The sequence below is a fragment of the Vidua macroura genome, chromosome 7, assembly GCF_024509145.1.
Source record: "Vidua macroura isolate BioBank_ID:100142 chromosome 7, ASM2450914v1, whole genome shotgun sequence".
Classification (NCBI taxonomy): domain Eukaryota; kingdom Metazoa; phylum Chordata; class Aves; order Passeriformes; family Viduidae; genus Vidua; species Vidua macroura.
In genome coordinates this window covers 8,604,056-9,170,345 of record NC_071577.1, presented here as the reverse complement: position 1 = coordinate 9,170,345, position 566,290 = coordinate 8,604,056, and the positions used below count along the sequence as shown (strand labels likewise).

The 566,290-nt window shown below is 38.5% G+C and overlaps 3 protein-coding genes and 2 long non-coding RNA genes across 5 annotated transcripts; 1 reads left to right on the top strand and 4 right to left on the bottom strand.

The window, feature by feature from the left end:
- Window positions 1-133,817: 133,817 nt before the first annotated feature.
- On the bottom strand, window positions 133,818-171,613 carry FAM171B (family with sequence similarity 171 member B). The gene is made up of 8 exons (XM_053981846.1): window positions 171,397-171,613; window positions 149,663-149,896; window positions 148,852-148,944; window positions 148,406-148,561; window positions 146,487-146,654; window positions 142,808-142,924; window positions 142,168-142,291; window positions 133,818-141,902 (listed from the first exon to the last, which is right to left on the bottom strand). Exons 1-8 carry the CDS (start codon window positions 171,572-171,574, stop codon window positions 140,567-140,569), a joined length of 2,406 nt encoding a protein of 801 aa, XP_053837821.1. The 5' UTR covers window positions 171,575-171,613; the 3' UTR covers window positions 133,818-140,566.
- Window positions 171,614-177,194: 5,581 nt separating this feature from the next.
- Window positions 177,195-222,419, bottom strand: ITGAV (integrin subunit alpha V). The gene is made up of 30 exons (XM_053982287.1): window positions 222,231-222,419; window positions 218,181-218,308; window positions 205,992-206,083; window positions 205,370-205,484; window positions 204,063-204,124; window positions 202,481-202,526; window positions 200,876-201,001; window positions 200,120-200,164; window positions 199,914-199,957; window positions 199,768-199,824; window positions 199,323-199,375; window positions 198,719-198,921; window positions 195,969-196,160; window positions 195,811-195,856; window positions 195,154-195,255; window positions 194,394-194,452; window positions 193,245-193,399; window positions 191,714-191,851; window positions 191,156-191,223; window positions 189,866-190,013; window positions 189,425-189,517; window positions 188,319-188,398; window positions 186,510-186,590; window positions 185,494-185,599; window positions 184,713-184,871; window positions 183,607-183,720; window positions 183,135-183,248; window positions 182,934-183,041; window positions 181,775-181,897; window positions 177,195-181,396 (listed from the first exon to the last, which is right to left on the bottom strand). The coding sequence occupies exons 1-30, from the start codon at window positions 222,383-222,385 to the stop codon at window positions 181,301-181,303; spliced, it is 3,108 nt and encodes a 1,035-aa protein (XP_053838262.1). The 5' UTR covers window positions 222,386-222,419; the 3' UTR covers window positions 177,195-181,300.
- A 10,441-nt stretch (window positions 222,420-232,860) lies between these two features.
- Window positions 232,861-245,339, bottom strand: ZC3H15 (zinc finger CCCH-type containing 15). The gene is made up of 10 exons (XM_053982873.1): window positions 245,187-245,339; window positions 243,141-243,242; window positions 240,372-240,483; window positions 238,752-238,904; window positions 237,721-237,812; window positions 236,470-236,652; window positions 235,625-235,771; window positions 235,325-235,429; window positions 234,968-235,094; window positions 232,861-234,745 (listed from the first exon to the last, which is right to left on the bottom strand). The coding sequence occupies exons 1-10, from the start codon at window positions 245,262-245,264 to the stop codon at window positions 234,552-234,554; spliced, it is 1,293 nt and encodes a 430-aa protein (XP_053838848.1). The 5' UTR covers window positions 245,265-245,339; the 3' UTR covers window positions 232,861-234,551.
- Window positions 245,340-248,185: 2,846 nt separating this feature from the next.
- On the bottom strand, window positions 248,186-249,111 carry LOC128810268 (uncharacterized). The gene is made up of 2 exons (XR_008437991.1): window positions 249,035-249,111; window positions 248,186-248,398 (listed from the first exon to the last, which is right to left on the bottom strand). It is a non-coding gene; the product is annotated as an uncharacterized LOC128810268 (long non-coding RNA).
- Window positions 249,112-249,120: 9 nt separating this feature from the next.
- LOC128810267 (uncharacterized) lies at window positions 249,121-367,852 on the top strand. Its single transcript, XR_008437990.1, has 3 exons — window positions 249,121-249,955; window positions 367,508-367,573; window positions 367,664-367,852. It is a non-coding gene; the product is annotated as an uncharacterized LOC128810267 (long non-coding RNA).
- The last annotated feature ends 198,438 nt before the right edge of the window (window positions 367,853-566,290 follow it).

Sequence of the window (566,290 nt, the reverse complement as noted above, 5' to 3'; positions counted from 1 at the left end):
TTATTGTAACTCACGTCCAGCAGAAGAAAAGGAGCACAAATGATAGCTACAGTAGCATTTTCCAATGCAGTATAGGTACCTAAAAAGCAATTAAACAGCAAAATGAAACCCAGCATCCTACCCCCCTCAGATTAAACCATGATCCTTATACTTTCTATATCATTTTAAAAGAGGAAATGTTCTTACAGCACAAGATATTGAAACAAACTTACCAATATCCCATCAATACTGGCACAGAATCCTCTTCCACTCTCTGCAAGATACAAAGATTACTGCCTTTGAAAATATTCCAGTGGTGTATCTTGCACATTCTTGTCGTGACAGTCACCATTGAAACCAGAGTTCTAAACCAAAGTTTTAGCTTTTGAAAATGATCTGACTCTGAACATCTATGTGCCAAAAATACAAAATTCATTTTGAACTAGATGAAATCCATTCCAAAGTGAGTCTGACTGCAAGTGCAGCAGTGACAGACCCCTGTTTATAATTACAATTATCTATCAATCACCCTACAGCTGCAGCTCTTTAACATCTTTTAAACCATACTCCCTAAATGAATAATTCCAATTTATCCACATGGAGTTCAAGCTTCATTTGAGGCAAATGACATACAAGATTCTTTTTAAAATAAACTCAGTTTTATCACTGCCCCCTAAATTTTAAATATATTTTCAGCCAGTACTTCTAATGACTACTTCAAAGTTTTCTTCCCCTCAACAAGATTCACCACTCTAAATAAAAACTCTTACAAAGATAAAAGATCCTATGATTATTGCTAATTCATTTGAAGCTTAATACATTGTCTTATATGAATTTAACAAAATACAAATACAAAAAAAATCAAAGCCTGTCTTCTGAAAAGTGCTTACACACTATTGTTAATTCCTGACTTAAGATAAACAAGCTTTCCTGGAAATTCAGATTTCACAATCGGTATCAAAATGAAAAATGGCCACAAAGGAAAAAGTGCCCAGAGGTGCTGGTGGTGTCTGGTGAATCCAAGTTTTATTGGTGGATGCAGGCAATCTAAACTGAGTTCTTCCCTGTGGAGGAGCCAGGAGCAAACCCTTCTATGCAGAGAACTGGTTTGGAGCCAGTGGGCTCTTGGCCAGTGCTTGGGGCAGAGTCCAGCAAGGAATCCCAAAGCTCTACAGCATATGCATAATCATAAGCCATGCACAGATTATCAAAGGAGAAAACAGGCTTGAACACAAGTCTTCATGTATTTGCTTAGTTCCTTACCTTGCTATTTGCCAATGAAAGGTGACAAACCTTTGCCTGTAGCAGAGAAACTCCCTCCTCCATGCATTGCACAGGGATCACTGTAAAGTGGTGTAGTCTGACACAGTGAAGTCCACAGACAGCTGTTCCATATTGTGACACTCCACTGTATCTCCAGTAGCTTTGCATATAAATATTTAAGAAAATAAAACACTGAATTAGTAGGGAACAACAATATTTAGATGCTACAAAAAGTAGATTGCACTAAACAGAAATAGCTGTCAGAGACTTAACACAATAAACATGATGATACAAAAACTTTGCTAGGTATGAGAGAAGTAGAGCAAAGGGGACAAAACGTAGAATAAAGTGTTGTGTGCCTATATTTTTTTAATTGTGCTATAAAAAGTTTTCAAAGCAGAGCATTGCTATCTTTTAAACCACATATTTATAGACTTAGAGAAATTATAATGACTTTGTCCCTTATGCTCCCCTGAATGTAGACCTGAAGCATCAGAGAAGAGCTAGGAACACAAATACTTAATCACATTTTCCTCAGCTAACCTTGAACAGGAGCCAAATACATGCAAATTTAGCAGAGCTCTCCAAAGTGCATTTGGCAGGGTTTCCTGGAGGGATCTGCAGCCACGGAGCAGGGCCCATACCCAACCTGTTCCTGTTACTCACAAGGAGCTCCCATCCTGGGATGCCAACTGGACTCCAGCAGCTGTCCTCAAGCACTGGTTCCTTCTGGCATAGTTTGGGCAGATGACTGCAGGAAGGGTTTCCTTACTCCAGAGTTTGCTTCCAGAGCCTGTAGGCATTCAGCCATCAGGGATACCTCAGGATCTGCAACAAGAAAATTTACAGCAAGAGCTCTCGGTCTGAGATGACTTGAAGATTCTTCAAGTTTATGATTTTTTTTATTTATACTATTTTTGTATTTTATTTTTACTATTTATTTTTACTAGTTTATTAGTTTATTATACTATTTTACTAGTTTATTATACTATTCCATGGGTTATAGCACAGTGCAGTGACAATGCTTTGTTTTTCATATTCCCAACCCTCTTACAAAAAGCATCTCCGTTTCACATAACTGGGATACTCTTTATCCAGATGAAGCAATGGACTTGCTACAAAAATTTAGAAAGTTAGAATATTGATGCCTTCAAAATCTTCGTAGCAAATACCTGTGGTAAAACTAGTTCAATTTCAGATAAATTCAAGGTATGGACTTTGAGCCAAACAGTCCTTTCCAGTCCAAGTCTGCATTTGCTATGAGGTATAGAATTGTTTCCCTTTCCTTTTGTCAGTGGAAAATGACAGCAGCTATTTTTCATGTAAAGCTAATTACCTCTTATTTTTTCCCCACATGGACTCATTTCTAACAGCCAGGAATGTTCTAAATAGTCTTCTCTAGTTGTAATTAAAAAGCTTATTAGAATGATCTGTAATTCATGTGTAAAAAATTCTTAGAGGAGGTGGTTCAATCAGGAAGCTTTCACAGAAATAATGAAAATGTTGAAAGCAAAAATAGAAACATGCTAGTAGCAAAACTCTCTAAATGTATTTTTGTTGCAGACAACAACAGCACTACTTATAATTATGTTTTCATTATATAATTATGTTTTAATTATATAATATAAAAATATTTTTATCTTTTAAGCCATGTAAAGTGAGGGTTTTTTTTAGAAGTATAAGCATTTAAAGTGGTAAAATATATTTTCTATTTAAATGTCAGCAAAGTATTTTGAGTTTTGCATCTTACTGTCTGTCCCATCACCTCAGGTCTCAGTATTTCTCCAGCACTGGCATGATTTTTATTATTTCCAATGAAACCTTCCTCTCATTTCTTAATATTCACCAAAGGCCAGGCCCCAGCAGTTATCTATGCTCTGCAAGATGCTTTCCTTTCCACCAGCCATCTCCAAAGGTCTTGGAAACTGGAGGTAATACTGCTCCAGCCTAGCATCCTTTCCCAGCTGTGCCAGGAGCAGCACAGGAGGGCAGTCACCAGCACCCCCTGAGTTTCATGGCACAGGGATGAAGGATGTGCAGCCTCAGAGAGCCTTTACCTCACTCATTTCCTAGGCAAAGGTGTTCTGGCACTGGGGAATAACTGGCATTGCTCCTTCCTGGAAGGAAGAATGCACAGGGCTGGTTTCTGGCTGGACTCTCCCTGCTGAGCTGTGGAATCTCTGACATTCTCCTCAATCACTCCTTGTTTATGCCTTTTGGTGCTGTTGAAACAACTGATGGGAGCAGGAATCCCCACCAGTTCCTACATACAGTGGTGGCTGCAAACTGAAAGCCAAAAAATCTAATTTATCCTATTCCCAATCCAGCAAAAGCATAAAATAAAAGCATAGAATTACTGAACATACAGAGCACACTGCGAGCAAACAACACCAAGGTCATGGGTTCAATCCCTGGACAGACCATTCCCTTTGGAGTTGGGCCTTGTGGGTCCATTCCAGCTCAGAACATTCTGTGATTGTGACCAGAGACAACATTAGCATGCAAAGCTTATAGAGCAGTGTTATAAAAACAAAAAACAAACAAACCAACCAAAAAAAAAAAAAAAAGAAAGAAAAAAGCACAAACCAAAGAGAAAGTTAATAAAAAAGATGCTTGTACAGATAGGGACTGTCTCTGATTTAAGAATTCCAAAACCAGTCCCTCTTCTGTCCTTGCAAAAGAATTGTACTTTAGAATAAAGGAAAATTGCACATCCATCTATTTGCAGACATTCCCCACTGGTTTTCCAGACACAGACACGCTGGTGAGAAGAAAAATTAAGAGGGGGCTTGGGGCTTCCTCCATTAGCATCAGTGGGTACAGCCCACTTAGCAGAAAGGATGGGGCAGCAACTCCACACATCTCTTTTGCCTTTTCTTTCCTTAATTTCCCTTCTTTTATGCACAACATGATATCATCTGGCCTTATCTACAGTGATTCTACAGGATGAATTCCTTAGCCATCCAGCCCAGTTCCCAACAATGAGAGCCAAGACAAAGAAATCATTCTTATTTCTGTTAAAGCAAGACTTACTGTCAGAAGTATTTACTGTAGAATTAAATACTATCTCCTTTGTCTAGGCTAGATAGGAAAGTTGCCATAGACTTAAGTGAAGCAGTTTGGATAAGACATCCAGACCATGCTAACAGTCTTGAACTGAGCGTGACCTTTTTACAGGTTGAAAATTCTTTCTTAATAATGTCTCCCTTGGTTGCATCTCAAAGCCACAATCTATAGAACAATTAGCCTAGTAAGGGTTCCTTCTGAACTGGAACTAAATTGTATAGGACTAGTGTGAGTTTGGGTTAAATACAGGTGGGTGTGCACCATTAAATAAATAAAATTTAAGGAGCAAGTTTTCCCTGCTTTCTTCTACCTACTCCTAGAACTAGCACTGTTATCATATTCACAAACCAGCAGCATCCATGCAGTCTGCCCATGGAACAACTTTTTGGCATGCTCCATTCACCAGCTTCTTAACAACCACTGCGAGACCACAGATTCCAACTCATTTTGCATTTGACTAGCCGACTCTGTGTTCATTCCAACTCTCCTTTATGGGCTCTGTGCTACCTTTGGTGAAGTCCTATACATTTATTTTACAGCACTTATTTTAAGCAGCCTCTGAAAGTGCATTATCACCTACAGGCAGGAAAAACATCAGGTTTTAAAAGTCTTGATAGGGGTGTGTCCTCTAATCAAGGGCAAGGTAGCTGTGCACTCTGATGGACACGCTGTGTGTTTAGCAAGCAACACTCAGAGAATCAAAATTCTCTTCAAGTCTCAAATAATCGACATGTACAGGAGAATGTGAGTTACAACAAAGGGAGAAAATATGCTCTGAAAGACATTAAAATACATAATGAAAAAATCAAGTTAATGGTGCCTTCAGAAAACTGACACTGAAATTATCATCTTTTCCTGGCCTTTTGTGTTATGTTCTCAGGCCCACAGTGAACTGAAGGATGTGATGTACTGAAATCACTACACGTACATCTGACTGCAGGGCACAATAGGAAAGGACAGAGGGGTACCTGGCAAAAATGAGTTCCCTTGTTGCTAAGATCAGAGGGCTTTTATCACTGCTGCCTCATTGCCCTCATCATCAGGGTACAGCAGTGAATCTCCTTTTCTAGACCCATTGTGATTTTGACTAGTGCAGAAAATGCACTGATGTGATAATTACAGGTCCAAAATTACACTTCCTTGCATAAGAGCAATGTTTAAATTTAAAGGAGGATGCTGGCAGGTATTTCTGCATCACCATTTTCATACTCCATTTTTCAAACAAGGCATCTCAAAGGACATACTAAAGATAAATTAAATATCATCTGGTATTTTCTTTTGAATGTAGAGACAGGTCAAACAGACTTTTCCTCATGTGAAGTGTAAATAACTGTTTAAAAATTGAGAACAGGAGAACCTCTCACTAACAAATGGTGAGAACAACATGTTCTTATTTTAGTGATGACAAAAAATTCAGCAAAAAAGAATTTTGCTTCTCCCCATTTGCTTTGAACTTGTCACTATATTTTTGCAAGCTCCCTTCTTTATCTGTAAATATTCAGCATGGTCATGTGATAGGAAATGACAATATTTTAGCCTCTCCAACTATGTCAGTAAAATCACTGCACTCTGCTTTGAGGCTCAGAGTTAATTCACCTGCAGATGAGTGTGAGTGCCCCTGAAGGCTGCACTCCCAAGGAGCTGTGATCCCCAGACCCACCCAGCCCTGCAGAGCAGCATCTGCCAGAGCTCAGAGAGCTGTGGGCAGGAGCTGAACTCTCAGACATAAACAGTCATGACAAGAGCCATTTTTACCTGTCACTTCAGTGCAGGTCTCTGACCACCCAGCCATCCTGGAAGGAAACTTGTTCAGGGGTCCTTTTTTAGCTGACACTGGATTATTCTCTTTTTTCCTGTAAGCCATATAGGAACATCTGCAAGAGAAAAGCTCCTTGAGACCTTCACCTCTCCTGTGAATTTGAACATATTCTGATCTTTTATTGTTTAAATATTTAGTTTATTTAGCTATCTTGCCTCCTTTGAGTCTATCTTGGCTGTGTTCTAAGAGCCAAGGTGTCCTTTTCAACAGCTAATGTAATTTTTAATGTTTTGGTTTGTTTTTTAAATCTGTTGCAGTACCCATCAGCAAGTGCCCCCTTCATACACTGGCAGTTTAGCACAATAGCTATTCCAGACTAGCTATTCCAGAACTCCCATTGTGAACACTATTCCTCCAGAACAAAAACAGGTTTGTGGAGTTTTTTTACTTAAATTGCTTTATTTATGTTGGGAGAAAATATCTTAAACCATGAAGTATTTTTTTTCTGGAATATCTACTCTGGAAGGTGTCCAAGCACAGTTGTCCCATCAGTAGCAAATGTGAAAATAAAACAAAGCTCTCCAGCAGTCCATGGCATATTTTGAATCTGTAAATCAGCATCTTCAAGTATTAGGTCCTTGTTTAATAATTTTATGGTAAAAATTACTGTTCTTGTCCACTTGTCACATGCCTCCATATCTGGCATGGCCCACCATTCAGCAAAGAGTCACAAACGTAATTTTTCTAGGCAAAGAAAGTAAAGCTATCTGCGTTGCTTGAAAGAATGAAAAAAAGAAAAAGGTGCTACAGCAAGCTTATAAGCCTTCAAGAACTGTGTCACTCGAAATCTGTGTATGTGGGTGAATGTGTATTTGACAAATGCACAAAAGCACAGATATTGGCAATAAAACAAATGCTACAGACTAAACTCCATTTCTACCATGAAATACATGGTAACTATCCCCTCTAAGAAAATCAATCAACTACCTTTTTTTAAAGTTCTTTACAGACTTATAGTTTACAAATATTAAGGAAATAGTGAAGGAAATAATAGTTTACTTTTACAGCAAGTTGGAATTATTCATTAAGAAATTATTTTGTAAGGAAAAAGTTCATTATTTTTAAAAGGCTATGATAAAATACAGAACAGAAAATCATAATATTTTATACATCCAAACTATAGAATATGAAAAGCAAAACTCTGAAATGCTAAAATTTATCATACTCTTTTCTCTCTGGTCTTTTGTCATTTATACCAATACACCTTGGGTTTATTCATCCCTAACATTTTCCTTTTGTCAACACATAGCATCGTTTCAAGCCCAGTGGATTAAATCTACTCTCATCACCAAATCCTGGTGCAAGATCCCAGTTTTCAGATCCCTGCCTTGCAGTGGAGCTCTCCCTGATAAACAACCCAGTCCTGTCTAGAGCTCAGACCTGCTCTGACACAAACTCCAGCTGCCTCCTTCAGCTCCAGAGGCTCTGCCTGGGGCTCTTTCCTGACCTCCCTTCCAGCAGCCTGTTGGAGCTTTAGGGGCAGCCTGGAGGAGCTGTGCCTCAGTGCCTCCTGTACTGCCCATGGGCATGGGGCAGCCACAGCTTCTCTGGGCAACTTGTTCTGTGCCTCACTGCCCCCACAGTGCAGGATTTCTTCCTAAAATCTAATCTAAACTTGCCCTCTCTCAGCTTAAATACCCTTCAAGAGATAACAGCACACTGAGTTAATATCTTTAATGTTATTTTCTATCTTCTTACCTTGAACAATAATCATAGATTTTTAAAAAAATCATTAATATGGTATTCATATTTGGGGCAAAATAGGAAAGCTGTAGAGTTTTTTTCATGTTTTCTAATGTCACTCAAAGAGATGCTTTGGGCTTTGTCCTTTTAGTCAGTACACTGAAATCCTTAAAAAATTCCAGGTTTATATTCAATTTGTGAGTCATGCTTTATATCTAAAACACTCATCTGTCTACTCTTGGAAATGAGAAGAATTTGCCAAGAAAATTTGTGTAAAATAATTTTTATCTTTTCAGACAATTTCAAACAACTGGCCTGTCCATGACTCCAGACTTTCTTTCTCCCAGCCCAACCTAATTAGATTACAATATTTTTCTCCATCTGATCGCACCAGCACTAGGATTAGTTCGTGTCTGTGATGCACAAGCTGCACGAGTCCAGTTCTGCTCACAGCTGGACTGTGCCAGTATTCTCCTTGGAAAGGTCTGCACACAGCTGAAGTTTACCTCTGTTGTCCCAGTAACAAAACCACTCAGCCTGCTCACCAGGAGCTCGGCCCAGCTCTCATCCCTCGCAAGCAGCAGTGGCAGATTGCTGATTCATGAGCTCCCTTGGGCACAGACCTCCACCAGGGCTCCCTTCCAAGGGAATGGCTGCGCCGGCAGCTGGGGCAGCGACACGCGCTGGGACCTGCTCACAAACCTGCATGCTCAGAAACCTGCATGCTGAGAAACCTGCATGCTCAGAAACCTGCAAATCTGCACACTCAGAAACCTGCATGCTGAGAAACCTGCATGCTCAGAAACCTGCAAATCTGCACACTCAGAAACCTGCATGCTCAGAAACCTGCACCCTCAGAAACCTGCAGACATCTGCAAATCTGCACACTCACAAACCTGCATGCCGAGAAACCTGCATGCTCAGACATCTGTAAATCTGCACGCTCAGAAACCTGCACACTCACCTCTTTCCCCAGATCCTGATATTCAGTAGCACCAATTACATTATCCTTTAGCTACATGTTCTGGATGCTGAGAATTTTAAACTTTCTGTGCTGAAAGGCACAGACTCACAATAGAACACTGTATTTGACCTGGGGCTGTGGAGAAGACTTCCAAAATTGATTAATAGCACTGGGATTACAGGTGTGTAGTTGGTTAGAAGTGTGTAATATCACAGGGTGGAAAAATTAGAGTTTGAGGTTTTAGAATATAGTAATAAATATGAAGCAGAATGGAGGTTTTAAGGCAGAGACAGGTTGTTCTTCTTTACCTTCTTCTTCCTGGTTTTGGGTGATGTTTTGTAATTGGACAGAAAAGTCTGCATTGCGGGCTTTGAGGGATCAGTTATTGGGTTAAAAGGGAAAATAATCTAGGTGTCATTTCTTAATTGAATAGTTAAGTTTTAAAAGACTTTGTAACAAGAGATAGTTGGCCATGTTGTGCCTTGCTAATGAAAGGCTGCAGAACTCATGGCTGTGAGGCTGTGACACTGATAAGAAACAATAAACGCCTGAGTCTGAATGCGAACTATTGTCTCAAGTGCCTTCAATCCTGACCCCAACAGAGGTAGAAAAAGCAAGCAGAGAACCCACACTACGGGCTGACATTCCTGTTTCTTTCCAATGTTACTCTGAGCCTCTATTTGTTTCCTCGTTTAGGTTCCTATATAAATCCCCACACTCTCATGGTGCTGAACACAGGGCAAATGTATCCGAAGTGGAGAAGTTGGAAAATCAAAACCTGCTGCAAGAGAGTCCAAAAGGCCACAAGTTGGTATTATGCCTGCTTTTTAAAATTAGTATAGAAAATCACCAACTGTTGTAAAGATATCTGACACAGCATCCTATTTTTAAAGGGAAAATATTATCTTTCTTATTTATTTAATTATTTTACATCTGCTCATACAACACAGCCCTTTGGATGAATTTGTTCTCTCCTACAGCTAAGTGCCCGTCCTTGTTTCTCTGTATTTCTCCCCAGAATGATCAATGTGCAGCTGTGGACACAGGACTTCTAGGCTCAGCTTACAGCTTCCTTCATGTTACCTGCAGCATGGCTACTTCACACCTTGCTGGCCCGTTGCTGAGCATGAAAAGCACATCAGAGAGCTTATGTACTCTTAGCCATAAAAACCACTGGAGGGTCCCTCTGCTATCAGTTGATATCAAAAAAATAAGAAGGTCTTTCCAACTTCTGCAATACAAATGGTGATCTTCCATCAGGTAGTTGCATGTTGAAGCCATGCACAACACTCAAAGCAGAGTGAAGATGTCTTGTCTTCCTGAATAAAAATACAGCTGAATTTGACACAGGTCTTTTCCAACCCAATGTATGGATAGTTCTTTTTTTGTGTATTTATATGTGTGAAATAAAGACAGTAAAAAACCATCCACAAATTACTCATAGACATCTGAAGTTTTCTCCATAGCTAGATTTCTCTTAGGCATGATACTTCTGTTGCCTGTCACGCAATGTTGTGAATTTAGTCCTATATTACTCTTTTCCTTCTCACTGAGAGCAAGAGAATGTGAACTTTGACCAGTGATATGTTCTGAACACTCTCCAATCCTTATTATTTCAGTTTTTTAAAATGTAATAACAATAATATTCAGAGGACACGTTACAATCCAAATTGAGTTTTTCACAAGGAGCAGGAGCTGCCTGCTGATGGTTCCCAAACTGGAGATTTTCTAATTGCATGTCTCAAGGTGATCAGGAACAAAGGGTACAAGGCCCAGGGGCTGGAGGAATTTCCTTCAAACAGATAACTGAGCTATTTCTCCTGGAAATGGTATCACTGCCTACGAGGCAATGATATATTTTAGGTGGTGTTAGAATTTTTCATTCTCCTCCTCCCACCCTCCATGAGAGATAAGCATTCTGGGGTGAATCATGCTGTATGTAACATAATGAGTTATCACAGACAAGAAGCTGCAAATAAATGTTTTTCTTACATTGAGTTCATATGCATTTTCTTGGAAGGGTAAGAAAGGGAGTGCTTGATAACTGAATTACTGTGCTTCCTTACTGAAGTCACTTCCTGATAAGCAGCCAAACTAATTGGCTAAAATGAATGAGAGAGCTTGAATAACCCAGTCATGGCCAGTCACAACTGGTGCAGTATCATACTAAGCCAACATATGTTATTTACTTCTAAACAATAATATATACCAGTCCAATAAAACCATTATTAATTTCTCGTAGAATTCATATTTCTACATTCAAAAAGGTAAAGCCATTTACAAGAAACCACTGTCAAAGATCTTAACATTATCTTTAACCTCAACCTTTGTTTTTATTTTCTTTCCCAGAATCACATGAGCAGCTCTTACACTGTATTTTCATTAAAAAAATTTTAAACCACATGTATATATATGAAAACCCCAAGAAACACAAACCTTCATCTGAAACTCACAATGAAATAAGCATAAGAATAGTCCCATGGAAATTAAAAAGACTTCTGTTATGCCATCTATAGAGTATAAGGCTAAGTAGTACTGAATATATTTGCAGAACTTTTTAATATACCTTAAATCAAGAGAACGTGCAAATTCCAAATATCCTAAAAAGCTTTTTTGAGAGTTCTATTAAAGTCATTCCAGCTGTGTTATTGAAAGTAGCTCCAATCCTCAGTGCAGTTCTTTCATGTCCTGCCACCACATCAACAACCCTTTGTAATCAGTGCTTTGTCTTCTGTAAGAAACCAAGCCACAGAAAGCAGCTTTCTTTTTTCCACTTTTCTAGTCACTACTTTTTCAATGTTATGACCTTAATTCAGAACATTTGGTTGCATTTGAAAAATGCTCATTTAATTTAGAGCAACAAGCTTGAAAACTTTCTCAAAAGTTCTGCTGACTAGAAATTGTTCTGTTTCTGCCTATTAGAGTTCCTAGCTACACAATTAGGACTGATAATTAATCGAATGCTTAAAAGTTACCAATCCTTTATTGGGAGCACCCTTAAATTAACAACTTCTGTGCTACTGGAATTTATGAATTCTAGAGTGGAAGTAATAAGATTTACAAAGGTTCTTTACCAAACCTCCCACCCTCTTGGCCCTTTCCTGCTGAAAATTGACATAATGGCCTTTTTGCACTTACCTGAGTCACTTTGGCACAAAGTCTGAGCCTGGTAACACTAATTAAACTTCTTTAAACTTACCTGTGTTGAAAAAGTGACCAGACTTTGCCATGATGTTCTTGAAGAGGGTATCCACATGAGCAGAATGCTCCATGGAGGGGCTGTAACAGCAACAAGTGTGTGTTTGAGACAGTACGGTAACAACATATTTCATTCTCATTGCAATCTGCAATGCTGGAAATCTTCACAGTGTAAATGTGGGGCTTTGTTAATGAAAATACAAACATGAGAGGGGCCTCTCCATGGCATCAGGCACAGTGACCAGGCTGCAGTGAAAACAGCATTGGTCACCAAAGCCCCTAAATGATTATGACTCAACAGTTTTTATACAAATTATTCCCTACTAAACAAGTGCTTTCCTGAACTAAAAAACTGATACTCCATGAAGGAGCTGGTTTCACTAACATAAAAAAAATTTAGGCATAATGCTCTTGGAAAACCTAAAATATTCATGCTATTTGGTATAGTGGATCTGATATCAAACTGTGCATAGATAGAAACACAGGCACCGAGTTTGGTACTGGAAACTGAACTATGAGTGAGGCAGCAGCACCCAAAGTCAAGTTAGTTAAGCCTTTTCCTAAAACAGCACTTTTGGTGATTACTTTGAAGGATGGAAAGGCTGCTCCCAGCTTCTTCATGGGCTGTACCCTGGGCCTGACCAGCTTGGTACTGGAAGCAGGAGGCTTTGAATGTAGAAGTATCTCTGCCTTGAGCACTAATTTCAGGTCATCCCCAGCGACTCGGACTGGCCCCAGGCGTTATGGTGAAAGCCTGTGGGCAGCTTGCAATGGCTGGGGGAATGGTGTCAATGGAGTTTTAGAGAGAGGATGACCCTGTTAGGATGCTGCAAAGTAATAAAGCATATTTCAGAAAACATAAGGGAATGAACAAACTCACCAATAGATTTCATATACAGACCTCTGTAGAAAGTATTTCCTTCCTAACCACATGTAGAGGTCTTAATGTATGAAACAATGAGATATTTCCAGTTATGAAACAGGATATAAAAAACCCTATAAATGAAGACCAACATCCTGCATTAATGGCAGCCAAGATGCACAGGGAATTCTAAACCATCAAAAGTTAAAATATTCTGCAACCAAGTTCATTCTTTAAAGTAGATGAACACTTAACATCACCACACAAAAAAAAAAATTATTACCCTTAAATACATTACTTTCTCATCTAAATTTTAGACCACTCTAAGACACCTACACAAACCCTATGAATTTAATTTATTAAGACTTCAATATAGAAATATAGAAATATAGAAAGTGCAGACTCTTTATGGCAAATTTTAAATGATTTTTCCATTCAGTTTTAAGTACAGGGTGTCAATTTCTGTTTATAGAATGCAATTTGATCTATGACATCATTAATAGTCTAGTGACCACTCTGTCACACTGTGTACTGTGACTAAGAAAAAGGAACCAACCCAAAAATGATACAAACATCCAGTGGCAATTTTCAAAATTACACCTACATGTGATAGCTGAATTACTCTGGGACTATTTTGATGAATATTATATACATAGGCCTGAGCAAAACAATAATTTCAAGGTAGTACTATGCAATAAGTAATAATTACTAAGCATTTCTTGTACTTTCTCCTCTTTCCTTTACCCTCGTTCTTCCTAGGGCAAAAGTTCACAAACACAGGACTGTCCCATCTGTTTGCAAGATGACTGTTACCACTTACACTCTCAGCAACTTCAGTTTACAAATATTTGGCTGCAGTAAGAGATGATGTGCTTCTCATTGTTCCATCTTTTTTCATCCAGACTGAACTCTCACACAAAACTCCACCTTAAGAGTGATAATCGGTGCTTAAATAAGTAGATTATTTAATAGAATGATTTCTTTTTTTTTTCTTCAATATTCAAAAGTCCGTAAAGGATCAGGACTGACTGCTGGAGCAATCTGGAGAGGCACTGCTGCTGCTACACTGAAGGGTTTACACTTTTAACTTCCCCCAAACACCACCCTCTCTGAAAAAAAAAAAAAAAAAAAAAAAGCCCAAACAAGTGGAAAAATACTAAATCTGAAAAATTCTACCTGATAACAATATAACTGGTTCTGTTACCCTAGTCAAGCTAATAGTAGTTAGCTGATATCTTGCCCTTGGGAAAAGCCTGTAGGTATGTAGCCAAATACACTGAAAAGCAGGGTAATTTGAGAGGTTAGAAGGAAAGGAGGACTCTGTCTGCCTGATGGGCACAGTAAATGTTGTTAGCAGCAGCACTGTGCCCCCCTGAGCTGGGGTGGGCAGGGCAGGCAGAGCAATCTGCTGGGATTGTGCAGCCAGCACAGAGCCTTGGAGCCCCACAGCAGCACAAAGCAGCAGCACTGGGTGCTGGGGAAAGGGAAAAGACTGTTCTCAGTCAGGATGCTCAAACAAACCTCAGCAATTGGATTTCATGGTGGAGCATTCTGAATGAGGATGTATAACAGCATAAATTGCATATTTCTTTCACAGTTACTGGAAACATCATTTGTGGCAGAAATGATCACAGTGAGTATAAACACCAGGATATGAAACACACCAAAATACCTTATCCAGTGTAGAATGCCAGTGCAAAACTAGTTTGCTTTGGAATGCTCAGGGAAGTGTCTTTAAAAGGTTTGGATCAAAGGTACTGATCAGTGGATCTTACCAACTGACATGTGGAAGGCCAGAGTTGGTGCTTTTACATTAATCCTGTTATATTTACATGGGGATTCCAAAGGATTTAATTCTAAATATATGTACTGCTCAATATGTCATGAGAACCAAAATGAGCATGAACTGTTTCTGCCAAAGAATGACCAAGAATGTACACATAGCTCTGAGCAATGTTTGAAAACTCTCTCCCTTGCTGTAATCTTGGGGATGAACCTGCTGAGTTCATGGGCTCTTAGTGACTGTGGGAAACTCACCAAGTTATCCCACAGGAAGAAAGGGCTTTGTGTGCCATATAAAGCTCTCAGCCCATTTTTTGACAAAAGGCAGTAGGTAGGGTTTGCTAGATGGACCTTCTAGCAACTGAATCACAGATTTTTAAAGACCAAGTACTTTAGATGAATTTCCTTAGCAATAGGTCTAACTGAACAAAAGTCAAGGTGAATTTTCATTTGCTATCCTACTTTAAAAAGGAAAATGTAATTTTATGTGATCAAGACTGATCATCCATCATCTGACAATTCCCAAGTCTTTCTTCAAAACTCATTTAGAAATATGCTTGATGTGAAATACTAAGCCAACTGGAAGCTAGCTGTAAAGTAAAAGGGATGCCAGGAATGCTGTGAAAAAAAACATGGTTTCTAAACTCCAATTTCACCACTTGCTTTCCCAGCAGAAATATTATTTATTTTATTGCAAATATTGCAATTTAACTTTGGGACTCATTTCTCTTTGTCAAAAGTGTTTTTATTTTGTGCAAACTTTGTTTGTTTGCTGAAGAAGAAATTTTCGAGGCTTCAAGATTTTTTCCAGGAACCAGATGATACTTTGGTTTTTGGAAATTCAAAACTGTCCAACATGGAATTCTCAGGAAAAAAAAAAATGTTTTCACTGATTCTCCTGAGTATTTATTCAGCAACAAATTCCACAGATCAATTTGTTTTTCCTGATAACAATCAAAGAAGAATTTATAATCTTAGTTGATCCAATTAATAAAAAGTAAGGAAAAGAAGAATTAAGGTACAACAAAGGCATTACAGCATCTCATGCACATGTCACCAAGGCAGGTAATCCATTAATATATGTGGTAATTTACTGTTTAAATAGTTGCTACAGATGTAGGGAGAATAAGACTCAGATAAGGAACTTGAGTGTTGGAGTAGCTGATGGAAGTGGCATCAAATGCTGTAAGGAAAGAGAAGAAAGCTCCTGTGGGGCTCCCAAGGCTCTTGTTTAAAAAAAAAACCCAGTGGAAAACAGGAGATTTTGGACAACTGGTCAAGCGTTGTGCTCTCAAATACACCCAAAACCATACAGTGGATTATTTCTTGTTTTGCTGTTTATGTTGCCCATTGTCAGACATTTTGACACACCAGAATGAGAAAATTGCTAATAATATTATCTCCAAAAAAATCTGAGAATTAATCATTGTGGTTTTGAATTATAAGCACAATGATTTCCTTTGAATCATTCATCAAAAAGACTGGGAATTCTATGGCTGTTGTGATTTCTCCAGTCCTTTAACTTTTACAGCAGCAGCTCAATGTCCCTCTGCAAGAGCTGTGTATATGCAGGAGACTTTTCAAATAATCTCCAAGAAAAATCAAAATTATAACATTTATAGGCATTTATATGCTGCTGAAATCAAGAGTGTTGCTTAAAAATAAAAAAAAAAAGAAGAAGGAAAGAAAAAATTCACAGGTGACTCCTGCTCATGTTAGGTTGATATATATATAAGAGATTAATCTAACTTGGAACTGTAGACTTAACTTTGAGGCTTTATTTTTATCATTTTTACCATTTTCAAATCATATAAATCAACATAAGTTTTAGTGAATAAGAATGAAAACATCTATTCTTAAATAACAGAGAACATATCTTTGAGAAGGAGCTGATGGAACAGGGGAGAAATTGAACATAAGAAACTTCATCAAAATCCAACTACTGCAAATAGATTCCTACTGTGGTCTAATTTCTACATGGTGGGCAGGCAGGAGGGAGAGCTCCAAACTGGCAGTGCCCTGGCTAAAACCACAGAGTGTGGCTTGCAAAATAGTCTTTACATCTGTTTTTCAAAGAGGTGTCCCACATCTTCCCTCTTCAAACCAGCCAGCACATCAAGGACTCAGCTTTAACACCCTGGTTGTCTTCTCCCTCCTGTTACCTGTTGAGAGCCTTGTTCCACATCTCCTTTTCTCACTGGCTCCACAGCAAGCCTCCAGCTAAGCACTGAGTGGAACTCCTGCTGCCACAGGATGACTTCTCCTCTCTCAGTGCCAGCCAGCACCATGAGGGATGGCCAGAAGGATGTTAGAAGTAGATTGGATTGTTTCATGGCAGTAACATTAAAGAGCACAGAAAAAAATCTCTCTCCTATTCCTTACCCTCACATTGTAAGGAAACCTTTAGAGCTGTATTTAAATGGTCAGGGCTGTACCCACCTGCACATGCACACACAGTGCTTGCCTGACTGATGAAGCAGTCTCTTCAAGAAAAAACCAGAACATTCTGAAACAGAATTAGGCACAAAACTTCCTTACACATCCTAGTACGTTAAAATATCAATTTATTATCCATAGGCTTGTTACACTTGGATATTAAACTAATGACATTAAGCCTGACTTTTTCAATGTTATTTTTTTTTTAATTTGGGATATTTTTTTCTTAGACATAAAGAACTATGCAATTAAGAATGTAGTTCCAGTACAATATTAAATTTTGCATTATTTGTATTAGACAAATATGGTCATACAAAGCCAGGCTAGAAGCCAGATTTGCTGAAATTCAGTTATTTTGCATCACACAATATTTAAATTGAACTCTTTTTCCTGGTTTATTACAATAACAAACTACAAAGAATGGGGCTTTTTCTTGTTTTAAAACAAAAGAAAATCCAGAGTCGTTCTAATTTGAAGCATTTTTAAAGAGGTCACTACACTGTTGATTTTGATACACAGAGGTAGAAATTCATTCTACACATTCACATCACTTATTATAAAGGCCTCCTTCTGCTAAAATATTTCAAAATGAGAAATTCAGTAATTTCTCTACAAGATTGTCATAAAATGCCACAAAAGCAAAGGCAGCTAAATTCAGCTTCCATAGAGGTAGAAGTTCTAATCTTCAGTTCATAATGCTTTGGAGCAATCTCCAGTAAGGAAGCAGGTTTTATGGTTTCATATTAAAGCCTCTGAACTTCCCTACATCTAAAAGTTTTTACAAAAAAATATTTCAGCATGAGCTGCTTTAAAATCCTGGGTCACTCTCACATGTCTGCTAAAATGAAAATTAGAGGTAACTGAGAGTAAAGTGAGGATTGAATTCAGGGAAAACTATTCAAATGAATGAGAAGAGAGATAACCCTCTGCACAAAGCCAAATTTTGGATGGCAGGTGTCCTAGCAACAAATATGAAAAGCTCCTGAATTCACCAGCAGAAGAAAGAAGGAATTTTTCTCCTTTTCCATAATGTCCTTGAAATGATGTATTACCTGCATTCACGTTGTAGTCTCCCCAGTGTTCTTCCTAGTGAATTACTGTGGTCCCTCAATTTATTGCTCCAGAACTTTGTTACCCTTAGTGCTGTGCAAGGACAAAACAAAAGGAGAGCTCCTGCCCCAAAAGCTTTAATTACCATAAAGTCTCTGCTGGAAGACAGTAGGCCTTAGGAAAATAAATTTATAGTCCTTCAAACCCATGGTCACTTTCCTCCTTTAAAGAGCAGTGAGCATTTATCTTTTCTTCCCCTACCCCCACTCCCCAGTGCTGTTAAATTCATCTCTAAAAATTCATCTCTCTGCCCTGAATTGAACAATTTATAGCTCTGCTACTTCATGTGGAATAACCAGAGAGCCTGCTTCTAAATTAAGAACTTCTTCAATTACCTTATTGCTAGCTGCATGTTAGCAGCATTTAAATTAATGAGAAAAGCATTCATTAAAGATAGCTCAGGGACATGTCTGGGAATACATAATGTGCAAGCTCCAGCTTTTGTCACAGTAAATGTACTAAGTAAAGAAAGTTCCACTTTAACTCCCATTTCAACAGATTGTACTGTTCACCCTCCTATACACCTTCTATGGAGTTAAACAACATATTTTATTTTGTGAGTCCTAGTTTGCTCTAAACATTGATTGGTTTAATTTTAGGTAATTTCCTTTTACCAAGTTGTGTATCTCTCAGGCAAAGTCTACCCAATACAGCCTCCAGCAGGGCTGGGATTCTAATTTACAACTGAAAAATGTATTTTATAGAGGGGGAACTGTAAGAACATTTCTTTAGGACATGTACTGCTATATCACCATGGCTGGTTTTAAAGGAGTTTTCTGCAGTACACAATAGATAATGCCAAGTCAAAAAATATAGACTTTTGCATATATATTTAAAACCATTTTTGAGGCAACAGATTTATTTTTGCTCCTTCAGACTTAGACCATATGTTTTGGGGTTAAATGTTAACAAGGGCTGCTTAGAAAGAACAGAAATCCTGTGCAGCATTTTCTGGTGCTTATTGCCTGAAAGATAAACACCAGTGTCTTCTGACATGATACAGTCACTTTGATTAGAAAGAAATATCATTACAGTAGTGACACACTGAACCTATAAATAATTTATAATCAGTGAGTTTCACTATAGACTCTTTTAGAAAATACCATCATTGTGATAAAAGATAATTCACTAAATCAAATATACAGTGTATATTTCATCAAATCCAGGCTGTTAAACAGGTAGCCCTCACTTATTTCTCAAGGAGGAGAGAAAGGCAATCTGTTTAATGCTCTGCCTGGGGAGTCAGGCAGTCTGGATTCTGTTCCCAGCTCCGACCTACACCATTAGTCAAGTCACATCATTGCTCTGTTCTTCATCCCACATTCTTAAATGAGATAATAACATTTCTCTTATTATTTGGTCCCTTCCAAGTATATGTTCACCATGACAGAAGCCCATTCCTACTATATATGTCTAATTCCCCTGCACCTTGGATTTTGTTTGGGTTTTCTAAATGATTCCTTGTTTTACTAATGACAATGGAATTCATTGCAGTATTCATTTTTAAGGCTAAAACTTACAATAAAGTCCCTAAAGCTGCCTAAATAAGAAAGAAATAAAACCCATAAAATAAACCCATAAAAAAAAAAGTAGGTAAAAGAAAAAAGGAGATAATTAAAACTTCAAAGAAAATTACCTTCTCATCAGCAAAATTACTCACTTTCTGTTACAAGTCAGCTGATAAAAGCATCAAAAAGAAGGACAAACAAATCAGTGTAATTATGCTCTGGTTCTTCAGAACAATGAGGAAACAGATTTACTTTCAAAATTTAAAATGTTTAAATAAACTTTTTTTTTCTGCACCTGCTTACCCTTTGTTTCTTAGTTTGTTTTGGTTCTTTAGTTGTTTTTTCCTATTCTTGCAGTGGGTTTTGCTTTTGCTAACAATAGCTCTCATTCAGGCTTTTTTTTTTTTTTTTTGGTCCCTTCATAGTTACGCATATTACAAACAAACACAAAGTCGCATTCACTCAAGAATACATTCTCAGAATTGTCCTCATCATCTGGTTTTCTTCAGAGCATGCCTACTTTTGCTTCATGTGAATCCTAGTAAGGCCTTCCTGCCTACACTGAGAACCTGTAAAGAATTGAAGACTCCTCAGGATATACATGGGAATCCTAATTCTGCTTGCAGTTAATGTATCTCCATTATGGATCCTGTCAGTAGCCTTAAGAAACATCAGACAGAGCACACAGAAAATACTGGTGTCTTCATGGGCTAACACTCCCAATGGGAAATCTCATTAAAATTAGTGGAAGCTCCAGTTAACATATTTCATTAGACCCTTGTTCAGGGGATTAGTAGAGGTGTATACATCAGCTCTTTTTACAGCTGACACACTGTTTATAACCAAAGCCAGTGGAGCAGCACCTAATCTGTATTCTGAGCCAGACACTCCCATTAAGGATTAGCCCTGCAAGGCTTCAGCACAAAGCCACTCACACAGATTGTGGCTTTCAGGCAGGAAAAAGGGCTCATGTTGGTCCCTCTGTGTTGTGAGAATATTCACTCAGTTTCTCAGACTGCACAAGCATGTAGGCAAGAGTTTTATTTTTGATGAAGAAAATGGGGTCAGTCCACCTTCACAGCTGGGATTCTCAGGTTGGACTGACTTTAGTTTGCATGTTACTGCTTGCTCTGCTGTCCTACTGAGCCAGCAGCTTTCTTACCTGCCCCTCTGTGACTGAGCAGGGCTCCTGCCTCACAGGGCACAAACTTCCTGTCTGTAGAGTCTACAGCTTGGAGCAGGGAAGATTTGACTTTTGTCCTCTCATGCCAATTTAAGCACTGCCAAGACGACTTCACTGCCGCGCATAAAATATTAAATAGGAATTGAGATGAGATCAGCACATAAAATGACAAGATACAGCCCAGTGCAGGAACAAGTGAACTGGCCTGCTAGAAACTGGTTTTAAATATAAGCGCAACAAATTTTCTTTGTCCAATATCAATCTAGGCGAAGCAGGTTTTTGTGTAAGAAACACTGTTTCCTAACAGGATACTGTGTTTATCCCTTATTACCCCTGCCTTTCCCTGGGATTTGCAGTTATAGCTTACTGTATAGTGTAAGTAAGCCATAAAAATGGTTGGAGTTTGTTTTCTGTAGCAATAAAATCATTAGCTGCTCTTCCAAAACTTAGAATACAAACCAAAAACCACAAAAACAGAGTGCAATAAATACTACAGAAGAAAAATCTAATTCTGGGGAGAAAGAATTTGTTCTACCTAATACAATGAAGAATTTGAGAGCAGCACATTTTCTAATAAACAGCTGTACCTCAGGATAACTTGGTGAACTCTAGAAGGGATTCCAAATTTAATGTAATTTTTAGGCTGGTCTGGTCTAGTAAGTCTCCAGAGTGAGGAAACAGAGCATGAAAAGGTGGAACTGGTTCTTCCACGGATTAAATTCTGTGTCTACAACTAGAAGGAAGATTTACCTCTCCCCAGCTTCTGCATTGCCTTTCACCTCCCCTACAATTAGATTTAAAAAAAAATAGGAAAAAATGTCATAATATTTAAAAAATTAAAGAAACAAAATACATTCATAAAACTTGGTCTGTTCTACTTAGGAAGTTTCAGGCAAAATGTACAGATTGGTTTAATGGGCAACATCACTCACTTCTGAATATTAACTTCTCGCTGCAATTCCAGTTTAAAATGTTAAGTTTGTATCCATCATAAGAAAGTTGACAATATTATTTGAATTTAAACCTAGATTATAAATTCTAAATTAATTGCTCAGCCTTCCTAATGAAGAGGAAGGTGTCATTTTCTTTATAAATAATATTTTAATGGAAAAGTACACTATATTAATCATGCTATGTTATTTTTAAGGTAGAAAATGTAAAATATTTACTTCACTGACAGTAAACTGCTGTAATAAGTTCTGAATGAAAAAGATTTCGCTTTATTTTGGTCACAAGTCAGACCAAGTCGGTGTCCTCTGAAAGTTGTATTTACTTTGAATAAATTCATTAATTTCAGGAAATTTTTACTCAAATAGCAGGATTTTCACAATAGCAAAAATAAAGACAAATGTTGCTATATTTTCACATATTTGGTTGGACCAAATATGCTTTTTTTCCTAATCTTTAATGTGAAAAATGCCTTTAACATTGAAATGATGCAAATAGTCAAATGAACTTCTAGTAAACCTAGAAAAAATACAATGTTAATACACAACTTAGAACAGTGGAAAGAAAGATTTTCTGAAACAAAAGTTCAAAATAATTCTCTTGGAGAATTTCATGGAGGAAATATTTCTTCCCTTGTTTTTAGCACAAGATCTATACATACTTTGGGCAATCTCAAAAACTACCCTGTGACAATAATTTATGCTGAAAGTACAAGTGGCATAGGAAACTCTCCTCTTTGTCTGTATGAAGTACAGAAATTATAAAAAGCAGTTTAAGAAGGGCAAATCCTATATGGGTGTGTGTTGGTGGAGAAAGACAGAGAGCCTGGAGCAGGATGCAGAAAAACTTTGCTGGAGAAATAATTTGAAAAATAAGTTTTTATTAGATTGATTCCCTTGGTATACTTAAAACTTAGTATACTTAAAACTCATGCTTGTCCTGAAGCAATTGCAGCTGAGGTTAACATGAATTTAAGTCCAGATGTAATGAAAAATGCTCGAAACACAGGAATACAAAATCCCAGAAAGTCACTGAAAAATCTTAATTGTGTGCAACCCAATAAGGGCAGGGGATTGTTAATACCACTGCTAGAGGGCTGAACAGCTGAAATTGCAGGAAAGGAACTGGCACAAGAGGAAAATAAATCAAAGGTTAAACAAAACCTTTACATAGAAGAAAAAAAAAAAAAAAGAAATCAATCTAGAAGCTGTCAAGGAGCATGGAGAATGTAATGTACTGAATGAGGCAATGCCACAAGGAAACAAATGTGGAAAGAGATAAGAAAAGTGATGGGGATGCAATAGGAAAAGCGTCAAAGAGTGACATAACTGATGAAGTAAAACAAGAAAACATGGGCAATAAGATGGGACATATGTCAGTTGTGAGATCATCAGTGAATGCTGCAGATCCTTTTCACATCAAGAAGGAACCTGCCCCAAAAGCCAAAATTTCCACTGCTTCTCATCTAAGTTCAGTCACATACATTGTATGTATTTGTCAAAATACCTGAGAAGTGGTGCTCTCCAATTACATGAGAATTGTCACACCTTAACGGAAGTCTCTGCATTCTGAATAAGTGATTAGTTATTTAGAAACAGAAATATCATCAAGGAGGAAAAGTGTAGGATCCGGTTGGGGATGAAGAGCTGACACTCATGTCTTATAAAAACAGAACAAACTAAATAACATCAAGAACATGACAATTTCTATGCTATTTAAAAACAGCTCTGTGAAACCTGTGAAGAGCTGTATGGAGTCAAGTCATTCAAATTTCAAGCTGAGGTAGGAAATACTCACTTTTGTTGCTGGAACCAGAGGGGTTTGTACATTGACACAAGTGACAGGTTTCTGTATCCAGCTCCAGAACATCCACAGCTCAGAGCAGCTTCCTCTTCACTTCCAAAGAAGTGTTCACCTAACGAAAATTAGGAATCAGAAATTAAATGTTTGTTCTCTAACCTCTGACATTTGGCTTTCATTCTGTCACTTCTTCAAGATGGTTTTATTTTGTGGTAAAGTTGTCCTTATGGCTAGAGTCTACTTTGAGAACTTCTCAGGCAGAACTAAGAGCCATGATCACTTTAGCCCTTACAAATGTAAGCTAGTACTAAAAGCAAGCCTCAATCTTTTTATCTTCTCAGAAATATCACTGTAAATTCTTTACTTTGAGCTAGAAGGCTAATTTAGAGATGTGAAGACTTATTTCTGCTTGTTTTATTTCCAGTGAGATTAACTTTGACATGCATGTGCATCCCCATAATCCTGTGTAATAGAGCTCCAGATTAGTCCTGAAGTTTTGTTAATACATATGATTCATCATACAATAAATACAATGGTGTTTTGGAAGGAGAAAGGCTACTGCTTGGCTTTGTTTAAAAGTCAGAAGTAATACCAGACAATTGCAATTGTCTTTAAAGCAAGCAGAGTTCCTTCAGACAAGAGGTAAGAATAGTAGATGAAAAAGATAGTGGAATTGAAAGTCAGCAAAAAAGGCAGAGTAATGAAAAACATATTTAATTTGCAGAACAGCAAATTATTTCAAGCCACAGAAACCTTTTTTCTAATTACTAGTATTTTATACATTAAAATGTATAAAAGTAGTACCATTCATTAAAAATGGTTGGTTAAATTGAATTTATTAAAGTATTATATTATTTTCTTTCAGTACATGGAACTATGCCTTGACATTGTCTTGACAACATGTGCAAATGGTATGTTTGTTCAGGTTGTCTGGTTTACTGATGAAAACAACACCATCCATCACTTCCAACTCTGCAAGCACCCCAAGATCTGAAACTCCAGCTTTGTGCAGTCTCACATCTTTCAGCACTAGTAAAGGTGCTGAAGATAAAAATGTTTTTCATAGAAATATACCCAGATATCCCCAGTGTGTCCTGACTGGCCTGTCACCTGTTAACACTGTAAATTCCAATTAAAATTGCAAAATCTGAAGAACAACTGTCAGCTGAAATTTGGCACTAGAGTGAGATACACTTGAACAAACTTCACATTTGCTCCACTCTATATACATGACACACACTGCTCTGTGTAACATATATATATATATATATATATTATTTTATATATACATATATAACAGCACAGGCCTACAGTGGAGAAGAGATAATGGGAAATTTGAAGGCCTGAGATGGGAAGTCAATTATTTTAAAAGTATAATTATTCTTGTTCTCTGGTCTTTGATAGGTGTAGGAGCTCCCAGTATTACATTAAAGGATTGGCATAAAATTAAGTTTCATAAAAATGCTTTTATTTGAAAGATACACTCTGTGTCCTTTACCAGCTATTTAAAGAAAAAAAAAAAACAAGTATTTTACTGCATTTATCATCATTTATGTGAGAGAATAAATACTTATACAAAAGCACATGATACTGGTAAAGAGAAAGTTAAAGCTGAAAAATCTTAATAAAGATTCTTAGCAAAGGTATGTTTAAAGTAAAAAAGGGCTTAAAAACTTCATATCCACAGACTCATTTAAGTGCCAGGGCAATTTGCACCAAATGTACAGTTGAATGTACAAAATCAATATGATGGGAAAGGTACTGAATAAGAGTAGATTAAAAAAAATGAAATAATATTCTCATCTTCCTCCCACACACTTATATGGGAAGCTGAACTGAAACTTCCCATAAACCCCCCACATTATATTTGCAAACTGAATCATAAAGACTTAATTGCATTACAATGAGTATAATAAATAAAATCTACATATTATCTAATTTCCTAGTAAGCTTCAGTGTGCAATAATGAAATAAAATGCTAAGACAAGCAAGGGAATCTGTAAGAACTCCAATTCCAAAATTCTCATTAGCAATTTGAGGGCCTTTTGCAGTTTATTGACTCAGCAAGAACTCTTCCTGCTCTAACAGTAGCTCTACTGGGTAAGTTACAAAGCATGTCTTTCTATGTGCCTTTTCCATCCTCAGAGTCTCACGTGTTCAAAATAGTTTAAGTCACAGTCAAATCATTATTTGCAAACTTAAGGACAACAAGACATTTTTTTTAAGTCACAGTCAAATCATTTTTTGCCAACTTAAGGACATGGTCACTGTATATTAAGGACTGCATCATTTCTTTACACAGCATAGATCCCAGAATCACACAAGAATCATCAAAGTTTGGAAGAAGCCTTCAATATCACCCAGTCCCAACCATCCCACAACAGCCACCCCCAAACCACATCCCCAAGTGCTCCATCCAGAGAGCTCCTGAACTGTTCCAGAGACACTGACTCCATCACCACCCCCAGCAACCTACCCCAAATCCTGACCATTCTTCCAGTGAAAATGCTTTCCTAATAGCTAATCAGGACCTCTGCTGGCAAACCTTAAGGCCATTTTTGCTGGAACCAAGAAATCAGGGCATAAAACACTATAGTGACTAGAGCCAAAGCAACTTTGAAAAAGGAATTATTAAAAGAAGCTACCTACAAGAAACTTGGGGGACTGATTTTTCTGTAATTCATAACATAATACATTGCCTTAAGTTGAATAATTCATTATTTTTGATTTCCAGTAGCATTCAAACCATTTTCTAGGAAACAAATTAATTTCAAATATTTGGTCAGTTTTCCTCATGAAGAATATAGTGCAATTACTCTCCAGATGAACTTCTAAAGGTAGTTTCCATCAAAAAAATCAAGTTTCCTAATAATTGCATTATGTCAACCACTTTGGTGATTCTAAGATTAGGACAAGACTATCAGCAGCTCTGAGTTTTAGGCCATATGATATTAGCTTTTACAGCAGAAATATAGTTTAGTTGTCTAGCAGGAAAGAAATATGCCTGTGTCTTCTGAATGGGATCTGGTTGCAGACAAAATCTGCAATTTCATCTTCACTTTTAAAAAATAAGTACACTATAATATTTCCTAGGTGTGTCCCACAGGGAAAGCAGAGCAATAAAATACATTCTTTTCTTGTCCTTAAGTTTACATCTGAAGAAAACAGAAATATTCTTGTATTCATTGTCCCATTGTATCTCTGCTAGATCAGATAAAGTGGGTATGTTCTTTCTCCCTTTGAAGCTCCACCACTCATCTCAGTGATGGAGGGATTTGAGTTGTTTATTTAGACAGCATCTAAACAAAGAGCTTGAAAGGCATTGTATGTAGTTTATGCAGTAATATCCACCCTTCATTTATAAGTACAAGATATCTTGTTCTGTTATGAAAGTACATGAATTATTAGAATGATCACTGAAACGCTCACAATCACAAGATCTTTACCATTAGACTACATTGTTTCTTATCAGTAGTTTTTTTTCCTGTCCCATGGGAACACTATTTAAATTTAAACAACTAGCCATTGAATAACCAGGGCAGGGGGGTTTTAAGATACATTACAATTCCTATTCTTCCTAAAGGCATTAAAATTTTGCTGAGACACAGCATCCTGGGGAAAAAAAAAAAAATCTGATTTATTTTATTAAAGAAAAGGCAAAGTGGCCCAATAAGTTATCTAAGCCTGGTATCAGCCGATCCTCAAGGATACTTAAAAATGCAACACAAGTCTGGCCAAAATTAATGTGTGGGAACTCACTCATTTAACAAATATAAGGAAATGAACTACTTTGCTGTACACTTCCTAGAGTTCCCCCTTTCTTTCTCAGTCCCATTTGAGTCTCCACCTTCTGCACCACCGCCTAAAGGGATTTTCCTATCTCTGCACACACATTCTCCTGAAAATCCAATGATGGAAAAATTGCAGGGCTCACCCACCAGGTGCTGATGCTGTCAGGATGTGGAAAAAAAATTATTGCACAGCCTGGTGAAGAAAAGTGGTGGAAATGTTCCTTGGGTAAAGCAAGTTCAAATGTTCTGTCAAATCTACTTCAGAACAGTATGAAGAGTTTGTGTATGCAAACTGAGCTCACAAAGCCCTCACCAAACTCCAATTTTATGGAATAAAAATTTAGGTGGAAACCCTGAGTATTTAGAATGTTCCTGCTGTCTACATTACACTCCAGGATTTGTTGTATTTAAGATGAGTTTGTACAGATTAAAGGGAAGTTTAAAAATTGGAAAGAAATTTATCAGTATAAATGTATATATGCTCACTACTGATATGAAATAGGTTAGGGATTATGTTTCTTCTCTTTAATAACCTTTATTACTCTAACTTAAAATAGGTTTGGGTTCACAAAGCACCTGAAAGACTGAACTTTGATTACATGCATGTGAGTACCTTCCAAATATAACTCTCAATTGCTGTTGAAGGAGGGAAGAAGGGAGAGGAAATCTCCTCTGACAGTTATAACATTAACCAATAAAAAAAAATTTAAAAATAGTAAATTGTAACCACTTCAAAATGCTCAGGTAGTCAACAAACCATTCACAAAAGAAAAGAAAAATCTCTACAGTGTTTGAGATAACACAAAATAGCACCAGTTCCAAATTTTATTTACCTGTGTTTATTGGCACCAGGAGGATGGCTACGGTCATTAGAAGGAAACTAAAGCTGCCTCTCTGGGCTTGGTCCTCTTCTCACTTGGACTTGTGTGAGCAGAAATAAATGTATTCCAGAATCATGAAGTCTCTAAATCACATGTTCACCACACCTCAGACTAAAGACTCTATTTCAATCAAAAACAAGACTTCTCTTGGTTAATAATTACATAGACATCTCAGCAAAGGGAGTGTTGGGGGGAGGTGGGAGGAAATCAGGTTTTTCTCCCTTTTCCTTTGATATATTGAAAAATAATGGTATAATCAGAGTGAAATATACATTATTTGTTATCAAGGACTACCTATTCTTTTGTCTCTATTAGAAAAGCAATTTACAGTAATAAATGAGCAACTGGAGACTGTAACATAAAAAAAGAAAACTCAGAGACACACTTTAGCAACCTGATATCCTGCAACATGTTTTGTAACCTAATTTTATCCTGTGTGAATGAGTGTTAGGGGAGAAGCCACTGCCTAAACATTCTTAGAGCATTCAAGAGGCCTTTGCTTTGAGGCATTAACAAGCCAAACTGTTCTCAAATAAGAGCCTAAAAGCACTGCCCTGCTGCAAACACCAATCCTGGTTACAGCAGTGCACACTAAACCCAAAGGCACCGTGAAGTTCTGGTTTTGTGTCTCTGAGCTGCACTGGTTTGTAGGACAGATGTGGCGGCCCGTTTGTGGCACTGCACAGCCCCAGTGACTGGGCACAGCTGGGGCTCTGTACTGGCTTTGCACAATACACTGCCTATGCTATTTTGATTTCTTTTCACCTTTCACAGTTTTACGTGGAATACAAGCCTAATGACCCCCTCCACCCGAGCCAGGTATTTCCTGGTAATTAATTAATGGCAGTTAAGGGATTTTAGATTTTCTGTTGGCACTCAACTTAATGAATTATCCACCATCAGGAAATACCCTCCCTACTTGTCCTATCTGCCAAATCACTAATTAAGCATCTAATGCTGAAAAGCAAACAACACTTTTATGTTGTTAGTTTGATGCATTTCAATTAAATTAATCAATTAAATCTTGTAGTGCCTAAAATGTGAACAATAGACAATTTGCATTGTGTAGCAGAGACCACTTTTATTGGTGGAAACAGACTGTAAAATAACATAAATAAATATATAAATGAAGTAATAAAAGAGATGGGCAACTCTGCCTACAATGCCTGTCTTTATTAAATTAAATATTCGCTGCGGAAATGTATAATATCCTCATAAATATTACTTATATCCAGCTTCTCACAATTTTACAGCTGAGTAAAAATGCTAAAAGGCCAAAAATTTAACTGAAAATATTCATGTGTTTGATTTTTATTTGCTGAATATAGAGAAAGATGTAAAGAAAATGAGAGAGAAGAAAGAAAGGAGGGAAGAAAGGAGAGAAGGAGTGTGGGGAAAGTGTTGAAATGTGTCTGATTCTGAGGAACTAAATTCCAAAACTAGTTCAAAAAATGAAAGCAAAGTGTTGATGTTCACCTTGCACATTATAACTCAAAGATCAAATGGCACGGCCAGGATATTTGGGACCTCAGGTCAGTGCCTGGTGGCACATGAGTCAGAACAAATACTTCAATTAAATAACCCTCTTGGGCTCTTGGTCTCCTAGAGAAGACTCTTCTACTCTGCAGTACGCACTAAAAGAAGCAATCCCTCCTGCAGAAATTATTCTATTTTTGATAAAATGAAAATGCATCCACTACACCAAAGAATGAGAGCATGAGCATCAATGCAGACACCAAATCTCAGGTACCCCAACCATCCCATCAACCAACTGTGCACCACGTAGAAGACAGAAGGAAGTCTCCCTGACTGCTGGGTTTTGAGCAGTCTTTTCATTTCTAGTGCAGCTGGCTGAACTGGGCATTAAAAAAAGATAGAAACTTGAACAAAACATTAACCTTTGATAGGAAATGAACTTGCTTTTTTATTAGATATTAAAATAAATTGCTTTCATTAAAACAAATTCAGTCTATGTAGGAGTAAGTCTTATTTTTTACAGCCAGCTCACTTAAAGAAAATTACCACCAGGTCTCACTGTTGTAAATGTCCAGCCCATTTTACTTAGGCTCTGTACTTATGTCTCCTGCAGAGATCAAATCTAGTCTTAATTCTGATTGCCCAAGAGATGTGCTCAGCCATGCTGGGAACTGGGTGAGAAAACCCTCAAAACTTCTTTGGATTTTCTTATGACCTTTCAGTCTCTTTCACAAATGAGGGACTCTTGAAAATGTTCAGCATGAAGAGCCTTAGTGCCAATGATCACCTTACATCAGCAGCAGCACCAGAGCAAGAACAATGGGAGCAGTTTCCGGGAATGATGAGGAAGCCTTTGTTTGGATTATCCCTTGGTGCAGTGGCTGCCGCGGCACAGCATCTTAAGCAGTTGGTAATTGCTCATTTTTAGCCTCTGTCTCAACAATGTCATTACAAGAAATTAAGCTTTCATAGCCTTAAAACCAACATCATCTCTTACTTCAACATAAACTTGGCTTACACCAAATCAAGTGTTATAAGAGAAGTTAAAAAAAGCACTATATTTTTCACATTCTTTTTGAAAAGAATGGATAAGAATTAGATTTACCAAACACTACTCATTTCTCTTAGTTATTCAACATTTCAAAAAGTGAGATCTCCTGCCAGAAAAATCACACTTTTTTATTAGATTGCCTTAATTATTTGTAAAAAATACTTTCTAAGCATAAATCACGTGTCCTTTACATGCTTAATTAGTAGGAGCCTACAACAGTGCCTAGGCAGTCAGTGAAAGACCTTGAACTGAAGGCACTTAATGAGCCAAAGCTTTTGTTGTTTTTCATCAAGTTTAATAGGTTTTTGAAGTTGCAAAGGAAAAAATGAGGGGTTGACAGAACATGCAATTCCATTTCTTTTAAATAATTTTTTTTCATCTTTCCAGAGAGATTTTCAAAAGCTGTTGACAAGACACTTTTCACATTTCAGCTGAAATAGAAGACAAACTTCCTTTTAGCTTCAGTAGCAGTGTATTTTTATTAACCCTAAATTCTCTTCAATATTCTGCCTGTAATTTTATATTTGTGCCTTAGCTACAGGCCAAGCAATGTTTTGCAGCTGCAGTAACAAAACCTCTGAGTCAGTGGAATTGAATCTTTTGGGGCCAGCAGGTACTTAACACATGTACTGTAATAAGAGCCAATATTATATTAAGAGACAAAGTTGATACATAGGATATACTAATATTTAACAACTTTGCACTATAAAGAATAATAGGCATAAATGTTAGGTTGGACTGCAGTTACTTTTCCAGTTAAAATGAATTCCTGTGTTTCATTCTAGAGTAACTGAACCACAGAAAATGCCTCTCTCAGAACTTCTTTTCATGTCAAATCAAGTCTGCATCCATCTACTTTTTTTTTTTTTTTTAAGAAGAACCATGTCCTTCTAGACAACAAGTTTCACCTTTAAAACCACCACAGGAAAGTACAGCGACGATTAACAGAAGCCAAGTTTTAAATTATACTAGAACTCTACATGCTTCTAAATGAAAGCTCTTCCTTTCAAATGTATTGAAATTCATTTTTGGGAAGTTTTTTTTTTTATGCACACTGAGTAGCAAGGTTTTATTCAAAGCATTTTTACTATTAGGTACTCTACTACTCGTTATGATGATTCATGTTATCATTATGATATTATGATTATCATGTTATTATGATTCAAAGTATTGCCATTGTGACTAGAAAGTCATAGACAGAATAAAACAAATATCTCTATCCCTATTTCACATGACCACTGTCCTCCTGCTTCAATCCCAAGACTACTCTGATTTACAGCAGCAGTCAATGGCTCCAAAGAGCTGAAACTGCAGGAAAAACAGGATAAAACTTCCTGGCCATTTTCCTTCTGAAGATTAGCAAGGTAATCGAGAGAATATAAGGAAAAGAGACACCATAGGTAAGGTATAAACAAGTGCAACTTGTCTCTGAGGCACAAATACCAAAAAAAGAAAACATTTAGCTCCAGAATTCCTCCCATTTACATCAAGGTTGCATCTGCCTCTGCATTTACTACAGGATTTTATAATAAAATACATCAACGCCAGAACTGACAGATTTAAATTCATATGTTAAACCAACTTTTGTCCAAGTGTAGGCATGCGGATGAATCCAGACTTTGTTTTTCCTTTCCCAGCTTTAGAGAGAGCTGTCAGGAGCCAGTGCATGCAAGCAGCACATACCTAAAGGCATCCCACACTGGGTGCCAGCATTAAATACAGCGACCTGCAGACAATGCTTGGATGAGGCTCGCACTGCCTGTGCGCTGCGTGCTCCAAGCTCAGCCTCAAGCCCTTGCAGGGAGAACCAAGTGCATGTTGCCAGGACTGTGTAGGGATGATTGTGCTCCACTCCACGCAGCCCATGGGCTCTGACAGGGCTCCCATGGGAAGCAGCATTCCCTGGATGCTGAGGGGCTCATGCCACACAAGTGAGGTTACAAAACTCCTGGCCAGAAGTGTCTGGCGTCGGCCCGCTGAGCACACTGGGAGGGCAGATTATAACAGTTTGTTCTTGTACTCTCACAGGTAGACTATTTCAGGTTTTCTCAAAGCACTCATATAACTTCCATATCTCTTCAGGCTCTGAACCTGATAGGAAGTTGACTTTAGGCAGGGAGGAAGTAGTTTTAATGAGCAATAATCCACTTAGTCGTCAATAAGGGATCACAACACTTGTTCAACTACTTGAGTATCCACTGAATGTTTGCATAGGAAACCAGTGAATCAAACATTAAACAAACCCAACAATCAAAATAAAATATCTATTCAAAGGCATCTAGATGTGGTAAAGCACATCAAAATGCATATATGTAAATTTTCAGTTCAGTTAATTGCCCATAGTATAAGTTCAACAGATGATCTATTGTGGCTGCAATAAACAGGTGTGAGTTCTAAGCCACTATAATTGCATGATTTGCAGATGGGCAGAAACACACAAAGTCAATGTAGAAATAAGCAGCAAAGCATTGGGACTGAAAACCTGTGAAATAAAGACAGATATTCCCACAATATTTGATGATTATCCACTTGTTTTTATAAACATTTACCAAGTATAAGATGCTTGTAAACCAAAATCATTCAACACCAGAATTCATAAAGGTGCTAGTGGGCTGCAAAACCAGTCTACAGCACTGAGCCAAATATTACATTATAAAACAGTAAAAAAATACACAAGTAAAAGTGTACACATGCACACAAACTTCTTTGCTGAAAAATGTTTTCATGTTTCCAGCCTTTCCAGAAAGTAACTTAAAAACATGATCTTTTAGATCGGCCTGTAGGACTTCAAGGTCAGAGAAACAAGCTGCAATTGGAAAGGGTATAATGAGGTAAGGTCATGAAAAATGAATAGGAACATGACCCAGCAGCACAGAGCAGTGAGGTACAAAAACAAACGGGATGGGAAGGCGCCAGCCAGCAGGCTTTCCTATCTAATCAGCTGTGCCTCTGATAAAGGAGGAAGTAAGTTAGGGGAGGGAGTCTTCAGCACTTAAAACAATCCCCAAGATTCCATTTCTGCACTGGTAATGTAGTGTCTTTAGGATGCAGGCCAAAAGCATAACTAAAAGGAAGCTTAGCAATCACAAATTGTCAGCTACATATTTGTTCATGGATAATAATGACCTATTTGAACCAGGACAGCAGATACGGCTTTTCCCAAGTTGCTCAGCACTGCCAACACAGCGCTGCAGTCTCTGAAGCCTCACAAAACAACCTGATACCCCATCTCTACCTTGGCAGAGCTTTGCAGGTGCATTAGAGCACCCACTCCTGTGCTGATTTTCACACTTTAGTGCCCCTTAAACATCCAATGACATTTCAAGCGCGCTGTTCTCATTCGTCACTTTTGGTAACGTTCACACGGTCACTCTGCTCTCAGAGAAGTCTGGCTGAATCTGAGTTGTGAAGAAGTAATGTTTCTTCAGATTTCTCCAAATGCTGTGAAGAGACCTCAGATTTAATTAAATTAAGAGGTGATGAAGCCAGCTTATGGCAGCTATGCAGGTTAACTAAGACCTGCTATCCACCCTGCATGAGGCTGCACAGGCAACAGAGCCTACAAGAACCAGATATACATTTGCTATTCACTGTGGGCTAGCATTTAGGGCAAACTGATCAGTAACACCTTTCCATGGCTGACTACCTGTAGTTTTACTTTTGTAACAAGTAAAAGTGAGTTCCAACAGAAAAACATCCTAGCAAGTCTTGAACTGTAGAGACAAGCAAATAGAGAAATCATTACTTATATCATAAGCTATTTAATTGTTCCTTGCTGTTCCTAATTTGCATTTAATTTTGCTATTAATTTTTCCCTTGTTAGCTACCAGATGTCGTGTTTTGCTACACTTATCTCTTATTTTAGTGTCTTTACACTCCTGTGTTCCAGATACTCCCTGATGTTATTACTTGCATACTGAAACCCAGGATAGTCACTGTTGGCTTCACTGGGCCTTCAGCAGTAAGCATATATGATATTCAAATGATGGCAAAGGTCTTCAAGATCATTTCTTATTCCAATTATGTCATAAAAAGCACAGTCTACATAAGCCTGCCTATGTGCAACTGAAAATAAGTGTTTCTAGACTGCTACTATAAAAAAAGGAGTAATGAATGACAGAAAAGTTTGGGTATGTCAAAGACTACCCAAAGACCTTCCTTGTGAACATTCTTGCTTTTTCTATATATGACTTAAGACTCATTATCTCTTTCAATAAATCTGAAAGTGTATGAGTTAATTGCACATGCTGTTGTTGGGTGTCAGTTTCTGAACTAGCTGTGTGCTTTGGGAGAGGCTGATTTGATGTCAGGGAGCAAGTTGTTTTCTTTCTTGTATGGAGAGGCAGAGTTTTCTATCACTGTACAAATTAAACAGAGAAGTGAAAAAAAGAATGATCCACCTGTGTCCTCAGCCTTCTCTTCCCATCATTTTAAAGGTATCCCTTTGCTAGGATCCTGTGCCTATTACCTGGCTGGTTTTGAAGAGGAACAACAGCCAATTTCTTTCCATCCCTCACGGGATGGAAAATCGTCTTCATTCAGCATCTGAGGTGATTTTACCCAAACTGTTGCAGTTTGCTCTGCATCTCATCCAAAGAGACAGAATTATTACTTGGAGCAGGCAGCAGGAAGCTTTCTTGCTGCACAGCCCTCCAGGATCTCTGCCCCAAGAAACCAGCAAAGGAAGAAGGGAACTTGCAAACAAACCCAAAACTCCTGTCCAAATGTCCTGACGCCTATAAGGATTCTCCAGGCAGCCTCCAAAATCTTTTGAGAATTCATTGGTAAGTATATTTCAATGCTCTGCTGCATTGATTCTGAGCAGCACACCAGAGCAGAACTGCAACATGTTTGAAACAATTGCCTTGGCTTTGATTCAATAATTACTTTAATGAGAAAAGTGAGTTGTTTATATTAAGATATCTTGCTTACATAAGACAAGCTGCTTCACCACAGCCAGAATTCATTAATCATTATTAAAGCTGGTATACAGAAAATTACAGGCTCCAGCTTCCCAGGATTACGTATTTTTTAAAGGCTTTAAAACAAAGTAGCTCATTCATTTACATGCAGAGCAAACAACATGTTCATGAGCATTGATTTGAAAACAAATAATGAGTTTGCCTCTTCACCTCTAAAAGCAAGTGATTGAAAAAAGCTATTTGAACATTTCAAAGTTAATAGTTCTACTGAATATTCCACTAAATTCTAGATTATGTTCACATCCCAATAACTATCTTCTGTTGTAGCCTGGATAAAAACATTCTGAGATTAGTTCTGTGGTTTGCTCAGCTCCATGAGATCCATTATTATCATTTTATACTCAAGTGTAAAGTATCTTTCTAAAAACAACCAACTATTGTTGAACAACAAACAGTATTCCACACTTCAAAATTGCTTAAAACATGATAGAGTAACAACAAAACTAAAATCCAAAGAAAGAAAGAAAAAAGTTTCAAAAGTTTATATGCTAAAGAAAAATGTCAGGAAAAGAGCTAAATGAATTATTTTATTTCTTAATTATTTCTTAGTCTCAGTATGAATTTTAAGAAGACTTGTTGTAAGTATTTACTTGAAGTGTAAAGGCAATATTCATAAACTATTAGGCTGCATGGGAGGCTGCTCAGCCTAGCATTTCTCTTTCAGCAAACGAGCCTCTCCTTTCACAGAGAGGATTATGAGCTGGGAATTATCTTGGGAAAGGCTTGCTCATGTGTTTTTATTTGTTGCTACAATCATTTTATTTATTTTTCTTTGCCTTCCCAGCCAAGTAAATGACTGCCTTGATGTTCTCTGGATTGCTTCACAACTAGAATGTCTCAAAATATTTCGACAGCAGCGCTATTTTTTTCTTTCTTCTTATTATAGGGAAAGGAGGAGCCCTAATATTCCTTAGGAACAAAAGAGAAATTTCATACACTGAAAGAGGAAATTTCAGATTGTCATGACATGCCTGTACAAAGGATGCTTTGAACCAGACAAAAGTCTCTATTGTTCATATTCTGATGTCTTTATTATTTCAAACGAGGATGGAAAACACACAAGAAATAATAGTTTCTTTCTCTGAAATGAGATTCCTGGAGAGTAAAAATCAGGCAGTGAAGAATGACAGCTATAATTTCCAAACTTCAAGCACATGGCATAAATCAGCCAACGTGCTGGAAAGCCAAGCTCTCCACTCTGGGCAAGGAGAGAGCCAGGCAGCAGAATAAAAATCAGTCCCAAACCAGGAAACAGACTTGCTTTCTGCCTCTGGCTGGATCACAGGATGGGGTTAATTGTGCCAGAAAATGTGGGACTGTGAGGCACTTCCTCACAGTGTAAGAAAGGGAATCAGTTGACCAAAGAGGGAAGCAAAAGAGTTAAGCTGCTTTCATAGCTGCTGGCTTCCAGCACATGTGATAGTGAACCCAGCCCAAAAGAACAAAGCAGGCTGGATTACTGAGGCACTGATGCTGGAGAAGTCTTTTCACTCTGTCTCCTATTCACTAGAGCACCTCTTCCACAGCTCCTGCTTCCCCAGAAACTGCAGGGAGGCACTTATTGTAAAACCTTCTTGCAACAATCACTACAAGCTTGTTATTTTTGACCATATTAATTCATATTTACCAATCAACTATTCCTTAAATAATGGCTTGGCCCAGACAAACTGGTGTGATTCTACAGTCTGCTTCTGAATACTTTCCCTTATGAACTCCTCCTGGTTTAAAACCTTTCACCACGACAGGAACTGATGTATTTATCCCAAATGGCAGAAATAATGGCAGCTCTTGGGATCATAATCTTCAAAAACTGTGCTCAGTAACTGAGGTTTTAATGCCTGCAACCAATGCATAACTATGCCAGCATTTCCAATGATATGCAATTTATGTCATTTTTGGAAAAGAAACAAAAACTACTGTTACTTGATTTACTGCTTCCTTTGATAACCCCTTGTCTATGCAATTAATCATCAGTCATAAAATACAACCACAAGCTACAAATAATGTGGTGCAGACACTTCTCCAAGAGTCTAATTCACTTTTCTAGCAGTAAGTTCTTGGTTGGTATGAGGTTTTTGGGCTTTTCTGAATTAAGATAAAGAAAAAATAGGCACTTGACCTGCCAGCCAAGAGGCCTTGAAACCCTTGATTAAACAAGCAAAGATGCAGCTGGTGAATTTGCTCTTCATATATTTCAAAACAAATTCGTCAAAGAATTTATTAAATAACAATTGTTTTGTGAGTCTTTTCTACATTATTTTTTCCACTTGTGCCTTAGTTGTGGTTCCAAAAGGAGGTTTTTTTCTCAGCAAGAGCACATGTGCTCCAGGGGCCTATTTCTCAACCAAAATAAGAGCCCACGATAAGCAGTATTAAAATTAATTACTATGTAAATGATTCTGTTTTGACAAATATGATTTAATGAGGGGAATAAGTAGTCCTCTAGAACTAATTGCTTCTTTGTAAACAGACACAACTTTCATTCAACCAAACATAAAAAGAAGGATTAAATCTGAATACCTAATTTTGATTTCACATCTAACATTTGTGCTTGCTATTTAGCTATTCTCCATCCCACTTACACCCTCCAGGAATAAGAGTTAGGCACAGAGAAGCCCTCCCAAATTAAAATGATGTGTAAATGGATTTTCAAAGTTTTTTTTTTTGAAAGCTCCAACATTTTTTTTACACATTTGGATCACTAAATATTGAAAGTGTGCGTCAGAAATTACTAGCACACCAGAATGGGCATATTTTAGAAATTCAGAGGTTTGCTTACCTAATAAATTAAACTGAAATGTTAGTAGCATGAAGATATTAAATCCACCCCCTCATCACTATAAGCTGGGGTTTTTTAAAATTTGGATAATAATAGGAGAATGAATAAGGAGACCTTTACATTTTCCTTCTATTTTCATCTATAGAATTCCCACAAATTTAATCAGAATTGGATTCTGAAAAGGCATATTCCATTTAAAGTAAAATCAAAATATGCATCAAACGCTCTCCTAAATACACAGAGACCCAAAAATGAAGTTTCAGGTCAGAACAGCAAACATCTCTTTCCAAATATTTAGGATTTTACATTATTGTTCAATCTGAAGACAGTCAGTTATTCTTCTGGGACCCTTCTTAGAGCATTGCACACAGTGTGATGATCTGTGACTCTAAAACTGCCATGCTAAGGGTGATCAAATCCTGACCAAATATTCTTGAGCCATCATTACAGAGAGGCCACCGAGGGGCTCAATTGTCCCTTCCTCTGCTCACTAGTCCTTTAAATACACCCTTTTGTCCTTCTCCTATGTAATTATATACTGCAGGCTGACATCATTCACAACCATGTCATGAGCCCTGTTGGCTATTACCATTAAGGGATTTTCCTCAGGGAGAGAAGAGACTGATTATTCATATATGAGATTTCTGAAATTTCTCCTCTACCAGGATGGCACAATCTGATGGAAAATCCTAGCTTGACATTACAACCTTAGCAACACCTTTGTAACCACAAAAGACAACAGGTATTTTTCATTGTTTCACATAACACCCACAAAACCAACAGTCAGCACGTCTATCACCTGCAGCACTTGAATTTCATCTCCCAGTTTGTTGTGACTAATTTATTTTGCATGTGCCTTTTTCAAAATCATTTACCTTGAAAAAAACCAAACGAAGCCAACAACAAACCTTCTCAGTCACTGGTTTGTATATTTGCAAATGTGGGGCTTTGCAAACCTGATCTCATAGTGGCATAATTATAATATTGGTTTCATGACTCATTCAGTGATTACATGCTAAATGCTAACTGGCCACTCCTTGTCACTCACTATTTGCCAACACAATGTTTATCTAAACCAGAGTGTGCTGACCAAAAAGCACATGCTGTTAAAAATGCACTTAAATTAAATCATGAAGTTGCTCTTTCTATTTTTTTTAATATCCCTGTGTAATTTTTTCATGCATAACACAAACAGTGAAGTTGTGTATCCCTTACACTGTAAAATCAAGACGGGATTTGGTTTCGTTTCAATTTTCTATTGCATTTACAGCCAGACTGAAGAACAACCATAAGAAAGACTCAGTGCCTTCAGATCTGCGCTGACTTTGGAGCAATAATATCTTCCTAAGCCCATCCCTGAAGTGTGCTACTGCAACTCTGACAACAAAGGGTGAGTTGCTCCCTAGAAATGACACAAAGCCCCACACACTTCCCATTTTTCTGCTGAAGAAGGGGGGAATGAGAGGGGAGAGGAGGAGATTGCTGGGCCTTTATCAAATCACTGCCACGATGTGCCTGCCGTGTGCCAGTCCCATAGGATGGGCAAGTGGCTTTTCTTCACTGCTCCCAGCTTTCCCTCACGTTGTGCCAGGTGAGCTCAAGTGCACAGCAGTGCTGTGCTTTCCCCAGCACAGAGATTGCTCAAGCTCTTGAACAGAGCCACACAAAGCTGTCCCAGGCCAAGGCCCACCCCTGGGACGTTCCAGCCTTCCTCCTGCACGAGGCCACACAAGCGAGCCCCGCAGCAGTCGCACATGACGGACTTCTCGTGTCCTGTCGTATCAGGCCAAAAGTATCAAAGCTTAACAAAACCAGTTCTCATGTTTATAGCACAACTATGGAATCTCAAGATACTTGGAAAGTTCAGATAATGACAAAGTATAAATATAAATAAACAGCAAAACTGGGTGCTTTTGGGAAATTGAATTCAACTCCTTGTAGCTAATAAAGCATGGCCAAGCTGGAGCAGGAAGAAAAATTAAAAGAAACAGAAACATTGTTCAAACAATACTTAAATACTGAACTTACCACTGATGCAAGTGGTACAAATGGTTGCTTGTAAAACCATTTAACTTAAGCCAATCTACTAGCTGCATAGAATTGCCATACACAGTTTGATCTACACCGTACTGTTCGACTGCAAAACTAACAGAATGAAACTAAACAGAACTAACTAAAATGAAGCAAGCATTCTTCTCAGTAGTGAGGTTTTCCCATGGTGAAGAAGCAAGCATAAGTATGGCTTAAGAATATTTATTATTCAAGAAAAATAAACCAAAAGAAACATTTCCATGTGATTCAGTATGCAGAGCAAAATGAGTTGTCTGTAGATAGTGGTAAAATTCTGATGCTGTTCAAATATTTTTAATTTCACCACAATTTGATAGCTGAGCTGAAGAATAAGACATAAGTTCCTTACTGTTCAGTTCAGCTGCAGGAGTTTCTCAGTTTTTATGTAAATAACCAATTCAAGGTCAGGACTTAAAAAAAATATATAGAAATTCCCTGATTCTTCTCCACTGTGAATATCACTCATGTATGACTTAGTCACTTATAAGTCATTAACTTTTGATCTGATTTAAACCATTTTCTGTATAAGTCCATGGAAAGCTCTATTGCCCATTCCTGTTCACCAATAAGCAAAGGTCATTGTACCCAAGGACAGTTAATCATCCAAAAGTCAAAAGCAGTGCCAAGTAGTTACAGCAGAAAGAAGTATTCAGTGATTCTCTTAAAATATTTTTAATCTCAAGTGTCTCAAGTAGAAGAGGCTCATGGATCAGCAATTCACAACTCAGTTTAGTAGCTGATAGTCTACTTTTATTTATATAACCATAACATCTCTGACCTACTAATAGCAAACAATCTACAGCTTTCTACCTCTGGCTTGGTGGGTTCAGCTTTAAATATCTGAAGGATTCAAGTTTGGTTCTTCAAAAGTGGCTGATTTTGGTTCTTAGTAAGAGTGGCTGATTTTTGCAAACTAAGAGGGAACTGTTTAAGTAATTTAAAGTAATAAAAGCAGAAAACCAATACATACAAGTATGCATAAATTATCACCACTCTGTACTACAAAGCATTTTTCGAAGTTACTTTTTCAGATATTCTTATTGCCCAGTAAACCATTTTGTACTATCTATTTTGTACTATCTTGTACTATCTAGCACAACCCAAAGCATAGACCACTGATCTTATGGTCTATTACAAAGCAAATGAGATAGGTAATAAAATATTCTATTCATGGAGGATTTCTCTATGCAGGAGACTTATTCATCTACATTAAGATCAAAACACTTCTGATACTATCAAAAACAGGATGCTGGGGGGATGGGATGCAATATTTTGGACATGTGTCTAGGGATATTCACTTTCATTTGAATAATTTACATGGAGGCAGAAAACAGAAAGGTGGAGATTGTTTATAAAACACCTGTGTCTGAGGCTCAAGGTTTGACACAGGTTGGAAGAGTCATGCCACAGCATCAACAAATCAGTCATGCCTCACCTAACTCAGGCTGCTTAAAACTCACACCTGCTCCCTTATCAGGCACCAGAGTGAAGGCAATCCATCCCACCATGAGCAGTCACCATCAGGAATGTTAATAGGAATCAGAGAGCTCAGCCCCATGAGTCACATCAGTGACTAGAGCAGCACCTGCACCTGAGGATTTTACTGCAGTTCAAGATCAGAAGTTATTTAAAGATCCCTTCTGGAATTAAGCATGAGAGGTTTTAGCACCAGCATAAGTAACAATGACTCCATACACAACAAATAAATAATAAAATATGATTAACAAAATGTACAGCTTAAACCATTCAGTTATACCTGGATAATATCTGGATACTAGATTATGTTAGGCCTGCATAATTAAAAGATGTAGAGAAATGTGATCAAAAGAACTGTTTCCTCTCTCCCACACACCCCATCTTGGTCCAACTGACTGTTTTCAACTGCTAGTTTCCCTTTGAAATTTAGATGGTTTATATTCCTCAAAGTGTATTTCCACTCTTTATCTCTGTTCTACAGACACTGGATGTAGTGAACAATTCATTCCTTCCTCGATTGCCCACGTTCTCTAACATACTAGAAAAAGGGAAAGCACTGAGTGCATTTGAGAACTGACTTATCAAGAAACCAGCAAAAATTCTTGCTATCTTAAGCAACACAAGGATAGCAAAGTGAAGCCTCAAGCTGTCACTCTTCTTTGCAGTTATGGGATGGAAAGGAACCAACTGTCTGTTAATTATCATTTCACACTTTTTTGTCAGGTTTCAAAGTTGGTATCAAACCTAGAGGAGCCCACCCCAGCTGGCTATATATTTATTTTCCTGTAACTCCTTCCCTCCAAGTATCCTCATTTGCCTCGTTATATTCATTTTGGGTAAGGATACCAAGAAGATGCACTCAGAGCCCCAGGCTCTGGTGGGAGCGTGTGATCTCTAAGATGTTATTGTTAGAGCTTTTGCAGGAGTAACTTGCCTTTTCCCCACTCTCTTTAACTTTTGCCTCCTACCACTCTGCTGTTGCTGGCATCAGCCAATATTTCCCTGAGCAAAGCCTCAGGCACTCTCTGGCCAAACTTCTTGGGCAAAGGTCTGAGCTTAATCTGTTGCAACAGGCTGAAAATTCTGTAGTAACTTTATTTAAATATATCTCCACATTTCCCAGTTAATAAGTCATCCTAACAGAAATATACCAGATATTTCAGAAACCACTGAAAAAGAGAAGAAAGGCACCTCTTCCTAACTTCTATATTTCAACTCCTTAGACTTTTGTCATTCCAATTAGAAGAGACATTTATAAGCCCTATTCCACACCAGCCAGTCCACAGTTGTAGAAATTTAAGCTTAGCTCAGAAACATGATCTTTATCTAAGAATCAGTGCAAACCCTCACTTTGCTTTATCTGTGCAAAATTCTCATGCAAAGCCCAACCAGGAAACCCACACAAGATCCAGAAGTAAGATGGTAATATTGAGCATTAATCCTGAAAGTCCAGGCCTCAAAAATAAATTCAAAATACTTCTGAATAGTCTATTTGTCTTACCTCATGAGTTCTGGCATTGCTCCCCTTTTGCCCACAGTCTTATATTGAAAATAGGAGTTTGGAATGGGGGACTTTTAGAAAAATAAAATAAAAAAAAAAAAAAAAAACAAAACACCATGAAATATGTTTCTTATTTCAGTGACACTTCTAGAAGTGGAATGATGAAAATTAATATTCAGCTGAAACTAAAGACAAGCAATTATTGTTTAAAAAATAACTATTCCAATTAAAAAAAAAAATACTGGGTTTCAAAATACTGGCATTCAATATAAGAAACTGTTTAAAATTGTAACTTTTTCAAATTCTTGAAAGAAAAAAACCACTGTCAGAACTAGCATCCTCTTTACCTAAATTTACCAGATACAGTGCAACTCTTACTTTTAATGGCCATTTAATTGATGCAATGCTAAACTTCAACTAAAGAGACCATTTAAAATACATGCAAAAAGAAGAGTGAAGGATATCCCAAGATGAAAATTACACGAGTGGCCCAAAAGACAGATTGTGAAGGAATATTAAAATGATTGTCATTACTGACTAGCGAGAATCTGTCATTTCCCTCTTTTAATAACTTTTATGCAGGTCAGAGTTCCACTGAGAAATCCAACTCACAAGGTAACTTGTCAAACTTGTAATAACAGAATTCTTGGAAAAAAAGAAAAAAGACTAACATCAAGATCTCACATTAAAACATTATATTCAGACAACTTAAATGCTTAGGTTCTATTTCATAAATTTCATGCATCAACCATTTGTGTTCTATTCCTCCTGGATTTAGTATTAAATAATGAACAAAATTACATCAATTATGACAATTAGCAAATAGCACCTCTATTAGCACACTTTTGCTTTCCAAAGCATTAATGAAAGACATGCCCATTATTGCAATTTCCAAGGTAATTTCTACAGGGTCTCCTAAGTGTGGCTTTTTTGTACAAAGATAAGTCACTAATTATGCTTTTAGGGCAGAATTTCAGGTTCAAGGCACATTAAAATAGGCTGCATGAAAACAAGTGTTGTGGCCTTCATACAAGTATATCTGTGTTCAGGCCCCTCTGATAGGATAAAATCACCTTAAATATCTTGGACATTGAAACCCTGTGAAGGTAAAGAAGTTGGATGGTAAAATGTAACCATGTTTTACTAACATTATTACTTTTTACTTCTCCATCTTCATCACATTTCTTTTATGCATAACACCAGATACACAGTGCAAGGATCACGTGTAATTTCACATATTCCTGTGCAGGGAAAAATAATAATTAAATTATACAGGAAAAAAAAAAATAAATCACAGATACACAGAATGGTTGAGGTTGGAAGTGACTTCTCAAGATCATTCAGTTTAATTGTCCTGTAAAAGCAGCATCCACAAAGTATGTTGTCCAGGGCCTTGTCTGGCTGGGTTTTGCCCATCTCCAAGGCTGCATAATCCACAGAGTCAAGATTTTGCTTTGCTCATCTATACCCACCTGCACTTGGCACAAATTTATATTTAAGATGCCTATAATTCAGCATTTTGCTCCTCTAAATTCAAAGTTTTGACAATTGCACAGCCTCACAACCGTGTTCTGAAGAGTAAGTACTGAAAGGAAATTTCTCTTACTCTGGCTACTAAATCCATCAGTTAAAGCAAGAATTATGTGAGTTTAGAGGTACAACTGTTTTTACTGTGAGGGCTCAGTCTGAGACAAGAGCATTTGCACAGGTTATCAAATAAGTTAACATCTTCAAGTTGCTTTGGGGTTATCAAGCAATGAAATTCTCTTAAATGATTTTAAAACAGTCATAAATAATTCTTTGTTATTTGGGTAGTGTGTGAGGAGTTGTTAGTTTTTTTGTTTTCTGAAAATGAAACATTACATATGGGATTAAGATCTGCTCATAGCAACAGTTCCCACAAATACAGAAAGTAGTTGTGTCATCTCCAGTGTTCTGTCCCTACACATTGGGTGGAAAATTTGGAATAGAAATCTCTTGAACCTGAATAATCAGTGCATTGGGTGGAGCACTCACTTTGCAGCACTGAATATTCACCTCTGGAACTGAGTTCAAATCCAAGTCAAACTGATGTAAACAGAAAATTCTCCAAACAGAGCATTAATAACAAAACATCTTGTCAGAAATCAGCTTCAGAAAGATAATGTCTACAGCAATTTTTTTTTTAAATTTAATTTTTATTAGCTGTTGAACGTTATGGTCAGGGTATTATAGAGCTGTGGTCTGAAAGATAATTCCTTAATACTTTGTTGTGCCTTTCAAGACTGCAACTGCTAAATTAGATACTAAGCTTGTTGAAACTTTAGGTCTTTGTTTAGATCTCTGAAGGATTTATCAACTGCAAATTCAACTTCACAAGGAAAAATACCAAGCCAAGAGGCCTAAGAATAAATATTCAAACCAAATTCCTGTAAGATCAGGTTTTGGGGCACAGAAAAAATACACTGGTATCTTGTCCTCTTCTGATTGTAATCATTTTCCCTATCTGGAGAAACCAGCTCTGAGTGAGACCAAGGAATTCCAAAAGTCAGGAAGATACAGAAGTGCTGCAGAGTGTTACTTTATCATATTTTCCACATTTGCTGGATCCAAAGAGCATCAGCAGTGCAATGTCTTGAGAGAGGTTTGATTTTGGCAGAAAAAAAAAAAACTTCTAGAAATCCTGCTGAAATCCCAACCAGAACTGCACAACCACAGGTTCTCAACAGGTAGCTGTACTCTTGAATGTTAAATATGCCTTTAAATATGTGGTTAAATATGCCTTTTATATTCATTCAACTTCATAGCAGTAAAATGTTTGGCTTACTTTTGCTAATAAGAATAATGCAAAAGTCACCATGACTGCTTCAGAGTATATCCAAGTGCAGATGTATTCTGAACAACAGGGCAGCCACAGGTGACCTCCCTGAGTACTGAATGTCTCCAAGTCTCATCACCACAGAAACACACATTAAGACAGATAACAGACAAGTATGCAACATTCAGTCTCTAACTACAGCCTTGAATAAAGCTTTAGGTCAGCACATTGGCACCTGTGAGACAATGACTTCAGTGGAACAGGTGACACAGAGAAGTATTTCCAAACCCCCAGGCACAATGGCTATGAAACAAGATGCCTTAACCTCCCAAATTAGCATGTTAGAGGAGTTTCATCAAAACTACACTGTCCCCTCAGTGATCTTTGGTGCCCCTCTTCTGAAATTTAAAGATAAAAAAGCTCTGCTGTAGAACAGTAGTACTATCCAAAAAGACTTGAGGCAGCACTGTTCATATTTGGCCTATAGGATGAAGAAATTAAGTATTAATTTGCACCATATATTGGGCAATGCTCTAGGAAAAAGGCAGAGGAAAGAACCCAGTTTCTCCCTACTGTCAACTATAAGGATTTCCATTAAAATAATCAAGAAGTAGTTAAAAAAAAAATTTCCCCTTTCACCCACCTCATGAAGTTTTTTGTTTTTTTTTCTCATTTGAAGCAGGAAAGAAAAATAGGAAGTGAGTATTTTTTGACAAACCTTTGTGATAAAATGAAGCATAAGGCAAAGTACTGCTGCAGGCCTGGCACAAAATGAGCCCAGGTGACCCAGCTGAGTTGACAGAACCATGCTTTCCTTCTGATTAATATTAAATGTGGCTCTAAGGAACAGCACTTACCTGACCAATTGATTTTCTATGAGAGGGAACAGTGCAAACTTGGGAAGGAAATGCTTCAATTTCAGGAAAAATATTTTTGAATACGTATTTTAGAAATATATGTATTTTCTTAGGAACAGAAACTTTCAGCTCAGAGCCTGAATGAAAAGGCAGAGTTCATCAATAAGCCTCAGGCTTATCCTGCCAGCAAAGCTTTACATTTCCCATTCCTCACTCTGACATTTTCTTACCAGCTGCCTTCTGAGATAATAAAGCAGCAGGTCACAGTCCAATGATTTCAATTCCGTGGAGGATTTGGATCAGATGTTTCTTCTTAGATGCACCATTTCATATTTATATTAGTGTGAGAGGCATTAGAGTTCACAGCAGAATCACAAAAGGCCTTTTTTTTAAGGTACCGATTTTCCAACGAATGTGAAGCAATGCTAATTAATTAAATAATTAATTGTAAGGCTCATTTCAATAACCTCTGTTCTGGAAAAGTCTTCTATATTCTTTCACTATACATTCCATTCCTGCCTAGGAGGACAAAGAGGAATTACAGAATTCTCAGAAGCTGCAGAAACAGGCTTTTAATATTTATTACTATCCACATTTTTTTCCAAAATTGTTACTGGTAAGTTACACCAGCAGTGGGGTTATTCTGTTAGTGTCTAAGCTTTGATGCTTGACAAAAAGAGATGCAGAATGTGTAAACATGTGAAATTATACCTGACATTTTCAAGTTATGGAGGATCCCTAGGTTATCATTTCATTTTTCTTAGTCTTATTTGAAACATGTATTTTGAAAAGAGTGCCTGTCAAGACACTGGAAGGTTCACAGTGTTCTCAGAAAGTGCTATTTTGCCCTGTGAAGAGACCCTTCTTAATAAATACTGTGCAGTGATTTAAACTGCTTAGTACAGCACAGAGAGCAGGCAGTCTGACAGCTCCTGAAATCACCATCAGGAACAGAGTTCAACTCTTTGAAGCTCTGGGAATCATATTCTAATGGCCTGAACCTATCTGCCTCTTTCTTTTTGTCAATACCTCCTCTCAATGAATCTACAAATACATCATGAAATGCTTCCATGTGTGAAGTCACAGATTAAAACACATTCCTCTCTATAGAAAACAACTTGTCTTCCTAGCCTACAATAATATCCCTACCAGCACTGTGGAAACAGACTGGGAGAAACTTGAGATCAACAGGAATTGCTGTTATCTCAATGAAAACAGGATAAAGTCCTAAGGAATATTTGCTTGCTCTGATCAGTAGTATATCCAAAGAGTATGACAAACCAAGATATTATAAAGGGCATTTTTTATGTCCATCAAATTTATTCTGAAGTAAGAGTGTTCCAAGATCTTCCATCTTTCTGATTCAATCATTCTGGATGCTATTGCTTCCTCATTTGCACTGGTTCAGCACTTTTGCATCCACTAATTAATGAATTACAATTAATTAAATACATTATATTTGTTAAATATGTGCTGGGAAATGCAAACATACAACTGAGAAGAGAATTTGTCACAGTAAAAAACATATCAGTGAAGATTCCCATGTCAATCACATCTATTAATAACTGAAAAACTTTAAAACACTTCAGAGCACTACTTTTATTATTCAAATTTCACTAAAATAGCAATGAGGACTTTGTAGGATTCAGGCTTATTTCAAAAGAAATACAGCAGGAAAAATAGCTGGACTTACAGGAACTTTGATCAAAAAATATGATCAGCTGTGATTTGTTATATGTTTCTGATTTCTACAACCCCCTCTCAACATAGTCAAATACTAAATGAACAAATACCAAACTTCATTTGTACAATGACAATACCTGCCAAGAAACCTTCTTATCTAAGGTTTAATCGTGCTGGGCAAATTTAAAAAGTCACCTAACAAAGAAATGAAAGTTTTAAACTCAAAATTACATCTGCATAACTTTGTAATTAAAAGCTATTTCACAGCAAAACAATCTACATTTCAAAATAGACAGAAGCAGTGGTAAGAGTTTAAAAAAATATAATCAGAGTATTTTATTACAAAATTAACCAACACTAGGCTGCTCCAAGCTCACTATTGAAACATCAATAATTACAAAACTCAAATATCACGCAAACTGGATGGAGAGGAAGAAACTAAATATGTTTTGTGACTTCAAGAGAAACTAAAAATCTCAGATCTCACTGTACTTTCATAAGCAACAGATTTTAGTGCAGTCACTGATTTACAAAAGAACTTCCCAAGTAAGGCAAAACGTCTAGCTAGTGATTTATGACAATGGTAGGAAGTGCACTTGGAGCTGGGGCTGCTCCCAGAATTTTTGCAAGTATAGCACAAAACAGTCTCTTCAATACAATTGACTCATAGGGGTGAGTATATAATAAACACAGTGTTCTGAGGCTCCATAAATTGAGAACAAAGAGCTGACTTAAATAATTTTAAAACTTTTGGAAAGGTTCATTAATACCTTAAAATATGCAAAATTGCTTACAAGAGTAGTTGCTTTTTCTACCAGAAACTAAGCTATTTCTCATGGCCATCAGGTTCTGCCAGGGATTCATCTCTTTGAGTATAATTTACTTTCTGGTTTTCATTTTTCACGCTTTCCATGGTAAATGTAATTAGCTTAGCTCTATGACTGAAGCGTATTTTCCTCTTTCTATTATTTGGAATTTATATTCCTTATAATCATACCCAGCTTGTCTTTGTTTTTGGAAACCATGAGAAAAAACATTCTTATGCATAAGGCTGGAAGCTTTGATGGATAACATTCAGCTGATATGTAGATCTTCCTCATTTCTCTTACAGTTGTTCCCAAGATCACTATATCCAACATTTCTTAGGATCAGAGCCCTAGTGACTGCACAGTGACTAAAATCCACTTTCTTATATTAAAAACAAACATTAAAATCCATTTGCTAATATTAAAAACAAACATTCAAGTAGGAAACAGCAATTGAATAGAAAGAATACCCTAAATAATGCCTATTCAGTTTCCTAGTAGTTGAAATCTGCACATGAGGCAGTACAGATAAGGTCTCGTAAGAATTCTCTGGGAATTCTCATCCTTTTATTCTGTCATTACAGTGACTTATCAAAGTGAATATGTAGCACCCACTCACCAACACTGAGGTTGAACCAACAAAGCAAAATATGAAGTAACAGCAAAAAAAGTTTAAACTGAGTATTTTTGAAAGGTTCCTTAGGATAACTAGTTACAAAGGATCCTGCAGCAAGGACAGGATTTGTAAGGTATTTGAAAATATCCCCTTTTAACTCTGGTATTAAACAGAACATTTGTTTAGCTTGTGGTTGATCATAAGGATTTCCCCCTTGAGATTCAGAGTGATTTCATCACTTATCAGCCAAAAGATGCATCAGAACTGTTTTAATGAAATTAACTTTCTCCAAGGCAGAAGTTTAAAACTGAAACAGGCAGTTCACAACTCACTTTCAGGAAAGAAGAAACAGTAATAGCATTCAACTAATTTAATTTTGATATCAAGTTGTATAAGAGTTTTTATATTGAAATAATGCAGAAGAAATCTACTCTTGGAACCAAGATCTATTACTTGACAGATTATACAGGATTTATAGAGGCATCACAGAAATATGACATTATTCTTTTTAATTAATATCCCAACCAAATTAGGTAATTAAGTGCAGAAAGCACAAGACAACGAGAAAGTCCTGTATAAATTCTGTTAATGATGTTGATGTCTTCAAGAAATCCGCCAGCATATTTATTGTTCCAAACCCAAAGTGACATTTCAAAGCAACTACAGTAGTGGATTCTTTATTTTCCTGTCACACATTAATTCAAAGCAGCATGCTAAAAGTCAGTCAGCAGCATCGTGATGTCTTCATGCTATTGTCAGTGGCCAAAAGGTAACGTGTGGCAGCCACCAGAAACAGTTAAATCACTAACTCTTTAGCAGCAGTGGAGAAGAAAACTTTCAAGTCTTTTGTCTCACAAAGGATATTTCAGCAGAACACAGATTTCCCCATGGGACCTGGGTGCACAGATAGCAAAAGAAGCACAGAGAAGCTGTTGTTTGTCAAGTATGGTGCAGCAGGCTCTGGATAAAAGCACCCTAAGGTGCCAACTCAGAACAGGGGGCACAGAAACAGAGTTCTCCCCAAGCACTGGGCAGTGCACAGGGGGCACAGAAACAGAGTTCTCCCCAAGCACTGGGCAGTGCACAGGGGGCACAGAAACAGAGTTCTCCCCAAGCTCTGGGCAGTGCACAGGGGGCACAGAAACAGAGTTCTCCCCAAGCTCTGGGCAGTGCACAGGGGGCACAGAAACAGAGTTCTCCCCAAGCTCTGGGCAGTGCACAGGGGGCACAGCTCTCCCCAAGCTCTGGGCAGTGCACAGGGGGCACAGCTCTCCCCAAGCTCTGGGCAGTGCACAGGGGGCACAGCTCTCCCCAAGCTCTGGGCAGTGCACAGGGGGCACAGCTCTCCCCAAGCTCTGGGCAGTGCACAGGGGGCACAGCTCTCCCCAAGCTCTGGGCAGTGCACAGGGGGCACAGCTCTCCCCAAGCTCTGGGCAGTGCCCTGCCCCTGGGTCTGCCCACAGGACTGGAGTGCACCAACACAGCTGTACAGCCCCCTCGCCTGTCCCCAGATCCAAAGTTCAGAACAAGCTATTAGGCAACGAAGTATAGCAGACTTCATGTCCCCATGAAACACTCACTAAAAGACATATCCAAGCTTTTATTTACATATCTAACTGTCCACACTCTGGGTTTTGGAAGGCCATGTGAGATAGAGCAAAGGTAAGGAAGCGCTGCCCAACACTTGGTTTCTCTGATATATTATTTGACAACTGAGTCACAAAGATGCCTTATGCCTTCAGAGCTGCTGTAAATTCAAATGTTTTCCAATTATTTTTGAATCATTCTGTAATTATTTGTTTCCTTCTGAGCCGAAACACTTAGGTCAGAAAAGGATTTTTTTGGAGGTGTTAAGGGTCAGATGCAAACAGGACCTCTTTAGCACAGAATATCCTCAACAAGGGACTGGTGCCATGCTATGTGTGTTGATCAACACACAGAAACAATTCAGACTGGGGTCATATAGTCTTCTTTGACCCATATTCATAGTTATATGGGCAAAGGAGAAATAGTACTACTACTAGGAGTAAGTACTGATAAAAGTGTTTGATATTTTCTTAATAAAAATCTATCTACAAAAATTGTTTCCCTGAAAATAAACAACAGCAGATATTTGTTACTCAATGTTCACACCAGTTTTTCAGCCTTTGAATTACCTGAAAAGCTGCCAGCTTTTCCACGAAAACAGAGCATAGAGGCTCTGTGCTATTTTCTTTGAATAGGCTCTTGGTTTGTCCAGTAAAAAAAACATGTACTTCTCCAGAAAAATATTCTGAGCCATTTGCTGCAACTTTGGCCGTAGCTTTGGCAGACTTCCAGGGCTATCCACTCAGCACATTTCAAAGCAACCCAGAATCAGCAAGCTAGATGAAAAGTTCTCAGCCCCTCCTTGGGTTCACATACTGGCCTCAAAATGGTTCTACAAATGTAAACACAATAGTAATTTTTTCCAGTGTGCTTCTGGAGCACATTTTCCATTTTAATTGTTTTTTTTGTTGTTGTTAGGCATTGGTTGTTCTGCAATATGAGCCGTTGCACAGTAAGAGTGAACAAGGGAGATTCACTTCAAAACCACATTCTTGATCTAAAGCAAAGACTTGGTGAAGATGCACTCTCTTTTTATGTTATTGCAGAGACTTGAATACTTGTACCAAGTTTTCCTGTTAGAGCTGAGATTATATCTGGTTATTTCCTTGAACATTTAGCAAAAGTGAAAATCACCCAAGATATGGGCTGCAGTTCATCCTCAGACCTGCCAGCCAGACAGCTTGAACCCTTTTCTGGTGATAGCACTTCAAAGAAATCTGCAAGACTGTCACTGCTGAAGTCAGGGACACCCTTGCTGCAGAAAGGGAGTAACTAGTCAAAAAAAGACATTATTTAAAGGTAGGGATATAGGCAGAGATAGGACTTTGCCTGTCTTTCCACAATAAACTTTTCCCTTGTTTTATTTGAAGCACAACATTTTCTCCTCTTTCCTGAGCGCAGTTTTTTATATTTAGGGAGTTACAAAAGCCCAATCAACTGATCAAAACACCAAGATTCTATTTTTACAATTAACAATGGAATAAATGATAACCTATTTTTACAATAGGGATCAAACCAAGAAGCTGAATAGCAGAAAATTATGCCTCTTCTAATATTTCTAAGACCTGGTGATATTTACTACAGTAAGTACCAGTTTTATGGCTGTTCTGTCTGACTAATTAGCAATGAAACTGCATAGATGCACTTTATATTTAGCAAGACTTATGTAGATTTTATATCATAAAATCAAAGATTACACAGTTTATCCTCTAGTCTTCTAAATGGGGATAAATCAGTAAGAAATCTTACTCCATAAAAACATAACTTTAATAGATATTTAAGCCATTTACAACACTGCTTATATTAAGATTTAACAAGAATTTAGATTCTTGTTAAATATACTCAATTTGTGATTTACTCTCATTACATTTACTATGGTCAGGATAAAAATCCTTTTTCAGTGGGAAGAAAACAATCTGACACCTAAGGAAATATGCATTCATGTTAAAGTTAAGAACTCCCAAACACAAACAAACATTCAAATTCTATCATCACCTCCAACTGTACTGTGTTTTCATGTCCTGGGAAAGCTTCCTCTACTTCTGTCAGCATATACCAACATTTGTTTTTCTGCAATGCAGCCTCTTTGTATTGTTTATCTTCTGCAAAATGAAGTTATTTTTTTTTTCTTGGACAAGGAGATTCTATGCAATCTTGAGGAATAGATAATTAAATCTATTTAAAAATCAAGTATATTCATTTCTGTTTCTAACAACTGAGTTTTAGCTAATTTCATAGTGAATGTAATAAATTAAAACTTGGTAAGCAAAAGGTTGTGTCCTGACTGAAAAGACTTCTTGGATTACTTTGACTGTGCTCATACTTTTCTCAAAGGCTTTTCATCATGTGTCTCACATGCTGAAGATTTTTTAATCTTACTGGTTCAATTTGTTCCAAAAATCTCAATTCACAAAAGACTGTAGCCAGTGTTGCAAGACTGAGCAATACAGATGAGGTTTCTAGAATGGAGCAGGTCATATGAAGCAGAACTCCTGGTTTTGTACTTGCCTCCAGGCACAAGAGCACATATTTAATGAACAGATGCCGAATTGCCCAACCACCCTTTGTCTGCAAGAACAAACACAGATTCATATTCTTTTTTGCAAGTGCAGTACTATGAGTTTTAGCCAAATGAAAATTCAGTTTTTATAATCTTCAACACAAAGTAAGGTTCTTCTTATACTGCCTATCATAAACTTAAAAATCAAAGTAACTGACTATCAGCCATAAAATTAATGTTTCTTGAAGCTCTTCATAAAACCAAATGTTACATCAGTGTGTGTCACTTTTAAGTACTCTACAATGAATATTTCTGGTGGCTTGGAAAATTCTGTATTTCAAAACTTCAGATTTTATTCTAAAAATTAACCTGACAAAATTTTATTGCTTTCTGTTCTAAAGGTATCGATTTTCTATAAAAAGATAACCTGTAGTGCATTTTAACCTCTAAACAAAAGGTAAGCACTGTCATGCAAATATTCTGGATGCAAAAGCTAACCAGAATAATCCAGTTTTAATCCAGAGGTTTAAATCCCACCCATTTTAAAATCTGGGGTTTAGGCTGTTAAAAGCTTTCTATTTAGTGCAGAAATTGTCTATTCTTTTCAAATGGCATAAACCATTTTTTTTTCATAATTATAACTTACAATGGCAGTTTGTGGAACTCAAGAGGCACTCAAATCTGCTATCCAAGCTTTTGCCATTTTGCTCTGAGGTTTATTTCACTCTAAACTACAGCAAATAAAAGAGAAATACTTAGAGAACACATGCATAGGAACACGCACACACATGCTGGCTTTCATCTGAACTTCTTAGGGGAACTCGTAATGAAACAGTTAAGAACAGTAACAAAGGGGATAATGACAATATATAATATAGATTTCCTTTTTTTCCCTTAAAACAGAGATAATGTCTTGGATGCCTTGGCCCTGCTACAAGTGCCACTCCCCATCTCAGCTGATGCAATAAGTGAAGGTTATGAAAGCTTCGCCCATGTCAGGCTGTGAGACTGAGGTCATACAGTTACACTGAATCCACAGATTCCCCTTTTAAACCTCCTGCAAGCAAGGAGAACACACCGACCATCAACCACTTACTCCCTGCACACAGCACAGCTAATATATGAAGGTGAATGCTTTGTGACCTTTAACAGTTTTTTTCTAAAACAGAAATTTCTGTGAATCACAGTCACATGAAGATTATTTTAGGGAAAGCACCATTTCTGGCATAGGCAGCCTCCCAAACAACAATAGTTTAGTTTGGGCTTTTTTATGAGTCTCTCAGAACAGTGCTGTATTAAACAGCGCAAGTGAAAAGAGTGACACTAAACTGTAGAAAAAAGTGTTTCATATCTGGGGCTGTGATGATACCCAAAATTTGTCTGGATTCAATAGCCAAAATGTTGACAAAAGGGCTTAAAATTCTCCTAGCTTTTGAGGCAGAAAAAAACTCTAACAGCTAAACAGAGCTCCACAACTTCTCACATAATTTCCCTCTTTTTAGTTGCTAATTGCTGATTTTTTTTTTCTGAGTGAAAAGATCTTTTTCTCTTTTCTATCTGTCCCAAATGAATTACAGTAACCAAGTAAAATCTTAAACCATCTTGCTCACCACACACATCCATCAAAGAAAGATCTGAATGTGAATTAATCCCATTCCAGATTAGGAGAAAAACAACCACAGATGTCCTTAGGACACATGATACAGTGAGAAATATGCCTGAATACCTGTCTAGTATCAAATATATTTGGAAATATTCTAGAACAAAAGTGAACACAGTACTGAACTCATGAGGCTTCACCAAGGAAGCAGAATTAATTCACAGCAACCTGGGATATTTCTCTTAAAGAATCCAAGTGCCCCCATGGAGTGTTTATCAAGATGCACAACATTTCCTAGACTTTCTTTGCCTTTAATAGCAATTTATCCTGGAATTGTTCAAACTGCTGCAGCTACAGATTTGAACCATACAAAAAAACAGAGCCTCAAATAAACAATTTAATCTAGATAACTAAATTTTTATAGCTCGTGTCTCTAAAACCATAGTCTATATGTATTCCTTTTTAACTTCAACTTTTCTAAAGAACAAATTTCATAATAAAAATTATCCTATTGGTGTAATAATTTGAGATCTAACTGGAAATACAATTATCACGGTTAAGGAAGGTGGGGGTGGGAGGAGAGCTCTCCAGAAGTAGGAAATTCTTGACTATGGAGTAGAAGTAGCAAATTGCAAAACATGATCAATTTTACAAATCATTTTGTCTTTTCCATCCATTGTGCAATTGAAAATTCCTATTTGTGATGTTACAAGGCTATAAATCAAACAAAATAGGAAGTGTCTCCTCAAGCCCTCAAAAAACAGAGAACCAGCTGCAATAATAGTATTGTGGAATTAAAGCTTTGCTATATTCAAATAAAAAAAAGCTTGAAACATTAACAGCCATTATTCTAATTGTGTTTTATTGTGCAATAATAAAGTACTGTTCTACTTGGCAGCTCCCAAGTTTAAGTAGATAAATTCGATATATTTTAGAATTGTTTACATTTAATTTTAGATTAGCCAAGATTGGTTGTGTGACCCTAGTCCCAGGTCAAATAACAGACCTTCTACCATATTATGTGATTTAAAGCAAAGTCCCATCTGAGCTAAAATAAGGAAGCTGCAAAGGAAAAAGGAAGCAAGTTCAGGCACCCTCCAACACGACTGATTGTAATAAATCAGCTGAACAGAAAAGTGAAAAAATATTCTTCCTAAGATACAGGCAGGATGTTTGTTCAGCTTCATAAAACCATGCTCAGTTACTGCATTAGCAGTTTTAGCCTTGTGCATGTTAATTCTTACTTTTAATGGGTTTTTTCTTATTCTTTTCCATCTGGTCTTGAAACTAAAGATCAAAAAGCAAGTGACATGTTTCTGTCATTTGAAACTTATCCCAGTAATCATCAGTGCTCAGCTGCCACACAAAGAGAACAAAGTTCCATCCCAAAGCCAAGCTAAGATTTCCTCATGAATTAATTGGGAAGAGAATGAACAGTTACTTCCACAGAGATTTCACCTGGAATGGGGAATAAATAAACTAGAAACATTTGAGAGAGAGAGAGAGAGAGAAGAGAGAAGAAAGAGACAGATGGCAGTTATACTATAACTCTCATGGCCAAGTCTTTAATAACCTTATTAAAAATAAAGCCTCTGGGCATGTTACTTGGAAGCCATTTTCCTTTTTCTTTTTTAACTTTAAAGTTTGTTTGTAATTTGGCATTGAAAACTTCTCTATTCAAGAGAAGCTTATGAAGACCAAGTCCAAAAACCTAAAATCTAGGCACAGAGTTCAAGTCCTCTAACCCAAATTCTTTTGTTTTCCCCCCTCAAAATTACCCAAATAACATTGATACAAACTGATTTTCAACAACAGGCTGTCACAATATCATGCTATTTTCATAAGATTTCTGAAATATCCTTTAGGAGCAATACAAAATAATACAACTTTTCAATATGACATACAATTCAAGACTGAACAAGTCGGTCCATTCTCTGCTGAAACTGCTTACTAAGAGCTGAGATACCAAATATGTTGTGCCATGAAGCATGCAAATGAATTAATGTCTTCTTTCTCTGGCACTTTAATGACTGTTCTTGTCTACATCACTCAGAAATGATTGAATCAAAAAAAAATAAGTGTGTGAATAAAATATCCTGACAGACACACATTGCTTCAAAGTACAGTTTAGGCTTTTACTACAGGTCTCTAGAGAATTCCAAATGTTCTGAGAAGCATCAATCTTATGTAAGTTATTGTCTAGGAAACAGCTGCCAAATGGGTGGTAAATATGCCTTTGTACAGTCATATTTCACATGTCACAGCCACCTTTGATTTAGAAATGCTGTAAACCTGTACAAAGTAGGTGCATTTTTTTTTATGCTCAGAAGATTGCCACCCCCAGCTAGATATCCAAAGTAAATGCACATAGTGTTCAATATCTGTATAAATGATTGGAATGATGGAATTGAAAGTACCCACTGCAAATCTGGGTGTGACACTGAGCTAGAAGGAGAGGTAGATACAGCAAAGAGCTTCCTTAGGAAGAGACAGCAGAGAGGCTGGAGGACTGGCTTAACAAGAAAAGCACAAGCTTTAGCCAAAATAAGTGTAAAGCTTAAAGTGCTCACAGATCAAGGGATGTCATGAGTTCACTCTGCCACACCCAGAACACTGGGGCTCCTTGGAATTACTCCCCTCTGAGAGGCAGTGGCAACCTGCAGAGGGCCACGGAGGGCCACCAAGCCAAAGAGATGGTTTGGGAACTGGAGGCTTGAGGAGATGCTGAAGGACAGGGGTTTGCTCAGCCAAAAGAAATGAAGGTTTGGAGGCTCTGATCAAACTTGTTTTAAACTTGGTCAAAGATTTTATGGAGAAGGTAGAGATGCTCTCTTCACAAAGATAAATGGTGGCGGGACAAGAGGAAGCAGACAAAAGTACCTTCAGGAAGAAATCCATACAGGCATAAGAAAAGAATTCCTCATCATGAGAAGAATTCAACATGGCAACATATTGCACAGAAAAGTGGGAGAATCCCTTCAATTCAAGCTGCACCCTATAGGAAACCTTTATCTTGTTACAATACCCACTCCTGGAAAAACTCTAAATGGTTTTAAAAAATAAAACCACCATGATTTCTAAATATTAGTTTAAACTTTACATATTAGTTTAAACTTTTTTGGCTACCTAGACTTTTGGTGAGTCTGGTGGACTGTTAGTTAATTCTGGTGGACAGCTAGATAATTCTCTGTTTATGTGTTTAAAGTATTACCTTCTTCCGTCACATGAACTACTATAACGTTTGTTTCCATTAATTCTATGGAGATCTAAACTACAACTGAAATGCAACATCCAAGAAATACAAAAAAAGAAACTTTCCCAAGAGGTTTCTAGATGAAACAGTCATGTGAAAGTCACTCAACAGAGTTCAAACTTCAAACTGATATTATTTTTTCTCCCAACACACACTCCAAGGCTTTTCAGATGTTTCCAAGCTATAGGGCTTTTTGTTAATGAAAACTTATTTATGTGCTGACAAACCTGAGGTATTTAAGCAGCCAGGCTCCAAAATTGAACATGTCATGAAGTCCATCTCTTTTTATCAGCATCCATTAAAATAACATTTATTTAAATCATATAGCAGTGGCTTAACAAGCTGAAATAAATTAATGTCAAATCAAAGCCAAACTCTATTGGAAGCATTCCAAACACACTGTTTGGCCATACATAAAAAGAGTCCCATTTGTACTGTGTGCTGGGGGAATCCACTGGCCTGACCTACAGCTTAGTTACATTTGTTGAAATTTTTTAAATGACCTGTTGGGCTTTGGATTAGCCCCATGTGTATTTGTTTACATTAATAAAACACTCCAGTTTCTCCCATGTTAAAAAGGAAATTATACTCAATGTAAAGAAATATCTGCACCATTTTCAAATGTTATCAAATCTAAGTAAGACTCTGCCTTTTTCTGTAAACCACCCCTCTAGCATGAGCTTTTACAGTATTATGAGCAACTTCAAGGTTCAGGAAATATGACTAGATATTCACCTAGTGAATACTTCAGTGTTCTAATTAGTATTATACTAGTTAATGGTTTAATGCTGGGTTTTATATGTCCCTTTGAGAATTATCACACTGTATTCCTGATTTTGTCTCTAATTTCCATAACACCTTCACTACTGGAGGCTGAGATTCTTCAAATTTCATTTAGCAGGCTTTGAATTTGCAGTCATACCAAGCAACAGTTTTCCAATTCTTTAATTAGGTTTTCCAGAAACTACTTTTGAACTCTCAGAGTCATGCCACATCCAGATTTAGTTTCTATCCAATACAAACACGAAAAAGACAACAACAGAGATACAAACTGAAAACAAAGCTGAAAAAAGATCCTTTCCAGTGACTGACCATGCCAACACACCGTTGATTTAAATTGATATAATCTATCCATCTGCAATCATGAATCTAATATTATTGATAAGCAGTCTGAAAGATCCAAGTTAGAGCTCTGCATTTAGCAAGATAGGGCAGGGAGTAAAAAGAGATTCATCAAGCCACCAAGCCTTGTCTCATGTAAACAATCCTGAATATATCCCTGTTCACAAACTATTCCTAATGCATCTTAAGAACTAAGCTGGGAGATTCTCCTTCCACTAATTAGATGATGGTTAGAAACCAGCTAATTTAGAGCTGAAATTTGTTAATGGATACTACATTTATCTGACCATCATCAACATGTGGTTCGGTTTAGATAATACTACTCTTAACAGCTACATGAAGGGAGAGAGAGATTTAGAGGAACAGGAAAAGAGAAACCCCTGCATGTATTTTTCCAGCTTTTTTTTAAGCTTTGGTGGTCTCTCTTTGTAGGCTAAAAATAGCAGACACCATAAAACTGAACCCTTAAATAAAATTTTCAAACCCATTTCAGTCATGGTATCGCATGGTTTGAAGATACAAGATATATGACCTAAAATCCTGACTACAAGCTAAAGGACAGGAAATCCAAAAACTGTGGGAGCAAAAGGCAGCTCATGGAAGAAGGGCTTTTTCCAGTAAATGAAGAGGACTGATTTCTCTGATGACAGAGGCAGTCCCACTTCACTCAAGGAGCTCCTTGTGCCTATACATAACTGCAGAGGGTCAGTGGGCCTCCCATTTAGGCACAAGCACCTCTGCCAGCTAAAACAAGTCCTGCATGCTCCTTTCCTTTTGAAACAAAGCTCACTGCACTTCTTTTCTGTTTTCACTTGTACCTAAACAAAATTTAAAGGAACACACTGATGTTTTGTATCAGCTGGGATATCAAATTATTCTCTTTAGGAAAAACTGATTGTGTACTAGGTGTCTCTGTCACTACAGTTGTGAATAGGCTACCTGAAAGAGCAATAGTCCAGGCTTTTTTCTGAAAGCAGTTCGGGGTAAATTGAATTTACGCTGACTGTACAGACACCAGGCTGGGAGGGCAAAGACCGTTTCTGCTTCTGAGTCAAAGATATGTTTTAAAAAATTTATTACAATATTAGCTCAGGATTTTCCCTTGCATGAGCAAATAACACAATTAGTCTAGGTAGAGAAATCTTCTGATTTTGTAAGACAAGTACTTATCACATTTTTTCATTACTTAAATTGGGACTATCACTTATAACTTTATTTATACCATTTTAAATTAGAATCTGTTATGCTTCATCTGATTTTTATAGCTCATAACGCACCACAAACACTTTTTTAATTCTAAAATTACTTATGCATTTTAATTTTTGTTTTTCAGTTTAAGGAACTATTATTATATTCTAGAAACCCAGACAACTGTTGAAGTGATACAAATAAGCTTAATTTCCATTACATTTGGAAATCCTGTCTTTTGTTAAATTTAAATGCAATTTCAGACAGCATAATGAGGAGTGAATAAATCTTTCAGAAAATGGCAACCGCTTTTTTATTTTAAAAACCTCCTTCTTTTGGGTGGACATCTGGCACTAACTTCTGTTTAAATTGTCTTTCAAAGCAATAATAACAATAATGCATCTGTGTTTGCTAATAGGAATCTTATAATTCCTTCCTGCTATTGTAAGATGTTTCTCTTAATTTTTCTCTACAAGAGCTCTACTGACATTTCAAAGGTCTCGGCATAGTCTGTGAGCAAAAATCAGGCCTAAGATATGCCAGGAACTTATCAGGGCCCATTTTCATTTCACTATGAAACAAATCTATCCTATTTATCCAGAGAATCAAGAAAAGACAAAACTGGGGCATGCTTTTAAAGCAGTAGAATGGAGTGATTCCAGAATTATGTGGTCTGACTGTATATTCACAAACATCAACGTTTCAGGCTACCAAGTAATAAGCCCAATATTTATTTGGCTTTGTTGTTCATACTGGAAATGTGAACCCTTCTCACTCTGCTGATCCCTTCCCAATGCCCTTCATTTATTCCTCCACTGTTTCACTTCACAATAATATCCCTCTGAGGTTACAGAGACTCGCTTCTGCTCTGGCAAGTGAAAACCATACCCATTTGCCCTACACTTACTCACTTGTCCAAGTCCTCTACAATTTTCCATGTCAACAGCTCTGTAAGCTCACCCATCATCACCATGATTTATTTGCAAGCTGGTGCTTCTGCCATATCTCACCTTGGTAAGAACCTTTTAATGTAGTTAACTGCCTCCACACATACTCTGATATTTTCATTATCCAAATTGCTATCATCAAGAAAGCTCTAGTTTTCCAATTAATATACTAGATATCCATTTTTACCAACTGGGAAGCAGCACTGAGGTGAGTTTAATCTGTAATTAAATCTCTGGAGCTAAATGTGGAACTACCATTTAAGTTAGCATAGGGTCCATGCAATGCAATTACCAAGAGTGGTGTCAAATTAGGAAGGTATCCTTTAGGACAAGTGGCAAAGGTCAGCTATTTGGTACCAAGAAAACTAGCAGTCAAAAAGTTAAAATACCAAATTGCAAACAGGAAACATCATCATACTTAAGCATTTCAAGATTTAATTCTACTGACAATCTGTGGAAGAGAGACTGCATCCTTGCAAATCAGAGGATAAAGCTTTGGCTTTTACTGGAATGAAAACACAAAATACCAAGTTTGGACATTATTCACATGAAAAGTTTGCTCTATATTTTGACATCTGCAGAGGGATTAATATGAAAAGGGTGCTGCCTTTATTAACCTATATTTCTAAGGATTACTTAGTTTTGAAACAGTAGAAGAAACAGTATTTAAGTAGCAAGGTCATGATCTAACCAGCACTATCAAATCCAAAATAGAGGCTCTGTTTTGTTGTTACAGGGCAGAGTCAACAATCAAAAGACAGGAAGGTAATTAAAGATTTGGCTTTAGACCAGGCCTACAGCAGTTTTAGGAGCCTGGAGGTATTTTTTTCTAGGACACTATTAAATAAATGTAAGGCTACATGCACACAACCAAGAAGCTCCAAATTCAGGGAAATAATTTCCCAGTCCTGCTCTACTGTCTTGACATCATGGTCCTTCTGCTTCTGTGGAAGAGACATCCAACAGATCTCTTAGGAAAGGTATCCAAGAACAAGCTGCAGTGTCAGAGCTTTTCCCCAGCTCCCTGGGAACCAGCTGAAATTCAACTGGAAGAGTTCACCAAGGTCTCCCTTCAGTGTTTATTCTGGACTCAGGGAGGCAGTTGATTCATGTACCAACAGTTCTGCACTGCAGCTGACCAAGTGGCTGTTCAGGAGAGCATCAGATCAGGATTTCATTTGGCCTGAGCCAGTGCTAGTGCCTGCTCAGCTCCTCCCTGGCTGCTGCTTTACAGGCAGTGGAAATGCTGGTAAGGCAGGAAAAGGGAGAGGGGGGAGCACAAAAGCAAAATGAAAATAGCACTAGAAAATTCCCTTTCCTACAAGTTCTCAGAATTTGCCATCAGCATCTCTTTTCCTACTCCCCCTGACTGCCACCTTCTTGAACAAAGAAGCCAAACAAAACTCTTTTGCCTTTGGGATTGTTACCTGCAGTTTAAGAAAGGTAAAAGAATTGCCTTTGGTCCCCACTTTAACTTCTTCACAGAAAGGAATAATCAAATATGGGATTTGAAAATTGTCATTAAAATAAGAGAATAAGAGGTTTAGCATTGATTGGCAAGGAGGGGGGGGGAATGGCAGGCAAAAAAAAAAAAAAGAAAATTCACAAAGGTAAAACAGGAATAAAATAGGAGACAAGAGTGAAAATAAACAAGCAAAGAGAAGTGTAGGCCAAGACAAATAGAGGAGAGTGATAAACAAAGAAAAGAAAATGAAAGACAAATAGGAAGAAAGAGACAAAGGGGTGCAGGAATACTAAATTAAGTACCACAGGTAGAGGGAGGGAGAGGGAAATCCCTTCCATGCTCATCAGTTACAAACTAAATAAAACATGCAATCTAAAGATCTAAATTTGAACCCTCTACTTCACATCCTTCAAATCCAGCTGCTTTAATGGAGAAAAATTGTTATTTTCATGCAAAACTTGATTAAAGGTTCCTCAGTTACTGCACTTCCCCTATGTGGCTTTATTTTTCAAGCAAAAATTAAGAAATACTCTCTCACTGATATGCTACAATAGCATAGAGCTTCAAAACTGGCAGCATGAAATGGTTAAGATTACCTAGCAGTGAAAAGGTTAAGGCAGGATATACAAAATTGCTCAGAGACAAAAAGTAAGCAAACTGGGAGTGAGGAATTTTAGTTTTCTCTATTACTTTTAAAGTATTGTTATATGTTAAAGTAATAAGTTATTGCAATATAAGGCAAAGAAAATACATAATGTAAAATTTTCATTCTGTTAATACTGGTGAAGTAATGAACCTACTGAGAGAAAAAGAAGAAGAAAAAACATACTCAAGTTAAAATATGAACTTATTTTGTTTGTAAACTCTGCTTTCAAATTCATTTCTTCTCTCCACTATCCTCCTTTAACAAGGAGTAAATCCTTGTTCCTTTATTAATCCTTTAACAAGGATTAAAATAAGAAACGTGCTTCAGATCTCACAGAAATTACCAGCAGAAGCTTTGCATTTATGCTTCATTCCTGCAAGCCTCTACTCCTGCAAGTGTTTTAATCAAGGAATCCCATGAGATCACACTTCACAATTAACATCATAAAATCCTCACTTCCTACAGGTAGCTGGGTAGGACCAAACTTAACAATACAAATAATGCCACGTCAACTTCTCAAAAAAAATCGTTCTGTTTTGAATCTCCACCTGTGCCAAGATGGAATCTGCTTCTCATAATGACAATTTATTTGTGAGGATATCTGCTTCCAAGTTTTTGCAGTCCCACAAGCAGAAAGGGAGCTACAGTGCACCCAGCAAGTGCTGAGAAAATAAAACCAATGCCAAGAAAGATACTGCTCCCTACTGGCTCGTCTAGATAAGAACAGAGAGCAATTCCCTTATGTATTTCTTAAAGTAAAAAAATATTAGTCCACACATCAACCATGGTTTTGATTATAAAAAAAGTATTCCTTAAAACAGTCTCTAGACATTCATTTTAAAAGTTGATTACATGAAGCACACAGACTATTTTCCAAAGGAAAACAAAGTGAGAAGAATGCCAAAAACCTCCAAAGTAATTCTTCATTACCTCTAAGCTTTATAAAGGGAAAGTTTAAAAGAAAAATAAAATCCACACAAACAGTAAAAACCAAAAAAAAAAAACTAGCTAGGATATAACAATGATTTCTGTCCCAGAGTAAGGATCCTAAATCCTTAGCAACACTTACAGTTATTTTACTTATTTTTAGCTCTGTCTATATGTAACTTTTCACTCCTCTCCCTAACTTCGACCGAGATGTGAAAGTGGAAATCTGGAATTCTGCCACTGCAGATTAGCACTGATTCCTTGTATTTCAAAGACTTTGCATAGAAAAACACCAGCAACACCTTCAGGGACTTGACAGTTTGCAAAACCTAACGAGATCCATACCTTGATTCCCACACATCAAAACAATCTCATTTGAGGGCTTGCCTAGCCAAGCTGGAATGTCAATCTTGAGCTAAGAGCTCTCCTCTACTGCCATCCCTCAGGGTCACTCACTGAGAGGTAAACAGCTCATTCTGTGGTTTCAGCCCTTTCCAAAGGCACTGGCATTCAACCACGTTGAAATGTTTGTGCATCACTGCTAAGAAGCTTAGAAGAACTGTCAGATTTTCATTAAGAAGCTTGTGCCATTTTCGTTTACAGACTCTACACTGATTCAAATTTTGGAAAAAAAAAAAAAAAAGAATTTCTGAGCATTTACCCAAAGCAGACTTGAGATACTTTAGCTGTCTAGCTTGGATTGGCCTCTCACCTCTGGTACTCTAATAAAGGCCTGGTTTTTCCCAGTCTGCACAGACAGGAGAGGGGATTTTTTCCTATTTCTGACCTGCTTCTGACTATAGACCTATTGGAGTTTTTCTCCAAAAATTCTGATCTGTGAACTCTGGGCTAAGTTTTGCACTCCAATCTAGAAATAGTGTTTCTATTTCTGCCTTAAATTTACACAACCAAATTACTCTAAGCCCTACAAACGTGCCCACTCAATTCCAAACAGTACTTTGCACTAACAGAATAGTCACCTCAAGATACCTTCTCCAAGATGAAATAGAATTGTTCCCTGTTTGCTATTTTCAGTAGTGTTCAGCTGAAAGGATTTGAGCTGTGTTTTATTCCATGCAGTAAGATAACAGATATCCCTCTTACGCTGTGTTTTGGACGCACACAGAAGCTACCAACAGTTCAGCAGTGTTTTCAAGTTGCTAAGCAAAAGCAGGCTAAGGAATGGCTGGACACCAGACACCCATCTGATAAACTTTAATCCTACTGTGCAATTGTCAAAAATAACAGTGTGGGTTTGCAGGAGAATGGCAATACAATTCTGCTTTCTACAAAAGGAGAGATACTTAAATTCTTTCTGCTCAGTTGGCTGTCCAGTATCATGTACTGCTGTAAAATTCCATTATCAATGAAGATGTCACAGCTTATCATGTTTCCCCTCCCTCTGGCAACAAATCAGGTAACAAAGGCAATTAAGAGTTTCAGGATCTTGCCTTTTCTCAGCTATGCACATATCTTCTTCAGCTTAAGGTAGAACAATTGCAGGAAATGGTGGAATTAGAACTTCTTTTTTTTTTTTTTTTTTTTTTCCCTAGAAAGGGACTTTGAAACTTAGAAAAGAAACACCTATCAGTGCTCTACTTACACAACCATGAATTGGAGGAAATTGGTTGCATCAAGTGGATTTAAGCTGACTGACATGACAGAGAACTAGATTGTCACTTCCTAAAAGGGATGGGCAAATACCCTCCCCGGATGCACCTTCCTCTAACATTTCCTGTGCTTTTCCCTATTAACCCACTCGTGGCATTCCACAGAAACTTTGTGAGCATGAAAACAGGCACCCAAAAATCCTCCAAACACATTCAGTGGAACAGGTAAGAGCTGTTGCATGGAAATGCTATAAATACAGGAAGAGCAAACTTGGAAGGGAGATATATAAGACATCTCTTATGGAAATCAACTGAACTCCAAACAAGTTCACTGCCTGAAGATACAAAACTATTTCTGAATGCCCCAGTATGGGGTTAAATTCTTTAGAGTTAACACAAACCCTCAACTTCACAAGTTATTTATAATAGAAAGGTCATTAAGTGCTAGAAACACAGGGATCAAATGCTATATTCTATTGCAAGCCATTACTTCCTATGGAAAAGTAATTATTAACAAGATCCTAAGACACAGGTGAAGCCTTAACAAGAGAACTTTCAGCTAAGGAATAGTGACTGAAGGGCAAGGCATTGCCTGGGGATTAATGACTGTCTGGTGAGAGCTGATGGCACCTGGCTGAGCTTCATCTGATCCCAGCTGAGCTCTGAGTCCCAGGAGATATCCTGAATCTCAATCATTACTCCTGTTGTAACATGACAACTAAATATGAACACGCATGCACACACACTACAGTGTTTAACATGGGACTTGCTGTTTCCTCTGGTATTCTCCAGGACATTGCTGTAGAATTAGAGCTCTGTAAATTAGCCAGCTTGAATAATTTCTCAACATGCCATTCATCTTATAATAGATTACGTATGGTATTGCCACTTGTCAGGCTGCAGCACAGACATTTTGCATCTATTTCTACATGTCTTCCTGTTTTAAACGTCTGTCCAGAGAAATACAATCTCTGGTCAAAACTAGATTTCCTCCTTTAATCACATTCAGCCAGACATACCAGTTCTGAATTTAGCCTGGTAGTTTAGCTGAGTGTGCTTTACCTCTTAAATTATTGTTTCCAATACATGTATCTGCTCTCTTTCTAAACTTACACTGGTCTAGAATAATATCCTATGCTCCCAATATTAGTATTTCACCTTTATAAACTACAGAGGCTGACACTGCAATGCAGAAATCCTATTATGCCCACAATAAGCAACAGAGTACTTTGAAGTCACATTTAGGATATACACATCCAACACTCCCTAATTTAAGGCACAATGACCTAATCCAAATCAAGGAGGAATAAAGCTGACTAGTCTTGTCCAGTTGTCCCAGGCTCAGCACTAAGCTGACTGACTTTTTTCTACTAGCAACAACAACAGATATTCAAGATGGAATAGTAGACTTTCACCTCACCAATGAGCTTTAGGGAGTCAGCAACAGCACTTCTCCAAAGCTTTCATATAGACAGGCTGTGCTCAACACCAGAAGGACTACTAGGCATTTATATGCTGCAGGCTTTTAACAGGTGAGCACTGCTTAGTTATCAATCATTAATAAAAAAATGATAGCAAAAATAATTAGGCATTAGCATACTTGGCACATTTGTCAATAAAGTCACTTTGCATTTTAGCAGTACTTTTGCATTCCAGTCTCCAGATGAGAGAAAATCTTATTTTTATGCTCATCATAAAGAATTTGAGGCTGAAATGCAGAGGTTAAGTCTTATACAAGGCCACACATTAAGGACTGGGAATAGAGGTCAACAATTATGATTTTCAGTCCCCTTAGATTAAATACACAGCTCCTGGAGAGCAGCTCATTCCACAGGAATTCTCACAACAGCAACCAGCCAGAAACTGCCTTGAAAATGAGGTTCATAATCTACTGGTTCAATATTAATGTGTGACCAACATGGAACAGTAAAACAACCACAAAATGAAGATATTTTTGTGAGTTCATGGTTATGTTTCATGACAAGTGTTGCTCCCACGCTGTTAAAATGAAAATATACCAAAAATCCAATTACTTTTTGTTCTCCCTAATTTTCCCACGATGCCAAACACTCATGAAAGGACCCTACTGAGGGACTCCTTGTATTCATATTCCTGCGTTGGGAAGAGGCAGCAGCTCCACATACTCTTCTAAATGGGCAGCACATTGCTCTCTCAGTCTGTCAGCAGTGATAGGGCACCTATGGCATGTGGCTACAGCTACACAGCATTGCTCAGAGCTCAGGCTTTCCTTCCTCCTGTGGCTTGGGTGGAGTTTTCCCCCTCTTGGCTAGAGCTTAACAGCCAAGCATAGTGTAACTCTCCCACCAGGTGTGGCCCAGAACGCTGAAAAAACATCTGCAGACAAGATTTGTCTCCTTCTTATGCCATGAGCAATGAAGTGAAATGTTGCCTTTTTGCTCTCTGAGGAGAGCTCTGGGACTAATTCAATTGCAGATTTTTCCTTTTATTCCTGCCTAACACAGACCCTGTTCTAATCTAATGACTAATGTTTGGGCCAGAAAAGGAACAAGTTTATCCCAGCAGGAACAAAACCTCAGGATGAAATGAAGGAGCTATTTTGTTACAACACTATGCAACTAAGGAGTCAATTGAAAAAAAAAAAATCATGTTAGCATTGGTTACTTCATATACAGTAGTACTATTTTGTTTCTGTCTCACCATACTGTATGATTTTTTTTAATGTGTAAAGAGAATCTGAAGGGAAATTCCACATGAATTTTTGTTGCCAAACTTCTTATTTGCTAGTATCTCATAAACTATAAACTACAGAAATTCTAAAACATGCTGTGCTTCAAAAAAACACCAAGAAAATTATTAAATGAAATGAGAAAACAAAAAATGTGAAAACTGGAGGATAGGAGAAACAAAATCATGTGGCATTGCACCATTTGTCTCTTATTCACAGCCAAGCAATCAAATCAAACTGGGGATATTGGGTTCAGATTTGACCCCAGTGGTAAATCCAAACCAGATCCAAACTAAAAAGCAACAAAAGATGACAGAGTACTGTGGTTGCCAATGGATTTGTCCATGGTGTTACCCCACCCTCTCACTTTTGAGAGACAGAAGTGAGGCTGTTTTGCTGCCAGAAGCAGCAACTGCCAAACCAACCAGGATAATGAACTACAATTTACAGAGAAGAGGATGGCTGTTACCTGTAGTATGCTGAGATATCAGATACTACAAAACCAGGGAGAGAACGCCTGTGCAGACTAAGTGGTTTAGGATGCTCAGAGCTGTCTGGGAAAAGAGCTGGGTGTTATTAGAATACACCTGTTTTCTGCTTCAGCATTGTCTTTGCACAGTCATGACTACCTATTGAGTCTTGGAATAAAGTTTTCATATGCAGCTCCATGCTCTCTGTAAACACTAGAACTGTACATCCAAATATTCTGGCTAAAAGGAGCCACTAAACTGCTAGTAAGAGAGCAGATTATCCAGAAACTTCAGCAGATACAGACATCTATCACCTGGGTGATAAGTACAGAGCTCTATGTGTCAACCATCAGCATGAAAATCTTTGAAACAAGCGAAGGTAACTGTGTACACACAAACATCCAAGAAGTTTCTGAGTTTCCAGGATTTCTATTTAAGGATTCATTGAGTACTATATAGGCTTCCCAATTACCCAGAAGAAAACAATAAAGAACAAAGTAGGTTTCTCTCTTGTGTGCTTTTTACATTGTAACCACATCCTTTGGCATTCATGAGCAACAGTGTAATGCTCCAGTTTGTTTTCATAGAGCTCTTCCAAAGTACTGGGTATTACCTTTTTTTTTAGTCAGATAAATCTCACTTCAGAGTTCAGTGATTCCATTTAATCATACACTGAAGGAGATGGTTAATCCTTAATTTTATTGGGGGTGCAAGCAGCTGTTGAACGAAGCCTCCAATAACCACCTTTTATGAAGGGATATAAATAAACAGAGTGGCTTCTATTTATAAGCTTCTAGTTCTGAGCCAATGTTCCTTTCAATTCTGCTGCCAGGCTCAGAAAGGAGACACAATAATTGAACTGACAAGAAACAAAAGTTGACCTTCAGCAGTTGGGGAAGTTGGGTTGCAGGTCTGAATTTGAATGCCAGAGGATTTTGGGGATTGTTTTTATCTGATTCACATCTTGAGATCACGTCTCAGAATAACCAAGACCTTCAGGTAGCACCCCCTAACAGAGCTATGGATTTTTGAATATTAACAGAGAACTCTGAATATCCACCCGCATTTATGCCAAAGGATGGCAACCACATGATGATTCTGTGAATATATTTTAGGTCCTTTTCTGAAATCCAACGTTGAGACAATATTTCTCCATGCAATTGTATTGATTTCAGTGAAAACTGTGGCATTAAAGCAGAAACCATCAGAATCAGATCTACAAATGATTTCTTGATACTGCATATTTTGAAAAATATTTTTTACAAATGTTCCTTTTTCTGATCAGTCCATTTTTCATGTGAGGAACATCAAGGGGAAAAAAACAAACCCCCAAAACCATAAATGATACATCAACTACAGTCACAGACTAAGAAAATCATTATGTTCTAAAGAAACATCTATATTTACTTAAAATTTACTATGCTCCATGTGAGGTTTGTTATAAACTTCAGGTTGTGTACCTTTGCTAAAGAAACAAAGGACAGATAAAGTATACAAGTCCTGGATTGTAAAATAACTATTAAAAAGGCAGCCTGGACTAGACAGAAGGGAAAAAATGACACCCTGTCTATCATTAAAATATTTATGCAAGAACAGCAGGCTGTATGACTTTTTAAATTCTGTGAAAAACTATGAACTAAGCTCTAATGAGAAGCAGATAACCTGACTCTTTATCACAAGCCTGAATGTCTGAAGAAACAGACTCTCTTGATACTTTCCTTTATTTATTATTAACTGCAGTGTTCTGAACAGCTGATGTTTTTTGAATCCAAAAGTCAGACACGTCAGCAGATGAACTACAGTACACCCAGTTATGTCAGTATATTGCGTGGCCTTTATCACTGGGCGTGAACAGTAACTTCCAGGCGTGTGAAACTCAAAATCAGTTGCAGTTCTCAGACAATCATAGTAACAAAAATTCCTCAGGCTTAAAAAGTAACTTCTACACGGGAAATTATTGCCTTTGTTGTTGTTGTTGTTTTGGTTTTGTTTATTTTTGTTTTAATACTCTGTATAAAATCAAACATCTTTGCAAAAGAATTGTTTTGATGCTCCCTTGCTAAAACTAGAATTGTTTTACCATGTTGCTCATTGTGTGTTCAGGGAAATTTTGCATAATGAAGTTCCCTTGGTTGTTTTCCTTTGTAATTCTGAAGACATATTACAGTCCAATGAAAAAATATTTTCAAATTATACATTTCTGTGATCATGCATGCTTTTATTAGAAATAAGAATTATAAATTTTTCATAACAGATAGCCATGTTTCAAGATTATTATTCTATTTTTCAGAAAATCAGTATCCAAGTGAGCAGATCTATATGTTTAAGTAGGAATAGGCTCCATAGTATGCACACAACTCATCTAGGCTGTCCTTGTGCAACCTTAGTTATTCTCAAGGATTTGAATTACAATCTGTGTCAATGATTTCCAGATTTCTTTCCTCCTCACTCACTTCCCTTTTGTTCACACTTGTAATTCAAACTGCTTCTACAGAATCTTCTCCAGATGTCCTCCTGCCAAATGAAAATCAACGTGTCAAAACCATCTCTTCTCTCCTCCCAGCTCCTTCCCTCCTGTTTTGCTGTAACTGTCAACAATTCCACCATCCCCCTATTCCACAAGCCTTTTAATACTGGTATCATTTTCAGCTCTTCTCCACTTGCAAAGCTCCACACACCCAAGCACATGCTTAATGTTGACTCTACTGCCTGCCCTAAAATCTCTCTGCAGCAGAGTTTCAAAATAGACTTCAAATAAACATCAAGTGCCACAGAATGTCTGAATGAAATGAGGATTTACCAGCCACACAAAGTGTTACCTAAATCTCACAAATGACAAAATGCAAATCCTTAGTCCTGCAAAACAGGCTGTATTTGCTTGCTCATATCAATTATTAATCTTCTGGTTTTCTACACACAGGTATAGAAAAATGAGAATGTTACACAATGCAAAATAATCATTAGCAAGACAACAACAATGTAGGCACTTGCTAAAAAAGAAAATGCCATCTGTCTTAAGCAAGCCTGCCTCCTGTGAAAGTCTTAACACAGTATCTTACACAACTCCTATTTCAAAGTCTGAAGACAGTTATGTCTTTATAATAGAACATGTGACTAAACTAGCCCCCATCACTGGACTTGTTTAGTCACTCATCTCAGTTCTCTTTACTATTCACACAACTTTTCTTGGCACGTGGGCACAAGCCCTTTGATTACAGCCTTTAGATTTAACCTTAGAACATAAGTAAGAGGAAAGTCTTTCTTTCAGACATGATTTCAAGGTTATTTTATCTTTTGAATGAGAGGAAAAAAAAACACAACAGAAACTCAATTGTATTTTTACTCTATTTTAGAGTGCCTGGACTTCATTTCAGTGGCATCTTTTTGAAGCAAATATTTTTCTAGGCATGAATAACATGCACTTGTACATAGGGCTAAACAAAATTACATTGTATGTAGCATGAAAGAGATTTAATCATTTTTGTTTCCTTTGGTCCATCTTAATTCAACACAAGCATGGGAAAGATACTTCCCCCTGTTGAGGTAATAAAGGGATCCATTGTGATCTTTATGATTTAAGAAATTCTCCAAAGAAAGTGTAATGTATATTGTGCATTATGAAATGTTAAAGCTGAAAGAGCCTATCCTAGTTTTCACAGATGGGTAACATTTTCAAATACAAGAGACAATCTTCTATGTTTATTTTAAATTTAAAAAAAAACCCCATTGCCTCAAGCATCTTACTCAAGTTGACTGAAATAAGGTGACCAAGCCTTAACACTTAGTTAAATTTTCACTTTTTAAAGTTAGAATTTGCTCTCATCATCTAATCTGGCTACTGCAATTTTGCATGCAGTAGTGCACTTCAGAACCATAGCATGGAACAGAGAGAGGTTTTATGAAATTAACAAACAAAAAGTGTCAACAAATTCAAACCCACTCTTTAGGAAACTGATAAAGACAAAGAAAGCAAACAACCCCCCCCCCCCAACAGTGACAGCTTATTTTAGATAGCACCATCAAGCTTATACCAAATTTCTTAATTATTTTTACTATGTGTTATACACTGACTATCAAGAAAGCTGAGGTAAATTATAGATATGTAAAACTTATCTAGCATCAATGGAAAAAATCTTGCCTAATCTCAGTATTTCTCAACCATTAAGCAATATAATTCCCTCAGCACTGATTACAAAAAAAAAAAAATACATGAAAATATTTTCAACTTACAGGACGTGATCACTCCTGAGTGGTGCACTTGACTGATGATTTTTGACTGAGAAAATAGTTTCCAGAAGGAGATGATTCATGTAAACCCAAAATTTCATGGAATACAGCACAGGGGTTTTTTTTTTTGGGGGGGGGGGGGCGGGAAAGAAACACGTTCTCAAGAGATTAAGTGGTGTTTTCACTGTCTTTGAACTTATCATTTCCCTAGTTAAAGGATGTTTTCATTGTCTGCTGCTCACATCTTTATAGGCACCATCTGAGAGTGTCATTTTGCAGGCTATCTTCCCCTCCGTGACTCAGTGAGTTCTGTCTGACAGTTCAGCTCATAAATAGGGCAGACAAGAACAGAGCCATATGGGAATATAAGTACAACTGACTTGTTTTAGTTTCAGCCAAACCTGGATTTCATCCTAGTATTTTCTTCACATAAGCCATCGTGTCACATGTTACAGCAAAGTAAGGAACATTTATTTTCTAAACATTAAAAGGACCTAAAAATGACTTAGCTGTCCAATTCCCCAGTTTTCACTGCTGCTATTTAGACCCACATTCCTACCAAGGAGCCCATTTGAATCAAGCTTGATAATTTGTGGCACAAAGAGGTGGGGCAGTGCCAGTCCCAGCCCCAACCTGTACACAGGTTCCATTTTATTTTTGGAAACAGGCAATGGTTCAGAAGACACTGCACTCACTCCATGTCAGCACAGAGCTGAACACAGGTCAGAAACTGATCTCTTCTCAACTGAGAAGAGCCTTCCATCAGGCACAATTGCTCAGGCAGCAGTGCCAGCCATAGATTTTGCAGCAGAGAAGATATAAGTGACAACACACTAACTCACCCTGGCGAGATGATGTGCTGGAAAACAGCAACAGCGGCCGCCATGAGCAGAGCCCTCACTAGTACAGTTCAAAAACCCTTTGTATGTTAATCATAACATACTGTGATTATTCATAACCCTTTTAAAAAAACTCTTGTTTGTTAGTTCATCTTGAAGATTCAAAAGCTACTTTTCTATTTATTTAGGGTGGTGGAGTGGGCTTGCTGTTTCTTCCCTGTTGGTTTTGGTGCTCTTTCTGAAAACAGCTCTTTCTTTTGCTTTCCTTGCAAGTGGTTGGTACAGAAGTTAAACAAAAGCTTTTTAGAGCCTTCATATATTTAAAGAGAATTCAAAGAAAATCCAAAGACACAACTATGAAATTATGAAGGCAGTGCACTGAAAAAACCCAAAACCTCTGGGACAGCAGCAGACAAGCTAAAGAGACTAAGAGTACTAGAGAGAAAAACACAACTGGAAATTTTTATATTTGCAAAAAGACATGACAAAATGAAGAGTCACATGGAGTAATTATTCTTCTACTACTTTGTTCCACTGTGAAGAGAATGTTTATATTTAAGTGAAGCTTACTTGTGCTTGGTTTTAGTTGTTGAATTTTGGTTGCTTCTGCAGGACATTCATATGCTGACAAATTTTTAGAGCCTTACTTTTTCCTCCAATTAAAAAAATGGTTTTGTCATTCAAATGCATTTTAAATTATTGTATTTTTATACTTGATATACAAACAACCCTCACAATTCCATAATTTCATTAATTGAGGCACAGAGCATGTATTGGAGGAGTGCAATGGCTAGACAAGTTAGAAACACGTATTCGCCTAAATTTCAGACTTGTGTTCTTTTATTCAAAATCTTTTCAGTGTCAGCACAAAGAAACAGCCCATCTTTCTCAACTTCGATCATCTGGACAAGCTCATGGTTTCACTCAGCACAATAGTATCCACAGTAATAAAAAAAAACTCAAATCCCTTCAAACCAAGCACATTACAAAATCAAGGAAGAGAATAGCATTTGTGTAGAAACAAACAATTGAACACAACACTTGGCTTTTTTTCCCTTGCTAGATTTGTTGAGGAGGTAGAAGCCAAAATTATTTTCTTCTTGTTGTTGTTGATTTTGTTTTAATTTAATGCCAATATCTAGAAAAAACATCTGGTTATTCTACACAATGCTAAAACGAAAATTGCCAGAGAACAGAACATCTTTTATAAAGAGTACTGAATGTACCTCTCAACTGTCCCAGGTTTTATTTTCAAAATTATGTGGTCTGTTTGCTGGTTTCTTTAATGTCTTTCCATAGAGAGGCAATTCTTGTACAGGAATCAGTCTTGGATCTAAATCACCTACTCACAGTGACACCAAAGTCTCATTTTTTTGAGGGACACAATTACTGTTAATGTACCTAGAGTGTAGAGAATCACTTAAATGTCTAGGCTTTGAGAATCACTGAGATCTGAAAGGTGTTTTGAAGTATGTTTTTTTGATGGTATACTGCAATACATATGTCATGGCACAAGAAGAACAAAAAATGGAAAAAAAAAAAAAAAAAACCAACAAAACACCGCAAATCAACCAGAATTCTCCATCCTGGATTTTCCTACAGGATGCAGCCATCATCAGGATCAGTCTAGTTTTTAAACAGCAACTGAATTCATCTGGATCATCATGTAAGATTTTTTGTGTAACTCAATGCTTACATTATTTTATTATAAATTGTGACAAATAACTGATTACTTAATCTCAATTAGATTACAAAGTAAAGCTCAAAATTCCATATGTGTGGAAAAAAAAAAATCACATACAGGACTATATTTCCTTTTCGTTGTGTCAACATAGTTTACAGATTGCAGGTGCTAAAACACAGAAATTGCAGCACAATTTTTAGGATTAGTATCAGACCAAAAAAAAAAAAAAAAAGGAGGGCAGATATCTAGAGATCACAGTTATTTTAGCCATTTTTTCTAAAACATTCTGGGGTTTATTATGTTAAATAAATTATATTAATATTTTATTATTTCTTCCTCTTTTTTCCTTACGTTTAGCTCACCATCAGAATTAATTAGGAAAAAAAAAAAAGAACATTAGTTTTAATAATTTTCTTGTAGGTTCTTTGGAATGTCTGAGAACAAGTAGCGGAATACATGAGACCCATTCCCCAGCTGGTATGCATCATTAAAATACTACTGATTGCACTGGAGCAATGCCATTAACATCTAACAAGTCCTTGAACTAGGAAAATTCATAACAAATGAGAAAGCTACCAGATTAACAAGCAGAGTAGGTCAGTGAAATATTGAAGAAAATCTGTACAAATGGTCACGCTATATTTATTTGCAATTTGGTAAAATTCCTGACAACTTAGAAATGTCTGAAAGCTTGTGCTGAGGGACAAGTTGCTCTAACAAGTAAAACCACTATATTTTATAAGAAGTTCTGTGGTGTTACAAGGCTTTCATAACAAAAGCTTTTTGTCCTGGTAAGCTGTTGCTCCAATGCAGCATCTGCTGCAAACATGCAAATAATCAGATGAATATGGAAGAGCAGCAAGGCAGCCCATTCCACACACAAGGTATAAAACAAGAAAATTCAGTAGCTACTGTGTCCAGTAGTGTCTACACACCACATGAATCCTTCTGAAGATTAATACCTCTTGACACAACTCCTAAATAAAATAATTCTCCTATCTGTTTTGCTTGTGGCTGTGGCAAAGGACAGGTTCAATTTTATGGCAACAATCCTTTCGTCTGGCAATCCAGTACTGTGTGTCCAGATGTAAATACAAAAGCAAATGCTTTAGGAGATTCAGTCTGTTTACCAGTAGGACTTGTAGTTAAGGGGGTTTCACATTTGCCCAATATTGTTTTTTTCTAATAGCTTCACATTTTTAAGAATTAGATTCTAAAACAAGCTGATAAATCACGTGCCTACCTGGAAATGCTAGCAAATAGGAGGGAGCAGAGAATAAAGTAAACTTGGTGTGATCCAAGAACAGTACTTCACCTGAAATAGCCAGAGGACAAGGGAAAAGGCATCACTGTCCTCAGAGCAGCCTCCATGGCTTGGCTGCCAGCTCTCTGGGTGTGGCAGGGTATGATAGTGCTCTCAGCACACACTGACAATCAGGATGACTATTCCACTCAATAGCCAAACTTCTTTTAGCTGTGACAGGCTAACTTTTCATCTCTTACCATACCTGGATACCTCTGATATTGTATATAATACCCATGTGGTATGACTAATTGTAAACTACAGTTTAATGTGATTCAACAGAAGTGTCTTAATGAAAAAAGTTTTAATTAAAGGTATTTCCATTAAATGTTCTCCCCCTTTATTCATTAGTGTACATCACTGCAAAATTTTTATGTGACTGAGGCTTGTTCCAAATGTGACAGGAGATTTTATTTACTGTACAGTGCTGTCATTGCTTAATTAATTAATTAATTCTAATGGAAAGGGGGAAAAAACCTCTCTAAATATATCCTCCTTATCCCACCTTAGTCAGAAATACTTCCAGGAATGCGTACATTAAACACTTCCAAGTATTACCTCTTCAGGGATTTTGCTTCTTGATTCATGTCCATGTGCTCCCTCTTTTGACAAATATCACAAACAAATCTTAGCTGTACTGACTAAACAGCAAGCCCATAAACAATCAAATTGTGGCTCTACAAGTGGATACATGAACATATATCTGCAATTTGCACACATCTTGCTTTATGTTGTTAAGTTACTAAAGAAATGAAGGAGTCACAGACCTGGAGTTGTCTTCTATAGTCTTTCCCAAAGACATAAAACACCTAGACTAAAGGCCAGTTCTCAAGACAGAAAAGGGTCAGGAGCACACACAACTGAGCGAGCAGGAGAAGTGACCTGGAGAAGGGAGAGCTTCCCAGTCTGTGGATATCATCACACTCTTTCATGCAGTCAAATGCCATGCCCTGCCAAGCAGCTCAAGTCAGACTCTGTGAACAGGGAAAAACACGGCACAAAAACTTCCTTGTAAGTTATGAAAGACACTGCAGGGAGGGGAGAGGGAGCCATGGATGGGGTGGAGGCAGAGACAATCTAAGCCATGCCATGATGACACTGAAATTGGGACTGGCAGTTACAGCTTAAGAAAAAGGACACTGGAATCATCACTGGCTCTTCTCTGAAATCAGTGACTCACACAGTGACAGCCAAAAAGGCTAACAGATCATCAGATGTCATTCAGGAAGGGTATGAAAAACAAGTTCTTCATTTTGTGACTGTAAAAATCTTGCTATATCCACATCCTGAGTGTATGTCTGGTCATCTTGGAGAAGAAGAACTAAGAAAAGGATGTAAAGACCTTAGAAGAGGCCTAAATAGGCTGGGAAAATTTAGGGGGAAAAGGGAAGACTGGAAGGGTACAAATATAATCAAGGTTCAGAGAAACCATCAACAAATTTACGATGTGCAACCCAGAAACAGAGCTAGGACAGAGCTGTAGTCTCTAAGATGCCAAAACAACAGTTTTGAATGCTGAGGAAGGAGGGAGGACATTGTGTCACGGAAAAAACCAAACAAACAAACAAACAAACAAACAAAAAAAAAACACCTAAGGTTGGGGAATTCCAAACAATTTAACTGATTGTGACTTAACAACAGTTCCTTTTGCTTTGCTGCTCCTCAGTTCTTAAACCACTTCTTCAGTGTGAGTTCCTCCACTGGCCACTGTCACTTTTGGTGTAGCACCTTCTCCTATGCTTTCTCTGAAGTCCTGTTCAGAGGGGTTTTCATTCCTGCCCTGCTCAGTCACCCCCTCCAGACCTTGCATCTCTGTCCTGTTTCTCCTCTTATTCTCTGTTCTCATGTCTCTGCTCTCATTTCTCCTTTGCCCCTGCTCAGGAGTCCCTCCTGCCCTGGCATTCTCTCTTGCCTCTCATGTTTTTCTTGCCAAGGGGACACTGCCCTTTTTTAACAGATTTTCCAGAAGCTTAGATTTAACAGATTTTCCAAGATTCCTCCTGCCTGGGCCAGTTCTGGTACACAGGGTGTCCAATGCAGAGCCAGGAGTGCCTGGCACAGCCAGTCCCTGACCCACACACAGAGAGGTCTCCCTGCAGTGTCCCTGCTACCAAACTCCTGTCCAAGACACAGAGAGCAGGAATTATCTGTGTTCATTCTCAGTGGCCTCTCCTCTACACTGTTAGAGGCACCCATGGGCTTTGCACAGTAATTTTTTTTGGGTTTGACTATGCTGTCAGCCATGAAATGTATCAAGGCTCCTTTAAATCAAAACCATGGCCTGAGGCAAATATGAATATCTGTATTTGTTCAGAGCTTTGATGACGTCTTGATTTCACATATGAAGTTTCTCCAAAATCCATTTATCTACATTTCCTTACCTAAGTGTGCATGCTGACCCAAGAATTTTAAATGGGTGGGGAAATTAGCATTTTAAAAATCCAAAAGAAATGGTTAGCCATTACAACAGAATTGTAATATTCTTACTTTCCAAGTTTTGAACATCTTAATTACTATTCTCCAGAAGGATTTGTCAGTTCCCAGCCTTGTAATAGCATTTGAATTTTCACCAGCACATAACCTCCATTTGCACTCAAATTAAATAAAAATATATTTGTAAAGTAGCGTAGCTAAAACCATCTTATTTTTCTACCTTTTAACATAGGTTAACAAAATAACTTGCTTCAATGTCTATTTTAAAGATTTACCAAAGCACTCGTGATAGAAGTTCCCATAGCTATAAATTTCCTTAAGACACTATTTCAATAATTTTCTCATCTAAAAGAAAACTTGCAGCTGTTGTGTTTTGAAAAATTTTGGCAGGGATGTGTTTGTATGTTGTGAATGATGTCACCATCTTGTGACAAGCTACAGAATGCTTTTGGCTGGGTCAGATTTTGTCTAGGCCACAATTATCTACATTTATTTTAAACTCTTAATTGAAATATGTCTTTGAAATGAACGTGCATGCAGACATACAGCAATAAGAATTAATCCCTTTTGCTTGCTGCATTTGAGCAATTAATTCATGATACCAAACAATACCATATGTTTCTTCTCAATAGAAGCATTTAATTGACACATGGGATCAGACAGATTTACATGGAAGCTGGGTTTTCATCTTCACCTCCTGAGAAATATCTTCCCAGCACACATTGTGTCTCAAATAATTGTTTTCTGTAAGGAGAATTTTGTTCTAAACAGGGCAGATCCATTGTATCACTTTTAACCGTCAGCAAAGACATTTGCATAAGGTCTCAAATGGGAGAGAAAAAATCACCATAAAAGCAGAGGCTGTGTGAGAAGCTCAGGGGAAAAAAGACCATGCAGCTGTCAGGCATCCCTCCAAAAGGGCTGGGCATAAGAAAGGAGAAGTGGAGCACAGAGAAGGGGAGGCTGAAGATTGACCAGGCTGCCACCTCTGCAGAATTGAATTTTGCCATCTCCAGGCCTGAGGACTAAATAAGTTAATTCGATTTGTTTAATGAGCTGGAAAGCTTCTAACAAACCCTGCTTTTAGATGTCTGGTCAGGAATACAGAAATCTTTCCAAAGCATTAAATCTACTATTTGCAGAGAAGAGGAAATGTTCCCTTGGGATAACGATTAAGGGTGGCAAGGGACAGAAAAGGACACAGTCCTGTAGGAACCTTAGCAAGGCAAAGTGTTTTTCATTGGAGTACCCAGTGTTTCAGAAATGTTAATTACCTTTCCTCTCTGCAGACACACTCTGCCCTATTTGGGAGCGATCCAGGTAGGAGGCCGGAAACCAAGTTTCCACTTACAAGGGTGTTTACGGATTTTTTTCACAAAGTTTTGATTTATTTTCTTGGAGAAATAGATGAGGAGTCTGCCCTCAGACTATTTTCCCCTTGAAAGATAACCATGAAGGAAAAACATAAATCAATCTGTTGTTATTATGTACAAAGAATCTCTCGGTATTTTTCTCAAAGTTTGTTTCTGCCCCAGAAAAAAATTCTAATCATTTTTACTTCAAAAGACATTGATAATGGCTTTAAAACTCACTGAAGGTATATACTAATGTTGGACTTTGAATAGAAGCCTTGCTTCAATTCTATTCCAACTATTGTATCAATCTTGACAAATACAATTTTTGAAAGCATATAGAATTAATATTACACAGAATTGTAATAAAATGTTCTGTATATTTTTTTTCTTTCTTAAAGTGAGTGACATTTGAACAGCATATTTGACTCTCAGGAATTTCAGCAAATTACAGTTCCAAACAGAATAACTTGATTTCCACATTATCTGTTGTCTTCTAAAACAACAAAAATTCTTGAAGAATTTATTTTAAAATATATTTGACCATCCGAGTTCCAGTTTTATTTGTACTCTTTCAACTTGGGACTCTCTCAACTTGGCACAGTAATAGGGAAAAAAGCAGACTCCACTATATCATTCAAAATTAATTATCCATACAAAAGAAAAGTGATAATACAGAACATATTTCATATTCCAACAAATACTCAATGTCCTTGAAACTTTTTTCCAGTAGAGTTAAAGCTATTGGTATGGGTGTAAGCAGTGCAGACTGATTAAAATAAAGCTGAAATACCTCTTTTACCACCCCCAAAGAACCATGCCACAAAGTAAGTTCTGTGCTGTAAACCAGCAGGTACACTTCAGGCAAGCATATTCCATATTTCCAAATGCTTTGGTTTCTCCAGTGAAGAAGCCTCTCAAGTGAAAGAGCAAAGAAAGAAACCAGCTTTTTCTTCTCTTTTTATTTTATAAATATGTTATTTCTGGTAATAACGCACTTGATGAGATGGAGAAAGAAAACAAAATCCAAGTCCCACGGTTGTTAATGAAGAACCCCAAATGCAGTGTTTTCTAGGATGTCAGGATTATGGAAAAATCAGCCTAGCTAAATATTTACAGCCGAACAATAAGACAGAACATCATTTCTTCGTACATTACAAGTCAGTTCCGTGGTTCTGCAAATGTGCAAACCATTCAAAGCTGTCTGTTCTTCCTTTTCAACATTACTAAGCCTCATCTCCCAAATCACTGTAACAGAGTAGTTCTCAAGTCTTGCAAGCAGCATACAGGATTTTTTCCATAAAACAATTCTCTTTCTGTGGCATTACTTTCCTGGTAACACACTACACACAGGAGCTGGAACCCAGCAGGAGTTACAACAAGACACTGCCCAGTGCTTTTCAGCAAATAGAAACTGGGCCACCTTGGAAAAATGGTCTCCTGGTTGCTGATGCAGCCCAAACTCCAAGGGGAGTAACAAAGGGCAAAAAAAATGGTACATGAGTACACCTTGTATCAGGTATTTAACTGTGAAAATGAGTAACTGATCCTCTCTGCTGAAAGGACACGTTGAAAATGCTCTATTTTTATTAAACTCTGCCTGGTATGGTAACAGCCCTGATACAACCCACTGAAATGATAACAGCCCTTTTTTTCCTGGGCAGATGCAAGAGAAACCATTCTGCTTGCAGGCACAGAATGAGGCTGCCAACTGCTTCCTTCTGCTGGTGCTCTGATGTACCTGAATTACAACAGGATTATTAACTGCTGTGGTACGAGACAGGGAAGGAAAAAACTGCTTTAGAATTCTATCGTAAGACATTTTAGCCATGAATGCTATTACCATTAGTAAGCACTATCATTAAAATTTTCAACAGAAAAATGTATTTCTTTATTAATTACCTAAAGAATTGCAATTGATGCTGTTCATGCCATTCTACTTTAAGATTTTAGGATAAAGAAAATATAAAACCCTGCCCTACATACTAGCTTTATTTGCTACATTGCAAATTTTTCAAGCTTAATTCCACTCTATTTTTCTGTAACCTATGGACTAAAATCACTCCTCATTTTAGTAATTTCTAACTTCTGTCTCATTGTGCCTGCTACAGAACTATAAGTAATCAAAGTCCAACCCTCTTCATCACCTTCAATTCTTCCTCAAATTATCCCATGAAGGTGACTTATTTGCTCCAGCAGTGTTGCTGGGAAGTATGGAATGTGTGCAACTTTACTATTCAGTCAGCATTAGGAACCATACGTTGAAAATTGCTACATCAAGATATTCTTAAAAATAAAACCTTTTCTAGAAAACAGACCCTTAGAAAAGTAATACAAAATTCTAAAAACCCAGAATATCTAGTGTTTTGAAAGTGAAAATACCATGAAGAAAAATGATTTAAAGTTTTTGCCTTTTGCGTCTTCTTATTCTTTTGCCTTTTCATTTTGCTTGATGCCAAGTAGCACTTTGAGACTTCACAGTTAAAAACATTACCAGCTTGAAGTGCATTCCACCTTTTTTTTTCCTTTTGGAGCTATTAATTTTTCTGATGCCATAGGAAACCCAGAACTGTAGTACCAGGAATTTGTCCTTATTTCTTATTGTAATACAGAGAGAACAATGGCTAAATTTCTCAAACACTTAAACCACTTCAGAGTGTTCTGATCCCTTATTAAATGCAGCAATTAACCCCCCAGATATTATGGCATAAGCAAATATTTTTAAATTCCAGTCCCTTGTGGGACATTTGACATTGACTTGGGGGAGAAAAAGGCACAGGCGGGGCAGCTGAGCACCAGAAGTCTTTGAAGGAAATAAATTCTTTATTACATAAACACAGAAAAGCTTCTGTCTGATAGAACAGCTCAGAAACTTTAATTTTCTTCTCTCTTTCCATGGCAGAAGCAAGGCTTAGATGAAAGCCTAGGTGTGATAATGCAGCCTGCTAGAGCTGCAGTGCTGTGACAGAAAAGCACGCTGCTCCTAAGAGCATCCCTGAACTTCATTGGGCTTCAATGCAGCATTGCATTTAAAACACGGCAGAGATCTACTCTTGGCTGCAATAAAAATCATGGAATTTTCATCTGTCTGCTGTCCACCACAGACTCTTTGAAAACACAGAATAATAACTAAAATAAGACGACATTATTTTGAGGGAAGATGTTTGAAAAAGCCAACTGTATGTTGTGCAAGTTGAAAATTTAGTGACCTTAGTCACTTCATTGATGGTCATCTCTTCTGAAATGTGGGGGAAAAAAACCCAAACCTTAAAAATCATTTGTCCTGTCACATCTTTCACCTGGTTTTCTTTAAACTTGAATCCATTTCCAAATATAAAAAAATAACAATATGTCACTATCACAAATCTGTTATCAGAACAATTACTATCACATCTGTTAACATTTAGTTTTCCCCAACTCTTCATCCTGTCCCCCTAGATTATGGTTTCTTTGATATGAGACTAATTCATGATGATGGGTTTTCTCTTTGCAGGTGTTCCTAGGATGCCCAACACCTTGATCCAATTTTCTTAGAGCAGACAGCCTTTTGGTCATGAGGAAAGTTCTGCTCATGATGATTACATGTGCAATGCACTAAATTGCTCCAGACAGCTTTGCTTGGAAATGCATGAGAAATCAGGTCTCACGTGGGAGAAATGCCAAGAAAAACAATCTCAGCTTTTTCACTAAAGTGACAGACATTAAATCCACAATGAGAATCAACAAACTTCTTACAATAATGAAAACCACTAACCACTTAATCTCTCTATGTGGTTAATTTATTCCATGTTCCCTATATCTCTAAGTACACATCAGACTTTCCTTCTTTAAAAAAAAACAAACCCAAACAAACCAAAATGCCCCACAGAAGTACTCAGATTGGGAAACCAGAAAGAATTCACTTATTGCCCCTAGAATTTTAGAATTTTAGCCCAAATACACAATGATTCAGGTAAGCATTAAAGAATCACCAGCTATTTTAATATAACTATATATTTTGACACAAGTAAAAATTTTGATGGGTTTTGTCACAGATTTCAATGGGAACAAAATATCCTGAGATAGGTATCATGATTGTTAATTAGAGTCTTTGAGAGGAATAACTTGTTCCATACTCAAAAAAGAAAAAAAGGACAATTATTAGCCAAGCCTAAGCTGGAAATTTGTAAGACAAGTCCAAATATCATGTAAGAATAATTAGGTTAAGCCAAACATAAGATAGTGTTTGTGATGTCCAATGCTTCCAGTCTGAGCAAATAACATGAACTACAACTTGTAAAAGGTGCAGTGTCCATCACAGACAAATATTGTGATGAACAATTTTATTTAAAAATGGATCTTTTTTTGAAATCATAAGGCAATCCAATAAGCATTTGTATGGTGTAAATAAATGTCTCGTATAAAATTTTTATGAAACAGTCTGGTTTTGTCATCAGGTTAAAGTTCATCATAAGAAACCAAAAATATATTAATAATGACAAAAGAGAATTGGTTACAGGTCTTGTCCTACAAAATTTTTTGAGGAAATACATTTTAATAAAGCTAAGCTTAGCTCTAGTCATCTGTGCCTTTATTAAGCAAAGGCATAAAAAGCCTAATTATTACTTTTGTTTTACTGTAGCCTCGTACCTCTCTAGTTTGGGATTTTTTAAGTGAGAACTGTGATGTACTATAAGAAAGGCTCAAACTTCCAGTAATTCTAAAAGCAGGAAATACCAGTGAAAACCTGTTCCTCAGGGGACACCCAACCTAAATACTTGTATCTGAAAATTTCAGATAGTCAAAAAAGAATCTATTGCTTGGGTGTTCAGCTATACTGGGATTTTTGAGTACATTTTGTACTGTATATTTGATAGGTTATGATCAAGTTCAGAAGTGATTTAGACAATCCCTTCAAAATGTAAATTGAAATATACAATATCTACATTACACTGACGCTTTGATCTCAAGTAGGACATTATTCTATTTACCTTGAACTTTGTGAACTACTGAACTACCACCTTAAGCAGTTCGGGCTTCAGCTCCCAGGAACAACTTCTTGACTCTTATTTCTCTAATAACAATTCTCCAGCAAGAAAAAAATCATTTATTGCAGAAATGTAAAACAAAATTACTCCTCTGATATCCAAGAATGCTTTGTACTTCAGAAATGCCTTTTCCTACACGAGGCATTTTACTTTTCCACCTAACTCATCTAGTATATCTTAATTATCATACACCCATTTTCTCATTATATTCTCTTTACTGGCTGAAGGAGTCCTATGATAGAAACCTTAATTTTAGTTGAACCTAGAAGCAGACATTCAGACTCTCCTGTGCAGTAATGGAATTTCTAGATCATTATGATAGTCATAATTTCTACAATAGCTCAAAAATTTTATTCCTACTTCTGAACAGCAAATATATAAATTGACTTCTCAGTGAAACACTGGAAATGTGACCAGAATGCAAAACAGAATAGGAGATCAAAATGAGATGGTACTGATTTGATTTCTCTTTTCAGTAAAGCCACTTCAGGCTAATCATCTATCCTGGCACACCTGGAAGTCAGGCATCCTTCAGTTTTTACAATTTACTTGAATAGCAAAGGATTAACAATGAATATTATATATTTCAAACTGTAATCAGCCTCAACTCCTCACTCCAGAAATATTTCCTTTGACTATGGTGAACTGTAGAAAAATAATTCTGTGCATCAAAACCAGAAATTTGCAACACAATTATTATCAATTCCCAGCTGCTTTCATGACTGAGAACATGTTTTTCATTGGCCATTCAAGACTGGATATGCACACAGATAAGTCCTCTTCATTGTTCCCTTTCCACAAAAAAAAAAAAAAAAAAGAAAAACCAAACACCACCACAAATAAAATAAAAAAAAAAAAAGAAACAACAAAACACACAAAAACCCCCCAACCACCACATAAAAAGCTTTGATTTCTTTCACTGTGCATTGTTGGAACAAATAATGTGTGTTCCTCCACTGATTCAATGCAGCATTTGAAGTCACACTGTACTTCAGAAGCAAAGGGTGAACAATACCTTTTTGAATGCATCCAAAGGAATGACTGATACAAACATGTTCAAATTAAGAAATGCTTAAAGCAGCTATTTAAAATCTACTGAAATCAAGTGCATTTTGCTTTATACTATTCAAGTGGATTTCAGGAACTCATGTTTTAGCTTTGCACAGGAATTCTCTCCTAGATAACAAGTAACTTGCCTCTCTGTACTAAGTAATTTAGACAACATCTTTTTCATCAGACACTTCATAGGATTCACTTTATAAATCACACATATATATGTGTGATTGATATATAGCTAATATCACAGGATATAAATTGCACAGGATTCACTTTTTTGACCAATATTTAACATTTATATAATTTCATTAATTTTACCTTTGAAGCCTTACCTTTCATATCCAACATTTCTTTTAAATCAATTAGTCCCTTAGCATCAATTTCTTATTAAGCCATCATGAATAAATAATTCACATTTAATATTTCAATAATTCACTTGGATCCACATGAGCAATAAAATCCTGGTGTCTTGAATCAGAGAGGGCAGTGTGTCATGGCCTGTCTACTCCCAACAGGGGCAGCTAAAAGCTACATGGGAACATTTTTTCATTTTTTGTTTTTTCAATTTAAGATCAAATTTTGCCCATTCACAGTGGGCAGTTATGAAGCAGATGGTCAATGACAAAGCATGAATAAAGCAACAATTTGCTAATATTGAACCTACAATTTTCTGCTTTGCTTTTTGTGTGCCAAAAAAGTGCCAGAGTAGACATTACCTATTGATGCCAAACAGCTTAAGACAAACTTCTGATGCTAACAGAAAGGCACTTACTCTCAAGATCTGATTAATTACCAGTCATTACAATCATTTCCATATTTCCGTGGACCTTCTGCCATTGCCAGTCTTTTCCTCTGCATGCTGTTATTTCCCCATGGCACTGCAGCCCCTTTGTGGCATCCAAGAGAAGCTCCCACTGACATTTACAAAGTTCACCCCACTATGTCAGCTCCTCAGCCATTAGTGCAGTTTCTTGAGATTAGTCCAGTTGAGGCACTGTTTCTTCTAATTTGTTTTGTACCGCTTTTCAGAAAAACAATATTTGAAAAATAGTTCTATATTCAGGCCAAATATAAAAACTTAATCTTTAGTCACAGAGAGATAGAAAGGGAAAAATTTTCAAGGGAAGACCTGTGTAAAAGAGCTGTGGCTTAAAATATAACACTCATTCTATTAGCATTTGTCTCTAAGTAGGACTCCAGTACAACACAATTTGCTTGAATTCATCATTGCTGCTTCATATAACTTCTGCACAAAAGCACAATTAGGGGAAAAAGGAAAAAAAAAACAACCCACTTTTGACTGAGAAATAGGATTACTCTCTAGAAGAAAGACACATCAATAGCTAAGTTGCAACTTCATACTTAAAAACTTAACATTCTGCTTCAAACTATTAAAAATCTTGTGTTTCTTCGAAGTTGCTGGCCTAAAAACTCCTGCACATGTCATCCAAGTGCCAACAAAGCAGACAAGCAGAGCATAAGCAGCAAGGCAAGATCTGGGAGCCCCAAACAAATGAAGGGTGAGACGTGAGCCTTTATTAAGAGCAAAACGCAAAGCTTAGAGCTGGCCCATATCACTAGATTGTCATAGCTGGCACTGGCAGGAAGGGATTCCACTTTTTATTGGGCAACAGCTTATATTACAGAGGCTTTACTGACTACTATCTATAGGAAGCTATGGCAGATTCCATCAGCTGTAGTTGACACAGAGCCAGTCTCCAGTTTTACACTTTGCCAGAAGTCAAGAGACATCAGACACCTACTGACAAACAGCAACTCTTTGGAAGCTTTAATACACTTAAATTTGCAAATGTTTCTTAGATGGTTTATCTCTTTTGGAAGTGTAAGAGACATTTATGGCTCTTCAGGACAGTATTTTACAAATTCTAGCAATGCTACTTGCCTTTCAGTCTAGATTATTGTGTTTGTGCAAAGATTACAAGCTGGTGGTTGACAGTATTTCCTCTACGTATTTATTTCGTTCAAATTCAGAGGTTCCTTGTTTGTTCACATTTCAGAAAGTAATTAAGTATTGGACCTCAAAATAACAGTAGAAAGAATGGGATTCTTTGCTCAAAGAGGACTTCCTGTCACCAGGAAATTAAATGTTTCTTCTGGCAGACAGTAAAGTACACACAGAAATAAAAATTAATCTGTAGGCTTACACTTACATGCTTTCTCAAAGTTAATTAAGAAGGAAGGTTACCCAAGGTTCAATGAATGAGGCAATGCCAACTTAGGAAGTGATCTCAACTTACAAGAGAGCAAAAGTACAAAATTGCAATTGTTGAGCAGATGGAATAGATTCTCGTATTCTCTGATTTTTTGAAACTGTGACTCTGAACTCCTGTATGAATGCAGGTGGGGTATACACAGAGAAATACAGTCCCAAAGATGAATAACAAAGTGACCAAAGATGGGAAAATTAACATAGAACCAGGGTAGATCCTGTCTCCTTATTAGCCTGACTTGCCTAGATATCAAGAACACACAGAGGGAAAACCAGTTCCCAATTCATGCACAGGCAATTCAAGAACCGAAGTTCCACAGGTGCAAAAATTTCCAAGTTTTCATGTCAGTAAAAATAATAATTAAAAAAAAGATCAACTGCTTTATAGGTCAATAGCTTTATAGCTATCAATGCTGTAAAAAGGGGAAAAAAATAATACTATTTTTGGAGTGGCAGTAGTTTCTCAACCATCCTGTAATTAGTGACTTTGACAAGGATTAACTCGCAGACGCGTTTTACCATTTTACTTGTCATTTTCACCCCAAGGTAGAACTTAGGAGTGACAGTACAAACCTAGTAGCAGATGTTACTTGACTTAAGGGAAGGGAAGGAGGGTAAAGACTGCAGAATTTTTTTTTCTGACAGTCATTCTAACTGCCTGCACTATTAAAGCTTTGATCTTCAGATGAAATCCAAAATAACATAATTATCACCTCTCTGCAACCCCATTTTGGCAAAAGGCACATTGATACTTGGAGAAGTGAAGAACCCACTTCTCAATGATGTCTTGGACTATGAATCTTAGAAGTTGGTGATACAGAAACACCTTAGCTTCTGGGAATAAATCTAATCAGGAAATCAGGACTAATATAACCCTAGAGTCTAAAAATACCTGGGACATATGATTTAGCTCCTCTAAGAACGGTGTGACAGGAGGCCATGAGGGGGCATTCTGCTAGAATTGGTCATACAAATGTAGCCAGAATAAAAAATTCTGCACTATAACATTTGCAGTCCTGTTTCAGTTAAGGTGCTTTCTGAAACACACAATTACTCATTTTCAAATCTGTCTCTGTCACCATCCAAAATATTGGTCTAGGAAAAGTATTTGAAATACCTATATTTATTTCACTTAATTCCAGAAAGCAATGACTAGAAAAGAGGAGCACACACTTTCTGGAAAATTTACATCAAAATTATCCTTCAGTGCCATAAGTCTTTAAAATCTAGGATAAAGCAATCTAATAGATCACCAATTATATTTTAAGGCATTTTTTGAAGTTCACATGTCTTGGAGATGCTACAATTAAAGCACCATCCATGCAGAGAGACAGAGAAACAGTTCATTGCTTCCAAATATAGTTAGGGCTTCAACTAGGCACAGAAACTTCCATATGCCCTTTTCATGCTCACAGTCCTGGGATCAGGATTCAACTGTTAAGCAAACTTCTTCAAAACTTTACCAGCATCAACTCATGACAGAGCTGCACAACTCATTCCTAGATTCATTTTCCCTAATGTTTTTGTATAATGCTTGGGCTAAAAATACTCCACACAAGCTGAAGAGCATAAAAAGCTAGCTAATCTTTATGGCAGGACAAGTTATTTTTGTCATACACTAAGAAAAAGATTTATGTATGTGGTAGAAACATGAAATAGATTTGCTTTACTGTAATAGACTTTGTTGTTTTATTTTGACCTTTTAAAATGTTTAGATAAGGTCAGAGTAAAATTAACAGGCAGTAATCACCCTCTCCAAAGTAAGTCTGAGTAAATCCATACTGCTTCTCCATTAAGAATTCTGTAAGCCACTGCATACAAATTTAGGAATTCCAGTGGGTCATCAAATGCTTGCTAGCTGCAAAAATCAGTTTGGAGCCACTTTTATCAAATGCCAGGAATAAGGAGAGAAATCCTTCATGTTTACTCCATGCTGCTCTGGCAGGGAGCCAACAATAGCAAAGGAACTTGGAACTGCAGGACTAAATCCCCATTTGTCTCACCCTCGTAGTCATAAAACTGTTTATGCAGATAAAAGGACTGACAATTGTATCAAGTGCTGTGCACTGAATTACTGAAAGCTTCCAAATGACTTTTTTTAAAGAAATGCATAGCCTTAAATAATAAGCTTCTCAACAGACAGCATGAGAATTTATGCTACAAGTAAAATATAAGTAAAATACGGTAAATTTGTTATTCTGTGGAAAGGTATTACTCTTTCTTACTTTGCATGAGAAATACAATCTCAGAGAATTACCAGCCTTATATTACACAAGGAGCAATATAACCCAGAAGATTCACAGTGTTTGTATCAAGAAAAAAAGAAATTATGCATGGAATGTGGAAGGAAAAAATGACAGGTGGCAGACTCAAAATTGTTTTAACACAAGTTCTGTAGCTACAGCAACTGCTGTGGAGAAGGCTAAAACAAGCAAGGAATAGAAATATGTTTTAACTGCTGCACTATTTATTTTTGTAAGCAATGTGATAGTAGTCACATGTAAAACATCAGACTAACTAAAAGCAAAAGGATTTAGAAAGTGAAGTTAGAAAAATTTCTGATTAATTCTTCACATTTCTCCTAAGCAGTTTTTTCTCACATCAGAAATATTATTAAGAATCTATAACTGGCCTCTGATATGGTCTTCCCATGCAGAGCACACAAGAAGTGCTTCCATGGTTAATTTGGTACATTCCAGACACATGGTTTCACAAGAGGAAACAGTAGGGAAATCATCACAGGGTGCTCCTGCTCTCCATGCAGTCCTTGATCCCCTTAAGCCAGTCAATTTTGCCAGAAACGTTGGCACGCTGTGTCACAGGGGGAGCACAAGGGCAGGGCTGGTAGATGGAAAGAGCACTCTAAACTGGTACCAGCACTAAATGCTTCAGAATTAATGACCCAGGCACCCAGCAGGTAGATAGTTGATAGCCCATCAACAGCAGCCTTCCCTGGTGCTCACAGCCTTCCCACATGCACCCAACCCCATTTGCTTACTCCCACTTATTTATGCCAGAATAACTAGTATAATTAAAAGCCTAAATTGTACAGGGTTAAAAAAATGCAGATTCTTCTTTCTTTATCTGCTGCTTTCACCCTGAATTAATTCAGACATTCAATTAACAAAGTTCTACAAAACTCTTTCCCTGTCAGACCTGAAGCAAGGAGAACTGTGATCACAACATTTTTAAGACAGCTTTGCAACAAGAAAGGCATCTCATGGAACTAAACAGAACACGAGGGAGAAAACAAATTCTGCATTATGGCTTTGTTACTCTGCACAGCTGGTGACATTTCCCACAGATGTCCCTACTAAACATCAATGAAATGGAACAGTGCAGAATAAACAAAAGATAAATTACATATGTCATTTGGCATGGGTCATACCTCAGGTGACAATGCTTCAAGTATCAGTGCAACAGGAAAATAATAGCAATGAACTTGGAAGAGATAAAGCAGAGAAGGAAAGTCCAAGTCCCATACACACACATAACAATCTACAGGATTTTGTCAAGGATTTTCAGCCTCCAGTAGTCTAAAAAAAAAAAAAAAAAAAAAAAATCAAGATTCTAAATATGGATTTAGAAACCTTACCAGAGAATAGAATAAGCAAATGTATCAGCATTCAACAGCTCTTACAAGTTTAAAGACTGCAAAGCGTATGCAAGGGCCCTAAGAGGGTCTGTGCTGGAGACTTGTGTGCCTGGGCTGGGGGCCAAGCAGGGAGTGCAGCTGCAGCCTGTGCAGCCTGTCCCCCTCCCTTCCCTGCCTGCACAGCCTGGCCCAAAGCCCCTTCCCCTGGGAGCTGCTTTTCAGCTGAGCCTCTGCCATCAGCCCTCCTGCTGCAGTGCAGCCCAGCCCCTTCCTCGTCCTGGCTCCTGTTTATCCAGCCCACTGTGCCCAAGAGGCTGGCCTGGGCTCAGTGGCCCTGCCTGGCCATGCCAAGGCTCCCCTCACTGGGGTGCTGCTGCTTAATCACCCCCATGTCCTGGCTCACCCTTTCTCGGGGAGCAGCCGGCCCCCACTGCTCCATGTCTGTCTAATGTTCTTCTCCTCTCGTACTCATGAGGGAATAGAAATGACAGGACGTGATTTCTACTGGTCTGATTACAACTGAAATAACTCTTAACCAGCTAGCTTGACAAAATGAAGCTGAGAGGAAAATATTATTAATAAATAAAAACATTATTAGGTCTATCTGAGATTTGTTGCAGGCAAATATTCCTTATGAAAATTCAACTCCGTGGTCACATGGTTTCAGAATGAATATGGAATAGGTGGTGTCTGTTACCATTGACATGACAGGAAAACTTGATCTTTGACTAGAAATTTAAATAAGTGGCTGTCAATCCTTGTATATGGTTAAACTTAGCTGTGACGAAACAAGAGGATAGCAACAAAAACACTGAAGCTTAAAAAGAGCAGATTTTTAAACAAATTTTATAAATATAACTTGAAAATTGTTAAGATTTAAAACTCTAGGATGAGTAGTAGACTAATCTGTACAGCCTTCAAGGGAAAGGTGGTGTTTTGGTAGTTCTAATCATAAATTGTTTAAACTTATTCAAGTCACATAGCTCTTCCCCAGGATATTCTGTTAAGTGACAGGCCTGCACTCACTACCTCAATTTCCCATTCTTTAGAATGAGACCACTTATTTTACACTACCAGATGCAGTTCCATCTGTTAGAAATGAAAAAAAAAAAATAAATTAAAAAAAAAAAAAAAAAATCAAGATACCCCATGGAATTATATTCCAGAGAATCTTTGTTCTGCTATCAGGGTAGTTCTAACATATGGACATTTCTTAAAAGTTGCTTGCCATCAGGGGCAGAGTCCATTTCACACAGGTCTCCAAATTGCAATATCCCCTTTTCCATCAATAGTTACTTGAGCTAGAAAGAATCAACCTCCTTAACTAAGAGCTTCTCAAAGACTAGACAAAATGCAAAGCAATGTAGCAACCTAGTACTTGGCCTGACATAAACCTTCCAAAAACAGCCACTGTTGCTAGAGGCAGGGAGGAGGAAAGAAGGCTGTATTTACAACACATGAGAAATTAATTTTCCAATGAGTATCACTTCATGCATATCCCTAATCTGGGAAAAGTCTGATCTCTCTTCACCTCAGAAGGAATTACATACCCCCAAGGCCAGGCTATCTGCTGGATCTAATAATTACTGGGTAACAAGAGACATGGGATTAGAACAGAACTGTTCTAAACAGCTTCTGTTGTGCCAGTTTTCTGACAAAAGGCACTTTTCTTGTAAATTACACTGGCAACTAATGATGCTGAATCCATATACCAGCAAGAATCATAGAAAAGCAATGCCACAGCTGTAACTTCTTCCTCCATTAGAACCAACTGGGACCATGGAAAGCTGATCCTGAGCTTTTGCAGCAAGTCAGCACATGTTATCACATTAGCAGGGCTCTGATGTACATAAGCATCCACACCAAGATACAGCAGGAGAAACCAAAGCAGGGGGTTAAAAATGGTAAAGAAATGAAATGCTTCTATGGATGCTCAGTTCTGCAGTAATACAGAAAAGAGGATAAGTAACCAAATACGGATAAAAATAAAGTGAAAAATAGAAGGGTGGGAATATTAAAGTGATTAGGAAACAATGCAAAAGAAATAAACTATAAGAGAGATAAAAGAAGTTCATGGAGCAAAAAGTAATAAATGGAACAAGCTGAGTGTGCATAAACATTAATTATGGAGAATTCAGATTCCTTCAGCTCCAGATTTCTGTTAGCGATAACATTGACTGATTCAGTTACAGATATTAAAAATTAATTAAGAACTCATAAACTCAGACAAAACTAACAAATTCCTGCCTACGACTGAACTGTGTTGAGTGTATAAAGCTGGTAATCAATTTGGCCCTGAAAACTTTCATAGCTAAATACTGGCAAGAACAACTAGCTTGGCAGCTTAGGGGTGATTCACAACCAGCTTGACTACCATTCCTCATTTAAATTGATTAACACAAGTAGACATGAAAATAGCTGCAGCCTGTCAAGTGAAACATGCAGTTTTACATAAAACTTTCAAGGGAATCAGAAAACACGTGTGTGTTGGCAGTAAAGTATGTTTTCCATGTCGAACTACTATTTGCAGTTTTCAAAAGCCACAATAGAAATCATGTCAGGCTACACAGAGAAAGTTGCAGCTCAGGAGGCAATTTCTTAAACATGTAAAACATACAGTGGATCCAATTTCTGCCATAACAAACAGGATTTACCTTTGGTTCTGCTTAGGAAAACTAGCAAATGAAGTCTTTTGCAAAAGCTAAGATGGGAAAACGTTACAAAGACAAAAAAAGAGAATAAATAGGTACCTCTTAATCCAGTGGATTCAGCAGCACAAAGATTTGCAGTTAGGGGCCAGGTGCACCAGCTCTGGCAGCATCTATTTGCTACTCCTAGAGAGAAACTGCTGGTCTGACACAGGGCTTCTTAATATGTCCTTAACGAGTCAGCTTCATCACCTACATGCAGAGACCAGAGAAATGAGCACCTGCACACTTCTCACAGTTATACACTCATCTTAGCACCCCACTATGAAAAATGCAGGGTCAACAGAATGTACAGGAATAGCAGAGCTACAGGTACTGCAGGGTGTGCTCTTACCACCATTTGTTTTATCTTTACTGCTTTCTATTTTTCTGCTTTGTATTTGTAGGTTAGAAGGAAAGTTAGTCCATGCAGATTGTTGCTGTACCACAAAAAGCCTACAAAAATGCACTGCAAAAATTTCCACATGCCAGCAAATAAAAATATGAAGAAATAGAGGTAACAAGGAAGCTTCAAAGCTTAAACATATTTAATTTGGCTAGAAATGTAAACCATTGTGGCAGACAATACAAGAGATTCTGATACTGTTTAAAGAAAAACAAAAGCTAAACAAAAAAAAAAAAGGAATTATAAATTTTTAATCATCTCTCATTATACATTTTACATCTCTCAGGATCAGTGTATCTTCATACAAATAGTATGAATTTGTAGTTTCAATACTCAAGAGATTCAGCTGCCTAAAATATGAGATCCATTTACTGTTTCTGAGCTCTTCTTCATCTGTTCACCACTGTGCCTCAAGAATTTTATGACTTACTAACCACAATAGCACACTTAAGGACTCACTCATAGTAATTTAAACAGAAAAGCAAATGTAGCTTATTTATCTAAAATTTTGGGCCTGAGCATTAAGCAAGAATTTACCTTTAGACACTTCATGTTTCCTTCTTAAAAAGGAAGGCTTTCTTTCTAAAGGAATGTGGGTAAAATTACACATCTTAATATTTCCAAGGATTCACCTTAGTCATTTGTACTTCTGCAAAATTTGAAGGGGAAAGGAATATACAGGAAAGAATTTTTCAAGTTTCGATAACGTATGGAGAACTCACTGAAATCCTCCAACCTAAATTCTGACAAATAACTAAAATAATTACATCAGCTTTTCAAACATTGTTATTTTACAATAATTCTATTTATACCAGTGCACACTTATAAAACACACAAATATCTTATTTTGGTGAGATATGAATACTTGAAAAAAATAGTGTAGCATCCCATCCCATTTAGCTGAAATTTTTAATCTTCTTACCAGTAATATCTGTTATAAAATACATTCCCCTTCTTTCTTTTTCTGGTGTGCTCAACCATTCCCCAGCTCCTACTCCAACTGCAACCTCTCCCTGTGTGATTGGAAAGAATGGTGTCCTCCCAGCAGGTAATTAATTGGCTGTGAGGGGTCATCTTTAGAGAGATTGAAAACACCTGAGTGGGAGGAACAGCTGCGGGGCTGATGGCAGAACAGACATTTGTTCCCACACAGTCAGGGTTTAAATGACACAGTCCCACGAGCTCTGCACCACCTTGGACATTTAAAATGCTTATGTGAGGCAGGATTAAATGTCTCATGATGCTCTCTCACCTTGTTAGCAGGCAGCCTCTGAGCTGAGGACTGCACCTCCTCTCTGTTGAAAAAGGGAAGAGCAAAGAGGGTCTCAGCCCTGTGGCCAGCACAGCCAGGTGCCCTCTTCCACTTTTCTTCCCACTCTTTTCAGCTGTGATTTATCTATTGGGTGAAAAAATGGTATTCAACGCTGAGGGACTGAGGCAAATAATTTCAACGTGTTCAGGAGAAAACAGGAAACTCAAAACCTCAATTATAAGAACCACATTGGAGAATAAAAATTAAAAGAATTGGTCTCCATTTTGGAAAAATGCACAGTCAACCCCTCCTGACCTCAATAGTGTAACATTATGGTCAATACTTGTGCCTCTGCTTTTTCAAGTTTATTTGGGAAAGTTCACAACAAAAATCACATTCAGTTCTCTTGCATGTGGCTCAGACAAAATGTGCATTACTCCAACACAGGCACTGCAGGTAACCTGGAGAATTTAAAGAATCCCGATGATGAAGGAACTGATACTTGCTCATGATGCTGATTAAAAAAATTTGATAATCTATTTCTGCCCCCTCACAAATTAAAACTAGAAAACAATCTAAATAGAATGCAAAAAGGGTCTAAATAAATCGCTTTACTAATTGAATTACTTTTCATACATGTCTATAATTTATTTTAATGTATTAATAAATACCACATTATAGGTATTTTTCTGCATTCTTTTGTCACATCAGTACCATGCTTTATAAATTTAAATTACCTGCAAAGATGAGGATAAAAAAAGAGTTATAAAATATGACTAGAAGCCAAAACTAATTGTCAATCTAATACTAAATATAATTTTAGCATGCCAGAAACAATTTATTTTCTTGATATTGCATTTATTCTATCTGGAGTGGTTAGATTTTTCACTTTCTATGTAAACCTGCATTACTGCCCAGCTTCAGTAAAAAGAATCAAAGGAATTCCATCACATTTTATATCTATTCTATGTTAAAGTGCTATAAGTACTTTTATCTTCCTTATGAAAAAAAGGAAATCAGACATTCCAATTGGCTATTTAATTTCTTACTACTCTTTATTTCTTTTCATTAATGATTTACATATAAAATATTCTTTGATTTCTTTGCTTTTAAACTACCCAAGGTAAGGAGACTGGGAGAAACAGATCAGATTTAGCACTTGTAGATGATCAGTATATTCTCTTCCTTCTAGAAACTTGCATATGGAAAAGAAAGCACTTCACTGGCTATTTTAAAGTGAAACTGGTCATATTTAAGGACTTCCAGAGAAACAGATGGATAAAAGGTTTAATGAGGAAATATTTAATCAGAAGAAATTTGGCAAATTAATCTGTAAATGAATCCTTGCATGCGTGCTCTTTTCATTACACAGAAGCAATATCCCTGCTGCCATCCCAGCATTTTCAGTGCCAAAGTGCCCCTTACCCCACACTGCCCCAACAGACTTTACTGTTTAACAACAGCCTCCTATACTTACAGGCCAGATAATAAAACCTTTTACATTACAACAAAACCAAACCACCAAACTTCCCATTTTGACTCCCCTGAGGATTCCCAGGGGAATCTTTTCCCAGGAAAGATTCTGCTTCTGGAGGTTGTGGATTGACAAAATCCAGAGGTTACCTAATATGGGAGTTGGAGTGTGACTTTGATGTTCCAGACATGAATGATTTGGGGGTATGTGTCTAATCTTGCAATTCAGTGAAGTGAGGAAAAAAAAAAAAAAAAAAAAAAGAAATGTCAGCTTTTAACTGGCTGCAATTATTTCCAAAAAAAATCCCACCAGACTTTTATTTTCAAAGCAGTTCTATAATGGCCTAAATTCACATCATAGCAATACCTTACAAGCCTCCCCATAATGTTAGCTTTTGAGTATTTATAGCTCCACTCTTTATATCACAGGAAAAGTATGCAGGGTCTTATACTCTGGCAAGCAGAGATCACAGTGTCAGGAAACTCTATAGTCACTTTGCTATAGTGCAGGAGCTTCAACAAATAATAAAACACAAGGCTTAAAAAGGCAAAGCATCCAGCGTCTGGAACGTCTTAATCTATTTCAGAAGAATTATTTAACCAAGTGGTAATGATTTCACATTGGTGATTCTTTTTTCTCATCAGTATACTCATAATTTATATGCAATTCTGAATAGAAATCTGGGCTGAAAATGACTGCTTGAAACTCTAGACAGCTATTCTTTCCAGCCCTTCCTGAGCTTATAAAATGGAACAGGTGTTGAAGTAACTGGACTTGTTCCTTTTCCCTTGAGGTAGCTCTGTGTAACAAAGAAATCAAGAAGCCTCTTGCCTGCATTTCTCCAAGCATATTAAAGAAGGCTTTACTGTGAAGATATTTGATAGAAATAATAGCACTAATTTACTGTCATTTACCACAGCTGCCTTGCATCCACTTCACACTAAAACATAATTATGCCTGTGACACGCCTTTAGGGAAACCTCCCTAACTCACCATACCTATAGCATTAAAGTAACAACTAATTTTTGGGGAAGGTACAACACAACTATTCCAAGACAAGCAGGTGGTTCTGTGTCTAAATTGCTCCATTGTGACAACTGCATTTCATCATTTGTGTGCACTACTTTAAAAAAATATTTTTTTATATTAGAAATCCAGTTCAGAGAGATCTCTAAGGGGTTAAGTAAAAAAAATTATATATCCTTTCTCAGACTTCCAAATCTTTAGGAAGGATGCTTTTTCTGCCTCCAAAGAATGAAATGTAATTATTTAAAATCCCATTGGGATTTGTTTACACAACTATAAAATTTGGTATTTTGTATACTCCAAGCCTTCTATGACTTTAAATAAACAGCACAGTTGCTGTACTTCCCCACCTAAATATTATACCTTATCTCCGATTAAAATGTATATTCATGGTGAAGAAGAACATCTACCATCTCTGCATGTTCTTGGCACAAAAAGACCACCAGAGGCATTGCAATTTTGCTGCCAGTTTATCCTCATGCTCTTCAGAGAAAAGGGAAATGTGCAGATCCTCAGCTAGAATAATCTGAATTTTCAAAGGTATAGGAGTGACTATTATAACTATTCATATCAGCCTCTATTCCTGTCCTTTAAAATCCTTAATACAGCTTTTTTTATTATAAAGTTATCAGTACTCTTTAAAGTTCAAGTATGTTCAATGAATATCATATCATATCTGCAACCCCCAGATATAGTCCTTAAAATGAGAATACACAGAGCCAAACAGGCATTGAAATGAACAGTGCTTCATCTTTCACAAAACAGCTCAGGCTCATTTGCAGCATACACTTTCTGGAATTATGTGTTCTTAGCTCTACTAGAGAATTCTCATTAGATGAAGCTAGGAAACTTTAGAATATTGTTATTTTACTTGAAAATCCAGGAGCCTGAGCAGCTCTGGATCACAGTCCTCCATCCTACTGCCAGCTATGGGCTAATCATTCATACATTAACCTCAGTTTGACTTGTTATACTGACAGCAATGTGGAAATATGTGATTTATGAGGTAAAGCAAGTTAAATCCATTAGAAGAAAACTACTAAGTCAAGCACACCACACTGTGGATTAAGAGGTAAAAGGCTCATTCCCACTAGAGATTCATTCCTTTCTGGATCTAACCCTCTTTGTCAGCAACTGCCCACCCACATTGATTATAAAGGATTGTGTCAGCCTAAATCTTAATGTAATGTTAAGAGAGAAAATTGGATGTTTTCTGTTGGCTTCTGCATACGGGCAAATTTCACTCAGAATGTAAATAAGATTTTTTACATGCTTCATTTTGTTTCAGGCTATTACCTAATAATTTCTAATGCTGTCAGAAAGATTATGGAACACACAGATTTTGTCAGGGGGATAGCCTAAATGGTTTCTTGAGGCTTCTTCCAACCCTATTTTTCTACATTCCTGTAATTTTGGAAAGATGCTAAAATTTTCATACTGTAGCTGGAATCTGAACCAGAGTATTGCTTCACTACCCTGAATGGCAAATGTGGAGCCTGAACACCAAACCATCAAAGCTGAGCCTTAACACTCCATGACATACAACAGAGGAAATGTTCCATCCAACTCCCCTGTGTCCTTTCTGGAATTCTTGAAAATCCTGGCATTGTTTCTCTTTTCAGACAATCCTGTTAACACTAGGAAACCACAAAAGTCCAAAGAACCACACAGCAATAAGATTAGTAAGATATTTTGTACACTACACAGAGAGTAAGGAACACAGAATGCAGTAAAGGCAGTGTTCTAGTATGTGTGTCCTTGGGGCTTGGACAGAAGGGAGGGAACTAAACTCCTGAAACTCCTGGGATCAATTTTGGGCAAATTATTCAAGCTGAGTCTAGAATGCTAATGTTATTTTGGAGTGGTTCTGTGCTCTTAGTGAATTTGCTTTCCTTCTCCATGTTCCAAACCCACCCCAAAGGAGAGTCCACACCTCTATACCTTGATCTTCCATGGAGCCAGGGCCATCAGGAGTATCCTCACTGCTCATTCTTTCAGGACAGCCCTGAGCTGAGACACTCCAACTCCAAACCTGAAGCTGTTAATAGATATATTCATTTGAGAAATAGTGCTAATGAGTCCTGCAGAAGGGTTATAACAAGACAACTGTATCATTTCCAAGACCCCAGCTGGTATTTCTAATACCTTTATGCTGCATAAGACAATTTACTAGGGCTATCTGGGGATCTCGGGACTGTTCTGTACTGTGTAATGTAACCAGACCTTTAATAGTCTAGTTCTCCATCTAACACAGCACTAGTATTCCCTTCTTTATAAAAATGTAACTGCAAGGAACATTCACAAAAAATATTGTGACATCCAGGTACTAAATTATTGGGAGTGAAGAGAAATACTCTAGAATGAGGTAACTGGGATACTGTAATTTAAAGAACCCATATTTTGAGTGGGATAGATACGTGTCCACAAAACAAAGCAAAACCACCACAACTCCACAGCTCTAGATAAGAGACAGACCGGTTCTACAAAAAAGTATTATGAATGCCTTAATCAACAGAAGATCAAATTATCACAGAGGAGAGACTGCTTAAGCAATTATTGCTGGTTTCATGTACCATAAAGAATGTTCACATCTAGAGCTGTCTTTAGTATACCTCTGCTTCAGATTCTGGGAAAAAAAGTGTTCATTCCAGGCTTATGTTTTGCCTCTAGGCAACAAAACAATGCAGAAAAGTTGCAAAAGCTGAGCAAATCTAGAAAAAAAATCTAGAAAATACAACATTTTGATCAAACTAGGCTCCCTCTAACTACAGCTAAAGCCGTGTGAATTTAAAAAAAAAAACAACCTAAGAACAAAAGAGGAATGAAAGAAGGGGATGGGGCTTTATGTGAATGCATACACCTCTGAGATGAGATAGAACACCCACCTCTGATTTCTGAGACTTCATAATGCAATATTAAAACTGTAGTGTTGTGAACAGATTGATAAAGCTCTGCTGGGATTGCTTACAGGGTGTAAATACACTGAAATAAATCAGAACCTCTTTGCATTTCAAAATATGTTTCTCTGCAGTGTAGACAGTCCTAATAAGTAAAGCAGCCCATCCCAGCTGACATAGTTCAGCAATTCTAAACCACAATTATCCTTTTGTGTTACTGGTATGTGCATAAATAACTTTAAAAAAAAAAACTTGCAAAACACAAAATGCTCCTTCCCAGAAGGGAAACTGTATAGTCAGAACATCTCATTGCTCTTCGAAAGAAGACAGTTATGAATAATATGATGGGAACTTTCAGAACATACTGCATCAATCAAGTTCTGCATGAGTAATTATAATAATGTTTTGTAACATCATTAATTTTGTCGGCAGATATTTTGTCTCAGATTTCTGAAATACATGATTTGTTCCCCCAAAGGGCATTGGCCCTCAGCATAAGTTCCTGGCTAATTTCTATGATTCTGCTGAGAACATCTGAGTAGTAAAGAAACATTTGTTTTCTGGGCTAGGATTTGGGTGTTGAGGTCTCAGAAGGTATTGTCTGCAAGCTGGCTTTTTCCTTCTATGGCAATTGTTGTTTTGAAAGATTTCACAAGTGTCCAAGCTGTTAGGTGTAAGAAGGATTTTGTCAGTAAGCATTAAAATTCCTTCTTCTTCCAGCATGAAGCCAGCTCACTTCCTTATCTTTACTGCTTCTCAAATGAGAATCTATCTATTTCTTATGGCTATATCTTCAGATTTCAAGTGGGGTTTTTTTTTGTTTTTCTTTTTGATGTTAGTATCAAAAAGAAAGGAAGTAATTTCTTTTCAAAACTCAACAGGTTGAGAATAGCTTTACTGTTATAAAAAAGAACAAGATTAAGGCTTACCTTGAAAGGGCAGAAATTGGAAAAATGAGTCAAATAACTAGTTTGTTACAGATCACATAAACTTACAGTAGATTCAGAAATTATTATGAGGGTTCATATAAGCAATGACCCATCAAGCATTTTAGAAAAATAGTGAGAAAGAAAAGATAAACTTTAAAGGAAGGCCAGCAGTTGCCCAGGTAAGACATATGGAAGAGAACAGATGCAGAACCAAAATGGGGAAGAGAGGACTAGAAAGGAACTAATTATTTGAACTGACAACATTTCCATGGGAGATACCAGAAATGTGAGATGTTGTCAGTAACAATACGACCCTAAGGTAGGTTTTTAGCAAGACAGTCGTGTAACAAAGCCCTCAGTTTTCTGAAACAAATCTGCTTCTGCTTACTTTATGTGGGTCTGTCTCACCACACAAGAGGTACAGCCCAGCTTCCAGGACACTTGTGAAATTAAATTCCTTTTTAATGAGGAATCACAGTAAGTCTTTTGTAAATTACACCATTTTGAGTTAAACCAGCTCTGAATTAACAATTTCACCAGACTTAACAAGCAATACTTTACAAACTAAGAAATGTTTATTCCTATTTTTTGTAAGGAATTTGAAAGTGATCTGTTTCAAATGCAAAACAAGCCAGACAAGATGGCAAGAATGAGATTTGGCCCAACCTGTTGGCAAGGAATTCAGTTTGAATATAATATTTTCTCGTTCCAAGAAAATAAACTAATATACAGGATTATTCTGTTCCTCAATTTTGCTGTATTTCCTTACCTTCCCATCCATTCATACCTGTTCTTGTCTCTCCCCTACCATTGCACTACATCCCAAAGACATCTCATGGTACACATATTTAATTGACAGTTCATTAATATGAGAGTGAAAAGTCTTTATACCTTTTTTACTTTTTTCATTTCAACCATAAATTTTGCTGATGCCCAGCCTGGTGATTTATTAGACATTTCTTTACTAAGCATGTTTTCTATTGCTATCTTCCTAGTTGCCAGGTTTCACAATAGTCCAAATTCTTCTTGAGACATAACTAATACTTGGGGAACACAATGGATCCTTGCATTCTCTATGCCTTCAATCCTCCTATGAATCACAAAGAAATCAAGAAAATCAGACTCTTGTGCAGCTGTATAATAAATACATTCTTCATGGAACAGTATGTCCTAATAAAAAATGACAGTGACATGAAACCTGTCTCTGATGATGTGTAGGTCTTCTGTATTCCAGGTTCATAAGGAATTCAGCTGTCTGCTCTTCTTAGGTAAGTTTGAACTGTAAGATTACCAGTGCAACATTTTGAAATAATATAAAGATGACCTTCTGAATGTAGGCAGATGCCATAATTCATTATGCCCTTCAGTTGCTTTCACTTGGAAAAAATTAATCAATAAATGAGCTAATACTATAGAATTTACATGCCTTTATTTATTATTCTTCTCTTGCTCTGTATATTGTTGGTCAACTTACACCAAAATAAGTTTTTTTAATCAAATATTGAGCCATCAGTGAAAGAGGAAAAACTTATAGATGTTCAGGTTTGTTGTTCTCCATGTGACAGCTGACCACTAAATTTAGAAAAGGAGGAAAGACAGTTTTTATATCTGCAAGTCACAAGGTTTTCACATTGGCTATCTGCTACACCTGAGCAAGAATAGAGACGGGAGATGTAAACCAAGCAGGTGTGTTTGTATCACCTTACTGCCCAGGCTCTGGTCACAACCACTGCAAGCAAATCATTTGTTAATAAAATAGTTCCCTCACAATGCACAGTGGAAGGCAATACCAAGAGATTAAAGTGATAGTCAAATGTACACCTAATATTTTCTTTAAGATAAAATAAGACTCAAAAATCCTTTCATAGATAAGGCAAGACCCAATCTGATGGACAAGCTGAATAGGAGCCTTAGAATGCTTACTTAGTGTATTAGCCCCCATAAAAATTTCATTAGGATAAAAGAAATTACAACATTTCTTCAGTATTATTTTCTACAAATGTTGGCTGCAAAAGTGTTGCATTAAATTTTTAATATCAAACATTTTAAATAAAACTTCCACTTGCAGCCATTCCAGGGATAATCTATACTTCTGTTTGTAGCCACCTCTTGCAGAGGTATTTGACTGCAGCTGCCTATGAAACACCTTCTGAATGAGAAGTACTTGGCCACATTTCATGACTGTTACCAGAATAATTTAAGAAGAGATAACTGAGATTTTCACATAGTCCTGATCATTCACCCTGACAGGCTCTGAGACTTGTATGCTGTAAAGCAGATCATCAGTCTCAGCAAGGACATGAGAAACAACATAATAATAACAATAATAATGATGATGATGATGATGATAATAACAATAATAGCAATAAACAGTCACAGGTTTAGGTGGTTTCAGCTTGTAAAATACACCTCCCCAGTGCAAGGGGTATGATGCCTCTCATACAAAGTATTCAGACATCTAAACTTTGCAAGCAACCCTGGTGTATCTTAGAAAGAAGGTTCCTGTCTTCCCATTGAGACCATTGGACTTATTGAGGAGAAGAAGAAGAATAAAAGGCATCTTTTGGTGTCTTTTGGAGAAGCCTGACAAAGTTTCCATAAATCCACATAAGTAGTCCACGAAGGCTGCATGACAACAATGTGGCAGCTGTAGGGTCAGGCCTGGAATGGGTGCTGTGAGTAACATCAGTGACCTCAAAAAGCATGAATCTGCAGACAGCAAAGGCACACACACAAATGAAGGGAAAGGATGAGAAGCCTCATCTCAGACACTGAATTACTTTAGCCCATAGTGGACTTGACCATCCTCTCTGCATTGCCAATGAATAAGCTGCTCTCCTGAGCACAGAGCCATAGAAAAGCCTAGGGTGGGAGGGAGTCTGGAAACCATCTGGTTTAATCTTCTTTTGCAAATAGGGCATTAGTTTATGTTATCCAGGGCTCTATGCAGACAGGTCTTAAATATTTCCTGTGAAAGACACTCCACCAGTTCTCTGGGTAACCTGTTCCAGTGTCTAATTGTTCTCATAGGAAGAGTGACAAAAGAATCTCAGTCTTGTCTATAAATATCCTCCAGTATTGCAACACTGTGATAAGATTCTCTCCCCTGAGCATGCTTTTCTCTAGGTTCAACAAACCAATTTCCTTCAATTTTTCTTCATTTTTTGAGTCCTAGAACCCTCTAATCATCTTGGTAATTCCCTGCTGGATCCTTTCTAGCTTTATAATGCCTCTTGAAATGGGGAGAACAAAACTGGACAGTGTTCCTTCCATGTGTGGCCTAACAAGTGGTTGAGTAGAGCATAAAAATCACATCCCTTAATACCTTGGTTACACTTCTGCTGACACAGCCCAGGCCATGGATGTGTACACCAGAGACTTAACTACATGTAACTATGTTTACATATATAAAAATTCCAGAAATGGTATCTTGACATTCCCAGCCTGGCTTATTCCTTACTTGGCCTATGGCAAGCACTTACACTTCTATTTTTTGGTCTCCATGGCAATTCAGGTTGTTTTTAATCAGAAGGTCGTTACAGTATCTCCAGCCTGCATTGTGCAACAGTAAAGGAAATGAACTTTGAAAACAGAAAAACTTGTGTTGACTAGATTGAAAAAATAGTCCTTTTTATAAAAAATAATTTTCTCCCTGTCCTAAATTATAATTGCTCTGGGTCTACTGATTCTATATGAGTTTTAGCTCCTAGTTTTGTAGGCAAACCACAAAGAAAATTACATCAAGATATCTATCCACTGTGTATTGAACATCTTACCCAGGGGTTGAATAAAACATATGCACAAACTAAGAGACAAAATGTTCATCCTTTTAGAACTACTTAGTTTTGGATCAATTGCCAGCAATGCTAATCTCACAAATTACACTGGTAAGTGACCTATTTCCAAAGGAGTATTTGTGCCACCATGGTAATCCTAAATCATCATCATTCACAATTAGTAATTAGTTACTGATGCTGTACAACATGGAACAGCAGCAGCAAAGTCTAGAAGACTTAGACCAGAATTCAGTACAGGATATGGTTAGGATATTAAATCAGAAGCTGATCATAAACAGAATTTCTAGTAATCTCTGAGACTATCAGATTTACAGAAATCTACTGTAAAGCCTAGTAACACAAAGAAATCCCTTCACACAGCACAGCCAAAAGCATGTAAAGTGTGTCCTTGGCACATGCAGTCCTTTCAATTTCAGTACATCCTGAAGCAGATGGAAGCTCTCCTGATGAGACTTTTCCTTCCTCTGCATAGGAGTCCCCCATATCAAAATAGAGTTGCTTCTTTCCTGTCACTCATTGTTCTGGCCCTGCGGGGTTAGGAGATCATTTTGCAGAGCTGGGAATCTCTTTAATGAAAGATATCCTTTCAGGAGATAGCTCCACAGCATCTTCACAAGGGCTAGGCTGGGTGGGGTTGGATCAGATAGGGCTCATTTTAAAGAGCTTCTCCTTCAGAAGGACACTATGGCACGTCAAAGGAATGCATTTCAAGCTATTGCAGCTTGTGTAGGCATGTGATTACTAAACTACCCAATTGTGACAGTTTTATTGTGCTAATACTCATATAAACATCTACTGTGAGCCATAAACTTTGACAGGAGGAACTCATAGCTTACACTTAAAAATCTGTATTTCAATAAACATAAAAAGTGGAACTGTAAATCCAAGAGCTCCTCTATAGATAATAGAGATGTCTTTTTATGAGCTTGCTCAATCTTTGCCTTTAATATTTATGCTTAAATTTGCATTCCACAATTTAATAACTGTCTTTTTCCTATACATAATTAATAATACATTAATAATACATTAATTAATACATTTCCTTTTAAATAACCTTTGTTGGAAGGTAAACTCTATTAATTCACTAGTTTAGACTTTCCTGAATTTAAGTGACTAATTTGAAAGACAGCTGTCTCAGACAGAGAAATGGGTCAAACAGAAATTTAATATGCACTACAAGATGGATTTTTTTGATGACTTTACTAAAGATTCTCTGAATAGTTGGTCAAATTCAAAATACCACTATATTATTGTAATCAAAAGTTTTTTACTGCTGGAGTTTGATGCAGAATCTTCAATTATTCAAAAGACTTCTCATATTCCGAGGAATCTGCTTTTGAATTTTATGCTTTTTTAAAAAAAAAAAACAAAACAAACCACAAGCCAAACCAATGTACATTGTACAATGTACAGCCAGCTTCAGCTGTGGTCACAGGTATTTTGCAAAGCTGCATTATGTAATTAGGAAACCTAATCAGAAAGAGAATATATGGCTTAATACCTAGCTGAGCAACAAAGAGCACAGCCCATTTTTTGTGGTAAGTTTTAAGATAAAAGCGGGTTGAAAATGCTGAGGCTTTGCTAAGCAATTTAATTGTATGTCTTTAATTAACATATATGCTAATTTCACAATCGAGGTCCTCAGGACAAAGCCTGTCTTAAAAAACTTGTGTTCTTGTCTTTTATAGAAAAAGCTGATCTGCTGTGTAAGGAGTCTGCACAGGGTTTCACATTTCAAATAATTACATACAATGACATCTAATATTTTACACAATGAAATACACTGACAGCCACATTTGAAAAGCATGATGCTATTAGAGAAATTAAAATAATTGGGAAAATTGGGGAAAAAAACCTTTAAAATATTCTGATTCTCTTAACTGCTAGGCGTTATCTTCAGTGCAATAAGAATGAGAAGGCAGTGGAGAACTTACTGGTGAAAAAGCAAAATGTAGATGGGTGTCATTTAAGTCAAAGATAATTCTTCACTGATTGGCTTCCACAAGCAGTGTGAACCTATACAGGTAAACAATATTAATTGTTCTCTATGAGTGACATTTAAAATTGGCTGCTGTGAGATAAATATATAACCCTATTATCCTTGTTGGTTTTGCATGTGTATCTTTGATTTTAAAACACAAATGGGCCTCAAAAAAAAGGCTATGGAAGGATGTGGGGAAGCTACCTGGCATTCAGTGTTAACAGAACAAGCCATTTCAATGACCAACATAAATACATGGAAGTAGGTGTGACCATAGAGCAAGCAAAGAGCAGTAACTGAACAAGACAATAACCTTTTTTATCTATAACTATTGCACATGCAGCTGCAGGTAGTTTCCTTGGATCAGTTGTGGGTCAGTTCTCAGTGTACTCCTGTGTCTGCCTTCAGAAGTGCTCCTTCTATTTTTCTGTCTTTCAGGAGAGAGCAGAGGACATGCCTGTATTCTCACATCAGCCACAAGAGAAAATCCCACGCTCTCCGTGGCTGCCTTCGTCAATGCCTTGGTGAAAAGGGCAGCACAATGCCCTGCACATATCCACAGGTATCCCAGGAAGGAGCAGCCTGGATACACAGCCAAAGAGGGTGTCAGGAGAAGAGACTGACAGGGAGCTGCATTCTGTGCAGCCTTGCACACCAAATTCTTGAACTGTAAAAAATGGTATGTACCCAGAGGCCACCAAGGGATTTTGAAGCCTCAAACTCTTCAAAGAGTGGCAGTGTCCATTTGCAGCACTGCACTCTGAATGTGCCACACCTCTGAGAACTCTCTGAAGGAAGAGGCATGGAAAATCCTTTTGTTGTGGTTCTAACTTACTGTGCAAATTGCATTTTTCTGAACAGCTGGTTCAAACCATTAAGTGGAAGACCACTAGTAACATTTTCAATCTCTAATTTAGAAAAAAATTCCCAGGAAAGAGAACCTAAAGGTAGTGTGATGATCCATAGCAATGATTTAGCATTTAGTACTAACATCATAAGGTTTCTTTTCAAACTGCAGGCCAAAAACCACTACAAAGATTTCTGGTATTAATGTTAGACAATCGCTTAACTTCAAATTGTAACAAATTTTTTCAAAAACTCCAGATTTGCATATGTCTGCAGGGTAGAAAAAGGTAGAAAATAAAATCTATGCCCTTTTTTTGAACCTGAAATATTAAAAAAAAAAAAAAAAAAAAAGAAGAACCTTAAGAAAGCAGTGCATGTGTCTAGATTATTTCAAAATCTAATTAACCAAACTTGAATCTCCTGGGGGTATATTTTCAGATTCCTTACAGAAATAAGCCAAAGACTTTAGTGGATACTGTTAAAAACAACCAACAGCTCATGAGAACATTTTTATTTCATTTATAAATCTTATCAAACTTATAAATTAGAATACAGGAAGAAATTATTCCTATGTATTGGTTCTGAAAAACCATAGTTATTACTTACTGTCCACTCTACATGCTAAGAATTATCTTATCATAAATAGTGAATAGCTTTTTGGAAATGTCACAAAGTTTATACCTTCTCTCTAGTTTAAGAGAAGGTACTAAGCAGGCTGAAGAGAAAGGAGATACCATCTGAAGTGAAGGAACTGTGGCAGATATGCTTTCCTTTAAGGTATTACAGAGATGCATTTCATAGGGCACTTTAGGGAAGTAAAAGGACCCTTTTTGGTACCTAGTGATATTAATGTTTGAGAGAAATTTATTACACATAGATGATATAACTATGTGTATGGCTCATTAAGCAAAGAACTTGAAATATTAGCAGCTAAATTGTCAAGGAAACCAATCTACCAGAAGCAATGTCTTTGAGCTATATCCACCCAACATACATTGCACTGTATGTGACTCAGGAGCAGGTGGACTCTGCTGCTGATGATAAATAGAACATTTTTAACACAGGATAAACACTTTCTGCTCCTTTCTAAAGCAAAAGAATCCTCCTCAGAAGCCAGCACTTCCTCAGAGCATTACTGGCTCCTGGTGAGCAGTCCAGAGCATTTCTACTCTGAGAGACTCCCACAGACCTGCAGAAGGCATGAACAGCTGGCTCAAGACTCTGGACAGCCTTCAAAATAAACCCTGAGTACAGTTCTAAGCCAGCAGCAGTAACCACGTGTAGGGGGAAGGGGTCAGAGAGGCAGCTTGCCATGTGTACAGGTCACTGCACAAGCCCAGGCACAATAAGCACCATTCATACCAAAACTCATAATGCAACTCAACACAATCTTCTGACACCATTGTTTCCTCTGCCTTACTCATTCTTTTCATGCAAAACCAGGCTTTAATATAAGTTATGTGGTTTTGGTGGTTTTTGCTACTATTTTGTACCACCAACCAAGATAAACTACTCATTATTGTAAAGAGATAAACTTGTTTGATGCTATGTAAGATGCACATTGAAAACCCTTCTATCACCTCTTCAGCCATCTGCAACATTTCTACTTCAATATGCTGAAGACCCATAGGGAAAAAGGCACCAGCCTGGGGAGAACACAAGAGCAGGCAAGTGTGGTGTCAGCACTTCTGTTCTGTCCAGACAGGACACAGGACAGATGTGCTGACAGGCACAAGTGGCTTTCCAGCAGCATGGATACTAAACTTGCTTGTACACACTGGATGGTTCTAAAATTAGGTTCTAAAACCTAATTGTGTGTGAGATCTAATAGTCATTCTATACAACAGTCCAAAATTATGGAACTATGTTATTTATACCAAAAAAAGAAAAAAAATCTGAAATCGTTTCCCTGTCTTTTGGAATTATCTAGCCTTGAGGAAAATTCATACAGGCCAGTGGAAAAGAATTCTATCACATACATCAAAATCAATTAGCTGAACCATTGCGTGCCTGACTGTGAGGCGGCTTTTAGGCTGCTGTAGTAGCTCTTGAACAAAAATAGTGAGTGGAATTTTGCCTCTTTTTTTCCCTTATTATGGGATATTGATGCATTTTTATGCCACTTGTATTCTCTTTGTGGGCTGTTCTTTCTGCTACTGCTCTTATGAAACAAAATATTAAAATGAAGAGCTGCTAGAAATGAGAATATTACAGATTTCCAGATTTAGTATTATAATAATTGAAATGTGGCATTATGAAGGAAAGGCTTAATGAACAAAATCTGTTTAGACCAATGTTTTAGTGTTTTGAATAAAAATTACTTTAAAAAAAAAGATGCCCATATAGAATTGATGAAAAAAAATGCAGTTTAGAAATTACTGTATGTGACAACCAATAGCCTGTTCTTAAATCACCTTTAAAAGATCCTTGCACCTCTTAGAAAGTATAATGCAATAGCTTCTCAAGAAAGACACCTAAGTCCATGTGGTCCAACTGACTTCCATCCAGATTTTTGATGGAACATGAGGAACAGCTGCTTGAGCAATGAGAGCTCTTCCAAATTCAAAAGCCTTCTCTTGTGTGTGCTGTAGCTTAACACAGTTGCTGCCAGCTATAGTTGCTGGGGCAAGAAAACAGCCACTGAAAGAAGCAGGTGCTGGTGTTAGAGTGAGACATAAAGTCCTCCAGAAAAATGTGTGGAAAGAAGGAAAATGTGCCCCAGGGAGATGGAGCAGCATTTAGATTTGCCTTTCACTCTGTGAGATTCAAGCACATTCATCTAAATGGTTGCAGAGCTTGGTCATAGAAATGTTTAGTCTGAAAAGAACTTCTGAAGTGTCTCTCATGAATGCTACCCAGATGTCAGTTTTGTATCATGTACTATACCAGGCATTAAAAAAAAAGAGAATATTATGTAATACTCTTTATTCCATGTTTCCAGGAGAGACACTAAACTGAATTAATAATAATTTATTCATATGGCTCTCATCTGTTATATAATGTAAAAACATTTTATGCAAATATGTGATCAATATGTTGATCACCAAACAGGCAAGGAAGGAGTGTGAGTACATGAAGCAGGCATTCACATCACCAAAGCTGTCAGACAAGAGAAGCACAACAATCTCCTTACTACTCATGGAGGTCAACCAGAAAGCCAAATCCAAGATGAGCCCTGTGACACCCCTTTGGGAAGGGAGAGGACATTATGACAAAAACATCACACACAGTCAAGAAAAATCAGAGAAGGAAGAAATGATCACCTTGGTGTCAGATGCTAAGAACCACAAAGGATTTAATCAGTAGTTCTAACTACATGGCACCAGCCCTGCAGGATTGCGTGCTCGGGGACAGTGTGTTACAAACCAACAACTTCGTAGGATTAGTAAAGCATAAGGGTTAATCATTAAAAGAAGTGTGTTGTTGATTAATTATTTTGGTAAGGTTAATCTTCTAAATACTCATTACTGCAACCTGTAATTCCTTTTTCTTTATCCACATATATTCACCAGCAACAGCATTATAATAAAGATGCACTAGGTAAGCTATAGAATGCATTGGCTGGTCTCCAATAAATCATGTCAGTGCACAACAAGCTGTTAGCACGCCCACTCCCACTAAATTAAACACAATTAATTATTTTAACAGGTGTAGCATTAAGAAGTTTTGCTTATCATGGGAAGTTTTGATGTCAGATCTTTAATACTAACATTTTGTCTTTGAATAATCAGAAAAAAAAAAAAACAGGACTGCAGAATCACAGACATAGTAAACTCCCACCATGGACCCACCGTTCCACACTAAAACAAATTAACTCTGCCCAGTAAAGAAAGCAACTAGAGGATCTATTAATTTTATTATTCTGGATATCCCAAGTTACCATGATGTGTGAGATTATACTCTGATGTCTCTGGAGGCTCATAACTGTAGAGGATTTATTCAAAAAGACAAGATAAGAAATTAGGAACACATTCCCAAAATTTATAAGCATGCTTTCTGCACAATCCCTCGGGAATACTTTTTGATCTAATATTATCTCTCAAAATTTAACTTTTGGAACAGTGTCTTGCTCTAAGTAGGGCCAGCATCACAAGCTGATTTAAAGTCAAAGCAGGCCATGAAGAGGCAAGAGCAGAAGGTTAGGGTAGCAGCAGAGAGGAAACCACCAAGTTTGCATAGGTCACAGTCCTCCACTGAACTGGGAAGGAAAGTAAGGAGACTCCAGCTGGCTGCATATATTTCATTTCTCAGTTTTCAGACCTATTCTCCAGGTGAGCTAAACACAGGCATTCAATAATAAAGAGCTGGGGGACAGGGGCTGATGAGGCAGGAACAAAGAGAGTCACTAACTACAGCCTTAAATATTTTCAGTCTACAGTAGCTGCAAAATATCCAAATCATAACACTGTGATTTTGCCAGAGAGATGAAACAGTAGTTGTGTTCTAAGAATTTAGGGCATAGAAAATTAAAGACATTATTTTGATTTCTATTTCTTGCTGCTTTGCTTTTTTTGGAAATTCTCCCAGGACATTTCGGGTTGGTCTCTATGCACTTCCTCAACTGGTCTGTGGGGATTTCCAAAATGCAAGCTACAAATGAAGACATGTATTTTATTATCACATCTAACATTGGGCAGTATTAATAAAGGAAAATGTGATGTGTTTATATTAGTCAGAATCACAAAATTTACAGGGGCAGACACAGCAGCTCAGGAGGACTGAAAAAACCTGTATTCTATGTAGACAGAACATGACTAAAACACTGAACACTTCTCACATCTTTTCATAGCATTAGCCAGGGGTCTGACTATAATTTGAAGATTAAGCAGCAAACTCAACAAAAACTTCACTCATTCCTTCGTCTTCCATAATACTGTAGTTACACAGAGAGCCCTAAAACTGTAAGAAATCACATGGAATCATCAAGCTTACTTGTGCCTGGCCATAAGAAACTGTTCCAAAGATTGGATTTTGAATCACTGGTTTAGTGGTTTTAGTGGGTAAAGCAGTGATTCAGTGGTTTTAAGTCATTTGTTTTACTGAAATGCTGAAGTTTACCAGTTTTCTGTTTCTGGGAAAATGGAATAAAAGGCATTTGGGATTCAGGAGCAAATGTGCTTTTACAGGATATTTTTCATCTGTCATTTTGACCATTTATTTAATTCCCTATATGTCAGTGTCTCTTATTTATTTTTTTTCCTTACCTGTAGATTAATCTTATTAACACAGGACCAATCACTTGGAGTTTTTGCTCCCCTCTATGGCACAATGCATGCAGGGCCCAAGAGCCAAGTTCCTAAACCCTGCAATAACCCCATGAAATACCACTGACAGTCATTAGTTGACCTGTATTCCCTGATGAACACACTGCATCAATGTAGCTTTGAATGAATGACAGAACAAGGTCACACTGAAGAGTACAGCCCACCTTCAACGTAGCACTTTGTGCCTTCTTTTAAAAGCTGTGTTGGGTTCTAGTATTTTAATGAAGCACAGCAACTACATACAAGTTGTACTAAAAGTCCATTTACAGTCAGAATAGCTATATTGAAATTGTGTGGTTCTCCATCAAGAAAAGCATCTAGCCAGAATTACAAACATGCATCAAATATCCTACAGTTGGAGGAGGAGGGAGGAAAAAGAAAGCCCTTTCCTTTCTCTGTCTGGTATATTAAAATGTAAAGCCTTTAGAGACAGCTCAGTCTTTTCAATATGCTCTTGGACAGTGCCCAGCACAAAGAGCCCGAGTCTCCAATTAAAGTGTCTATTCTCCATCACAAGAGGAATGAATGTGTATTGAATATATTCAATAGGCATTAATTCACCAAATAGCTTAGGGTGATATTTCTGTTTCCTAAAAGGAGAGCTCAAAAGGAAGTCACTTGGGCTGTAAACAGAAGTTTATCATATTCCACGTCCTTCTCTGACGATTTTTCTTTTTATGGCTACCTGATTTATAGCACCATACACAGCTCAGCTGCCAAGTAAAAGGGAATCTGAGCAGCAGCAGAGGCTCCTCTCCCAGATTTTAACTCCATTCTCACTGTGGCCCACAGTGTCCAGGCAGCACGTGCTTGCAGCAAGCAAACCAGCCTATAGCTGGAATAAAGATAATCACAGCACTCAGGAGAAAGACACTGCTTTCCCACATTCTGAGGGCGAGCCTTCCCAAAGAAACAGGAACAAACCACAGAAGCAGCACCTCCAATCCTTTTCTCACTCCAATTCTATGGTAGGAAGGAAGATACAGTTGATGCCAGTGTATCTAACATCTGAACTTTCAACTCACACCGGCACTAAGGCACCTCTAGCCTGATCATCTGCATTTCTGTCAGATAATAAGAACAGATGGTGATATTTGATACCAACTAATCAGCTAACTTAGCAAAGAGTTGGGTACACATTTTCATAACAGGGCATCTGATGAGGCTTGATAAATAAAATTTCCCATGGGAACAGAATACTGGAAATACCACCCTTATAATAGAAAAATATAACTAATTCAATAAAGAGCAAGTGAAGGTAACCTTAATTATAGAAACCTCAGTGCTTACAATCTTTATGCTACTAGAATTACATTTGCAAAATATAATTGCCAAAAGGTGACTTTCCCACAGCTAATGTCAGCAGATAAATCAGTCATGAATGTTCTGTTCTTTTCTTAGAGAACCATTTTGTAGTATTACAAGCATTATCAAATAAAATAAATGGAATTAAAGCTGGTCAGAAATTTTTTTATTAAGTGTTCTTCTTCTGAAAGTACTATTTTTTATTATCATTAACACTGGAGATTTTGGCAGAGAAGACTTGATTGATTCCTCCCCTCCCCCCAGAAATAAATCCCCAAACCTGAAGTATCCAACTTCTATGACATTTTTCACAGAGAAGACTGACCCTCTTTTCTTTCATTACTTATGGCTGTCAGAAGAATAGTGATCTAAAAAACTTCAGGGTAACAATAGACAGATTATACTTTTTCCATTTTAGAAATAAAATATATTTCAGAGATTATTTTTACCCTTCCTTCTGAATGTATTTTTACTCAGGAAACTATTAGAGCTATTATAATGGCATCTCAGCTGTGCTGAGAATGAGAAAAGAAGTTTATTTAACAGAACAGGACACAATAAAACTTGCTTTTTTTTGTCTGATCTCTTGCATATGAGAGGATATCCATTACTGACCAAGAGCCAACAATGAGTTCAGCTATAAACTGAGTTAGCAGCTAACTCTGTAAGTCTCAAAATGCTCAGCCTTTTTCTGAGCACTCTTTGAATGTGCTTTCTCAAATACACACTCTTGACTGCTCAATTCATATTTTAAGTGCTGTTTGTATTATATGCCAGAGCAGCTTAGATTGTTCTTCCCACAGGATATCCAAGATCACAGGGTAAAATTGCTTTGGTGTCAATGCATATTCATGAGACTCTGGTAATCCAGAGCTGAACACTTAATTGTGCCACTATCACTCTAGCTGGTTCATTGCTCAGACTGTGGATGAATTTCACCTGAGAAAAGCAGGATTTCCCAATGCAAGAGCTTTCCTGTCTGCAGACCACAAAAAGGCAGCATGAAAACAGTAACTACACAACGGGAGCAACAGCTGATAGACCCATTTGGTGTTTTATCAGGTTTACCTGTCTAGGATAAATGGATTACTCATACCATGCAGTAACTGTCACCAGCATCAAATAATAAAGTCACTTAACTGGAAGGAACATTTGGTTGTTTTGTAAGCAAACCTCCTGCTCAAAGCAAGGTCGACAGAAATAATTGTGTCAGTAAAATATATATTTATCTTAAAAGATACACAAACCTAGTAAGTTTCCCTGCTTTTACCCTTGGAGGCTCTTTAAAACTTGCTATCTTTAGTATTGAATACAATAAGTGAAGTAACAGCATCAGTATAAAAGGTCTTCCAAACAAAATGCAATTCTGCTTGGTAGTGTAGTATGACACCTGTTTCTTTGGGCTCATGTACTAATTTCTCAGCAGGAAGGCAAGAAGCAGAGGTATGTTTATTTGAACAGCTGAAGAGCAGTGCAAAGGCTTTATGATGGGAAGACCATGACCCACAAAATCTCTATTGCCAGCTGTTTTTAAAACCTGTATCAATTTGAAACTCTATCACATATAACAAAGAACCAGGATTTTCTTACTTAGTGAATTGTAAGATATAGTCTCTACCTGATGCTTTGAAGAGAAATTTAAAAAAAAATTTACAAAATATTTTTTTGTGTGTCCATGGATCTTATTCTTAGCAGCAATAATCCACACAAAAATAAAAAGAGATTTTAGCCTTCTTCACATTTTTCAGCTAGGGACCAAGGCGAACACAAACAATAAGCTAGGAGAAGTTAATGGGGTGTACTCTACAATTCATGGTGGGCAGCCAGTGGCTACCCTTAGATTTTGAATTCTTGGTCACAATGAAGTACTGCTGAAAAAATCTTCATGTCTAGGCTCTAAATAAATAAACTAAAGTTTCTAAATAAAAAAACACTGTTGGGGAAAAAAAAAAATTAAAAATTCTACAGAGGAGAATTGATTGCAAATGAAAGAAAAATTATTTTGGACTTGAAAACAAGAGGAGGAAAGACTCCTCATTTCACTGACAGAAACATGACAGAATTAATGACAGTATCTCATAAAACTCCAGTTTATGAATATTACGTGTCACATTTCAAATATGAAACAACACCATGCACATAAGCGAGCACCAGATAGATTCCTTCAGTGTGGGAAAAAGAAAAGTGTGGGAAAATACAAATGAGAGGGGTAATGAAACTAGTGCTGACCTTTGTTCAAAGTTCCCAAGAGTAAATACAAAGCAAATCATAGCTTGCATTGTGGCAACCGTTTATGGTGCCCTACATTTGATTAGTGAACTCTGCTGTACTCAATAAAAACAGCAGAAGAGAGTGAGGATATAATCCCTCTTCAATTCTTCAGTAATTCTAAGACAAAACCCACTTAAGTGTGAGCTATTTTATTTACCATTGAAATGCCCACAAGACTTTTTTCTGTTATTCTTTTTTTTCTCTAATTTTTTTCCTTTATTATTTTTTTCTCTCTCTTTTTTCCCTTCTTTGGTTGTAATTCTCAACAGAATATCAAAATGAACTAAACAAAGTTGAAAAGGAAAAGTTGTGTTCTTTTTCAGGAACAAAAAATAAGCCTCCATTATGCTGTTCCTCACAAGAGATGCATACAATCTCCTGCCTATATGCTTTCACATGTGTTAACAGTGTTGAAAAATTATTCTTCATCATTTTGCATTCATTATAAGTAGTGTTTCTCAAAGTATACGTGCTGCTACCTTGAAAACCATTTCTCTCCTAAAAATACTGCATTTTTTGTATTCTATTATTTTAGTTCTAAAAAAACTCACACAAAAAATATTCTCAGACACTGAAAATATTAAGGCATAAAATGAAAAAGCCACTGCCGCCGCCCTGCAAAGCTACTCAGCTGTGTACAGAGACCTTCCAGAAGCATTGTTGGTGTTTTAAAACACTTGAATTGCTGCCAGATGTGCAAGATATGAAATCAGTTTATTGCTGCAGGGTGAGATTTTCTAGAGAAAGGTCCAACCCTCATGGTGTTTACAGGCATTTAATATAAACAATAGAAACTCAGAATGTGGCTAATGTAGATATGAATGAGAAAGGTTTTCTAAGAATTAAGGCACCTAAGCCAATATTTCAAAGAGAAATTACTACGTTCTTCCCAGAATTGTGAAGAACAAGAAGGTTTAGATCTCCTCACAGACAGAAACAGGACTTCTACATTACCTTCCTTGCATTATAATAATTCACTACTGACCAAACAAAGACTTTGCAATCATTTACCATTTCAGACAAGTTTTTTTCTCCTGTAAAGCTGGAGATCAGACCTTTCCTTTTATTCATTAGACATGAAAGACACTGCCTCCTCAGTCACATCATCCTACTCCACTGAGAAAGGTGGGGACTCAGCCATTCTCCCAGCACTGTGTGTTATGAAATATACTCCTCCTTCTGGCTCTGCATGCTAAAAGGTGAATGAATGAGGCATTTATAGAATCCTTCAAACTGTCAGATCCTTCAGAGATTATCCACCAAATAAAATTGGACCCTCTCACAGTTAGCATTCCAAAATTGGGCAGTGATTTTTGTCACTCCACTACAAAGCAAGAACAGAGCATTTAAAAAGGATACTGGCATGCTAAAAATACCAGTAAAAACAGGGACAGTGTCTCAAGTGGACAAAGCATCATTATTTCATTTACTTTAGCTTGGACAGCTCATGGCTTCGGTTTACCTCATGATGGTTCCCTAAAGAAATACAGTTTCTCACAGAGATTTTTTTTCACAGCTCCTATTCCATGAATTTCACTTCTAGATAGTATGGCCATGCCCAAGACCATCCTTTTTATGTCATTATTTTTGCAACTATGTATTTGGCATCAAGATACAAAACAAAACCCAGAATTGTTTTCTTAGCAAGTGCCTTTATTTCATTAAGCTTTTCAAGCCCTTTTGAGTCCATTCTTGACAAACAGCACAATCCAACAAAAAATCTCAGATGAGAAGGACTTCCTTTATCCTCACAAAAAATAAAATCAACCAACCAACTCAAACATGCTCAGCTAGTTAAAACAGATCAGCTTTTAGACATTGCAAAGAACTCCAGCCCCCTCTTGTGACAAATCATCAGAAGAGAAGCACAGTTTCATAGTGTGACACTGCACAGTTTGAAGCTGTTTCCATCCCAATAAAATTCCTTTTGAAAGATTGAGAGGCTGGAAGGAGATAACTTGGCTTCCTGTAGCTGCAATCCTCTCTGTCTTAACTTGGGTAGAATGGTAACATTCAGATAAAATTACACCAAGTAAGAACAAGAAGGCTTTTTTTACCAACCAGCATGGATTCCTTCCACCTCTGTCACTTATGGGCTGTTAAGCCTACTGGATATAAAAAGTACTTTTGGTATAACAGCTTGTTCCAGTGGTGCATAACGAACACAGCTTTTGGGACCACAACACTAGCAAATTCTCTCTTTTTTTTTTTTTTTTTTTTTTTTTTTAAGCATAAATTCTTCATGACCATGGTTGGCAAAAGGGCAAAGGACTAGGAAAATAAGACCACATGGCAAAATGCCCATTAATTTTTGACCTGGTCTGACTAGACACACATCTGTCTAGATATATATACATAAAACTACTCATAGACTTTGTATTACTGCTGAAATTACAGTTCAGCAGTGAAGAGAATACCAGCCTGCACTACACTCACTGACTGACTCTACAAATGGAGCAATTCAGCACTGGGAAACCAGCAGCAGCTATTTTCACTGCTGTAAAGGAAATTTGTCAGACACCTATTTAGAGTATGAAAAAGCTAATAAAGTTCAGGATTCAGGCAGGGTCCCAAACATAGGGTTGATTAGCATGGTTCAAAAAGATCGGATTGAACCTTTCTGTATAATATAATTTCTGGTCCAGGATTTTACCCACAGGTAGGTCAAATACATTGCAGATGTTCTGCAGATATAAAGATTGGGTTTGTCTCTGCTATGCAGACTTGAAGAAGCATTTGACGTCCTGAACATGACCATTGTTCAGAGCTGTGATGAGCTGACAACTCTGTACAGACATACTGGTCCAAGCTAACAAACCTTCTGGAGCATAACTGGGAAAGAGTCCACTGAATCCAAATGCACAGAAATGTTCAAAGTGCAAACACTTTCTAAAAATTTTCCAAATACAAATGCTCTGAACCACCCCCTCAAACACTGATGATATTCCAAAGTTATCAACATAACCCTTCATAACAAAGACACATCAAGACAGAAAAGGCCTCCTAGTTATTTCCAAAACGTACAGTCAGGAAAGTGCAGTCATCAGGTGTGTTTGAAAACTTTTGTAGTTCTGAGCATCTCAGTAGCTCCAGCTTGCATACCACACAGTGCAGAGTTTCACTGGAGGCTACAGAGATTAAGCTGCACAAATCTTTGAAGAGAATGGCTAAGAATCAGTCTTCTAGAATATCAGAGTTGGAATTGTTTAAAGCCATTTCTGTCAACTGCAGATAGACAAAGATCAAAAGCTTCAGATTAACTATGATGATCAGTTGTACATACAAACAGGCTACCTACTCACCTCAGACCATATCAAAACTAAAGTACCAGATCTCAGCAGTTCAACTCAAATTGATTGGCTTTGCTCAAAGACTGAGCACACAAAAAATTCAAAGATGGCAGAAGAAAAATAATATCACTCATGTTTCTTGTAAAACCACAAGCATAGTCCTCCAAGTACCTCTTCTCTGAGTGAGCCATCTGCTCTGAACAGGCAGTTTAAATGCCAATTCACTAAAAGGTTTCCTTCAGCCTCATCTCTTGTTTCTCTAGTTTCACCATCTGTTTAATTCTGGTCATTTCCTCGCTGACACCTTCTATCTTTTACTCTATCAGTGAGCACAGATTTTTTCAGCACTTGGATTGTAGCTAACACAGAGGGATGCCAAGTATGACTTACAGATTGCTGTAGCAATGGACAATTCAGTTTGAAGTCATGGAAAAAAGGTATTGGTTTAAGTCAAGTTTAAAGCAGATGTGTAATGTCATGGCAATACACCTGGCTAAAGCTGTAAGTGCCATTTAATTTTTCTTTCAATACCCTATCTTCAGTTTTGGAGCTTGCCCTTGCTCCTACCTCTGACCATGCTTGTCACTGGTACAGGCGCATATCTACTCATTATATCTACTCATTATGTCTACACAGCCTAGAGCTCTGTAATGTCATGTGGTCACACATCTCTTTTCCAGCTGGTAGAAAATATTTTATCTATTAGCAATCCACTTCCTCTCCCACTTCTTTTCCCCCAGCAAAATCCTGACAAACCTTTCTGATGTGATGTAAACCCACACATTTACACATACACCAAGGCTGCAGTACTGATATAGACCTTAATATAAAATAAGGTGAAATCATTCAAGCACTTTCACTTTCAAGTAAAACAGAAGAGATTGACAGGATTCTAGCAGGATGTGACAACAGCTAGTCTATATTCACAGCAGTAACTCTACAGTGGAACAGCAAAAGTTACTTGCCATAATGGTCTATTTCAGGATTGAAAGCTCAAGTATTATTGTTATCCTCATTCTCCACCTCAGAGCAGTGACCTAAAGTAGTGCTTAATGCCATTAGTCTTTAGGGACAACCTCTGAGCCCAGCTAGTGCCATCCCTCGTGTGAGATGAAGAGCTTTACCAGCAGTGTCTCTGAGCTTCTGTTGCTGTGAATACACCATTTCTTGCTCTTGGTGCCCCCTGCCAGAGATACAGGCAGCTTAGGAATGCACAAGGTTGTGTTTGAGTCACAACATGATCCTGGTTACTCATATATCACATCTCTTCACCAGACTTTCACAGCTGCTTGCTGTTTCCATCCACACAGCACTCCAAAGTGGCAGGACACGGGCACTGGAAGCAGGATCTATACTTCTGAATGGCAAAAGCTCAAGTGCTAGTTTCTCATTTAAAGTAATCTAGTGATCTCAATAGAGGAAGTAAACCATTTTAGAGCCCTTCTGAAAGTATATTAAGCTCTTGGCATAGCCACTGATGGTGTGAAAACAGAGATACAACAAATAGAGAGATGGCACAAATTGCAGTAAGGCACTCACTGGCACTGTCGTCAGACCAAAGACCCCATTCCTGACTCCACTGAAGGCACGGACAAGCAGTCAACATAACTCAAGTTCTTTTATACTTACTCCAGTTCTTTTATACATAACTCTACTCTAGTCCTACAGATATCTGTGTATGTTATTTATGGTGTGGCCTAGAAATTCCAGGTAGAGGCAGTACATCATAGCAGAGCTTGAAGTGGTCCTTAGAGACAGAAGCTGGAACTCAGTGTGCTGACCTGATTTGTTCTGTGCTGAGCAAAAGCCAGAGGATAGGAACTAATATAATGTATTGGGAAGACTTTCCTGAAGCAGTAAACAATGTACCGGAAGCAGAAGAGAAGCTGCAAATAGACCCAAATTTAGCACTAGTGACTGTGGTTCCAAAATATTGGATATCAGTGCTGAAATATAAAGGGTTTTTTAAGCCATCTTTCATATTCCAAAAGAACAGAGAGATGGAAAATGCACTTTTCTCAGAACTACGCTGTCATGACTCCCAGCATTTCACTAGATGAGCTGGCTAATATATCATACATCATTTTAATCTTGATACACAACACACTGTATGTTAAAATGAGGAAATCCAGAACTGATGTAGGGAACCTTACATTCTGTTTGTTAACTGACAGAGTGAGATTGTGCCTGATCAGGTGAACTTCATGTTCAATTCTCTACCACTTAATCCCACTGCAGCTTTGCTCTTTTTATTACCTAAGCAATTATTGTTCTAATGCAATGCAGCCCCACCACTGGAGATGCTCTCACCTGTAGAAGGTTTTAAATGGATACCTGCAGTTATGTTATAATAACATTAAACCAATCAGCAATAGATAACCACCCTCCCTTGAACTGAAACACCCCCAGCATACAGCATGGGATGCTGGGTTATAGTACTATTAGCTCTATACTGCCTTAGCACAGCTCCCTCAGCTTTTAACCAACCTGACGCTCTTCCTGCATTTGTACTCTGCTGAACACAAGCAGGCTCACAGCTTCCTGTGTGATGGTGATAACATATGTCTGACTTTGTTATTGTCAGCTGGAGTGAAGGGGAAGACAATGCCCTTTGAACTGTGAAAAGCAGTATAAAGCTTATCAGATCCTCTCCAGATATCACTGAAGGAAATGGGCTGGAAGAGTTGGCCCCACATAGGAAATATATATAAAAACCTGTCAGTACTAATCTTTCTGAAATGTCATTAAAAACATACTTTTGCAAATCTGAGTCCCTGCTAGACAATGTCATTTTGTACAAAGTGAACCGAAGTAAAAGTGGTGAGGAAGAACTGTACAGCACACATTAAACTTAAGTACATATCACTCAGTAGTCAGTAGTATCAAGACCACTTCATTTTACAGTGCCAAAATAAACTGTTCTTAGTGATTATTTCTCTCTGGTCATTTTCTGAAGTCGAGCTTTAAAGGTCACGTACTGTATAAATTATACACAACTTTTCCCACTGAACAGTTCATTTGAGGGTTTTGTTTATCTGCAGAGCCTTCTAGATGAACTGCAGCAAAGTAAGGTCATGGAATGACCCCCACAAAACCCCCACACATAATAAAATATATATTTTTAGGCTAGTGTTAGGGTTTATGTCCTTACTGCCCTGCCAGATACTGTAGGTAGCATTAGTATATAAAACCTTTAATATGAATCATGCAGTTTTATAATGATAAAACACCTATGTGATTTACCTTGTACAATAGAGTACAAAAAGAGCTGCACAGCACAAACACAGAAATTGTAGAAGAAAAAAAAATCACTTGGACATTTTTATATGATATTTGAAAAAAAATCCAAACAAAAGACTAACAACAAACACAAGGTTGAAAAGATTCTGAGCAGAGATCCAGGAAACTCAATTCTTCCTTTTGATGTGCTCACTTTGTGGTTATGGCAACACCAGTTGAAAAGCAATTTTTCAGTATCTTCACTGACATAACTGGGGAACATTTCTAGTTAATATAACTAGACATGAATACAAGGGCGGGGGGGAAAGAAAAAAGTATAATCTCTATTGCTCAATTTAGGTAACTGAAAAGAATAAAACAACCGAATCTGCAGATGTCAGGTGCTTCACAATCTCTTCATAGAAAAAAATTTCATTTGCTGTGGGTTTTTCTTGCCCCTATAGCAGTATTAATACACAATATATAAGAAAAACTTGTGTTTCACGCTCAGGACACTTGTTCTCTTTAGCAATGATTAAATAATTTAGGAGTCATGAAATCCCACTGGAGATCATTCTGATGGTGTCTATATAAGAATGTAAGCAAGAGTAAATATTATTCTCCATATTATTAAAAAACCTAATTTAAAATAACACCCAGGCAAGTTTATTGGCAGGACTGACCACACAACATTCCACTGCAAATCTGCCCCAATTTATCAATGCTGTATTCTGTTCCAGGTCTCTGTCACAATGCAAGCTTCATATTTCCGGCAGAGAGGAAAAGGAGAAGTCAGTTTTTCTGATATGTGGTGTTTTGGGGGCTTTTTCCTTATATTTATAGCTCTTGAAATGATGTGGAAAGAATGCAGCTGGCTGATGTCAGCCAGTGACCTGTTCTCGTGTGGCTTTGCTCAGAAACTATGCCCAGTTTCAGGAGCTCAGTGTTCTATTGCACAAATCCAAATCAAACTTAGGACCACTGCTGAGTGATTGTTAGTAAAGCAGGAAGGAGCTGATCAGAACTCCACTGTGTCACCACCAATATACACTGAGAGCCCTGAACTCCCCCTCCTTGAAAGGGGGGATCAGTCTATCAGACCAGGCAGGGAAGAGGAGCAAGGAAACACTCCTGAGAAAAAACTGAGGCACTGAACTATTTTGCTCAAGGTCCCTCAGGAAGCCTATAAAAGAACCAGGATGAGCTTCTCCTTAGTCCTGGTCTACCACAAGGTCATCTTAACTTTTAAGTCTCACAATACTTAGCTTTTTTCACCACTATCTCTGACAGGAGTTATATCTTCTGTTTTCATTATTTGCAGGAGATTTCAGAAATATTAGGATTACATATCTTGTTTTTACTTGCTTGTATTTTGTTTTATTTTGTTTACTACTGAGACCTTCTCAAAAAAAAATCCAAGTGTTCGCAGACCAATATATAAAGTAGCAAGGTAAAGTCATCTTTCTGCTCTCTGACCCAATAAATCTTGAGAAGGTGACAAAGAGTGGAGCAGAGTTTTATTACTGTATTATTTATTGTATTATTTCACGTAGCTTAAATTCTGGAAATCAGAGACTTCCCAAGTATACAGAAAATAGAGATTTGACATTCCACAGAGGCGGGAACTCTTTTTTTTTTCTACTTTCTATTTCAAAATGGAATTCAGAACTGGGACCCCACAGTATTCAAAATTGCATCCCATGAGGGCAAAATAATCCACTGTTACCTGGACACCTCACGGTAACAATTCAGAGAGATGAACACAGACAGCTGATGCCACTCAGCTGTACCTTTTAACAGCCAAAAAATCCTAGGGGTTCAGGAAGCTTTTGTGCAGCAACACTAAAGATGAAGCTGGCATTGCCTTAAAATGCAATAAAACAAATTAAAAGGCATGTGCCATCTCAAAAAACATTAGAACAAAACCTACAAGAGTTTACACTTATTTCCAGAGATCACTACAGCAAGTGGATCCTGAGACAAAGCATGAGAGTGCCCGTACTCAGAATACCTTATTCAAGCTTTGCTGGCAAAAATCAGTACAAGCTAATCTGTTCTAATGGGGAATAAACCAGAGTAATTTCAAATTCTCTAATGCTATAAGGGACTGAGAGTTAAGAACACTTGTACTCCAAGGCCAGTAAAGCCAGAAAAAACAAAAAGTGAATATATACCAGCTCTGGAGCAGGAAATAGTTCAGAGGCAAACACTTTGTAAGAGCAAATTGATGCATCTTGTGCCATGTCATGTAATTTTGTAACTGCAAAAGGAAACTGTTTATCATGTGTTATATATAACAAATAAAACAACATTCCCTGGCTTCTCACTAAAAAGGCTCCCTATACAATGACCTGGGAAAAACATGTCAAAAATATGCTAAATGCAGCTGTTAATCTGTAAAATTCACAGCTTCTTTTCTGAAGCTCTTCCTGTGGATAAATCCAAAATAATCTGTAACTTAATCCTTTAAATATATTTGTAATTCTATGCTTCAAAAGTTTTGCAAGGTACAAGTACCATTCTCAAACCTAGGATTAAGAATTGTATAAATCACAAGACCAGGGACTGATTTTAACCACTCTTAGGATTCCTCTTCCCACACAGCAGGTGCAAAACATTTCTTCATGGCTGTTAACTCTATAACATCTCATGCCCAGAAGGGAAAGAAAAATGAAAAATAACTTTTTGTTTACTAAAACATGATTCAGGAGAGATGATGCTGTGGTGAAAACAAGGAAGAGAAAATTAACAAGCTGATCCATGAGATTTTGCAAGAAGTCTGTGATACCTAGCTAAAAATGCTATCTTGAGGACTTGGCTTAAGAACTTTGCACCTAGGGATGTTGTCTATTCATCTTCTTCCTGCTCCCTTCCCTTTATCCTCATTTTGCTGGCAGGATTAATGTAAGATTACTTAAAATTAGATTAAATAATTAACTCTGAGGACTACTCGATACACAGCTTAGTCAGAAACAGCCACTTCAACTGTTCCAGTTTGATGTGCCCACTTGAGCTGGCTCAAGTGACAGCTGTGACCAGCTCACCTGAGCTGTTCCCTGTTGTGGCTGCATCAAGTCCCTGTGCAGTCCGTGCCTTTCACACGACAGCTCCCTCTCACTCAGCGCCCTCTTTCTTTCACGAGTCAAACATTCAAAAACCTTTCTGTCTAACCTTGTTCTCACCTCTACACTGATCTGGATTCTGCAGCTCAATCAGCTTTTCCTTCACCATCAGGCACAGGGTGGGTTTGGCGTGGCACAGTGACAGGTCCCAGAACCTCATCCCACCTCCTCTGGCATCCCCGAGCCCCTCTGCTGACCCTTCCTGCCTGTCCGGGAGCTCAGCTCCATCTCTGCCACGTTCCAGCTGGGCTCAGTCACTTCTGAAAGAAAAAGGCACTTCAGAGAAGCCAAGAAGAGGGCAGGAAGAATTTCTTACGCTTTTAAAAGATACATGAGACTGAAACCTCCATTACCACATTATCATAGAATGGTTTGGGTTGGAAGGAACCTTAAAGGCCACAGGCAGGGACACCTTCCACTATCCCAGGTTGGTCCAAGTCTTGTCCATCCTGGCCTTGGACACTCCCAGGGGTGGGGCAGCCACATCTTCTCTGGGCAACCTGTGCCAGGGCCTCACCACCCTCACAGGGAAGAACTTTTTCCTAATATTATAGATATAATAAATAATTCCCACAATATTAGATATTATAATATATGCTATAATACATACGATGTTATATGTTATACATATTATATTGTATGTTATATTATATAACTTTATACATATTATTATATATATTATTATAATATATACTGTCATATATTAAATTATTATATATTATATATACTGTCATATAATATAGGTTATATATACGTGTATATATATCTACACACTAGTAAAAATGACACCAAATATATATTGGTGTGGTATATATATACAATATATAGAATATATATATATACAGCATATTTCTATACTATACATACACTATATATATGTATACACGCTATTATATACTGCTGCGTACATGTGTAAAAACTACATCAATTACTCTTTATTACCAAAAGACTCGTAACCATCAACTGTTTGAAGAATTGTTACCGATATTTAAGAGAGACGGTAAATAAACGCATTTTCGCAGGCTGGCGGGAGTGCAGCAGCGCCCCCTAGCGAGCGCGGCGCAGAGCAGCAAGCCGGCTGGCGCAGGTTCCCGGGGCCGCTCAGCCTTTAAAAAGCAGGCGAAAAAGCGCGGCGTGGGTGCTTCCAGCGCCTCCCGAGCGGAGCGAGCAGCGCCGGGGGCCGAGGCGGAGCCGCCTCAGTGCCCGGGCACAGCCGAGGCCCGGCCGCGCCACGGCGGCCGCCGCTGAGGGGCCGTGTGGGGCCCGCCCCGCACCGCCGGGATCCCGCTGCTCCCACCGCGAACGGAGGCTCCGTGTGCGCGTCCGTCACTGGCTCACGGCTGCACCGGGTGCCAAACACCTCCCGAGGCCAGCGAGTCCAGCCTGTGCCAAACGCCTCCCGAGGCCAGCGAGTCCAGCCTGTACCAAACGCCTCCCGAGGCCGGCGAGTCCAGCCTGTACCAAACGCCTCCCGAGGCCGGCGAGTCCAGCCTGTGCCAAACACCTCCCGAGGCCGGCGAGTCCAGCCTGTGGCAAACGCCTCCCGAGGCCGGCGAGTCCAGCCTGTGCAACACCTCCCGAGGCCGGCGAGTCCAGCCTGTGGCAAACACCTCCCGAGGCCGGCGAGTCCAGCCTGTGCAACACCTCCCGAGGCCGGCGAGTCCAGCCTGCCGCCCGGCACCAGCGCCCCGTCCCGTCTTTCCTTCCACAGCTCCCTGAGCAGCCCCGTTCCAATGTCTAATCACACTTTCTGTGAAGAAATTCTTACCGATGTTCAAGCTAAACCTCCCCCAGCACAGCTTAAGGCTGTGTCCTCTCGTCCCGTCACTTGTTACCTGGGAGAAGAGCCCGACGTCCATGCTCCCCCTCCTTTCAGGGAGTTGTAGAGAGCGATAAAATCTCTGGATAAAATCTCTGGATAAACAACCCCAACTCAGCTGCTCCTCATCACACTTGTGCTCCTGCCCCTGCACCATCTCTGTTAAAGTAGTAAGGATGTATTACCTACGTCAAAATTCAACAGGCTGAATTAAAACCCACCACATCAACAGAAAATTGGTGGGTTTGGCTAGGTTTGTTCTTTTGGCAGTCTGGAGAGCTGGATCAGGTCACTGGAGAAATCAGTGACAGTAATATAAGCTGGGAGGGGGGACTAAGCCCTTGATTTAAATTTAGTTTTAAACACTGATTTAAATTTATTACATTGAATTTGTTACAGTAAGATTACTCAGCTTCTCTCATATAATCACACAATTAATTCTTTCTCTTTAAAACAGTTTAAGACTGTTACAAGGCAGAGAATGACAAATGCATTGATCAGGGAGAAATTGATGAAGAGGATGTTTGTCCCATATGTCAGGAGGTGTTATTAAGGAAAGTGTTTCAGTTTCCTTAGTACAGGTTAGGCATAAAATTTGTTCTCTGACTTGCTACACTTCTAATGCTAGAATAAATTCACAAGAAAAAATACCTGACAGTTGTTACAGCCCTTTTGCCATCTGGGGAAATGTGGCAATCTTAGGAGATAAAATGTGGGTGGAGAGGAAGAAAGAAAAGGAAAGGGAAGACTATTTAATATTGCTATGTGATTTTTTTTCTTAATTTTGGAGAGATAACAGAAATTGGAATTCATTTTCTGTAGATACATCTTTGGTAATGTTCACATTAAATACATAAAACTTTGGGCTGACCACTAAGATGAACTGGAGAATGGCTCCGCAGTGAAGTGCTCGCTTCACAGAGAAAAAAACATGCACTTCTTATTCTCATTCTAATAGAATTTAGAAACTAAACAACTTGTGAATGCAACAGAAAAATCAAGACTGAACCTTGGAAACCCTTGTAATAACTGCAGAGCATTTCCAGCATAGCAAAGTGCTACAATAAATGGTTTTAAACCAGTATTTTGACAGTCTGAGTATATCTTGTAGCTTGTCACTTACTCCTCTGCCTTATTGTAAGTAACTGACTTTGATGCCTAAAGACACAAAGCTAAAACAATAACTAAAGCCAAACAATATTAAACAACAAAAAGTGATTACCTTCAATGAAGGTCCTTCAGGTGCAAGTGTGGCAAAATGCACATGACACAGGACTCCAACAATTTTAAAGGTGGAACAAACTAGCATGCTTAATAGAAATCATCCAATTAGAGGAACAGTTAATTAAATAATTCCCCCTCCCCTTTTGGTTCTGCCCCTCTCTGAAGCCCCCTCCCAGCTTCTAGCCCCACATTTATTATGTCTACAATATCTGGAAAAAACCAAACCTTGTTTGATTCACTCTAGAGGAAAGACTAAGTAAGATTCCAGGAAGGTTAACTTGCTGTTCTAAAATCTAAGAGAAAAGTAGGAAAAGTACTTGAGTTAGTTAAGGAGCTATATAACTGTATAATAGTAGTTTACAGAGCTACAAATTTATGAAAAGTGTATAAAAACTAGAAATCTTATTGGCATCAACTTGATCTAGAGAGTAGACAACATATGCTTTGTAAACAAACATCCATGGCAAACAAAGCAAATGTTTTTAAACTTGCTTTTGGTGCAATGCATCTCCAAATGATTCTGTAGTATGCATTTGGATCGTCCTTTTCCAAATAAATAATTTAGCTACAACTTTATCATAAAGGATTAAAAACTTTTTAACCTAGCTTCTTATTCTGCTAATGTGCTTTTGTTTGTTTACAGGGAAATTGTCTCCAAGGTCCAGCTGAAGACTACAAGAGGTTTTTCTTCACAAGAAACAGAATAGAGAATGTGACTCTATTAGAATTGGTAACTGATGGAGGATGATATTCTTTTGTCATGGGAATTGTGGTGATGACAGAAATACATTTAATGATATTTGGGAAGAAAATGTTGAGAGAAGTCTCTAAACAAAATATGGCTTCAAAGATAAATAAAATATCAGTCATTGATAACTTTTTCAAATTTTTATTATCTTGCATAAGCTGTAACATTTTACAAACCTTAGTTACATTTTCAGCAACAGATACACTGATACTGTAGTAAATACAGAGATGAAAAGACACCTCTGACAAAATATAAAAAGGTAGAAATACTTAAAACCAGGATGCCGAATATCAAGAATGTTTTACATAAACAACATCCATACTAGAGTGTTTTTGAAAATAATTGCTGAGGTCATGAAGCATTTGTTGAATAAGAGGCTCCAGAATTCAAGGTGGTGAGCACAGTCAGTGCCATGAGTTCACCTGCCTTGCAACATCCAGAGCCAGGCTTTGTATGAGTAACATGCTCTGAGGAGCACTAAAAACTGCCTTTCTACACAGTGACATGTAAAAATAGTACTGTTCTAACGTGGACTGAAGTGCAACAAGTGCTTCAAAGGAACCAAATCAATTACCTGGGGAATAAAGTACCAGGATGCTTTGGGGAGGGGGAATATAGGAATGTTCAGTAAGTCCTAAAACTGACTGAAAAAAATTCATTTGGTAAAACAGTTTTCAGGCTGAGAGTGCTAGCACGACAAGAAATGACAGTTTTGCCCTGCCAGTCCTAAAAAAACCTGAAGCTTTTTATTTTTTCAGAACAAAATGAATACTGCTTTTAGAAGAAAACAAAGCTCAGATTCAAGTCATTTAAACCACCTTTCATAGAAATTCTTTAACACAAATGTAGCTGCCTACTGTTAGAAGTGTGGCACAAATTAGTACAAATTACTATAAAAGAATACTCATCTTTAGCTCCATAGGCATAGTACTGTGTTTTCATAAAACCACTGAATTTAAAAAAAATTAAAAAGCGATTAAAAAACAATGCAAGCTAAGCTCCAAATTGAGATAAAAATTGGTTCTAGAAAATAAGAAGTATTGTACCCATCTCCGTACAATTTCTGCTGCTATTGACAAGCAAAGTTAGCAGCTGAAAAAAGGACTTTTATCGTTATAATAGTGTTTATATATAAAGATAGGTTAATTTCATTTTTGAAGTTAATATCCCAGTCAGTTTCATACCTGTAAATCCAATGATTTCAAGACGCTTGCACTTGATGCACAAAGTTGAAGCAGATCCTGTATGAGCATTTTTAAAAGACACTACTGTTCAGATTGCTAAAGATAGATTTTTAAAATTTCTTTTCAAACATAAAATACAAAAACTAGGTTTTACAACAACTACCATCATCATCAACATGCAGAAGTCAGTATTCCAACATAAAAAGCACTAGATCTGCCTCTTAAAATATTATAAAAGCTATATAATTGTAATAATTCAGGGGGTTTTGGCTAACAGAAAATAAAAACATAATGTGCTTTTCAGATAGTCAGGTGTCCCACTGATAAAATAAGTCTGATGAAACAGAAAGGCACTTCAGCAGGCTAATTTATCTCCAGATTTTCCTAATGTAAAACACTAGACAACTGATGTAGTGCACTGCCTTTTCATTTACACAGTGTTTGAGCAGTAGTGTTGTGAAACTTTGTCACTTTTTAACTAACAAGAATTTATACTGGTGCCCGTTCATTTCATCCTCTTTGGTACAAATTACTGCATAAAAACAAAGGAGACAACTGAACATTCCTACATCCTGCATTATTTTTGGTGCATCATCTCTAGCTTTATGATGGTAAATAATGCCCCTAATCAACACGTAATTTTTACTTTCAGGTTTGTAATACCAGCGCTCTATTTTCTGATTGCACTATAAGGACTTTCTTTCTCTTAATCAAATGTGATTTTGAAGTGATTCCCCCACCTTTTTTTTTTTTCACCTATAATATCTAGCATTTGGTAACAATCTAAAAATTATTGTCAATGAGCTTGCACTTAAAACTGTATGTACATAAATAAGGCTTTTCTTGCAAAAGCTGACAGCTCAAGAAGTGCCTTGTGAAGAACTGAGACATAAGTCTTGCAAGCATTTGTGTTCTTCAGAAAGAATTGATTCCACCAAAGCACAAACACGTATCAGTTTGCAAACTAGCATCAGAAAGAAGCTGTACCCTTTCCAGTTTTCCCTATTCATTCCACTCTCCTTAGAAGAGGCTCACAGACATTTCCTCCTTCTTATTCTCAAGGTAAGCAACCTCCAGATTCCAAGAAGTGAAAACCTCTGCATGTTTCCCCAGCCTTTCCAAGAGTCGTGTGCGACAAATCCTTGCTGATTTTTGTCTAGGCCTAATTCTGGCACCAGCATTTTAACAGTCCGTTAGTGTCACAAAAGGCCAACAGGAAAAAAAAAATCTTAAGAAATAAATTCAGTAATTCCTAAAAATTCATATGTTGAAATCATATAGAGATATATAGAAAAACATTAGTTTGTGACACTTCACTGTGACATTCTGTCTTCTCCACACATTACACATCACATAGAATGTTTTGTGGAATTAAAATTTTTGGAGCTCAACATAGTCAAGCTCCTTTTTTTAATGATACAAAACCAAAAAGAATTCTAATCTCTAGCAGGCAATACAGGTTTTTCCAGTGCATAAATTCCAACATACAGCTGGAATGTGAAGACTGAGATAATATATTTTGAAATATTCTGTATGAATATAAATCATAATCATAATAATTTTAGAGTTGTATTTCTAATCCTTTTTTTTGACAACCTGATACCTACTGTCAGAGAACAAGAACAACGGAGTGCCAAACTTGTTTTCTTTGAACTCTCATAAATAAAGCCATTTATAGTTGTCTGTATTTTTTGATGATACAAGTAAGTTTGAGAAATTAGGTCTTTTTAGTATATACAATGAAAAATGCATTTTAAAAATCTGAAATATTACTCTAAGTGACCAAAATTTCAAGTAAAGACATATGAACTTAATATGAATTCCTGAAAACCATTAGCTTGTCAGGGATTTTCTATTATGTTCAACAGAATGCATAATAATCTCTTTTTGAAAAGGGAGCTATCAGAACCAATGCTACTCTGCAAACAGGGCAATATTGAACCTCAAGGGCAGCTTTCCTAAGAAATGTGCATATACAAATTGATTCCTACTAATGTATACAACAAAGACAAGGATGACATGATCAATATCTGGGCCTAGAAAGTCACATTTAAATATCCATTACAACTGTACATTTAAAAAAAAAAAAAGTTTTTGTGAAAATGTATTTGGTATTGAACAAAATTCCTGTAACCTAGAAAGAGAACCAAAGGCATGCTAATATGACAAGCCATCTTCACACCTGAAATAGATGAATCATAATTAAACCTCTTTTAGGTTCTTTAGGCCAATTTAATTACAGACTTATTTGCACACTGCAGTGGTTTGGCCCTGGCCAGATGCCAGGCACCCACCAAAGCCACTCTTACCAATCCTTTGCACAAAGTGGACAGAGGAGAGAAAATCCAATGAAAGGTTCCTGAATTGAGGTAAGGAGAGATCACTCACTGAATACTGTCATGGGCAAAACAGACTCACTCACCTTGGGGATATTAACTGAATTTATTACAGAGCAGGATAATGACAAGTGAAATAAATCTTAGAAACACCTTCCCCCCCCACCCCTCCCTATTTCTGCAGTGACACAGGGAGACAGGGTCAGTTCCACCACGTGTGGTTTCTGAGACAGGAATGGGTCACTTCCACCACGTGTGGTTTCTGCTGCTGCTCAAGGACAGAAGTCCCTCCCCTGCTCCAGCACAGGGTTCCTCCCACAGGAGGCTGCTCTCCATGAACTTCTCCAGCTTGAGTCCTTTTCAAGGGCAACAGTTCTCCACAAACTGCTCCATCGTGGCTCACTCTTCCACAGGGTGCAGTCCTTCAGGCACAGCCTGCCTCCAGCATGAGTCCCCCACAGGTACTACCAGGAAACCTCCTGTCTCCACAGGTCCTGCCAGGAGTTTGCTGCAGCACAGCTTTCCCATGGGTTCAGAGCCTCCTTCAGGCATCCTCCACAGGCTGCAGGTGGATTATCTGCACTCCGTGGGTTGCAGGGGGACAGTTGCTTCACCATGTGTTTTAGGTTTGGGTGGCCAGGTTTTGATAGTGTAGGGGGGTCTACAGGGGTGAGAAGCTGCCAGAAGCTTCCCTGATGTCCAGCAGAGCCAATGCCAGCAGCTCCCAGACAGAGCTGCTGCTGACCAAGGCTGGGCCAGTCAGAAGTGATGGTGACACCCCTGTGATAATACATTTGAAAAGGAAAAGAAGTTATTGTGCAGATGTAATTGTGGCCAGAAAAGAGCAGGGTGAGAACATGTGAGAGGAACAACTCTGCAGACACTAAGGTCAGTGCTGAAGGAGGGGAAGGAGGTGATCCAGGCACAGGTGCTGATATTCCCACCTGTGATGGTGATGCCCACAGATATTGGGTGTGGCTGAGCTGGAGTTCATTCCCCATAGCAGCCTTCCCAGTGCTGTGCCTTGTACTGGGAGCTGGAAAGGTGTTGGTAACACACCAGTGTTTTGGCTACTGCTGGGCAGGGCTGGCACAGCATTAGTGCTGACTCCCAACATTCCCTGCCAACCAGCAGGCTGGGGGTGGGCAAGATCCTGGCAGGGGACACAACTAAGCCAGCTGACCCAAATTAACCAAAGGGATATTCCATACCATATGATATCAGCTCAGATATAAAAGCTAAGGAAAGGAGGAGGAAGTGGGGGCATTTGTTACTTACAAGGTTTGCCTTCTGGAGCAACCACTACAAGTGTTGAAGCCCTGCTTTCCAAGAAGCAGCCTTAACATTGCTTGCTGATGAGAAGTAGAGAACAAACCTATTTTTTTTCCCTCTTTGTGCACACGAAAACTTCTGCTTTTGCCTTAGGAAACTGCTTCATCTCAATCCAGGAGTTGTCTTCCATCTTAATTTCTCTCCCCTGTCCAGCTGGGAAAGGGGAGCAATAGAGCAGATTGATGGGCACCTGACATCCAGCCAAGGTCAACACACACACCTATCTCAAACTTAATTTGCACTTTCATACTTGTGAACTCAATAGGGGAATTTTGTTCATGAAGCAAATGCTCACTTTGGACTGATGCATTGCTGGTACCATCCTGGTTACCTTCCATATTCTTCTAGAAACAGCACCAGACAACTGACAATCCCAACACAACAGACATATTTCACAGTAATATTTCCTGAGCAAATATTCCCAGAAGCCCAGCTGCATAGGATAGTTCCCAACTCTTGAGTGTACTACAGGGCAGACAACCAAGGTCTATTCACATCACAATTCAAATACAGACATGTGTGTTTGGGTCTTGGTACAGACCCTTAACCAAGCTCTAAGGGAAATATTTATAAAGCCTTTTTAGGATGATTTATAATCAAACTGCCAAAGCCAAAATGCTGGAACTTATTTCATCAGGGAAACAGCCTCAAAGCCACAGAAATACATTCTGTTTACTATATGAAGCACATCAAGAGATGCATCCATTTTTCTGTTAGCCAAAGTTGAAATGATCATTTTGACAAGATGAACATTAAAATTAAAGAATATTCTGATGGCCTTTCCTTCCTCTATACATATCTTAGTTACAATTCATGCATTCATGACTTTTGGTAAATTTAACTCTAAGATGAGTCATAAATAGTATTTATATTGCATTATAGACCAAATTTTTGCAATCTGCTGTCTCATGCTCATAACCCTCCCCCCCAACTTTTAAAGCCTGTTTAACCCCTCTGCAAAGCTAGACAAAAGCAGCTCAGGCTGGCAAAATGTAGGCACATAAACCTCAAATGATCTCCCATTGTTTTAAACATAAAACAAAAAGGAATGGTGCTGAGCTTTCCTGCTCAAGAAACTCTTTCCAAGGCATAATTTGTCTAATCTTGCACACTTCATCATGGGCCAAACTCTCACTTAGAAACAGGCAGAGATTCAAGGCTACATTCTGGAGCACAGCTGGCCCAACAGCATACAGAAGAGAAGATGTTCACTGACAAAGAAGCCAAAACAAGACACTGAGATCAGGAGTGGCTGCAGCTCCAAATGCTACCAGAATCAGTCCTTTTCTGCTGGACATGGACCCCTCATAGCCCATGACAGTGTTCAACATCCACGGGCCATAATAAAGCAGATTTAAACAAAGCAGATGGGCAACACTTGAAGATAGTGGAGACCATGAACTGCAGTGGCCACACTTGTACACTTCCTTTTCCCCCAGTGTTGTATGGAATTGCACATGGATGGACACACAGGGAGGGCAGTAATGCTATAGAGCTCTGCTGATAAATCCAGCAGAGCTCATCTGCTGGTGTCGTGGGACCAACGGATGAAACATTTCACATTATACAAGGAAGAAGTAACAGATAGCTAGAAAAGTTCACATATAAAATACTGTACAGATGGTCACGTTGATTAGGAACAAGGCTAGGAATGGCTTTAACTAGGCTACCATTGCATTAGCAACAAGTACAAAAAAATTAAATCACGTGCCTACATTTCTCACTGTGCATTCCCAAAAGTGTGTCCAAGAATGACAGGCTAAGTAAAATGTGGGCCTTCCTCATACGGCCAGTAAAATTAGGAACTGGAAAAGTTTAATAGTAGCATTTCCCTGTTTTCAATTCACATGGAATATTAATTGCCCAGCTGAAGTTTGGTAACTCAATCTGTATGTTAAAAAATGAAACTTTTCTTGATACTAGAAAACAACATTTCCCTTGTAAACCCAACACTGCAGAATTACAGAAGCAGGCAAGAGGTCAACAACCAGCAGGGAGAGCAAGAGCACAAAGCACATTGTTTTAATTTATAGGAATAAGCGGCCTCTCCTCTCTTTTCTTCCAGATATTGGTTTTACTATCTCTTTTCATGAGAGGTGGTCTATCCCTTTTTTTAGCAGAAGGGATACCAGATTCATGACTTCCTGGTAGAGATTTTTTCCTTAGACCTTCCTCGTTATGTTGTTCTAGGACTGGCCCATTCCCTCCTTCCATAATGTGTCTCACAGCCTGGTCCTCTGGAGTGCAAACAGTGGTCCCGCTTTCACTGCCACTCAGATCCAGATCTTCCAAGTAAAGAATCTTAGAATGTGGCATACTTTTAATGAAAGTCTTCTCTCTCTCCAGTTTCCTGTTAGGATGGTGCTCATTCATATCCACACCAGAGTCCAGGCTGGTATCATTACTCTCAGTTTTTTTGCCCTTTTTCAGATCTATGAAAGAATGCCTCACTTGAGCAATTGGCTTCCCATCCAGGGACACAAACCATGCTCGAGGATGCGGAGATGGTTTTCCTTTAGAGAGCTCCAGCAATGTTTGCTCTGAAATCCCTTGAAGTTCGGATGAAAACGGAGTCATTACAACTGCTTCATTCAGTGTCCCAGGAACAGAGACAGATTCCAGTAAGCTGTTGGTGTACCGGCCCCAGTTGGATGCTTGGGAAGGCAAGCCCTCTTCACCATCCAGGGCACTGTTCTCATCTCTGCAGGCAGAAGGCTGGGGATGAGAGTGCACTGGCATTTTGGGGAGTGTTTGCATGTAACTGTCACGATTCATGGGTTCCATCATGGGGCCATACACCAGCTGCCCTTTCCTTGGCAAAGTTGCTGATTTAGCAGGATGCAGTGGCTCTGGGGAGTGGAAAAGGTCTGAGGTTTGAAGAATAGCTATAGGCTGATTGTAAATATGCATTAGATGTTCTGGGATATGGGAAAGCCCATACATCTCCTCTTTCAGTGAAAGGTACCTGTTTTGGTCTGGAATGTCCCTAGGAGCCTGGGAAATAGTACTGTTACTGTGCTTTGGCTGCTGTAAAAGCCTCACTCCAGCACTAGGCTCCACTGAATGGGCTGAATTTCCTGCCTGACCAATCTGACAGGATGACTGATAAGAAGCATCCTCTGAGTAGATTTTAAAATTGTCTTGTGATTTTCCATCTTCTGTGTCTATGGACAGCCTCCTTTGAGGGCTGTATGAAGAAATCTTCGGTGTATATAACTGTGAGTTATCCTCCAGCTTTAAAGACCCTTTGACAGCACTGATGTGATTTATGTGAGTTGTTGAGGTTGTCTGGTCTTTTTTTATGACCTCCAGCTTGGTTGAGTTTTTCTCCTTCTTCTGTGTCCGACGACATTTATCCCTATGCAAAAGAGAAGCAAGGTGACTGCAGAGCATATTAGGAAATACTGGACTGTTGACTACCAAAGCTGAAGGTTAGACTTTGGTTAAGAAGTTGTAATGACATCACATACTTAAAATGAAGTTCTGTAACAAGTGTAATTTAAAAAAAAATATTAGGCTACATATTACAGTTTAGCTAAGAAAACAAGTCTTAACCTCAAAAGATTATTTTATCAACCTCAAATTCCACTCATAATGAGCTTGCTGGAACTTCTTTTGCTTACCTGCAGTAACAAAGAAGAACAGCAAAAAATCCAATGATAATGACAACAGTTCCTCCCAGTATGGCCGTAAGGAACACAGTGTGATAGGCTGTTATGTCCTTGGAAACAGCACTAATAATGGATTCTAGATTATCAAACAAAACCAGACAAGCATTAGTTCTTAAAAGCAAATGATTCCACTTGATGTGCAGAGCTAATAAACTGAACAGTACTTTTCCAGTGATTTTGTGTTCCAATGGCATTATGTTCATCCTTCCCTTTTCACCTTGCTATTTCAGCAGGATAGATGAAAATAACAGGTCCATCTCAAATACTAAAAGCTTACCATGACAGCTACTTCATTCCAGACAAATTATATTTGTATTAATTGTCCAAACTAACTTAGAAAAAGTAGTCTACATTTTCTACTTAGCACTTTGCCAGAGAGTGCTATCTGTTTTTGCAATTAGCCCCACTGTTTCTCTGACAGATCCCTACATATAAGTTCACAAAACATACAAGAAAATCACTGTAAGGACTCGACCAAAATTTATCCAAGTGGTGAAGTTGCATGTCACTTCTCCATTCCTGCTGTTAAATGAAGCAAACTGACAGGCTTCCATGGGGCATTCAGCAATTGCTTGGCCAGCTGTTGCCATACCTCTTGCTCCAGGCAGTGGAGCTGCAATCCAGTAGCCCAAGTGCTGAGCAGTGTATGTCCATACCAACTGGCCATCCACTTCCTTCACTATTCCTAGCCCACGGTTTACCCAAGCACCTGGGAAAAAAAAAAAAAGGACAAAACATTGCACATGCCATGCAGGATTCTTCTATACCTCAAACCATCAGCAATTAGGCCACTATCAAAAATATACAAGGTCACAGGATAAACTGAAACTTCTGACCTAGCCACTGTTCATTACACAGCTTCTGCCAAACAGGCAAATTTCCTCTCCTGACAACTTCATTGCAAATATCCATCTGTAGCCATTTACTTTGAAACAAACATTACTCACCAGAAGTAAACTCAATATGATTAATTTCCTATTAATAACTGTCTTTCACAGATATGCACATAAATAATTTGAGAAAGCCTATTGTACAGCCTTCAGCATGCATGAAGGCCAAGACTAAAAAATGAGGGAGCAGGTAACTGATGCATATGAACACAAGTTTAACATCAGCTAGCAGAACTTAGTGGGAAACCATTTTAATCTTATTAAGCCACAATAGGATACACAATGTTTGTCTTGAATGCTTCTCTCCTCCTCCCTGCCCCGAGGCTGTAACAGTTCAGTTAGCCCAAGGAAGTGCTATTGTTAGGACACAGATTCCACACCATCTGCTTGGCAATGCAAAGGAAAGGTGTTATGGTGTGCCAGCTTCTACAATTAATAAAGCATCCATTAGAAGAGAGAGAATTACACTTAACTCACTTAAACACGTTTATTGTGGGTCATTTGTGAAAATCTAAGGACAGAAAACAGCCTCATGTAACCAACCTTCCATATTCAACCTGCAAATACTGAGAGGTAGAGAGAACCACCAGCTTTTTTAAAACACCAGTAATCAAAGTATGAAAACAGTATAACTCATGTAAGCTGGAACTTATATGAATTTCAATTTGATATTCTTCCAAGACCCTTCTTTCAGCAAAGGAAGAGTAAATATCTCCCAACCAAGGAGGTAAAGATGAGGATGGACACCTGCCACAGATGAAGGCACACAGAGAAAAAAATAAAGCATCGGCCTTTTCCTGGTGCTCGTGATGGCTGGCAGAGGGGAAAGGCAGCAGCAAACACCTAGAGCTGTGAAAGTCCTTTCTCAGCCACCTGAGAAATCTTGTCCAGAGTCAGGAGTAATACCAGCAAACCTTTTGCCTTTTGTAAAAAACGCAAAAATAACTTCTAGGTCTCCAGAAGTTCTATCTTGACTGAACAAATCCATAAGAAGCTATACAATGTTTGCTGTCCTTTTCAGCAAATTACATCTTCCCCTAATATACTACATAGAAAATACTTGGTATTAAGAAATAATATTAAACTGTGATTCATGAGTAAGCCCATTTTCTCTATGGTTTACTGCCATTCAAGCAAAAGGATATAATTCTCAATTTCATGTTGAAAGCAAGCTTTCTATTGTTTGTAATTCTATTAAAATCCACAAAGTACTTTTAGCACTAATGCAGCAAAATATTTCGTAAGAAGGAAGCCACACTCAATACAGATGAACAAACTCTGCATTTACAGCAGCTGAGTACAATTACCAGAGCTCATTTTCCAGGAAGTCTCAGTACTACTCCACTTGGAGTGAGCCCCAGGAGCACTGCTCAGGCAGACCTGTGAAAGCAGATTCTGTCTTTTTCCTGCTGCATATGGGTCACCCACACCACAGCACACACAAACCTGTTCCCTTGCCACTATCAATGCTGACATGGGAGCTCTGATTACCATCATAACACATTACCCAAGGACTTCAGAGTTAAAAACTGTGTCAGTGCCTTGCTGGGGACATCCCGCATGCAGCATCTTGGAGGCCAGAGCCTCATTACTGAGTACAGCAGGAGCTCTGCATTCAGCTCAGATGGGGGGCCTGCTGCTCCTTATGGATGCTCTGGAATGCCTGCTGCAGAGCTGAGGTGTTCAGCTGCCCTCAGTCACCAGAACCTTGATAAAACATGCCTTGCTGTTACTCAGTTACCTTGGGAAAAAGTCATTTTGTGTGTGTCAGGCCACAGGTAAAAAAATAAAGGGAACATACTTAAGAATAAACATCCAGAAAGCAAATACAGTTGCAAATTTTTACTGTTAGAGAGGAAGAAATGGGAGAAAAAGTGCCAGTTAATTTATGCCCCAAAAGTTGCTGTCCTTTTTCACCATCCTTCTGTCCCTCTCCTCAGCATGCAGCAGTGAACAGTACACCTCAGAGAGCATCCATTACAAACAGCTTGCCTTTATGGAATCTCTGTAAAGTACATCCCGTTGGAGAGGAAGAAACAACTGGTTTTCTTGAGGTTTGGATCAGCAGGCCATATTCCTAGCTCCTGTTTTACTCCCAAGGCCAACATGCCTATGTAGGGATGCTGAGTAGGACCCTCAACATGCACATGAGCACCTTACACTGGTTTGTATTCTAACCCGATCCTGTGCTGCTCCAGTTCTGTCAACTCCTTGTTTAACAGCAGCATTGATTTAGCTTTGTTTAGGGAGGTAAAAAAGCAGCATGAGCACAGGAGCTGGCAAAAGTGACTGTGGCAATAAGAAATTTAAACTCTGGGTGATATTTTACCACCTCAGACTAAAACCCTCTAAAATGCCATCTCTTTCTACCAATTACCCCTCTGAAGCCTTCTAGGTATAAAGACAGACTTAATCTTCTATGCCAAAAGTTATCCTGTTTATTTTTTCCCCCAAAAGACAGCCTAGCCAAATTTTATTAGCATGTCCTTAATTCAAATCCATGTTCTTCAGGTTTTTTCCATTAAGGTGATCAGTTTCTTTCTTGAACATTAAACGTTAAACAACACTTTGTTAGAGCTGGTGTCCCTCTCCTGTACTTCCAAACACTGCACAAAAGCTTTTTGCCTTCATAAGGAACAAGATATGACCTCACTCACTCGCATATTTCAAGCCTATATATTCAATATATATTCATATTTCAAGTGTGATGGTGACTGTGAGGTGCAGTGTAGGACAATGAGGACACTAATGCACCCACACCTAATACAGGTCATCTAAATGGGTTACATGGACATAGCTCATTACTCACTCCTGACTAAAATTAGATGTGAAGGGATGACAAAAGGTTTAGAATGACTAATCCCCAGCCTCCTCTTTGCATACTGGAAGAACTATGTTGTTCCCTTGGATAACTCTTATTTCCCCTTCATTTCACTTTCTGAATTGTTTTTGTTAACTGAAGCAATATCTATTCCAGTTCCAGCGTCAGAGGATCTCTAGAGCTACACTCCAGGAAACAAAGCATCCAAACCTTCAATTCTGGTTTGCTTTCTTGTAAGAAGGAATTCACAAAATTACTAGGCTTGAAATTTAACATCACCTAAAATATATGTTCTGTGAATACTCAGCCTCCCATGAAAATAAAAATCCAGTACACTAAATGAAGGCAAGAGGAATGCTGATGAATTTTAGTAAACCTTTTTGAATTAATGAAAGCAGGGAAATACCTTTGAACAATTCAAGCTAGTCCATTAAAATAAATGACCACCTATTGACCATCACCTCATAAAATAATGCCATCACTGTTCCATGACCCACAGTGCCATGTGCCCAAACCTAAAGGCATGTGTTAGAAGGCAAAATAACAAATAACCCACTTACCAATTTTCATATCAAATGTCCAGGCAGGTACAGCATCTCCTGATCTTACAGTAGTTGTGGGAAGAGGAAGTGAAACCTGAATGGGACCCTTTATATTCAGTTCTTTCCCAGCCAAAAGAACATTTACACATATGGCAGCAAGAGGAGTTAATTCCATGCTTTTGAAACCTGAAGGCAAGAAATATCTCGTAATTCTCCTTCCATTGTTTATTTTAAAAGAAAAGAATTAAGCTACTAAAGGCAAGTCCTCATCCACATTCAGCTACACAGTCAGCTGTTACCAAATAAAAATCAACATTACTTTTCTTCTGAACTTTTAACAACTTATGATTAAAACAAAACAGAGTCATTTCTATAGCAGTGCTATAAGAGAAACACATTTGCAACATCTGGGTTCTATGCTGACCATAGAACCAACCATGAGGCAAAACTTGTTTTGTGGTCAGGGAGGAAGGATTTTTCCCCTCAGATAATCAGATTACAAAACCCCTAACTGATGTGAAACACAGATCATACAAGAATTTTGGTATAATCACAATTTACATAACATTGAATGAAACTGAAAGCATATGGAACCTCTCCTGTAAGGATTAATTTCCAAATTTGGCAGCCAGAATTAAGTGAATAGTTAATCATGAGGAAATGTTGCCTTTACAGAGCAGCCTGAAAGTTTCTTTCCTTTGTTTTCCTTTCACCAGTTTGCAAATGCTCCAGAATGCCCAGTGTGACAGGATGGTGAGAGAAGCTGAAACAGAATTACTAAGTAGCAGAATAATGTTAAATCTATGCAGGCTGTCAGAAGCTGGTTGTGAGAGAACTCCTGGCACATCAGATATCAATTAGCTTCCACCTGCCCTAAAAGGAAGCTTATTCCTTTAGGGGTATATGAATAATTTAAAACATATGCCAGACAGATTGAAGGGAAAACTCAAAGAGGATAAACACTGCTTATTCTCTTATGCTTCTTTCCTTCTGCCTTCCATTTAAAGAGGTGAAGTACAGAGAAGAAAGATATTTTAAAATATCTATGTCAAAATGTAAGCATATATGCTGCCTTTAATGGAATGAAAATTAAAGAATAAAGTATGATGACTTTAAATAAGCCATGTAGTGCCCTCTTCCTGCACCACGATGAATTTAAGAGCCTCATGGCTTCAGATCTACTGGGAATGGAAAGAAAAGAACAAAAGAAAGATGGAACTGCACACAGTACAACCTACCAGAGATTACTGTACTTATGCAGATTTAAAAACTATCTGATAGAATGACAAATACTAACAAAATCCAATGGTATAAGAGCAGAGTTACGACTCATGAAACCACTTAGTGCTTCTCCAGTGAAACAGATGCACAGAAAACATCATTACAGCTGTGCTCTGTACACACAGGGACCACTTGGTCCCAAACTTGCCCAGCCTGACTGACTGTGAGCCAAGCAGGGGCTTCAATGCAATCTTTGTGCTGGCTCTAACCCCTAGAACCAATCACTCCAGTGAAAATGCAGGAACTCTACAGCTGAAGTTAATTGCTGCTGTTTCACTGATTAGCTTCACCTACTGTACAGTCTGGCTATAATTGCATTTTTAAAGTGTTTACTAAGCCAGTTCCACAGTCTCACGAAATTCTGAGCATAAATACATATTCATATATATAAATGTGAAAAGCAGATTCTGAAGTTGTATTTCAGTGCAGGAAGGTATGTTCTCATACTGCATGGACCAAAATAGAGTAACACTGATTACTCACCTGATGTGTTTATAACTCACTCCTGTGGAACAAAGCTTTCTGATCTAATACAATGAAGCAGGTTCAGGGCCTCTTAAATTAAGCATATGCTTTTCTGAAACACTGTGTACTCATATGCATTATAATATTATAATCTTTCTCCATTAGAAATCCTAAGCATCATATTCACATACCTGATTTATTTAGAATAATTCCTGTTGTATAGAGAAAGCTGTCCACTTTCAAAAATTGCTCTGGTACTGTCAGATAGGCTGTAACATTTGCAATATGATTTGTTGGAAGCTTCATTAAAGATTTTGGAAACTGAACACTCGGTTGAGATTTGGCATCTGTAAAAGAGTAGTATTTTTTCTTAGCCACAGTAAAACAGACAAACCATGTTTTTATTACCCTTCAGAAATCTATTTAGCATAACAACCTGTTTCCTCCCATTTTCTCCATGCTTGCTGTATTTCCAGTCTAGCACTTGTCACAGCCTCTTGTACAGCTACATAATTAACAGAAAATCTGGCTTTAAGTAGATAGGTATTATAGAAAATGATGCTTATTTTTTTTTTCCATGTGGGTGCAGATGGCTATCACAAAGTGTTTAGTTACAGTCTGCATGCACAGAACTTACCAGACAGTTTTCCAGTAATTAAGACAGTATCTTCAAACAGCCATATATTAGCTTGACTTTGTGGGAATAATGAGAGCGTCACGGACGAGTATACTGTGGAAAATGATAATATCTGTTATTACACTGTGCAACCAAAAGAAATCCTCCCAGGCCTCCAAATCTAAAAATCTATTGAACAAAGCAGTTAATATACCAGAGAGCATATGAAGACTAAATAAATTACTCCTGTTATCCAGAGCAGCTATTTTAGTGTTTAGGCAGAAAGACTTCTGTTGAATGTTTGCTACTGTTTTATACCTTCTATGGATAAACAAGTGACTAGAAAGTCACTAGAAAATTACTTAAAAGTCTCTTTTTTCAAAAAAATCATATGCCTTTTTAGGATCATGGAGGAGTTAAACAAGCAAACCTGTGAGGAAACACTGCTGAAGCAGAGCTATAACAGGTTATATCTGCTTAGAGAACAAAAAGCATTGGCATTCCAAGAATTACTCAGGTCAACAGGATTTTCCTCAGGACATATTAACAGCTCTTTGTTAACTCTAGGCAAAAAAAAAATCTAAGAATTCACTGTGTGTCACAACATAACCCACTTAGATTTTAAAAGGGCTATTTTCTGCTTTAGAGTAATCAGAATTTTGACAAGCTTAACAGACCGTTCACCCTTAGATCTGCATTGACAGGCACCATCTCCCTTGACTGACTTCTCTGAGTTGTGTTCAGCTGACAGCAACTACCCAGACAGCTTAGGAGAGAAATTTAATTACTGCCAGATACAGTTTAATAATAGGACTGTAAGACGCTTACGTACTTGGCATTCTCGCAGTCTTCCAAGGCAAAGGTGTCAGCAGGTAGCCATCCTTGTATGAGACAATAGTTAAGCTTAATCCTAATTTGTAGGGGACTTTTACCAACACTGCTCCATTGCTCCCAGTAAGAGTAGAATTTGTCAGGGTGTAGTTAACAAACACCTCTACCACCGCTTGTGGCAGGTACTGGTGGCTGATGATGTCATTTACTTGAACTTTCAGGGTGAAAACAGATCCTGGTGACAAAAAGAAAAACAGGAGGCCATGATGATGCATCACAACGAAGGACCATAGTTTTGTAAGTCCTGGAGCTCAGGTCTTTGCTATTCATGCACTGCACAGTGAATCTCTGCCTCTGGCCAAAGGCAGGGGTAACCATACAATTATGTACCCCAGAGAAAGGGGAAACAAAGAACCTTAAGACAGGACACAAAGGTGTCAAAAAGTGTTTATCAAACTCAGCAAATATAATAGCTAACCAGTTAAAAAAAAAAAAAAAACAGGAAAAAAAAATTTGAAACCAAATTACAAAGCAATCTTCCCCTTTTTGTTTAAGCTTGAAGAAGGCCTCTGTGACAATGTGAGAGTTACTGTGCTCTGCAGTATCACACTGATAATACAGATGGGTCTTCTTATCCCTTGGCTTGGGACAAACATTTCAAGATGCACCTTGAGTTTCTAAAGGCAGAGAACCTGATGTTTACAGACAGTGGGATGACACATCTATATTTACACATGTAACATTATTAGAAATGCATCCAGACACTACTTTAAGCTACCATCTCCCACCAGACTTGCACTGGGCTACTTTCCACCTTCCTACCTTGCAACTTCTAGACAATATTTCTCTACTCTAATTAGAGGATCTGATAGCTCGTACCATACCCAGTGTCATAATTACAGTGACTAAAATGTATGGTGAAAATAATCAGTCCACTTGAACAACAGTCTCAAGGTGCTCTGAATCACAATTTCTCTCTCACCCTGATGGCAAATAAACTATTAGGGAGCCTTTTCACAGTGTGTGAAAAGGAACAGAATTCCACTTTATTTCCAGAATACAGTTAATTAGTTGCTAGAATTTATAATATCTATGGATCACTTTTAAAAATACTTTAAATAACAAATTTTCCAGTATTTTAGTTACATGTTTACTACTTTTCAATATCACTGCACTACTTGGAATCCCAATACTTTCAAATCCATTCATCATGATTATGTATTTCTATTTAGGTCAAATGTCAAGTTAAGTTATTTGAAATGTATCTACCCAAAATCATACTTCAATTTCACCATGTTATCCCCACTATAATTGAGATTGACATTGCACCAAGAGATTACTGCCACTGACCTTGATTTAAATAAATAGGTCTTGAGAAGCCCAGTGCAATCCATCAAAAAAAAATCCAGTATGTGGTGGATATGCCCTCCAAGTTGGGCCTCTCTGAAATATGTATTTATTTAGATCTATTGTATGCATGGAGTACATTGTATATTCATGCAAAAAAATGACCTGCACATAACAAAAACTGACCTCATTTATGTTTACCACATGCACAGCAAAAACTTAGCAGCTGTGCCAGCTTGATTCTCTGCCATGTTATAAAAAAAAATCTACATCTCCTTGAAAAAAGTGATACATATTTTCAGAAAAAAACAAAACAAAACAAAAACACAACCAAAAAAACCCCAGTGGCACTCAAATGTATTTGACAGAATTAATCAAAAAATGCACAATAATCCTGGAACAATGTAATCTGTTGTTTTTTTTTTTCCTTATATAAGATATTTCAAGAATAAAATTGCTGTGCTAGAGGGGTTTTAAATCATGTGATAATGGGGAAAAAAAAATTATGTCATGTCAGCAAATTACAGGCTCCAAACAGCTCCTCCAGGCATTGATCCAGTTACACAGATACCAGCATCATTCCAGTGGCTGCCAAAACTTGAAAAACAGGTCATTTGCCCCTGGCCAATGACAAGTTAAAAGGCTACAGAGGAGAGGAAACAGGCTGTGTACAATATTATTATCCAGTAATCATTTGGAAGTCAGGAGCCTACCATGAAATGGTATTTAAAAGTAAGAAATACAGTGGTACAAAATTCAAGCTCATGCCAGTAAGAAGGAACACCAGAAATGCCTGTTATAAACTGGTATTTTAACAGCTGGAGTCAAGTTAGGAGAAAAAGAGCCTAGTTTTAACAGCTGAAATCAGTCATAAAAAATTAAAACCTAGAATATACTAAGAAAGACACATTCTTTCAATCATTTCATACTTGTAATGAGTATTTTCCATTTCCTGCTGATAAAAAAAAATCCTAAGAAGAAAACACAGGAGTGAGGGCAAATGCCACAGCCCTCCTGCAGCTGTTGGTAAATTCAGAGGTTGTTCTGTGCAAAACTCTTTCTTCCTCTCATCTCCTTCAGTTACAGCCAGATTAAACCCAACTTTCTTAGAACCTTGGGGTTCCAAAAAAAAAAAAAGACTGTAAAGCTATGTTGTTTTCACTCTCTGATGGTGAGCTGAAGAATATCACTGGCTGGTTTTAGCCATGCTGAACTTTGATTAGTTCTTTCTCCTGTGGGTATAGAAATTGCCCCAGCATTTCCCCAAAGTGATGCTCTGCCTGGAGGGGCGTTGAGCAGGCGCCAGGCTGGAAATGTGTTCTGAAATCCCAGGGATTGAAATCCCAAGGGTTGATGAGACAAAGCTCTCCAGTGGCAGCTCTGGAAGAGTCCCCAGCTGTGTGACTGTCACACCTAGGCAGCAGCCACTCCAGAGAGGAGTGCTCACTTCATGCCACTGAACACCCAGACACAGACTAAAGGAGCCCCAAGCCCTGCTCTCGGTGCCTTTGGCCTTATCTTTTGTGCTAACACAAGAGTCTCCCTGACAAGAGGGAGTTGTGTCCTGCCTGCACTTGGATTTGCTAATATCTACTCTGCCAACAAGTCACTTTAAACTCCCACGCACTGGTTTTGGAGAGACTTTCTAAAATAATTATTCTTTGCTCTCCTCAAGAGTAACAGCACAGGAGACATGAGGACACCACATTATGCCTCCACCCAAATGCTTGTGAAATGATAACACGTTAAAAATCCATGTGAAGAAAAGCCAGAATCCAACAGTAACAATTTTCCACTCACACAGCCACGTTCACCATAGTTTTGCAGACCAGTGGTTGCAGGCCAGTTAAAGCAGGACATGCCCAGGGCCCAGACTTTGTGTGCACCTCTGGTCCTACAGCACTGATCACTTCTTGCCAACCTTGACATCCCCTGACCAGCTCCCTCCTCACAAGCCTCACATCCATTTAATGTGCACTTTTATCACTAATTTAATGGTACTCAGTTATTACCAATGTCACAGTAACATCCAAGACACCTAATTTGCAAAAGAAATACTGTCTTTCTTTTTCTTTTTATAAATACCTTAATTTACAAGCCTTTAAGGACCATTTTAAGCCTCAGCTCTGATGGAAACTGCAGTAGGATACTTTAATCACAATAAAATGTACTGAAAAAAACAATTCAGATAAAAAGAATGAACACTTGGTTAGCTTTTTAACAAAACCAAAACTGAAAACTTAAACAATGGATGAACCTTGTGCTTTTATTCTGGTCACTGACACGTGCCAAACACAAGTGGGTCAGCTGTATCTCAGTATTAAACAGATTTGACAGAACTCCTACAATTAGAAGAAAGAACTCAGTCCTTGCTAATTTGATTTGTGCTGCCTCAGAGGAAGGGATTCCTCTCTTGGCAGGTCCACTGGAAATGCCAGCTTCTACAGCATTAAAATGTTTCTGATAAACCTTCATACAAATGCAGCAGTTATTCAGACAAAGCAAAAAAAGGCCTTCTACCACATTTAGCTACTTCAGTCCTGGTCAGTAAAACTGATTTTACTGGATTTACACCTCATTTCTTTGAGAAGAAATATCTAATAATGCCTGGAATTTGGCTTCATATCACTGTCCTAACTCAGAAATCATATCACAGAATTAAGCCAAAGAACTGCTTGGAATTGCAAGCTGGGTACAAATGTAACAGTGCAAAAAAACTCAATTATGGTCCATGTAATTTGTTCTTAATTCTGCAGACAGGCATGTCATCTGGTTACCATTTATGTGAGATTGAATTAACATGGTCAAGGCCTGAGCCCTCACAGGCACCAATATGTTCCAAACTACACATATCATTAACTGAGATATGGTGGTGGAAACACACAGGGCACTGCCCAGGAAGAATTCCTACACATTCTGACAGCCCTAAGCCCATTTCCCTATTAATCACCAAGTTCCTATAGCCAAAGTGGTTCTGCACCTGGAAGGAGGCAGTTACTCTTCTCAAACACACAGCCAGCTACCCAGTTAAGCAATTATCTTATGGGGTGAACAGTAAATACAATCAAACTATTCCATAATTCCTTCCTTCAGAGGGGACTCCTCTCACCCTTGCCCAGAGGTGTTTAAACCCATGGCAGAAAAGGCACACACTGATATGAGCTCCCTGCAAACCAGGCAGAGAAAACCCAGGCTGTGCCATTTCCTTGGTCTTAGCTGACTGAACAACCCTTTTTCCATTTTTTACATTTATAGAACACCATATTTTTTGGCTTAGCACAATTAGGGATATGAAAGGTGCACTGATCCGTAAAGGAAAAATGTGTAATAAGAATAAGGGGCTTTACTACACATTCAATATTGCAATGGTATTGCCACGGGGGGTGGAAATCAATGAAACACAATCTGGACAGCCAACACACATCTGGCTTCAGTAAAAAAAGGTCATGCCAAAGCCATCCTCCTGCCCACAAACACCAATTCCTACTTCTTAAAATTTCCTTAAAACTACAGTAAGAGCAGTGACAAACTAGAAAAGCATAGGTGGAAAAAGCAGAAGCCACCTTCAGTTCATTACAGATCCACGTACTTGAGGGGCAGTTGTGGCAGCACCTGAGGGCTGGGGGGTGATTTAGTGCAGGGCCAAGCCCCCCTCCCCACAGGCACCATCCCTCTGTGGGTACCTTTGCTCTGGAGTCAGGTACAAAGCACTGACACAGGACTGAGCTTGCTGCCTTGCACAGTGCATTAAAATGACATAATAGGTGACCCCTAAACTCCCAGAACTATTTTATTGGGAGAGTTATTGTCAGGCACTGGGGTGAGCTCTCTGGCTGGTTTTCAATTATGCTTTTCATAGCTATCAAATAACCTGCAAATCTAATTAATGACCACTACAGCCAAATGTAGGCTTCATTTGTTAGCTATCAGTGTTCTTTTATCCTGTCATACTCCATGCAGTAATTCATAGACCCTAGTACAAATGGGAATGTACATGTACAAAGATCTTTCTAAACTCTGCCCAAATCATTCTATCTATTCCAAACTGGCATCAGAATATCTCATTTAGAAACTAATTACGTGATTCTTTATAACGATGTTTTATGTGCTACTCCTCTGATTTAAAACAGAAGCATAAAATGAATAGCAGGACGTTATTTTTCCTCCCTAAAATGGAACAGGAACACTGCTAAAATAAAAAATACACTGCAAGTGTTTTGGCCTGTGCAATTTTCACTTTATCTTCATTAATTAGTTGCAAGTACGATCTGCATATTTCATTTTCAACAACTTATGACTGAACTGAGAAGCAAAGAAGCTCACATTGTTCACAAAAGGTCTGAGAAAATTCAGCAAACACCTAACCAGCTGTAAAAATCATGAAAAGAGAACCTTAGATAATAACAACATATGCTTACAACAACAAGTACAATCATTCCACCTGGCTGCAAAAAGAAAATACTTGGAAGCTGACAACTACTGACACTCTCACTCTTGCACTTAGCAGGGGGTTAAGTTTGCATCACCCCTCTCCAGAATCACTCTGGGAGTTAAAACTTTCCAGCCAGGAGCTCAACACTAACCCCAAAGTGATGGGTGAAGAACAGGGGTGCATAAGGACAGACATAGACTGCAGCAATTGCTAAAAATTGCCTTATTTAGGTTGATCCTTAGGCAAAGTGGCAGCATTATGGCTCTAATTTTAAAGCAAGAAGAGACTGCACCTTGAAATGCCCTTTGGAGAAAAGATATTGATGTTTTACTGCTTTTAGACAATACAGATACCATAAAAGATATTTTTAAACAAACTGAAGCACAGAGGTGATCAGCATTGGCTGTATTTGTATATGAACAGCCAATCCATATTATCTATACAGAGCAGTTCTGTAGCTCCGCACTCCCTTAAAATATTTTAATGCAAAATCAAATTTTAGGATGCATATTTAAGAGAAGCTTTGGCAAACATCTTTGCAGTGACACAGAACACATTACCAATTTCCAAGGACAAAGCAGCAAAACAGGGTCTGGGAAAGTAGGACACCACAGTATTCCCACTGCCCTATTTCTGGTCAACCAATTTCCACAGAAGGCATCTACAAAATCTCAATTACTAGGGAGCAAAAGGTAAATCCTGGGGGGAACAGGCAGTCCCTTTTACATGGAGAAAGGCTGTTGCAGCCATTTTTATTGTAGGAGGCAGTTTAACCCAATCTAGTCGGATCTAGCTGCTTCTGCCAAGCTCCTGCTTCACAGTCAAAAAAAAAGTGTAACAGATTAAAAATTTTTAAAAATTTAGCACACTGTTGCCTAAGCTTTGTCACACATCAGGCTATTCAAGTGAGCTTTTGCTGAAAAAAAAACCCAATTATATTCTGAGAGTTTTTCAAAACAATTATTTTATATTTGCTTCAAATGCTTTATTTCAGATACAGAGAAACATTTCCTTATTTCACCTTATTTCTCTGATGAGAATATCACAGCATAGCTGTGGTAGACACATGCAACCCACAGTGCCAGAATTGTCAGGCATCTGTACATGGGTTAATGGATATTATTTACTAGGAGCTCATTCATGTCAATACATGCATCATTTCAGCACACACTACAGTATTCAGGTGGCCCTTCTTCCCACCTTTTTGGGAAAATTAGAAATAGAGCATAAGAACACCTTTCACACACTATTCTGACTCCTCAGTGCCACATCAAGGAGGGGCTGCATCTCTTGAAACAACTGGATGCTTTTGGTCTTAAGAGCTGAACAAAACAATGCAGGAAGAGATGTAAACCCAACAGTCTGCTGTCATCTCAAACAAAAATACACCTGCTTTCTGCTCATTCACTGTGCTCTGGAAACTCCCCTTCCACACCTCCTATTTCCCCTTGCTTTTGATCGTGTCCTCTTTCCTTTGCAGAGCTCTGCTCAGTCTCCTTCCTCCACAATTCAATCCATCCTGGAGTCATCTCTGTGATGAGGAGTCCCTGTAATATTTTAGCCAGTGAGATCACTGATTATGAAAAAAGACTCTTCTGAAGATGAGGTTTTCTGCAAGCCTCACACTAAAAAAGAGAGGTGAATTTATTATGTGAAATTAAATGCATTGAATCAAACCCATCTGGATGAGCACTTTAAAGGGAGACTTCTAATCTAGCAGACTGAAAAACTGGCAGGGATTTGCCTCTGGGAAATTAGCATGATCCAGAGAAAACTTCAAGGTTCTAAGTAAATTAGTAGGTGGAAAACTAGTTATTTATTTCATTCAAAACAGACCCCAAGTGCAGCTTCATATGATAATAAAGCTGTATCAGACAGTATGAAGAAGCTGACTGCCTGCTAACACACTGGAGCAAGTGTGATATATTTTACAGAAAAGAACAAAGCCTTTTCCCCTTCTTAAAGGGATTTTGGTAGGAAACAAAAGTAAATGAACAAAATAAAAAGCCCAACACACCAGAGAAATAGAATGTTTATCCGAGTCATACCTTGTCCATTTTTTCCCAGCCAAAGTATTCATAGACTTGGCACCATTTTTTACATAGAATTAACAGTGCATTTTCCTGATGTTTTCACAAAAAAGTTGTCAGTTGCATTTATTTACTGACAACAATTTTGTTTCACTTCAGCAGAATATATTTTTTTTCACTTTAACAGAATTATTTTCCTTTTATATTCAGGGGTTCATATTTTGTATGGAGTTATGTGCATATGTAAATACAAATCTTAAGAAAACAACAAGAGGAAAAGGAGATCTGTTTTTTTTGAAGAGAGAGGTAAAGAAAACTGCAAAACATTCTTACTAGAAAAATCTTGCCCTTGGATACTTGTTGAAAAATATTAATTAATGCCTCATTAGTACTTATGCACTGAAAGGATTTCCAAAGCAGTCAATAAGCATTAGGTCAGTGTAAACCAATAAACTGTTCTCCCTACAACTTTTCCTATCAGTTCCTCCAAATTCAGAAGCAACTGAAAGGCAAGATGAAATTTAATCAGAACTAAATATGGCCAATATTCAACTCTGGCAAACTTGAGCTGCCACATTTTGATGAGATATTTGCCCAGTATAATTATGTCTGTACTTCCCAACAGACATTAAATTCCCATCCATCTCATTCCACAACATTTATACAGGTACTGATTGCAGCACTACCTTGAGTTCACATTAAAAAAAAAAAAAAAAGGACAAAAATCCTACCACATTAAAAAAAATGCAAACTTTTAATGCTTGCAATTGTTTTAATGGATTTTGATTACTTTATAATCTGGATGGCCTCAGTATTCAAAATCTATATGATTGCATAGGCATATATAGCTTTTCCAATTTGAAGATCTGCTGTATATATGAGAGGACTGACCTTATGACTTATTTGAATAAATAAACAAAAATAACCATTTTCTACAAGCAGATGTGTTCTGCCATTAGAAGTGGTTACACTTCCATCCAAAGTCTCAGACCAGATGCATAAACAAACTACATAAGCACAATAATCATTCCACAAACATTGACAGGAACCAAATTTTGATGAAATTAATAAAATAAACCAGATGATCATAGGCAGTGTCCCTAATGATTACTGCTGCATAATCAATGAACACCTTCCTGGAAGGATCCTGCTTGTAAGAAGTGCAGCAAAATGCCAGCAGGCTAATCCATAAAGCTGCTCCCCCCTCACTCTCCTATCCAGTGGGAACACACCCCCCAAGCACTTTGAAGTGCTCCTGGTAAGATATAGAAAATAGAAGGAAAATTCCCCTTGATATATTTTTATGGGCTACCTAAGCAAGAGCCATGAAATTCACACAGGAAAGCAGCCATGAAGGTTAGATGGGATTTTTTTTCCCTCTGTATTCCTTTAACACTGCATGGCATTTATGTACTTTAAAAAAATTTGCTGGAATAATTTTAAGTGCGCAGCATGTACTGCTGCAAGGTACTCATTTGGTAAGGAGTTGCAAGATGTTTTTTCACCATTTGTGCCTTCTTCACAAATTTAATTCAGACTGTGTCATCACCCGAGACAGAACATGGGAATTCACAGGACACAATAAACCTATGAGAATTAAAATTACCATAGCAACTCTGCATTTTGATTTGCTGCTATTCTGTTGAATCAGCCAGCCTGGTTCTCAGAGCTGTGGTTACTATGGAAGACTGAAGCAGAAATTCACCTTCCTGGAGCAAGGGAGACAGGCAGCAGACAAGATGAAATGCTGCAATGTGCAGAGCTTCACTTATTTAGGAGCCATTTATTTTAAATATCGTCTTCTGTAATTTTATGTAAGTGAGCTAAATTATTAATATTACAAGAATAAAATCTTAAATAAAATTTACCTTTCAAATTAAGATAAAGTTGCAAGTGAAAGAGATTAAAATGAGCAAGTATATACTAGAAAGAGCTCCCAAAACCTACAAGATAAAACAGCTTTGCCCAGGCATTTCAGAGGCTATTATAAGGTTATTTTTTTCATTTCAGTTTACTCACTGGCTAATATTAAACCTGTAATGCTGCTCTTTCATTTTTTTTAATCACTGCCAGTATAATTTTACCCTGCATCAGAGCTGAAGGAATGAAAATATTAAAAATTCAGTTTGTTACAGAATATTGGGGGAAAACGTACAGAGGGAAATATTATAAAATCTTCATAATACTCTATTTTAAATATGGGGCTTTATATAAACCCCACAATATATTATACATCTTCAAGAAACATGGGTAAGTGCCTATTAGGGGATAAGCCAACAACATGGATTTCCCACTGATGAACTTTCCAATTAAACCTTCAGTATTTACACAGCAAAAATAAATCAGTCAGCAGCAGCATCTTGACAAAATGTGACCATTTCTTGTAGAGAATTTGGAATGATTTGTCAAACCTGCCCTCTAACAGTCAATATACTTGGACAGAAAGAATATTCCAGCAGCCTTGCAACATGAATCTTTTTTTTTTTTTTTAATCCTAATGGCTCAGGTACAGCTTTTATCTTGTGGAATTCCTAGTGGTGGCTTGTGCATGGAATTAGCAGAAAAAAAACTGTGCAATTTTAAACATACCCTCAATTTCACAGATGAAGGAAAAAAAAAATCACAGGAAAACAAAGTAGCACCTGTTCAAACATGACATTTAATGCTGTGAAGCCCTAAGACAGATATGCATCCACAGACTCTGTAGATTAATACAGCCCACAAAACAAATTCAAACATCAGTGCATGTTACTCACTAATTGCAAAGGACAACTTCTGTTACATTCAAAGATATTTTTCAATAATAACCTGATCACTACCCTTGTCTGAGAATACTTTTGTTCCCCTAAAGCCGTAAAATCTCATACTACTCCTTCAAGAAAGATATTTGTAATGCTGCTGCAATGTCTGTCTTTCACCTGCAGAAAAAGATCCTCTAATCCCTTGGAAGAAGGCCAATGTATAAAGGCATATACGGAGAAAATAGAATTTAAAATCTGCAGGACAACATTCCCTAAGGGTAGCTCTGTACACATGGAATGGGAATTCTTTATTGCAAGAGTTAGGAAATCCATATTGCAGCAACAAAGCAAGAGCACCCAACAAGCTACAGTCTCTTTCATATAGAAATTTTCATTAAAGTTGAGTTTCATAAAGTGAATGATCAAAAGTCACAAAACAACAAAGAACACAACACTGAGTATTAGAAAAAATGATTGCAGATTGCTACACATTTAAAATAAGTATTATTCCTCAGAGTTTAAAAAGGTTTAAAAAAAGAGAAAGTTCTGTCAAATCAGATCACAGGCTAAAGCAAAACAATGGAATCAGGACAAGAACACAACTCCTCTGGGCCAAGGATGCTGTCCTAGATTGCAAGGCAGGATGTATTCAATTGCCATCTGTTAGAGGTGTGGCAGTTCTCCTCTCTTAATTGTGCAGTTTTCTTTATCTCTTCCACAATCAATCCTCCCCCCAGGAGACATCTGCTGTTAATGGGCTATTGAATGTCACTGCATGACTGATGAAAGTTGCAGCACTCCATTGTGAGATGCTCCGCCCAGAGGGAGGAGCCAAGCATTCCTACCTGGATATAATCTTGAGATTCTGGAACACCAGCACAGCTTTTCCTGCACTGGATTTTCCCAGAGGAACAGCTGCCTCTTCAGAGGAAGACTGCACCCTTTTGTACAGAATCACTGCTCCAACAGAACCACACCTGCCACTCCAGGAGGGCTGCAGCCACAATTCCAATTGTACTGCTGCCAACACCCTGTCCAACAGGGTGTCAGGTTGTATTCTGACTCTGTCAGTGTTGTTTTGGTTCACTGCATTGTTTATTTTATCTTTTTATTTTCTTCCCTAATAAAGAACTGCTATTCCTGGTCCCATATTTTTGCCTGAAAGCCCCCCCCTTAATTTCAAATTTATAACAATTCAGAAGGAGAGGATCTACATTTTTTTTTTTCCATTTCAGGGGAGGCTCCTGCCTTCCTTAGCAGACACCTGTCTTTCCAAACCAAGACAGATGCCATGCAGCTAAGTATCAGTGCTGGATGCACTAATGACTCAGCCACTGCTGCTCAGAATCATTACTGCCTGCCTACAGCTCATCACCAGATCAAGTGCTCCAGGAGCCAGCTGAAGGCCCCAGCTGTGTTGTCTCCAGCACAAACACAAGTTCCCCTTCCCAGCAGGTGCCCCAAATCCTGTAGGGAATAATGGGAAAATGACTTAGCACCATGGAAACCTTTCTAGGATGATGGGAATGGTTTTGTTGACACCGAGGCTAGGAACAGGGCAGTAAACAATTTCTTCTTCACCCTAAATACTCAAGACTCATTCAGCACCTCTGAGATTGTGCCAGCTGGACTGGGGGAAAACAAATCCACTAAAGTATTTCTGGGACAATCTGTCCCATGGAACACTGAAGAATCCAGCAGACAGACTTGTCAAGGGACAGGTTTTTTCTACTGGCAGTGCTTAAGAAGAAACACCCAACAAAAATAAAAGAGGGGGAGAAGGAAGCTGACAACTAATTAAGAGGCAAACAGCCATGACAGATTATTTTGCCCACTGCTGCACCCAAACTATGCAGGGTCTCACAAATGTTTCACTGGCTCTCAGGCTGAATTTAATTAGAGGATTTTCTCAACCTCAGTGGTCCATAATCCAAAGAAACTCTCTACTCCAGCCCAGTGAGAGTAAGTTTTCTCCTTTGCTCCCAGAAACAATGGAATAAGCTTCTGTGATATTTATCACAAGCCATAATTCATGTTATTAACAGTTCTTATTGTTCTAAACACACAGTCTACCACAATCCTGCATTTACCCAACATAAAACTACTCATTTCTCCTGTTCAGTCACTTAATGAAATGCTTCAAAACAGAGGAAAAATATTTTCCACAATTACATGAAAAAACTTTTTAAAACCCCATTAGAGTCTATAATAGGTGGAGAGGGCAAGCACGTCAGTCTCTGTCCCAGCAAAATGGACAATATTTTCAAATATCTCAACATCATTGACCTTCTCTCCAGTATAGCTCAGATTAGCACACAGAAATTATCAACCAGATTTGCCACCTCACAGAAAACAACTTCCATGAGAATGTTCCAATCAGTTTCATTTGGGAGCCTTGCTCATGCAGAGTCATTAATAATAAATAGATTTGGTGTTTTGCCAAGATTCATAACCATGCTACACACCAGTATCTATTTCAGCAGACTGAGCCAACTGCATGCATCATATTTATGAAACAGCCCCAAATCTGCAGCAGAGGATGTAACTCCACTTTGTCCCAGTTTGCATGCATTAGGGGAAGGCACATGAAGGATGTGAGCCTTGTTTAACCTCGCACAGGAAAGGTTTTGGGAGCCCTAAACAACAGCACTCCCACACCCAGGGATAAAGGGCCAAGAGCTCTGCTGAGATGCATGGCAGGGCAACAGTCACCAACTGCAGGCAAGGATCTGACTGGAAAGGGATTTGCTTTTCTCTCTAAGGATAAACAACCATGGGAATAGGCTGTCCAGAGAGGTTCTCCACTCCTGAAGGCTTCCATGGCCTGACAGGAAAGCTCCCAGGTGTGAGTTCAGTGCCAACCCTGCTTTAAGAATGCCCCTGATGGTCCCTCCAGCCTAAACACCCACCCAAATCCTCAGTTACTCTCAAATCACAGAATATAAAACCAACAAGTATCATCCTCACTTATTTCAGCTGTTAATTTTAATACATTTACCAAATCTGTCTGAAAGTTTTACCTGGAGTACACCATCCTATGATAATTTGGGGCTCACCGTCTGATGCAAATTCCATGCTTCATTTTGGAAATAGGGTGAAAAGATAAAGTATATCTTGCATGGCATTACTTGTGATAATTCTTCCAGTAAGTGAAAACAGTAATACCAATGATTCTGAAAGTAAAATCAGTTTGAGTAATGAAAGGGTTGCTCAGACCTTGTAGGTTGTAATAACCTACAACACAAACCCTGAAAGTTAGATGCACACACCAGTGGGAAAGTTCAAGCATTAAACACAGGTAAAAGATTAATGAGAAATAAAGAAAAATAAAAGTATGTGAAATACAAGAAAAAAAATTCAGAAGAGGCAGATGAACTATTAAGGACCACACCAAAACAAACAAACAAAACCACCCAAACAAACAAAACCCACCTGAATTCAGCTCTTTCCTCCAAAATAAGCTGCACCATAATGGGTCAGTGCTCCAACTGATCTGCCTATAGCCACACTGTGTTTGGTAAAAGCACCAAAGCCAACACTCAGAGGCACAGGCTGGAGCCCTCATCAGTCCCACGACACTCCACAGACCTCAGGGCACTTTTGGGGTGCAGTGGTCACATCAATGATGGCTTTCAACCACAGTCTGCTGGGGACATGTTGAAGCAGCTCTGAGTTTCTCTCTATTCTTCTGTTTCATGGCCTCCTAATGCACATTGGCTCAGTGCATGCCTCACACTCGTACCTATAAGCACTGCATTGTGTTCAACACACACAAAAAAAACCCCAACATTCCCCACCACAGCTGTCATGCAGCTTGACCTGTACAGCTGCCAGTGGTTCAGGTAAGAGCCACACCAAAATCACCACATTTTTCAAAATGGGACAAGGAAAAAATCACAAGGTAGAGGGACAAAACTGGCTTTCGCTCTCTAACCCACTACAAGCCACAATTTATTTCATGTAATCTCAACAAGAGGCAACCTGTTGCCTCTTCCCTTGGTAGAAATGCAGTTTCTTATGTACCTGGCACTGTCAACAGTAAATGCAGAGTGATGGAGCAAGGGTCACGTGGAAGTCCAGCAGGAGGAACTGACCCTGTAACCCACCTCCTGCAACTGCCTCATTTCCACTTTGTGACAACTGTGCCCTGAAGCCTGACTTTTTTCAGACAGCAGAGGTTCTCTTGGAGTCCACGGGAGGAAGCATGATCAGGGAAAAGAAAGAAGGACAATAAATTGAGGGGAAAGAATAAGGGTTCATGCCTGCCCTTGGTGAGACTTAGGGGGCTTATGCACACACAGACAGGCAAGAGCATCACTGCCAGGCCTGTCCACCCCAGCAGGGCACACAGATGGCTTCCAGGAGCCACATCAGACACAGCCACACATCACCAGGGTGATGCCACACAAGTGCCATGAGCTGCAGACGTGTCACTGTGGCCTTTACAACAGCCAGAGGGCACGCAGGGGCATTTGGAAAGTTAGGGCAGCTGGTCCAGCTGAGGCTGGAGGAGACTTGATCCACATCCTCCACAAACCACTGAGAGCAGCTTGTGAAGCTCACAGCACGTGATTTTTTTTTTTTTTTTTTTACTGGACAGAACTGCTGGTGCCACACATGAGCCCTGCACTCTGGCTGAGAAGCTGTGTTAAGGTTTGGAGGACTGTTCACACTCAGGACTGGTCTAGAGCAAGAACCTGCTCACACTACAGTCCATGAGTGCTCTCCTGTATGGAAGATCTAAGAGTCATCCCTTCCTGACCTAAATCCCCCCAAATGCCAGGGCAGCAAACTGCCCAAAGGTTACCCTCTGTGACCTGGTGTAGATGTGGAAGGGAGAGGTGGAGGGCTGTACCAGCACGTGCTCCATGCTGCAGGCTCAGAGTTTGGAAGGACTGCCCTTTCCCAGGAACTCAGCTCTGCTGCAGGGATCTGGAATGCCTCTTCCAACTGAGCACATCTTGAGTGAAACCTGCCCTACTAAACACCAGGCTTAGGGAGCTCTGCAAGGTGAATTCATTCTCTTCAACTTTTCCAGCCCCTAACACAGCTTCTCCCAGCAAATACACTTCCCTACTGCTGCCTGTAAAGCTGTGCACACTCACATCCTCCCCTCAAACCTGTGCTAGCAGGAAAAGTGTTCTCAAACCTCATGTTTTCTGCTATAACCAGTGCCAGAGAAGCAATGCAGGAAATGCAACAGCTGCTTTGCAGCCTGCTGAATACACCTTCTTGCAGCCATGTGTGGAAGGTGACAGTTTAGGAGCATGCAGGAGCTGGCAAGCCAGGATTAGGCAGGAGGAACCAGACCTGGTGGTTTCAACCTACTGAACACAGAAGAGTTATCTGACAGTAAACCAACTCTGATGGTTCTAGGGAAATAGCTGATCACAGAACCTGGGTGGCCCTACAGCACCCCAGATGCAAAGTCTATGAATTAAGAATGAAACACAGTATCAGGAGTAAAGAAGAGGACACATTTGCTCTGTCACATTGTGCCTCAAGTCCCCATTCATTACAGATGGATGCAGTGATGTAAAAATATGCAACTTTCAAGACAACAAAGTAACCTGTGCTGTTTTGCTAAGTTTGACACACCAAGAATTGAGTTTTTTTTAATAAACTTTCCTCTCAGATCTTCGCCTGTGTCTTCAAAGACTTCATCTACTGAGCTAGTTCACAGAGAAAGCCTGCTACAGATCCCCAGTGACCCAGATAGCAGCTGCATTCCAAATTCTCAACCTGCCTTTTCCTCAGCCTGACAGTAATTCCATGAATGTTTTTACATAGCAATTGCCCTTTGATGGTGTACTTTCTGCCAACAGGCTGACAAGAAGCAAACTTTAGCAAAACAAATAAGAACTGCAAAAACTACCACTTTGCAATAGGTAGCTTCCTGCCATCATTAATCCCTTGTTTCCTGCCACTTCTGCCCATGTATCCATGGGTCCTGATTCTGTGACTGCTAAAAGACATTGTCTCTCTCAGTTCTTTACAATGAAAGCTACTATCAAGGCAAGTTTCTTGAAATCAAGCTTCCTGAAGTATAGAGCATGATGCTGTATAATGTATTACAGGCTTCAGTGAAAGCAAGCTTTGAACTCAGGAGAGATGTCTCACTCTTCAGAACTCCTCAGTACCCCTGTGCTTATGCAGATTCTCTTCCTTAAAAAAAAAAAAAAAAAAAAAAAAAAGTAGTACATTTTTTTTTTTCATGTGTGCTTTACCATGAAAAACCCCAAACTACTCTTTTTCTTGTATTAGCAACTGAGTGACCTATATCCTGGAGCACGTGCATCTATGAATATTTCTTTTTCCTTATTCATTCCCATTTCCAGCTGCAGATGCTTTATTCCCCCTCAGTGTCCTAATGCCCTCACTGATATTTTGTTGCATTACCAACTGTTAGAACAGCACAGAAAGCTCAGACACTTAACATCATCTCCAACAAATCAGGACATGTCTAAGTCTTGCATTCTTTCACACCTAGCTGAGAAACCATCATTGTAAATACCAGAGGCTGGGAATCCTGAGAAAAATGAACAGCAAATCAAAGGCCATTTTCTGACCTGATTTCTATAGGTGGAGTTAGCTTGCTTGCACTAAACCATTTGGCTGGGGTGTGCATGTTACACTTGTAATTTGAAAATAAACCTTTTCCCTGACATCAGTTATATTCCAGTATCTACAGGATAAGAGGGTTTTGTTGCTGCTTGTACAAAACAAATAATGCCAGCTCTGATCAGAAGTCTCTATGCAGATAGCCCTGTCTTCTTGAGCAGAAACTGTATCCTACATAACTGCTGAGCCATGAAAACAACTGAATTTCATTCCTTACTGGAATGTTAAACAATCTCACACACAGCTTTTAATTCCTCACTCATTTTCTTGTGGTATCTGACTGCAACAAAAGCTCTAAAACAAAACTGGATTTATTGCTGCCCTACTGATCACCAATCCAGTGACCTGGGGGACAGCGAACCATAAAGATTGTTCCATCAAGTGACAAAGAAGACAGTCACACTACACCATGGGGTTAAGTGCATTATTATGTGCTATTGCTCAAATTCAAACGTAACAAGATATCAGAACCAAACACTCCTCTAAATACCTAAGTATTAGTATCAGCTACACACCAATATACAAGTCATTAGGAAAAATATTCTACAGCAAGACACATGGAACACCACGATTAAAAAAACAGTAAGTTGCACATGTTTTGGATAAATATTTCTCTTTTATCTCAAATAAAAAGGAAGCATGAGAAAGTTTCCTTCTACTGGAATGATCAAGAAGAAGACAACATACAAAAGAGTTTAGAAAACTCTGAACCAGAAATGACTTGTCTACAACACAGCTTCACATTAGGCAGCCACTCATCATCACATGCAGACAGACAGTGCTGAGACATGGGCTCAGAATCGAATTCCACAGGCAGCACCCAGGCAGTGAATTTGTCTCCAGCAGGTAAAAGAGTAATCTCTACTTTTCTTCTGGGTTTGTCAACAATCACATATTTATCTCATCTGTCTCAACAAACAGGGGTTTGTGTATTAACAAATAAATGCACATAGCAATTCCAAATCCCCCCTCTCCTTTGTTCAGCACCAATGTTAGCTGCTACAGCTTTTGAATTTCACCCTACAGAACCAAGTTAATCTCCCCATTGCATGCAAAGCCATCTGCTTAAAAAAAAAAAAAAAAAACAACCCTACACCAAACCCAAATAAACTCCTTTTTCCCTGAATTCTAGAAGGAGAGGCAGATTGGGCATGGTCTCTAACAAATAACAGGGCAAAGTTTTTCTTGTTCATGCTGGGATTACAAGAGGTACAGGGACTACCTATACTTGAAAAAAACCCACCTATTTTAAAACCACATTCAAGTCTAATGTCTCAACATGGCAAAAAACCTCCAGCATGAAGATGCTGTATGTCACCCTGTGTAATGTGACAGTTGCCACTGACACAGCTGCTTTTTCTGCAGGAGCATGTTGTTCATTCTGTGCATGTCAGACCTGCCACAGAGCTGATACAGATAACTATCACTTATTCAATTAGTGGTCTCTGCTCTATTTATAGAGCAATATCTGCATTAGAAAGAGAATAACAATGCCCCACATCAGGATAGCCCAAGTCTCATGAACATTAAAGAATGTAACTCTCAGCTCCTGTAAAGAATGCACCTCAATACAGATAAAGAAAAGGGAACATGGAAAACAAAACCAGACTGGTCTGGATCAGAGCACTGAATTCTGTGCTCAAGCCTGCTGACCTCAATGATGAATATCTGAAGCTCCCAGCAGCTTCTCTTCAATTGCTCCTGCACACCAGAGCCCAGACTTCCAAATTGCCACATGGAAAATGCAAAAAATCACTATGAATAAGGAAGAACCAAGGCAGGTTCTCCACTCCAGCAATCACCATCCTAACCAGAGAGACCTGTCTCTCTTGCTCTCCAATTTTTTTATTTTCTTCTTTAATTTGGAAGAATGCCTGTATCTGTGAGATGAGTCACAATAACTCCGTGAACTGCGTCCCTCTTGTATGTGTTCTCTGCCTTGTTACAGAATTTACTTATTTCTCTTAGCAATGGCAAGTTTGCTGTTGCTTTTAGGGGAAAAGAAAGAGATGAACAAAAGGCCCTTCTCAGTCATGATGTGCCACTACCTTCTCCCTGCTGCACTTCCATGTCAGCACAGAGTGTGCACCCCAGACACTCCGCACACACAGCTGTGCTGACTTCAGCATCTCTCCTCAAACAGCACAACAGCCCCACCGGTAGGAGTCACTTAATCCGGGAGGGAATTGATCTTTAAAACGCTGTAATGAGCTTCGACAGAACAGGGCCATCGATAGGGGAACACACGTCAAACGTGAGCTCCAGCCCTGCTCTGTGCCCTCCCAGGCAGGCAGGATAAGCCTCGTGTGCTGTGGCACAGCAGCTCTGGGGTCACCATCACCCTGCACAGAGCCGGGCTGGGGCAGGCTCCTGCTCGCTGGCAGAAGGCAGAGCTGCCTGGCAGCCCCAGCGCAGGAGCTGCAGCTGCAGGAGTGGCCTCTTGCCCTGAGGGATGGCTCTGCTGCCAGGCTCCTGCAGCCATTTATCCTGCCTACCTGGCAGCTGTGAACCATCCGATGGTAATTTAACTGAAAAAGGCATTACTATCCATTATGTATACGTCTGGAGTCCCGTTCTCCTTCTAAAAAAATGTCCAAAATGACAATAAAGCAAAAATTGCTTACATGCTTTGCCACACAAAAAACCAAAGGTGCTTAGCAGCTTCTTCAGAGCAATAAAAGTTTCAGAGCAGCCATTAGCTTATCTTTTTCAGAGTCTACCATTGGCTTTTTGCAGTTTTTATAGAAGAAAAAAATGAATCAAGATCATTTAGAAATCCAGCCAACAAGTAAAACAAGCCTTTAACTATATTTAAGCCTAACATAAACAAATGCTGACAACCAACTCAAATGATAATTTTTAACATTCATAAACTGAATGAACATGCAAGCTGTGGACTAGAAGACACTTTCTGGATTCTCATACCTCAGAACCTATGATACCAAGTAAGAAAATAAAAGAAAGCAGCAAGAGCTGGGCACGTGGGCCTGCAACAACAACAGTAAACCGACAGAAAAGGCATCAAAATGTTAGATACCAACAAAGACCTTGGCCAGGGCTGAAGGAGATAAGGTAACAGAGCTTCTTGAAAAGAAATCAATACCTGAAACCAAAGAGGATCATTGAATTAGAAAAACTGTCCTTTTTTTTTTTTTTGCCACTCAATTTTTAATGAGCAAAATGTTCACTGCCCAAGTCAGAAATGCTGCCAATGCCTTTTAAGTGGTGTTTGCTGGTGATTAATGGTATATTCTATTAAGAGTATTATAAGAAGCAAACTAATGAAAAATCATCAGTTGAAAAGAGAAAAACAAGGACCAAGATGTTAATCAAATGCCCTTCTTCAAAATGCTACAGTTTTAATGTTTGTATAATAATAAAAAACACAAACCTGCACAAAAACGAGCTGAAGAGCAAATCAAGGCATTTTAAGAGTGTGTAGAGAAAAATTTAAGACTCTGTTCATTTTCTATCAAATCTAATTACTTGTCCTACATCTTAAAGAAGTTGCAAGCAAATACTGCAATTTAGTATCTTTGCTTGTATTTCCTAATTAACAAATATACTTTGGCAGCTTTGCAAATTGGCTTCAATTCAGGAAAATATTAACCATCTGCCTAAAACTAAGCACATTTTATACCTTCCTGAAGTCAACTGGAAACAGAAGCATGCCTATATGCTAAAAATGAAACATATGCCGAAATGGAGCCTTGGTGTTAAAAGGTCTTAATTCATGCTTGAAATCATCTTGAAATTCTTTGGTGAGAAGCAGTATGGCAAGAAAAATATCGGTTGATTCTCATTTGAGCCCTTAAACTTCAGACTATACATATATTTTTTAAACCAGGTGACAGTACAGACACCTCATCATTCGCTCTGGTTCTGCAAAGGGGTACCCCCAAATATTCGATTGCAAAACTAGGGCCTGAAGCTGAAATATGCACATTATTTTCGTGCTCTTGGATAAGCATCTGCAGAGGGGCTGCAAAAACTAACGAGCTCAGCAGCCCCATCACGCATTTGACAGGCTCAAGATGCTCGCACACGTATCAGCTGGTTTATTTTTAAAGTGACACAGAAATATACACAGAAATAAATACCCGTCTATGATACATACATATATATTTACAGCGCAGGGACGCTCCGCTATCTCCCTGTGGCCATTCCTGCCAGCCAGCAGGAATCCCTGGAGCCCCGCTAGCCAAGGCCAGGCTTCGGCGGCCCGAGGTGCGGGTCAGTGCACTCACCCGCAGGCTCCAAACACGGATCGCGCTCCGGCCAAGCCGCAGCCGCTCATTTTGGGGCCCGGCACCGCACGGCGCACACGCCGGGGCTCCCCGCGGGGGGAGAGCAGCCGTCCCGCAGGGGAGGAAGGTGGATGCCGGGGAGGGGTCGGTACCTGCTGCGGGGAAGGGCTCGGTACCTGATACCTGATGAAAGGGACGGTTCGGTACCCGATGCAGGGGAGGGTTCGGTACCTGATACCTGATGAAAGGGACGGTTCGGTACCCGATACCTGATGAAAGGGACGGTTCGGTACCCGCTGCCGGGGAGGGTTCGGTACCTGATGCCGCGGCGGGGGCGCCCCCGGGCAGCGCCGCTCGCTGCTGCTGCTGCGGGCGGGTGGCGGCGGCGGAGGCGGCGGGGGGCGGCCGCCCCATCATCAGCATCACCAGCATCGGCAGCAGAGCGGCCGCCAGCCCCGGGAGCAGCGCGGAGAGGCGCCCGCAGGTGCCCGGCATGGCGAGCAGCCCGGGGGCAGCGGAGGCATATTGCGGGAGGCCGGCGCAGCGCTCCGCACCCGCGGCTCTGCGGCGGCTCCGCTCGCCCGCCCGCCCACGGACGTGCCGGGGCGGGGCTGGGGCGGGGCGGAGCGGGGCCGCCTCCCCCAGGTGCCGGGGATGTCGTCGCTCCGAGGCGGCAGCGCTCGCATCGCCCCCCGCACTTGTTGCCGGCGGTGGCGGAGCGTACGGGCCGCGCTGCCCGGGGCAGCCCCAGCATCGCCCGCGGAACCGGTGAACCGCACAGAACCACAGAACCACAGAATCCACCGGGCTGGGAAAGACCTTGCAGGGCACCGAGTCCAGCCTGTGACCCAACAGCACCGTGTCAAGCAGACCACGGCGCTGAGTGCCACCTCCAGGCTTTCCTTAAACACCTGCAGGGATGGTGGCTCCGCCACCTCTCCGGGCGGCCCGTTCCAATGTCTGATCACCATTTCTTGAAGAAACTCTGCCCAATATCTAGCCTAAATTTACCTCCCCTGGCACAGCTGAAGCCTGTGTCCTCTCGGCCTGTCGCTGATTGCTTGGGAACAGAGCCCACCTGGCTGCTCTTCCTTTCGGGGAGCTGTAGAGAGCGGCAAGGTCTCCCCCGGGCCGCCTTTTCTCCAGAACAAACACGCCCGGCTCCCTCAGCTGCTCCTCACTCGCTTGTGCTCCAGACCCTTTTCCCAGCTCTGCTGCCTTTCTCTGGCCTCACAAACACGTGTAATACACGCATTCCAATTTTACTTATGTGCATCCTTAATTCTAAAAAATGCATTCAGGAGAGCTAAACATTTTTATTCTCTGTACTGCTGATCAGTGCAATGTTGAGTATCAGGAACTGCTAATAAGAATAAACATGCACATGAGGCAGAGAGATCCTGTGTGTAGGATCAAGGCTTTAGGAGATGTAATGTCATTTTAAAGGCTGTCACAGCGACTGGAGCACACGCTTGATGAGGAGGGGCTGAGGGAGCCGGGTGTATCCACACAGCCCAGGGCGGGGTAGTGGAAAAACCACTGCAGTTGTTCACAGCAGGTAAGGCTGGGAAAAAACCCAAAACCAGAGGAAAGGCACATCCAGACACACCAAACTGTCCCAGAGCAGATGTGCCTGAGGGCTGAGCACACACTGGGATCACCCCAGGGGGATCTCACACTGGTGGGGATGAGCGTGCCCGTGCCATGATCTCAGGGAGACCAACATCCCATTCTCTGTAAGCACCCTCAGAATGGGCTAATACAAAATCCTCAGTGTATGTTTGACTAGTGAATAGAAATTTCTTTGGAAAATATGAAATTACGTGAATTGCTTTTTGACAAACAAAGATCAGTCAAATAAAAGGTTTATTTTATAAACCTATACATATTTACTATAACACACTAGGCCAAATCCTGTAGTTTTCAGATCGCAGAAATGTCTTCATTGAAAGAGAAACAGGCAGGGTATAAATTTCCCCGTACTGAAAGGAAGAACTGACAGGTTACTGTGCATATTTTCAACATATGTCTTATAAAATCTGAAGAAAATACAATTTCCCTTATGCCTCCATGTCATTCCATACAGTACAATGTAATAATTTCACTGCCACTAACAATGACTTGAAATAGATTTGGGATTGACGTAGAAAATACGATTTGCTTTTGTTGCAGTTGCTGATAGTCCATTGGCACCATTTTGGCCCAGTCACTGCTCACAGGGTAATGCTGCAGTGGGAAATGCACATCCTCCTCAGCTGGTACTCCTCAATACTATTCTTTATTGTCAATCTGTCAATCTCTTTTTTCTTCATCAGCACCAAAAAAACCTTTGCCATGAAAACCTGATTTCATTTTATAGGACCTTTCTTGAAAGGAAGCAAAGGACCACAAAAACCAGGCAAAAAACCCAATCATTTATTTGATGTGAAACTCCTCCAGGAGCTCATAAAGAAAAAAAAAAATCTCTTTTTAGTTTAGCAGACATGCTCAGTGCCTATTTGCTTAATTAACATCCTCTCACCCTGCTTCCTATTTCAACCTCTTGTGTGGGCACTGCAAAGGAAAAGTGGCTGTTCCTGCACAGCCACTCTTAGAGCTCAATTAATTTTGGATTCTCTGCAACTGTGTGTGGTCCCAGGTGGAAGAAAGGGACCTACAGAAAACTTGCTGCTGCTGTGAGCTTCCTTTGTTCAGGAATTTGTCTGGTGACTGAGGGTGTGGCATTGAAAAAGGGCAGATCACAAATTCATTTCCAAATGGTTGCAGATGTGAGCTTTTAACAAGATATAAATTATTTGCAGAGGAATAGTGGAACCAGCTTGGCAGCTGAAACATTTTAAATTGATGCTGATGATATGATTATGAACAATTATTCATTTATAAAATTCTGGGGGAAAAATATCTGTTAAATGTGTGATAAAAGCTCTCTTTAAAATGGCTTCAAATGGGGAATAATATGGAAATTAATTGTCTGTACTACATTTAGAAAAATTGCTAAGAAAAATTAGGGTACACAATAACATTCATTTCAGAAAAAAATATAATCACAATCAGGATGTTCTTCTTAAACAAATTTTCCCTGAAGAAATGAAGGTTTATAGTAATTTGTTTCAACTACCTGAGTATTTTCTTGAGGAATTGTGTCCAGCAGTAACCCCTGCAGTCTTTTAAAAAGTTGCTACACACTCTTCAGACTGTAAACAAATTACAACCATTGTCATCAGCCACTGAACTTGGCACCTGCTGTTCTGCCAGGGCTGAAAATGTGTGCACAAATGACACAGAAATGTCAGTCTATGTGTGGACTCTGCAAAGCTCTCAACAGCAGTACCACATAGGCCTAATCTGCATGTAAAATCACAAACACTATTAATGGGGTGTGTTCTGTCAATATTCTTCTGCTTCTCACATTTGCAAGGTGTGTGTTGTGCTTTTGTGTCCTGTAAACTCAGTCTTAGCATGTCCTGTGTGTTTGTCAAGAGGGGTAATAATTCAGCACCAGACTTTCAGAAGGTTTATCAGGAAGATGCAGTAGAACAGATTGATTGTGAAATACCCTGTGAGAAGATGGGCAGCTGACAGCACTAACCTTAATTCTTTATGTAGGTCAGACAATATATTGAGGAGAAGTTCCAGTAAATATTTTTTTCAAAGTATTTCCAATTGTTCACAGTGTTCTTTAGAATGCCTGAACCGGCGATTTATGTACCGATATGCAATAAAATATTAATGTGTTAGCAATTCATTTACAAACTAACTAATGATCCCAGCACACAGTGAAGTGTCATTCAGGTGTGCAAAGAGTCGAATTACAGCAGCGTGGCTCCAGTGGAGTGGTGCAAATGCAAATTACCTCGAGGCATGGGCCACCATTTTGCCTGAGGTGGCTACACCATAAGATGGGAACTTGAAAAACCACTCTGTTGCCTTGTTCCTGTAACGAGACAGCTAATTAGTTGTCACTAATTTCTCAATAATAATATATTCATTTGGAACTGCTAGGCAGATGCAGTGATCACTGTGCTGCTATCCAACTGCAGGTGTCTTATTTAACAGGAGCTAGGCCTGTGCTGGCTGCAGGGGGTATTGAACAAATGTTAAAAAAACACGTTTGGACTGCTGCTGTCGTGTTTCTTGCATCAGGTGCAGCCACTGTGACATCGGTGGAAGTTGTTAATTAAACCACAAATATCAGATCTTCATCTTTTCTGTCTCCTTTATTACTATTCTCTTTAGGTTAACAAATTCTCTGCTAGCAAGCCAGGGAGCTCACTAGTTTGGAGTTTGTCTGAAGTGGTCACAAGCACTAACATTTAATTCTCACTGTTTGTTTTATCAATAAAACATACTCAAGTATGTCTTAATGACACAAAATAGTGCTGTCACCCCACTCACACAGGTGAGTATGACTGGTAATCAGAAAAAATGTAACACTGAGGTAAAATTAGACTAATAATACAACAAGAAAAGATACTCCAGTTCTCTAGGAAAATTTTCCTAACCTGAGGACAAGATGTTACCATTTTCTACAGCACCGATAAAGTAAAAAATATTTATTTCTGGTATGTAGAAATTTCTGTTGGGAATCAGTTTTATGGTGATAGAATATAGTCTGTGACTAGATCATTTTTCTTGCTTGTGATTACAAAATTTTTTGACTCAAGGTGCCACTTGAGGTGCGAACATAAAAGTTGTGTAAATGTAACAACCTTTTTGAATTTAGCACATAATTGTGGAGTACAAACATATACATTGAAATATTTTCTGGTGAATTAAATGCATTTAAAAAAATACACCTTAGAAAAAAAAACCCAAAAACAAACCTACAACAAAATTTCTGTTGATTAAGAGGTATTTTATTCCAAAATTCTAAATATCAGAACCAAATCAATAATTACATTTTTCGGTTTACCCAATCATAGGATTTTGGAATTGTATATATACATAGAAAAATACAACCTAATAAAAACACTCAAATTTGCATTAGGATGAAAAGAATGAGTTAAAAAGCAAACCATAGCTTTAATAGCTATATATTCCATATCAGTACAAAATTACTGTGCCACAATACCCTCTTCTTTGCACAATTTATAATTTAATACAAAATAAGGTGACTCCAAATGTATATTGCTCTCCTTAAATGTACCGAAGACCTTTGAAACAAGTTCATAGAAAATATTCCCATTTATGCTGCAAGTATTTACTGCATGACAAAGAAACACAAAATGCAGCACTCTCGTTAGTATGTTAATTTTCTGCTTGTGCAAATAATGCTCTACTGATTTAATGCACGAGCAAACACAAAAAAAAGGCAAAAAAAAATCCATTACGAAGAAATAAAATGTTACATTTTTCAGCATATTTCTATCATAGCAAATACAGGTTTCCTTCATGGACTAGAAAAGCAAAACCTGTACAAGGATTTTTTAAGATGCAAATGCTACATGAAATCTTCCACTACTTTGCAAAAGCCAAGGGTCAAGTTATTCACCTTTAATGCAGCATAACTGGAGAAAGTCATTGCATGAAAGGTTAGATTTTCTCTGTTATGTTAAAATTCTACACACTGGGAAAAAACAGACCTAAATACCACAATCACATGAAACAGCAGTAGTACTACAGACTCAACCCCATTTTTCTACAGTCTCTAGTCAAATTTTCCACAGTGGACTTAAAGAAGGCGGTACCAGTTGTGAAGGACTCACGAGTTAGTAGTGGATACACTTTAGAATATACATCAAGCTTCACCCAATGTGGGTGATCAAAGACTTCCAATGGCATTAATTCATCACCTCCAGTGAGCACAGAGCTGGCTCTGTAATGTGCTCACGAGCACTGTCCTCACAAAAAAGGAAACACCACGGCCCTTCTTAGGCCAGCAAAACTGGGCACAGGACTTGGCAGTGAACCAGGTCAGACCATGTCATGTTGCAGCTGGGGGGTTCGAGGCTAAAGACTCAGTACCAGGGAGTTCACATCCCACAGGAGTTCAGCAATAAACATGATCCCAGCTGTGGCATCTGGCTGTGACAGGGGCCACTGCCAACAGAGCACTAACAGCTCTGCACGCCTCAGAAACAAACCAAAATCATCTCATCTGGGCCCTGCCATTACCTTTTTTTATTTTTTTTTTTTTCTTTAATAAAATTATTTTTTTCCCTGACTCATTAACAGCCAGCAGCATTGGACATAAAGAATCACATTCAAAGGGTCACGTTAGTCTGGACCAAAGAAAAAAAGTGATTTTCACCAGTGTACTGCTGCTCTGAGACTGTCTGGGAGGGTCTAGGAAAAAATACTGCAGGGCTCTGTCAGGGTAACCAACGACAAACCCAAATGCTGTAAAAATCTAAGGGCAGCATGATTCCTTCAAATCACCAAGAGCACGCTGATTATAGCTGAAGTATTTTCAAAATACACTTTAAGACTATTTAAGCGTGGACTCAAGTTTAGAAACAACTAAATATTTCATACCTTTGCTTGGAATAAATGTTTTATAAAGAAAGAGCACACATGGTAAACTTTAGAATGTTTCCACAAGCATTATGTGAATTGGAGATCAACGTGTAAATCAAGATTTAAAACAGAAATAAACCCTGAAAACTTGGCAAACAATGTCGGCAAACTTACTCAAAGATTTCAAATTATGTTGATAAATATAGCCCACATTTGACTTTTCAGTCATGCTTAAACAAAAGCTATTTCCACAATTTCATAGTTTCTTGAAAGAAAAGTAAACCTATAAATTAGGTTCCTTGCTTTACATTTTCTAAATGTTGTCAAATATAGTAATAGATAATATCCATTCTGTAATATAAATCACTTTTCAATATTGATCATGAGATGCTGCACTAATTGCAAACTGGAGTACTTATATAATTTCATATTTCATTATAAAAGATAGCTCTTTTAAAATGTTTTTATTGTCTAAATAATTACATACCTGTTGATTTTATATTCATAAAAAATCTGCTCCTGAAACGTAGCTCTCAAAAGAATTCTCTGTTACTCTGCTTGTATTTTTTAAATGCTTCCAGTATGCACCTTATGCATATCAATTTTGACTCAAAGGCATTAATTTACTTCTAAAATACCTTTTCTAAAGTTTCTTTAAAAGCTTTAACATCATTCTACAGTACTTGCTGTAAGAATACATCAATGCCTCTAAGTCAGTATGAAATATATATTGACACATGTACATACAAAATCTGGAATCTTATTGCTAAATCTAGAAAACACTATCAAAAGTTTCCTGCACACCCATTCAGGAAAATTTCCAGTTTGGAATCTCCCTGAAAGACAAATGCTACTTTAAATTGAATTTGAGGTGTTACATCTATGCTCACTAAGTAACCTGCATACTCCATTTACATATGCTACTGTGGTCTTTTTAACCTAACTGGAAATTAACGGACATGGAAGAAGCAACTATTTGTTTTCATTCTCCAGCAGAAAAGGCAAGAAATAAAAATCACTTAAATAAGTCTTACTTTATGTAACTTCAAAAATGGAAGATACTTTCTGTAGCTACAGTAGTTGTACCAATGAAATGTACCTTCTTATCCTGAAAATCAGCAAAATGAGAGTTTCCAGTAAAATTAGGATGCAGTTAGCACTGACATTAGCAATGCTATGGAATCCCATCCATGTGAGCAGGAGGGATCTTGACCATGCTTTTTTTAAATACTCTTTTTCATCTCCTAATAAAGCCTACACATGCAAGTAGTCTAATAAATTTCAAGTCACCATGGAGTGTACATGTAATGAAAGCACACATGTAGGAATTAGAGCTATAATCTGTCTGGCAGTCTCTTAAACCTCTTACCCTACTAAGATTAAGACTGAGTAAAACCAATCTCCTTGCACACAGATAATCAGCTGACAAAGCGTGAGAACCACAGGCCCGTGTAAGTCACTGAAAATGCTGTTCTACCAAAGTCACATTTTGAGGCCAGGATCAAAGCCTGACTCCTGATTCTCTACTACATCACTAGGAACAATACTAAAAATAAAGATAAAAATAAAACATTGGCCACACCAAAGACCTTGGAAGTTCAGTGAAAGGAGATTTATACCCTATACCCTATACCCTTTCATGTATACTAATTTTATCTAAACAAACTGTCTAAACCCAACCCATGTAAATGGATAAATATGCAAGCCTATATCTGGTGAACATGCTGGTCCCCCCAGACTCAGTGCTCGCTCCCTTAAGGACTCAGATGCCATCATGGATCAGCAAGTAAGAATGGACTTAACAACAAAAGCCATTGGTGGATTTTAAATCTCTGAAAGGATGCAGAAATAAGAGTTGAAATAAACTGCTCATTTCAGAAAATTCTGGGTTTAGTGGGCACAGCTGTATTTATGGGGGAGATGCAGCTATGAACAAAACCCCCAAGGTACAAAACCAAACCAGAGTTTTTGCCCTTTTAAGAGTCCGTCTACATAGAAATTGCACTGGTGTCAGTACTGTAGAAGTCTTCCTTTGTGTACCTGGGAGTTTATAGTGTAATTTATTCTCTTTTTGGAAAAGAGAATAAACACAAGTCATGTAAGGCACTTTAGCAATGGTTTAAGTATGCCCACTGTAGGATCTATGCAACCTGTGGTTGCAAGCTGAACAATCTCCTACTCTGCAGTTCCTTGTCCACTGGAATGCATAGACAATGCTCTTGTGTCAATCAGTGTAAGAAGCTTCCTTTTACTACACCAGTGGTGAGGGAAATATACTGAGTGATTTAAATCCATGGCTTTAAACCACTGACCTTTTGGTATGTTCAGAAAACAGCAATGAATCAAAATACTTAGTGTCTTTTCTGGCAATGAAATGCATTGAACATAATGAAATGTCTTGTGCAATGAAATGTCTTGTGCAATGAAACACGCAGGGACTGAAACAATGAATGAATCAAATGAAACAAGCCAGTGAAACAATGAATGAGTGAAATGCAACAAGCCAAATCAACCTTTACTTTCCAAGTTCTTGTGGACTGCCAGCTCTTCCCTGCTTCATTTGACTCACTGTTCTCTGAGGGCAGGAGGTGACAGAGGTGTGAGTGTGGCTAAAGTGCAGGTGTAATCCAGATCCATGGATGTGGCTGGCAGAGAGCCTGGTCTAAACAGCCCCAGTGTCACTCCATCCTGCACCTGGGCACGGTCAAGCAGGGAAAGTGAGGATTAACAGCTTCCCTACAGTGCACCAGGTAACCTGTCACACAGCGTCCCTCCAGTGTTCTGCTAGAAACCAAAATACAATCCAAGTAATTTACAGCCTTCACTTCAAACCCTGCACAGGTTTGGCTGGTGGACATCAAGGGTTTTCTCAGACACGTCTGCTGGCAGCCACAGCCCAGCATCTTGTCCCTGGCAGTGCATGAATGCATCCATGGCGCCAAGAACTCTGTGGAACACCTGGATCCTGCTCTGTGGAAATACACAGCAGAAACTTGGGATCTTGCCCTGAATCTTTTCCCCAAGTCCCACAGAAAGTACCTCAGCCCCAGATTTTTATCCCTCACTTGGTGCTTGTAGGCTCAATCCCTACAGTAAGAGACCCAAGACCTGGAGAACAGTATTTGTAAGGTCTAGAGGGAAACCACAGGACAGATGACTGAGTAGGCAGGGGAACAGGTGTGCAGAACAGGTATCACTGTGAATGATTCCACTGAATATTTCCTATTTCTTGAGCAGGAGAAAAAAATCATCATCAGAGCTAATGGGTAAAGAACATTCTTCAGTACTGTAAAAGAAGCTACATTCTTTTTTTTTTTTTTTGTGCAACTGACTTTCAAGAGCTAGGCAATGAAATGTAGTGTACTCCAACAAAAACCAGCCAAAACCAAACACGGAATCCAGCAAGCACCTCTGGAGGCTGTTGGCTCCAAGAGCAAATGCAGAATCTGTGTAGCAATTCATGGAGAGTCAGTACATGAACCAGAAAGGATGATGTGTCCTGTATCCCAGCAAGCAGAATCCCAGCACTGCTCTCACTGGAGTTTGTCCCACGGGGTCAGTGCAGATGCGTTAGTGGCAGGCAGGAACAGCATTAATGCAGGAGGGAAGGTTTAAGTGTTTTGCCCTTGTTTGGCACATGCTGGTGCCTTCTGAGACCAGCAGCTCTGCAGTGGTGAGTGTTTGCTCATGAAGGGAGAAGCCAATATTTGTAACCAAGGTGTAGGCAAGTGTACACTTCAGAATGCCTTACAGATAAAACTCTGCTTAAGCTTCTGATGTTCCCTCCCCATTCTCATGCGGTTGCAGTTGTTCTCTTTCTTGTTCTTCCTGAGGTGGCCTCACACGTTTGAAAAAGCCCATCTGTGATTCAGGGAACAATTAAGGAATTGCATTGTGATTTGCAAAACATATACACACATACTTTCTCTTTCCTTCATGATCAGATCTTAACTGATTAAGCTGTCTTTTCACTCCTACTGTCTTCCCTCATTTTTGACCTCCAAAGACAGTAAATATTTTTAATATATTAAAAAATTAAACTGTGTTTAGCACCATCACAGACATGCTCTTTTATTCAGCGTCTTTCTGACAAAGCTGAAAAGCTTTTACAATTATTCCAAAAAGATTCAGATGATTAGGGGAGCAAGGCATTTCTGCCAAGTGCTAGTACAATATGAAATAATACATAACTAGTAGGGAAAAGCAAATGATGCAACAACCCCCAGACACAGTACTTACCCTGTACATGACAAAAACTAGAACAGCCAGGAGCAGTAACCCTGCTAGGACGGCCAAAATTATAACCCACACTGGCACAGGCATGGGCTGTGGTTGAATGCCCCACGTAATATTTGTAGCAACCTGAGAGAAAAACACAGTAAATCACACTTTGCACCACAGTGACATGCTGAGTTCATTCATGCAGTTTAAATCTTGTACACCTTTATCCTATCATGATTATAATCTTAATCCAGTATAAATTACTTTTTCTCTCCAGAATGAATAAAAAGCCATAGATTCTTGGTGACGTAAACACTTGACTGACCCAGATTTAATAGGATTTTGAAGTTAAATTATAGTAGGGAGTTGGGGGTTGTTTTGCCTGGGTTTGCTTTTTTGCAAACAGTGGTAACATGGCAACATGTCTTCTGTAATTCTTGATGATTTTCAGTAAAACTGTAAGAATCTGGAAATATTTTGGAATTATAGAGAAAAATAATTAAGGGCTTTTCATCTTTTGTTTTTTTTTTTTTTCCTTAAAAGGCAGTATACTTTGAAACAAAAAATCAAGTCCACAAAGCTTGAGAGACAAAAAAAAAAACCCAGTTAATAACAGGCATTAGAAATTATATTCAAAAATAAATTAATCATAATCCTTTTCTATCTTTTTCTTAAGATCTCTTAATGCTATAATGCTTACCAAAAACTTTCAATTTGCCAGCCCAAACAAGTGGCCTATATCTTCCTTTCTGTTTGCACCCTGTCTTCTTTCCCTTTGAAACCCCCTGAGGCACAGAAGGTCTTTTTCTTCCACCCTCACATATAGTGCTTCATATAATATAATGAAAGTTCATTATTTAAGCTGTAAGTGCTACTACAGTTGAAAACAAATTTGAAGTAAAATATTTCTCTAAAAACAATGGCATTAACAGGAACATGAGGACTGTTTGCCATTATTTTTTTCATTTTCAATTAAGTCTTTCAAGCCACAAATATTGTCAACTTCAGTCTGTTTTACCCTCAGATGTATGTGCACAACTGAAATAAATACATGAAACACAGAGCTGAAAAAATTAAAATGATATCAAGCCAAAAAATGTTACTCAACAATAACTGTCTTTGCACTAATTTTGAAGTGATTGTATATGGTAACTCAAGCTGGATGTAAATGACTTACAACTGTAGAATTGTGAATATCTTCAAAGGAAAGGTTCTTATAAGGGAACTCTATAACACTGAAAGAAGCAGATGATTTGAGAGAGTAGGAATGATTCTGATTTTCTTTCTGCGTAAGAAAAACAAAATTAGTATTGCATGTGGGTACAAAAATCACTTTTTATGCTTCAGAAACAGTGACAGAATATTCACAGTCACTCACATTCATGAAAGTTTGGGTCCAAAGGCGTGATTTTAAATACAATATTGCACTCTTTCCCCTTTCCAGGTGGCCAACTTGACAGACAATCTTTAAACAGTCAGCAGTTCCACAGCCCTGTGTATAAAAATAGGAAGGATGTTCCAAGTATGAAAATATTTGAAAAGTCCTAAATGGCATTACTTTACCCATATACCTCCACTGGCAAAGCACCATAAACTATTAAAATACATTAAATAACCTCCAGTTAACAATACAATAAATTAAAAAATACAATAAATAACCTCCAGTATCGGATAATTACTTATAGTTTGCAGTTACAAAGACAGTGATATGGTAATATGTTAATTTCCTATTAGAGATTTTTCCCCAGTCATGTTTAGGGAGGAAAACTCTTCCTTACATTTGTTTTTAAGGACTCATAGCAGCACAGGATTGTAGGTGTGTTGTCAGCACCTCAGTGCTGAGAGCTCACCAGAGTGTGCACGTCCCCCTCCACGGCAGCCAAGTCCCTCCGGCTGATGCGGTGGTCACGGTGGTCTTCCCTGCCAAGTGTTTCATTCCTCTCATCATCCTTGGAAGTAGAAATCTAGGATGCACCAAGGGAACCCAAACCATGACTTAGTTAATTGCAGACTTCAAGCTTAAAGCCAAGAAAATACCTAAGTGGAAGTTTCTCTCTTTGTATCCTAGCTATTCTTCAGACCCTGGCTGAAAAAAAATCACTGCAAATCATAGAGCAGAAACTCTGAAACTCTGAAACAGGAACTCTGTATTTATATATTCACTGAAGTTTCTTTTTGGCTATCAAAGATACACAAGTATTCTTTGTTGTTCTATACACTGAATATCTTCCCTCAGTCCTTTTTTCGCTCTTAAGCTAACATACTGACATCTTCTTGAACTAACACACTGACTTTTATTGCTTGCTCTAAACTATCCTAGAAATCAACTCCTTACATTCAATTAAACTTGCTGGGTTTTATCTGGTGTTTCTTTGCCTAGTCCAGCCCAGGAAAAAGGACTTCCTTCTGCTCTGTAAATCCCATGTTATGCTGGCAGTGATAGTTAACCCCTATTGTCCTTTGTGACCTTTGGATGAATAGAATAATTAATCCAAATTGATGAATTTATCCAATTGGATAAACAGATAAATGTAATATAAAAAATAATACCATTTTCTTCCAAGAAACACAACCCAGAAAATTTACATAAACAGTCCAGAAGCATCTGGTTTGTTTTAGGTTTTAGTTCATGACCACATTCATTGTAATTCTATTGCTTTGGACTCAGAAGTCATATAGAGCAGCCTTGAAGTTAAAAAAAAAAAAAGGAAGAAACCCCCACAATAAAAAGAAACAAGACAAATTGATCTTTGAGTTGACAATTTTGAGCTGCTGTTTACCTTTTATATCACCTGCTGTATACATTGACATGTACTGTGGAAAAGTGTAGACTTATTTGTCAGCCACAGATGAAAAACTATCTCAGTTTGTCATATTCTCAGGGATTTGGCTATTTTGAGTACTTACAAAACAACCAAACATACTTCATTCCACCCAAAGGGAAAGTCCTGCTTACCTTAATTTTCAGTGGGTTGATTTCCATGTCAGAAGTGCAGTTCATGGGACCATCAATTTCATACTGCACAATGTACAAGAGTGTGTTGTTTTTGTATTTGTAAGGCCACTGCAGAGTCATCATCACCTTGCTGAACGCGCTTGGACCATTGTTCCTCAGCTGATTATGAAAATAAAATTTACAGATGTAAAAAATAATGCTACTGTCTCTGTTAATGTGCATTTAGTTATTACTTTATATATGAGCTACAACTGTGATACTGCCACTACCCCAACCACTTATGGCAACAGCATCAAAACTTTACCTAAAAGTGGTAAAACTTTTAACTATTAATATTCACACAGCTCTCTCGGTAAGTTTTGCTTAATTAAACAATCTAGATTAAATCTGTGATAATTCTTTAAAGGAAATTTTAAATACTTTTTTTTTTCCCACAGCAAAAGACTTCAGAGTAGTGATTCAGAACAGATAGAGTACAATAATTTACAGCCATGAGCCATTTCCTGAGCTCACATTACTTCAAATGTTTTATCTCGATTTCAAAAGGCAAGAAAATAAAATATGTGTAGTTAGGTAATGAAGCCCTGTTACACTATTTTCAGGCATTCCAGCCCTTCTTGGATATGCCACTTATTGGCCCAGCATTAAAAAAATAAAATCCCTCCTTACATGCATGACAAAAGAAAAAAAATCATAATTTACTCCAGAGAAAAGCTACACCAAAAGATTTATTTTCATTTATCACAGAACCAGGTCACAGAAATCAGTAGTAATTCCACACCTCATAGATGTGCTGAACTAGAGGCCCAATGTCATCTTCTGTTTCAGGATTCTCCTTTGGCTGCCAGTTTGCAATAGGAAGGAATATGTGATCAGGGGACGACACACTAAACAGCAGAGCAAAGGAGTTGTCATTAGCAAGCATGAAAAAAATAAATGTGATTCTCTAGAACATCTAAAGGAAAAAAAAAATCAACACACTTAAAATGCAATCTCCACTTCTTCATCCTCTATATAAAACCTGAAAGAACAGAAGTGGTTTGAGTATTAAATGTCCAGTTCTGTTCTCTAAGTTAAAAAAAGATAAAGGACACACATGTCATCCAAACAAAACCAGTGTGGAATATTGTGATAATGAGAAATATTGGTAGGGCCTTAGCAGCACAGTCCTAAGAGTAATTCAGCCCTGAAAACAGTGAAGATACCAATCATGCTTTCCCAGTGTGCCATCCCCCACCTCTCAGATACTGAACAAATTCGTCACAATAATGAATATTGTGGAAAATTTTAAAAATTATGACTCAGAAATCCCAGTTAACTGGTTAAGCAAGGGGACTTTTAGGTGGGAAGTAGAGGTGATGAAGTAACCAAGTCATTATAATATTAACACTATGCTTAAGACTGAAGAAGGTGAGGATATCACAAACTTAAATTTCATAGAATCTTCAACTTTGGTTTCAGGGTATTCAGATGAAACCCCAGTCAGTTTGTGGAGGAGAAAAGTGACCTGCAGAAATGTAAAACTGCAAACAAGAGGGGTGATTTTTCTTTCTTCTAAAAAATATCTGTAGTAATGGAGGCACAATATTACTTTTTGGAATAAATCTTGTAATTATTTAGATTTATTTAAGATCCAAAAGTCCAAAGGCTGGCTAGAGAAAACCATATTGTCTTTATGATTCAAAATTCCCTAAACCTTCCTGAAAACTTATGCAGACCTGAAAGGAAGTTCAGTGAATATAAAGAAGCAAATGTGCAAAGCTCCTTAAAAGTGTTTATTAAAATAGTATTGCTTACCCTCTAATTTCAACAGCTGCTGAAACAGCAAGGTCAGCCTGATAATATGCTACTGGGCTCAGGTTGTCATACAGGTTGGAACTGCAGGGAAAATAAAAGGTAAATTCTTAAATGAAATAAGCAAAGTATTTCATTAAAAAACACTCCACACTTCAAAGTAATTGTGTGTAACACAGGATGACTCCTGAGCCCCTGTAGGACAGCACAATTGCTAAAAACTAAGGACCAGATTCCAGCAAGTTCTCACCTAAATGCATGGAAGCCCCACCCTCTGCACAGTGTGGGGGAGCCCCAGCAGGGCGAGGGGGATGAAGGGCACAGAGTTCATGCTGACTCTGTTGTACAGCTGTCCTGTAAGAAAATACAGGGGACACTCCCCCCTCAAAGTGGTGCTGGGAGCAGAATCTTGATCTCCTTCGACACATCTGATTATTCTGTGCCCCATACCAAACACTTTTGTGTACAAAGACCTTCTTGAATCTTCTAATTATTCTTCACTGCTGCTGTAAGCAATGAACGCATGCAGCAATGTTTTCCTCCTGACCTGTAAATACCTCACTCTTTTAGAGACTAGACCTGCTCTGCTAGGAACTGTGCCAGCATTGGAGATCTAGCTTTGTGAGTTTAAGACAAGCAGTGTGATCCTTAAAACCTGTCCCAGATAATCCCCTGGTGATGCCTGTCACTGTGAACTGTGATTACAGCGTTCCATGGCACCACTGCTCACCCTTCTTGCACCCACGAGTCACAGAAGGAATTTTCTTCCATAAAGGGCCTAAAACACTACAGGAACCTCCCTTCTCTTCCATCAGGAGACAAGCATGACTTAAGCAACCTCCCTGACTGTTTCTGAGCCAGTGACAGAGGCAGGTGACTGCTGTTAGCCTGAGGAAGGTGACAGACACCCCAGAGTAGATCACTTCCTGCAAAGAACAGTCCCGTGCCACTGGCACATCTTACCAGCTGATGGATAAGGGGAAAAACTCAACAGACAGCAATGGGAGATCAAAGAGACATTTCATGTGCTAAGGCCTTTGATTGGTATGGCAAAACACTCCATCATTAAAATACAATGGCAGCTTTAATCTTTCCTAACTCCCATAGATGACAAATGCTTATGTGGATGAGATTAATTTATTCACTGCATTAAAAAAAATAAAGCCCTTAAATTGAAAAAAAAAATGGTTTTGGTCCACCATGGGGAAGAAACAAAACAGGTGTATTCATACTGTCCATTAAAAGCACCATAAAAATGCATTGGATAAAGATACTCCTAATGATCACATCTCCAACCTCAAATATCATCTCCAGAAGTTACAAATTCAGATTTATACATCAGATTTATATGACAGGGCTGTGCTCATCTGATAACTAGCAGGAACACTCCTGTTTTGTTCCATTTAGTTTTCAGGCTCTTTTAGGCTGGCTGCTGTGATGGTTCACTGCACGCTGCTTCTGCTTGGACTACCCCACACACTGCCTGCCCTGAAAGACTCTCCTCCTCTAAATACATTAAATTCTGGCTTTACATCAGAAGGAACTCAGAGTTCAAGCATCAGTTTTAAAAGAGGGCTATAAACCCAAAGTCATTCTGTGGCACCACAAATGCCAGTAGAGCACAGCGATACACACATGCAAATGTTCTTACTTTGTCCTGTATTTTAGGAAACCTAACTCTGTGTGTTTATTTTCCAAGCCATTACGAGGCAAAGCCAAGAGAATTAGGCCAGAGTGATACTGTGTGGTTTGCAGCCTATTTACTGTGTGTGTCCTCTCCCAGGGGAGGTACATCCTCAGAGATTTCCATACCTCCGGATTTGCAAGTCAAACTTGACAGAGGTGTCCATCTCAGACTGCTGGTGCACGCTGAAACGCAGGCCAGCCAAGAGCTGGGGAAAAAAAACCACTGTGGTTCAGTTGGAAGCACAATAAAACACACAATAAAAGCTTCTCAATGCTATTAGACTACAAAGAAATTGCTTGAGACTCCTGGTGATGAGAGAACACACACACAGAACTGGCAAATTCAAGTTGTCCAGTTCATCCAGTCTGGAAATGTACTGTCCACTCTTTAGATTACAGCCAAGGCATCACTGCCATAAAATACAAAATAAGGATTGTATCTTGCTCCCCTCCCTTTCTTCAGCCATTTCTACACATAACTGACCCTCCCCAGGTGTTGAAAAAAAATACTGTAATCTAAAGAGCAGGGAACACATTAATGATTCAAAGTTAATTCCCAAGGTTTGGTCTAAGTCAATTCATGTTTGCTTTAACATATATGCACTTCAGCTTGATACACTTCAAAAGACTTTGGAAATAGTATTCACTCATCTATACAAGATGGCTCTTGGAAGAAAAGCATCATGAAATTGTTATAATTGTGACTCATTTTCACTTCATTTCCTCGGAAAATAAGACTTACTATGTCATATCACATTAAAATCTGCCAGGTCTCAGTAATAATTTTTTTAATACTTCCAATTTCAGCTACATTTGGTGGAATTGTAGCAGTTTCAACTAGACAAAACTCTGTCCTTCGTCATGAAAGTAGGCAGAAAAGAGATAAACTAAGAGAAAGAACTGTTGTGAGCTAGATCTTGATTATATCCTAAAAAATACATATCAGATAAATATAAAAAATTCATGAGGGACCAAAGGCCATTAATTCCACTATTTAATGAACGACTCATTTTGAGTTGCATCACAAAACTGATGAACAGTCCTTCCAGCCTTTAATTTAGCTGAAAAGTTCAAACCAACTATCTCTGTACTAACCAAATGTGGGTAGCTAAATGTCAGGTCTAATCTTAAATTCCTGGGAGAAAACTTCCTGCCCAAACAGTACTGTGATTCAGGAAAATGCCACCTGCCCCCTGGGTGAGCTACCAGACTCCTGCTGGACCAAACCTTACCTTAGTTCCTGCTTTCATGGGATTGCCCAGGTCACAAACGACCATGCGAGTCTGATTCTCTGTTTTAAAAGCACATGACAGCCTGGCCAAAGCCTGCAATAAACCAGGAAGAAACACTAAGGGATGTCATTCTTTACATCTGAGCACCTGGATGAAAGTCTGGAGAGAAGTCCTAGATATGCTGTATTAATTTTAATATAATTTCTCAGCCATAACACAGTCAAATAATAAAATGAAATAAAATCTGAGTATGGAAGTCTCCAAGGAGACAAATGTTTCTGATACAAGACAGACCTATTTTCAAGGTTATAAAAGAGAGGGGCTTTGAAAAAACTGATCACTTTTTCAGTGCTTTGCTCTAAGACTGAAATAATAGCAACCACTAGAGATTTCCACAGCAGCAGCTGAAATATGACTCCTCAAAAGCAGCTGGAATTTTACCTCGTTGTTGCGAACAACTCCGATGAAATCTGCTTGGGGTGGAACAACAACGAAGAGTTCTGCTTCATAGGCTCCCTCCCCCTGGTTCTGAGCACTGACAATCAGGGTCAGGGGATTGTCATCACCAATATAGATCTGCTTCTGATCACTGCAAGAAAACAGGGTGAAAATGAGTTCTGCATTCGTGTTTTAGATTGCATTGAAGTGGCTGAACTCAGAAGTAAGAGACAATCTGAAATTTCAGACAGACAGTGGAGACATCTGGAGGCAGTGCCTTTGCTTCAGGAGTGTTCTCTAAGGTATTTTTTAAAAAACTGTGTCTATAATCACAAATGGAGCAAGTATTACATGTTCTTTTGTAAGAACCTTGCCTGTAAAAGGTACCACAAAACAAAAAAATACCACAAACACCTTTTTCTCACAAGGAACAAACAATTATGAGCAGCTAAATCCCTGTGCACATTTTGAATTACAGGCCCACTTTGCAGAGGTACAAGCACATATTTATAACAAAACTCAAGGGAAGGCTCAGCTACACAGAATAGAGCCAAGACCTCTGCAATACCTTTGGTTCAGACACAAAGAGACAATCTTAGCAAACAATGTATTTTCATTTCACCAACTACAAGCACACATCAAGGTATCTGCACTGATGTCAAATGCTACCGAGGTGTTTGCATGAATTAGTGCTTGTGAAGTGTCTTATATGCACCTACAATGTGCATATGCTATAAGCATTAAAAACAGATTATGAGATAATACAGTAAGAGAGGTTTTAGGCCATACAAAGTAAAAAAAAAGCTCAGACTCATGAACAAATTACCACTGAAAAACTGTTTCTTTTTTCCAGGTTTGATGAAAGACATTGCCAATACCAACAATTTTTTTTTCCATAAATGTGACAAGGGAGCCCTACTCCTTCCCTTGCTGGATAAAATCACATCTTCATGTGTCTATCTAATAATGAACAACAGAACAGAGATACAAGGGCAGCTAGCAGTGGTTTATTCTCACTATATGTGTCCAGCTTTGCAAATAAATAAATAAATTTGGCCTACTTATAGTGGAGGCTGGGGTGGGAGTGGGAGTGGAGCATTACATGCTAAAGACACTAAGTTCCAAATCAGAAAATAGCTTTTTTTTAAAAGCATATAAACCTGAGTTTAGATTGCATACAATGAGGAATCCTATTTATTTCAACACATCCCTTAAACAAAAGTATTACCAGCTACTGAATTTTAGATTTGAGGTAGGGAAAGTCTTTTCCTTGTATTTTTGTCATGTATTTACCTTTCTACTGACACCTCCAGCTTTGGTTTGCAGATATTATCATCCCCACAATCCAGCAAGATATGGGCCTATGCAAAAATCAAACACATACTGTTGTAATAATTCCTTCATCTGTTCTAACATACATTTTCAATAATACTGTTTCACCACCACATGAAAAAAAATTGTACATTGCTGGTTATGAAATGTTTTCATGTCATTAGTCTCAGAAGAGAACAAATGAGTTTTTATATGTGGGGGACACTGTGCCTCATCCTGCCCTACTGCAATTCTAGGACTTAACCATCTTTCCATACTTTGAATAATCCTTTCACATTAAGGGATTAATGCTCTCACAAACAAGTCTAAAAATTTGCAAAAAAGGCAGAAATAGAAAAGCTATTTTATATTACCTTAATAGAACTATAGGGGAAAATATAATGTACATAGAGCAGCATAATATGAGAATGGATGAAAGTCTCTTCAATATTGACACTTGCAGTACTAGTGTAACTGATTTTCTCCCTAGGATGAAGCAATGTTCTGAGTTCTCTCACACAGGCTGTGTAAGCAGTGTACCTGTCTGCTCATGTTAGCAGGAGTGAACTGGTTGAGGATAGGGTGCAATCCTGTTGCATCTGCAGCCGTTCTGTAATCCAGACGATATTCCATGAAAATAGTAATGGGAGTCAGCTTGTCTCTGAACTCAGATTCATCCTGAGGAAACCAAAGGTTTGAATCACAATTAAAATGTAGTAGGAATGGAGAGGCCAAAACATTAAAACTTCTGAGCTCTTTTCAAAGCAGAAAATCTCTTGTCAGAAAACCTGCACAATTTTAGCAATAGCATGCCTGTTTAGCAAATGGAAAACTGGAGCATACAGAAATATTAAGTCATGGAAATCCAGTAACAAAGATACTAAAGGCTACACAACTCTGCTCTTTCCTGTCAGACCAGCCTCAGTCTGCTTCTAAGATCCCTCAGAAACACTCATCTTTGGACTTACCATTTTTCCTCCCTAAAATTATTACTTGGCACTTGGAAGTTGCTGACTTTCATATTGTTCATTTGAAATCATTCTGTTTATCAAATGTTGATCCTGCCTTTCAGAGAACTTACAAACCATCTCTTAGCTTTATATTAGCCACAGATTTGCTCAGTGTAAACTCTGCTTCCTTTCTGAGAGTAATGAAAACTACTGACTCTAGCAGGGCTCACTTCAGGATCTTATTTCAAATGATGCCTTCTATGGGCAGAAACTTATTGATTACCTATAGTTTTAAACTGGTTTTGCATCCCATTTATGATCATTTTATATAGGTCATATGTCATTACTTTATGAAAATGTCAGGTGGAAATGTGCTAAATCTTTACTAACCCTCAGATCTGAGATGTCTAATTCTGTATATAACCCACTCACAAAAGTCAGGTCAAAGAAAGTATTACCTAGCCTCCATGAATCCTTAATGAATGCTAGCATTTTTATTTGTATTTTTTTTTTAGTGGGAGGCAAGTATTGCTTATGTTTGATTTATAAGCACTCAGAGATAAATCTGAGCTGCATAGAACTTACATAGCTACACACAGTGTTTCTTCTACTGATTAAAACTTTTAAATTGTGTTAGCATCTGCTCACATCTGTGGGGATGAAAACAGAAGGACTGAGAAAAAGGAAACTTAGTAGTTCAACTTTCTCCATCTCCTCTGCTATTTGCTTATATTGGCTTGTCAGTTGCAGTATTTTTCTTCAATTTTTAACCTCTAAAGTAGAGAAGACAATCTCTGCTTATTGACTTTCATGTTCCTTGGAAATTATAACTAATTTGGTGCCTGGATGACTTATCCAAGAAGTCCAGAACAAAGTTCTGAATTTCCAGTGCATTTAGGGACCAGGACTTTAGCCACAAGAAGATTCATCATTCATGCTGTGACAGCAGCAGTAATTCAGGACAGATGTATGGTTTTAGTAATTACAGGTCCATCCACTGAAAACAGAGTTTTTCTAGCATTTTTCTTCCTGATTTTTTTTTTTCTTTAAACCTAACACAATGAACTTATAATAGACAAAGCACCAAAAATTATTTGCCTAGAACATGAATGGCTACTTACCCTCAAGAAGGCATCAAGTTCCTCACAGTTCATTTTGCCCCCCTTTGTAATTGTCATGTTCTTTGAGTGGCTGGGCTGTTTGCTGTGTAGGAACAGAGCTCTCCTGATAGCTCCTTTCTGCTTCAGTTTGTCCAACAGCAGCTCCACCTGGAAATCTGGCCAAGCCAAAGGGTTTGGGTAAGGGATATTTGTTCCATTAAACACAGTGCAGAATTCCCTCAAAGTGGAGCTGAACACTGATTTCAACTACAATGAAAACCTAGTGCTTGTCTTCTTAAAACTTGCAATTATTTCCATGTAAAATCTGTCACTACATTGGTTCTCAAGCATTGCTGCTGTCCTAAATTGGATTCTGCTTTTTCCTTAAACGCTGGAAATATGTAAGAACACAGGTACATTTATAATTTGTAATTGCTGTAGAACTGCAAGAACTAAAGTTAGATTTTTTTTCCACTAGAAAATTTAAAGCAGTGTTGCACATAACATTTGCATTTTTAAATACTATTGCTAATCTAATTACTTGAAATATTTGATATAGTTAATAAAACTTAAAATACATAGCAGATATTCATATGAGCCTTCCAAAATCACACCACCTCTGTACGTGCCACAGAAAATAAGGAAAAGATTTTGCAATGAGTAGACAAAACCTGATTGCAGCAGGCTGCTTGCCACAAAAAAATCTCTTGGAGACAACTTACACACTTGCTTGAAACAATCTTTTCCTGATCCTGATCTGATAATTTGATTTAAAAAGTCAGTGATATCAATCAGGAAGTAATGATTTCAACAGAATGTGACAAGTTCCCTGTGGCTTTGTCTGTATCTCTCAGGCCTAGCAATGCACATACTTGAATATTCTTGTCTGAAACTCCCCTCAATGAGAGTTACTGTAAATCCTGTAAAATACAAAGGACTTTCCAAGACTAGTTAACCACATAGTTTAAAGTCTCAGGTATGGGCAAATGACTTCTACATTACTGCAGCCATAACAGCCTGCTGAAGAATCCCATAGATGTACATGGCACCCAAGTGGCAGCAGTGGCTGCAAAGGGCACCCAGCTGTCTGCCATGAAAATAACAATGACCAGTGCTCATGTCTGCAAACAACACAACAAGACTTCCAATTTTAAAATGAGCAGAACTTACTGAGTGAGTTTGGGAGCTTCCCTTTGCCATCCGCCTTTAAGCAGAACTTTACTTTGAAGCTGTTTGGGAGGAAAAAAAAAAAATCACAAAATCTTTCTCTCATTTTCTTCTAAAATTCCTCACTATTTATTTTTATTAGTTCAGATGTATCCTCTTTTTGAGACTCTAGCTCATTCCCAAAAGCTATTTTCTACTGAGGGAAGAGAAACTATAATCTATTAATAAGTAGGCAGAATTGCAGGCACTGCAAAGTTCAGGAGTCTTGACTCATCTAGGGACAATCACCTGTGGACTGGAATGTTTATTTCTGTAATCAAATGGGTCTGATTTTTAAACCTATCATACTGACCCTGAAAAGAAAGATAGCAGGAAGGGAAAGCAGGTTGGGATAATAGCCTGGGAACCAGAGGCAAAATCAGTTTACAGAGCAGATCATTGCCCCAGTGTGTATGTTAGTGGGTAAAAACACTGCAAATACCATGTGATGTGCTGATGTCTTGAGAAGACCTTACTCTGCTCAACAGGGACAACTGGCAGTCTCTGCAGGTTTTGAGACTCAGTCTGGCATCTAAAGACAGTGCTGGTCCTCCAACTACTGTCAGAGAGTTCTTATTTTGTAAAATCTGTGTTTGTCCTTTTTTTTAATTAGCCGCCTGAGACCTTTTAATTAGACTTCCTGAGACTTTTCAAAATTGGAAGCTTACAAAATTAAACCAAAGAAGTCCCTCCCCTCAAAGGAAAACATAGATATGCTACTTACCAAGAAACTTTTACATCTCCCAGTGAACAGGCTTTGTTTTCTGGGTTTAGAATGGTTGGATTAACTTCCAGGGCAGCATTTACTCTAATAACTGGTCTAGCCCTGCAAAGAAAACATCCTCTTGAAGAGCACTCAACACCATGTTTGACAATGCCCTGCCCCCATCAAATTGTGCAATATACACAAACACACAGTATTTAGTGAAACCACAAGGAAAACAAATAACCATCAACTAGATGAAACTTTTCTGTGCCCTTTCATTTCCATCAGCCACAACATGGACAACTGTGTGAAGAGGAAGTCCTATCTACTTATAGCACAGACCAATATATTCTCCCAAAATGAGCAAGCTGGGATGAGAATACTGGGATTGCAGTGTAATAGCTTGCAGCTGCTGTGTCAGAATCTAGGAAACTGTCACTCAGAAAGCCTTGGAGACAGCTTATTAATGTGTTCTCCTGACTACATATTATTGAGAAAGATGAATTTTAGTCAGCAGATAGATTTAGTCGGTAAAAAAGCTCTATAGTGTTTTTTCACCTCCAGAGGTTTGGATGGTGGAGTGCCAGATTTTCAGACTTCCCTGAGCCTGTTTCTTTGGTAGCTCCAGAGCTGCACTGAGCTTTCACTCAGGTACAAGCACAGAGGAAACCTTACCTGTACAGAACAGCTGTGTCAACACCAAAGGCTCCAACAATCAAGTCTAGAAAGAGAGGAGACACATTACACATTAGAACTTGCTTTGTGAGATATGCTGTTTCTCAAGGGTGGGGCTGCTACTGAGTTATTGTAAAGTGCCATTTGGAGCAGAGGACCTGGATATCCATTTTTGTCCACATCTGTGGCTCCTTTCAGGGAGTACCCAAAGCTGGGGGGCATAGTGCGAGCGGCCCACTGCCCTTCCAGGATCTGGGATGGGATGGCATTCAAACCACTTGCTCCTCCATTGTAGATATACACAAGTCCTCTCTTGTCCTCTCCACCATATGGTGCAGCAACTGCAATATCTGAAAATCAAAAGAAGAATCGTCAACGTCTCCAGACTCAAATTAGAACATATTTGTGCTTACATCAATGTATAATTTCTGATATTACAGTTTCAATGTGTGTCAGTAGGGAGGAAGTGCAACCAGCCTTTAAAATGCTCATCAACATTTATTTGTTTATTATTCCTTTTATTTGTTCTGTTTTTTCTTTTATTATTAGATGCTGTTTTTTCTACAAAGTATAGTATATATGTTTAACAAGTACATGTCACAGCCTTTTATGGCGAGAGGAAGGGGAGAAATAGTTCTACAAAAACTTCTCCACTTTGGTGACTCTTTTTGGAGTAAAATCATATGGATTTCAGATGCTTTTGAGATTATTAAGACAAGCAGAGTTAGTCACTGTGGGCGCCAAACCACAAAACTAAGTGTGACTCTCTTCCCATTTCCTTTATATGCTCATGTTCCTCCAAAGGGTGGGACATATTGATAATTCTGGAAAATTTAAATCATCCTAAACCAATGGTAAATATTAAAATCCACTCTATCCCATAGCTTGGCAGCATGCTTTATGGAGAATTTCCAGTTAGTGCAGTTATTCTATCTCTTAAATTTTAAAGTACTCACTGTTAATGAATAATAAATGGTAGGAAACAAAATGCTAATTAGACTATCTGTAAGGACAGCTTTAGAAGTGTACATATGATCTAATTTCAACATTTCCACAGACAGTTCAAGGACCAAACATGAAACACTACTTGGAATAATTACATTTCTCCTTCCTCTTTTCTGAAATTTGGGAAAGTTTGATGAAAAGAATAAGGACTCAAAAGTTTACAGTTTTATATTTTGAACTCCTATTTACAAAATTCATGAAGACAGTAAAAATTCCTCTCTTGCACCATACTGTGATGGAAGGCATTTTAATTAACACTCCCAAAATGAGGCAGAGCAATAAAACCCAAAGCAAGTAGGCTAAATAACAGCAAAGCAATTAAAAAGAGGCAACTTTTGCTATGGTTCTCTTTCCTACAGTGTATTTCAAATGTAAGTATGGTGGAATCTAAAAATGTTTGGGATAATCTCATCAATTGGAATTTTGGCTGTCAGCTTTCCAATGTCTTCTGTAAATAGTTGCAGTGATATTGCATCTTCACACTGATTCTACATCCAGTTAGCAACTAAAAAGATCCCTTCCAATTTCAACTACACTGTGAATTTATGACTTCATCAAAAATAAATCAGAGCTACCTGGGAATCTTGAAGTAACCATCTATTGTAATTTTTGATCTTACAGAAAATACTTAGCTTGCAAGCAGAATGGAAAAACATGAAGATTTTTGGTAGAACTCAAATTCCCACTGCTCTTTAGGCAACACTGGAGTATAATGGGCACTAAAAAGTGTTCTCCCTAGGATTCCTGGAAATCTCCATCCCAACACTACGTGGGATGCTTTATTGCCTTTCATTCCTATCAGAAAGTAACAAGAAGCTTGGGCAAGGGGTTTAAGAGTTTCAGCTCCAGTTGTGTCAGACTCAAACTTCTCTTCCAATTACTCACTCAAGACACTCAGCTCTTGGTACATCTGGCTGTAGCTGCTATGCAGTATTTCCACCAAACTCTTCCATTTTGATTAACAAATTTAAAAAAAACAAACCCTACTCTTTTCTCAGGAAAATCTTCTTTATATGAACATTTTTAACCAGCAATCTGAAATCAAACCTTCTTTTCTGTCATCATTGTGTTTCTAGGGAGGAAAATGGTCTTTAAACAATGGAAAGAGGAAATTTGTATTGAAGATTTCCTAACAGGTCACCGTGGAGGGTCAGGTGTTTTATTGAAGTTTCTATTGTGGTCATGGCTTAGAAAGCAATGAAGTGGTCAGTGTAAGAGCTAGAGCAGTCCATGCTGTCGTGCCAGTGGTATAGTCTCTGCTCGATGCATCCATGGAACTCCTGTTAGCATTCCTGGGAGTAGCATACAAGCATCGAAAGGAGTCTAGACCTCAGTGTCCCACACTCGGTCACGGCTACAGCGCCGAGTGTTTGTGTGCAGAATCCACTTTCTCTGTGCTGCCTGGGCTCCCTTGGTGCCTTGTGAATGCTGACCTAGAACAGAGGCTAGACGGAGCCAAAGAATAAAGTAGGTGTTTATTAGGAGGCCTCAATGGTTACACCTTGGGCAGCACAAGGGCTACAGCCCAGGTGAACTCAAAATGATCACAAAATGGACGATTGGACACAGGGGTCTCACACTTCTATAAGTTTTGGTTTATTAGCATATTGGAGTTAATTGTCCAATTACAACTCCAGCCCATGAAGTCCCATCCTTCTTGTTTTTCTCTCTTCAGGCCACATGGTTTATGCTCTTGGGCCTGAGATTTGGATCATTTGTCCTTGGTCCCCAGCTAGAGAAGGAATTGTTTTGTCTCCCTGCTCTGTGAAGAGAGCTCACCATCCCTAATATGAAGCCCAGATCCACACACTAAAACACCACAGAATCTGAAAAATATGAAAGCTAAAACCTGAGGCATCACCCTCCACAACCAGGAGATCCTGACCAAGAATCACCATCCTACCGTTGAAGCCGTCCTGATCCAGGTCCCCCAGGGGTGCGATGGAGCTGCCGAACCGCGCAAAGATCTCAAAGCCGTTCAGCTTTTCCGTCTGAAACCCTCCTGAAGCTTGCTGAAGGCAGATGGTTACTTGGCCAACCTCCTGAAGCTTCCCATCTGAACTTCGATCCATAAAAAGAGGGGCTCCAATAAACAGATCTGTGTAACTGGACCAAAAAAGGACAAAGCTCTTCAGTAGCAGCATGAAAATTAATTCTCTTCAGCACTGTTACCTCAGCACTGAAGTCAATGCTCAGATGAAAGTTCACTGTCTTTAAATTCAACTGAAGGCAAATATTTATTGACCAACTAAGCACAAATATACAAAAATTTAATGGACCTTAAGCATGTGAATATACACATGTATTTATGTAGATAAATGCAGAAGCAAACCTACAAACGTTAAAACAAATGTGGAGTGCTAGCAAAAGAGTCATGCAGATGTGTTAAACCAGCCATGAAGACAGAAATTTAGATTTTGGGAAAGACCTTTTAATAAAAGCTATTTTTTTCTTTCCAGAAACAAGTTGGGTGGCATTGGTGAGAAGAGGGAGAAGAGGACACTTACTTGTCCCCATTGATATCTGTGGCAGCCACCGAATACCCAAAATAGGCAGCCATCTGGAAAACAAAATTCAAACCAAACCTATGAGTTGTAGAGATACAAACAAACAACTTTACACAAATCTGTACACAACATACATCAGCGAGATGATAATATATGCCACAAATTTTTTTGTTCCTTTCGTTTTTGTTTCTCTTCCATACTGTGTTAGAAAGCAAACCCATCGGTTACTTTTCCCATTTCCTCTTTCATGATCCAGTCTCTTTCCCAGCTCTCAAAACGGGCAGCATTTCCTTTATTTAATAAGATTAGAATTCCCTCAGACTTCATAAAATTTTGCTTTGGCAACCAAGCCAGTAATGTACAGACTGTTATCGAGTACCCTAAATACTGTTGCAACATAGGAAAGGCTTCCTGGTCACCCACAACACTCAGCAGAGCCACCCACCTGCTCTCCAGTGAAGTTGTACATGGAGGACATGTTTTTCCCATTGTAAATGGACACCTGCACGTGAAGAAATACACATTACAGCACACCAGCAATAGTCTCCTTTTTTTACTTTATTGTAAAGTTTAATGTTTCAAATTTTTTACCATGCCTAGAGTTCTTGCTGCCCGTGGGACTCCTGATACAAAGTCTGAAACATAAAGCAAGACACAGATAACAGTCAGGTCCCAAGGCACAGCTACTGCTGAACAGACCAGCTCATTCCTAGCACTTGATGCATTTCCCTGTGCACTGATTTGAAAGATCTGCCCAGCCTATTAACATGATGTTCTTACTGAAGCAAGGGCCTTACCTTCAATGCCATCACCATTGAAGTCTCCAACAGCCACTGAATAACCTGCAGAGACAAGATGAGGCTTTAAAAACCTTATTGAACTTTTCATCTCTCTTTACACTGTGTCTCTGTGCACAGTCCTCCTCTCTTCATCTTAAAATGCACTGGTAAAAATATTGCCTTGAAGCAGCTTAGACTATGAAGAGCTCCAGGAGTGGCTGTAACTCATCAGTATCCAGGAATTTGAGATCAGAATATGAAAATTTTAAGATTATCATCCTGAGAATTGTCCTGGTATATCCTTGCTTTTTTTCCTGAGCCTGGTTAGACATACGTGAAGCAAAATTATGATTTCCCACTCCTCATTGTTTTTCTTCCAAAACACAATTCTTTAACATTTTTATTTTGTTTTGGTAGGTTATTAGAAACAGCTGCTTTTAAATAACAAACAAACAATCAACCACCTATGTGACTAACCTCTCATATAAAAATCATACATTTACCATTCCCACATTCAGCCTGAATAACAGAGCACGGAAAATCATGAAAATGTCTCCATTTATTTTGTCATCAGGTGCTTTTTGAGTCAAGCCTATGGCAAAATAACTACAATAAATAACTACAATTCCATCATACATAAATGAGTGCATTTTCAGGAATGTCACTCCCTTGTTATCTGTTAGATGTGGAATTATTAGTTGTGTGATTTCGATGTCAGCATCAGTAGTGGCAGGGAGTGTTGCAGGTAGAGGTTTCTCCTTTCCCACCACGTACCCAAGTAGCTGTCATCAAAAGCAGCACTGGCAGGTCTGGTTGCTAGCTGGTCATCATACTTGGTGCTGTAGACTTTGGAGTCATACTTTTCCACAATCTCCGTCACTCGATCAGAAATCAGCTGGCCTAAAGAGAGAGAAAACAGCTGCAAACCACGACCAGAATTGGTGGACTCATTCACAGAATGCTGCCCTCGGAAGCAGCGGCTCTTCCACAACACTGACCAGAAAGGGGCCAACTGCAGCAGTGCCAGGAAGGACACAAGTGAAAATATGGATCCTACTCCAGCAAAAACGTGTGCACATATTGAATCAAAGGCACACACTGAGCCCTCACTGCAGAGGCTAAACTAAGGCAGAGCTTAAAAGGCAGGGCTGAGCTATCACATGCTCATGGTTGTGCAGAACTGAGCCCTTTGGGTGCTCCTTGCTCAAATACCACAACAGGAGAGCCTGTTTTGGCAGACAAGAAGCCAATAAAATGAACAAAAATGAGATCAGCACAGTGTATTGCCATGTTCTCCATTTTCACTTCATCAGCCACTAGGTGGTGACTCCTTTACATTCTTTTCTTCGAGTCTAAATTAAAGCTTGAATCACCAAAAAACCCCATTCAGAATGGCACTTACTTCACATACATATTTATATGTGTATGAAAGGAAGGGAAAACTCCTCTTCCAGCATCTCAGCGTGTGGAATAAAAGTTTAGGATGAAAAGTCTTGTTCTCAGAAGCATACTATTGTCTTCTATTCAGAGCCAAGTGGGCTTTTTTGGTACTAGTAGAAGAGGATGAGGTTGTTTTGGCAGATGAAGTGTCACTTTTGCCAAAAAGCAATAAAATGAATACAGGAACCTAAGTTATACAATATTGTAACTGCAGTTTATCTTCAATAATTCAGGTTTTTTTGTAATTTAAAACACAGGGCTGGAACAAGCCTCCTGTGCTGCTGCACCTACATGTAGACTGGCATGATACAGAAAATCTATTAATAAATGTTAGAAGTTCCATTAAAAAGCAGGCAGCAGAGTTTGGCAGCTGTGTCCTGATTACAGCAGCACTCTCCTTTGAACAGAGAGCTGCAGTTAAAGGATGAATAATCCTGAATCCCACATGAGCAAAATATACAGGTAATGCTAGGTAGAGGCAAAATGTGCCCTGCAGCACAAACCAATTAATACAAATGCAAAACATCTTTGCCATCAGAGGAAAACAATGAAGTTCTCTTTAGAGGGGATATTTCTCATTGAAAATGTACACCTTGTATGTGTGTCAAATTATAAAACATGTACATAGTAAAACAAAATATGCTAAAGGAAACTTATCCTGCTGAAGAAAACAAATCCCACATTCCAGGAAAATGCCTTTATGATCATGGAATTATTTAAAACACAAATAACATCTCTACTATTATTACTGTAACCATTATCTGTGGTTGCCTTGATTATTCAAGAGATATTCTTAAGAACAAAATAGCATTTCTGTCAGTTTTCTTACTGACAAAAACTCTGACAGCAGCTGGAAGACTGTGGATCAAAAATTACTAAGAGGATAAAGAGAAAAATCATAAAGGTCAACTTCTCTGTGACTTAAATGATATGTCTCACCTTGCCAGTAAAAACTTCCAGGTCCTCCAAGCAGCACCCTGTCTCCCTTGAAAGGGAAGAAAAAAAGGAAGACAGAAAGAAAAATTAAAACCACATGAGGCACATCTAAAGCCAGACAGCACGTCCTGTGTTTGTGAGAAGAAATCCCACGCATGTACATCACTGTAGCTCTGCTGACCACCACACATTTTCCTTTTTGAAGGAGTGATTAATTAGAAATGCATCTTGTAAAATGCTGACAAAAACATTCAGTGACTATTTCACCCATTTAGAATTCTAGGCAGAATTCAGTTTTTATTTTAATAGACCCTTCTTCCCCCATAAATGTATGGCAATAGGAATACAATTAGGAGAAAACTCAGAGAGTGTTACATCATAAGTCAGTGCACAAAATAGTGTCAATCTTCTGCCTCTGCCATTTTCTGTAACTTATCATTAGAAAAGCTTAATTCATAATAACTGTGATGTAATTCCCCCACTTCATATTTCTTGGCACAACTGCAATTCACAATACCATTTTATGAAACTTTAACCACATTAGCTATCCAAGGGTTGGGAATTTGCTCTGTAAGTATTGAATCAGGCCATAGGCTTTGCTGCATAATTAAGCCACTTATCCAGGTTTTAATCTTAAAAACTCCTATATTCATCACTCAGAAAAATCTAGGTCAGACATTTGGAGATACACCCTTGCCCACTCTAAGGTTTTGGATTAGAGCCCAAAGTTGGTTTTAACCAGGCCTGGAACCTGCACAGTGACCCTGGGGGAGTGTGCAAAATAACCCAAACGCTCAACAGTCCTCTCCTGCACTTGGCAGGTTCCTCTGGAGGAAAACCAAGAGTGGCTCTGGGCAAAGACTGATGGGATATGACCTCATCCTGAGACGTGAGAACCCAAAAAAAGAGCCACATCACAAAAAGGGCTTGCGTGGTCTAAACACCTCCTGATTCTGCTCAACCATTTCACTGTCCAATATAAAACACTGCAGTACCTTCTTAGCTCTGTGCACAGTTTTACTGTGCTTGGATTTCAAAAGTAATTGTGAATTTGAAAAAAAAAAAAAAGAACTAGAACAGGCAGGGAGAGCACAGAAGTAGAAGAAACGTGTCAGGTAAAAAACCCTGTACTTCTGCTGGCTGATGAGAAAATCAAACATGATTCACAAGCACATTGTTTACCAGTTCCCTGAGTTATTCCTCAAAAAGTAAGAATAGCTATGCACCAATCCCATGTCTCAAAAATCCTGACTAGTACACTGAATTCACTTGAGGACCAGCTGCAGCAGAGGGGTATGGCAGGAAGCTGGGAAAGCAGATTATTTGTTCAGGACATAGTTCCTACAAGAGGTGAAAGTGTGCTGCTATGAAGATGTAGGGAGAAACAGGTTTATAAAAGCTCTTTAAGTGCTTTCAAGTTATTTTTTGGTTTATTTATAAATTTTGTTTGGTTGTGGGCTCGCTTCCTACCAGGAACAGTAACACTGGTTTCATAATAACTGTGATTCTAAGTGCTCTGTATCAGGAGGGTTTGCTAACTTGCAGCTGTCTGCTGACCCACAGAAATGACAAAAAAATCACATACCTTTGTGAAGTCAATGCTAAATCCACCTTGACAAAATCCCTGTCCATCTGCATCAATAGTTGCTACCAAAGAAAAAAAGGATAGACAAGAAAGAGGAGAAAAATAAATAAATTAAGTATTATCAGTACTCCATCAGTTGCAGTACTGCAGATACTTTTCAAGGCATCTCCCTATGTAAACTTGCACTCCTAAACTTGAACCTTGGAATACTTTTCTCCTTAATCAGCATTTTCTCTTTATCAACAACTCCTCACCAAATGCTGTAACAACTTTAGGGCTGGCCTAATAGACATGCAACATTAGCACATGTTCTAGCCTAGCACAGTCAAAGCAAACAGCAAACCCCATATTCCTTTGTATTTAATCTCCTTAATGTATTTAGTCTTGGGGAAAATATATTTGCAATTTCTATTCAGGAAATAAGATATTTGGAAAAGAGGGGATAAGTTTTTCTTTTGGTATGGAAAAGAAAGCTGAATTGGCTTAAAACAAAAAGAGCACACCTGGCTGAAAAAATACCTCCATACTGAGACTCATCCCAGCAAGAATTGTTATGGCTGAATCAATTTTAGGATTATACAGCTTTAGAATAGAAATGCTGGGAGCTCCTCATCTGAAAGTGTGACTGCTTATCTGGCATGATTTAATTTAATACTTATTTAACTTCTTGTTATGCTGGACCAGGCTGGATTTTATTCCTGCTGTTCACAAATGATTTTCAGCAAATAAAAAGTCAACCCTAACTTCAACATTCAAGTTTTAGCTTATAAACTTCTAAATAATCTATCAGCCCAACAAGAGGAAATAAATGCTTTGCATTTGGAAAATAAGACTCCAAATGTTCAACAGTTGATATAATTTAAACAATGCATCACTACATGTGTATGCACACAGGGACATCAGAACCTATTTTTGCAAAACCTTGTCTTCTAAAATGAGCTTGCACCATAATGTACTTGAATAATGATAAAATACTTGAGATTCATAAGAATTCCAGAGTTGGTCTTTGAAAAAGCACTTGCTACATAATTTTGCTTGAGTGATTACTACAGAATTGTTCCCTTCAACAACAGAAGTCCTCAAGCCCAATGATACTTGGACCTAAGATTTTCCTCTGGCCTACAGTAAAGAAAACAAGGTCTGCATCACGAACCTCAACTGGAGAATTCAGATGTCTGGATCTAGTTTTTAAGTTTTGTTCTAATTTCTGTATGTGGAAGGGAGAAATAGCTGTAAAACATTCCACTCCAAAATGTGACACAAGAGGAATTCCAAAGAGAAAAGCAACGTAAGAGCTCTATACTTACTTGACCTGCAGGGAGCATATTCCACAAATTTTGACCCAGCAAGCAGGTAACAAGTTCCTACAGGCTCTCTCTCTTGTTTTGTTTCAGTTCTCCAGTGGTACAGTGGAGCACAGGCCTAGGGAAGAACACACAACAGTGAGGAAACAAACTCCTCTTCAAAATACTGGTGAGTATCAAATAATACAATGAATTTCCATTTTTCTACAGAAAAGCAATAAAAAAAACACCTAGCAGATGTATCTTGTGTTATTAGAAGAGATTTATACTATGAGCAGTGGGGCAGAATTACCATCAGTTTGTATTTTATAAATAGCTAATTTATATCAAGAATTTTAAAAATAACGTTTTCTTAAAGGAACAGCTGTGAAGTGTTCATCAAGAATTTATAGCACATTCTAACTTCATCAAACTAATTTTACTACTTTCCTTAAAAGTTGAAAGAAATGCTCCTACCTTTGTTCACAAGGAGTTAAGAAAAGTATAGCTAGGAAATTCTGAAGAAAAGACAAGTCATGCTGATTAGTGGGATTTTGTTTAAATTCTAAGTTATCTGTATCTCTTCACGTTTTGTTCCACTGCAATATCTCAGTACTGATGCATCTGAAGGGCATCAAAGACCTACCAGAATTTTATCATTTTGGGATCTCACAGAGGCTCCAAACCACTGATGAGACTTAAATTCCAGCGGATCATCAGGAGCAAAGTCTCTGTTACCTACAAAGAAAAGAAAAAAGAAGCATAATTTCGCAGGAACCTGTACAGTAAAAATGAAAAAAAAAAAAACCCACACTAAGCCATTGGTTTTGATGCATACAGAGAAAATCAGGAACAGCAACATTGGAGAATATCACGCTTTGATGGAAACAGGCTTTAAAAGTGATTTATTAGTATTTTTTTTATATCAAGGGCCCAAAGCAGCTATTTTTGCACACAGAGCATTGGTACAATGCTGATTAGTTGTAAGAGCTCAAAGTTTATAGCATGTTTGACAGCCACACAGTAAATACCTCACAGCTGAGATATTTGATTTCCAAGCAGATTACAGCACTGCTCAAGGAGCAGAGCCAAAGCCCCGTTAGGACTAATGCTTCTAAAAGAAATATTGCCTGGATTAAATCATGTGAACTTTGGCTAGAATCAGGAATGAGATCCTTCTCCTAATTCCACCAAATGGTAACATCTCTATTCTGAGTGCCACTGCGATGCACAAAGCAGGCAATTTGCAAGCTGAAAAGATATGGGGAAAGAGAGCAAGTTAAAGACTGTGTAATGGGCAGTGGTGGCTGTTCCATGATGCTGGCTGGTAGAAACAAGCAGTATTTCTGCAGGTGTGAATGCTAAAAGTCATAGAATTATTTGGTGTTTCTTGTGTACATTTGTTGGCAAAATGAGGGAAACTTTGCCAGCATAATGAGAAAATCGATGTAAAGGTATGTTGAAAAACATACCTTTGCTAAAAGTTCCCTAAATGGCTGGTTTAGAGAGCCGAAAACCTCAGGAATTGATGAGGCAGCAGCCACATCACTTGCAGAGTGCCAGGGGATGCCCAAACCCAGCCCTGCTATGAATCAGAGACTTCAGCCACTTGAACCAGAACTTCCCTGCTTCTTTTACACCTTGTAAAGAATGCTTTGTCTGCAGAGATTGCGTTACTTCCTTTAGGAAAGTCCCATGAAAAAGACAAAAGAGATTTTAATCTGCCGAGTCAGGCAAAACAAGCAAGTATCTGGACTATTTTTGCTCTCAGATTAGAACTACACAGAAACCAATGCCAAGCACATTGCAACACAGAGAACTATTGTGGGTTTTGCTAATGTCATCAAAGGAAAGTAAAATCTCCACCTCCCTCTGTCACCTCCCCTCCATCTCTTACTGGGCTGGTGCTAAAGGCTTGGAGGGTCAGCACACCTGCACAGATTTATGTACGTTGAACATAAATCATTGCTGATGGTCAGCACATCTGCATAGATTTATGTACATTCAACCTTTATACTCTCACCCTTGCACAGGCTAAAATGGAGCTTGGAGACATGTATGTCACCTTTTAATGGTACAGAAAAACAAACCCAGATCAAGATGTTTTCCAAATAGGGAACTACCTTTGGCACACACAAAAATCCCTGTTTTATCACCATTTTCTTCTGTTCCTTGTCTTTAACTATGAAAATCCACCCACAGATAGTTTTGCTCAAAGGCATGACTGGGTGAGTTTCAGATGAAGCTGCCACCCAAAGGGGCAGCAGTTCCCATTTGCTCCTGTCCCCGGGTTCATTCCTGCTGCCCGTGTCTCTCTTGGCACTACTCCCCTGGTCACATCATGAACCACCAAAGAATGAACCCTCCTAAAACATTATTCAGCAGGATGAGGTTCCAACCCAGCTGGCTGCATGGGGAGGGGAACAGTGCTAACCTGCTGGGGAGAAGATAGCAACACAAGGCTGGGAACTATATCCTTTTTGGCACCAAAGAGGGATTTAAAAGTGGTTAATTCATCTTTTAACCACACCCAGGGTTACATAGCCTGGAAAGACAGATTTGGCTTCTGCCCTCTACTTGTCCAGCTACTTTTAAATACAAAGAAATGTCTCAGCTCTACTTGCCAAACACAGCTTTAAACAATGTTAAACTTGGAGATAGTTGCAGAGTGGCATTTTATCCTTTTCTGTTGGATACTTATACAACTCTATGTATGCATGGCAAAAATGAAAGCTGGTATAGCAGTTCCATAGTGTAAAGCAGAATCCTATTGTCCTATCTACTATAAAGATGTCTAGGATGCAAACCTCCCACAAGTTTAAAACAACAGGCAGGGAGCAGAAGGAAAGGCTGTGTTGCAATAGGGAGTAAGCAGCCATTCTGCATTATCAACCTGATTTTATCTCAGCTGTTAAGGAAATTAGCTTCTTGAAGTCTGGGCTGAACAGTAAGAATAAAAAATACAATAAAAAGAAAGCCAAGTACTGGTTACCACCTGCCCATGGTCTATGCTGACTGCACAGGAGAAGGGGGGAGCCAGCAGAACAACCAGCACAGGCTGCCAGAACAGCTCCTCTCTGCCTTTTCCCTGTGCGCTCTTCAGCTGCCAAGAAGGATCAGTGTCCAGGACAGCATCTCCCTTGGTGTTTAGGGGACAAAAAAATTTCCCTACAGTATTAAAAAGCCCTGTTTCAGCTCTAAATTGAGGATAACATTAGAAATCTCTATGCTTTCAGATACAACCAGAAGCTGGCACATAAAAACCCCACATCTCCAAACCGGAAAGCAAACGAACATGACCACAAAGATAATTATGTGCCAAATGTCATTTATGTGCCAGATGTCATGACTTCAGAAGCCAGCATCGTAATTTCTGAAGGCCTGAACAACAAATGAAGAATTCTTACAAAACCCCACCACCCCACAGAAAAATGTGTTCCATTAGGCAATTTGGCAAAATGGATTTTATTTATTTATAGCGCCTCTATTGTAGAAACATGCTGCAAACATCTCAGTAAAGTTGTCCCACGTCAGTGCTGACACACATAACAAAGCAAGATGTGCTACAAGGCTAAGATGGTTTAGATTGAGTTTCTCTTGTATTAAAAGCTTCTTTAGGTTGTTTAAAGCTAAGTGAGGAGGTTTTAGGGAGAGGGCCTCGAGTTCCGCTTGAGTATGGATGCAACACTGGAAAGCACATGAGGACAGAAGATCAAGTGGAAAGTATGTACATTGGAAACACTGACAGAAGTCTCAGGTAAAAAATTGATACAGGCCAAATCTGATGCTAACTCTCTATTAGAGAAGAAAAGTAACCTTTTTTTTACCTATACTCACTCAGAATTCTCTCCAGGAAAAACTGTGCAAATAGATTATAAGCCTTTCTCTCAGATCCAAAGAGAAACTAATTTTATGAGGAAATCTGGAAAACACCCATTCAAGAAAAATCCCCTCACTTTAAACAAGAAACCATTTGAGTTTTTCTTCATGACTGGGAAAAACAAACATTAAAACACTTAAATGTGTGCCCTCACTGAAGCAGTTTTAACCACAGTTAAATGTTGAGTTATACCATAAAGTATATGTGTCATGGGAAGGTACTGGACTGACTTCAGCATTTCTGTGTTTTATTGCAAAGAGCCTGACTTGATTATAATTTTATCTTTGTATAACTTTTAGTGGTAGTTATATATATATATATATATATACATAATTAAAAAAAAGTAAAAAGAACAAGCTTTCCCCCATACCCTTTAAAAACAGTACCTACCTTAAATGAACCAAACTGTATTACAGGTAAGATTTAAACATCCAGGGATTTATAAATCCAGCCCAATGCTTTGATGTATTATAATCAGCCTTAGTCCTATAAGGGCTCTTGTAGCCTTAGTGTATTTCTTACAGCCTTTTCTTGTATTTCTGAAATTTCAGAGTATTCAAAAAATACCCTACACATGTCTTTAAGCCAATGATGTACATTTTAGTCATAGAATCACAGAGTGGTTTGGGTTTGAAGGGACCTTAAAGGTCATGTCGTTCCAATCTCTCTGCCATGAGCAGGGACACCTTCCACTAGACCAGGTTGCTCAGAGCTCCATCCAACCTTGCCTTGAAAAAGCCTTAAAAAAGGCATTCAAACAAATATATCTAGGCAGGACAAACTATATTCTGACTAGATTTATTCAAGGAAACATTCAGAGTTTTTATACAATGCCATATGTCAGACTAAAATGCAACTGCTACAGGGACTTGTACTTGATGGGTCATTAATTCCAGGATTATGTCATATGACCATGGGGTATTTTTTCCTATTTGTAAAGGCAGCTTCTGCCCTGGTTTTTCCTTTGCTCCTTCTGATTGTAGCAGGCATCACATGATGATTTTACACGACTCTTTCAATAGGGGCATGTCAAGTCAACAGTGCTGTGTCTCACAAGGTACTTTCTAGGTGGAAGGCAAAAACAGAATTAATATTAAAACAAAAACAAAAAAAGATGTGCATTGCTTGTGGACCAATGGAGCACTCTCCACATTCTCTTTACCACATTCCATAAGATTTGAATCAAAAAATGAAAATTAATGTGGAGAGATGCTGGGTAAAAATTGCAGAAAAAGAAAAAAAATCCTTCTTCCAAATATAATAAAAAGATCACTTTTTTTTTTCAGTGATGGATTTCTTTTACCTACCACCTTTGGATTGCTGGCACCTTCTTTTCCCAAGGTAAATGTTATCAGTTACAGGAACAAAGGAGTTACTAGGAAAGTCCTGCTGTTGGGTAAGTGGATCCAGTTGTAACTTGCAGCCTGCCTGTTTTTATTGTAATAAACAAACTGAACTAAGACATTTACCCCATCTTCAGACAGACTTAGCAGAGATGATCATGAGTCAAGAGGCACTGAACTGATGAAATCTGGTTCAGTGTCATCATACTAAAAACACTTAAGAAGTTGTAAAATGTAAATATCACCCAATTCACAGACCTCTTGTTAAAATAAACCTCTTTGTAACTACGCAGATTCCAGGGAAATGAAGTTGCCCTGCTAGGTAAAAGGAAACTATGCAGCTAGCCAAAAGAAAGACAAAGCTATAAAATATGGAAGAGCCCTCTTTTCATAATAGGAGAACTTTATGCAGTGTAAAGTATCTTTCATCTATCATTAGATGAGAGATTTCAACTTCAGTTGACGCAGCAGGAGCAAGCGAACACAAGCTCATCTTCACTTGAAACTCCCCATGCTGGGAGGCAGCTGATGCTCTTTAGCAACCTTGGTTTATCCACAGTGTTTTGCAATGACTCAGGGAGAGGGGAATACAGACCTTCCCACTACTCCCCTTCCCTGTCCCGAGGTACGAATGCCGCGTTTTCCCCCCGGGGCGGTGCTGGAACAAAAGCATCTTTTCCTTTGCCTAATAGAAGCACGCCTCGGTTTTTTTTCCAACCCGTCATCCCCCTGCGAGCCAGCCACATCCACACAGAGCCAACAGTGTTCATGCAGGAGTCTACCTAATCACTAAAGCATGAGCAGTTCTCTGCTGTCAGCTCTAACAGCATGGGGAGGAGTTTCCATAGGTTCTGCCGCTCTCTTCTGCATTCAGAGCAGCACCCAAGGCACGCTTCAGTCACCCAGCACAAGCAAAAGGATAACAACCAAACTTCAGGGGGACTGAGGTAATGAGAGACTTGGCCAGATAAAAATCATTCCATTTCACTCCCAATCAATGAATGGTCTTCACAAGATATATTGCTTTATTGCTGACGAAATCAATGGCCTCTGAGATTGAAATTCTCCTGTGGATTCCGTGGTGATACCAATAAAGCAATCAGCCAAAAATAAAGCAGCACTTTGTTAGAACAAGCTATTTGCAAAGAATACCGACCTATCCCACACTTCCTTATTTTGTAAGTGGAAATTATGGAGTTTTGAACAATTGACTGCTTTGCACAAGTGACCAAAATCTCCAGGAGGGAACTGTAAGCTCATGGCCCCCACTCCAGCCACAACTTCATCAGCAGATCTCACCCGGGGCAGCGCTACAGCTCAAAGCTGCCTGAGGCAGTTAAAATACCCACTTCAAGCTAAATAGGTCACAGATAGATCCAGCCATGCCAAGCTGGTGGTTTAGGCTTCCAAACAAAGCCTCCTATTGTCTAGGATCACCCACTCGGGGGATAGAAATAAAAACAAATCTGAAAATGTAAGGAGTAATCATGTAAAACCGTAATAATGTAAGGAGAGTTCTTTACAAGGGCATTTCCTTTGAAAAGTCTCCTTCTCCTCTTTTAGCACAAAACAAAATATCCAGTCTCCAAAGAATTGTATCCAAAAGCATTTAAGAACGAAAAATTTCTCTAAAATTACTTTGTTGCATCAAAACTTGGGAAGGGGGAAGAGGAGGGACAGTACAACTGTGAGTGACAAAACTTTCTCCAGGCAGAGGCCACACGGAATTCTTTTCCCAAAGCAGCAAAAACACACCACACTGAAAACATTTGAGATGCTCCTAGTTTCTAGTATTCAACACCTTCTGCAAGTCTCCTCAGTCTTGAATTTTGAGATCTGCTGCAGAGAATGAAAGCAGCAGGGAAAGCTTTCCCCAGGAGAAGGAATGACCACTCAGCCATGCATCCCTGGTTTACCACAGGTCTCAGAAAAGCAAAACAATCCATTGCCTGAACAAGCAAATCTTCCTGGGCTAAACACAAAATCTGCTCAAGAAATCTGCAATTCATTAGCATAGAAGTTCAGATTGGTTTTTATGAGCATATTTTCCTTTGTAGCAGTTCATAGAGCTGTCTGCATTTCATCAGCTGATTCTAAATGCAGCAGCTCAAGGCAGTCTCAGGACTGCACTTTTTGGTACTGACATAAAGAGCTACAGTTTCAAACATCTTGTACTGCAGCAGATACATTTCTCAATTAAAGTTTTCTTTTAAAAAGCAGCAGGTAATAAAATAATTTCATTAAAAAGCAGCAGGTAATAAAATAATTTCATTACATTTTTATGAAAAGCCATAGACACATGAGGAAATCAAACAATTTCCCACTATTCTTGACTGATGATGAGCTAGGAGGCCAATAAGAAAAAGAAAATAATATAAACAATTATGAAGATTGTTTCTCTTTGGAAAACAAGCACATAGGAAATTTTTGATTTTTATTAATTTGCCACATGTATAGCCTGATTAACTCCAACTGGTTACATGGGTCTCTGAATAATTTTTTGTTTGTTGAAATGAAAACTCAGAATGATCCCCTAAAATTCCAGGAGCAAATAATGGAGGTACTAGACATCAGACAATTAGCTAAGTGTATGAACCCTGCCATTCCATGCATGCCTAAATGTAAAACACAGAAGTAAAAACAAAGATGATGTGTTGATTTTCCTAAAAAGCACATTTGGCCACCCCTCTGCTCACTGGTTTTGTTGTGAACTTTTGATCCTCCTGTTGCACAGAAAAAAATATGTTTAATTTTATACACGGAAAATGGATGACTACACAAAATAAATTTAACTTGTGGAATACCCTTTAACTTTCCAGGAATCTTTTTCCTGAGGAAGATTATGGAAACACTATTGGCTATATCTGGTACTATCTATGAAAAAATTGCTGTGCCAGTCTGTGAAGGCTGTGGCAATGAAAAAGGAGAGGGAGACTGATGCATCTTTAAAACAAATGGATTTGGACCTTGGCCTCAGAACTGATCAGAAACAGAAAATGGCCTGCTGTATTAAGTGCATTCTCTTCACAGTTTACCCACAAGCAATATGTTTTTCCTGGAAAAAGCTGCTAAGCAGCTGGCAGAAAAAGCAAAGTGTTAAGCTTTTTAAGAGAGGAACCACATCTCTGGTCAGTCTGGTAGAAAGGGCTCAGCCAGGTGTAAAAGCAGTTTTTCCACAATTTGCTTTCCCAGATACTTTCTTCTTCACAAAATTCAGAGCATTCCCCTATTTCAATGGATTTAAACAAAAAATTAACCTAAATTTTCGGTCACAACATTATCCAGTGTGGAGAACAGAGAAGAAGGAATGAAGATAAATATTTACCTTGAGCTACAACCTGTGATTTTGGTTATTTTGAATGTGCAATGTAAAACATCTTGCAGAGGGGAAAGGATTTATTATCATTGCTTGTGTTTGCGAAAATTTTGAAGAATATGCTGTCTTAAGACTATAAATTTCCCTTCACTGCTTGTCCTGGAAAAATAGGGCCTCCTATATATTCTGAAAGTCTGAAAGTTAACAGGGACAGAGGGGAAAAATTCCAAGTATTTTACGTAGCAATTGAATTGAAATTGTGGTCATGCTTTGTCACTTGTAGAAAGAAGTCAAGATATAGAAGAAAACCAATACCAGGAATTTTAGTTTTGTGCCAGAAGCATGTTCACTGCTGAATTAACAAGGTAAACAGGAATAGGGTTTAAAAAGTGTCTAAATCAGACCTGTTTCTGTCTAGACTTGCAGGGTAACCTGTTAAAGTAACAGCAGCACTGCTTCATATTTCAGTTTTGCATAGGACCAACAGAGGTGTACAGGTTAGGAAGCTTGCTCTGGGTGCTTGGGTCCCTCTTAACCTACTACCTTGATGTGCTCCTAAGAGCAGAAGCCAGCCTGAAACACTTGCCTGATTACATTAGAAATTCTTTTTTTTAAAAAAAAGTATTCAATTTCTAGCTCAGTGACACAAGCACACACAGCACAGCCATGTGCACCCTGAACTTCAGGGCAGACTCTGCCACACACGTCTGTTATGCCACTTTCACACAGTCATAACTGTGTTAAATCAAAGCCAACTGATGTCACTGCTAAGAGGCTGAGAAGCCTCACAGCGAAGCATCTTTACATTTGGGAAGTGTTAATGTGCCATATAAACATTTTGCCTTCCAAAGCCACCATATATACCAGAATGTCAAAAGCAATTAGTGTAATGTGCAGAGAAACACACAGACAGAATATTCTCCAGTGTATTTTCAGTGAGTATAACCACTGTGCTGAGAGATCCAGGAGAAGGGGAGATTCCCTTCCACAAATTCTCCCTACCCATGGCTGGGGGTGGGAACTAGATCATCTTCAAGGCCCCTTTCAAGCCAGACCATTCTGTGATTCCATGAAATATATTGCTGTTTCAAATTAGAAAATATGCTGTGAAAGAACACTGCTTTTTTAGCCAGAGGTTTAAAAATCATAACAACTGCTTTTGTTTGATTTTGTTTTTTATGTTACAGGCTGATGGGAAGGGCATGAAAAAGAGGGAAAAACATGTAATTCCAGCATGAGAGCTACATAAATGACATTGCACAAATGGACTCCTACTGCCCAACTCCCATCCTGACAGAACTGAGTGGTCACCCACAGGAAGGAATACACAAAGTACTAAATTCTGTAGTACAGGAACTATCAGCTCAATGACTTATCTCCTTCCTCCAGGGCAGCTGGGGTGAGGGTAAGTGCAATTAAGCAAGCAATGCTGCTGAACTTCAGGGCTGGAACAGCTCTTCCAAAGGTTATCTTCCAGCAGCTGGTACCTTCCCTCCTGGGCTACAGAAGAGCTGTGGCATTTGATCACATAAATGACCATGCTGCTCTGCAAATATGATATTAAAGCCAAAAGCAAGAGCTAGAAAGTAAAACCCAGCCCTGTCCAACCAGTGAGCTCAGCGTGGCTTTTGTATGGATGGGGAAGAGAAATGGACCCATAAAGCTGCAGAAAACTTAAATAAAAAACAAGGAATGTTTAAGAAGAAATAGTCCTAAGTAGGAGTAATAGAACAACATCTAGAGGAAGAAACCCTGCTTGCTGGACCTCTGTAGAACCCTAGTCTCATATTTATTTGTGATAAAAGATGAAGGGACAAACACAACCCTACACAGTCAGAACAAGGCTTGCTCTTTCCTCCATTCCCTTGCCACACTCCCTCTGGCCTGCCCTCACTCACTGCTTGGCCTGCTCTGCCATTTCCAGCTGTGCTACCTGGCAGAAGGAAGCAAGAGCAGGAATAGGGTCATGACTCCTGTTAATTATGGGGCATCCAACTCCACATACAGAGTTTGGCATCATCAGGCAAACAGAGGAAAGCCACAAGTACAAGCATTCTCATTTTCACAGGTCAGATTTTTCACTGTCTGTAAGCAATTAGAAAATGACTCTGAAGAAACACATCTAAGTAATGATGCAGAACCTGGTTTTTCCAGTAAATCTGGGAGGGAATAAAAAATCTGCCTCATATCACAGGGCTAAGCAACACCTCTGGAGTTACAGATGGTATTGCACAAATGATAAGCAGTGATGGATGAGCCTAGATTCCTGCAGAGGCTGCATTTAGTCATCTACAAAAAGCCCCTTCGCATCAGCACCACAAGTTAGTGGTCAGATCTTCCACTTCCTGCTCCCAAAGTGGGTCAGGAGTTTTCCTTAAGCCCTGTTCCCTAAAAAGGCAGGGAGGGACAGGCAGGAGCAGGGCTTAGAGTGTTGGCAGCGACTCTGTCACCAGAACACAGGGAATCGAGCATTGTGTTATGCACAAAGAAAAAGACATTTTCTTTTTTTGTCTCAGGGCATTTATTATTTTATCAAGCTGAAATACAATGCCCCTTTTCACCAGGATAATAATTGACAAATGCATTATTCCCCCACTCATTGCCTCAAAGCTGGAGTGAGTTAAAGCCTGCCTGAAAGAAATCCTCTTAAGCCCTTATGACCTGCTATTTTTACTGTTAAATTTCAAGCAATTAACATGCCTGTTCCTTAAAGGCAAATGACAAGCAAAACACTGTCTGTTTGCCCAGAAGCCTGTCTCTCAAACACAGACATGCAGGAAAGCAGCCAGTGGTCTCTATCAACTCCACCTGGCACATGGAAAAGCCTACTGCAAATGTTCATGTTATAAACACATAAATGCACTGCAATTCCCATTATAAGATGTGTCTAGAACCTACACATGTGGCTCATCTTTCCCCACCAAAAGTTTTTGGCTATGATATTAATGATGATTATTAACTAGGGACATTGAGATTCTTTCTTAAAAGCACCCAAACTAACAAAAAGTACACTTGTATTCTAGTAAACAATAAGCCGAGAGAACAACAACAAAAAGAAGATGGTTATTATAATCTGGTTCTGCTGCCTTGACAATGATGCAGAAAAAAATGTCAGACTTTGCAGCTTAATAGAGATTTTTAGTAATCTGACAGATATGTTCCTATAGAATGATATGAGAGAATGATAAATGAGCAAAGGAACGATAATGACTTGGGGTTTGTGGGTACCATTGCATACTTTTTTTTCCTTGTGTTTTTTTGCAATGGAACTGGTGACATAGTGGTTTTCACAAAAAGATATGAAGACTTCAGAAATCTGAACAACAACAACGTTGGTGGCATACCTTGACAGTGGAATTGGAAGAAGGGCTTCTTCCACTCTACTGCACACAATTTAAAAAGGCTGCATCAATCTAGCAACTTCTAGGCTGCCAAGTCAAAATACTGGCAGAGGCAAGAATGAATTACAACCAACCAGACCTTCAAGGCGCAGGTGTTTCCTCTGCCTTACCACATGGGTCTTGCTAATCCCCTCCCATGACATGGGGAGGTTTTTCCGCTGCCCTGAAACATGCTGTGGAAAACAGGATTCAGCAGTGAGTGGCTGGAGCAGAAAAGCACATGCAGTGAATTCTCATGACCTGCCACAGGCTGTGGAAATCACTGTGTGCACCAGAGCATGAAGAATGACTGAAATATTTCATGTCCACACTGCTGCTGCTCAGCTCTCCTGTGCTTTGGCAATGGGTAAGGAATGCCTGTTACCTGAGTGCTGCTATCATAGAAGGCACAAACACTCTGGAGGTATATCTGAGGGGAAAAAAATTTAAAAATACTTTTTTTTTTCACAGTTTTTAGGACATATTCCTGGTTTCAGATGAAACTTCTGGGTATTTCTGCCTAAACCACCTTTGCTGATAGTGAAAACTATCTTTCCTCATATGACACATTCTTAATAGGAAGAAAACCCCTCAGGGTTCATTGGGAATTAGGTTACCAAATGTTTTAGGATTGCTGGAAAGTACAGAGGAGAAATATAAATAGGTTAAAACACAAGAAGAATAATGTTTGCTCACTCAGGCTTTCAGCACATAGCAGGGACAACAGAATTCTAAAAGAGAGGAGAGGAAAAGGAAAGCACAAGCAAGCCTTGACTAGTTGCCAGTCAAAACCCAACCACATTCACACTGACTATGGAAAAATCCCACGGGGACCTGAAACCTTTCTGCTTCCCCACAGCAGCATCAGAGCAGAGACATTCCATCTCCCCCACAGTGAGCCACCCACACACATTACCTGTGGCATCAAATACAATGGGCTGGCAGTTCCTGTTGGAGTTCCAGTTACATTTGAGCACCTGCCCTCCCTCTACGATGTTGTGCTGGGTAGTGTTTGCTTTCGGAGCTCCCACCAGAAGGTATGTTCTGCAGGAAAAAGAAGAAGCAAAACAAAGGTTTCAACAGCTGTTATAACTTTATGACATCTGAATAGTTAACAAAGCAGAAGTCTTGCCTACTCTAATCTAAATCCAACTCAAACTACTCTCAGTTACAGAGAAATTCATATGAGGTTTTCTTTTCTGCATGCAAAAGCATGCAAAAAAAAAACCCATTTACCAAAATAAGAGAAAAAAAAAGATATTACAAATTTAAAGTATTCAGGCCTCCTTAGGATTATATTTTAAATGAGAGAAACACCTTTCATGGTCTTCTTTTTTCCTTTCAAAAATATGTACGTGTACAGCAGAACAGGAAATTGTGTACTTCTGTACCTTACGAAAGCCATCAGGTGGCATAATTTCTGTTAATTTTGTGAGTAAGGGTAATTCAAGGAAGTCAGTCAAAAATGGAAACAATGTATAAACAAAGCAGCAGCGTGCTGGGAGCTCATACTGAACGTGATGAGTCAGCCCTGCCCGAGCAAGTGCTCTTGTAAAAACAATCTCCAAGTGCCAGCCACTCTGAGCCACACATCTGCATGTTAATGAATCGTTACCCACACTCATTGCACAGTCATCATTTTCTTATTAGCATCTGCTGTGCTTTTCTGCATCTCTGCTTCGACAGACACTTGTTCCGCGTGCCCCAAGCGGGAACTGCCTCGAGACTGTTCCTGCACAGGTGGCAAAATTCAGAAGTGTCAAAGTAAGAAACACTGCACAAGGCTCCTGGCATCTTCCAGGACCTTCCAGGAGCCCCAGCACCTCTGAGACCCACTCCACTCATCAGCACTTGACTGAGGAAGTCAATGTGAAGCATGAAGTCATGCTTGGAAGACAAAATCAAGTGCTTCCTTTCATCAGAATCAGTCTGCTCTGGCGCTTCCCTTTACACTGCTTAAGAGGGAATGCAGCTTGCAAGAGCAAGTCTTGTCAGGCACTACAGTTCTCTAGTTTGGAAACTGATTAGCTGAACAAGCTGCAGGACTGGTTGGAGAGAATGTCTACAGGCAGGCAAATCCAGGCTTATCAAACTTGCTTTGGCTTTCAGAGTCATCTCCAGGCTCCCTTTTAGTAAAGAGATAAGTATAGGTATAAACATGTAGCACCTCATCAAAGCTCAGTTTGCATGAAGACCTACCAGTTTTCAACCTGTGTGAATTTCCAGAACCTTAAAAATGTCCTGGCACGGACCCTGATAGAAAATCCAGGCTAGCTGGCAATCCATTTGTTTTTCTTAGTTGCCATTCTTAGACTGTCTGGATTTTTGAAACACTTTAATCAACTTAAAAACAGCTCTCTGGGCAGAACAGAAATGCTTAAAAATGAACATTATAATGCCAAGCAAAGAAACATATCAATTATTATAATTACAATTGATAAAACAAGTGGTAGCTTACCTCCCATTTTACTCTTGTACCACTGACTTTTGAGAAGTCCTCCAATGAAACACTTGTTTAAAAGATTTATTCATTCCCATTCTAATTATATATTTTAAATTTTTCTTAAGCTAACATTTGTGATGAAGTTTATTAAAAAGATTACAAATAAAGGAACCATTATGTGGCTCCGCAAAGGTCTTTTCCTCAAATAAAAAACAATGCATTTCCATCATCAGAGACCAAGCTAGCAGATTTTGTCACAGCTCTTATAATAATATGCAAATTACCCAAATGCTTAGAAGTCTCTAACGCACATACTTTGGCAAAGAGGGAATAGAGGGACAATTGCATTTCCATGGGAATACACCAGCTATGCTTTGATACTGCCAATTTCCTGAATCACGTTCCTGAACCACCCACCCCATCCAAACACTGGGGCAACACCAGGAGTGTTCTGGCACTTTTGGTGTGCCTACAGGAACAGCCCCTTTCCAGGGCTTTCCACGGCCAACAAAGAAACTGGGGCTTCCATGGAGGTTCATCCTGGACTAAGGGAGGGTGTGTGACAAACCTGTTCCAGCTGTTAAGGAGCTGTGCTCCTGTGAAAGCTGTGCCCACTGTCAGGCAGCACACAGCCCCTGCCACAGCACCATCACTCCCATTCCTGGATTAGGACTTTCATCCTGGACTTCTAAATACGCTTTGGTTTGGCATCCAGCAGGTCAAAATAGACAGTGAAACAGCAGCTTGAGCATTCAGGAACTAATAGCATGCCTTTGTTGTCAGACAATCCAAATAGCTTTAGCCCAACGAAACTGACTTAATCTCTGGTACTCATGTATAAAACAGGTGATGAATAAAAGCTCACCAAAGCAAAAAGAAAGGCACAGAAACCACAAGACATCCCACAAGCCTGGACACTGCATACAAGTATTTCTGGCTATTTCGGGAGACAAAATATCAGTGGCCATAGGCAGAAACTGAAAATTTAACACCACTAGGGCTTGTTCCTGTGAAAGCTGCGGAACTACTTGGTTCAATTAAGAACTTTAATGTAAAATAAAGTGTTTAGCTTAGCAGATACAAACAAACTTCTAGTGATGACAAAAAACCAAAACAAAACAAAACAAAACAAAACAAAACAAAAAAACCAAAACAACAAAAAAAAAAAAAAACCAAAAACAACGAGGTGAGAATTCCCTTTGAAATATACAGAAGCTTTTCATGCTGCCTGACAACCACACTGTTTTCTTTAATAGCAGTGCACTTTGAGGTCAATAGTTCTTATAAAAATAATGGAAAGGTTCCAAATAGTGATTTCATGGAGAGCTGTGTCACATAATTCCTTATCAGAAAGCAAGGAAGAAAGTTTATTACATGCATTTACCAGTCTCTTGATAACTCTGCGGCCACACATGGTGACTTAAAAATAAAGGGTGGGACAAAAATAGAAGCTTTTTTCTTTTAGTACCAAGACTTACAGGATTAAGATAGCAGAGAAGGATGGTGCAACATGTGCAAGTTAAGACAGGATGGCTTCTAATATATGTAGGTAACAAAAAATTGCAAACAAAGCTAGATGATGTACTACAGAAAGACTTGCTCAATAGCTGTACAATTTGCTTATAAAGTTTTACAAGCTAAAGATTAAGGGGAGAGAGAGAAAATCCCTTCAGCAGGATGAAAGCCAGCAACTTTTCCAATTTTACAGCCCTTAAGATGGGAGAGGAGTGGGAGAAAAGTGACAAAAGCTGGATGTTACTGAAGCCCGCATTTCAGAGCCAGAGCCTGATTCATTCTGGCAACACCGAGGCTGTGCAAGTTAGCGACACGAGAATTCAAAGGTCTGAAGCGCAACTGCGACTACACACTGCCTAATGTTTAACATGAAACGGGAACATATTCAGGAAGCAGACGTGGAGGGTGCTTATATGGAACTTTTCCTTCTCTAGGCTCCTCAGCAGCTTGGTGACTCGCACAGACTCGCCACAATTCAAACACAGCACTCCCGCAAAGCGCACCCAAAGAGAGAACAGCAGGTCTTCTGAAATGCCACGGGACACAACTTCAGGAAACAAAATACCATAACTACATCTTTCTACACTGTTTTTACCGCCACCATCATTTGTATGAGACCAGGCTCTGCAGAGAATCCCGCAGCGCAAGGTTCATGCCCCACCGGAGCCGCCGGCCGCTCGGCACCGGCTTTGGCTCCCCGGCCAGGGCGTCTCGGCCGCCAGAGCCGCCCCAGCGGGGCAGGGATGCGGAGCGGTCCCTGCTGGGCACCGCCGGGGACAGGCGCCGGCTCCATCCCCGCTCCGGGGCCTGAGCGAAGCCGCGTCCCCTCCGAGAGCCGCCCCGGCCCGGCCGGGACCGGCGGCAGCGGCTCGGCTGCTGAGGGACCGGGGGCAGCTCGCCATCCTCCGCCCGGCTCTCGCCCCGCGCCGGGACAACGCCGCTCTCGGCTCGGGCTCCCGGGGAGCGGCTCGGCGGGGCAGGACGGGGCGGGGCGGGACGCGCACTTACGAGAACGGGTCGGGGGCGAAGAAGTCCACGGCGAAGCCGAAGTAGCTGCCCGCCGGGCCCGAGTAGACGGCCGGGCGCTCCACGTCCAGGTTGAAGGCGCTGCCCGGGGCCAGCGCGGCGCCCAGCAGGACCAGCATCACCCCCAGGCGCGCCATGGCCCGGCCCCGCGCTGCTCCGCGGGCGCGGCTCTGCCGGGACGCGCCGGCCCCGCGCGGAGGGGGCGGAGGGGCCGCGCGTTTCCCGCGGCGGGGCGGGGAGCGGAGCGAAGTCACTTCCCCTTTCTCGCTGGGACGGGGGCGGCAGGAAGGAGAGGCGGCATCATGTGGTGCCGGGGGCGGGCCCTGGCCGCTCCGCGCCCGGGCCGCCGCTCTCTTCCGCCGAGAGCGGGCGGGGAGCGCCCGGCACGGCCCGGCACCGCCCGGGGCTGGCGCTGCGCGGCCCCGGAGCTGCCCTCGCTCCAGGCATCCCACTCTTATCTCTGCCCGAGCCGAAGGCTGGAGGAAGGTCAAGGAAATGCTTTCTTGTGACCGTGGTGAAGCCCTGGCACAGGTTGCCCAGAGCAGCTGTGGCTGCCCCATCCCTGGAAGCGTTCAGGGCCAGGTTGGACGGGGCTTGGAGCAATCTGGGATAGTAGAAAGTGTCCCTGCCCATGGCAGGGGGTGGCACGAGATGGTCCTTAAAGTCCCTTCCAACCCAAACCATTGTACCATCCTATGAAGCAGTGCTAGAAATTTGAAGAGGGGCACATGTCCGTGTTTGGTCTTACCAAGTCTGTTTGGTGAAGCCTTTCTGAGCAAGTCTTTCAGGAAAGCTGTTAAGCAAAGAGTGAAGGGAGTGCCAGTGTGGAGCCAGACACGGAGGAAAATCCCCATTTTCAAACATGTAGGCTATTAAATGAAGTAATTTTAAATGCCAGGGTCCCAGCATCTCCCCAGCCACGGGAATGCCCAGCAGCAGGTGGAAAGCAGGGAAGAGGGAACCTGCAAAGTCTCCCTTCCAGAGGTCTCTGTTACTGTTGCACCCCTGCACTCCCACCTAGGGAAGAACTACCCAGTGCAGCTCCAATCTCTTCAGTTGCAGTTTGTAGCTCTTGTATAATCTCTCACTAATAACATTTTATCACTATCATCCTGGCTCAGCCAGCTGTAGGCCGCTGTCAAACCCATCCTAGCCTTGCCCTCCTCAGCCAATATGAGAGTTCAACATCTGCTGAGTACCGCAGTGTCTCAGGTAAAAGAAAACACACTGAACGCCTACAAAGAGCAAATAATTCATATTAATTTGTACAATGTAACAGGACTGAAGTATATTACCACCAAAAGTCTAAACTTTTTGCTTTCCTCACTGTGAGCAGATAAAAAGCGACAGAACAAATAGCGATATTTTGAGCCTTAAATAAAAGTTAAAAATACCCCATACATATTTACCAAGGGACCGATTTAGTCTAATGGGAATCCCAAAAGAAAAACATTTCTACAATAAGCAGAGGAAAACCCAAAGAATTACCAGCTACTCCTCTGTTCCATTCACTTGTTCTTGCTATTAATTATCATTTCTTCAGGAAGTCACCTAAAAAATTCTATCAAGAAGGGGAGTTCCTGTACACGAACTTGATACTTGTTGCTAATTTTTCTAAGTTTGCTGCCCTCTCAACATATTAAAAAACCCCCACCCAACCAAAGACAAACTCCACATTACTTTTATTGTTATTTACTGACTTATCTCAGAGCTTTTGCACTACAGACCTGATCAAAGCAAAACTGCAGATGAGTTAATAAGTTTCCAAACATTAGTAAATAGGGCAATAAACTAAAAGAATGGTTTATGAGTACTTTGATCAGTAAGTCAGTAACTTAGGGAAAAGGAGGATTTATTTTCTCTCCTTGATTGCATAACCTCACAACGTCACACAAGCAGCAAAGGATAAATTATCTTTAAGATACTAGAATTTTTTTAACCAAATGATCAATTTTGGCTTCCTAGGGACTGTATAAGTTCACAACATCACACAAGCAGTAAAGGATAAGTTATCTTTAAGACGCTAGATTTTTTTTTTTTTTTTTTTTTTAACCAAATGATCAATTTTGGCTTCCTAGGGACTGTCTGTGTAGCACTTCTTGTTGTCAGAAATTGCAAAGCCAGTCCATAGGTGCAACTCAGAGTCAGGGGTACTCATCCCTCATCCCAAACGCTTTCCTCCCTTCAAGAGCGTTGTTCTTTCGCCGCTGCTCCGTGCCCCTTTGGGCAGCCCAAGGTGCGGTCTCCCCTCGCTGCCCTGACTCAGCACCGGGCACCCCGCTCCGCTCCCCGGGGCTGAGTCACCGGCTGCAGGCGGAAGCGGCGGCGGCGCTGCTGTCTGGCCCTAATTCACAACACAGTCGGAGTCAACGAGTCTAGACAGCCCCAGAGCCGAGCCACAGCTCCCTGTATGGCATCACAGCCCCCAGCCTCCACGTGGGAAAAGAAAAGGAAGTGTACAGGCTTGGGACGCAGTTCTAATCAAAGCCAATCTTACTGTAAATGGAAAGTGAGTGATTGATTGCATTGCTTGCATCGAGTACCCTGCCTGATCGAATCCTGGACAGAGGAGTGAAAGCCAAATCCAGACTTTGCTGCTTATGTAGAGCACCTCCTCCAGTGAGGGTGTGATTTTCTTTCCTAGTTGGTTTAGTTCTCAGCATGACTAACAAATAGATAAGGAACAGACAATGAGATCATATTACAGAAAGTAAACAAGTTAATTATGTGTTTCTATATTGTTACCAGTAGCTTTCCGTTCTCAGGCTGAGATATCCAGTGGTGAAAATACAACAACTAAGAAGTGGGCAGCACTTGAATTACTTCATAGACACCAAACTTTTTGTCTATATTCAAAACAGAATGCAATTATTTTGGAATTGAATGGAGTCTAAAGACTCCAACTCTATCCAACAGATCAAACTCGTATTTCTTTTACAAGTTACTGGTCTTGTTAGTTTTTATTCAGACAACAAGCTATTAATGCAGCTGAATAAAACTTTGCAAGATGCAAAGAACTTTTGGCAGGCAGATTTTTTTTTTTTTTTTGCTATTCCTGAGTGTCCAGCCTGTAACAGGGTATTTCAGAATGTTTCTCCTTTGAGTCTCCACCTCATGACATGAAAAGCAGCAGCAAGAAATGGACAAAGTATCACAATTCAGTAGAAACTGCAAATGTGCAAACCGCTGTGGTCCTACTTCAAAAGGTCAGCAAGGGGTCCTGTATGTAAGCAATAAACTTCAGCCTCTAAGTGGATTCAGTGCTTTACAGTAGCAGCAGAATGAATATCTGGAGCAAAGAAAGGATCACCACTCATTTATTCATCAAGACTACTATTAGTATCCCAGAAAAGCCTTCATTGATGTGAGAGTTTTAGTAAATATTTTGCTCTCGGGCCATCCAGACATTCGGACTTTTCAAGAGGCTTAGCTGCTCTGAACAGACCTTTTAAGAAGTAACTCAGTTTCTAACAAGGCAGTAGAAAACAAAGTAAAAGATGGACTTCACATATTAGTTTGCTTTGGTCAGGTTGTGCCTTATTATTTCTATTTTGTTTAATATCATCTTTGATATCCATTGGGAAAAATCGAACATTACATCTGAAAACTGTGGAAGCATTAAGTGGTGAAACACGAGGAAACCACTAGAGATGTTTGGGCTTGATTTGCTGTATTACTCCTATGAGCAGTTCCCATCAGCCAAATCTCATTTGGTTGTTAGCAAAAGCTGTCCTTAGCCCGGGGCTATGGGGCAATGTTTTCACAACAAGAGTATGGCTACATTTGTTAAACCAGCTCCTAGCACGGAGCCTGAGATCTCCCAGATCAAAAGGAAGTGAGCTGTACCAGGTTTTTTTCTGATTTGCTCAATAGTGACAGTTGTATTACTCCAGTGTTAGTCAAAGTCTTTCTGCAATAGCCTTTTTGTGCTTTATAGAGTGCTCATTACTCACTAGGCCTTTTTTAACATTAGGATTTCACAGCATCAAATTCAGGGACAGCACTTCTTGATTTACCCAAGGATTCATATTTCTTCAGCCTGACAAAGTTGGTCATTATAAATCACATGTGACTCAGTTTTTGCTTCACAAAGCACTTGAGCAGATTACCAAACAAATAGATCCAGATGTTGCTCAGTAACACCCCCAAAGACTTAGATATTTTTTAAAAATATTTTTAAAGAGTACTTTCCCCTGAAAAAAAACAACTTTGACAGGAAATAATGCAATAAGGGAGAAATCAGGAAAAAACCTAAACAACAAGCTCCGTAATATTCTCTGCACCATCTCTCTGAAAATGTTTTCATAATATGCTGCATATAGAAGATATAACAGAGACAAAAAGCTAAATACCACCCTGCTCTGTTAAGGAAGAGGGTGTGGGAACACACCAGCCCAGAAGGAAAAGCCTGGGAAGTCAGCACATCTATCCCCGGGAGGAGTGCAGTGCTCTTGGGTAGTCACAGTGCTGGAGCTCCCAGGAGAGAGCCATGGACATAGGGGGGGCTCTTGGGTCTCCTGGTGGGAAAGGTCTCAGGAAAGCTTTTTAGGAGATGGAGAGAATTTGCTAATCTAGAGAGTGTGATGGAATTGGCCTTCTGCTCCTAGAGTGGGAAAAGAGATGGAACATTGAAATCAACAGGCTGTGCATTTGTCTCATGTGAAATATGTGTGTTGTGTATGAAAGTTCTGTACTTCTGCTTCTCCCATCCCACTGAAATGTCTGACCTGGCACAGCAGCTGTGCAGCCCATGAGATGGAAAGCTCCAGCTCCCATGTGAGTTACTCCTGCAGTGATTGTTCCTTTACAGGTCAATTCCATCACACAGAACTGCACCTGGAGCTGCACTTCTTCCTAATCCACCCTTCTGCCTGTATCCAGCAAAGCTTGTAAACACACAACAGTCACAATTAATACTGGAGTGCTAACAGTACATTGATTAAACAAAGAATCATCCCTCCCATCTCTTCATCACTCTGTCCTCCACTTCTTTCTGCTGTTCCTGGAAGGAAGGTCCATTGCTTGCTGGATTCCATGAATTTTAACTCTACCTTTTTACATTCACAAAGACCCTCTAGAACATGCTGCTTTTATGCAGTTCCCCAAAGGTGAGAAAGAAGTTTATTTATTTTGCCATCATCTTATTCTTAGTTATATCCTAATCTCCTTCCTAAGAACCTTTTTCTTCTTTTTCCTGCCACTGTTTTCATACTATTTTAAGTACTGTCATTTCTGCTGAGTCCATCATTCATGGCAAGTGTGCACCCAGGTTTTATTTAGAAAGTGGAAGTGCCTATGTATGGCAGAAAATCTTGTGGAACCGTATTCTGCTGAGACAAAGAGTAACAGAGCACTTCCCCTCACACAGGCTCTATAAGCACTGGGTCACTTTCTAGTTTATGTCCATTTATGGAAAATTTCCAGATGACAAGAGGCATTTCCTAGGTTTCTTACATTCTTGTCTGCTTCTGGTTATACAGAAATACCAGAGACCACTGCTTCCTGTTGTATCCCTGGGATATTGTTATCCCTGTCTTTAGTGCAAATCATCTCCTATTTAGTACAAATGATGGCTTCAGTGACAACTTTTGAATCTTTCCCCCAAACTTTCTAGTTTTTTCTATTTTTTTCCCATTAACTTTCTGATTTTTTTCTACAATGCTTTTCATCATGCATTTTCAAAGGAATCTAACAAGGCTCAGACTCACAGAGCAGTCATGTTGGCTTTTTAATTGATCATTCCAGGCACATAATGCCACATCTGCCTTGAAGCATCTGTCCTCCAGTGCTCCTGTATTACAGTAATGCTTCCACATTCCTGTTGAAGGATTTGGAACAAAAACAAGTTTAAAACTTTCAAATTCCCTAGGGAGGGAATAATTCTTCAGGCTACTCTGTGCTTAGTAGCAAGCTCAGACTTTAAACATGTTGAAGACTTAGATAACAAAATAAGAACAGGATGCAGAGCAAGTAGGATTGAAAGGCAGTGGAAGAATAGAGTTCCTTTCTATTCAATACTCTGAATATTCTTTTACTCAAATACAAAAGCACTAAAAGATGGTAATAACATGAACTGACAGAGAGAGAGACATTTCCTTCCCCTTGTCTCTCAAGAAGCATTTCAAGTGTTTGAGCCCAGGCATTCTCCACGTTGATATGCCAGCTCAACCATCAGCTCCAGCCTCCTGCCTTCAGGAGGCACCTTACCATCTTACAGAATGCCCCAAAGTTCACACTTCCTCCCTCTTCCCTAAGCAGAAGTGCCCCTTTCTCCGCAGAGAACCCCAACTACCCCTGACCTTGAAGCCATGATACTTTGATCCACTGTGTCCAAGGAATACTGTCCTGTCTGGCATTAATATTAAACCAAAGCATGTCCTTATCTATAAAAATGGTACATTGGTGACCATGCCATTGTTGAGTAACATAACAAAACCTTCCCTCAAGGAATAAAACTAAACATAGACCAAGACATAATCAGACCTTTATCCATTCTAAAAGAGGGTTTGGCCAGGGCAGTGAGGGGTGGGGGTGTTTGGTTTGTTTTAAATTTGTGCTACTTGCTTCTAACCCATCAGCCTGCCATTGCCAGGGGTCACTCCAGTAGACTCCCAGCTGGGCACTGCTGGTGGAAAAACTATTTTTGCATCTATCAAACAGAAGTTAATGCTGACAACAGTTATCAGTGGTGGAAACTACAGACACTTCCATGCCCTGAATAAAGAGCACATTTAAGCTTTTCCCTTTTTGCCCTCTTGGGGGAAGATTCCTCATTCCACTTGTCCTGGCTGCCCATACAAAGAAAGAATGGGCAATTATTCACGTATAGCAACTGCTGTGCAGAACTGGAACTTGGTATTTCTGTGTGGAAGGCACTGTGTGGGAACTGCCATGTACAGAATACAGACTTCTATTGACAAGAAAATGACTGAAGAACTCATGGTGTAGGGCTGATAGTGCTGACAAAGTGCAGCTCTGCCACCTCCCAGGTGCTTATTCAAGGAAATAGTTCACAACAGTGAGACCCTTACAGCTGATCCTGTCAAAATGTATTGTAGAGGCCTGAGAAATATAAGTTATAAGCTGATTTCCTGCAAGAGATGTGCTACATCCATATTATGTGCTGATAGACAGTTTCATTCAAGCACAGGCCCAAGGATGCAGCCTCCATAGAAAACATTTCCCTGATGGTACATTGAAAGAACAGTGTTTTGCCTTGGGAACCTTCTATAGGAATTTGCTCATCTCTTTCCTTCAGGATTGCTTCTGCTTTTTTCCTTTTCTAAAGGAAAGCTGTGATGCTTTCTTTTCCATGGCTTCTTTCTTTATTTTAGGAGTCTGTCTCATTTCTGAAGTAAACTCAGGGAATGCCTCTAAGTTTTAAGCCAGCCTTGCTCAAATTTAGGTCCAAATGTATTACAACACTACATTTTCAACCACAAATGCAAGATAAAGAGATTACCTCCAAGGTTTCTTTCCCCAAACACAGACGAAATGCTGCTGCTGCTATTTTATGATTGAAAGAACTGATTATTTTTGGCATTCATTTCAATAACGTGCTATGAAGGAGCCTATTGTGGTCACATATTAGGCTCTAACATCATAAATGAATAAAACATCTTGGCCTTATTGCTAACACCAGCAACAGCTGCTCTCTGTAAAAAGACAGAGCATCCATTGAAAGGAAGAAGTAAGTGTGACAGGCAAAGCCAAGGTCACTTCTAAGCCTGCAATACCAGTGTGGGGGAAAAAGAAAAGGGTCACGTGCACATACCACAGTAAAAGCACTTAAGGTGATCACAGCTTCAAAAAATACACTGGTACCTAACCAGAAGCAAAGACTTCATTCAAATGCTTCATTCATGAAGCATTTGCTTCACAAAAGATTCTGCTTATTAGAAGCCCATTTATAGCAAAAAAGCAAGTATGTCAATTTAGAAAAAACCCTGTTTCTAGCACTGAAGTACATCAAGACATTGTGTTCTTCACAAGTGAAATACATCAGCTTCTCTTTTTACATCCCCTTTCTCTATTTGGCTTTAAGTCAAAGCAAAGCACATAATATGACTTCCTGGAAGAACCCAAGCTAGCAGGAGTCACATTCCAAACAAGATGTAGCAGAGGTGTGGAACTCCTGAGTTTCCAAAAGCTGGATAGAAAGTCGAGGGATTCAAGGGGGAGAGAGAGAATGTACTCTGAAGAGAAAGGCCCCACAGGCTCCATCTAGCAGAGGAAATGTTCCAGATTAGGAATTGTTGGAAGCTCCATGAGAGAAGTGCTACTGAGCAGTGCACAGGCCTGTTCTTCTCCCACCTCTTTGATCCTCAGGTGAATTGTTTTGGGAGTGTCATAAACAGTCCCTTGGTGTGATGCAGTGCAGCTGCTGTCACATGAGTTTTTGCAGCTCCTCTGTCCTTCCCACATCTCATTTTTCCAATTCTGTTCCAGTTCTTATTCAGAGGATATTTTTTCCTGAGACACTTCAGGTGAATATGTATGTGATGTTGGCACATGAGAACAATCCCTTCCTCTCAGCTTAGGGCTGTAATAATTTCACTGTGAGGACAACAAAGACCCAACCTTGAAGGATTATTAGTTTACTTGCTCAAACACCCTGCAATTTCAGTAAGTTATTACAAAGCAGCACATGGAATAGGAGTAACAAATGATGTCTATGAAACCTCCAAGTATGCTATTTGCAAAATATATAAGCTTACCAAAATTAAGCCTGCATTCAGGTAATTTTTAAAAGGCGCATTAGCATTGCAAAAGAATTAGAATTCAGCATTCAGAATGTCTTGAATTCAGCATTCAGAACACAGTTTTTGACAGCTGTTATTCCACATCCAACTAAACCATGAAAGAAAACATGAATAAAAACATACTGATTTGAATGTGTACATTCTTTCAGTAACCAACACACTAAACAAACACAATCTATTATGAAAATACTGAATTGCCAAGGTAAGTACCACTGCTTGGTCCAAAGTTTTGTCAATAATAAAACCTCCTCTTGATAAAAACAGTGGGGGAGCACTTTCTATTAAGAAATGGCAACACTTCTATTACAAACAACTCATAGATAATGTAATATTTAAGGTCAGTTTTGACAGTTAATTCTAAATTTTTTTGCAGGCCTTAATGAACAGCGATCATTACAAAAAACAGTAGGGAGCTGTGAGTAACAAAGCAGTGGCAAGCATAAAATTTAATCACACAGGCTTTTAAAAACTCCCAGAACATCAAAGAATTTAAAGCTAGCCAGTTTCAGCAGTTCATGCAGTTTGTGCGTGTGACTGAAATGGGATTTTAATACACACCAAAACTGAAAACCAACCAGTATTCTACTCCCACAATAGCAAATACCAGGAAGCAAAGGCATGGGTTTACTGCAGCACCTTTAAGTGGCTTTGTCCACACACATGTCCAGTACCAAAGGTGCTTTCAAGGCAGTGCTACACCAGTGTGCTCCCTCTAGATTTGCTCAGGCCACGGCTGCATTTCTCACCTAGTGCTCATGTGAGTTAGGAGCAACACAGGGTGATACAAACACTGGCCCAGGCTGCAAGGGATAGAAGCCAAGTTTATTGCAGAGGTGTTTCTCACCTGGCTTATGATGCTTTACAGCTTGATCTCAGCACAGCAAGTGTCTTGAACTGAGCCTGCCTGCTCTTTTACCAGTGAAATACTGTATTCTTGACCCTTACAGACTGGGTATTCACTGAAACGAAGATACCATTATTTTTGAGTTGAGATTGTATCTCATTCTTCCAGAAGTGACTCACTGACTTTTATCAGAGTAATTTCAGGAAATGTGCATCAGTAAGAACTTTGTGACGTCACATCCAAGTGAACTCCCTTCTGTCCCACTGCTCATTTCCTGAACATTAATAATTCATCTAGCCCAAGCAATGTCTTGGCATTCATTTTCAACTGAGTACTTATTGACTGAAACCCCATTAGCTACAAATCCAAGGTTCTTTAAATGAGAGGATGAAGAACTTTCAGCAGCCCCTATGAAAGCAGAAGGAACTTGTAGCAGTTTCGGGTTCCCCACCCTCAGAAGTGTGAATGCTCCCCTGGCAAAGGGCTCCTGAAGAGCAGTCACCCTGCTTTCATGGTGGGAAATCTGGGCAGAGGAAGCCCAGCCAGGAGCTGTGCCAGAGTAAGTGGAGAGGAAAAAAAAAAGTGAAAACCAAACAGGGACAGCCAGCTATTATTTCCTGCCCATGTGAAGTCATCTGTCAACAGCTACTGCCTAGGAAAATCAGGTTTTCTTCAGCTAGCTTATAGATTTTCAGTGGATTTCAGTGCTATGCAAGGTGACTGAATGTTTAAATGACACCTATAGAAAGGAGTTGTGCATTCACAACCATCCTTTTAGACCCAAAAGGGCACTCAGGCACTCTTTGCCTATCCATCAGGGCTTTATTAGCTGAAATTAATGAGTCACCCTGACATTTCTCCATTGTAAAACTCAAGTAACGTGAACAAAATGCTGGCAAAGATTTAAGCTATTTACGTCAGTGAAACAGGTAAGTATTATCAAAATATGTATTATATACAAGAAACCAATCCCTAAGACACAAAACATAGCCATTTTCTTCCTTGATAATGATTAAATTACTTTTATTCCCATTTAAAATATACAACTTTGAAAATTTATGCAACATACATTCATATGAATTGCATTCTTAAGTGTCCTGATAGCCAGGTATTCTATTGCTGGCCACTATAATACAATAATCCATCAACTCTGTTTATTTATGGCCACAGGAGAAAAATCTGCATAAATAAATCTTTATATCTGATAGTGCAGCTTTTCCTTAAACACTTACATTTAGAAGTCAATTTCAGTAGGCCTCTTTCTCCCAAGCACTGCTTCTTGTTCCTACAGGAAAAAATGAATTCCACAAAGATCCCAAAAAAGGCCAAAAATTCTAAGTCTGCTACTTTAAAAATAGCATTCAAGATACAAGAGTCAATTCAGCAGTGCCAGAAATAACCAGTAAAGCTAATATTACCATCCAAAAGCAGTTTGGGAAAGCTCTCTAACAATGCCATAACTCTTACTGGGCTGGAAGTAGAGATTTAAAAGCTTTAGAAAAAAATCGATATACAAAGGGTATCATCAGTACAGCAGGACTGTGGCAGACACCACAGGGATATGGCAAGGAGGAGCAGCCCCCTGGAAAAGCACCACTGCTGAGAAATCTTTATGGCAGACACTCAATCCACTGGAAAGGACACACTGACTCGAATCAAGTGCAGTTTGCAGGATCCAGCACCTGAGGCAACTTACCCCTGTACAACTTCCTGTTATCTAGAGGACACCAAAGGGATGACAGGCATGTTTTGGACTGTAACATCCCTGCTCTGCAGAGCCTGAGGTCTTCACTAATCTACAAAAGACAGTGGGGAGAGAATGAGACTGGAATAGCAGTAAGTGATGTGTAGCAGGTATTACATGAGTTAACGGGTAGGCAGGGGATAAGAACAGCAAGGGAGAAAAGCTGGCTGCTGAATTTTACACTGCATCAAGAGTAGACAAAAAAACTGTAATGGCAGCTAGCCCAAATTTAACTGAAGCCAACATCATCACTTCTGTATCAAGACTGCAGAGAAAAACACCTACCACTCCATCAGAAAATCCAGTTCTTAACAGTTTGGTATGATATCCTAACTTAGCAGAGAAAAATCAACACAGGTATTTTAAAGTTGATAATTTTTATTTACAGATTTATTGGCAAAAGGTGGTGGGAAAGTTTAAAACATTTTAAACAGAGGGCATTGTACTGGTATTGTATGAAATATCAGTTCACAATCTTCAGTATCCAGCTGATCAAATAAAGCTAATCACCACTTAAAGAAGCATAATCTGCATCAGCTCCATTAGAGTACCCTGCCTAAAAACCACTTCAGGCAGTTTCTAAATCAACACAATCACTAATAAAAATGCGGTTTTTGTGAAGAATGTATACTTGGATTTTTGTACTGTACCTGATGTCAAATTGCCCACTTGCATACTGGCAAAGCAGTTACACTTCCTACTCTCAGTTGGAAGTTTTAATCTCACTGTCTGCAAATTCAGCTGTCGGGTAATTCTGAACTACTCTGAACGTTTTACTGTGAGCACAGCCAAGACTGGAGTAGATGAGATTGAAGGAAAACATTCCTGCTTTATCACGTGCCCACCATATTCAGCTGCATAACCATAAACATCTTGTTTAAGAATTCTATTCAAAAAGGAGAAAAAAATTTAGTCAGTTTTCACATAGGTTTAATTCCTCACTGGAGCTTTTTTCATTCTTCTAAATCAAGAGTGTTTAGTTCTTCTTCTAGTTCATCCAAGTCCTCTCCAGTAAAGAGATTTTCATCAACTGGAACTGCATCAATGACTCCATTTTCCAACTCCCCGTCTCCATCATTATCTTCCTCTAAATCATTTTGCTCACTGTTGTTTATATCACCGCCAGAAGCTTCACTTAATTTATTATCTGAAAATAAACATAAATCTTAGGCATTTCAGTGTCACAAGTTTCTTAATCACCAAATGAATTCAGAATCCTACTAAATATGCTTTCAAATTTTGAAACTATGAAGAAGCTACTTTATTTGAAATTCACACAGACTTATATTGGCCAAAATGCATGTGCCTGGTTAATATGCAAGGCTGCATAGTCAACTATGAAAACAGGTTGGAAAAAGTAACAACTTACCATCTTTTTCTACTGAAGTGTATGTGCTGAATCGCTCTGGACTAGCCACTGTAATACCAGTCTCCTCTACTGCCTTGGGGACATACAGGTTCAAATCTACATCATTTATGCACACAGGGTCTTCCATCTGGAAAATAAACCAAGATGCTCTGCATGAATTACTTTTCCACAAAAATCCTCACTTCTGCAAGATTTCTACAACATTTGTCACCTTCCACAGGAACCTTCTTATAAAATATACTCTGTGGCAGTATTAACAACCAAGCTTACTAATTTCATTGAAAGGGCTTTCAAACTGACATTTTTCAAACTTGAATGCAATTAAAATATTCCTTGATTTAATCCAGTTTCCTTTACCTCATCATCATCTCCTGCTCCTTGAACGTAATGGGTGTCATCTGCTTCTTCATCATCTGCATCAACCAACTCTGGCCGGAACTCAAATACTTCACGTCCACTAATCTAGTCACAGCAAAAGAAGCCTTCAGTTATCACTTCACGGAATTTATACTGCTTGCAAAAAACCACAAACCAACAAACCACAAAAATGGAAATGAAAATGACACACAATAATAAGCAAAACTATTTCAGGCCACCTCTTCAAAAAACTTTATTTACTTGCTCTTCTTACATAAAGAATTGGACTGTAAAACTTACCACCAATGCTTTGCCAGCTTTAAAATCTGCTTTCCTCCTCTCCATATCTTGCTCAGCCTTATCGATTTTTTCTTGTCTTTTTCTTCTCTTCCATGCAATAAAACACTCTAGAGTAATTTTGGTAACATTTGGTCCTAAGGCAGCACGCTGTCCAGAAAAGAGACTCATTAATGCTAGAAACTCTTTCCAAAGGCTATAACAAATTGCATATTTAATTACTCTTTTCTAGAAACTAGTTGAAAACATTTCTTTCCAAGTCCCTCTTGACTCTTACACTGTTAAACATACATCACCTTCTTACCATTTGACTCAACATGGGATTTTCTAGTTAGTGAGATGAGTTGGCATGAAAATTTATAGGAAAGGTGGAGGAGGAAATAAAGACAAGAGCTCAGCTCTGCTCAAGTGACACTGCCAAGCAATGGGGACAGAAAGAAGCAGAGCAGGAACACCTTCAGAAGGCCTTGTGCTCTTGGTGCTGCTGCCTCATTAGAGAGTTAAGGAGACACTGAGCTGGGGATGAGAAAAGCCACAGAAGCAGTTGTAATGGATTAATGAGAAACAGCAGTTAAGAAATAGAAGCCTCCTAAAAAGGGAAAGCAACAGCTGCACTAAGTATGGAGCTATAATTAATTCTATTCACTAATAGTTTCTAAACAATACACTATTCTATTCACTAATAGTTTCTAAACAAAAACATGAAACAACGTTATACATCCTTTGCCCCAGCTTATACAGCTCTAAAAACATCTAAGAGTTTTTTATCATAAATCAGTAATTTTTTTACGTCTCTTCAGAGTAATACAAACAGTTACCACCAAAAGATAGCTGTCTAACAACTTTACCTCTTTTTCTATTAGATCTTCTAAGGAAATTTCATCTTGCTTTTCTTCCTTCTTTTTGTCTTTTTTAAGTACAAAGCCTGGAGGGAGGGCATGGCGATACATACAGTTGTCTCCTCCACCTGGACAGACCCAGAACCATCCATATTTGTTGTTTTCAATAGCATCAAGGAAGTATTTGCAGACCTGTATAAAAACAGTGGTTGTTAGCACTGTGTCCTCTTTCCATCCCCAGCATTTTACATCCCATGTCAGAAATTCAGTAAGTCCAACTCAGCTGTGCTCAGAACAGAAGGAACATGTGAATTACATTGCTACTAAAAACAGTAGGCAAAGTAGTGCAACTGAGTATCTAAAACTCATGTAGTCAACAGCTTTTTCTTCCTCAATATGATCCCAAATAAAAAAAGACAAGATGACAGAAGCAACTCTGCACTTCTCTAAAGCCAGCAGCACATCTCTTTCTGCTCACCAACATTAGTGCAGTTTTAAACAACACAAATTGCATCTGCCTCACATGTTGTCAAACCTTCCAGCTCTGGATCCTGAGGTAAAGATGCCATCCTAGGACCTTTAACAAGCAACTCATAGTTTATATTTAGCCACAGCAATGTTTAACTTTTGAAAATTTAGGCTATACCAATAGACTATTTAATTAATTGGTATTGAAAATGACGTGAAATAGTCCCAAAGAATGAAAAAGGGATTAACCCATCATACCATTTAGTGCAGAACTAAAAAATATTGTTGAACTTCGAGCCCAGGAATTACAAATTCCTCTCAATTCATAAATTAGGTGAAAATTCAAAAGCTTATAATGCTTGTATGCCACCCAGTACATAGGTAAGTCAAAAAGTATCACAGTCACTGCAATAACAGATTTCACTAATCACAATACTTGGATTTTCTAAGCAATTAGAATGTGTTCGATACACTGCTGAAACCTTGAGCATTTCTGTAAAGTACTGCACCTACTATCCATTTGTAACATACATTAGAAAACTTTTTATGGACTGAAAAGTACTGTTGGGTCATGGTTTTCTTTCTGGTTTTGATTTTTTAATTTTTAAAGATATTACAAGAAATACTATCAGGCCAGCCATCTACTCATAATATTATTATTATGATATTCCATTCTAAATTTTTACATAATGATAAACACATCTAATGCCAGACTGCACTGCATTTAATTCCTTCTAGTACAGCTCAATTAAAAAAAAAAAAAAAAAGTAAAAAAAAAAAGAAAAGACCTACTATTTGGGTTTTGGGTTTTTTCTTTTCCGCCTCACCATGCTTCTTGTTCACCACTTCTTCCAGCTTCTTCTCATCCCAGTTGTCCATTGTATCTAGAAAAAGACAACAGATGGTTTCACAGAAAATTCCAAATACTGAACATTGCCAGCAAGCTGGTTTTCTGCCCAGTAACAGTTTTAATATGCAATTCTTACATTTTAAGTAGCTTACACTAGGGAAAATAAATTTATGTTCTTAAAATACTGTTTTCAGACTCTCCTATGTCACTCAAAAGACAATTACCTCAAAAGCCCTAGAAATTTTAATTTTGAAATGCATTAAATGTATTTCAGTTAAACATTCACTAACGTGTCATTCCATCTGTAGAGTACTGAGTGTGGACAAGGGAACAAAAGAGGAGTGGACAACTGAACAAAAGGGAAGGTTGGAGGGTAACATCCAGAAATACACTTAATCTAACTTGAGGCTTGAAAGACATAATACCAAATTATCTGTGTTAAAGTTGAAAGAAGCTTCCACCTAAAGAAGCAAATCACCAATAACAACATTAGCAGTCAGTCTGTGGGATCCCATCACATACATTTAGGATGACAGAGGCTAAAATTCAAATAAAGACTGAGACTAAGGAAATGTGAAAAAAAAAAGTTCTATAAAATCTCTAATCCCTGCCAAATAAAAGTAAAATCCCGAGTATTTTGCCAACAAGTCATTTGGAGAGAGGAAGTCACAGAAAAAATTCCCAATTACCCCATAATGTAGAACTGTGCACATTTGGCCAAACACTAGTAGCAGCTCTGGAAGGCAACTCTGGTTGCTCACTGCACTTCCCCCTTTCCCTTCTACAGAGCTTAAGAGGGAAACAGCAACTGCAAGAAAGGTCAAACGCTGCTCAGCTTGCAACTTGTACCACAGAATACATGACACTGCCATAGTCACTGCTCTTCAGGATCATAACCACAATACAGAACACATTTCATCTTAAAATTCCAGTTTCAGAATAGCTTAGCAGTAACTTTCTACAACTATTATACCTTTTTCAAGGTCTTCATCTCTTGCATCAATGTAGACACTTCGTTTTTCACACTTCCTTTCCAATGACAAATCATGAGAAAACTTGCACTTGTCTCCTTTAGTGCATTGGCCTTGCTTGAAGAAAGCACAAACTACAGATTTTGGGTCAGCACCTGAGTGAAGGAAATTTTTATATTTTAATACTGTTTTTAAGCAAAAGTTATATATTAGAAATTCTGAGAATATCAAGGATAAGTAGACAATGAAAATACATTTTAAAAATTAAATATTTAAAATGTTCATTGTAAGTACATAACTCATGTCCTTAACTTGCCAAATTTACTGCATGGTATTTACATTAAGTATCAGAGCTGCCACTAAACTATTTAAAGAAATAAATATGGTGTGCCTGAGCAAATTATCCATTTGTGAATTAGAATAATTCAGAGAAATCATTCTGTGCAACTTCTTCCCTATACATGAAGCTATTCTTGCCTCTAGTACAGAGTAAAGCATCTTCTGGATGTCAGCCTTTTCCCAACAGATCAGCAACACAATACAATAAATTACAGTAATTTAACCCACACACACTCAAACCACTTTCCTCCTTTAAAAACAGAAAGAAAATGGCTGATTAGAGACCCCAAAATAAGCAACTGTTGTTTTAATATGAACTATACAATCACCCTAACTACAGTTTAAGTAAAAATCATCCTACTAAAGAATCATTTGACCATTAGGAGGTCATTAGCAATGGAAGAAGCAGGTCTAATTGTATTTATAAGACATGACTAAATCAAATACTTTACTTGTAGCATTAAGTTCTCATGGAAGATTTTAGGCTTGAGGTTTTCACATGATGCTTCACTTTTGGTTTGACTGAAAGTGATTTCTGTACGTACAGCGACACCTGTTTAAAATGTAATCTAAAATCTGGGTAATATAAGTTTTCTGAAATAACTCAAAGTCTAAAACTGCTTGATTTAGAGAAAACTTATAAAGAAAGCTGCAGGTCACAAACAGAAAAGTGTCCTTTCTTGCTGATCAGTGCCACAGTGAGTAAATATCAGGTTTAAGTATATGAAAATCACACCTCTTTTGTCAAAAATTATTGCACATAAGCTCCAGTAGATAGGTGAGTAAAAACATCACAAAATTTGTTCAATAACCAACCTCAAGAGAGACCAAAACCAAATGTTAGGTCAGAGACAAGTAACAGGAAAGCATTTACTGTTCTGAGTACAAGTCTTCTGTTAAGACAACAGTTATGATCTTATATTCTTTCTTTGGATGTTCACACTTCCCTGGGAGTGTGAGGGAGGGAGACAGGCTGTTTTAAAGAAATACCATCACACACACACATGCCACACATCCAGAAGCATCTGATGAATCAGAACACAGCCAAGTATCTTCAGCTGTGCTGACAGCATCAATGTAGCTTTTGATATTCTAATGATCTACTGACCCCAGAGGACTTCCCAAAACAATGTCAAGTCATGACTGACAAAATACTTGGCATATTAGATGGAGAAGGAAATAGTCACATCTATTTCATTAAAATAACTGGTGTTTTTGAAGGATTATTATACCTTAAGTAGCTATATGAATAAGAAAACATAAATGAAATCAATTAGTCAAACCTTTGCTAATTTTCTGTGCAGCAACCACAGGCTTGAAGAGCTCATTTAATTCTTGTAATTCCTTTTTCTTATCTTCTTTCTTTAATTTCTTCTCACTTTCTGATTGAGCAACCTATAAACATAGAAGTAGGATGCCAGGACTCACTTCACATGAACTGCATGTTCAAACAGCCAATCATTTAACATAAGTTTACAAGGGCAGGAATGAAACAACCTGTGATGCCTGCAAGGCTTAGAATTGCTGCTCCTGTGTGTGCAGCTGGTGCACTTTACTGGCACTGACCTGTCCCACAGGAGGGACAGCAAAGTATTTAGCAAAGTAAATCTGCCAGAGAGGAGAGGTGCTGGCAGGTACCTGTAGTGTCACAGTGACCCCTACTGCACCTTTACAGGTAGGAAAGCCAATGAGAGGCATTGAAAAATCTTTTGCAGTGCAACTACTTCTAGATCTGCACAAAAAAAAAAAAAGCCTCTTTTGAGTCCCCTACATGCTGCTTTGCTCTTTCTTCTGATCTGTACAACAGGTAGAAATTACAGCAAATCTCTCCATACAAGTTGGAAGTGCTTTTAGTACATTATTTCACCTTGGATCGACTCAACATATGAATGTTTCATTACTTAACTAAGGACCAAAGACAGGAAAACAAGCTCATCCAGGGAAGGAAAACTGCATGTATAAGGAAAAAAAAACCTGACTCTGCCTCACCCTTTTTTGGGTAAGCCAGAGCAGGTGTGTGTCTATACCAAAGTGGGATGAAAGCACATAAAAGAGGACATGGGAGAAACATTCTTAGATCAGATATGAAAGGAGGTTTTAGCAAGGTGGGGGTCCATCTCTTTTTCAAGGTAACAAGTGACAGGATAAGAGGAAATGGTCTCAAGTTACCCCAGACAATGTTTAGATGAGATTTTAGGAAACATGTCATCACTGAAAGGGTGGGTCAAGCATTAGTGGACTCACCATCCCTGTAAGTGCTCCAAATGTGTAATGGGGCACTTGGGAACATGGTTTAGTGGTGAACAGGCAGTGCTGGGTTAATGGCTGGACTCAATCACCTTAGAGGTCTTCTCTACCCTTAAGGATTCTGTGTTTATTTGACTCTGGTCCTTATGGAAGCCAGTGGGACTAACACCACAAACAAGTATGTGGGTACTATTTTCTAAAATACAATGGGATATTAAAAAAGTATCTTTGTTCTTATGGTGAATTTGGCAAAAATACACCAAATTGTTTTAGAAAGGAATTAGCAGCTTGGCTAGTTTTCCTACTAAAAGTTCACAAATGCTATTTTAAATAACACACACACTCACATATGTCAGCTACAGAAAATTGTACTTTAAGAATGCTTTTGTTTCCCTTCAGAGCTCTAAAAGCTTGAAAATTAAGCTTGTCTTAAAAAAAAACAACAAACCAACAAAAACCAAACAAAATCTCCCAAAATCAAAGAAGCAAAAAAAACCCAAAGAAACAAACAAGAAATCTAAAAAGGAGCAAAAAAAAAAAACAAACAAAAAAAACAAAACCAAAACCACCCACCACCAAAGCTAAAACTCTGACAGCATTTCCATTTTAATCTCATGACAGGAGGAAAATTGCTTTAAGAAGTTCTTTCTCAAGGACAATCCTAACTGAAAGCTATTCTATAAGGTAAGAGAGGTATAATCAGGTTTAAAAATTTGGTCCTGACATACAATACTCAGTAGCTTTCAGCATTTGAGAAAGAACGCTATTTTAGGCTGGCTATTTTACATATTGGTATTTGTATACATGCCAGAAATCAAGGGATTTCATACACAAGTTTCAGAACTGCTTGAAAAGCACCAATGTTTTTGAAGTGACATCAAGGAATCTTTTCCACAACAAAAAAAATCATTAGATTTAATGACCCAAATACCAACTTTACTTTTCCAGTTGGGCTTTCCATGTTCGCTCATCCTTGTTGTGCAATAAATGTATCACGACATCATGAATTGAGCTAATGCAAATTATTATTTTACAGGCTTATTCATAGGACAGGAAGCTGGGTAAATATGTAACAGCTAGCTTTCCTAGCACTGTAGGAATAAGAGACCTGGATCATCTCCATTAAATCCATGCTTTCTGACTGAGTATAATGTAAACATTGCATCTCATTTTATTTCATCATACAGAAGAGCCAAGTTGCACACAGCAGCTCAAAATTTCAGTTTTTTTGACCAAAGAGTTCACCAAACAGATGGAGACTTGACAGACTTGTGTCCACTTAAAATTGTAATAAATACTTCTGTAAGTAGAAGAATGAGTAGGTTTATACTTCCATCTTCTTTCAATTCCATTTTTAGTAACAACTGTTAATTTCAATTGCTCACTATTTCTAAAATATGGTGGGAATTAAAGATAAAATAGAAAAAGAAGGTGCAACTGTACTTTGCTGACAGTCAGTATCTACAATTTCATTTCAGGTACACCTTAAAGTAAATTATGTTACTATGAGAATACTGTGGAGACAAACACTCACCCTGACTAGCTGAGTTTGGATAGGACACAGATCTTTTTTCACAACAAAAGCCAACCAAACAACAAATTAAAATCCAACAGACCCCCATACTCTGTACTACCTTTACACAGGTACCTAATTTACAGCTAGACAACTGTTAGCTAGATCTGTGCCAGTCACATGAGGCAAGGAACAGCTCAACTCTCTCCTTCTTCAGTACCTGACCATCTGTACAGAGAGTGAAAGACGGTTTGACAATGCAGTGGGAAAACATTCCACAATAAATGCTTACCTGACGTGGATTCTGCTGACCAAACTTAACCTGGTGAGTCACAGCCTTGATGAACTTCTGCTGCTTTGCACCTTTTTTATTCTTTAGGCCAAATGTTTTGTCCTAAATGAAGAGATAAACACAGGCATATTAATTAAAAAAACAAACAAACAAAAAAACCCCACCAAACAAAAGAAACAAAAAAAACCCCAAACCACCAAAACAACAACCCCACTCCTCTCAGGCTTTCAGTAAAATGCAGATTATTTCCTCAAGCAACACAAGCAATATAAGAAACAGTATGGACAAAATTTAGACTCCTCTAATCCTCTTCAGAAGTGGCTTTTCACCAGGACCTCCTGAACGTGGCCCTTGTGTGAGCTCTTGTTTTTATCAGCAGAGCTCCTCGTGCCTGCTATCAGTGTGAGAGTGGACACACAGCGTGCTCAGGCCTCTCAAGGCAACAGGACAAGATGTTTCTGGAGACTACCCAGGGAACAGCTGAGGAAAACAGAACAACTGGTTAGCCACAACTACTGCTGGTTTCTCTTCCATCTACCTGAAATCACTCATTACTTCTGTCTTTAACTATTCAGATAGGCATCTACATAACACACACACACTACTTTTCTATTATCACATGTGACATACTACTTTTTATTTTCAACTATTGGAAGCTTTTTCTTTTCCCACTGTACTAATTTGAAGTAAAGTCTTTATCTACATCAGGTCTGGACAGGTGTCTCAACTTCCTAAAATCCACTGCTTGAAGTTTCTGTTTACTGCCTAAACCAATTCTTCCTCTGCATCTTCTGCTTTACTGTTAAGCAGAAGTTTCTATACCAAATCTATGAAAGAAATTTCACAAAAAAAACCAAAAAAACCCCAAAAAACCAGCTTACTTTCACATGAGTAGCTGAGGCAGAAATTATATTTTGTAACCAAAATACCTCCCTTAAAATCTTACCCATGCCTTTGATTTGATACCAACATTTTCCTCCTTGAAGGAAAAAGTGCCAGATGCTCATCCACTGAAAATAGCTCAGTGCAAATCTGATTTTGGAAATCTAACAATCCAAAAAGTATATTATAAATTAATTACAAAATAAACAGGTCCAAGTTTCCAGACTCATGCTGTTTTCACAACATGTTCCCTACAAATAGCAGTTTTTCTGTTACTTGGTGCTAACTGGAGAAGTGAAAACAATTAGTTGGGGAAGAAAATTTATCATTTACACACTTGATTTCCACTGTAAGTATTACATAGAAAATATAAACCCTGTGTATTTGATTTATATAAAAATCTATTGCTAACAATTAATGCCAGTTTTTCATCTTTTAGCTACATTTCTTTGTAATAAAAAGCGGAATTTTTTCCGAGGCAGCTACATTCAGCAAGAACCTCGGGAACTCCAATGTCAGGAGAAGACAAGACCAACTGCTCTAACCTGACCTTTCCAAAACCCACAGAAACGACAACCCACAACCTCAGATTTAAAGGAACACACTCATTACACGGGCATTTCACCTGAGCAGCATCCTTCATGCCAATAATTCAGGTAAATATTTAAATTCCTGTAACTACTCTGCTTGTACTCTCAGCATAAATTCACACACAGTAGAGAGAAACACACACACACCCCAGCGGGCTTTTTTTTTTTTTTTTCAATCTGGTCGCACGAGTCAAATTGTAACAGAACCCACCGCAAATGGGAGGGAGGAGCCAACGAATCATTAAGGTGCGAAGCGATCTCCGGAGACCACCTGGTCCTACCCCCAAAAGCACAAACCTACACCGCAGCCAGCCGCACTCTGGGCGTGCACGGACACACACGACACCGGGACGCACACGAGAAAGGGCGAGGGAAAAAAGACAGCACAGCAGCGTTGTCACATCGCGTTCAGGCCCAGCACAGCTCGGGCCTGCCCATGTCCCGGCCGGAGCCGGGCCCAAGCAGCGCACAGAAGCCAGCGCCTCGCGGGGAACAGAGAGGTTCTGGCTCCCCGATCCTGGGAAGGGCCCAGCGAGAGGCCGCGGCGGGAGAGCGCCGGCCTGGGCCTCCTCACCTCGATGATCTTCTCCTTCTTCTTCTGGTCGGCCTTCTTGCTGCCCCCCGCCGGCTGCTGCTGCTTCTTGGGGGGCATGGCGGGGCGGGGCGGGGCGGGGCGGCTCCCGCGGGGGCTCGGGCCGGGCCGGGCCGGGCCGGGACGGGCCGGGAAGCGCTCGGGCCGCGCCGCCGCCGCGGGGGAGGCGCACTGGCTCCCGCGGGGCACGATGGGAGCGCGCCGCCGGCCGGCCAATCGCCTCCCGGCAGGCAGCGCGCGCCGCGGGACGTCACGGAGGGGGCGTTGCGAGTGACGTCATGGGTGGGGCCGAGCCGCGTGAGGTCACGGGAGCGTGCGTGGTGTTCAGTGGCGGGAAGTGCGTGAGGGAGTGTGAGGGACAGTGCTCTGCTGGTCAGAGGCGGTGGTTTCCGTGTGAGGGACACTGCTCTGCTGGTCAGAGGCGGTGGTTTCCGTGTGAGGGACACTGCTCTGCTGGTCAGAGGCGGGGTTTTCCGTGTGAGGGACAGTGCTCTGCTGGTCAGAGGCGGTGGTTTCCGTGTGAGGGACAGTGCTCTGCTGGTCAGAGGCGGTGGTTTCCGTGTGAGGGACAGTGCTCTGCTGGTCAGAGGCGGTGGTTTCCGTGTGAGGGACACTGCTCTGCTGGTCAGAGGCGGTGGTTTCCTTGTGAGGGGGAAGGGACGCTGCTCTGCTGGTCAGAGGCGGGGGTTTGTGTGTGAGGGACCGTGAGGGACAGTGCTCTGCTGGTCAGAGGCGGTGGTTTCTGTGTGAGGAAGAAAGGGACACTGCTCCGCTTGTTAGAGGCGATGGTTTCCGTATGAGGGAGAGTGAGGGACAGCGCTCTGCTTGTCAGAGGCTGTGGTTTCCTTCTGACGAGAAAGGGACACTGCTCTGCTGGTCAGAGGCGGTGGTTTCCGTGTGAGGGACTGTGCTCTGCTTGTCAGAGGTTGTGCTTTCCGTGTGAGGGGAAAGGGACGCTGCTCTGCTGGTCAGAAGCGGGGGTTTCTGTGTGAGGGAGAAAGGGCTGCGAGCGCCCTCAGCGACTCGGTCTGAAAGGGCCCGTCAGGTTCTCTAAGGATGGGCGTGCGGGACATGTTTGTTGCAGACCCCAGCACAGTCTGAGCTTTTGAACTCTAGGAAAAATGTGCAGGCTTAATAGATTACGAGTATTAACTTCTTCGTCCAGGGGGACTTAGATGCGGGGAGGATCCGTATTCAGGGAGGAATATGCAGAAGGCTGTACCTTCCTAGGGCCTTGGCCTCTGGGGAAAGGACAGAAAGTGATATGCGGCTGGGAATTTGGGATTAAAGGAATATGTGTGCTCCAGAAACTCGGGAGAGACCCCAGAGGGGTATGGCGCAGTGGGCTCTCTCCCTTTATTCCAATAAAATTGATTCTTGCAGGACTCCAATCTCTCCGTCGTGGACAGTGGCTTTTTGCATCGTGATTTTCCACACACTTAGGATTGTGAGAAACGAAGTTCAGGATAAAGAATTTTTGTAAAGTTTAATATGGGATAAAAGAAGAGACAAAAATCCAGCGCTGGGGTGCTCCTGGCTGACAGCCAAAGAACACGCCAGTACATACAGACAGCGTTATCTTTATATGGTTACATCACATGCATATTCATACATTATTCAAACAGTCTTGCAAATTTTCTGACGTTTTGGGAACTCCTTTGTTTGACTTCTTCACACTCCGGCTTATCTGCATGACATCCTGTGCGTCAGGTCAATATATTTTATTCTTATGTCTCCATCCTGCTGTTTCACATCTTCTGATAAGGGTTTAGTATGTCCTCCTTAAATTTAACATGGTATTCTCTAATTGTCCTCCGGTGCCCTGGTTTGTGTCATGGTTATCACTTGGACGGGTCAGTCAGTGGATGGCCTTACACTGTTCTTAGTTACACAAAAGCCTTTTCACATCTTATGTTTTGCTAAGGTCTGCAGTACAATACATTCATCACACTATTATTTCTGTAAGTGATACACAGGTGTTACATTCATGACACTACTATTTCTACGAGCAATACAGGGCATACTTAAGCTGATTATATGATATTAACAAGCAGCTAAAAAGAGTTATAATTTGTACTATATCTAAACACTTTTAATCAATAACAATGTGCAAAAGCTAATGCATAAATGCAAATGCCAATATTACCTGGTCATTTTTAACAGGATCTACTGCATCCTGAAGGACACACAAAACAGACAATTAAATGTCAGGGGGACAAACAGCATCTCCCAGGCTCTATGAACCGTCAGGTGATAAATAAATCCCAACTCAGCTGCCCACATGGGCATCTCTCCCCAGGGAAGGGCTCACAGCTGCCAGCCTGACAGAGTTCAAGATGTCCTGTGTGAGGCTAAGAGCTGGGACGTGATGAACCATATTTATGCTATAAAGTAAAGCACTAGCAGTTTTACCTCAACAAGAGAAGGAGCTTCTCTAAATTGATGGTGGCAGAGCACTGGAACAGCTGCCCAGGGAGGGCATGGAGTCTGCCTCTCTGGACACATTCCAAAGCCTCCTGGATGTGTCCCTGTGTCACCTGCTGCAGGTGGCCCTGTCTTGGCAGGGGTGTTGGACTGGGTAATCTCCTGAGGTCGCTACCAGTCCTGACAGTTGTGTGATTCTGTCATCCTTGTAGGGCCCTCCCAACTCAGAGCATTCTGGGGCTCACAGTGCTGAGTAGCCATACCAGCCATTTGGCACACATCACTGCTTGTACGCTCAAAAAGGATGGAATGGTTTGGTTCTTCACTGTGGGATCTACATAATAATCTGCATAATACTGGAAAACAGTTCCAGATTTTGGTTTTGGGCTCAGAGTCACAAAGAAGCGCGAGACAATGGAAGGTCTAGGAGGTTCCCTGATGGACAGGCATACTGGTTTACATTGGGTCAGATTTGTAATAACTAATGATTTCCTGACCCATCAATAAAGACACAGCGGCACACAGAGGAGGGAGCCTGACACAGGAGGAGTTCAGTCTAAAATTGAGCCCATTTTGTTTGAGCTATTGGGACAACTTGCTGCCTTATGTCAGTCACACTCCTGCTAATGTCACTGTGATTCCACTGTAAGATGAGCCAGCCATAATGTTTTCTTCTCCTGTGAAATTTATTTCATTTGTGGCATAAGCCACTGTGTCTTCCAATTTAAAGGAAAATTTATTCCCATGTTGTTGCCTCCTTTCATTGTGATCTGAAAAAAATACAGAACATGAAGATTATCATAAATACAACACATAATTAAAAGATTAATCCATCTGAGCCTGAAGAACAGTATTTTATTTCTGGTTTCTAGAAATTTATGCAACTAATTTGCATCCAGCATTAGATTTAGAACTAGCTGAGGCTAGAATTATGAGCTAACACAAGTCAGTAGTCTACAATATTTCATTTAAAAAATCCTAAGTAACCACAGAAATATCAGGCTTAACATAACTCAAGCTTCTTGACTTTTTTTCCACCTGCTTTGCTACACCTCAAAAATTAAGATTGTTACTCTAGTTCTTATGAACATTGATTGCTTTATGAGTAATTGAATAAATGACAAGTGGGTAGTCCAAGAGCTCATTGAGCTTTACTAACATTGTGTTTCACTATGGTGTGCATGCATCTTCCACAATTAAAATAAGCCCAGTTTAATACACTTTCCATGTTCTTCCTCCCCAAACAAAATCCAAACCATACATTCTGCCAAGTGAGAAAGCCGAGTATGAACCTATAAAAACACAGCCAAAGAGCTGCTGCTTGCATCCAAATTGGAACCAGAAGCAGTCTCCAGATCCTTCCTTCCCTGTCACAAACTAGCTGTAGAGTTGTAACTCCTACTCACATGAGTATTTCTTTTGCATTTGAATAATACAGGCAAGGACATTCATTTCATCTTCTTTATGATGTTTTCGTATTTGTTTGCCCTTATAATGTTCAAGGTCATTACAGGAACAGCCATAAGGTGTCACAATTGCCCCATGTTCCAAGTACCTGTCCCAGAAAACAGTGTAATTTGTACACTCAAACTCTGCTGTTATTTACAGAGTGCTCACCAGGGTTCACAAGTTGTATTTCAAGGTGCTGAAAAAACATATAGTTGCCATGTACTTGACATTAAACTAAGCTTTACAAAAGATCTTTCCACATCAGGAACAAGGGACAAAAAAGAAAGTGGAAAGCTTCTGCTTATATAAGTAATGTAGAGTGTAACAAAGTAATTTTGACAACTGCAGGACTCAGGAAGAGGTTTAATGAGGAAGAGCCAAAAGGATGTAAACCTGCACTTTACTCCCTGAGGGGCTTTTTCAAGTGTCATATTCTTGCACCAGCATTTACTTGTATCTGGGACAGGACTGGTGCCTGGTGGTTGCATGTTGCCCTGATTCTTAAAAGTGTTAAGTTTTCTTTTATAAATCTTTTGAACGTTTTAAAGTTCTCATAAAACTTCTTTAGCCTTCTGATAAGGTTAACATATTTCTACTAGAGTTCTCACACGCTGTTCATGTAAATAATGATTGTTTTGCATTCTTCATTGTGGGAAGAGAGAATTAATAGACTGTTAGCTTAACCAGTGTGGTTGGAGAAGTAGCAATTTCATCCTCCAATCCACTGTCACTTTTGGAATTCTATGTATTGCGAGGTCAAAAACAAAATTATCTCTTTTTCTCTCTAAAACTCGCCAAGCTTCTGTGTACTCATTTCGTGTCCAATAGCAACAGTTGCAGGAGCAGCCATCGGGTGTCAGGATTGCCCCACGCTGCAGGTCGGTGTCCTGGAGACCAGTGTCACTGCTGGGTCACACTGTGCTGTCATAGACACAGTGACAGCAAGGGTTCACAGCTTGCTGCAAATCCTACGGTTGCCATATACATGTAGATGAATTTCTACAATGAATTTTGGCTTTAGAAAAAATATTTTCTTTGCAGGAATGACAGGCAGAAGAGAAAGTGGAGAGCTTCTGGTTAAAGAATTGATTCTTAGAAATTCAAAATTGTGTTTGATGATAATATTTTCTAAACATTAAAGTATAACTAAATGAGGAGGTATTTTTATAGGAGTTTAAACAATTAAGAATGAAATGGATGTTTTTATTTAAGGTTTACATCTTATAGAGTATTTGTCATTTGGTTCCTGAGTTGGTTTGAGTAATCAGGTTAAAGTGTTAGTGCAAGAACAAAATCAAATGGATTTCAAATGATGATAATGCAGTGTCAGTGGTGTTTGGTTTAGAAGCTCTCTGTAGTACTGCTCTCTATCAGCTGATGAATGATAGAGGCAGTAGCAGTATTTGATCTTGCTAAGAAAGCATTTTAATAATGCCATGGGAATTGGGGTAAATTCAAGGAGTTCAAGGTGATAAAACTCTTCTCTAAGTGTTCATAGGGTTTTAATAGACAGCCATGGGCAGTGGTGTGTGTGGGGAATCAGAGTGCTCTACCCAGGCCAGCAGAGCACCTTGGAGTTACGTTCAACTGTTGAACTGGAAATAATGCTAACATTTTAATGACTTGTTTTGGGGAATAGAAAAATGAATGATTTGGTAAATGGGAGAGATGACACAGGCAGAATAACTGGGCCATTTAGCGAGCTGTGCTAATACAAACTAATGTAAACTTGCTCAGTGCAGTTTTTTTTTTTTCCTGGGAACAAGAGTGCTGGTTGTGAGCAGGGGCTTTCTTGGGTTACAAGATCCTGACCGCTGCTTCAAAACCCTTTGTGACTATTTGGTGTGACTCGTTGGCTGAAAAAACTTGAGTGATGATAAACTCATAGGAAAAGTAGAATTTAGCTGTAGCAGAGGGGCATTTGGTGCTAAAACTGTTGGCATCCCACTTAAATTGTCAATTCAGTGTGAAAGGATTTTGAAATCAATAGGAGAATATCAAGTGGAGAGAAGAAACAGTCCAGAAATGGTGGAAATTTGCTCTACTGGGGAGCACATCTGCAACAGTGAAGAGGTTGGAATCTGGGTTTGGTTTATTTTGATATTGTTGTTTTTCCTAACTTTTGTGGATAAAATTCAAGGGAATGCATTATGTACTTGCTTTTACATCCTATGTATTGATATAAGATGGAAATCCAGAATATAAATGGAGCTGTACTTTGAAAAGGCTGGACATTTTATGCTAAATTGGAGCCTGTATTTGTAACTATCTTTCAGCTCTGAGAAACATAACATTTATGGTAGAGATACAGTAAATGGTTTTCCAGGTAATTGTGCATGCTAGAATGAAAGTGCAAGTTACTTATGTGTAAGATACTTGGATTCCAGATAGGAACAAACTCTAATAACTCTAATAACCTGTGGTGTAAAGGTCATGGTGATGGATTTCTATTTTCTAGCCTAAAGCTCACATCATCTCTTGAGCCTGGCAGCCAGACTCTGTGCTGTACAGGTTCTCAGGCTTCTGAAATGGTGTCCCATTTGATAAGTGCAGCCAGGAACTCTGATCCATTATCATTGTAGTTGCTCAGTGCCTTCATTACAAGAATCTGTGTCTCTGGTTCTGTTTTCAGAGTAGTTCTGATCATAGCAAGAAACTAGTCAAAAGTTGTGCCTCCTTTAGCTCTGAGCTGTCACAAATCTGAATTCCAGCCATATGGAATTGTTCAGGCAGTTGTCTCTAGTTACTATTGTCCAGCTGAAGTTACTGGCATTTGGGTTTTTTGCTGCCTTAACCCACTCCTGTGCTAGTATGCCTTGCAATTAAGTAATGATTCTTTCCTTCTTTTCCCTCTACATTCTGCCCTCTGGATAAATACTGAGTTGGAAAAAATGTGAATCATCTTTCACTGCATCCTTGCATGGTATAAGTGACTCTCTTAAAAAATTTGCTTCTCTGTAGTACAAGAATGTTTTGTACTGCATATATAAAATGAAAGTGTTCAAAATTTTCTTTTGGCCACCTTTGTGGGTGATTTCTGCCAGCAAATCGTGCAGAGAAGGATTTTATTGTGTATGCAAGTCCCAAGTTTTGTTTTCCTGAAAAAAAGGTGATTCTACCTGCATTAAAGTTCAGGCTGGCTTAAGTACTATACTGCAGTCCATGGTTTCTTACAATATTCCTTTCAGTCCTGTATTTTTACTGTATTAGAAATGAGTCTCTCTACAGTGAACTGGAAGCATTTGTTTAATTTTTTATTTTAGATTTCCTCAGCTCTTTGGTGCAATTCCTTGAAGTTTGATTTTGTTTTTTTGTAACAGCAATTCTACACCCTGGTGTAATTATCAACAAAAAAGCTGGCAGAGTTACATTTGCTTTTATTCTACTTGTTGGTAGAGGGCACTTGATTTCCTCCATCTTCCAGTATGCTTTGTACCTACCATAAAAAACAAGGTGCTGTAGGTAAGGGCGAACAGGCCTCCTGAAATGGCAGCAAACAAGCACCTTTTCTGTAAGTGGGAGGGAAGTTGCATGCTAATGCAAGATAACCCTGCAGTTACTGGGTACTTTGTGCTGTCAGTAAAGGAATTCCAGTGATAGGAGAATGTGTAAATCCAGTTTTCACGGACATATGGCTGCAGTTGAAGTGTTTCTTGAAGCACTGTGTGGAGTCTTTGTATAGGGAAATATGCACACATTCATTTCCATTCTCCTAATGTATTTTTTATTTCTTTCATTGCTAAAAGAAGGTTCTCACATACATATGAACAGTGGCATAAGGCACTAGGCTCCCATTTAAAAAGTGTTTTAGAGCATTTGTCCATATGGCTTTATTTGAGAGTGAATTAGAGAAGCCAGTTCCCCAGTAACCTCCTTCATAACCAAGCTGCAATCTGTCTCTCTAGTCACTTAGCATCATAAGAAATTCATTTTCCGGCACTAAGCTTTTTAACTGACTTTTCTTTCTTCTCAATATTAGAACAATAAAACAAGATCATCTAATATTGCGTCCTATTCAGATAGTTGTAAAGTGCAATGGGCAATCAGTGGTGGCATCAAATTTATTCCAAAGGAGAGGCTGTTTTAGATAGTGTTATATAATATGAGATTGTGGTAACAATAAAACATGAGTAGTTCTATTAAAATTTGCTTTGAAGATGCTCCAAACGTATGAGGAGCCATCCTTCTGTCCCTTAATACTCAAAAAGAAAGAAAAGTTGGTAGAGGAGCTTCCAGAGAGTAATGAAGAGATTGAGAGCAAGTTGGCAGCAGAATGAAATGGATAGGTTTTGGTTCAGTCTTCACTTTTGCTACCAGGGATTTTTTTAATTTCAAGATGAACCATGGACAATTCAGACTGACAGTTCAATAGACTGTTGCTGCAAAAGAATGGCTGAGCATTCTTGGGGAAACTCTGATCCTAAAATCCAGAATTTGCAATAATAGCTAAACCTGAAACATTTTATCTTTTTTGTTTCAGTTTATGTTAATTGCTGTCATAAATCCTAGTGTACTCAGCAGAATGTGTTATCTGGAAAATCCATCATACCTTCCTGAATAGGCCAGCTGTAGAGCAAATGTCTCCTGATTTAGGGAATATAGAAGTTCTGATCAAGGCTGAGGAAATGGCAATTTCTAGAAAATGTAACCAAAGGGGTTTTTCGTGCCAAGTCTCTTCCTTGTATGCTTCTCTTGGAGCAGAATACCACAGCCAGCATCCAAACTATGCAGAACCCCAGAAATGAGTAGTGCTTTTGTAGTATTTGGATCTTCTTAAAGCAATTCCGGAAATACTGGCAGACGTTTTCTACGTGCCAGTTCCCCCTGCCCGTGGTGCTTCCAAATGTCTGGCTTGGGGTCAGGTCTGAGCCAGAAGCTGAGGAGCTGCTGTTGATGTAGTGTTAACTTGAGTTGCTAAGCCACTGCGTTAGGGTGAGGTTACCTCTCTGTTTGTGGCTTTTTGGTAGTCTCCAGCTGTCGGGCTTTGCCCAGCCACAGAAGGCCTGTAGTCACTGCAAGTCCCACGAGTTCTTGGCAGCCCAATTAGACAGACAAGCTCCTGTCTATACTCAGAGCTGTGTCATTTGGGGATATATATTGCTGCTAAACCACATGCAGGGAGGTTGTGTACCTGCATACTGGCAAAAAGGATCTACTGATGTTATCTAAAAATTAATTTAGAGGCTGTGAAGTTCTTCAGACTTGTATTCTTTAAGCCAACATAAAACAATATTCATGTTAAGCAGCGCTTTATTTCCATGAGTTGCAGTTAATGTGTTATTATCCGAGTAATAATAATGTGTTATTATCAGAGTAATAGTAATGTGTTATTAGCAGAGTAATAATAATACAAATTAATTTTAAAAGAAACCTTGTCATTGGTGTTATGCTGCAGAGTTGAGCTGGTTATGCTAAATGTTTGTTTGCTTAGATGCAGGATAAAGTGATACTAGTCTATTATAAAAATACTTGTAAATGTTATATACAACATAAACACTTTCAGTTGCTCAGTTTCATCAAATACCTAATTTCCTACTGTAGCTGGGAACTTGTTCTGTAATTCCAGCATGTTCAAATTGTTCTTGCAGCCATTTATATGAAATTTCATGTATGGAGTACTGTTGTGAAGAGCACGTCATTAAAAAAAAAGCTGTGGTCTGACATCTCTTAATGAAAGCAATACAGACCTGGCAGGGAGCTTCTCTGTGAGGTTGTCTGGGAATTTTCTTTGGTTCCTGCTTGTCTTTCTGCTGCATGATTGCACAGTCAGGAATGCTGTCAGGGTCATTCTGTTCAGAGGTGTGTGTTTTTCATCACTCAGTAGCAGTGGAAGTCATCTCCTGTGGACTCTAGGCCAACGTTGGCCATTGTCATGTTCTCTCTGATAGCACTGCAGTCATCATGAGTTGGAGAATTCAGCTTCACGAACCTTAGGAACCTGAAATTTGGCAACCTGCTTTGTTTACTTAGATTTAATTCTGGCCATGGAATTTCCTGCCTTCTTCCATGATGTTAGTCCTCTGTTGAAGAAGAATTTCAAAGGCTGGTGGCAAAAAGCAAATATAGTTAAGGGAGTGTTTTTTCTAAAAATACATTTTTTCTTCTCCCCGTCATGTATTTTACCTAGGGAAAGAATGCCTCTCTCAGTTGGGTCATTTAGAAGTCACATTAAATATTCTTATGTAAGAGGGAGAAATTAAGTATTTTCAGTCAGTTCTGTCAGAATGTTATTCTATTCCATTACTGAAAGGAAAATGCTTCATAGTTCACTAACCTGCCTAGATGCTGCTGTGGGAAATTAACCTTGTAAATCAGCGAGCGTTCTCTGCAGCCACCTGATCCTAGATTTCCTTAGTTTTGTTACAAATTGCATGGCATGAGATCATCTGTAGAAAAATGTATTTGGGACGTGGTCCTGCAGTGTGTACGAATGAGCAGGCGCTGCAGACTCCTGCTGTGCTTGCTCAGCTCTGCCCTCCTCACCCTGCCCAGGCAGGTCACAAACCCTCTATGAATCCAAGAAATAAATGCCACTCTATCTTTCTTATATAGGACTATGGAGCCTGTGGAGATCATGCTGGTTTCTTAGAGGGGTTATAATCAGCTTTTGATGAAAAGAGAAAATTATGCCTATTTTTAGTTACTGCTTTTAGTTTTGTTTGTATTGTCTTGTGTACTAAGAATTAAATTGTCTACTTCAGAGAGTCAGTTTTAAATTTGTTATTGCTGTGCTTTTTCTGTGTATGTAAATTCTTGATGGATGTTATTTAAATTTGGATTTGAAAACTGAAATACTGAGGAAGCTTTTGAAAGATTTTTATTAACTTACACTGATGTGCAAGGGAAAGATTGCATTTGTCAGCATAAATACTTTGTGCCTAGGCATGAATGCTTTCATGCCTGCTTTGCAAGGTTTGGTATGCATGAAATAATTTGAAATGAATTAAGTTATTTTATTCCCATATAACTCTTAGGAAATTTTCTGCTCTCCTTTTGTGTAGCCATTTACAATATAAAGCTTGCTTTCCTAGGTTTGCTTAGTAAGGATAACTGAAGAATTAACAAGGACTCATTATCTTAGGAAATATATGAATATTCTTGCTGTGTTTGAGTCTTGCTAAAAAACACGAGATGGAGCTGCTTGTAAACCACAGAGTGAATATTCCAGAATAATTGTGGACTTGCAGGTCCCCCATGCTCAGTCAGTGAGGTGAGGTGTGTATGCTCCAGGCTCTAAGCATATGAATAGTACTGTTGCTTAAATTAGTAAATCATTCAAATGTTAAATGCCTTGATCACTTTGAACTGAAGTATTTATTAGGATGAACATCAGCTCAGAGGAAAAACTCCCATAATTTTCTCATGTTTGGGGGATAGGAAGTTGCTTAATTCCTTTCATAATACAGCATGCACTCCAACAGTGTACTGTAAAGCAACAGCTGTACTGTGCTTGCTTCTCTATAGTTTATAATTTAAAATTTATGAGGAAATAATTTTATTTCTATATTAACTTGCAGACATACTGAGTAACGTAACAAAATCGGTTTCATTAATCAGTCTGACCAGAAAGCATTGAGACTATCATACTGATGTACAGCATCTAATCAAAGGAAGAACACTCAGTTTCAGATTAAGATAATTAGCACTTCAATGTTTTGTATGACAATAAATCTTCAATGCATCCTAATTTCTTTGATATTCCAGTGCAACCATAATCCCCTAGTGGATTTAGTAGGATAATTTTATTATTCCTTTCTTCTCAAAGATGATTTGAAAAGCAAATTATAATTATTATAAGTGTTGGCATTACAATTAAAAAAGTTTCTGCAATATAACATCGTTTTGATGTTATAAATTGTTTTACATTAAGATCAAAAGAGAAGAAAGTCAAAACAGTATCCAAGGTCTAGGGCCTTCTTATTTTAATGAATAATTTCCAACCCCTAGGTTGCAGATACTCATATTTTTTTTGTATAAGCATGTATGAACTCTTCTGTTGTTAGATCTTTGTACTCAAAACCTTTAATTTGGCACAAAGTGTATTAGCTTTTGATGTTTCTCTTGTAAGGACACACCGCATCCTTGGTATTTAGGATTTTGCAGTTCTAATTTCAACCCTAAAGTCAGAAATTCTGTGCAATGTAGGGTAACCCAGGCCCAGTAAAAATAGAACTACTGTGCAAAGATGTAAAAACGCCGCTCTGCTCCTCCTTCAAAAACAAACATTTTCAAGAGGTTTCCCTGCTTGGCCATACTCCTTACAACTCCTGACTGAGTCAGAAATCCTATGAGGACTCTTCAGGGAAGTTACTGAGGTGAGATGCTCCTGATAGCTTATGGTTTGCTGGATTGCAAAATACATCTTAAGGTGAAACATTCACTTACAGTAACCATCTCTCATTACTTGCAGTGGTGACACCCTCAGTTCAAGTTTGCAGAGAAACTGTTTTCCTAATGAAATAATTTTGCTGTGAATCAAAAACAGAAAATTACTTCTGTTCCTGGTTTAGAGCAATTCAAGATATTTCTAAATACTTTTTCAAGTTTTTTCTCATTTTATTTCCCATGGAATTTTGAGTTCTAAGAGGAGAATGTCGCATGGTTTTCCTACAAAGCAAATTTCCAAGCCATGAATTTGATTTTAGGAAAAAATCTGAAGCTATAAATCTTGTACTAGAAACAATGTTTTATACATATCCTGTACACAACCACAATTTTAGTATCATTTTTGTAAGAGTATATGTAGCTTATTCAAGTATTACTGAACAAAAATGCTTCAAGTGTTGGCGTGTTTTGAGCTGAGTGAATGTGCAGTAGCATCTTCACAGAGAAAAGATCATTCCAAGTTGTCTTACCTTCAAACTATCCTTGTCTCTTTTCAAGTATTGTTTTAGGTCAGACAGATGTTTTATGAAATTACTCTTTGGTTGGTGAAGTCAGCATGACTCTGAAGCAGCTGAAGGGGGAAATTCTAACTTTGGCTGCCTGTGCAGAGCTGAAGGTTGTCCAGGGGGTGTTCTCAACGTGGTGCCGTTGTAGTCAGCTGCTATGAATCTACAAGTCCCTTGGCACCATACATTTAAGTATTTTTACTCATATATCAATGTACAGATGGCCAAGTCATGGGGAGGTGTTACAGAGGGAATTAAAAGAAGGCTTTTTATTAGCCCATATGTAATTTTTTTTCACATTAAAGCTATTAATGTGCTGTATCATACCACTGAAACCTTTATAGGCTGTTTATTCCCTGCTCTTTTTCCCCTGAAATCTCTTAATGAATTTTTGCTATAACAGAATCAAAATTAGCAGTAGGTGTGTCCTTTGCAGTGTCTTGGGCTACTCTTAGGTGCACAGATGTTGATGAAGCAGCTGGTAAAACAGGATGCAATCTACAGAGGTCACATTCACTTTTGGAAGTTTTGGGTTGAGCTTTTTTGTCTTATGACTCTGTCTTGTTTGCCAGAATCAAACTGAAGGTGCAATATAGATCTAAAAGGAAAGACAATGTGCCTTTGAAATGAGTTAATGGTAAAAGCATATCTTTAATTTCTCACCCCACTATGTTAATGACATTTTCTAGTAAAGGCTAGAAAGCCTTGATGATGGACTACTTTAACAGGTATGTGCAGAGCAAAATATAGTGTGCTGTGCACTCAAGAAGAGATCAGATCTTTTTCATGCATTTCAGGTTGCCGTTTTGCATCTGAAAGAACAGAGTGATTCTCATGAAGGATTAGCACAGTGTGTGCTAATGGAGCTGTGTGTTTCCATGCTCAGGTGGTCATTCTACATCACTGCAGTTCTCATTGCAAAGTTGATCTAGATGGCATCAGGTTTTTATTTTTGGTGGGGGAAGAAAAATAGCAAGGGAAGAGCAAAAGGAACAAGCTGATTTTGATGCTAAGACCAGAGATACTGTAAAGATGGGAGTGAGGAAAGCAAATATGCTTTTCTTTCTGTGCTGTTGGTTACAGAAAAAAAGCTGTCTTGATTTTTTTTTTCTTTTGTTTTTTCCTCCTGGCTTTCAGTAAATGACTTAGGTGAACCTCAGTCTTGATGTTGTGCCTTGCTAAAATACTTGGGATAACTCTGGGATAACCAGCTTTAAAACATATCTTAAGAGAACAGTGGAAGACAATAGAAAATAGATAATCTAGAAGTGGAAATGAAAAAAGTTAATTCTGTGATATAGGGGTAATGACAGCAGGCAAGTTGTAACATTAATTATAAAAGCTTTTGTATTTTAGACTTATTTCATTGAGTACTTGGAATTTGACCACTGGCTGAAAAATACACTGGTTTCTCTTATGGGTAGATGATATACAGTATAAGACCGTGTGTGATGAATAATGGCCAGAGGTGGAAGCAGCACCAGGGAAAAGGGTAATCAATGACAGGAATAAAAAAAGGACAAAACTAACAAGCACAACTATTGAAAGAGTATGATGATATAAGCTTTGATCTGAGGCACTATTTTTCTAAGTTCTATTAATATTTATTTTGTTAAGTATAAACACCATTCATAGGAACCATTCTCATTATGGTAAAGTATCTATTTTTCATTCATTAATAAGCTTAGTTCTGTTTATTCTCCTTTAATGCTGCACTTTGATTCTGGCTTTTTTGCACTTCAAACGATTTCAGTCAAAGGGCAACAAAGGATTTTTTTAACCTTTCTAAAGAGCATGATAGTGTCCAACAATTAATTTTAGTAACTAATGATAATATTTCATGTATCCAGTGGGAATGAAAAGGTTGCATCGTGATTTTGTGTAGCATGAGTTGATGTTGAAAACAGCAGTTAGAATACAGTTTTCTATAGATTTCAAAAGCAAAACTGTGACCCTAGAACTGTCAAACACTACAAAATTTATTAAATATCTTTATCCTGTATAAAGTTTAGGTGTGGTATTCAGTGAAGGTAGTAGAAATTGGAGGGCTTTGCTACTGTACGGTCTCATGCCTATTGCAATTAGATAAATAATGAGATTTTATTTAATCAAAATGTAGTTTTCATTCAGTTTGGACTTGTACTGTGGATACCTCATAAATTACTCATGTTGAAAAAAATGGATTAGAGATTGTAAGTTTTTGGAAGCTGAAGCATATTCCCTACTTTTGACTTTAAATGAGAAATATACACAAAATTAATTATTCTGAACCCCAGTTGGAGGCCTTCAGAGTAAACCTTACAGTTCTCATGGTATCAAAACTGGAAGATCCTATGCTGTCTCTTCTCTTTTAATTATTATTTAGAACTTTTATTATTATGGATTACTCAAGTAATGCACAGGAGTAAAATAAGCACGATGATAGGATAATATAGTAGTATCTTTTTTGATAATTATTTAATTATTCTCCATGACTTAAGAAAGGAAAACATTTAAATAAGTCAGTCATATTCTTGGACTAAATCTTGAAATCAATACAGAAGTTTGCACATGATTTCAAATGTATAACCTTTGACTGTATGGTTGAAATACATTAATATAAGTACATGAAAACATTCCAATGATAATAACCATGGCTGTAGCTTATGAACCATGGGCTGAATACCTAATGCTTTATAGTTAAAAAGATTTTAGTAGGCTGTCCATTGGTAGGGATGTAGAGAGACTGCTCACCCCATCTCTGTTTGTTCTGAAATCCCTTTGTCACACCACTGATCCCACATGCTGTAGGGCTTTGCACTCCATTAGCAACAGTTCCTGCCTTCTGTCATGGGACAAAGAAAAATAAATTATTGGGACACACAAGACAGATGATGGACTTTGGATCTGGTTAGCGTAAGAGATTTGACAATTAGGATGCCTTGGCAAGAACAAACAGCTTTGAAGATTGCAAGAAGATTAAATCAGATTGACTTACAGGAAAAAGAAAATTGCATCAAACTCTGCAAGTGAGAGATGTTGTAAAGTGCATAAGTTTGTTTATGTGATGATTAACCCAGTCATTGTAGTAAAACATTACTAGTCTTCCTAAAGTGGTATATAAGCATATGTAGCCCACAGCAAAATGGGATTCTTTGACCATCTCATGGAATCCCCGTCTCTCTTCATCGCCGATAACAACTGTGTTGAAAAAAATTATAGTGGGCTAAGCCTTGTCCAGATGTGGATTTCATAGCACGTCTGATCCTATTTTGTGTTCTCTATCTGCCTCTTTGGACTGCCCTTATGGTGAAATGATGCTGTTTTCATGGCTGAGACAGAGCAGCAGTTCTGCCGAAGATGTAGTACTTCATCATACTCACAGGAGTCAAGGGCAAAATCTGGGAATAGAACGAGCTGTAGAAAGCTGACCCAGCAAAGAAGCTTCCATTGATTTCCCCTAAAGGCTTACCTGAGCAGAGTCTTGATAAGCTTGATCTTTAACTCAAATATTCCTTAAAAAAAATCCCCACTTGGATGTGTTCAAAGGCATTTTCTCATGAGCGTGTTCCATACCAAAGCTTGTACTGCAGATGATAAACTCCTCATGTGCAAATACCTCAGGTCTGGTCTTGTTGGAGATGAGTTGTTAGCTGGGAAATGTATTGCTGTAATAGAAACTCCATCTAATTTTGACAGACTGAGATGTCCTTTTGTCTGGCAAACCGATGTCTTCTTTTCCCTACATCATTGAAATTGTACTGTGGTCAGAAAAATATGTAAGATGATAAAATTATTCCATGTCAAACTAAACGCAAATGAAAATTGGAAAATTTTGCAAGTAAATGAAGACAGAAAAGAAAAGCTATGGTCTCCCAAATGCTTTGAGAACAAACCTAATTTTTCTTGGAAGGGGTAGGAATTGAAATACATACCTGCAGATGAGTCTGTAACTAAAACTGCACATATATCTTTAAAAAGGGCAGTCAAAATGGTCTTTGAATAAAGAGCCACATAATCCCTTGTGTAAATAATGTCAAAAAGTGTGGAAAGTTTGCACAAAATGCAGGACAGTAGAGGGACATCACGTTATGGATTGAATATCTAGACTTTGAGGTGAGAGATCACCAGCTGCAAAACAGACCTAAGTCATAAAATCTATTTAGAGATTTGGAAGTTGGCATTCTGGAATTAGTCAGCTTTTCCCACAGTCTTCTAGGAAACCTGCACAGCCTTAAGTGTTGTTTGTGGGGGTGGTTCTTTGGTCATCTCTTTGTTAGATGCCAAGGAGGTTCTGATATGAGTATTTGTAATGAAGAACACTTTCCTTTCCTTGATTTGAATTGTATAAAGTAAACCCGTTTTGTGTTTCTTACTTTTTGTTTGCTACTAGGCTCAGTTCCATTTCTCATTTAAGCTTTGGAGAAAAACAATTCACCAGCATTCAATCATGTGAGCAGGAGAACTTCTTCTCAAGTCCTCCAAATGTACCTATTTAAGAATCAGTAGATTGTGTGCTTTGTTGTAATTGCTCAGGCCTGAGACTGGCTTAAACCCCCACTGGCATTCCTCTGGTGCCAGGAATTTAGTCAGACATTTCCTAGGACTTGCACTAGGTAAAAACTGCTTAGTTAAAAGAATAAGGCTGTAGTCCAACATAACATGAAATTAAGAATTTGAAAAAGAAATATTGATTGCAAATTATGGTTAATATTGTGTAGATTGTCATATCATAAACATTGTGATCATAGCATGGCATTACAGAATTAATAATCAGTGAGTCTGTTAATCCATTTGCATTGTAGTGTAGGACACTTTTAAGCTTATATGGGTTCATGTTTTAAAAGCACTTGACTTTCTAAATTAATTATTTAAAAGATCTATTTTTTGTGCAGTTGGTATATGTGACAGTAAGTTATTCTGAATTTCTATTGTTACATAGCAGTTGTTTTTATTTATTTTTGAAAAATGACTGTCCATTGTAGATGAATGATTGTGAGACTTTAATATCCTGTTGAGGGAAAAAGCCCTCTTATATAAGTGGCTGTGAAAAGCAGTTACAGATTCAAGATGCAAAGGTTAGATTGAATAATTCTCTTTCTGTTGAAAGAGGTATATGCATATGTGTAAATCAGCTTTAGCATTATAAAATTTGAAGTAGTGTTTCTTCTTTAATTATTGAGTTGCTCTTCAAATCTGCTAGAAGCCATGTCTGAAAGTAGCAGAAAGAATGTACTTCAGATCTGTGCATTTTGTCTTTCTAATTATACTTGGAGTAAGTTTTATGTGTCTAGATAACTTTTTTGCAAAAGTCACCTATTGGAGGATTCTACAGCTGTGGCATGTAGACCTGTCTAAAGTATAAGACTCCAAATAGATTGAAAATAGCAAGAATACTCTTGAGTAAGAATAAGCTCTTGAAGGTGAGCTATCAAACAATTTTCTCTGCATTCATTGCCTAAAATAACCCTCCTGCCTTGTATTATACAAAGGCTAAGTGTGAACTGTGTGACTGGATAACAGAATTCTGCATCATCCACCTTTCCTTGATGTTTTCCAGGACTTTTATAACACCCAAATACCATGAGTGTTTTGCTGGTATTTTAGAATTCATGATGCAGTTCTGATTTATAACCATGGCTCAGGAGATATCTTGGAAATTTTGTCAGTGACTTTAGTGAATGTTGAGTCTGGCCTGTACCTTATTACTCAAAATGTATATAAACTTCTGTGAATAGTGATTTTGGGCTAATTCTTTAAATGCTGTATAACTTAGAAAATAATTATTGGAATCATGCTTTGGATGACTTTTTACTTGGCTATTATGTGAATAGAATAATTTGATGTTTAAGATTTGATACTTGAGTGAAACACCACGGTTTTGGTGGAAATTCCACTGTAATTGTAAAGCATCTGGGGGAGAGAGGAAGCATTTAACAGCTGTTTGCAAATTTGGTGGCATCTTCATACTTTGTACATTGTGTACATTGTACATTGTGACAAGGTGGCTCGTAGCTTTGGTGATAAGGTGGTGGAAATAGGCAGATGAGGGATTTTTCTCTAATTGTCTCCAAGGTCCAGCAAGTAAATTTTGAAACACATCACTTACTAATACGTAGCCTTTTACTTTCGAAAAATTTTGTTAAGAAAATTTACCAGGCATCTTGATACTTATATAATGGGTAAGAAATATTTTTGACTTTGCTTTTCACTCAGCAATATGCAGTAGATGTTTACAGTGATGAATTTAAAAAAAAAAAATGATGACTTACATAAATAGTGGAGGTTTCTGCAATGTGATTTTATTGGAGGTATCATGGAATAGGGCTGTCAGAATAACAGGCCTTTTTTGTGGGCAATAATCCGTCTAGGCAACAAAAATCCTGGAGGCAATTTCATAGAGGTGAGCAAGTTATTTAACTGACAAGGAGCTTGTGAGGCACCACAAGCAAGAAAACACCTTTTCTACCAATCAGTCAGTTGGTGCATCAAAGCAGTAATTAACCCAAAACTGGCAGAGGAGCACATGAATGTGAGGAAAATGAGGAATACATTTACCTGTGGCTGACGTGTTTCTTCCAAATTTGCACTAATCTGGTCTGTTTCCTTAGGGTATGGTATAGGAGCTTTTCTGTATATGCAAAAAAAAGTGATTGAGAAATTAAATGTGTGAAGTGAGATTTGTTTTCCTAGTGTGCTCAATTGAAAGTATTTTTAACATACAGGAAGATATCTTAAAAGCTTCCTGGAAAAGTATGAGAAAATTCTGTAATAGTTGTTTCACATAAGGTTTTATCAACCATGTCATGTAGCTGCTGTTGCTATAAATAGATCTTAACTGCTGCATTTTTGAATGCAAAACAAGGTCAAACTCATGAAAACTGAGATTACTTGTATTGTAATGATTTTTTGATTTCATTGCAAAATTCCTGTAATTCACATTTGATGTTACCCAGAATAACAGTCCTTTTAGACTGTTGAAAATATCAAAAGAAGGCCTGCAAATTAGTTTTGTCTGGGCAGTGATAAGCATTCATGGAATAAATAAATGGGTCGTGGTTAAACACAATGGAAAGTTTTAGATAGATATATCTATCTATCTAAAAAGCTCTGGCTTTTAGGTAATTTTCTGTTTCATTTTCCTGTTTAACTGATGGCATGGAGTGTAAAGTGTTTTTCCAGAAAATTGACATTGTAAGGAGATAAGAGCCTTGTTGAACTACACTGTAATTTGCTTTTTGGACGTAAATAATTCTGTATTATAGTCTGTATTATAGACTTTGTGTGTAGATACAAAGTTGTTTGCTGTTTTATTTAGAAGCAACAGTGAGTAATTTCTAATATTTCTTGAAATGGAGGGAGAAGGGTCCGCATAATTTGGGACTGATTTCAAATGTTGTAGCACTAAGGGTATAAGGGACTAGGTGTGTAATTTGCTATAATTCCTTGTAGTTCATATGGACTATATATAAACTATGGACTAGTTTATTTGGCGTTAAATTAAGCTTGTAAATTAAGAAGCCAGGCCTGCTCTGACTTGTGTGCAAGGTCACTGGGGACAGTGAGAGGCAGTGACTCAGGACGTGGTACTTGCTTTGAGTCAGCAGTGATCCAGTGCCTCCAGCTGGAAGGCAGAGTGCTTCTGATGGAGCTGGATTTTAGGTGGGGGAAGAGCTTTGGTCTTGTCTGTTTGCAATCACTAAAAGCTCCCTGGCCTGACCTACTACAGGAGGGGTGTTTGTCCTCTTGAAACTACAATTTTGTTTCCTTGGATATCCCTGGAAATTCTGAATATGTAATATCTCCCTTGCTGCCAGCTTTATTGCTCTACCCAGAGCAAGGTACTGCTGCAGCTGATGAAACACCATGTGCACTGTTCTCTTTTTCAGTTCCTATCTTGTATTTTTTCTTGTGAAGCTGAGGAGGCTCACATAATTATGTCAAGTGAAGTGTCGCCCACCTGAACCTCTTAGATTCCCTAAGAGGTGTGTGTGCGCTGGGAGGGATTAGAGTAGGAAAAATTCTCATTAATACTAAAACTCAGTTTGTATTCTTGATGGATGACTTGTTAAAGTCACTATCCAGATTATGGAGTAGATGCAGGGCACAAAATGCCTCCTGTATATAATTCCTGCTTGTCAGTGGTGTAGAATGGGGCAGAAGAATATATGTGCTTACCAACTCAACTGTACTAGAAACAATAAAATAATTTGCACACAAAAATGTTTTTCAGATACTTAAATACATCTGGCATTTGACTGATAAACATTGATTTTGCAACTTATGTGCAAAGCATAGTATTACTATCCTTTTAGTGAGCTGAGAGCAATTTTGGTTCAGATCCAAATGGTGCAGTAAATGGAATTAAGTGTGTAGACTCAAACATGTGATGTGGAAATCCTCTACCACTTGGTTGTTTAGCCTTGCTAGTTACCAAACTGGGTGAATAAGTACACAGTGTAATTGAGCCCAAGTCTCTTTTCCTAGGTAGATCTCATTGAACCCACAGGGGTTTCTCCCTCTCTTGTGAAACACGCTAATAGACTGGCTCCAGAACATGGACTGCACTTTATTAAACACCAGGGTTTGCTATTTAAGCTGTACACAAGAGGTGGTGTGGCACTGTATGAAGTTTTAATTGAATCCTAGCTTTTCATCTGCTTGTATTCTCTCAAGCCTTCCCCCTGCCCATATGAGTGTAACTTTCAAAACTTGCTCTGCTGCTGTTGAGCTGGGATCCTTGCCCTGGTAGGAACATGACTGGAATCATGCTGGGGTGCAAAGGGGTGTTGGTCCAACAAGGAGATTGTGTGTGCGTGTGTGCATTTATACAGAATTTATACATATATACCTTAGATATTTATTCACTCTTGGAATTAAAATAGTTGGACTGGGAACTGTAGTGAGTTGTTGAAATGATAGTAGAAACCAAAAAAAAAAAAAACAAAAAAACAAACCTGTGCTCTATCTTACCTGTTATTTTTTTCATGAGAAAACAGAATGTAAATTGCTCAACAAATGAGAAATATGGGCTGTCAAGTGCCAATGTACTTAATTCCCTTTTTGTAAAAACGTATAAAAGAGTCTGGATTTGATGCACATTGGGAACAAGAGCGGTGGGTTCTTAGCAACAATCACATCTTGTCTTGCTCTCCTTTTCAGTGAAGTGCATTTTCTGAAACTCAGTCTGGTGGCATACAAATATTGTTGTGGCTTTAGGAGTTGATTTCTTTTACTGCTCTTTGTTGCCAAGTATCATTGTACTGTGATTGTGTATCTGAATGTAAGAAGAGTTTTTTACTTGTTGACTTCTTTCTGCCAAGGTTGATATTTAAAACATGAAGTTTCTGAAGCCAAACATGTGTAAGAAAAATGCAGTGCATGTACTCAATCTTCTGGCACCGTTAGGGGATAACTATTTTTCTCTCAATTTTTTTTAAACCAGGTTTAGGTATCAACTATATTTTTAATATTAGACTGTAAATTCTGCTTTTAGTAATTCACTGCTAGTTTAGCATTCAGCATGTCTGTCAAGAATTCAGTCTTGTTATGGTTTTAGAGTAGATAAATTAAGTCTAGCAAGCAGAGAAAAATTAATGAGGAAGCATTCACAGAATGCAGAAATTGTGCCTAATATGAAGTAAACAAGTATAGGCCCTATTCTTTATCTACTTTATAATTTTAAACAAGGCAAAAAGTTAAACCCAGGCATGCTAATATGGCACAAAGTTGATCTAATTAAATATTCTGAAGATAAATTATAAGATAAGTTCACTGGCATTCCAACTGGCACCAAGCAAACTAATATCAAAGCCGAAACCTCTGGGGAGAGTAGTGAAAGGCCCCAAAGTTTTGTGTACAGAGTTATAATGAGAAGTGACTTTACAAACCTAAGTCTAATATTGGCAGCTGCTCTAATTCTATAGACTCTATGCATTTCCCTAGTGCAGTGTTTTTGTGGATGCATGTTTATCATCTAAATAATTTTGGACTTCCTCCTAATTGTTCTGACTTCTTTACTGTGTGAGAAACAAATCTGGGCCAAGCATTATTTGCCTTGCTCTGGTTTTCATAGCTTTGTTCCAGTACCTTTATGTGATTTCCACTCTGCCCAGAAGACCAGGGAGAATGTTTACTTTTTGGCAGTATTTCCTGAAGTCAGTGTCTATCATGTATTGGTCAGGCATCTGGATTTTATTAGACAGAATAACCCACCTGGTTTGCCTAGTAGCTTGGAAGATAATAAAAGTGATTACCAAATCTCCAGTAACTCTAAATTGAGTTAGCTAGATATACTGAGAACAAGTCAGAGGGTTCAAGAACAGACTGTGAGAAAAGCTCCTGAATGTTGACCTCTTAGAAGTACATGTGAAATGAGGAGACACAGGGAGGAGGCAGCTCTTAGGAACAGAACTACTCCTGTTATCCTCCATGTGCCTGTCTAAGTACTGCCTTCCCTTACTTAGGGGGATAACTCAAGCTAACACCTGTTGGCTGCCATTGTATTTTCATGGATGATTTAGAGATTTGCTGCCCATTTCTAGAGATCTTGTTCAGAAATGATTTAAAACGTTCAGTTGTGTAGACAGAAAGTCAAGTTAGAGCTGCTGTGACAGCACTTCCATCATCTGTCAGCATCCTCTGAATGTTGTGAGCTAAACCTTAAATTTTATTTGAACTGCCTGATATCTGCCAAGGGGCAGGATATCATTGCTAGAGAGAAATCCTGTCTCTTCTGTGACTATATCCCCTATTAGATGTAAGAGCTGTTTGGTATCCAGAGGTGAATTGCATTGGACCTTTACAAGGCACGGGAATCATCCATCCATCTCCCCATCCTTGTAAGGAAAAGGATTCTGAGCAGAGGGCCCTTTGACTCTGCAGTGGCAACTGCTTGGAAAACCTTGCTTTAATTATAAGATTCTGACTAAAGACTTTTGCAGAGGAAGGTTATTTTATGGAAATGGTCAGATCTTCACTGCTGTGGTTGCTCTGGTATTTGGATACCAGGTTACAAAAAGAGAAAAACTATTGTATCATTATACATGAAGTGAATTAGAAAGTATATTAAAGGAAAAGTTCAGAAGTCAAAGCTGGAGAGAGGCTCAGAGTAACCCAAAATTGCCATGCAAAATTTTGGAGAAGAGGGTCATAATCTTTCTGAAATATTACTGTGCATGTACTCTCTAACTAATACATTGGGTCTGTTAGACAAAACCAGAGAAATAATTTTTAACACAGAAGGATTTTGAGGACAACTCTGACACCCAGAGGAAAGAAAAGGCTCTATGGAAATTTTATATCTTAGAACCACTGCTATAGTAGAAGTGCTGTTTTGTTAGTGAGAAATGTCAGTAAAATTTAAAATATTGTGTATTCCTGAGAAGTGTCACTACAGTAAATCCCCTCTGTGGAATAGTTGAGTCACAATTGAAATTTGGCACTTTGCAGTAGTCCTTTGTTCTAGTACTTAAATTCTTTAGGGAACAATCCCCATAAGGGGAGACAATTTGGTGGTGGCCAAGAAATGTATGATCCAGGCAGACAAAAAGGAAAGCAAGAAGTGCCATGAAATAGACACATTCTTTGTACACACCTGAAAAGAGACTTGTATGTAATATGCAGGGAGATATCAGCTTTAAATTCTATTTAGTTAATTAACATCAATATTAATGTACAGATCTTTATCTGCAGAGCTGTATTCAGGCTTCATATATTTTCCTGTCCATTTACTGCAGTTTAGTAGTGTGAGATCAAAGCCCAAGGCTTTGCAACCTTGTTTGTACCCTGGGTGTATGATCATGGTTTCATACAGAAAACAGGCAGACCTGAGAAATAGTGAGCTGATACATCCATTGCATGGGATGGAGAAAGCCATCTGTCTCCAGATGATAATTTTGATAATTTGCTTCCAAGCACCTAATTTTTCTAAGATTGTGTTGTTGTCTCTGTGTATATGTGCCTCTATGGCTATAGCTGCAAACAGTTTAGTCTGAATAGTATTTATAGTTTTTATTTGCCTTCTCTCTCTGAATTTGTGGTGCACAAGTGGACCCAAATGTCTTAATAATGAATTATTGCTGGGTAATTAATCAGCTCCCCCTGCTTTAGACAGTTGCCTCCCAGAACTTACCATAATTCACCTCCACTAGCCAATACCTATAGACATTAATTCCCTCATAATATTGTCAAGAAGATGTCAGGTAGTACTGAAAGGGTGTGATTGCACCTCTCTGATCTAAGCAAAATTTATTAGTGTTTTGCCCCTATTCTCATTCTACACATTTATCTTGCCAGTACCATGAGCTGGACTGAGGACACATCATCAGGGTGCAATCAGGGGCAAGTCTGTCCAAGTGAATAGTAATTTCAGATTTGCAGTGGGAAATGAGTAATTCGCCTGCAGGCAAGTCACAAAACCAGGTACTGACAGCTGGGGCACTGGAAATTCTCCTTTCAGTGGCCTTATTTTAAACACCAACATGAAAACATGCTTAGAAGGTGCAAATAATGTCTACTCTAATTTCAGTCAGTAAAATTTGCTCAGCTTCATCTTGGAGCACTGGAGATATTTTTGTATTTCAAAGTGTATATGACTATCTGCCCAGTATTTGGAAAACTTATTCAGATTTAGTGTAAATGTTTCTATTCAGACCTGAAGCACTTTGATATTTGTTATTTTATTAGTGTATCAAAGTTCACTGGAAAAAGTAATCCTGTTTCTTCAATTAATAATACCACAGTAATTGCCTTTTTATTAATCTTTATTTGGATGCATCCCTGTCCCTGTGGAACAATGTGTTTGAAGATGAAGTGAGGTAGAACACTTGAAGGAAAAGGCCAGGGCTATACATTCATCGAAATTAACAGGACTCTTGACTTCAAAGAAAAAAATGGTCTAATTAAGGACAATTGGGGGAAAGGAAAAAAATGAGAACCTTTGATTTGAACACACTTTGGAGCAGAGCATGGAGAGATATGAGAATGAGCTCTGTGAGATGGGAGAGAGGGAATAACAATGTTGTTAGGACAGATAGCTGGTACTGCAGTACAGGCAGATCTAGCAAGTGTAGGAGGATAAGGAAATACACTAGAAAGGATAATATTTGAACATTTTATCAAGTTTGACCCCCTGGTGGTTGAAGTAAGTTTTCTGTCAAGGTCTTGTGGGAGCTGTTTCAAGTGAAGGAAGAACATGAGTCATGAACAAAATGAAGTTCTCTGAGTAATTCTAAATAGAGTGAAGAATTAGCCCCTTCACCATCATGCCTGGATTTGTATCTTGGGGAGAATCTCCATGGAAAAAGATTGTGGAGTGTGGCTGTTCTGAAGGAATAATGTCCAAGGCACCCAAAAAGCTGCGTTGGCTGATGTTGCCTGTCCTCCCTCCTCTCAGTATTTTCAGTCAGTGAGTCAGAGCCTTTCTTGGCATGTGAGACATTCTTTGAAGCATTGAAATGGTTCCTTGGGACTCCATGTTTCTTGGCAAAAAAGTAGGAGCCATTGTAAATTCCCACGATCCACAAATCCTTGATATTCTCCAGGTCATCCCCATACATCTTTTGAGGAGAAAGGACAAATCTCATTTCCTCCACTTTCAAGGAGTGTGTATTGTGTGCTGTATATTCCCTTCAGGTGTTTGCCACCTTTACTGAGGGTGAACTTGTAGGATTTGTTTCAAACTTATTCACAAGAAATGTTATAGGCACTTATTACAGTTTTACATGAGTTAGAGATTTGGCAAAGGTGAAAGGTCAGCAGAATTTTGTAAGTTGAGAATAATTTTTGAGTGTAACAGACCAATGTCTGCATACTATACATAAAAATACTTGTAAGAACTTTTCACTTTTTCATTTATCATTACATACTGCTTCAGTTTACCATAAGAAAGACCTCACAGCATGTATTTGGAGAGGAGCCTGCTTTTCTGTAAAACAACAAGGAATATTTTACTTTTGAAAGAAAAATGTTTTTTTTTCTTTCATGGCATGTCCTTAGTTATCAGATGAACAACATTTTGTAGGGGTGCTTAAGCAAGTGTTATGTGTACAATATACAAGTAAATGTACACTTACTTTTGGCAATCCTTCAAGAACTGGAGACTAAACTTAAAGTAGGATCCCTTTCCTTCGGGTGTATCACCTTTAATTATTCCTCCAAACAAGCTGCAGCTGTCCCATATTACCCTGGGAGGGGCAGCTGTGGGCCCTGGTGCTCCCCCAGGAGTTTTTGGCAGCTGACTCTTGATGAGGTAATTTGGTAATTGTCAGGATCCTCAAAAGGTCGGTCTCCCACATACCTGGATGTTTCAAGGCTATATTTCATTTCCATATGTTCTTTTTTTCTGTCCATGATTAGTCTTTGTAAAGATAAAGAAGGGGTTTTAACACCTGTTACTGTCTTAATTAAATGGTGACCATATAGAGGTAACTATACAAAGTGATTCTGTTAGATACTTTGGAGGCTTCTATTTTGCTTGTGTGATCTTTACTATTTGAGGAAAACTTTCAGACTCCTGATGGGCCTTGAGTTCTTTTTATTTCTTGGCCAAACCATGCATGCCCTGTCTTTCTACTTGTTCTCCCTTTAATTTTAGCCCCTAGAAGTCTAAACTGTATAGTTTTATTATATAAATTATAATTTTTTGTTTTTATAAATAAGTATTTATTGTATATTTTTATATAATTTAATTTTAGCCCCTACAGAGGGGCTAAAATTTGGATAGTTAGTGTTACTCCTCAGGAAAACCTCGTGATGAAGCAAATGAGGCACAGCTGAAATCAATCAAGGTGTTTTATTAGTGAGAGGAAACACCTGCTGTTGGACCAAGTGCCTTCATAAGAGCAGAAAGTTCCAGAACTCCTTCATTATGCCACCTTCGCTCTTGGTGGTAGGAGAACCTGATGGAGTGAGTGTAAAACAATGATACCTGAGCTTTCAGAGTCTGTGGGTGAGTAAGATTTGGTTTGATTTCTGTTGTTTTATTGGACAAAATGTTGTAGCTGATCTGTCAAACATAGTAAGCTTGAAGTAACGGCCTGGAAATGATTCTGTAGGAAGAAGTGGTTCATAAAATACAGCAAAAAAAGTGTGAGCTGGCAACTGAAGATTGGTAGCAGAGTTTTTTGGTTTTTTTTTTTTTTTTTTTTTTTTTTTTGGTTTTTTTTTTTTTTTTTGTCTTGGTTGTTGCAGTAGTGATTTCATGTGGTATATTTTAATGGTTTTCAGTTTAGATTGCTATACATGTGTGAAGTTTGTCTTGCTCTCTCTTTGTTGGGCATGGCCATGATGCTCAGAAAAAGTTGAGCTTTTATATGCTGATTTATACTGTTGGTTGGGGATTATTTGTGGGGCTTTTTCCTGCTTGAGGTTTCAACCATTAGCAAACAAAATGTGCTAGACTTCTGCATTGTGCATAAATATTCAAAGTGGGAGAAAGCTTTTGGTATTACCTGTATTTCTGTTATAAAGCAGATATAAATTATACAATTCTGTTTGCTTTCTTAACAGCTCTTTTTTTTCTGTGGGTTACTGTTGGGAAGGTGCTTGGCTGAGGATTTCTGGATATGTTTTGTAAGAGTGTGGGAACTAAAACAGCAACTGGTGAAAAGAGCTCCAGGACTCATTTTCACTTGTAATGATAGTTTCTGTTTATGATATATTTGTGTTTATGCTATGTTTATTCTGTTTGTTTTTTCGTTTGAAATTATAGTTTTTGTTTACCTGAATGGGCTCATGCTTATGACCAAGGTTTTTTCCTTCTTATGGTTCAGAGCTTTTTAGCTTACATAAAATGATTTCTTGCTGTAAAACCATAAAAAGACTATCTTCTTGAAACTTAGTTTATATAGAGCTAAACAGTCTCATTGGAAAAAGCCTCCTTTCAAACTAAAGTCCTCCTATGCCTAAAAATGCCACAAGTCCTCTGAACCCCACGTTTGTAGAGGGAGTTATTTAAGAAATATGCTTAAATAAATGAAAAATTTAAAAATACATATTTGAAGATTCATATTTTAAAAAATCTAAATATTAAATAATTGCTTAAAATAATGTAATTTTTAAAACTTTGCTTACAAACTCCTGTAAGAATTTGCTGATGTGCAAAATAAAGGTAATAACTACAACCTATTGTTCATAAAGAAATAAGCAAATTAGTTATGTCACGGATGATATTCTAATGTTTGTTAGATTAAAAGCCACCATTGTTTAGAGGAGGATGGGAGGTGGATTGTGGCTTTGGAGGAGTCCAGGTGTGCTCCCCAACATACACAAATTGTGTGTCCCATGTGTCTTGCAGAGGAGCAAGCCAGAGCTGCCTGAGTGCTGGTTTGTTTGAGGGGAGGGGCTGTTTGTGTTCCCACACGTGTGATGTGGGTTTTTTCCTCCTGTCTGGCACCTATTTTAGAGCCTTGTGAGGCACAGCAGTTGTGCCTGTTGGCTTCATGTTTTAAGGTGAGGTGTACTTTTCTCCAAAAGCACAATCTAAATTCTTTAGTTTAAGCCTTTAAGAAAAACCTAGGAATACTACACCAGAATAATATACTAATGTATATTAGTATATTATACTAATATACATTAGTATATAATATATATAATGCGAGGAAGGAGCTTGCACTTTAATGTGTCACAGTGGCTTAAAAAGGTTTCTGTTGTAGGATGGAACTTGGCACTTAGGCAGAAGTGTACTTACTTAGAAACAGGGGTGCCTGGCTTGTTCTCTCCTTGCTTTCCATGCCACTTCTGAAAGCTGTCAGAGATAAGGGAGTTTTCTTATGCCTTTTCCCTTTCCTCCTAATGAGCAGAAACATGGCCATTAAATTGCTATGAGTGTGGTAACTCCTCCCACCTGTGCTAAAGAATCACAAAGGTGACTCAAAATGCAATGTTTAACTGTGGCCTGGTTTGTGGCTGTGAACATGGTGTCCTTTCAGAAGGTGGGCTGTTTGGTAAAGCAGAGAAAAGAGAACTTGGAATGCCTGTTAGCTGGATTTTTGTTTATCTGGCTGGCTAGAAAATGCCACTGTATTAAGTGTAATATAGTAGGGCTTGCATGTAAAATAGGCAGAGGAGAATGCAAAACTAAAGTGAATAAGTTGCCTCTCCTGGTGCATTTTTTTTTTTTTGGGGGTGGATAACTAATTTCTTGAGGATTTTATTTTTAAAAGTTGGATTTGACTTGGTTGATATTCCTTTCAGAATCTAGATTTTCTATTTTGGCTTGTGTTTTCCATGTTGACTTTAATTACTATAGTGTCAAAAAGTCCATATACCTTTGTAGAAGAAGTTTGCCAAGGTATTTTTTTAAAAGTGATCAAGTCCAGAGAGGTGAAATAGAAGAAAATAAGTAAATACTGTTGAAGTTTGTCTACTTAAAAGCTCTTTTAATATATTTTTTACTGCACTGATTGCTGAATTTAATCAGAGTCCAAATACATTTCAAGAAGGAAGCTTGGAGATGGCAAATTCAACATTACCTCATGTTGTTGGCACAGTCTCTTTCCAGGAAGGCTAAGTGGTACATCAGAATCCACTTTGTTTTTCCAGGAGAATCTGTACTTTATGGTATTGTGGAAAACCTCAAGTCATTACTGTGCCAACATATTTCAGTTAATTTTTTGGGGAAATGAATCCATAACAACTAAATGCTTCAACTGATTTCTTATGCAAATTCTGCAGGGGATGTTCAGGTTCATTGATTAGCTCAAACTGCTTGGAAGAGTGTAGACTGTCCCCTTTGTTGTCCTTGGGGACAGTCTTGACGGGTTATTTCTTTGGGCCTGTGAGATCACAAGGCAATGTCCTTCAGCTCTTACCCTGGCTTAGATCAGCATGAAGAACATTATGGCACAATAGTTAAAATATTTTTTTTATGTTCTTAGTGTATTTGTAGAACTGTACTGCTGCTACATAAATTCATTAGGAACCTTTATGGAATACCTAGCATGGTTGTGGAAAGTGAATTTTGCAGGTATGGGTTGGTAGAATTGCAGTTTTCCCTGCAATATGTTTTTGTCTTTTTTTGTGAGTCTTTCCCCAATACTCATACTGTAATATGTATAAGTGCCTAACTGAGCATTTATTTACCCATGGCAAGTCTGTTGTGCACAAAGTCAGGAAATTGCACACCTCCTGGCTCTATTTACCTTGATCTTATTCCATAAAATATTCATGCTGATAATCTGTGCAGCTCAGAGGCACTGAAAGATGATCTGCAAAAAGAGGGAATACTTGCTCTGAACTCTATGGAGGCCCTCAGGAGTCATTCTGATTCATGTCTAGGGATTTCACAAGGATTTGACATGCTTGATCTTTAGCTTGTAATTAATTGTCAGAGCTGCTATCAGCTTTAGAAATGGCTTTCTACTAACTGGCCAAAAATAGCAGTGTTGGTCTTTGAAACTGTTGCCTTTTATGTGTGAAATCAATTGCACCAAGAGCATGTTCTTTTCACAAGTAACAAAAAGGATCCTGTTCTGTAATGTCATCCCATTTGTTAGAAAATGTTAGTACCTCTCATTTCACAAGGCTTTTATTGTACATGGCAAGGATGCATTAAATTTAGTCACGTGCAAAAAGAAATCTGCAGCTGGATACTCCTAGTAAAGTTACTAGACATATGTAATTTCTCTGTATTTTAACACTTATTTGAATGCAATATATTAAGCTGGTCAGATGAGGAAAGAGCTCTTTGGCTATTGAAAGTCCTTTTGCAACCTCATCTCTTCTACTGTCAGTATATGCCTGATAGTTAATAAAAGCTTGAATGTGGTATAGTTTCAAGCTTTTTTTCCCCATCTCCCTCTTCATTACAATAAAAAGAATAGATTCTATTAAGTGAGCCTTTCTTCCTGCAAGTGAACTGGTGTTTGGTAGAGAGAAAATGTATGGCAATGGTGGAAACTTAGCAGAGTGTCCTGCACCTGCTGCACTGCTCTTCATCCCCTTTATCCATGGGGAAGGAGGGTTGGTGGCAGTGTCTCTCTTTAGGATATCTATGTGCTTGTACTCACAGCTTGACTCAGGGAGGGTTATCTGGTGCTCCCACCCCAGAATGGCCATGGAATAGCCCATAGGAAGCCTGGGAGGCTGCCAATTTCTTCCTTAGTCCAAGGAATCCAAGAGACTAAAACCAAAGCAATGTGTTCCGTCCCTGTTACATGAAAGATGCAAGCAATGTGTTATCACAAATGTGGGATGTGGACCTTGTTAGGCCTAGCAGGTGCTTCAGTCCTGGCTCTCATACTCTGAATGTGAGAACTAGATACATGCTGCTGGTGGAGTGCATATCCTCAGAGGAGAGAAGGTAATTTGACAGATCACTTTAATCCTCTTCAATAATGTTGATGCTTCTGTCATCTGTTTGTTGAGAATGTGGCTTCTCCTATGGAAAACTGAGTTTTTTTGTAGTAAAGATAAGGATTTATTTTCTTGGTTTTTCTTCTTTTCTGGCTTGGGTTAGAAGAGAGAAATATTTGAAACAGTATTAATGTGTTTAATTTCTAAGCTTTACTTGGAGACTTTGAAAAGGTGAAAATACATAAATGTTATTGAAGGAGGAACGTGTTATGTTTGATGTATTAAACTATTCCTTTCTTTCTGAGAATTTTAGAGATACCAGGCAGCACTTTTTCCTTTAGCAGTAACAAGTCCTGCTGCCTGTCTCAAGAGAAGCCAAAAAAGGCAAGATAAGAACTGTTCAGATAAGATAGGTGACACTTCTGTCAGTTCTCAATAGCTGGTAAACTAGATGAGGAGCTGCACAAAATTGAAAACAAACAGGCAATGTTGCCCTGTCCCTGTCCCCCAAGTCCAAAAAATCCTCTGAATGCCCTCAAGCTGCTGTCTTTGTGAGAGAATCTTTTCTCTTGAGTGGAAGTATAGAAAATGTTTTGTTGTACTGGTTATGTTAATTAAAGTGATCTTTGTTTCACAAGACGGCTGTCCTGCTCTGAATAATTGCCTGTCACAACAAAGAGACTATATTAAGATGGAAATCTGAGATTGGTGTAAAATTCTGTCTTATCTGCTCTGCAAGGTGTATCAGCAGTGTATTTCTTGGAATTTGATTATACCTAAGATTTCAGGGTTCTCCTGATGTCGTGTGAGAATGCTTCTTTATGGAAACTACTTGGTATTTTCCTATTTATATTGGTGAGCCAACACTGATATTTTTTGTTGCTTCCTGTAGCAAACCAAGTGTGAAGTGTGCATGTAACAGTACTGCCTAAGCCTCTCTGGCAGCCTCATATAGTAGCCTGCTCTTAATAGTGGTTGATAAGATGTCAGCATTTTGCTGCCAGTCTGTCAGGTATCCATGTAAGGTGGATTAGTCTGAACCCCAAGGATGGGCCCTGAGCTGGGTTATCTTTGCTTCTGCACATGGGTACTTGTTATTAAAAGAGATACAAATAATGTATTCAAGAATTTGGGACATTTTATCTTGCTCCTGCAGAAAAAGCTGGGCCGCTTCACAGCCTGTTTCTCTTAAATAGCAGTAAACCCCCAGCATGGACTGAAGATGGTTCAACCCCCATTAAAATACATCAATTCAGATATGACATAGCTATGGGGTTGTAGTTGTGTACATAAATACATAACTGCAGATGGATATTTAAGTACTCCTAGTGTAAATATAAATATGCACACACTAGGCATTACATATGCATGCCTGCAGCTGCAGAGAAAATGTATAGCAGGCAAAGGACTTTCTGATATAATGAAATGAATGGCTTTATTAACATCTTAGTTCCCCATTTAAAATGCTGAGAAATAGAAGAACTTGTATGAAAGACTTAAGCTGGGATTTCAAATAAAACTGTATGAGTAGTCAATATGAACTCAATTCTGAAACATGGAAGTCTCTGTAAAGATCTGTTCAACTGTGTTCATATATATATAATTGTTTTTTCTTGTCCCAAGTTTTTTTATTAGGGTTTGTCATTATGCAGTTTTAGGAAGGTTAATATTTAGTGCAATTTAGCAGTCTTAAGGAAAACAATTGCTTTAATAGAAGAGATTTCTTCATTGTTTTAACAGGAAAAAAAATGATCTTGTGTCAATGTTATGGACTCTTATCCTCCTGCTTCAGTATTCAGTTAATTCAGTTTTAAATTTTCAGCTTCATGTGCATATGAAATTGATCTCTTAAATTAAGTGATAGATATTTTTTGACATTTTGCTCAATTGTACTTTCAAATTTTTCATTCAGCTTCCCTTGGCTTGGCTGGGTCTGCATACACAAGTGCATAAACTGAACTGTTATTATTAATAAGTGCTTGTTCGGTTTTCCCTCTTCTACTGTTTGTGGCCTTTAAGTTTTTCTTGTCTACTGTCTTTGCAAACTGTTCTTCTGCAGGGTCCCTTTAAATCACCCAGTGTAAGGAACCTGCATACACTAATGAATGTGTCTTGCTGGTTATGGCCATCAAAATACATTTCACATGTTAGAAGCTGGATAGTATAGCTACAGTTCTCAAATCTTGCTTTTGCCAGTGTCCTTGAGTTCAGTTTTTAAAAGTCACAACAACTTTCTGACTAGTTGGCATTTTAAAAATGTGGCTCTTTATCCTCACAGACCACTGTAGGCTTTATTTTGATAAATACTTGTCCAAACTTGCCCATTATTTATTCTTCAAGACATAAAATGTGACACAGGGTGCTGTGCCTATTATCTCCCAGCTAGACTTGTTTGGGTTTTTTTCCCTTTGAGAGAAACCTCAACCATTTTATTCATTGACCTGGTAAATGCTTTATCAATGTATTAAGGTCCTTTTATTAGTGTTTTTTTTTATTAGGTTTGTTTTTTGTTTAACTTTAAAATCAGGGAAATATTCTGTATCATATGGTTTATGTGGTTGGTTCAACTCCAGAGGAAAGCTTAATTGTTGAAATACTTCTGAGTTCCTGTTTTCTGCTTTTTGAGTAGTCTGTGCTGAGTTTCGAGCAGAAACTTGCAGAGGAGCTTCAGGATTGAAGGAGAGCAGAACTGACACAAAGTAAAGCTCTCTTGGGAAATCTTGTTAAGTGCAGCAGGATTTGAGCAATGCTGCTTAGTCCATTTCTTCATGTGTGGATCCCAGGGTGCCTGAGATTGGACCTGTCATGAGAGCCAGGAATTGGGAGCCAAGATTATTTAGAGATGTGTCTGTAGGAGAAGCCAACTGCAATCTGCTGGTTTCTGGTGACTTTAAACACACCTGGTTCAGTGTTAGTCCTGTCTTGTACTAGAGCAAAGTATTGATCAGTTGGCCAAAAAACCTGTTCCTGCTTTGAAGAACTTCCCCAAACTTTAGGGAACAGTGGGATTGCCATTAAGAAAGAGATGCGATGTGCTATTCCAAGCACTTTTTCTTGGTTTTAAGTGCTAAGTTAATTTTTTTTCTTTTTTTTTTTCTTTTTTTTTTTTTTTTTTTTTTTTTTTGCTGAGAGTAGGAGAGCTTCATGCAAGTCTTGAAACTGCTGGTATTTGAAAGGCTTTTATTTATTTAATCAGGGCAGTACATGTTACAGAACTGGTAGCAAAAGGATCAGGGCTGGGAACTTTTTTTACTAAAGATCAGCATGCTGCTGTACTTTTGGGAGAAAGTGGAGATTGCTTTGCCAGCACCATCTGGGAACTTCTGCTTGGCTCTATGGCAGACAGACCTTTTGTGAATCAGAGGAGAATTGCCTTTGGAATAAAGCCTCTTGGTGGCAGGTTTTTTTAATCTGCTGCACTGACAGAATTGCTCCATCTTGTCCTCTTAATGCAACTGTGTGTGCCAAATCTGCCTGAAGGGATCTGAATCCAGGAGAGAAGGAAATGGTGATGCCTCTGAAAGGTGCTTACTTTCTTTGGTGAGATAAAATAAACTTTCAGTGGCTTTGTGGGGCTGCAGCTGGCAGTCTTAGGTTCTATATTCTTCTTATATAAATGTAATACATGCTTTGAATTTTTTTGTTAAAGAATGGAAATCTTAGCTCTAACTTGCAGAGGCAAACAGTGAATGCTGTGTATATAATTGTTGGTTTCCTTAAAAATAATATTTCAGAGTCTGTTGCTCCTAAAGATGATGACAGAGATGCCAGACCCCCCCCCCCCCCCCCCCCCAGTGCGTTTCAGGGCTGGAGAGATGAATGCAGTGTTTTCCTGTGGCCTGTGGAAAAGGTGGGGTGATGAATATACTGAGTTGCATTAAATAGTATTTACAGAACTTGCAAAGAAGAGCTTAACTTGTTCAAAACTTCCTGCCCTGAAGTGTTTGTGATTTAGTCTCTCCTCTCTGAAGAGTACTTGGGTAGTTTTTTTTCCTGTGTGGGGGAAGGTGTTGAAGAAAGAAGCAGATATGAAGAGAGAAAATTGAACAGCCAATACTGCCAATGGCAAGTAACATCTTCAAAGTTTACCTGCAGCTTGTAAATTAAAAATGCCAACTCTTCCTTGTGCTGCAGTCAAGCAGCACCAAACATAAACCTGGAGACTGCAAGGAGAGATGGCAGACATTTTAACTGGTACCTTTTTCCAGAGGTCTTGAATTAATACTTCCTTGAATGATCCAGGAATGTTTGTACACAAGTCCTGAAGGCAAGCTGCAGTTGCTTAAAGTATTTCCAGTGTTTTTCTTTACTGCAGCTCCAAGATTTGGAACCAGTAGTCTATCTGCCTTTGGAGAAAATGTAGTGGATTCTAGCATAAATTAAATTTCTCTATGGAAATATAAGTGAAGAAATTGAGGCTTGAAAGCACTCAGATGCAATTGTGATTGAAATTCAGTCACAATTTGAGCAATTAAGAACACACTGGAATGTTCACACCTGAGTAGCATCTGATCCTGTAGTGCTTGAAACGTGTCAGGTACCATGTTAGGGGAGGCTTGAGTGGAATCCAAGTATCAGATGTGTTTGGGCAGTGACATTATTCTGAGGGGGTTTTAGATTCTCTTAGCCACCAGTATTACCCTAGTACAGTTCCTGCAGGCAGTGGTCTTGTTTCAAATACAGCAGAACTTCATTTGCCCTACTGAATATAGAGCAATGTGGTATGAAGAGAAGTGGGTGTGGTTTGAAATATTATTCCTGTTTTTGTGGAAGTTAAGTATTATGCTGGGGAAGAGCCACCAAAAGAACTGTTAGACAAACACCAAAAATAAGCAATGAGATGAGGTGTGGATTTTTGGTGTAGCTACCTAAGTGTTGTCTCCCTGTTGAGGTAAAGAAATATTTCCAGATAATGTGGAAAGGGAGATGATCTTGCTGCTGAACTGCTCTGTGCCTGCAATAGCCTTCAGGGCACAGTGCTGACCCAGATCATCCGTGCCATCTTTGTAGCCTGTGATTGATAATCCAGGTTTCTTAGTTCCAAATGATTGTTGAAGAAAGTGTGCCTGAATTCCTTTTAATATTCCTGGTGACCAGTAGTTAAACAGGAGACTGTGCACCAAAAAGCAGCTGAAAAAGGTCAATTGTATGATGATGATGGGTGGGTGTTGTGGATATGCAACAATTGTGGAGTACTGTAAGTCACTGGCAAGAACAGGTTCTGTGACACATGGACCCAAACTTAGCTTTTATTTCTAATTTCTTGCTTGTGCCAGCTGTTGTTTAAGTGTCATGTGGCTTTCCCTGGAGGGTGTTTGGTGCAGCTGATAACTTCATGGAGTTTCTGCTAAGAACAAAGTTGGAAGATTGACAAGGTGAAAGATGCTGCAGTAGTCAATTGCTTCTCTTGAGGTTTATACAATTTTCAATGCTTGTATTATTAGAAAGATGTAATTCTATTCATCTGCTTTTATTTAGAATAAAGGCAGGATAAATAGAGATAAATCTGCAAGCAATTCAAAGCAAGTTACTGAGGAGCAGCATTGCTTTAAGCAGGTTCAGGTGGGGCAGAAATCATGTTCCCATTATATTTTGGAAGAAGGGCAAAGATGACACTGATAACTGAGGGAAAATCACCTGTGTTATGTACTGTGGAGCGTAGAGAAAATAAAACTGAAATGTAGCAAGTAGTTCACTATTTACAGTTCCACAAAATGACAAGAGCTGGCTGTAGGTCCATCAGTCATCTGGCTGCTATGGTGCTAATGATTTTTCAATTGCATTGCTCTACAACTTCAGTCAATGAGACAAAAACTAAGCTGGAGCAGGCAGTGAACATCCCATAAAAGCATTCTGTGCTTTACAAACATGTGCTTTAGAGAGCACCTATGGAAAATTTTGAAGCCATTTTTGTGAAGAAGCTACGTGGCCCTATCACTTTCTCAGAAATGCATTCTCAGAAGCATTTCCTATCACTTTCTCAGAAATGATACAAAGAATATATGCCTCTTTATTCTGCTCTTCCCTCCTCCTCATTTTTTTTTCCAGGCTGCTTTTATGTGTACATGCCTAAATATAAATTGTCACGTGCAGATGGATTATACAGGTGATATGGATGTCTTGGGTTCCTGACAGTAAATGGAATTATGTGTATCTTGTTCAAAATTTGTTTGCAAATGTGCACAATTCCACAGCTTATAATCTGTCCACCCTTGAAAGAAAGATCAAGTGAGTTGATGCAAGTGTAAATTACACATGAATATAGAAATGGGCTTTAAAGAGTGTTTTATGCATGATATGCTTGAGAAGTCTCTTAGGCTGAGTGAAAATTTTTCATTTGACTCCTAGTAGAGGGTTTTAACTGCTATTTTAACTAAGAATTGAATTTGGATGCCTGGAAAATTTGTGTATTGCAGGCTTAGCTCTCTCAAGGCAGTACAAACATGAGAGCAGACTGCACTGTGTGTCCATCTGAAGCAGCTCAGGTTCAATGCTAGTCCATTAAACTTGGCTTTGCTTCACAGTCACTCAAACTGGTGGCTCCAGCCTGAGTGTGTGTGGCTGAGTTCAGTGGTACTCTCAGCTGGGCTGTCAAGAGCAATTAGTAATGTCCTAGAATTTTTTTAGTCTTCTGCATTTTGGTGTGGTTTTTTTTTTTTTTTTAATTTTTTTTTTAACCTTGGGGGTAGTAAATGTGGACCATCCTTGCCAGATTCTACACATATAATACAATTACTTGTAACTCCATGTTAGCTGCAGGGTGAAAGGGGTTTAAACACTCCTGTCTTAACTTTTACTGTATTTTGCATTGACTGTTTAATTTTTAAATAAATATATATCTCTGTTCTAGGAACAAAAGCTCTGACTGTCCTTTATATGTACATACAAACTTGTACAAAAAGCAAACGCTTTTTTGAAAGTGTTTGATTCATGTGTTCCTGTATTTACTGACATGAGTGAGGATCTGAAGTGCGATTTGTGTTGGCAAAGTCTGTAGGTGTGAAGGAATTAGAGGTTTGTTTGCTCTTTTACAGTTCAAGAGAGACCCAGTCCTACCCTGTGTCATTCCTGTGAAAGAAAATAATCTAAGAATTAAACTTTCTGGAGGTGTGGTTTGGTTTCTTGTTAAACTTACTGAGTTCCACTGCTTTTAAGAGAGATTGGAAACATGCATATACGAATATGTCAATTGGAAATTGAAAATACCTTTAAATACAGATGTGGAACTTGGGACTTGAATGTGAACAGACGTGCTGTAAAAAGCACTAAATGTTGGGAGTATTTAGAAGATACAAAGGCATCGGGAGTTAGGAGCAGTGGAAAATGTCCCTGTGGCTTGCAAGATCCTCGTGAAAGGACAGGAATATTTAGGGGATGAATGAAGATTGTGAGTGATAGGAAGGTATTGTATCTTGTGTGTTTTGTTTTAATAGCCATGAGAACACTATCAGTACTAAGGAAATATTTGAGTTGCAATAGCTCTTCCAGCTGAAAGAACTACTGGAATAGTTTCAGAAATGAATAGTCAGAACAGATGATCTTTAACCTTTCAACTCCCATTTTGTTATATGGTACCTCTTTGGATGGGAATGTTTTAAAATTGCTCTTAAGTACTCAAAAGTAACAAAACCTGTCCAAACAAGCAAACACCATGTACTTAAAAAAACCCAAACTCTATAAATAGAAGTCTCCCATCAAAAGGGTGAAAATGTTAGGATGAAGAATTCCCCCATGTAGAATAGCATTTCCAGCAGCAAGAACTAATTGCTTTGAGTACCAAACAAATAATTAGTTTGTAGACAGAATCCAGAAATGCAGATCATTATGTGCTGTATCTTTGAAGCTGAGTGATATTTTCTTCTGATCATTAAAAACATATGCACAAGCTATTTATACAGCTGGTACTAATGACTTAACCTAAACTTGTAACCAATCAGAATTTTCTTAGGCAGTGTATCTAGTTTAAGGACAAATGAGTACAGGTAGTTTCAGAGTTAGAGCTGAAGAAGCAGAGTATTAATAAGTGTTCAGCTGCTCTTGACTGAGCCACAGTCAAGAACAAAAGACACCTGACTAATTACAAAAATATTGTTTCCTAATTTATAATCACAAAATTAATTCTAATTTTGACTGGTAGATAAATTGTGCTTAAATCTTTATGGTAAACAGAATTGGTTCTGCTGGCTGTGATTGGGTAGCCTTAAAATATGATCCAGAAGCTTTATAAAACTTAGGTTTTTTTGTTGTGACCTCTGTAAACCTTGCATTTATGGGTCAATTTCTGTGAGAAGTCTTCTTAAATGATTATAAGTTTGTCCAGATAATGTTAGACTTAAGAAATCCATATAAATTGCATTTGAAGTGAGTTTAATATTTTAAATATGTGTACAAAACCGCATTGAGTTTGTGTGGGATTTCTTTTTAGGTGCGGTAACAAAGGGTGCATTTATTCAGAGTGCATTTTACCTGGTGAATGAGGTTTCTGTTTTTAGTGATAGACCTAGTGCTCAATGAGCTGTTTTAGAACAAGGTTTCTTGAAGTATCTACCTTGAAGCAACATATTGTAAGACATATTGAGTTCTACATGGGTATTAAATCTTTTGGGCAGCCTATTCTCCCTTCTAATTGCTAAGGATTTGTATCTTTGTATTTCTGGACCCTGATTTTCTCTCTTTTTTGAGCATGTTGCATCTCTAGCCTAGGTCCAGGAAGAAATCAAAACATGTTAAATGTCAGAATTGAAAAGCAATGGACAAAAATGTTCCTGGGCACATCCATCCCCTGCAACAGAGGGTCATGATGTAGTTGCCCTTCTGTTCTGAATGGGACTAGAAATGGGGTGGATAGCAATTCCCTGTATTCTAAAATAACAGCTTAGTTTTGTACTGATAATGTGAATTTTGGTGTACTGAAGGGTTATGTACTGGAGTTCTTCCTGATTTTTCTGTAACTAGAAGCATGAATGGCTGGTATGTTTGCCAAATAATTTCCTGCAGCTTGCCTGGGCCTCTTAAACAACTGAAACAGAAAGCAATTCCATAATACAGCTTATAGAACTGAATGAGTGAGTCAAATTAGGGTGTTCATGTGCTGAACAGGCTCTTAACTTCAGAAGAAATAATGGAGTATCTCCGCCTTGCTGTCTTTGTGTCTGAGGAAGGGTTCATAGGTTGTAGATTTAAAGTAGAAAAATGTGCATTTTTAAAAAGTCTAGACAATGTCTGAGTGGACTGAAGCCTGGCAGAATCCACAATCTCCTTGGTGACTGACAACAAGAGACAATTAACTCCAGCTGTGTCTGTGCTTTTGTGAAATTGATACCTTCTCACTCGAGCCTGGAATGAGATCATCACCGTATTTTCTTAGGCTTTTGAACAGTAACCACCAAAGGTCAGTACTGTGCTGGATTATGTTTGAATCACTCATGATCTAATGCTTTGCATCCAATTACCAATCTCCTGAAAAACCTTTTCCATGCAGTCCTGAATTGCTCTGTTTTTATAAGTACTGCTATTAAATGCTTATGCTGCTTGCAGAGAATGCCACTGTAGGAGGATTAATTTTTCTTCTCTGTAGCCTGGTTCATGTTGTCCTATTTAGAGTCCAGGAAGACATGGCTTTTGCCTAATCAATAATCACTTCCAATTTTCTAAGTGCCTAAAAATCTGACAGCATCCACTGTGACTTGTACATGAACTCTTTGAGAGGGTTGCTATGCAGTAATAAATGCTTCTCTGGTTCCTTAGTAATTAAAGTTCAGTGGAAAACCCCACCCCAAAACCAGAAAACAGTACCAGTAGAGTGTTGCTTGATTTTATTTTTTAATGAATCAAAAATGAGGCCTCACTTGTTCTGTGGCTAAAGATCTCTGAAGAATTGGGCAGTGATGATGTAGAACACCAAGAATAATTAAATCAAAGTAAAATTCAGAAATTAAGGAAAGGAATAGTTTAAACTGACAAGAACTACTCTCTTGTGCTCCTGATTACAGGAGATATTTGAAAAGGACATTAAAATGTAATGTAATCTCTTCAACACAGTGGCAACTCAATTTCAAATAAACAGTGATGGCCATGGGGAATACTAGAAGTATTTTAGTATTAGTTTCCAAGTGATGGTAAATTGGAAGAATGGATCAGTTGCCACTAGCAGGAATTGAATTAGAGGGTGTAACAAGTTGCTTTTTGACTTGTTGAGACTTTTATTCTGTTTACCTTGTGCCTGATGTGCTGCCTCTGTTCCAGTCTTTAATGCAGCTGCTCTAAATATGCTACTGGCCAAGACCACTGCAGGATTCAAATACAGTGATTTAACAAGTGCTTTTACCTTTTAGCTGTCCCTTGTCATACTGCTTATGTTCTTGGAAGACATGACTTTGCTTTTATGAACTGTTTCATGTTCTTATTTCTCTGGTTCTTATGTGCCTGTTGCTATAACTGGATTTGGTTTGCTGTTTGAATTTGGTATGTAGAGAAGTTACGGGGGTGTTTTTAAAAATTATTAATATTTACAAATTTCTAATTCTTTAGCATGCTTTGCATACTTGCACTACTGTTACTGTTTCAGAATTTCACATTAGTTATATGTGTTGATGGAAATCTGTTCCTTTTTTACTGAACAATAAGCCATGAGCTGATGCAAAATGCTTGTTCTGCTACATTTCTAGTTTTGAAATGGTACAGTGGTGTTTTGAATGCAAATTGAATTTTATCATGGAAAAAACTAGTGGATTCACAACTATCCTTCATTAAGACTACAGTTTAAATAGCATAGTTTTTAGGGAGAGTTCTTTATCACTTTCTAAAGCTGGCCTTGTGAGATTATGCTGCTGTACTTAGACAATAACAGAAAAATTCGGGACAGCTTTTTATACTGCTTGACTATCATAAAAGTTGTGCTGAGGCCTCTGTAAGAGAGAATTTCAGAGCACAGAGAGGAAAAGCCTTTAACTTCTCAGCTTTCTGGGAGAATTTACTGTCTATCTTGATAGCATTGTAAAAAAGGAGAATGAGGTACTTATGATAAAAATAAATATTGAGGGAGTACTGATGCGTGACTTGGCATAGGCAACTTGTACCTTGATCAGGTGGGAAGCTTTCTTCTCCCCACACTTTACCTGGTCTCTAGGCCAGGTGGTTATTGAGTAGGACTCATATGCATTACAGTGGAAAGGTTGTTTTTCCCCTATTCCAACATGTTTTGAATCCTAGTGGCAGCACTTATTCCATGTACACGCCTCCATAAAAAAACCTGCTATTTTATTTGGGCATGGCTGTTCTAGGTGAGCAGCCTTTTCATAAATATTTCTCTTCTGTCACATTTTATTCTAGGATCTTTTTTCCCTGTAAACTCCATTTTAGTCAAAGAATTTCATTGCCCTCTGTCAGAAACCAGAGTGAAGCTATTGTCATTTTTTGCATTGATGCTGTTGGCAGTGTGTAACTTCAAGTAGAAAATGTATCAATTGAAACGTCTAAACTAGAAAAACAAATAGTTATTTGCAAAGAAATATACTAACACATACTAAATAGGAAATATTCCCTAGCTTTAGAGGGATTAGGATATTGCACTGATTTTTAGGGAAATGGCCTGCTCTTCAGCATGTCACTCTTGGCTGCTTTAAGTGCTCAAGTCTGAGCAGATACCTGCACGGGGTAATCTCCAGAACTTCTCTGTGATTCTGTGGCTGCCAAGTACGGAGACTGTCTGCTTATATTTCTATATGGATTTCTTGTTTGTAGTTTATCAATGCATTTCTAGAGATCCCAAACCTGCAATATGCATGTCAGGCAAAACTTCCAGTATCTGGTGAGCCTTTGTGTGGGAATAAAGCTGAGGTTTGTGCCAGTAAACTAGTCCCTAGTTCTGCTTAATGAAATCCATCTCTAGACCCCATAACTCACTGGTCTTGTAAACTAAAGTGAGTAGGAGGGGACAACCAGATATTCAAAAGGGGGTTGACCTCACCTAATGCTGTTGATGGCTTAAAATTTAAACTGCTGTAAATTCTTCAGTCCTGCTATTCCAGCAGCTGTTGCTTCTGGGTCTCTGCTAGGCACCTACAGTAGTCAGTGTCTCTGGGAATACTGGCACGCTGCTCTATTGGAAGTGGCTTTCTTCCAGCCCCAAACCAAATCGGGAGCATCCAAGAAGTCAAACTGCATCTTGCCAGAAGATGTCAGCCTTGTGTGTGTAATGGAATGAATGCAAGAGACAGTGGCAGTAGCCCTCCCACTGAGCTTTGCTGTCTCTCTGCTAACCCCACTGAGTTGCTTCTGGTGTTCTGGGACAGGCAGCACTTGCATGAAGTTTTGTCTTGAGGCACTGGCCTAGATGCTGCTCATTGTGCTGCCTCTTTGTGCTGCTTGAAACAGAAAATGCAAACTCCCTGGCAAGGTACCTTGGTAAACAGCCTTGTATGGTCCTAACAGTGAGCTAATAATCTGATACAAAATCTCTTTTGTGCGTCCTGATCTGCTGTGTGCCCCTAGTGACCTTTTAATAGTTGTAACTGAAGGGAAAACAAATGATTCCTCCTCAGCACTTCCAGCTGGTTAATAATTTCTCATAACACTAATTTCTCATAAAGCATGCAGCAAACAACTTAGTTTTTCAGCATTGAATTTTGTTGCTTCCAGTAATGTTCTTGGAGGGGAGGGTAAGATTTTGTTTGGAGTCCCTGTCAGATTGGGTGAGAAAGCAGCTGACATTTGTGTGAGGAGGGGGACCTCTAAAAAGTTAGATACTGAACTAGTAGAGTTTGATCACTCCAATAGCACTCAGAAATAGTGCTAACTCAAAATACTTTGATCACTCAAATCAAATTTTATGATACTCTGTCTGAAAAGGTTAATTTTTGATAATCCAGTGAATATAGGATTTCTTAATATAACCTTCATCTGGGGGATAAAGCAACCTTTCTTCCTCCTGAAAAATATGCCTGCCTATGCACCCTACTCTTTATGCATATAATAGAAAATTGAAGGTCATTTTACAGCAGTGTGGCTCATCTCTTTGATCTTCACATTTTCTAGTAATGGCAGATTCAGAGGGTGGCTGTCACTGCATGGCAGGATGAACAAAATGGATGTGTACCATGTGATATGGCAAAAATGTGGCTACAAAAGCATCTATTGACCTCCAAGTTGAGTAGGTTCTGTATTTTATGACCTATGCAATCATTAGCTTCAAAAATGCATTATGGTATGAAGAGGCACTTCAGAATATTAACCACTAGGACTGAGGATATCCTGTGCTCTTTATTGCTGTCTTGATGTACATGAGTGACTGTGGTGAGCATTAGTTTCTGGAGAAGGTGAAAATTGTGTGTTGAGGAAAATTGAGCATCTTAACAACTCATGGGCTGTTGGTTGCCTTTAAAAAAAAAAAAAAAAAAAGCTGCCTTGTCAAAATCACACAAAATTCAGATTTATTTTCTTTAGTTGCATATGGAACAAACTCTACACTAACTGATGTCTCAATGACTTTGTGCCCTCTGAGAGACTTTTACTCTCTTTGCCCTCTCTCTCTTTCTCCCTCAAAAGAGTCTGTGCACTAAAGAAAGACTAAGTAAAACACAGGCTAACCTCCCTATAGGAAAATGAGAGACCCTTACTTGGGATTTGTTAATATATTCATTTTAAAGCAGGGAACTGTAATAAGGAGAGAGAGAGAAGGTAGATTCCATGGCTTCTTTGCTCTGCAGTTCAAATTAGAAATTCTTGCAGTCTATTTTAAGTGCTCCAGAATTAAGATCTAGGAGTATCAAGGGCTAAGTAGAAGGGGACAAGACATAAATAATTCTGTCTCTTTTGTCTCATTTCTCTCATTTTCTGTTGGATACAAGACAATAGGCCAAAGTTGCCAGCTGTGAAATCTAGGCTTGAGCTTGAATTACAAAAGTGTTGTGCTTGTACTGTCAGAACCTTCTTAAAGCATCTCTACCACGTGATTGGAAAACAACATTTGTGCTGGGCACCCTCATGGCCAAGGTACTGAGAGAGAAATGAAACACTAACAAAAAGTGGATGTTGCTCTGGGGCACTCTTCAGGCATTTTCTTGGTGTAATTATAACATTTTCATTCAAGGCATGTCACTTGAGGATGGGGATCTCAACTAAAGTTTCTTAAGAACTTTATTTTCAACACAAACCTTCATCCAAGAGCAGAGGAGCTTTGGAGAGGTGGGAAACTGATCACTCCTGATTTTTATCCTCTTTGCTAGTAACTTTTCCTTCCCAACATGACCATATCCAATTGAGGTTGCTGTTATTTGCTGCCTCCATACAAGAGGCTTATGCTGTATCCAATTTTGGGAAAATTACCTTTTTGCTCTTTGTATCAATGATTACATTTTCCCTCAAGTTTGCTGTATTTCCTTTGTTTCTTGTTAAATGGCACAAGGACTTCCAAGTAGGTCTGTGTGACCCAAGGTCAGTCAGTGCCTTGTTACAACAGTAGTTTTAAGTAAGTGGAGCAGTGATTGTGTAGGTTCTGTTCACATTCTGCTGCTAGTTAAAATGGGATGTTATGGTGCCTCTAGATATTACTCTATTTAAATTATTCTGTATAGTATCTATCACAGTTTTAATTCAATTTCTGGAGACTTTTGGTATTTCTGCAAAACAAGTGCTTTTTCTCCAAAGCACGCCAGTTGTGCCAGGCTCATGGCTCAGTGCTGCCCATGAAGAACTGTAGGGAGGCTGTGTGGCTGAAGTCCTTGTTGCTTCGTGTGGTATCCTTGCTTTCCAGTGAAAGTGGTGTAGGAAATGAACAGTCCTTTTATTTAATCACAATCCACGTGGTGTATTTTGGTCCACTCTACTGGCTGAATTCTCTGCTGGGGTAAACCTGAATTAAGTTGGTATTAGGAAGATGTATAGGCTTGACATAATGGGTTAGACCTTTGAGCTTCTCTGTTAGATGACAGTGTCTCCAGCCATAGCTGAGACCTCACAGGCTAGTGATGTCAGACAGGTTCTTTAAAGTCTTTTGCAATCTCAATGCATGCTTTACTACCATTGGTAAGGAAAATGAAGTATGCCAGTTGTTCAGAATTGAAAACAAAGAAAAACCTCACCCTGAGAAATCCTTGTTTGAGATTTAAAAAAACCCCTTTTTATTTAGTAGTATTGGAGATTTACTTGAACAAAACTCAACTGTAGTCTATGTAGAGATGTAAAAGAAGTACTACACATTTCTGGCAACTGTGAAAAAACCTTAAATTTAGGACTGCTTGCAGATATTTTTGCTATCTCGTGATTGTATTTGGAATTTACTGAAGTCATTCATTTAGTCAATTATTCAGTTATTCTGAGTATTCTGAACTGGTAACTTTGTACTTTCTTCAGTAAACTTGTCTAATTGGCCTTAATTGCATTATCTATTGAAACATTCTGGTTTAGGTTTTTTAGAGGAACAGGACAGAATAGCGCTAATGGCAAAACATATTGATTTTTCAGGGCATTTTTCAAAATTTTTCTTAAAATTGGTTTATGTACAGGAATCAATCTGGTTGGAAAGACTCTCTAATGGCTAGACTACTCTGAATGTGTTCTTGGATTGAATGGAAATGTGTGTACAGAATGTGTACGCAGATACAGAACTATAGAACGTGTAGTTAAGTGGAAGGTGGGAGATGATGGTGAACCCTGAACACTGATAGTATTTGGTTTATCTCTGGAACATAAGCATCATTTTGGAGCAAAGTACATGAAGATTAATGAATTTTACCTTTTTGTTTCCTCATGTATTATTTGAACATATTGCACTTTCATAGGTTAAATGCAATCATTCAGTGTAAATTGGGGTTTATCCAATGAAAGCTACATGAAGAAATAACCATATTGGGCAGTTTTAAGCAGTTTGCTATATGGGTGTGTGTATACAAATCCCTAAGTGAGGGAAATGCAATTATTCCAGTTCTCATAAATTGGAACTGAAGTACCTTCCATTGGGTAGAAGTAATTACTGTGTACTCTCAACAGTCATGAGCAGGGGTAAGCAGCTATGTATTGAGGAAACCACAGAAATATTGTTGACTAATGGAACAGTATGAGGCACTTGAAAATAGAATTGTGATTTTTTGGCAAAGAAATTTGCAGAAAAGTGATTTTCATTAGAGTCTAGTGGAAAACAAAAATATGTATTCAGTTGGATTTTGAGTGACCAGTGTTAATTTTCCTTTCTGTTTGGACACCACTGTCTTCTTAGCTAATGTGCTTCATCAGTTGGCTGGACAGCAAGCCATTCCTTCAGAAATGGCATTGTGTTTGAAACATGAGGAGGGAAAAAGCCACTGGAAGTGATTCTACTTGAATAGATGCTCAACTATCCTTGTTTGCAGCAACCTTTCATCATGTTTCACTGAAAGGAGTGAAACTGAAAAGATGGGTTGCTGCCACTGAAATCAAGATGCCAGTTTCCATTCAGTCAACAGCAGCAATCCTATTTGCTTTCTTTTTACTTTGTCCTTCATAGTTCCCTTGCTGTCATCAAGAATGAAAGGCCTAGGGAAAAAATGCTCTTTTCTTTTTCTTGGAGATTTAAGTTTGATGTGTGAATAAGTTAAAGCTTGAACTTTTAAACTCACCTTTAGACTTCTGTGCTTTTTGGAGGTTGTTCTTAACAGCAAATGTTAAGCAAAAAAATCACCACGTGATGTATGAAACAAGACTTGAATAATAATAAAGAAGGCTCAGTTGGTGAAATTTGTAGTAGCTCTGCTGAACTCGGAGAGAATAAACTGGCTGTTTTCTCTAGATAACTGTAAAAAAGTAACAATGGGTTGAAGTCATTATAGAAAGACTAGATAAGTAATCACTAATGAATACATCTTATATTTCCTGTTTGACTTGTTCAAAGGATAAATTTATATTTTCTTTTTCCTTGAAGTAATTTATTATCTTCAAGTCATTGACTAAGCTTTTATGAATACCTTTGCAACATAGAGTTTACTGTGAGCAGTTGGCTGGGACTCTATTCCTTATGCATTACACAGGCTGGGTTGATTTTAAAATGTCATATGGCTGAGCTATCCTTGATTACATTTTCACCAGAAACCTGAGAATTGCTGTCTGCAGAGCTGGTAGACTGAGAAGTGAAAAGATGCTTTATTCAAGTCAACAATGTGCAGCATATCAAACGTGGCTTGTTATGATGCTAAGAAAAGTAGCCCTTATGGCATTAAGTATGTAGAATTACCTACTTAGCAGAGCTTTTCTACTGGAGGGGATTGCAATGTGCCTGATTGTCACCTTGCTGTGGAAAATAGAAATCTTCAACCAACAGAGCAGTTCTTACTGCTTTGATTCATAAATGCTGCTTCAGTGCAATGTGAGTTGGGAGGCAGCAACTCGTGGCTCCGTTGTCTCTTGTTTCTCTGGGAGATGGGGTGTGGACTCTGTGATCCATCATTGTGGGGATTTCCTGCCTGTAATGTAACAGAAAATGCTATCTCTGCTTCCTCCCCTTCCCCCATAATTATTAGAATTTGCTGTGTTTTATGTAATCTGAGAGGAGAAAAGTTACCTTGCCTAAAAGCTGGAGTTTGAGTGTAATCTCTTGTTTGGGGTGTCCTTGCTTGGATACTTTTATTTTTGTTGCCTTTTTTGCCAACCCCCTTAATTTTTGCATGGAAACAGAATAGGACATTAAAACTGGCCAACATGTCTTAATCATGTCTGGCTTTCCTCTGGATCACCAGTGTAACCACTAACTACAGCAGGCATTTCAGCTTCTCAGCAGATTTATGCCAACTTCTTTAGAAAGAAAATCCTTGTGAGGTGAAAATCTTCCCAGGATAAATTATGTCACAGCTAATGGAACCGACAGCTGAGAAAAGTCAGTGAGTCTCAAATGGCAGAGATCTAAAGCTCTGAAATAGTCTGGAGGGCCTTGAACCACCCAGACTTTGTGCAGGAGAAAGCAAGCTGTGTCAACTACTCTGACAACTTGTGTTCTGCTTTCCTTATTGCTTTTTCTCATTTCTTTAACTCTGAAATAATGCAAGATAGGAGGGCAGAGTAGTTCCTTTCAGTTATGTTAAAAGGTTGTTACACTTGACAGTTATGTACTATTTTTCTGTGTTTGAAATCTTGGCTGAATGGATTATGTGACCACTGTTATGTATCAGTCATCAGCTAGGATATTTTTAAGTTTGTTTGTTAGTCTTTGTGCTCTCAAATAAGTAACTCAGTGTAAAAACTAATGAGGAACAGTTGCTCACCTATAGTAAGCTACACTTTTTCCTTTCAATCCCTGTTTGTCTTTAATTGCAGTGGCCCTCAGTATTGTTCCCAATTCTCTTTCCAATGGAAGAGTATTGCTTCCAGTCTGAGTGCAATTCTTGCTATCATATTCCATCAGGGATAGGCCTGTTATTTTCCATGACCAACCCCGTTCTGCTCATAAGATGTACTGACAATGTGCACTTTTTTTTGTGTGTCTGGCAGAAAAAACAATCAAATATTTGTTAAGCTTTGTGCTTTATGGGAACAGGTTACTCAGTTGAACTTAACAGTTATAATGGAATGACCAAACAGATTATGGGTTAAGATACTTTTGGGTTGAGGTGGTTACACAATTAAATGAATAAAATGTGGTATTTCCTTATTTCTAATATGAAAAAAGCTTAGAGCTTTTTTTAGCAGAAATTTAATTAAATCCATAAGACACTCTTGGCTGAATTAACAAAGTCAAAATTATGCATCACCACTACTTCTGCCCATTTACGTCTTATAATAAATGTAAAAAGAAAGTGGTCACTATCATTCACAATGCTATGAATAGAAATGTGACAATAACCTGGCTGGTGTAGGCATTTACAGTTCTAAAAGAGTGGAAATAAATTTAAATCCTATTACAGGTTTGATTATGAGGCAAATATAGGATAAAGTAAAGCTTAGGAAGTTGTCATAAAGTTGAGTTTTGTTGGGTCTTTTCAGCTCCTGAATGCCTTTTAAAGAAAGCCAAATCACAGGTAGTTCTGATTTCTTGTAGCTGAAGCACTGTCAATAAGAAAAAAAAAAAAAAATTTTTTTTTTGCTTATTTTGAGCTGTGTAGGTTAAGTAATCTATTTCCAATGGAAAATGTGAATTCCTACCTTTTGCTGCCTTGCCCACATGCTCTTGCAATGTTGTGGGTATGTAGCATTTAGTGGGCGTAGAAGGTAATGGCTCTGTTCAGTTCTGTGAGCTTGGAGCTCTGAGACCACTTCCACTTGTAGCTACACACCCTCGAATCCTGCTTGTGACTCCCAAATTCAAACCTCAAATTTCTTTGGACTGGCTTAACCTGTGAATGATACAGTAAATTAGAGCATTTAGGCTCAAATACAGTCTGTTTTTCTCTAGCTCTAGGGGTAGATTAGGCAGCACTTAAAGTAATTATTTCAAATTTCAGTCCTTCCACTCTTCTAAAATTCACTGTCTGTGTAAGTTGGCCACTTTTTAAATGATTATATTGGAATTAAGGCTGTCTTATGACAGTAATAAATTATAATTCATTACTTCAAAGCATGGAATAAGTTTTCTTCTTCATCTTGGTAAGTGTTTCAGAAAACATGTTGACTGAAGTAAACTTATTGCCATCAGTGAGACAAGACATAATGGAATGCATGCAAAAGAAAACAGTGCTCAAATTTTATACCTTTTAGTAGGTGTTTTCTGCAATTCCCTTCTTCCATGTGGCCAAGGATCAGAGGAGAGTTCCTGCCCTTGTGCAGTTTTGCAATTCATAGATGTCCATCATGATTTAAGATTTTGGAATTAAAAGGCTTGAGTTTGCTAAGTTGTAATTGAGCTGTTAGATTTCATTCACTAAACATAGTCTGGTCAAACAATTGACCCATGTTTTGGTTGATTATTTGATGTTCTGAAAAATAACCTGCCTTGTGAAATGGAAAATTGAGGTCAAGCCGTTTATGTGCCTCATTCAAAGGAGCTTTTCACTCAAAATCACTTGAATTGAGCCATGTCTTAATACTGTGGGGGGTTTGTCTAGTGCTAAAGGTTATGGTTTATTGTCTTTGCAACTTATTTCAAATATATTTTTCTGTTAAGTTCTCAGTGAATATCCTAATCTGAAACTATGTGTGGTGGTGGTACTTACTGTAAAATTTCTACTTCTTGTTCAAAAGGTCTGTCTGAACATCTCTATCTGGTATTGACCAAGTTTGCTTTTTTGCCTGAAAAGATCCTTCATGGCATTTGGTTAGGTATTGTCTCTGCCCCATTCCAATACAAGCTTGCAAAAAAAAAAAAAGTCTGTTTGCCACACCACCTCTTAGGAGGTCAGAGAGCTTTTAGGGGTGTGTACTGATATTTCTTCTCCCTTGTAGTACTAAACTGAGAGCAGTTTTGCATGTTTTGCTTCCTTACAAGGAGATACTCCTTTGGGTAGGCAAGGGGTTACTTAAAATGTGTAAAACCTGCCTTCACTCCCAGGTAAAACTGTGGTAAGGAAAGAACAGTGAAAAGCAACCCTGTTCAGTTTGCTTTGGAGTATCAGCACTGACAGTGAGCCTCATACAGATACTCACTGGGCTGATGGGTTTTGGTACCAAAGCACTTGGTCTCTCATCCTTAAACTGTGTGACTGAACTGCTCCCTGCTCTGGCTGTGCAGTTTGCTTTCTTGATAAATATCCCCTGCTCAGGAAAATGGGTACTTGTGATGGAGCTGCTGCTGATTAAATAACTTAAATTGCTTATCTTTTTGAAGTAAGATTTCTTGAGAACTTCAAGAAAATAGTTGTATTTTTATCTCTTTGTAGACAGTAATGTTTAGTGGAGAGAAATAGTTCAGCCAGATGCTCAAGTGGTAGTGATAGTTCAGGGTGTAGATTCATGCATGTCCCACCAAACCATGTGCTTTGTGTTGGTAATGTTGATACCATTGCTGGTTTTTAAAAAATATTTGTATTTCTGCATAAAGAAATAGCTCCTATGGAAGTTGACTCAGCTGGTTTAGAAACATTGTTTTGCTTCTTTTTGGATTCACTGTGTGTTTTAGAAGCTCTTAGGAAGGGATATGGTACAAACTGGTCACACTTGTAAATAATTTGTCAATATACTTCAGGTATAGAAGTTGGAGAATCAGTTTTGTCTTTGCAGAGTTCATCTGATTTTCTATCAGGAGGTAAAAATATTCTGATGAGTGTGTTCCTTATATTAAAATGAAATGTGTAGCCCTGTAAAGGAAAGATTGCTGTTAAAACATCTGAAGACTGGCCTTCCAAATTTCTGGAAAGTAAGATGTAGCAATTTTACAGTGATTTATGCACCTTGAGAAAAAGTAGATATAGAAAAAGTACCATTAATACTATGTTACCTAGCAATCAGCAGCAATGAGGTAGGAAAACAATTTGTAATGCATTTTGTGGTCACAATTTTTGCAAATGATCCTTCAGTAGCAGAGCTAGATACACCATTTCTGTCAGTGTCTTGGACTTTGAAATTTGTGAAGTTTTATTTTTGGTGGTTTTTGTTACTGTTTTCTTGCTGCCTCTGGCAACTTTTATTGTGATTCTATGATACTCTAAAAGAGAGCCCAGTTATCCCTATGTTTTCAAATGAACCAACAAAGTTTTAGTTAATCTTTGAAGGGTTACAGTAAAATGAATTTAATAAAATCTTTCAGGGTTTTTATTGTATGCAGGATTCATTTAAAAAGTCTCAGTAATGAATTGCTATTTCTGATCCACAGGCTGTTTTTCTCAAGCTGGACAGTGGATCAATACCTGCTTTAAATGTTTACAAATCACTGTATTAATAACACTCAGTTGTGCACGTATTCTCACTGGAGCAGTGACTATTCCTACAGAAATGCCCAGGAGAAATACCCAGCATAGACTAAGCAAAACTAAATGTCACTAGTCAGAAAGGGGAGAAACTGCTTAAGGCATTCTCTCCTGTCCCTTAAAGTATGGGAACTGCCTTCCTTGTCCTTTCCCAAGTTCCTTGGGAAACATCCTTCAGATGTTACTGAAATCGTTCATTTGGATTTTGTGCTGAGTGATGGGTTTAAACCTCCTGCAAACTAAACCTAAATGTCAGTCTCAGGTAATGCAAAGAACAAAGCAAGTGAATTGTAGGGACAGCCTCAAATTGCTGATGTCCACCAACAGAACTAGCCAGAGGGGAAAATGTTAATTACTTAAAAAGTAAGTCATTCTAAAAGTGTGAAGGAGAAGCTGTTTTCAGAGATGATTAAAGGCAGTCTTTGAGATAGGACAATTATTAGGATGCTCAACAAAAACAGCATTTGAAATAATTGTCTAATGTAGCAATTGCACTTAGGGTAGAATGCAGTTTTCTCTCATTCTAACGGTATACTGAATGTTAAAGGAGCACTGAAATTAAATGTGGAAAATTTTTAGTTAGCTACTTTAGCAAAGACAGTTTTCTACACATACAGAGGGATTTGCAATTCTGCATGAAATCCACGAGGGACTTTGCTACCAGTATTTCCTCTTCCTAAAATGGATGTAGATACTAGGCAATATGGGCATTTAAAATACTGGCTGGGTAAATCAACACACTCTACACAGAGCAGCTCCTGTGCATCAGCTGCCTCATGGGAAGGGTCAATGAGAAGCCACTGCCCTTTGTTCCTCACGGTTCCTGTGCTGTGGAGCTGCTGATGTGCAGATATGCTTGTCTAGTTTTCTGTGAAATGCTTTGGATCTTACAAACAGGGATCTAGTGGGTTTGGATTACAAAAATAACTCCTTCCTTAAAGCCATGGCAAAATTGATTTTAACCTTGACTGCTCTCCTACATTAACATGTTTGTAAGGAAGCTGTACAGAGTACACTGAGCAGGCAGAAATGACATCCAACTACCAAATTGCCATTGTTATGCCCAATGTCCTGCATGTTCAGATGCATAAATATAGACAGTGTACAGCAGGTAACTTTTCCATCTTGCTTTCCTATGGTTTGTAAAGTATTATAATTTCTGGTTGTGACTGAGGCACTTGAAAGCATGCATGGGATTACTGGAAATGAGCAGCAGCTTTAATGATTAAGCTACTTGCATACTTGCTGGCTGGCAAACTTATTAACATTTTACAACCAGTTTGAGTCCACTCCTCTTTATGGGAGTTGGGAGGCAGAGTAAAATTCAGGTGTATATTTTTTAAAGGCAAATAACTGATTACTAGAGAAGTTCAGTCAGGAACTTGAGAGAAGTGCTTACCTATGCTATGCTTAAATTAGTCCAGTGTAGTGTGTAAAGCTTCACATGCAGTGTTTCCTTAGTAAATGCCTTCTACGAACCAGGAAGGTTTCAGCTGGAGTATGAAACAGCTCAGTCACAATTATGTGCTGGTAAATTAGCGTCACATCTTGAAAAAAAGAGCAGTTGGCTTTTGTCATTTGTTTATCAGTAATACTTGAGTGCTGTGTCATCCTGAAATCAGAAATCAATTATTAGTGGACATAGAGGTAGGACAGGCTGCATGAGTTGTAGGACATGGCTGTGATTTAACTGAAGGGGGAGCAGCTTTTAGTGTAGCTTAATGATACCTGCAGCTCCTGGGTTTGGTAAAAACACACAGGTATAAATAAGCCCCTTTCAAGTAACTGCAAATTGCACTGAATAATTCTGTATCTCTGAATCTCCTATACTATCCTACCACTTGAAATGTTGGTCTTGAAATAACAAATAGTTGTGAAATGGATTTAGAAAAGTTGCCTTATCACTGAATTTATATTTTCTCTTAAAGCCTTTGATCTTTGGCACTGATATTTAATCATAGGGGGAAGGTGTTTTCCAGTAGGCTCTGCTGGTGAGGCTTGTGCATGCAAGTGTGTGCACACAGGCTGGTGTGGACCCTTGTTTGTTTTGCAGGTTGTTTTGGTTTTTGAAAGACAGGTATCTGCTATATTTATATTTATATTTTCTCTTAAATTTATATTTTCTCTTAAAGCCTTTGATCTTCGGCACTGATATTTAATCATAGGGGGAAGGTGTTTTCCAGTAGGCTCTGCTGGTGAGGCTTGTGCATGCAAGTGTGTGCACACAGGCTGGTGTGGACCCTTGTTTGTTTTGCAGGTTGTTTTGGTTTTTGAAAGACAGGTATCTGCTAAGGAAGTCAGGAGCCTCCCCTGAAATGGAAAAAATGTAGACTCCTTCCCTCCAAATTGTTATAAATTTGAAATTAAGGGGGGCTCTCGAAATTAAGGCAAAAATATGGCAGCAGGAATAACAGTTCTTTATTAGGGAAGAAAATAGAAAGATAAAATAAACAATGCAGTGAACCAAAACAACACTGACAGAGTCAGAACACAACCTGACACCCTGTTGGACAGGGTGTTGGCAGCAGTCCAATTGGAATTGTGGCTGCAGCCCTCCTGGAGTGTCAGGTGTGGTTCTGTTGGAGCAGTGATCCTGTACAAAAGGGTGCAGTCTTCCTCTGAAGAGGCAGCTGTTCCTCTGGGAAAATCCAGTGCAGAAAAAGCTGTGCTGGTGGGCCAGAATCTCAAGATTATATCCAGGTAGGAATGCTCGGCTCCTCCCTCAGGGCGGAGCATCTCACAATGGGATGTTACAGTTCTTATCAGTCATGCAGTGACACTCAATGGCCCCTTATCAGCAGATGTCTCCCCGGAGGGAGCATTGATTGTGGAAAAGATAAGAACTGCCCACTTAACAGAAGACAACTGCCATACAGATGGCAAATAGAATACATCTTGCTTTTTTCAATCTGGGACGCAGGTGTCCTGCTAGGTCGGGCTGTTTCATTCTCCATTTGTAGGACAAAGTTTTCTCATTGGCTTGGTCCCCCCTTAAACTTTCTTTCCCCTTTGAGGTGTTGCTGTGCTTCCAAACGCTGTGCTGCAGTCTCGTGGTTACATTTAACAGTCTGTAACTAGCCCACACAAAGAAGTCAGAGTTTTCTGGGGCAGCGTGATTTCAGTGATGAAAAGGCATAATAATTCCCCCTTGGTTCATCTGCACTTAGTCTGTTTGATCCTGAGACTCGATCAGGAGTGTAGGGCATAGCTGTATTTTCCTGTTCACTTGGCTTGATTAGTGGCTGATCCGATTTCCCCCATGTTGTAATTAATTTTTGAACAGAAGCATGCTTAGGTTTATAGCTTAAAGAATAAGTGATGGTGACTAGTGTTGCTGTCCACATGTTTTAATCCTATCCCATGTCTAGATGGACTAAACAAATACATAGTTGTTGAATCTGCCCTGCTGTGATGATTACTACAATTCTTTTTGTTTTTATAAGCTGCTGTTTAATTTTGCAAGAATTTATTGAATTACTCCTCCAGAAGGCTACTAAAATAAGAGGCTTATGGCTTTTATTGTCCTTCTGTTATATGAACAGTTAATGGACAAGTAGGTACAAAGTATTGAAAATTTGGGTTCTAATGTAAAAATGACAAAATCTCCTGGGCAATTTGCTGTGTGTGAGAGCCAAATCTGTGCTGTTGATTTATACTCTGAATTTTTTGGATTAACTTGGAAAGAAAGATGGCAATGTTGTTGGAAATGTAAATAGCTGTAATTCAGTTCTCTCCAAGGAAAAACTTGTCTCTTCAGGAACTGCCCACTCAGTATTTACAGCTGATTCTAACACTTCTGAGTAAAGTTACTATCCAAATTGTTTTCATATTAAATCTTTTTTGAAGAAGTTGACTTTTTGCTGTAGTAATTCAAAATGTAATGCTGTTTTGTGTGGTCAAAGGTCTAGCACATACTTGTGCTAGAAATTGTTTCATTTCTATTTGTTACAGGAGAATTTGTGAGTGAAATTATTATTTAAAGCTACTTGTCACAAGAGGAATTAACTGGAGATTAACCTGTTGGAGCAAGACTTTTTTTTTTTCAGCTTCCATTTAGACCTCAATTTTATTATTCCTTTTTTTTTGGCATGAGTTTGTTTTCTTGTGTGCTTGCAGATAATAGTGACATCTGACTTCTCTCAAGACCCTTAACCTGCTGTGTTAGAAGGAAAGATAAAGCTCTCCTGTTTCCATAAATATTGTATGGCTGATGAAGAAGGAACAGTGGATATGCTATATTGGGGGGATGCATTTTTAATATTCTGTTTTGTTGTTTGACTAATTTCTCTGTTGCAATGTAGCTGTGAAAGAAATATATATTAATCCTTAAAAGAAATTACTTTGACTTTTAATATGCTGAAGTAAAAGTGAGTTCTTGTGCTATGTCATATCTGTTATCAGGGATAATTTGATTGGCACAAATCCTGAGCACTGATTAGACCAAGCTCCTTTGAAAGTTAAGTTCTTGTATGTGGTACCAAAATCAGTATTTACATGCTTAAAAATAATCCCTTTTTTGATTTATTTTTCTGTGTTTAGAAACTATCCTCATTTTGCCATCCTGGTCAACACAGCACAGTATTTTGTGGGTTAGGTGATTTTGCCATTAAAGATCTCGTGTTATTATTTTTAATGTGTTGTATTTAACAAGATAAAGCACCTGGCTTTCAGCAGTAATTTCAAAAACAAATAACATAGATAAAGAATATTTCTTAAAATCTCTCTCTCTGAAAGTAGATGTTCATCAATATTTTGGGGCACCTTACATCCTTTGTAACTAAGCAGTGTTCAAATTATTTCAAAACCTAAGTTTTTTTTTTTTTAAATGCTGCTGTAATTAATGGTCATTAAAGTGCCAGTGCTGCTTGGTTTTCTGTGCTTGCCTTTCCTAGTAAAGCTTTTTGTGCTAGCGTTGAAAGCGGAGGTAAATAGTTTACAGATAAAATGAAGCATCCTCCATAAAACTGCTGCACTGGGGAGATGTCAGGATAGATCCAGTTTGGAAACAGCCATTTGCCTGGTAACAAGACCAAACAAAGTGTGTGACTCACGCAATGCAGCTGGCGGTGGGGCTCAGGAATGAGGCAGCGGCTCTCGCAGCCGCGATGGCCCTGGCAGCAGGGCTGCAGCACATTTCTGGTGTTGATTTCCTGCAGGGCCGTGTTTATGTTGGAGGCGGTGCACAAGCTGCTGTGTGGACATCAAATTATTCTATTGGTTTGAGGATTAATGAGGTTAAATTAGCTCAGTCATTTAGTGCACATTTTATTGAAGTTCAAGCTGTTCAGACTGTCGCAGTTAATATAAGCAGCCCAGAATGCTGCCGGTTAAATGCGAGTTACTCGCCAGGGATCCAGAGTTCATTATTGGAAGGAATAGGACAACTTGACTTGTGATAAAGTTCAGCTTGTTGGGAATACTCTTCCCTGTGTTATTTGAGGGGCAAAACTGGAGGGAGTATCATTGATCAGCACGGCAGGATACCTCAATGATACGTTTAGGGGGATGTATTGCTCTCTTTATACCTGTTGTACAGATGGAAGTATTGGTGATAAAATAAACTCTTTTGGGCCTTTGGTTTGCATAAAAATAAAGTGTCATTCACTAATGAAAAAAAATATTTGGGGTTAGAGGGAAGTGAAGCACTAGGAATGGATATCTCTTCTTGGAAACTAAACCCACTGGGCAAGAGAGTAGCTGTGAGGACCCTTGCTTCGTCTTGGCTTGCGATTTAAGGAGAAACAGTTGCACACAGATTGGCCCATCTTACAGAGGTTTTCTCTGAAGATCTCATAAGTCTGTCACTTACAAAATAATGTTTGCAGGAACTATGTTTAAATGTACTTCAGAAATGGTGGTAGAAAAGTTTGGAAACCCCCACCGAAGTGCAAGTTTAGGAGAGGTTAGGGAAGAAAATAGTGAATAAAACTTTTGATCTGAAATAAACTTTTGGGTTTTTACTTTGGGCTACTAAAATTCCACCTAACTTTTGAGGGATTTTTGTGCCTTGTCACGCAAGGGGTAATGCTGTGGGTACCATGGTATGTGTGAAATGCCACTGAAAGCAAGAAGCAAGGTAGGCTTGGCTCATGGCTTTCATGCTCTGAAGGGAGCCTGCTCTTTACCTGCCTGGTTTTCAGTGCTTTCCAGGTTGAAGGAGAATTGCCCTGTCACTGATAGGAGCTCATGTAATGTTTGGGGTAGTTTTGAGAAATGTAAAATCTCCTCATTGAGGAAAATTTCTAGTGGGCTGTGGGTCTTGGAGTAGTACTAAAGGTGTGCCTGTTGGGGATCATGGGGAAAAATCAGGTCTGACTCTTAACTAAGAATTACAAGTAGTTACTAAATAGCATTCCAGGGTAAATTATTATTTTCTTCTAAAGTCGTCAGGTGTTTTTAAGTGATGTTTATAAATTAAAAACAAATTTTGAGAGAAATGGGAGTGCCATTTTAGACCCAGAGGCTGCATATGTGTGGTTTGTAAGAAACCAAATGCAATATATCAATGGCTTTCTTTTGGTGGGTGAAGGGGGTAACTTCTATGGTGGCACCAAAACAATGTGCAGCAGTACTGTTGAAAACTGTAGGCAGAATTGGATTTTGCTGAAACTCATCCTGGGCACAGATATGACCCTCCCTGGGTCACAGAAGCAGGGAGTTTGAGCAGTATCTGGACAACAGGATAAGACAGGTATTTCTGTGGTCATGGCTCCTAAGCAAGGTATCTCCAGGTGACCTGCTAGTGCAAAGTACTAGAAAACTTAAATCATGCTACATAATACCAAAAAAGAAAATCAAAATAAACTATTTTGAGTTGAGCTCATCTGTAAAGGTATATATAATGTATTTTTAACAGATTAGTAAGCTAGGTAAATATCTAGTAAGTAAAAACAACAAAACTGTTAAGGCTCTTGCATGCAGCCAAATCTAATGAATTTTACTTTAATTTCTCAGTCGATAATTCTAGTCCTTTCAGTAGGGCAATTAATTTCAAGTGAGGAAGATTTGGCTTATTTAGACATAAGGAAAATATGAATATGAGAAATTAATATATATTCACAATAAGTATTACCTTACAGCAACCAGGATTGTACTACAAAGTGAATTTGAAGAGCCAGACCATGTGTTGTAAGATACTTAAAGTACTTGATAGTGACTGAAAGTCTGGAGTAACTGTTAGTTGTCTTTTCTGGGCATGGGATTTCTTTTTTACCCTATTCCCATCAGTTAGGATAGCTTGAGGGATTTCTCTTTCTTTGTGTTATGCAAGCTGCAGAATACCTCACCCTCAGGTTTCATTGTTACATTTTGGCTCTAAAACATTTGCTGCATTCCTCCTGAGAGCTTGAGGATCTCTTTGCTTGTTTTTGTGCTGAAGGCAGCCAGCTGAGGTGTCTGTCACACGAGTTAGTCGCTGTTTGGAAGAACCTGGAAGAGACATTCTTTTTGTCTTCATCTTCTCCCCTTTCTTTTCAGAAATACTACTTTTAGAGCTATCCTGATAATACTTTTTAAGCAAAAGTGCATTATATAACACATGGCATAAGTGATGAGAACACAGGCTATGGAGCTGGTTAAATATTAAGGAGAGATTCTTGAATATCCCACATTGGGCCATTCTTTTCATTTCTGGATCCTTGGCTTCTGTAAAATGGCAGTGCTATAATAGAGTGCAATTAAGTTGGATATGTCAAATAGACTCTTTGATTCTGTCTTTCTCTCTAATTCAGGAAGCCAGAATACTGTATTTAAGACCTGGTAAGCTTTCCTAAGCATTATTTTGGTTGGCACTGGGTGCTTGCTATATTTTTTACAATAATTTACCATCTTTTTTGAAGTTCAAAGACTCTCCATTGGTTATTTTTTTAATTTGTTTTTTTTTACTGTATCTTATTTGCTTTCCTATTTGTGTGCACGTTAAAAAACACTCAGAAGCTCCTGGGAAGCTTAGTGGTCCATCAGGACAGTTGATGCAGTCAGTGACAACAAAGCCAGTACATTTGCAGGTCAGACAGTTAGGATTAAGTGAGTTCAGGAAGCAACCTTGAATACAAATTGTCTACTTCATGAAAATGATGTTAGTGAGGCTAACGGGGCTGAGAGGCAATGTCTGCTGAAGCCTTTTTCCCAGATATTGTCCCTTTGTCACTTCTTACTTGATGCTCCTGTGGCAGATGCTGTTAATTTTGTCTAACTCTTCACATTGGTTGGGAGGAAGGGTCATCCTTAACCAAGTCTGTGATTTCCTCTCTTACCTGTTTCACCTCATCATTCCAGAGTGCTTCTGGACCAGAAAGCAGATATCCCATAGAATGGGTGCACTAAAGGAGCTGACCAGGGGCTTTGTGATGAAACAGGATTTATCTGAGGTGGGGAAATGTGATTTCATCAAAATGGGAGCTTGTTTAATATAGTTTATTTCAGTGAAACTTCAGAGGGCAACCCTGCCACTCTCCCAATTCCAGACTGTCAAATGTAGAAGGAGGAGTGAAAGGGGAGGAGGTCAAGTCTTGCATGTCCTACTTCTAGTTAATGCTCTGGCTTATTAAACCAGACTCTTGCATATTTCCTGGGTATATATGAGAAGCAGCCTAAAAACTCCTCGCTATTTTGGGAATGGTGGCCTTTCTGTGACTCTTGTAACAGCTTCTGATCTTCATGGGTTTCTTCCCATCTGAATGAGGACAAGACAAAATCTTGGGCAAAAACTTAGGGAATGTTAGAACAGCTCTGTCAAAAGCTCAGTAATATTTGAGAGCTTTGGTTACAGGTTTCAAAAGGTGCTTAACACTGTTACATTTTAATTTATAATGACTTCAAAGGAAATATATTCTCAATAAAACTTAGCATGTTCTTAATTTCTGCAAAATCCTGTTGCACGATTCCGCCCTCTAAAATTCTTTTTTTCTGCTGCAGCTTGAGGGAGATGGCCATTAGTTTATTTGAGTGGGGCATGTGGAAAAAAATGATACAATTGTGCAAAAGGTATGCAATTTTCTTAAGTAGTTGGATATAGGGAGTAGTAAAACTACTTTGTCTTCCTGGTGTTTGAAGCCTGACCAGAAATTGTCTTCTGCATGTGCTCCAAGCCAAGCAGATGTCATTTACATGCAGTTAATTAGTGCAATATCAAGCTGAAAGTGACATCTCAGCAGAGCTTTCCAGCTCAGGGTCAGGATTGTGCTTTCCATGTTCCTGTGGCTCCTGGCTGCCTTTAGGTCTGGACGATGTTCATGTTTTACCTGTTACACTAATGTAGTCCTGTTTTTTTTGACTCAAAATTTGTGATGTCTGCAAGGCTGGAATGGTGGTTGTTGCTCTGCTAAAAAATGCAACATGTGTAAGCATTGCAGGGGTTGTTGAAACTTGAAATGTAGGAAAAATGTAGGATCTTGGAAAATTTGCATCACTCTTCAGTACAGCAAATCAAAATAACTGCTTAGTCTTGTGTTCTCCTTTTTGTTTGCCTGTTGTTATTAAGATTGAGCTTGCTTTAGAGACTCTACACCTCTAATTGTGGAGTCACCATCAATCTGTAGTGCATCAATAGCTTCAAGTAGATTTTGGAACTAATTGTAGCTTGCTGGGAAAAGGTCTGGAGTAAAGAAAAAGATATGCTAGTACTGAGACCTTACCATGTGCTGTCTATCCTCTCTCAAAGCTTATTTGTCTGTCTGCAAGCCAGAACTTAGAATTGCAGAGGGTGCCATACTTGGTTTATCAGTTGGATATCCACTTTGGATTGTAGCTTATAACAAGCACACAGAAAAAGTTGATAATTTTGGAGCATTTTGACTTTGCAAATAGCCATGACTGGTCAGAATGATCTACCTGTCACCTCTGAAATTAGGCATGTCCACTGTAACAGAATGGCTGTGTTTTTCCATCTTCAAAATTAATTTAGAAATGTATGCTAATACAATCTGAAGAAGAAACTTTTAATATTTGACTTGGAAACCTTTTGAAACCTGTTTGAAAGTGAATTGACATTTGAATTGACACTTCTAGCACCAATTACTACTTCTTGTATTTTGAAAGATTCTGCAGGGGATTTGAGGGCAGAGAAACCAGGTTCAAAACAAGTTGGAAATTCAGAGAATCACAAAATGAACTAGGTTGGAAAGGACATTTAAGGTCATCTAGTCCAACCTATGACCTAACAACTCCTCATCAACTAAACCATGGCACTGAGTGTCATGTCCAGTCTTTTTTAAACACCTCTAGGCACAGTGACTCCACCACCTCCCTGGGCAGACGATTGCAGCACACAATCACTCCTTCAGTGAAGAATTTCTTTCTAACATATAACCTAAACTTCCCTTGGTTCAGGTTAAGACTCTGTCCTCTCATTCTGTCAGTTGTTGCCCGGGAAAAGAGACCAACCCCACCTGACCACAGCCACCTTTCAGGGAGTTGTAGAGAGTGATAAGGTCACCCCTGAGTCTCCTTTTCTCCAGGCTAAACACCCCCAGCTCCCTCAGCCATTCCTCACAGGAACTGTGTTCCAAGCCCCTCACCAGCCTCGTTGCCCTCATTGTCCTTCCCAAACTGAGGGGCCAGAGCTGGGCACAGCACTCGAGGTGTGCCCTCACCAGTGCCCAGTACAGGGGCAGAATGACCTCTCTGCTCCTGCTGGCCACACCATTCCTGATCCAGGCCAGGAGCCATTGGCCTTTTGGCTACCAGGGCACACTGCTGGCTCATGTTCAGCCAGCTGTCAGCCAGTACCACCAGGTCCCTTTCTGCCTGGGCACTGCCAGCCACACCGTCCCCATCCTATAGCACTGCAGGGCGTTGTGACAAAATAAGAAAAGTGGAAAACTGCCCCATGGAGCACCTCACTTAGATGTGTCTGCAGTCTTGGAAGCTTGACTACCCTGTGTTCTCCTACAAATGGACCTCGAGCCTGTTTGGAGGTTGTGGCAGGGGAGCACAGCTGCTGTACACCCTTGACCGATGAATGGTGCCATCTCTATTGGGGACATCATCCTCTGTGACCGAGTGTGCAGCCTCAGGAGGGACACACGGGGAGCATTGGGGGAGGAAGGGGACACCCACCTAGCCAGCCAGCTCAGCTGAATCAACCCTGGAGAGCAGTGGGGTGACAGATGTCACAGCCAGATCACCCTCACATCTGACTTGTAATGGTGTCCTTTGGTTCTATAATACAGAAAAACAAGGATTTGTGGCTGTCACTGTTTCAGCACATAAAAATCATCCTGTTTGAGTCTTGTATGGCAGAAACTTTTATTCTTGGCTACCGGGAAAGGCCTTCTAAGTTTTATGTAGAAATTTATTGGGATTTTTACAGTTCATGCCCTGTGTATAATGTCACAGCAGGATGCAGAATAAGGTTTGAAATTGTCTACAGTTTTGATGCAGTTGTGCATGTACAATATGTTTCTGCTGATTGTCAGTGATGATGTGCTGTGGAAAATTTTACATTCTTGACTGTGCTTGTAGTAGAGAACTTGCTCTGTACTGAACAAAGAAGGTTGAGGCCTTTACATCTTAGACCTGTAAGGAGAGGGATGAGGTAGAAAGACCACCAAATCTATCACATGAATATTTAGAAATCACGATCTCTGATTTCGTTCACATTTTCCCATTGGAATAAGTGTGCGACACCTAATGACAAGTGGGTTTTCTGGAGATGCTGAAATGTGGTGACAGAAAGCTTCTCTGAGTTAAATCTTAGGCATAAAGGGAGAGAGAAAGCAGCAAGAGGCTGACAATGTGGTAGGAAAAGGAGTGGGCAGAACTGACACAAACCAAATAAGGGTTTAGCAGTGTAGCACCACTAAATAGGAGCAGAGAGTGAAAGATGGACAGTAATTGGGGGACCAGAAAAGCGATGGCTTCCTGCAGTGAGATGCAAGGTACTTGTTGGCATTAGAGGATGGAGCTGTGTAGAACTTGTGGGGAAGTTGTAGGTGTGGGACTAATGATGCAGGTTTCTGTAGAATGGTGTTTGCTTTCAAAGGAGAAGTCTGAATAAGTGTAGGAAAAGGAGGGCAGACAAGCCCTACTTGTACTTTAAACTAATCCAATATTTCTCTGACATCAAACATACGTCAAGATAAAAATAATTTTAGCCAGAAATGGAAATTAAAAGTTTTCAGACATCAGTACAGTGGAAGATCTACAAATAGCCCCTGTATGTAGGAGGGTGTGAACATTGTGTTTAGGTAAAAGTTCCTTTTTTGACTTAAAGATCGCTAATGTGACTGACTTGTCAAGTAGATCTTGCTCTAGTTTGAGGGAACTGTTTTTTGCCCTTTGCATTTTAATTTTTCGTTGGGCAAAAAGTGATTTGTTGCAAAGTCAGTGTACTAAAAGTTAGCCTATTCTCAATTTCTGTGTCCCAGAGAACACCTTTTTTTTAAAACACCTTTGTGCTATTTTCATACCTTGATGCATTAAACAAGAACAGACAGGTGTTAGTGCATATAGTATTCTTTGTATTAGAGATTCATTTGAAATGTTTGTCACTTGGGAAAGGATAAAGTGAAGGAAACTGACTGTAGATTTCAGGGTCACTCATGAGCTTTATCTTTATATTAAAAATAGAGAATTGCACATCTGGTAAATCAGCAGAAAAAAAACTTGGTTTTTTTGTAACACTTGAACAAAATCCTGTATCTTATGCAGGTGGCAGTTCTTCACTGGGTTGGCTTAAATACATCTTTCTTTAATGTTGTGCTTTGAGTTTTATTAGTTGACTTTTAAATTCCCTATGTCTGCTTTTCCTTTTGCATTCCATGCTGAGTTGGATTGACATAGTTCTGTGTTTACCTGCAGTTGTTTGTGAGTGTAATGTTTAGCCACTCATCTTAAACAAAACCCCTCGTGTAGTGGTGGATGGTTATGAAGGGGTTCTATGACAAACTTGTGCCTTAACACAGAAATGTCAAATTTAATTAAAATAGTTTCCACTTTGTGAAGCTACCTAGAGAGAGTTTTATTTGCCACTTCTACGGGGTGAGAATTTTCTCTTTTCTCTACCTTTGTATTGAGATCCTCTGAAGCTCAGATGTGATCCTTCAGATAGGCTGTAACAGGATACTCTGATGCCCTCTGGATTGGACACTCGTGATGTGATATTGATCACTGCAGCTTTGAATAATCACTGCAGGCATGACCTAATACATTAAGCTAAATTTGATGCTGGATGATAAGCCCTGCTTTCAGGTTAGAGCAATCTCCTTTGGTTACACCAGGAAATTAGAAAAGGCAAAGTGGCAATGAATAATGTGACTTCTTTTGCTTGGTTGGGGAAATATTGCTGTGTTCTGCTGTGTTTTCAAAAAAAACAATGCTTATTTTATTTTTCTTAGGTTGTTTTTATGCTTTTAGAAACTTGGGGATGAAGCAAGATACTATCATAGAAGTAATAAACTTTTCATACTAGAAGTAGTATTAGAACTGAAACGATTTACAGGGGAGTTCTTCTTACAGTCCTTGCAGCGTTCTCTTAATCTTGTTTATTTTCCCTGTAAATGCACAGAGGTTTGTATATAAAGTTTTTCATAATGTAGGGTCTCTATACCACTGCTTTTGGGGGGTGAGAGAGGAGGTGCTTTACTTGTATGTCTTGAGGAGTATTTCAAATCTTCCAACTGTAGGCTGTGTCTGCAAAAGCACTATTTTTCTCACCTCTGCTAAGCTGCAGCTAAAAATGGTTGAAGGCCTGTTTATTTGGGAGCAGAGGACACTGCAGCAATACTGCAGAACAGCTGAGAAAACTTGTGATCATTTTAAAGTTTTGCGAGTATGTCTTGTGACAATTTGCAGTCCCAGTATTTTCCTTAAAGAGAATGATTTGAGATTGTATGGATTGCTCTTATGTTTTCAGGGTTGTCCTAATACTCTTCAAATCATTGTGCTTACCTGTTACTTCAAAAGTCCAAACTATGGATGAATCCTTTGAAGGAGTATCTTTAAAAACATTAGATTTTCCAGGCCTGTGGGGACTTAGCTACCAGATGTAACTGTCCTGTATTTCTTAAATGCCCTTTAGGAAATAGTACTTTTTGTTACAGAATTCAACTTGTAACCAGAATTAATATCAAAGCTGTCAATAGACTCAAAATAATTTTCTGGCTCTGATTATAGAGTCTGTTTCAGAGGTTTTGTCTCATTGTTCTGCCTAGCCATGTTCTGAAGAAATGAATTGTTAATAGGAGCTGAGAAGTTGTATTTTTGAATCTTATTTCAAGAAGGCATCTCCAGGGATAAAGCTGAAGTGCATTACATTGGTTTGTTTTCATATCTGGATTATTAATTGGACAAATATGAAGACAATTGGAAACATAGAAATAGGTTTTTTTTTCTTTTTGCATTGCTACAAATTTAATTTTTTTAAGGAACCAGATTTTGCTATAAGTTTAGTTTTTCCTGACTCCTCTCTATTCTCTCTAATAAGTGTTTTTCACTTTTTTTAAAGGCAGCTGTTTCTTAACATTTAATTGTAGTGTGTCTCTTTCTTGGAAATATTTTGCTCAGGGGTGATTTGCAGACTAAAGTAGCTTGCTCATGAAAGTTAATTTTTTTTATCAGGTCTGTACAGCCATGTGCTTGTGTGTGGGGGTGAGAAGCGGGCAGAGGAAGGGAAGGAGGCAAGGATTATGTGAGTCTCCATATACATGCTGGAGGTGACCTGAACTGCAGAGAGATTAAACAAACCAAACAGGGGATCTGCCTGAAATGGGAAATTAAATAAGTTTGTGACAAATGTTAATATTTATCTCTAATTTTTGTTCACTCAAGAACTAGATTCTTAGAGACTTGTGAAATCTATTGACAAATGTCATGATTACATTTTAAGAGATAAAAAAATGTGTAAAAAGAAGGGGGGGGGGGGGCGGGAAGGGCAAGAGAATTAGTCTGGCCTGAAAAGGATGGATGGCTTTCTAGATCCTATTTTCAAAAAGTGTTGACAGATCAAATAGCAAATGGATGAGAGTTGTTTTTCCAAAGTAATTGGTGCCAGATGTAGCCTGTCCTTTAACTTGATAAAATAATAGTTTAGGTGTAGGAAATTAATTATCTACACTTAACAAACATGTCTGTGTGGAGCTCTATTGGAAATTGCACAATAAGGTGTTAAAATGGTGGTTGGTAACCTGGACAGGGAATGTCTTAAGAGGAGAGCAATAAGCTCCTACTTAGAAGGAAAGAATTGACCTGTTAATACAGATCCTCAGGGTTTGTCTTGGGACTGTTCTCCAGGAGGAATTAAATGCTGTGACACAGGACTGAGAGATTTAGGTAGGATGGAGGAGTAGATAATTATTGGAAGAGCTGGGTGGTCTCAACAGCCTGGAATGTAAGGCAGGGCACAGTTCAGTAACATGGAGTTCATGTGCTAAGGAGAATTGTAGTGAAGGAGAAGGTCTTAAAAACACCCCAAACCAACAACCAGCTGTGAAGATACTGGGTCACAAGAGGCTGGCCATAAGCAAGGAATGTGGTGAGGCTGTGGAAAAGGTTTGGTTTCAGTGGCAAGGAAAACTAAGCTGTTTGAACTTGGAGAGCTGACAACACTGCAGGCCATAAGTCACGTGTGGAATTGGCAGAAAAATGCCAGGTTTGACTTATTCTTGTTAATTTTCCACTAACTGAAATTATATTATTTACCTCAATTTTATAGCTTCTATAAGGCTCTGGAAAAGATATCCAATACTACTGTGTTTAAAAGCTTGTTAGTTTCTGTTCAAGAAAATAATATTTGTAGTAGTTGTGAAAAGTAGCTTTCTTTTATTCTGGATCATAAATTTTAGTGTCACAAACATGGCATGTACAAGAAAATGGATCAAAGTTGAGAAGCAGCATAGAGTCTTATTCTGAAGCAGGGATGTAATGATGAAGTGAGATCATCTGCAATGTGTCACTTGGAACATCATGGAGGCATAAATCACTCAGTGGAGGCATTTACCATGAATTATTTCACTTGTAGATAATTCCATTTAAATATGGTATGTGGAAGACTTTCTGAAATGAGTGTTTTCCCAGTTATGGAATCAAGTGTAGCAGTCTTTCCAAAAAAAGTGCATTATTAATGTAGGTAAGGACTCTGGCAGCCACTCAACAAAGATGCCCTGAAGGCTTCTCTGAAGTGTGTCAGAACTTAGGCTGTCTACCTGCTTTTTTTTTGTTTGCATTTGTCTGGAATTTCCATTTTGGGGTGGGGAAAACCTTGGTCTGTCACCTGGATCACTCGTTTACGTGAGTGTTACAGAAGAGACAAGAACTTTTAATTTTACTCTGGTCCTGGTAAGTATAAAATGGGCTAGGAGACTGTACTTATATAGCTGCATTCCTTTTCCTGTGCACTTTTCATTTTGAAATCTGGATAATTCAAACTCATTTTCTCTTGTTTCATTGTATTTGCTTCATTGGCATGTATTAGGGAAAATGTTAACACAAGTGATTTTTATCTAAAAGAAAAAAAAATTAGAAAAAAAGTATTGTAAAATCAAGATGATGTGTAAAGAACAATCATTCTCTTCCTCTGAGTATATTTGTCACTTCTCTGGATAGAAGACTGAAAGGATGAGAAAGGGACAGCAGTTTTAACTCCAAGATATGCTGTGTTTATCTCCATAGCAGGCAGGTTTTCTAGGGAATCCCAGTTAATCTAATATTAGATCATTGGTGAAAATCTCCAAACCAAATAATGAAATAGGTAAAAAGCTTTAAAATCCTTATCATAGTGTGTGTGCACAGTAGAGGATTGGTGTCCGTCTTATGAACAGAGTTTAGGAATCAGAAGAACATGTTGGACTCAACAATGTTTCATGTGGAAGCAGTAGTACTATGGTTTGAAGAGTGGGGATACTTTAAAGAGATCTCTTCATCTTTCATGTGAAATATAATCCTGAAGAAATTTATTTTGTTTCATGCTTTGATGTAAATTTGACTTAACTGTTTCTCTCAGATAAACATGGTTGATCTCTGAGGCAATTGGATATCAGTTCTTGGATTCTGCAGGCAGTGTCATTTTCATTCCTTGAGGGAGAGAAGGGGAAGGGACAAGGCATAAGGCTGTAAAGCAGTATAAGCTCATCCTTACACAGGCCTTCTTACAGTATTAAAAATATCCAAACCAAACCTTCTCTATTTCCAGTTGTTGTATTGTTCTCTGATTTCTATCACTTTGTGTCGTTCAGTGCCATCTGATCTTATTAGCCTAAATCCCTCTGCATGAAGCATGCAATGCTACCCTAATAACAAAAAAATGCCCAGGGGAGCTGTTCCCTTGGGGACCTTGTACTGGAGGTGAGCTCCCAGCACCTGACAGGGATCTGATGATCCAAGTGCTGCCTCACCGAGGTGCTGGGCTGTCTCAGGTTCTCCTCCCAAACTCCATGGTGATAGCTCTGTTTGCATGCTGTGCCTTTTTGTGCATCCTCACTGTGACAGGCATCAGGGGAATCACAAAGGCAGCAGATGGTCTGCGCACAGTTCCCTCAAGCATAAAACAACATTTCTGTACATGTTGTCAGGACCTTAAATTGCACACTGTTCTGTTTGATTATTTTCAAACCCTGCATTGGCCATAGGGGCTCAGATGAGAAATATTTGCATATCACAAAGTGGGAGCAAGGGCTGAATTAAAGTGGCAGGCAACTGGATTGAAACTAAATTCTAAGTGGAAGTTGTATGCGCTCATTTTTAACAAGGGTTTATTTTGTTATTTTTAATGAAAGCAATGACCTCTACTAGAATTGTACAAGACACAGGTTGTGTACAGTGAATTTATGGGGTTTTTGCTTTTTCTCCCCTCACTCACCAAATATACTGGAGTTGTTCATTTCTGCACAAAACCTAGATGGAGAAAAACCTGTAATACTGTAACATGTACACCTAAAATGTATATTCAAATGTAGGCTAAAGAATATAAATTCCAAATGAGTTTATTATCCTTAATGTTATTCAGCTGCAGTTCAAGTAAATATAATGTATTAGTTGCTTACTGAATGCGGTACCGCTTTTAAAAATTCAATTTGCTGTGCAGGATTTTTCCCAAGATACATTAGATAATGTCAAGTTTAAATCTGTATGTGAGTCTACAGAGATTGCCATGCAGATGGAGCTGTGGAAAGCCAAAGGAAAGATTTTCATAAGCACACTGGGCTTAAACAAATCTGTTTAATTTGTTTTCCTCCCAGCCCCTGTTTTCAACAACTTGAATTCCTCAGATATTCAAGGTTATTTTGGAAGTGTTTAATATAGAGAAAGCAGAAAGGCAGCCTGAAGAAAAGGATTGTTATTTTAAGGGAAGAATATTTTGCAAGTGGTGGGAACAAAGAAAGGTACAAGTTCATTATAACATGAATTTAGTCTCAGACTAAATGGTTTTCTTCCATGTTCATGCTAGGACAAAGAGATTGCTTCCCCCATTTTGTCCTTCCCTTGCTGCATGAGGAAACTGCAGTAACCAACTACAGAATCTTGTGTGTCTTCATGTGTTTTGGTACATAAAGGCAGTTTAAACACTTTGCTTTGTATAATTTTGTCAGCAGATGGGATGGGGAAAAAAATCTGATTCAGATGATTCCTGGATATTTTTATTAGGTCAGGGCTGTAATATTGGGCACTGGTGAGTGGTAATTGGTGTTAGAGGAAATTTCTTGTGTCTGATAGTTCTCCTAGATTAGTGTACTGAGGATACTGAGAAATGCTTGGGCTGAGGTTGGCCAGGGCCTCATGGTCAGTCATTAGCTAATTTCTAAGGGCTTTCTGAGCTCCTGTTGCTATCTGTGCTTTGTCCTGCTGCCACAATGCAAGGCAGTGGTTGATAACTAGTCAGGATAATAAACCGCAAAGACTAGCAATGCTTTGGTAGATACACAGCATGCATTTTAGCTGTCCAAGCACTAATGAAAAGCAGGACCTGAGTTGATACTTTGCTAGTGCAAACCAGTTCTTATGTTTGGTAAAGGTATTTTATTCAGGCACTAAAAAAAAGCTCAAATGTTTCTATTCAAAGTGCTTTAGCACAATTATGTGGTAGTAAATGCATCAACAAATGTTGGCTATGGTTATTTTTTGAAATAGCTCTTAAAAATCATCCCAAATCTTGCTAATTCATTGGAGCCTTCCTTAATTATTTGGCATTTTATTGTGTAGGCAGTAGAGTATGTGAGCAGTTGTAACCATGTTCACGCACTCAGTTTTGCAAATATATGGATAAACTTGATTATGGGAGAGTCACACCCCACTTGTGTTTACAACCTAAGACTGATACAGTGAGTAAAAACCAGCTGAAATACTTGTAGGAACAACAAAAATCAAGCAAACCTTGAGAAATACTTGGAATGAAAATTATTGTGTGTTTACAGCCAATGCAGTGCTAACAGCCAGGACATGTGGGGTGTTAATGTTTGGGTTTGTTTTTTTTAATGTCCACTTAAAATTTTTCAGTACATGTCTCTTAGGTACTGGAGGTAGTTAACTGTGTCATATTAAACACTCTTGGAGTTGAAAATGTTGCTTTATGTGAGTATAGATTCTGAACCTCAGCTGTGCATGCTTTTTGTTCGCCGTTAAAATACTGTGACCACAATTGAATTGAAATGGGTTAGTTCAAAGGAACTGATACAGTTTTATCTGTTTACTCAGCTGTAACTCACAGCAAGTCGGAGGCACGGACTCTGGACTCAGGGATGTTCCACTAATGTGTTTGAAAATTTGTGTTTGATAATTGAAGTTAGGTATTGTGGTATTCACATGTCCTCTGAACAAAGAGAGATTTACCTTTCTCAGGGTTTTTCCTAAGAGAAGCAGAGAAAAGAATGATTAAAACAATTCTTATTTCACTTATTACTACTTGTTGTTGTGCACATGTGGAATGTGCTGCAGAGATTATTTACTGAAAGTGATTGCTTGATTAGATTCTGGTGGTAGTATTTTAGATTGACTAATTAAGTCACAGTTGTGTTGGGACCCTCAGCAGAGAGAGTCATGGGTTTTTTAGTGATAGTTCTTGTTAGTATAATATAGTGCAATGTAGTTTTAGTATACTACAGTATAATAAAGTAATTAATTAACTAATTAATTAATTCTGATATCATGGAGTTCTCTATATCATTCTTCCCATGCGTTGGGGATTGCAACACAGATAATGTATCAAGAGAACCTCATAAACAGAGATTAAATTCAATTTGTGAAGTACTCATGTTTTCTTTTGTGGCCTTTCATGAACTGTTGCAAATCCAACTTCTAAATCCTTATATGTGAGCTGATTAGCATTAGGAATAAGTGGCAAAGTCCATACTGTTGTTAGGAATTTGTATGCTGTGCAAGGTAAATCCACCTTTTCGCTTTATTGGTTGGCCTCTCTTCGTACCTTTTCTGTAATCAACAAAGATTGAGGAAATTGCAGTAAATCCCCAAGAGCATTTTGTGGTTGTGATGCCACCACACTTGCCATTTTGTGTGTGTGTGTGTGCATCAATATGTATTGAATGGTACCAAATGAGCTTAGTAGAGGTTACAGCTTGTGTGCTTTTCTCTGGAGAGGCAGGAACATGAGGTGTGGCCTGGTGCTAGGATTGTGGATCACAGGAATCAGTCCACAACCTCAGTTATAAAACACCAGTCTGGTTGCATTTAGTCTGCTCTGCTCTCATCTGGAATCTCTGCGGGACAAGCAACTACAAAATCATGGTTTATAAAGTCACTTAAAATATTGTAAATCTCATACTGATGTGACTGCTCCTCCAAGGAAAGGTTTGTTAAGCAAACAAATCTTATGTGAGAAGACTGCAGAAGAGAGATGCATTTTGCCATACTTGTATGACAGAACTTTTGGGGATGATAGAAGCTTTGAATCTTTTCTTCCAGTCCCTGTGCTGGAGGGATGGTAAGGTTGGAATGCAGTTCCAACAGTTTTTTGAAGTAGTGTCTTGGAAGAGAGAGGAATGAGTGCCAGACTGAGCCTTCCTTTAGGAGAGGAACCCCAGGCCTTGAGGTGGATGCCTGCACTGAGTTTTAGTAGTGATACTAAACAGACTACGTACATTTTGAAACAAATATAACTGTGTTTCAGTGGATTCCCTGTATAATGCTTCCCAGATGTTGGTGGGATAGTTCAAAATCTGGCCCTGTGCAGCTGTAGTTACTTTTCTTGACAGTCTGAGTTCCAGTTCTGTATTACTGGCTTCTATAGCAACTGGAGAGAGCCAAGTGGCAGAGCAGTTAACTGGATGGATGCTGAAAATGTCTGAGAATAGATTACAAGTTGTGTGTTTTTTTTTGTTTTTTTTTTTTTTTTTTTGATTCTGTAGAAACTATCTCCTTTGAAAAATGCAGCTGGATGAGGGGAGTAGCTCCAGAGTGAGCTGGCCTGGGCTTTGCCTGTGGGTCACTGCTTATACCTGCTCAGAGCACAGAGGATAATTTAGGGTTCAGGCTGGCAGCACATATGTCTTGCATGGAGGGCTGGAGTAAGATTTCTGGTATTTTCTGATCTTCTGCCTGATAGCTGGTGTTGAGTTTTCAGGCCTCTCCCACTTGGAAGATGAACTTGGAGTATAAAATATTGTTAAGTATAGGGCACTCCACACCACAGCCACCACACTTGTCTGCTTCTCTGCTTTATTGCAGTGAGCAAATAGAGCTGTTATTTACAGATGGCTTTGCTCCTACCCTTCATATTGGGCCACGAGCTGTTCATTCATTGGTGTTGGTAGAGGTTTGGTTGTGGGTGAGCTTTTCTTGAGAACAATTACAGATGAAAAACAAAATAATAAATTCTCACACCATTTTTTTGTGGGTAATAAGATCATATGTGCCTCTAACATAACTATAAAATGCAGTGATTACTGCTAGTGCTGCTCACTCAGTGACTTGTGTGAAAGCTGGATGCTGGCTCATGGGCCAGAGTCTTACTCAAACTGTATTGGGAGTTAGGGAAAGTTCTAGGGGGTTAAATGTGGATTGTTTGTTTGTTTTCCAGTTATGGTGATTTTATTCTTTGTAGGATCTGGGAAGCTTAAGTTGTCAGATGCATTTAACTGTGTTACTCCTCTCTGGCTGGAACAATTAGGCTTTGAGAATCCCAAATGGTGAATGGGATTGGTTATTGTACTTCCAAAGTACTCATAACACTGCTTCACAGGAAATGCAAAGCTAAAAGTTTTCATTCTTCTCTGTCCATTGCTGATGTTTTTGCAAGATGTGACAGTGTTTTGAAGAGGCCAGAAAGGTGACCATGCATACCCTCTTCACTGTCTTTGGTTGTGTTTTGTTATAAAATTAGATATTGAAGTCAGTATTTGGACTAATATTTGTTTAGCCAGGAGCAGAACCCTTAAATATACGAATTTTATTTTTTGTATAAATGTTTTTCTAAAGATGTTTGCTGGATAAGTATTGCTTGTGTTTTATTTAGATGAAATTATGGAATCAAATTTAGAAGAAGGAAGATCATTTGCTCGAGGTAGTCTCATTTTCTTCTTACAATGGTACTTGGGCATTATTTGCAATGGTATTTTTCAAGTACTTTCTGGATAAATTGTGGTACTAAGGAAGCAGCATGGCAGTGTATCAAACTCATGAAAAATCTACACTTAAGGAAAACTGGTAAAGTGAAGAAAAAATGTAAGTTATTCTGGCTTTAAAGAAAAGGTCTTGTGGTCAGAAAGTAACGAAATAACCTTCACTTTTTCCTTTTAAAAAGTACCTTTTTCATAACTAGTGCAAGTGCTTTACCTTGAGATATGACCTTTGCGGTGAGCAGTTTTCTGAAACATCTTTCATGTGATGTGCCCAGTGGCACTGGCAATGAAAATACAGTGTATTTTTAAATACTCTTAAACTAGAAATTGCTAGACTACTTCTTTGAAAGCATCTTACCTTCAGTTCACCATAAATTACTAATTTGAACAGTCAGTTGTACTGTATTTCTGTTTCTGGTTAGTATTTTTATTTCTCACAACTGAAATTCCATTTGAAGGGATGGTATGTTGCTCAGTTAATGCTAATGTTGTTCAAACATTGTAATCTCTGTGTAGAAAGCAAGAAATGTCTGAACTGTAGGTAACTTTTCTAATACACAGTAGCAGATCAACCTCCCCAGCTCAGTACGTGCCTTTCACATTTTTGGCTTATTTTTGTTCCTATTGTGCAACCACTACATTAAGTTGTATCAGGCTGCTGTGGTTAAGCTCCTTTTTTGTTTAGGGTTCACCTGGTTACCTGACATCAAAGCAATTTTATTCTAGGATGTTGAGTGTCTTTTTTTAAGGCATATGGAATACCAAGCTCTGTATGAGCGGCAGAAGTGAGCTGCTTTGCAGCAGGGCATTGAATCCCAATCATGCACACATGCACTCAGTTTCAGCTCCTTTGGTTCAGAATCTTTGATTCTGTGGGAAGTTCTGCCCAGTATTCTGATACTTAGAGTATCTATGTGGAGAACTCTAGAGTCCTGATTTTGGAATGGGTTATTCAGTTTTCCTTTAGGCATTGCCGGAGTGCTACATGAAGAACTGGCAGTGTTAAAAATGACACTCTGTAACAGTACAAAAGTGATCCATAGCACAAGTAACCCTTTGAGACAATGTGATAAAGGAAAATACTGGATTCATGTGCTCGAGATCATTTGACTGTAGAGTTTAGTAGAGCTCTCACATCTGCAGTGCCGATTTATAGACATCATCTATGGCGAAAGGCAAAGTCATCACGGACGTTAAGTGCAGCATATGGTTCTGTATAATAAAATTCATCTTGTGCTCTACCCTTTAGTCTCTACCATATGGTTTTGACTTAATTTGTAGCCATTTGTTATGTTGGATAAGTTTAAGAAAAAGTTATTCAGTGATTTATTATTCCAAGTGCAAGAAAACCTTCATGTTTTCTACACTGTCGTTGATGAACTTTGATCAATTCTCTGAATCAGTCTACGGGACAAAGTTGTTTGGGCTTACCTACTAGCTATTGAACAGTTCTATTAAAGGTGATAATAGTGCAAATAAGCATATAGTTTAGCTAGTAAGAGAGAATATAGATATAGAAAACTTTGTATGTGATTCTTGTGACAGGATGAAAGGGTAACTTAGAATTTGTTTGGTAGTGAAAGTATTTAATATATTTTTAGGATAGCTGTATGGGGGTTGAGAGTGTGTGTGTAAATACTTATGCATGTCTACTCAGAGAATTGAATGGTCAGACCAGTCTCTCCAGGGCTTTGAACATAATTCAGGTAATAGTTTGGTTTTTTACCCCATCTTAATTTGAATGCATAGGTCAAAGTGAATCTTTCAGTTCTGTAATGTAAATGGTGACATTTGAGTATTTTTCTTACCTATCATACATGAAAATAGAATATTGAAGAAGTAAGAGTTGCCTCATCATGCAGGTTGAAATATGGGAGTCCAGTGGTCTAGCAAAATTTTTGTGCCTATGAAATATAGGAAATGTGTTTTATTTTTCTCCTATTGGCAAGAGATTCTGTTAGTGATTCCTTCATGGATCTTTAGGGGAGTGCATGTAGTTCTGACTGTTCTGCTTTCTGACAAAATAATTTGGTGTTCTTTATCTTTGGTGGAAGATTAAAGTGGAAGATATCCTAGTATATTGGATTTTCCTTGGAGACAGCTTGTGACTTAGTAATTTGGAAGAAATGCTTTCCATGTGGAATAGGCAGTAAATAGCTCCTTCTGTAACTGTGAATGATAGTGAAGGAGTGCTTGTCACCTGATGCTTTGTTGCTTTAAGTATTGTGCATTTAGGGTATTTTATGTTGTGTGTGGGTGTTTACAGAAATACTTTTAGACCAACAAGTTTGTGTTTATATGAGCCTAAAAGACAAGTCCTTATCTGGTGTAGATTTGATATCTGTTAGTGTCTCTATTAGATGACATAGCTAGCTGCAGTGCAATACAAGACAAACATGCTTTCACAGATGCTGGTTAGATTCTACTTATTTATTTTAGAGTCTTCCTGACAGACAAGACAGAATTTATTCACCATGGCTTTTTATTTAGCATTTGATTACATATTGACTGGCACTTTTCACTTAAAACAAGTGTTAAGTGGCCCCCTGTAACTGTATGAACATGACAAATGTGAAGAGTTGAATCCAGTGCTTTGAACAGATAGCCAGAGCACTGAGCATCAGAGGTTGTGCTAATGTGGGCAGTGACTTCCTGTATGTGTGAAGCCAAATTTTGTCTCTATACATTGTATTAGGATTTATAAAATGTGATTGAGCAGTGTTTTGCCAAATTTGATGCATTTGGAAAAGAATTTTTCTTCTGGTCACATCCAGGTTTGTTATTTTTGGAATTTTAAGACACCTGTCCTGGTGGTAAGGCAGTAATGAGCATAATAAGAAAAAGACCAAAACCTGTTCTTCAAATTAATTCACAAGCCCACTGGAACTCCTCGAGTTTGATGGAAAAGTGACATTAGTCAACAAAAATGACATTCCAGTCTCACAGCTCATGTATTTTTTGGCACAATGCCATGTGCATCCTGCATTCTGCACAGCAATATTGGGAACATCTGGAAATAAATTTGTGGGTAAAAGTGAGAATTAATTATGTGCCTAACTCATCTCCACATGCAGTAAATGATGATATGGAAGTATTTGTTCTGTTAAATGCTAGGCAGGTATTGGATTAGATGAAGACAAAACTCAAGGAAATTAAATGTTTAGGTACTACCAAGGAGCTCAAAGCCTTGCCAGTCCTGGGAAAGTGTAAACATCAGCAATGGGGCTGCTCCAGTGCATAAATGCATACTGGTAGTAGAAATACTGAAAACTGTACTTGGAACCTTGAAAGGGAATATCAAGCTGGTTTTAAAAATATTTTCCTGTAGATTAATATGCCTGAGTAGTCCAAAGGGTGATTAAAGTTGGATAATTGAAGGATGGGGTTGTATGGGGGGGCAGTTGGAATAATGTTCACATGCTGTGTTTATCTGTGTCTTGTGTCTAGCTATATTTGCTTCCTTCACTACCTTGACCTAACAAATATTCCCTATGGTCTAATGAGATGCTTCTGTCCTAACTTCCCTGTGTTTGCTGTTGAATAACATTTTCATTCTCATAGTTTCAACAAAGAAAGATGTGCAGGTAAAGAAAGGCCTTCAAAACGAACAGTGTGAGCTTTCCTTATATGAAGTTCATGTTGTGCAGTTCTTATTGCTCATTCTGTATGCCCCAACTGTGCTTGTAGTATTGTATCACAGTGAAGTATTGCACATGAGACTGCTGCAATGTGAGAGCACGAGATCTCCTGGGACCAAGTTAGGCTGTGGTGTTTCTGGTGGCATTTTTTTAGTATGTAGAATTTCAGAGAAGTTTTCTGTGACTTTTTTTTGAGCTCTGACTGAAGAGGGAATATCTGGCTTTACTTCCAGGACAAGCAATAAGCTCGAAATGTGTATGTGTACTTTGTTAACAATACTTATTGAAATTTCCCCAAGTGCTTTGATTGCACATCAGATGTAGCAAACCACAGAAAGAGAATGATTAATTACTTTCATTGCTTTTGACTAAAAAGGGGAGATAGCAAAGGTTATATTTTATTCATTAATCATTGAGAATTATATTGGCATGGGTTAGAACCATTTTTATTCCTTTGTCTTGGATCCTTTATTTGGCAACAGCTGCAGTCATTTGAAGTAAATTGTCCATTAAAGCACTCTTTTGGCTTTTGACAAATTGTATCAAACTGCCTCCTTCAGGGAAACACAGCCCTGAGTAGTTGTGCAAGTTTATTCTTCCTGTCAGAGGCGTAAATTGCCTGAATTTCAGGACTTGCATGTGCAGAGGGCAGCAGAAACAAGCAAAGGGAAGCTGTATTTCTGGTCAAGTACAAGTGGAGACTTAAAAAGCTTGTCTTTGTTTTGTTTGATGGCACAGAATTGCATTTTCACTCACATTTGTTTCAAACACGTGTCAATTTGTAATAATTTGAATAACTGTTAGAACTATGGAAATATTCTTGGATGAGTATCAATTCTGTGCATGTGCATCTCACCCCTGGGATAGTCCCCCTTACCCTGGAAATGAGGGGCTCAAAAAGGTGCAGGTCGGGGAGGGAAGTTGAGGTAAGATTGCTGAGAAATTTAGGGGTAGAACAGAGGCAGTCAGTTCTTCAAGCTTACAGTTATCAAAAGTCACTACTGACTTTAAAGTGTGCATCTTGGACACCTACCATAGAGTACATGAAAAATATTCACATTGTTCAAGCAATTAATTTGCTGTAAAAGGAATATATCTTATAAGCTCAGAATGTGACCTTAATTAGCACAGGAAATTTAGTCATAATGTTCTATTCTTATGAAAATTTCATTGCCTGATCTCATTAGTCTGTTTTGTCTCCTTTATATGCTCATTTAATAGATCAGAAGTCTGTGTTTTCCCTAAATATGCCTTTAAGAGAAGCAATATCAGTTCAGCTCTTGTTCTTCCTAGAGTTTATGCTTGGACAAGGACATTGACCAGGGCGTCTCAGCTTTGCAGAATGATTGAGTAGGAATTTCATGGGTGTTGGTAGGTAGTCAATGTCCAAGAGGTCATCTGTGGTTAGGGCTGTGAGGAAAAAAATGCAGAGGGGAGGAAAGACAACCTAAATTTGTGGCACAGGTAGAGTTTGAGCTGAGAACAGGCTGCCAAATGGATAAGTCAGAATGAGTAAAATTGTAGGTCTTGAAGGAGAACAGTCAGTGCAGTTGCCAGTCAGTGGGTCTTCCTTCAAGAAAAGTACCTTTCTTTGATATTTAAATTTTTTTTGTGCTCCACCTTTTTGCAGGTAGTATCTTGTGTGCAGGTGGCTTACCAAAGCAATAAGAACAAGCTGAGTAACCCTTTCAGGAGGTAGAGATGCAAATAGAGTTTGACAAAGTTGTGTGCCTCAGGCTCTCTTAGCAAGCAAAAACTCCATGAGGGGACCCTAGGGGAAAGTAACAGGAAAAAAAACCCAAACCCAACAACAACAACAAAAAAAAAAACAAAAACCAAACAACAAGAAAAAATATGGGAGTAATTCTTTCTCACAACAGATATTTACAAAGTATTTAGCTTTGAAAAATTGGTTAGACAGTGGAATGCTTTTATTTATGTTTGCTAAATTGCATGCAGAAGAGAAAAAGCCTTACTGGCCCTTAATGTACCTCCTTAAGGAATATTTGATCATGTTGTTCAATTTGAAGATCTGCTGTGTGAGACAAGATGTGACAGTCTGGTTTTTGCCAGACTTCTGTGAAAAACAAAGTCCATGGTTTTTTTTTTTTTTTAGTGGACTGTAATGAAAGAGTGTACTATTGTCCACAGTGTCTGTCCAAAGGCTAAAGGCAGCTGCATCATTGGTGGTTGTGGTTGGAAGGCACTTCTGGAGGTGGTTGGGTCCAGCTGTGCTGCCTGGAGCAAGTTAACTGGAGCAGGCTGCTCAGTGCTGTGTCCAGTTGGGTTTTGAATATATCCAAAGTTTTGGGCTTGACAATCGCCCTGATGCTGAAGGAAGTTCTTTCTCTGATCCAGTCTGTCTGACCACCTCTCCAGCCTGGAAAGGTGGCTTGAAAGGCAGCACTGCCATCTGTTCTACCAACCAATCTTTCTAGTTTGGTATCTCCAGAGTGGTGAAGGTCCATGTGGTCCCATCATCAAGTCTCTAGTGAATGACAGCAATATTTGCCCCAGTATTGGCCCCTTGGCTGCACCACTGACGGCCTTTGTGGTGCTGACAGCAACCCTTTGAAGCCAGCAGTTCAGCCAGTTTTCAGTCCAACATACCCAGCTTGAACTTCAGCAATTTGTCATCTTTTTACATTTTACCTTGGCAGTAGAGATTTTTGTTGTGTAACTTCACTGTCAGCATCAAATTATAGAGGTTGAAATGCATCCTCTGCTTTTAGCAAGTTAGGGGTAGGTGCCATTGTATAACAGGATTTCTTCCACCCCTCTGGAAAGGAATTTTAATTAATGCTTTAGGTGATATTTAAGGAGTGTGAACTTTGGCAACTTCTTGAACATTTTCAAGTGGTTTAAACACATCCATACTGACTTGTGTTTTCAAAACTCGCACTTGAAGTGTACTAAAATATAACAATCTGAGAAGCACAAGTTGAGGATCAATAGCGATGAAATAATTTTAATAGGCAGGAGTATTTATTTAGCAGCAAACCTAGAGGCTTAGCAGTTACACTAATGTGTAGTGAAAAACCTCTGTTCTTAAAATACCAGATGATGTTCAGAAGTTGACTGTCCCCAGATAGTTTCTTGGATGCAGAAGCAAAGAGCTGAATACTCTCTTCTTCATATAGAAGATATAGTCTTTAAATTTTCAGTCACAAATGATGTGTTAAAGTACTTTTCCTCATACTTTTCAGCAAATGTTATCTTAAATAAAACTGCAACTGAAGAGCAAAAGGCTTGTAGTGGGAAATTAGGAGGCTGGGAAACAGAGGAGCAACTTTTCAAGTCTTTATTTTTTTTGTTTCTTTCAGTCACTTTCTAAGCATTGGTCTATAGCTCCATAACCATTTTAGACAATGAAATGTGCAATCTTCCCATTTATTGTAGCACCAGTATTTTTTAGGCCAAGGAACAATTTAAATAAAGATGAAGTTCTCAGCTAGAGGGCTTGAGTTGGGCAGTTGAAAGCTATTGGAAAGGATGGTTGTTTGGTTGTTCGTTTTCTGGAATAGAAAATGGATTAAGGAAGGCTTGATGATGCAGTGCATTGAATTTCCATGAAAGAGCAAAGGTAGGGAAGATCTAAAACAAGGACAATTATGCTCAGGAAGGAAGGGGATAAATCAAAGTAGCTCAATTGCTATTTCAGTGTTGGTTGTTCTCTGTTAGCAGAAGCACGGGTGGATTTTCCAATTGACTTGCTTTGACTGCAAACCAGTCCCACTGTGGCTTAGTGATACTGCTGATTAAAGATGGGTCTGTAGTTCTTGAAGGAGTGTTGCACTTAAGTCAATGTTATTACTTACCTAGAACTCATTTTTACATGTTCTTGCTAGTAGTAAAGAGCAAAAATGGTGAACAGAAGGCTGGTGAAGTATTTTCAAGATATTCAAGTGCTCAGTTGGACACAGACTAGCACTGATTTGGTCTCTGTCCTTGAGCTATTGTTTTTGGGTTGTTTTACTTCTCCTCTGATCAAGTGAAAACTCCATCTCTGCTAGTAAACGCTTTTCCATGTCTCCATTAGACTTCATGTTAAGTGATTTCCAAACTGCAGTGCTGTATTTCAGTCTCCTCACTTAAAAGTTAAGATTATTACCATAGAAATATTTTATTCCTGAGGGCTTCTGGAGTTAAGGTTTTTTTTTTTTTTTGCAAAACTCTTCTCTTCAGTAAGCATTGATAATGACAGTATGCAAAACTAACCAGGTACTGTTTCATGTGGGTCTGGTAGTATTTTTGTAACCCTTAAATGTTGTGATTGGCATAAAAGCACCTTCACCCTTCTCTGGTTAGGGTTCACACACTGGATGCAAACAGCCCTGCTGTGGGAGTTGCTTTGCGTGGTAAATCTATCCATTTTGCCTAAGTGGGGAGAAACTCTTTCTTTCAAGTCTGGCAAAGATTTATTATTAGAGAGTCTGCACTGTTTAAGGGCACAAAGAAAAACTTAGGATTTTTAGAAGCAAAGCTTATCAGCAATCTAAATTTTTTTAACAAGTTGAGGTAAATATGAAGATCAGTTTTTGTAGCCTTTCAAATTATAAGGATTAGTTGGATAACTTCTTTCTTGTGTTTTTGAATATATTCTAACACTGAGTAGAATTCAAATCATATTCTTAATTAGACAAAGGCAGGCATGGCAGAGACAGTAACTGGCTGCTGGCATAGTGGAGAGAATACATACAGTAGAAGTATTGTTTAACTACAGGGCTGCTTTATTAAACTGTTTCTCAAACATCTCCTTTAATTAAAATTGTTATAGCAGAGTGTTTACTTAGATTTGGTATCTAATTGTGCTGTAATTGCTCATTTATGTGAAAATTTCCAAAATGTATGTTTAAATCTGACCAAACAAAACACTTGCAATTATTCTTATATAACCCATTAGCTAATGATGATCTTAACTTCCAAGGATGGGATCATAAGCCTAATGTGTTGCAGTTTGTTTGCTTAGATCTCTGTCTCCTTTTGTATCTAACACTAGGGTGCAGGAAAAGGTCAGATTAAAGATGTGGAAATAACACCATGAAGTTCTGCTTTGCTGAATGTAGTGATGTGCTGCTTATTCATGGAATGGAAGGTCAAGGCAGATGTGGATATCTCAAAGTGTCTGGGTTATTTGTGCAAATAAGTAGAATGGCATTTGTTGGAGTGCCACCATCAAGGTTTGGAGAAATTCTGGAAGTAAGCCATTTATTTGGTCTCTTAATACCTGGCTTTAAAAACCATTGAAATATTTAATATACAAACTTCAAGTTCCAGATGTAATAACTTGAAAACCATCTATCTATCTAGGACAAGAAACTTTAATGCTTCTTTTTCATGATCATAGTTACAAACCAAGTAGAGAATGCACAGTCATCACCCTTTTTGGTGTAAGAATGATAATCTTAGGCTTATTGATGTATTCTGTGACAGCTTCAAGAAAACTTTCTTTAGAAAGGCCACTACTACCAAGTTAATGGTGAATACTCAGGAACCAGTATGCTCCTTTATTGATACTGCTTTTAGTAGTCACTGTGGTCAAAATTTATTCACTTACTTACTTCCTCAGTCTGGGAGATCGTTCGATTGCCTGAACTTCTGGGGGGCTGAAATATGTGTTGCAATGAAAGGGACTTTCTGAAGGTTGCAAAACGTATAAGAAGCTGGATATTTTGAATATGGGGTATGAAACTGAAAACTTTGGGCATCTGCCTTCCCCTTTATTTAAAGTTGTTAAGGCTTTTGTGAAGTGTTAGTTCAGGGTAAGGAGGCTCCAGCTGACCTGGAATAGCACAAAAGGGGCAAAAAACTTCTCAATCAGCTGTAGCATCAGAGCAGTGTTGCAGCTGAGCATGTCTATTGGGTATCACAGAAATTACAAGGCATGCATGTTTCTTATTAAAGAAACAGGTTACTGTAAAGATTGTTTAGAAGACTGATAAATCGTATTTGTTTTAAAATTGAGCTTTTACAAGATTAATTTGTTAATTTATGTCCTCTGAGTATCCAGTCTCATTGAGCTGAGGTCATACAGTCAGCAGTGATGGCTCTGGTCCTCGTTAGTCCCTAGCCTGTGAGGTCAAAGCAATGAAGCTTGGTAGCAGTTTTGCAAGAGAATTTTGAGATGAAACACTTGTTTTTCAGCTTTGTGTGTGAAGAGTTGGTCCTGTGCTCTTGCATCCCCCTGATGCTCACTGTGAAAGTAAACATGGTGCAGTGGAACACAACCTTTTCCAGAGTGCTTACTACAGTTGGAAATATTTCTGAAAGATGTTTTCTAAGCTAAGAGTTGAAGCAGGGTTTTACTTATTTGAACACTCATCAGTGCTCAGTTATACCATCATGAAATACAGAGTGATGCTGCCATGCAGGCCAGAGCTCTTCCTGCCTGTGCTGTGTCTGTGCTGCAGGTGCCTGGGCTTGGGCTACTTTGAGAGCAGTAGTATTTAGCAGTAAATATGTTGTGAATTTCTGAATATAAAAATCTATTTCATGTGACTTGATTCTACTATTTGCAGGTGCAAGTACTGAATCTGGAACAAACACAATACCCAAACGAACCAAAAAAACATCAACCAAACAAAATTCCTAAAACAACCAACCCAAAACACCAACCAAAAAAAAAAAAAAATCCCCCAGACCAACCAACCAAAAAACCAACCAAAAAAAATCCCCCAAACCTTCCAGCCAAAAACCCAACCAACCAACCACAATCCTTGAAGCAACCAAACAACCTCAATCCCCAAACCAACAACAACAAAAAAAAAAATTCCCTACGTCAACCAGCCATGAAAACAAGAATCCAAAAACCCAATCAAATATAATCCCCAAACCAAGGAAGCAAAATCCCCAAAACAACCAAAAGAAAAACCAACCAAAGAAAATCCCTAACCAGGAGAACAAAATCCCAACCAACCAAAAAAAACCCCAGAACACCCTCCCCCCAAAAAAACCCAAGCAAGATGAAAAATTCAAATAAGAAATTACCTTAAGGGATGAAGATTTTTCTGTTAGCTCACCTTCCTTTATGTTATATTGCTCAAATAAATGATTTATAATGAAATATATAGGTGGTGCTTGACCCTCCCTTATTTGACTGAGTATATTTAGCATTTAGATTTTTATTTGCTAGAACTAAACCAGAAATAAGGCAAATCACTCCTTGATAAGAAATTCATGTTAAGAGTCAGCACTGGATGGCACAGTAGTGGTGAAGCTGAATGTTTCCATGTGTTTATGCTTTCAACCTAGGTATCTGGAGATGGAATTCAGTGCTTTTTCTAGTACCAAAAGCTGGTACCATGAAAAGGCTTTCAAGAAAGGAGAATTTATACTTGGAATGCCTAACCAATTATAGACTCAAAAGCCTTGTGGCAATTTACACATAGAGAGGCAGAAATTTTACTTTCATAAAAATGGTAGTTCTAATAAACAGTAACCTATAGATACAGCAAAGACCAGTCCCTTTTATACAACCAGATAAACACTGGAGCTGGGCAGTCTCAGACTCAGTTGAAAGATGAGTGGCTGTCTTATATCTTGCTGTCATGTCATTTAAAAAGGCATTTTGTAGCTTGCAGGGAAGATGGATTTGAGGCTATCATAAGGAGCTGATAGGAAATTCATGTCTATTGTTTACTGCAAATATTATCTGTATGCATGTATCACCCGTTGGACTTAATGCTGGTGCATGATGCCCTGTGGTTATTCCCTAGTGGATTCCTCTACTGAGACTAAGCTTTAAAGAGAATATTCCAGCAATTTTGTGGTCCCCTGCCAGCTTATTAGTTTAAGGAGTGAGCTTCCTGAACTCGTTGTAGGACAGGAGTTGTCTTACTCCTTCCAAAACTAACCAAATAGCCATCTGTCTATTTGTATCTTTGGCAGTTCAGTTTTTAAAATCCAAGCATTTGTTCAGCTCTCATTTAAGATGATCTTCGAGAGTGAGGTGATCATGTTTAGTTAACTTCTTCATATTGTGGATGAAGGCTTTGCAACACAGTTGTCTCAGTTTGAGAACAGATAAAAGCTTCTCAATAATGAGGAGTAATAACAAGACTCAATATGCTGCAGTGCCTCATATCAACTGCAGCTGATAAATTATTAAAGAATTTACCTTCTGTGATGTCTCTGGAGGGCCATGCTGTACTGTGACTGACAACTGGGAAGCTCTCTTGGTAAAGCATTCAAAGAATGTGCTGGATAGTGTAGGACTTTTGTCTCCTGCGAAGAGAAACCCAGTAAGAGAAATGATTTATTTATTCTTGTGGAAGTATCATCTTCCCCCTGGCCTCAGTGCATTTTGCATTGAGCAGAATGATTTTTCTGGGGGATCTGGAGCTGATTACTTTAGATGAGGTTTGGAATAAACCTTTGCCAGTACTATGTAGCTTGTTACAGCTGTATATGTCACCTTGGAAAAGCTGGGGAAGAAGGGAAAGGGGAGAGAAGTGGTTTTTGAGTATATAAAATGCATATTTTATTGTTTTTCTAAGAAAGAGCCATGAACTTGTTAGTGAGTCATTGTTAAAGTACTTGCACAGTGTGATTTCCCTGATATGCCATGTTTTCTGTAGCACAATAACAATAGTCCTAAATATACTCAATGACAGAATTACATTTTATTATCAAGAAAACACTGTAAATTACATTCTGTGGCCCTGGAGTAGAAAAAACCAAGCATGAATAAGGGTGTTATTCAAAAAGGCTGCTAAATAGAGAGATGAGAATAATTAAACAGTTAGATATTAAGCATATAGGCATTTAAATGAATACATAGCTGTTTTACTTAGAGAGGGGAAAAAACGAATGGGAGGGACTTTAAAAGGGAGGTAGAGGCAGCATGTAAGACACAAAGATCCTTCAAAATATGGAAGAGAATTTGGTAAATAGCACAAGTTATATACACTGAACAGTAAGAGGAAAATCAACAAGACATGTGTAGCCATGGCTTTTGACTTAGTTCATGTTTAAACATTGCTAATTTTATGTACTGTGTAAAAGCAGGGGTTGAATGACAGACTGCAGAATTAGCCTGGGGGAATCAGGATGGACAACCACCCCATACTGATATTGTGTGGAATGAAACACCTGGATTTTCTGTTTAGATCAGTCACAAACAATTCTGTTTCGTGTCAATGTTGATGGAGGAAGTGAAGAAGCTGATTCTGGCCCTCTGGACTGACACTAAATGAATTTTTGATTTACTTTTCCTAACTGTAAATGTAAGGCTTTTCAATATTTATGAGCTACTTATGAAGGTTTTGTTATGGAAGATGCTCTAGAAACTCTATTGTTGTTTTATCAAATAATTGAACTATTTGCAGGTGATGTTGAGGATTAACTGAATGATTAACTTATCCCTGTTTTACAGACACAGCACCTAATATTTACTTCATTTTTTTTCTTAAATTGTGAAACAAAATACAAGGGGAGGGAGGAGAAGAAAAAAAATCCCTGCTTGATCCTTTGCAGTCAATAATTATATGTTAATTTTTCAGCTCTGATTTCTTCCCCCCACCCCATTATTTGGTTCATTGTTTGTGTGTCCTTTTTCCTTGTATTTCCTCCTCAATGGAACCTGACAGGCTGAAAAAATAACTAGGCAAGTAGATTACATTGAAAAAATAGTCTCATTACAAGATCTTTGTTAACTCCTAACCCAGTTCACATCATGGAAACATCACCAATAACAGGAACCAATTCAGCCTGCCTCTAGAACAAACCATCATATAAAATGCCTGGGGCTTTTCTCAGCCCAAAAAGTAAAGCAGAAAGAAAGCAAAGACAGAAATTATTTGTCTGGAGTGTTTAGAATGATGGAAAAAGTCCAAACAGGCCAAAGAGCTATTAGGGTGAGGTTGTTTTCCAACTTACCAGTCACCTTTTCCTCACACTTACAACGTGTAATTTTGGTTCTTGTCCACTAAAGACAGTGCATGGTTTGGTGTTTTGAGTACTGGGATATGTGTATGGACTAAAACTAAGTCTTCTGAGGCTTGCCTGCCTTTGCTCTTTCTGTGGCTCACCTGGGGCATAGTTTATATTGCCCTTCTGGCCAAATTGTCTGTTTCTGCAATGTTTTATTTTACTGATGGTTTGTTAATAATACTTGGCCATAACTATTTGACCACAGTGGCACTATCAGGGCTGGCAAAAGTAGATTGGATCTAGGGCACAAATAACCTGAGTTTCATTTGGACAGTCTCAGTGTAAATATAGCTCTCTTGTCCCCAACTTCCCCTTTACATGTTGTGTTCAAAGCACTTTGTACCCCTGTGGACCAACAGGGTATTGGACCAGAACCTTCCTTATCAGTGGTGTTGTGCTTCAATTCCTGTGCAACTGTAAATACGTATTGTAATGTGCAATTACCAGGTAAATACATTTTAGTGAGGCAAGGGAAGAGGAAGTTGTAGTAAAAGCTAGTGTCCTCCTGGTATTTGTCCTTAGTTTGAGAAGGAATTTGGGAAATAGTGTATGCCAATAGAGTGTGGACATACAATATTTGGTAACTTACATGTGAAGGGTCTCAGGTGTTGCCACGCTGTTCACTTTTCCCTGCAGCTTTTTCTAAGTTTGACATAGCTGAACTCAATTCAGGATTGGGAAAAAAACACCCCCATCCCAAAAAAGACATATTTTCCCAGCTGAGAGCTAGGCTGTAAAAGTTCTTTTTAAGTGTAGCAGGATTGCATTCGTTGTTATACATGAGAGAATTTATAATCATGTCTCTTCCTGTGAGGATAAAGGAGTTTTCACCTTTCAAGGATGCACTGGTGCATGTGCAGGTGGGGAAAGGAATACCTGGAAATATTAGAAGGCATCTATGATAACTTGGACCTCTAAGCTTAGAGAATTTTAGGACTCATTTATTTGCTTGCAGATCAAAAGAAAACAAAAACCAAAGGCTTTTATTTCCAGTTCAGTGGAAACATTGAGTTTTCTTCAGTTTGGGACTCAGAAGTGCTTGGTTCACTTAATTTTTGTTACATTTGGTATTCATGTTAGCAGCTACACTTGTGATGTTAGGAATAAGACATAATTTTTATTATGCACTGGAAATGTTCTTTGAAATATAAATATCTGTAGTAAAATTGTTTCTGAAATCAAGAATGAATAAGCAACTTATTGCATCTGTCTGGAATTAATTCTTGCCTGTTGTAATTATGCAGATTAATAGATATGTTTGAGAGTATTATGAGAACATAATGAACCTAAGATCCCAGTAGTAATAAAACAGTAGTTCTGTTTAAAGAATAATTTTATAGTTTAGAGAGATAGCCTGTTAATTTGAGAGATTGCATTTAGCTGTGTTCTTTTCCCTGCTGGCTGAATCCAAACTGTGAGCATTAATTAGTCATCAATGTTTTGAAAGGGAAGAGTAATACTTAGCTTATTACTAAATGCTTTTGAATATAGAATTAAATCTTCGAGCAGAGTGCCAAATTTTCACTCTAATGTGAAGTTAGTACTTGTAAAATCATACTTTGAAGTAAGCTTGAGGAGCTTTTTTAAGTGTCACAGGCTTCACCTGAGCACCAGGTTTTCCTGACTGCACCTAACTACAGAACCAAGGATTAACTCCAGGATTTAGAGATCTTATCAATTTTTCCATGTCCATCCATATGTGTCTGTGAACCATTCTATTATTGCACTGGTTTGGAAACCTGGAGAGCATATGCAGTAGTAGGGTATTGAAGGTGAATGAAATACAATTTTAATAACTGCACTAAAAATCCTTTCCTTTGAGTAACCAGTGTGTTTGACTGGCTTTGCACAATGATAAAACATTTTCATTTTTATGCTCATAAATGTTTTTTTCATGTCCCTAAGTACCCTGCCCACAAGCATCTAGACTAATATTCAATTACTGCTGTACTTATCTACTACTAGAATATTCAGTGTTCTGTAGCCTACAGAAAAATGTCATAGAGAACTGGAAAAATACAGAATTAACTTGAAAATAACATGATGACTCATTAAATAGATTAAAGCTGTTTATATTTGCAATTCTGAAGTTTCAAAATAAAATAGGAATGGTTGAGATAAAAACTAAAGAGTGTAAAAGGGCTGAATTAAGATGAAATAACTTCTTTTATTGAATCAAAAAAAGTAGAGGTTTGTAGCTGACAACTGGAAGCAGTTTAAAAACCTGTGATTCCAGCATACTAGGCAATAGTCTACAGATACTGGAAAGATATTTCCTGAGATATGTCTCAGTCCTGCTTGTAATATTGAAGAAAACTCGTGTGGTCTCAGGAACAGTTCTTGGTCTCCCGTGTCCGCAGATGTTTTCATGCTCACGTGTTACAGCACAGTTTCAGTTGCCTTTAAAGCAGGTTAAAGCATTTTAAATGTTAGAAGAATTTAACAACCCTGCTGTGTCAGGATGCACTGAGCCCTTCCTGTTACAGGGACAGCCTGGCTTCTGCAGCTCAGAAGGAAATGTTGTGGGCTGCAGGAGACACTGGTAACTGGTAACACTGCTTCTGTGTTTGCTTGAGTGCTGGGAGTGTGGGGTCATGGAATTCATGGTAATGTGGGCAATTATTTACTTAGTACATGTAATTGTATTTCAGTTTTTTAATCAGTTTGTCACTTAAAATATGTGAAATGACTGCCATGGGATAGAACTTTATTTTCTAGAGTATAATAACATTTCCAGCATATAAAGCAGGACAAGATTCAACAGAATTTGATTTCTTTTCTCTTTTCCATAGAAAACCAGTGTATAAGGATTTTCAGGATCTCTGTTGGTGCTGCTCAGTGTAACTTTGAGTCACTTGGATGTGGTGAACAATTGGACAGATGCTCTTTGCTGTTGTGCCCATCTCTGCTTTGATGCATTAGACAGAGGGTGACAGAATTGATTGAGTGCCAAGAGTTTATTTTGTGTTTCTGATAACATGTTTTTAAATTTAGGGAAATCACCTGGACTTGAATTGTATCAGTGCTTTTAGATTTAAGTATAGGTGACTTGTAGCTACTGGAACCAAGTGCTGTTTCCTGTCTGCAGCAATTTTCCTTTAATTACACTTTCATACACTGTCTACATAGAACCTATCTTCCTTCTAGTCCATATTTGGTTTAGGACTTATATAATGAAAGGGTGTTAGACATAAAATACTGATGTGAAAATACCAAAACACAATTAATGCATCCCTTCCTATGCCAAAAAATCTAGCATGTTAATGTAAAATTCAAAAGTTTATCGGAGTCTTATCTAATAATATGTTGTATTTACATGTATTTTGTAAAAGCTAGTGCTGGATAAGTGATATGTGTGTGCTTTCCCATGGGCCTTTTCTAAATTTTTAGGTTTTGCAATGCCTTTTCAAAATATAATTCCTATTGCAATATCATTAATTACATACAATTGGTGGTGAAAAACAGGATCCAAATATAGAGGGTAAAATATGAAAGCTGCAGCTACAAAAGGATTTCTGCATCCAACACTTAATGTGATTATAGTGTTATATCCAGACTTGTGCTCCACTTACCACGTACAGCTGTCTGCCTTTGAAAGGGAAATGTTCTGTCAGGTTTTCCCTTTATATTGAGTTAAGCTACTCTGTGATCTTCTTCACAAAACAATTTTCTTATGAACCTTACTGAAAAGTCCAGTCAATCAGACCTGTAACTTGATATCTTTTTTATCTTGTTCTATTAATTCCCCCTGTGAGCCATTATAGGATTCTTAACGCCTATGAAAAAATTTCTTATTTAATGGTGGCTATCATCCTGCAACTGGCCCTGACACCCTTTAAACTTGATCTGACTTTGATGTTTTTACTGTTCAAGCATTTTGCTTCAGCTCTGCAGTGGCTGTTGCTTGGAACCTGTGATGAGGGTTGTACAAAGGTGGATTTCCATGGGAGCCAGTGGGAGTGACAGCCACATGCTTCTATAAAGAAGAGACAGTATTCTGCATATGTTGGAGTAACAGAGACTTTGCTAGTTTGTAATGAGCTGTAAATCAGTTTTCTGCAATGACAAAAGAAATCAAGGTGCTTTTCTTGATAACCCTCATGCCACAAGCCACGTCAGTCAGGCATTAATGCAAATACAGCAGTATGATACCTTTGCTCCAGTTTGGTTAATCTATGTCTTCATCTAGAATCTGTCAGAAATGTCATCTGCATAATATAATTCAGGTCAAATATTGGAAATTGCAGTAATGGCACCTGGGCTCTGAATCCAGCTCTGATATTGAGCAAAGCACTTGTGAGGAGCTTCTCTGAATGCAGCTGTGTCCCTTGGTGCTGCAAATTGCAGTTCTATTAGCTGTTCTCAGAAGCCTTTTTCCCCTCTGTAACAGGAGATATCTCTGGCAAGTATTTACAAGAGTCTGATTTTTGGTAGCCAGCTGGAGTGTTTGGATTCTCCTGATGTGGATGTCCACTTCTGTCTTTAACTGTGTTATAAATTACATTGGCTCCCAATTTTACTCAGGCTGAATGATGCCTAAATTAATTAAACCAGCTTGTGAGCCTGGGGGCAGTGAAATGTAACATGTTAATAAAGTTGCCAATCATTTTTCTCCTGAAGGCCATTAAAAACGTAGCAGAAGCATAGCCTGTTTCTGTCAAATGTGTTGGCTCTCAGTTGTCTGGGATAATGGACTGGAGGATACCCCATGGAACAGAGGAAAAGCATGGGCAATCAAGGTGCTAGGAGAATGGGTGTGGAGGTTTAGGAATGACTTGTGACTGCTGTCCTGACAGGGATCAAGCAGTCCAAGGAGCAGTAATGTTGGTGTGATGCTGCATTTGTCCATCTTGTAGATCCATCTTGCTGTGCATATTAGCCCTGGAGGTCTGCTGGCCTAATTTGGAAGGGTTTGTTCTGTTTTGGGAAAAAACCAACTGATACAATGAACAAAGAGTCACAGTTACGTAAACATGTTAGCTGCTGTGGAATGCTTGCTTTCTGTGTCATTTAGACTTAAATACATTTTTTTAAGTACTTCATAAATATTTTTGGAATACATTTAGTTCTTTGTTTTAGCTACTGAAATGCTGGAAAAGTATTTTTGTAGTGAAGTGTTGTAACTAAAAAAGCATTGACTTGTTTGTACAGACCAAATGAATTCAGTGCTGAAGGTGCTTGTAAACAGAAGGCTGGAAAAGGCCCTCAGTGATAAGAGCACGTGACAGAACACAAGTGAAGCTGCTCACCAGGTCTGCAATCAGGCAGTAGGATGGCTTTTCAAGTTGGCTGTGTGAAACCAGTCATGCTCGGCAAAAAATCCTGAGTTTTTTTAGCCTCAGTTAGTACTTTTTCAACAGCAGCTTGTTCTCTGAGTGATATGGTTTGTGTCTTGCCACTCCTGTTCCTCTAGCTGTACCAATCCACAGCCGTGATGTTGCTGCCATGTCTGGTGTGGCGCTCTCGTTCCGTCTCTGGGGTGTGTGATGTGCCCAGCTGGCAGTGCTGACTGCCAGCTGTAGTCAGTGGCAGCATGGCTTAGTTACTCTCCATTCCATTGCAAGGAATTCCTCTGCTGCAGTCAGGTGTCAGAGGCAATAACTCCTGTACTGCTGATGCACTGGCTTCTCCAGGTTATTTAGTGATCTGTCAAAAAAAATTATCAGTCTGATTTGCAAAGCAACACACTGAGCAGATCATTCAAGGTAGGAGGCTATTTCACATTTGGGGGAATAAATGTGCTTTCAATGGTGCAGTTTTGAGGAAACTAAATATAAACATGTTTTCTTCTAGCTAGAAGGAATGTCACTCTCTATTTTCATGTAGTTGATAATAGGTTGGAAAATAATTTAGTTTCCTAACGTTCAAGGAATGCCAGAAATTTGGCAGGATTTTCTGTGACTTTTCATGCTCATTTCTAGTAACTTGAATGTATTCTAAAAATACATGTTTATGGTCTATTCAGGCCAACACTGATGTGACTGGATTGTGTTGGTGGGCCTGTTGATAGGTTTTCCATATATTTACATATACCTTTTTCAAGAAGGGAGTCGTATTTTCTGTGACTCTATGCATAAGCTCATAAATTCAGAGATTCTTGTAGGGCTTAAATGACAGCCTGGGGAGCAAAGTTCTCTGAACCTTGTGGATTAGACTTAGTTGGCCATTAATTCTTCTGTGTCCATGTCTCAGAGCCACATCCTCTGCTTGCTGCAGGTTTGTCACAGCTCCTGATGGGCATGAAGGCCTTGGTGAGATGAGTAATGCTGTACTGCTCATGCCCTGCTTCCCTCTGCTCAGAGAGCTTCAGTATTTACTAGTTCAACTGTTATGCAGAAATTTATTAAAAATTAGTGTTTTCATTTTCTGATGGGGTTAAATGGAGCTATGGCCTGATGGTGCACTTATATTCTTAATGAAAACGAATACCTTTTTTCAATATATTAAATGATAGTATTTTTTCTTGCATATTGGCTATTGGTTTTGTGGGTTTTCTGTTGTTGAAATGACTTCTGCCTTTCAACATTATCAAGATAGATTAAGGTGTTTTCAAAATTTGTTCTCCTCATTCTTGTTTCTGTATCTTTGATATATATGCACACACAAATATATTTTATTAGAACATTACACCGTTCCTTAAAAATGCAGCTTTTAATTTCCTATTTCCCCTTAGCAACTGTTACGATTTCCTGAATACATTTTTGAAGTCTGCTTTACATTAATATTTCCAATTATTCTTTTTCTTGCCGTGTTTTCATTTTGATTTGTTTGCTGTGTCACCTAATTTACAAGAGCATTCACATTTTACGTCCATAATTTTCGTGTCACTTTTGAGTTTATTAAATTGCACAGTTAACCTAAGAGAGAGACACAAATATTGCATGTATGCCTGGCAGGCTAAATTTTTGTTGTACATTTGTATCCTTGTGTTTGCCATAGGTTTTGCATTTAAAAATTCCTGTAATGTGAGTTTAAAGGGACTAAATAGGACTAAACTGAGATCACTGCACAATTTTGATGCTGAAAATAGCCCCTTTTAGTCTAAATAACATGTGTGTAATATAAATTATACTTTCCTAAGGAGTTGTGGAAAATAGCAGATAATTCCTTTTAATGATGGGGTTCTTAAAAGCAGAATCTGAAATACTGCTTACTGTGTGCTTTCTTTAGGAGGTCTTTACATGAGGTAGCAGGAATAGACATGAAGAATCCAAGCTTCTGGAATATAAATTTATTGAATGTGTTATGAAATGGGTTTCTGTTGTCTTGCATGTATTTGGGAGCATATAAAAACTTGTACATGCTTGCTAATAGAAGGTGAAAAATAAAGGGTAGTTTTTTAGTGGCCCATCTCCATGGTGTTGTCACAAGGTGCAGCAATCTGTACCTTAGGGATGTGCTGAGGAATAAGAATGTTATATTTGAGTGTATGCAGTCATTTAAATCCTCTTCTCTCTGGATTAGCTCCTCAGCTGGTGAAGGTTATGTTGTACACTGTTGGAAGATACTGTTTTCTTTGTTATACCCAAACAATAGATAACTTATAATTTAGAGATTACTTCTGTTACCAAAACCGAGTCTAACTGAAGGTACATGTAGCTGTGTTCACCAGCCTGCAGGAAAAAATGGGCATTTTCTTTTCTCTTGCAACTGATGAGCAAAAAGAGTATGTGAAAAGGACCAAGAAGGGTGGCATTTATTTGGCTCATATTTCTTCAGTATGACATTAGGGGACACTTGCCAGCCTTGGGATCTATATATGAAATTTACTGCACTTCATTAGTTTTGTCCAAGACAAGGGTCAGCTTCAATTGAAAAGTTTTACGTCTGAATACCAGTAGCTTTGCAGCTGATCTGATCCTAACATTAGCTCTGGGGAGAAATGCAGCCTAGGAAAAGCATTTCTGTATTTTGGATATTGTGCTTTGAAAGTTTGGACGTATAATCTAACAAAATAACAGAGAAAGGACATCAGAAAGTCAGCACTGCACAAGCCATTTAATTTGCCCTTAAATGTCAGTTTGGTGGTGAAATTCTCTGCTCTGTTTGGTATCTATCCATGCCTTATGTCCTGTGCTACCAAAGGGGCTGCCTCACAAGTATTTTGAGCAATCTTTGAATATCAGTGGTTTACATCCATTATGGTAATGGCTGATGTGTTTTCCAGATCAGCCACTGGAAGGTGTGAAAATTGCAAAGTGACAACCACAGAAAGGCTCTGACAGCTTCTCCTGCAGAAGGCAGTGATACATCTGTCCTCAAGCGAATGCTGCATAATCCCTACAATTCATCAGTGAACCATGCCCTCCAGAATTTCACAGGAGCTGAGCTGTTCAGAGGTCTGACATGTCCCTGTAGTGTTTGTGTGGAGTCTCTCCGCACCCTTAGCAGCCCCATGTGTACTTGCCCAGCTTCCTCCTCCAAAGCAGGAAACCCTTTGCTGAAGGAATTTACCCTAGGTTTGGTTTATGATGGAAGCAAGCTCAGGTCTGTCAAAAGATAACACTTTCATTCCTAAAACGTGGGAGTGAGGGAATTATGATCAGGAACATTACCTGCCCTCAGGCAAAACTAATTGTGTCTAATGTTTGCTAACACTTAATGACAGTGTTCCACAGTCAAACTTGAACGAGTTGGTGATTGCTTAATGTACTTTGTGTTGAAAAGCTGTCAGTGGCCAGCGCAGGAGATGGAAATTACATGGTCAAGGACTTGTACAGCTGGAATACAACAGACTTTCCAATTCTTAAGTTCTTCTGAGTAGGAGGTGTGATGGTGTGCTTTGGCTAAATTGTGGTCATTGATTCTTACTCCTGATAGCTGACATCTTCAGATTCTACTGACTGTGGTGGAAATGTCTTCTCAAGAGTTTCAAAAGGAAAGCTTCTTTTAAGGATCCTGATCTTGCAGTGTGAAGTGTAGATACCAGTCAACATGTAGATAGATGACAGGCATAGACACTATTATTGGCAACTGCTTGGGAAATAAACAAAATATCAGTCAACACGGAGGATAACAGTAACTTTTCCAAACAACAAATGTCAGTGCACTTTCACTTACATGAGAGGAAAGATGGTAAGACATGGGTGTGACCCAGAATTCCCACAGCCAAGAGGATGTACAAGTCCCGGTTTGGCTGAAATGACTGCTGCTTGTCATTCCCGAGTGAGAGTTTTGAGAAGTCATCACAGGCTTTTTTATGAATATCAATGTGTATAAGTCAGGTGTAGGCATATGTGTTTTCACATACTTTTGCTTTTTCCATTGTACAGCAAGTAATCTCAGAGGAGAAATGGCTGTGCTGAAGCAATATAAATAGTCATCTCTGATTTTTTCCAAATGTTTGACTGCCATGTGATATCCTCAGCATTAGCAAAGTTATTCAGACCCTCTCAGTCCTACTCCTTTTCACTGCTGAGCACTGAAGGCCTAACTGAATCTGACAGAAGTAATTTTCATTGCCTTCAGTGACTTCTAAATTGGGGTGAAAATGCTGGTTGGTCTCAAAAGGGGTTAATACTTTGTGAGCTTTGATCTAATGAGTGGAGACCAGTGGTAAATCAAAAAGGAATGAAGAGCTTTGTGGGCAAAATGCAGTAAAGCTTCATTTACTTTTTCAAATTCCAGCTTATTTAAATTTTACATCAAAAGTTGTGGAGGTATAAATCCCTACTACCACCTTAAGATATATTTCCCTAGTCATTGTTTAAGAAAATGACCAAATACACATAGTTTAATTTAAAGTTGATTGCATTTAACAACAGAATTTTTTAAAGCCTTTAGGAATGTCATAATGATAGATAGCAATTAATTTAGTCAAGAATGACCCAATACAGTTACCTATAATTTACATTAGCAATGTTGAATGGACAGTAAATTAAATTCATTCTTCAATTTTATGCTCTTAACATTTGAAAACCTAACCTCACTTTGAAATCAGTTTGCATTATTTCAAGGATGCGATTCTTAATGTTAAACCCCTATTAAGTCCACATTTTCTCTCCTATAAGGTTGCTTTGAACTTTTTTGTGATGCTTTTGTGAAATGTTGGTCAATAAGCAGTTTTAGGATCTCTCTACTGGATATTGATCTATGCAGTTGAATAGAACACTGGAACAAATGTCCTCATAGTGCAGACCAGGAGGTTGGATTGATATTTCCTCTTCTATGTTCACTGCTATCAAGGAACATCCATGGCTGTAGGCAATAATTTATAACAACAGTCTAGCATTGACTGGTTTTAGTTATTCTAGGGTTGTTTTTAGGAATAAGTATGTATTTCATCCCATCTTTAAAGAAATCCATAGCGCATGTGATTATTTGGATTATTTAATTAGCATGTTTTTACATCACATTTGGTAGAAAGCTGGAAGAAAAGGCCAAGAACAAAGGTTAAGGGAGGCAAACCAAATAACTGAGGGTTCTGACTGAGGTTAAAGTCCCTTCTGAATTCTGACTGCTCCAGCACAGGTTTTCTGTGATTCACTTTGTGAAGCTGCATTATCATTTTGCTACATGTATTCCAATATATGTAAGTCCTCTCAGACCCTAGAGAGAACACTTCCAAAAAGTAACTTCAGGTCTGACTGCCACAACCAGACTGCTGAGAAAACTAGCTCAGCCCTTCATTTGGTGTTTCTGGTGGTTTGAGCTGCTTTGTGCTACAGCTCTGTTCCTTTAGTGATGCTGCACTACCTGCTGCTGGGCAACTCAGCTGGAAAACAAAGAAACTGATGATGCAAACAGAAGGGCTGTTCCCAAAGCTGGGTGAAACTCTGCTGGAAGGCCTTCTGCTGCTTGAATTTTAAACACTAAAGGTGCTTAAACACTAAAGGTTGCTAAACCTCTCACATTATCTGTGTGTTAGTTGTTGTATCAACCAGCTGGGATGGTCCATTCAGGCCCCGTTGACACAAACATGTTTTTCCTTGCTGCTGTTCCCTATCATTTTAGAGGACATTTAGAGGAAAATAAGGTGTGAACAGGTATTGAAAATTATAATTTTTGCCTATATTTATCCCAATTGCCTGCTATTTTAATTTTAAAGTAGGATGTCAAGTAGAATCAAAAGCATGCCTTCAGCTCTAAACTGAAACCCGTTGCAATAAGCAGATGTCCCACCTCGAGGAAAATGGCCTGCAAGTCCAAAAAGTTGGCTTTCACTGTCTCATTATGTGTGATCTTACCAAGGAAATAGTGAGATTTGGCTTGTGCTTACTCTTTGCTATGAAGCAGTTGTTAATGCTGCATTTTCATGCTCTTGTCATTGTTGCACCCCAAATGCCTGCTCTGTGGAATGAATGCTTTGCTGCCTCAGCTGGATTAGGCTGTTTGACACAGGACCACTCTGTAGTTACAGTGCCTGTGAGGTCCATAGTAAGAACCCTAAATAGAAGCATCATTTTCAAGATGCCTTATCTTTTAAAAGCAGCCAAACAGAAAATGAAACCCTGGGTTGAATTCTAGTCCTCCTGAAGGAAGTGTCAAACCCTCCTGAGGGAGCTTGACCCAGCTTTGTACCTATTATTCATGTATCAGTGACATTAATTGTGAATGGATCCAAATACTGCATTTTAAATATCTAAGCATGAACAAGGAGGGGAAAAAGCCTGTAACTACTGAGCAATTCACAGATTTTCAGTTGCTGTAACTCAGTGTAGCTCCACAGAAAAGAGAAGAGCACTTCACTTAACAGCACTGAAGAATGAAACCAGGGAAATGGCACGAAAATCAAAAAGGACTTTAGAATTATAATCTGAGGAGACAGTAAAGAAAAACATGCAAAGTTGGGCATTGCTTCTGTGAAAGGACAAGTTAAGTTGTACCTCCATGTACCTTGAATTAAGGAAAATCATTTGTATTCAAGCTGAATATATAATGGAAAAATTAGCTTATTTTATAAACATGCAAAACTGTCAGTTGAAAGGGGGTAAGCTCAGCATATTAGTGTATTTCCCTACTTACCTGTTGTTTTGTCAAGTGGTTAAGATTGCTGGCATTTTCTATTTGGAATTTTATGCCAATGGCAAATGCTGACTGTGATGGTCCAAATGCATCAGCTGGAATAGTGTTTCACTGTGAAACTGCCAAGTCTTTCTGACAGGTGCCTAATAATGCAATAGTTTGTTGTAACTATGTGTGAAGTGTAGTTTATCTGATATATTTACTTTATTAGCTGTTTAGAGCCACTAATTTGAAATAGAATCCACTCTTGACATAGGAAAGACTGTAATCATCTTGCAAACTATCAGCTCTTGGATTAAATTTTAAAGCTACAGTGAGCATCAAACTGCTTTGCATTTACCCTTAGAAGAAAAGGGAGGTTGAGTCATTTTGCCATGTTAATTTATCTTAGGAAAGTGGATTGCAAGGTTCTGAATTGCAGTCATTATGTAAGCATGGAAAGTATTATCGACTACAAGATTCATCTGATGCGGTGTGGATGGATTGGTGCATGAGCAAAGACCATTTGAGAGCATTTCAATTTTTGCCACGTTTGCTAGGGCTAGTTACATCCAGTTATAAAAGAGATTGACTCTACAATGGCAGTGGCTTACACGTCCTAAATGTTAAGACTTTGATTAAAACAAAAGGAACAAAATAATTCTTTTTATTTTAGCTTGTCATGCAGTTTGTACTAAGGCTTTCAGTAATACTTTATCATGACAGCTCATTTTCCTTTTCATTTGATGCCCTCATATTACTTTATTAAACTAGGAAGATTTAGTTTCCTAAAGAGCCTTCAATGAAACTGTTATAAAGCCTTTTCTCAAAACAAGTTGAAAATGGAGCCCGAACACATGAGATTACATTGAATTTTAGTATGTTGCGTTTTAGAGGAAATAAAAAACAAGAGAGAGCAAGAGTTTATTGCTTAATAAGTATCAACTATTATCATAAAAAGGATCATAATTTTGAGTTTCATTTTTATTTCGACCAAAACACTTTTAGATAATAAATGTTGCGATTGAATCTTGTCTTTTATAGAAAGTTGTTAAAACAAGCTAAATGTTTTCCATTTGTGGATAAGAAACTGATGCTCTAAGTTTAAGAATTACTGTGCCAAAAATTTAGTAATTCTTTGATTTCCTTGTAGTCTATAAAATGGACTGTTTCTGGTTATTTCTGGGACCTGTGAATTAAGGGCATTACCTCAGGTAGAATGCCAAAAATATATATAGACTGTGATGCTGTGTTGTTCCCATTTTTAAGAACAGATTTTGGTCTGGGCAAGTTCTGATTCAGGTAATGCCACTAGATTTCTGCTTGAGAATCTGCCTTTTGTGGAATGTTTTATGGGTATTTTCACCTTTTTCATGGCATGTTTTTAGGATTTTCTAAGTGTGTGCTTATAAAAAAGCAGCACCCAAATTAATTGCACCTTATATGTACACAAGAGCTACTATATAGTATTTTAAACTGCAAAAGCAATGATAGTGTGTGTGGAAATGGAATTTAACTCACTTGGTGGACTTGAAATATATCCCTAAGCAGTTATTGCAATATCTTATCAAATTCTCAAGCAAGAAACAAAGCTTTTTCTAAATGGAATTTTTATGAACTGTTTTAAGGACTGTTTACTGGAAAGCTGCCTAATCACTGCATTCCCTGGGCAATGGCTGGGATATGTGTGCTGAATTAGTAGCAGGAATATGCTCAACTGCACTGGCAGGGAGCAGCTGATGCTGCTTTTGCTAATGCATGTAAATCACAGAACAAAGTTTGAATATGGAGAACAGTTCTAAAATAGCCCCATTTAATTGTGTCAGCCTAGAAATATGACTGATGTATGTGACGAGGTCAAACAATCCTGTGAGTCAAGCAATTCCTGTGCCAGGCATTCAGCAGAGTTATAGAGCTGGGCTTGGCTTTGGGGGCAAGGGAGCTCCCTGTGAAGAAAACCAAAGTCTTTCAGAGGCCCTCATCCCTCAGGGCTGTAATTTGCAGTTGGTGTAGCCCTTGTCTGTGCAGAACACCAGCACTTTGTGAGCAGAGTAACCAGCATAGCATGCTTTCTGAGACAAATAATAAATAAATATACCAGTGGTCATTACAGTCGTGATGAAATCAACTTGCACAGTCTCCTTCATTTGAACAGTGCCTTGCTTCAGTGATTTTTAAGGAAATTGTTGGAATGTTTTTTTTTTTTAAGTGGTAGAAGTAATAATAAAACCTGGCAGTTAAAAGGATTTGGGAATACATTTAATTTATAGGGAGATAAGGTATATTGGAAAAATCCACTTTGCTGGCATTCTGTTTGGGTCGTTGCAAAGGAACTAAAATGGGTTAAGAAGAAAGTACTTGTTCCACAGTGTGCTGTGTGGGGCTTCCTGGGGATTTTACCTTTATGGTGAGCGTGTCTCTGAACACAATGAAGCTGCAAGTGTGTGCTAAATCCAGTTAAGGAGATTTCCAGTTTAGTCTTTTGGCTCTGGAACAGTCCCTAGCTGTGCACCTGGGACATAAGATTGTCCAAAAATGTCCCCATTGCACATTGTGAGGGATCTTCATTCGGCTGGTTTAGTTTGATGCTTCCATATTCTTCTATAAAAGAATAATTGCTTTCCATTCACCTTCTCTGTGCAGTGCCTGCATTCACAGCTGGCTGGTTTTTACCTTTCCTTCAGCTGCCTCTCCTCCACACTGAAGTGCCCTTGTCTACTTAACCCTTTTATGGAAGCTGTTCCATAGCTGGAGTTAAACTTCTTGCCCTACTCTGAATTTCCAATTTCCTGTTTGAGGATGAGGCAATCACCACTGACTTCCCAGAGTGCACTGAAGGAGAGCACTCCTGTGCGTAGTTATACAGCTCTCAGCAGGTTTGAAAGAGACAGAGAAATGGAAGGGAATAGCTTTGGTTCATAAATATTTTTGCATTAATAATAGTTACAATTTATATCAGTGGCTGTAGTATAGCAGACAATCAATACTGCTTTATAGACCCTTTATAAAGTAAGGTTATGTGAAATAATTCAAAACAGCCTCCCTAGAGTGGTTGTTCTGTGAGAAGCAGTGGTTCTGTTTTGAGACAGGCGTGGTGTCAGGAGGTCACTGGGCACGGGCAAAAATAGTACAAAAGTGAGCAACCTGAAACTTCTGCCATCTCCAAGGGCCTGCATTCTGCATTCAGTCTTCCTGAAAATATTTGTGTTTTCCTTCATTTGGACTTTGCAAAGTGTGACTGCTTTCATGGGAGGCTTTTCACCCCTTCTCAGCTTTGTGCCTTTGTTTCTTTTGGATGCAAATCCAAGCCAGTTGCAAATCTTTTGTTTCTTATTGGAATTTAGCAGTGGTGTTGCCAAGCACTAAAAAGAATTCTACATTTTTTATTGTTATCAAAAGCATTTCCAGGAGTGTGAATGAGGGATAGGAATCCAGGACAGAGGAAAGGAGTGTCCCTGTCTATCTCTGCAGTATTTCAGAGTGTCTGTCAGTGTGTCCTTGAATCTCTTGTGCAAACATGTTAAAAAAGCAGTGCTCCCCAAAGCAAGAAATGAAGCCATGAAAAAAAGAATCTCACAATCTCATCGCAGTTTCTTAAAAAAACCCAAAGCTTCTACGCAGTAAATAAAAGACTTCTTTTAATTTTTAAAATTTATAAATACGGAAGCTGTCTTGATCACAGCTGAAAGAGGTTTGTAGTCATGCATGGCACACCTGTGAATGCCTTAGCAAACCTATTATTTTCTTTTTTATAAAATATGTCTGTGAAATGTTTTGGAGTTTTCTATTGGGAAATATTTTTCTGCAAAACACAGTTTAGTGGGAATAAAAACACTGGCTAGTATAAAGATGGAATCATGTCTTTAGGAATTTACACTAGAATAATCTTTAATCTAGAAGAAACTTTAATGTGGGGAGGAGAGAGGAGGTTTTGAAAATCTGAGCTTTTGCTCCCACCAGTTGTGTTTTCATGCTGTTTATTTGGGGTAATATAGTTCATGCTTCACTGTAAAACTTCTAAGTGCCTTCAGCATGTTGAATAAGAAGCTGAAGTTTTATAAAATAGCATTTATTTTGTTGTGGATGTGCTGCTTTATCACCTACGTACAAGGACTTGCAATTCCATACATTGTATCTCATGTGAAACAAGAGCTTTAGAGAACTCCATGGAGTTCAGTGAGCCCATTTCTAGCTGTGTTCACAGCAGATTTCTGCCCAGAAGCAGGATAAGCATATTTGGTATTTTTTAAAGGCTTTTTCAGACTCCAGCTCTTCTGAAGCAGGCACTTAATGAGTTTCTGTGTATTTAGCAACCTTCATCAGATGCCTTTATATCAACTTCTGCAGGCTGCCTTTGGGCTCATGTGAAAAATCAGGTATAGATTATAAAATGTGAGAATACTTTTTCCTCTGTGAATGCTTGAGAAACTCGGGCTCTTTTAACACAGTTTAGTGCTGCAAGCCTAAGAAGCTCTGGTCCCAGAGAAAATCGATAGGATTTTGTCATTACGGTCGTGCCTGTCAATTATAGCTAGATTCATGTGGTCATGTAAGATTATGAATTTGTGCCAACCTCTCAGTCACAGATGTTCCAGCTGTGAAGACATGTGGCATTATTTATTTTACTCTTTTTTCATAAAGACCACAGGGGGAAAACATTGTCCCTACCCAGAGACTGTAACCGTTATTCTGAAAGTACCTTTCAATCTTCCTCTCCATGCTGAGATGATGGCATTAGGTCTTTTTAGCCCTCACATGTTTGTTTCGGACTCCCACAGCTCACAAAATTAATTTCTGTTGGGAACACAATGTCATGATGAGGCAGGTTATTCTGACTGGGCTTTTTCTTTATCTGCTATACAAAGCATCTGATTCACTTTCTATTAATTACCACCAGCTATGGGGACTCCCTGGTGTTTTTCCTTTGGAGCTTTCAGCCATTTGAGCTCATTCTCAGGTTTGCTGTTTGGAAAAGTAGAGATGACAGGAGGGGGAAGGAAGGATGTATTAGAAAGAGGCTGACTTACCCCGAAGCTTAAAGCACATCCCAGCTGTAGGATGGCAGGGAATGGTTATTGTGTGTGCACCACTATATTTTACTTAAATACAGCACAATATTACTTGTCTCAACCTTTTGGTTTTTTTCCAAACCCTATGAGCAAAGGAAATTTCAAAAAATTGCTTTTTAACTAATTATAAGAAATCCAATAACACTAGCAGCTTATTTCTTTCTGACTAAATATAATGAGATTGGAGCATTGCTTCATCAGGAGAATGACCTAATACAATAGCTTATTGAACCATGAAAGATTCATTAAAACTACCTTGCAAGGTTTTTTTTGGGCCATGTTTTTATGTAGTGGACTTTTTTCTTTTAAAAACAGCTCCAAACTCTAGAGCAGTTGCTGCATATAGTTGAAATCCATTTTATAACACTAGGCAACATAACTAGTTTTTAATTACCTATTATGTTATAAAGATGTTACAGGAAAAAGTCCTCATAGCTGAGCTGCATTTCATTTACTGGAGGCTGAGGTTTGCAACCAGATGGCTTTGCAAAATACCCGGATGTTACACATTGGGATTTTGAACAAAAAGTCAGGAGTTGGCGATAATTTTCAAATTTCCAGAGAATTTCCATTTCCTGCTGGCCTAAATGAAAAAGCTATCCCTTCCCTGAGGTGTGACTGGCAGTGTGTCTGTACAGCTCTCACAATACAGAGGCAGTGTCTCACAAAGGACTTAAGGCCACCAACTTGTGTCAGCTTCATTCTATCCCTTTCAAAGTTCCCAAAACCAAGTTTTTCTACCCTTTGTGAAGAAGGGTATTCTGCTCTCTGCAAGTCATAGTGATGAGGCAAATACTGCTCTTCCCAGCAGTCATTTTTTTTGTTCAAGAAGCTTCCTTTTCCTAAATCTGACCATCTGACCAAAAACTCAACAAAGATAGAATAAACTAGTGAGTTTCACTCTTTCCTCTTGTATCTGTAGGATGGAGATGAGAATTACCTTGACTTACAGTCAAGTTCTGAAACAACTCTGAGTGTTTAAGCCAGAACTTTTTAAGCCAGTCAAGTTCCCCCCTTTAAGACCTGTCTTTCCCTGGCATGCAGCTCATCCTGGCAGCCAGATGAGAAATCACTCCTAGCAAGGAGGAGGACTCAGAGGAGGATGAAGCGATGCTGCCTCCCATGTAAATTGTGTTCTGTGCCTCCCGTGTACATTCCTTCTGTTTTGAGGGCAGGGAATGTTTTTTCAGATGTATCTCAGGAGGAAAGAGGATTTACCTCTCACCTGTGAGTGTACCCTGGGTTTGTGCACATTGCCAGGACTAGTCAAACATGCACACAGGTTTTAGTGCCTGCTGCTTAAACACATGCTCTGGACATTTTCCTAGCTGGCAGCAGAAAGGATTATGAGGACAGTTGCATCAATTGAGCTGAAATGTAGAATTTCATATCTAGTTTTTTAGCTCATTTTTTATGCATTTTTGCAAACCATCATCTTCCCTTGTTGTTGTGTGCCTTCTCTTACTGTTATTGGGGTACTGTATTGTATGTAATGTTTTTAGCTCAAAAAAAATTCAACAGCTTGAGATTTCCTTACACCTTAATTATAGAGGTTATAAATTAGTTCTTTTTCTTCTGACAAACAGATGCCTTATTTTTGTACACCAAACTTAGTGTATTGAAGTCTGTACTGTTTCAGAACCACAGTTATCATGGATACAAAGGACAGTTTAAAATGCATCAATTTCATTGAAGATTAATGGGCACAAAGCTGAAGGGCAAATGGCCATCATGTACCCTTTAGGATCATACTTGTTTTTGATAGGTAAATTTGTTTAGAGTTGTTTAAAAGACAGATAAATCTCTTGTTTAATAATACTCATATGTTCATGCTCTCTACATTACTAGAAAATGCTCTATTTTTATTGAGCCAGAAGCTTCTCTCTGCTGGTAACACTTGGCCTGAGTGCAGACATTATTTGACATGGTGCTTGTTCTATACAATATTTATGTACCATAGTGCTGGACAGGTGTGATGTTACACATTTTTATGTTGAGATATTCAATAAACATTTTAATTGGAGAATATCCTCAGCCTCCCTCAGGTAGCTAGATTGACAGCAGTAATGGGAAAGCTGAATATGAGAGTCTGGCTGAAGTTAGATTAAAAACAAAAAAAGAAATAAAAGTGAGTTTATCATTTGTTGCCAATGAGTAATCTCCAGTGGAGATGGAATAATCACATAGAAGCTGAACAAGGAAGTATTAAAATCCATTCCTCTTGTTTTTTTGTTTGGGCGTGGGGTGTGTTGTTTTTGTTTTTTTGTTTGTTTGTTTGTTTTCCTTTTTTTTTTTTTTTTTTGTTAGAGCAGTGACTTTCTGTGTGCTTTATATCTGAGCCCTGAAAATGGGCTGAGGGTTGGAAGTGGTGCATTTATCTGTTCTTGGAATACATCCACCCATGCCAGTGTCAGTTTGCCTGGATTCAGTGCTCATCTCCATTCACTCCCATCCTTTGTTCAATGTCTACAAGTATTAGGAGGGCAATATCTGCTTTGGATAAGCAATTATTCTGCAGCCATAGATAAGATGCTTTGGTACAGCTCTTTATTTTAATAATCACTTCAGCCACTATTGTGTTTTACAGCTCAGTTCTGCCAGATGATTTTCTTGGTTTGCAAATACTCTTTAAGCCAGAGGTTTAATTTAAAATTGTTTCAGCTGAAATAGAAATAATAATAAACAAGCCCCCTTTTGTTGTTTTTATGTGGTTTTAATGTTTGCATATTCAAAATTATGAGAAACAGATCTAAAATGGTAAAGTTTAAATGAATGGAATTTCAAAATGAGGCTCAACACAACTTTGTGTGTTGTGGCTGGCACTTGGATGTCATCTCAGTCTTCTGAACCGACTTTATTAAAAAAAAAAAAAAGATTAGAGAAACTCCAAATAAACACCCTGACCCCAAACAAAAAAGCCCACCCTGTAAAACCTCTCCTTAGAATCTCCTGGTGTTCTGTTGGCTTTGTTCTTACTTTACTCTAAAACCTGAACATGTTTCAGAATAATTAAGTTTTCAAGCTTCAAGAAATACTTCACCTATTTTTTAGCTTTTTTTAAAATTAAAATCAAGCTTAAAACCCCCTCATTTTTAATTATTTTGAACAAAAATTGCTAGCCAGTTACATGTTTATGCCATCAAATATGGAAATACCTGCTTTAAATTGTAAATTAATTCTGTTCTTATGGTCTTTATGCGTTTCATATTCCACTGCTGATTACTTTGCCTGACAAATATAATTTAAAATCTGCTTTTTTGTTACTTGAAGCACCAAGGCATTATTTAATTCTACTTCAATTTTATGACACTCTGAGTTGTGATACATAGGAATTCTTTGTGAAATGTCCTGGCTAGCCTAGTGTAAAATTGATATTTTTTGTGTGATTTTTTTGTTCCAAATTGTATTATAGCACCTTTTGTTATAACTGTCTTATAATGATGTTATGTCTGTCCAAAATTTTAACACTTGGGTAAGAAAAGCTGAGGAACTTTGCCAAAAGGCCTGTGGGATGGTTGGATGTTTTTTTTCTTAAGCTCAAGATCTCCTTGAGTTGTCATTCTGGATAGACTTCTGAAGAGAATTAATTTCAAATGCTAAACTAGGTCAGATTAATCTAATAACTACTTGAGCAATACTCTGCTTTGCAAGGAATCCTGGTGGAAGGAGAGTTGGAAACATGAGAGCACTCAAAATACACCAAGCCCAGTCTGGTTTAGGGAAGTACAAAACTTTGTGAAATAATTGTAGCATGTTTAGGAATGGGAATTGTTAATTTTTCTGCTATATTTTTGTTTCCCCTCTTTTGCTTCATCTCTTTTCAGAATTATGCCTACTTCTTATGTGGAACTAAGACAAACTTCCAAACAGCAGCTTCTGTGTCCAGCTGAAACTACTAGATCCTGAATATGGCTATTTAGGTCTGAGCAAGAATAGGGGATGTTTTAGAATTTGACAAAATCCAGAGTCATGGTGTCCCTCAGGTGCAAACCTGTCATATATATTTTTATATATGTATATATATATATATATATATATATATAAAGAAATATATCTATCTATAAAATATGGTAATAAATGATAAAGAAAAAAATGCTCTCTATGTTTCATGTATGTGTATGTGGACAAGTGTTAAAGGCAAACCTTGACAGCTAGAAAACTTGAAATGCTTTTCATTGATTTGGAAGTGACATTGAATTGTGTGCTCTTCCTGACTTCTGATACTGCTGGAAATTTATTTCCTTCCATGCCAAAAATCAGACCATGTCCGTGACATCGTATTAAAAAGAAATTTCATCATCTTTTAAAAAAAAATCCTGATGAATGTAAGTGCACACACATCTTGCAGGGATTTCCAGGGGCCTGCTGTGCAGTGGTCCAGATTCAATATTTTTTGTTTGCTGCCTGAGCAGGCAGAAGCAGAAAGTCATGATTGTGATAATCGCAACTCGGTTGTTGCCAAATATACTTCCTGCAAATAGCCTACTAACCCATGGTGGATTAAATACATGAGAGAAATCCATCAAAAGGAAATCTAATAGCTGTCCTCAGTGTGAGCCTGACTTGGGGAAGAAAAGTGTTTCTCCTGCTTAGGCTAGAAAAATGGTATTTATTTCTAAGAGTTCTGGAAACAATTCCCAGTATAAATGGGATGGGGTAGAATTAAATATAAGAACGTGAGGGTTTGCCTCTCATGGTAACTTCAGTTATCAGAAATGTCTGCCTTGTGAAAGTAACTAAAATCTTTTTTCCACCTTGATTTTTCTGGTTGTAGGAGGCTCTAGACCTATTAGCTTCTGAAATTTGCTTTTAGTCTTCTTGATTGAGCTCTCATTAGGGAGTCCTTCTCTCTGCCAGTTATTTTCACAAATTTAGTGCTGATTGTATAGATTTATTATAAGTTTATTGCTAATTAATGCAAACAAATCAGAAGACTGGTGTTTTCTTACAACTGCAATCTCAATGCATTCTCTCATGGCCTCTCGTTGTGAATCCTTCAGTAGTTAAATTTAGTAGCATCGTTATGTCCTTAAGTTAATAAAAGAGACTGCAAAGTTAAATTGCTGTTAAATAATAAATTATATTGCATCAGCTGAAAGTCTAATACAGTAGTATAAGAGAATGGCTTGAATTGCCTGAAGTTTCACAGGGCACATGAGTGCAGCAACAGCTTGATTCCAACTGTGAAGAATCCTACAACTATTCCATGTAGGAATCATGGCTCCTAGACAGGACCTTGCCTGGCATTTCAGCCTCAGGCCATCTGTAGGTGTTGACCATTCTTTCTGCAAAACCATCCCTATGACATCCCCTGACCCTGATTCATAGAACTGATACTCTCAGTTAGAATCCCATAATGTCATCACTCCAGAGCTCTACCTTTGGCAAATTCCTGCTTTCCTGCTCATCCCAGGTGGGATTGCTGCTGCAAGGGCGACTTTCCCAACCAGTCATTGTATCTATGTCAGCTGCAGTTCAGCTTTCAAACTCTGCTGGTTTCTGTTGTATAAGCCCATAGCTGCTATGCAATGAAGAATCCTGGCACACCTAAAAGGTCACTGCTCCATTTAAATGTGCTAGTGATAAGTCTCTTTCTCAGAAAATGTGGGAGCTTTGTAAAGTATCTAAAAAGCTACTCTTTTATTTCTTTTTGGAATTACTTTTAACTTAGGAATCTGAACATCTTCCTGGTGTGTTGATACTGTCATCTAGGCCAAGAGATCTTTGGTATTTCTCTGTTCTGGTTATAATGTCTGAAGCCTTCTGTCTTCTACAACAAAGTTATATGGTCGTGTATAGGGACTTGCATATATAACAATTCTCTGTTTAGTCTGCTTTTCTGCAGTTTCCACTTACGGGGGTCTGTTGGGATCTGTGATATTTAAATGATCCCAATTGTAGAAAATCTCTGTCTTTCAGCCCCGCTGCCAAAGAAGGAGTTGTAATTCGTCTGTGCTGGTCTTCAAGGTTGTTTATTTCTTCTTATCTAAACTATTTTCTCTCTGACCTGCAGCAGGTCTGTCTCACAGGACAGCGTGTGGGGCTCTGCCCCTCAGTGGGATGTTACAAACATTATACACTAGAAACTACGTGTGCTGTATTTACAATAATGTGCCAATATCTATCACCCATGTTAAACAGTGTGTCCCCAGCCTAAACCAACAGAAAAATGCCAACACCACAGTGAAACATGGAGGGCATGAAGAAGAAGAAGAAAAGGACAAGGGCACGTCCAATTTCCTCCACCTTGCCCCCTTTGAATCCCTTATCTAGAGTCCTAAAATTCTACTTTTGCACCCGTGCCACACTAATTACTACTTATATCAAACACTCAGAGCTGTAATTCATCCTGTAAGATTGAAAACTCTTTTCCATGGACAGATCAGAGACAGTTTCTCTCGGGGCTCTGTACAGGGGGTGTTTGACCCCCTGCCAGGGTCCCAGACCTTCCAGGGCAGCCAGAGAGGGATGCCCTGGATTCCCCACAGGGTTCATTGGCTTCGAACTCTTCAGCAGTGACCAAGATTCATCAGCTGTGCTTTTGCTAAAGCATCTTGAGGTGCTTATGGGTGAAGGACAGTCCTGATCTTGATTGATTTCTGGCTGAAGCGCCGAGTATTGTCCGCAGGGTTGTGCGAAAATGAAAATTATTTTTACTGTTTTCTAAGCGTTCCTTCTGATTTTCCAGTAGCAGGCTGAACTCTCTATACTATTAAATATTACTGTTGTGTCCTTTAGGATCCAGCCAGTTTCCCTAGGTTTCCTTGGCCTTATTCTCTAATTGATTCTTGAGCTCAGGCTTCTAAGGGGGGGCTTTGTAGTGAAGTATAGATCCTTGTTTTGATCATGTGCAGTCTTGAACAGCAGGGAATGAGCACTGATGATTTAAAGGACTTCATTCAGAGTACACAAAACAGAACCAGTTACTCCTAGGGAAATAAACCAGGGAAGCTGGTATACACTGCTGTAAGTTTGGCTTTGATTGTTAAACCCCTTATATTTTGTTCATCACTCCAGAAAAGAACTGAGTAACTGCAGCACTAATTGCCATAGCTTTGCAAATCTCTTTGCCTAAAATGTGCACATAAGGAGTCTGATTGTTCTTAATGAGGTGACTTGTATGACTGATGAGAAAAAATTGAGCAAATCCAGTAGTTTTTGGGTTTTTTTAAAATTTGTGCTTTCAAATCAAGAAAAACACTAGAGAATTTGACATGTTTCTTTTTACTAGCTAAGCAAAGAATCAGGCTTTTTTTTGATGTTAATATCACACTATTTTGACAGGAAAAAGATGATCCAAGAGCTTTTCCTCTTATATCTTATCATGACATGCAGCTGAGATGGGGAAACTTCATGCTATGTTAGATGGTTTGAATGCAAATACAGAGTGTGTTATGTTACACACTCCTGCAAACAGGCACAAGGTAGAATTGGAGCTTGCCTAGGCCTAATGCTACTTGTGATTTAACTCTTTCAAAATGATTTTTTTTTTTTTTTAAGAGAAAAGCACAGAGAATAATTTTTCTGAAGAGTGTTCTGTTCTGGTTTAGTTTTAACTTCTTCCAAAGTGGGAAGTTGCTACAGTGATTAGGAAAAAGTTGATATTATTCATGTGTGCCCACTCTTTAGGTTATTGGAAAAGCAGCTTGCTTGATTTTTTTCACCATTCTTCTTTAATCTAAATTAACTTTTAAAGCCATGGTATCTTTATATATATTGTAGAAATAGAAAATCCTGTTCTTGCTTTTATAAAGTGAAAAGACTGGCATTTTAAGGCTTGTAGTGATTTGATTCTCTCATATTAGCAGAACATAGTTAACATCCTGTCAAGTTCAAGTGTTATCAGCTACCAGTGCATTTATAATCGGGCCAAGGCTGGTGTGGATCTTGACAAGTCCCTCGGGACTGAGCTTTTTGTGTGAGCAGTGCAGCCTCAGTGACTCTGGTGAAAAGGATGAGAGGCCTTGGCAGTGAAGGATTTACTCTGCATCTTGAGGGCATGTGAAGCTGCCAAAACAGTGCAGGGATGTAACAGCCCACTGAGCAGCAGCCAGCCTTTTTACTGCTTCCACACCCACTCATCCAGGTAACTCTGGCTCACTGTATATTAACCTCTGTGTGTGTGTTTGGCTTTTAAGGACCATCCTAAACTTTTAAGGACTGTCACTAAAAGGCAGTGATGTGGGAAGTCCCTTTCAAGCCAGATGTCCTAATCTTTATCAACACAGTTTTTTGCTAGAGCTCATGCTCTGAAAGTGTGACTGTTTTTAGGGACCATGCCTTTAACTGATGCAAGTTCTTTAAAATTGCTATACTACTCCTAAGAAATACCTGGTGACAGCTGGAACTTCTTACACTTATTTAAGACTGGAAGCTAAACTGTGTTTTAAGGTCAAACACCATGAAAGGAAGACTTTGTTAGGTCTATAGGTGGTGCTCTTGTCACTAGAGAAAGAATTCAGCCGTGGGGAGCTGCTGCTGTTAACACTGGTTTTTTTTTATTGCTAATGTTTTTGAACCAATCACTCTCGTCATCAAGATTAGATTGTTACTTCTCATCTATTTTTTCATGCGAGGAAAATGAGACAATATGCACTGTAGTTCTGAAATACATTGTTTGGCTGCAGCATATTTTCCAATTAGTTTAGCAAGTCGGATTTTGAGACAGGTATTAGGTATGCAGAGATTTTAAGTAATATACATTGCACATAATGGAAAGCTTTCTGCAACATAAACAGCCAGGCTGATGCTCTTGTAGGGCTTAAGGATTGCCATGGCAATTTTTAGACAATCAGCCATGAACAAGGAATAAAAACTGCTCCTGTACTGTGTGTTTGCAGATCAGTAGGAAGGAGTGGCATTCAGATAGGTACAGACACATCCATTTCACACATTTCTATTTATTTTTGCTTTTTTGTGAACTTGATACTTCATTGGAATGTAGTGTATGGACTAGATTTTACAGTGGTCATGGAAATGAGCTGGAAACTTTTATATATGTACACAAGCAGTATATACAATACATAACCAAAAATGCATGAAAAATGCATTTGAAAGGAAATCTTGTGGGCATTGCTCCTTCCACCAGCTCTTATCCCTAAGCTTTTGGAGGAGAAAGGATGAAGATGAGAAAGATGGTAAATATGTAAATACAGGCTCTTCTGGTACAGTATGGATTTTAATTTACTGATTAGGCAGACTTTCTTTTTTTTGTGCCCTGAAGGTGTGTCTGGGTTTTTTTCAGTGTTGTGGGGTCTTTTTTGCTCTTTCCTTGTATTTCTATAAATTGTTTTGTCTTTGACTATAGCAAAAAACACTAGAAACATCTATTTCTAGACAAGTGTGAGCCAGTTTTACTGACTAAGAAATTAATTTTGTGCTTGGATTGTGGTAATCCCTGTTACTTTATATGGAAGTACTGTATGAATGTCTGCAACTCTGCAATTAATGAACAATCCTAGGAAACTGGTGCTGGCCTAAAGGTGTGCTGTGACTGTTGGCTAAAAGTGTTCTGTACATTCTGTAATGAATGCACAAATGTCCATTTGGTACCAAAGCCCAGAGCAAAACTGTGTGACATGACTTGCAACTCCACTGCCATATTGTGCCTTAATTCTGGATATTACTTTGGCTGTGAAACTTAGACAAGAGGAAAACATTTTACTACTTCTGTGGGGTAAAAGCAAAATCTTGTGTTCCTAAGCCATTTGTGAATCCAATATTTCTTCAATAATTAGGTCTGTGAAGAGCAAATAGAAACTATTTGTCCACCACTTAGAAATTGCTGTAAATAATGAGATTTTTATGAGGATTCATGCTAGGTTGAAGCATGACATACTCCATTACTAAATAATGTTAAAACAGGTTGGCTTTAAGAAAGGCCAAGTAATTAAACCCATTAACTATTGCTTTACAAGTAAAAGGAAACCCAATATTCAAAGTGATATTGAAATTTTTGGATGGTTATATGATTTAGGTGTTGATTATTATATATATGAATATATACTGAAGCTTCTACCAACACAAGTATGAGAAAACTAAGCTTTGGATTTTAATCACTGGTAATTTGACTAGAATCACCTTGGTCTTAAACCTGTGAACACAGGACCAGAATTTTACAATAATATTCATGATTCCCTATTTTTGTTAATTGCTTATCTAGGAATTGTAAAAAAACCCAAAAAACTCTCCCAAAAAGCCCAACCACCCCCTGAAAAAAAAAAGAAAAAAAAACCCCTCTCAAAATAAAGAAACAAAACCAATAAAAACCCTAAAAATCACAAACAAAAACCCCCAGAAACAAAAACAACAACAAAAAATCCCAAAGGAAATAAAAACTTAGCAAGACCTCCCCAGAATCCCTCGAAACATACAAAAGACCCCACAACCAAAAAACTCTCTGAAAAAAATCCCCAAAACCCAAAAGAAACAAACCTCCAAAACAAAAAAAAAGAGGAAAAAAAACCAAAAGAAACAAAATCAAAACACCAAAATATTTTTTTAAAACAAAAAAGAAAAACAAAACAAAAAATATCCCAAACAAAACCAAAAAAAACCCCAAAAGAAACAAAACAAAGTAAAAAACCCAAACCAACAAAACCAAAAAAACCCAACAGAGAAACCCCAAAAAACAGACCAAAAACCACTCAGTAAAATAAAATTCTAAAAAACCCACCCACTAAAGCTCCCCAAGCAACCAAAAAAAAAAAAAAATCAAAAAATGAAAATATAGTTTAAATGCAATCAGTGATTAGTTGGAAAAAGGTCATCTAAAATTCCATTTAATCGTAATTTCATAATTATAAAAGAATCGTGATAGCACTTTTAACTTAAACTGCTCCTTTTTAATATTGTTTTGGACACATTTTGCAATTTCACACTGGTATCTGAAAAATGTTGCTGGGTCTGTGCACTAAGAGGTGATACAGTTTTAAAAGGGTTTGGAAAGAAATCAATACAGATGAAAATAGCAGTAACTGCAGTTACTCCATCAGTGGAATGAGTCCTTGGCCCTTGTTAAGGGACCTGAAGGTTGGCTTTTGTGCCTTCACTGTTCCAGGGACAAAAGAAACAAAAGGAACCCAGAGATGAAAACTCTGAACTGTTCAAGATTTTGCTGTATGAGCCTGACTGATACTTAGTAAAAAGCTGATGGTGAGCAGGAATTTGTAAAGCAAAGAGAAACACGATACAAATGTGTTTATTTTTGTTTATTCCTTGTGCAGTTAGGTTTTTTCCATTCTAGTAAACTCTTGTTCTTTGCAGTCATGTTATGCTGAGCGGGTGACTACTGGTTCCTCTTTGGTGTTTGGAGCAGCCACTTGGAAATTGCCCTTGGTGGAGCATCAGTGGAGTTCAGAGATGGGGTTTTAGGCCAGATGAATTGCTCCTTTACAGCAGTAATGTCCAATTCATGAGGAAATTTTAGCGATACAGTTTTAACCTAATTGTTCCACGGGGAGTTGGCATTTTCCACTGCATAGGAATTGAGAAATGTGTGGATTATTGTGGGAACCTCTGGCTGCCCTGGCTTGCTCGAGACCCTGGCAGGGGGCTCGGAGACTTTGGCACGAAGTCAGAAACACCTGTTGCTTCGATTTTAGCCCGTGGAAAAAACTGCCAACTTTGTATGAGGAATTACAAATCACAAGGGTTTGAGTAGTGTGGTAGTTGAAAGAACAGAGGGTGAAAAAATAGAATTTTGGGGATTTTTAGAATGGGGTTCAAGGGGGTACAAGATGGAGGAATCTGGGCGTGTCCTGACCTTCTTCTCCTTCTTCTTGTACTCTGTCTTGCTGTGATGGTGACACTTTTCTATTGGATTAAGGTAGAGACACACTGTCCAACAGAAATGATAGATATTGGCACATTATTGTAAACATAGTACACATAGTTATTAATGTAGTTTTTAGTATAAGATATGAACACCGCCCTGAGGGCACACAGAACACCATGGACGACTTGCTAGAAAGAGTTTAGCAGGTGAGAGAATGTTATAGATAAGAAAAAATAAACAACCTTGAGAAGACGACCCTACGCATTCAGACACCTCCTTTGGCTGCGCGGGCTGGGAAACAAAGACTTTTACATTCTTGGGGTCACCTCAACACCCAGACCCCGAGAGATTATCATCTAAAAAAATCAAACCATGGGAGGGGAAGGGCGGAGGGAGAACTTACAACTTACTCTGCCAGTTTCAGGTCCTGCCTCAACTTCCAAGATTTCCCAGGTTAGAGTAGTTGCCCCCAGGACTGAAACAGACTTCTCTAAGCTGAACTTTCAAACTGAAGTCAACCTCCAGTGTTGTGGAATTCAAAATTTGTGGTTTTAAAATATTTGAGCCAATTAGGCTCCTCTGGAGCAGTTTCATAGCTGTGAAACCACACGATGCTCTCGCTTCAATAATGCATTGCCCTGAGGTTAAAAGGAGTTTGGTTCAGATATATGGATAGGCAGGAACAGAAGAGAAGAAAACATCCCTGCAGAGAAAACTTAGCTTACTTTGGTTTTCATTTCTGTCTGTGACTTAGGAGGTTTCTGGATGAATAACATCCATTATCTGTGTAACCCTTTTGGCAGCCAGCCATCTGGGGCTCTGTGCTACCCAGCAGCCCAATCCATCACACACCAAAGGATGGAAAATTTACACAGAAGCTGGTGACTTCAGGGGCTTCTTCTAATGTGTTTCAAAGTTGGTTTGGTGGCTTCTGTAAACAAGTGTAATTAGTGGGGTATGAGTGAGGAGGGTGACTTAATTTAAAGCTTTTGCTTTTATGGGTGAATTTGTACTGAAGTATGAGCTTGGCTCATTGTGTTATTGGCATTTTAGCTAGTACTTAATTCCAATTTCCATAATTGAAATAACCTAAATTTTCTAACTTGGCTAGAATTCTGGAGCAAAATTCCATAAGAATAGTGTAGTAAATCAATTAAGGACTAACTTACTTTTTACGCTTTAAAGTAATCAATAATTAATTCAAGAAATTAATTTCTAAAGTACCTTTATATAGCATAAATTGTAACATTTCCACTGTCTGTTCTGGAGTAGCTGTTGTATATTTTTTAAACTGATTGCAAAAGTCTAATTTGAAAGGAAAATGCAGGATTGTACTGTGGCAAAGAGTCAGCTCAGACATGCACATGTTTTATACTTTCAAATTATAAAAAGACCTGACCCAGAAAATGATTAGGCACAAAGGCAGTAAAATGTCCAGAGAAGCAAAGTGTCATGCTTAGGTATTTTCTCTTGGGAAAGTAAAAAAGCTAAGACAAAGTCTTGCTACTCAAGCTTTTGTGTGTTGCCTGGAAGAAGCCACCAAGTGTCAGGCTCAGTAAGCAAAAGCCTGCGGTTGTGGAGGAACCAGAAGGGTGTTACCTAAACCTTCATTAGGGCTTCTAGAAAATGAAGATCACGAAGGGGCACCTGATTCAATGATTTAGAACACTTACCAAGTGATAAACTTGATAAATATGACATCTTGTCCAAATGGCCTGAATCAGAGGGGTGGCCTATCCACAGAATTTGTAAAGAATACTTTTCCCCATTTACAATGTTTCTTGATTAAGCTCTACCATAGATCATATCAAATCACTGGAAGCTAAGAGAAAAATTATACCTCCAGAACCTTTTGCCCTTAGTAACCTACTTTCTAATTAACCTTCAAGTTGAATATAATGTAATAAGTCTTTGTGTAGATAGAGGTACCTCTGATGATAAGGAAATGAAATTGGTTATTCTGTGCTCAATGTTTGAAATTATTCCTTGACGTCTCCTTGGGGATTTCTCATTTGTTCTCTTATTAGTTGCACTAAGTTACATAAGTAGTTCCAATATATTTTCAGCAGGAATTTAGAAGCTTAACGTATTTAACATTGTTGTATGCTTAAAATCAACATTGGAAAAAACAGTTCTCTTGCAGATGAGATGGTCCTAGGGGTAAAATTTGATAATTGCATGCCTAAGTTGCATTAATTTAGGTCATATAACAGTAACAAACTGAAGATCTTTTATGAAGTTGTATTAATTTATTGGGAAAGAAAGCTGCTCAAAGGCATGTCAAATTTCTTTGTAGAAGGCAGGTTGAGGAAAGACTAGACCACGCACCATGTTTTGGTTCTGTTTTTCTTATTTTGTGGCTTTATGCAGTACAAGATGTGGAAATCCATGATCCTGATGTATCAGAATCTTTTACTCATGACTGAATAGCATGTGTTTATGAAAGATTGGGTTAAACCTCATTTTAAAACTGCAGAAGCTTCTTTCTAGGCTGTATTTGCATTTTCTGATAATTTTGAAGGAGTGATAACACTTTACAGTTCAAACAGACCTAAGTAATGGGGAATTTATGCAAGTAAGATCCAGAGGCTTGTTTGGCTTAAACAGAATATATAAGCAGATGATTCCTGGGCAATTTTCTTTTTTTCTGCTGTTTTTTTTTTTGGGGATAGATCTACACAGCTGTTGTCATGGTACTGTATTAGCAACCCTGAGCACACTGGGGATGGAGAGTTGAGTATTTGTGCTTTGAATTGAACACACAGCTTCATGGAGTACTGAGATGCAAAAGGTGTTGTCACCCCCTGTGTCTACAATAAACATTCCCTTTAGCAGCTTCCTCAGACTTCCCCACCCTGATCCCCATGCATTTACAGTAAATAATTTTGTCACCACGGTGCTCCTGAAGGGCTCTTGATAGAAAATGTGAAGAAGTTAATTCGTGCATCTTTTACTGAGTTCTGGCGTACCTAATTCCAAACTTCAGCATCACAGGCTTTCATTTCATTATTGTTAATTGCTCAGAATTAATGAATATTTAGATTCTCATAAGCAAGAGAGAATATTGCTAGTAATTAAGATGCAGTAGGTTATCTCATTTGATTTTATTTCTACATTTACTTGATAACATGCCTAAAAGTAATTGGCTTGTATATTTGAGCTGTATTTGCTGATTTCAATTAGAAGAGTCAACTATTACACCCAGCTTGGAAACAGATTACATCCAAGCTGCCACTCATTGTTGGTTGGTTAAAATGCAAAAATTTCAGGAACCATGTTTGAAACAGGTGTTCACAAACACTGTTGTATAGAAAGAAATAATTTAAAATTTTGAAAAAAATGAGGACAAAAACAAAAAAAACCAAAAAAACACTGAGCAACAAGCAACCCCCCCAAAAAAAACCCAACAAAATAAAAACAACAAAAAAATCCCTAACCTAAGCAAAAAATAAAAACAACCAAAAAAGAAACCAAAAAACCAACACCAGCTTTTGCAAAGTGAAAACCAAAATTCTGGGCAAACAGAGAAATCCCTCTGTTAATGAATGACAAGGGAATAGACATTCCCAGATCCATTTCTAAGTGCTGTCATGTATTCTCTAGCTTCACTTGGTCACTGAGGATGGAAGGATACCTGGAATTTTATTCCTTTTGCCAGTGGAAAACAATGTGAGATGTTTGTGCTGACCTCCCTTTAAAGCTGTTTAATATGTTATTTCAAAAAGGAGCTTATACTTACATCATGCCACTTTTTTTCAGGCTAGATCTGCTTGTATGTTTAGAGCAAGATGGATAATGTGGAACTTTAGTGATGTGTGAGGATGCAGATAAAGGTTGGAACTTGTGCTTTAGTGGAAGCCACAAATAACACCCTGAAGACACTGAGCTTCATGATTAGACCAAGTATAAAAGCAAATAAAATGTGAGCTGTGTCTCACACGCAACCAATATCTTCTGGCTTAGTGGTGTCTTTTTTTTTTTTTTTTTTTTTCCTTCAACATAGTGCATTTATTTTAGGGGTTTCCCTACAGGTATGATTTTATTCTTAGGCCTGTATGTTTATTAAGAAGGTGATGGAAAGTTCACATAAGAGTTTGTGAAGCATTGTAGTATTTTGGAAACGTTTTTAAAGCTTTCTGGTTTAACTAATGTGTTGTTGCTAATGGATTTTCACAGTGCCAAGTCCAGAATGATTCTTCTGCACTGGGTACTTTCTGATCCTGCTGGGAAAATACCTTCAAAATTAGCACAAGAAGCAAATGGAATGTGTGTGGACTCTTTCATCATCCATTTACCAAATAAATACAAAATAACGTAATTGATGGATTTTCAAATGTTTTTTTTTTTTTTCTGCTGTACTGTATAATTATTGTAGGGAATTAATAGTTGCAGATGTTTTTGTAGATATCATGCTTGGGCATTGATATGTTTGAAAACGGAAGAAAATGTGGGGTCAGGGTGTAACAAGAGCAAAATAATGCCCCAGCCTTCATCAGCAAAAAGAAGTCTAACTTCTGTTGCAAGTTTTAGTTCTTGGAAAAGTTCTTTTTTTTTTTTTTTTTTTTTCCTCAGACAAAAATTTCTGAGCTTCAGAGGAAGATCCAGCCCTTGTGCAGTTGCGAGTGCACGGAGTTAAGTTTGTTTATCTGAGCATCTGGAAACATTTTGTCTATACTAGACACGTATAGACATTTAATATGGCTCATTTCATCCTTGAAGCATCATATTAGAAATTACTGAAGAGAATCAATTCAGAGCAAAAAATGTGAATGCATATTTTCTAATGTAATGATTTTCTTGATATTACATAATATTAGAACAGACTAGGAAATGTAAGATGAACTATCAGAAGTTCTGCTTGTTGAAGCCAAACTTTTGTGTATTTCTAAATGATTAGCAATATGTTTTATATAATGGAGTACAGCAGATCCCAATTTGATGGGGAAGTAGGATGGTGGCATTACTGCTGTGGACACCCTCACTCCATTTCCCCTGAAGTTATTTATGGCTCTCACAGAGAGCTTTGCCTTTCTCTGACCCAGAACAGCAGCAAAAGGGACACAGAGGCCTCCCTACATCTGTGGTTATGTTCTGAGCAACCCCAGAGAAGGCAATATTGACTTGAGGGTGCCTAGTGGGAGAGAGCAATATCTTTACATGGCTGCTTCTCAAGCTCCACTCCCCTTCCTTGTTCCATTAATCTGCGTTAATTGAATGGTGTAATTCTAACAAATCTTCCTTAGCAAAGCTATAGACCCTTGCAATGAGATATATCATGAAATTTATAGGTTTAGATTTGCTCCCTGTTGGTAACATGTAGAAAAGGAACTCGAATTTGTCATAGGAAAATATCACATGTGATAAATCTGTACTGCTCAAGCTTATTTTTAAAATGTTTCCTAAGAATCACTGTTGAAGTGTGAAAAATGGGTTGAATTTGAGGCATGCAATAATAATAGATTAGAGTTGTATCATGAAATGTAAATAGATGAGTTTTGTCTCCTTTTCATTCCTATGCAGTGATTGTCTGTATTATTATGCATTAATACACGTAATTAATTATATGTATAATTAAAATCATTCAACTACAGACATTTCCTCAGTCAGTGAAGACCTGTTCCTACCACATCTCTGTTTTCAGTAGCTCTCATGTGCATAGCATTTGATGGAAACTTGGAGAGCATCCATCAACATAAAAGGTTTACATCAAACAATTGTAGTAGAACTACCTTTTTTATGTTGTCACATGGCAAATATTTGGCATTTTTAAATGCTGATACTTGCTGAACTCAGGGGAAATAGTCATGTTATGTAGCCACTTAGCTTGCTGACAACTCCCATCAACCATATCCTAAACCACATTTTGGGAGAGGTTAGGGATTAAAGTTTTTAATTGAGTCAAATATTCAGTATGAGTTTTAGAAGTAATCAAATGTTGCACATCAAACACAACAAGAGTATTCAAAACTTTACCTTGCATTGCTAAACAGTGTTTTATATATCTTCAAGTCAAATCCTCTGAAATTCCACTTTTCCCTGCACCTTTTTTTTTTTCTCTGCCTTGCATGGTTCGTTATGCCTTGGTCACTTGCCACAGGTCTCTTAGCAGTCAGTATTTCTTCTGACTGCTGATATATTTCCTTCAGCCTGATTCCTGGTGTTCACCACGTGCTCCCACGTGACTCCTTCAATTCTCTCTGCTTGAGGCATCTTTGCTTTGAGTTCCTAAGAAAACCTGGGGAGTGACAAGCACTGAGGACAAGTTGAGATCTGTGAGAAATTACCTGCACTTGCCATTTGAGTCAGAAGCTGGTGTGAGTACTTCAGAGGGAGCTTTGTTGACAAATGAGAAATTTTCCCTCTTGTTTGGGAAACTCAGCAAGCCTGTGCTAATATACAGCAATTTATCTTGAAGGAGAGCCAGCCAAGACCTGAAAGGCCTGGTAAAGTGCTTACTATTAATTTGTTTGAGGAGTAAGTAAATATGCATTATGTCTTTGTAGTGTGTATTCAGCAGGTGCTTTCCCAATAAAAGGAAACATACAAATCACAGTAATGCTCCTTAGATACATGGGCCAAACAATTGGCTGTGTCTGTGGCTTTTTCCCTCCTTAGAGGGTCAATCAGTGGTGGCAACATATCCCTGTGTTAATTGTAGAAAAGTAAGATGCAAGACAAATGTGTCATGTATCATCTCTACTGTTATGATTTGGATCTCAAGTGCTGGGGGTCAGGTAACAGCAGACAACTCTGAAAGGTCCAAAACTCCCGTAGGCAATTTATATTTCCTACCTGTTCAGCTTTTCCCAAGCTGCTGTTGATAATTGTTTTGAAGGATTAATCAATGGTAAGTCACTGTTGACTGCTTCACTGGGTCCCAAAGAGAACCGAGTGACTGGAGCTGAGGATTCCTTTTGATCAGGTTTATTAATTTCCATGCAGGATAGGATGGATTGGATACACATAGCTATTGATCTTGTAAATTTTAATTGTTACTCATTAAATGGTTGGCTGGATCTGTCTTACATCAGCCATGTGCATTCAGTAGCTTTTATGGCAAAACAGTGAAAGAAGGCGAGACAGCATCATCACCTGGGAACAGGTAGTAAATGATTTCCCACAGTACCGGGGGGGGGTGCTCTTTGCCTCTGGGTGCCTTTCTGTTTGCCTCCATCCCATTCAGGGTTCACCATCCTGCTCATCACTTCATCTAGATGTGAAGGCTTGGGCTTCATCTGAGGACACTTCAGGGGAAATTCCTTCCATAGGGGTGTAGATTCAGTTGTTAGTGTCTTTTTTAAAACTGGCTTAAGACTAGCTTAAACCTAGATTACAGGTGACTGAAACCTATCTTTTTAGCTAATTTTAGGTTTGTCTGTGGACGATTTTGTGGAAGTTTCTGCAGGTGTTGTATTGAAGGCTGTGGGCGTCTTATTAGAAAACTATAAATTAATCTCAAAAATTCAGGAAAATATTATGGATTTGACCATAATATAAGTGTACCATATATAAATTAAATCTTCTATTTTCCCTGGTATTTCACTTTTCTTCCTAATGGATTTCTTTAGTTTTAATATAAAATTGTCAAGTCTGGTTTATATTCCGCAATACTATTTGCTCTTATCTGAATAATTTTGCTACTGGTAAGGCACTAACATAATAAAAGCACAGGATGTTCACAGTAAATTGGCATTTCTAACACCACCTGCTTTTTTCCTCATAAAATGATTTCTTAAAACATGGTGTATTCTTTTGTTAAGTCACCTACGTTTGCTAGTGCATCACTTCCTGGATGACACCTTTTTGTTTCCCAAGTTGTCAGACCTACTTTCTCCTCTCATAAAATCATATCACTTTGCTCCTTTTCATCCATCAGGTTTGATTTTGGAGAGAGTTTCAGTGCGTTTCTTGGAAAATGTGTAATTTTTGGGAGAGAATAAAACAAAGGCAAAAATAAACAGTTGAAAGTAAAATAAGGCTGTATGGAACCAAGATAGATCAGTAATGGAACAAATGTGCATCAATGAGGATTTTGTTTGGGTTATTTTTGTACTAACATTGTACTCCTACCTGTTGCCTTCATTGCTTCTTTTACTCTTTATTTTTCATTTTTGCCTGTTCTGTTTCCCAGCTCTGTGCCTGATTTCAAGGTTGGTTTGCACATGAGTTTGCTTGTTGTATCCATAGTTACCTGAAAACTCCATACAAGAAAAATACTCAGAAGTGTGGGGTTTGAGATATGATTTCTATGTGTATGAAACTAGATATGTTGTTAGCACTGAGGGGGGTTTTTAGTCAGTATTTATATGGTTTAGGGGAGGAGTTTGTGTGTATCTTTGTTATGTTGAGATGGATATATGACATTTTTATACACACATTTGTGCAGAGATAATAATGGAATTTACTTTATTATAAGTAGTTTTCATTTTTTTTATACTTTTAATAAAGTGTGATCTTAATTCATTAGTTACATCAAAACAGTTCATCATATTTATTGGACAAAGCAATAGTTTATTGTATTTTGTTGGTACAAAGCAATTAACATCAATAATTAATTGGTAAGAGTTTGCAACAAATTATTAAGGCACGTATGCTGCTCACTAAGGCACGTATCTTCTAACTGCAAACATCTTTTGTGTCTATTTTATCAGTTTTCATGCTAACAGCCTTGCTTTCTTCCTTGCTATGGATAAACTCGTATTTTATCAATATCTTCTTCTGCTAACTCAGTTGTTTAACCCACAGGCTAGCTACTAGGCCCATCTGCATATCTTATCTATGTGTTTTGTTACAATGCTCTTGGATTTTGTACGTCTAAAGTAAATAGGAAACTGTTAGTAAAGTATGATCTTAAAAAAAAAAAAAAAAACATCTGGTGGTTCTGTCAATCTAAATCATGTTGGCAGAGAGATCTTCCACCAGACACTTGTAGATGTACTTGGTGGGGTGCTCTCTGGAAACATAGGGGGTTTTGTTGTTTTTTTTTTTTTTTTTGCTGGTGTTTTTCTCTGAACTTACCTTGTTTATGTGGTTCTGAGAGGCTTTGCCTTGCTCAGCACAGTGTAGCAGAACTAAGTTCAGAGACGGCTCACTGCCCTGTTTTGATTTCTTCTGGGGTTTCAGTGAGCACATCTACTGCCTGTGTCAAGGGCTTTCTGTTGGGCTGCAGAAAGCTGGAGTGAATTAGAAGAAGAAAAATAATCTACCAGCAGTCTTGTAGTTTTCCCACTGACCTGAATTCATGAGGAAAGAAATTATTTTTCCCTGGCAAAGCTCTGTACTTGTCTGCAGAGATAACTGAGAATCTGGCTTGGACTTTCACTCCAAGTCTGTTGATGTAAACAGAAAGAGCTCCATTGACTTATGTGGGATTTGGAGCAGGTGCTTAAAACTGGTGTTATGAGAAAAAAGACAATCACCAGACATTTTCTGAGCTTGTAGAAAAGGCTGTAGTGAATTTATTTTACACAGAATTTAGTTACCTGAAGCCGTGGAGGCAGAGTTAAGATTGTGTTCTCCTCTTTGTTGTGCATCTGAATTATTGCAAAGACTCTGCTGCAGAGGAGTTGAGTAGGGAAGCAAACCTTATATGCTTTCACAAGTATTGATCTTCACAGTACTATTAATGATCTGACTAAGTACCTGGAATATAAAACAGCCTCTGCTTGCTCTTGGGGATGCTTTTAAGTTGTAGGAGATGGAAACTGAAAATACATCCCTCCTAGTTGCTGCACTTGCCAATTAAATTCTAGTTTTGAGGTGTTCATTACTTCATATTATTATTTTCTTAAAACCTAGATATTTTTAGTACTGTTTCTTTGAAAATATTGATATGGTTCTTCTGCTGAAAGTGATAAAAAGTGAATGCTTTGTAGGTCCTTACCACAGAATTGACTACAAAGACTTTGCATCTTTATGAAAGGAGCAAGTTCCTCAAACTCTAACAAAAAATTAGGAGGTGAGTTGAAAAAAAAAAAAAAACCAAAGAAGAGAGACTAAGAAAAACAGTTTTATAATATATTACCTATCATTTTTCTGAAATACTTCCTATTTATATCCAAGAGGTTTTTTAGATAGGGATTTTTCTTTTGATAGGTTTCTATGGCTCCTTTGGGTATAATAGAAGAAATAACTTCCACATTTCAGCCATTGAGCTTCTCGGCTGGAAAGCAGACCAAAGCTTTGAATTGATTCATTTGTATGATGCAATGTGGCTACCTAACACAATTTGTGTGCTTCTTTTCTGTGTCAGATCCCAGATTACTCTTGGGACAGGGACTGTACCCACCTCATTCAGGTACAAGCTGTACCTTAGGTTTCCAAGAAGGAAGAAGCAAAATCTCTTGCCAGATACAGAACTCTGATGTTACATGTTCCAGTCCTGAGAAACTAGAGTTTGTCTCATGGCTGCAGCAGATTTCACCAGACCTCCACAGCTGCTGTGGTTCAGAAAGTGCTTCTGCCTGCAAACTCCTTCTGCAACCACTGCCATCCATTCTTTTGTTCTGAGGTGAGAAATTGGCACCTTGAGTGGCATGACCAGGGCCTCTGGCAGTGCAGAGTGATTAGATGCTCATTTGGTGCATTTCTGCCTTGCCATGGAGATGATGGAATGGTGGAAATAGTGAAGCTGGCTTTTGAAAATAGCCTGTTCATACAGTACATACAGCCTATTCATACAATAGTAGGTTAAAGGAAGAGAGTTTGTCCCTCAGAGATTGTGTTCTTTTTTGGCATTTTGGGAAGCTTGACCTTAAATCCATAAATGTGAAAAAGAAAAAAAAAAAAAAAAACACCAAAAAAACCCCAAAAACAAACAACAACAACACAAAAAACCCTCCCTACACACACAAAAAAAAACCCCACCCCCCAAAATTGCTATTTATAGAGAACCTTGTTCACATCTGTGTATTTTGGAGTCTGTACTTGCCTTTAGTACCTAGAGGGGGAAGGTGTTGAAAGCTCTATGCAAAGCAATGAAGTTTAACTGCTGTCTAAGTTTTTTCCCTGGTCAGGTTGTTGCTGATATTGTTCAGGAAGGCACACTAAGCTGAAATATTTCCCATGCAGCTCTAGTACCAAGCAGTATCTCTGTTGTGACCATACTTACTCATGCCAGGAGCTTTCCAAGTTTCTGTGTTATAAGCAGAAAGAATTTCACTTTTTTTTTTTTTTTCCCACAGGTAATGACAAGTTAGCTCAGAAGCATATTTAAAAAAAAATCTAATTTAGCTAAAATAAAGATATTTATTTTAAAAGTTAGAATGATGCTTTAAACTCTACTGCATGAGGCAGTGTGAAGTATTGGCCCTGAACTGGAGAAAGGGAGGAGATATTTTTCTTTTGCTGGCTGGCTGGGACAGGAACCCTTGAGTTTTGGTGTCTGTTAGGATGCTGTGGGTACCAGGAGAGCAGTCACTGGCTGCTTTGGGACTCAACATGCTTGGCTCAAACATGAGACACAAGTTTTTCCTCTTGAGCTGAGGTTTCCCCAGAGGTGCTCCTGTGCAGGAAGGAGCTGTGGCACAGCAGAATGCTGAGTAGGGGAAGAGGCACAGCAATAATGAAGACTTTAATTTTACATTAGATTCATTTGCTCATCAGCCAAGAAAAAGTGAACACACACAATCAAAATCCACCCTATAAACATGTTTGAATTCATTAATAAGCACTCAATTTTTTAGAAGATAAAATTTTAATTAAAAATATTAATTTGCTTGGCAGCATGCTTGGGTGATTTCTTCTCTCCTTGCCTGATAAAATGGTTGCAGAGAGAAGACTAAGCTTAAGATTTTCACAATTAAACTGTTGCTTGTTTTAAAAATATAAATTCAAATTTTTCTAACAAAATGTATAACTTTTCCAGGCTAGGATGTTTCAGGATAGAATTTGTATGAACAAGTTTTCCTAGAATTGGGTAGAAAGAGGAGTGGTTTTCAAATAAAATATGCACGTGGGAGATTTAATGAGTCTGTTTTTATTAGAATGTTTGTTTTCCAAGAAGTTTAATATTTAAAGCTAGGCAAAAATTAAAGAAACAAACCCCAGATGTTTGCAAGCCCCGTTCTCTCTGCTGTATTGTTTATTCTCTGTATTCAGTCCAGATAATTTTCAAATTCCAAATTGTCTCTATAGGGAATGGTCACAGAAGTGGGGTAAACTTCTGATAGTTTGGTTTTGCCTGGGATTTGTTGCTATTTCTGGACATTTCTGGGGTGGCTGAAGGCATCAGTCTATACCTGTCTTTGTTGCTTGTACAAAGACTTCCATTAAGCAGAGCACTTATTACTAAATGTAGTAATTGCTTTCATAACTCTAATTTTTTTTTTTTTTTTTTGATGAGTGTTTAGTTTGACAAGCTCTCAGCTGTAGCCATTCTCACTTCCATGACACATGGATTGTCCTGGAATGCCTGAATGTTGGTTAGTTTGGGGTTGTGATGGGTGGGTGTTCTGTTTAGGTCTGATTTTGGTTTCGTTTTCGTGGGGTTTTTTGTTTGCTTTGTTTGGGGTTTTTTTCTGGTTGTTGTTGTTTTTGCTTTTTGTTACCTTTACTTTTTGATAATCTATTAGAGAGTAGAAGACAAAAAAAAACCAACCAAACAAAAAAAAAAACAACCTGGAAAGAACAGGAATTGTCTGTAGCAGGAAGAAAAGCAAATAGGTACATGACTCTGCTTAGACAAAATAAAAAATTTGTATTTCCTGCTCCCTCATTCCAGCCCTCATAGTCCTCTTTTAATTACACAGCTTTTGTTCAACACATTGTAGAGCTGCTTAATTGCCAAAACTTGATTCTGCTCTAAGACAAACCTTTGAGCCACTGCTGAGACACTCATCAGGACTGGAACCTTAGTGTTTTAGGGTCTGCATATCAAACAGTTTCTCAATAATACATTTATCTATATATCTGTGTGCCCGCTCAAGCTTTTCCCTTCAGTCTAGAGAGAATTGTATCTGAGCATCTAAAGGCAGAATGCCTATGTTGATATATTTCTGTGGCTACAGAATATATGAATTTTTAGATGCTCTTTTATTTATAAGAATTTTGGCTTAGAAATGTGAGTTCCATAACTGGACACACAGCCACTTTATCATATCTATTAGCAGCCCAGTAAGAGCAATATATCCTTATTTAATGCCAGCATTGCTTTCTTCAGGCACCCTGGCACTTGGGTGATGAAGAAACCTGTCATGTAAACTGTGCACTATTGTCTCAGGTTCACTGTGCTATTATTTTGGGTTTATGCAGTCAGGATGCATACTGTGTACTTACTTTACAAATGCATTTTCCTCTCCTTGAGTAGAAGCCAAATCTGGGCATCTGTGCCTGTGCTGATTCACACCCTAACAGGGAGCTGAAATTCATTAACCAGCCCATGAGATAGAAGCTGAGATTCTTGTTTTCCTGACCTCTGGATTTTAATCTTTTAGTGGATTGTGGCCTCCTGTTAAGTGATTGACTCAGAATCTTATGTGGCCATAAGTCCAATGGTGATGAATTCCATTGCAAAACGGTGACTCAATGTTAGGTTGATTTAATGGTGGTGTTTCCCAAAGTTGCTTTGTAATCTCTTCCCTTTGGCTGGCTGGATGTGAGCTCTTCATTAGAAGTTAGACTGTTACATGTAATTTTCTGCCACTTTTTAATGAGAGAAGGTATGCATGTCTTCAGAGGGTAATGAGAAAGCTGGAGTGGACAGAGTAAGGAGCACAGAGAGAGTGCCCCTTGATGAATTCATGGTGTCTCACTGCATCTACCTTGAGGGAAGATGCTCTTGTCTTATATATAAATTAATTTAAAAACTTCTAAGCTCCTAGTTTCATCAAAGTATATTTCATAGTCTAGGAAAGAAAAGCTGAGCTGCAAATCCATGCCTGATCAACAGGTAGTTTTTCTAGCAAAACTTAACACTGTAAGATGAAATTTTAACCTTATCTACTAATGTATCATCCCCAGCAGTGAAGGTGTTACAGGCCAAAAAATACCAACAGCTTCACTCTTATTTTTTCCTAGCCCTCAGGTGGGGGCTGTCCATGCACATCCTTCCTCTCTTTGACAAATTCAGTTTTCTATTGTTTTGTGTATGCTGATTTCAAGCCTTTTGATAAAATTATTTTTATAGCTATGTTCAAAATGTATTTTTAAAAGCAGAGCTAAGAAAATCTTATACAATAGAATTTGGGCTGAGGTTCTACCATGCCACTGTTAGAGTAGAAAACCATTCAGTATTCCTGCTGTTCACCTCATTATCCAAGTGACCCACTACTGCTTTAACGCATTCAGCTTCTGGATGTGCATGTTTAATTAGCATGACTGGTGCCTGGTTTTGAAACCCATTTTTGCTGGAAGTGTGTGCACCCTTTCTGTAAGAACCTGCCAATGATATTCTCTGCAACTGTGTGAACCTGGGGTTTCAAATGTGCAAAAATCTTGGCATCAAGGAGGCTTCAGTTCCATGAAGCCATGGATACACATGGAAGCAGAGTGTGCTACTGCTCTGAGCAGAATCTTCCCTGTCCTCTTGGTGACCACCAAATAACTGTAAGGCAATCCCCAAGTAGGAACCTGGGAAAGCAAATGATTTCATAGTTTTTCAATTGAGTTTTTGAAAGCAGCATTCTTCTTTTGTCAGGAAACCACGGGTCTGTGGGTAGCTACACAAATGGCACTTTTCTAGACAGCACAGCTTTGAACATAGTAAGGTGCATATCATTTCACTGACATTTCAGCCTTGCTCCATAAGTGAAAATGTTGACTACTCTTTTGTGTGCACCATTTCCAAACTGTAACGTGCCCCTCTGCAGGTAAACTCTTTTGAAAAGGCTTTGTTTCTCTTGCTGCCCGTGTGTCGAAGTTCTTGTGCTCCAAACAACTGATATTTTATTTCTCTGTTGGCTGGATTAATTACTTTCAGAATGGACTATGCTCCTCTGATTGCCACAACATCAGTGAGTTCTTGCCAAATTAATTTTCTGTTTGTAGATGGTCCATTAACTACAATAGAAAGCCTCAGTCCCCCAGGCAGAAATGCAAGCAGCACATCAACTCCTGTTTTGCTGTGTTGGAACAAGCAAATAGAGAATAAATACATCTGCTATCAGGTTGAATCCAGGCAGTTTTCCAGTTTGTCTCAAAATGATCAATGGACTGAAAACACTTCTCTTGCTTCTGTTGGCCTTTTGAATTCACCTATTTAAAACAGATAATGGAAAATGCGTTTTACATAGCATCGAATGAAACAACAGTACTGCTATCCTTGCCCCAAATAAAAACAATCTTTATTCCTAAGAATAAAGGAAGGCTAGGTGAAGGGATATAATTACTTAGTAAAGCACCTTCTGTGAAAAAAACTGCCACTCCTTGGAGCTGAGCTCTCATTATCATCCAGCAGAGACAGTGGTGTTTGTTGAAATCATGTAAAATGTTTTTAAGGCTTAAATAATTTTCACTTGCAGTGGCAGGTAATTTACATTACTTCCTCATCTTCTGCCTGCATATGGGCCACCACAATAGCTGGTGGTCTATTCTAATCTATTCAAATACTGGAATAAATTCATGAGCAGAAAAAGTAATATAACCTCTTCATATTTCTAAACCTGTTTTACCATCGACTTTACTTTCTTTTACAATCTTTAATCTCTGCCAAGGTTAGACATGGCAGCAGCTAATGCTAGAGCAGCTCAGCAGCTGCTGCTCACTTTAAGCCTTGCAAGATACCTTTCTTAGAGAGGCTGCTGCTTTTTACATATATTAGTGCAATTTATTTGCTTTGATTGTGTGAGGAAAGGTAGTCCCAAACAGCATGGAACAGCGTTTTCTTACAGCCCAGGAAGTGCTGACAGTTTCCTAGAAATGTTTTTGTGTCGTGGCATAGCTCTAGCTGGAGAGGTTAAAACAGAGGGAACCTGTGGCTGGCATATACTTGGAATATAGCTATTTTCCCCCCAAAGACTAAAAATTCATTCACCTTTTGAACAAAAATACCTCTAATACAGTGTAACAGGACCACAGCAACTGTGTGGGACAAGCAAGAGAAGTGAGGGCAGACTAAAGCTGCACAGATTTGCCAGGAATTGCCCCACTGCTGAGAAGCAGATATTTGCTGGGCTTTATTTTCCTCACCATGCATGCACAAAATCCTGGGAAAGGGACTATGAAATTGAAAAGGATGTTTTCCAGTTTCCACACCTGCAGGATGTAAAAGAAATAAAAGAGAAATCCAGATCCCCTGGCATTTCCTCAGCCACGTGGTTTCCTCCAAGCACGTGGAGCGGTGGGGTCAGTGAGTGGAACACAGAGCCCAGCTGGTGGCACAGGCACGGGCAGCAGCCAAATGGGACATCCACTCCCCTTGGAGGACATGCCAGAGCTCTCTCCATTTTCATGTTGGCTTCTAGCATGCCCATTCCTGCCTGACTGCAGCCATTTCCTTGGTCATCCATATGGGCTGTTTCTCCTATTAGAGCCTAGCTGGAAAGATCACTTGGAAGCAAAGTCATGGAATTATCAATTATTGTTCTTATATTTAAATTAATTTGACTGTGGAGAGGAGAAACAGAAAATAATTGAGGTCTCAGGTAGGGAGGCAAAGGCTTCCCAGTACTATGGGTAGTTTGTGATGCTGGCTCCAGGCATGTTCATAATGGGGACAAATGGAACAGTCAGGGTGGATTATCCAACTGTCCCTTGCTGTTTACTTGGTCTGAAGTGCCTGAGCTGGGCAGGACTGGGCTCGTGTGCTGGTACAAGGTTCCCTAGTGCTTCACACAGAGTACATACCCCTGGCACAGCCCATGTGTGTGTGTAGCACAGCTGGCCAGCTGTTCCAGGTGTGCAAATTGCACCTACTTTTGCAGCTGCGGTTCTGGACGTGTGGAAACTCTTTACTAGAGCACTCATTTAATGAGGACAAAGTTGGCAAGTGGAAAAGGACAATATAAAGGTAATTCTTGGTATAATTCTTTTGTACCTGCTGTTTATAGTATGGATTTTGGTTGGTTTTGAAGTTAGGGGGGAGAAAATACTTCCACTGTCTTGGCCCTGTTTATGGTTGAGACTGTGATGCCATAACTTTTTAAATTCTTACTGGGATTGGCGCACCTTCTGGTAAGACTTCAAATCTGGGATCTGGAAGTGAGTGTGCCTGGCAAGTCCACTGGGAACAATGTTCTCTTAGCAGGATGAATATAATACTAAAAATTTGCATGCAGGACAAGATGATAATTTGTTATTTTGCCTCTTTAAACAGCTACAATTGCAGGAAAATATTGCTAAAAGAAAAGCAAACGTAGTGATATAATTTGATATAAGATTTTAATTCATTAGCTTTATGTTAATGAAAGTCTAATTGAACTGCTGTTGAATTGTCCCATGAGGACATAGTGGTCATTATTATTTTTGTGTATGATAGTGGCTCAAGACAGTGAAATATCTGATTTAACAGAGTCACTGACAAATTACAATTTGAACAGAAATTCAATCTTTTAGTGGGCTGCCTGTGGCCTTGATGAGAACACTGAGTCATTGCTGGAGGAAGGGGCAGTACAGGGGGGTTGGTGTAGTACAGACTTGTTTAATACAAAATAGTCAAGTGGGTGAAGAGCATGGTAGAATTCTAAAATAGTGCCAGAAAGGGATAGAAGAGATAGTGAGCCTGTTGCTACTGGATTACCTCAGTGAGCTCTTTTACAGGCACTTTTATCTGCTTTTCATTTCTGACCTTAAACCATAAAACTAGTTTATGCTAATCAAAATGCCTATTTAAAGCCCTGATGGAATAATCACTATAAAACAGGAATTGAATATTGTGTAGGGAAAATGGATTGATCTGGATGGGAGGAGTGTGAAGAAGAGAAATTCAGAAGTAGGGAGAGAGAGATCATAAACCCAGTTAGGAGTGACATGGGGCATCTCTGAGTTTCTCATCAGCTGGAGATGGCTGAGGAGGGCAGAGTGAAAATAACTTGTGTAGGAGTTGTGGCAAGTCATGGCTGGAATGGGAAGTAAAAGTCCCTGTGTTTTCCAAGAAGGGGATCAGACTGGAGTGAGAGCAGAGAAAACCAGATCATTGTCCTGTGACTACAGTGATCATTAAGAATTAATTTTTAAAGCACAGGAATATTCTCTTTAACTTTGTTTATCAGTAAGTAACAAAGTTAATGCATCCAGTACATTTATATAGTGCTTAAGTTGTTTGTCTTCATTATTCATTAAAAGATTTTAGGTTTTCTGAATATGTTTTTCCTGCAGGTGCAATGTTACTATAATAAATTACAATTTGAATGAATATTTATAATACAACTGTGCTCTCAGTGCTGCAACATATTATATTAGTCATGCTGATTCTCAGAGCTTCTATGTGTATTTTTACCAGTATACAATGGTGTCAGACTTGGTCTTGCATTAACAGTTCAAGATAAATTAAGCTGTTTATTCTTTGATGGGAAAACAGTCCTCTCTTGTGATTCAGAGGTATTAAGGGTGAAGTCTTGTAGACTAATAAATGGAGATAACCCTTTTCTTCTGCTATTCTGAACTGATAGTCAATATCAATTGATAGTCAATATCAATTCAGAGGTATTAAGGGTGCAGTCTTCTAGACTAATAAATGGAAATAACCCTTTTTTTCTGCTATTCTGAATTGATAGTCAGTATTTCAGTGTTTCACTTTGTATTGCATGTGCTGCTTGCACCAGGATCCAGTGCACAGTAGATTAAGTGGTGCTTCCTGGATTGCCCTCAGCTGCCTGTTGCACATGCTGGAAATCTTCAGGTAGATTTCTGCCCCATTTTTTGTAAGGCACAAGGACTTAATTATCTGAGGAACTGCAGAGGCACAGCTTTTCTCTGTGTGGCACAACTAATGCCCTTATTTGTAAATGTATGCACAGAAATTAAGACATGATGGAGAGAGCCATTATGACCAAAAAATCCCGAGAGGATGAGAGCACTTGCATGAGGGGGGTTGCTTTTATTTCCTCTTAAAGGTCTCTTTTCAGGTGACAGAAGTGGCCACATGTGCTGTGGGAACCAGCCTGAGGCTGAGCTTTCTAACCAAATCCTTGACTAACTCACTGTGAGAGCACAATGTATGTCAAAAGAGTCAGGCAGAAAGGTTTCTTTTTTAAATGCATTCATTTTGTTATATCTCTACTTGCTTTATTTTTTCTGATGCTTTGTTATACCTGTTTTCAAGACTGAGCTTTGTAATTACAAAATTCTGCATTCCCTTCTGTGGGGGCCTGGGAAATGCTGGTGCCCTGTATCATTTAGGAATTTGTTTTTCCTTAATTCTGCAATCAACTTTCTTACTTTCAAAAATAATAATAAATAATAATAAGTAAAATAATAAAAATAATATTATCAAGGAAATAACTAAAAGCCTAATCAGTGTCCTGTTTACCTGTGTCATCTATTAGAGTTAGTGTATTTGAAACACTTCATAGGTAGAACCACAGATAAACCATTTCAGAAGCTGGAAGGATAATTTCCCAGCTGCCTTTTGTACTCCTTAAAAAAAAGAAAAGTATCACAATCACCATGTGGTCTAGGTAATGTGATGCCTCTAAAAATAAAAGCTCACATTTAAGACTTTATTGTGAAATTTGAAACTAAAGACGAAAACAGAATAAATATACAGCATGTAGCTACCCGCCTGTGTGCAAAGGTAAATTATTAGAAACTACAAAATACAGCAGTTAAGTTTTATAAAAGCAGATGACTTGAGATTAGGGCACAAATGATAATCATGAGTCAAGGAAGACAGGATATTTAGGAATACTTAGAAAGATTATCTTTATATTTGGATTCTCAGCATAAAGATACCACATACTTTTGGATCAAAACCATATTCACATCAGTAGGCTGATTCTAAAATGTTTATTTTTCTCTTCTGTCCTTGTAAGCAAAGAGTATGTGGATGAGAAACACAGAGGTATCAGTGTGGGTGCCCAACTGTCTGTCTGCACTTTACCTCATTACTTGGTGATCCTGTGTAGCTGCACTGAATGATGACTCTAAATGTTCACAATTAGCATCACAGGTGGAAGGAAATCTGCCATAAATAATCTCCTAACAATATCAGAGCCTGTAATTTTCCAGCTATAAACAGAATTGCTCCCATTTGGTGTGTGCTGTGATGAAGAGGAGCAGGAGACAAGCATTTAGTAGTTGAGATGTTCCCTCCCACTCAGAGAGCACAGTGGGAATGATGGATCACCTCCGCTGCCATTAGCTCTGCCTGAAGTAGCAAGCTAATGCAAGGGAAATTAGAGGGCCTGGGTTTGATCCAGAAATGGACCAAAAGGCATAAGGCAGCACTTAGGAATCTCTGCTGAAGGCTGCACTCCACAGAATGTGGGGATGGAGCACCACATCCCCCAGCACACCCATCAGATGTTCAGGTCTCTTTTCTTAATTACCCAGAAACATCCTTCTGTAATTAACAAAGCACTCAAATGGAGGTGTGGTTTCCCAGAGAAGTGAAATCTTTATTTCTTCTTTGCTTCGTTGTTGCTTCCCAGTGCTCCTGGCATTTCAGAAGCCGTGTGGTCAGTAATCAGTGTGTATTATATCTAAATGGGATCTTTAAGGCCATCAGCTATTAAGTCTGTAATGCTTTTGTATTTTCTCAGCCTTTTGTATGAACTTGGCATCACAGACCCCAGATTTTTCAAATGCATCCTGTAAAATGCCTGTCTGTAATTGCTCCACTGAAGCTGGGGGAACTGATTATTGAGTAAGGGTGAATTCTTTTCCAGTGCTCAGAAGTCTGTAAGATTAAATGTGTGACATGCTATAAAGGTGTGGACTTGGGCCTACCTTCAGATTCATTTCTGGTGGAAGTTCAAATATCCAGTTCAGTAGCCTGCCCTGGTCTAGATGCTTTTAAAACACAAAAGAATCTTGATTCCTCATGAGATACATTTTTACATTTTGTCACTTTTTGACACATCTGTGTCAGAACCACACGTGTTGAAATGTCTGTGTTTTATTTTGGACTGTTTTCATGTTGTTCCTTGTTTTGTGTTTTAGCTGCTTTGATTCATTGTGTTTTGTTTCCATTACATTTAAACTGGAATATTTATACTGTACAACTTTCCCATGTCATTTTTGACCGAATTATTGTTACATTTATTTTTTCTCTCATTATTTTTTCTTGACTGGTATTTTTTCCTCAGCTTTTTTTCTTGTTCTTTGACACTGATCTTTTTATCGTGCCCTCTTCTCTTCCTTTCCCCCACATTGATTTCTGTGTTCCTTCTTCTATTGTCCTTTGTGCAGTTTATCAGATAGACACATATGCATGTGCTCCTGTTGCCTATTCCATTTTATCTGCTAGATCATCAGAGAATAATTAATAAGATGCCAAAGAGCCTGGCAATTCGAAGAACAAAAGCACAAGCAGGCTATTAAGCAAAACCTCTTGCAATAATTTGCAAGATAAATAAAATGTCTTAGTTTGAGTCTAAAGTTTAAAAAAATATTTTCCCAAGAGTATTTGTGGTAGTAAAATGTTTCTTAAATGAAACTTACTTCTCCCCCATAACTTCTGCTATAGATATCTCACAAGGAAAACCAGCAATTCCTTTGATTAAGCACTGCCATCTAATTAATTTTGCTATTTTCCTGTGCTCAGTTTTGTCCTCTTCAGAGTGGCACTTCATCCTTCATAATGCTGCTCTAAGCATTTCTGAGAGATGGAGAAGAGTTATAAATAACAATCCATAAACCTTTCACCAGGGAGTCTAAGCATACATCATAAACAGCGTGGTAATTCGGCTTTCAGGAAAGATACTAAATTGTGTAATCACTATTAAAGACTGTGCACTCAATAAGTAAATGGCTTCAAGTTTATGGGAGGAAATATCTCATGAAGATGTGGATAGAGCTCTCCTCTCAGCAGGGAACTCGAGCATATGCACAAAGCACATGCTTTTATTTTTTATCTCTATATCTTTCATAACAAAGTGTCCAATTGCAGAGGTACTGCTTACTTTTAAGATTAGGACTGAAATAGGCTACAGTGTGTACTTTTATGCCATTATAACAAACAGATTCAAAATCAGTTGTAAAGTTAATTTTAATGCTGTGGTATTCAAACACAGCTGGTGTTCCTATACTCAGCCATTTCCATGAATGGATTTCACTCTTCTTCAGTAATAAGCCTTTTGATGTGCTGGGATTTTAGAGTTGGGAAGCATATAGAAAGAAAAATCAATTGATATTAACATTCCAGGCTTTTGTGAAGTCTCTTTTGGGCCACCAAACAGCTTCTTCTGATCCTGTATGAGCAGCCATCCTGTGAAATGGGATTTTCTGAGTCTCCCTCAAGGTCTATTGGTCCCCAAGGTGGCTGGTGAGGAGGTGACTGTATGGATTTACACACAGCCAAGGGCAATGCTCTGCATTGCTCCTGCCATTTGTGTACCTGCAGTTGCCTCCTTTCTCTCCCTTTGTTTTCCAGCTCTTGGGCATGGTTCTTTTGGTTTTCATGCTGCTGCTTTCTGTTCTTTGTGTTGGCCCACACAGTGGGTGTGGGCAGCCTTGTGAAGCCCATCTGAGCCGTTCACTGACGTGCCACTGGAGTTTATAGCACCACATACAGCACTTTCTTTGCATGCTGCCTCATTCACACTAGCAAACTGCCTTTGTGGAGTGAGAGGAAGGGAAAAGTGAAGTCCTGAGGAAAAGCAAAACAGAATTAATGAGCAAATTAATTCATGGGAATTAGTGATCAAATGTGACAATGATATTTCTCAGATAGTAAGAGAAAGGTGGCAAAGATTAAATATATAATCCAAAATTTTACATCAGTATATTTAGATTGTGCCTTCTGTCCTACTGCTTTTGTTCATCAGTCATTCTAGGTGTTTTATCGGGGTTTTCTTTTTGTGAATTTTTTTGTTGGCTATTAGTATGATGCGTGCAAAGTGATGACTTCCTGCAAAAGGGAGCACACATAGAAGGTAAAAACTGTGACTCTTATTAGCTGGATATAAGAGAACAGGTCTCAGAGGCCAGGATGCTTTGGGTCTTTTTCACAACTTTCCTACTTGTAGGAAGGTGGGAGACGTGGTTTGCACAATATAGCTTTTTTCTCCTTCCCCAGCACTTCAGCGATGCTTGCATCACTGAAATCAGCCTTCCTCTTCCAGCCCTGTGCTCTCCCTTGCTGACACAACCAGCTGTCTCTAATTCACATGCCAATAACATATGCTGGGGGTGGTTTTTTGTGGTTAAATGTGCGCTAGAATTAAGGTGAGAAAGTCCAACTCACTTTCTTGGTAGTGATGGGCAGGTGCATTCTTGAACATGCTTGAGCACCTCAATAAACAGCACCACAGCACATTTCTGGACACTGTTAAATTTTAGTGCTGCCAAACTGAAACAATCACTTATCAGAGATAAGTGAAATGAGCAGGAGTGGGTTGGGTGGATAAGGACTGCGATACCTTGAAAACAGTTGGGATGAAGTCAAAGATACTAACTGCAAAAGGCACAGCTCAATGACAGAATAGAATGGAAATGAGCATCAAAACTAGAACTGGAAATGTGGCTGTAGTCAAGCATAAAGCAATCTTCTCTTGAAGACTGTGGTTGCGTTTATAACAAAATATAGATAAAGACTTGATTTCTTTTCTAATAAGATAATGTAAAATTATTTCAGTGTGTTCAATATTCTTAAAATGTCTCAGACAATTCACTGTCTTCTGTTTAACATTTACATTTCTGTCTTACATTTACAGTAAACAGTATTAATTTTTGCTCATTCAGGTAGCTGGTTTACATGGTCAATCTGCCACCTTGTTCAGTGTTTCAGCAGACAGGTCTGTTTGTCAAATGTTGCTGCCAAAGAATATCTGTACTTTAGATCATAACCATTCTCAGGCTTGCTGTGAGTACCTTTGTGTTAAGTGGTGCACATGCAGTGCCAGGCATTTAACAGCTCTGGTGTGTTGTCTGTGACTGCAGCCCTCCCAGGGACAGAACAGGTCCAGGGCTGTCTGTCCTGGTGATTCAACACCTCACCTGTGCTTGGTGCATCACTTCTGGCCCGTTGATCTGGTGTGTGTATCTCCATTTCCATGATAGCATTGGCCTTACTTGACAGAAAGGAGAGGGAATGCTGATTTTCTTGCTGTCTCCAGTTTGTCTTTTCACAGTGCAGTGTGGTATTTAAGTGATTGATCCATGCAGAACACTGCTGATATGCTCCAGCCAGTTCACCTGATGTTTCCTCTTGGGTTTGATTGGCAAGGCAGGGAAGTCCTGGCTGCCCACGAGCTCATAGAAGGAGGAAGCAACTCTATATGCAGATTAATGAATTTAAATGTCCCTTTCCCTATGCTCTGTTACATTTTTCTCTTTCCTCCCCACCTTCGGAATGTCACTCTGAGCTTTAAAAAAGCAAACAAAATAAAAGAGTCCCTGAAAGGCATTAGGTTTGTGTGTGTCAGTGATAGAGCATATGCATGGATGTTTTCTCTAATAATGACTTTAGGAAGTTGCACGTGCCTTGGGCTGTGTTTATCTTTCCCACCACCTGTTTACTGGCAGAGCTGGGTGAGCATGGGTGCCCCCAGCTCTCTGTGGGAATGGGGCACACGAGCTGTGCACAGGCCCTGTTGCCACTGGGCTCATGGAACCATGTTAAGGGGAATACAACCCTTGCCGTGAGCAACCCAAAATTTAGTAAACCGAGTCTGTATCCCCTGCTGGCAGTCAGGAGCCAAGTAACCAGTAGGACTCAAGGTGGACCCCTGTAGAAATAAGGACATCTATTCCTTGAGGGCAGAATACTATATATTTTGGGAAATGCAATCCATGAGCCTAATTTTGCGGTATTTTATCATAAACAGTCTTGGGTAAGCTAATTAATCTCTGCAAGGATGATTGGGGGGCTCCTGAGATATATATATTCTTTCCACATGCTGTTGCCTGGAGATAATATTCAGGGTCTATCTTGCTGAACAGATATGGATGGGTATTTTGGGGCATCAGCTTAGGTCTGGCTTTGATTTTTTGGGAATTATTTATCTTTGTAAGTAGAATACTGGTGCAAGAGATTTAGGTCTGACTTTTCTGTCTCTACTTTTTTTCCAAAACAGTGAAACAAATAACTTGAGGGAAATACAGTAAATATGCCCTTTTTCAAAATTTTACATTGCAAGATAATTTTACATTTTCTGAAGCTGCATTCAGTATGTTGTTGTATATCTTTATCAAGATGCAATTAAATCAACACTTAGCCATCTATGGATTAATGAACTAAATGAATAAACCTATATGGACTGTATTGATTATTTACCTTTTCTATTTATTTCTGTGGTATTTATTAAAATGTACAACATAATGGTCTGTGATGAAATGAGCAGTATTGCTGTAAAGATTTTCATCTCTCTTCTGACCACTGAGAGTCTGAACCTTTGCATTACTGTGTGATAGGATGTGTGTTCACATCAAAGATTGCAAATAATCATGATAGTTATAATTATCCTTTTTTTTTTCCTGGGTTTTTGTGGTTTGGGGGGTTTGCATCAATTTAAGGGGGAATTATTTCCACTGTGTTGGACATATAGATTTACAGCTGAATACTGGTGAGGAAAATTAAGAAATTAATTAAGAAGAACTTATTGTTATTTTCCATAATTTTTTTTATGTTTTGGTAACAGCAAGTCTCAGGTTCAAAACTTCACCCAGGGCACAGAGAAGGAAAAGGCAGTGAGGGTGCTTGATCCAAAAGCTCTAGAAACAACAAACATTGAATCAAACACAGCATGACAATCTTAGCATGGTTCTCTCATCTAAGGTACTAATCCTTGCTTGTCTGGATCATGTTAAACAAGTGTTTGTCTGGGAAGGATAAAACCTGAAGTAGTCCTGGGTGGATGGGAGGGGAGCTCCCAGAGTCTGAACATCAGGACATTCATGCTGGAGACAGAGGGAAAGTTTACAGCTGTAAAAAAGGGGGAATTAATTGTAGTCAGTATGAGAGTTGCTGCTTGCATTTTGGACTTGAAAGAATGGTTCTGTACCCAGCAATCTGTTGTTTTTAACTACTCTGTTGAGCCTAATAGATTTTAATGCTCCTTTTAAACCTTGTGTCCTTAAACCTCCCAAGTTAAGCAACAGTAATGCTTTTCTATTAAAGGCAGTTTTGCATAAAATATTTTTGTGCTTCTTTTAACACAGAACTAAGGAATGCCTTACAACCAAAAGGATATGAAGAGATGTAGCGAAGTATTTTGAAATGTAATTTATGTATGTAATTTCTTGCACTTAGATTTTAAAAAAAGCTGTAAGATGGGGGAGAAGCAGAAGTGAGAGGTCATGAGTTTTCCAGCGTGTAAAGCTGGTGACCATGACTTGGGGGAAAAAAAAATGCAGAATAATAATAATTAGCTTGTCAACTATTATGCTACCTTTGAATTGTTCAAGATGGTGACATGATTCATACACTCATTAAAAGACATTCTAAAAGTAGGTGAAAGGGCAAATGATTTCTGTAAATGGGAATTAATACACAGAAAAAAAGACTGAGGTAGAGGAGAATTTAACTTCTCTGGTTCCTTGGAAATTTGAAATTTATTCTATAACTTGTGATAGTTCTTTTAAATCACTGAGATTTTAAAATAGTAGTAAAATGAAATTTCACTATCTTTTTGCTTATTTCATTATGTATTGCTATATCACCATTTGTCTTTGGGTATGAAAACCTTGAGTAACTGTCAGATAACATCAGGTGGGGGTTGGTAAGAAGCCATAAATAGCTTTATATGCCTTTTCTCTAAAGGTTGACATTTTTATTAGTAAGAACATAGCCTGCAATTCCATAGGCATTGATAGCTGTGGCACGGGAAGACATGTGCCAGTCCAGCAGTATCCTGCCTAGCAGGATTTTCTCTGCTGTGAATCTGCATAATTAGATACATAACATCTGCTCAGTAAGGTTAAGTGTAATGAGTTATCAGTCTTGTTAGCACCTATCACTGTTATTGTTAAAGGTTATCTTTAGGTTTTTTCTGTGGAATTAATAGATGTGGTCCTAGTGCCTGGAAAAGTTATTAAGACTTAAAAAAAAAAAAAAAAAAAGATCATCCAAGATCAGTGACTGCACTATTATTCTTTCTCCAGGTAGTCCACTTAATGAAGTTTCCAACACATGTAGTTTGGCTCTGAGTCTCTGAAATTAGGTCTTTGCATAATTTTTTTGTCTATTGAAAATCTGCCATGATTTGCACACACCCTTCTTCACAGATGTCTCCAGATATCTGGAGAGATATCTCTGGAAAGATATCTTGCTTTTCAGTGCTTTGAAGAAACCACTGAACAACTCTGCACTCTCTTTTTGTTCAAATTGTCCTGTCCTACTTCATGGGGGTGCTCTAGAAGCTTATTTATGTGTGATGGAGCAACAGGACCACAAGCCCTGTGGTAAATGAAGGCAGTGAGCATGTGGGGAAGCATTTGCTGCAGGTCAGTTATCTCTGTGTAACCAAGTAATGTGGAAGCTGACAGTCCAGTATCGTGAAAACTGTTGGGGAACATAGGATGGGCCAAGAGGAACAGAGCCTGAAGAGGGGAAAAATAGAAAAAAAGTCTTTAATGGGAAGGTTTGAAACATAAAGCTGCTCAAACTGAGTCACCCTGTTAATGCATAGAATGGAATTCTGTGAGTTGGCAGAGGAGTGTTTCTTCTGCCCTAAGAAAAGGCATGTGGCAAAATGTATTCTCACCTTAAGACAGGAGGAGTGGAAGGAAAACACCAGTGTACCACTTGATTATAGAAAGCAAGGCTTGTGGGAAGAGTTCAAAGAAGGGCACTAAAAGAGAAACAGTATATGTGCTCTCAAAAAATATAAATACCCATAGAGGGTAGAAATAGCAGCCAGTTTTACTTCCTGTGGGAGAATTTATTGGAGAATATCAGTATTATTAGAGAAGATTATGTGGAGAATATTGATTAGATGATTCAGAAGTGAGTAGCCAAATGAACTATTGTCCCAGAGCTAGAGGACAGAAACCAGGTTTCTCCGCAGAATATAGCACAATGTGATTTTAAAGAGGTAATGGACAGAATTTAGTTTCTGTGTTGCTGGAAAATAATAGAAAAAAGATACAGTTATTTATACTGATGGAGCTTCCAAGATGCAAACAAAAATAGCACCATAAATAATATCTGCTGAATGTTAAAACTGTTTTTTTCTAGAACTGCAGTATGGAAAATCCACACCAGGTCAGGTGAAATGGACATGTGACTTTACACCCAAAACCAAACCAACCCAAAAAGTCTTCTGCTGTACCCACAGATGTATCACAATCTACTGTGGTGCACTGAGAGAAATAGAAAGATATATTACATCCTGTAGCACTCATTTCAGAAAAAGCATCACTTTCTGTATCCAGTAAAGAAGAAACTTTAAGGAAGTTAAGGAAGTTAAGGAATTAAGACAGAAAACCTCTGTAAGAAACTCCATTAACTTCTGTTCTCTCATACTAATGAAGTGAAGTTACAAGGAAATAATGCTGAACAGAAGAAAATGGAGAGAAATTGCAATAGCGTTTGTATTTTAAAATTGAAAACTGTGCAATCTCTTGAGAAACTGCTGTCTTGCTTGTAAGGGAAGCCTTCTATTATAGATGCACTTCTAAAATAAGAAGGTGCTGCGAAGAAAAAGAATTCAAAATGTATGAGGTTAAATTTGTTCTTGTCAAACATATGGCATGTAAGCAGAAACACGACAAGCAAAGGTCCTGATGCTTCTGACTGTCCAGGAACGTGCCCTTAGGGCACAGCCACAGCACTGTGTCGTATCTGGAGGGAATCCCTCTCGTTTTCCTGGTGGAGCAGTGACGGATGCCAGATGGGAGGACCTGACAATTTGTTTGCCCTCAGTCCTGTGTGTGCTGTGTTAAGGCCATGTCCCAGGAGAAGGACGAAGGGGACAACTGCTCACGTGCCACGGTCTGGCTGTGCTGTGTCTGGGCTTCACCCAGCCTTGGGCTGCGAGAGGGGCAAGATGCTAACCTGGAGAGAGCTGGGCACAGCAGGAAGATCAAGGTGGGAAGGCAGGAGACTTCAGAGAGGGTCAGGGAATAATGTTATGCTAGCCAGCCTCAGAAGTGAAGACGTTATGTCTTGTACATCCACAGAAATAATTTCTTGGTCTGCTAAGCTCAGACAGTCTGAAAGTTACTGAAGTACAAAGGAAAATCTGAGGAAAAAGTCCTATTCTTTATAGGCACAGTGGCTGTAAGGTCTTTGTTTTTAAGCTGTATTCTGTTTTCCTCTGAGAGAAATAAGCTTTCTCTAAGTGCAGTTACACGCTATAGTTGGCTGGTTTTGTGTTCAATAAAAAACTTACTGTAGCAACTGCAAGCAGGGGTTGCCTCAAAGAAGCAGCAGGCAGGGAGTGACACCCTTCCACAGCAAATGCATGGCTGAGGGTCAGCTACAGCCCTTCCCTCTGCTGCTGGACTTGAGTTTGCAAATGCTAGCTTGGAAACCAACAGGCTTTGTTACTCTGGTTATTGTTGCAGAGTCCAAGTGTCACCTTATGTCTTTGCTTTGGGAAGCCAAAACTTTACAAAATGGTGCCATGACGGGTTACGTGCATGTGGTTTCAGAAAATGGAATAGTTTAATGTATATATAATTTCCAGCTAGGATCTCAGCAAAAAAACCAAGAGAAATTAAGATCTTGAATTCACTGATAACCTTTCTAATATTTGATGTCTAATTTACTTTGTGAATCAAGATCATCAGACCCCTCAAAGTTGTCCAAGATGCACTTCTCCTCAGACAAATGATCCTGTTGCTCCTAATCATTAGCAGGCAGATGGCAGGTGATCAAGCTTTCATTATAAAAACACCAGTTTTCTTTTGAGGTGAATAGATGACCATCTGTTCCTAACATTGTACCTAAGGGAGCTTGCAACTCTGGCTTGGATGATTCCAAAATATAATAAGAACCTTCTCTTAATTAATATACATATGACTGTCAATATATGTTAATAAAATCTTGCTAGCATTTTCAAAGAGTTGAGGAAAAACTAAATATCAAGTGGATCATATCTTAAAGGTGATCATTTTGGCATGTCTGAAGAAAACACTTGTTTCTGAGTTTTTCCTGCTAAGCTTAGAGGATTCCTCTTTTCTACAACAGGAGTAGGATACAAAACATGAAAAGGCTGCTGAATTTTTCATTTATAAGAGTACTGCATATTTCAGTTGTGAATTTTGAAACCTTTCATTACTTTGGAAGAAACTTCCTTGTCACAAAGTTCTGTCTGATAGTGAAATAAGTGCATTTAATTTAAACACTTGAAGTACAAATTTCTGCAGATTACAGATGTGTGGTAGAGTTTGGTCTTTGCAAGTTTAGGAAAAGGAAATGCGTTTCTTATTTTCCTTTTTAAATAACTGAAGAATATGCAATTAAATCCACCTGTGATAATTATGCCTTTTAAACAAACTCTCAATAAGTCTAACTAGAGAGGGGAAAAAAAGTTTCTGGTATTGCTTCCCATGAGTTTTGTGACCTTCAGCAGCTGTGCAGAGGAAATGAGCATTCCCACTGCTGACCAGACAAGCAACTCTCAGCATCATAAATTCTGTTAAGCAGCAGCTACTTAGATAATCAATATGCATATGCAGATGGATCATAATTTTGGCATCTCTTGAATGGTAGGAGTGACACTGGGAGCAGGGCAGGGAGTGGGAGTTAAGGAATTAAGACAGAAAACCTCTGTAGAAACTCCATTAACTTCTATTCTCTCATACTAATGAAGTGAAGTTACAAGGAAATAATGCTGAACACAAGAAAATGGAGAGAAATTTCAATAGCGTTTGTATTTTAAAATTGAAAATATTATTGGGTTAATTAAAGGTTGTTTGGTTTCCCTTATCTAATCCTTCAATTTGTATAAAATCTTCTCAGTGTCACGTGGTTTTGTGTTTCTCAACGTTTTTCTTCCAGTTAATTTTTTTTACCTCTTTTAGTATATGTAAATTTCTTTAAAAAAAAACTCCAAATACTAAACCAAATAATCAAATCCCCCATATATTTCTGAAATTGTGACCAAATGTCTATGCATAAAAGCATTGCAATTTGTGCTACCCATCTATGAGCTGGACTAGTGAAAAGGTAGTAATAAGTTACGTAACTTAGCACAAAATGCATCTGCAGCTGGCTCTACAAATTATAGTAAGATGGAAACCTAAAGGCAAGAATTATTTAGAAACCTGAAATAAAATAATGTATCTGTAGTCAGCCACTTAACTGACTTTACAGTGGCTTCCATATGTGCAAGTGGTTAGGACTTGACAGCAAGTAATAGTTATATGATTGTTTTGGTGATGGAACCAGGGTTTGTGTACCAAAATTCTTTACAGCTATGGTATTTTAAAAACTGGAGGGTATGAAAAAGCTATTTCCTATAGAACATTTAAAATTCCCATGTCTGTCTTCTAAAAAAAAAAAAAAATTACTTTATGGGTCAAATAAATATTAGTGGCAAGATAACAAGTTCTTTATTTTGATCAATGTTCCTTGATGTGAATCCTAAATCACTAGGTCAGAACGAAATGAGAAAGTAATGTAAGTCAGGTTTGCTAAGTCCACTTGCTTAGTTAGTCTGTGTGATGCTGATAAAGTGGATGTGACTGTTAATTTTTCGTTTGTGATTTTCTCATTTTCAGTGTTCTCACTGAGCTTTGTTGGTGATTGTTGCCTCAGGCAGTGCCTGGGAAAATGGTACTTCAGTGGGATGCAGAAAACATATGCCAGACTGGTTTTGCCTTTCTTCTGCAGAGTTTCTCTTGACACGTGACACAAGCAGAACAACTGGGTTCATTTTACGTTGTGCACAGCAATTAGAATCTAAACACAGAGTGCTTTCAGTCAGGATAGAATAATATTTATTAATCTTATGCTGAGGTTGGGTGTAGCTTGCAAACAGAGAACCAGGAATGGCTTCTAATCTACGTTGTTTGTAGCTATTTTGCAGCGTTTAGCAGTGAACCCTTGCTCACCAAAATCTGCCTGCACTGTCATCCCTTGCGTTGCCATCAACAGAAGCTGTGTCTGTGTGTCCTCAAGGTTGGTTTCAGGTGACTGGCACCTGAGACAGGGGATGTGCTGCTTTAAAGCACTGCTGGCAGCCATGTGTCATGTCATCCCAAAATGCATCCCCAGCTGCTGCAGGTGCTCCTGGCTCTCCCCACGAGGGCTCGTTGGGCTCTTTGGTTCCGTGTTCTGTGCGCTGCAAAAGGAGCAGAACTCGCTGAGCTCAGCAGAGAGGGAGAGAAACAAGAAACAATTTTCTTTTCAAATGATTCATTAGTAATTGTTTCCTTGTGTAAGCATCTCAGAGTGTCTTGACAGTAGAACTGACAAGCTGCTCACCTGCAAAAGAGCGATTGTCATCGGCCTTGCCAGGTGGAGTGAGCTAAAAATGACAGTTCCCTCAGCTGCCAGTGCCAGATATTGTTATTCAGTAGGAAATTAGTTTAAAAATGCAGATGAAATTCTGCCTTTGCCAGCTTTAAAACAAATCATATACAATATTAACTCACAAGAGACAGAAATAATTCATTTGAAATCTATTTTGCATTTCTGTATTGAACTTCATACATCTTCTTATCAAAGGTTGCCTTGCTGTGTAATAAGTCAGCTGATTTTGAAGGAAAGGCTGAGCTTCAGGTGAATTACAATGATCAAGGGCTTTAGAGTGCTTTAAGGCTTTCCTGAGCAATAAGATTGTAACAGAAAGCTTGAGTAATGCTCTAAAATTCAGGAAGTTCACAATTTCAGTGACACATTAGATGCTGCTAGCACAGTATATGAAGTAGGTGATGTGAGTTAGGAACTGCCCTCCTACTCAAGGCCATGGCAATGTTTAGATTTCTGGCAATGAAAATCTTATTATATTTCCATCTGATAAGCATAGTCATTTTTTGTTGACAATCCTAGTTGGCTCATTGCTCTAGATTAAATCTAAATTTTATTCTGATCAGTTTTACCTAAGTTGTGATAAAGCTCTAAATATTTTTCTTAGGTCCTATTTTTATAAAATGTTCAAATTTTCTGGTTTTTGTAAATATGTGAAATAGAAGAAATTGTATTGAGACAACCTGGCTTAGAGATTTATAATAATTAGTCAAAAGACTGATGAACTAGAAAAGCCAAATGCTCCCTGTGAGTGGAGTCATCACTGGGTGTCACTGGGAATTTGACACAGAGCAATGGGAAGTGCCAGAGAGAATAGAGACAAACTTTTTTCTGTTTACTGGAACAGGAGTCTAACTATTTGGAAATCACGCAGGAAAACCTCTTAAGTTTCCCTGAAATTTTTGAAGCAAGAGATATGTATCAAGTTAAGTATTTTGCTTTAAGTTCCTGAAACCACACACAAAACAAAAGAGATCTAACATATCACAGACACCTGGTTCACATCTGTTTGTCAAGGTCCCTTTGCATCCTTTTTGTCACACATTTGGCTAAAGATTTCTCACCACTTCTTCACTTACTAGGCAAAAAATGGTTTGCTTCTTTTCAAAAAAACCCTGAATTTCAGGCAGACTTCTGTACTTTCAAATACAAAATCTCCAATTCCTTTAAATCTGACACTATTGATAAGCAGCACTGGCAAGTACTTCTTTGCTTCTGGTACCTCACAGTTTGGCCAGGAACTTCACCTGAGAATCTGTTTATTCTAGGAGTTTTTTTAATGTAATTTGGCATTTCTTGTATTAATATAGAAAATATTTAGATTTAAACCAATCCTTTCTTTTTTACCATCACACTGCTGTATAATTTGATTTTTAGATTGCCATATTCTGTATATTAGGAATACTTCTAAATGTGACTTTATAATTAAGGAATATATTGCAGCTGGGATAAAGTTACCTACTAAGCTACTAGAGTTGTGACTGTTATATACTGGAAGAGTTTGCAACTTTATTTCATTAAAAAAGTGCCCATCACATCTGCATGGGCTAGAATTAAGAGATATTGCTCCCTACAGGAATTACTCAAATGGGAAACTTAGCACAATTAGAATTATCCTAGAACTGAAAAACTCAGGGTCTAATACCCTAGATGTAATTAGTATAATCATAAATTAAAATATTCTAGCTCTTCAGATGTAAAAAGCAAAAGTATTAGTGGAAATGCATGCTCAAGGGATGCAATAATCCCTATCCTTGTGTACAGCTTGGATGTAACAAGACCAGAAGAAATGAATGGATATCACTCCTTAAGGTTTCTTTGTGATTTGTAATTTTATGGTCTATGGACCTGGGAAGAAATGGAAAAAGACATTTAGTGGACTACTGGAGAAATTTTTAAATTATATTTTACTTTTTCAAGATTCTTTTGGCAAAGATATTGTCAAGTACTCTGTTAATATTTGAAACAAGTAAATAATTTAAGTCATCAGCAACTCAGAAGAAACTTTTTAAAGTTTTCTTGCAGAATTTGGTTGTGGTTTTCTTGCAGAGAACCTATAATTCTTGGAAACTGAACTGGTTAAAAGGGGCTCAAGTGTTTTGGGGTCACTTCAATATCCTTGACAGATTTTAAATATGCCTTTTTTCTTTTTAATAGTACTGATTTTTTTCTTCTTGCTGCAAAATCAATAACATAAATCTGAAATGCAGTAACAGTATCAATTTAATGATGAACTTAATAAAGCATTCTAAATTGAAATGCAAATATGTAAATATTTGAAGGAAATAGAGAATTTTGTGGTCTTGGTAAAAAAAAAAAAAGGCCTTTTTGGGTTGGAAAGAGTGCTTGGCTGTATCCATGGATTGTAAAGTCTAAAATTGCTGAAAAATGACCAAATAGCTTTGAGTTCTTTAAAAATATTGAGCTGCTTCTTTTAGCTGGATTTTCTGCTCACTGAAATGTATGTTTTATTTGTGTTTTCCATGGCTTTCATCTGTCATATTTTATGAAAATTATCTTGAAATAAACTGGCTACCTTCCAGGTAGATAAGGTAAAACTGCTTATAGCTATAGGTAAGAGGTTTTTTTGTTGTTGCTGGTGTCCATTAACACCTCCAAAAATATCATGCAATGGATTCTACAACAGCACAGAATCAACAAGGAAAATAAAACCCAGTGCAATGTTTATAATCTTATTTTTGAAAAGCAATCATAAAATTTCAATCCATGTATTGCAGTTTTCCCTGAGTTATATCTAATTTGCTGAAATCTGCTTTCTAGTGTTTCCCAACTGATGATTTTTATTCACACACACCCTCCCCCACAGTCCCCTTTCATTCCTTTAATTCAAAACAGACACTGATCAGATATCTAAATGTTGGAAATAAGACATTTTACTTAATACTTCAGTATGAAGGATTTAGATGTACCTTAGCAAAGATACCTAACAACTTCTTAGGTCTTTTTTGCAGCCATTTTTTAGTCTGTTAAATGGTGTTATGTAGTTCTGATTTTTTTTTTTAATTAATTTTTATTTTCAAGAAACCTTTGCTGCTGTAAAGGAAATGACAGCTGCTTCTGCAGAAATTGAGATATACTTAATGAGATGTACTCCAAGTGCTTAGTGCAAAACATTTGTGTCTTAAGATGCAGTGCCATGGCTCAGGGACTGCAAAGGGGGAGCTTTCCATGGCCATGGGGATAGCTGGGATGTGGGAGTGTGTTCACCTGAGTGTGGCTCGTGTTCCCACTCTGGCAGTGCCTGGTGCCAAGGACAGGACTGGAGCCCTCTCCAGGGGCAGCTGCCACAGCTGTTCTCCTCCTGCTCTGCTGTGGCTTCAAGGCAGAAGGGATGTGGGAGCAAACCCCAGTAAGGAAAGAGACAGCAGAGCTGCTGTTGTGCATTTCCTTCCTTCTGTTTCTTGTTTTGCTCATTCTCTTTTGCTTTATTTGGCACATGGAGCACATTATCAGGCCAGGCATGATTGCACCAGGTACTGGTTTGGGAATAGCAGTTGCTGTTGCAAAAGTCCAACATCTGTTCCTGGCCCTTCCAGGGGTGGAGGATCCCAGATGTGTACCACCATCATTTGCTCTGCTGTATTGTTTCTTACCATCTGAACACCGGGGGAAGACTCTGTTTTCCTTTTACAATTTCAAAGCCAGTCAATATTTTAAAACGTTATTGAGAGCCATTTTGATCTTTTTGGAAGTGGAGATATTTTTCCCATTAGCATTTCTGAGAATTAGTTGGCGTAGTTGTAACAAAATCCAGCACTTCTCCCTCAGGCCAAAGGACCCTTAGTGTAAAGGATTTAAAATCTACCTTCTATTGGTAACTTTTGGATGAACAGAAGCAGTATAATCAATAGTTTCTTCTCACTATGAACCACTGAGGGTAAATTTTCCAAGCCAAGTGTGAGATTTGGGTGCATGTGTATAATTCCAGGTATAGGTGGTGCTGTGGCAGAAATTGTGCTCAAGAGTGTTTTGCCTGCTGCTTCCTGTAAAAATTGTGTTCACGGGAGCATCACTTAAAACTGATACTCTTTTCTCTCTAGCCATGCTCTCACAACCAAGGTCATTACTTAAAAAAATTACTAAATGAAGCCTTTAGGTGCTACACATACCCACTGAAGTCAGCCAAGCTCCCCAAGTGTGGAATTTGATCCTAAACATGGAAGTGGACACATCTTCCTCCTGGTGTTTTGTGTCTCATTGCTGTCAGGTACTCACAGCGACAGTAACAGCACCAGGCAGCAACATCTACACTGGATTTGGAAGAACAGGTTTTAAAAATGACTCTTGTGGCTATGAACCAATGTTTCAGGGCAATTCCAGAGGGAATTTGGCCTGGGTAGATGGAGACCCAGTGCATGCAGTGTCCAGCCTGAGTCTTGGAGTCTCTTGGTGATTTCTTTTAGACACCCCGTGTGTCTCTGATAGTGGCACTGGAATTTGCTGGGCAATGGGGTGCTCTTCACCTACTTTCAAGGTGATCTTCTAGGGTGGTCTTCCAGGGCAAGCACTGTAGTCCAAATCCAGTATTTTATGTTAATATAGGTGGAATAAATCTATTCTTCTTTAAGTGAATGAGGAAAAGAACCTGTTTTATGATTCTTAAGTTCTGTTTCCATCTTGCTCTTACGGGATCCACATGTCTGCCTGAAACAAACCTTAATTATGAGAGGTCATCTTCTCCTGCTCTGTTTGGACTGTCAAAGGTCATCTATAGAGATAAACAAAAAAGTCTTGATGAGCATGAAGTAAAAACTGAGTGTCTAGGGAAAGAATTTTAGATTCATATATTTGTTATGACTCCATAAAAAAATTGTATTTAGTTTTCATTCTCTTCTGGTTTTTTTCATTTTTTGTAAGGTGTTTTAAAGTGTTATCCATGATAAATAAAATATTAACATTCTCTTTTTCCTCTTTGTTGAAATATTTATAGGTAATCTTACTCTTAGTGAATTTCAATTAAAATTTAATTATCTTTGTGCAACCAAGGCAACCATATTGATTAACATAGCAGGCTGGCATCTTAGTATTTCACTCTAATAAAATCAGTGTCTTTGCAGCAATCCACTTAGTATTGTCTGTATTTTGTTATCTATTAAATTGTAAATGTGAGACCTGTTGAAGTGACAGTGCAGAGCAGTTAAAGTGAACAGCAAACTGAGGGTAATGCTGCTGCTCTCTGACAGTTCAGGAAGAAATCTGAAGCAATTTAGCCATTGTAATTCCCTTGCCTTCAGAGCCTTGGACCCTGGGGTCCTGTGTGGTACATCTGTAGGCTGTGGAGTATGAGACATTAAAATAATTGTGGTGGTTGTTAAAACCAGCTCTAAATTGGATCTGAGAAATGTGCAATAAGCCTGCTCCATGTGAAGCAATGCTGGCTCAGCTTTTGGTTCTCTAGCTGGTAGCTGTGGCCACCAGTCCCTGGGAATGTGGGAAACTCTGGAGCCTAAGGATTGCTGTAACTGATCCAGATCTTGTGTGCAGAAATGGTTTCATTAACTCACTGCATTTATTGACTAGAAATTATTTCCCTTCTTCATGACTAGAGAGATGCACACACACAGATATTGTAACCTTTCCTCAGGTGTACCCTGGCATAGTGTGACCTTTAGACCAAGCACTTTAGTACATGCCTAGCTAACCACAGGAGTTACCCCCATTAGCATCATTGGCTCTGCTAATAAAAAATAAAGTTAGACAAGAGCTTATGTACTTCTCATGGCTGAGTCTGAACTTTTTGTAGTGTTACCTGCTGCTCTAAGTCCTACAGTGTGCTGCAACTTCATTCACAGGAGATAACGTGCTGAAAGAATTGCAATAGCTGTTGTGTTTGCTATTGGTGCCAGGGGCATTCCTAGAGCACAGGAAGAGGTTGCATTGTTCCATGCCAACAGTAAATAATTCTGTCTGTTTTAAATGGAGAAATGTCCCTACCCCGTGACTACTTGCATATGCATAATTGCTTCTAATTTCTAGTTAGTAAAATGGCATTTAATGAATACTTTAGCTACAGAAATCAAAGATAATCCATTTTAATTTGTAAGTATTACTGGAATGCTAATTTACCATCTACTCTACGTGAGCAAATAATCATTTCTTACCTTATGAAACCTTTATGAGAAAGTACTGGAGGATTTAAACAAGAGCAGAAAAATTTCTTGTGCCTCACTGAGAGGAAACTTCAGTATTTTGTCTTGAGCTCTTAAATCTTCAGTTGTATAGCTTTGAGAGCAAGTAAACAGCATCTTCTTTCACATTGCCTGGAAAATGTGGAGTTGAATTATTTTCCATTGCTTGGAAAATCTTAACCAGAACTCAACACAGACAAAAGCAGAGCAGCTTTCATCCATCTGTTCTCACAAAAAAACCCCACCCCAACTAACAACAAAAACATACAAACAAAAGCAAAAACCCAAACAAAGAAAAAAAACCAAACAAATGCATCTCAAAAAAAATGTAACTTTTTAATAGAATTGGATCTATTTGTAGCTATTTTACTCAGGAAAAAAAAAGCCAAATAAATTACATTTTAATTGTTTTCATCATGCATCATCAAAACCCCTATTTCATCTTTCCAATAGATATGGGTTACTATTTAATTTCATTGATGCCCATGAGAGCACATATAACTCAAGGATGTTCCCACACCTGGCTTACTTGAAAGCTTGTCCTAGAAACAAAATGTTAGATAGGTTTGTATAGATTATAGGCCAAATACAGTAACACTGAAAACTTAAGTATCATCTATTAACTTGGATAGGAATCTTTGGAGCAGGAAAAAAAAAATAGGAGTTAAAATAAAACCTCTCACCTAAATATGCCTGTGGTTCATCAGATTTGGAGTGGCTGGAATCCAGTGTAATGGGGAACAGGATTCTCTGGAGGAAATAAACAATAATTTGTTTGCAGTAACTGCTATAATGTTAAGTGAAATGCGAGTCAAACCCAGTAAATTGCATGTATGTCTTGAACTTGATTTCCTTGCTGTTTTATTCATATATATTTAATAATTTAAAATTAATCTTAATTTAATATCACTTTAGCTCAAACATTAACTCAGAATTTTACGTTCCTGCCTGCACAGGACAGTGACCATGGTAAAGATCTTTTAGGTGTCTGTTCAAAAGCTGCTTTTCTCAGCAGGGAGAGACTTGAACGATTTTAGAGTTGTCAGATGTGCTTTGGAGAAATGTCATGTTTTATTTTAAGATATCAGCATTAATAATTCTTGAGTTCAACTCAGAAATGAATGTAGGAGAGGGAAGTAGAGATTTGCTATTTATCCAGAAACAGATCTCTGCCAGGTTTGGATGGAAATCTGGAGTTCCTGCAGCAGACCCTGCTGGGCCTTACCAGTTCCAGAGGCATGTCAGACTATGTCTTTTCAGGGAAATTTTTCTCTAGCAACATGAGAGGGGGCAAAAAGACCATTATTTCTTGAAAAAATGCTTTTCAATTCACATAGCCTTTCTTTCTCTTGTCTCTTTATGCCTTACTCCGCCTGTCTCCATTGGGCCACCCTCTTAAAGCATTTCCAAGAGAGCCAGCTGAGTGAGTAACTGTATGTTTAATTTCCCAGATCAAATGTTTGATTTGCAATCAGTGTTTAGTTTCTCAGATCAAATGTAGTATGTAATCGAGCAGGTGTTCTGTAACTGTAAAATTGCTCGCTCAGAGAAGGGGGACCCACAAATTCTGGATAACCATGGAATTCTGAATATGCTTTCTGTAACAGTCCTACTGTGTTGAGCTGAAATAGATGCCTCTGTGGAAGAGAAAAGGCTAAGGAAACTCTTCAGCCACACTAATGCAAGTCATTGCTTAGCAGGCAAGCTTTTGATTCTTCTACAGCTGCCACTTTTAGCAGCAGAGAGGGCAGAGGGGACGACGTTCCCGGCAGAACCTCAGCGCTTGTTCTACGTCACCGAGTTAAGTGGTTTGGCCTTTGTGCCTGCCACAACTTCTGTGGCAGCAAGTAATGGTTATAGGATTGGGCTCAGCATTAATAATATTGTAATGATGTGCTTATGGAAAGCATTGTGCTTAAAGACTGGAAAACTGAGGGAATATTTTGAATCTTTGACTTGTGGCTACAGAGGATGCATCCAGCAGTCCCTCCTTTGTTGGAGCCCTGGATGCTGAGAATTTTAGACTTTCTGTGCTGAAAGGCACAGACTCGCAAGAGAGCACCGCATTTGACCTGAGGCTGTGGAGAAGACTTTAAAATTGATTAATAGCACTGGGATTACAGGTGTGTAGTTGGTTAGAAGTGTGTAATACTACAGGGTGGAAAAATTAGAGTTTGGGGTTTTAGAATATAGAAATAAATATGAAGCAAGATGGAGGTTTTAGGGCAAAGGCAGGTTGTTCTTCTTTACCTTCTTCCTGGGTTTGGGTGATGTTTTGTAACTGGACAGAAAAGTCCGCACTGCGGGCTTTGAGAGATCAGTTATTGGGAAAATAATCTAGGTGTCATTTCTTAATTGGATAGTTAAGTTTTAAAAGACCTTGTAACAAGAGATAGTTGGCCATTTTGTGCCTTGCTAATGAAAGGCTGCAGAACTCATGGTTGTGAGGCTGTGACACTGATAAGAAATAATAAACACCTGAGTCGAACATGGACTGCCATCTCAAGTGCCTTCAATCCCAACCTCGAGGAACCAATACTCCTTGAAAGAAACATTTGCAAAATCATTTCATTGTGCCTTGTAGTGGATGACAGGTCTGCACAGAATGAGCTGTCAAGGGCAGTAACTTCATAGAGTGCTCTGAACCGCTTGCAATTACCTGAGCATATTCTACCATTAATTACATTCTCAGGTCACTGCAGCACAGAAAGAAATGAAAATAAGAAAAACTAGAATGAAATATTAAGCTTTCTTCATGTAACTTTTTTTTTTTTCTGATGAACTCTGTGCTTCTGCAGAAATAATATTGGAATTAAACAAGTGGTTATTGGGACCTCCACATATTTCCTACAAATAAACACACAACTTGTGTTGCAGCTCTACACGGGCTCAAGCTGTAAAATGTAAAACATGGAGACTTAGCAAAAACCCCAACAAGTTTTTTATGTACCTTGCCCCTGGCCTTTTGCAAGATAATTGTCATGGTATGCAGAGCATGTGGCATGAGTTATGTGGCCATAGCAGTGGGGTTTCTCAGAACTGTGTTTCATTTCAGCAGTGCTTCACTTGATTTTCCACTGGCACTCTGCGCCAAAGAATGAAACACTAAAAGTTGCAATGTTTACCACAGCTGGACAAACCTTTTTGGAGTAGCGGAAAATAGAAATGAAGAGAAAATAGGCTGGTTTACTGGAAAAGAAAAAATCAGAAATCCACTCCAGGTGTTGCTTTCCCTTTCCTTAGGCAGAACCTGAAATCACCCAGTCCCTTCCATTTTGATGGACAGCTTGAGATAATTTTCACTGACTTCTCTTTTGCTCTGTCCTCTGAAATCCTAAGATTGAAGGAGCACTAAGCAGTGGATTTTTGAACCACCTATTTATTTGCTTCAGAATTAAAATGATCCCGAGACCCTTTTAAAAGTCTTGGAAAATTAGTTGAATGTATCACAAATAATAATATTCCCATTCTGTTTATCTTTTTCTTGGAAATCTATCAAAAAGGACAAGTGGAATATACCTGAAGGGGCTTGCAGCAGAAACATGAATAAAATGCTGTGGCCTCTTTGACTTCACTCCAGATGTTTGGGTCTCTAGATATTTGCCACTTTTTAAGGAGGATCAAAGGAGATTCAGCGAATGAGGAGATCATCCCCTGCTGATTTTAATTAACAATCCTTTTGCTCTTCTTTATTCTTGAAAGCCTCTTGAAATTTTCATAACTTTTGCTTTGTATACAACAGATGGTCGAATAAATAATTTGGTGTTTTGATTTGTTTTTTTTTTAATGGTGTATAAGTCCAGTTCAACATTTCTATGTATTCCCTTAGCAACTGCTGTAACAAATGCAATATTGGAGGGTTTGCTACCATTCTCTTGTTGGTTTAGATAATGTCTCCACTGCCTAATGCATGAAATCATATTTCTGCCCACATATAGCTAAAAACAGTTTCAATAAAACGCATCACATTTACTGATCTGAGCTCCTCATTTGCACATTTGTACTTATTTTTCTGAGGGTGTTAATCCTTCAATGCCATCTTTCTGATCCATGTGCAATACCTCTGAAGTTTAGCCCTTCACAATGATTGATTAATTTTAAAATTCTGCCTTTCTCTTGACACCTACCAAAAAAAGTTCTTTTTTTTTTTTTAGTTCCTTTTGCCATCAATAACATTGCTTTTTCTATCCCTTTTTTTTCCCTAGAAAATCTACAATATATAGTCTTGTTCACTCTTGTGTGCCAAATGCACAGCTTTGTTTTAGGTTTGTATCTTTTCACATGGCATTGTTTGGTTTTCTTTTCCCCACCTTAACGCTAAAGGAATGCACAACTTGTTTTTAAATATTATTTGTGATGTTTTTCATTGTTTCTAATTTTTTTCTTCATTATATTACTTCATTATATTCACCAACTAGTACTTTATTTCAGTAACTTGGCTTTTTGGCACCCTGGTCCTTGCATTTCTCCTTGAAATTCTGAAGGGGGGGGCATGGATATAATTCCAGTAGTAAGTAGTTTCTTCTTAATTTACAGTTGCAGACACCACTTCTAAGGAACAAATCAGTTTTTTCAGTTTTTGCTTTTCACCTCAAATGTGTTCTCTGTACCTTCTTTTGATGTAATCTTTTTCTCACTTTCCCCCCCCCCAAAATTATTCAAGATATCCCACCTTTGAACATCATCTACATAGCCATTATTTTTTTCAGATCTCCTGCTGTTTCCTTCCATTTCTTAAATAGACACTTTATTTAATTGTACAGATTCAACTCCACTATGATTGTCTTACCAAAAAATGTATTAGTAGGTCTGTGGTTCTCTGTGCAAATTATTTTTTGTTATTTTATCCTGGAGATTGAGGTTGTTCCCTACTTGATCATTTATAGGCATATTTCTGATATGGACATGTAATAGAAAAATAAATAGGAAATAACTGCTTCATCCACCAAGGTTGACTACAGCTTATTATTCCTTTGAGAGCCTTGAAATTGCCTTGTTCAATTTCCTTTGAAAATAAAACCCCATAATAAAATTACTGTATATAAAAAAGACATGAGAGTACATGTTGCTTCCAGGTTAACACAATGTTTGAGCTTTGTAGACAATGTGAATGTGATTTAGGTTTTCAAGTGATGGAAGGTTTAAGAAAACAACTGATTTATTTTCTTTAGGTGGTGTCTTGATAGCAAACTTGCACTTCTCAGTGCAAAAGAATCTTGATGTGCTTCTCTTTTGGCCAAATGGCAAGAAAAGTATTTTAATCTTCTGAGCATTCTGAGTTACATGACACCATTTTAAATATTAAAAAAGTATAAATAGGTCTTTGAATAATATTTTCTAATAGGAAAGATTTTGGGACTGTGCTCTGCCCTGTGCATTAAGTCAAGCTAATTTAGTTATTATTAAAGAAATATTTATATTTACTTTGTGATTAATTTTATATAAAGGCAGTTACCCAAAAAAAGCCCCAAAAATATGATCAAATAAGTGAAAGGGAACAGTGGTGGAAGGACTTGGATTAGTTCAGGTGGATTTTTATATTCTCCAAATAATTGCACTCTGCTAAGGAGCTGTCAATCTGAACACAGGATGAACATAGAGTTAGGAACATGTACTTGATTCCTCTCTGTTGAAGGTGCACATTTTTATAATTTCTGTGCTCAGACTGAAAAATAATCATTCTGTTTGGAGGAAGAAAGCTTCATGGCACAAAGATAACTGTGAAGCTGAGGAAGCAATGACTCATTAGGAGAATCACCTTGGTTGGACTCTGCCAGCCTGGTGGTGGATTTGGGAATACACTAAAGAGAAGTCAGGCCAATGTCTGGTGGAAAAAGGGGACTTTGAATCTAAAGATGTGTTAAAGTAAAATTTTAATTAACAAAAAAGGATTCTGGTAAAGGTGTTTAAATGAAATTCCCAGCCCTTCTTAGATTGTTGATTTTGCAGCCTAAAAGGCAGGAGGAAGACATTTATTAAGCACCTACTTAAATAGGACTATGGTTCTTGGGAAAAAAAGATGAGTTTTTTGTTGGTTTTTTTGTTGTTGTTGTTGTTGTTGTTGTTGTTTTGTGGTTTGTATGTGGTTTTTTTTGTTTGTTTGTTTGTTTTTTTTAAGAAATACTTAATGGCTTTGATATTCAGGGTTATTTCTTCTGAAAATGGTTTTCCCTTCCTCTTCTGTCTGGGGAGATCCCAGACCCAGCCACTGAGATCTAAATCTAAATGGCTTTAAGGAAATCAGGTAATAAGCTGCCAGTTTACTTTGGAGAAGTGATCCTGCAATCTTTATTTAAACCCACCAGACTGCATCAGTGTACATTTGTCCAAACCCCTGTAATTGTGCAGACCTCTCAAAAAGTGCATAAACAAGCTCTGGCACACTTTGTGTCTTCATTTAATGTGAGGGGGATGATCCATCACATGTTGAAGCACCTAATATCTAATTAGCAAATGCAGTTTCTACAGCTCTAGTGGTGTTAATACCTCCAGTCAGCTGGGCAAGTTTTAAATTAAATTAATTGAGGGACATTTCAGTGACTTGAAGAAAAAAACAGATAATTAAGTACTGGCCAAAAGAATGAAAAAAAATGTGGTTTCTTTTCCCACTGAAAGCAGAATCACTGCATGTGTGGAAACTGCCAGCTCAAAAGAAAACTGGAGCACTCCGTTGCCTTTTCTGGTCATATCCAGCAAAGAAGCACATGGAACTCTTCCCCTTGTGTTTAAAAAAATATTACTCTGTATCACTGCTAAATCGAATTGCATTCTGAATTTGAAAGCATATAAAAGGACTTGAGAAAAATTAAAAAAAAAACCCAACAGTTTCTTTGAGGATATTTTTTTCCTGTAATATCCCAGGTAATGCAAGATCTCCAGATTCCCCTGTCTGTCTTCTTTTGAAAAATATAGTTTTGGAATGCAGCTTTCTACCCATTAAAAGCAGCTTTATTGTATTTAAATCCTTCAGTGCCTGGAATTAGAGGGACAAGTACAGCATTGCTTTTTGTAATAGCTTTTCTCTGCTATATTTGGTCACTGAAAAGTGTTGAACAATGATCAATAACCTATTTCATGTTTAGAAAATTTACGTGGAAACATCAAATCTTTTAATAGAAATGTCCTCAATCTTATAAATAATTTAAAAATAGTAGCAGTCTAGGGAAAGTAGTCAGCATTTAATCCTGAACTGAGCTACCTCTGACTGATAAAAATGGTGATTAATTATTTGAGAAAGGTATTTATTTCTAATGTACTCTTCAGCAGTAAGAGCCAATAAATGTATATACTGCATAAAGAAAATATATTGAAGTATTTCATTAGGTATTTGTCAAGATCATTCAAGTGTCAAAAAAGACTTCAGAAATCAAGAAAATATATGATTGCTTCAGTTCTAGCAATGGCCCCAAGTTCTCCTGCTAAGCTATAAATTGGCTTTTATTTTTTTCTGTTTTTGACAACAGATCATTTATTCAAGCTTGTGAGCATTTTAAATGTTAGAGGGAGACAGTGGCACTGTGTAAGACTGCCAAATGGATAATACACCATATGTCTCAGGTTGGGAGGACCTCTGTGCATGTTCAGTAATCCCTCAGACATTCCAGCTGGTTACTGTCACATGCTCTAATAGAGGCAGCTCCAGACGTTGTCCTTCCCAAGGGAAGTTGGAGATTAAATACCAGTATGAAGAAAAGACATCTATTACAATGCTTCAAAGCACCTCAGCCACAGGGGAATGCTGAGAGCCACCAGAACTGCTGGGCAACACTTGATTTCAGACTTGGAGTCACTTGCATGTGCTCCTACTCACATTTATTATTCAGATTCCCACTGAACATCTGTGCCAGCAGCAGTTCCAGGATCCTGTTTCACTTTGATGTGTAAAGAATATTCTCAATTGAAAATAAAAAAATTACAGACCCTTTACACCATGCTGGGCAAAGCTGTGTTGACAATGCTCTTCTTATGATGACCAGCTAAAAATGGTTTTCTGCTGGAAAGTAGTGTAATGCATTTTTGGAAATCAATTAAATCTGCACCTTTTGCTTTGTTTTAGTCCTGTGATAGCCATAAAATTCATACAGTGGAAAAGCAAATTTAAGTTTGTTGTTGCTTCTGTCTGCACTTTATATTTGCAAATTTTGTCCAAATATTCGGTTTATTTGCAAGTTTTGTCCAAATATTTGGTTTTGCCTAGCAACCTTCAGTGAGGTTGGAAGTGTTGCCCGAGCGACAGGAAACAAGGAATGAGATGTTCCTGCTCACCACTGTAATGGAATTCATGTGTTTTGATGGATTTTTAGTCAAGCATTTTTAATATTTGACATTTTGAGACATTTGAGAAGTGACATTTGGGACATTTGAGAAGTGGATTGAGGATTTCCATCTTGCCAATGATAACCTGGATACCCCCACACCTGTGACTATGGAAAAGAGACTGGCTGAGCAGTTGTGTCAGAAGTTGCAGGTGTTGCTGGGGAACACACAGAGAAGTGGCATTTGTTGCTATCAAGTAATATCTCTGGGATGGTCTGTGCTCAGTTTTTATATCACTTTTTGATACTCTCGAGGGGTAAAAAATTTGTTGTCAATTCAGGATGAAGAATGACTTTAGAAGTGCAGGTTTGAATCCTGAATCACTGTAGTGCTGTTTAATTATGGTGGTCAGGACTGAGTGAGGGAAGGGCATTCCTGGTATAGTCAGATTTCCCTTCCATGTGTATCCTCTATTTTTAATACAACTTTGTGCATTAAATTGGGATAGAAGTATGTAACATTTTCTACACTTTTGTGTTCTGGCTCAGTGACAGGGATTATTGGGTGGAAAGCCTCTTTTAAAAAAGAGGGCAATACATATCTTTTAGGAAGTGCAGTGCACCTAATCAGAAAGCCTCATAATCCCTTTCAGGCTCGGAGATCTTCATGCTCCATTGTCTCTTCCATATGTGGGAGATGGATGTGCCATGGCTGAGGGACAGCACAGTGAGTGCTGCTCACAGCCTTGCCAGCAAGAGCTAACAATGGGCTGCAGAGGATGCTCACCCAACTTTGAAATCAGAGATCTCCTCCTTGCTGATGATGCTTGGAAGAATGTTTGCCTCAAGGTTTTTTTCAAGCACAGAGGCCTGATCTTCAGTTGTTCCTCGTGTCAATTTTTGCCCCTTATTACAAGCAGAAGGTGCAGTGGCTCCATTAGTCATACCGAGTGGGGTAGTGAATTTTTTTGTATGGGTTTTATGGTTCAAGTTGCAGCAGTACTAAAAAGGTTCTTGTTGTTGGTTCTTTGAGCTTTAATGGCAATTTTGAGGCAAAGATGAACTCGGAATTGAGTAGCAGGCTGCAAGCAGAGAGTTATATTAGAGATCCCTTCTGCTGAGTTTGCCTCGCTTCACGTCTCTAGGAGCTGCTTGTTTCAAACTTGCTGATTCTGTTGCCTCATAAAAGCATCATGTGAAATCCAGTGGTTCCTTGTTTGGCCTTGCAGGAGGATTATGTGCCATATGGGACTAGAGCAGCAATTTATAACCTGACACCAGTTCACATTCTTCCTGCAATCCCGGCAGTGCACCATGTCCAGGATCCTGGTTCCAGCTTGAAAAATTGCTGCCAGGCAGCTGACAGGGACAATAAGTAGGAGTGATGGATAGCTCTTATATTTATAGCCAAGATTATTTATTCTTGTATAAGTTCAGGGTATCATATTCCTTCTTATCCTTGCTTGTGAGGGAATGCAAATATATTGATTACATGTCACCTTTAAATAAGGTTTGGATTCCGGATTTGTCACTGTAATTTCCATTAATCAGTGAAGATGACAAGCCATGCCTGTTCTCAGGAACAGCCAGCACATGGTCTGTGTAGACATGGGGCAGATTGAGGGCAAAGAAATCTGGCAATGACTCCTCCTATTAATATGTGATCAATTCTTTTGTGTTATAAGATGTGCTTTTCTATTTAGTATTATTTCTTATGATATGATTTGAATTGATGTGGTTTATTCATGTACTAAAAATGTACTCAAGCTAGGGCAATCTTTGTCATTCCATATTCAGTACATTTCTTTATAATCATTTGCACTTTTTCACTGTGCAATACTTCTCCAGTTCAGAATACTTCACTCTTCAAAAATACTCATTTTCTGGTCCTGTAAGTCAGTATCTTCCTGCAACACATTAGTTCATGTTTTCCTAGGTATTTCAGGTTTATAAAGGGTGCCTTGCATTATATTGATACATTAAATTAGTCATTCTTTCCCTATTCTGACATGAACTATTGCCTTGTTTGCCTTTTGATTTGTTACTCTAAAGTGATCATTTCAGTATTTTCACATTTACCCCCAAATCAACTTCCTGATAATTATATTTAATTTGAAATGACTGTCAGGAGATTGCTTCATCTCAAAGAGTTTTTTCCTCCTCCTTTAACTTTTACTCCATCTTTGGAGCTCTATTTATCCAATCTTTGCTGTGATTCAGCCAGACAATTTAACAGCATTTACATTGATGCAAATGGGACTTAGAAATGTTTCCTGTTATTGAATTGAAGTAGCATGTATCTAGGAACAATTTAGCAGGTGAGCAGTTGTGGTGCAAGGGTGGAGATTTAGCCCAGATGGATGGTTCCAATAAGGTCAGGCACAGAAGGAAAGCTGGGAACAGAGATCCTGACTGGGAATTGAGTTATACTGATTGTATAACTGATTTACAAGGCAGGCAATGCTGGCTGGAAAAGGAGGCCTGGAAGAGATGGGAGCCTTGATTAGAAAGTTATAGATTTGTGTCTGATGAGAAGATGCTGGCAAAGACTGACCTTGGATGAGGACAGTCCAAGAGAAACAAGAGTATCCAGAGAGGAAAGCAGGTGACACACACCTTAGAGTAGCACTGTATTAACCCCCTACACCAAGAACTGAGAGTTTGGCCTTGCCAGAGCACTGAAACTCTGACCACATTGAAGTCACTTTGGGCTGCATCGAGGTCAACACAGCAGAGATTTCATCTTTTGCTCTGGTTGTAATTTTCTTCTTTCATTTTGCCAGTTCTCTCATCCAGTTTCTCTTGCTTTCATCTAAGAAAGCTATATTCATATAGCACTCTTTGTGGCAGAAGAGTTATAGCTATGTGCTTTTTGTGTTGGCATAAACATTTTTTCTGCAAATTGTTAAGAAACAGTATTTTTTCTTGACAAGTCAAACTGCAGTTCCTTCACAGTGCTTCAAATCAAAGGAGGCAGCCTTTAAAAGAAATTGTTAAGTATGTCTTTAAAGGCATCTGAAAGGCATTAACCTGGTAAAAAAAATAAAAAATGAATACAGGTAAAATGTGCTGTATGATGGTTGATATTACAGAAGGAATAGTAATAACATTTGAAGCAGAACAGGTAAATCAATCACTACTTTAGTGAAGCAGCTCTGCTTGAAGTTTCCTTTTTTATAAGTGTATACATATATATTTAGAAACTAGTGCTTTGAGAAGAAAAAAAGGATTTATCCTTCTGGATACCTTCAATAAATGTCTGAATGAGTATTTAGGGGGGAAAAAAAAGTGTACAGCTGGAGTTATGCAATGTGGTGTATATGCAGATTCCTCCATCTGGCCCAACAGATACACTGCTTTGTCCTTTAGAAGAAAAGGAAATTTTCTCCAGCATTGTTACAATTTTATTGATAGCAGGAAGGGGTGTCTCTGTCCTGCTTTAGACAAGGAGTTTGGTTTGTGAAATTAAACTCCCATTATCTCACATGTATACTGGTTCTGCTGCTTCTTCACAGAAACAAAAGAGAAACAAGGAGTTGTCCCTTGGTTACATAATCCAGTTCATCTCTCCTGACACGTTGGCATATTTCCTCCTTACAGCTCATCTGTTTCTTTAGCATTTTAGTCGTGTTCAACAGCTTATTGAATGTGTCAAAATGTTTTGATGTATGTCTTCTCAAGTAGCAAAGCCATATCCTCCCATGTTATTTATGCTGTATAGCAGGGATGGAAAGCTTGACATACATTTAAATGTCCACATTTCTATTTCTCCAGCATTTATCACTTTGTTCAAACATTTGTTCTTGCTTTGTGCTCTCTCATCATTTAATTTCATTTTTTTTGTCAATTTGAAACATGGTGTAAAACATAAAGTGGAAGATGTGAAAGGGCATGGGATAAGCAAACAAGAGTTTCTCTTCCCTTGTAATTTGCAAATATCTCATTCTTCAAAGAAAGATGAGATAAAAATGAGATTTTTTTTTTTTTGTACAGCCTGGTTTTTGGTGGGGGGGGGGGGGGGTCACAGAGGTGACTTCTGTGAGAAGCTGCTGGAAGCTTCCACTGCGTCTGACAGAGCCAATCCCTGATGGCTCCAAAGACGGACCTGCTGCTGGCCAAGGCTGGGCCAATTGGAGAGATGGGAAAGCCTCTGTGATAACATATTTAAGAAGAAAATCAAAGTGGGGCACAGTTTTCCTTCTAGCCAGAGAAGAGGAGGAGGTGAGAACATGTGAGGGAAACAGCCTGGAGACACCAAGGTCAGGGAGAAGGAGGGGCAGGAGGTGCCCCAGGGGCCAGAGCTGAGATTCCTCTGCAGGCCCTGGTGAGACCATGGTGAGGCAGCTGAGCCCCTGCAGCCCCTGGGGATCCAGGGGGATGCAGAGATGCATGAACAGCCCCTGGGGATCCAGGGGGATGCAGAGATGCATGAACAGCCCCTGGGGATCCAGGGGGATGCAGAGATCCATGAACAGCCCCTGGGGATCCAGGGGGATGCAGAGATCCACCCCAGCCCCTGGGGATCCAGGGGGATGGAGAGATCCATGAACAGCCCCTGGGGATCCAGGGGGATGCAGAGATCCACCCCAGCCCCTGGGGATCCAGGGGGATGCAGAGATCCATGAACAGCCCCTGGGGATCCAGGGGGATGCAGAGATCCATGAACAGCCCCTGGGGATCCAGGGGGATGCAGAGATCCATGAACAGCCCCTGGGGATCCAGGGGGATGCAGAGATCCATGAACAGCCCCTGGGGATCCAGGGGGATGCAGAGATCCATGAACAGCCCCTGGGGATCCAGGGGGATGCAGAGATCCACCCCAGTCCCTGGGGATCCAGGGGGATGCAGAGATCCATGAACAGCCCCTGGGGATCCAGGGGGATGCAGAGATCCATGAACAGCCCCTGGGGATCCAGGGGGATGCAGAGATCCATGAACAGCCCCTGGGGATCCAGGGGGATGCAGAGATCCACCCCAGCCCCTGGGGAGGTGCCCAGGCTGGAGCAGTGGGTGCCTGGAGGAGGCTGTGCTCCAGTGGCAGACCCAGTGGAGAGGGGGCCCTGCTCCCAGGCCGGAGCAGCCTGGCCTTGCAGGACTGCAGCCCTGGCAGAGTGAGCCAGGGCACAGCAGTCTGGGGAGGCCTGGCTGCCGTGGGAGGCACTCACACTGCAGCAGTTGTGGCAGCACTGCTGCTCAGCAGAGAGGATCCACGCTGGAGAAGTTCACAGAGAACTGTGTCCCATGGGAGGGAGCCCAGGGTCTCACAGGGGAAGGGCTCCTCTCCCAGGGCAGCAGCAGAAAACCTCAGGTGACAAACTGACCAAAACCCTCATAGCCTCTCTCCCTGAGCTGTCAGTAGGAGGGAGAGGCTGGGGGAAGGAAAGATGTTTTAAGGGCTTATTTTACTTCTCGTTATCCTCCTCTGATTCTGTTAGTAATAAATTCACTTTGCGACTTTAAGGTGAGCCTGTTCTGCCCTTGGAGTGTTATCTCCCAATCCTTATCTCAACTCATGAACTCTTCATTAATTTTTTCTCTCCTCTGCCCAGCTGTGGCAGGGAGGATAAGTGAGCAACTTCTGTGGGTGCCTGATGTTTGGCCAGTGTCAAACCATGACACTATGAAATAAAAAAAAAAAGAAATCTGTTGGCCAGACTAACAGATGAGGCTTTGGCTTCAGCTCCACAAGCTCTGTGGTGGGAACCATAAGCATTTTCTCAATGCCCTCTGTACTTACTTACCAGGCCAGATCCTGGGCTGCTTTCATCTCTCCTTGCTCTGCTGCCTTCAAACGAAACATGACACTTTAACAAGTTAGAATTCAGCAAGTGCTATGCTTTAATTTGATGCTCATGCTGTTGTTTCCTGTCACAAGTAAGGTTGCTGTGCCCCACTCGCCTTTACAAAGGCTTTTTCTTTTGTATGGAATGAATTTTGCAAATGTTGGCTCTCAACTCCAAATAAATACCTCAGGTTAATTTATTATGTATGCACTAGCATTATATTTATAAATCAAAGCTTAATTTTCTTGAGGTCTAAGTAATGGCTTGAGAGACTGGTAGGAAAAAGCCACAAAGCTGGTCTGATTATGTATGTTACCTATTTGATTTACATGTTTTTTTCCTCCTAAGTACATTTTTTTAATTGAATACATATTAATAAAAGTTAAAACATACTATAATGGTGAACATAGTATCAATAACATATATTTTTATTATATAGAAAGCACATTAAATAACTCTATACTTCTCTAAAGATTTTTCACATAACTTACCAGGAGGAAAAGACAAGTGCTATGAAAGATAAGTCTGAAGGTGGTAAAATGCCATGTAACTCACAGGATTGACTGTAAAAGCAGGACTAGCATCACAGAATTTATTTAAAACATAGAGAAAATAATACATAATTAATAAAAAGCAAACAAGGAACATTTAGCCCATCAGTCCTCCACGTAGAAACACTGATTCAGCATTTTTCTTTATCATGAAAATGATGGAACTGTGAATCTGGCTGAAGTGTAGCTACATCTGGGAGCAGCAGCACGTCCTTAAAAAGTGAGTTGTTTGGTACAAGGGCTCTTGAGTGGGACCATCTGTGTACATCTGCAGAACAGAACCCATTTGGGCTGCAGCCTGAGGTCACATTCCCTCCTGGATGACAGGAGTGCTAAACCACTGCAATTCTCAGCCAAGCAACCTGGGGCAACATTCCACACGTGGCCATTTAATTTAGGATCAACTTAGAAAATTCAGTCCTAGGAAGTTTATAAAACCCAGTTTTATAAACTTCCTGCTTTTCCCCTATTTTTATTTATTCAGACTGAGAACTGTGTGTGCTCAAACACAGCACCTACATTTTCACTAGTATCTCTGATGGTTTTTGAAAGGAAAAAAGCTCAAAATAGAAAGTAGATATTTTATTGCTCTGCCAGTGTCAGTTCAATTCTCACTGCTTTCTTCCCTTGAGAATAGTTTTTGTACTTAGCTTAATTGTGTATATTTGCTAAAGATCTACATATATATAATACAGTGATAAAGGTCAGTAAGTCTCCAATTTCTGTATGCACACACTTTATGTATGCACAGGTGGATAATTTAAAAAGTGTTTAATAGTATGTGTGAATTCTTCTTGAGATATTTATATGTAGGCTAATAAATTCAATACCTGTATGCCTCTAAAATTGGACATCCCATAAACAGTTGGGTTTTTTTCACTTTCATCCACTAGTATTCATTTCTTATTGGTGGAAAGGGATTATTGGAACTTTTGTTTAGAGGAAACACTCATTCCAGATGTTCTTCTCCTAAACTTGTCTCTAAACTGAGACAAGATCTGCTTTCTCTATATCCCTATTTTTTTCTCAAGGAAACAAGAATTTGTGCATAATTCTAAAATAATTCAGTCTGGATTGCTTGTTTTATATTACACTACTTGAGTGTACTTCTATCAATTTAGGAACAGCAAATGTTCATTAAGTTATTTCTCCAGTCAGAGGGAATGTTTTTGAAATTTATAGCAAGCTATGCTACACAGAGTCAAAAATCAACCATCCTTGTGTGATTCCCACTTCTTCTGGCTCTTACCACATGCTAAAAAACTTCAATCTTCCCCATTTTGTAGAAAGAGAACTTCCTTTCTGTTCTCAGTAAAATTCCCTAATTAATCTAGCTTTTCTTTAATTTATGACTTTGGGGTTTTTAATAAGTACTATTTAGGAAAGGTAGACTGACAAACTGAAAGAATGTATTATTCTTGCATTATCATACCAGCATAAACATTATAAACAATAATTTAGGCCATGAGAAAAAAATAATAATCTAAATGTATCATAAATTGGTGTAGCATTTAAATATATTATCATACATATAGCAGTGTATTTATGAAACTTTTTAACTGTTGACTATTAAAAATGCTTCAAAAATTATAAACCACTAAAAGGCAGTTATGAAAATACCTTAAAAAGTAACTGTATTTTGAACTTAACACAAAAACTAAGATTTGCTTCTCATCTAAAATACATTTCTAAGGTAACTCATTCTGCTGAGTTGAGCCCTATTTGCACCATTAAATGATATATTTTCTTTTTTTTTCGTATGTTAGCCATGCTTTAGAATGTGTGAAAAATCATTCTTGATACCTAGCACCTAGAGGTTAACCACTTTGAGCATTTTGGCCTGTTTTTTTTAATGTGAAAAGAAAGGGAAGTCACCTTTAATGCTAACAAGATCATTGCCTCATTAAAAATTAATACATTACTGTATTCTAATAGAAGAATTTATCATGAGAAAGTGTCTGCTCCTGGTGAGCATTTATAAATTGTGCTATTAACATGAATAGTACTTATTCAAATTACTCTTAAATATTTAAAATATAGTATCATTAAATTCTTGTCTAAGTTCCTTTGGCTTGTTTTTGTTCAGGGCTCGGGTCTGGTGTTGTAGCAGGTGAGAATTTGGGAGTTAAAGTCTGGTAAAATGATGGAAAGTCACGTTCTGAGTGAGTCCAAACTTAACAAAGTCCTTACAGTTGTATACAATGTCAGATTAACAGCTAATTTGGTTTGTTTTTCATAATGTAAATAATTGATGGAGCTTACCACATAGAAGGGTATTAAAAATGCATTGTGAGTGGCAGAAATAATTATAGGCTCATTTTCTCATCGTTAGCGTTGAAGATTTATTAGCATTTTAATTTTTAGTCCTGTGTTTTGTGATGTTTACGGCTCAGGTGCAAAATGTTACCTGATAATGGTAACTTTTGCAGCAGGAGGCTTCTCACAGCTGTCCTTGTGTTGTCTCTCTGTAGAGAGATGTGTGTAACACAGTGACTCACTCAGCTGATCCTGGAATTTTGGGTTACATTGGAATATTTGTATTGTTCTTCCAGAAAAAAAAAAAAAAAAACTGAATGGAGGAGGAGGAGATATAAAAGATAATTTTCTTATTTTCAAGACTTAAGTTTCACTTTCCTGCTATACTTTGTTAAGTAACAATAAACAGCATGCTTTTCAGGGCTCTTTGAGTCTTATTTAGATGGCCTCTCCAGGGTTATTTTCATATCTCTTGTCTAAGAAAGGATGTGCATAATGGAAATAAAATAATTCTGATAGCGTTAACTGACCTTTGGAGGACTTTGGAGAAGTAAAACCTAATAAAATATGGATTGAGTAAATAAAAGCTCTTACAAGTGCAGGAGAGTTGTCCCTGTAAGAGCTGAAATCTGGACCCTCAGTAAATTGTTTGTTGAAATGCTTATGGACTTCAAAGTCCAGGATCTCACCCCAAGACTTCAGCAGAAGTGCTGATGCCTCAGGTTTTAGCTTTTCTATTTTTCAGATTCTGTGCTGCTTTAGTGTGTGGTTCTGAGCTTCATATTAGGGATGGTGAGCTCTCTTCACAGAGCAGGGAGACAAAACAATTCCTTCTCCAGCTGGGGACCAAGGACAAATGATCCAAATCTCAGGCCCAAGAACATAAACAACGTGGGCTGAAGAGAGAAGAACAAGAAGGATGGGACTTCATAACCTAAAGCTGTAACTGCACAATTAACTCCAATATGCAAATGGAGCAGAACTTATAAAAGTGAGAGACCCCATGACCGGTTGTCCATTTTGTGACCATTTTGGTTCATCTTGGGTGTGGTCCTGGCTGGGCTCTTGTGCTGCCCAAGGTGGATCCATTGAGGCCTTTTAATAAATCCCTAATTTATTCTTTAACTCCATCTAGCCTTTGTTCTAGGTCAGCCTTCACAAGGCATCAGTACCAGCTGTGTTATAGCAATGCTGTGAAGAGCTGTTTTGGAGATTACTGGAAAAAGTAGCTTTGTAGGGATTTGTGTGGAAAAAAAAACAACTGTAGACAATCAGCTCCTTGAGGGAAACTGGAGAAAAGTGGCAACCTAAAAATTAGAAAAACATTTCTTCCTTCCTTGTAATCTGTACTTCCTATTCTTGTACGCTGTTATTTAAATATGCTTTATTCATGTCTTCGTGACACTGTAGCTCTAATTTCATATGGTTTTTAGATCAGTGTGCATTTTTTGTTTTTGTTTCACTCCACTAGAGAAACACATTGGGTGAATTATTTACTGACCAAAAAATTCCATACTGGTCTAATTGAACGGAAATATTTTTGAAAAATTTCAGAATCTTTATTTGAGCGGCCTTAATTGTCCCAAAGATTTGTGGCTCTTCAGTTTGTTCCAGAGTTTATGTATTAATATTATTGTTCTTTTCAGGTGTGCTTGTGATAGGCTTGTGCCAGATAGCAGATGTTCCATAATTTGTGGTGGTTCTGTGATGTTTGTATGTCCATAGATATAATTTTCTATTAAAATGCAATGCAGAACAGTTTTCTTTCATTTGAACAAGGATGAGTAGTTGATAGGAACAAGTCAAGTATCAAGCTAACTCAGAACTCATTTTTTATAGGAATATAAGCTTTACATTGCAGCAGACTCTTGGTTTGTACACTCTTAGACAACTCAGAGAGAAAGGCCCATAAAACTGTGTAATGGATTTAATCCAGTTTCTGCCTCCTGGGTCTACTTTCTTCCTAACCACAGCAATTAGTACAAGTCTTACACTCATGAAGCATGAAAATTTAAACTCCTTATATTTTATATTTAACCTAGAGTTTCTTCAGATATTTCAAACACACAATGCTGTATGTATGTGTAAGCGTAGGGTAATTTTTAAAGCCATTGTATGCTTGGCCTTCTCACTGTCTATTAAACTTCAGGGATTGTACAACATGCTTAAAATTGTAATTTTTTTTTTGTTTGTTTGTTTATGTTTGCATTTTTATTATTTTTGTACTTTTATAAGAAAAGGTAAAGAACATGGAGGTGACCTCTGGGTACAGCAGAATAATTTGGTTTGCTGTAAAGATCTACCCATCAAAACAGATAAACCTTTTCCTTTTTCATATCCCTTTTTGAAGTATTTTTCCCTTTTAATCTCCGTTTCCATTCTGAGTCGAAGAGAGAAAAACAAGAAATCATATGCTTACATTTCTAGCTCTCTTTACCAACATAAATTTTATTTTTGTAAACCCAATTTTATTTTACTTTGAACCCAATCATTTTCTCTATAAAGTGTATTGTAATTGCTATTATAATGCTAATAGTGAGGACATTATTTTCTAAATGTTTATTTAATTGAAGATATTCAAGGCTCTGAATCAGTTGTGTATTTAATGTATAGTGCCATATTTATCAGTAGTGTCTTTTGTTTCATATTGCCTGCTAAAACAGATTTCTGTTGGACCTCCCAGTGGTTTAGACTTTGTTTTATGTTTCTACTGGGGGGGAAAAGAAAAAACGAGACAGTAGCAATTTTTTGCTTTTGGTACGGAATATGTAAATATTTTGTACTGCCCATTCTTCTCAAAAGAGTTGCTGTACTGAGAGATTTATATTTACTTTGTGGTCTGAAATTTGAGAGCAGGTTGAAAAAAGGGGAATATTGAGGCTCAGATGCACAGTGCTTATTTCTGAGACAGCCAAGACTGTTGTCTGCCTGCTTGGGAATGTGGAGACTCACAGCAAATGGAGAGGAAAGAATTCCACTGATTCCAATTGGCTGATTGTGTAGAAAATATATACTGTGCTTCAAATTCTATTTTTTGGAAGGAGGGTTTTCTGTTTGTGTTTCTGTTTTGGATTCAATATGGAAGAGTGTTTTCTCTCCCTAATTAATCTCTGGATACCTGACTGTCAAAGAATTCCAGACTAGCTAGACCCTGGAGGAGTAAAATGAAGAGTGAAAAGTTCATTTTCTTGCCAGACTTGAAATATGAATCTTAATGAGAGCACAGAAATTGATTTTCAAAGTGCACATCCAGACAGAATAGTATGTGTGATCATGACTCGAAACATGCAAACTTTTCTATATCCCAACCGGGAGCTGACTAAGCTGTGTCTTGCATGAAGCCCACAGAATTTTCAGGCTTCAAAATCAGGGTAAAGTCTGTCTTTTGACCATGCTTCTTTATTTCGAACTGATCTTGAGGATTAACAAGCTCAACACTGCCACTAGGGGCATCTTCAGGTAGCTTTAACCTCTCCTGAAAATTGCTCTTGGTTTTTAAGTTTTTAGTTGGGAAAATTCACAGGCGTTCACTTTTATCTTTTTTTTTTTTTTTTTTTTTTTTTAGTTTTGCCATTAAAATATATATAACATATGGAAGTATTATGGACCAACATGATGAGAAAGTGCTGGTTGGGATGCATGAACAGAGACACTGCAGTGGCAGACAGCCAAATGAGTGCTAGTTTGGGTTAAGTGTAGAACTCAGCAAACAAAGAAGTCCATGTATTCTTTGTTCCCCATTGCTATGAACATTGTTCTTGCACAGAAGCCTGTACTTCCCTAAAGGGAAGCTCTTCACAGAAATATGTTAGTTTTATAGGAGGCAGTTCTGCCAAGTAGCACTTCTGAGGTCTGGCATGGATTTCTGGAGAGAAGAAGTGAAACAGCATGGTCAGCCTCAACAGCTGAGGCTTTAACTAGGTTAAATGGCCTCTTCCCAAAAATGCATCCTAGAGCCCCACTCCTTACAGCACTGACAGACCTCTCTAAAAGCTAAAATTGTGTTAAACTGCTGGCCACTGAACCAGCCTCAGGCAGAGTCCTCCAGCCTGAGCATCTGTACAGACACCCCAAGCTGCTTAGTGAAGTGGTCATCACAAACACCTGTATGACTTAATGAAGTTTTAATAATAAAAGTTCCCCAGAAGCTGCCCGTCCGCTCTTCAGAGAGCACATGGGAAAAGGAGCGTGCAGGAAAAGATAAGGTTTGTCCAAAATTACTAAAGCTGCCAGTGCTTTCAATACAATGACAGAGGACAAGAGATAAGAGAGCTTTCTAAAGTAATTTTAGAGTACTCTGTGTTTCACTTGGGAGTTCTGTCTGTGCCTGGGAAAGTAAATATTCCACTCTGCCTATGCCTTCTGTCCTCACTTTTCACTGTTTATCACTGAGAACAGGCAATGAAAAAATGTCACATTCCTTGTCTTTGTGCAGTGTGTGAGCCCAGGAGGAGCAGACTGTAAATCCTTCCCAAATAATTTGGGCAGTGTTAGTTAATATTTTCCTGAAAAAAAAGAGAAAAAAACCAGCAGTAGTATATTCCGTCCAGTGATCAAGATATTTACTTTTGAACATGTAAACCTGTTCATGTAAACATGTACCTCTGCTGGTAGGTCTGTTAGATTTCCAGCAGAACCTGGGAATGACAAGACAGGATTAAGGATGAAGAAGTACATCCACATTACAGATGATTGCTCAGCTCTCACAAGCTGCATAAAGCCCCCCCCCATGGATGAGGCAGTGTGTAAAGGCACCATAGCAGGGTGGTAAAATCTGTGGCACTGGGGAATCACCCACTAACTGTGTGGGAGCAGCACAGAGAGCAGAGATAGCAGAGCAAAAATGGTCCTGTTGGACTGAGTGGAGTGCAAGAGAGGGGAAATTCTCCTTTCCACCAAACGCATTTTGGAATCCCCTTAACCCTTCTCAACCCTGACTCCTGGCAGCCTGCTGATCCAGGTACTCTGTTATTCTGTAGGATCAGTTCTGCAATTTCTGCAAAACTGTATTTTTGTCTTCTTAAAAACATGGACAATATCCCCCCCCCCCAAAAAAATTAAATTGTGCTTACATTGCTGAGAAACCGTGAGCTTACGTCTGTAAAGATCCCCCTCCTCAGACGTGATGAGCAGAAAAACAGGCTTTCAGTAGATCAGCCGTGGCCTTTTCTGTTTCCCTCTTTCTGGTTTATGGAAGGAAATCAGCAACTCACTGAAACAAGGTCTCTAAGGTGGCTTTAAGCTTTGTTTTAAAGGAAACAGGATCCTCCCTACAAACTCACTACAGGTTTGTGTGGTTACTGTATCAGTGCAAGCTGAAAAGAGGGATATCTGTTTTCCTACTGATGCATAGGGATCTCTTTCTTAGGTTAAGAAATACACTTGCTGAAGGTTTTATTGGTTGTCTTGCTAGCTATCATTAAAGTACTTTACTCATTCTGTTAAATCCCATTTGAACTTCTGCTGACTGGACTTTTCACATGGGGACAAATCAAACTGTGCTTGACATAACATTTATCTGGATGAAGTGTTTTAAATTATGTCAGTGAGTCTAATGAACAAAATTTAATGGTTCACTTGAGGCTCTGTTGAGTACATCCAAATAAATTTGCTTTTCAGGGTTCAGATGCTTCTTATAAAAATGTTGACTTAAATCCACTAGAAAGTTTGGTAAATCCTTTAAAATAGAGCTCAGCTTTTCAACTGGAGTATAAAACCTTGGCAGGTCTGTTCAAAACCAAGTGCATTTCCAGCAGAATAACATTAACTTGCAAGACTTAGTATTCACACAAAGGGCACAGTGGTATCTCTAATTTTTGGACAGATCCTTGTTAACATCATCTTGCAGATGATACACCTGAAAAAATGATGGAAATTTAATGCTTAATATATAGGTCCTAAAAATTCAGGGAACATATTGCTAAGTCTTTATATTACCAACTTTTTGTTTTGGTTTTAGTGACAACAGGTGATGGGTGACATGTTCATCTTGGGCTGAATTTTTGTGCTGGTGCTGCTCACTGAGTTGGTGTGCTGTATTTCAAGACTTCTAAGCTCTTTTTACTTCTGCTCTGAGTTAGGGAAGCCTGTCTTTCTGAACAGATCTTTGTTTCCATCAAAAGTAGTAAAAAGCTGTGGGTCATTGTCATTGAGACTGCATCCCAGTTTCTTATCATCATTTTATTGTGGCATCTGCCATAGTGTGAGGAGTGAGAAAATAGTAAGATTTTTTTGTTCATAATAATAATAATGAAAAAGTTGAATTCCATGGCAATATACTGCTGATTTTTACAAAATCCTGCCATATAAAGCCTAGAGATGGGGTTACTGCAGCTTCTGTCCCTGCCTGAGCAGGACACCAGTTGTCCAGGCAGGTTCTGGTGAGGTTGCTAGCATTGCTCACAGCAACCCAATTAGGCTGTGCTCCCCTCCAGTCAGTGTGAGATGTGCCAGTGCTGCCCACTGAACCTTTGAGAGAGAGCTGCTTATCTGGCTCCAAGGACAGATAAAAATCAAATTACAGCCAAATCCCACACCCTAGAACGGGGGGATGGCACTCAGCCCAGTGCTTGTGCTTTCTCTAGTGTGCCCTGCCACAAACTGTGGCCCTGGCTGACTTTGAAGCAGGTTTACCTCTCCAAGTACAATAGTTTACATAGGTATCATATAGCTATGTGTGTTATAGTAAATAATTATATTTAAAAAACCCAAAAAATCCCTAACCAAAACCCAACAAATATCACAGTGAAGCAGTCTCTCCACTATGGCCTAGCTTTCAGCCATGGCATGGCAGTCAGTAACCACTCCATAGAAAAGAGATGGGAATCTGATTCCCACAGTCTTACTACAAGGAATAACTGGCAGTGTTTAACTTAAAACATCAGGAATTGTAGGGCTTTCAAGTGTGTAACAGGCTGTTGTAAAGTAGCAAGGTGCAGTGTCTTTCCCCTGGCTGTGGAGTAAAGGAAGGTTTTTTGAGAATTAGGAAAAAGGTTTTAATGACATACCAGACAAACTGATCAGAGAAGTGGGAAGTTTTTCTCATGAGAGGCCACTGAGCAGTGTCTGGACTGACTGGGATATCTGCCAGGAAAGGCAGAAGCTGACAAGCATTTCCTCTGAGGCAGGGAGACACAACTTCCTTCCTATTCCTATGAGCCACAATAATTATTCTCTAATTATTAATAATCAGCATTTATAAACTGTATAAATGAATGCCAGAAATTCAAATTACTAACAAATATCAGGCAATGAAAGCAAGAATCATTGTTTTATTCTTGAGGTACTGTGTCATTAGGCATAATTGCCAATTAACTTACAACAGGAGCAATTATCCAGTGCAAAAGTGATGAAAAGGCTACTCGGAGGTAACACAAAGTGGTTCATTTCCAAGAACTACTGTCAGTGCTGTGATTAAAACAAATCATGTTAGAAGATGTCTTCTCTGAGGTGGAATATTGGGAATTTGTTCCAAAGTACAGCCTGATGTGGTAATAAGTGTATAGAGTTAATGTGTTGGACAGTTTCTACACACATCTGATGTTCCTGAAAGTTACTAGCAATAACACAGGTGTGCTATGAAATGCACCAAATTGTAGCCAAATCACTGATTGGGAGGGAGGGAGAGGCCAGCTGTTCAAAAAACAGTATATTTTCATGTCACATATAAGATGGGATTCTTTTCAAAACTCAGAGATGAATCTGCTTTGAGACGAGTAAAAAACCTGTGAACTATTACAGAGGCAGAGGATTAAGGGACACTAAAGCAGTCTGCAAAGTGCCTGTGACCTTTTTTCCCCCCTTACACCAGCTATATGAAGTGTAGCACTTGTGTTGCCCTCTGTGCAACATACAAAACATAATTTTATAATAAATGGTAATTATATACTATCACAGTCTTAATACTGACTATTTGCAATCTGAGTGTGTTGTTCTGCTTAAATTTTAAATATATTTGAATGCAAGTTTATTTTTCAAATATATTGTGACAAGTGGGTTTTAGCAAGACTTAAAAAGATTAGAGAGACAGAGTGTAGACTGATGCAGAGTAATGGATGAGAGAATGCTCTCAGGATGGAATCGTATCAAGGAACTGCATCATTACAAACTCTCTTGCTTCCTTTTGGTTTTAAAGAGGGACAGTTCTTCATGTTTAAACATGTAAAGGATGAATACTATAAAAAATATTCTTCTTCCTTGCAACAGATACATTAAAGAGCAGAAGTTGATGGGGTGCATTGAGCAGGACATTTTACTCTCTCTAAATGCCTGGTGTTTGGTAAATGGGCATGGCCTCCAAAGTCAACTCATCACACAAGGAGGTCAGCTCCAACTCACCACGATGCTCTTTGCTCTGAGAAACTGTCTGCAATTCTTTAGCCTTCAGTGAGTCTTAGGGGACTGACTGACAGCAAACTTTTGTTTGGTGCAGCCTGGAGTACTGTCTGCAGTTTTGGGCACCATAATATAAGAGAGAGACATTGAGATTTTCCAAAGGAGGCTCTGAAGGCTGGTGAAGGGTCTAGAGGGGAAGCCTTTTGAGGGCACTTGGCTTTTCCAGCCTAGAGAAGAGGAGGCTGAGGGGAGATTTGGTTCCTGGTCGCAGCTTCCCCACGGCAGGAAGCCGAGGGGCAGGTACTGATCTCTGCTCTCTGGTGACCAGCAACAGAGGGAATGGCTGGAGCTGTGCCAGGGGAGGTTTAGTGTGGAAACCCAGGGCACTGGGAATATTTCTCTGTCTGCTCTGGGGTGTCCTGACCCCCAGGGGAGCACTGACTTTGACCCTCATTCATGGAGAAAACTTCCAAAGCCTCAAGGTAAATGAGAAACCACAAAAGTGTGAAATAGATTGTAGAGAGTAGTGTAGTGTGTCACATGGGTGAGAAATTTAGGTTTTAGGATTTTTAGTATGTTATAGATGGATACAAGATGGAGGGTACGGGGTGTTGTCTTAAGTTCTTTTCTTCTTTCTTCTTCCTTCTTCTTCTTGGGTTTAGGTGGTATCTTGTAATTGGGTAGAAAAATCCGCATTGCAGGTCTTTAGGGGTCAGTTATTGGGTTAGAAAGGGAAATAATTTAAGTGTCACTTCTTGATTGGGTAGCTTAGTTTTTGATTAGACTTTAAAGGCCTTGTAAGAAGAGATTGTTGGCCATTTTTGTGCTGTTTTTCCTGCACACAGAGTCTGGTGCAGACAGTGTGCTGAAGTTTTGATAAGATATCAATGAACAGAAGCTGAAGACCAAAAAAGTCCAATGTGTCTCTCATTCCTGACACAGATCTGCTCCAGGAGGGTCTCCCCTGCCAGGGGAGCCCCCAGGGAGTTGCCCAACTTGGGGCCCGCAAACTCACAGTTTAGGTTGGATGTTAGGAGAAGGAGAGTGGTGGGGCACTAAAACAGCTGCCCAGGGAATGATCACAGCCCCAAGGCTACCAGAGCTCAAGGAGTGTTTGGACAAGGCTCTCAGGCACAGGGTGGGATTGCTGGGGTGTCTGTGCAGGGCCAGGAGTTGGACTGGATGATCCTTGTGGGTCCCTTCCAGCTGAGGAGATTCTGTGGTTTATGTTCTTTGCAACACATTGAACATATCCCAAGAAGTAGAGGAGCTTGGCAGCTTGAAATTTGCTTGGTCTTGATTCATATTTTTAGGCTTTCTCCAGTAAATAAATCCCACTGAACATGTGCCAGTTTGCAGATTTTTCACAAATTAGCAATTTCAGACAAGCACTTGATGAGGCTGTTGTGTTCTGCTCCCACCCAACATCCCTTGCCCAGGTTGCTATCAGAACACAGAGCTGCAGTGCCATTTATCTGGGTCCTGACGTTCTCATCTCTGTTCTTCTGCTCTGTCCTATGAATCTACATGGTCTTTGTGAGCTTGACCCCGCTGGGCTTCTACAAAATGAGGTTTCTGTCTCCTGTGGTGCATTAAAGCTGAGGTCTGCCTTTCATCTGGTAGTGAAAAACTGCTTATAGAGGACAGCAAAGCAGACTTTGTTCTGGTCCTTGTCAGACACAATGTATGTCTAGGAAAGTCTTACTTCTATGCAGTGAGTAATGGAATATTTCATCTTTTTATTGTTTCCTATGTTTTGCTTGCATACAGTTTGAACATTGCGTGAAATAAGTGAGTTTGAATAAACAAAACTGTCTATCTCTTGGCAGCATCAAGCTCTTACAAATACAGAATTACTGTAAATCACTGACTTCTTTTGAAAACTGAGTGAACAAAAACCATCTCCATAAAACTGTACATGCTGAACATCTTTAAAACTTTTCCTTCTTTTTTTTTTTTTTTTTTTTTTTTTTTTTTTTTTTTTTATTGCTTGGGCAAATAGCAAAGTCCTTGCTATCAGCCAACTCCTTATCTCTCTCTGCCTCTCTGTATTGTCTGGAGGAAAATCATATTTTCCTTCTGCACATATACTTAAAATAAGTTTAAGAAAGTAAATCAGCATTTTTTGCTAAGAGGTGTCTTTACCACTCTGCAAAGGTAGTAGTTATAGTAAATTTTAAAAAGTTATTCTGAAAGCAAGGAGAAATAAAACCATGTCTGGTCTGGTATCACAACTGTGACCTGGTTTCATTCAACCCTGTACAATTGTAGAATATTATTCTGGTATATTCCAGATATTTTGGTCAACAGTACAGCTGATACAATAGTTACGGCTAGTTATCAACACAAAAATAGATTACTTTGAAAAGGAGGTGATAAATAGAAAAAGTAGTTTTCACACCCCCTGGGGAGGTACTGACAAAAACCTCTATTTTTTCATTTAGTAGGTATTGATGTAAATTATTTACTGCATGATAATACTGCTTTCTAAAGTAATTAGAAAGTATGCTGAGTTTACTGTAGGCTAGCCATGGATAAATAAGATTTTAGGTAATACTGCTGAGGAAAGGAATTATCATTTTCTGATGTAATTGCTTTCTATAGTAAATGTAACTTCTTAGATTTTGATTACTTGCATACCTTTCTAGTACTTCAGTGACTTTTACTGGCAAAATGTCAGTCTGAAGAACATAACTTCTTCAGACACCAAACTGTTCATGCAATGTATGCACCAAGTGTTTTTTCAATCAGTTTTTTTTGGATGGTGCATGTACAGCACGATGTTCGTGATGAATTTTATTTCCTGTTTTATTTTGATCAAAGTAGAATGGAAAGCTCACCCATTAAGTGATGCAGTGCCAGATGGTAAGGCATTGAAAGTGAGCCTAATCTGCTGTCTCTAAAGGTGAGTGCTAACAGTTCTGGAAGGCTGGAAGCTCATGCAATTGGACATGGGCTCGAAGCGTTTTCCTGTTCGGTCAGCGGCTCACAGCCGATGCAGCTGAGTGGGATCTGAAGGGTCACGGTGCTCTGGAAGGCTTCTGTCTGAATCTAACACTGTCCAGTGCAGGACCAAACATCATCAGCAGATCACAATCCAGACTTGAGGTATCAGTATGAGCATCCCCCGTGCAAGGCTTGGGTCAGCAGTGGTGGTGGCCTTTGCTTCTCAAAGGTTCTCCTAACAGGAATGGTTAAATGCCAGGAGCAAAGCAGCTGGAGGCAAAAATCTGTTCAAGGAAAGGAAACTGATTCATCTGTAGGCTCAACTACAAATCAAGGGTTTTTTCTTCCCCTGAGGACACTTGTTTTCCCATGAGAGCTGAATGCTTTCTATTTACCTTGAATCACAGTTAAGCAACTTCATTTACGAGGAGTTGCCAATAAAATATATGTAAAATAACTAAGAACAAAAGGAGACAATTATAGTCATGCTGCAAGCATTTATTGAAAGTCTCCATTCCAGGTGACAGACAGACAGCAACCATTAATCTGAACACCAGTCCTGCAACTTTACAAAACTCATCTATGTGCCCTTGACAGAAATCTGTATTTAGGGAGGCAAGAAGGTATTAACCCAACTACAGCTTTGTTTGGAAAATGTGATTTTAAAATTAAAAAATCCCTAACACAAAATTAAAAAAAAAAAACCAAACAAACAAATAAAACCCCCCAGCTATGTTCTACGTATTTTAGTACTTGAAGAAAGATCTCACATAAATGAAATTAGGATGGCCTGAGCAGTTTTTGGGTTTTCTTATGGTTTTGAGTCCTGTGCTTTTTCTGTGGTGTGACAGCCCTGGGAAGACTTTGATCAAAGAAAATGGCTCCAAGTGGGTTTTGTTTGTTTAATCTTTGTGTACTTATCATGTACTTTTGTTATCATTAGGAATGATATTTATGTTTATTCTTTGTCTTTAGCAGTCCTTGGGTAGGTGTTATCTAGACAATGATAAAAAACATTACATGATGGAGTCAGGAAACATGGTGTGTGATGAGAATAAGCTATTCAGAATGAAAGTCAAAAGAGAAATACCTTTGCTTCACAATTTTTGTTAACTTTTCTTTCCTTCCTAGTAGATATTGAGGGTTTCTGTTCTGCCTGGCAGACCAAATAAGGTTGGATATCTTGCAAGTTTACATTAGAATTAGATAATTGGCTTAAGGTTCAGATTAAATTGTGTAGCTAAACTGTAGAGATAAACTAAATGTACTACTGGAATTGAGACTGAAATATTCTAATTCCAGGAGAAATGAAGGTCTAAGATTTTTTTGCATAATAAAGAAGATAGTTTTCTGCTCTAAATACAAATACTTTACAAACATATTTGGTTGTGGGGTTTTTTCTCCATTATTATTTATTTGAAAATTTACATTTAAAATGACTGTTGTGGCAGAAATTGACCTCTGGAATAAAATGAAGCTATGGGATAGCACTGAGCTGCAGTACAGAAATAACTTAGAGTAGAAGTTGAGTAGCAGCCATAGAGAACAGAAGGAGAAAGCATGTGAAAATGAAGGCTTTGGCTGACTTGTGCCAGCCAAAAGCATTAAAAATCCTGCACAATTAACAGAATACTGCCAGCTGGGTCTAACCCTCACATGGTTTATGAGTTGGTAGAGTCAACCTCCCTGACATTGATTTCTAACAGTGAACAGCACTGAATTCCAAGTAGTTCCAAAGCTTGAAAAATAATCTCATTCTAGCCAAATCAGTTTACTTCATCTTAATAAACCATTTAATTGTTAACGTTCATGGCAGTGTTGCTAAGCCTGAATTACCAACATGTTTTACCAAGTTAAGGTAGAGCACAGAAAAATGGATAGTGGGACCACTTCTGGTTGGTTTAAACCAAAGCTCTTGATCTTGGTTTAATTGTTTTGTAATGGTGATAGTTACATATGGTTCCTTCAACATGAATTACAAATTAAATTAAAACTTAGTTCTGAATTTTAGGGAAGACACTGCACTAATCAATAGAACTGGATGTTTTATATTTGAAATGTCAGGTATTTGGCCTTGTAAAGCATCTGCTACTAAATATTGCTGACAAGTGGGAGTAAGGATTATTTATAAAATATGAATTACAAACAAGAATTAACAGGCTAAGTAGTACTTGCTGAAGAATTGACTATTAAAATGATTAATTTACAATTATTCATTAAATTAAGAATTAAAAAATATAATTAATAATTAAAATGAGATCTTCTGGGCTGAAAGTACTTGGATATAAGGTATATACAAAAGGAAAGCAGTCAAATATGGTGTTCCTGGTTTTATTTTGCCCTAAGTACTTTTGAACTGTGCTGAAAACAGAGCAGTGGGGCAGATGGGCTATGTACCAAGATGGACAATTTACCAGGATCACTGTTCTACTTCATGTGCTGGAAGGAAGGAAGGAAGGACTTTTTTGATTTTTTTTTTTTTTGGAAGGATTTTTTTTGTTTGTTTGTTTGTTTTTTGTTTTTTGTCTGCTCAGGATGCTCACACATTCCCAAACCTCTGTCTGAATAAGTCTGTTTCTTCTAGATACAGAGTCTGAGATTCTGCAGGAGATGGGAAGCCCTGCCACTCCTTACAAGTTCAGCACTGAGGTGCAGGTAAGTGAATTACGTTGTGTTTTGGACAGGAGAGAGCTGAGCACAGGTCTCTTGCTGTACTTAGTGGCCCAAGCAGCTTTGTCACCTTGTTTTGTTTTACTCTTGCTGGTTTTGTGGGTACACTCTGTGTTTGTGCCAAATGCTTCCTGAGTGCTGAGCTGTGCCTGAGGTGAGGACAGCAAAAGTCTGGTGTCTGGTGCTCTTGTTTTGAGCTTCATGTCACTGGATAACTGTGACCCAGGGGAGATGGTCCAGTGAAGTAAAAACAAGCAGATGATAGACTTGTACAGCCTTGTGAGCCTCTCTCCTCCTATGTTTGGGATCATGTTTATTAGCATTCTGCTGGATTAATATCAATAGTCAGGAGAGATGGCTGGGAGGCACATGTCAGGAAGGCTTGAAAGCTCATTCAAATGAGAAGGGAGCTGTAGTCAAATAGCCAAATGATGTATATGTACCAGGAAATATCATCCTGTATATCAACATTTGACTCTAAAGGTTCATTTTAGTCAAATGGAGTTTGATTTGACAGCTTAAAAATGGGAAAAAAAAGATGATCAGATTGACTGCTGGATAATAAGTGACAAAGAAAATTGCTTTTTCTCAGATGGATTTGTAAGCATTTGATGAATTTGCCTTTACTTTTTCATCTTTTATTTTTGTACAGCATTAGAAGAGTAAATGTAACAAAATCAAATTCCTGATTCCTAATGTCTGTGGGGACATGTCCCACTGAAAAACTGCCATCAGTTTGAATTGCTGTTTGAAAAAAAATTGGATTTTTTTTAACCTTTAGCATCTAGTGAGCAAAATAAGCACTAACTGGTGTTAAAAAGCAATCTTTTTTAATATCAAAAACTTCACCATTTTCTTAAGAGCAGGTCTATAATTGATTACTCTTTCTCTAGTGACTGAAACTTATTTCTGAGTTCATTTAACACAAGAACAATTTGAGATTTAACTGGAACAAGAGGAGTATGGACTGTTTCCTCCATGATCTAGAACTAGACCCAAAATGCATACTTTGAAGCATCTTTTCAGAATGCTTTCAGAGAGAAGGACTTGGGACTTAAGGTTTTATAGCTTGCTATGGTGAAAGGTACCCCCTACTCCTATTACAGAGTTTTTCAAACTCAGCAGTAGTAAGGATAAAAAGCATGCTCATTTTGAAATGTGTTTGGTCTACCTCTGTATAGGATGATACACAGAAACAAATAGATTTTTTTGCTTTTTTTTCCTCTGCTTTAGACAGTTGTGCTGACTCCCACTTCTCTAAACCAGCTATAAATTGTTCCTATGCAATTAGCTGATCTCCACGCAATAGAAAAATAAAGTCTATCCAGGGAACCTTAAATTCCTTTTCTGTGGGGAAGAAACCCAAACCACTATTTCTGGCAGAGGTTTACCTATTCCATGATTTCTCATGTGAATTTGTTCCATATTCTGCCTTACTGGGCCCATCTGCCTGCACCTCCCTGGTCTGCAAGCACACCTTTGCTTTTGGTTAACCTTCAGTCTGCATCCAAACTGGGAGATGCTCCAATGGAGTATTCACTCTCATGATTAATTGGGGTGAAAGGTGCATTTCTGACAGATGTGGCTGCAGGGCTATATGAAGTGTGAATGGCCATTTTCCACTTGAATATTAAAATGTTCTGTTTATATAGGTTACATTTATAGACCTCTAAAAACTTGGAATTGCTTTAAAAAGTAATTTTGTTGTTGCTAACTTGGAATATTTCCAGCTGGTGTAGAGCTATATGTGATTAAATTATTTTTGATTAATTAATACTTTTAAGTATTTAGGTATGCAAACCTACTACAAAGATCTCTGTTTTAGGTAAGAATATTGTTATTTCTTCTTTGTGCTAAGCCATGCTTCTTCCTTCACTCTCTTGCTGCCCATCACACATTTTCATTGTTGTTTTATAAAAAATGTTTTAAAACAATCATTCCTTGATCTCCTTGGCATGATTGCTCCTGCAGAAGTCTAAGAGCTTAACATGGCTTAACATGGCTCAACATGGCTCTCACAGATTGTTACATCTGCCTTTCTTGACTCAGAGAAATAAGCAGTCTTGCCAAGTGTGCTGCATTCAGGAGAGCAGAAAATGTCTAAGTTAGTGGGAGTTCTGGACTCTGGTATTCATTAGCAGAACTTTTTCATTCATGGGTTTAACCTTGTGGGAGTGAAACCCTTGAGTATGTTACTGTGAATGGAAGTTTTTCCAGAAACTCCTGAAACTGAGATAAACTTTCCCTAAACTGAAAAGCTAACTGGAGTACTTGTGGCATTTGATTTGCCTGCTGCTTAGACCACAACATTTAGACAATAATCAGAGCCTCCTTCTGTGTATCACAGTGTCCACTGTCACTGTAGCTTTTGCTGGAGAAGGAATGAATGAGGGAATAAAGTAGGAGGTGAGATCTTAGTGACAGCAGTGGCAACCTGACCCTGGAGAAGTTAAATAAAAAGAATGTGCTCCCAGCCTCAGCCTGGCCCTTCTGAGGGCATTATAAATATTTCATGTGGGTTCAGTTGGTGTCTGGTGTATTTTCAACATCTGTGAATTTTGCCTCATGTGTTCTTTAATCATCAGGGTGTTGAAATTTAAGATGATGCTTGAAAAAAATATATCTTCCTGTGCGAGGGAGAGGAGGTGATGTGAACTGAAGTGCAACTCTACATTTGTTTGAAGCAGCAGTAAAAAATATGATAGCAATTGTGGCAGAAATGATGGAAAAGGCAGAGTGAAAAATTACAAGAACTATTTTATTGCTTTGCTACTTTATTACTGTGGGGAGGAATCAAGTGTTCTTTCCTGCTTCCTGCCCCCCAGCTCACCATGAATTCTGTGGTAATTTTGTGAGATTTCTATTGCCTGGTGGCAGGGAGCAGCAGCCCCTGGAACCAAGGTATGGTCTGTGCAGGTGTTAAAACATCCTGCCCCCTGTAGCAACCTTCTCCTGGTTGTTTTCTCTGCTACAAGGCAGAGCAGAGGAATTTAAACCTGAGCATTCTCCCCCTGTCCTAAGAACCTGAAGCCAGCTGAGCTTTGAAGGTTTCAGAATTTCCCAGTGCTTTGTAAGTGTTCTTAGATAGATGTCTGAAATGAAAGTATTATGATAGTCATGTCAAGGATGTGACAGGAATTTATTTTCTCTGTAAATTGTAAGTATTTTAATTTTTCCTCGTGTCTTAAGGTACCTTCTTCTTTTCAGAGTTACCTGAATAAGATGTTGATAAATGAGGAGTTGGACTTATCTAATGATTGTGCTATTATCTGCCTAGAAAATGCAATCAGTTTAAAATGGTAGTGTAATTCACTAGTGAACTACTGCAATTCAGTGAAATAAATCCAATGACTCTTGCTGTCAGAAAATTGGAATGAAGGCAGATTAACATGTGCACCGAGGCTGAAGGTTTTTCAGGGGAAAAAAACTTTTTCTGCTCCAATTAAATGGGCTTGTCTCAGTAATGTTTCGATGGGGAGAGACAGAACAGAATGCTTCCTGTGCTATTACGAGCTTTAGGTGAAGAAGAAAGTCAAATTGGTCTTACATTTTCTGCTCATTTTATGGAGCTCTGTATTTGCCAATGAATTGTCTTTCCACAGGAAAGGTAATGCTGCACTCATTTTCTCTTCGGACCTCAAATGCTAAAAAGGTGTCTCTATTAAAACAAATTTATTTGAATACTTCTATCTAACAGCATTCATCCAGCAGAAAACAGAGCCACATGCCACATATATTTTATGTAGTGATGTTGTTGGAGCTGTGGTGGTTTGAGGACAATAAGCTGGCCAGAGTAGTTTGAAAAGTTATGGCTCTCACATTTAGAGACTGGCAGCAATGAGTAAATGCTGAAATACCAAATGTGGCAGAGTTTTCAGGACTCTGAGGATGAAGACTGCAGGGTGACCACTGTGGATTTCCCAGTGAATTCACATACTCTGCTCAAAGTAATGTCAGCCCCAAGTGTGTGAGAGCTGTCATCCACTACAACAATTACAGAGCTCGTTGGTTCTCAGGGATCCAAAGAAAGTGTCTGTCCACACACCAGGGAATTAAACATGGAAACAATTACTGCACACTGAGTTTGGCAGTGGGATTGGTGCTGCTTGGTGGTGTTCACACAATACTACTGATTCCCCTCTCTTCAAACTGGTTTGGGTTTCACTACACAGGGAGGGTCTGTAAATGGGCACCAGAAATTAATTGTGAAGAGAGAAACAGAATGGAACAGAAAATTTCTTCAGGCTCTGGTGAATCTTCTCTTTCCTGTCAGTTTTCCTTAAATTGCTATATTGTGTTATAAGGGGAAGAGCTTTGTTAGTCCTGCATGGCACTGTCCAGAAAGATACAGGAAAAGAATTTTTAAATATAACAATTACCATTTTTTTGTCTATTGAAATAGAATTTCCTGTGCAATGGCTCTGCTGGAATAAGGAATTTCTAGAAGCAGGTAAAAAAGACAGACATGAATTGAATTTTGTGGTGAATAAATGATCCCCTTTCTAGGTGCAGCAAAATTTTGTTGTATGTTAAAATGTTAAGGATTTAGAAACTATAATAATGTAGATGGTACAGGAATGTGAATAGAAAAAGCAATGATACTATGTGAATAAGCTCTATAAATACTGTTTTATGAGAAAGTCAGAGGACATAAAATGTTTCTATTACAACTAGAATTCTCACTGAATGTAACGATGAAATGTAATAGGTCTGTTTTCACCTAATGTTCTTGTAAGAATTTGGAGGGAAGAAATGTTTTAAATTAAATACTTCTTTAAAAACAAAACAACAACAACAAAAAAAAAAAAAAAAAAAAAAAAAAAAAAGAGGGAATTTTAAGAATAGCTTCTGAGAGGTAGGTGCAAAACAATTGTTTTGAAAAGTTAACTCCCCACTCAAATCTTGGCCTTATGTGCTGCTGTGCTAAATAGAATAATCAGTCAGGGAAGGTTTGGAAACCAGCATGTTGAATGAGTGTCAAAACAGGAGGGTGATGTCAAGGACCTAGAAAATACAAATGAAGTCTGAGGCTTTCAAAGGCCTTCTTCATAACAATCCCTTTTCTTTCTTTGTAATTATATTTGGACTGTTTTCTTGGGTCTTTTTTTTCTTATGGAGAAGTGCCTAAATTCATCCTTTTGTTGCTTCTTATGGTGGTTCTGGTGGAATCTCCAATTAACAGTCAGTCAAGGCCACCTCTGACAACAAAGCCCAAGGGTCCCAAGAAAGAAATTCTGCATGTTAAATAAAATGTGGAAAATAGCACTCAAAAAGAAGTATGCAACTACATTTTTCAAAGAATATTAGGGAAGCTGAACTCCTGGGGAAAAGTGACTGTTTGTGTGACATTTGAGCTGCTGGCTGCATGTCAAATATAACCTCTTTATATGTGAGTAATTGCAGGCAAAGCCTGGGGTACCTCAAATATGTAAGGACTAACAAATAATTTGTCTTCATCTCTGCTTGGACCAATTTAGGGTACTTACTACTTATAACAAAAAATTTCCAATAAGCAAATATATCTACAGAATACTTATGCTATCAAGTCATTGTGCATAAATTAATTTCTAATAAAAACCACATTTTGGCTAAGTCCCTTATGTGGAATACAGCTGGGACTTTGCAGCCATGGTGGGTCATGCTTCCAGCAGCGAATGCATCTGTGGCTTGCCAAGATGGAGCCTAAATGGGGATGAATTCTCAAAAATAGTTTGAAAGAGGTTTTTGAGGTATCACACACACCGAGCTGCTGAAGTATCAAACAGCTTAGAAAGAGCAGTGGTGTAATCAGCTCTGTCTCTTACCCTGCTCTCTTTGGTCCAATCTCACTGGAGTGAGTGGCTGCTTGCCATTTTCACCAGGCTGCACAGCCAAGGCTCATGTTTGAGGTCAGTGTGAATTGGGGCTGGGGGAGGTGTGCAAAATGGAGCGTTGTGCTTTTGGGATTGCCAGGAAAACTGGCAGCCTGCCCTGCTTTTGGTCACTTAAAGCCTCCTTTTAAGGAGCGGTCGGTGCCTGATTGCTCTTCGCTGCTGTGTCAGCCAGGAGCCCCCTTTGGGACTCTGAGAGGATCACAGGTGCTTTTCAAGAAAGACAGAAATGACAAAAATGTAAAAAGCTGTTTTCTTTGATCACGGGATTTGCCTTGTTATAATGTTTCACCTAACTGATGGTGAGCTGGAATATGAAGAATGAAATTGCTAACTTGTTGAAAATTGATTCTAGCTATTGTTTTCTGCCCTTGACCACGTTTGATATACATCTGCTTCTTGTTAAGAGATGCTAGGTTAAAAAAGAGCAATGAATTTTTTAAACTGTAAGTATATAATACTTTTATGAATGGTTTATAGGCACTTTTATTTTCATAAGTGTAAGATTTTAAAAGTCCCTAGAGAAGAAAATTTAAAAGCCTAAAAGTGAGTTCCAGACCACTAGGGAATCCAGCATCTTTTTCAGATGTTGTTAAGTTCTCTATGTTCCCCAGCAAAGGTGTTTTAAATTAATTGTTTATTTATGTCATATCTGTTAGTGATGCAACATGTAATCCTTTCTCCTAACTCAGCATCTTTAGGTTTTCTTCAATTTCTTGAATTCCTTTTTTCTTTTTTTTTTTTTTCCATTTGGAAGAGAGCAAAAAATGTTCAACTATTGTGAAAGGAAAATGTAAAATTTATCTCTGACTTGTTGATTTCAGAAAATGGCCACTGTTTGAAGTTGCATCTGGCATGTTACAATGACTTCTGGGGCCCCTGTGTTATCAGGTGTTGGAGAAAAATGTGAATTATTAGTTTGTTTTAGAGAGCACCGTACAATTTATCTCTTGGCCATAGGCTTTAAAAGAAGCACATTTCTGCATGACAGAGCGTAAACTGGTCACCAGTACAAATTGCATTAATATTGAGCATATAGAGTGCTGTGTTTGGAATTGTCATTTAAAATGCATTTGGATGCTGTGAAGCACTAAAGCAGTGCATTTGGAATTCTTGACTGGCTTCTTGCTCTTTTTCTCCCCTAAAATCACTAATTGTTGAAGATAAGTGTTCCTCAAATATTATCAGAATATGGAAGAGGCACTTTCAAGAGGTCAGAAAATAGTTTCAGTCAGTTGGAACTGAAAAAAATTAGTCAGTTTTGCAGACTAGAATGCAGTAGTAAAATTTACTAAACAGATTGGTAATGCACTCATAATTACTGTAGTAAAGTGTGCTGGACTCTTTATTTATTCATTCTGCTTTACAGTAGAATGAAAAGTTTGCTGTCCATCATTGCCTTAGACAGTTTCCAAATAGGTTTTTTTTTTTCCAATTGCATAATCTTCATGGCTTTTTTTCTGTGTTAGATAATCCCTAGAAAATGGGGTTGTTGATCTCTTCTAATACCTCTGGTGGCATACAATGAATACATAAAGGTTTTGGGTTGGTGTGGTTTTTTTTTTTGTTTTTTTTTTTTTTTCATGGAAATACACATACACACATCCCTAGTTATTAGGGAAAAAAAACAATTTAAAGTTCTGTTCACACAACAGAATAGATTCAAACCAAGACACTCATAATACACTCAAGCTACAAACATAATGGCAAATTTTGTGGAGGTTTCTTACCAAAGGAAATGCTTGGGGGAAAAAAAAAAATCTTAGGACTGGTTTAATTTTTTTTTCCCAAGGGAGACAACAGATTAGAATAATGTTCCCTTCACTGCTAGTTTACTATTTTTAAAATTAATTTTAGTGGTTTGATTAATGAGTGTTCTGAGACTTTTTTTGTTTTATCCTATGTCTTCTTATGTTTCACTACTGTAGATGAGATGTAAAAAATCATTATTATAATATTAATAGATGCTTCTACATATTTATTAATTTTAGTATGAGTTGTGCCATTCTAATTTTCCAGGGCAGAAATACCAGTGAACAATCACAATGGGCCTTCTGTCTCTGAAATACAATGTATTCAGTGTCCTTGGCTGCCATTGAAATTGCTATCTCAAACATTCAGAGAACGGTGGAATGGAGAGAATAACAGAGAACAGAGTAGTTTCATCTCTAATAAAAGAGATGCCACATTTGGGATGTTCACTGGTGCAGGAAACAAGGGCATTTCATTTCAGTTCACCTTAATAATTCCTCTCAGCTGTCAATAGGTATCCAGTTCTCCTTGTAAGTCTCTCTATGAACTGCTGGAGTACAAAGGAATCAAAGTCGATGAGGAGGGAGAGGTTTGAGAGCTCCTTTCATCTGGCACGTTACTTGGACACTGAACTGTGTAAGCTAATTGCTTTGCCTTTCTGTCACCTCCAAACCTGGACACCCCTTAATAATGTGGAGTCCTGGCCTTCCTTTAGTCTCCACACACTCCAGAGGGATTATTGACTCAAAATTTAGAGTATCACCCATGTAGGGTCAGAAGGGACCTCGAGAGGGTGTCTTGAGCATTTGTTCTTCAAAACCAGAATCTTACACCATCGTGATAGATCTGAAATTTAGACCTCAGTTCTGTGTTGTTCCTCTGTTTAATTGGAAAAAGGTGAAATAACTTCACTAGATAAACAACTGTTTCATGGTGCAGCTTTCAAGAAGTACTTGCATTTACATTTTTTCTTTCATACAGCTCAGGTCACTTATTTTATATCACTTATTTTATATCTCTCATAGGCCCATCTCCCTTTTGAAACAAGAGCAATGGCCTGACACTGGCAGGCTGAGCTATGACAAACTTAACTGCTTCTACTTTTGTCATAGACTTATGGGGAGAAGCTGTGAACAGAACTTGATTATTATTTGGACTGAAGGGTGGTGGGTTCAGTACTGTGAGCTGAAAACTTTCAAAAGCCTGGTTGATTTTCCAAATTAAGTTCTCTTATAAAATAAAAAAAAGGGGGTATTTAGGATACTCTGATATTATTACTGATATTATGCAGTGAAGAGGACACAGTTTTTACCTCCCCAAAATCAAACAGCACCATAATGACCTATGAGGCTGTGATTGCTCTCAGCCTTGAGAATGCCAGAAAAAAACAAGATACAGTTCTTCAGGCTCTTCTTTCATAATCCCACTTCCCTATCTTGAGTCTCTGTCCAGTTCTTCTCAGATTTCCTATAAAATATTATCAGATTTGTAGTTAGAAGATTTTATAGCACTAAAAATGTCAATAAAGCTTTGCACATCTTTGAGAAGTATACCCATGAGCTGACAGTGAACATTGTGTTGCAAAGTGGGTGGACAAAAAAGTAAAATATTTCTGGCAGAAAGAGAGAAATTTTTTGCATTTTTGTTTTGATGAAACAAAGAGTAAAAATAATTTAAAAAATCTAAGATCTGTTAATGGCTAAACAAAGTATTAATTTAATGCAGCTGCAGAGATCATATTAATTTCTCTCTAAGCTTTTGGAAAGAGGAGCCTATTGCTGCCTTTTGTCTTTTCTTTGAGAGTGGGAAGGATTAGAAAGAGAGAGGATGAAAGTGCTATAGAAAGAAATCTTCCTCCACACCTTAAATGAATAACCTCCTGTATTTGTCTGGATTCTGAGAGCTAACTAAATCCTCTACAGAAAATGTCATCAATGAAGTCTTGACATCTGACAAATTTCCTGCCAATTCCTGAACTGATAATTAATACAATTATTTGAAATAATTTTCTAGAAAATAGTTGCTTAAAGATATTATTTCCAGCTTCCTATCCTGATCAGGACAGCTTTCTGAATCAATTAATCTTAAATTAATGAGCAGCATGCTTACATTGCAGTCAAGTCCCATAGCCTTTTTCTCTTTCCCCCTTTTTGACTTTATTTTCCCCTCAAATGGATCCTGATTTTGATGTGTCCTGACTGATGATAAAGAGCCAATGTTAGGATCAATACCAGCAAAAAATTTTCCTTGGTGTTAGACAAAGCAGTTCTCTGTGGTGAAGTGTTATTAATGGCCTGGCAGGATGCACTGTATCCCTTCTGGCCTTTAAACCCCCATCCACTGGGGAATATTGGCATAAGGGTTTCACAGAAGAGCACTTTCTCCTCTTTGGAAAATTGAATCACTGTCTCAGGGTGGGACTACGCCAAATTTTTCCGCTGCTCATTGTATTTCAAAGACTGGGCTGAGGGCTGTGTACTAAAATCAGCTCCCCTTTGCAATTCAGTCTTGTCTGTAAAAGAAAGAACACAATTAAACATTGTTATAATCTATCAGATTTGAAAATTGTGCTTAAAATTCACTATTCCCAATGCTCTTCCTTTATAGTTTTGATTTTAAAAAATACGTTCTTATTTGCAGTGTGTTTATATAACAGAAAACTTTATGTAGTAACAAATAAATAGGATTTTTAGCAAATATTTTTGGAAACTTCAAATAATAGAAGACATTATAGAGATTTAAATCTGAGCAGCATTGTAGAAAATAGAAATTTGCAAAGAAATGTGGATATTTAAGATGTGTTTATAACTGCTCTTGTCAAAGCATGCTACATTATTACTAAGTTTCATGTTTCATGGCAACAAATTCAGGTACTGCATGTAAAGAAAAAATTGTTCATATTAGTTCAACTGGTAACATTGACATACAGCCCCTCTTCGTTTAAATAATCTTCACAAAAAATTAATCTCTAACTTGAAGTATAGGGTGATTTTTATACCTAAAAGTACACCTGAGTGATAGCTTTAATCAAAGTCTTGCTGTCACAAAGTGGAAATGTGGGCATTTTCCTTTTGCTGCACTCATCAGGGACAATAAAAGTAATAATTTGGAGATTCATTTATAAATATGACTGGAAGGGACCCGTTATGATTGCAGAGTTTGGTCTTCTGCAAGAGATAAACTTTCCTTGTGCTGATGCCTGCTGGAAATAGGTACAGCTTTTTATTTATCCAAATAGCATACATTTGGAGACTTATTTAAAGGAGAAAAAAAAAACCAACCCTGTATTTGAAAATCTGTTTTACCACTTTGTGTTGGAGAGGCAGAAGCTGTCTCCTTTAGCTCCCATCTCCTCTTTTCAGCCAATTAGTATGAGGAACAGAAAGATGAAGATACTGAAGATGATAAGACAATTTTAAGTTGCACCTTATTTGACATTAGACCATAGCTGATGCTTGGGGAAGGAAAATAGTGTTGGAGAAAGGATGGGAGTGATATTTTAGCTGGTATGTCCTCTCATCTGGGGCTCCTTGCACCAGTTTATGTATATGAACAGCCTACCCCTGAGGCATTTTCTTTCATTTACAGTCTTGGTATCCAAAGCAACCTGGGGCAATGAATTCCACAAATTAATAAACAAAATAAAAACAATAATTGCAATGTAACTACTCAGTTGTTTATATAATGGAAGAAGGACTTTCGTATTTCAGAAACAAAGCTTGTATTTTCATACCTCATATATTTTGATATACAGTTCATATTCATATATATTCATCATAAAAATGAAGCTGTAATTTCAAGAAATGGAGTTTTCAAGTAATAAAATGGATTATTTGTTGTTTTTACAGCCGTACAACAAATTGCAAAATGAGTTCTCCCCAGACACTGAAATCTGATTCCAAAGTTGCCTTACCTGAAATTCCACTTCATTTGTCAGAGACAATATTGTGATGTCTATGTAAATAGTCTCTCTAGGATTTTTAGTTTATTTTATGACAGTGGCTATATTTGCAATCGGTGTTATAGCCCTGAAAAATACCATATGGCAGAAATGCCCGTATTTAATTTAAAGTGATCAGGTTCTATTTGTTCAATCTATTAAAGTAGCTGCCATATCAGCTAATCTGACAGCTGTATTACTCAACATCATTGCAGGCAATGACATATGGTGAAGCATAAGGACAAACATGCAAATATTCATTTCATCAGGACCAGGGCATTGTCTAAGCTTGAAAAAACCCTTTGTTAGCAAAGCTGTACTTAAGAGCAGAACATTAACCTCTGTATTTATCTGCCAGGGTTTGTTCTTAAGGGAACAAATAAAAGCTCCCATCTTGAAGTGAGTAAAATGGTTGACAAATTGTGAAATCTGATTGCTAAGAAGGAACAAAGGCTCCAGTGACCTCAGTGAAAATGGTGGTAGCTCAAAAATACATTGAACTGCTGCCCATGATCAAGTTTTGAGGTGAGGGAGAGAGGGAAGGAGAGAAAGAGCAAGAGGTTAAGTACATTGCATTAGTACAGTTTCTGAGTGCAGCTTCCTTTTTATAAATAAGCCACAGCAGTGTTATGGTACCCTAGAGGAAAGATTAGCCTTCAACTGTGAGGTAGCATCAGGTATTGGCCATATAATACTTATGGGAAGATAGAGGGGGGGAAATATCCCAGTATTACAGAATATTGTTGTTAGTCTCTTTCAAAAGGGGGTGGGGGGGAAGTTTACAAAGTTGCTTCCATTTCCTCTTTGGAAAATAATAGGAATCAAATGTGGTATTTGAGGCCTATTTACAAATGCAGAATAGTCATAGACATTTAAGTTACAACTGTGGCAATAGAGAGATTATTACATTTCTGAAATGTCATTTCAGAAAGGACCACGTTTTAATTTAAACAGATTCGATGTTTGAAGTATCTTGGCGAACACTGTTAGCTGTTAAAGGAATGTACAATAAAATATATTCTCTTTGACAGGATATATTTTATGTCTTCGACTGAGAGTATTAATTCTCTTTTACTGAGAATGAGAGAAGGGATTTTTGGCTTACAGTTTATAGCCTTGCCAGTGTTTCTTCTCAAGAGCCACCAGCAGTAATCCATGTTGATGTCCTGGCTCAGCACCCCCAGCAAAGCAGAGCCCCTAACCCTGTGCTGGGTCAGGGCTTCCCAGGCAGGACAAGCCCTTGGTGTTGAGCCCCTGGAGGGTGCAGGGTCAGCTCCCCCTGCGTTCAGCTGGCCTGCTCATTCAGATGCCTCTTCCAGCTTTCCTGTTCAGCCCTTCTCTTTCCTTCCTAAATGAGGCAGCCCCCAGGTGCAAGATGCAAGTGCAAAATGTTCCCCATGCCTTTGAGACACCAGGGTTGTGTGTAACTCTGCATTTACATGGGCCGAGGGACTTGGGAGAAATTACAAAATGGCAGGAGCATTCTCACCATGATCCTTACTCCAGGTGTTTTTTCTAAAGGAGAAAAAAAATACCCACTCTTGGTGTTCTGAGTGTTTCTCTAGCCCTGAAAAAATGGCTTTTTGTCTGCTTTATGCTATCAGACCAGTGCAAATCAGCTGAACAGGGACTGCAGCCTGCTCCCAAAACTACGTCAAATTCACACTGCGTGCTGGTTGAGCTAACACGAGAACCTTCCTAATTATATCAGGAAAACATTAGTGCTGTGTAGCTTCTTAACCAACTAAACAAGATGACTTGAGCTTGTGCTCCATTCCTTTTCTTCCTCCATTATTGAATAAAGATCACATGGTTTGAAAAATGGGGATTGCCTCCAGAGGGTTCCAGACCAATAAGGAAATAATTCAGTATTAGTACCCAAATCCCTGTGGAAGCACAAGTCAAGCTGAAGTATTATGCATGAGTTGGTAGATCTTCCATATGTTGTTTGTACTCACTCCCTGAGGCTTTGTGCTATAAATAACAGAAAGTGGAATGCAAAGTAGCACTCATCAGGGACAATAAAAGTAATAATTTGGAGATTCATTTATAAATACGACTGGAGGGGACCCGTTATGATTGCAGAGTTTGGTCTTCTGCAAGAGACAAACTTTCCTTGTGCTGATGCCTGCTGGAAATAGGTACAGCTTTTTATTTATCCAAATAGCATACATTTGGAGACTTATTTAAAGGAGAAAAAAAAACCCCAACCCTGTATTTGAAAATCTGTTTTACCACTGAGCAGCTAAGAGAGCTGAGCTAAGATCATTGGCTAATTTTATAATAATTGAATATCTAATTATTGAAAATGTCACTAAGGCTTCCAAATTCTTAGGAATAGTTCTTACTGCTAGGAAAGAGCATGATTTATAATCTACATATCAGCATCCTTGATATGAGACTGTTTTTGTGTTGTTTCCAAGGTTTTAGGTGTCTGCAAGGCATTTTAGAACATCCCCAGCATGATGATGTAGGTTTTGGAAGGATTTTAAAGGGCTTTTGTGGACCATGTCAAGAACATGTAATGTGAATTTCAGTTGTCCTGGGAAAAGCTGCTAAGTGAGTAGGGCCACAGAACATGACTGCATTCAGACACCAACGTTCTTTCTAGGTTCTTCTGTAATCATCTTTTGTGCATTGAGAAAATAAACCGCCGTACTCTTGAAATTTTCCAGGTGTAGATGAAAACATATTAGGTAATAGACTGTAAATTATTTGCAAAATTTTAATCTGCTACATCCTTATTCTGCATTTAGTACTTGAGGAAAAGAATAGCATGCAAATGGATTCATTAATAATAGCTGATTAAAATGCATTAATTTTACATCACCAAATAATCATCATTAATTTAATTCCAGTACACCATAAAATGTCTAATTCCTCTGCAGCCAGTCCACATTTAAATTGACAAAGGAGACAGCAGTAGCAGGAAAGTCTCATTAAGTGCTCAAAGATACAGTTTATTTTTTATGTGTGAAGTTTATTTCTTTAATCACTTAAAATGCAATAAACTGTACAGTAGGAATGCTGAAATTACACAGGCAGAAACAGCTGATAAAATGCCACTTGAAGCATCCCCTCTTGTCAGTGCTCTTCCCAGTTTGGATGCACCAGGCTTATTCCTGAGGAGCTACGCTTTAATCCGCTGTGCCTGTGCCCAGCTACTAAATCCTCTGCAGAGCTACAGATATACCTGTAGCTTTGATTTACAGCTGCTGTATTTTATGGCCTGTACAAATTAGATAGTGTTCTTATTAGCTCCATTGTCACAAACACTTTTTTTATAATCAGATTATCTTTTTTTTTTTCCTGTAATAGTTCATGTTAATTTTCTGTCATGCCAATTTTTGAAAGTCCTCCCTGAGACTTTCAAGTAACACTTTCTCTCTAGCTTGGCAATTCTGCCAAAAGAAAAAAAAATCTCAGCTCTTCTAATAATGGTTATTTATCTACTAGTTCCTACCTTCCATTCTGTTAGAACATCCAGTGTTTGCTCATGAAATAGGGAGTTAATCGGCTTAATGAGACATTCTAAATGGTTTCCATAGATCTAATTTATTAATTATTCAGAGGACACTCAAATGGGTGCCATTAGTTTGCCATCTCATCCTGCTCTCTGTGTTCTATACTGTAGCTGCCGGGTGGTGAAAATACCACTTGAGGGCATGGCTAGGACTCCACAATTGCTCTTTAAAAATACTCTTTTTGAAAATATTTCACTGCTGGCGTTTCAGGAGGGAAACACAACAGATAGTTTGCTCCAGCCAGAAACTTAGAGATTCAAAAAGAGTGGAGTGAATCCAGTGTTCAAAAGAAACATAAGGGTTTTTAGAGTTGCTAACTGCTCATTCCTGTGTATCAGCTCTATGCATTTGTGTTTTTCTATTTTTGGGTGCAACTCAGTACCTTTGAGGGCTGACATCTGTGCCCCTGAGGTTACCCCTCCTTGGCAAGCAGGAGTTAGAAGTGGGCTGTGTTCTGAAGACATAGCACAGTTTGAGTTGGATGTGGCAAATTAAGTTATGCAGAAATCTAATAATATATTGTAATTAAAACCCACATGGAACCTTCAGCATTTGCTTTACGAATTTGTGAATACTTTTGGGAGCATTCAGACGTGCTGCCTATTTCAGTAACTTCCAAAATCTATTACATGAACAGAGTTTCTTGAACTCCTTATAAATCAGAGTATTTTAATTCTAGTAAAAAAGATGGAAATGGACAAGGAGGGGTGGGTAGAAGGTAAGGAACAGATTTTTTAAAAGAATTCAACTATTAAAAAAAAAAATAGCCTTGGTACCCATATCTCTGTTGTTATATTTCTAAATATAATCACAATCCGAAACTACTCAATTATTTATTTGATTATTTTATTCAGTCTGTTCAGTATTCTTCTTTTTGGAACTTTGTAATCTCTCTTCCTACACCATGTAGGTGTTGCACATTTTCAAAAAAGGAAATTGCACTTTTAAGTAAAAAAAAAAAAAAAAAAAGTGTTTTTATCCATCATTGTATCAAAATAGAATGCTTTGTCATTTTATTCAACCACATTTCTATAACCACACATAAATAAAATAGCAACAGAGAGAGAACAAATTGTACCTAGCCAGGGATTTGTATAAATTCCCTTCTTCTGATCTTATATTCATCTGCTTCTCCATGTATTAGGATTATATATCACCACAAGAAGTTAAAGATTTTTTTGCAATGCTGCAAATAAAGACACTGAATTGGAGCAACTTATAGACAGAATCTGATGCCATACAGAAAATTTATTTAATATAATAAGAAAAGCTGTATCTTATGTTGCAGGAAACAGTCTTATTGCTAACCAATTTCAAAATATGTTATGTATATGAAATTGGGATATGGCACCCAAAATCTCATTAAGCATTCCTATTTTGTCTTTGTAACATCTGTCATTATCAAAACCAAATTCAACAGTCATTATTGTAGTCACTGTTACTAGGAGAAAAAAATCCCTTGTACATTTTAGTGTGGCAGTTAAAAATCCCTGTAGGGAATTTAATTTGGAGCCTTTATAGCATAGACTAATATATTCCAAGGAAGTTAGATTGGCCTTGGCTGCTCCAAAAGTATGCTGAATAAATCCCAAAGTTCACCTCTGAAAAGAATCAAAGGCCGTGGGTTGCAAAGCTGGAGTGAGAGCTGCACCTGAACTGGTCTGCAACACTCAAAGCCACGCTGGGGTGTCTGTGTGTGCCCATGGATCGTGCACAAGGCATTTGCATGGATGCTGGGATTGCACAAAGGCAGGAGCCTGGTGTCCTAAAGGGATTAAAAGGTGCTTCAAGTCTTTGTATTGGCTGCACATGGGATTTGTTTGCAAATCCAAAGCTTTAGGATCTCCTGGATCTCCTCAGCCATCAGAACTCTCCGGTAGTGTCGTTCCTATTCCAGGCTCCACGAGGACTGCAGTGGATATGCAGGTAACTGTGTGTAACCCATCACAGAATGGGAGATGGCATGGAGAATGTCAGACATCCCTACACAGCAGTCTGTATAATTATTTTCCGGAGGCAATTCTCTCTTGCCAGCTTCCCCAAGCCTTTTGCTGTTCCTCATGTTGGTACCATAGGACCTGACTGATGGTGGCCATGGTTCAGATGTCACTGGTGGAGGTGTAAATGTTTTCTCCAAATCAAAGGTTCAGGTCTGGCAGATCGCTGTGTGTCTGTTAGAGATGGGATGACAGTCAAAAGCTATTATGTTTGATAGAAAGCAGGAAAAACAAAATTAATGAATAATTTTATGGACATGTGATTAAAGGGAAAGTGAAGTGTAGGTAGACACCTACAGGTGATCGTTCCATTTATGCACTTAGCTGCTGGATTGTTTTCTAATATTTAGTGTTCATGAAGGTTTTGGTGAAATGAAAGCATAGGTTTCATAGGTCTAAACCATTTTTCTTTTTTATTATTTAAATGCCAATAAGGCAAAATATCAGTTTTAACTGGAAGCCTTAGGAAAACAATCATCAGGCATCAGAACTCCTGAATAACACAGAGTAGGATCCAGGGAAAGACAATTTATCCTCACATCTTCTGAATATAAGGCTTTCTACATTGTATCAAATTATTCACATTTATTGCCAAGTGAGATGTGTTACGATGAATTTTTCAATATTCTTTACTGGTATGTTAAAATCAGATGTTGAAGCATGGATGTCCAAAGATGGAAATGAGAAATGGTCACTAAGCACAATCCGAGGCCTCTCTGGAACACAACTAAAGCTGTGGTTTTATTGATATTGCTGAGAAAATGTATCCACCAGACAGATTACTAGGCCATATAAATCCTATTTTATAGTAACAGGAAGCACAGCAGGAAGGTCTGATTTGGCTGCTAAAGTTATCACTTGTTCTTATACGTGGGAAACCAGGTGGCCTCTATTATCTTCTAGGTCTTGAATATATTTATAGGATTTCTCCCAACATATCTCCTACTATCAGAAGGTATTATGTAGTCAATTAAAATAGAGGCTGTTTGTTTCCTCCTCTTCCTCCACTGTCCTGTCCTTGAAAAAATATCTGTGAGGGTTTTTTTGTTTTTTGTTTTTTATTTTTTTGGTTTTTTTTTTTTTTTTTTTTTTTGGTAGCACGATATTTGTTCTGATGAACATGGATTTAGTTTGTCTGGGGAAAAAAAAAAAAACAAAACAAAAACAAGGAAAGCATTACTTTTGCTGCATCTTGCTATTAAGGGTATTGGTTTAGAAATGCATTGTTTTAGAAACTCCCAAGGGGGAAAAATATTTTTTGAGCAGAGAGCATGAGTGAGCTTCACTTGCTGGCTGCAGATCCTGCAGGGATGGTGCCTTGCCAGCGAGAACTTCCCTGCAGATGTTGATGGGTTGTGGCACATCAGCTGCAGAAGCACATTTTAGCAAACAAATCAAAGATCAGCACACAGACACCCAAATCCACCCATCTGAGAATTGTCTCCCTGTGTTTGATATTATGAGTTCTGAGCCTCACTGTCTGCTGCAACCCAGAGCTGGCAGTGGCTCTGCCTACTGGTAGCCCCTCTGAAATTTGAAAATTTCCTTCACTGTGAGCTAAATAAATGTATACATAGGATGGAAAAGCAAAAAGCAATTCATAATAAAATGGTCTCTTCCATTATTAACTGGCAGAACTCCCAAAGGCATTAAAATAAATGAACCATAGCATGAATCAAAAAGGCAAAAATTATAACTTGGGACTTATACTTTATAAATTTAATTAAATATGAATGGATTGCTGAAACAGCATATGGCTTCCTATACTATTACTGCTAAAAATAATTTTAGTGATTTAAAGATAAAAATTGAATGAGAGGTTTGACTGTATCTCACCTAATTCCATTATTCATGGCTACTTTCCTGTTTTCCCTGAACTGCAAGAGTTTTCACTTTAAAATTTCAGTCTCTGCAGAGTGCATATGCAATTCTCCATTTAGCTCATTTTCCAGATGTTTATATATAAAACCCCGTGAGTGTTTCATTTTACTGCTGTTGCTTTGCAGAGCCTTTCATCAGCATGAAATGAATAAGGAAATAAATTTTGAAACAATTGGAAGAAAAGGAAAAAAACATCTTCAAAATGAGCACTGAGCAACTTGAAGGGTTGGACTGTGATATGTGGTGCCACTTTGTTCACCAAACCACAAACTTGTAAATAATACTTAAAAGTTGAGTCTTGTCTTTCCCCATCTGAACTTTACACTTCCTTAATTCCCCGAGTAAATTACTCCAGCTAGTACAAAGAGAAAAGAAACGAGAGGAATGCAATAGGCTTTTACTGTTTTACATTATTTTACATTAAAAACACCATTCTGTTTTGAAATGGTTTTTTTAAGGAAAAATTCTTAAGTCTTTGTGATTAAAATCTCTGTGTCTGTTCCTGAAGCTTTTGCCTCAGAAAGAAGAAAAGAAAAAAGAACAGAAAAACAAAAGAAGAAAACAGATAAGTTGCATAAATATTTGTGGAATTTCTACCTCAAAGCTGAATTCTGCTCACCATAATGATGGTGCTCATAGCCAACTGAATTTGTAAATCTTTCTTAGTATAAGGAATGGAGACAAATTGCCAGTGTCTCTTTAGATAAAGCGCTTTCAGTAGGCACAAAAGTGCTTTTGTTATGCAGAAAATCCAGAAAGCACATGACTTTTAAGAGTAGTGCTTAATTTGTATTTGATTTTTAATGGTACTAAAATTATTTTTTAAAGTGAGCTCTTAAGCCAACCTATTTTAAGACCTTTCCTGTTTAACTAACTTTAGAGGAATAAATAAAAGAGTTCTTCTGTATGTGCTGTTATCCCACAAATTGATGTAATCCCTTGGTGGAGAAAAGGATTTGGCAAGCCTGCCCTTCCAGAGGAATTTACATCACTGAAGGAAATTGAGTTGTATTTGAGAAGAATTTTATGAAGCTCAAACCTCACCATTCCCTCTCTGTTCCATTTGTGTACAAACTTCACAGTAACAGCCAAAACTTCCATGAAATGTTGTACTGTAGTTGTTGGCCATGCTGGCTGGATAATGTGGGTGCAGAGACCACTATACTCCCACTTTTCACCCTTGCATGCACAAATATCCATATCTGCTCACAAAAATCTAGAATCTCTAGGGACTGCAGGTGACAAGGAGAGATTTTGAACCAGAAAAACATCAGAGAAAGCAAAATGAAAGTGTACCTATGAGAGATCCATTTTTCCATTTATTTTCATACAAGTCTTAAGTTATTCTTGCCTTTAATTCTCTTACTGATTGTTGGCTGAACTACAGTCTGGTATCTGTCTTCAAGGAAATTCCATCCAATTCAAGGCTAAGTGATGAAGGCCAGAGGTCCACTAGGAACATACATATAAACCAAATTCGATTGATACAAAAGTCAAAAGCACAGAAGTGAAGAAACATTTCTCAAAAGAACACAGAAAGAACGAAGAGATGACATGAATTGAAAAGTCAAATGAAATGCATCATAATTCTAAACAGTTGTGCAAAACAGTAAAACAGGAAAGATCACCCCAAGATTACACTTCCCAAGAAACAAATGTATTTGTATGATATTTCTCAAAAAAGTTAATGAAGCTATTCAAATATGCAAGATTGCACTTAATAGAATTTAAATGAAATAGTAAAAAGTAATTTCCATCAATTTATTCTATTGGAATGGAATGAAAATCAGAAAGTGCCCAGTAAAAGAGCTGTGATTTTTTTTCTTTGTGTTGGTTATGAACGTGGTGTACTTTTGCATTCCTTGCACATGCAAATTCCTACTGAAGCCAAGAGAATTTCTAGGTGAGGAATATATCTGAACCGACCCCATAATTTAATCACAGTGTTGAAGTGTGAGCATTTCCCAAAGTAAGCTGTAAATCAATGTGACACAAGAAAAAGAATGCACTAAAAGCGTAGAGCCGTGATAGAGAATAGGGATGGGAAATCAGAGCAAAAAGAGTGTGACTTCAGTCACTGAGAGAAAATCTGAAATGCAACTTCAATTGCACTGAATTAAAAGTAAATCAGCATGATCAACTAAATTGAAACTGAAATATGCTGTTAGAAATGTTTCATAATTCATAATTTTGTTCTGATTATTGAGAATGACAAATACATTTAAAAATAAAGCAGACAGTCACGTAGATGTGATTATTCCTGTATGCAAATAACAGGATAACAGCTTGGGAATGAGCAGAGCCATTATCAGGTACATGTGATGCAAACCATCACTAGGAAAAGGGCAATAAATCCAAGGGTATTCTGCTCTTGTGCTTTGTATTTGACAGATGGTCATTGACCCAATTCAGCTCTGAAATGAGGCACTGAGCAGTAACACTGCACTCTCAGATTTGATGTTTTCTGCAGGGAGTTACTACAAATGGAATCTTTGTTTCTGCCCGCAGTGGACACTGAAGTTTAACTGCAGTGGGTGCACAGCTCCTGTTTGCATTCATGTACTCCAAGTTCATTTAAATCTGTTTCTACATTGGCATGCAACGTGCAAGTCTAGATTTGAGATTTTGTGCTTTCCCAGGTGAAACAAGACACCATGCAAGGCCTCCACGTTCAAGCTAATATTGTTATGAGCACATTTTTAAGGTGGTGGGTACTGTCTGTACAAGTTGGCAGGGCCAGAGATGTTGGTACACTGAACCATGAGTGTCATCCAGTCTCTGAGGGTGGGCTAGGACACGTGTAACTCCTAACAAACACACGTGTGATTGTCCTGAGAGCTGGTTCTCACTCTCTGAAAGCCAAGAAACAGCACAACTGATGTGAATAATGCCAGGAAAGTGCTGGTTGGTTCTGTGTCATGCCTCTGTGTTCCCTTTTCAGAGATTCCTTACAGTCACAGGTTAAAAGACCCCTCCTTCCTCCCCCAACTCTCCAGGCTTTGTTTTAATTTATTCTCTTCATTTTGAAGTGGTTTTGTTATTGTCCTCATTTGAAAAGTACTTTCAATCTTTTACATCCTGTGTGGTGTCTCCAACTTTTTGTGAGCTTCTTTATTTAAATTAAAAATTCCCAAATCTTACTTCTCTACCCATGGTTTCCTATGATACCAATGTTCCAATTTACACTTAAAAATCAAGATAAACCTTGCTTTTGCTAATCAGTGCAAAACAAAAAAAACTGTGAAGAAGGCTGCAAACATCAAAATACTTTTCTTTTTTGTTTTTTTTTTTCTTAGATAGTTTGCAACCTTGATAAGATCAGAGAAACAAGCGTGGGAAGCTGTTGCCTGCGATACAGAACCATTAAACTTTTCTCCTTGCAGAAAAAGCAGTGATCACAACATCTCACATCTGTTCTTGCTGAACCTTAGAGCATGAAAGGAAATGAGATAGTACAGGATAAAAAAACCCCAGAAAACAAACCAACAGCTCAATGTGCTTCTGCACTGGGTTGCAGCTTCCACAGTTTTCTTCCTGCTGTGAAATCACTTTCCATACTGGCTTAGAAATTATAATGGATGTAGCACTGCCCTAAATGTGTATTTAAGTACAAGGCAGACATAAACTGCTGAGAAGATGGAAAAAATGCTTCCCCAAAGAAGTCACAGCTTCTTTATGGCCTGCTTACCCCTGGTTATACCAGTGACTACTGCTGAGAAGGAAAGGAAAAGGCTTCCATATCCCCTTCTTTTAAGGATTAATTCCATGTTGGATCAGCCTGCTTTCCTTGTTCTGTGTCTGTCATTGACCTACCTAGAACATACTCCAGGAATTTATAAAAAAAAAAAAATATTAATTTAGCTTGATTTCTAGGGTGCAGGAAGGGGCCAGCAGTGTTCTCTGAGGCATTAATTTCATCTGTGGCCTATTTTAAGGCCTGGGGAGAGAGTCAGCACTGCCTTGATATCAAACAGTTAAACTCCAGACACCAAATATCTTGACTTTTTCTTCTCAAGTTACTTGGCTGTGGAAGTCTAATTGATCCACTAAAATTACAAAGACCCGCTGGACATATGGTCGGCTTCTCTGCATATCTCACTATCACAAGAGCATAGAAATAATCACCAGTCTCCTTGAAAGAATACAGTAAGAATCCAACTGAGTTTTAGGGGCAATTTTTGCACTGTCAAAAGTATTTTTTGCAGCCTTTTAAAGACAAAGTTTGCTTTAGGCTGAAATTGGTGGCACATGGAGGGCAGTTTCTTGGGTCTGCAGCTGTTGGATAGATTATTCTAATTTTTAACCCCAAAGCAGAGGTGCATTGTGTTACCACAGCAAGGAACTTCCAAAGAACAACTTTTTGATCCTCCTGTATGCCAGAAACTTCACAGCCATTGGTTTGTTTCCTAATTGTTTCACCCACAATTCACTGTAGCCTGTGAATTATTCTACCTAGTTCTTATTAACATGTTTTAAGATGTCCCATTTTCTGCTCAGGGGGAGTTTTATCAGCTGTGCCTTCATTAGTCATGGGATGCAACAGCTGAGCTTTGGGGACTAAAACTCTGGGTTCAGAGCATCCTCTTTGCAGTGTTCTCCTCTGGCTGAATATAAACTTTGTAGGTGCCAGCTGTTAAATATTGTCAGGTAAAACTTGCCCCACAAAACTTTCATGAGCTCTGTAGGCAGAATTGCCTAAGAAAGAAATATGAAGGCCAAAATGAGCATCAGTTCAGTTCCTTAGTGTGATTAATGGTTCAGCTTATTGGATACTCTGCTTTTCAGAGGTGCCAAAAGTCCTCTATGAGCAGCACAATTTAACAAAGGAGGCTCAAATGCTTTACCTCACCTGCAAAAGGAAAGCAGCAGTGGATTTTGACTAAATTACTTTAATTGTTTTGAAAAAGTTTGCTATTACATCTAAATGAGCATTTTATTATTAAAATGTTTAAAAGCTGTCATTTTGAAGCAATGCTTATTGTTAATTCAAGATATTTTGTTTTCTTCTTGTATCAGAGGGAGTTAAATGTAAAAAGTACTCACTGGCTTCTTAAGAGCAAGGAAACATTTCTGAACATGACATTTATAATTAAAACATCCTTCAAAAATGACAGCCAAAATTATGCAACAGCATGCCTCTGAACAGATAGGACAAGGTTTTAGAGAAAAATGCAGTTAAATTTTTTGGGGGATGGAAAAAAATCTAAGTTTAAAGCTTCCCTATGGTGTAGCTTCCTGCTGCCCTGTAGCTGGCTTCTGAGGGAAAAGAGCAGAAACTTGAGATGCTAAAGGCAAACATAACTGAAATTCAAGAAAAATGCTGAATATCTTTAGACAAATAATGTCATAAAAAGGGAATTCATTAAGATCAGCAAAATAATGTATATTTATGGATGCTAGTGAGCAGATCTGGGTCAAGCAGAGGAACAAGGCTGTGCATCAGTTCAATAGCAAGGAACTGAATTCATAAGCAGTGGGAAAGGAGAGGGAATGCAAGAGGGGAGGAACAAGTCCTAGGTTGTTTTCACACAGAAAGACAAACCTAATGCTTATTTCCTGTCTGGGTTGCAATAGATAAAAGCTGAGGAGAGCTGCCAGTTATCTGAATTGATACACGCTCGGCTGGAATAAAGAAGAGTTTTGTAATTTATTTTGTTGAGCTCTTTTCCAGTTGTTTGTAGCTGCCACATCTAATTGTGCTTGTGTAGTCCTTTAATTTGCATGAAAGAAGATAACATAATTGAAAAACTCAGGAGTAAGACAAGTTCAGATTACTAGCAGAGGCAAGTTAATTTGTTATTCATTAAATGCTAATGAACCTGGCACCTATGTTTTATTTGTTTCACTCAGTTTGAAATTGGAAAGGTCTTGTAACACAGCTAAGTCTGTGATAAACAGAGATGTTAAATTAAACTGCTGTTTTCCCTGATGTTCCACTAGAATAAGCAAGTTGGTGAAACTAGGCAACTGTAAACACATGTGTGTGGTGAAGCATCCTCTAAAGGCAAAGACAAAACTGTGAGGAACTCATTCACATATTCAGATTCCTTTGAGAACTAGGGCTAAACTTTTTGACCCCTCAGGGCCCAGTTTGACATATTTCCCATACAGAATGGACAAAGTGTTGGTGCAATGAAAATTACACAGTGATCTTGTCTTAAAATCCAGGGGCAGGGTTTGGTTTCTGCATCTGCCTGCAGTTGTGGTGCCATTACAGCTGGGTGCAGGCATGAGGAGTAGCCTTTAGTTGGCCCAGATGTGTTTGATAATACTGCAGAAATGGCTGAAAAGAAGTCTAGAGCTGTTCTCAGCAGTGCCAAGGGCTTGCAGAAATCTGTGACATTTTCACTTCAGCTGCTAAAATGAGTTTTGAAACAGCAATTTTTGTTCATACATGTTGTGCTTCATTATTGTGTTTCATTTTGTCCTTAGTGTCTTTGTTGCTCAACTCTAAAGTTGAAGGAATGGTACTGAGCCTTAGGGGCTAAATTTTGTGACTTACACGGCTAATTTATATTATTGGGTTATTTATGGTATGTTTTACTAAAGAAGGTAGTTAAATTAATTTTAAAAAAAATCTGAGAGTTTAATGTTGATTTCTTCTGAAAAGTTATTTTCATTTTATGTAATCTTCTTTTACAGGACTTTTAAAACATGTACAACCTGAAAAGAAAACATATAATAGTTAAAGCACATTTCTAACTTTAAATTATTGAAAAATGTCCAGAGATACAGGTCCCCAGATCATCTTACCTATGCACAATACAAATTCTACCATTTGTTTGAAAGACGATTCTTGTTTCTGAATGTGGTCTAGAAGGAATAAAATATAGAATGAAGTATTCTGACAACATTCTAGTTTGATTCAAGATTAACAGTGTGCATATGCACAAAAATATTCTTGTGGTAGGTTTTGCTTATACTGGGATAATTATAGATTGACTGAAGGTGGAACAGAAATTTGGTTTATTCAATTTGTGTTGGTCAGGTGAGAGAGTATAAAAAATACTGTATGAACTTATTTATATTTGGTGGTGGTCTTGTTTGAAACAGGACATTTTAAAAATTTAAAAGAAAATAATGCCTCTAATGTATGTGCTACAATTCAGGGCTGCTGTTTTTATTTGCAGCAGTAAACTGTAAACAACTTGAACCTTTTACTGCTGAAATTTCAAACTACATCTCCACACAAGCCACAGCTTCATGGTCTTGCTTATAATCTGTGCTGGCAGAGAGGAGAGTCTGAGCTGTGAGAATCCTGCTGGGCAGAGGGCTGGCTGTTCCTGGGAGACAACAAGCTCAGGTGAGATTACTGTTGGAAAGCTCAGGTGTTTTCCCTGTTGCTTCTCAGTACAATGATTTGCAGCTGAAGCACAGGTTTTGAACAAATAATATGAAGTTATATATGGGAAAAATGTGGTAGCCAAGAAGCTTTCCCAGTTCGTGGTCTCTTGGATCAGGACATCAATGTGCTACGTTACAGAAGGTTAACTGGTGCCTTTCAGGTGAACATTCAAAATTTAGTTATTACCTAAGCTTTATTGCTATTAAATCAGTCTGTGAATTATGCACAAATTAAGAAGAAAAATTATGGAATCAGATTCCTAACTGTTTCAGCTAAGAATTTTTGCAATAGTTTAACCCCTCCTCACTGTTTCTTATCCCAGCTATAGCTACAGATGCAAAAATTAAAAGGGTCAAAGCTAAGCTGTAAATTTGTTTTTTCAACTAATAAGCTACATAAAGATATTATTGCCTTCTTATTCATTAACTTCTGCTACAGAAATAGTTCATTTAAAAACTAAGCTAAATCTCTAAGCCAACCTGGCAAGCTGACAGTAGAAAATATTGAATAGTTCCATTTGAATTATGATTGATGCTGTGTTAAGAAGGAAAAAAAAAAAAGCAACAAACCTCAACTTTCTTGTGACAAGTTATAGTGTTTAAATCTTTTAAGAGATTGAAATTGTCCAGCCCTGGTTCTCTAACACAGAGATGTGAGATGTTTTTCTAAAGCAAACCCCTGTCTTTTGAAGTCTGTTCATCATACCATGTGTCTCTTAAGTCAGCTAAGCTCTGAAAGCATCTTTTTTATTTGTTCCACTTCAGACCCTGACTGGTGTACTGCTATTTTGTATACACTTGCTTGCTACATGTTTTTATCTCTGCTGAAGGGAGATAATGGCTCTGGTGGGGAAAAAGAGAACCTGATGCTAAAATGAAATGAGGAAATGGGCAAGTTGTTGTGCTGAATCAAGGAAATTACATATATCTTTGCCCTTTCTTATAGTGTGGAGCAAAACCTGTACAAGAGCTTTTGTCGAGAGAAGAGCTTAGCTCTCCATCATGACTTTCCCTGGATTCAACACCAGTTAACACCAGAATGTTGTTTTTATATTCTCTGCTCATTTTCTGACACATTCTCAAGTAGCATCGCTTTCTTCTGAGACCAAGCAGAGACTCTCAGGCAGCCTTGTCATAGCACCCTGTAATATTTTATCACTGGTCTTGACTCTCCTGTGCTCCCCAGCCTCCTTTCTCCTGAGGGCAACACTCACTGCACTCAAATCATTATTTTTAAATTAACATTAAGACAGGTGATGACAATCAACCTTAAATGGGCATCTGATACTTCCTGCACACCAATTGAATGACAAAAAAAATACACAAAGATCATTTAAGATCATTTTATGGAGCACTTTTGTTGGTATTTCTTTCAGATTGTACTTCTGGGCTCCTTGAAGTAGCAGACCCTGATTTTGTGTAGCTGTACACAAATCCTGGTGGCACTGTCCCACCTGTCACACACAGGTGAGACCATGGCTTTCTTGGTCACTGGGGAATATTTCCAGGAGCCCTGGACAAGCATCATATCCTGCTGCAACTTTGTTAATAGGTCTAGTCATACTTCTAGCAAGCAATGAAATGTATGACCATAACAGCATCTTCTAGATCACATCTGCTCATACAGAAAGGTAATATCTGAACAGAGCTTTTCCATGAAATTAAATGTGTTATTTCTGCCAGTTGGCATGCATTCTGTTCTGTTTTCTTGTCAAAATTAGGCTTCAAAATTCATCCAGGATGTAATGGAATGGGTGCAATGAAATCTCTTGTAGGATTTTATAATGCATCTCAAGAAAAAATAATAGCACTAAATGCTGAAGGCCCAAATTACTTGTCTCTAGTAGATTATTTGGCTTTTCAGTCATTAGCTTAAAGGAATGGGAAGTGTAAGGAAGGAGTAAGGAAGATCACTTTTTCAGAGGCAGAAGAAGTTTCCAAGCTACTTCTCAAGTAGTGAGCTATACAGTGAGATAATTTGAGATAAAAAAATAAGGCACTGTAGTCTTCCAGTTGTGTCCTGATCTAATAGTGCCACTCAGGAAGGATCCCCATATCAGCTCAACTGCTGCAGCTTATAAAAAGAGCTTCACCTTCTAGGTCTGTTGCAAAGAAATTGCATCTCAGAACTGGTGGAGTATTTGTTCTGCCAATACCACTTGGTAGGGCAGTATCTGAAAATGTATCTAAGCTGTATAAAAATTTCATCTCTGGTCTTGCAGTTCCAGTGATTCTTTCTTCTTTGCAGACAGGGTTTTGTGAGTATTTGAATTAAGTATTTCAAGTTGCAAGATGTGAAATGAGAAGCTAAACTTGCCTGAAATACTTGTCAGATAGAAAGTACTTTGAAGTAGATATAAACTGCAAACCAAAATTATCTCTTACAGGTGACATAAATATAAGATTCTTTTTTTTAATGCTATGAATCAAAGGTATTTTAATTTTTTTTTTCAGGTTTTGAGTTTAGGGGGAAAATGAAAAAAAATGGGAAAAAAACCCCAATCTCTTCCTGGCTCTTTTTTTTTTTTGTGTGTGTGTCTCTAGACTAAAATTGTGATCTTATATTTTCAACCAAATCTTTCTGAAATGTATCTCTTACACTGAACTAATGTCAGTAAACAGCAAAGCAAAATTATGTAAATTAATTGAAGTATACACAGGTAATATAATATATTAAACTGGATAAATTCATTGAAGGAAATATGCATGCTTAGTAAATAGAGAAAATATGACATTATTACTAGAATACAATATCAAAATTTTTAAAATCCTGCAAGATTGCAATTATTCACTGGAATTATAAAAATTAAAATAATCTAGTTTTCTGTTTTGAAATTTCTTTTGATCATCCTTGTGGTGTGGAAGCCTTCAGTTATCTGTGTGAAAATTTGATTAATTCAAATTGACAGACAGGTTTATCATTAGCTGTCAGCTCAGTGTGTCTGTCAATGACTGAGAAAGAAAAGCAAGCAAATGTTTCAGGTAGTATATGATTATACCATTGCACACCTGTTTCATTAACAAAAATCTAGACAATTAGTACTTGATTATTAGTGGTCATGAAAAGACTGATTGAAAGTGTGATGGTCATGAGCCTCAGTATGAAAATTAGTTTTTCTTGCAGCTTTTGTCCATTTTTCTGATCTTCTCTCTCCAATGATGTCTCCAGAGTTATTTGAACATTAAAGAAAAAATAAAATTATAAAGATTTTTGGAATTACCATCTGTTAAAGAAAAAAAAAAATAAGTGTTCATCTCAAATCAGACAGCTCTCATTTGCTGTCTGAGAGCTAAGAAGTGTCTTCTTATTTAGTTAATGTGGTCTCATGACCACTGCTCTGTTCAGTTACTCTGTCCTCATAGGAAGGCGAGGACCTGGTATCTGAATGAATTCCAGGAAAAGTAATTTCCAAGTAAGGAAGAGAATTCAAGATTCTACACGGAAAGGGAGTAATGAACACAATTACTGCCTCGGTAGAATCAGTCATACAAAGCTTTCAAATCAGCTCTTTTATCCAATAAACCTACATTTTTAACAAGTTAATTACAGCTCCAGTCTCAAACATCTCATAAGGCATCTAAGATGGATAAAGCACTTATGAGCTGGTGTTCTCTGTACAGCATCAGGTCTTTGCTGATGGAGTTCCATGTGGGTTTTAAGATCAAATTCCCTAAGCAAACCAGGGAAATACACAGATGTGCTTCTTCTGTTGAATTGCTTGCATTCATCTCTTGTGACTGGGAGAGTTCCATGTTCTCTTGGTACTGCCAAGAGAAGAAAAGGAAGAAAAACACCTCATGAAACCTCTGAAAAGAACTTTGTCACAGCATCTCACATTCTGCTACTTCTCTGTGGGGGATCCACTTTTTCATTTTCTCCCAAGTCCAAATACAAGTCACTCTCGGAGGAGGCAGTGTTTTATGAACAAGATAAGGATGACACCAGAAATAAATGTTTTATTGTTTTTTTGGATTTTTTTTCACTGTGGTGGCTAAGATCATGGCCTGCTGGCCACCATGTAGCAATGTAAAATAAAACTCAACTTTTTAGCATTCAGATGAATGAGCAGCTCCTGTTCCATCTGCAAAGAAGCAAATGCACCAATCTCTTGAACTCCTTGGCTGGTGACTAAACTAAGCCCTGATGGAGTGGCAGTCCTGGGGCTTTGGAGCAGTGTGCACTGTGACCTCTGTGTTATTCAAATGTGCTTGCTACAATTCCTGTCTTTTTCTAGCAGCTTTCTGGTCTGTGGTGTTGGCTCCTTGAGTGACCTTGCTTGCTCTTTTGGCTGCCCATGCTGCTGACTGCTGTGCTGTTTGCAGCAAAGCCTGCAGTCCTGGTGACAGATTTCTAGCACAGATTTCTGATGTACCGGTTTGGCTTTCCGGGTATATCTCTCTTTCATTCTCTCTGACTCAGAAAGGCTGAGGGGAACACTGAATACAGGATTTTGACTAACTTCAGCTCTGCTAATGCTTCACAAAGCGTGGATGTGAAGTTATTTATATCATACAGGAATATAGAACATTTTCTCCTTGTAGGTAAGGAGATTTCACGTGGTGCTTTGAAATGAAAGGCTTTACTTAACCTGCAAGATCTCAGTCATTAAACACAACCAAGGTCACATCTGCAGAATGGGAAAAAAGAGCATTTTAATAGAACATCTACTCACTAAGCAAAGGCAGAATGAAACCAGCAATAGCTTGTTGCAGTATGAATGTAAGTTCTAATGAAACTGGCATGTGCATATGTAATAGAATAAATTAAGGAGTCCTCAGATAAACTTCTTTCACATGCACATTTATTTCACTAAAACACTTGTCTCTGTTAATACAGGAAGCAATACAATAAAGCTAAATAGACCCAAAATACCCAGGACTTCTCCAACCAACCAGCAGGTGTAACATGGAAAAAAAAGCAAGAGCAGGACTCAGCCCACCTTCTCCCTCAGTACTGACAACTCTGGCTCAAGGGTCAGCAGTGAGCACATTTGTAAGTCTGAGAGGTTTTTCTAGTTTTGCTCCTGGAAAGAAAATCTTAATCTTTTTCTGTTACATATAGAGCTAAAGTAGGAAATGGCTTAAAATGGCCAATAGTTAACAGGCTTGAGGCAGGTATTCATGTATGTATGCATATGCACTGGCATGGCAGGGATAGAAGCAGATCTCTGTGCCTGTGTGAGTGTCTTGGAGTCCTAGATGCTGAGAATTTAAAATATATATGTTTAAAAATATATATATATGTTACATATATAATGTATATATGTTATATATTCTTATATATTTATAATATATATACTTAAATAGATATGTATGGTGCTTTGTATGCTCAACTTACCATTCAGATTTAGTCAAAAGTAGAAATTAATTTTTTTAAATTAATTAATTAATTTTATTCATTTCCTCAGGCACAAAAACAAGGATCTGAGAATACACCTCTGAAATAACATGTGGACATCTAAGTCCTATAGTGTAAGCTTCAGCTGGGGTCTGGCCTTCAGAAGCACTTCAAAACAGATGTACAAGAGCACTCTGGATTATAAAACTGTAATCATCCTTACTTCAGTCAGCATTAAAGATTTAATTTTAAGGCAATCCTCTGAGGAAGAGAAAAAAGATAAGAAACTCAAAGGTAAAATAATTCAATTACTTTTATGTGTTTGTGTTTCAAGGAAAATTTCCTTACGTGTCCTCTTCTTACTTATTTATACTTTACCAAAAGAATGTGCAGGCCCAGTATCATTATGTAGAATCTTTCATTAGCTGTAGAAGTTTGAGAGCCTGGTGTCAAAAAGCTGGAGTTTCTTGCAAGAGAGTTCTTTTTATGTAATGACTTCCCTACCTAACAAACCTTGAACCATTTAGCATGGGAAGCATTCTCATTTTTCAGATAACAAAAATTCATCTGCAGTATTTTCTCCATAGCCGTGTAATGAGGCTTGTAGAAACATGTCACACAGAAATAGAATGAATAAATCAAATTGTACAGAAAAAAAAAAAAAAAAAAGAAAAACCCTCAAGGATCTGACTGCAGAAATGACAAAGAACAGGGAGCTCTGCAGCTCTGTTGATTGTCACTTGAAACATTTTTTTTTCTCTGCTCCTTAGGAGAATGTTTTAGGTAAATTTCCTCTTGCTGTTGTATTGCCAGGGCAGGTTAGGGATTCTAAGAGATGCTTGGAAATGTCCAAAGTTCATTTGGAGGGATATACTGGAAAAGTTAGGAGGTTGGTTTTCCTGAGGCTTCACCTACTTTATAGGTGATTGTTTTTCACCTTGTAAAATGCTTTGTAATTGCAAAAAAACCCACTTATAATAGACTTCCAGGATAAAGAATCCACCTCGGGAAGTTTGTGTGTGCTGGGTGACTCCTCCTCAGGAAGGGGAAGGAATTAAAGTGTGCTGATCTGTGGTTTATCTTTGGTGCAGGGAGTTTGCCAGGACAAATGTCAGTGAGGAAGGATCAACCTTTGTTTCCAGCAGCTGTCCACAATCACTCTCTCTGTTTTAATGAATCTGAGCTGAAATATAAATGTCAAGCAATTTCTTCACTCTATCAGAATGGCTGGGAAAAGTGGGGGGTAGAGTGATGCTTCCATATGGCCATGGCGTGCAGCAGAGCTGCTCAACTGCACTTGAAGGGAGGTGGAAATGGGAAGGAAATGACCCAGAGCTAGGGAAGAATTAGCTCCAAGCACATCTCGATGGATTCCAGCTCTGAACATGGCAGGTTTGGCCGTGCTTCCCACACCTCCTCCCTCTCCTCCAGGGAAAGGGAGCTGGCAGCCAGGGCTGCTGTGCCTGGCTGCTCCACAGGTCACTGGCAGCAGCAGCAGCTGGGGGAGCCTTCTGATCCACAGGCTATTTTTCTGAGATGTCCTAACAGTTGTTTAAATATATTTTATAAGTACATGGGAAAATCAGTAATAAAAAACTGCACCCAATCTTTTTGATATTTGCATGGTCACAATTATTATTAATGCTTTATTTGCCACTGCAAACTTTGTTTTGAGTAGCATTTGATTTTATATACGAGGTGACATTCTGTGGGGGCTACAAGAAAATTTGCCTGCTGTTACAGCTGGTGGCAACAAAAAAAATTGGTTTTTTTTGAACTCCAAGGCTGGAGTTCTGCATGTCAATACAGATGATCTGCCATTAGAAAACACATTCAGGCTTTTTTTCTGGTTTGGATGCTCAAATAACCTAAGTTGCACATACAATTTTATTTATAGTAGAATATGTATAATTTTTTCACAATTTAATCTTTTGGTCATATTTCATTTAGTCTTTTTGCTTTTAGGTAGGTTCTGAAGCACATTTGACAAAAGAATATCAGGGCTTGTGCAGAATTATGTGGTTTTATGATCATGCCACTATCTGTATTTTAATGTGTTCATTTTCTGAGCAGTAAACCCAGCATTTCACATCCATAAATTTTAAACTGAAAAAAAAAAAAAAAAAAAAAAGCTTTACTTTCTCTAAAGCTTCAGTTAATGAAAGGTAAAAATGGAAAGCTGCTGCTCCAGACATGACAGTTGCTGGAAACTGCTTTATGCAAACAGCAAGATTCTTTGTGGAAAATTGGAAAATTGCAAATGGAGATTTTTTTTTTTTTTTTTCCCTAAGGGATGAACACTGAAAAAACTCCTAACAGAGCAAGTGACTAATCAATGCCTACAATGCAAAAGCATATCACTTATTCTGAGTCAATCAAACAGATTGACCATTTCATAGAGTCTACTTAACAAGGAACTTTTCACAGTTCCTCATGCAGATACAGAGGTTTGGGTCATCTGCAGCACAAATCATGAAGAATCATAAGTGGATAGTGAGGGCAAGATTTCTGTTATCTGATACAAGGCAAATTGAGTTGTTTTACCTTGAGGTCAGAAAAGAAGTGATGTATTTCATATGAAACCCGGACACTAAATCTATCAATGGAAATAGAGAATACGACGTTTAGAATGGAACATTATTTCTCTGTTAATTATGCACTGAGATTAGGTTTTTACAATTTTTAATTGGAGGATAGAACTTGGGGTTTTGGTGGGAGGAAAGTGTTTGGGTTTGGTTTTTTGGGGGGTGGGGTTTTGTTAGTTAGTAGTTTTTTCCCCATTTTTGCTTTGTTTTTACTTCAGGTAATGCAAGTTTAACATGTCACATTCTGTGTGTTTGCTACTGGCTTAAAACTCTACATCTTTATGCTCTTCAGCCTTCATTTGTTTTGTTCCACAGCAGCACATGGATTGTCCCTAGCTGGTGTTTACATAGAAAGTTTCTTTTTCTTTCTCCTTCCTTCTTCTAAACCATCTCATCCCACTGTTCACAGTCCTTATTTTCACTTATAGTTTTCATTTCAGTTTAAATCAAAGTGTCCCAAAATAATTTAACAGCCTCTCTAAGTAGCAGAGCCAGACACACAAGCAAAAGGAAAATCTGTGCTTTTTGTGGCTTGCTAATATTAAATGCTTAAGGACTTCAGGATATATATATGTTAATAAATAATTCAGGCTTTAAGGCTTAATATTAATATGTATAAATTTATTGTAGATGAAGCATAAACTACCACTTCTCTTTTTTCCCCTTTTATTTTTTTAATGTATTTTTTGCTAACAAATGTTTTAAAAATAATAATGTTCTAGAAGACCACTTCATGTTCTTTTTAAAATTAGCTTGGACATTGAGGAGTTCCTAGATGTGTCTCTAATGTTCTTCCTATAAAGCAGTTTAATAAGATGTCACAATAAACATGTAAAATTAGATTTATTTTATCAAGAAGCAAAAATAACCTCATTACACAGAAAGCTTCAACAAACTCAAGCTTGCCTAATATATAATCCAGTAGTTTAATTTGTAACCTGATTATTGCTCTTAACAGAATTCATTAGTACCTCAGAGTCCTATAAGTTGTTTGAATGATACTTGTTATAATTAATATTTAGTCTTTAATACTGTTCAGAGTTTCCCAAACTTTCAGAATGCCTCTTGTAATTTTTTTTTTTTTTAATTTGCCAGCTGTGCAAACCTCACTGCCACAAGGCTACAGGGAGGCTTCACAGATGGAATATGGCCTTGCACTGATTAAATAACCATTTGTGTTCTCCTGCAGCAGAAGATGGGAAGACCCTGTCTGAACAGTGCTTCCTCTCATTCCCAGGTAGGTATTATTCCATATATCTGTATGTGTCCTGTATCCACGTTTGTGTCATTTAACTAATCTACAGTGGGCTGGTTTGGGCTGGCTTTGATTTTGTTCATCATTTCCAGTAGAAAGCCAAGCCACAGCCCCATACTGTCTACTGTGAACAAAATGAACTTTGTCTCAGCCAAACTCAGCGTGTGTGGACTTGGACTGATTGTCTCCAGGGAGTGGCACTAGGGCATAAATTCTGATTCATCACTCGGTTTGAGGGAGTGGAAGTGTTAAGCCATGGGCAAATGAAGGTAGCAAGTGTACACTCACCCAGGTGAGCCATGGGCGTGTGATTTGTATCACTGGCCTTCATACACCTGACTTTTAAAATTCCAGAGCTCCTCAGGTCTAACTCTGGATACTTGTGGTTTGCTCAGCGTGAAAGTTTGAGCTTAAAAGATCAGATGTAAACTATTGTCTCTGTGTCTTTGTTTAGAAACAGGGAAGGAACAAACTCCCATTAGCGCGGCTGCTGCTCTGCTCCTGCCGCTTCAAGCTGAGTGGCTCCCTGCCTTTCTGCTTGCTCTGCTCCTTAAGAACTGTTCTTCAGCCCAGCATTATCCCTTTGCCTATGCTGTCTTTCAGGCTGGAGTGCCCTCCTGCTGCTGATAGCCTTGCTGCCTCTGGATTTGATTGATTAGGATGGGGCAGCACTGCTTCCCCGCAGGGCTTGAGCTTCGTGTCTCCATCACAGCCCTCGGTGTTGTCACAGGTGCTGAGCAGTATGCAAACACTTTAGGAAGTATCCTCAGCTTGATGCTTGCTGCAACTGGTGCCCTTGATGCCTTGAGAAGGCTGTCCTACACACTAAAGCAGTACAGAATCTGAAAAATATAAAAGCTAAAACCTAAGGCATCACCCTCATGGGAGTTGTAAAAACTCATAAGGAAACTGCTGTGTAGGCAATGGAGTTGCCTTCTCCAAAGCAGGATAGAGGGGCAAAATCTGAGGGGATGTGATAGGTGATGGAGTCACCCATCTGCTGGTCACTTGTATTTCAGATAAATATCAAAAAAATCTGCTTTCCTTCATAAGCAGGGGTTTCCTCATTGGAACAGCACAGATGCAGAAAGTCTTTTTTACAGCTGGAGGACTTAGGGACACCACTTTTACCTGAGGTGGTGTGAAATTGAGAGCAAGGAACAGGTGCCAAATTCTCCCATTCCAGAGAGGGTTCTCAACCAGTAGGTCCAGTGTTAGACATGAAACACCATGGCACTCTTATTTTTCTTGATGCACAAAGCCCATTAAAAGTTTAATATAGAAGAAAATGACACTTTAAATTATTTTGGTTTTAAAAATAAAGGATTAAGGAATGCAATTTGAAATTTATAAAACCAAGTCTATTTTCAGATTTCACAATGAAATGTTTTGCTTGTGCATCAACACAAGACCACAAGGCTCACCTTGCAATTCAGGTATTGAGAACTCCAAGCCTCTGAGGTTCAGTTTTCACTAGCAGCAGACAAAATAAATCTTTCAGCATAGTTTGAGATAACCACAACTGATTAGAGAATGCTCTTAAGTTCTAAGTGTTATTAGACGTTTACAGTAGTTTATCCCAAATTAGAACAGACACAGGGTTTCATTCAGCACATGAAAGAAACTCTTATTTTCAGGTTCAGCATAACACGTTACCCTGCTGCTTTTGTTTTCCTTTGCATGGATAGAGGCAGTTTGAAAGGTAAACACAGCACTCAACATCAGCTTTGCTTAGCAGGGAACTGAACTTGGACCTCAACTCTTTCTTAGACTGTGTTATAACAGATCCTGTAGAATACAGGGTTGCCTGTTTTTCCATTTAAGTAAATTCTCATTTTCATTGGCATACAGGAAGCCTGATGCAGATGCAGAAATGTGCTCCATACAGAAGCAGGAATGTGCTCCAGTTAATTTGTATGATTTGATATATAGGTTTTCATAAGGTTCAAACAAGCTACAGGAGGTCAAACAGTGCACTGCTGAGAATCAGTGTACTTGAGTTGATAAGATGAGCAGTAACATTTCTCCACAGTGTACGAAGGAGGATGCTATCAGTGCAGCCCTGCCATTATAGCAGCTGGAGAGCTCACTGCTGCTCAGGGTGGTTTTTTCCCTTTACCTCTCTTATTCCCAAGATGACAGCAGCAGCCACATTCAAAAGCTCTTATCTCCAGTCTGCAGATGGGGAAGAGAAGCATGTGGTATGCTAAGGGTGAAATTTTCAGCAGAGATTAGGAAGTTACTTAGGTGCTAACTCCTGTTTTCAGGAGTGATACAGGGCCTTTTTAAAGTAGCTGTTCTGTTCACAAGAAACTAATCTACTTAGTTACTGCAAGAAACATGCAGCTTTATATTAATCATACAACAAAGAGGATGAAGGGAAAGTTCCACAGAACAGACAGGAAACAAGAGTCAGGGAAGAAAGCAGCTCTATCCCTTATCTCTTTGGGCAACTGGCTGACTCCCTGTTGACCCCTGTCTTATTCCTAGTTTGTGAAGAAAAATATATTTATGAAGATTGTTTTTTGTTTTTTGTTTTTAATTTCAGATGGCAATAGTTGCTTTCTTTTATATTACCTTTTACTCTCCAGGTCTCTCAGTTCTGTAGCTTCTCCTGGTGTCTGGTGCTTCAAGAAGGCTGAACTCCTTCTGACTTCCTTCAGAACATCATTAGTAAAAGTAAGGGACTCTTGAACTCCCTGTCACTTCATAAGCAAACCCTGTCCTGACGTTTCCTTGGAGTTCAAACATTAGTGTAATGCTCTTTGAATAACAAGGATCCAGTTTCCCCCAGAATGATGCACGGTCTGCTGGAGACAGCAGATAGCTCAGGAAGCAGCTGATCCAGGTCAGCTTCTTTTGGCTTAACTCTTGCTTTGAAGTGATATACACAGACTGATTGTAAAAACTTTATTTTACAGTTCTCTCACCATCTTGGCTTAAGATTAAATCTGAATGAGTTCTTGTCATCCTTTCCACTCAAAACTGGTGAAGGTCTGCTCTTGTCAGAGCTCATGGAGTGAGACATCATCTAAAAAAGGAATTGACCTGTCCAGACAGTTTTTAACTATTTATTCACCTCACTTTAAAAAAATGTAGGATCTGGATGGAACAGAGATTGTTCCATTCTTGTTTCAGGGGAGCTTTAGAGTCTGGATACTGCCTGTGACTGACCCTCCAGAAGAGCATATTTAAGAAAGGTTTGTCTGAGATCTCTGTTTGTCAGAGATTCCAAACCAATCTCCAGTCTCTGTTGGAGATTTGTTAGTTGTCAAGTCCTTTCTGTGCCCTCCTAAGCCCCTGGAAGATTCTGCTGTCATTAATAGAGACATGCAGAGTCTATCTCGTGGCAAAATTCAGGCATTCATGAGAACAAAGGGTCACCAGGATTAAAAGCTGCCATATCTAACACTGCACATGCTGCTTTCTCCAGCTCTGTACTTATCAACTGTGGCTCTCACACACACAAAGCCATCTGGCTGAAGTGCAGATATCTCATCTTGTCTGGAGAGTTAAAGATGACTGCGGTGCCCCACAGCTCCTGTTGGTGTCACAGCTCTGCTCTGGTGCTCCTGCCCTCACCCCAGGAGCTCACAGCACATGCTGCTACCTTTGAGCCAGAAAGGAAAATAGAGAGGTGAAAACATCCCTATTTTTTTTGCTATTTTTCATGTTATACTACAGAACTCTTTGAGCTACCCAGGATGAACGAGACAAGATTCATGCTTTTCCCAGATTTATATATGCCAAACTGTGTTCCACGTGATTGAGATTCATTCAGATGCCATGAGCTTGTCTTTTATGGAAACACATTTCATCTTTTCCTTGGTCCTCTAGCCTAACTCTGTGCTTTAGTCCTGAAGGAGCACCCACTGTTTTCTGACACTGAGCCCTACCTGCCTTCTTTTTTCCCAGTACCACCCCTTATGATGGCAGATATTCAGCATCACTTCTGGTTGAGACCATTGTGAGTGCTCACTGCAGCAGCCTGGAGAGGCATGTTTCCCATGGCTGTGTAAAAAAAATCCCAGAGCTTAATGACAGCCTAGTGATAACACAGCCCTCTCCTTACAGCACTCCATTTCCTTCCCTTCTTCTCTAACCTAGCTTGCTGGTGAGCAGTAAATTTGCACAGGTCAAACAAAGTTGTCTTTTTCTGGAATGCTTATCTCAATCAGTTTCCTCTGAGGTAATAATTCTGATTTCAGGTGTTTTGGCTAGATCTCATTCTCCATATGACCCCTGATATTCGTGTTATGCTCTCAGCCCTCCTTTAGAAAAGCTGAATATGCACAGAGGAGTTCTTGAATGTGTGCTTGTAAGGAGCTGAGATCAAGAATTCCTAGTGGGTTTGTATTTTTGCCAAAGATTTTTGGTTTTTTTGCTTTTGGGGTGTTTGCGAGAGGGAAGAGATGACTTAATCAGAGAGTCAGTCCTGAATTTACAAATTCTTCTCAATTCATCCACCTGTTGCTTTCCACATGTAACCTAATCACACAGCAGCTGAAATTTCTGTACCTGTATCCATCATCCCTCTGCTACAGGCAAGAGCCAGCCTTACACCCCTTTAGCATCTGGCATGTATCAACTCCTCTGTGTGTTAGCTTTGAAACCTAAAATACTCAGAGCTTTTTTTCACCTTTAGGGCCTTGAGTTCATACCCTTTAGCTTGAAAAATTCTTTGATGTGTGTTTTAGCATTTTCTGTCTAAATACCCTTGCTTGAGGCGTTTGGTTATATTTGATGCTGAGACATTTTAATTTAAATAACTGATTAGATGTTAACTCTCCTGTGATAGAAGCACACATTAGGAACCAGGGCCCGTTCCATTATGCTTCTGCATTTTCATTCCTTTGAGCTGTTCTTACTATGTGGGTGCAAATCTTAAGTCATTCAGTGTTGCTGTTAATCATTCTGCTTCAAGGCCTCTGCAGCACTTCTAATTCTGTTTACAGATGCAAAGAGGTGCCTGAGCTCTTACCTTCTGTTGCTAAAAGAAAGTGTTACAGGAAGAGAAGGGAGTCTTAAACATGTATCTCTGCCTTTAAAAATCTGACTCCAAGAGCTTGTGACCCACAAAACAGCTTCCCTACACTTCCAAAAAATGTGACAGTATGTACATTTTGCAGCAATAAAAGATTGGCACTTCACATAGGAACATTTGGAAATGACCTTTAATGCTTTAATACGTGATTGTTAAGAGGCCACAATCACCCTGGTTAACTCCAAGGTGTTTTAAAGAATAGGAACTTCCAGAGATGACTGAATCCTCTCAGCATCTCTGTTGCCTTTGGTACTCTGATTAGGGAGGAACCATTGCTCCTGAATTGTGACATATCACTCATGCTTAAACTCAGTTGGAATAAAGTCAGACCTAACAGATTTATCAAAGTATGGAAATTCAAGACTCAGGTGGGATAAAGTCAGACCTAACAGATTTATCAAAGTGTGAAAATCCAAGTACAATGTTTGGAGATGAACTTGGAATGAAATAAATCTCCATTCAGAAATGTGCTCACCACCATATCTAAATATTAAACTGTTGCATGATAAATGTGCCTTGTTAGAAGGTTATTGCACAATACTGCAGCATTCAGTAATTGAGGTTTTGTCGTTTTTTTCCCCAAACATGAATAACTGCCTGCGTTAACAGACAGTTTTGCATGCATGGTTCTGATAGGATTTCCTGAAAAAATTCCTGAGAAAATACTTGACTGACCAGACAGATTGCTTTGCAATGATGTGATGTGCTGTCACTCTCCTGAGGAACGAGACTTTTGACTGATAGCTAGAGGACAGTCTGTCAAATGTTTGCCACATGAAAATGGATAAGGGGAAGGGTTGCAAAAATTATCTGAAGTAGAATCTAAGAGCAGGTGTTGAGGTTGTAGAGAGACAGAAGCAGAGTTATTAGCACAGTTGTATTTCTTACCTGATAAAGAACTGTTGTTTCATGGTGTATTAATTTTCTTTCACTCATCACGTGGCTTCTTTAAAAAGGACAGAAAATGTGATAAAAATGGTAGTTTCAGAAGTTTAAAGAAGTCTAGTTTTGCATCCAATGTTATGTTGAAAAAAGTTACTTGCCTGTATGTAAAATATGCAGAATACATTAAAACTGCAAGGCATATGTATTCCAAATGTTGCCATACTTCTTCAAAGTGATTTATAGACAACCTTGCCAGTTGCATTTTTCTTCTTTCCCTTTCCAAAAGAGAAATAGCAAAGGCAAAAAAAAAAATCTAAGAACTCTTATTCTGAATAGACCGGCACCGTTTACTCGTGCTAGGTAATTTTCTTTTTTTTTTTTCCTGTGTGATTTTTTCCTAGAGGAGGCACATGCGAGGGATGCATCACCTGTGAGACTGTTGTATAATATCTGCACAAATCCACTGACTTCAGTGAAAAACATATTTACCACAAGTAATTCCTTACAAGAATGCTCAAAACAGCAGCGTTGGAAACCTAAACAGTAAGTTCTTTGAGGCTCCTTCCTCAACTGAAAAATGCAGGAAATTTCTGGTGGGATGCAAATTAATCAGAGAGCACTCTCTGTTATCTAGGAGAAGAAAAAACTGAATTCTGAAATGCCAAGAAGAATCCTGCCCTCAGGGTTGCTTCCTTCCAAATTTGATTTCTTGTTGTTTCAGATAAACTTAGAATAAGTATCTAAGTTATTGGATGTCCATAAAAGGTCATGCTTTTGAATGTATTTGATATTTACAGAATTTTTGTACGTGGTTTGGTTTTTCCTTTGCTCTTTAGTACTGCTGATACGCCTCGTGCATCGCTCTGAGCACTAATCCACACAATGGAAATGACATATTTCTGATGTCAGTAATTGCATTGTTCAATATCAAGTGCAATGATCTCTGGAAATATTTCTGTTTAAATACCAACTACTACTCTAAAATGTCAAAATTTTAATTAGTTTCTATTTGGACAACTCAAGTGTACACAAAGTGGACCTTGTTTCTGTACCTCACAGAAACATTCCAAACCCCAAGGAATTCTGCAGGAGGCTTTTCAAAGCAGGTAAGATCAACACATCTTTGCAGTTTCAGGACATTCAGGGCTTTCTCTGCTTTTCTAATTCAGGTAATGTTTTCAAGTGGCTGTGATTTTCAAGTCCAGTAGATAAAAATTAAAACCAATGAGAGGCTTATTTGTGCACTCGGAGGAGCTCAACGCTGTGCAATTGTTTGGAAGTTTGGATTGCCTATTCATGGCAAATAGCATCTGTGCTCAATTACACTCCATCCATCAGGAGGTGAGGCTTTCAGAAGTAATGAAAGCATCTAAGAGATGGTTTGCACTAGAGAGTAATGATTTCTCAAAAGGGCAGACAATTGGGTTGATTCACAGGTACTGCAGAAGGGAAAATGCTCCAGATGAAATGGAAATTATTTCATGAAACATCTCAAGATTTCGCAGAAAGAAGGGGAGTATTATTACCAATTATTCTCTATGAAATGAATTTGGTAACACACCATCATCTAAAAAGGAAAAGTGAAAGGTTGCTAAATTGGATATTTAGATTTTGCTAATGAGAATAGAGGGAGTTGATGAATGTTGAATCATTCCTTGGCAGTTTTTAAACAAAGATTATCATTCATTCTCTTTTTTGAACTGACAGATGATGTTTTGTGTTGAAATGAAGCTTCATGACTTTTGATCAAGCCTGCTGAAAATAGCAATCTGCTGCCTAAACTTCATATTCTGTTCTAACATTGCACTAAGAGTCATGGGATGATAATTTGGGATGCTCTGCAATCCTCTGCCTTTTTGAGGGATTTGAGGTTTTTTGATGGAAGCATATGTGCCATGACATGGCTGCATCGCATGACTCAACAATGAGTTCAAACTCTTCAAAAGAAAAATATTTCTATTTAGTATTCTTTTGTTTGCTTAACACTGTCTCGAGAAAATATGTGGTACATGTCTATGCTGAGTTTTATGTACCATGTTAAAATCTGGCAACTGCCTTGCCAGATATTACCTGGCCAATATTGGCCAATGATAATCACCTCAAAGGTGTTGCAGAGGTGTCGATTACAGAGATAGGCACCTCCCAAGACATTCACTGGCAGTACATTCACATTTTGGGATGCTACCGAGGGAAATCAAGGCTCTTGTTTCCCTCTCATCAGACAAACTGATGTCCTTTGTGGAGGTATGTTCCAAATAGAGCCATTAGTTCACATTTTGGATAATAACATTCATGACAGACTAAATTTTTAGTTTAAAATTTTCTCTTGGAATTGCAATCTTTTGAGCAACTTGTCAAAAAGAAAATGTGTTTCAGCAAGCCATAATGAATTTGAGTGACCTCTTCCATCTCCCAAAAGCAGGGCAGTGGAAAACTAAATTAGCCAATCTGGCACAACAGATGAGACAGGATGGAGGTGATATTCCCTCCAGAGCTGGGGAGTAGGTGAATTTCTCCTACCCTCGGCTGCATCACTGCTTGTTCCTTCCTTGTGGCTCCTTTTGTTAACATGGAATTTACTCTCTCCAGATAATAATAACCAGTGTGAGGAGCTGCTTAAACTCCTTGCCTCACTTCCCCCATAATTGAGATTTGTGGTGGCTGGACTTCAGACTGAAAAGAGCATCTAGTTATCACTGAAAATCTCAGAGGTGCTATAGATGCACTTTTAGAAAAAGCATGTGCTCCTTTTTGTGTGTTCTGCGTGTCCATACATAAGTGTGGAAAGATTGTAAGAATTTAGAATTGAGGAGAAGTTTTCCTGCAAGGAGGACAGAGTTGGAAGGCACAAGCTTGGGGGATTTTTGGAGCAGACTTTGTGAATGTAGGCAAATGCACAGGATTATCTGGTGGGCTTTGTGTGTCTCGTTGTTACTGACCAAAGAGGAAAGAAAGTACTGAGGCTATTCATTCATTTATAGGAAATACAAGATAAACAGTCCAAAAAGTGCTTTGGTCACTAGTCAGAAGGACAAATGAGAAGGGAATAATTAGCTGGGTAATCAGATTGTGATACTTTGTTGGTGTTTCCTGCAGGAGTACATTGGAAATGTTAATTTAACATTGAGCATCCAAAGATAGTGTTAATTCTTATTACCATCAGCAGGCACAGGATGATAAAGCTGCCAATGACCTAAACAAAGAAGTGAAAGAAAGAGATTAAAATGTCTTAGAAAAGCAATCAGATAGTGATTGTGAAAGAAAAAACATAATCCATTAGCCAAATTCGAATAAGATCTAACAGTTCTGTCCATTTACTCTGAGATTTAATCCAGATTTAATCCAGTGTTTTCCATCACTAGTCTGACAGTTTACATAATATACAGGAATCCTAAGAGCTTGTCTGCCTTTTTTTTTTTTTTTGGTTGTTATTTGTACTACTTTGTGGTATCTGAAATGGCAAACTATTGACTTAATTTAAGATTTCTGAGCACAGATGTCCTAAAAATAATACATAAGAAAATTATCAGAGTGAAATAATTGATTTCCTTTGGATACCATCCTGTCTGTGCCACGTTTAACAAATGAACTGTCACCTGCTGAAATATTTTCATATATCCACTGATAGATTTTGCAGGGCAAAATAATAATCACTTTTCTTCCAACTCTAAAATAGAAGATACCTCTTTTTTTCCTAACTGGAATATGTAATCAAGTGTGCAAAATAGATGGGTGCTGTTTAAAAAAAAACCCAACAGGTTGGGCATGGCTGCCTGTCACATTGCTTGGTCAATAATAGTTTTCACAGTGAAATTCCTACATCTTCTCAACTGTTCCATCATCCCACCACATCCTACATCTTCTCTCTCTACACCAGAGGCTTTCCTCAGTGAGATTAATTTCTGCAAATCAGACAATGGCACAATGTCTAATGCACACAAATGAACTGGGTATAATGGAAAGCCTTTTCCTTGAGAATTTATCGGAATGAAGAGTTAACAGCAGCTCAGGTGTTCCATGTGGGAGGGCTGTTTTCCTGAAAGTAATGTAGCTGGCCCCTGTGCTGTTGTTTGGGAACACACCTAGGTTCTCAGGAAGGTCCTGCATTGTGCCTGACAAACGTTTCATTCTGTGATTTTTCATTCTCCCCATAGTGTGGGGTTTTTCCAGAGTTCTTGGGTTAGTAGTAAGTACCCTGATATATAACCCCACAGTGTGAGCATTCTCAAAGGTATGGACAAGGACTGTTCTGGATGCTTTCTATGGAAACAGGGGCTTTCCTTAAATAACTTTTAAAGAATGGCAAATCACAGTGGGAAACACCAAAAAATAAGATGTCCAAAGGAAACTTAGCAGAGAAATTTTAATAAGAGACCCCTATTCTGTGCTCATGGATGGTCTGTCTGATCTCGTTCCTTGCATTCAGTTAGAGCTAATTCCTGGTGTTTCTTCAGTTCATAATTCAGTTCAGCATTGCGTCTGTACTTCACTAACAAAAAGTCCTCATGGAGAACAATGTTTTCCATAAACACAGTAGGCTAAATCCTTGGATCATAACTAAGTCTTTGCCAAGCAAATCTCACTTACCCAGCCTCCCCTCTTTTTGCATGAGTGTTTGCTTTGTAGTCATATTTTTATTGCCCCCCTGCACTCCTGGCAAAGCCTCCCACTCTTCATTTTCTTCTTCCCAAGTTGCAGCCTGCAGAAGCACGTCCCAGACAGTGCTCCCCAAACAGCCAGCAGGTAACTCACCTATTTTTCAAAGCTAGATTATAAGTACACTTTCATTATTGCCTAATTTAGAAGCAAATTTTCTGGTCTCTCTGTTTAATTAGGTCTTGGACTGCTTATTTTTTTCCCTAAATATAAGTATTAATTACTTTTCTTCTGTTTTGGGAAAAAGAGGAAAAAAAAAACACACATCTTGGGAAACATTGGCAATGCCCCTCTGTGTTTTGTTGCCTTCTTTTGGAGTGATCATTCTGAACTCCAAGTGAACTGGTGAGAGGGATCTGTTTATGTTCTTTTCCATGTACAACTATTTTTTTTTTTGGTTTTGAGAGAAATGACATCGATTTATCCAGAGAGCTCTGTGTGGGCTCTTGTCAGTGAGCACATTCTACAGTCAGGAAAGGAGTCAGACAGGTATTTGTATCATTCCTAGGAACAACTTCACTGAGAGCTCTCATGGAAACACAGCTCCTGACAGTGTGGAATAGCAGAGACAGGAGAGCAGCAGGCTGCTGATTAATGAGCTGTTGAGTGGTGCTGGATGCCTGTGAGTCTGCTGCACATCTCTGGCAATGTGAGATAAGCAGGTCTGCAGTGATCAGCACACCTCTCACACCTCGTTATTTGATCTCTAAACTGTCAGCAGTGTAGGCAGCAAACTACAGATTACAGGCATCACTTGAGATGTGCTAGGACACTTATTTAAGGAAAAAATTGTAGCCAGTGCCTTCCAAGTAAATACATTTGCTCTTTTTTGTGGAGCTCAGAGCAAGGACAATCTCTCTCTGTATGCTCTGGGGTCACAGGGCTCATGGAAAAAGCTGGAGCCAGTGGTCTCAGTATAAGCCCAAGTTGACCAGATCAGAAATATGACATTTGATTACAGGAAGAAATATTACCCAAATTGATAGAGCATTGAACAGGCTTATGTCTGTCAGCTAAGATGATTGTGGAACAGTATATCAGACAGAGATAATTGTATAATGGCCAGGCTGAAAGCAGTAAACCCTCTCATTGCCTGTGCTGGCTGTCTTGGCCACATGGGAGACCTTTGCTGCAATTTGAGAAGAAAGACATTATATCAGCATTACTCAGGGAGATGAGAGCAGACATCTATTGCTCCTTTAAGCAGCTCTTGTATTCCATATCCATCAGAGGATCTCTGGATGGATATAGAATGGATATGGCACTTTAGCTTGAAATTTCCATCAGGAAGTGACCAGCTGCTAGCTTTGCCTCTGGGTGTCAGCTGTACAGGTTATCTGGACAAAGGATGCAGGAGGAGATTTGGTCACAGGTAAATATTTTAAGCCTAAGTCTTCACAGAAGAACAGTCTGTAACAGAGTGGCACAGTGTTTGTAAATACCACAGTGGGAATGCTTATTAATAGAGCACATTTGTTCAGCTGAGATGAGAGAGAGAAACAATTAACTGCTATTTTTAATTAACTAGTATCTGTGTAAGACTTCCAGGCTGCACTGGTACAAGAGTGGGTTGTTAGTGTATTTTCCAGTACATTTTCCAACTGGACCAAAAGAGGAATTAATAAAGCAGCACATCATTAAGTAGACTAGCCTCAACTCATAAAAGACCATTAGAACAGACTAATCTAATTTTCTTCATAATAGAAAACACAGAACTTGCAAGACATAATTTTAATGGAAAGATACTTTTATAGAATCCACTGCTGCTGGTTATTTGTTTGAATGATTGATTTCCTTCAACATTTAAAAATATTGCACTCTATTTCTAGTCTAAATCATGTTTCAATTTTTAGCACAGCTTCCTTCAGATTAAGTAATCACTTTTACAAGATTTTTTTCATTAAGAAGGTATACTTAATTTTAATAATCTCATCTTTTAACATGATCCTAGGGTATTTTGACCCCCACTATAGCGTTATAAGCATTTGTATCTCTTGATTAATTCCATAGCTTTGCTCTGCACCAGCTGTATTTTCTGCCCCTGAAACACACTGAAGGGTGTGACAAGGATCTTGCCAATGGTTGTAAAAGAAACTAACCTGTCACAGGACAGATTCTCCAAAACTGAGAGCTAATTTAAAGTTAGAAAACAGTCAGAAGAAATTATCTATTTTTCCAATGAAATGAGAGGCTAGAATGATTGCTCTTTAACATATTTCTGCATGATGGAAAAGAGATGAATAGAAAGCTTTCTGCTGCTGGAAAGTATCAAAACTGAGGATGGCATAGGCCATTGTTCTACCATCTCACAGTGCCAAGCTGAAATTCAATATTGATCAACAAAAAGCCACACATATATGGAAAGGCAAGCAAGCAAACAAAAAACCTTAATATATATGATGGTGGTTCTAAATATGCCATTATTGAAAGAGAATTATAAGCTTAACTGTAGTTTCCTGTAAATGTTAGCTTGGTCTTAGTTGGTGAGCAGGAAAGTGAAGGTGTTAGGAAATACTGAAAAAGAAGAGATGAAGCATCACTATGCAGCTCCATAAGGTTTTGGGGATTTGACTTTTCAATATGCTCACCTCACTCTAGAAAAGGATATAATGACCTAGAAGAACACAGAGAATAATAATTAGTAGTACAGAATACCTTCTGTATGCAGAGGAAGTGAAATAACAAAGACTCTATAGCTTAGAAATTAAATGAGTGCACATGGTTATTATAAAGGTTTATACCGTCCTGAATGACACAGGGCAAGTCCTTTATCTATTTGCTGTTTGAAGTTTAATCATTAATCATTCAGTAGCCTTCTCCACTAAATGTTCTTATCACCCACTCTTCCCTTTTGCACTGCTCAAACCCAAGTCATGCTGTTTATTTACAGTTTTTTTTTTTTCTGTCAATTTAACTAGAAGGAATACAGAAAGCCCAAACTGTGGTTGTTTTCTTTTTTGGTTTTTTTTTTTTTTTAATACATATTTCAGCATTATTTTTGTATTAAATTATGTTAGGAAAGAAAAGAGTATCTTGAGTACAGCTGTACCTCTTGTCTCTGCTCTGCCTTTGCAGTATTGACTGTTTGGGATGGTTTTATTGGACTATGAATGGGAAAGCTCTTACATTGGTTTGTGTTGTCCCTGTGTGTTTAAATTGTATGTATTTCTGGAGGTCCCACATGTGTTCCCTCACTAGCACATTGAACTTCGTGGGGAAAACTGTTTTGCTGTCTATTGAGTTGTAACTCACTTCTTTCAGGTGTAGTGGACATCAGCAGGACATGTCTCTACTGAAGCTTTTTGGTTTTCCTCCACTCATATTAATATTTGTTACTGTTATGTACTTCAAGATCATGACTCTTGTGGGATGTTAGATCTGTTTATCTCAGCTTTAAAATTCTACCTATTGGGTAGGAGAGATTATCACATTTATGATAAGAGAGCAAACGCTTTTTTACAGCATTAAGTTCTCTGTCAGGTCTCAAAGACATGGATAAAGATGCAGAAGGGCAAATAAAATCAGTGAGGTTAATGGGACTGCCTGCCACATCTTTGGAAGTTTACTGAAACTTTTCAAATGTGCTTTACCAAAATGTTGATGGGGAAGAAAATAGTGGGGAATGAAAGCTTGTTCTTCACTAGTGTGCAGACAGTGAAATTAATGAATTCTCCCTGACTGACATAAGTGAAGACCCAACCTAATTTGAGGGCCTGTCCAAAAAATTCTTGAGTCATAAAAGCAAGAAATCACTGCTGACTCATAAAGAGTGTTCTGCTACCAAAGGAAAAAAAAAAAAAAGAGGACAAAAGGCTTTTTCATGGCAACTGCAGTAGTTGTGATGGGGAATGATAAAAGGAGAAAGAAATACTCTTTTGGTACTTATAGTTTCAAAGTATCTCAAAGGTTACATCAGACTGCATTTCTCTTTCCCATTCCAGAACTTCAGTGTCTCCTAAGGACTCTGCTTAAGCTGAAGTTTCTGTTTGATGAAATGTCCAAGAGTTCAGAGGCATGATACTGACTCTGAAAAGTGACCAAAAGAAAGTTAAGTTTTGCCCTTTGCCCACAATATGCTTCACACTGATAGCAGTGAGAGTTGTTCTTATGTGTGAATATCTGAGTGCCTGTTTATTGCTGACAGATCAGAATTCATCACCTCAGAGCTCCCCAGCTGGAACTGGGGTTACTGTCTGGAGCACTTTATTTTAATGACTACACGTCTTCATAACTGAATTTGGGCACTTTATTGTGTGGGAACAGATTGACGTTAGTGCTTTTGAAAATTATATAAGGAATACCAAACAGCAAAGGCAGAGAGGGAAAAAAAAAATCAGTTTTTAGAGGTCAATCCTTTGATCCTCCTGTTATCCTGATCTGCAGCCAGCCGAGGCAGGGGAAGCTGGGGAGGCTGGCTCAGAGCTGGGGTCAGAGCTGCTCTGAGCTGGCAGGCAGCTCCTGACGGATGCTGTCAGGGATGACAGAGCTCCCTGGATTCCCAGTTTCAGCTGGAACACTCAGTGGGGAGCTGCACCAGGCTGGCAGAGCCTCATCACTGCCAGGGGAAGCAAGATTTTGTCTAATCACTTCAGTGTGACAGACAGCCCTGGTGCCACGGGGGCCCTTCCCTCGGTGGGAGCTGCACAGAGCTAATGTGGGGATGCATTAACTTGTCTGACCTGCAAACAGAGAATGAGGCTGAGGAGGGAAATCACAGCTCAAGAAATGGCTGCTGTGTTGCATAGAAAATATTTGAATATTCATTAAGCACACCCAGGATTTTATGTTATTAGTTGAGATCTTTGGGATTTTTTTAACCTTATTTTTCTCCTGTAAGTCCCGTGCTTAATTTAGATGGAATAGGCCATATATTATGGAAAGAAAGTCTTTCTAAAACCCAGCGTGGCCTTTTATCAGTGGTAGGAAAGTCAGTGACTGGAAACACTTGAGCTTCTGACTGATTTTTAGCTATTTTCAGGTGTCAGAGTAGGGGATCATAAAATGTGACCTTATTTTCATGTAGCAAGATGTATGTATTCTCTAAAGCTGGTAAAAAAACCAAAACCATCAATCCTTATTGAAATATCTGTCTAGAACTTTGACTTTCACATCACAAGTACTGCTTAAAAGTTAACTTTTCAATTATCTAGTTAAGGCAATGATAAATTATGCCCAGAAGTAGTGACCACAATACAATGGGAAAAAGGTTGGGTTTTTTCAGTTCTAAAATAGTCCCATTTCAAAAACAGTTAAAATCAATTACTGAATGCCATTTGCCACATAATTTTCCTTTTGTTTAACTTGCTCTCAGACTATTTTTTGAGTGGAGGAGGGAGGCATTATCCTAGCACAAGGAACTCAAGGGAATTATCCAGAATGTCTGTGCCCCCCTTGCCATTCTAAACCCAAGGGACTCATCAAGTAGGGAACCCACAGCTTTGTAAAGTATATTTTATACTCATACTTATGGGGTCACAGTCACAAAAGCCCATATTCCTCTTGCCTGCTCTTAGAATTGTTTAAATAACACCAGCAGTTCAGAGCCTCCTGTCCTGACACTCAAGCAGGAGGTCCTAGTCTGCTCTGTCCACCTGAGAGTGTCAGTGCCTTGATTCCCTTGTCTCTCCTCCAGAAAGGACAGTGATGCTGCTGGAATTCAAATGGAATGAACCAAAAAGAAACTGGATGTTAGTAGTCTCTGTTTAATACTGCAAGAAGTAGTATTTTGTGAGTTTCTTCCTGGGGTCACAGAGGAGGAGTATACACACACACACAAAAAATCATGAATGTGTCTGTTTCAAATGGGAATAATCCATACTAGGACCCCAGAATCTGAGTAGAAGCTCTTCTTTAGGGCCAGTCATTCAAAACTTTCCTCTGAGAACCCTCCCAGCCATTTGTCAAATGGCAGTGCATGCATGTATCCATTTATTAAAATGTGTACATTCATTTAATTCTTGCCAACTTCTGCCTTATTAACAAAATCCCATTCCCTGCATGCTGAAACAATGACCTTTATATTATCAATTCAAGGGCTCATAAAACAGATGGTGGAGATATAATAAAAAAAAAAAAAAAAAAAGGAAAAAGGAAAGAAAAGCCCAAAAGTGAAATCCCAGCTTGTCCAGCCACAAGGAGCAGAGCATACATATCAAAATAATCCTGGAAATCTGGCTGGGGTAGCAAAACCATATGGGTTTTGTTTCAGCTCAAGGGTACCATGTAACTTATTAGCATCTCCTCTTCTGCTGCTGGTAAATAGTGTGCAAAAATCTCTCTGATGGTGATGAGGAGATTCTTCACATCAGGAGATTCTTCACCATCAGGATTCCTAGGATTTGTGCTGTTTGCAGGATTCAGGATTTATACTGGTGTGGAGCAGAGATTGTGAGGTAAGGGGTTACAATAAAGGTGCCCAATAGATGTAAACCAGAGAATTTCTGTGGGTTTAAGCAGCAGAAGAGACATGAAAAAAGTTTGTGACAGGAAGCTTATCTGTTTTTCCAAGTCCATTGGTTGCTCTTGTTACAAGGAATTACCTTGTTATTAAACTCTGCAAGAAATTCAAGGGGGGAAAAAAGCCTTAAACTGTCAGCAATCCATGTGATTGTTTTTCTAACTCTTGAAGGAGGCTTCTGAACTGGTCTTAGGATTCCTACTTGCTTTTGTCCTTAACCCTAAGAAATTGATTTGTGCATTCTCTTTATTGTCTCTTGTTAAAATAATACTGACTTTTACATTGCTTAACCAAGAGAACTCCAGAGCAGTAATTTTCTGAGGTCTATTTATCAAGAAGTAGGAGGTATGTCATGTATACTTTATATATAGATGTTCTTATATAGATGTATACTTTATATATAGATGTTTTATACCCTACAAACCTGTCTACAGATTTCCACTCCTGGGATTTACAACCGAGCTGTAGAGTCTGACACTTTATAAATGTTTCTATTCAGATAAATGTGATAATCAACAGAATTAAGGTATGATACAAGAGTAAAGATGGACTGAAATGAAGCTAATGACAGAGAAGTTGGAATTAATGTTGTAGAAAAATTTCTTACATTTTTCCCACCTTTCATTCCTCCCAGCTGGCCTTGTGTATTTCTGATGTATTTTCATCCTGCTTTATCTTGTGTTTCCTGCTTTCTAAATCCTGGCTTGAGTAGGCAAGAAGAGGAGATGGAGATTTAGACTCAAACCTGTTTGCCAGAAAGGGCAGTCCTTGTGGGCAGTGAGCTTACCAATGGATTGCACAACTTTGCCTTTCTCCTGCTGTAGCTTTCCTTTCAGGGGAACTCACTGTGGGTTCTGTGCACTGTGAGAGCAGAATTTATCTGGCCTATTCTGTTATATTGGTGAGGTGCTGGCAGTGTCTTCCCAGCACAAATAAAACATAAATGACATCTTTAATTAGTTTTCTGCCACACCATCCAATGTTAGAAACAGAAATTTTCAAATGTATTTGTCACCTTGATGTTTTTCTGGGGAGGTAATTGTCAATATAATCAGTTACTTTCCAAAGATCATTTCTTATAGCCCTAAAAAAAAAGGCATAAATCCATCATTCTTCAGAATGGTAGAAGGAAAAAGACTTGATATTTGTCCAAAGGTGAAACTAAGATATAGCTTATTTGAGTTAGGACCTACTGGACTCTTGATTGATAGGATAAAAGTCAGATCAGACCTTCTTTGTCAAGATCAAGATTTCTCTTTTGACTGCTGTAAAAGTATTTCCAATGAAGAGCACAAATCTTCTGCCTTGACAGACAGTTGTACACTCCCTGTGCTGCCCCTAGTTGGTACTTTGTTTGACTGGCAGTAATTTTACATTATTGGGATATATATCTGCCTTTGGCATTTACTGTGTGCACCTTAAGTCATTTTATACTGTAGTAATAATTCTTGTTTTGCTTTAAACTCCGGCAAAAGCTGAACCATTCAAGCAGAAATTTGCATTTGACCTGTCAGAGGCAGTGACTGACATCTGTCATCCCTGCTCATTGTTTCAAGTTCTCTATCTGAAAAATTCAAATGTAATGGATGTTGTTCAAGGCTGCCAGATGTGGATGCTACCATCAACAGATAAGATGGGTCATAGAATAGCAGTTGCTATGCACAGCAACTCACAGGAAGGGAAGTTTTTTCATTTTATCCTCTTGCTGCTAAAGTATAAAAAACACACAAAATATTTTGTATGTTTAACAACAGTGAAATTCAAACTGCTATAAAACTAGTGGAAGTACTTTTAAAAGAACTATTAATTTTGGGAAAAAAGGCCTCAGTTGTGTATACTTGTCTCCCAACTTGCTTGAGAAACAAGCATCTTCCATGGAGTTCTGCTGCTGGCAGAATAGCATGCTGTCGAGCCCCCCCCAAAAACTCACATCAAAAAAAAACCCCAAACAAACCAACAGACCCAACAATTGTTAAACAATTAGAAAGGAAAAGGTGCCATGGCCCAAGTAAACTAAATCTGTGCACCTGCTCCCTGATGCATTTTACAGTCCTGAGGCTCAGGTTTCTTCTTCAGGCACATATGCCTGTATCAGACATGAAAAACAATATGATGGGCCAGCTGTTGGTATTCCTCAGAATACTGGTTTCATTTTCTAATACTGTCATGAGCCTGTGTGATCTTGAACAGATCATATAGGGGGCAAAACCTCAAATGCTTTAAATAATCTAAGTTCCACTCCTCTTCCTGGACAGTCAGTGGTTTTTACAGAGCCTTGAAAATTTATGCCAACTAAGGATCTTCCCTACAGTCTCCAGCTTTAGTACACTATCATTAAAATGACAGAATTAGTGCTTTGCTGCCTCACAGGCTCCTTTTGAGGATAAACACATTAAAGCAGTGTAAAGCTCTTAGGTACTGTGCAGATGGGAGCTATAAAAGCTCCTCAGACAGGAAAACCTGAGCCGTGGCAGCTCTGTGACCTAGATCAGGCTGCTCTGCTCCTGTCCCCTGCCTTGCCTGAGCTCAGCTCCCTCAGCTCTGTAATTAGCTGGTCTCAAATAACCCTCAAAACTTCTAGAAGTTTTTGCAGCTCTCCCCTTTCCCTTAAGGTTTGTCTGTGGCACTTTTTCAGTGATCTACAGCTTTTAGGTGATTTCCTGTCACACACTTCAAGGCTAGTTTCTACCTGGTTTTCTTTTGCCCTTGCAGCTGCTCTGCTGACACTGCAGCTTTCAAACATAAAAAAAAAAAAAAAAAAAAAAAAAAAGCTTCTTATGATAGTTTTTTTCTTTTCCATAAGGAAAATTTAGAGATTCTCTAGAGAAATCTGGTCTCCATTGAAGCATCTCTTGGGATATGGAGAATTTTAGCATAGGGAATAAATTATTTCATCCAGCTCTTGCTATAGGTATTGGAAAAGAAGCAATGATCATAGAACTGGTTTCTGAAATAAACACATTTGTTCTGTAATTTGTTCTAAATCTAGAAGTTTAATGATGCAGTCCATAAAATAGTTCAGGTGCTCATTTTTCTCTGCTTGTTTCGAGTTCTCAGGGTCAGCAGCTAGAAGAACCTCCTGTCCACTGCAATGAATTAATTCTGACTTGCTACCATTTGAAAGAAAGCATTGCTACAACTGAGCTACATTTCCCTCCTGTCTGTGGCTGCTGGAAGCAGGTGAGTAACTTGGTAAATCTGATAAAGCAAATCCATTGCTCAAAACTATGCCAAGTGGAGCCACTTTTTAAATGGCTGCAGAGTGAAGAAATGACTTTATTCTGTGTTTTTGAGCCTGGCAATGTACAAGCTTTCTTTGCCAGCACATTGATAAGAAAGCCTATTAATAAATTTGCTGAATTGTTTGCCTTTTCTCCTGTATGTCTGAGCAACATGAAGCATATTTTTATTACACAACTCTTTGAATCAGGTTGTTTCCTTCATGATTCTTGTCTTGTTGTGGAGTCCAGCAGTGATGAGGAGAGAGAGAAGGCCGAGAAAAGCAAATAAGAAATCTTTTGAGATTATTCAGGGAGATTTTTTAGTAAGGTATTCTGTTCATTCCTAACTACCACCATCACATTTTTTCATATTTCAACCTTGGTAATGGCCCTGTCTCTGTTAGAATATTTGTATTATCTTTGGGCTCAGGGGATGCCCCTTGCAGTAGCTCTGCTGTCAGAGAGTCTCAAGAGCAGCACTCCCAAACTGCTCTGTTTGTCTTACACTGGGATAAAGACACACCCACCAAGTAGTATCTTTTTTTTTTTTTTTAAATATATATTTTTGTGAAGACTATTACTACCACCTCTCTGGGCAGAAGTCCTGGGGGCTGACAGAGATCAGGTAGAAGGAAATGTCTCTTTCAGGAAATTGATGGTCATACTTTTCTTTGAAGAAAAAATTTCAGAAATCCTGGGACCCCTGTAAAAGATATCTCAGAAACTAATTGTGAAAGGAATAGATTGATATCCCACTGCAAGATGGAGCTTACAGTGGGATCAGAGTGACTGAGACATGAAGGACCTTGCCAGTCCTGTTGAACCTCTCTGGTTCAGGACAAAGAAACAGAAATAGAGAAATATGTTAAAATTTGCCTGAAGTTCTCCACTACATGTAATTTTTCTTGGAAATGTAACCATTTCCAGCCCAAAATATGTCTCCTAAAGACTGCTCAATAATATTATACCTTCACACAAATAATTAAAAAAAAAAATCAACCCAAGATCTAGAATTCTTTTTCTGCCACTTCATGAAAACAGGAAGCTCAGAATATTCAGACTGAAAGAAAAAGAATGCACAGTCTAAATCTAAGTCAGTTGTGATAATTTATAAACAAGAGTAAAACAAAAGAAAGCAATGGGTTGCAAAATAAAAACTATTTAGTTACAACCCTTGTTCATAAGATATGGAGTCCTACAAATTTGTTCTGTTTCTTCCCTTTGGAAAGGATTAGTTACCATAGTAACTGATATATAATGTGACATCATTTGCTACTCCCAAGATCTACAGAGCAGTTTTTAAGAGAAGAAATGTTAATTAATATCTAAAAGAGTAAAGGAGACAAGGTCTTTGTGGTCTATAGGGAAATCATGTTGTTATTTGATTTTCCTTTACGGGTGTTGTGCAAGAGCTGGGTGAGGGCCTGTACTTCCATTAATCCCACAGGGAAGAATGGAATAAATATCCACAGTCTGGAAAAAAATGCTGAGTCCTAACCACCAAGGAGATAGAATTACAGAATCATATGGTTTGGAAAAGTTCCTTAAGATCATTGAGTCCAAACAATACAAGGATGATATGAGTCTTAATTTTTATGTTACTAGTCCAGTGAAAATAGAAGCTTCAGGGAAAGCCCTGGATGGATAATCTATTTAATTCTTTCTCTGGATAAATAACACACAGAAAGAAATTTATTATTCCTGTTAAATGCCTGTGGAACACAGGAAAACATATCTTGCTATGCCTGCAAGGATATTTCTCTGGGTAGTAGAAAACTGCTGTTTGGATGTTATGGAGCCCTTAGAAATAATTTTCAAAGACTATTTACCTGTTTTCTATTTAGAGTTTTAATTAAGTACTGAAAAAAAAATTATCTGGTGTAGATTATGCACAATGATTTTGTGTTTTTAAACTACCTGTGGTTCACATCCCAGGAAACTGAAATTAGGAGGAATGACAAATCCTTGGTTTGCCCTTCATTTCAAAGAAATTCACACAGTTTCTCTCCATAACATCCATTATCAGTTCTCTGAGCCTGTCCAACCCCCCAGTAAATCACATTAAAAAAATTCACAGTACATTTACTTACAATTGGAATTAGGCTATCCCAGATAGTTTGAAAAAAGATGCTTTTGGAAGATGTTTGTCTGGATCAGGACCAATAGAAAGGCCTTTGGGCTAAATTTTCAATCATTGTATATGGGGTTGTTTTGCTACATTGATGATCCTGCTGTTTGTGTCACTTAGACAACTCCTGAACTGATGTAAATATCATAAAATCTTTCCTATTCACTATTTCTCCAGCTATGAACTAGGATTTCCTTTCATGCTTAAATATCACAGAGAAAATAAAACAGATTGGTTTACTTTGCACTGAGAAAGTCGGGTTTGAATGAAGAACCATTAAAGGGGTAATACCTTTCCTAAAAATGTGGGAAGATAAAACTCAGTGCTCCTGTCACCTTCACATTCACATCCAGAGTTCCAGCTGATGATAAACAGACTGATGATAAACGCAGGGTACATCCATGTGTAAAATGAAATTCCTATTAAAGTTCACTGCTTCAAATGATATCTGCTTTGTAGCTCTTCCTGTAGAGGTTCCTGCTGAGTTTTGTCACAATGTATTGATATCCAGTCTATCTTCTCTCATCCTTCTGCTTAGTGCTAGAACAAAGGGATCTCTTTGATGAGTCTTTGTAAAGTTTTGATAGAAAATGCCAACAATTATTCACTTTCCACGTACAGAAAGTCATCTTTGGCCATAAATGACTTGCTCATTTGTTTAAAACCTGATTTTGAGTTACTTTCAGCAAAGTTATTTTGCGTGTGTGCACAGTAAATTGAAATTTTCAGCCCCGCATATGGACAAGAGTGCATGAAGATGGCTTGTGCTGTGCTCCCTAGTCCTCCCTGGCTAGCACAGAAGGCTCTGCATTCTCAGATAAACCCACCTGCCTCTGTGTCTCACAAATTCAATTTTACAAGTGGCCAAGAGATAAAACAATATATTTCAGTGAAATCTAGCCTTTGTCCTGGCTTCAGACCCCACAGCCATGCAGGGCTCAACATGCCAGAAAACCCTGTAGAGCTGTGCTTTCCCCTTTGTGATGTGCTCAGCAGCACTTTTAAGAAGCAGGGTTATGTTAGTTTTGCTTTATCTAGCTGCAAGTAAGCAACAACCCTGACATCAGTTCATTATAATCCAGGTATTCTTATTTCTTGTTTTCTGGTGAAAAGAGTATGAGCTAGTCCTGAATTAATTCTGCAGTTTAAGTTCCATATTAATTTCTATATGGCTGTCATCTGGGAACTTACATTAATGAGGGCTTGCAGTGATGTTTCTCATATGAAATTAAACATTCCTTAAATCCATTTCCATTAAGTTCTAGTCTGTTGCCAGAGATGTTCATTCCAGATACAGTATATGCCTAGTGAAAACAAATCTACACAATTGTATGCTTGGCCAAGTATCCCCTAGAAAAGAATCTCAGGAAAGTGAGATGGAGAATTAAGAAGTGCAGAACTGCTTTTGTTTGTTTGTTCCAAACATACAGAAACAAATCTCTACTTCCTCTGCTTAGGGGGTTAATATTTCTTGTGCCAGCAGCAGGATTTCTACTTAGCTTGTACATTTTTCTATTTATGCAATGAACCTCTCCTTTCCTGAGTCACTTCTAATTGTTTAAACAGGCTGGAAATGTGCTGTCCTGGGTGCTTTGTTTTAAGAGCTAAAATTAATTTCCTTGGAAGTATTCCTGGAAATCATAATCTATACATCTATATTTCATGTGAGACTGGGCAGTTATGTTGTCTTTAAATCAGTTCTGGACCTAATTTCATCTATTTTAATGTAGAGGGTGTCCCTGCCAGCTCCAAATCTCTCCCAGGTATATATTTAGTTTACAAATCATATCCTTCTCTAGCAAACTAGCATTGTGCCTGTTTTAGGTCTGTGTCTCTATTTACCCCACTGAGTTTCTGTGTCAGGTTTTTTTTTATTTAAGTTTCAGCTAATGCCAACTCTGAAGGATGATTTTACTCACATGTTCCTGTTGTACCCTGAGTTCTGCTAAGAGGTGGCTGGAGCAGAGAAAACTCATGAGGAGGAGCAGTGAAGGGTGTTTGTTCTTTCCTTGGGGATCCACTGAGCACAGTCAGGGAAAGACCACTCTGGAGTCCACGAGGGATTTGGATGGGTTGCAAGAGCAAATTAAGACTCTGCAAGGGGATGATGGAATGAGACTCCCAGGGGTGGGAAAGGACTAGGCAGAATTTGGTTTAATTCAGTGGAAATTAGAAGAATACTGGACAGGCAAAGTTGTTTATGGATCCCTTTTTTCTTTGTCTTGCCCAGCAGTCCCAGATTTAAAATGTTAACTATTTTTGCCTGTATTTCAGTGTATAGAAAAGCCCTTTTTGTTCAAAACCAGCTCCTGCCAGATGAAAAAATCTTTCCATCTCTCTGAGAGGAGATGAAGGGTATTCACCAGAAGAACAATGTCTGTATAAACCCGCTCCCACTCGGGGCAATTTGCGGTCCCGTAGCATTGGCCTTTTTTAAAGCAACATGGTGCTTTGTATCTCCTGGTAGGAATGGCAAAGCCATCTCTGCTACTCAAATATTGAGCTCACTTTTTTGTCCTACCATCAAAACACAGAAAACTTCTAGGCTCCAACTTTGTGTGTCCTGGTGTAAAAAAAGAAAAAAGCACTTCCCTGTTATTGGTTCCCTATTGCTGCAGCTGCCTAGATTGACTCAGGTGTGTTAAAGTGAGGCTTTCTCATTTTAGTCTGCCACGTTTCTAAGCATGTTTCCTGTGTGGACATGCTTTAGAAATGTATCTTTAGTAGAAATTATTCTTTTTGAAATATGGCTTAATCTTGACTTGTAGCATTTAGAATTATGGCAACTTTAGAAAAGTAGATTCGATAAATATTTGCCTAAATCCTTCACTATTGTGAAGGATCTTGGTTGCTTCTTCCTTGTCTATTGAAACAAAAACATCAATTATCTCTTCAAGCTTGTGCTCTAAATGGATACATTGTTGTATTAAAATTTTTCCGAGTTACATTATTTCTTGAGAACAGAATTTTCATCTGTGTTCATTCTTAGGCACTGCACGTATTTGTCTGGTTCTGCTGCATTTTTCCCTCTTGAAAAATGCTAAAAGCAAACCTGGATGGTGTGTTCTGCTTTACATGATATCACCAGACTTCAGTAGCTCCTGTACTCATCCAAAGATATTCCTCACAGATGAGATGCTTTGCCTGATAAAGTGGAATCTTCTAGAACAGCAAATTATTAGTTTCTGAATTTAAGTCCTTTACAGGTCTCTTATTTGGCATAGGGAATCCCCTAATTCCAGATAACCTCTGTGAGGTGCTTTCCTCATTTTCTGAGAATTTTGAGTTCTACTTCGAGGGGGTTTTCTAAGTTTCATTGAAGATAATATGTGGTGTTCAGGAATCCCTCAGAGCCCCAAAGCCTAGCACAGGACAGTTCCATGGATTGTATGCTTCCACCTGACTAGAATTAACAAACACCACTTCAAAGCTTATTGGAAGTATTTTGTTTCCCTGGATGAAGCCTCTTAACAGAGGAGTTTCCCCAGAAGAACTGTATTTCTGTGAAGGATATCTGTGTGACTCAGTACACTCCTTTCCTACTAAAAAGAAGCTCCTGATTTTTCTTATCCTTTCATCTTCCTGTCTCCTTCCCTGGGCATTTATGTGAAGCAGGATGGATGGAAAGGCCTGCAAAGGCAGACAGGAGGGAGCTCAGCAGGTGTCCTGAGGAGCAGGGTGTTTGCTTCTGGGCACCAGGGGAAGCTGGAGCAGTGAGAGGAGCAGGGACTGCCAAAGAGGGACTTCAGCTTTTCCCAGCTTTGATCTGGTGTATTCCACCTGCAGAAGCCTCTGCAGTTTCTCCTGCCTTTCCCAAGCAAGGGAGGAGAGCAGCTGAGGAGCAGGAAGTGGAGAGTGCTGGGATGTCCACAGCATCCTCCAGTTTCTCTTTCTTATCTCTTTTCCCTCTTTTGCCCTCCCTCACTCTTTTCCCTTTCTCTTCTCTCTTCTCTCTTCTCTTCTCTTCTCTTCTCTTCTCTTCTCTTCTCTTCTCTTCTCTTCTCTTCTCTTCTCTTCTCTTCTCTTCTCTTCTCTTCTCTTCTCTTCTCTTCTCTTCTCTTCTCTTCTCTTCTCTTCTCTTCTCTTCTCTTCTCTTCTCTTCTCTTCTCTTCTCTTTCTCCTTTTTCTTCTGTTTTCCTCTTCTATTTTCTCTTCCTCTCTTTCTTTCTGACTTTAATTAAATGCCTGTGGCTTATGCATTCTTAAGCTTTAGGGTATGCCAGTCTTATTCACCTTTGGAAGAAATCAGAAGATCTCAGAGCTTTGTGTTGAAACAGGTGTGAAAGTTTGGTCTCCACAAGTGATTGGGTGTGACAGAGCTCATTTGAGCAGTCATTAGAGGCTGGGATTAACCCCTGCTGTGTGCTGGTGGCATTTAGCAAACTGCTGGTGTAAAGTTGGGTACAGCAATGTTTAAAATGAGGCATCACCATCCCTGGAAGTGTTCAAAATCACGTGGATGTTTCTGTGGGGATATTTTTTAGCAGTGAACGTGGCAGTGCTGGGGGACTGGCTGGACTTGATGCTCTTGGAGGTCTTTTCCCAGCTCAGTGACTCTGTGGGTGCTGGGGTTTTCCTGGGTAAGTGGCTTGAGCCATGGAGGTGTTGGAGCCTCTGCCAGCAGGGAAGTTAATTAGATTGTGTGATTTCTTTTGTGGATCTCTAGCTCATTCATCTGGCTGGAAATTCCCTTCCAAAAACAAACAGAAGGGTGTCTTGGACTTAAAGGAAATCTTGCTATGCTTCTTTCCAATGAAGAAGTCCAAACTGGCACTGTATTTTTCACTTAAATGTGTGAATTTAAAACAAACTTCTCCCCATTTGCTTAACAGAGCTATGGCTAAAAAATAAACCCTCATGTGCCATTTATTATGAAAAGTACCAAGAAGTCCAACTAATTTAGCAATTTTCCCCCTTTTAATTTTTTTTCCCACTCAAATGCTTTTAGTTTTTGGGGTGGTTTTTTTGGTTTTTGGGTCTTTTTTTTTTAATTAGGAAAACTTCTGCTAATTGCAATTGCTCTGCAATTATTTTGCTCAGTGTGTGTGTGTGTGTGTACACTGAGAGAAAAACACTGTTGCTGTCCAGCCTGTGGTGTATTTACATCCCCCTGCCCTGCAGCCAGGTGCTGCTCATGGTCAGGAGCTGAACAATTTGTGGTGTGTTACCTCAGGGGTGGCACAAGTCATGGTGACAGTCAGCAACTGGTCGTACTCTGGAATTTTTTTATGGCAAACCAGAGATTTGTCTGTGTGGAATCACCCAGTTTAGGTTTGATGATGTTCTGGCTGTACCTCCAGCATTTCCTTTGGAAAACTACTATGTACCTGAATTAATTAAGAATTCTGCCAGGAGTTTGAATGTTGGGGTTTTGTAACAGTAGCAAACCATTTTGGGAAAGTCAGGTTGAAGCATCATTGCCTCTTGCTGTAGCAATTTTTTTAATAGCACCAGGGTTTCATGTAATTATGATGTTTTGTTCTTAGTCTTATGCTGTGACTGTCCCTTTGTATTGGTGAATTTATAACATGATAATGTCATTTCAGGTTTGAAGGAAGCTTTATGGGACAGATGTTGAACTAATAAATCTGATGGGTTTGCTAAGTGGGGTAAAGAGGTTTTTGGAACGTTGCAGTGTAGGACTTGCACCAAACATAATCCTGCAATTTTCTGTGTCTTTACCATGAAAAAGCCTGTTATTCTGTCTGGGACACAGCTACATGATGAAGTATGGTTTAAAAAAGAGAAACAAAAAGCCCAGGAAAAATGCAGCATGTCCAATACATGATTAAATACTTCCTGATTTAAACTTTGGCTTACTGTCAAAGTTAATTTAGAAAATCTTTCTTTGAGGAATATATTTTCCTTTTACTACACATTTATGATCTTTGAGCAGGATTAACTTGCTGCATATTCTCTTTGTGGCAATGAGTTACATATTTTATTTATGCCCAGTTGGGGGATCTGAGATCAAAGCATATCTTCCATGCATTTTGTTTTCTAAATAGTTTGCCTAGACCAACCACCTACCAGATTTGCAAGAGGAATTTTCACAGCAAGCCTGATTTATCTTTCTTGATTTTTTCATGTTTCTGCAATTCACAAGGCATAATATGTGTAACTGTTTCTTGAAAAGTAGTTTTTCTTTAGAACAAAAAGTTGTACTTTGAGACTACTTTGTCTTGACTAAACTGATTTAACTGATCCATTGTTCCTGACAATGATTGCTGCTCATGTTAGGTTTTCCTGTGTGCTGTCAGGATACTAACAGAGAATTTTCAGCTGTAGTGTTGGAAACCAGAGACATATCTGAGATTATCCACATATTCTGAATCCCAGCCCAGAGAGGTGAGGTTTTTGCTTCTCACTCTTTCCCTTCCCCCACCCACTAATATACTCAATTTTCCTTTTTCATCTTCTCCACTTTGAGTATGTCTTTTTGAAAGATTTATTGATTGATGTGCCTTAACTAGAAACTCCAGAAAATGAATGAAAATTGGGAAAACCTTTTTAAAATGTGGCGTCATGATACATGCAGAGGTAAAAGGTTCTTACCCTCCTGTGTCTGCTTAACAACTGAGTTTCCCTACATGAGACACAACCATTTCCCTCTCTGCTTTCCCTGGCTCTAATGGAAACTTCTGTAAACAAACAGAAAACACTTTCCCAAGCTATTTATTTTTCCAACATGACAGGAAATATGACAGACAAACATACTGCAGCTCAATTTTTCCATGGCTTTGCATACAGAATGCATAAATACAGGATCACCTGACACAAGTGATCCCTTGCCTACCTGTTTGGAAAGGCTTTTGGTATTGTTAAACTTTGGTGTTAAACTTGGTGCTTTTTTATAGGTTCATGTAGTGTTGGGGCACAGTGATGGTGAGCACATTAATGAAAGTACTTGGTCTAAAAAGTGGGGTGTACAGAAGGCAGAAACTTCATATGTATCTGTTTTGAAGGCAAATTGTTTAGGGAATATATCAAATTATAATTTTTCTCTGAAGTGTCTCAGCACGCTCATGAAGATAACAGCACCGCACAACTTCAAGTGCAGTTTGACTTCTTGACAGAAAAATCAAACTCACTGCTGAAGACCATTTCTTTCTTCAAAAATTGCATACATGAATCATTAGCACCTTTAACAAGATGGAAGATCTCCAAGTCTGGTTTGGTCAATAACTCTCAGCTTCCAACAGGGAACTGCAGCAATTTCTTTCAGGGTTTTGGCACGTGCCTCACAAAACTGATGAGCTTGTTCACAGACACTTTCACTTTACAGTGAGGCATATGGTATGTTTTGTGTTTGTGAGCTTCTTTGATATTGTCTCTCTGGCACAACTTAATGCTATTTCAGTTTTGTTTGGAGAAGAAGAGAATTTCTTAGTTAAAGTGCACCAAGTGTGTTTTAGCAAATTCTTTCTGTTTAAGAAGGCAGTAAGGGAGATTATAAGGTGCAGTATTTGTTTTGGCTCTTTTAATGGATGGTTACATTTTTGGGGTACTCCCAGTGAAGAATCTAGGCAATAAATGTATGTATTGAAACATATCCATCCATTTTATGTACAGCATGCTGCAGAATACTTGCAGGGGACCTTTCTGTTCTTTTCAAGGATTGAAGTTCTATTTTCTCAGCTTAGCTCCTGGCAATAGTTCCATTCCTTAATCATGCCTTGAAATGCTGAGATTCCTATGAAGGAAGCATCCCATTGCTGCATTTATTATAACCCTGTGGTGCAGCTCTGAAACTGCAGGTCAGCAGTTAACACCTTCTATGTGATAATACAGTTATTCCTATTTCCTTGTGTTATGATTTATTCCATATATTTTCATTTGCCTCTGTGTTCTCTGGTCACTCCATTGACAGCTCTGGAATTCTTTACAGTAGTCCCAGAAGTTACTTCCTTCTGGAAAGTATTACATTTGCTGAGGACTTTAATTTTGGGGTGAAGAAGGGGGAGAATTGAATGTTTTGAGAAATAACCACTAAAGACACATTCCCTTGGGAGGTGATGACTAGTCCACCATTCCAAGGGATCTAAGGTTTTGGGGAAGAAAAAGAAAAAAAAAAAAAGTCTGCTCTGCTGAGGGAAAGTTTATTTTATGATTTTCGCTTAGCAGTCTTTTCTCTTTGCCTAAAGAATAAGTCATAAAGGATGAACTGTATAGTTACTCTTTATATAAGAAACTTCCTTAGATAAAAAGGGAAAACAGCAAGTGGCAATTGCCCTGCTTCTGTGTTGTCTTTGCAGTGATCAGGCAGCGATAAAATCCTTCTTCTGCAGTCTTTATTGTCATCTGCTGATGAGAAGCTCCTGTTGTTACAAGCTTCCCATTTAATAGGAGCCTGCAGCTTTTTAGACCCAAGTTAAGGTCTATGTGCTAAACAAAAGAAAAATTGGAGGAGAATAATAGAAAACTTAATATTTTGGAACTTGCCTACATTTTTAGTAAAATATTACTTTTGAACATGGAAATACCTATTTTTATAAAAATTTAATTTATAGCCTTTGTGAATGTTGAATATAATACAAGGAAAAGAGATTTTTTAGGGGCAAATAAAATACAGTGTTATACTACAGGCCTTGTATGAAAGCTATTGACCTTTCACTCTGTGAAATCACATTACTTGTACTCCCTTTGTACTTTTCTACAAAGTGTGTAGAAGGAGATTAAGCATGCAGGTGATCCCATGACTGATGGATGTATCATCAGTTCTGTGAGTTGTAAGGACATTTCCCCATTTAGACAATTGTTGGAATGTGGCTTGTGTCCTATAGTTTAAAAACTGAAACACAAGTGGGAACAGGGTTGATTAGGCTGAGAGGCTCCAGGTCAAACACATTTTTTTTCTGAAATAAGTGACAGTGGAATGATGACAAGGAACTGATCAGCTTAGGGAGGGATAGAAGCAGGGTGGGGTTTTGTTCAGTGTAGGACTGTGAACAGCTTCTGACAATCTTTCTGTGTCCTGGACTGTTTGGAGGGTGAGGATCCGAGTCAATCCTTGGGATGTGTTCCCTTGAGTGCAGAGCAGCTTTAGGCACGTGGGAGATGGTGGCAGTGGTGCTTCACTTCCTGAATGTTGGCAGCTGACTGGAAGCCACAGAAGGATCATTAGTGCATCTTGGCTGTCAGTGTGGTGCCTAATTCCTCGTGTTCCTGTGATGCCTTGAGAAGGCTGACCTAGAACAGAGACTAGACAGAGTTAAAGAATAAAGTAGGGATTTATTAGAAGGCCTCAATGGATCCACCTTGGGCAGCTCAAGAGCCCAGCCAGGGCCACACCCAAGATGAACCAAAATGGTCACAAAATGCACGACTGGTCACAGGGTCTCTCACTTTTATAAGTTCTGCTCCATTTGCATATTGGAGTTAATTGTGCAATTACAGCTTTAGGTTATGAAGTCCCATCCTTCTCGTTTTTCTCTCTTCAGCCCACATGGTTTGTGCTCTTGGGCCTGAGATTTGGATCATTTGTCCTTGGTCCCCAGCTGGAGAAGGAATTGTTTTGTCTCCCTGCTCTGTGAAGGGAGCTCAGCATCCCCTCATATGAAGCCCAGACCCACACACTAAAGCAGCACAGAATCTGAAAAATATAAAAGCTAAAACCTGAGGCATCGCCTGAGCGCCCTTTCCCTGTGACTGCTGGTGCCAGAGGTCACTGTTGTGTGAAATGGTTCCTCTAGGTTATGCACAGGGATGGCCAAAAACTGATTAAAAACTCAGATAAGACTGGTGAAGACAGGTCTTGCTTTTATTAGCATAAAAATTGATAGTAAATGAGACTGTCTCTTCCTTCTGGTTTGAAAAATCTCTACTTACTGGGCCATCAGCCAGGGGCTCTTGGATCTCAGAATAATTTTGCAACTTGATGTACAATAGAGCCTGTGTTAATACGTGCTGCTAGAGTGCCTCTGTAATGAAAAGAGAGTGCCTTTCCCTACCTGTTACTTCAGCTCTGCCAGACCTCAGTCTGGTAAGGGAAAACTGGCAAGACCAGCATTATGCAATCCCAGCCCAGAAGAGATGTCAGGTGTTAAAAAAAAAATCCCTAGAAATACAGAATTCAGGATTGGGATTTTTTTACTTGTTAGGTGTCTTGGTTTTTTTTTTAAATAATGCCTTCAGTTAATGCAGATTCTTATTTTCATTTACATGAAGGAAGTTTATCTAATATAAGAAATTATTCCTCATAAAATATAAAGTAAACTTTGAATGTGGAATTATTCTTTTGAATCAGTAAATTTTCTCCCTTAGGTTTTACTTAATTAAGGAATGTGGGTTTTTTTCCCCTATTGTAGGGTGCTTTCTCCTCCACACACAGTCATAAATGTCTTTAGTTGCAGTCTAGAACAGTGTCTCTATATGAAACTAATTAGAGTAATTTGTAATGAATGAAGTCAGATGTTCTCCATTTTAACACTATAACTGAGCAACAGGATTTTTAAGAATTTTTAATAAAACTGGCTTTAAATTCATTCAGATTAATTCTGGGATGAATTTTCTTGGGAGCCAGTTTGTCATGGACAAGGGATTAGCTTCGTAAACTTCATTTAAAGCAGAGTTCAATTTTGACATAGGTAGGTGTAGTAAAGAGGAGGTGACAGTGCCTCAGATCCCACTGGCTAAAATGCAGCTCTGAAAACTTTGGGGTTTTGGGTGTTTCAGTTTTCATATGAGGAAATACTTAAAGTTTCACCTAAGTATGATTCTGTGGTCTCTAACTGGTGTGTGTTTTTGGTACCTGGCTTTCATTACTCTCTTTAAAATACCCTAAAGGATATTTTGGTTGTAAAATAACATTATTTTTAAAACAGCTTGCCTTATAAAAATAAATAAGTATATTTGTGTGAACAGCTTCTGAAAAATCATGCCGTGAACAAAAAGAATCATGAAACCAGAGTGCAATTTGTATTCAGATTTTCTTACCAAAGAGATATCTGGTTTAACAAGCATTAAAGTACCCAAACTCTTGGTTCCAATGTACCTACCATCTCGTGGGAATGTTGCCAGAGGATTTGAGGTTATACTTTAACAGGTAACTTAATACTGTTGTACATTTCCTTTTGTGCTTGTAGAATGGTTGAAGCTGTGCTAAGTATCTAAAAGCTTTTAATATAGTTTTCTGTAGTGCCCAATAATCTGTGTTTCTGCTGAAACAGATATGTATTCCCTCAATTTGATTTCCTATTGTTTTCTGTCTTTTAAAATATTTCAATACTTTAATGGAAAGTATCTCTTTGGTTTTCTCTTGGCTGTAAAAAGATTTTAAAAAAATTAAAAATCTGAAAAAGGCTTTTTTTAAAAAAACCCAAAACCAACAATGTTACCAAACACCCCCCTGTATTCAAAACAAATCAAACTTTTAAAATTTTCTACACTTATCACACTTGAAAAATGGAGCTAGGATGAGCAGAGACACTTAACCAAATCTGTCATTAAACCTGTGAATTAAACTTGCTGGTTAAGTTCAAGGTGAGATAACAGAGCATTCCAAATGTGTTCCAAGATGAAGTCAGTGAGCAAAAACTCTTTGAAAGTTAGATGAGCATGAGTTTACATGACTTGAGGAAGCAGCCTTAAAGGGATTGTGTTATCTAGACACACATGATTACAAAAGCATGCTTTCCATCAGGTGGAGATGCAAGATAAATAATTGCTTGATGTGGTTGACTGGATCTGTTGGTTCTGAGTGGACTGGAAAGTGTCCTGAAGGGGACTGGTGAGATGGGTAGGGCTGGTGCAGCTGTGCCTGCAGCATCACGTTTGCTCTAAATTGTTTATACAAATTTAGAGGGGGCTTAGGTATTAAACTGCTCATCTGTGAATACCACTTGTTTTCTCTGTTATTTACAGTATTTTAATGAAGTGGAAATGTATCACTGCAAGGTTTGGGAGAGCTGTTTGCATACTTTGCCTCTCTGTGTCCTTCTGCATCACACTCTTTGGCTTTGTTAGATCATCTTTAGAAACAAAATTACTTGTGCACAAAAAAATGTTATATTCCATGAAACTGAGTAGCATTGGGTGAGCATTGAGTTATTTAGAAAAGACAAAGTAAATTGTCATGCTGAGCAAAATGAAGAATTATTTCAGATCCAATAAATACTTCACTTTTTTTTTTTTTTTTTTTTTTTTTTTTTTTTTTTTTTTTTTTTTTTTTTTGTCTTACTGCTCATACAGCTACTAAATTAGGTATTTTATATGAAAATATTTGTTTGGGTAATGATCCTTAGTAAAGAACATTTTGAGGAAAACAGGCATACTGCTTGGCTAAATAATTATGCATAGGTAAGGTTGTCTTGTAGGATGGAAAACATTTGTCTTGCTCCTAAATTGGTATTTAGCAAGCCCTCTGAACACAGTATGTGAGCCACTTTTTTTATTGGGCATTTTAAAATTGTGCCAGTGAAGGGAGAAAAGAGATCTTGAAGTGAGAGTTTTCAAACTACTATGGCTTGTTCTGCCTGAAGGGAGGTCTAAATTCTCTGTTCTAAATGATCACTTAATGTTTCATGGGGATGCTGGGACAAGATCTGGCTGATAGAGTAGTGCTCAAGCTAATTAATGTTATTGATGATGTGTGGCCCAAATAATTAGAATAAATTTCTCAGGAATAAAATTAATTTTATAACTTTCAATAGAGCAAAAGCGTAGAAGAAAAACCGTCCTGTTTAGAATTCAATCCTGCCTGGGATTTAGGAAAATGGTGTTAGAATATGCAATTGTATTCAGCAAAAATGTTAATTTAAAAGGCTCCAGTTGGTCCTGACTGAGTTTATAATCTTTTCCCAAGCATTATACTGTACCTGAATGGCAGCTTTTCTCCTACCCCAACCTTTTCCATACAGATTTTCTGTGCTGAGCTGAAGAAATCTCCCTGCTGCACCACTGAATGCACAAGCTGGAAGGCTTGGGAGATGCTGGTGTACTTTTCCAGCATTTTTTGGAAACATTTCATGGGGCATTGCATCTCTGCTAGCTTTCAATAAAATAATTAGGTTAAGCACCTTGAACCCAGATAACTTAGATTATGAGGCTCAGTCAAAGGGTTAGACCTCACTGGGATCAGCAGGCAGCAGGATAATCTGAGTTTGTGACAGTGCTGTGTCAAGGAAGCACTTGGACACATCTTTATAAAACTTACTCTTACTTTGAGCTTACTTTACATTCTTCCAAAAATTATTTGGTATCTTACTTCCCTTCTAAAAAAACGCACAGCAACTATCAAAATTCATGTAAATAAAAATGCATCAATATGAAAAAAACCCACCAGCCCAAATGTGCAGTATATTTTAAAATGCAGCAGCTGTGCACTGCCATGAAAAATTGTATCTGTTAATTGTGAGCAGATCACGTTTCTCTTATTGCAGTATTCAGAGATCACTTGTTCAGCTCTCTGTTGCACAATAAGCTTTGTGCTTATCTGCAGCAGCTTTAGAGTCTTGTATCTGTCACTAAAGTCAAGGCTAAGGGAAATCTGTCCACCTCCTCAACCCAAGATTTTTAATTCAGGTAATACTGGTAAGCTTAGGGTAAAAACCATTGGAGAAATGATAAAATTCGTCTCCACCCAGTTTTGTTGCAGCTTTATAATAATACTGTGTGTGACAACATCTCTGCTCCTTGGTGCCCTCTCTTCACGTTCCCTGCAAACTGTCTTTAATTTGGAAATACCCAAACTTAGGATGACAAACTTGGGGTGATTCTTTCTAGTCTGGGGGATGGGGCAGTTCTGTTGCTGGGTGTCTTTGGTCCTGTGCCAGTGCCTGAGTTACGCTTTTCAGCTAAACAGTGAGTGCTTGAATGTGTGCAGGTAATGGCAGTGAAAAGTTCATGCTGCCCAGTGATCCTTCCTCCTCCTTGAATGATCAATGCATGGTGAGTGAGTCAGAATTGCTGACTGTGAAACTGGGCCTGCAAAGAATGAGAATCACCATAATTCCACTGAACAAACCAATATATAATTTTTTTAATCGTACAGCTGAAGGAAAGATTATTAGTTTATGAGGAAAAACAAAGCAAGGGAGATGGAGAGGTTTTCAAGAATGGGAAGCCCCACAGTGGTGGGCAGTGTAAATTGTGGGAGAATGGCTGTCTCCCAGCTGACCTTTACCTAATATAACAAAAATACTTACACTTTCCTTTTTAACAAAACAGAACCCAGCCCTGTGCCTTGCAAACTGTGAGCCCAGAGACAGATTTGATGTTATCTGACTCTTGTTTTTCTCATTTCATCAGCAATATTATATTGTGTGCAGGTCCCTGTGCTCATAATGGCAAACTGATCTGGCCTTGTAGATTGTATTTATCCTGTGCATTCATTTTCTTATACTAGAACTTTTCATTTCTCAGTTGGTTCTTAAATGTATACATTAATGAAAATATAAAAACTGAATACATATAAATTATGGAAGCTACTCTGCATGTTACAAACTGTATTTTACTTAGTTAAACTTAATGAATGTTCCTTAAAACTATTACTGGCTTGGCTCTCCATGTGTCTCATTTGTCTTGGGGTAGATAAATCAATTATGCATGTCTTAAGCTTTGACATAATCTATGAAGATACAGTTTCCCCAGGTAGAGCATATTTATCTTCATTTTTTAAAGATAATATCTAGATATTCTGTCACCTTGGGTTCTCAAAATTTGCATGATTAACTGTTTTTCTTCATCTGTGTTTTCCTCTGACCTGAGTTTAAATGGAATGTAAGTCTATATTCTTTTTAATTGCAGTTTGAGTACAAATGCACTTATATTTCTAATCTGCCTTTTCATCTGTTTACACAAATAATGCTTGTTTTAGAAAGCAAAGTGAAGCTGGTGCATTAGACCTGTTATCCCTTTGTTAAAAATGAGATGAGAGATACTTTGCAAGTCTTCATCCTGCAGTTGCTGAAGCCCTATTTAAAATATAACTGTGGCACTACTTCTCTGAGATCTCTAACACCTGAAGCTCAAAGGGCTCTGGAAAAGATTTCTGAAGCCCTTCAACAGAGACAAGCTCATCCATGTGTACCATCACTACCCTTTTTTCTTGCAGTGTTAGAAGAAAAAATACAGCTGTGTAGTCTCATGTTCCAGTAGGACACTTCTAAAAAGGATCCTTTGCTGATAATAGAGTGGATCTTTTTGCCTTACAGGTCCCCAAAAACAATATTCACAACCATGGAAATGACAGCTCGGATTATAATCAGAGCCAGAGAAAGATTGTTATCCATAGCAGGCCAAGATTTTGCTGTGATTTATATGCCTTTAAAGAAAGAGTATTTTGATTGGGCTTTGCAAAAATCAGAAGATCTACATGTTGCACTGTTAAATTATTCAGGTGCTTGTTTTGTTCATTTCCCAAGCCATAAGCTGCTCTAGTGCTGCACCCAGTTCATTTCCATTACTCTAAAAATTAATAAATATAAAAATACTTGCAGCAATCAGATTTAAGCTCTTATCTATGCCAAATTTATAACTCATAAAATTACAACCAGTAGTTGTACAACCATTCACTCCTTTGTTGTTGGGAAACTGATTTCTTGACCCTTGCTGCCTTCCCCTGCCATTGCCAGTCTTGCCACCAGCAGCAAGCTCAGGCAGCTGTGCAGGAATATTGGAGTAAAAATAGTACCAGAATGGCTTTGCACAAGGACAAGTGTGTTTGCTGGCACTAGTAAGAATATTGAGTAGCTGATGACGAGAAATGTCATACCATCCTCATCAAATCTAGCTCAAGAGTCTGGATTCCAGCAATGGGATGAAAATTGGGTTTGGTGGAAAAGATGGAATTCATCATCTGAGTTCTGAGCCTCCAGCTGCACTGGCTGGGGGAAAATGTGGGATTTGATGGGAGATTTGGCGGGAGATAGATCCCTGTTCTGAGGGACTCGGAAGTGTTGGTGCTCCAAGAGGGAAGATGGCAGGGAGAGCAACTTGGTGCTGCTGGGTGAGAGTGGAGAGGATCAAGGCATGGAGATGTCTCTGGATCACACAGGGGTGGTGGACATGTGCAGCTGTTGAATTGTAAATCCTGAGCCACATTCTGATCAGGCTGGAGGGGTAAATCCATTCTCATCAGGCTGGAGGGGTGCAGACCCTAATCCACAGCCCTTCTCTGGGTGTTCCCAGCAGTGCTTGTCCTGTGCCAGCCCCAGCTCTGAGGCCTCCTGAGCTGGCACAGGCTGTGGTGTGGAGCGCTGAGCTCCTCTCCAAACTGCACTTTAGTACAGATGTTGTACTAAATGAGGTACTATGGTGTTGTACTGTGATGGGGGCAGCCTGCTACAGCCACTCACTAAAGAATTCATTCTGATCTCTCTGTGGGGCTGTTGGAAATGTTTGTCAGCTGCCTGCTCTGGAGTCACTGTGCTAGCCTGCCTTTTTGTATGCAAAACCATTAGGCCAAAGAGCTCATTGGCACGTTTGATTAATGATGAGTGAACCCTCCTTACACTAAAGCTGAAATTACTTCAGTGAAGCCTTAATGGTGTTTGAAAATTTCTGATTAACTCTTTTTTTGGGGCAAGTTTGGAAGTGCTTGTCAGTATTTTTGACAAAAAAAAAAAAAAAGAAGAAGAGAAGCTGGGATATAGCACTTAAAAATCCTACAACAACTGTTTTTCTTACTTGGTGTATTTTCAACGGAGAGGTTCTTAGAAAACTGGCTTTTCTTCATTGTGACTGCTTAGGACTTTGAGGCATCACAAAGAACATATCAACTTTGCTTCTTGTTATAATGAGGTTTGTGCAGAATTTGCAGTAAAATATTGTAATTTAAAACGAGGAACTGGGAGAAATTAAGTTGAGCCCATCTCAAATGACAACTTTAAACTTTCTTGGTGGATGCTGGAGTGTCCCCGTGTATATAATTTGAGCCACATCCTGAGAAGTGTTCAAATTATCCTGAGAGAAGTCAAATTATGACCAGCTGAGCATCTTCACAGCTGAAGGTGTTGGGTGTGGCTTAGACCAGATTGGTCCACCTGGAGTAATTACCTGAAACTCCTTTAGCATGTCTTTCTCCTGTACTTCTGAGTAGTGCAGCTCTGTCCCTTTCTGTGCAAACCCTTGGAATTCATATCTGACTCTAGGTCTGCTAATTGTAAGTTATAAAACTGTTTCTGTAGTCCAAAGAAAGATTACACACACACATATATATATATATATAAATGTATAATATATATTATATATTATATAAAAATTATATAATACTATATATTATATATAAATTATATAATAAATAACATTACCATATATTATAATATAATATATATTATATATAATAATATCATATATATTATATATATATATAAATTATTTTTTCTTTTTTCATTCTCAGGCTGAAATGCCAAGGATCTCACCTGTGCACCTCAAACCCTTTACTGCCTAAACCAAATTGCCACCCAAACAAAGTCCAGCTGCCCTAAACACGCCAGTCTGATTTTATACAATCTCACTAAAAGCTTTGTTAGTGGTTCTGAATGGCAGAGTCCTGATACTTTATTTGGAACTCAGACTGATGGGGCAGAGGTTGCCTGATTCATCTCACTTACTGGTTTTAAATATAGCCACAGCTTTTGGAGTCTCTCCAGGGTTAGAGGAATTATTGAAAATCAGTTCTGTATCTTCAGATGACTCTTAATTTGTACTCTAAAGATTTTGTTTTAATAAGAGATTTCCACATCATGATAGGAGAGGGAAAGCATTGTGGCAGTCTTGTGGTATGATTAGTCTTTTTCATTTCTTTTCCAAATGTGAGCTAGAAGCACTCATGGCTGTTGGCTCCTCCTAATAAGATTGTAGACATGTTCTTATGTACTGTTATTAATATGCTCTTTACGGTTGTTTGAAGGAATTTTTATGAGAATATAATGGGGTACACCTGGGGTATCTTGGATCTCATACTTCTGATTGTCTTTTCTCCCCTCTTTTTATAAAAATTTGTGTCTAAGTGGAAGCTAAGCAAACTGTAAAAACTAAGTGCTTCCATTTTGCAGCTCGGAAATCTCAACTCCTTTTTGTATCAGCAAGCTTTTTTAGTAAAACAGATTGTGTTCAAAGGTGTGACCTATAGGTATGAAACTGCTGGAGAGCCCGGCAAGCTCTGGCTGCACTGGGGAATCTCTGTGGTAAAGCTTTTCAGGGTGGTCCAGAATCCTGAGTTCTGGACATGCTGCACAGAAAATTTTGAACTTAATAAGCAAGCAGCAAGTTTGGTTTTCTCAGGCTTGCTTGCTATTATTATTGCATAATATATATCATATCATATCATATCATATCAATAATATTACATATTATACTATATAGTATATATGTTATTATTTTTATTATATGTAATAATACACATTATATTATTCATTATTATTTTATTGCTATTATTATTATTGCTATTATAACTATTGAGAAAAAAGAGATTGTTAGCTTAACATTAAAAGCTCTCTGTCACACAGACTGCTGTCACAGTCTGTTGGCAACTCTCAAAATTTACAGGACAGTGTGTTCTGTAAGCTTTAGTTCAGGGGCTCCTTGGGTTTGAGAGAAACCACCCCAAACCCACTCACATCAAAAGGGGACTCTGTCCCCTTCACCCAGCCTAGTGCAGCACGTGAGTTCCCCAAATTATTGCTTGGGTAATTCACAAGCTCACTGTGTATTCCAGCTAACTCATGTGCCTGTTAGCAAACCAGCTGATAGGAGAAGGGTGCTGGATCTGCTCCTGCAGCTTTTTGGCACAGCTGGCACGTGTAGAGGTTCTGGCTGGAAGTGTGGGCACAGACAGCATCTCTGTGAGGGAGCAGGGGACAGGAGGTGCAGGGACAGCCACTGCAGAGAGACCCTTCCTGTCCCCTGCACCCCGTGCTCCTGCTGCTCCCACACCACTGCACATTCCAGAATCAAGTTAGGAAAATATTATTATAAAGAACAACTATTATATCATTTATATTTTTATATTATTTATTTTTATATTACTTATTTTTATATTATTTTTATATTTTTAAATTATTTATTTCTAATATTATTTTTATATTATTTATTTTTATATTATTTATTATGATAAAGTTTTCCAATTGATAGAAGCAAATGAGATGATATTGGGCTTGAATGTTAGCGTGCATTTTAAGGGAGGTAAGAGGATTGATTTTATTTAATTTTCTGGAATGAAAACTTATCAGAGCAAAACACTGCTCTGTATTTAAAATTTTAATATTTGCAGCCTCACAACTGCATTAGTTTTTAATAAAATTGCATTAATCTGACAGTGTGCTGTAAGCAAATAGTGATAGTGGCACAATGGAACTAGAGTAACAATACTGAAGGCATTGTGATGGACAGTATATATATGAAATTATCTTTTTCCCCTCAGTGTGTTGGTTTAAGCAGGCAAGAGCTCTTGCAAGTAGTGCTGTGCAACAGTGAATGAACTTTTTTAAAAACCTCAACCAACCAAAAATCCAACACAACTCCCTTATCCCAGAAAAAAGTTTATAAAAAGCAACCCAAAAGCAAACAATGAAACACAGATTTGACCTTGTCTTGCTCCAAGGACTGAATGCCTTTTAAATGGTCAGTATGTGTTTTTCATGTGGCACTAAAAACAAATAAATAAAACTGTTCGGTGTGTGTGATTGCTTTTTTTTAACTAAAGGAATCAAAATATATGCTGTAAATATTTGTATTACAAATTTAATTCTCTCAGAATGTTAGCTTTTCTTACCAAAAAACCACAATGCTTTGTTTGCTGTTTCCTGACAGTTAAGTGGACATTGTGTACCTCAAAATTTGATTTTTTTTTTTTTTTTTATCTATAAATGTGGGTTTTTTAATGAAGCATCAGAAGTTCTGGGACAATGATTTACTAGTTCAAATTCGAGTCATTCCTTGAGAGTCAGTGAAATGTACTGATGCAATATAGAATTCCCAGTACTTGAAGTCAAATTCTAGGGCTTGTGTCAGAGGAGTCCATGGATTGTAGAGCCCTCAGCTGAATTACACCTGAGGCTTTCCAGCAGGAATATTTGCTTTGCTGTTCCTGCAAAATAGCAAAGCAGTCCTGGAGGTTTATATAGGGAAGATAAAATACTCTCTCAGTGTGGTGGTTTTTTGTTGGTTTGTTGGGGGTTTTTTTGTGTGGTTTTTTTTTTGTGTTTTTTTTTTGTTTTGTTTTGTTTTGGGTTTTTTTTGTTTGTTTGTTTTTTCACAGACAGTAAAAACACTGGTTTTAATAGTTTAGGTTTTCTTTTGTCAGGCAGTAGAGGAGTATCAGACTCCCCTTCAGTGCTTATGTGTAACATCACTAGAATTGAAGCTTCTGGGTGTATAACTTAAGCCAAGACTGGTGGTTTTTTTTGTTTGTTTTGTTTTGTTTTTTAAAATAACATTGTGAAAAGCAGGGAATTTGAATACATAGTAGCTGGCTTGTGTTCTCTTAGAATACAGATGACTTGTGGAGAGAGACCATATGAATGCACTGAATGTTTATGAGCAGGATACAGTGGAATGATTTTAAAAAAAGCAACTTTTCATTAAACACCACAGAGCAAGAAAAACTGGAGATCAAACTTTTTTCTTTCATAGAGTATTTGTTTTATGCCTATTATAGTTAATTAGAAGCAGATGATTTATTGATTTGGTTTAAAGGGGAGGAGTGATGGGACTTCACAAAATCAGACTTTTTGTCTTTTTTCTGTCGTCTCCAAATGTAGTTGTTGCACAACTGTGACTGTAATCTGATATTTAATGGAATTTATGTGATATAATTAGTGCATTTAATAATTTAGTTACATGTTTTGTAATTAATTTTACAGATAGTTTTGAATGTTCTGATTCTTTGTGCAGTTTGCAAATAAGTAAATTAAATGCCCTAATCACTAAACCTACCGGTTTTATTTTAGCTCCAATTTAGATTCCTTTATGTTGGGATTATAGCCTGTCATTTCTTGCAGAGTATCAGCAGAGGAATATCTTTTAGGGTTAGTAATTTTATTCCTTAGGCTAGACATCTTCTCAAAAGTACTTTATTCTGTTCTGTGAAGTATTGAAGGGGAAAAGGCATGTATTTGAATAAATTGCTGAGCAGTGGATCTTCTGTGGGGTTGGCAGTGGGATTGCCAGTCACACAGTTGTCATTAACCCTTCCTTAAGGACCTGGTAGATAAGTAGGGATTTACTCCATGTGCATTTCTTACTTTGTTTGAAGAACAAAGGAACACACCAACCCCGCCATGTGCCTTTAGGTGAGCTGCCAGGAGCCAGGCTGGGCTGGTGGCTCATCTGTGGGTGCCACCTTCCCTTCTCCCTGAGACAAAGTGAACATTTAACAGGGTAAAAATCTATTTAGATTTAAGTGAAACGTGCTGCTTTGAGCTTGCTAACAGAAATAAAATATGCTGTTTAATCTGGTAACTACAGCACTAGCAAAGTTGCCCCAGCTAAGGAGAAAGAATGCGAATTTCCAAGCTAAAAAGATAAGAAATAAGGAAGACTCCTCAGACCTTGAAACAGACAGGGCAGAGTGACCCAGGAGTTCTTTCTGTACTTTCTAACAAAAACTAAGTACAAGTGTAACTAACTGTAAGTGTAACAGGAAATCAGCAGAATAAATATGCACGAACCTATTGTGAAATCCTACGCATACGTAAATTAGTTAAGGGTAATAAAAAAAGATCAGGAGTTCTCAGGAGCATGCATGTCCTTTAAAAAGGGGAAAGACCCCTCACATACTGGGGGATGTGGGTTGGTGGCTCATCTGTGGGTGCCACCTTCCCTTTTCCCTGGGTGAGGACACCCCCTGCACCAGCAGCAATCCAGATCCTTGTCATCTTCTGGCCCATGGCAAACGGCTTAATAAGATCAGGAAACACCACAGAACAGCAGAGGGAACAGCCAGACTGGGAATAAAGCTGAGGTGGGTAGCATTGGCCTTATTTTTAGTGGTTGCAAGTTGCTTAGTTCTGCTTTTTTGATAGACATGCTCTATTCCTCCCTTGTGCTGCCTCCTTGGGTGCTGCATCCACCAGTCTCAAGCTGCACCAAGGGAAATAGAGGTTGGATATTAGGAAAAAGTTTTTTACAGAAAAAGTGATAAAATTCTGGAATGGCCTGCCCGGGGAGGTGGTGGAGTCACCATCCCTGGATGTGTTTAACCAAAGACTGGATGTGACACTGGGTGCCAGGGTTTAGTTAGGGTGTTGGGGCATGGGTTGGCCTCCTGATCTTGAAGGTCTCTTCCAACCTTTTGATTCTGTGAATCTGTGATTATAAAGCCAAGATGTGCTGATCCTGCAGCCCCTGGCTCTCACAGCCCATGTGCAGTGGCCAGGCTCCAGTCTGGCTTTGACAGCTGATCTAGAAGAGCCTGTAGGCTTGAATTCATGCCACTGTAATAATGAGAATATTACACAGGATATTTTAAAAGAGGTTGCTATCTCACTTGTGGCCTTGCATGAATAACCAGCAGTGTTTCAGTTTAACCTGGTAATTTATGTGGCATTAATCTTGGCTCGCTGATAATTCAACAAAAAAACCCATGATTGAGGAAACTATTGAGAAAAAAATATGAACTGTGGTTTGTTGGTTTGCTTTGTTTTTGTTTTCCTTAGCTCCTGGAACTTAACTCTTCACTTGCACCCCAACTCTTCCTATAACAGTAATGGTTACACCACACACAATGTTGTGGTTGCCTTGCTACCCCTGAGCTGAAACATTGTCTTTGTCTAACCTAACCTTAGGTACGTAGGCAAGCAGTACTCTGAAACTTGTGAAATTGTGACTTCAAAGAAAAGTAATTTTCTGGGTGTGCTGTGCTGTCTTGTATTGCTTAATCAGCTGTGATGACCAACTGATGCTTTTTTAGCAAGACAGAGTAAAATCTATTCTAATAGGTTTTGCTGCACTGATTGTGCTGACTCGGTGATTCAATCTGCAAAGTTAATTGAAGAGATTCATTAAATTGGGTGGAATTTGAAGGATTTTAGTGTTCTAAGCTTCAACCCCTCAGGCTTCACACAGAATGAAACACATAATCAGCTTTCAGTAAGCACTGGTTTTCATTAATCATAAACTGTAGGCAAAGTTGGAGTTTGCAAATTTAGGTCTTTTATTGTTGTTTCATGTTAATGACTATTATCTCCTACTCCTATTGTGTGTGACTCTCTCAGCAACTGTGTTAGCACAGATGGCTAAAATCCCTAGCAGAAAAGTAATCAGCATTTGTGAACATGCTGCATTCAAAATAAATGACAGAGGAGAAAAAATGCATTGCTTCAGAAATTAGGAAGCAGATCAAACTATAATAATGCATGTAAACACATCCAGGAAAGCAGGCTGCAGCTTTGTTTTCAACAAAATTCTAACTCCAATATATGCAACCTTCTTTCAAATTTATTGATGGTACAGGAAGCAAGTTAAATTAAAATTGGAGAACAACACGTTTTATATAAGTAATTTGGAATGCTCTTTTTTTAAGCCTATCAAAATGTGATATAATTGACATGAATTAGTACAGTAGAGTGAAAGAAAGCACACAATCCTACAGATCCTAATTATCCCATTTTAAATGAAATGTGACTAACAGTTGCAGCTGTTCACAAGCACTTCCTATTGATCAATGTGTGTAATGTAACTGGAGCTACCAGGAGCCTTAGGTTTAAACTCACTTTTGACTTCTTAAACTGAAAACAGTGGCCTAAGACTTGTTCATAAATCCATGGTGGGGGTGATGGGAGTACAATGCTTGAGTTCACATCAGCTACCATACTCTCATGAAGAACTGAGTGACTTGTGCCTTGTTACTCATATCATGAGACCTATATTGCAAAGATAATTCCTCAATGAGCAAATGAAGTCATTGCAACTTCTCACCTTTAATTTTGTTAGTCATGGTCTGAGTTAAATGCTGTAATAATAGCTGAATTCATGCTGTAAGCTGTGGAGTCAATCTAAATGTCATGAAGGCCTGGAGTAAAAGAGTATTTTTCTTAAAATTCAGCATCTCTTTTCCTGTGTACTTCCCATGGGTGCTCCCTTTCACCTCCAGCCTCCTTTCTCCAACACGTGCCTATTGGCTGAGTGCTGGTTGGTGTTGGGCATGGAAATTGTTGCTGTTGGCCTGGAGAAAGCAGGCAGCAAGGTGGCAAGGAAAAGCATGAAGAAGAGTGTAAGGAAACTCAGGCACTTCCCCAGGAGTGGAAATGAAACCCAGGAGTTCAGATTTGCGTTCCTTTGTTAGACTGGTAATGAAAGCTGTCAGAAGAGTCATGTTAGCTTGTTCCTGGCATTTCTCAGCACTGCTCTGTCGGGATAACAGATGGAAGGTGGTGCACAGCTTTTGGTTAAGTATGGTTATGTTTGTCAGGTGTGTATATAGGCCACTATATTTGGGGTTTTGTTCTAATTGATGCTAAGCTGTAGTTCTGCTCTTCTACTTCCAAATAATGGCATGGAATTTTGGTTTTAATCCAAAGCTGGCCTTCACTTGGCAGCTCATCACCAGAAAATTTATTTCAAAGTATGCAATGTGGCTTAATCCTTTCTTCTGGCTACAGACACAAAGGCTCCAGGATGGGGGACTATTGCAGCAGTGTTGTACATTAGAAGAGCAGCTCCTCTCTCTCTTTCTCTCTCTTTCTTTCTTTCTCTCTCTTTCTATCTCTCTCTTTCTCTCTCTTTTCTTTCTCTCTCACTCTCTCTCTTGCTTGCTCTCCCTTGCTCACTCTCCCTTCTTTTCTCCTTCTTTTCTTTCTTTCTTGTCATTTCTTTAAAAAATCCTATAAAGGCTTTTTCCTATTTCATGCCCACAGTGTCCTTCCTCTGGGGGTTGCTTTGCTCAAGCAGCTTCTGCATTGTGCAGAGAGGTTCTGCAAACAGGAAATGTTTGCAAGCCTAAAGCAATTATTTGTTGGCTGCACATGCAGTGGAAAGCTGGAAGGAACCTGCAGCTGCACTGCCCATTCCAGTGAGCCTGCTGGGGAGCTTTTGCCATACTGCCTGTTGTCAGTCAGCTGGAGGAGCTGGTCTCAGTGCTTCTCAAAAGTGGCTGAATCTCATGGTTGAGACCCCAGTTTGATGGGGTGATTTTCCCCATATGGTTTTATTCCTCCTCATGCTGCTGTCTGTTCCTTCTGAACTCAGGAGGTGTTAGCCCTGTCTCAGCAGCCTCAGCTCTGCCTGCCATTTTTCCTTGTTAATGTGTTCATTCTGCCTGGTGTTTGCCAGATGTGTCTCACACTTTAGCAGTGTCTCAGGCACCTGGGAGAAGGTAGCACTGCAGGGTTTTCAGGAAATTGAAATGCTTATGAACCAGAGCTGATTGGGAGCAATCCTGCACCTTCCTATCAGACTATGAGAGCAATCACTGAAATTGGGTAAGCAATTCTGGCTCTCTCAAAGACAGGACTCCCAGATGACTTAAAACATGAAAAAATTCACTGTGCTACCATGTATTAATGAAGGCTTATTTTAGAGAATTTATCTCAATTTTATATATCATTTATAAAGTTATATATCTATTCTTTGTGATTTGTTTCTCTGCTAATATTTCTGTGACTCTCTCCCCCCCCCCCCCCCCAATCCCTTAGAAATTCCTCCCTCAAAATGTCAGGTTAAAAAATAAAAATAGGTATTAAGGTACCTGGGCTGTGATTTGCACAAAACTACTTTAACCCATACTAAAGTGTGTTACATATCCTTATCTGAAGGATTCATAATTTCAGTTTCCTTAAATTTATCTTGATATCCCCTTGAAGAGATATCATGAATTGGTATGACATATGTGATGATTCTAGAATGGTTCATTGTATAGCATAGGGTTTTTGTCTTCTGATAATCTCTGTTGTCTATTACCATCTCTCTGAAATCTGTTATCAAGCAAATCTGCTTAATTGGTTCAGGTAGCACATATGTAGACATAGAAAGCTGAATATGTATTCTGCATGTGTCCTGAAAACTACTTAGAGCTATTTTGGGGTTCCACTATCAAGCTGAATTACAATGACTTGATGGGGAAATAGCTTACTGATTTTTTTTTAATTATTTTTAAGGATTTCCTAGCATGTCTGTCCAGACTTGAAAACTTGCTCTTTTTTTTTTCATATTGGAGATTCTTTTTATTTAAATGTTATCAGTCCCCTTAAAATGCTCCATAGATTTCAAACTTTCAGAACAAGGTACCTGCCCTTGTTCAGTGCTAAAACAGAAATCTTGTATTAGCAGCCAAAGGATCTTGTTACAACAAGAGTAAAGCAATGCTTTTTCAATGAAAATGAATAATCAGAGCGATCTAGAGCAACTATAATAATATTTAATAAATAAATGTATATTCAGCAAAAATTACATAGAGGAGTGAAGGATGCAACCTTGATTTGTTCTTGGGCATTCTGGGTTGCTCACAGCCACTGTAGCAGTGAAATTCACTAGATGCTTTTAATGAGGGCTATTAATTCTGTATTCTCTAATGACATTAATTGTCCAGTATAGAACACAAATAACTTGCCCTCTAAGAGAAGCTTCATGGCTTGTTACAATCTGTGTGAAATATTTTCTGTCACTCATGCAACTGTCTTTATTTTTGGCCTTGTTTCTTCCTGATAATGGTGTACAGCAGCAGGCAGACACAGCAGAGCATCACAGGAAGGTTTGGGTCACAAGGGACCTTTCACTCAGTGCAACCCCCCTGGCAAGGGCAGGAAAGATCATGTTAGTTTCATATTTACCCTTATGGTAAAGGATAATGTTGAATTTTTTCCTTTCTTTCGTTAGAAAACAGTGATTGGGGTTATTGTTTAGGTTTTTTGTCTTTGTTTATTTGTTTGTTCTTCAATATCAAAACCAAGACTGAGGAAGATTAAGCTTTAAGGACATCTGCAAGAGGACTTTTGTTCTGCCTTCCACACTTTTCTCCAGTAACTGAGTAATTGTGGTGGTTACATGGGGTGTGAGTGAGCCGTACAGTTTCCACTTTGAAAAAAGATTTCCACTTCCACATGGTCCATCTCTGTAGGCAATTAGTTCTCCTTTTCAGAGTTGATCTACTTTTGACTAGAAGGAAAAGCATTTTTTAAATCCATTCTAATGAAGCTTTGCTAACCCCATGGGTTTCCAGAAGAAATGCAAATATCCACTCTGTTGGGCAGAATTCTAATATGATGCACTGATGAGGGAAATGGAGCCCTAGGAGTAGGTCCTTACCAAGTGGGACCTTGAGATCCAGTCTGTTGGTGATTAATAGACAACCATGAAAACCCTAAACAGATAAAACTGAGAATACTTCTCACCAGGGTATTGTAAGGAATGGAAATCAGGGCATTACTCTTGCAGATGGAAACCCTAGGAGGATGCAAGTGCTCTGGGAATTCCATCTCAAGACATACATAACAACAGGGTCATGGATTTTTAAAAAGACACTTTGGCTTCATCTGTCTCATTTTTCATGTTGGGTTTTTTTGTGACTCAAGTCACAAAAAGTTGCAAAGCAACAAAAATGTTTAATAGCAAATATCTTAAGCAAAATCTTTTAAGATTGTTATGAACAGTTAGAAATCAGGGGTTTGGTGAGCTGTACATTTGCAAGCATACATGTGTGAGTGAACCCCCTTGTAAATCTCACAGTGAACACTGGTAAAATGAACTCTGAAATGCAAGTGGAAAAGCTCTTTCCTGTGCCTGTTAATTCATTCAGCTGTGCAGGAATTTAATTCTAGGAATTTAATTCTAAATGATGAGGCTGCACCTATCTTTGGTTTTGTAGTTAAAATCAGAAGGCTTTTGTGAGTGTGTTGAATCTTGCCTTGACTCATTTTGGTTTTTCTTTCATCCAGGATTCAGAAATCTGATTTACACAGAGAACTTGTGTGGGGTTGATTAGTTTTTTGTGGGTTGTTCTTCTGTTTAAACCCCATGTGAGTGTACCCAAAAATATGGGGTTAGTCTTTGTCCCAGAACTTAGGGTTGATTGCAGATCTGACAAAAATTAATAAATAAATTATGAGAAGCTGTGGTGAAGGAAACTCCTTGTCTACTTACTCTAGAGAGAACGAGATAATCTTGATTATAGGCTAATGGGGAAACTCAAACTGCTACAGGTGATAATGTATTTGCATTTTACAACTGTTTAGTATTTCCATTCTCTACAACAAATAATCTCTTTTTTTTTCAGTTTTAATAGTCAAAAGATTCAAGAATTCCTGTTTGCTTTTTCACCTGAGTGGGAGGCTGAAGCTTAAGAGTGTACTCAGCTGACATACTGCTGACAGAAATAATTTGAGGGTTATTTAGTAGAGCAAAGTAGCCAAAAGCGACAACATCTTAAGAATAAAGTATTTTGAATTGGCAAGCTACTTAGGAAATATTAGTTCAGTGAAGGCTAAACAGTCTATTAGAATACAGCTGTCTAATTAGGACTCTCAAACAGCAAATCTTTGAAATTGGTATCAGTGTGAAGCCAAATCTTCAAGACATTTTACACTGCTTTGTAGGTAAAATACTATGTATCCCCAGTCTAGCTGGGTAATCTTAATAAGATCTTGTTTTAAACACTTGGATTTAATAGTGTCACACTGTGGATGTGAAAGGCTGCCTTTGGAACTTACATGACCTCCTCTAAACGATATGACACAGAATATTTTTAAGCCTTTCCTGAAATGGTGTTAAATTTATATTGGCTCCTGTGATGGGCTTAACCACATGAAGATGGGATGACAAATCAACGGGATAATTCCAAGTGTGTATTAACCTTTGCTCTCTGAAAAGCTTCCTGAGGAGCTGTTAACAAATTTGGTAGATATGCCTAAACACTATTTAATCACAAATGTATTGGAGCAGGAAAATACTCTTGTATATGTTAAGATATCCAGCCAATATATTTGAGACTGGTTTCATAGAATCCAGTCCTTTTTTCACTGCTGATGTCTTCAGTATGATTAGCAATATGTAACTACTGGTAGGGTTGTGAGTGTTTTTTTTTTGTTTTTCTTTTGTTTAGTTCTTCCTGTGGTGGTGAAATGTCTTGTGCTTGATGTGATCTGTGGTCTGCATAGATGGCACTTTGCTTGCTAAATCCTTATGGAGGGATGTTACTCTTGGACATGACATAGAGAGTGGGTTTGCTTCTTCAAACACTTCACCACTAGAGACCGTTTTTATGGAGGCTGAGAGTGTTTGTTCTCCCTCTGCTTATTTGCCGAACTCAGGGTTGCAGCCTGTGGTTGGAATTTTGTGATCCAGATCCTATGGAGTGACAAATAGGCTTTTCCCTCTGGTATGGCCCAAGATGGTGTTTTCCTTTCTTTGTAGTCAAGAGCCTGGATAATGACTGATTTTCTTCTAATAAAGGTGTAAACTCTAGACAGGAAGCCAAGTGTAGGAAAGGAAATATGCAAGAGTGGCTGCTGAGTATGCAGGAAAATGCTCATATTTACTGAGGAAAAATCAGGATGTGTTAAGGGGAAGGAAGCTGACTGGTGGTAGAGAATGCTTGTCCTCTCCACCAGTCCCTAAGAGAAAACAAAAAGCACAGGTCCACAGAAAAAGCTCTCTGGGGAGGATTTCACCAGCATTTCTGTGAAGTGCTCCAGCTGGAGTCAAGGCTTTGGCTCTCGAGGCTGGTGAGCTGAAGGCAGGTGCTCTACACTGGAGCCATCCAGCAGATAAGGGACAATTTTTGTAGTGTGTGACACAGCAGACTGCTTAACTGGCAATTAGCTACCTCCAGACATTAATAATGAAAAAGCTGCTTTGTACTGCAGAAAAGGTATATACAGTGTTCAACAAAAGGGACAAAACAAAAGGAATTATTTGCTCCACTTGGAAAAGTTTATTTAATTTTTTTTGGTAAGTTGTTTTGCTGGGTTTTGTTGTTTTTCTTTTTTAATTTACCATTTTAACTCGTGGTGAGTCTTACATTTGTGTTCTGTGTACACCTGTCTGATGTGAAATTTTTCCATCAGAATTTTTCTGATCTTGACTTGACACAGAGTGGTGGAAGTCAGAAGCATTTTCAGAGCTGTTGAGAGTGCTTGTCCTCTTCCTATTTATTTACATGAGAAGTCCACAAAAACTTGAATGAGTAGATAAAGAGGAAAATCATTCCTACATGAAAAACAAACCAACAGTTTTCAGAAAAAGCAAGAATAGTCTCATCTCATTTTCTCTTTTTCCTCTACTTGACGGTGATAAACACACAGGGGCAAGAGAAATTTAGCTTCATTGTGTATCCCTGTGTAACATCTTAGCAACCAATGCTCCACTTAACCACAGGATAAATTTGAAAAACACAGTGGCATAAAGAAAAAATTCTAGTCTTCTGGAACCAGTGCAGAGAAAACATAATGTAAATTAACAGAGAAGGCTACAACAAAAACATGCAGTCAAAATGAACTGATGTACTTCAGAGAATGAATGAACACTGCCTGCGAGGTGGGTTGGGCTGGTTTGGGCTTTTTTTCATGCTGAGCATATGCCAAATGTAGTGTTCCTTCTTGGGATGTTGAAATCCTACCTCTGCATAAAAACATTTTTAATGGGTTAATGATGGGGAAGAATTTTTGCCAGAATTGGGCTAGGTGCTTCACATTACTTATTTGGCAGATTTCCATTGTTGTGTGGCACATAATTAGCCACACTGAATCTACACAAGAATAAACAATTCCCTGTGCCAAGACATCTTGTTTCCATACCAGCCAGCTGTTGGAAAATTGAAAGCCATAAAGACCCTCTTAGCTTATTAGATAGAGCTTCCAAATACAGGCTCTGCACAATTAATGGAGGAAACTGCATCAGCATTATATGCATTATAGCAAATTCCACCATAGCTAATAGATCACAAATATCTTTTGTTTCAAGATGTCATTTAAAGCCAGAGTTTAATTTATTTAGAGTCTTAAGCTATGTAAGGAATTTAAAAAGCAGGAAGACAGTAAGACCTCATAATATTAGGTTAGCTGTCCTCAGAAATTACATTTATATTTGAAATAAATGTGTTTTTTGAACAGGTGAGCAGTTGATTGGGAGTTAGTCACCCATCTGTGTCCTAAATACAGCAGCTGGAATGGAATTAAAGGGGACAATGACAGCTCTTGAGGAAGATAACTTTCAACAACCTAAGCTAACTTTCACTCCAGATATCCTCAGAGTAGGATTTTGGATATATGTCATAACATGAAACTAGTGGCAGCACCAAAATTACTACAGTGAAAGTGAAGGAAAATGAAGACCTTAAGGCACAAATTCCTGTGAGTTGGTTAATTACCATTAAGTATGGAAAGTAAATATTCAGATAACAATGGTTTCATCATTCCTATCAGTGACTTATTTTTAATCAAATGTGTTCAGCAGCCAGAGGTCACTTGTTTGGGTTTTTTCCCCCTAAATCAGTACGGATATGAACAGACCTAAAATATTTACAGTTAGATTTTAATGCTGGCTGAGACTCAAAACATAAATTGTACATAGCAGAGAATGCATTATTTTGTTCATAAGGATAGGACAAATTCTCTTCCCTACTAGTCGAGTCACACAGATTCCTTTGAATACACAACTGCACCAAAATAATTATGTGTCTTTTCTATAGAATGAGCAGAAAAGCACTTAAATCCCTTCTTTTTCTACAGGATTATTGATGCCCATTTTACAGAGAGCTTGCAAACAATGTCCATTGTTCCTGGGTGCTTTTGCTGGGTTTGTTTGCAATTTATGGAGCCAACTGAAACATAACTTCTAAAAGTTGTCAAAACCCATGTGCAACTCTATCCTCTGGAAAAGAAAATTAGTAATAGATCTTACTTAATGTCAAAGTGAACAATTATTTGTGATTAAGCAAGCATCCTGCTTCCACTTGCTCCAAGATCCCTCTACAGCAGCTGGAGCAGTGATCTGACTTGTCCTCTAATCCTTAAACCAGGGTAAATTTTAAATCTGCATCAGAATTCCTCAGGTTAATTGCCATAGTGATTTCTATCACTGTTTTAGCAGACAAGATTTCTATGGAAACAATTTTTGTGTAGTCTTTTGCTCTTTATGTTGTTTGTTGTCCCCTTCCTATAAACATTTCAGTCCATTGGCTGTATCCCAGGCTATCTTGGTTATCTTGGAGGGAATTGGTCTCTGGCAGCTTGTTGGCTTGTATCTTCCACTTGGTTGTTGCTTGTTTTGAAGGCACAGCTTGTTTCAGAAGACTGTGTGAGGAAAGGCTAGAGAGTATACTGGCAAGTTCACACTTCTTTTACAGATTCTTTACTAAGGAATCTTAAACCTTCTTGGCAAACTGCCTGTATGGCTCTGTGGAAGGGCACATGTCAACTGGAAAGGAGCAAAAACACTCACTGTTGGGGCTGCTGTGCTTGTGTGGAGAGTAGTTTAGTGCCTAAATGAGAATATTTATAGTTTTCTTTAGAATGCAACATTAATGGAGATAACAGGGCAGCTCGTGGTGCCATTTGAAGCTTTTTTTTCCCCCAGCAATGGAGTTGGTCTCTTCCCAGGAATGAAGTGCAATTTAAAGAAGAAATGCTGTGGTGGTTTTGAGAAGGATGGCATGGGGTGGACAAACACAGCAGAGGGAGTAGCATGGTGACTGGTCAGTTCTAGTTAATGCCAGTGAAGTTTTCTCTGAGTGACCAACAGTGCTAGTTCAGGAGGCTTAGGAACAATTATGTCAATTTTTATAGTGCTTTCTCAAGTGATTCCAATTAATCTTCTGTTAAGTTAGCATATAATTAGGCCATGACAGGATGCATGAAAACAGTCTGAGCAAAAAAGTTAATTTTTAAGATTTATATTAGTGCTGGGTCAGTAATGCAATCATTTCTATCAGTTCTAATGATTCTGACAGCTGCTACTCTCTCCTGATTATGCAGTTCATTAACTTTGCAATATTCAAGCATAACTTGCTTTTATTGAATTGTTGCCAATCAAAGCAAATCTGCAACACCTTTTCCTTCTTTAAGTTGTTCTGTGTATTTTTTCAAAGTCTTGCAGTCTTTTGGGACTAGGCAAACAATTTCTGTTTGATCAGACACAACATACAGTTGTTCCCTTGAAATTGCCCAATGAGGAAATACTCATTTATTCTCTAAGAATGTGTGAAACTGAGAGCTGGCACAGTGGTTGAGCTCTGTGTTATTTGACATGTCAAAAATGATGTTTGAGTCATTAATAATACCAGATTTCCTATTGAATTTAGTATATGCAATTCAGAAATAGTATGTATATCTCAAGGGTTTGGATGGCCTGACCTAGAAAAGCCTTCTTACATGCAATTTTAGCAAAATTATTTGTTTATTATATATGTTGTAACAAAGCAAAAGTACAATCTCTTTCTCTCTCTTAATTATAATCTTTTTGCAAAGTTAGAGACTGTCACAATTAATGAGATCTTTATAACAATGGTGATGCTATTCTACATAGAAAACAATTTTTTTTGAGAAAATAGAGGTAAGTCAAGTTGCTGTAAAGAGAACAAGGCAGCCCTTAACTTGTAAATTATAAATTTGAACTAAATTTTTTTAATCTGAAAACAGGAAGGATTCACAAAATGGCAAGGAAGAATAAAAAGTCCTACTAAGGAGTCTAGACTAAAGTTAAATAGCAAGCTTCATAAGCAGGTCTATAGCCTTTTTAAATTTATATAAATCTTTCAGGTTACCAAGGTAAAGACAATGGGTTATATGTGTTCTTTTTTAAAGGGCCTTGTGAACGTATTCTCATTTATGCCATCATGATTTTCATCTGTATTTCATACACAAATTGTTGTGTCCAACGGTGCTTAATTTTTCTTCAGGTGGTTTTCAGGTTTTCCTTACACATGATCAGATTCTCTGAGGGACTTGTAAGAGTTAGGTACATGGTGGTTGCTCTTCAGCTGTTTGGTTTACCAAGCAAATTTTACAGATTTTTACAGCACAAGCCTTGATACGCTTGTTCCAAGTTTTGTGCAGTAAAATGTGCAGTATAGGTTAAATTGTGAAAGAGCTGAAGAGAAATTGTTAAATTGTGAAAGTTGTCTGGAGAACCTCCTTCCCCAACCCTTCTCTTCCACTTAAAAGCCAAGGGAAGGAAGAGTGGTAGGGTCTTGACAATTTACCTTGCATGCTTAGTTGTTGCTGGCCTCTGAAAATGAGTGTCAGGCCCCTGATGGGACTGCCAGCATTAATGTGATGGTTTATATATAAGTGAAAAACCAGTTTCCTCTGGAAACACCTGTGTCTGTTGTCTGCCTGCCAAACACCTCAAGCCTTTCAACTTCTGTCCCATTCAGATAAGACTGACAGAAAATCAAAACCCTGAAAAGAAGAATTCAGCAGGCAAATAAAGGAGAGGCTACACATGTCCTGTCTGACAGGCACCACAAGCTCTGGCTTTCAAACTGTGGAGGGCAGGAGGAGGCACCATGGAACTACTCCATGGTGGGCTTGGTGTGAAGAGGTTGCACGAGGCTTTGTGATACAAATGCAAACACAGGAAATCCCTGTGCTCACCCAGCTGCTGCTTTGGTGGGGGGGACTGGGCAGACTGGAGTCTGAAAAGTAGGTTTAGGGTACTTGAACTGCCATGTGAAATGTTTTCCTTCACTCAAGCAGGATGCCTTTTGAGCAGTCAGATTTTTTTGTGTCTGCAAGGTGTTCCAACTGTTCGAGGTGTCTGAGAGTATCACCCTGGCAAACACCATAGCACTGGGAGTCAATTGTCTTAAAATCTTTTCTGTCCAGAAGGTTACACTGTATAATAAAAAAATGCAGTGGACCCTGGCTTAGGGAAGAAATGATGATGGTGTCTGGCTCCAGATCAGAAGGCTGAAGGATAGCTTTATTAAAACTATACTATATTTCATTAATATACTATTTAAAGAGATACTATACTATTCTACATACTTGCTTACCTAACTACCAACTTGTGATTCTCTGCTGAGAGTCTGAGCCACAGCTGGATCCCATTGGTCACTGAACCCAAACAACCTTCACCAGAATCCAGCCCAGCAATCACTGCAGGTAAACAATCTCCATACCACATTCCACATGGGGAAAGCAAAGGAGCAGAGATGAAGATTGTTTTCTCTTCTTCTCTCTGTGCTTCTCCTGAGAGACAGAATTATGTCTCTCTGTCCAGAGAATGTGAATGTCACAGCTCTGCACTCTGGCAACTCTAAGTAAATACTCTTGGGTTGACCAAGTCACCATGTTTATGATGCCACTGGCCTTTAAGCATTCTGGTGTTTTAAAATGTTTTATTGCAAAATGTTTGGGGGAGAATGTAGAGAATAGTTGAAATGGCCTGCTCACAAGGTGGATGAAGTGAGCTGTAGAATGAAAAAAAAGAGCTATAGGAGCTGTAGAATGAAAAAAATTTAGGCACCAAACTACTGTTGAAGTTTGCAACCTGCATTCATCTTGTTGTAGCATTTATGTACACACAGCTGCAAAATAGAGGCTGTGTATAGATAAAATCAGTAGCTCCTGAAAAGTTCATGCATTACAACTTTTTTTTTTCCTTAAAAAGGGAAAGTTTCTGATCCCATTTACCTGACAGAAACTGGAATACTTTCAGTGTTTCCAGGGAGAAATATGACTGACGTCACATCATGGCTGCTTGCAATGTCCTAGTACCCTTCTGACTTTTTGTTCACCTCCACTGATGTCACCTTGGGTTTTTTTTTCCCTAAATCTGTGTTGATTGTGATGGTCTTGATGGCTGTTTTTGTTTGCCTTTAACTGGTTGAGCTGTTCACTTGCATTTCTTGTATAATTCCTATCTTTTGAGAAATTATTGCCAGAGGCATCCAGCATGGACCAGAATTCTGTGTTCAGGTGGCCCCACTGAGGGACAATTTTGTGTATTTATGTCACTTCAGTGTTGCAGGCCATGGCGTAAGGAATTTCTGAGCTTTGTCTCTGCCTGGAGGTTTAAGCTGTCCTGCAGTCAGGAGTTTGTTCTGTTGTACTGTTCAGCTGTTGCTTTCTTTCTGTACATCCAGACATAAAGTGACTGCCTAGGTGCTGAAAGTCTTTGGAAACATAACAAAGTGCACATGCTTCCTTGTGCAAGCAGCTTTTTGTTCCTTTGTGTTAACAGACAGCATATTTTTCAGTGCAAAACGGCATCTTCTCAGAATGTAAAATGAGGAGACTGGCTCTGGAGTTGGTGTAGCTCTGCAGCTGTCAGCAGACTCACCAGGGATGCCACAGGCATAGGTGCAGGTTGGGTTGGATATAAACAGTGTGAGGGAAAAAACACACTCTGAAATTTCACTGTCTTCTTTCTCTGCCTTACAATTTGATCATAAATTTATATTTATGAATTCATACAAGAGCTTCATGTTCGAGATAAGTGCCAGGAATGAAACACTTATCCAAAGCTGGGTGAAAGTGAAAAATAAGATACTTGCTTCTTTATTTTAATAGCTAATGGCATTCATTTAAAAGAGCAATACCGTGCATTTATACATAGCCTCACTAAAATGGGGTTAGAAGTCTCTTCTGTTCCAATAGATGTGCTCCCAAAAAAGCAAAACCCAACCCACCAACCAACCCCTCTGCTGTTCAGTGTGCTTTGATCCGGTAATCTAAAACTGAATTAAATAACTCCTTGTAACAGGCAATACTCAGATCACCTAATAGAAGCTGAAAAGTTTGTCTTTGGTCAGACAGACTGTACTTGGTACCAACTATTTGTTTGAGAACTAGGAAGATCAGATCAGCATCTAAATGCAGTGTCTTCTCAAAAAATGTTTTGTTTTTCTTTTAGAACACATTTTTAAGGGAAACTTTAGTTAAGGCAAGAATATTCTGGCAAGGAAAGAGATATACAGAAATAATCTCTTCATTTTATAACATTTTTCAGGTCTCTGCACATCTAAAGTTACTGGGGGAAGTTGAGAATTGCTGGGGGAGTTAAATATCATTAACTCTTTTGAACTGTCGAAAAAGTATATTTTAGTGGAGATATACTGCAAGTTACTCTTAAGCATTTTAAATGGGACTTTTAGCTAGAAATACAGATCTTAAAAGCTGGTTTTGAAAAGCTTTAAGTGAAAAAACCCTACACCCCAAACTGCCATCCTCAAGATAGTTGAAACTTATATTAAAACTGTTATCAAAGAATTAATGTTCAGGCTGTGGCCAGAACTGCAGGTTAATACCAAGTATCATCCTTTTTAGAGGTTTGGAACCTCTAAAAGAGAGGCTTTTGATCTACTACAGTAATAGGACAGTATTTCCCAAGTGAAAGGTAAGCTGTCATTTTTTTTTTTTTTTTTTGCTGCACTCGAGTAGCTTGGTGTTTTACAGACACTGTACTTTCTAAATACTTCCTTTTTGAAAACAATTCTGATGATTTAAACCTTTCTGCAAGTCAGGAGTTAAATAAAAAGAGAGAGGTGATAAGGAATACAGTAACTGCTGTATCATGGTCTTTGATGAAAAATAATGAAAAGGCTCATTTTGCCAATTATTAAGAGCCTTTTCAGCTGGGAGGTAGGTTTCTTATACAGTAATAATATTGGTAATAAGATACTTTTTCATTCAGGAAAAGCTGTATTATGGCAGTTCCAAAAGATCAATTTAGCTGAAACTCTTGGTAGAGAGAGAGATGCTCACTCTTTATACTGTAAACTGTGTTTTTTTTCTGTGAGAAAGGAGCTTTGTGCATGAGCTGCAGTGAGGACTTTGTCAGGAGCTCTAATGCTGATGTGTGCGGTGCCTTCACTGGTTTTCAGTGCAAATGCTCATAAAATGTATTCATTCCTGTGACAGCAGGCTGGATAAATCCTGGAAGGCACGTTAGACATTTTCATTGGGTTGGTGAAAGAGAAAGAACCCCTAAATCTTCTCATATCCAGTGTGTGGACTTTGTCCTTGACTCTCCTTCAGTCCTTCCCTGGGGTGCTTCTGCCTTGTTTCTGCTGTCACTCTCCAGGCCCAGCCATCCTGCTAAGAAGAAATGAGGGTGGAGATGGCTGGGTGTTGGGGTGACAGCTCTATAAATTTGCTGCTTTCAGACCTGCTGAAGAAATTGATTGTTTAATGCTCAGAAGCTGTTCAGTGGACAGCCATCAGGGGCTGTGTAGGCAGGGTAGAAATAAAGCTCAGAAGTTGGGGAAAACAATTACTAAATATGGCAAAGAGTTTATCAATCACTTTGATAGAAGGTATTTGTCAGCCTGTTGTCACCAACAGTGTAGGGGTTTGGCTGCATTCCCAACTGCTATTAGAGGATCAAATACCAGCAAGTGTCCAAAACAGCCTTTTACCACCTTCCCTGGAATATGAGGTTGTGACAGCACGTGTACCTGGCTGCTGTGGTTGGGCTTTTGTCACCTGGGAATTGGTTTGTCACAGTGTCATTTATATTCATTCAGGAGCAGCCTAGTCCAGAAAGAATAACTGAAGTTTAGCAGGCAGGTTTTGCTATCAAAGCAAGGCTTTAAAGGACTGTTAATATTTTCTGTGTGTGTATGAGGTAAAAGTGAATACTCATACATCTGTGTGGACTGCTCTGAATAACCTGAGGGGAATTTCATCTTTAAAATGGAATGACAGGGTGTTCATACCCAAGCAGGAGGACTCAAGTGCTGCATTATCTCTTTCACAGTGCAGTTACATTGTCTGGAGGCTTTTCAATGAGCATAAGACAGCAAGGCATAAAGAGGTGTGAAGACAAGTAAAGGAAACCTCCTGACTTGCCCTTCAGCAGGATCACAGAGCACTGCATGGTGTGTCTTGTCTTTCCCATTCAGAGGCTATTCCAGAACTCAGCACTCCAGACTGGCAGCCTTATCCTTCACTGCCTGAATGTATTGATGCCTCTCTTGTTCTTGTCTTGGCACTGCCTTTTCCACTCCCTGATGTTTATCTTCCTGAAGCATTTGTAGTGAGTGACCACCTCTTTGCTCTATTTCATTTTGAGAAACCAAAATTCATTCTGTTTCTGCAATATTTTGTCTTTTTTTTCACTTCTTTTGTACTGTGGCTACTGGCAGGAAATAAATACCACAAGCAGGCTATTTGTAATGATTTCTTTTTTCAATAATGATAGTGAAATCTAGTTTGCAGTGAGGGGAGAAATAGCACTCAAATTTCATGTATGAGATTGCATTCTTTTTATAGGAATTGTGACCTGAGACAAGTTGAGAAAGAGCATACAAAGTGAGATTAGTATGAGGCAATTGTTAGCTCCTGGTAGCCAGCACTTCCAATTTTGGGGATATGGGAGTAGAAGGAAGTTCTTGGATTCATCTGGCAGTTATTGAAATGTGTTTGAGAAAGCACTGAGTAAAAGCATGTTTTATTTGTCTTTTGTACCCTGAATCTCTCCTGTCTGGGGCTCCTGTTGGGGTGTACAGTGGCTGCCAGCTGAGGTGTGCTTTGAGTTTACTCTTCATGGAGCTGCAACCAAGGAAAGGGGGCCTGAGCCAGGTCTGGTCTCCACAGATGGATGAGGAAGATATTCTAGTTTGAAATACAGCAGCTAATCTGTTGAGAATAAAATTTGCTGAAAATCAAAACAAAAACAACAACAAAAAAAACCTAAAAATAAGGCAAATAAGAAGCAGAATTTATTCTCTTAGTTGTTGTAGAAGTAGGGTTTGTTAGGAAGAAGGGGCAGTGTCTGTGTGATGAGCAGTGTAGCTCTCTCTGGGAATAGTTCTGCTGTGGCTGAGGCACAGTAAAGTGCACTCCTTTCAGTCCTAACACTGTCCTAAGGTTAAGAACAGCCAAACTGACCAAAGGTAAAGTTAGAGTTATGCTTTATGAAAAAGATTTTGTTTCCAAAATAATCATATAAGGTTATATTATATGGGTGATGGAAGAATATCCTCCAGGATTTAAGCACCTTCCCTGTATTTGATGATTTCTCCTTTGACTGGATTCAGTGTCTCTTCTGCATAACCTCTGGCTGAAAGATATTATGTGGCTGTTGAGAGCATCCAATTCTATTTCTCAGTATCAACATAACCCACATATGTATTATGAAAAGCTTGGTACTCATTATAGAGTATTATTTATCTCTCAATTATTCAGTACTTGAAACTTCAGACCTGGTGAAGGAGAGCACTATCAATACATTGGAAAAGAACCTTAAGCTATGTGAATAAAAATAATTAACCATTTCTTCTTAGTGCAAATTGCCTCCTAATTTATTAGTGAGGGCTTGGTGTGTGACCTGTATTTTAAGTATTGATAAAATATGGAAAATACTTGTGGTGGGGAAGAAAATTCACTTGGCAATGGACAAACTGTAAGAAATGCTCACTGAAGCACTTTGTGTGATGGATGGGATGGGCTGAGTGTCATGGGAGGTTCCTGCTGACCCTGTCACTCAGGCCTCACTTCTTAAAATACACCAAGAATTGCCAGGGCAGAGGCACAAATGCAGCACCTCAGGGCTCTGGTAAGGACCTTACACAGAAGGACTTTGCTGTTTGCATGCAGTCAGTGAGAAGGCAATTAATTTGTCCAAATGAAAGTACCATAGTGGGATTGTTTCTTTCACAATCTGTCACCTATGTCTAATTGCTCACAGGAGAAAGAGAAGTCAAAATTTCATTGACTTGAACAAGAATTGTTTTAGAGCATTTTGGAAAATCAAAAAACAGAGAATTTTTTCCCCTTTTCCTTAATCTCTCTATTCTCATCCATTCCTCCTGAGACAAGGAAATACATGAGGATGTCAGTATCCATATACAAAAAATATCTACATTAATTTGCCCGGTGCTTATTGGGGTGCAGGGAATTTCATATGCTGTAGGAGGGAATCTTGTGTGGTCACCTAAGTTTTCATCACCATCTCCTGTTGGAAGGAGATAAGGAGCAAAGCAGTGAAAGAGTAAAGGTTGTACTTTCTCAGTCCTGAGGGATCCACGTGCTTTTTCTTCACTGCAATTCCACTTCATTATTTGTCACTGCATTTCTTTTATTTAAGAAGGTAATGTGCAGAGAAATAAAACATCCAAAGAGTTGGCAGGATATGGAATTGCAGAATAAAATGTTGAATTCATGAGTCTAGTATGTATTTTAGTTTTTCAGAGATCTAGTGTTAAAATCTTCACCTATACAGGCATCATTACCTTCCCTTAAAGAGCACTACGTTACTCACAGATGTAATAAACTCTAACTCGACCTCTGTAACAGAATATTGTGCTCAGAATGAAGGGAGCTGTGCGTGTGGTTTTGGATGTGGTTGCATGAAGGTGGTTTTGGTTGTTTGCACTTAAGACAAAGTAGAAACTGGACAAGTTCATACTGATATACCTTGCCTCTCTCAGTTAAAGTGTCTCAGGCATCACTGAAAAAGTAATGAACAGTCTCTTGTCAAGTTGCTGCAAATGACAATAGGTCTAAGCAAGTACAAGCATGTTAAATGATGTTAAACTGAAGCAAATGGTACATGCTCAAATTGTATTGCCTCTGCTTTTTAATTAGCAACTTTAGGACTTATGCCAGGATGTTTTGATGTGTGTTGTGTCTGATCTAGAAGAGGATGAAAATCAATATTCATTTGACAATAATTTCAACTAATTAACAGGCAATAAATCTCTTTTTAAAATGGATGTGAAAGTGTACAAATATTTCTAAAAATCTTGTCTCGACAATTTCCAGAAGGTGGAGAGGTACCATATCTCATATAATGTTGCCTAAATTTGGCTTCCTGAGGTGTAACTGTACCAAGGGGAATGTTTATGCTGCCAGTCTCCACAGGGATTATTTGTTTTGGAAATTAATCCTGAAAAGGATGAATAAATAACCTTGTTATGCCATCAAAGCCTCCAGGCAGGTTTATTTTCTCAAATGCTGATACTGTATGTTTTTTTCAGAATGTATTGAAAACATACTTACATCTTTGAGGAGCTCTTGAGATGCACTTCAAAAATGGTTTGCAAAAACTAGTTGATCTTTCTTCAGAACTTCATCAAAAGTGGTCAAATTTACTGCTTCAGGGTACTTTGTAAGAAAATTTTATGAGCTAATTAATAAATAATATTTGTAAAACATTTTGGAAGGCATATACTGACTGTGAAGTTTGGAAGGCACACACTGACTCTGGTAAAAATCCAATATGAAACAAATACAGATTTGGTATTTTCTTGCACACCAGTGTCAATTTTTCATCGCTTTGCCTGTATCTCAATAGCTGCAGTAAAACAAGAAGTGTGTGTACAGCCACATGGAATTCTTTCCTTGTGCTCTTCCTGGATGCTTGCCTCCCTCCCATGAGCACATCCCAAAAGGTTGGCAGAGGTCTTCATTCTCTCAGTCTGTGTAAATACTTTAATTAGTTATGGACTTTGCAAGAAAGCCTACAGAGGCCAATTGTCTTTTCAGTGAGAGACAGCTCTGCCTGCTCATCTGTTTTATTGGCCTGTGATTCCAGCCTCTTGCCAAAACTGTTATTGCTGGATAAATTAATGAGAACATGTTGTTGCCTCAGCTTCTCAAAACTCCATAATTGCAAATGTTAGGCACTTAATTGAAACAACACTTAAAAAAATTAGTCGCCGTCTCTTGATCTTTGTCATGTCAGTGCCGTTCAGAACAATTTCTGAAAATACCAGGCTTAACTTCGAGCAGCTTTTGCCTTGCTGATAGAATTACCCTAAGGTTTTGGGGTTTTTTTAATACAAGGAAATTGCCTGTTATTTTTTCCCCTGCTGTGCAAGCTAACAGGTTAACAGAGGCATTGCTGAAGTCCTTGGTAAACACTGCCAGTACCTCTGATTTGTAGGTTTTTTTTTTTTTTTTTTGGTGAATGAATGAAGTTTTGTATTTCACAGCACATTTATTGCTTTCTTATCAAGTCTTTACAGTTGTATCCAACCCAACTGGCTTCTAGCTTTGGTGCCACCTTTGTGACACTAACCAGGACAGTTTAAATTTATGCCTATGCTTTGTACAAAAAAGCCCTTCAGTCCAAGTTTTCCTTCTCTGCTCTGGCTTTGTGGAGGTTATTCATGCACTTGCAAATAGCCAGGCAGTCATTGAAGTCACAGGTCAAATATTTCCAAATTTAAGTAAGGATTTGAAAGTGGTTTTTATAGCACCAGGCACTTGATTGTCAATGTTGATGATCAGAATGGAACTACTTCATGTTTTTCACTCTGTATCCTTTGGAGAAATCAATACAGAAGTCACTTTGCTCTCAAGAAAAGAGCAGGTCAGAATACAAACTGAGGCAAGAGCCTGACCCAACTCAGAGTGAGACCACTGGGTATTTAACTATTTTGCTCAACTGTAGATTAGAAATACACCAGGAAAAAAAGAGATACAGAAATCACTGCTTAGCATGAGTCATGTGGGGTTTTTTGGTTGTTTTGGTGGCTTACGCTTCAGTGCAGCAAAAGAAGTAAGGAATGTACAGTGCTTTGTTTGATTATTTTTAACTGGCATATGATCAGTTGTAGCATCCAGCTTCAGCTTCACTCTTATTTGGATGGAAATTGAATTGAAATCAAAAGAAATATACCAGTTCATTTATTTTTCAGCTAAGGAATTTTTCCATCAGAAAACCAGGTAAGAACCAGCTCCCAATTCAACTGGGGATGCTAAAGCTGTGGTGCCAGAACCCTGTGAGGTTTGCAGTCCCAGATGTGCCAAAGGTTAATAAAGCTTGGCCTGCAGGTCATTCCAACCTACTCTAAAGCAGGAACCAAAGGGAAACTTTCCAAGCTCATTTTCTCTCTCTGGGGAACAAGGAGAAGGTGTATGTCCCTTCTGCCCCAAGCCTGCAAAATATGTTCTCATTTTTCCCACTTGGAAATTCTTGGCCATGATGACTCTGACTCTCCCCACCAAACATTGTTTGGGGAGTTTTGTACAGGCATCCTGCCTATTTACCCTCTTGCTGCTTTTCTGGCCAGCAAAACACTTCAAGAGCTGTTTTAATGACTCCAGAACTTAGAAAATTCTGTCATGATCCTTGTCAGATATGAGGCCCACACCAAATATCCAGCACCCTTTGTAATAGCTGGAAGGATTCTAAATAATAATTGATGGACCTTACTGAATAAGTGTGTTAAAAATGTATTGTGATTGGCAGAAGTGATTATTGACTCACTTTCACATTACTATAGCTGAAGATTCATTAGCTTTTTGGTTTTTATTTAGCTTTCTTGTGAGTGTTGTAATTTGGGTGTAAAACCTTGGTTCTTGGTAACTCTCACAACAGGAGGTTTCTGCACATGTAAGTGATTGTACAAAAGCTGGGAGGGAGGACTGTTGCTGTTTGGCAAAAGTTGTATAATTAATTATTTTTTCACCAGCTCTTAACTGATGCATAACAATTCAGGAAATCTGCTACCAGGAGCTGTCAGGAAAACTGAGTAGCATTAGGCTGTATAGAACTACATGTGCAAATACTGAAATACAGTAGAGAGAAGATCTAACTTTAATGTGTGGATTAACAGACTGAATTTAAGAATACTTTGGGGTTTGTTTTGTATGGTTCTCTTATAGCACAGTCTCTGTTTTAAATCTGGAGATTTTTAAAAAATTGAGAGTAAAGTGATTTTTTTTTTTAAATAAGTGCCTAAAGTGGCATCATGAAATATGTAAAGATATCTCCCCCTAGACTCATTAATCCTAATACTCCCTTTCTCCAACAATAAAACAATCAAAACTACACTTTCCTTTTGAAACTCTAAAAACACGTGCTTTTGTGTATAATAGCAGATGAAATCATTAATGTGACTGATATGGTCTTTTCAATGACTGTCTCATGTTTTTTTTTTTTCTTAAATGATGCAGTAATTGATGGGATATGTGTGTTTGCATATGAATGTCCTTTTAGAATGAAGAGGTGACAACCAAATTCTCAGCCATGATTATGGAATTAATCATGTTAACTCTGTTAGTCTGAGGAATAGTGAGTTCATATAAAACACTACTTGAAATATAATAATTCTTGTATATTAGAGAAGAGGTTTAACTATCACATTCTGCCTGCAATTCTGAAAAAGATCTGAAAGCGTTTATGCAAGTAGAGGCCTTGAGACACTTTTCTTGTGGAGTTCTCCAGTGCTGGCTGTGGAAGGGTTGATAACCATTGCATTAGAATTCGGCACACAGAGTTGATTTTAGCTGTAATAAATGACAACCTTCTTTAATATTTTATATTTATTTATGAGCTCTTTTAATATACTGAAGAGCTGACTGTTAGAACGAGCTTTATACTGTCGATAAAATTTAGGGAAGCATTTAAGCAAATTCACCAAGGCAGCAAACTAAGTATTCTAACTAATTTGATTGAAGGAATTGTATCTACTGCCTATGGTTGCTTCACTCCCCCAATTAAACCAAGTCTATATGGATGTATGTACTCAAGTGTCACCATTTTATTATAATTTTTAATAATGTGCAATTAATACTTGAAGCAACATCAAATAACAAATCGCTGAGGACGAACACTGTTGTCAACACATTCCTACATAATTTAAACAATGGCATAGGAAAAGTAATTAGCTTGACAATAAACCAAGCTAACTCCTCTCCATATTTGCTCTTTGGCTGATAATGAAATAATCAGTAAATGAATGCCTGGGAATCAGTGCTGAACGTGTGTGTTCTTTAAATCAGAAGTTCTCAAAATGAGAAGAATGATTTGTGACTTGATAAATGAACTGTCTTCCTATGATGAAAACTGGTCACTGGTGAAAAACTGATAAAGTTGGATCCACCCTTAATGTTTGGGGAAACATTTGAAGATTTATAAACACCAAAGGGCAGCATTGCCATGAGGGCTTACAAGAGCAACTTCCCTATTAGCCTAGAATTTATGACAGGGTTAAATTTAGGAGGAATCCTGAAATATTGTGGTAGCATCTTGGTGGCTGAATACAAGTGAATTAGCATAAAAATATGCCCTTCTTCACCTTTCAACTCCCAGCTTTTCCATGATAAAGGACTGCTTCCTGTTTCCAGTGAATTCTAAGGGTATGTGAGGTTAAAGAATACTCTAGCAGGGCCTTCAGAATTTGAGGATAAAGGGACTGATGTGCTGACAGATACTACATATTTTTTGATTTATTGAATGGCAAGTATTGGAGGGTGTGGGAAATGTAAAATAGGAATGTTGCTGTATGTGTTTCAAGAAGACTTTAGGGCTAGACTCCTACTTTTTTCATCTCTACTATTGGCTTAATCTTTATTTTAATAGATTTATTTTTATGCTATTGAGTGTCATAGTCAATTTATGGCTTTCTCACTGTGACATGAGCATGATGGACTTCAAATGCTGATCATCATTCCTTACTCAGTGCTACATGGCTTTGCACACAGGGTGCAGTTGAGATGTTAAGACACTTGCCCAGCAGGTGAATAAAATGGTTACACACAATTGGGTCTTGCAGGAAAATAGGTTATACAAATTTTTCTTATGCTAAGTCATGATTGTCGCTTCTGACATAAATCAGTGAGGCATAAGCATATCTGATACTGCTCACATAGTTCATAACAGCCTGCTGAGGAAGCTGAATGATTTTCAATCTGCAATTTGCCTCATTTCTGGTAGACTTCCACCTGACTCGTTACTGAAAAATCTAATCAGAAATCAGACTTGTGATGTTGTTCTTGTTTTGCAAAAAGAGTGGCTGCGAGGTTTCTCATTATGTTTCCAAAAACTTGTCCCCTTTCATGAATCAACCTTGATTTCCCATAGCTATCCACATTTCCTTGGAGCTGCAAATGAACATTTCAGCTGTAGAAAGCAGTTACTTCTGCCACCCCTTGGAGCATGAAGCAAACCCAGCTCGGGTCCCTCTGGCGCGTTTTTGCTGTTTTGGCTGAACTATGGCAAATTGTCTGTTCCTGCTGCTCTGAACATCTCAAGTTGTGTAACAGAAACGATTTCCTGGCAGCTGTTCTGGATGATTTGGAGCCATCTCATGTATTGGGAGGAAGCAGCTGTATCTCTGCTCTGTTCCCTACCAGCCTTTCATTAGCAGCGCGCAGGCAGCAAACACGGTGGCACCACACCTGATGCTGAGTGCTGCACAATTGCTGCCTGGCCCAGCTCTCCATCCATCTGAGGAGGAAGATGTACCTTTCCTGATGTACAAATAGTCTAGGGATGTGTTCCTGGTTTCCCAGAACGCCGTGCTTTTCAGATATTCAGATGTTTGCATACCTGATAGAGACGTTTTTGTGCTATGGGGGCCCTGAGAACTTATCTGCAGCACACCTGATACATTTTTTTAATCGTTGCTTTAGCTGTGTCTGCGTAGAAATTAATTCTTCTCTTTTGCCCATAATGTCTCCCCAGTCTCCCTTCCCCCAGCTGCTGATCTGGATAGAGTTTGAAGATGGTTTTGTAGCAGAGTACAGCCTTGATACGGAAGGGAAATAATAATCCTGGTGAAAATAATTTGTATTTATGATGGCATCTGATGAAGGATTGGGACAAAATTAAGTATCAAGGTTAAAAAAAAAATCAGTAATTTTAATGTTTTGGGAGATATTCAAAAATTTGTCTTTTTCTGTTTTTGGAGAGTGAAAAAAACCAATTGAGCCTTTTGATTTCTTCAAGAAAGCATTTCTGTCTTGTTAACAATGTCTCTTTCTTTAGAACATTTATTTTAAAATCTTAGTAGAACTTAATGGAATGAGAAAAAATAATTTCATCTGACTTAATCAATTGCTTTCATGGTTCTTCTACTCAAAGTAGTTAGTTTTAAATGGCACTTCTGTGGATAATTCTTCTTTTTAAAAGTTTCACAAAACCCAGAAATAAATAATACATCAGGAGGGAGGTTTAGTGGCTGAGAGAGAAGAATAAAAGTATTCCTGCAATGAAAAAAACAATTAACTGATTTTTTTTTTTTTTTTTTGTGATTTTGTAGCTTGATATAACGTGTATTAGAGTAGCACTATCCTATAACCATGGTTTAAGATAGCTTCTTCTGGTCAGAAAGCTCAGTGGAGTTGTTTCTGAAGTCTTTTAAAAAACCTCTGAGACTGATATATTATTTATGCATCATTTAGGAAGGAAGGAGGTTTTTTGATAGTTGCATTTTTTTTCCTGGATTATCATTAGGCTTTTTGTTCCCCTTCATTTTTAATACAAGGGCTGGTTGCAAGTTCTGGTCCTACAAACCCTTTTGGGCACCTTCCATTATTGTCTCAGATTTTCACACAATTCTTTGGATATTCTAGGGCCTTCCCTGACATGTCCTCAGAATCTGAGGGATTCAAGAAGAGCTTTAGGATGTGTTAGGAAGTGCACATGAGGCTTGCAGTAAGCTTGAAGAGGGGCTTAGTCTTAATTAGAAACACTGTGGATGTTACAGCTCTTTCCTTGTTTTATTCATCAAGTTAACTTTCAGCATGGTGCTCATTTAACATGAAGCTTTGCATCCCTGTACTGTCACCAAGGCTGTGAGGCAGTCTGATTAATAATGTTATTTAATGAAATGCAGGCATTCCATGTCTTGCTGCATTATCACAACGTGTGAAAGCTTATCTTCACCCAGCAACAAGGGAAAAGCATCTTCCCAGCCCTGCTTCAGCAGCAGTGCATCAGTCTGGGTGGCATCCACACCTGTCTGAGCCACTGTGGAGAGTGCCACGAGCTGTGCAGAGCTTTCTGCAGGTCTCAGGGGATCCTCTCCAGGATCGTGTACCTTGGCAGTGTCAGAAGATGTTGGAGCCCCTGTACCAGCTGCCCCCACCATCACCCTGGCCCAGATGCTCTGGCACATCCTTCAGGGTGCCTCGAGGTACAAGGCTCTTTTAATCTCTTGTCTAACAGCCCTAAATGGGATAATTTTTTATTTTGACCTGTTTGCTCTCTGAGTTAAAAAGGGCAAATGTTTTTCTTAGGAGCTAGTGGGAGAAGAAATGAGTGAGAAGTTGAAAGGCTGTAAACACCTAGCTGTGATAATGACTGGCTTAATTAGTGCTGAGCCTTCCTGATGTTACTCAGCAGCAAAACAGACTACTAATGGTTGAATTGAAGGAGAATAAATGTGCCTGTCTAATATTGTGCTTCTTTTTTCATTAATTTTGTCTAATTTAGCCAACTGCTCCCTTTTCAGTAGAGTTCAGAGTAAAGAAATCTTTAACTGTGTAATTAGTGTACTTTTGTCCTGGCAGCTCTAACCTCAGGATTTGTTCAGTGCTCAGCCCACTGATACCAAGCTATCTGCCAGCACCTTAAGTGGAACTGGTGAGTTTAAAATTAAAAGCTTGGTGATGTTGGATATGCCAACATCATCGTCTGCATTTTAGCAACCTGCATCAGCATCTGAAAATAAAAGTCTTTGTAGACAGTTTTCCTGTGGGAACAGCAACCCAGATACCCAAACTGAAGGATGGTATTGGAAATATGCTAAAGCTAAGAGAACCAAAGTTGAGAAAGAGGGGATTGTGGGCAGGACTCTGTGCAACTGCTGGTTCTGTACCTCCTTCTGAAAAACCCTTTTCCTGTTGCTTTTGTCTTTTGCTGCTAGTGAGAAATGCAGGTATAGAAATTCACATTTTAGATACATTGCTATAAAAAGTAGTATCGGTAGCACAGCAAAGTGTCATATATTGGGAAATGAGGAGATGTCTTATATTTGCATAAGTGATTATATGTCAAAGGTTTAAAAAAACCTATATTTCTTAAAGAGTTTAGATATAAGTGCATTGCTGATTTAAGGCACTTTTCAAAAGAAACTATATTGTTCTGTGAGCCTTATATCATCAATTAATGAAAAAAGACAAATTCTAAGGTAATTTCCTAATCTTAGTTAATATTGTGACTAGCTGTATAGCTATAAAATATGCAGAAACCATTTCTCCAGTTCCCTCTTGCTCAGTTTTGCAGATGTTAAATAAGCTGACTACACAAAATACTGTTCTTCTCTAAACAGAGATAAACTGCAGCTCTCCTCCTTCTATCAGTCTTGCTTTTTTGTAATTTCACAAACTGTTCTCTGTAGGCACGATGAAAATCTGGCAGTGGCCAGTCTGTGACCGTGAGTTTTTTTCCATGGTGCAGGAACTGTTCCATGCCACGTTTCTCTGGGCTACAGACAGTGGCACTTGTTGATGGAGTGCACAGCTGGGGCAGAGCAGAGGTTTGCTCCCTGTGCTTTGAGCTGCCTTTTAAAGGTGTTGGTCTCTTGGCTTCAGTCTGCAGTTCCCTAGTGAGTCCCATTTGTGATTTGAATCAATGAGTATTCCCTAAATACTCATTGATACAAATCACAAATTAGAACTTTACCTGGCAGAGTACATGGCAGAATATACCATGAAATCAAGCAGAAAACCTGGGATGGGAGGGTGTAGCAGGGCTGGAGATGTGAAAATGAGGAAGGTGGAAGAAATGGGAAGAGTGATGAGGAAAACAAGCTGCTACCAGCTTTCAACTCAGCAAGGTTTTAACTGTATTTTTTTACTGTCCTGAGCAGCAGCAATACGAGTTCCCAGAGCTGCTGTGCCTCCCTTCAGCATTCTGAGGTGTCACTTGTGCACACACAGACAGATGCACAAGGGTTCTGCTTCCCCTGGAGGGTTTGGAGTCGCAGTAGTGCCCAGCAGGTCAGCAATGTCACTGCTCTCTGGAGTGAGCCAGAGTGGTGTAGCCCCCGTGGATTGTGGGGCTGAAGGTCTGGGGAGGCACTTTGGGGCAGCCTGTGAGTTCGTAATATTTTCCAGTAGTCTTGTGTAGCCCAGATCACACACAGTGCTGTGATGTAAACTTCAAAATCAGCTGTCTTTCCAGAACCTTCATCAAGACATACAGCTGCTGGCCTGAAATTCCAAAATGAGGGGGAAAACTGCAGCTTCAATTATTTTTCAATTATATAAAATATTTCAATTATTTTTTTTTCCCTTTCACAGTGCACCAAAGATTTCTATTCAAAATTTCACTTGGCAGCATACAAAAAAAATGTGCAAAACAAATTCTCTGGCATTTTTTGTTACCTTACATAGTTAATTTACACGACAGGAAACTGATTTGAATAAACAGGAGTTTGTAATTCAAGGAATGCTTGGTGGAAAACCTTGGCATTGGGCAAGATATAAATTTAAATGAACAAGTCTGTTAGCCTCCTCAAATGGGCCTGTAACAGAAATCTGCAGGCAGATTTGTAAATAGAGAAGCAACATTAGTCACCCCTGTAATGGAAAATGTCTAATATGGTGCATACATTTATCAGGATAATTAGATTGCAAAAAGTTACCAGATGGCACAGAGGTTTATATGGGTTTCAAATGAATTAAGGTTGTGGGAGCCCACAGAGAGGCTGTTAAAAGGCAATTCTGTACATAAACTGTGAAATCTGAGGTAGTAAGCAAAAATACTCTTTATTGAGGGAATAGTTAAAATAATTACAAAATAAGTAATGAAACTCTGAGGATCTGATTTTTTTCCAAACATGAGCATTAGCACAGCCTTGTTAACATGCTGTTTTCAGGTTTATAGTAAAATATCAGTTGGGAAAATGCAGTCCCTGGGCTTCGAAAATGCTCAGGTACAGAAAATGAATACTCTATCTAGTGGTCAGCTATGTCTATTAAAACAGTTTTGTTCTATTGATGACTAAAATTCTCTGTACAGTTTAAATTTTGGGGGTAGTGAACAAATGCTGGTATTTTAAAACCTGTTTTACTGGTTACTGAGAGTCCTGTGCCTCATCTTTTTGAATGTTAAATAAATCTTTCACAAGTGAAATAGCAGAGGCAGTGATAAGTTTTGACAACTGCTTAAGCAATAAGGGAACATCACAGTTTTGCTAACAGATGTGTATCTTGTGTACATTGTGCTGCCAACATGGGAGATAATTTCATTTATCTTGTTCAAGAGTTAGTTGGAACCTGAAGGCAGAGGCAATGGAGATGGCACGTGAGGATGAGTCTTTGAGGAAGGCTGGAATTAAAGAGTTGTCAGGCCTGGCCTTTTTTTCGGAAGATGCTGATGATGCTTCTGTGTTGTATGACAACTACTGGGCATCACTGCAGTTTCTTGCAGTCTTTCATTCATGCATCCATAATAAGCCAAACAAGTCTGCATGGGATTTTTGGAAGCTGGGCAAGAATTCAGTAAAAAGGGAAGAAAGTCTTGGAAATTTATTTTGTCAAAAACGTCTTGCAAACGTCTGGTTTAACATCTCTGGGGAAACTGTGTCAGGTTAGAAAAAGAGATATGTATGTTATTCAGAAACTGCTCCAAAATCATGAGTGTAGTGAAGGCAGGCATCTCAAGTCAATGGGTGCTACCAACTTTTTGACATGTTCAGGTTCTATTTCCCTAGAAAAAGCAATCAATGACTGCACCTGTTTGCTGTGTTAGGGTAGATTCACTGCAGGTTTGTGTTACAGCATATGTGGAGGTCTGGTAGCCATTTCCCTCTGCTGGTTTGCAGTGTCTGCATTGATAGAGTGCTGTTATTTTTCTGTTGAATACAGCAATTAGGGGAGTTGTATTAGATGGCTGGAGAGACTGTAAGTCTGAACTGAGAATCAGGTAATGCAGGATTTTCCCCTAGTTTCTTTTTTTATTGGTCTTTTGTATGTCTGGAGACAAATAATTCATTTCTGTGTCCCAGCTCTTTCATCTGTTAAAATGAAGCTAATGGTGGTGATTTCCTACATTAAACACTTTCATACCACTAATCCAAGCTGCCACTTAAGAGTTAAGTGTTACTTATTACTAAATTCCCCACTTCTACAGTGATCCCTGTGCAGAATTTAAGCCTTGAGCTCATGCTTCACTGACTTCCCAAATTGAAATAGACTGAAGCATATGTTTAACATCTGTCTTTAATTGGGGACCTATAGATGGAGAAGAAGCCACAAAGCTTTTCGAGGTCTCTGAATTCTAAATTTGCTTCCTCCCAGTGCACACCAAAACTTGTGTCTGCCCATCCTCATGGGAATATTGCAAAGCCCAACTTTCTAAGCAGCCTTTCCCAAGAGGAGCTGTCTTCACTGTCTGAAAGCTTTATTAGCAAAAGCAGTTTGTGAATGTATTTAAATACATTCAGTTAGCTTGCTAGTTTCTAGTTTCCTTCCTCTGAAATAGGAAGATAGTCCTGGGCTGTTAATTCAATATATGGAGGGGGTTTTTTTTGTTTTTTTTTTTGTTTGTTTGTTTGTTTGTTTGTTTGTTTTGGTTTTTTTTTTTGTTTTTTTGGGTTTTTTTGTGTGTGTGTGTATTTTTTTGGGGGTTTTTTTTGTTTGTTTGTTTGGTTTTTTGTTTGTTTTTTTTTTTTGGTTTGGGTTTTTTTTGGGTTTTTTTTGTTTTGTTTTTGTGAGTTTTTTGGTTGGTTTTTTTTTTTTTTTTTTGAGATTGCATTCATATTTTTCCCCTCAGTAATTCTATTTGTTAATTATTTGTTGGTTTTCAGGAACTGGTTGAGTTGATACTCATTTGGCATGGAGATCTTATGGTAGTGGCAACAACTGGCTCTGGTCAGTTCCCTCTTATACTGTAACATTTCATACCAGATAATCACCTCCAACATCAAATATAAAGTCCTGAATTACTCTGTTTATTATTACTGCAGTCTCAGATTCCATACAAGATTGCTTTTGCCCTGCTTAATTGACAACAGATAATTTTAGCAGCTGGCATGACCAAAAGGCAGAAATAGCAGAAAAATCAGTGTTACTTTATACTCCTCTTCACAAAGCAGGAGAAAATCCTTTATTCTCATGGTAGCTGCCGTTGTGCTTCTGCCACAGAAAGCATTCTGTAACACATATTCAATGTTGCATAGGCTGTTGTGGTCTGTGAATTAAATATTTCTTAAAATTATGCCATTTTGGAAAGGACAAAGTCATATTAAATGAAATGCCAGAGCACTGATATTCCCTAGGCTCTAATGTATATTGAGGGATCTTTTTTTTTTTTTTTTTTTATTGTTTAAAGAGCATTCTGTACTTTTAGCAGTGAAACTTCTAATGATCCATATCTGAATGGTTCTGAGAGATAGACAGAGGGCAAATCCTTCCAGGGACTGTGTGGGATTGGCACTTTGATCCTGGGGCAGCTGCGTGTGCTGGGAAGTTGCTGCTCACTAGGAGCGTGCACTGAAGTGCAGGAACCACTTCAACATGAGAAAGTGATTTTCAGAGCTGGTTTTTCTTGTGTTGCAGCCAGATTTATACATGTAATTAATTTCTTCACTCCCTGTGTGTTTCTTTAAGAATATTTTGAAAATTGGAACACATTTTAGTCGTGGTCAGCGTTTTTAATGATTTGGTGTTGGTACTGGGATATGAAATGAATTAAGATGAAATGCCTACATAATAGGTCTTGAGCAAGATTTGCAATAGAAGGCTAAAAATCATATGTAATTTGAATCCAAATTCAGCTAAATCTGTGGAGATTAGAAAGTGACTGGCATCTGTGCTTTGAGGAATGACTGACGTGCTTCCTTTGTTTAGAAGCTTTTATAAAAGGAATTTACTGCAGCTTTTTAGTATTTTGAAAGCACTAATCTAATTGTTAAGTAGGTAGAAATGTACAGACCATCAGGCTGCTTACTTAGTAAATGAGTTTTTTGCAGGGTTGCCATAAAGAAACGCAGTACAATAAAGCTTACTGAAATTGCTGCAATGAACAAAGAGATTAAATGCATTATCTTCAATGTGACAGCTACATTTTGTTCTCTGGGGAGTGTTTTGAAGCATTTATTCCCTGCCAGGAAAAAAAAAAAAAACAAACAAACCACCAACCCTTTTGGTGTGACACATTGAAGTTTCACATAAGAAATAATAGTGTAAAATTAGTAGACCTCACCATGAATAATTCAAGATTCCTAATTTTATCTTGTCTTTACAAATTAAGTTAATGGTAAACTTAATGGTAAATACTGATTTGAATGAAATCATGGACTTTTTTCTTCATGAAAAATTTAAATACTGAGACCAATTATAGAAATTAGATGAGAGAGGACCAAAGTTCTTAAAATAAAAATTTTATACATACTTCTATCCAAACCATCCTGTAATTGACCCACGTGGCTAATAAAAAGAGCAGAGTTTGAAAAGCAGAGAAGAGTATCTGGTGACATTAATCATCCCTGTGCCATGTGATTACTGAAACCACTTGATGGCCTGGCCTGGACTAAAGCCAGGCTTTGTGCAGCTGAGCACAAGTTACATTTTGGAGGAAACTGAACTTTTTAGGTACTGCTGCCACAGGAAATCCAACAAACAGTGAACAAAGGCAGATACTGAGGGTTCTCCGTGATGCCTTGAGAAGGCTGACCTAGAGCAGAGGCTAGATGGAGTTAAAGAATAAAGTAGGGATTTATTAAAAGGCCTCAATGGATCCACCTGGGGCAGCACAAGAGCCCAGCCAGGGCTACACCCAAGATGAACCAAAATGATCACAAAATGGATGACCAGTCACAGGGTCTTTCACTTTTATAAGTTCTGCTCCATTTGCATATTGGAGTTAATAGTCTAATTATAGCTTTAGGTTATGAAGTCCCATCCTTCTTGTTTTTCTCTCTTCAGCCCACGTTGTTTGTGCTCTTGGGCCTGAGATTTGGATCATTTGTCCTTGGTCCCCAGCTGGAGAAGGAATTGTTTTGTCTCCCCACTCTGTGCAGAGAGCTCACCATCCCTTAATATGAAGCCCAGACCCACACACTAAAGCAGCACAGAATGTGAAAAATATAAAAGCTAAAACCTGGGGCATCATCCAAACCAGACCAGCAACTCCTTTAAAATTCCTAAAGGCCTGTTTCTGGGCCCCTGTTAGGAAGAAATAAGTGCCTTTAAACAGCTACTTTTAGCTCCAGAACAAAGCAAATCCAGGTGGGAATAAGCATGGACCACTCGGAGGGTGTTTATTTTGTTTAATTAATTGTCATTTTATTGTGTGTAAAATACCACTATTTCATATGAGAAGAAACAAAAAAGTAATCTAAAAGTCCATAAATATATTTTTTACTGAGAAAGTTTTTGTAGTGGTTGCCTTCTCTTGCACCTTTTAGGAACTTTTTCAGGACATGCCCCTGTTGGCAACCAGGAACCTGCTGAGTAAAAGCTCGTCTTGCAGAAGGAAGGCCACAGGCAGCAAGCCCAGAGTCTCAGATGTGAGATATTGAAGTTTTATGCTTGCTAATATAGCTGACACCTCACTGGAAGACATGAAAAATTCTTTTCAGAACACTAAAATAACCTCACTAAAGCCTTTGCACCATTTCAGAAGCATGTGAGGCCGTGGAGGCTTCTGTTTCATGCGAGGTCTTTATTTTTATTCCATGTTCACCCTTTTTTCTTTTCTTCTCTGGGAGGAATATGTTATCTGCCTGGTTCTCTGATCTGAGTTAATTTAGTCAGCAGAGTTAAGCACAGAGCTGGGCTCCTAGGGAGGTGAAAGACATCACTTGACTGTCTCTGTCCCAGGCTGAGACTGGTATTTATTATGCTAATAAGCACAAGGTGCATGTAGAATATTTCCATGCCCTCTGCCACTGATACCCTTTTCTCTAGGAAGGTGATCTGCAAAGCCCAAATGTCTGCTTGGACAGGATAAAGTTCATGTCACATTTTAATCAAAAATAGGCAATTTTTAATGAGGGAGTAGTCCAGTGGATAGATCAGAGGATCACTACTGCCTTTAAGCCTCTTTGTAGATGTGTAGAAGAAAAGCCTTAATTATTGGTTAATTATTGGTGTTCATAAATATATATATATATATATATACACAGTCATGGCAATGCACATACACATATATGCAGATCTAACTGTGATGAATTAAAACTTAATACTAAAAGGAGAGACAAATGCCAGTAAATACACTGTCTCTAAGTAGTCTGCATAGCAAAAGTGGAAATAATTGGGGCTTGAGAAACCTGCTGGCAAGTAGCTGAATTATCTTTGGGATCCTCTGTATTCTGGGCATGTATCTGTAGCTTTGTTTTTTATTTTCTCTGAGCCCTGTGCATTTTAGTGCCCAGAACAGCAGTAAATTGAGTGTCTGACAGCTCTTGAAATGCATGTTCTGCTGCTTTCGCTTGAATACGTTCTGAAATCAATGAAAGAAAATGTACAATTTTTATACATGTTTAATATCTTTCTACAAGAGAAGGTCAAATGAAGTGGAACATTTCATTTTCAGTGATCTGGTGTTTGTGGTGGCAGAGGAGAGCTGCATGGATCAGGTGAGGCTGCAAGGCTGAGATGCTCTGGCAGTTTGGGAGGGTTGGGAGGTTTGTGCCTGGCAAGGGGAGTGGTACAGAGCAGCCATATAAATAAGACCAATAAATTAACAATAAATTAATAAATTAACCTGTGCATTTCACCTGCTGCGTGTAGATTCAATATGCTTCACTTAATTACTTTGTGTTGAATTAGAAGTTTTAGTTTGAGGCAGCCTAAGTGTTACAGCCCCGTTTTGTGGGAAATACATCTATACATACACAACCTGTCCTTAAGGCATCTTCCTCTGGATGGCAATAACATCTAAAACATCTGCTTCTTAACACAGCGTTGGTCAAAAATGTATCGAGTAACCTGATATACAGACTGTGCATGGAATTGAATTGATTCAGCAGTATAAAAAATAGTGAAGCTAGCTAAAAGCTACTCTGCAATATTATACACTGGTTTTAGAGAGGAATGGAGTGTGTGCAGTGTATTTAATTTTTTTTAAAATTTTATTTCTGAATGTTGGTTTTACGCTGTCTGTAAGACGAAAAGAAACTGCCACTAGCTTCACTTAGCAGTAAGGTCCCTGAATACGTTGCTGATATAAAAAGGGAAAAGACAGGAATGTGTTTTACTTTATTGTATTATTTAGGACAAGCAGGTCTCAAACAAAATTAGCAGTTACTGGCAAAACACAGTGGATGTTACAAACTTTCTTGTCTTTCTCAGATACTGGGTCTCTTAATGGAAAGAACTAAATCTTTCAGATATAGACCATTAGAACTTCTGAAAGGAAACTATTTTCATTGCCAGTGACTACCACTTCTTTGGGTTTTAATCCAGATTTCAAACAGCTTGAACGCCCTCAACTGTGGTTTCAGGGTTTGGATTCAACGTAAAGTCTATCTGGAAAAACTTAAGATTCCTGCTAAGAAAACTGCTGAGCTGCAGTTTTTTCCTGGCTTGCTGATGTTGTTGAGATCAGACCTCTCCTTAGATCTAACAAACCCTGTAGTTTAACAGATCAGGGGCTGGAGAAATAGAAATTTTACCAACTTATTAAATTTTGCATATAGGAAGTTACAGTGCGTTCCCTGGATAAGACAAGAGAAATAGTCTTTTTCCCCCTATTTACAAGGGAATCCCATCCTCTTAGGAGGGGAAAGACAGTTTCTCTCACAGACCCACTCACTCAAAGTACTTGTATAAACAACTTTTATCCTCAGTGACTCCTGTGGAGACCTGTGGCCCCTTTTCTCCCACACTAAGAAACCATTTTATGGTGCAGAATAGATGTCACATACAATCTAGGAATAAATAGCCAAAAATCCCTAGGTCTTAGATGGAACCTTACCATTTGTAGCAAATATAATCTGAGTTGTGTGTACTGCAAAAGGAATTATTTGATACTTCTGCAAAGTGTCAGCAAGTGCAATTTTTTTGGTGTGAGGGGTGAATTGTGGGATCCACTTTGTTCTGCTGATACAAGGCCAGAACCTGTCTGTTACCTGAGTGGTGCTGAGTGCTGCAGAGAGTGGAAAAGCTGCCAAGTTTAGCTAATAGATTGTTTTCGTATTTGGTCTTAACTGCTTTTCTCTGCCAGACTAATTCAATGCATACCAGCAGAAAGCTTTGCCTACTTCTCTTTTACACAAACAGTGCTCCTGGTTGTTGCTTGGAGCCCTGATTTAAGTGTTTGATCACAAGAGAGAGAGGTCTATTTAAAGCAGCAGTGACCAATTTTTGTGTGTTTTCTGTCCCCTTTTTTCCCTTCTCAGACATCATGTATGTGTCACTGCGTAAGTCCCAAACTTTCCACCCAAATCCTTGTTTTCCAGACTTGGTTTAGAGAGCGTAGAAAAAGTTCAAGGTGTAGAACACACTGGGAAGCCTGCTATGGAGGTGTTGTTCTGAAGTCCAAAGATCAGTCTTTGATTTCATTTTGGGGAAGAAAAGGGATTTAAAATAAGTAAGTAAGTAAATGTTCTCTGGAAATTCATGTCTGAGCTGAATTCTTCTTTTAATCGACTGCTCAGCACAGAATATGGGCTGCAGTCCAGCAGATGCAAAGCTCTTAAAACTTCCACTCCTTCATATGACTTTATTTCAAGTGCTCAAACAACCTAGAGAAGATCCTCTGTATCTCTATACTTAATGTACCTGTGGAGTTTGTGTGGGTGGATTTGATGCCTTTTTCAACCTTTCACACACTTTCAAGATAATATTAGCATGGGAGGTATTATAAAAGTGGATCTTTACTGAAGGCCTCCAGGGACAGTTATGGAAAATGTCCACAAAAGCCCACCCCCAACAGGGGTGCATACAGTTTTATAAGTTTGGTAAATTAGCATAATTGACAAAAAAGCACCGATTAGGGGCACAAGTGGTAATGCAACCCCCTCAGTCCAAGCCTCCCTCCCTCAGATGGGTCTGTATTTTGTTGATGAAAATGTGTCTGAAGAGCTTGGTTTCTAAGAACCAAGACAGGAACGAGGCTTTGGAACACATTTTGTCTTTCTGCCAAGGTAAAGGGCACGGAAAGGTTCTGGAAAAATGAGCCAGAATACAATAATAGGCTACAGAGTTCCAAATATATGCGTAAAGAATACAGAAAATACATAAAAGAAAAAAAGATGACAATCAAAACAGCATCAGCCTCCTTCCTTCAGTGTTGGTCACTTGCATCCTCTGGCTTTGCTTCACAGGGCTGTCCCTGCTTCTGGTTGTGAGTGGGAGTTCCAAGACTTCCCATAAACCTTGAAACTACTGATGGCTTTTAAACAAATCCAAACCAAGCAACAGAAAATGTTATTACAGGAAGTAAAAGCTTTTGGTCATCCTACTGGGATATGACACTAAACTGCTGCTGCAGTACTTAGGAAAAAATTGAGTATTGTGGCTCAATTGTTTTCATATTTTGTGTCTGAGTTTAAGGTTGGAAGCTATTAATTTTTTCCCCAGTATTATATATTTTGTTAAAAGGAATGTTCTAAACCACTAAGTTTGTAGCAGTAGGTATTCATAGGTGGTTATAACTGGTAGGTGATTTTCAGAAGATAGAATTTTGAGTTATTATTCTATTAGACCTTAAATGGCTTAGAATTTAAGATCTTCCAAGTATGATCCTGGAAAATTTTTTTTTTTCCTTTTTTCCCCTGGGACCCTGACCCTCACATTAGGACAGATAAGGCCTCATTTGAAACAAATTACTTTTAAAACCAAAGCTCTTTTCAGCCCCAGGAGATGTACATGATTAGAGAGTTACTAAGCACTTTAACACAATCACTCAGGCTGTAAGAAAGAAATATATTAATGGAAGAAGATCAGCAACAATCAATAATTTGCTGGAAGACCTCAGAGAGGGAAAAGAAGCCCCTCTGGCTTTTAATTTTGGAATCAGCATTAAGATGTGCTGACTACTCATGATCCTCCTGAGATCTGCCTTTCACTATTAACAGCAAATTAATAGGATGATGTCGTTTCTATAAAGGTACATATGTTAAGGATAGAAGGAAAATGGCAGAGATTTAATCCTTGAAATTATTTGAAAAGGCTTTTGAATTGATGTTTTAAGTTCAGTTTCATAAATGAGACTGGTTAAGGTAAGCAGAATATGAGGCACATAGCTGCATCTTTTGTGGCCATGAGCTTTGAGTGACAAAACCAAAATAACATGATGCTGCCTCCTCCCAAAACAATCATCTGTGTGATGTAATAATCATGTGTATCATCGAGTGTAATTCAGAGTTCTCTGAGAGTATTTTTCAGTACTTCCAAAGCAGTAAAGATGATCTGGTAATAGAGAATTTGACCTGAATTTTCCCATCTGGCCCCCAGTGCAACATGGGGGTCTGTCCCATTTGTGCTGTGGTGCAGGGGATCTGTTCATGCACATACACCAAATATTGGTGTGCACACCTACATAAGAAATCACAAAAAAAACCCACATGTTTTAAAGGTGTCAATCAGCTGTATTTGGCCCCAGAAAACCATTTGGCCATGTGATATCAGTCTGGCACAAAGAGCTCACAGAACCACTGCACTAAGTTCCTTCTTCCTAGTTTTAATATTTTATGTTTATACATACATAGTGGATGCATATGTGATAGGCAATAATTTACTGTGCTACAATGTTGAAAAAACCCTCAAGTTGTGGTTGAAAAAACCCTCAAGTTTCACAGGTAAATAAGTGAGAAACAGAAGCATCAAGGATTATTGAAATGGTCTGAAGTCTAAAATGTCAGAATTGCTGAGTGTCACTTCAATATTTTGATTACATAATCCTTTCTATATGTGAGAAGTTCTATATTTCCCTTTTCTGGAAATCTACTAACACATTAAAAAGATGTCACAGGCTCTTTGTGCTGCCAGAAGGAGTAACAGTAAAACTGGGGGAGTTTGGTGTAATCTCCCTTTATTATTAATTTGTTTAAATATAAAATCTGACCAAGTTTTATCTTTGTAATCCTTCTTCTGGATATGACTGTATGCTTATTCCCCTGGAGAGCATTCCTTGATGGTGTGTCTGTACTGGAGCAAAGACTTCCATGAATATACAGGGATCTTTATTTTAATTTTTTGTTATCTCTGAGGCATTCCTTAGGTTTTACCTGACTTGGCAGGATCTCCCTGTTCCTCTGGTAGGAAAAATGATTGCCAACAAAGTGGCAGCTGAGGTATGCAGAACTCATCTAAAATGCATAGGAGATTGTGCAAAGTGACTGCAAGACACGTGTTCAGGATGATTTGGCTCTGTGAGACAAAGCAGTCAGCTGTGACATGGAAAAGGGCTTCCCTCAGCTTGGTGTCTCTTTTCTGAAAGTCCAAGAAGGATTTACGTGAAAAGATTTGGATTGTTAGCTAGGTCTTTGGTTTGGGAAGTGGTATAAAACACACAGCTTATTGAAATTTGCTGCACAACCTCTGCCTAAATTAACAGGTTAGAATAACATGTTAAAAAATCCCAAATCTAAGCGGACATTGTTTTGACAATGCTCAAACCCTTCAAGGCAGTAGCAGACCAGAGTGGAACTGGAGGATTGCAGAGATCCAGGTCCCTGTGAGTAGCCTTGTTTAACACTGGAGCAAACATGAGTCTGTTGTTGGTATAAACAGAGATCCCATTGATGAGTGTCTTCAGTATCCCCTTTGGGCTAAGCATTCTTCCTCTCAGGCTTGATTAACAGACTTCCCATGCATTCAACTTGTGTTCTCAACTGTGGCATCGAATTTATTTATATATTGCCGTGTTTAGGTTTATTTTTAGAAAGCAGAACATAACTAGTGTTGCACTCTTTGAGTCCTGCTGCTATTTTCTCTTTTAGAAGAATATTCAGTTCTATTTTTGACTTTGTCTATGGCCCCCTGTGCTCCAGCTGTGTTTTTTTTAACACCTAATACCACTTTGCATTACATTTGCTTACAAATCAGTGCATGTCCTGGTGCCCTACATTAAACCTAATGACCCTGTGTGTAGCCAGAGAAAATCAAATCACTCTGAGGACATCAAAGAAGCACAGATTCCATAGACTTGAATATAATAAATTGAAACAGATATATCACAGAGGTTACCGAGTCGAGGTTGAACCAACTGAGCAAAAACCTGGGAGCTCCATAGTGAGTCTTGCAGCAATTTGATTCCTTAGGAAGTAGAAAGAAATCAATAGAAATTTAGTCATCCATTTTCACAAAGGCCCTACTTCATTTTGGTTTCGACCTTCCTGGCCAAGTTCCTGTCATTGTTAGGTGGCATTTGTCTCTAAAAATAAGTAAGAGTTATTCTTGCCCTTCCATCTACAAACGCTTGATGTGATTTTCATTCTGGTGTTCAGACATACAGTCCACTTTCTAATTTAACAGATGCTTTAGCAGAAATGTTTTTGATATAATACAGTTAAAAGGCATTTATTTTCTTTTTTTCTCGTTGTGTGTATACATGCTCCCTCTCTTCCTCTAGTTTTTACACAACATACACACATAAAACTCTTTGTGCATTGCAATAAGAGACAAGACATCATGGTGTCAGCATGATAGAACTTACAAGTTCTATCACTGCATTTGTTTTGGCTGGCAAACATATGCCACAGTGCTCCTTGTATGTTAACAAGGCAGAGAAGTGCTAATTAGAAAAAAATCCTCTCTGCAGAGCGTGAGGGCCCTTTTGGCAGCAGCAGGAGTGGAGATCAGCTGAGCTGTGGTGCAAACTTAATGGCTTTTTCATAGTCTTTTGTGTGCTGGGGTGTTGGACTGAGAGAAAAGTGAGGAGCAAGTGGATGTGCTGTTCCATTCTGATTTCCAGCCCAGCTCTCCCCACTCCAAATCCAGGGCTGGTTTTTGTTGCATTAGAATAGGAAGTTCTTTATACAAAAAGATGTGTAATGGAGAGGTTACAGAATTTGTAACCATCTATATCCAGGCTCCTTTATAATGTATTTTTCTGGAGGGAATGAGGCCACCTTGGAAGCTGCTGGATCTCCTTTCCTCTCTGGGGCTGAGGACCTCTGGAACCCTTGTGAGTTGGCAGCCTGGTGCAGCCTCAGCAGCTCAGCACACAAGAGTTGAACTTTGCTGAATTAATACTTTCTCCTAGCCTTATCATTTACACCATCAGGTTTGGAATAATTTCTAGAAAATCCTTAAGAATTCAGCAATTAAAAGTGGGCTTTTCAGCTTCCCTGCTCTTCTTAACCAGAGATTTATTTACTTGCTACGATGTTTACAGCGTAAACATTGAAGCCTTTGTGTGTGCAAAGAAGGAGCTTTGAGCACAAACACCATAAACCAGCAAGGCAAATAGCACTTCAAGCCAGAGTAAAGGATGAATTTCATGCTGCTGTTGCAATTATGTGCTTTCCAGGCTTCAGTACCTGAGGTAAATTTTCCATTCCAAATCCTGTTTTCAACCTCTCTGAAGAATGGCATAGCCCATTCCAGGAGAAGGAAAGTACTGATGGTAGATTTAGGGATCAAGTAGAGGTTTTGGCCCCTTTGTTGATTTGGTTTTGTTTTGATTAGTTTTTCTTCCTCATTTAATGAAAAGGTAGGGAGGAATAGTTTATCATTTTTTTACTGGCTTTTTTTTTGGTGAAATTTGTACACTTCAAGATTAAGCTCTGACTCTCTGAACTTTATGTCAAAATCTGGAATTTAAAATACATACTTTTTATTTCCTTTTGAAAAAACCCTCGATCTTAATCTAAAATAGCTCAGGCTGATGATTCCACAATTGTTTTATGTGCCGAGACTATGATCTTGTTGTTCACTGCTTGGAGTGTTTGGTCAAAACCTTGTTTTTCTGAAATAAGAGTGTTTGATTTGAAGTTTTTAAAAAGTGAGAATTTAAGATTAAGCTGCAGATATTTAACATGTGAGAAGTTAAGTGGTGGCAAGAACTGAAAACTGTGGCTGTGGGGCTTTCCTAGTGTAGCTGCACAGATCTGGAACTGTTGCTTTATGTTGTACTCTCAGAGCATTTTGCACGATTCTTGCCAGTGCTTTGCTTTGTATGTTGGTAAATCTTAATTAATACTGAGATAGATAATTCACAGGGCTCTTCTGAGATCTGTGATTTAACAGAGGCTGGTGCTCATTCAGGCCTTTTGATGGTCTGTGTTTTGTGCTTCTCCCCAGCAGCAGCACATCAGTTTCTGGTGAAAAGTAACTGTCAGCAATAAATTAATTGTCTTATTTATTTATGTATTTATTTATTAGGACAAAACAAACCAAACTGTGAGGCTGGAGGAGGCATTTGCTCTTGAACATTACCTTGTGCCTCTTAAATATTACCTTGTGCACAAGTTTCATGGGCTTGTCTTTAAGCTGTTGTGGTGATGTGTAAAAGTGTCCTGACATTGGGGAGGTTACTGAGCCACAATGGATTTTTGCCATTGCCTTTCTTTTAAGAAGCATTAAAAAGCTGTTATTCCACTTAAATACCAGGCAAAATGACCTCGACCTAAGGTGAGCTTTTGGAAAATGTAAAAAACGTGGCTCTCAAGGTCTTCCATGTGCAGAAGGAAATTGTTGATCAGTTGTGGTGTTTGAAATATGCTTGTATTTTATGTAAGACAAAGCTCAGTATCCATGGTAATCTTTTTAGAAAAAATAGATATTTTTGATGGAGAAGCATAAAAACTGTAATGATAGAATTTTAGTCTCTGAATTTTAAGCTGCTGTTTATGCTCATGCTGTGTTCTGAAGTATTTCACTTGGAAAAGCACTGGTTTGTGTGCTGTAGACAAGTAACAAAACCTTTGAACTGCAGAGAGGAATATGAAGGGCTTAATACAGGCACCAAATGATATCTCCTAATAACTTACCCAGACTAGCAAATCCTGGTACCAGAGATCTGCAAACCCTGGATTATTCCAGTTAGACTTTTTTTTCAATCAAAGTGGCACTTATGGAAATTCATAAACAGTTTATTTTGAAATTATACAAATGAAAATATCTGTGGGGAGAAAAATAATTTTAAAAAAAAGAAAAAGAAACTCTACCCTTTGCTTTGTCTTCTTAATGCTTTGCAAATTTTAACAAAGTTAACCAGAAATAAAATTTTTGACATGAAAATGAAGGTTAAACATTTTCTTCTTGTCCTACTAACAGGTTGGAATGGATGTAGTTTTTCCTCAAAGCTTTTCTAATGCATTTTTGAGAAAAGCATCTTATACTGACATAATGGGAGAGAGATTGATCAATTTAATGTATGTACATACCTGCATCAAGAGGTGGCATTTCCTACAAATTGGGATATCCCAGGGACGTTCTGGAAAGCTTGGCAGCTGGCAGGGAAGGGAGAACTGGCAAAGGAGCTCTGAAAGTCATGGCTTGGAGTGTTGGAGTGAGTGAATGGGCTGCTGGACAAAGAGCTGGGATCCTGCTTGGTGTCTGTCTTTGGAATTTGGCTGGAAAAGTTTTCTTCAAACAGGATGTCTGTCTTTGGAATTAGTTTGGCTAAAAAAGTCTTCTTCAAACTGGTGTAATTACTAGTACACTCGTTGTAACCTGCTGAAATCGGTGAGAGAGCCTGGGGAGTCCATGCCAAAAGACTTGAGGGGGTGATGGGACCTACAAAAAACACACTAGTTTCATTTGAGATGGGGAAAGAGGAGAAACCTACAGGTGAAGCAGAGGTTTGATGGAATAGCATTTTTTAAAACAACTTTATAATAAATATTGTCTCACTTGGCCAACATACCTCGAAACTGTTTAGCATGGCTTCAAAACTTCTTTACACCCAGAAACTTCTGTAGAGATTCTGATCTGAAAAAACAGCCAGTGGATAAAATCCTAATACTTGATAGAATTTTTTCTCCATTGGCTGCAATGGAGCAGCTTTTTTTTTCCCTGGATATATTTGTTATCATGTACCAATGTAGGAGTAAGTAGTAGACCCAAGTAATATATTTTTGTCCTCTGACTTTGACAGATACTAAAGTATTGCTCATCATTTCTGGTTAATAATTTCCTATGGCTTCTTTCTGATTTTATTTTTCTTTTTTGTATTTCAAGCGTGCAGACACATTGAGTTACTTATGGGATAGAAAGTTGTATCCTCAAAAGTCTATTTCTCAGCAAAAGCATCTCTTTGAGATGAACTAAAGTGAGGTAGTTATGATAGTCTTACAGATGTGGATTTTAGGTTTTAAAATTGAAGATTCTCTAGTTTTTCCTCCTCTTTTAATAATTAGTAGTTAATCAGTGTTTTCAAACTCACTAACCTTTTACCTGGTGTCAGATGCTGATGAGACCTACTGTGATCATCATCATTTGTGCCCTTTAAAAAGGGCTGAAATCTTCTGTGGTTTTGGTATCCTTGTCATACAGCACCAGGTAGAGATGAAGTTGAAAATCAATATAGTTAAACAAGACTGGGCATATTAAGATCTCTGGGTAACTTCTCTGATCTCTACGGATCCGAATGCATAATTGGCATTAATATTGATAGAAGTTATGGGCTTTAGCTCAAGGACATAAGACCCAACAGAAAATTAAATATTCATAAAAGGAGTGTTATAATTAGCATTCCAGGCAGCATGTGGTTGAAAATTTGCCATAGTTTAATCCTTCCTTTGGAGGTAATGGCAATCTTTCCACTATGTTATGGGCTGGATTCACTGGAAGAAATGGGTACAAAGTGGGAATTCTTAGAGAGATCTGTCTTCAGGCTGTGGCTCTCGTAATAATTAAATGTTTCCTGTATCAATCCATCAGGTTCCCAGGACATGGATGAAGTGGGATTGATGTAAAGATTCTTTGGCCTTAATCCACTTGTTTGGTTTTTGCCAAGTTCAGTTGCCTGCAATTTAAGAACATGTTTTATGTTTTTTGAGGGTGACAGTGTGCACTAGAGATTTCAGTGTTTTTAAGGCAAGTAGGGGGTACTAGATTGTCCATGACTGATGTATAACATAGATAAAATCCATGGCATTCACACATTTTAGACTGAGTGGTATTTTAGTAGGATTTATTGCAGTTAAAACATATTTCTAATATTTTTGTAAGTGTTATTATTTTAAAAACAGCTTCTACTAGCTGAAACATGTACAAATTATTTTCAGACAACTCATCTTTGTGAACAAGATCACCTCATACTTGATCTTTTCCATTTGGATCAGTATCAACACGTCAGCTTTGATCTGCTTCTTCCACGCTCGCTGGCACCGGGCACTGCATGTGGTAGCCACGGAATTTCCTTGTTGCTGTTTTCAAAATCCATCTGCCTGATTTGGGTGTGATTGGCTGCTTGGGAAATGTAGGTGAGTGCCTTGAGAGGCCCTGCTAATCTTGCCTGCACAAGGTGGTGAAACAGCAGCATGGCATCTCCTTGGGACCCTGCTTGTCTGTCTGACATTAATGGTGAGGGTGCCATTTATATGCATTTAAACTTTGCCAACCTGTAAATTATTCAGCAGATGAAATGCCAGTTTTACATGAATATCCCTAAAGGTAATTATACCATCACAGAACAAGAGAATAGTGGAAAAGTTCATTGTAGCACAAATCACCCAAATGCTGGAACAAATTGAGTGTGGGAGTGAACTTGGTCACACCTGTGGGTTTTCTTTCATAGTTGTTCTATTTTGTGAACTTTTAAGAAAAAATTACTCTGTAACTTGTGTAATTCAAAGTATGCAGATGATTACATTTGTAGACTCAAGCCCTGTGGATGGATACTCAGTCTTTCTTTGATACAATTCTGTAGGTAGGAAGTACCTAATACAGAGGGAAGCAGTGTTTTCCAGAGTTTGAGCTTTGGACTCCTTGAAAACACATTGTAGCAGAAATCTAAAATGCAGATTGTAATATTTGTATGGGTAAAATATGAAGAGGAAGAAAAGGCTCTGGAAGCACCAGAAGGAAAACATGGCAGATGAGGGAAGGTTCAAAACACAGAGCAGCAGTGACATAAAGGCTTGTAAGACACTGAGATGGGGAAACAAAGGACAGAGCAAAATAATGAACAGATAGAAGCTGATAGGAATTGATGAAGGGAAAATAAAGAACATGACTGCTACCCTGGAACATCCAAATAAAGGGGCAGAAGACAGTAAATGTATGAAAATGTGCAAAACTAGCCTCTCCTTTGTAAGGACAGCCCTGGAGACAGGAAACACTGAGAGCTGGTGTCTCCTCTGCTCCATGACAGGATAGGTATAACTGTAGGGCAGACCACTTCAGTGCAGGTGTTTCTGTGCTTGCAAATGTGGGGGTGTGAAAAATAAGTGCAAATGATTTTATTCAATCTTTTAATGTAATTTCTTATTAAGTGTTATGTTTTTTCTCTCTTACAGAGGCTTTCATCCATTCATCTTTGTTGTCAAAATAGGGCTATGATAATCTAAGCAAGTATTACTATAGCCTCAACAGCTGGCCTGATTGATCTATAAATAATAACAAATTCCACTTTACTGCTGGAGAGTCAGTGCAGTTCAGACAGACGAATGCATATGGGCTTAAGAATGATGGCTCTGGAATGTCTGCAATGCATTTTATGTAGTTATATCACAATTACAGTTAAAAGGTGTGGAAATGCCAAAAGCTTGATATTTCTCTGAAGGCCAGCAAAACAATTTTTTTCCCTCTCCTTTCTGTTTTTGTTCAGTTGTGTTTTGCTGAGCATCTCTAATTACAATGGCTTTTAAAAGTGCACTTGCACAGATAATCTTGTAGCTTTTTCTCCTAGTTAGATGAGTAACCACAGAGCTCTTCCTGTGAAATATATCAAATGTGGAATTGGGCTTTGCTCCTTGATTATAGTTCTCCAGTTACATGATAATTACAGTTTATGATTACAGGTATCAAAATTAATTACAACATTTCAGCTGCACTGTTTTATACAATGATGCTGCTATTTACATGACACTGTGCAAATGCTTGGAAATAGATTGGCAGAAAATACAAGAAAATTTTGCTTCTCATGGAGTTTTTGCTTGGGATTCAGTCAGCATTTGAAGGATGAAGGATGATTGGGGAAACAAGAATAAGAGTGTGGAGCAGCAAATATATTTCACTGACCAGAGCAGTGACATACTGAGTTTTGCTGTATGTACAGAGCAGTGGTTTTGGCAATGGCATTGCTAAATGAAGAATTGGGAAAGATGAAAAGTTATTTCAGAACCTCCAGATTTTTAGAGGCTGCTGCTTGAGCAAAAGTGCCAGAGAGGCAGGGCTTGCTTTGGTTACCTGGACATTTATCACTTTCCCTTCTTCAGCAGCACTTTTGCTGGGACTCCAGCAAAAAGAAAAAAAAAAAAAATCATACTCCATGAAAATACAGCAGATGTGTGTTTCCATTGTTTCTTTGCTGACTATCCTTATTCTCCATCAGTTCTTTAATGTTTAAGTGTGGTGAATACTCCTATCCCTGGGAGGCCAGGCTGGACAGGGCTTGGATCAACTTGGTCTAGTGGGTGGTGTCCCTGCCCATGTCCCTGCCCAGGTTTCTTCCTACCTAAATAATTTTGTGACTCTAAGACCATATAACCCCTATATTTAGCATTTTATTTATGTTTCATGATTTGATTGACTTTTTTGCCTTTATGTAATATTGTCTTATTTGCATGTGGTTTTTTTATGTCAGCTCTCATTAAAATAAATGAGGGTACTTTTGCTCGTTTGAATGGCAGTTAGTGTCAAAACAAAATTTGTTAGAATCTATTCTGCCTTGTAATGAAACTTGCAATGCTATATTAGCTGCATAACCAAGAACATTATGAAAATTAACTACTGCACCTGCTCAGTACTTAATATTCATTCTTGCAGAAACATACCTGGCTCATTTCAAATATTTTCCCCATAATATCCAAAGACCTATCCTGAGGATGCTTGGTAGAATAAAATCTAGTCATTTGAATTTAGTGTCTCTCTTTAATTTTAGGGACCAGACACAACATCAAATTAGGCTAAAGTCATATTTTGTGAGGTTCCAGTGTGCAAAGCCATTTAATGAATTTCAGTGTTTTTCTGATACTTGGTTGTACTAAATTTTATGCTGCTGAGATTTGAATCCATTCAGCCAGTGACTCTGAAAATCTGTTTATAAAGCAAGCACCAGCCTTGCATATCATACTGCTGCTATGAAAAAAAACCCAAAACAATAGCATTTTGAAGTTAATGAATCTTTTATTTAAATGAGCTGTCACTAAGCAGATATTAAGTATAACAGAGTCTTGACAAGTTTTTATGTATTTTATTCCCAAGCCATGGTTACTTGCAGAACACTGAAGATTACATAGCATTTCTAAATACACCTGATCCCCAAAGTCACTGAAGCTCATGGCACATTATCAGCAACCTTATTAAATCTGCAGAACTTCTGTCTGGCTTGGCTTTGCCACGCTGTGCAAGCAGGCAGCAGTCGGGACATATCAGGGCAGTGATATGTCTATAACAGAGTCCATCAAGAATAATGGGGAAATGAAGGAATGTGTGATGAAACTGAGATGCTTTTGAGCTGTACCTGCCTGTTGTCCTGAGGTCACACATGTGTGAGTGGTATGAAAAGCCCTGGACTGTGTCCCTGCAGCTGGCTGGTGTGTTTGAGACCAGCAGAGTGGCACGGGTCTGAGCTCAGCAGCCTCCAGTGCAGTCTGGGGACAGACCAAGATGAACAGTGTCACAAACCCATTCAGCTGCCAGCCTGGTGACAGAGCACATCTCCCCAGGAGGATTTCTACACAGATTCTGGAGCAAACCGTTCTCTTTTAAATGATGCCTTGCAAGCTCCATGTGCACTGGCTTTGGGTTTACCATGGCAGTTTCCCCTTGACTGCATTTTTTTTTTTTTGTAATGACAACATTACTATTTTATTGTGAGTTACAATCCTTATCTGGCATTGTTGCTGCTCTTTTGTCATGGGTTTGTGAGTGCTGTGCCTTAGGAAGGATGGTTTCTTTTCATTCTTCCACATGAAAAACAGTTGTTTATCTACCTGTTACCCTTAAGAATGCTACTTCCCCACTTCATTTTTCAAAGCATTATTCAGTTTCTTCTGGCTGGTGTTTTTTTGTAAACTCTGTAGCAGCATCTTCCATCTCTGCCACCTCCCCTGCAGTTTGGCCAGTGATTAGTCCTCCTTGCTGCTGTCACTTGGGACAGTTTCTATTTACAATTTTGATCAATGGGTATGTGCATTTACTGCTGCAGCTTTTAGCTTTCAGTCAGCTTGTGCAGTTCCCCTTGCCCCAAGGTTTGGGTACCTGGCTCTGCAGCAGCCTTGGACCCTTCCTGTGTTAACCAGGCACCTCTCTGGGGATTAATTTAATGTTAACTCATGTCTCCTAAAACTCCAGCTGAAGCTTCTTGTAGTAGTAGTAGCAGTAATATAAATTAAAATAAAGAAATCAATACCAAGGAACCCATCTCTTCACATCATCATCTAAATTGCACTGAGAAAATCTTCACTGATTCTGCTTAGAATATACTGAGATTTCATTTGTTTGGTTCTCTTCATTCTCTTCATTTAAAAGTTTAATGTTTTTTTTTTCTCATTTATAATATTGGACCTTTGCCACTATTGGGCTTTTTTGCAATGCCATATTATTCTGTATTTTATGTACCCTAATAACTGAATAGCTGAATTTGGAACCTGCAGGGGGCTGGTCTAACACTATGCACTTCAAAAAATGAACCCCCTTGAAACAGAGCAAAAAGGACATTTTCTTTTGTACTGAGCTTGAAAATGAGGAGCCAGGCTGTGATTTGAGGGGCTCATGTGTGACAGTGCTCAAGGTATTTTTGATACAGCCAGCATCAGAAACTTTTTTTCATGTGTGCCAACAGGCCTTAATGATTCCTATCAGAACATGAAAGGAGTACTGGCCTCAGTTATCACCTGTAGCATATTGCATTTTAAGAAGCTGGAGAATTAATATATACTAGAGAATGTCTCAACTTCCAGCAGTGGCATTCCCTATTTGAATAACTGGAATAAATAACTTAGAGAAAGAAAGAGGGAACCACTTTCCTGAATGTTTTCTCAGTTCTGTGTGAAGGTTTGAATTAGTTTTAGGGGCTGAAAAACATACTTCTTCCCTAACTGGAAAATATTTTAATTAAGTATCATGTTTTAAAAGAAAAATATTAGTGTGGTGAGTAGAATTTCTGTAGAGTTTCCATTCTTACTTCCCTTTTTTTTTTCATTTTTAAATATTGATTCTTCCAGGAAACTTGTAAAGTGACTAGGATATTAGGATGTTTTAATTTTTTTTTTTTCTGTAAGGATCATCTATTTCTTAAACCTAGGAAAACTTGTTTTAAAATATATGTTGCTTTACATGGATACACACATATGTGCATGCACAAATGCTGCATAAAATGTCAGATAAAGTGTTTCATCCTACAGATGCTATTTGATTCAATTATAGAGCATTTTTTTTTAAATTACACAATAACCATTGGAAAAGAAAATAGTTGAGTACAGTAAAGTAATTCTCATGATAACTTTTAGATGTCATAAGGTTTTATGTAAAATTCTCCTCAGTTCCAGTTCACCTGTTTGTACCAAGGGAACTGTGTTTTGGTGGTCCAAACGAAAGTTGCCCCCTTTTTTGTCAGTAAAGAAAGCATGGCACAAGGCTAAGCCTGGCTTAGGAGTGGACTGTGCACCATCTGCTGAGCCATAACTAGATTAGCAAAAATAGTCCTCACAACTGGAGGGTTGTTGTAAGACATGTCCTTTGCACAGAATTAGAATTGCCCAAATGATATTATGCATATGAAGAATGATTACAGGCAAGCCCCAAGACTAAAAAAAGATTAATTATGGACCCATTATTAGAAGCTTCTTTTGCATAATCCTATTAGTTTGTTCATATGTTCATTTTTCCCCATATGTGTGGGAGTGTATTTACTATGTTTATGTAGTGGAGTACACTGCTGTCTATTTGGGGGTTTTTATGTTGGTTCATTTTAGCTTTATTTGCCAACATAATTCCAGTCCCTTCTCCCTCTCCCAAGATGGATTTACTTTAGGTATTGCACAGAGCAGTTAGTTATGAGGAGCTACACAGAGCATTAGGCCTCTTCCTGTGGTTCAGACTCTCTCTGTTGGCACATCAGGGTTATTAAAAATCAAACAAGTGTAAAAGGCTGAGTTTGGTACTGCGAGATTTATCACTTAGGGTAAATGAACAGTTGTCACAACGTCGTAAATGTGATAGGCTCCAAGTCCTGCCTTCAAGTGGAAAACAATTTACGTGGCTGACACAGTCCATTTCTTAGAAAGTATGCAGAGAGTTTCTCTTTAAAAAAAATTAATTGCTTGAATTTTAGGCGTTTGGCTTTCTTGAGGCAGGGCTATGAATCTGTTGGGTTTTCTCTGTTCCTGCCATGGCTGGCATCCTCTGCCTGTCACACTGGAGGTACATTTAGTGCAAAGCTCTGCTTCGAGATGCCACAGCCCGTGGCACGTTAATGTACCAGAGACAGATCCTTGTTTGCAAGGAATACTAATGGTAGCACTGGGGAAAAAATCAGAAACTACTTGTTTTATATATCCAGAGCAGGATGTGGACATTATGATCTGGACTGCTCGTAAGCCTTTCAGTGTATGGAAGTCATCTTTTGTGGGTGCTTAGACCCAAGGTTATAGAGGAATAATCCAATATTCCAGCAGTTGGATTTTCATAGCTTTTGATGGCACTTTGAACCTTAATCTGGAAAATTTTTTGGAAGTAAAAACTGAATTACATACATTGGAAGTGAGGACTCAGACACCTGAGTGGTTGTCACAGGTAGAGAATGCTCCATGGGGCAGCTGAGGTCACTGAAAAGAAGGGGATGTGCACAGGCTGGGCTGGGGCTGGAGCTCACTGAGGAGTTGCTGCCTCTTTAGTGCTTCCCATTAAAAGCAAAACCTGTAGGCACACGGTGTGTGGTGATTGGCAGTGGGGCTGTGCTGTGGCACACAGGCTGTGGTGATTGGCAGTGGGGCTGTGCTGTGGCACACAGGCTGTGGTGATTGGCAGTGGGGCTGTGCTGTGGCACACAGGCTGTGGTGATTGGCAGTGGGGCTGTGCTGTGGCACACAGTTTGTGGTGATTGGCAGTGGGGCTGCAGCCCAGCCTCATCCCCCATGGGCACAGCTGTGAGAAGCAGGTGAGCAGCACTGACAGCAATGAGCCATGGAGTGCCCAGGTGCACTGAGCAACCACCAAAGGGAGCAGAGGGCACACAGGTGCACTGCATGAACAGGAGGGGTAGAAAAGGCTGGGCTGAAGGACAAGAAGGGCAGACCCTTGCAGCCTTGTGAAGTGACACGGTGTTACTCTGTGTGGGCAGACACTTGAAGCCCTCTGAAGAGGTAAGGTGTTACTGTGTATGAGTTGAAGCTTTCTGTAATTGTGTGGTGATACTCTGTGTATGGTGGCTTTCTCAACTGTGATGTGTGCTGTGACAAAAACCATGTGTGGAGCACCAGCTCTGAAGACCTATCTGAGCAACACCTGTTCCATACTTGATATCTTGAGCTTTCCAAAACTCAGTCTGAATGTTTAATTCTTTTTACTTGAAAGTGTCATTCCTGCTTTTGGTGCAAAATT

Bases quoted from the DNA above. Each gene is read 5' to 3' on its own strand.
- ZC3H15 (XM_053982873.1), bottom strand. From the start codon at position 245,264: ATGCCCCCCAAGAAGCAGCAGCAGCCGGCGGGGGGCAGCAAGAAGGCC. The intron at 240,484-243,140 runs GTAAGCATTTAT...CTATGTTTATAG, and splicing joins GTCAGCAGAATCCACGTCAG to GTTGCTCAATCAGAAAGTGA. The intron at 236,653-237,720 runs GTAGGTCTTTTC...GTTTTTATACAG, and splicing joins AAAAACCCAAAACCCAAATA to GTCTGCAAATACTTCCTTGA.
- ITGAV (XM_053982287.1), bottom strand. From the start codon at position 222,385: ATGGCGCGCCTGGGGGTGATGCTGGTCCTGCTGGGCGCCGCGCTGGCC. The intron at 202,527-204,062 runs GTATGTGATTTT...TTCCCTTTCAAG, and splicing joins TTAGCATTGACTTCACAAAG to GGAGACAGGGTGCTGCTTGG. The intron at 181,397-181,774 runs GTAAGTACTGTG...CCTGAATCACAG, and splicing joins TAGTTTTTGTCATGTACAGG to ATGGGCTTTTTCAAACGTGT.
- FAM171B (XM_053981846.1), bottom strand. From the start codon at position 171,574: ATGCCGGGCACCTGCGGGCGCCTCTCCGCGCTGCTCCCGGGGCTGGCG. The intron at 142,925-146,486 runs GTAAGTGGGTTA...TTTTTTTCCCAG, and splicing joins GACATTTGATATGAAAATTG to GTGCTTGGGTAAACCGTGGG. The intron at 142,292-142,807 runs GTATGGCAACAG...TTGATAATCTAG, and splicing joins TCCACTGCCTGGAGCAAGAG to AATCCATTATTAGTGCTGTT.